At 43.6% G+C, this 518,710-nt stretch overlaps 5 protein-coding genes and 1 long non-coding RNA gene across 24 annotated transcripts; 4 read left to right on the top strand and 2 right to left on the bottom strand.

Moving 5' to 3' along the window:
- Nucleotides 1–85,872: 85,872 nt before the first annotated feature.
- Nucleotides 85,873–86,623, top strand: LOC133230139 (uncharacterized). Its single transcript, XR_009730758.1, has 2 exons — nucleotides 85,873–86,074; nucleotides 86,337–86,623. It is a non-coding gene; the product is annotated as an uncharacterized LOC133230139 (long non-coding RNA).
- A 47,342-nt stretch (nucleotides 86,624–133,965) lies between these two features.
- On the bottom strand, nucleotides 133,966–146,979 carry LOC133230137 (translation initiation factor IF-2). Its single transcript, XM_061387112.1, has 2 exons — nucleotides 140,005–146,979; nucleotides 133,966–134,368 (listed from the first exon to the last, which is right to left on the bottom strand). Exon 1 carries the CDS (start codon nucleotides 146,259–146,261, stop codon nucleotides 145,374–145,376), a length of 888 nt encoding a protein of 295 aa, XP_061243096.1. The 5' UTR covers nucleotides 146,262–146,979; the 3' UTR covers nucleotides 133,966–134,368; nucleotides 140,005–145,373.
- On the top strand, nucleotides 145,723–172,424 carry SIAH1 (siah E3 ubiquitin protein ligase 1). 5 transcript variants are annotated; one of them, XM_061387108.1, is made up of 2 exons: nucleotides 145,723–145,807; nucleotides 170,483–172,424. In XM_061387108.1, exon 2 carries the CDS (start codon nucleotides 170,485–170,487, stop codon nucleotides 171,331–171,333), a length of 849 nt encoding a protein of 282 aa, XP_061243092.1. In that variant the 5' UTR covers nucleotides 145,723–145,807; nucleotides 170,483–170,484; the 3' UTR covers nucleotides 171,334–172,424. The 5 variants fall into 5 exon arrangements, with proteins under 5 accessions (XP_061243092.1, XP_061243094.1, XP_061243091.1 ...); XM_061387110.1 differs by lacking the exon at nucleotides 145,723–145,807 and adding an exon at nucleotides 146,991–152,021; XM_061387107.1 differs by lacking the exon at nucleotides 145,723–145,807 and adding an exon at nucleotides 162,241–167,978.
- Nucleotides 172,425–184,681: 12,257 nt separating this feature from the next.
- LONP2 (lon peptidase 2, peroxisomal) lies at nucleotides 184,682–269,281 on the bottom strand. Of its 2 annotated transcripts, XM_061387105.1 has the most exons (15): nucleotides 268,938–269,281; nucleotides 260,083–260,317; nucleotides 258,098–258,229; nucleotides 256,694–256,816; nucleotides 254,482–254,645; nucleotides 251,695–251,789; nucleotides 245,665–245,923; nucleotides 236,911–237,052; nucleotides 226,749–226,899; nucleotides 221,364–221,490; nucleotides 217,850–217,983; nucleotides 198,101–198,243; nucleotides 188,555–188,762; nucleotides 187,927–188,117; nucleotides 184,682–185,096 (listed from the first exon to the last, which is right to left on the bottom strand). In XM_061387105.1, the coding sequence occupies exons 1-15, from the start codon at nucleotides 269,168–269,170 to the stop codon at nucleotides 184,875–184,877; spliced, it is 2,559 nt and encodes an 852-aa protein (XP_061243089.1). In that variant the 5' UTR covers nucleotides 269,171–269,281; the 3' UTR covers nucleotides 184,682–184,874. The 2 variants fall into 2 exon arrangements, with proteins under 2 accessions (XP_061243089.1, XP_061243090.1); XM_061387106.1 differs by lacking the exon at nucleotides 184,682–185,096 and having other exon boundaries at nucleotides 188,086–188,175.
- Nucleotides 265,087–355,315, top strand: ABCC11 (ATP binding cassette subfamily C member 11). Of its 3 annotated transcripts, XM_061387101.1 has the most exons (30): nucleotides 265,087–266,520; nucleotides 276,652–276,794; nucleotides 279,633–279,751; nucleotides 283,098–283,256; nucleotides 288,520–288,667; nucleotides 291,315–291,548; nucleotides 298,063–298,236; nucleotides 299,235–299,382; nucleotides 299,533–299,681; nucleotides 305,354–305,461; nucleotides 310,551–310,811; nucleotides 314,720–314,791; nucleotides 317,382–317,506; nucleotides 319,365–319,437; nucleotides 321,412–321,615; nucleotides 322,900–323,034; nucleotides 323,118–323,214; nucleotides 324,705–324,794; nucleotides 326,983–327,086; nucleotides 332,719–332,916; nucleotides 336,199–336,425; nucleotides 336,536–336,673; nucleotides 337,915–338,101; nucleotides 342,657–342,746; nucleotides 343,916–344,105; nucleotides 346,284–346,443; nucleotides 350,150–350,228; nucleotides 350,787–350,900; nucleotides 353,406–353,570; nucleotides 353,681–355,315. In XM_061387101.1, the coding sequence occupies exons 2-30, from the start codon at nucleotides 276,696–276,698 to the stop codon at nucleotides 353,771–353,773; spliced, it is 4,140 nt and encodes a 1,379-aa protein (XP_061243085.1). In that variant the 5' UTR covers nucleotides 265,087–266,520; nucleotides 276,652–276,695; the 3' UTR covers nucleotides 353,774–355,315. The 3 variants fall into 3 exon arrangements, with proteins under 3 accessions (XP_061243085.1, XP_061243086.1, XP_061243088.1); XM_061387102.1 differs by lacking the exon at nucleotides 321,412–321,615 and having other exon boundaries at nucleotides 265,088–266,520; XM_061387104.1 differs by lacking the exons at nucleotides 265,087–266,520; nucleotides 276,652–276,794; nucleotides 279,633–279,751; ... (7 more) ...; nucleotides 310,551–310,811; nucleotides 317,382–317,506 and having other exon boundaries at nucleotides 314,785–314,791.
- A 9,012-nt stretch (nucleotides 355,316–364,327) lies between these two features.
- On the top strand, nucleotides 364,328–459,240 carry ABCC12 (ATP binding cassette subfamily C member 12). Of its 12 annotated transcripts, none has more exons than XM_061387090.1 (30): nucleotides 364,332–364,530; nucleotides 397,676–397,842; nucleotides 401,218–401,373; nucleotides 405,917–406,064; nucleotides 406,344–406,577; nucleotides 407,882–408,055; nucleotides 408,472–408,619; nucleotides 413,094–413,242; nucleotides 415,864–415,971; nucleotides 420,113–420,388; nucleotides 424,231–424,302; nucleotides 425,934–426,058; nucleotides 427,904–427,976; nucleotides 429,653–429,856; nucleotides 433,055–433,189; nucleotides 433,299–433,374; nucleotides 433,470–433,529; nucleotides 436,379–436,468; nucleotides 437,136–437,239; nucleotides 439,285–439,482; nucleotides 440,113–440,339; nucleotides 443,085–443,222; nucleotides 446,696–446,882; nucleotides 450,830–450,919; nucleotides 452,560–452,749; nucleotides 453,205–453,364; nucleotides 454,609–454,687; nucleotides 455,639–455,752; nucleotides 458,191–458,355; nucleotides 458,457–459,240. In XM_061387090.1, exons 2-30 carry the CDS (start codon nucleotides 397,724–397,726, stop codon nucleotides 458,547–458,549), a joined length of 4,092 nt encoding a protein of 1,363 aa, XP_061243074.1. In that variant the 5' UTR covers nucleotides 364,332–364,530; nucleotides 397,676–397,723; the 3' UTR covers nucleotides 458,550–459,240. The 12 variants fall into 12 exon arrangements, 11 of the variants coding, with proteins under 11 accessions (XP_061243076.1, XP_061243075.1, XP_061243074.1 ...); XM_061387089.1 differs by having other exon boundaries at nucleotides 433,458–433,529; XR_009730757.1 differs by lacking the exons at nucleotides 458,191–458,355; nucleotides 458,457–459,240 and having other exon boundaries at nucleotides 364,330–364,530; nucleotides 433,458–433,529; nucleotides 453,205–453,350; nucleotides 455,639–455,727.
- The last annotated feature ends 59,470 nt before the right edge of the window (nucleotides 459,241–518,710 follow it).

The following is a 518,710-nucleotide window of genomic DNA, read 5'->3' as shown; positions in this document are numbered from 1 at the left end:
GAAGTCACTCAGTCGTGTCCAGCTCTTTGCGACCCCATGGACTATAGCCTCCCAGGCTCTTCCGTCCATGGAATTTTCCAGGCAAGAATACTGGAGTGGGTTGCCATTTCCTTCTCCAGGGAATCTTCCCAACCCAGGGATTGAACCCGGGTCTCCTGCATTGCAGGCAGACGCTTTACCATCTTAGCCACCAGGGAAGCCCAATTACACCTGAGGAACTTTAAATACTGATGCTCAGATCCCACCCCCAGAGATTCTGATCCAGTTGTTCAGGAGTGTGGCCTGGGCCTGGGCAGCTTCAAAGCTCTTCAGGCGACTAGAGTGTACAGCCAGGACTGAGAGCCGCTACAGCACACTGGAGCTGATCCATGTTGATCTGTCCCAGGGCTGGCACTTCAGTCTCATTCAGCGTTGGCTGGATGAATGAGGTGGCCCCCATAGTCCAGGGAGTTGGGGTGGCTGCTGCTAGTGCCCTGAGATGGGACAGTACTGCCTGTCTCTCCTCCTGCACCTTTTCGCTCTCCCCAACCCCTCCTCCTTCTTCTATCAATGAATAAGCTTCATGTCTTAGAGCAGCTTATGTTCAAGGCAAAATTGAGCAGGAAGCACAGAGATTTCCCATATACCCCCCTTCCCTACACACCTACCTATGCCCCCACCAGAGAGGTACATATATTACAATCAGTGACCCTAAATTATCACCCAAAATCCATAGTTCACTCTTGCTGTTGGACATGCCATGGGTTTGGACAAGTGTATAATGACTTGTGGGGGTCCCCAGGGACCATTAATTATAAAGAACTTGCCTGCCAAGACAGGAGACATAAGAGATGTAGATTCGATCCCTGGGTTGGGAAGATCCCCTGGAGGAGGGCATGGCAACCCACTTCAGTATTCTTGCCTCTGGAGAATCCCGTGGACACAGGAGCTTGCCTTTGGAGAATCCCATGGACACAGGAGCCTGATGGGCTACAGTCCATAGGGTTGCAAAGAGTTGGACGATTATCTTATTGATTTTAAATCTTTATTCTTTTCTAAAACATACATCCAATGCTATAAATTTTCCTCTAAATACTACCTTTGCTGCTGCTGCTACTGCTAAGTTGCTTCAGTCGTGTCCGACTCTGAGCGACCCCATAGACGGCAGCCCACCAGGCTCCCCCGTCCCTGGGATTCTCCAGGCAAGAACACTGGAGTGGGTTGCCATTGCCTTCTCCAATGCATGGAAGTGAAACGTGAAAGTGAAGTCGCTCAGTCGTGTCCGACTCTTAGCGACCCCATGGACTGCAGCCCACCAGGCTCCCCCGTCCCTGGGACTCTCCAGGCAAGAACACTGGAGTGGGTGCCATTGCCTTCTCTGCTACCTTTGCTACATCCCATACATTTTGATAAATTGTGGTTTCATTTTCATTTAGTCCAAAATGTTTTAAAATTCCTCTTGAGATTTCCTTTTCGACCCATGTGCTATTTAGAAGTGTGTTGTTAAATCTCCAAATACTTTGGGATTTTCCAACTATCTTTCTGTTATTAATTTCTAGTTTAATTCTATTATGGTCTGAGAATAGACATTGCATGATTTATACTCCTTTAAATTTGTTAAGTTGTATTTTATGGCCCAGAATGTGGTCTATCTTGATTAATGTTTCATGTGACCTTGAGAAAAATGTAAAATCTGCTGTTGTTGGATGCATTAGTCTATAGATGTCAATTATATCCAGTTGACTGATGGTGCTGTTGAGTCCAACTATGTCCTTACTGATTTTCCTCCTGCTGAATCTGCACATTTCTCTTAGGGAGTGATAATGTCTCCAACTATAGTAGTGGATAATCCTTTGCTCCTTGTAATTCTATTAGTTTTTGCCTCACATGTTTCAATAATCTGTTGTTAGATTCATATACCAGAAGATAGCTGTGTCTTCTTGGAGAATTGACCTCTTTATCATTATGTGGTACCCCTCTCTATCCATGATAATTTTCCTTGCTCTGAAGTGTGCTCCTTCACAAATTAATATAGTTACTCTTTCTTTTGATTACTGTTCAGTTTTTTCACTCTGTCATGTCCAACTCTTTGCAACCCCATGGACAGCAGCATGCCAGGCCTTCCTGTCCATCACCAGCTCCCAGAGTCTACCCAAACTCATGTCCATTGAGTCGGTGATGCCATCTAACCATCTCATCCTCTGTCGTCCCCCTCTCCTCCTGCCCTCAATCTTTCCCAGCATCAGGGTCTTTTCAAATGAGTCAGCTCTTTGCATCAGGTGGCCAAAGTGTTGGAGTTTCAGCTTCAACATTAGTCCTTCCAAAGAACACCGAGGACTGATTTCCTTTCAGATGGACTGGTTGGATCTCCTTGGAGTCCAAGGGACTCTCAAGAGTCTTCTCCAACACCACAGTTCAAAAGCATCAATTCTTTGGCACTCAGCTTTCTTTACAATGCAACACTCACATCCATACATGACTACTGGAAAAACCATAGCCTTGACTAGATGGACCTTTGTTGGCAAAGTAATGTCTCTGCTTTTTAATATGTTGTCTAGGTTGGTCATAACTTTCCTTCCAAGGAGTAAGCACCTTTTAGAAGGGTATAACTTTCTCCATTCATTTACTTATAATTTACATGTATTTTTATATTTAATGTGGGTTTGTTGTAGACAACATATAGTTGGGTCTTGTTTTTTTACTTCACTCTGATAATCTCTTTTAATTGATTTATTATATTTAAGTCATTGATATTTAAAGTGATTACTGATGTAATTGGATTAATATCTACCATATTTATTACTGATTTCTATCTGTTGCCCTTGCTCTTTGTTTCTATCTTTGTCTTCTATACTTTTTCTACCTTTTGTGGTTTTAATTGAGCATTTTATATAGTTCTATTTTTTCTCCTTAGCGTATGAATTATACTTCTTTTTTTAATGGTTGGCCTAGGGCTTGCAATATATGTTTACAATTAATCCAAGCCCACAACACTACACCACCTCACCTAAGGTACTGCAAAGGCATTATAATGTTTTTATTTCTCTCTCCCATCCCTTGTATCATTGCTGTCCTGCTGCTTCTGCTTAGTCACTCAGTCATGTCCAACTCTTTGCGACCCCATGGACTGCAGCTGGCCAGGCTCCTCTGTCCATGGGATTGTCTAGGCAGGAATACTGGAGTGGGTCTCCTGCAGTGCAGGCAGATTCTTTACCACTGAGCCATCAGAGAAGCCCCAGTGCTGTCAAAAATATATAATGTGTGTGTGTGTGTATATATATATATATATTCAAATGCATTGTTGTTATTATTATTTTGAGCAAGTTGTTGCCTCTTAGATCAATTAAATAGTAAGTTTTTTTTACATCCACCTTCTCATTCTGGCTCAGAGGGTAAAGCGTCTGCCTGCAATGCAGGAGACCTGGGTTCGATCCCTGGGTGAGGAAGATCCCCGGAGAAGGAAATAGCAACCCACTTCAGTACTCTTGCCTGGAAAATCCCATGGACAGAGAAGCCTGGTAGACTACAGTCCGTGGGATCCCAAAGAGCTGGACATGACTGAGCAACTTCACTTTCACTTTCTCATTCTCTAATGCTCTTGATTTATGTAAGTCAGAACTTCTGACCTATGTCATTTTCCTTCTTATGACAAACTTCTTTTAATATTTAAGACAGTTCTATGATGACTAGTTTCCTCAATTTTTATTTATCTGAGAAAGTCTTAATCTCTTTTTCACTTTTGAAGAATAATTTTGCAGGACACAGAATTCTAGGTTGGAGTCTTTTCTCTCTCAACACTTTAAATATTTAACTCTACTTTCTTTTAGATTGCATGGAGACAAGTCAGATGTAATTCTTATCATTGCTCCTCTGTAAGCAGGATTTTTTCCCTCTGGTGTCTTTCAAGAGTTTGTGTTTGTCTTTGATTATCTTAAGATTAAATATGATAAGCCTAGGTGTAATTTTTTTGTGTTGTTTTGTTTTGGCATTTATCATGCTTGCTGTTTTGGGAGCTTATTGGATCCATGGTTTATTGTCTAACATTAATTTTGGAAAAGTCTGGGTCATTATTGTTCATATATTGCTTCTGTTCCTGTCTCTCTTTCTTTTCGTGCTAGTCCCATTGCACTTTTTAAGTTGTTCCACAATTCTTGGATATTTTGTTCTGTGGGTTTTTTTTAAGTCTTTTTTCTCTTTGCTTTTTAATTTTGAAAGTTTCCATTATCATGCTTTCAAGCTCAGAGATTCTTTCCTTAGCTAATGAGCCCATCAAAGGCATTTAGCATTTCTGTTACTTTTTTTTTTTTTTAATTTCTAGCATTTCTTTTTGGTTCTTTCTTAAAAACTACATGTTTCTGCTTACTTTACCCACCTGTTCTTGCATGTTGTCTACTTTTCCCATATTTACCATAGTTTTTTTTTAAATCCCTGTTCTAGTAATTCTAACATTCCTGCCATATCTGACTCTGGTTCTGATGCTTATCAGTATCTTCAAACTGTGGTTCCTGCCTGTTAATGTGTCTTGTATTTTCTTTGTTGAAAGGCAGACATGATATACTGGGTAAAAGGAACTGTGGTAAATAGGCCTTTAGTAAAGTAGCGGTGAGATGTAGGAGGAAAGTATTCTGTAGTCCTGTGATTAAATCTTGGTCTTTTGGCGACCCTGTGCCCTGAATTATGAACTATCAGTGCTTCTCATTTGTCCCCCACCCCCTGCCTTAGGTGGCACAATGGCTGGAAGGGGCTGGAGTTGTGTGTTTCGTTTCCTCCGAATGGAAGGCTAGAGTGGGCCTGAGACAGGTATTTCCCTTCTCCCAGGTTGGTGGTTGCTGTTCAGTTGCTAAGTCATGTCCAACTCTTTGCAACACTATGAACTGTAGCATACCAGGCTCCTCTTTCCTCCACTATCTCCTGGATACATTGATTAGGTTGATTAGGCTCTGATAAAACCCCCAATTCAGGGTCTGGCAAATAGAGTCTACTTGCCTGTTGAGAACAGAGTGCTGTGGTATGTTTCAAAACGATGTCTTTTCCCTTCCCCCTGCCAGAAGCACAGGGGATTTTTTATCTCCAACATTCACTGTGAGACCCTGATAGAGCTCCTGGAGATAAAATTCACAAAAGCGTGGTAGATCCCCCATGACAGGGTCCCCCTGGAGTTTTTAACCCTCAGAGTTGTTCACATTGAGCCTCCAACAATTCACTAATTACAGTTCAGGTTTCCTTTCCTTGACACTGGTTCTTGCAGACATTTCTGCTCTAATAAGTTGTAATTCTCTGTATCCAACCTGTCTGAGTCTCCAGTTTTGCAACCTCACTTCTCTGATGGTCTTAAGAAGAGTTGCTGATTTTTCAGTTTGTTTCGTTTTTTAACTTGTTGTTAGGACATAGTGGCAACTTCCAAGCTCCTTCTGTGCCAGACTAGAAACCCAAAGTTCCTTCCTCTGCTTTCCAATGCCTTTGTTATGTTCAGTCACTCAGTCATGTCCAACTCTTTGAGAGCCCATCACACCAGGCTCCCTGTCCTTCACCATCTCCTAGAGTTTGCTCAAATCCATGTCTATTGAGTCAATGCTGCCATCCAACAATCTCATCCTCTGTCACCCCCTTCTCCTCCTGCCCTCAATCTTTACCAGCATCAGGATCTTTTTCAATGAGGCAGTTCTTCACATCAGGTGGCCAAAATATTGGAGCTTCAGCTTCAGCATCAGTCCTTCCATTGAATATTCAGGGTTCATTTTCTTTAGGATTGACTGGTTTGATCTCCTTGCCATCCAAGGGACTCTCAACAGTCTTCTCCAGCATCACAATTTGAAAGCATCAATTCCTTGGTATTCAGACTTCTTTAGGGTCCAACTCTAACATCCATGCATGACTACTGGAAAAAACATAGTTTTAACTAGACAGACCTTTGTTGGCAAAGTAATGTCTCTGCTTTTTAACATCCTCTCTAGGTTTGTCATAGCTTTTCTTCCAAGGAGCAAGCATCTTTTCATTTCATGGCTGCAGACACCCTCTGCAGGTGGAGTCCAAGAAAATAAAGTCTGTCACTGTTTCTGTTGTTTCCCCATTTATTTGCCATGAAGCGATTGGGACCAGATGACAATATCTTAGTTTTTTGAATGTTGAGCTTTAAGCCAGCCTTTTCACTCTTCTTTTTTACCTTCAACAAGAGGCTCTTTAGTTCCTCTTCACTTTCTGCCACTAGAGTGGTGTCCTCTGTATATCTGAGGTTATTGATATTTCTCCCAGCAATCTTGATTCCAGCTTGAGCTTCATCTAGCCTGGTATTTTGCATGATATCCTCTGCATATAAGTTAAATAAGCAGGGTGACAATATATGGCTTTGATGTACTCCTTTCCCAATTTTGAACCAGTTCATTGTTCCATGTCTAATTCTAACTGTTGCTTCTTGAAATGCATACAGGTTTCTCAGAAGGCAGGTAAGGTGGTCTGGTATTCCCATCTCTTTCAGAATTTTCCAATGCCTGCCCTCCAGCAACTCCTCCCTGTTCATGGACAGGTCCATGGAGGTGAATCTTTGGGGCCTCAAGGGTAAAAGGGAAGAGCACTTGCTGGGGAGGTTACATCTAACCAGGGAGATGGACCGGCAGGTGGTACACAGAACAAGCACCACGCCCAGTCCCATTCCACTCTCCATCCTTGGGCTCCACTGCCTTCCTCTGGGAGGTACTAAGTTCTAGGACCTGTACATTCTCAGTTTAAAGTACTCTGCACACACACTCACCCACCCCAGGCTCCCTCCTAACTTTCCGAATTAGCTCTGACTCAGCCTCCAGAATAACTCAGATTGGACCCCAATCTAGTTTGGGATTTTCTGATACACTGTCATGGAACAAAGCCTGACTGTAGAAGGCCTTCAATAAATCTTTGTGGCAGAGGGACTTCCCTGGTGGTCCAGTGCTTAAGAATCCACTGTGCAATGCAAGGGACATGGGTTCAATCTCTGGTTGGGGAACTAAGGTTCCCCATGTGGCAGGGTAACTAAGTCCATGTACCACAACTTCTGAGCCCATGCCTCAGCATGAGAATCCATGTGCCTCAAACTAACGGAGCCCATGCGCTCTGGAGCCCGCCTGCCACAACGAAGATCCTGTGTACCGCAACTAAGACCCGCTGTGCTATGCTGTCGCTCAGTCATGTCCACCTCTTTGCAACCCCATAGCCTGCCACACTCCTCTGTCCAGGGGATTCTCCAGGCAAGAGTACTAGAGTGGGCTGCCATACCCTCCTCCAAGAGATCTTTTGAACCTAGGTCTCCCACACTGCGGGTGGATCCTTTATCATCTGAACCACGAGGGAAACCCAAGAATACTGGAGTGGGTAGCCTATCCCTTCTCCAGGGGTTCTTCAGAGCCCAGGAATTGAACTGGGACCTCCCGTATTTCAGGCAGATTCTTTACCAGCTGAGCTACTAGGGAAGCCCAACTAAGGCCTGACACAGCCAAAATAAATAAATAAATATTTAAAAAAATTCTTTGTGGTAGAAATGAGTGCATAGAACTGTGTTTCCTTCCTTTAGTGGGTGTAGCTCCTGCTGTAATCAAACATTCATTGAGGTTATTATATATAATGTCCATCTTTCCCTTTAGGCCATGAGGATTTATTTTTTCATCATTGAACTCTCTACATTTAGCCTAATGTGGTATGTATTAATAGTAGTCAATCAACAAATAGTTCATGAGTGGATGGGTGGATAAATGATGAGAGATGAATTGAGTCCTCACGGAACAGAGGAGTTTAAACGTGTTTGGGAGGCGATGTCACATACACAGCAGCAGGGGTGGGAAAGCACTGTTTGGGGATGAACTCACTGGTGTTCTGGGGAGACTGTCAGCAAGACAAGCTTGCACCTGGAGGCCAAATACCTTGTGGATTATGCAAAAGCATTTTTTGGTGGATGTGTTGGGGTGGTGGAGAAAGGAAGTGTTTTACCCCAGTCTGCAGCTCATGTCAAAGGCAGGCTAGGGGAGAGCAGGCAGGCCCAGGTGGAAGAAAGCTTGTTGGGACCAAACACCGAGAAACCAGTCAGTGTTCCCAGCAGCCACTGACTCATGGGCAGCCTCTAGGCAAGCGGCAGAAATGGGCCCCCCAGATCCAGCGTCTGGGGTCCTGCTTTGGTGGGGAGTTTCGTATCCTAGTTGGCTGTAGGAAGCAAACGTTGACAGGATGATGAAGGCTCATGGGGGCCTTAGGATCCTGGTGGGGGAGGCTGAGGTCAGGAGCAGGTCCTCCTTGGGGGGTCAGAGCCCTCAGAGGGAGGAATGGAGGCCGGGCTCTCACGGAACTAGTCTAGACTTCTGCCAGCCCGTGGATGGAGCCCCATGCTGTGGACTGCAAGGTTCTGGCTCTTCCCATGTATGAGACCTCAGATTTGTTGTGGCAACACAGAAGCCCAGAGACCCACAGGCTCAATGTATAGATGGGAAAACAGGCCTAGAGTGAGTAAGACAAAGTCCAGGGGGCCACAGGAAGGCAGCAGGTAATCTGAACCTGGTTCCAATGTCCCAGGACACCAGGGCCACCCACTTACTACCTTTAGAAGGTTGCCCTAACCTCTCTGAGCCTCGGTGCACTCATCTATAAAATGGGAATAATATCTACCTTAGAGGACTGCTGTATCAAATGATTCCCCCATTCAATAAGTATTTACTGGTGTCGCACAGAGTCGGACACGACAGAAGCAACTTAGCAGCAGCAGCAGCAGCGTGGCAGATTCTGCTAGTTATTCTCCCTAGACAGAACCCCTCTTTTAGCTGGGAACACAGCTGCCTGGCATAGATTACATTTCCCTGGCATGTGTGGTGATGAGACTTAGGAAGGTAAGTGGAAGTGGTGTATGAAACTTCTGAGAAGCCTGACAAAAGAGCATGATTTGCATTCCCTCCTCCTTGCTGGCTAGAATTTGGCCGTGATAGCTAGAGTGGCCATCATGGACCATGGCACTGAAGTCAAGGTAGAAGGTGCCTGGGTTCCTGACCAACATGGGGTCACCATTCCACAATCATGGTGTAAGCAATGGGACTCCTTACCAGCAGCTTTTGATCACATGAGACAAGAATGAGTGTATATTTCTTTAAGTCACTATTATTCTGGGTTTTCTGTCACTCACTGCTAAACCCAATCCTAGTTGACATGAGAGCCATTTACACACCAGACTTAGGACTTGGGGATAAAACAAAGTAGAACTGCATGCAGCCCCTTCCCTCCTGAAGCTTCCGGTCTGGCGGAGGCCAGAAACAATGAGAAAAGCACACACAGAAGTGAGAGGTACAGATGTGCCCAGAGGGTGGATGATGCACGATTTCTGAGGGAACCACACGGAAGCAGCAATCTGAAGGATGAGAGGATTCACCAGCAAGTGGAGAATTGAAGACGGTTGCAGCATAAAGAAACACCGTGCGGCAGGAGGGGCCATAGAAGAGGGACAGGGAGGCCACGGGCAGAGCTGGGACCGCCCGACGTGAGGCGAGGCAGGGCCAGGCCACACCAGCCACTGCAGATGCAGCGTTGCTCCTCAAAGCAATACGGAGGACAGTCCCTGGGAAGGGGCGCGTGGTGTGCGCGCAGCAGCAGCCAGGCTGTCTGCAGTGTGTTTTGCGAGGATGGGACGGTAACAGGAGAACTGGGGTGCAGGAGAGCCCCAGCCCAGCAGAGTGAGGGGAAGACATCAGAGCATGAAGAGGACAGGCCTGGAGGAGGCGAAGGGGAGGAGCGGGGAGAGGGCCAGGAAGGCTCTTGGTCACTTTAAGGGCTTGGGCTGTGGCCCCTGTGTGACCCTTTCTCTTGATGCCTCGGACAAGCTCTCACTCCTGAGCCCTGGGTGAGATTGTCCTTTTATCTTTTCGCACAGAAACTGACAAAGGGCTTCTCTGAGGTCCCCAAAGTGCAGAAGAGAGACAGCAGACAGAAGGGACAGCCAAGGCCAAAACCAACCACAAGAAAGTGAGGCCTCTGGGAATCTGCCCCAAACTCGAGAACACTGGACTCCCCAGAGCATGGTGGGGCTGTGAGCTGGCTTGTCTGGACCTCAGAGGCCAGATGCCCCCTCCCTGCTCACAGTCAGTGATGCAGCTCTGAGCTGCCTGTCTAGTAGGTGGGGGTTGAGGGTGAGTCACTGGCTGGGAGAGGGATTTAGGAAAACTTGAAAAGCCCCGGGGCCAGACTGATGGAGCGTTTGGTCCTCTCAGCACTCCTGAGTCATCTACCTGCACTGGCTGGACCCCCAGCCCTCTGGGCACCGTGGGTGCAGCTTTCCCAGGCAAGGTGAAGGAGAACGCCCAGGATACTGCTGTAGTTAGGATGGACGTGCTGAGTTAAGGCTTCATCAGGCCCCTGAACACACCTGCCCTGGGGTGAGAGCCCAAGATCAGGACAGCTGAGGCACCTCTGAACCTCTAAGGACTCATCTGGCAGGAAGGGACCCGGGCCTCCCTGCCTCTCACCTGAGACAGCTGATGGATGAGCTGGCTGGTGTTTGCCACTGCATTAACTTTAGATTTCCTTCCTCCCTTCTGTCTTCCTTCATCTGCCCCCTCCTTCCCTTTCTTTCTTCCTTCCCCCCTCCTCTCTTTCTCTCCCTCTCTGCTTCCCTTGCTCTCTTTCTCCCTCCCTCCCTTTCTTTAAGTTTTAAAAATTTAGTATAAAAAATACAAAAAAAAAAAAAAACCCAAAAGAATAAGGAAGAAAATAAAAATCTCTTAATACCCACCCTCCCTGAGATAATTACCATTCTGGTGACAATCTTATTCTTTTAAAAACCAGCATTTTTTTTTAAATAAATTGTTCAAAAATGGATTTAGATATTCAGAAAGTCTGTAATGATAATCCAGATAGTTCCTATATATTGCCCCTGTCTTGGTTTGGGATGGTATAACAAAAATATCATAGACCAGTAGCTTAATCAATAAACATTTATATCTTACAGTTCTAGAGGCTGAAGAGCTTGAGATCAAGGTACTGGCAGATCCAGTGTCTTGATGAGGGCCCTCTTCCAGGTTGCAGACAGCTGTCTTCCCCTTGTAGCAGAGCTGCTGCTGCTGCTGCTAAGTCGCTTCAGTCGTAGCTGAATCTGTGCAACCCCATAGACGGCAGCCTACCAGGCTCCCCTGTCCCTGGGATTCTCCAGGCAAGAACACTGGAGTGGGTTGCCATTTCCTTCTCCAATGCATGAAAGTGAAAAGTGAAAGTGAAGTCGCTCAGTCGTGTCTGACTCTTCAAGACCCCATGGACTGCAGCCTTCCAGGCTCCTCCGCCCATGAGATTCTCCAGGCAAGAGTACTGGAGCTGGAGAAGAGCAGAGACCATAAACAAGCTGTGTCTTCTTATGAGGCACTAATCCTCTTCAGGAGGGCTCCACCCCCATGACCTAATCCCCACAAAGGCCCCACCTTCTAATATCATCCCATCTGGGGAGGACACAAATATTCAGTCTATACACTCCCACAAGCAATTGCTCCTATTATCGATAATATCTAACTTGTATGTTTCACACATTTGTTACAACTAATGAGCCAACGCATGATTAACTAAAAACTATACTTCCCTCAGATTCCCCCCTAGTTTTCCCCAACTCCTATTTCATTCTAGGATCCCATCCAGGATTTACCTGCCACGTTTCCTTAGGTTCCTCTTGGCTATGATAGTTTCTCAAGACTTCCCTTGTTTTCAATTAACTTGAGAGTTCTGAGAACTGGCCATACTTATTATACAATGTCCATCAGCTGGGATTTGCCTCAAGGTTTTCTCATGATGAGGCTGAGGCTATGGGGTGGGGGTTGAGCCCCTCTGGAAGAGGCAACATCTAGTAGGTAGAGGAAAACCAAGAACTGGGACTTCCTTTAAGAGAAGGAGCTTTGTCTGGTTCCTACTGACACTCCTTGTACCAGCTGATTTCTCAGACCAGCAGAGAAGAGGAAAAAGGATGCTGCCAGACTGGAGATCCCCCAGGGCAACATCTGCCCCCAACACTTCCTTCCCAAGCGACTCAAGTTCATGACCTTAAGTTGATTATTAATAACGATGGATGGCATGCGTGCAGCCCTTCAGAGCTTACAAAGGGTTCTTATTAATAACAAAATGAATCACTAGAAAAGCTGCCCCAGAGCCCAGCACTGAGGTCAAGTAGCTATTGTGAGTAGCCCTGGAGCAGGCCAATACATGCCCATTTCACAGATGAGATACGGGCTTACTGACGCTAAGTGACTCGTGCAGTCACAAGGTTGAGAAATGAGAAAATGGAGATTCAGAATCCAGATATGACCTGACTCAGTTCCAGGCTTTCTCTATTACACAGCCCCCTATGCACATTAACTTACAACCACTGGTCTCATGTATACAGATGAGGAAACCCAGGCTCACAGTGGCCCAGACCAGCCTTATCAATGCACCTGGACAGAGTCCAGGTGTCCTGATCCACCCAGGGTCAGTGTTGGGGCACTGGGGTGTGGTCTGAGGGGCAATTGGCAAGCGGCCCACCAGGTGGCATTCATGGGCAAGGCATATGTGAGTGGAGCCTCATTAGTTTGGTGCTCCTGTCCCTCTGCTCCCTGCAGGGCTGCCCAAGTGTGGTCAGTGTTACCAGCCACACCTCAGCAGCAAAGGAACCAGAAAGGACCTTTGCAGTCACCTCTCCCCAGACCCCGGAGAGCCTAGGGGTGTCAGTCCGCAGCTGCTCCCTCAGCACAGCCCGAGCCTGGCGCAAAGCAGTGCGCACAGTACTGAGGCGTGAACAAGTCAATCCACTGCCTGCAGGCTGGAATGCCAGCCTCCCTGGCCCCGGTGTGCCACCAATCCCTCCTCCTTCCTAGAGATGGGGTGCTCGCTTCCCACTCTCAGAGCACCTGCCTCTGCTTTTGCGGGGTCTGGTCTCTTAACTTGGGCTTCCCAGATGGCGCTAGTGGTAAAGAACCCACCTGCCAACGCAGGAGACATAAGAGACACAGGTTTGATTCTTGGGTTGGGAACATCCCTGGAGAAGGAAGTGGCAAGCTGCTCCAGTATTCTTGCCTGGAAAATTCCATCAGCAGAAGAGCCTGGTGGGCTACAGTCCTTGGAATAGCAAAGAGTCGGACACGACTGAGCTCACATACACACCTCTTAACTTACAGGTTTCCCTTTAATTGAACCCAAACATTCTCCCTTCGGCTTTAGTTCAACTTTCTGGAGCCACACACAAGAAAAACGTCTTTTCTTTTAAGGCTCAGGTGGGTGCCCCAGCCTCACCCCCAGCTTCCCTGGCTTCCCCTCCAGGCCCCGCCTTCCCCCTGTCCTCTCACCCTAACGCACTTCCACCTCCCTCCCCCGTCCTTCCCGTTTCCCTTTACAGGCTAAATTGCATCCTCCCATAACCATCCTCTGTTCGTTGTTTGGCCTCCCCTGGTGGCTCAGACAGTAAAAGAATCTGCCTGCAATATGGGAGGTCCCAGCTCATTCCCTGGGTCAGGAAGATCCCCTGGAGAAGGTAATGGCAACCCACTCCAGTATTCTTGCCTGGGGAATTCCACGGACAGAGAAGCCTGGCTGGCTACAGTCCATGGGGTCCCAAAGAGTCAGACATGACTGAGTAACTAATACATAACTGATATAGTGATGTCCCAGCCACCAGTACCTCAGAGTGGGACCTTATTTGGGAATAGGGTGGTAGCAGAGAAAGTGAATTAAGACAAAATCATTAGGGTGCTCCTAATCCAATATGCAATGGCAAGCCACTCCAGTACTCTTGCATAGAAAATCCCATGGATGGAGGAGCCTGGTAGGCTACAGTCCATGAGGTCGCCACGAGTCGGTTGCGACTGAGCGACTTCACTTTCACTTTTCACTTTCACGCAATGGAGAAGGAAATGGCAACCCACTCCAGTGTTCTTGCCTGGAGAATCCCAGGGTCAGCAGAGCCTGGCGGGCTGCTGTCTATGGGGTCGCACAGAGTCGGACACGACTGAAGCGACTTAGCAGCAGTAGCAATCCAATATGACTGGTGGCCTTATATAAAGGGGAGATTTGGACCCAGAGGAGAACACACATAGAGGAAAGGGGCTTCGAAGATTCACAGGAAGAAGACGCCAATCTGTGAGGCAAGGAAAGAGGCCTGGAGCAGTGCTTCCTCACTGGCCTTAGAAGGAACCAGCCCTCCGACTCAGACTTGACCTCAGGCTTCCAGCCTCCAGGAGTGGACTGTGTTCCTGCTGTTTAAACTCCCAGTGTGGTCCTTGCTATGGTAACTGCAGACACAAACACACCCTGTCATTCATTTATTCAAAAACACCGAGCCCCTGACGTGTGCAAGGGATACAGCAGTGAAGATTAACATAAGGGGCAAATGATAGATAACGTGAACGGGTTGCCTTCAAGGAGCTTACGTTTCATGAGGCTTACACAGGAAGATAATACATATCTTAAGATGAAATAATTCCATACTGATAAAAGCTCTGAAGGCAATAAAATGTGGACTCCTTTGGCTCTTCATCACTTCTCTCCCCATCAGCCCTTTAGCCTCTCCTGAACAAATGGCTTAAGACTCTCCCAATCTAAGAAGTTCTTTGCCCAATCCTGCCTGCCCAGCCATCCACCATCCCATCTCTGGAGAAACCCTTGAGAACATGCTCACGACTCCTGGTGCCTCCGGTTCTCCTACATTCTCTAATCTCCGAGACTGCAGCGTCCTTTCCGCAGCCCCTCAGTCTGCTCTTCAGTTGCCCCCCACCTTCCCACCTACCTGCAGCCTTTGCTGCCTTTGTGGACTCACGTCCCCTCTTGGCTGCCAGGAGCCGGCCCTCTCCCTGCTGCTCTTCTCCTTTGCTGCCTCCTCTCACTATTCCCCCTTCTTTTCTTTAACTTTTCATCTGGAAGAATTTCAAGTCTACAGAAAAGTGGCAAGAACAGTACAGTGAATACCTGTATATCTTTCATCTAAATTCACCAATTGTTAACATTTTGCCTCTTTGCTTTATCTCTACATGTGTATACTTACTACTAGTATGTGCTGAACCACTGGAGAGGAGGTTAGAGCCATCATGACCCACCATCGTGAAATGCTTCAGCTGTATCTCCTAAGAGCGGAAATTCTCTTATGTAATCACAATTTAAATATTAATTAAGGGAATTTGATATTGAAACTTTACAATCATCGAAACTACAGTCCAAATTTAAATGTCATTCAGTTCAGTTCAGTCACTCAGTTGTGTCTGACTTCTTTGCGACCCCAGGAACCACAGCACACCAGGCCTCCCTGTCCATCACCAACTTCTGGAGCCTACCCAAACTCATGTCCATCGAGTCGGTGATGCCATCCAGCCATCTCATTCTCTGTCATCCCCTTCTCCTCCTGCCCTCAATCTTTCCCAGCATCAGGGTCTTTTCAAATGAGTCAGCTTTTCGCATCAGGTGGCCAAAGTATTGGAATTTCAGCTTCAACATCAGTCCTTCCAATGAACACCCAGGACTGATCTCCTTTAGAATGGACTGGTTGGATCTCCTTGCAGTCCAAGGTACTCTCAAGAGTCTTCTCCATCACCACAGTTCAAAAGCATCAATTCTTCGGCGCTCAGCTTTCTTTATGGTCCAACTCCCACATCCATACATGACTACTGGGAAAACCATTAATTGCCCTAATTCATGTCCTTTGAAACATTTTTCTCCTGATCCAACAGCCAACCTGGAACCTCACATTGCACTCAGCTATCATGTCCTGCTCCCCTTCAGAGAGCCATCAACGCCGAGGGCAGCCCAGAAGTGGCTTCAGTCACATGGATGTGTAGACGGCCCTGGGTTTGAACCTGCACCATGATCTCTGGCCCTGCTTTGCCCCCTTCTCTATCTCATGGTTATTCACTGTTCCCTGCACTGCCAGTGCCCTGGGGCAGGGATCTGAGTCATCTTGTTATCCCCGCTGCCAGACGGGAGCTTGAGAAGCACATCAAGAAGAGTAGAAGAAACACCTACCTGGAGTCAGCCAGACCTGGGTTTAAACTATGGACCCACCAGCCTCTGCCATCATGCCCTCCATCAGGTTATTCAACAGTAGCTCTGAGCAGATAATACAGCCTACCCTGCAGGAGCACTATGAGTATTGACTTAGGTACTGGCACATAATGGCCTGGAAGGAAGGCAGGAAATAAAAAAGGGAGGGAGGATTCGAGGGAGTGAGAAAGAAGAAGGATGCCCAGTAGAGCTCACAACCTAGGCATGCAATGGAGTGTCAACCCTGATCACCTCAGGGCTCCTGGATTCACACACACTCCCACTCCAAACCCCTGGCTCTAAGCAGCCTGATGCTCCCAAGCTTGGTGGAGAGAGAGCCTTGCGTGAAAGAAAGCACATTGAATGACACATGAGATCAAGCTAGTTGCACTCCTCTGGTGGTCCAGTGGTTTAGAATCCATCTGCCAGACATGGGTTTGATCTTTGGTTTGAGAACATCCCACATGCCACAGAGCAACAAAGCCTGTGGCCACAACTACTGAGCTGGTACACCTAGATCTTGTGTTCTGAAACAAGAGAAGCCATCACAGTGAGGAGCCCGAGCACTGCAACTAGAGGGTAGCCCCCAATTTCTGCAACTAGAGAAAGACTGACCAACAACGAAGACCCAGTGTGGCCAAAAATAAATAAATAAAAATTAAGAAAAAATACGTATTATATATGTAATATATATAAGATTATAAAGATGGTGGAATTTTAAAAAAAAGAAATAAGAAATCAAGCTGGTCTGGAGCTGACTCCCAAGATGAAGAAGTGAGATTCAATCACCTTTGAAAGAGACCAGCCCATCATCTTGACCAGATACTTGATGAATATGATAACCTGGCCATATACCAGCCCAGCTGGGGAACACTGCCCACAGAAGGAATGACCCACATGGGGTCCAGTGGGCCCAGGGTCCTCTAAAACTACCAAAACTGGGCTGCAAGCTCAGGGCTGCCCTAGGAACACATTTGTTAATATCAGATTCCAGGGCAACAGCTGGACCCAATTTAGCTGTGGAACATCAACAGAGAGGCCTGGCTGCCTGCCAGCACCCTGCAGGAGGCCTGAGCCTGCCATTCCCTTTTCCACGGAGATAGAGTTGCTAAGGGCTCACCCTGACCCACCTAGCCGCCTTGCACCTTCCCAGCAGCCCAGGGAAGGAAAGGGAGCAACCAGCACTCACTGGCAACTCAACCTTTGTCTTCTACACACTGATCTCCCTGCCTGCCTCCCAGGTTTTCCCAAACACTGAAGTGATTGCCATGGCTCTCTGTCTACACGGATTTGGGGGTTTCTGGGAGTAACAGCTCCATCCACCCAGTGCAAAAGGACCCACGTATACTCATTATCCCCGAAAACACACACACACACACACAGTTGCACCATGACAGCCTCTGGCATTGGGCTTCCATCACGCCCTGCACTTGGCAGTCCCAGGTTCTCAGAGGAGGCAACACATCTAGCTCAAGCCTCATTGCCCAGAGACGGGCAGGGACTTGGCAGAGGTCAATCAGCAAAGCAGGTTCAGATCCCAGTGTACTCCACTGTAAATAAATACTATTAATGAGAAAATAACATCATTCTTACTGGGTGCCGAGTCTAAACCAAATCTCCTGATGAGTATTTGAAATACAGCCATTCTTTTAAATTAATCCTCAGAATAACTGGAGGCTTGGTGAGATTAAACATTTCTTCCAAAGACACAAACTTTTAAAAAGTGGCAAAGCTAAGACTCAAACTCAGGGCTGCCTGACATCAAATGATCAGGTTTCCTCCATGGCAGTTCTGATGTCTGAAATTCCACGAGTTAGCTTTCTCAGGTCTTGTGATTAAAATGTAAATGGGAAAGGTCCCCCTTAAACCATTCCCAGCCAACCTGGGATGGGGAACAGGAGGGAAGGTCACCAGAAGGGGACCTGCTACCTCCCACAAAGAGGTGAAAGGGTGTGAAAGGCTCTTGTTACAGCCTCCCCAACTTGTCAGCCTCAGAGATGTGAGGTGAAGGTAGAGAGACTCCTGAAAATGGCTTCCTGGGAAGAGACCAATTCTGTGCAACACTTCTTGCTAGGCTTAGATTACTACGTACACTCAATGTTCAATAAATATGTGAAAAAGACCATGTTACAAAAAGGTATATAGAGACTGTTCCCAAAGATACATCTGTCTAGGGACCATGAATGTCTTTCGTGTTCCCAGCATGTCCTCAGTTCTCCTTGTTTTTTAAGTAGATATATATAAAGCCAATGTTCTAATCTGACATTCATCCCCACCCTTTTTGATAACTCAACCCTGGTTTCCCTCCCACTCAGTCAGTTCTTGTATTCCAGGCACGTGACCTGGGTACGGCCAATCAAGATCCTCTGACTTGGCCACAGTGATTAGTTCATATGACTTGAACTAAGCCAAGGGGATTCAATTTTGAAACTATTGGGAAAGAGGGCTTCTGTAGGGCTTCCCTTGTGGCTCAGCTGGTAAAGAATCCGCCTGCAATGCGGGAGACCTAGATTGGTCCCTGGCTTGGGAAGAGCCCCTGGAGAAGGGAAAGGCTACCTACACCAGTATTCTGGCCTGGAGAATTCCATGGACTCTATAGTCCATGAGGTCACAAAGAGTCAGACACGACTGAGCGACTTTCACTTTCTTTTTCACTTTCGTTGGGAAAGAGAGGCTTGTTTTCACAGTTGTTACAAAGCTAGCAAGTGAGCCTGGTGCTGTCCGCAGCCAACTTGACACTCATTCCAGGTGTGTGTGTAGGGGGGTTACCCTCTTCCTCATTATGAGGGCTGCTGTGCGAAATGGGAGCCAAATTCTGCCCGACTATTAACCACACCATGGGACATTCTACCATCATTTTTCCTGTGCCTCATATAGGGTTTCTAGACTCAAAATGGCGATGCCCTCGGGAAGCATTATATGGGTTAGTGATTAAAATAGATCAGAATCCTCCAATCTGGGCCTGCTTGCTGTGGTGTGTGATGAAAATAAGACCAAGGCAGGCAGTGAGGTTGGCAGATGAGGGACCGATTGACAGCATCCGAGTTCCTCGGTCTATCCCCTGTAACTCCTTGAGAATATGAAAAATTCCCTTGGGTGGGTGGGGGTGGCAAAGGCACATGAGAGTCAGGATGCTTAAAGAAAGTAGAGAGAAAATGTGAGATTGTGATATAAAAAGCAGGTTGAATGAAAAAAAAAAATCTTGCTGGGCCTGAAGATTTAAAATGGCACAGACTGACTTCGGGGGAGTCTTCATCCATGTTAGAAGCCAGAGATTTTTGCTCCTCACTCTAAGCAGGGAGTCGTTTGTGCTTCTGGGTTGGGCAAACACCAGAAGTAGCCAGGAGAAACTAAATCTACATCTGAATCCATTTGCTTTAGGTTCTACTTATGGATGTGGCAGAAGTCACAGGGAGACAGAATCAGGGGTGAGGGGTGAGGAGAAACACACCCTCCCACTCCATGGTCACTCCCAGCCATCAAGCATTCAATCAGCTGCTGAAATCATAGGGTATCTTATGAAAGTGTGTCTTTTTTTTTTTCCTTCTAGAATTGCAGCTTGTAAGAAGTTCAGGCTGTGAATTCATTAAGGATCAGTTGATTAAAAGCCTTGGATTATACAACTTCCATAGTTATTTGCAGGGGCAAAGTACCTTCTTCAGGAAAATAGATCGCCCAGAAGGAGCCTGCATTTTTGCTTTGACATCTGCAGAGGTCTGTCTTTAATGTCCACGTACACTGGTCCTTACTGGTTTGGAACTGAGCTCTGGATTGGGGTGATAGGTTTTTGCTATTCAACATGCTCTTTTTTAAATTTTTGTGTAAAGCAAGAGATGTGGAGTTTATTTTTGAGTTAGAGATTCACTTTTTCTCCATTGTGAAAAACATTGTGATAGTCATGGACCTGAAGAATTACAAGTGTGTGATTTTAGTTAAGAATGTGCTTTTTATTTTCCTTAGACGCTTTCTTAATTTGAAGCTAGTTTTCAGTGTCTGACACCATATTGGCAGAGACCAGAGGGAAAGGAAAGGGATGTAAATTGGCAACCTGCCTGGAAATGAGAGAAAATTCTTCCTTACTAGAGTCACTAGCTTAGCCAAGTCTATAAAGAAAGAAATATTCTTATGCCACTTTTTTCCTTTAAATTTTCTTGTACCAAAGTAACACGAACATGTTAAGAAAAAAAAAAAAAAGATACAGAAGGTCTAATAATGAAAAGCAATTGTTTCTTGCTCATGCTCCTAATAAAAAATTACTTTGAAGTCTGCCTTTCCATGAATCCTTCCATATCTCCAATACTTCACTTACACAGCTTTTTCTGTTCTTGTTTTTGTTTTGTTTTTTATTGACACACAATTCACATGTAACAAAATTCACTGTTTCAAAGAGTACAATTAGGTGGGGTTTTTTTTTGTATATATGAAATGTTGCGTGACCATCACCACTATCTGATTCTAGAACATTTTTATCCACTCCCCCAAAAAATTATTCATTAGCAGTCATTCCCAATTGCTCCACTCCCCAACTGCTGACAAATAATAATCTCCTTTATGTGTCTATGGATTTGATTCATCTGGACATTTCATAGAAATTGGATCACACAATATATAATATTTTATTATCTGGCTTCTTTCACTTGGCAAAATGTTTTCAAGTTTCATCTATGTTGTGACATATATATTTCATTACTTTTTAGGACTGAATAATATTAGAGATACCAAGAGAACATTTCATGCAAAGATAGGCACAATAAAGGACAGAAATAGTATGGACCTAACAGGGGAGGAAGATATTAAGAAGAGGTGGCAAGAATACACAGAAGAGCTGTACAAAGATCTTATGACCCAGATAACCACGACGGTATGATCACTCACCTAAAGCCAGATATTCTGGAGTGTGAAGTCAAGTGGGTCTTAGGAAGCATCACTATGAACAAAGCTGGTGGAGGTGATGGAAGTCCAGCTCAGCTATTTCAAATCCTAAAAGATGATGCTATTATAATGACATATTGACTCAATATGTCAGCAAATTTGGAAAACTCAGCAGTGGCCACAGGACTGGAAAAGGTCAGTTTTCATTCCGATCCCAAAGAAAGGCAATGCCAAAGAATGTACAAACTACCACACAATTGCACTCATTTCACATGCTGGCAAAGTAATGCTCAAAATCCTTCAAGCTATGTGTCAACAGTATGTGAACTGAGAAATTCCAGATGTAGAAGCTGGATTTAGAAAAGGCAGAGGAACCAGAGATCAAATTGCCAGCATCTATTGGGTCATAGAAAAAGAAAATTCCAGAAAAACATCTAGTTCTGCTTTATTTACTGCACTAAAGCCTTTGACTCTGTGGATCACAACAAACTGGAAAATTATGAAAGAGGTGGGAATACCAGTCCACCTTACGCAGAGAACAAATAACAACATACAGGGAAACTTGTACACAGGTGTGGGGAGAGAGGAAATTGGCCAAGATGGCATGTTCAGGCTTTCTTGCCCCACGTTTTGTAAATAATGACTATGTAACAGCTGAGATCATTTGTAGCACGGCGTATGTGTGTCACGAGGTACTCACTTGGTTGTGGGCTACTTTGTGTGGTACCCCTGTACCAGCTCCACCCATAAAGCCATGGGAATTACTGCTTCATTATAGCTGTGTTTGTTGCGTCAGCCAGGAAAGGAGAGAACACAGCGTGTCTGCTGCTATGGCTGCTGTGTCAGCCAGGAGAGAATAAACGTGCCTGCAGCTCCTATGGCTCCTTGAGTCTCCAAGCCTCTTAAGCTCATGCCTTGCCTGCCCTGGCTTCAGTGAACAGTGTGGACAGTGAGATACAGCAATACAGCAGGTCAAGAAGCAACAGTTAGAACCAGACATGAAGCAAGGGACTGGTTCCAAATTGGGAAAGGAGTACGTCAAGGCTGTATATTGTCACCCTGCTAATTTAACGTATATGCAGCATACATCATGAGAAAACACTGGGCTGGAAGAAGCACAAGCTGGAATCAAGATTGCTGAAAGAAATATCAATAACCTCAGATATGCAGATGACACCACTCTTACGGCAGAAAGCCAAGAGGAATTAAAGCCTCTTGATGAAGGTGAAAAAAGAGAGTGAAAAAACACTTTCTTTGTGAATGAAAAAGAGAGTGAAAAACTTAAAACTCAACATTCAGAAACCTAAGATCATGGCATCTGAACCCATCACTTCATGGCAAATAAATGGAAAATAATGGAAACGGTGACAGACTTTATTTTCTTGGGCTCCAAAATCACTGTGGACAGTGACTGCGGCCATGATATTAAAAGACGCTTGCACCAGGAAGCTTGGGCTTTACTGGTGGCTCAACTGGTAAAGAATCTGCCTGGAAAGTGGGAGACCTGGGTTTGATCCCTGCATTGGGAAGATTCCCTGGAGAAGAGAATTGGCTACCCACTCCAGTATTTTGGCCTGGAGAATTCTATGAACTGTAAAAAGAAAGCTGAGTGCCAAAGAATTGATGCTTTTGAATTGTGGTGTTGAAGAAGACTCTTGAGAGTCCCTTGGACTGCAAGGAGATCCAGCCATCCTAAAGGAAATCAGTCCTGAATATTCATTGGAAGGACTGATGTTGAAGCTGAAACTCCAATACTTTGGCCACCTGATGTGAAGAATTGATTCATTTGATAAGACCCTGATGCTGGGAAAGAATGAAGGCAGGAGGAGAAGGGGAAGACAGAGGATGAGATAGTTGATGGCATCATCAACTCAATGGACATGAGTTTGAGTAAACTCTGGGATCTGGTGATGGACAGGGAAGTCTGGCATGCTGCAGTCCATAGAGTTGCAAAGAGTAGGACACGACTGAGCAACTTTCAATTTTCTCCTAGAAAGAAAAGATATGACAAACCTGGACAGCATATTAAAAAGCAGAGACATTACTTGGCCTTCAAATGTCCATATAGTCAAAGCCTTGGTTTTCTTCCTGTAGTCATGTATGGATGTGAGAACTGGACAATAAAAATGCCTGAGTGCCAAAGAATTGATGCCTTCAAACTGTGATGCTGGAGAAGACTCTTGAGAGTCTCTTGGACAGCAAGGAGACTAAAACCAGTCAATCCTAAAGGAAATCAACCCTGAATATTCATTGGATCAACTGATGCTGAAGCTAAGGCTCCAATAATTTCGCCACCTGATGGGAAGAGCTCAGTCATTGGAAAAGACCCTCATGCTGGGAAAGACAGGAGGAGAAGGGGATGACAGAGGCTGCGATGGTTGGATGGCATCACTGATTCTGTGGACAAGAGTTTGAGCAAGCTCTGGGAGATGGGAAAAGACAGAGAAGCCTGGTGTGCTGCAGTCCATGGGGTCACAAAGAGTCGGACACAACTGAGTTAGTGAACAACATTAATATTCCATTCTATGGATATACCATTCTTCGTTTATCCATTAATCAGTTGATGAAGAACATTATGTTTGTTTCCTCTTTGAGGCTATTATGAATAAGGCTCCTGCAAACATTCAAGTACAAGTATTTATATGGACATATGCTTTTAGTTTTTGAGATACATGTAACTATTTTTGATGTATCCCTTTAGACTCCCTGTTATGAGAGATGAGTATTTAGCTTGTTTATACTACTCTTTCTCCTCCTGTGCCCCATCCCACCAATATAGTATTAGACGTTTTTACTTCCTGTCTTCATTACATTTGAAACTATAGCAGCTGTGATTGCTTTTCACTTAAATAATAGAAACCTGACTACAGTGACTTAAATGCATTTGGAGATATTTTTCTCACTTAATAAATCCAGTTTATTGCTAGTTCAGCGGCCAAAAACTGCCAGTGGGGGCCCAGGTTCTTTAGCTTTCCTTTCTGCTATCCATAATAGACTAGTTTTTATAGTCAAGCTTATCTCTTTTTGATTACAAGATGGCTGCTGCAGCTCCAAACATCACATCTGCATACAAGCAAGAAAGAAGAGACGGGATGAGAAACAGAAGTTATATTGGTTGCCTTTTATCAAGAAAGCCTACGATTTATTAGACCTCCTCCCACTAGCAAACCTCTACTTAAATCTCATTGGCCAGAACGGTATTACAAAAGAAGAGGGTGGCGGAGAATGAGATGGTTAGATAGTATCACTGACCCAATGGACATGAATTTGAGCAAACTCCGAGAGATAGTGAAGGACAGGGAAGCCTGGTGTGCTGCAGTCCATGGGGTGCCAAAGAGTGGTACACGACTTAATGACTGAACAATAGCAACAACATCACATGGCCACGTCCTACTGCCAGGGAGTTACAGAAACCTGCAAAAAAAGGGATTGACATCATTATTTAGATCAGTGGTTCTCAACATTAGCTGCATATTAGAATCTTCTAGGGATATTTTAAGTAGTGATGTGTACATGGTCTTACCCTAGTTTAGTGGTTTCCAACCAGGAGTGATTTCCCACTCCCCCATGGGACATTTGGCAATGTCTGGTGCTATGTCTTATTGTCATGATTAGGGGTGCAGTGTTCCTGATATTTCATGGGGAAAGGCTAGAATACTGCTAAATATCCTACAATGCACAGTGCAGCCCCCCACACCGCAGACTTATTCAGTCCAAAATGTCAGTAGTGTCAAGATAAGAAACTTTACCTTAGGTCAATTAAATTATAACTGGTAGTTCCAGTATGCAACCAGTGTTGGAAGTCATTGCTTTGGGAATGACCCATGGCCTGTGGCTGGGTACACTGACACTCTGAATAAAATTGGTATTCTGTTACTAAGAAGCAGAGGGGAGTAGATATTGGTTGCAGGTCAGGAAGCAACAGTTAGAACTGGACATGGAACAACAGACTGGTTCCAAATAGGAAAAGGAGTTAGTCAAGGCTGTATATTGTCATCCTGTTTATTTAACTTACATGCAGAGTACATCATGAGAAACGCTGGACGGGAAGAAACACAAGCTGGAATCAAGATTACTGGGAGAAATATCAATAACCTCGGATATGCAGATGACACCACCCTTATGGCAGAAAGTGAAGAGAAACTCAAAAGCCTCTTGATGAAAGTGAAAGTGGAGAATGAAAAAGTTGACTTCAAGCTCAACATTCAGAAAACGAAGATTATGGCATCCGGTCCCATCACTTCATGGGAAATAGATGGGGAAACAGTGGAAACAGTGTCATACTTTATTTTTCTGGGCTCCAAAATCACTGCAAATGGTGATTGCAGCCATGAAATTAAAAGACGCTTACTCCTTGGAAGGAAAGTTATGACCAACCTAGATAGCATATTGAAAAGCAGAGACATTACTTTGCCAACAAAGGTCCGTCTAGTCAAGGCTATGGTTTTTCCTGTGGTCATGTATGGATGTGAGAGTTGGACTGTGAAGAAGGCTGAGCACTGAAGTGTTGATGCTTTTGAACTGTGGTGTTGGAGAAGACTCTTGAGAGTCCCTTGGACTGCAAGGAGATCCAACCAGTCCATTCTGAAGGAGATCAGCCCTGGGTGTTCTTTGGAAGGAATGATGCTAAAGCTGAAACTCCAGTACTTTGGCCACCTCATGCGAAGAGTTGACTCATTGGAAAAGACTCTGATGCTGGGAGGGATTGGGGGCAGGAGGAGAAGGGGACGACAGAGGATGAGATGGCTGGATGGCATCACTGACTCGATGGATGTGAGTCTGAGTGAACTCCAGGAGTTGGTGATGGACAGGGAGGCCTGATGTGCTGCGATTCATGGGGTCGCAAAGAGTTGGACATGACTGAGCGACTGATCTGATCTGATCTGATGTCTTCTTTGGCAACTTTTAGTCCTATACTGACACTTTCACCTCTAATTCCATTAGTTACATAGTCACATTAGTTACATATCTTTTGGGTCTTTCTTTGTGAGATGAAGTTAGCCCCCTCACTTTGCATTCTTATTCCCCCTTCTGCCTTTCAAACTTCTATAATTTGAACTTTTACACTGACAATATTAACAGCATTTATTGCATTTCCTGTAATCAAATTTATATCTGTATGTTGTCTCTCTGTAGCTTCTAAACATTGAAATTTAATAAACAGGATTTATATTTTGACAATATGAAATTTCACTGAAGAATCAAGAAATGTTTTATAATAACTTTTTTCCTTTACCAGTTTTTGTTTTCCTGGAGTTTGTAGTTTCATTTTCCCCTTGCATCATTTAACTTAGGCTGTTTTAAAGGGTTGTTCATATAACCCCATTTCTATCTGGTATTAAAAAAATGATCAAGGAAGAGATAAGCACAAAAACTGATCAAATTCCTTGAGAACAGGAAGATTTCACAATCAATCTCAACTTTCTATTACATGAAAAAAAATGACTTAGAAATCTAATTAATGTGAAGTTGGGAAATACAGAATTGAATGCTAATATGTATTTTATGTATCTTATGTTTAATCTTTAGGATTTGAAATAGCTCAGCTGGAATTCCATCACCTTTGCTAGCTTTGTTCGTAGTGATGCTTCCTAAGGCCCAGTTGACTTCACACTTCAGGATGTCTGGCTCTAGGTGAGTGATCACATCATTGTGGTTATCTGGGTCATTAAGATCTTTTTTGCATAATTCTTTTGTGTATTGTTGCCACCTTTTCTTATTATCTTCTGCTTCTGTTAGGTCCATACCCTTTCTGTCCTTTAGTGTGCCCATCTTTGCATGAAATGTTTCCTTGGTATCTCTAATTTTCTTGAAGAGATCTCTAGTCTTTCCCCTTCTATTGTTGTCTTCTGTTTCTTTGCATTGATCACTTAGGAAGGCTTTCTTATCTCCTTGTTATTCATTGGAACACGGCATTCAGATGGGTATATCTTTCCTTTTCTCCTTTGCCTTTCACTTTTCTTCTTTTCTTAGCCATTTGTAAGGCCTCCTCAGACAACCATTTTGCTTCTTTGCATTTCTTTTTCTTGGGTATGGTTTTGATCACTACCTCCTGTACAATGTTATGAACCTCCGTCCATAGCTCTTCAGGTACTCTATCAGATCTAATACCTTGGCCACCTGATGCAAAGAACGAATTCATTGGAAAAGACCCCGTTGCTGGGAAAGATAGAAGGCAGGAGGAGAAGGGGATGACAGAAGATGAGATGATTGGATGGCAAAACTGACTCAATGGACATGAGTTTGAGCAAACTCCGGGGGATGGTGAAGGACAGGGAAGCCTGGTGTGCTGAAGTCCATGGAGTCACAAAGGGTCAGACACAACTGAGTGACTGAACAACAACAAATGTTTAATAAGTATTTGGTGAATGTTGTTAAATATTTGCATCCATTTAGAATGTCATGAATGCTTCTAATTAAATAGAAGGAAAATCTCTTAATGCATTTGTCAGAAATAATAACACATGCTTTTATATATCATGCAGGGTGACCTAAGGATATAGTGATGGATCAGCTAGCAGTGGAACAACCGCAAACATTCTTATCTGCAATGGCTATTTGTCATTACCGACTGCTGTACAGCTGACGAACTTTAAGTGAAATTACGTTCAGACTTCCTGTGGCCAGGAAGCAAGTTCCCTACTATTGTGAGTGTCTGCAGCAGGAACATGCTGTGACCTCCAGGCTGCTGACCGTCTACCCTGATTGCAATTCCACATGTGAATTCCTTCTGGATCTCAGTGGTCATTTAAATAACTTTATGATATACTTCCAAGAGCTCTACACAGCAGTGTAGATGAATATGTGGACTCCCAGAAGCTGTGTAATTTAACTTAGCCTATAGGTAGTGCAATATCATATTTCCATAGATTATTTTAGTATGCAGTACAGTTACATTTTTTTGTTACTACTGATTGGCTAATTTTTATTAAGATAAAGTTTACATACAGTGAAACACAGATATTAAGTACATTCAAGGGATTTTGACAAATGCGTACACTTGTGTTATCGACATCTTAATTGGCTAGTTTTCCCTTTGGTGAATTTAGGGTTATTTTGAAATAATGTCTAAAGATCTCTGAAAAGGATTTTTTTTCCTTTTGCTTTCTAGGACAGTTTTTTTTTTCAATTGTGTTAAAATATACATAACATAAACTTTATTATTGGTGACATTCAGTGCATTCACAGTGTTGTACAATCATCTCCACTATAAACTTCTAGATCATTTTCATCACCCAAAGAAAAACTGATACACATTAAACAGTTACTTCCTATTTCTCCCTCCCCCGGCCCCTTGTCAACCACTAATCTGCTTTCTGTCTCTATAGATTTGCCTCTTCTGGATATTTCATATGAATGGGATCATACAGTATATAGCCTTTCGTGTCTGGCTTTAAAAAAAATATATTAGTGTAAGTGGAATTCCCTGGTGGTCCAGTGGTTAGCCCTTTGATGTTTCATTGCCAAGGACGCAAGTTTAACCCCTGGTCAGGGAACTAAGACCCCACATGCCATGTGGCATGGCTATAATTAATCAATTAAAATAAAATTAGCATAAGGTTTCTATGTATCAGTGCTTCATTTTGGTTCAGTGTAGCATGTATCAGTGCTTCATTTCTTTTGATGCCTGAATAATATTCCCTTGTGTATATATATACACCATAGTTTGTTTACCCGTTCATCTGTTGATGGACATTTGAGTTGTTAACACATTTTGGTTCTTGTGAATGGGACTGCTATAAACATTTGTGTATGAGTTTTGTTTAAACACTTGTTTTCAATTCTCAAAAAGGTATTTTATTTGTCGTCCAAGTAGCCCAGATCCAGTAAGTATCTTTAAGAGAAGAGAGGCACTGGGAGTAGGCTGTTTTGTTCTCTCACTGCCTGTTACTTCCGCTACAACAAAAGAAAACAAAACAAAAAGATCAAATCCGTGGTGAAACCACCAAAGAAGAAAAGGTTGCTGTTTGGTGTGATTTTTGACGACACCCTCGACCAGTGCACAGGAATGTGAGAGTCACAGGAATGTGTGAGTCACAGGAAAGGAGAACAGAAAGGAGGCATTGGTGTGCTTTTAGTTATCAAAGTCACAAGTTTTCCTAACATTTTGTGTGAAAGGTTTTGGTTCCCACACCTGCATCCAAAGGGGATTGCTGTCTGAACCACATGACTTCTTAGCAGCTAATTGTAAACCGAGTTGAAACGTGTAAAAACAGTAAAAGTTATTATTACTCAGCAGGTGGTCCTGGCAGTGGTTGTTAAGCTTGCACTGCAGTGTGGGGACATTAGGAAGGAGGGTGGAATGGGAGAGAACATTTGTTCAACCCTGTAAAAGTGTTACCCAAGGTGGGTGCACCCTGCAGGTTGAGAATACCATTAAGTTTCCCCTGCCCTCCAGCCTTCCAAACCAAAGTGATTCCCCCATCCTTGGCATCCAAGCAATTCTAGAGCCATGAGAAAGGGATAACCCCAAGTGCAATGACCCTGTTGGATCAGTACAGACAGTGGGTGGGAGCTGGGGACTAGCTGAAGACCAGTAGCAGCTCAGCCCCGCATGCCCCAGGGTAAAAGTCCCAGGAACCTGATGGAGACCCAGCCAGACATTTTATTCTATTTCCATCAGCCTAGCAATGGCACCCCACTCCAGTACTCTTGCCTGGAAAATCCCATGGACGGAGGAGCCTGGTAGGCTACAGTCCATGGGTCGCTGCCTGGTAGGCTACAGTCCATGGGTCGCTGAGTCGGACACGACTGAGCGACTTCCCTTTCACTTTTCACTTTCATGCACTGGAGAAGGAAATGGCAACCCACTCCAGTGTTCTTGCCTGGAGAATCTCAGGGACGGTGGAGCCTGGTGGGCTGCCATCTATGGGGTCGCACAGAGTTGGACACGACTGAAGCTACTTAGCAGTAGCAGCAGCAACCCACCAGAATTGGTCTGCCTTCCCTTGTCAGTGACTGCCTCGGGGTACCTCAATTCCTTTACAACCTGCCTCTGACTCTGCGATCTTGGGTGAGTTAGTTCATACATCTCAGCTTAAGTTTCCTCAGTAAAGTGGTGTCCATCAAAGGGCCTACCATTTAGGATTGAAAGAATTGAATTAATCCAAATAAAGCACTGAGCAGAGTTTCAGGCAGATCACTCGTGGAAAAAAAATTATTCTGCTGACAGAATGAGAAGCGCAGGAGCTCATCAGATGTGATACAAACTGCAGGGGCACCTGAGCCCCTCCTTAAGGGCCTAAAAATGGGAACAGGCTGGTAAGAAAGAAGAGCACATCCAGATCTCCATATACCATGGACCAAGAGAAGCCAGCTCGGCACCTTGACTGCTGACTGTGACCCACAGCCTGTCCTGAAAACCACTGTGGTTCCGCCCGGGTGAACATGTTCAGCTGATGAAAGGCCTTGTGATTGTACTAATTCTGCAGGTACATTTAAATCTATAAAACTCCCTCTAATACACTCTTTCATTCACTCAGTAGCCATTCACTGATCTCCTCCTGTGTGTCAGCAACTGTCCTAGAACCTGGAGAAACAGCAACAAATAAGACAGATAAACATTTATGCTCTCATGGAGCTCTTGTTCCGGAAGGGCTTTTTGCCACATGATGCCGGTGTCCTTAGGTTCTTGTCACTGGACTTTTCTATGCTTCAATTTCCTAATCTGTAAAATGGAGATAATATAATAGCTACCTCATAAAGCTGTCATGAGGCTTTTGGTCGGGGGGTGGGGGTTATTTGTCTTTATTGAAGTATACTCGACATATAACATTTTCTTAGTTTCAGATGTACCACATAATGATTCAATATTTGTATATACTGAGGAATGATCACTGCAAGAAGTGCAGTCAACATCTGTCACCAGAGGTAGTTTATATATTTTTTTTTTCTTGTGATGAGAACTTTTAAGGTCTATTTGCTTACTAACTTTCAAATACACAATAGAGCACTATTAACTAAGGTCTTCATGCTACAAATTTCATCCCCATAAATTAGTTATTTTATAATTGGAAGTTTGTACCTTTTGATTCCCTTCACGCATTTCATACAAACCCCAACCCCTGCCTCTGGAAACCACTAATCCGTTCTCTGTATCTATGAGTCTGTGTTTTTTGTTGGTTGGTTGGTTAGTAGGTTGGTTTTATAATCCACATATGAATGAGATTGTATAGTATTTATATTTCTTTGTCTGATTTATTTCATTTTTTATAATGCTCTCAAGATTCATCTGTGCTGTTACAAATGACAAACTTTTTCTTTTTTATGGCTAATATTCACATATATCTAGGAGAAGACAATGGCGACCCACTCCAGTGTTCTTGCCTGGAGAATCCCAGGGACGGAGGAGCCTTGTAGGCTGCTGTCTATGGGGTCACACAGAGTCGAACATGACTGAAGCGACATCGCAGCAGCAGCAGCATATATATCTATCACATTTTTTTCATCCATTCATCCACAGATGGACAATTAGGTGGTTTTCATTATCATGATTCTTGTAAATAATGCTGCAGTGAACATGGGGATACAGATCTGTTTCAAGTTGGTGCTTTGCTTTCTTTGGATAAATACCCAGACGTACAATTGCTGGATCACATCATAGTTCTAGCTTTGAGTTTTTGAGGACACTCCGTACTGTTTTCTATAATGACTATACCAATTTACAATCTCAGCAACAGTGCACAAAGGTTCACTTGTCTCCACATCCTCACCAACACTTGTTATTCCTTGTCTTTTTGATAGTAGCCATTCTAACAAGTGGTACCTTATTGTGGTTTTGACTGGTATTTCCCTGATGATTAGTGATGTTAAACATCTTTTCATGTAGCTATTGGCCATTTGTATGTCATCTTTAGAAATATATTTATTTAGATCTACTTCCTATTTTTAATCAGGTTATTTGTTTCTCCTAATGGGTTAATATCATAAAGCACTTGGAATAGTGCAAAGCATAGAATAAGCACTGGGTAAGTGCTACCTACTATTATTTGGGTTAAGTTCGAAGGAAAAGCAGGTTTGGGAGAAGATCAGCAGTTTCTTTGGGGTGCTTGTTAATGCTGAGATGCCTGTTAAATATCCAAGAGAAGATTGTTGATCAGGAGCTCAGATATACACATCAAGATGTCAAGGGATGGGTCTGAGTTGAAGATGTAAATCTGGGGATAATTGGCATAGAATTGATTCAGATTGGCAAAGGAGCAGAGATGAGACATCCCGAGGACCGAGCCGTAGAGCACTCAAAGTTTGAGAGTAGAGGATCTGAGGAGGAATTAGCAAAGAATACTGAGAAGGGGCAATCAGAGAGGTAGGGGGAAATTGGGAGAGTGCAGAAACCCAGCACCCCAGTGAAGCAAGCCTTGCAAGCAAGGAAGAGGGAAGGTGTGCTGCGTATGGTCCTGGTGGGTCAGGTGAGATGAGGATTGTGAAGTGGTCATTCAATAGGGCCACGGGAAGGTCACAGGTAACCTTGCAACAGTTCTGTTGGAATGGTGGAGACAGATGTCATTTTAGAGTATGTTTCAGAGAGGATGGGAGGACATGAATTAAAGATCATGAGTATAGGTATTACTTCTGAAGATATTTCTGTAAAGAAGAACAAAGAAATGAGAAGAAAAAGGGAAAATGAGGTCAAGAACATTTTCTTGCTTGTCTTTATTTCTGTAATAGGCACTTTATTTGCAGTGATATGAAAATATATTTGAAGTATTCCTTTGTGATACTTTTTGGCTGCAGTGTGTGGCTGTACTGTGTAGCTCCCTGACCAAGGATTGAACCTGGTCCCAGCAGTGAAAACACCAAGTTCTAACCACCGGCTGTTGTTGTTGTTCAGTCAGTAAGTCATGTTCAACTCTTTGAGACCCCATGGACTGCAGCAGGTCATGCTCCTCTGTCCTCACCATCTCCAGAGTTTGCTCAAATTCATGTCCATTGAGTCAGTGATGCTATCTAGCCATCTCCTCCTCTGCCACTCCGTTCCCTTTTGGCCTTCGATCTTTCCCAGCATCAGGACCGTTTCCAATGAGTTGGCTCTTTACATCAAGTGGCCAAAGTAGTGGAGCTTCAGCTTTGGCATCAGTCTTTCCAATGAACATTCAGGCTTCCCTTGGGGCTCAACTGTTAAAGAATCTGTCTGCAAGGCGGTAGGCCTGGGTTTGATCCCTCGGTTGGGAAGATCCCCTGGAGAAGGGAAAGGCTACCCACTCCAGTATTCTGGCCTGGAGAATTCCATGGACTAAACAGTCCATGGGGTCACAAAGAGTTAGACACAATTGAATGACTCACTTTTCATTTAGGACTGTCTCATTTAGGTTTGATCTCCTTGCAGTCCAAGGGACTCCAAAGAGTCTTCTCCAGCACCACAATTCAAAAGCCTCAATAATTCAGCACTTGGCCTTCTTTATGGTCCAACTCTCTCATCTGTACATAACTACTGGAAAACCATAGCTTTGAACTTTTTTGGCAAAGTCATGTCTCTGCTTTTTAATACACTGTGTACATTTGTCATAGCTTTCCTTCCAAGGAGCAAGCATCTTTTAATTTCATGGTTGCAGTCACCATTTGCAGTGATTTTGGAGACCAAGAAAATTAAATCTGTCACTGCTTCCACTTTTCCCCCTTCTATTTGCCATGACATCATGGGACTGGATCCCATGATCTTAGTTTTTTTAATGTTGAGTTTCAAGCCAGCTTTTTCACTCTGCTCTTTCATTCTCATCAAGAGGCTCTTTAGCTCCTCTTCAATTTCTGCCATTAGAGTGGTATTATTTGCATATCTGAGGTTGTTGATATTTCTCCTGAAAATCTTGATTCCAGCTTGTGATTCACCCAGCCCAGCATTTCACATGATATACTCTGCTTATAAGTTAAACAAGCAGAGTAACAATATACAGCCTTGACGTACTCCTTTCCTGATTTGGAATCAGCCAGTTGTTCCATATCTGGTTCTAACTGTTGCTTTTTGACCTGCATACAGGTTTCTCAGGAGGCAGGTAAGGTGGTTTGGTATTCCTATCTATTTCAGAATTTTCCACAGTTTATTGTGATGCACATAGTCAAAGGCTTTAGTGTAGTCAATGAAATAGAGGTAGATGTTTTTCTGGAATTCCCTTGCTTTCTCCATGATCCAATGAATGTTGACAATTTGATCTCTGGTTTCTCTGCCTTTTCTAAATCCAGTTTGTACATCTGGAAGTTCTCAGTTCATGTCCTGCTGAAGGCTTGCTTGAAGGGTTTGGGGCATAACCTTACCAGAATGAGAAATGAGTGCAATTGTGCAGTGGTTTGAACACTCTTTGGCATTGCCCTTCTTTGGGATTGGAATGAAAACTGACTTTTTCTAGTTCTATGGCCACTGCTGAGTTTCCCAAATTTGCTGACATACTGAGTGCAGCACCTTAACAGCAGCATCTTTTAGGATTTGAAATAACTCAGCTGGAATTCCATCACCTCCACTCCACTAGCTTTGTAGTAATGCTTCCTAAGGCCCACTTGACTTCACACTCCAGGATGTCTAGCTCTAGATGAATGTCCACACTATTGTGGTTATCCAGGTCATTAAGACCTTTTTTCGTATAGATCTTGTATTCTTGCCACGTCTTCTTAATCTCTTCTACTTCTGTTACATCCTTATTGTTTCTGTCCTTTATTGTGCCCCTCCTTGAGTGAGATGTTCCCTTGATATCTCCAATTTTCTTAAATAGATCTCTAGTCCTTCCCATTCTATTGTTTTCCTCTATTTCTTTACACTGTTCATTGAAGAAGGCCTTCTTATCTTTCCTTGCCATTTGCTGGAATTCTACATTTAGTTGGGTATATCTTTCCCTTACTCCCTAGTCTTCTGCTTCTCTTCTTTCCTCAGCTTTTTTTAAAATAATTAATTTATTTTAATTGTAGGATAATTACAATATTGTGGTGATTTTGGCCATGCATTAACATGAATCAGCCATGGGTGCACATGTGTCCCCCAAGCCTGAACCCCCCTCCCACCTCTCTCCACACCCCATCCCTCTGGGTTGTCCAAGAGCACCGGCTTTGAGTGCCCTGCTTCATGCATTGAACTTCACTGGTCATCTATTTTACATATGGTAATATACATGCTTCAATGTTATTCTCTCAAATCATCCCACCCTTGCCTTCTCTCACATAGTCCAAAAGTCTGTTCTTTATATCTGTGTCTCTTTTGCTGTCTGGCACATAGGGTTGTCATTACCATCTTTCTAAATTCCATATATATGCATTAATATACTGTATTGGTGTTTTTCTTTCTGACTTACTTCACTCTGTGTAATAGGCTCCAGTTTCGTCCACTTCATTAGAACTGACATTCCTTTTTATAGCTTTGTCATCTATTTGTGGAGTCCTCAGACAACCACTTTGCCTTCTTTCATTTCTTATTCTTTGGGATGGTTTTGGTCACTGCCTCCTGTACAATGTTACGAACCTCTGTCCATAGTTCTTCAGGCACTCTGTCTACCGGATCTAATCCCTTGAAGCTATTCATCACCTCCACTGCATAATCATAAGGTTTTTGATTTAGGTCATACCTGAACGGCCCAGTAATTTTCTCTACTTTCTTCAATTTAAGCCTGAATTTTGCAATAAGGAGTTCATGATCTGAGCCACAGTCAGCTCCAGGTCTTGTTTTTGCTGACTGTATAGAACTTCTCTGTCCTTAGCTGCAAAGAACATAGTCAATCTGATTTTGGTATTGACTATGAAGAGTCATCTCTTGTGTTGCTATGACCAGTGTGTTCTCTTGACAGAATTCTGCTAGCCTTTGCCCTGCTTTGTTTTGTAGTCCTAGGCCAAACTTGTTGTTACTCCAGGTATCTCTTGATTCCTACTTTTGCTTTGTAATGCTCTATGATGAAAAGGACATCTATTTTTGGTGTTAGTTCTAGATGTTGTAGGCCTTCACAGAACTAGTCAACTTCAGTTCTTTGGCATCAGTGGTTGGGGACTTGGATTACTGTGATATTGAATGGTTTGCCTTGGTAATGTACCAAGATCATTCTGTTGTTTTTGAGATTGCACCCAAGTACTGCATTTCAGACTGTTTTGTTGACTATGAGGATTATTCCATTTATTATAAGGAATTCTTGCCCACAGTAGTAGATATCTGAATTAGTAGTCAGCTGAATTAAATTTATCCATTCCATAAATGGACCACCAGGGAATTCCCTATGAGACATTTTAATAGGATAGTTTTATCAAAGAAAGGCACAAAACCCTAGGAGAAATTGTCACTGTTCTATGTCACTGTTTAATGCATTTCTAATACACTGAGTAAAGTTCAGTTCAGTTCAGTAGCTCTGTCGTGTCCGACTCTTTGCGACCCCATGAACCGCAGCACGCCAGGCCTCCCTGTCCATCACCAACTCCCGGAGTTCACTCAGACTCACGTCCATCGAGTCAGTGATGCCATCCAGCCATCTCATCCTCTGTTGTCCCCTTCTCCTCCTGTCCCCAATCCCTCCCAGCATCAGAGTCTTTTCCAATGAGTCAACTCTTCACGTGAGGTGGCCAAAGTACTGGAGTTTCAGCTTCAGCATCATTCCCTCCAAAGAAATCCCAGGGCTGATCTCCTTCAGAATGGACTGGTTGGAACTCCTTGCAGTCCAAGGGGCTCTCAAGAGTCTTCTCCAACACCACAGTTCAAAAGCATCCATTCTTCGGTGCTCAGCTTTCTTCACAGTCCAACTCTCACATTCATACATGACCACTGGGAAAAACCATAGCCTTAGGGATGTTAATTCAAGAGCTTGATAATAATATAAGCCATATGTGTATAATAACTGATGTTACAGAATCATTGCAGAGCCTTGTAACTAATACCCTGCATACAAGTAATTCAATGTGACATATACCATGGTATCTAAAGAGAAGAAGAAAGCTGGGAACATAGAAGGAAGAAATAAAACCTGAAAAGTTCTTATATAAAGTACAATGGGAAAGGCTTTAGTGAAACTCCTATACTGTCAATGAAATAAAGCTGTGTGGTGGCTCTGGGGTTATCCAGTCAGAGCAGATAACATAAGGTGCACCCCCAGGACCCAGAGTTTAGGCTTATAAACAAAAATCTTTTGCTGTAATTAAACCATCAGCCGCTGCAGCTATCCGCCACAGCATGGCCTGAGGGGAATTCAGGATGGAGAAAAACAGACTACTGGCCCTGAATAGTTATGATGCATATCAAAGCAATAATTTCAAGAAGCCTGGCCCCTTGCATAGTGTTTTAGAAAAACACTAAAACTGTTGACTTGATATGTCTGTTTTTTATGATTAGCAATAATATTTTGATGTTCAGCGACATGATTGTTTTTGTTGTTGTTTTTCAGAAAAACTGTATCCTGGCTCCTCCCCTATCTTGTTGGAACAGTTTCTCAGAGCTATCTGAGAGGCTGATTTCCAGACTATAGTCCTCAGTAAGAGCCCTGAATACAACATAACTCTCAAAATTTAGGTTGTGCATTTTTTTAAAGTCCACAGGACTCTGATGCCATCTTTTGCCAAAAGGAATCAGAGCCTTCCTGATGGGAGGTGGGGGTGGATGGGACTTACCAGACAGTTAGAAGGCTTGAAGCATCTTGTGGTGAAGAAGCAAGGATGCTTTCAAGACCTGAGGGTTCTGTGGAGCTAGGGAAAGAGGCCAGCCTGGAGGAGGACCCTCACTTGGAAGGGTAACCATGGAGTGAGGAGTTCAGAAGGAAAATTCATAATCTCAGCCTTTCTGAAGAAGCTGAGACTGTAAAAGTGATCAAGTCCTGAAAAGGAAATGTTAGCATGGTATGTTTTATAAGGTAGTTATAATGCCTATGTGAATTTTCAGCATTGTTTACTAGACAAAATGTTATATATTGATTGAACCAAAGTATGTACCCATGGAAATGTTGTCTACTAAGATAGAGGGCAATGGCAACCCACTCCAGTGTTCTTGCCTGGAGAATCCCAGGGACAGAGGAGCCTGGTGGGCTGCTGTCTATGGGGTCACACAGAGTCGGACAAGACTGAAGCGACTTAGCAGCAGCAGCAAGATTTTGTTCAATAAGGAAAGTAACAGACTAATTTATTTTGCCCTATATCATAATCAGTTTGGACTGCTATAACAAAAGCACCGTAGACTGGGTGGCTTATAAACAATAGAATTCATTTCTCATAGTTCTGAAGGCTGGGAAGTCTGAGATCTAGGCGCCAGAAGATTCAGTGTCTGGTTCATAAATGGCTGTCTTCTCTCTGAGTCCTCACATAGAGAAGGGGAAAGAGAGCTCTATGGTCTCCCTTTAAAGACACTGTTGACTGGGGGGAAAAGGCACAATCTAAAAGTTGAGAGTTATGTTTTATTTGGCGAACCTTCTGAGGACTTAAGCACAGGACACAGCATCTCAGATAGCTCTGAGAGACTGCTCCAAACAGGCAAGGGCTTGAGGGGGAGGGGGTGAGCCAAGATATATAGGAGTTTTTGCAACAAAGACCAGGTAATAGAAACATCAAAAGATTGCTGTTAATCAAAGACAACCAGATATCTCAAGTTAAGGAATTTAGTGCTTTTCTATGAATGGGAAAATGCAAGAATCTGGATTCACTGAGACCATTCATTTGATATGCACCTCAGTTATCTGGGGCCAATATCCTGAGTTTTTCCCAGGGTGTGTCTCAGTGTTTCTCAGGGTGCACTGTCTGGGGCAGCTGCAGCAGATGACTACTAAATGGTGAGCATCTTGTTTCTCTGCTAAGCTCACCATTGGCGAGGCTCTAACGTGATGCCTTGATGGCAGCAATGTCCTTTGTTTACTGATATGGCAGGCACTGTTTTTCACTCACAGTGATAATCCCATTCATGAGGGCTCTGCTATGAGGAACTAATCACCTACCAAAGGCCTCACTTCCAAATACCATTACAATGGAATTAGTTTTCAGCACATGAATTTCGGGGAGAGCATCTTACAAGCCATTTGGTCTGTCCAAGTTGTTTGATTAAGTGGATACTCGGAATTTCTGAAGCTTCTATCTGCTCCAAGTGGTTTTTGATTGGGAGGTAGTGTTGATCAATGTGTTAAAAGGTGTCTATGATAGTCTGTGAGAACTGTTTTAAACTCAGTGTACATACAGGCTTGTGAATTGCCAGTATAGAAACTCAGGATGACATGTCCACTTGCTTTTTTCATGAGGAAAGTAGATCTTGTTCTTACTCTAAAGAATATTGAGGAAGTATTTCAACTAAAGACCAAGGACAGAGATGTCTTATTCCCTTGGTCTACTTGTCTTTTTTTAAACTTCCATTTTAATCACCTACTCCTATGTCTGCTTCTGGTCTCAACCCACATTGCAGAAGCCAAGCTCTACTTGTGCATTCTCCCTGCTGTCTGATTCCCACCAAAATTGACTTTGCCATCCACCTCGTGCTTGCTGCAATTAGAGAGAAATTACTCTCACACGCTGGATCATGGAAAAATCAAGAGAGTTCCAGAAAAACATCTATTTCTGCTTTATTGACTATGCCAAAGCCTTTGACTGTGTGGATCACAATAAACTGTGGAAAATTCTGAAAGAGATGGGAATACCAGACCACCTGATTTGCCTCTTGAGAAATTTGTATGCAGGTCAGGAAGAAACAGTTAGAACTGGACATGGAACAACAGACTGGTTCCAAATAGGAAAAGGAGTACATCCAGGCTGTATATTGTCACCCTGCTTATTTAACTTATATGCAGAGTACATCATGAGAAACACTGGACTGGAAGAAACACAAGCTGGAATCAAGATTGCCGGGAGAAATATCAATAACCTCAGATATGCAGATGACACCACCCTTATGGCAGAAAGTGAAGAGGAACTCAAAAGCCTCTTGATGAAAGTGAAAGTGGAGAGTGAAAAAGTTGGCTTCAAGCTCAACATTCAGAAAATGAAGATCATGGCATCCGGTCCCACCACTTCATGGGAAATAGATGGGGAAACAGTGGAAACAGTGTCAGACTTTATTTTTGGGGGCTCCAAAATCACTGCAGATGGTGACTGCAGCCATGAAATTAAAAGATGCTTACTCCTTGGAAGAAGAGTTATGACCAATCTAGATAGCATATTCAAAAGCAGAGACATTACTTTGCCAACAAAGGTTCGTCTAGTCAAGGCTATAGTTTTTCCTGTGGTCATGTATGGATGTGAGAGTTGCACTGTGAAGAAGGCTGAGCACCGAAGTGTTGATGCTTTTGAACTGTGGGGTTGGAGAAGACTCTTGAGAGTCCCTTGGACTGCAAGGAGATCCAACCAGTCCATTCTGAAGGAGATCAGCCCTGGGATTTCTTTGGAGGGAATGATGCTGAAGCTGAAACTCCAGTACTTTGGCCATCTCATGTGAAGAGTTGACTCATTGGAAAAGACTCTGATGCTGGGAGGGATTGGGGGCAGGAGGAGAAGGGGACAACAGAGGATGAGATGGCTGGATGGCATCACTGACTCGATGGATGTGAGTCTGAGTGAACTCCAGGAGTTGGTGATGGACAGGGAGGCCTGGCGTGCTGCAATTCATGGGATCTCAAAGATTCGGACATGACTGAGCGACTGAACTGAACTGAACTCTCACACTTGGATTGATGAATAAGTCACAGGGGACCTTTCTGGAGAAACTAGAAGACTGACACATATAGAGAAGCATAAGGCAGCTGGAGTCAAGGGCCTAAGCTGCCCAAAGTGTCTCACTCTCAGAGCCAGAGCTTCTGCTGCCCTTTGTGGCTGACTGGGAGAATCTAGCTGTGATGTTCCAGGTTCCTGGTGCACAGCTCCTAAGACCCTTGGAAAGTCCAGAGTGATCAATGTCTTTCATATGCTAATGACATGACTAGTGGTTGGGGGGATGGGGGCTGACCACCAGAAAGACCAAGCAATTGGTCAACTGATTCAATTCAATTCAGTTCAGTTGCTCAGTCGTGTCCAACTCTTCGCAACCCCATGGACTGCAGCACGCCAGGCTTCCCTGTCCATCACCAACTCCAGATCTTACTCAAACTCATGTCCATTGAGCCGGTGATGCCATCCAAACATCTCATCCTCTGTCTTCCCCTTCTTCTCCTGCCTTCAATCTTTCCCAGCATCAGGGTCTTTTCAAATGAGTCAGTCCTTTGCATCAGGTGGCCAAAGTATTGGAGTTTCAGGTTCAGCATCAGTCCTTTCAATGAATATTCAAAACTGACTTCCTTTAGGATGCACTAGTTGGATCTCCTTGCAGTCCAAGGGACTCTCAAGAGTCTTTTCCAACACCACAGTTCAAAAGCATCAATTCTTGGGCATTCAACTTTCTTATAGTCCGACTCTCACATCCATACATGATCACTGGAAAAACCATAGCCATGACTAGACAGACCTTTGTTGGCAAAGTAATGTCTTTGCTTTTTAATATACTGTCTAGGTTGGTCATAACTTTTCTTTCAAGGAGCAAGCGTCTTTTAATTTCTTGGCTGTAGTCGCCACCTGCAATGATTTTGGACCCCCAAAAAATAAACTCTGTCATTGTTTCCATTGTTTCCCCATCTATTTGCCATGAAATGATGAGACCAGATGCCATGATCTTAGTTTTCTGAATGTTGAGTTTTAAGCCAACTTTTTCACTCTCCTCTTTTACTTTCATCAAGAAGCTCTTTAGTTCGTTTTCTGCCATAAGTGTGGTGTCATCTGCATATCTGAGGTTATTGATATTTCTCCCAGTAATCTTCATTCCAACTTGTGCTTCATCCAGTCCAGCATTTCTCATGTACTCTGTGTAAGGCGAATGCAGAGAAAAAGAGAGCAAGCCGGGCAGTCAGGCAAGGAAAGGAAATTTATTAGAGGGAAAAGAGGGGGTGACTGGCTCTTAAGGAGAACCAGCGTTCTCCCTTTCTGACAGTGTCCTTCTTATACCCCACCAATGAAAAAATTCTCTGAAGAGATGGTCACGTAGCTGGAGGTCTGGAATCTGGTCGTCTCGCAGCTTTGAAAAGACAGGCGCCAGTGAGATAACAGGATCCCATTTGGGCAATTTGGTCAGTCTCACAGATCACTGTGATTTATTCTTTGTTTGTGAAGTTGACATAATGAGCCATCTTATCAATGAGACCCTTTGTGGGCTCTATCATTCCAGCCTTTTTGATATAGGATAAGGGCTGAAGGTCAATCTTCTATAACTGCTTCCTGTGGGACAGGAAGAGGTGAGATAAGAAAGGGCTGGAATGTGGGTCAAGGGTATTTGTGTGGGGTCAAAGTTTTTGATAATTTGAGTGAGTCAGAAGTAGCTCGCAGATAGTTTGGTTGGTGAAGACTTGTAAGTGGTCCTGAAGAAATTTTTGAAAAAAGATGCATTAAACATGGGCCAGAAGTTAGAATAAGGGTAAGTAGAAGGAGAGGGCCTAGAAAAGGTATGAACCAAGGCATCCAATTCCAATTGCTTAACCAGTTTTCCCATGAATTACTGAGGTATTGGTGTATTCTCGAGGCCCTGTTTATCAGACTTCTTCCTGTTTCCTTTACAACGCCTAATTTATTGGTGTAGAAACAGCAGGCTTCCTCCAAAAATAGGCATAGGCCTCCTTTTTCTGCTGTGAGGAGGTCTAATCCTCTTCTGTTTTGGAGGACCACGGCTGCCAGGGAATCTAGCTGCTTTTGGATAGTGATAAGGCTGTTAGCTACGTCTTCTAGGCTGTCAAGGAGATCTTTAGAAAGGCTTTGATAGTAATTTAAAGAAGTTGTGAATCCTGTGGTCCCTGTCCCAATCCCAGCAGCTATTCCTAAACCGATTAATAGAGGAATGAATTGAATTGCCCATCTGGTTCGGTTATGAGTTAGTGGGATAGGAAGGGTCTGATTGTTAGGAGCAATAGAAATATCTGGGGCCAGATATAGCAGGGTGCATGTTCCTGTCCAGTTAGTGGGAAGACAAAAATAAGTAGTAGCTCCACATAAGAAAAATATTCCAGGAGTGAGAAGACAACAGCTGAAATCGATAACAAATAGGAGTCTTTCTGGGAACTTGTTAGTGGTCTCTGAAAGTGAACTCTCCAGTGTAGCCCCTACAAGAGGAGTATTTACACCATATGCAGAAGGGAGCCTCCCTGAGAAAGGAAGAGAATGTCCTGCAGTTCCTGAGCCATGATAGACAGATCGGCCTGAAGGAAGGAGAGATGTGAAGTATGATTACAGAGGTGTGGCAGTATAGTTCCTAGTTGGGGGTAAGAATTGTTCGTAGAGTTTTGTCTGGAAAAACAGAAAGGAGCCTGTTGTTATAGATGAACTTCATAAATGGTGGGTATTGAGGAGCAGTAACCAGATCGGAGAGTGGGCTTGGGATAGTAATGCTGCTGCTAAGTCACTTCAGTCGTGTCCGACTCTGTGTGACCCCACAGACGGCAGCCCACCAGGCTCCCCGTCCCTGGGATTCTCCAGGCAAGAACACTGGAGAGGGTTGCCATTTCCTTCTCCAGTGCAGGAAAGTGAAAAGTGAAAGTGAAAATGAAGTCTCTCAGTGGTGTCCAACTCTTAGCGACCCCATGGACTGCAGCCTACCAGGCCCCTCCGTCCGTGGGATTTTCCAGGCGAGAGTACTGGAGTGGGTTGCCATGGCTTTGAATTTTGAGAGAAGGTCTCTCCCAAGAAAAGGATTGGGGCATTTTGGGAGTATGAGAAAAGAATGGGAAAATGGGGTATCTGGAAGTGTTCAAGGTAGAGGCTCGGTTATTTGTGGTGTAGATATTAAACCGTCAACCCCCATAACAGAGACCTGAGAGACCTTGGTTTTTCTGGAGTAGGCAGGCACAGCAGCGTAAGTGGCCCCCGTGTCAATGAGAAAGGAGGTCGGCTTACCTGTCACTGTAAGAGTTACCCTGGGCTCTGTAGAGGTGATGAGAGTTGGGGCCTGGAGCCCTGGGCACTTTCAGTCTTCAGCAGCGAGTCCGAGGAGGCTGGGCAGAGCTGGGTCAGAGGACTTCTGTTTGGGACCAGGAGGGGATGTCCAGATCCACGGAGGGGGTTTTGGGCAGTTGACCTTCCAATGTCCCTTTATGCCACAGCTGGGACATGGACCTGGAAGGGGCCTTGGCTTTAGGCATGAGTGGGCCCAGTGGCCTTCTTTGCCGCATTTGAAGCAGGGCCCAGGGGGCTTTCTTTCTTTGTTGGTTGATGGAGGCTTGGAGCCATGTAGGGCCGTGGCTAAAAGGTGGTATTTGGCCTAATCTCGTTGGGCCTTCTCTAGCTTTGCCTGTTCTTCCCGGTTATTGAAAATCTTAAAGGTTAAATTCAAAAGGCCTCATTGAGGGGTTTGAGGGCTTTCTTCTGCCTCTTTTAGTTTCTTTGGATATCTGGGGATGACTGGGAGATAAAATGGGTGTTAAGGACAATGGTGCCCTCTGCTGAAGTGAGGTCTAATTTTGTATATTTTTGTAGCGCTTCCGTTAACCAGGCTAGAAACTGTGTTGGGTTTCCATCTAGTCTTTGAGTTATTTGCCGGAGCTTATCAACATTGATGGCTTTATGCCCTGTCTTTTGAAGGCCCACAATGAGGCAAGCCATCATATGATTATGGGCTGCTCACCCAGGTCTCCCTGCCTGATAATCACAGTTGGGATCATCTCAGGGGACAGCCGTGGGTAGTCCTGTGTATCTCATCAGCGTGCGCCTCAGAGGCTTACCATGCCCGTTCCTTCTCTTCTGGGAGAAGAGTGGAGGAAAGTATGATGTAAATATCATGCCAGGTTAAGTCATAAGACTGGGTCAGATACTTGAATTCTTTTAGATAATTATCCGCGTCTGAAGAGAAGGAGCCAAGACGCTTTTCAATCTAGATAGATCGGTGAGGGAGAATGGGACATAAACCTGAGCGTGCCTTCTGCTCCAGCTACTTCCCATAAAGGGAGGAGTGGAGCTGGGGAAGGAACGGGGTCCTGCGGTGAAGTTTCCAGTTTTAAAGTTGTTTGGACCAGTATGGGGAGGGGATCTAGGGAGGTTGGGGTAAAGCCTTGGGACCCTCAGGATAGAGGGTGGGGCTGAGGTCTCAGAGCTTATCTCAGGCACAGGCTGGGGAGGGATTTGGGAGGTGAGGGATGGAGCCAAAGCAAAAACAATACTCAGTTGTGCATGTTACTGGTGATAGAAGCAAGGTCCAATGCTGTAAAGAGCAATATTGCATAGGAACCTGGAATGTCAGGTCCATGAATCAAGGCAAATTGGAAGTCGTCAAACAAGAGATGGCAAGAGTGAACGTCCACATTTTAGGAATCAGCGAACTAAAATGGACTGGAATGGGTAAATTTAACTCAAATGACCATTCTATCTACTACTGCAGGCAGGGATTCCTTAGAAGAAATGGAGTAGCCATCATGGTCAACAAGAGTATGAAATGCAGTACTTGGATGCAATCTCAAAAATGACAGAATGATCTCTGTTCTTTTGCAAGGCAAACCATTCAATATCACAGTAATCCAAGTCTATGCCCCAATCAGTAACACTGAAGAAGCTGAAGTTGAACGGTTTGATGAAGACCTACAAGACCTTTTAGAACTAACACCCCCAAAAGATGTCCTTTTCATTATAGGGGACTGGAATTCAAAAGTAGGAAGTCAAGAAACACCTGGAGTAACAGGCAAATTTGGCTTTGGAATACAGAATGAAGCAGGGCAAAGGTGAATAGAGTTTTGCCAAGAGAATGCACTGGTCATAGCAAACACCCTCTTCCACCAACACAAGAGAAGACTCTACACATGAACATCACCAGATGGTCAACACCAAAATCAGATTGATTATACTCTTTGCAGCCAAAGAGGGAGAAGCTCTTTACAGTCAACAAAAAAAAGACCAGGAGCTGACTGTGGCTCAGACCATGAACTCCTTATTGCCAAATTCAGACTGACATTGAAGAAAGTAGGGAAAACCACTAGACCATTCAGGTATGACCTAAATCAAATCCCTTATGATTATATAGTGGAAGTGAGAAATAGATTTAAGGGTCTAGATCTGATAGATAGAGTGCCTGATGAACTATGGACTGAGGTTCATGACATTGTACAGGAGACAGGGATCAAGACCATCCCTGTGGAAAAGAAATGCAAAAAAGCAAAATGGCTGTCTGGGGAGGCCTTACAAATAGCTGTGAAAAAAAGAGAAGCGAAAAACAAAGGAGAAAAGGAAAGATATAAGCATCTGAATGCAGAGTTCCAAAGAGTAGCAAGAAGAGATAAGAAAGCCTTCCTCAGCGATCAATGCAAAGAAATAGAGGAAAACAACAGAATGGGAAAGACTAGAAATCTCTTCAAGAAAATTAGAGATACCAAGGGGACATTTCATGCAAAGACAGGCTCCATAAAGGACAGAAATGGTATGGACCTAACAGAAGCAGAAGATATTAAGAAGAGGTGGCAAGAATACACAGAAGAACTCTACAAAAAAGATCTTCATGACCAAGATGATAACGATGGTGTGATCACTCATCTAGAGCCAGACATCCTGGGATGTGAAGTCTAGTGGACCTTAGAAAGTATCACTATGAACAAAGCTAGTGGAGGTGATAGAATTCCAGTGGAGCTATTTCAAACCCTGAAAGATGATGCTGTGAAAGTGCTGCACTCAATATGGCAGCAAATTTGGAAAACTCAGCAGTGGCCACAGGACTGGAAAAGGTCAGTTTTCACTCCAATCCCAAAGAAAGGCAATGCCAAAGAATGCTCAAACTACCACACAATTGCACTCATCTCACACGCTAGTAAAGTAATGCTCAAAATTTTGCAAGCCAGGCTTCAGCAATACGTGAACCGTGAACTTCCAGATGTTCAAGCTGGATTTAGAAAAGGCAGAGGAACAGAGATCAAATTGCCAGCATCCACTGGATCATGGAAAAAGCAATGAAAAACATCTCTTTCTGCTTTATTGACTATGCCAAAGCCTTTGACTGTGTGGATCACAATAAACTGTGGAAAATTCTGAAAGAGATGGGAATACCAGACCACCTGACCTGCCTCTTGAGAAACCTATATGCGGGTCAGGAAGCAACAGTTAGAACTGGACATGGAACAATAGACTGGTTCCAAATAGGAAAAGGAGTATGTCAAGGCTGTATATTGTCACCCTGCTTATTTAACTTATATGCAGAATACATCATGAGAAACTCTGGGCTGGAAGAAGCACAAGCTAGAATCAAGATTGCTGGGAGAAATATCAATAACCTCAGATATGCAGATGACACCACCCTTACAGCAGAAAGTGAAGAGGAACTCAAAAGCCTCTTGATGAAAGTGAAAGTGGAGAGTGAAAAAGTTGGCTCAAAGCTCAACATTCAGAAAACGGAGATCATGGCATCTGGTCCCATCACTTCATGGGAAATAGATGGGGAAACAGTGGAAACAGTGGCAGACTTTATTTTGGGGGGCTCCAAAATCACTGCAAATGGTGATTGCAGCCATGAAATTAAAAGATGCTTACTCCTTGGAAGAAGAGTTATGACCAACCTAGATAGCATATTCAAAGCAGAGACATTACTTTGCCAACAAATGTCCATCTAGTCAAGGCTGTGGTTTTTCCAGTGGTCATGTATGGATGTGAGAGTTGGACTGTGAAGAAGGCTGAGCGCCGAAGTGTTGATGCTTTTGAACTGTGGTGTTGGAGAAGACTCTTGAGAGTCCCTTGGACTGCAAGGAGATCCAACCAGTCCATTCTGAAGGAGATCAGCCCTGGGATTTCTTTGGAAGGAATGGTGTTAAAGCTGAAACTCCAGTACTTTGGCTACCTCATGCAAAAAGTTGACTCATTGGAAAAGACTCTGATGCTGGGAGGGATTGGGGGCAGGAGGAGAAGGGGGCGACAGAGGATGAGATGGCTGGATGGCATCACTGACTAGATGGACGTGAGTCTGAGTGAACTCCAGGAGTTGGTGATGGACAGGGAGGCCTGGCATGCTGCAATTCATGGGGTTGCAAAGAGTTGGGCGACTGAACTGAACTGAACTGTGCTTGAGAAGGAGGGAGGGAGGAGGGGACGTACAGTGGAGGTTGTGGAACTGGATCTGGAGCGGCTGCAAGGGGATTGGGAGTGATAGTGGATGGGCTGTGGTTGAATGGTCGAAGGAAGAAGAAGAAAAGTCTAAACAGGGATTGAGAGACATTGTTTTAGGAGGATGTGGCCCAGAGTGGGCTAAGAGTATTTGAGAAGTAGAACAGGATTCACACAGAGAGAGGGTCAAGAGCAAACAGCAAAGAAAGCCTGAACATAAGGGATTTCTAACCACTTGCCATTGTGGCAACAGAAGTTATCAAGGTCACGTAGAGTATTATAATCAAGAGTTCCATTTTCTGGCCACTGGGACCTGTTATCAAGTGTGTATTGTAGCCAGATAGTGTCAGAATAGTAAATAAGTCTTTTTGGTCTTATCTCCCCTTGGAAGCCCAAAGCTTTTAGGTTTCCGAGAAGGCATCCTAGAAGAGTATATTTTAAGGGTTGGGATTGAGAATTTCCCATTGCAGTTGAATAAGGAGATTAGACAAGGGCGAGACAAAGCGAGGAGAAAGGTCCGAGAGAAAAGGCGTCCCCGCTCTCAGGACTTTCTCAGAGAGTAATAGTCTGCTTTGAAATGGGCGTCCCCTATGTCAAAGTCAGACAGGGTGCAAGGCCGAGAGCCGTGGGGATCTTCCCGCCTAGTGCTAGTGTTAGGGGAAGCACACTGATTGAAACCACCCACCCTGGCCAGGCACCATAGTAACTATTTGCATGAGTTGTGTTATGGCAGGGGATCCTGATAAGGAATACGGAACTAATAAGCCACCACCAACCGGAAGAGTTCAGGAAAGGTCTAAAGGAGACACCGCGTGTCCGTCCACTTCCCAGAATCCCTCTCGCTAGCACCCATCTTGGCTGAGCGATGCGTGCACCACCAGGAAAGACTCTGAATTAGAATGATTGGCCAAAGACCACCCGGAAACTAATCCCATCAGCATAAAACCCGAGACTGCGAGCCATGCGGCAGAGCAGTTCTCCTGGGTTCCCTTACCCTACAGCTCTTCACCCGGGTGCCCTTTCCCAATAAAATCTCTTTGCTTTGTCAGCACATGTGTCTCCTCGAACAATTCATTTCCGAGTGTTAGACAAGAGCGCAGTTTTGGGTCCTGGAAGGGGTCTTCCTGCAACACTAGAACCTGGAAACGAGGTAAGAGAGGATCCAAGGGAATGGGATTTCACTCACTCCTTGTAACTGATGGATGAAATGTGGGCTGGTGTGTGCATGTCAGTCCAGCAAGGCAAGTGGAGCATCCCATCCTGGAGCTCGTCTCAGTTTCTCGTCAAGGTCCAAGGGAGGGGACCCCTGGACGTTGGCTCGTGAGAGGAGCCCACCCAGTTGCAGTGGATCTTCCCTCCAGGATTTTGGGACCAGAAAGTAAGGAGAGTGCACAGAAAAAGAGAGTGAGCTGGGCAGTCAGGCAAAAAAGGAAATTTATTAGAGGGACAAGAGAGGGTGACTGGCTCTTAAGGAGAACCAACATTCTCTCTTTCTGATGGAGTCCTTCTTATACCCCACCAGTGAAAAAATTCTCTGAAGGGATGGTCACATAGCTGAAGCTCTGGAATCTGATGGTCTCGCAGCTTTTTGAAAACAGGCACCAGTGAGATAACAGGGTGCAATTTGGGCAATTTGGTCAGTCTCACAGATCACTGTGATTTATTCTTTGTTTGTGAAGTTGACATAACAAGCCATCTTATCAATGAGATCCCATGTGGCCCTATCACTCTGCATATAAGTTAAATAAACAGGGTGATAATATACAGCCTTGACATACTCCTTTCCTTATTTGGAACCAGTCTCTTGTTCTGTGTCCAGTTCTAACTGTTGCTTCTTGACCTGCATACACATTTCTCAGGGGTCAGGTCAAGTGGTCTGGTATTCCCATCTCTTTAAGAATTTTTCACAGTTTGTTGTGATCCACACAGTTAAAGGCTTTGGTGTAGTCAATAAAGCAGAGGTAGATATTTTTCTGGAATTCTCTCACTTTTTCAATGATCCAACAGATGTTGGCAATTTGATATCTGGATCCTCTGCCTTTTCTAAATCCAGCTTGAACATCTGGAAGTTCATGGTTCTCGTACTGCTGAAACCTCGCTTGGAGAATTTTGAGTATTACTTTGCTAGCGTGTGAAGTGAAGAAGTGAAGTGAAGTCGCTCAGTTGTGTCCGACTCTTTGCAACCGAGTGGACTGTAGCCCGCCAGGCTCCTCTGTCCATGGGATTCTCCAGGCAAGAATAGTGGAGTGGGTTGCCGTTTCCTTCTCCAGGGGATCCTGCCAACCCAGGGATCGAACCCAGGTCTCCCACATTGTAGGCAGATGCTTTAACCTCTGAGCCATGTGTGAGATAAGTACAATTGTGCAGTAGTTTGAGCATTCTTTGGCATTGCCTTTCTTTGGGATTGGAATGAAAACTGATCTTTTCCAGTCCTGTGGTCACTTCTGGGTTTTCCAAATTTTCAGCCCCACCTCCAAATCTCCTGGAAGACAGGGTGGGACTGGAGATTGAGTTAATCACCAGTGGTCAAATTTAATCATTAATGGCTACATGATGGAACTGTTGCAGGAAGGGGGGGTACCCCTTCCAGGGCCAAAATAAGGCTCTTGTCTAACACTAAAAAATGAATCGTTAGAGGAGACACACGTGCTGACAAAGCAAGAGACTTAGTTGGGAAGGGGCACCCAGGGCAGAGAGTGGTAGGTTAAGGGAACCCAGGAGAACTGCCCTGCCACATGGCTCAAAGTCTCAGGTTTCATGGTGATGGGGTTAATATCCAGGTTGTCTTTGGCTAATCATTCTGACTCAGGATCCTTCCTGGTGGCACACACATTGCTAAGCCAAGATAGAATTCTCCAGGCAAGAAGGATTCTCGGATGTGTCAGACCCATGGCATCTCCTTATGACCTTTTCTGAACTCTTCCTTACTAGGACCTCCTGTTGTAAAATAACTAATGCAAATGGTTACTATGGTGCCTAGCCAGGGTGGGTGATTTTAGTCAGTGTGCTTCCCCTAATAGAACCCCTATACAAGCCCTAAATAACAGGGTAAAGAGAGGTTCCAGGTTGGTAAACATGTCAGTGTGCTGGGAGGGTAGTCCTCCCCACTCCCACCTCCTCCCTGCCCCCCTCTCTCCTCCCGCCACCTCTCCCATGCCTTTCTTGCCCTGTGCACCTCTTCCAACTGTTCAGTTCAGATCAGTTTAGTCACTCAGTCACATCCAAGTCTTTGCGACCCCAGAACCGCAGCATGCCAGGCGTCCCTGCCCACCACCAACTCCTGGAGTTTATGCAAACTCATGTCCATTGAGTTGGTGATGCCATCCAACCATCTCATCTTCTGTTGTCCCCTTCTCCTCCTGCCTTCATTCTTTCCCAGCATCAGGGTCTTATCAAATGAGTCAGCTCTTTGCATGAGGTGGCCAAGGTATTGGAGTTTCAGCTTCAACATCAGTCCTTCCAATGAACCCCCAGGACTGATCTCCTTTAGGATGGACTGGATGGATCTCTTTGCAGTCCAAGGGACTCTCAAGAGTCTTCTCCAACACCACAGTTCAAAAGCATCAATTCTTCGGTGCTCAGCTTTCTTCATAGTCCAACTCTCACATCCATACATGACCACTGGAAAAACAATAGCCTTGGCTAGACGGACCTTTGTTGACAAAGTAATGTCTCTGCTTTTGAATATGCTATCTAGGTTGGTCATAACTTTCCTTCCAAGGAGTAAGCATCTTTTAATTTCATGGCTGCAGTCACCATCTGCAGTGATTTTGGAGCCAAAAAAAAAAAATAAAGTCTGACACTGTTTCCACTGTTTCCCCATCTATTTCCCATGAAGTGATGGGACCAGATTCCATGATCTCCATTTTCTGAATGTTGAGCTTTAAGCCAACTTTTTACTCTCCTCTTTCACTTTCATCAAGAGGCTTTTGAGTTCCTCTTCACTTTCTGCCATAAGGGTGGTGTCATTTGCATATCTGAGGTTATTGATGTTTCTCCCAGCAATCTTGATTCCAGCTTGTGCTTCTACCAGCCCAGCGTTTCTCACGATGTACTCTGCATAGAAATTAAATAAGCAGGGTGACAATATACAGCCTTGACGTACTCCTTTTCCTATTTGGAACCAGTCTGTTGTTCCATGTCCAGTTCTAACTGTTGCTTCCTGAGCTGCATATAGGTTTCTCAAGAGGCAGGTCAGGTGGTCTGGTATTCCCATCTCTTTCAGAATTTTTCAGTTTGTTGTGATCCACACAGTCAAAGGCTTTGGCATAGTCAATAAAGCAGAGGTAAATATTTTTCTGGAACTCTCTCGCTTTTTTGATGATCCAATGGATGTTGGCAATTTGATCTCTGGTTCCTCTACCTTTTCTAAATCCAGCTTGAACATCTGGAAGTTCATGGTTCTCGTACTGTTGAAACCTTGCTTGGAGAATTTTGAGCATTACTTTGCTAGCATGTGAAGTGAAGAAGTGAAGTGAAGTAGCTCAGTCGTGTCTGACTCTTTGCGACCCTGTGGACTGTAGCCCACCAGGCTCCTCCGTCCATGGGATTCTCCAGGCAAGAATAGTGAACTGGGTTGTCATTTCCTTCTCCAGGGGATCTTCCCAACCCAGGGATCGAACCCAGGTCTCCCACATTGCAGGCAGATGCTTTAACCTCTGAGCCACGTGTGAGATGAGGGCAATTGGGACTGTGAAGAAGGCTGAGCACCGAATAATTGATGCTTTTGAACTGTGGTTTTGGAGAAGACTCTTGAGAGTCCCTTGGACTGCAAGGAGATCCAACCAGTCCATTCTAAAGGAGATCAGCCCTGGGATTTCTTTGGAAGGAATGATGCTAAAGCTGAAACTCCAGTACTTTGGCCACCTCATGCAAAGAGTTGACTCATTGGAAAAGACTCTGATGCTGGGAGGGATTGAGGGCAAGAGGAGAAGCAGACGACAGAGGATGAGATGGCTGGATGGATTCACTGACTCGATGACTGAGTGTCTCCGGGAGTTGGTGATGGACAGGGAGGCCTGGCGTGCTGCGATTCATGGGGTCACAAAGAGTCGGACACAACTGAGCAACTGATCTGATGTGATCTGATCTTGAGCATTATTTGGCATTGCCTTTCTTTGGGATTGGAATGAAAACTGATCTTTTCCAGTCCTGTGGCCACTTCTGGGTTTTCCAAATTTTCAGCCCCACCTCCAGATCTCCTGGAAGACAGGGTGGGACTAGAGATTGAGTTAATCACCAGTGGTCAAATATAATCATTAATGCCTACATGATGGAACTGTTGCAGGAAGGGGGGACCCCTTCCAGGGCCAAAATGAGGCTCTTGTCTAACACTAAGAAATGAATCATTAGAGGAGACACACGTGCTGACAAAGCAAGAGACTTAGTTGGGAAGGGGCAGAGAGTGGTAGGTTAAGGGAACCCAGGAGAACTGCTCTGCCACATGGCTCAAAGTCTTAGGTTTCATGGTGATGGGGTTAATATCCAGGTTGTCTTTGGCCAATCGTTCTGACTCAGGATCCTTTCTGGTGGCACACACATTGCTAAGCCAAGATAGAATTCTCCAGGCAAGAAAGATTCTCAGAAGTGTCAGACCCATGGCATCTCCTTATGACCTTTTCTGAACTCTTCCTTACTAAGACCTCCTGTTGTAAAATAACTAATGCAAATGGTTACTATGGTGCCTAGCCAGGGTGGGTGATTTTAGTCAGTGTGCTTCCCCTAATAGAACCCCTATACAAGCCCTAAATAATAGGGTTAAGAGAGGTTCCAGGTTGGTAAACATGTCAGTGTGCTAGGAGGGTGGTCCTCCCCACTCCCACCTCCTCCCTGCCCCCTCCCTCCTCCCCCTACCTCTTAGATGCCTTTCTTGCCCTGTGCACCTCTTCCAACTGTTCAGTTCAGATCAGTTCAGTCACTCAGTCACGTCCAATCTTTGCGACCCTATGAACCGTAGCATGCCAGGCGTCCCTGTCCACCACCAATTCCTGGAGTTTACACAAACTCATGTCCATTGAGTTGGTGATGCCATCCAACCATCTCATCTTCTGTTGTCCCCTTCTCCTCCCACCTTCAATCTTATGCATCAGGGTCTTATCAAATGAGTCAGCTCTTTGCATGAGGTGGCCAAGGTATTGGAGTTTCAGCTTCAACATCAGTCCTTCCAATGAACCCCCAGGACTGATCTCCTTTAGGATGGAGTGGATGGATCTCTTTGCAGTCCAAGGGACTCTCAAGAGTCTTCTCCAACACCACAGTTCAAAAGCATCAATTCTTCGGTGCTCAGCTTTCTTTATAGTCCAAATCTCACATCCATACATGACCACTGGAAAAACAATAGCCTTGACTAGATGGACCTTTGTTAGCAAAGTAATGTCTCTGCTTTTTAATATGCTGTCTAGGTTGGTCATAACTTTCCTTCCAAGGAGCAAGCATCCTTTAATTTCATGGCTGCAATCACCATCTGCAGTTATTGTGGAGCCCAAAAAAGTAAAGTCTGCCACTGTTTCCACTGTTTCCCCATCTATTTTCCATGATGTGATGGCACTGGATGCCATGATCTTCGTTTTCTGAATGTTGGGCTTTAAGCCAACTTTTCCACTCTCCTCTCACTTTCATCAAGAAGCTCTTTAGTTCCTCTTCACTTTCTGCCATAAGGGTGGCGTCATCTGCATATCTGAGGTTATTGATATTTCTCCCGGCAATCTTAATTCCAGCTTGTTCTTCATCCAGCCCAGCGTTTCTCATGATGTACTCTGCATACAAGTTAAATAAGCCGGTGACAATATACAGTCCTGACATACTCCTTTTCCTAACTGGAACCAGTCTATTGTTCCATGTCCAGCTCTAACTGTTGCTTCTTGACCTGCATATAGGTTTCTCATGAGGCAGGTTAAGTGGTCTGATATTCTCATCTTTTTCAGAATTTTCCACAGTTTATTGTGATCCACACAGTCAAAGGCTTTGGCATAGTCAATAAAGCAGAAAGAGATGTTTTTCTGGAACTCTCTTGCTTTTTTCATGATCCAGTGGATGTTAGCAATTTGATCTCTGCTTCCTCTGCCTTTTCTAAAACCAGCTTGAACATCAGGAAGTTCATGGTTCACATATTGCTGAAGCCTGGCTTGGAGAATTTTGAGCATTACTTTACTAGCATGTGAGATGAGTGCCATTGTGCGGTAGTTTGAGCATTCTTTGGATTTGCCTTTCTTTGGGATTGGAATGAAAACTGACCTTTTCCAGTCCTGTGGCCACTGCTGAGTTTTCCAAATTTGCTGCCATATTGAGTGCAGCACTTTCACAGCATCATCTTTCAGGATTTGAAATAGCTCCACTGGAATTCCATCACCTCCACTAGCTTTGTTCATAGTGATGCTTCCTAAGGCCCACTTGACTTCACATTCCAGGATGTCTGGCTCTAGGTCAGTGACCACACCATCGTGATTATCTTGGTCATGAAGATCTTTTTTGTAGAGTTCTTCTGTGTATTCTTACCACCTCTTCTTAATATCTTCTGCTTCTGTTAGGTCCATACCATTTCTGTCCTTTATGGAGCCCATCTTTGCATGAAATTTTCCCTTGGTATCTCTAATTTTCTTGAAGAGATCTCTAGTCTTTCCCATTCTGTTGTTTTCCTCTATTTCTTTGCATTGATCGCTGAGGAAGGGTTTCTTATTTTTTCTTGCTACTCTTTGGACCTCTGCATTCAGATGCTTATATCTTTCCTTTTCTCCTTTGTTTTTCGCTTCTCTTCTTTTCACAGCTATTTGTAAGGCCTCCCCAGACAGCCATTTTGCTTTTTTGCATTTCTTTTCCATGGGGATGATCTTGATCCCTGTCTCCTGTACAATGTCATGAACCTCATTCCATAGTTCATCAGGCACTCTATCTATCAGATCTAGGCCCTTAAATCTATTTCTCACTTCCACTGTATAAGCATAAGGGATTTGATTTAGGTCATGCCTGAATGGTCTAGTGGTTTTCCCTACTTTCTTCAATGTCGGTCTGAATTTGGCAATAAGGAGTTCATGGTCTGAGCCACAGTCAGCTCCTGGTCTTGTTTTTGCTGACTGTATAGAGCTTCTCCATCTTTGGCTGCAAAGAATATAATCAATCTGATTTTGGTGTTGACCATCTGGTGATGTCCATGTGTAGAGTCTTCTCTTGTGTTGGTGGAAGAGGGTGTTTGCTATGACCAGTGCATTCTCTTGGCAAAACTCTATTCACCTTTGCCCTGCTTCATTCCTTATTCCAAGGCCAAATTTGCCTGTTACTCCAGTTGTTTCTTGACTTCCTACTTTTGAATTCCAGTTCCCTGTAATGAAAAGGACATCTTTCCTAGGCACTGTCAAAAGACCAAGGAGTGGGTGGTGGCCCAATTCCTGGAAATCTCCACCCTTCCCCAAAATAGTTGGAATAATCCTCCTACTCATTAGCATATGAAATTACCCAATCCATAAAAAGTAATCATGCCACAGTTTGTGGCCGCAATCACCCTCTGCGATGGCACACACTGTCTATGGAGTGTGCTTCTCTCTGAATCTGAATAAATCTACTTCCTACCTATCATTTTGTCTCTCGCTGAATTTTTCCTGCAATAAGACACCAAGAACCTGAGTTTCATTAAGTCCTGAAACCAGGTACTGTGGGTTTTGGCTGGGTTTCAGTCCCAAACTGAGATAAACGGTTTCACAACTGTTTCTGAGTTTAATCTTTTCTGATAAACTGCTCATTGTAAGTAGTGTTTTCCTGAGTTTTGTGAATTGTTCTAGTGAATTATGAAACTTGAGGAAGGGGTTATGGAAACCCTCTAAATTTACAGCTGTTGGTCAAAAGTACTTGTGACTACCTGAGACTTGTAACTGGCATCTGAAGTGGGAACAGTCTTGTGGGACTGAGCCCTTAACTTGAAGAATCTGATGCTGACTCCAAATAGATGGTGTCAGAAATGAACCGATTTGCAGTGGTCTCGGGTGGCCCAGGCCTGCAGGCGCTTGAAGTGGGATTTCGGTTCCTCAGCCAAAGACTGAGGTCAGGCTGTGGCAGTGAGAGCACTGAATCCTGGCCACTAGACCACCAGGGACCAGTGGTCAGTGACAAGACCCTGGCCCATCAGCTGTGTAGAAATGAACTTCCATATAGAGATGGAAAGTAGTGAAACATTAAAGTGACAAGAGATGAGATGGTTGGATGGCATCACCAACTTGATGGATATAAGTTTGAGCAAACTCTGGGAGATAGTGAAGGACAGGGAAGCCTGGTGTGCTGCAGTCCATGGGGTCACAAAGAGTCAGACATGATTTAACAATTGAACAACAACAACAAAAGTACTTACTAGGAGGGAAAAAAGTACAGTACATGTGGATGGTGGCTCACATGGTAAAGAGCCTGCCTGCGATCAAGGAGACCCAGGTTCAATCCCTGGGTCAGGAAGATTCCCTGGAGAAGGGAATGGCTACCCATGCCAGTGTTCTTGCCTGGACAAGAACATGGATACCATGTCCATGGATACCATGGAAAGAGGAGGCTGGTGGGCTACGGTCCATGGAGTTGCAAAGAGTCAGACACGAATTAGTGACTAACACACGCACACACACACATCTGGATAGACATGAGTGGGCTCAGAAAGAAAGAGAGTCAAACCCTTAAGGTAGTTGGAATCACTTATACGGGGTACTTCTTCCAGATTTCCTTTCTGGCCAATCATCTTGCTTTGCCTGGCTTTGAGTCAGTATTTGGTTTACCTCAGGGTCCTCCCCTAGTGTGCACACATCTCTTAGCCAAGAGGGATTCTAGCAAAGAGGTCTATGAGCAGATGGGCATCCCCTACTACGGGGTGATACCCCCTCCCTTTTTGGCCTCCAAGGAGCATTTCTACACATGTGTAGTCAGGAAGGCCACCTTGACTTCTAGAATGAGGAGTATGTGGTTTTTTATCTCTTTTCTGGGCAGAGCTCTGCTCCTCTCTCACTCCTGCTATTATCTTGGAGCATCTGTCCACAGGGGACAAACTCCAGCTGCTCAGCCAGGAGCCCATCTATCTCCTGCCTCAGTAGGACCCAAGCGGGAAAGGCAGTGTGGTTAAGACACCACACACTTGATGTCAGAAGTATTGTGAGTAAAAATAGCTCAGAGGACTGAAACGAGAAGAGAAGAGGGAGGAGGAGCAAGGGGAGACCCAGGCAGACCCACTGTGTGGACCAACACAGTGTTGATGCTCAAGAAGCAATCTTTTGGAATAAAAATTTCACACTTAAGAGACAAAGAATTGACAATTCCTATTTTTACTTTCTGTAAACCCAAAGAGGGAAAGTCAGGAGGGGACAGCAAATATGAAGGCTGGATCCAATCACAGAGCACCCAGGCCCAGGATTAGTACAAAACAATGGTGACCTTGCCAGCTTGTGGGGAAGAGGAAATGAGGTCATGTGTACAAAACTCCTAGCCCAACGCCTGGAACACAACAGACTTGTCTATAGTCATCACAGGCTGAGGGAGGAAACCTCGTTTCTTTTTTCCGTTCTTTGGGAAGTGAATGAAGCTGTTCGGTTTTCCTTTTGTTTCTCTGCCTGAAAACTGGTTCGTTTGAATGAAATCCTGGGCCTAGAAGCCAACAAGCAGGGAAGGAGTGCTTCAGGAGAATGAGACACTGCTGGGGAAATGGAAAATGATAAAATCTCAACCTACTACTTGGAAATGCAAATATGTTTCATGTATTCATGGTCACTGATGTCTTTATTGGAGCTGGAACATCTAACACATCCAAACAGCACATGATTAGTCTCCATAATAGGAACAAAACAAGCTCCTGGTGAACTAATCAGCTGATCACGTTGCAGCGGGTGTTCAGTGCTTTTCCACAACAAATGTGGCTCTCGGTTGGTCCCCTGGTGCCTCCGCTAATGCGCACATGGGGCATCATCTGTCCCAGCACCTGCTGACTTCAGATGCGTCAGCATCCTCAGTCACCGCAGCCTGACACCTCCAGGTACTGGGCTCAGCTCCAGGCCCTTGGGGGATCAGACCTAGTTCCTGACGAGGAGAGATCGTGGTGAGACTAAAGAGCATTGGCTGCTTGTTTATTTGATTAAAGGAAGAAAAAACTCCACTGTTACAGAACAAAGAGTGCAAAGCAAGTCCCTGGGCCTGGACCTGTTCCTGGCTCCGTTATTTCACTTACATATGTTAGAAAGCTCGGCCAATATGGAAAATTGCACTATTGCTTAGCAACCCAAATTATAGAGAGAATTAGATCTGAAAGATTCATGACAAAAAGCAGAATTCTAACGGGAAATACAGTAAAGAGAAAGGTCCAGGAAGACTAAGCTCAAAGTTGGCTCCCCTCTGAGTCTCCACTTGGTGCCTAATAATAATCATAGTTAGTGTGAATTAAGCACGCTGTGGGCAAGGCTCTATGCAAAGTGTTATACATTCATTGTCTCATTTATTCCTCACAACAGGAATAAATTTCTCCATTGAGGTGAGTATAATGATTATCTCCTCTTTCTCACAAGGAAACAGAGATATAGAGAAAAACGTTTTAGTCAGAAAGAATGAATCCAGAATTTGAATATCAGACTCCCGGTTTTTTGGCATCATGCATACTGATCCAAAAATACAGTTCCTTGTGCCCCAGACATCCAAAAATGCAACTAATAGGAAAATATGTAAACCAGAGGGCCAAGTAATCCAGACAATAAACAATTATTTTTTCCTTCACTAAGACATAGTCATAGATCATTGTAACAAAAATGTTTTTCTCTGTTATCTTTTTTGTTTGGGACTGTACCATGTGGCATGTGGGATTTCAGTTCCCCAAGCAGGGACTGAACCTGCACTCCTTGCCATGGAAGCATGGTGCCCTAACCACTGAACCACTAGGGAAGTCCCTTTTTCTGCCATTTTTGCAAAATGGAGAAACCATTATTGTTTTTTTTTAAGCTGATTTTAAAATAAAATACACACTTATTATAAAATATGCCAATGTACAGTTCAGTTCAGTTCAGTTGCTCAGTCGTGTGCAACTCTTTGCAACCCCATGAATCGCAGCACACCAGGCCTCCCTGTCCATCACCAACTCCCGGAGTTCACACAGACTCACGTCCATCGAGTCAGTGATGCCATCCAGCCATCTCATCCTCTGTCATCCCCTTCTCCTCCTGCCCCCAATCCCTCCCAGCATCAGAGTCTTTTCCAATGAATCAACTCTTCACATGAGCTGGCCAAAGCACTGGAGTTTCAGCTTTAGCATCATTCCTTCCAAAGAACACCCAGGGCTGGTCTCCTTCAGAATGGACTGGTTGGATCTCCTTGCAGTCCAAGGGACTCTCAAGAGTCTTCTCCAACACCACACTTCAAAAGCATCAATTCTTCAGCGTTCAGCTTTCTTCACAGTCCAACTCTCACATCCATACATGACCATTGGAAAAACCATAGCCTTGACTAGATGGACATTTGTTGGCAAAGTAATGTCTCTGCTATCTAGGTTGGTCATAACTTTCCTTCCAAGGAGTAAGCGTCTTTTAATTTCATGGCTGCAGTCACCATCTGCAGTGATTTTGGAGCCCAAAAAAATAAAGTCTGACACTGTTTCCACTGTTTCCCCATCTATTTCCCATGAAGTGATGGGACCAGATGCCATGATCTCCATTTTCTGAATGTTGAGCTTTAAGCCAACTTTTTTACTCTCCTCTTTCACTTTCATCAAGAGGCTTTTGAGTTCCTCTTCACTGTCTGCCATAAGGGGGAGTCATCTGCTTATCTGAGGTTATTGATATTTCTCCCAGCAATCTTGATTCCAGCTTGTGCTTCTTTCAGCCCAGCGTTTCTCATGATGTACTCTGCATATGTTAAATAAGCAGGGTGACAATATACAGCCTTGGCGTACTCCTTTTCCTATTTGGAACCAGTCTGTTGTTCCATTTCCAGTTCTAACTGTTGCTTCCTGACTTGCATACAAATTTCTCAAGAGACAGGTCAGGTGGTCTGGTATTCCCATCTCTTTCAGAATTTTCCACAGTTTATTGTGATCCACACAGTCAAAGGCTTTGGCATAGTCAATAAAGCAGAAAGAAATGTTTTTCTGGAACTCTCTTGCTTTTTCCATGATCCAGCGGATGTTGGCAATTTGATCTCAGGTTCCTCTGCCTTTTCTAAAACCAGCTTGAACATCTAGGTCACGGTTCATGTATTGCTGAAGCCTGGCTTGCAAAATTTTGAGCATTACTTTACTAGCGTGTGAGAAGAATGCAATTGTGTGGTAGTTTGAGCATTCTTTGGCATTGCCTTTCTTTGGGATTGGAATGAAAACTGACCTTTTCCAGTCCTGTGGCCACTGCTGAGTTTTCCAAATTTGCTGGCATATTGAGTGCAGCACTTTCACAGCATCATCTTTCAGGATTTGAAATAGCTCAACTGGAATTCCATCACCTCCACTAGCTTTGTTCATAGTGATGCTTTCTAAGGCCCACTTGACTTCACATTCCAGGATGTCTGGCTCTAGGTCAGTGATCACACCATCGTGATCATCTTGGTCATGAAGATCTTTTTGTAGAGTTCTTCTGTGTATTCTTGCCACCTCTTCTTAATATCTTCTGCTTCTGTTAGGTCCATACCATTTCTGTCCTTTATGGAGCCCATCTTTGCATGAAATGTTCCCTTTGTATCTCTAATTTTCCTGAAGAGATCTCTAGTCTTTCCCATTCTGTTGTTTTCCTCTATTTCTTTGCATTGATCGCTGAGGAAGGCTTTCTTATCTCTTCTTGCTATTCTTTGGAACTCTGAATTCAGATGCTTATATCTTTCCTTTTCTCCTTTGCTTTTCGCTTCTCTTCTTTTCACAGCTATTTGTAAGGCCTCCTCAGACAGCCATTTTGCTTTTTTGCATTTCTTTTCATGGGGATGGTCTTGATCCCTGTCTCCTGTACAATGTCACGAACCTCAGTCCACAGTTCATCAGGCACTCTATCAGATCTAGGCCCTTAAATCTATTTCTCACTTCCACTGTATAATCATAAAGGATTTGATTTAGGTCATACCTGAATGGTCTAGTGGTTTTCCCTACTTTCTTCAATGCCAGTCTGAATTTGGCAATAAGGAGTTCATGGTCTGAGCCACAGTCAGCTCCTGGTCTTGTTTTTGTTGACTGTATAGAGCTTCTCCATCTTTGGCTGCAAAGAATATAATCAATCTGATTTCAGTGTTGACCATCTGGTGATGTCCATGTGTAGAGTCTTCTCTTGTGTTGGTGGAAGAGAGTGTTTGCTATGACCAGTGCATTCTCTTGGCAGAACTCTATTCACCTTTGCACTGCTTCATTCTGTATACCAAGGCCAAATTTGCCTGTTACTCCAGGTATTTTTTGACTTCCTACTTTTGCATTCCAGTCCCCTATAATGAAAAGGACATCTTTTTGGGGTGTTAGTTCTAAAAGGTCTTGTAGGTCTTCAGAGAACTGTTCAACTTCAGCTTCTTTAGCGTTACTGGCTGGGGCATAGACTTGGATTACTGTGATATTGAATGGTTTGCCTTGGAAACAAACAGAGATCATTCTGTCATTTTTGAGATTGCATCCAAGTACTACATTTCGGACTCTTTTGTTGGGCATGATGGCTACTCCATTTCTTTTAAGGGATTCCTGCCCACAGTAGTAGATATAATGGTCATTTGAGTTAAATTTACCCATTCCAGTTCACTTTAGTTCGCTGATTCCTAGAATGTCGACGTTCACTCTTGCCATCTCTTGTTTGACCACTTCCAATTTGCCTTGATTCATGGACCTGACATTCCAGGGTCTTATGCAATATTGCTCTTTACAGCATCAGACCTTGCTTCTATCACCAGTCACATCCACAGCTGGGTATTGTTTTTGCTTTGGCTCCATCCCTTCATTCTTTCTGGATACATGCCAATGTACAGGACTACAGAAAATGAAAACCTCCCCAGTATATGTATATAATTCCACTTGCCACACATGTCAGACATAATCACTGTTAATAATTGTGGCAAGTAATATTTTAATAATTAGACAAGTAAATATTTTCCCCTAATTCTCCATGAATTTAATGTTCCATGAGTGTGGACTGTTCTTAGAGACACACTTTCAACGAATGTACTACAGAAAGGGAAAAAGCATAACCTTACACTGGAAAAATATGACAGGCCCTCCTTTAACGAAATGATCACAGTTAACATCACTAGTAATAATCATGTTGACATCATGTACTATTGTAATTTAGGCTGATATTAACAACAACAACAACACACAGACTGTGTGGCTTAAATGGACATTTATTTCTCACAGTTCTGGAGGCAGGAAGTCCAAGATCAAGATTTTGATAGATGATGTTCCTATTGAGAGCTGTTTCTGGCTTGTAGATGACCACCTTCTTGCTGGTTCTTCCTGGTAGAGAGAGGGTGAGGAAGCAAAATTTCTTTTGTCTAGTCTTCAGCTCAAATCAGTCGCTCAGTCATGTCCGATTCTTTGCGACCCCATGAATCGCAGCATGTTAGGCCTCCCTGTCCATCACCAACTCCCGGAGTTCACTCAGACTCAAGTCCATCGAGTCAGTGATGCCATCCAGCCATCTCATCCTCTGTCGTCCCCTTCTCCTCCTGCCCCCAATCCCTCCCAGCGTCAGAGTCTTTTCCAATGAGTCAACTCTTCGCATGAGGTAGCCAAAGTACTAGAGTTTCAGCTTTAGCATCATTCCCTCCAAAGAATTCCCAGGGCTGATCTCCTTCAGAATGGACTGATTGGATCTCCTTGCAGTCCAAGGGACTCTCAAGAGTCTTCTCCAACACCACAATCTCATCATGAGGGCCCCTCCCTCATCTAAACCTAATTCCCTCCCAAAAGCCTCACTTCCAAATAATACCATTATATTTGGGGCTAGGCCTTCAGCATATGAATTTAGGGGGATACAAACATTTAGTCCATAACATGTGCCCTCTGATATGATGTAATGATAAGAGTACTTTGAATCTGTGGTATTCTTCCCCCTAAAGCAAGAATCCAGTCTATTCATGAGAAAACACCAGACAAACCCAAGTCTAGAGACCCTTTACAAAATATCTGACTAGTACTCTTCAAAACTATCAAGGTTATGAAAAACAAATAATAAAGTCTGAAAAAATGGTTGCAGACAGTGTTACAGACATGACAACTAGACATAATATAGTATCCTGGATTAGGTATTTAGAACAGAGAAAAACCCATGAAAAACCCAGTGAAATCTTAATAGTATTATATCAATTTTAAATTACCAGTTTTGACAAATGTAGCAAGGTTAGGCAAGACATAATCATCGGGAAAATGGTGAAGGATATATATGAGAACTCTTTACTATTTTGCAGTCTTCTGTAATTAAAATTTTTTTCAAAATAAAAAGTTTATTTACATATTTTTGTTGTTGTTTGAAGACAGCTAGGGCTTAAAGACACTGAGAAAAGGTGGGAGCATTGAAGTGAGCCCAACATTATGCCAAGCTCCTCTTTGAGGCATTAACCATAGAGCTAATAACTGCCACAGGGATAAGAGCCTTTGAAGCTTCCCCTTGGCTTCGTGGCGTCGTGGCTGATTCGTAAGTAGTGATGGCCTCCAATTAGCACCCCAGAAGAGAGCCACACCTAGGAACAAAGGTGAAATGGAAATAGGCTGATTCCTCTGAAGACTAAAGAAAGTAGAAAGTGAAGTCACCCAGTCGTGTCTGACTCTTTGCGACCCCATGGACTGTAGCTGATGGGATTTTCCAGACAAGAGTACTGGAGTGGGTTGCCATTTCCTTTTCCAGGGGATCTCCCCAATCCAGGGATTGGACCTAGGTCTCCCACATTGTAGGCAGACACTTTCCCATCTGAGCCAGCAGGGAATATTTCTCTGAAGATTAAAACTTGGTTTCAAACCAACTCAGACTCAGACTGGATTATGGTAATTTGCACATATTCAAACTAACTGCTAGAGGCAAAAGTAAATTCTCTCCGAAGGAAAAGAATGCCATGAGAGCCTCAAATTATCTGTACAATTTCTTATTCACAATGCCTAGCATTCAGTAAAAAATTTAAGAGACACTGGATATGGTTTAAAAAAAAAAAAAAAAGGCCAACATACATGGGACTGGAATTTCATAATGAGAGAAAAAGGTAAAAAGGGAAAGCAGCACTGTTTGAAGAGTAAATGGATAAGTGATAGAAATCATATCATAGATCCAAAGGGCCCTATGACTGCTATGAAGAACAAATATATAGAAAAGCACATTTGGGAACTTCCTTGATGGCTCAGTGGATAAGAAGCCACCCTTCAATGCAGGGGACATGGATTTGATCCCTGATTCAGGAAGATTTTACATGCTGAGGAACAACTAAGCCCAAATGCCACAACTACTGAGCTTGTGCTCTAGAGCCAATGACCACACCTGCGTGTCACACCTACTGAAGCCCATGTGCTTAGAGCCTGTGCTCTGCAAGGAGAGGAGCCACCACAGTAAGAAACCCGTGCACCACAATGAAGGGTAGCCCCTACTCGCTGCAACTAGAGAAAGCCCGCCTAAAGCAATGAAAACCCAGCACAGCCAAAAATAAAATAATTAAACGAATAAAATTAATTTTAAAAAAGAAAAACACATTTAGTTACACTGTATTAAAACTGCTGAAAATCAAGGACAAAGAAAACTCTTAAAGAGGAGGGACTTCCCTGGCAGTCCAGTGGTGAAGAATCCACCTTGCAATGCAGGGGATGTGGGTTCAATCCCTGGTCAGGGAACTAAGATCCCACACACAGAGAGAGTCCCTTTGCAAAGACTGAGAGATTTGGCGTGGGTGGGGGCAAGGTGGGGAGGGCGGGGGTGGCCTCTGAGAATTTAAGAAAATCTCTAATCATTAGTTGAGCACTAGGCCAATGGAACAGGGATTTCAATGGCTACACATGACAAAGGATACAAGATTAGTTCAGAAAAGTCACTAAGGAAACAATAGAAACAACAAATCCTGGAAAAGAAGAGAAATCTGATGTTTACAGTACATTATTTTAAATGTTTAGTTTTCAACAAAAATTAATGAGGCATGCAAAGAAAAAGGAAAGTATGGCCCATAGGCAGAAATAGCAGTCAAAAGTAACTCTCTCTGAGGAAGTCCAGATGTTGAGCTTACTATACATCTTTAAACAAGCTATTATAAATACGTTCAAAGAACTAAAGGAAACCATGCCTAAAGAATTAAAAGAAAGTATGAAGATGATGTCTTGCCAAATAGAATATGTCACTAAAAAGAAAAAAATTATTTAAAAAAAATGAAATTCTGGAACTGAAAGTATAACTGAGATGAAAAATTCACTAGAGGTGTTCAACGGCAGATGTGAGTTGGTAAAAGAAAGAATACACATACTTAATGATAGGTCAATAAGATTATCCAGCCTGAGGAACAGAAAGAAGCTAAGAATGAAGAAAAATGAATGGAATGTCAGTGACCTGTGGACACAATCAAGTATATCAATATACACATAATGGAACCCACAGGAGGAAGGAAGAGAGAGAAAGGGGTGGAAAGAATATTTGGAGAAATTATGGCCAAAAAACTTCCCAAATTTAATTTGAACACATTATTGACCAGGGGATTTTTGCATAAGCTAACACCTGTGGTGTTACTACATCTCCAGTCAGTAATGTGTTAAAAATTTGAAAATTAAGGAAAGGCTATGGTTTTTCCTGTTGTCATGTATGGATGTGAGAGTTGGACTGTGAAGAAGGCTGAGTGCCGAAGAATTGATGCTTTTGAACTGTGGTGTTGGAGAAGACTCTTGAAAGTCCCTTGGACTGCAAGGAGATCCAACCAGTCCATTCTGAAGGAGATCAGCCCTGGGTGTTCTTTGGAAGGAATGATGCTAAAGCTGAAACTCTGTGCTTTGGCCACCTCATGCAAAGAGTTGACTCATTGGAAAAGACTCTGATGCTGGGAGGGATTGGGGGCAGGAGGAGAAGGGGATGACAGAGGATGAGATGGCTGGATGGCATCACTGACTCGATGGACGTGAGTCTGAGTGAACTCCGGGAGTTGGTGATGGACAGGGAGGCCTGGTGTGCTGCGATTCATGGGGTCGCAAAGAGTCGGACACAACTGAGCGACTGAACTGAACTGAACTGACTCTAAATAAACTCAAAAAGATCCATATCTAGATATATCACAGCCAAGTTTTCGAAATATAAAGGGAGAATCCTAGAAATAACAAGGCAAAAATAACTCATCCCATACAAGAGATTCACAAAAAGTTTAGCAGCTGACTTATCAGAAGGTGGAAGGCAGATAGTGACACATCCACTATGCTGGGGGTGGAGGGAGACTATCAGTCAAGAATTCTATATCCAATTAAACTATACTTCAAAACTTTAGACATTCTCAGAGAACTCATCACTAGTAGACCTGCCCTATAAGAAATACTAAAGGGAATTTTTCAGGCTGAAATGGAAGAACACTTGCCAACAGCTTGAAAATACACAAAAAATATAGATACCAGTGAAAGCGATTACATACATAAATGTAAAAGACAGTAAAAATGTATTTTGTTTGTAAATTTTGTCTACTCCTCTCTGATACTTTTTGGAAAATCATTATCAGTTAGTTCAGTTGCTCAGTCCTGTCCGACTCTTCGCAACTCTCATGCACTGCAGCACACCAGGCTTCCCTGTCATTACCAACTCCCAGAGCTTGCTCAAACTCGTATCCATTGAGTCAGTGACGCCATCCAACCATCTCATCCTCTGTCGTCCCCTTCTCCTCTTGCCTTCAATCTTTCCCAGCATCAAGGTCTTTTCCAATAAGTCAGGTATTAACATCAGGTGATCAGAATATTGGGGTTTCAGCTTCAGCATCAGTCCTTCCAATGAACATTCAGGACTGATTTCCTTTAGGAGGGACTGGTTGGATCTCCTTGCAGTCCAAGGGACTCTCAAGAGTCTTCTCCAACACCACACTTCAAAAGCATCAATTCTTCAGGGCTCAGCTTTCTATATAGTTCAACTCTCACATCCATACATAACTACTGGAAAAGCCATAGCTTTGACTAGACGAACCTTTGTCAGCAAAGTAATGTCTCTGCTCTTGAATATGCTGCCTGAGTTGGTCATGGCTTTTCTTCCAAGGAGCAAGTGTCTTTTAATTTTATGGCCGTAGTCACCATCTGCAGTGATTTTAGAGCCCAAGGAAATAAAGTCTGACACTCTTTCCATTGTTTCCGCATCTATTTGCCATGAAAGGAAAGGACAAAATGACATGATCTTAGTTTTCTGAATGTTGAGCTTTAAGTCAACTTTTTCACTCTCCTCTTTCACTTTCATCAAGAGGCTCTTTAGTTCTTCTTCACTTTCTGCCATAAGGGTGGTATCATCTGCATATCTGAGGTTATTGATATTTCTCCCGGCAATCTTGATTCCAGCTTGTGCTTCATCCAGCCTGGAATTTCACATGGTGTACTCCACTCTGCAAATAAGTTAAATAAACAGGGTGACAATATATAGCCTTGATGTACTCCTTTCCCAATCTGGAACCAGTCTGTTGTTCCATGTCCAGCTCTAACTGTTGCTTCTTGACCTGCATACAGATTCTCAGGGGGCATGTAAGGGGGTCTGATATTCCCAACTCTTTAATAATTTTCCACATTTTGTTGTGATCCACACAGTCATTATAAATTTCATTTATTTTTTAAAAATTTTATTGAAATATAGTTGACTTACTATCTTTTCTTATTTAAATGACAATCACACAAGGCAATAATTACAGAACTATATAGTAAGTGGGCTTATAATTTATAAAAATGTAATTTGTGTGATAACAATAGCACTAAGGAGGGGAAAGATACTTTGCTATATTGCAGCATGTTTTGTGTAAGATTGAAGTGAAGTTAATATTAATCCAAGCTAGATTGTTTTAAATTAAGATGTTAATTGCAATACTCAGAGAAAACACACCAAAAAAATAACTTTAAAAAGAAGAGTAAAAAAACAAGAAGGGAACTAAGATGGTGCCTTATAAAATATTTAATGCCAAAGGCATCAACAATTGCAAAGTAGCAGGAAAAAAGATACAAATATATAGAAAACAAGTAGAAAAATGGCAGTCAGTAATCCTATTTTATTAGTAATTACATTAAATATAAATGGATTAAACATGTCAAGCAAAAGGAAAAGATTGGCATAATAAATTTTTTTTTAATAACCCAACTCAATGCTGTATAAGAGACAAATTTAGATTCAAAGATGTAATAGATTGAAAATAAAAGGATAGGGAAAGATATACCATGTAAATATTACCCAAAGGCTGTTAGAGTGTCTATACTAATATCAGTCAAAATAAACATTAAGGAACAATTTTACTAGACACAAGGAGAGCATACTTGGTTTCAAAGCAATTCTTTATAATTTCAGAGAATTAGAATCATATAGGATGTGTGTCTCTGACTGCAGCGGAAATAACTAGATGTGAATTACAGAAGAAAAACTAGAAAAGTCCCCAAGGGTGTACAAATTAAGCAGCACAGTTATCAATAGTATATTAGCAGATCAGAAAGGAAATTACAATTAAAATTAGGAAGTATTTTGAAAGGAATTATAAAAACCATGTATCAATACCTCTGGAGTATTGCTTAGGGCCATAGTTAGAGAAAATCATGCAGCTCCAAATACATGTATTTATAAGAAAAAATATTATAAATCAGTTATCTAAGTATCCAGATCAAGTAGTTAGAAAATAACAGATTAAATGCAGAGAAAAGTAGAGGGGAGGAAATGCTAAAGATAACAACAGAGAATTAATGAAGTTGAAAACAAATATACAAAAAAGAATGTTAAGAAATTCACATTTATAAGCCCCTAACAAATAAGCCCTTCATCTAGAATAAAAATATAAAAGGAACAAAATATTGATACTGGGAACAAATAAGAGCATTGTTACAAATCCCATACATTAGAAATATAGTACATAGAGGAATATTATAAACAAGGTACAATGAACTTGAAAATTTAAATAAAATAGAAAATCCTTAGAAAAATACAACTTTACAAGATTGATGCAAACTAAAATAAGCAAAGACAATCCTTTGCTGACAAAGGTTCTTATAATCAAAGCTATGGTTTTTCCAGTAGTCATTTACAGATGTGAGAGTTGAACTATAAAAAAGGCTGAATGCCAAAGAATTGATGTTCTGAATTGTACTGGAGAAGATTCTTGAGAGTCCCTTGGACTGCAAGGAGATCATACCAGTCAATCCTAAAGGAAATCAACCCTGAATATTCATTGTAAGGACTGATGCTGAAGCTGAAGATCTAATACTTGGCCACCTGATGTGAAGAGCCCACTCATTGGAAAAGACCCGGACACTGGGAAAGATTGAAGGCAAAAGGAGAAAAGGGCAGCAGAGGATGAGATGATGGGATAGCATCACCTACTCAATGGAGAAGAATTGGGGCAAATTCCAGGAGATAGTGAGGGGCAGGGAGAACTGATGTAGTCCATGGGGTTGCAAAGAGTTGGACATGACTTAGCAACTGAATGACAACAACAACCAAGAAAAAAAGGGAGAGGACCCAAATCAATAATATCAGAAATTTAAAAGGAGAACTTAACCAAATACCACAGAAATACAAAAGATCATCAGATCCGATCAGACGCTCAGTCGTGTCCAACTCTTTGCGACCCCATGAATCGCAGCACTCCAGGCCTCCCTGTCCATCACCAACTCCTGGAGTTCACTCAGACTCACGTCCACCGAGTCAGTGATGCCATCCAGCCATCTCATCCTCTGTCGTCCCCTTCTCCTCTTGCCCCCAATCCCTCCCAGCATCAGAGTCTTTTCCAATGAGTTAACTCTTCGCATGAGGTGGCCAAAGTACTGGAGTTTCAGCTTTAGCATCATTTCTTCCAAAGAACACCCAGGGCTAATCTCCTTCAGAATGGACTGGTTGGATCTCCTTGCAGTCCAAGGGACTCTCAAGAGTCTTCTCCAACACCACACTTCAAAAGCATCAACTCTTTGGCACTCAGCCTTCTTCACAGTCCAACTCTCACATCCATACGTGACCAATGGAAAAACCATAGCCTTGACTAGATGAACCTTTGTTGGCAAAGTAATGTCTCTGCTTTTGAATATGCTATCTAGGTTGGTCATAACTTTCCTTCCAAGGAGTAAGCGTCTTTTAATTTCATGGCCGCAGTCACCATCTGCAGTGATTTTGGAGCCCAGAAAAATAAAGTCTGACACTGTTTCTACTGTTTCCCCATCTATTTACCATGAAGTGGTGGGACCGGATGCCATGATCTTCATTTTCTGAATGTTGAGCTTTAAGCCAACTTTTTCACTCTCCACTTTCACTTTCATCAAGAGGCTTTTGAGTTCCTCTTCACCCTCTGCCATAAGGGTGGTGTCATCTGCATATCTGAGGTTATTGGTATTTCTCCCGGCAATCTTGATTCCAGCTTGTGTTTCTTCCAGTCCAGCGTTTCTCATAATGTACTCTGCATATAAGTTAAATAAGCAGGGTGACAATATACAGCCTTGACATACTCCTTTTCCTATTTGGAACCAGTCTGTTACATCCTACTAAATGTTGAAAAGCTGACAGCATTTCCTCTAAGATTAGGAACAAGACAAGCATCCCCACTTCCCTCACTTTTATTCAGCACAGTTTTGGAAGTCCTAGCCACAGAATCAGAGAAGAAAAAGAAATAAAAGGAATCCAAAAATGCAAAAAAGAAGTAAAGTTGTCACTGTTTGCAAATGACATGAAAATATACACAGAAAAACCCAAAGAAGACACTAGAAAATTACTAGAGCTCATCAGTGAATTCAATAAAGTTGCAGGATACAAAATTCATATGCAGAAATCTGTTGTATTTCTATAAAGTAACAACAAACTATCAGAGAAATTAAGGAAATAATCCCATTTATCATCACATCAAAAAGAATAAAATACATAGAAATAAACCTACCCAAGGAGGCAAAAACCTGTACTCTGAAAAATATAAGATGCTGATGAAAGAAATTGAAAATAACACAGATAGTTGGAGAGATATACTTTGTTCTCAGATTGGAAGAATCGATATTTTTAAAATGACCCTACTACTCAATCTACAGATTCTAGGCAATCCTTGGTAAGATACCAATAGCATTTTTCACAGAACTAGAACAAACAATTTAAAATTTGTATGGAAACACAGAAGATCCCAAATAGCCAAAACAATCTCGAGAGAGAAGAACAGAGCTAGAGGATACAAGCTTCCTGACTTCATAGTATACTACAAAGCTATAATATTCAAAACGTTATGGTCCTGGCACAAAACCATTGATCAACAGAACAGGATAGAGAGCCCAGAAATAAACCCAGCCAGTTATGGTCAATTAATCTACAAAGGAGACAAGAATATGCAATGGAGAAAAGACAGTCTCTTCAATAAGTTGTGCTGGGGAAACATGACTTTTAAAAGATGAAATTAGAACATTCTCTAGTACCATACACAAAAATAAACTCAAAATGTATTAAAGACCTAACTGTAAGACTAGATACTATAAAACTCCTAGAGGAAAACATAGCCAGAACACTGTTTGACATAAACTGCAGCAATATTCTTTTGGATCCATCACCTGAAAGTAAAGGAAATAAAAACAAAAATAAACAAATGGGACCCAATTAAAAGCTTATGCACAGCAAAGGAAACCATTAATAAAGTGAAATGACAATGTAGTGAATGGGAGAAGATATTTGCAAATGAGATGATCAGTAAGTGATTAATATCCAATGTATATACACTGCTTATACAACTCAGTATCAAAAAACCAAACAACCAGATTAAAAAATGGGCAAGAGACCTGAATAGACACTTTTCCAAAGAGGAAATGCTGGTAGCCCACAGGCTCATGAAAAGATGCTCAGCGTTACTAATCGTCAGGGAAATGCAAATTAAAACCACAAGGAAAAACCACTTCACACCTGTAAGAACGGCCATCATCAAAAAGAGCACAAATAACAAATGCTGACAGGACGAAGGGAAAAGGGAACTCTCAAACACTGTTGAAGGAAATGTAAATTAGTGTAGCTACTATGGAAAACAGTATGCAGTTTCTCAAAAAGCTAAAAATAGAACTACCATATGACTTGGTAATTTCACTCCTGGGTATATATCTGAAAGAAACAAAAACACTAATGCATCCCAGTGTTCATAGCGCAGCATTATTTACAATTACTAAGATATGGAGCGGCCTGAGTGTCCATTAACAGCTGAATGGATACAGATGTGGCAGACATATACCACAGAATGCTACTCAATAATAACAGAAACTGAAAATTTTCCATTTGCAGTAACATGGATGGACACGGAGGGCATTATGCTAAGTGAAACAAGTCAGACAGAGAAAGACAAGTACTCAGTGGTATCACTGATGTGTGGAATTTTAAAAATACAACCATTCTAGGAAATACAACATAAAAGAAGCAGATCCACAGATACAGAGCCCAAGCTGGTGGTTACCAGTGGGTGGGAGGCACCCCAGGGTTGGGGAGTGGAAGGTACAAGGTACTGGGTGTAAAATGTTCTGTAAGGTTGTATTGTATAGCAAAGGGAATACAGCCAATATTTTCTGATAAATGTAAATGGAAAGTAATCCTTAAAATTGTCTTAATTTTTTAAAATTTCTAAAAAAAACAAAATGAGAAATTCAATTCAGTTACATATAAAAAGAGTAACATATCAAACCAAAGTTGGACTCATTCTAGAAATGAAGGATCGATCTAACAGTTAAAAATCAATCACTGTAACTCAGTACATTAGTAAAATAAAAGAGAAAATTGCATAAAACGTTAATAGATACAGAGAATGCATTTGCTAAAATTCAATCCCATTCACAATAAACACATACTAAACTAGGAACAAAAGTTTTTTACAAAGAACTATTTTAGACTTACAGAAAAGTTGCAAAAATAGCACAAAAGTTGCAAATAATAGTTTTCATATGCTATTAACCCAATTTCCCCTAATCTTACCGTTTTATATAATCATAGTATAATTACTGAAATCAGAAAATTAACACTGATACAACATGATCTAATTTATAGATCTTATTTAAATGTGGCCCATTTTCCCATTAATGTCCTCTTCTGATCTAGGATCCAACCCGAGATTCCACCTTACATTTATTTGTCATGTCTACTTACTGCCCTTGCTGCTTACTGGACTCTCTCAGGTACGGTAAGCAGTGAGGGCAGTTCCTGAGAGAGTTCCTCGGTGTTTTTGTCTTCCATGACCTTAATGCTTTTGAAAATGAAAGTAAAAGTTGCTAAGTCATGTCCAACTCTTTGCGACTCCATAGATTGTAGTGCACCAGGCTCCTCTGCCCATGGAATTCTCCAGACAAGAATCCTGGAGTGGGAAGCCATTCCCTTCTCCAGGGGATCTTCCAGACCTACGAATCAAGCCAGGGTCTCCTGCACTGCAGGCAGCTTCTTTACCATTTGAGCCACCAGGGAAGCCCTAACACTTTTGAAAAATATTACAAAAAGATGTTATGCCAGACAGGAACTTTCTTAATTTGATAAAGAACATGTTTTTAAAAATCTACAGCACACTTCACACCCAAGAGGATAACTATAATTTAAAAATGAAAAAATAACAAGTGTTGATAAGGATATGGAGAAACTGGAACCCTCAGACTTTGCAAGGTGGGAATGTAGAATAGTACAGCCTCTATGAAAAACAGACTGTTGATTCAAACAAACAAAAACCCACATAATTATACATATGTATACATTCAAAAGAAATGAAAGCAAGTACTCAAACTACGACAAACCTAGACAGCGTATTAAAAAGCAGAGATGTTATTTTGCCAACAGAGGTCCATATAGTCAAAGCTATGGTTTTCCAGTAGTCATGTACAGATGTGAGAGTTGGACCATAAAGAAGGCTGAATACAGAACTGAAGCTTTCAAACTGGGATGCTGGAGAAGACTCTTGAGAGTCCCTTGGAGAGCAAGGAGATCAAACCAGTCAATCCTAAAGGAAATCAACCCTGAATATACATTGGTAGGACTGATGCCGAAGCTGAAGCCCCAATACTTTGGCCATCTGATGCGAAGAACCGACTCACTGGAAAAGACCCTGATGCTGGGAAAGACTGAAGGCAGGAGGAGAAGGGAGTGACAGAGGGTGAAATGATTGGATGGCATCACCAACTCAATAGACCTGAGTTTGAGCAAGCTCTGGGAGTTGATGATGGACAGGGACGCCTGGTGTGCTGCAGTCCATGGGGTTGCAAAGAGTTGGACAAGACTTAGTAACTGAACAGCAACAACTCAAACAAATCCTTGTACAATCTGTTCACATCAGCACTCATCACAATAGCCAAAAAGATGAAAGCAACTCAAATGTCCATCAGTTGTGCTGAGAACACACAGTGGAATATTATTCCACCATAAAAAGAAATGAAGTACGACAACACGGTACAACGTGAATGAGTTCTGTAAACTTTATGCTAACTGAAAGAAGTCAGACACAAAAGATAACACATGGTTCCACTTACATGAAATATTCAGAACAGGCGGATGCATGGAAACTGAATATAGATTGGCGGTTGCCAGAGGCGGGGGTTTTGGGGTGACAGGGAGTTCTTGCTTAATGGGTATGGGGCTTTATTTTGGAGAAATGGGAATGTTTCAGGACTAGATAGAGGTGGTTGCACAACATTGTGAATTTCTAAATACCACTAAATTTTTCACTTGAAATTAGTTAATTTTATGTTATGTAAACTTTCACCTCAAATTCTATAGCAAATCTGGTACTTAATGGTGACACATTAAAAGCATTCCACTGGGATGAGACCAAAGATGCCCATGATCACCATTTGTATTCAACGCTGTAGTGGAGGTCTTAGCCAGTGCAATAGTTACAAAGAAGAAGAGGAGGGGGAAGAAGAGACAGAAGGAGGAGGTGGAGGAGGGGAGGGTGAGGAAGGAGAGGAGAAATAAAATGCACAGGGATCAGTAAGGAAGGAAAAAAATGGTCATAATGCACAGATGACATAGACGTTCTAAACAAATCTACAGATAAACTATTGCAATCAACAGTGAATTTAGCAAGGTCATTAGGTACAAGGGTAAAAATGTTTTTAATCCATTGCATTTCTATCTGATTAGAAATTGAAGAAAAATTCAAATACCATACACAATAGCATCAAGGATATAAAAAGATACAAAAGAATAAATGTAACAAAACTGTGCAGAATCTCTACAAAGAAAATTACAATACTGTATTGAGGAACACTAAGAAGAATTTCAAAATTGAAAGGATATATTACGGTCACGGCTTGAAATACTCATTTCTAAGACGTTGGTTCTTCCTAACTTGATCCATAGATTAAAAGTGAAGTCGCTCAGTCATGTCCTTTGCCTTCCTGTGGGCTGTCCAGGATCCCCTGTCCATGGGATTCTCCAGGCAAGAATACTGGAATGGGTTGCCATTTTCTTCTCCAGGGGATCTCCCCGACTCAGGGATCGAACCCAGGTTTCCCGCATTGCAGGCAGACGCTTTACCCTCTGAGCCATTGAATGCAACCACAATTAAAATCCCAGTAGGTTTTTTGTTAGTTTGTTTTGGTTTGTTTTTAGGGGTGAAGGAGGTTAGAAATTGACATGCCAATTCTAGAATTCATAGGAAATACAAAGGTCTGGAAACAAGACAGTCTTGAAGAAAAGGAACACAGCTGGAGAGTTTAAACTACAGTAATAAGTAGCCTGGTATTGACACAAAGATATGGGGAGAAGAGTCTGGAAACAGCCCACGTGTATATACAGATAGCTAGGACAAAAGGTGACACTGCAGTGGGGAAAAGGTGAGCTTTTCAGTAAATGTTACTGGGTGAACAAAATACCCATATAGAAAAAAAAAGGAATCTGGTTCCTATGTGATAGCATACATAAAAATCAGTCCAGGTAGGACCTGGGGTGTGGACATGCCCGGCCCACCCGGCTTCTGACCCGTCATCAGCCTGCTCTTGCTTAAGGCAGACCCACCCCACAGAAACCCCGACCCACTGGGGTTCCCCTGGTGGGATTGGAGTGGTGGCCTGGCCTGGGCCTCCCTGTGTTCCCTCTGGGCAAATGGCCAAAGGCGTCTGAGGTGAGACCTGACCCGGTGTCTGCAGCGTCAGGAAACACTCTCACTGCGACTTTCCCTGAGGCCTCGGCCACAAGACGCGGGGACACAGCACAATGTCCCTTCCTCCTCTCCAACCAAGTGAGCTTCTCTAGAAGTAGGTGCCTGTTTATCCAGGTTCCAAGTTCTACTGGGCTGTCTTGCCAGGGAAGTGAGGTCACTTCCTGAGGTCTCCTTGCACCCGGGTGTCCTTCTTACACAAAGCTCCCCAAAGGTACCTGTGGGCTGGGGACTGCTCACCCCTCACCCCTTGCCATGTCCATGCGCTGTGACAACACAGCTGGCCCCACAGCCTTGGGGAGGCCTGGGTGCAGCCAGGGCCCCAGGTCTGAGGACACAGCTGAGTTCAGACTCGGTTTGTCCTCGTCACCAGGGATGTGGCCCTGGACAAGCCATGTACCTCTCGGGCCTTCCCAGTCTCCCCATCTGCCCAGTGGGGGTCATTCCAGTGTCTGCTTCCTAAGGAGGCCATCAGGTATGTAGTCCTATAAACATATATAGTGCCTGTAAACCCCATGGGCTGGTATCACATGGAGCTCTTGCACAGACTTAACAAGATTCAATAAAGGGTGGAGTAGCACAGACTACAATGGAAACAGGCCTGGGTCTACTCCAGGGTCTGGGGAAAGTCACTCTCCTTCCTATTTCCCAGTACCCCCAATAGGAAAGTTGAAATTCAAGAAAATGCAGACATCATCCCCTCCAGCAAAAAAAAAAAAAAAAAGAATAAATGATATGAAGTTAAAATATTAAGCCAAAGATGCACTCGTGGATAAGGATTTGGAAGTGTTTCCAATTTGTCTCCAGAAAGGCTATAAGCATTTATCCCACCACAGTCTAGCAGAGGATCTTTTCCCCATAACCTTGCCAACACTGCTTATAGCCTGTCTTTGTGTTGTTGCTTTTCAGTTGCCCAGTCATGCCTGACTCTTTGCAACCCCACCAGGCTCCTCTGTCCATGGAATTCTCCAGGCAAGAATACTGGAGTGGGTAGCCATTCCCCCTTCCAGGGGATCTTCCTGACCCGGGGACTGAACCCTTTGCAGGCAGCCTGCACTGCAGGCAGATTCTTTACCCTCTGAGCTACCAGGGAAATCCAGTCTGTCTTTTTAACCCTTGCCAAATCTGATGTATGAAAATACCATCTTGTCATTTTCATTAGCATCTCTTTGTTTATAAGCAAGGCTGAATCGACATTTATCGTCATTTGCAGTTCTTCTTTTGTAAGAATTTCTCATTTTTAGTGAGGTATATGTCTCACTTTTTGACTCTTTCATAGGTGGTAAAGCGATTAACAATGTTTCTATCACATATGAAGCAATTATTATTTCTCAGTTTAACTTTACATTTTCTTTTGTGCTCTGTCATGTCACACAGAAATTTTCCTTTGTTTTGTGTCTTTGATATCAATGCCAAGAAACACTTTCCCTGTCCCAAAGATTATAAAAATATTTTCATGTTTTCTAGGCCAAGGTTACATATAAACAGTAAAGCCAGAATTTGAACATGAGTTTGTCTTACTTCATACTTCGTGTGTAACTATTTGCTATATTGTTAGCAATAGTAGCAAGTATCTCTGGATATTAAGAGTACATGTTATCTTTATTTTTACTTACCTGTGTTTTCATACATGTACAATAAGGCTTGATAGTTGTTCAGTCGCTAAGTTGTGTCCAACTCTTTGTGACCCCAGAGCCTGATAGTATAGTGGTCAAAAGAGGGAACTCTGTGGTCACAGCACTGTTACCTCTTAGCCATGTGATTCTGAGAGAGTCGCTTAGCTTCTCTGTGCCTTGATTTACTCATCCATAAAATGGGGACATGATAGCACCTAACCTGTAAAACTGTCGTGCAAACTAAGTGAATAAAGACAAACGTTAGAACAGTGCCTGCTATAGCATAAGCTCAATAGAAGCTTTTTTTTTTTTTTAACAGACATACACTACTTCTATAACAAAAAACTAAACATTTTAAAAATGAAAGTATGTTGTAAGGGCAAGTAACTGACAAGCCCATCACCCCAGCCCCTTGGAGAACTGTCTGGGGATTCCAGGGCAATGCCTCACTGTCCAGACCTTGCACTCAGCTGGGTCAGATCAAGACCCCATGAGGATACAGCAGCCATTATCTCCTGCCCACAGCCCTGGCCTCCCCTCTTATTTCCAAGAGGCAAAGCTTTCTGATCCCAACTAGCTTTATAGGGAAAGAGCAATGATTTGGAGGACAAAAAGAAAGGGGAAATGTGTTTGATTCAATCTTCTGACATTTCCTACGTCCCCATTATATGTGATCTATCTCCTTAAGTAACTGCTGGCCTTTATGTGGACCTGCTGCGTGCTGGTCGCTTACTGAAGATTAGCCCATGAGGCAGACATGACTGCAACCCCATTTTACAGAGGAGGAAACTGAAGTCCAGACAGCTAGGTGACTTGCCCCAGATGCCCAGAACTGCTAAGTGGCAGGGCCGGCTTTGTCCAGAGGTGGCCTGGCCCCACTGCACTCTGCTGATGGGGCTACCTTGTCTCTCCTGAGGGTCCCCTGAGCTCCAAGCCCTGCTTAAATGTCATTTGGGAAGAAACTGGGGCCTTGAAGAAGCCCCCGCTGGTCAGGCATTTGGGGTGACCTGCCAGCCTCCCACCAGCCTTTGGCAGGGCACCCACATATGGCCACAGGAAAGGAAAGGGCTTCCGGGCTATCTGGGGGCTGGGGCCTAGCCAGGACACTGACCAGGGATCCACCATGTCCTGTTCTTCAGAGCCAAGTCCAGGATGCTGGAGCCGATTCCCACTCTAGCTAGGCACAACGCATGCACCAAGGCTTCCTTCCTGAGTCTCTTTCCACATGCCTCTGGGCACCAGCCTCAGCCTACATGGTGCTAACCCAAAGCTGAGGCATGTCAAGACTCTGAAGGGTCTTCACAGCTCCTACAGAGCCCCATCCTCCTCCAAGAAGCCCACACAGATCCTGCACCCCAAGGCAGCTCCTCCTGGCAGGTCCGGCTACCCCTCCTGCATCTCAGCATCAGTTATGCCTCGGGACCTGTCTTCTCTTTCCCTCTGAACCCCAAGCCCTTCTCCTTCTGAAACTGGAAGTAGGCCTTCTCCACCTTTGACTCCCCGCAGACTCCAGCCAACAAATACTGGCGATGAATGGATGAATACAGAAATCTAAACACACCAATAATTCTCTTCAAGGAGCTGATAAATGGCCTGATGCTTTGGGAAACATTGGGAAGTCTGCATTTGAGAACAAACTCTGCTCTGACCAGCTTTAGTCCCTGGCTCTGGACAGATCACCCAGAACCTTTCTGAACTTGAGATTCCTCAGCTATAAAAAATGGTCATGACAGGGCAGGTCCACACTCTGCGCTGGCAGGGTGCGGGGTGCAGGGGGAGGTAGGGACAGAGAGAAGGAGGTAGAGGCCCTGGGAAGCTCTCCACTTGAAAAGCAGCCCTGATTGCAGTTTCTCACCCAGTGGGAGGGGTAGTGATAGATCCTGGGAAGAGAGGGCTACCCACCCTCACCTCCCAAACAGGTCTCTTTCTCCTTCCTTTACCCCAGGGGAAAGCTGTTTTCAGACATCGGGGAGCTGGACACTCACAAAAGGGGCTTTGAAATGTCAAGGCTTTGCCTTGTCCCAGAAGCCTGTCTTTCCTCCCAAGAACCCTCAGCTTCCTTTCTGGAAGGTCTGAGGCAGGGGAAGGATATGAAACCGTCCAGCTTGGGTGACAGGTGCCTGCCCGGAGACCTTTAAGCCCAGGCGGTGGCCTGCCAGCCAGGTCCAAAGCTCTGAGGTCATTTCCCCTGATACCAGAGACTTGGCACCTGCTGGAATCCTTGGTGGATTAGAATGCCAGGAGTGCCCCAGATCTGACGCCTCCTGCCCTGGCGCCTGGAGAAGAGGCCTGGGAGGAGCACACAGCCCTCTGCTGCCCAGAGCTCAGGCCCTGCTGCAGGGCAGGGTCCACGAAGGCAGTGAGGAGAGGAGAAGGCGTGAGCTGACAGTCCAAGTCCTACAAGGCTGACCTTAGGCTCAGGGGCGCCCATCGGCAAGGGAAAGGGTAGTTCCCTTGCGGAGCCCTCAGAAGCTCTGAAACAGGATCCAGCCTCACTCTGGAAGCCCCTTCAGTGTTGACTCCACCAACAGTTGCTAAGAGACAGCAGGCGTCACAGGAGCTGGCAGGAAGGGTTCCCCGGAGCCCTGCCAACACCCAGCCCCTGGCAGAGGCTGGGGCTCTGCCCACATCCTCAGGCTCTGCAGAGGCCAGAGGTCACTGACAGGAGCCAGAAACTTTGCTGAGAAGTCACTCACTCGGAGCAGGCAAGCTGCACCTTGTGATGTGCAGAGAAGCGGCCGGGGTGCTGGGGAAGACTTGGGGTGGGCACACTAAGCTATGTGTCATCGTGGCGGCTCCCTAGCTAGCGAGTAACGTCACCGCTTTGAACTTGAGGTTCCTTTTCAATAAAACGAGAATAATCAGACAACATCAACAGACCTCCCAGAGGGATTGTTAGAATTAAAAGAGATAGTGGCTGGAGAGGGCTCAGTAAGTTGTGAAGTGAAGTTCATGCCACTCATCATCATTACAAATAAAGAACTGGGTTCAGGCATCCCCGACTTGGTCAAACTTGAGGTTTACCAAATCATGTCTAGAGTGGGTTCTTATCCCGTTTTGTTTTAAATATATAAATGTGTATGTTATCAAATATACAAAAATTGTAAGGCAGATTTGCTTTAGATGATACATTTATTAAATATAATTTCTGTAAATATAAAAATAAAATCTTTTTTAAAAACAGTGGGTTCTGGCCCACAGCTCTGTAGAGGGGGCTCCTTCAACACTGGAAGATCCGTCTTGTCCAAACTTCTCCCACAGAGTGACTCAGGCTCTGAACACGTAACCTCCTCAGGACTGCTGCTCCAGAGTAAATTTCATTTTTCAAAGAAATTTCACACAGAAGCAGAAGGTGCATACAAGAGCGGGAGGCAGCCTGCACAGTGGATGGGGCCCAGCCTCAGAAATCAGAGAAGCCTGGGGCTGTGGGACCCCCGACAAGCACCCCCACCTCCAGCTGTTCATCAGTAAAATGGGATTCTACCTAACACTTCCCCACAGGGTGGCTGTGAGAATTCAGGGTAATCTCATTGTAATGTACAAAATGTGTTAGCAATTAGTAAGCAAAGGTTTTAAAACAAAAAATATAGGCAGAATTGCCCTGGTTAAGGTAGTGAAGACCTTCCCTGAGCCTCTGTGGTAGCCCGGACGGGGTCCCCAGGGAAGGCTGAGCTCCAGAAAGAGGAGGCAGAACCCACTGTGGCTGGAGGGGCACCGGGCTGGGGTCAGGAGGCAGCAGGCCCGGGCCAGGCTGGGCTGCTAGCAAGTTCCTGAGTCATTTTATCTCACTGTGTCCCGGTTTCATTTGCAAAACAAACAAAAACAGTGTGAAAACTTTTGTTGGGCCTGAGATCAAGTTTTGCTTTGTCACAGTGACTGTGAAATAGTCAGTCTCTCCTCTGATCAAACTTTGAATTGCCCCTTCACACAGCCTGGTATTGTGTTGGCCAAAAAGTTGGTCAAAGATTTTTCTGTAAGATGTTATAGAAAGCCCAAACGAACATTTTGGCCAACACAACAGATGAAACGGCTGTTAATAATCCTGTTTATAAATTCATTTTACATATGATTTACATGTTTACATATAAACAGCAAGTATTTTTGCAGTTTTAACCCATATTGAGTTTTCTGGGATTGCAACACCTGCATAAATCAAGGCGAGGTGTATTGTTCTGTGCATTAATTTACCAAGGCGGTTCAGAAATTCCCATCACCATAGCAGCACAGCTCAGGGTGTTTGACACATCAAAATATCACACCACAAAACATCACAAACACTCATGCTGATTCCACACAGCGGGGCAAGCATCCACTTCACTAATTCTACTGACTTAGTTTGCCCAGGACAATTGAAAGCCTTTTTTTCCCTATGCCTCAATTTTTAATTTTTTATACTATTTTTAAAGGTTATACTCTGTGTACAGTTATGACAAAATATTCGCTGTATTCCCCATGTTGTACAATACATCCTTGTAGCCTGCCTTACACACAATAGCTTGTACCTCCCGCTTCCCATCCCTATAGTGCCCCTCTCCTCCCACCACTGGTAACCACTAATTTGTTCTCTTTATCTGTGAGTCTGCTTTTTTATTGTTGTTACATTCACTGGTTTGTTGTAGTTTTAAAATTCCACATATAAGTGATGTCATTCAGTATTTTTCTTTCTCTGACTTATTTCACTTAACGTAATATCCTCCAATTCCATCCATATTACTGTGGATGGCAAAATTTTATTCTTTTTTATGGCTGAATAGTACTTCTTCTTTATCCATGCAGCTGTTTATGGATACTTATGTCGCTTCCATATCTTGGCAATTGTAAATAATGCCACTGTAAATCCTGGCATCTGTGGGTCTTTTCGAATTAGTGTTTCATTTCTTTTGAATATGTAGCCAGGAGTGGAACTGCTGGGTCATATAGTAGTTCTGTTTTTAGTTTTTTGAGAAACCTCCTTATGTTTTCCACAGTGGCTGCACCAATGTGCATTCCCACCAGCCACGTGTGAGGGTTCACTTTCTCCCTCAGCCTGACCAGCGTTTGCTGTTTGCGCTCTTTGATGATAGTCATTCTGACAGGTGTGTGATGATTTCTCCTTACGGTTTTGATTTGCATTCCCCTGACTAGTAATATTGAGTATCTTTTCATGAACCTGTAGGCCATCTGCATTTCCTCTTTGGAAAAACGTCTATTCAGGTCTCTTGCCCATTTTTTAATCAGGCTGTTTTTTTTTTTTTTAATGTTTAGTTGTATAAACTGTTAATATACATTGGATATTAATCCCTTATCAATCATATCATTTGCAAATATCTTCTCCCATTCAGTAGGTTGTCTTTTTGTCCTGTTGATGGTTTCCTTTGTTGTATAAAAGCTTTTGAGTTTAATTAGGTCCCATTTGTTTATTTTTGCATTTATTTCCTTTACTTTCAAGAGATGGATCCAAAAGAATATTGCTGCAATTTATGTCAGAGTGTTCTGCCTATGTTTTCTTCTAGGAGTTTTATAGTATCCAGTCTTACATTTAGGTCTTTATTTTGAGTTCATTTTTGTAGATGGTGTTAGAGAATGTTGCAATTTCATTCTTTTCCATGCAGCTGTCCTGTTTTCCCAGCACCACTTATTGAAGAGACTGTCTTTTCTCCGTTGTATATTCTTGCCTCCTTTGTTGTAGATTAATTAATCATAAGTGGCTGGGTTTATTTCTGGGCTCTCTACCCTGTTCCATTGGTTGATGGCTTTGTGCCAGAACCATGATGTTTTGATTCCTGTGGCTTTATAGTATAGCATGAAGTCAGGGAGCATGATTTCCCTAGCTCTGTTCTTCTACTGCACACACAGGCACAAGCATCCGTTTCATTCATTCTACTAGCATAGTTTGGCCAGATAATTTACCTGTTTGAAAGCTTATTGTTTTATTTTACTATAAAGTGCCATTATTTTAATATATGTAATACATATAGGCCACTTATATATACATTTCAGAACAATAAGGGATTTTACAAAATATTTCAACCAAGTAATTGTTATAAGAGAGGGACTTCAACAGCTGTATGAAATCGTGGGAAGAGACTAGGAAAAGGAGCATAGGTGTTGGGACTCTAAGTTGGGAACCTGCAGTCAGTTCAGTTGCTCAGTCATGTCCGACTTTTGCGACCCCATGGACTGCAGCACACCAGGCTTCCCTGTTCATCACCAACTCCCAGAGTTTACTCAAACTCATGTCCATTGAGTCAGTGATGCCATCCAACCATGTCATCATCTGTCCCCTTCTCTTCCTGCCTTTAATCTTTCCCATTATCAGGTTCTTTTCCAATGAGTCAGTTCTTCACATCAGATGGCCAAAGTATTTGGGGACCTTGGCTGACAGTAAACTATAGATTTCAGACAATGATTCCCATACTGCCTTCCCTGGCTATTGAGCAGAGTTCAGGAGACCACTTCAGGGCTCCTGTTGTTGGGGCTGGGGAAGCCATATCAGATCCAACAGTCCTGCCCTGGAGCCATTCTCAGACTGAGGCTCCCAATCCAAGTGGCATTTATCAGTTGAGAAAATCCCTGATTAAATGGAATTCAGTACAAAACACCAGGCATCTCCTGATGTTATTCTCAGCTTCCAGTCAGCTGCACTCATCAACTGGAACTGAGGCAAGGGGGCAGGATGTCTCAGGCAACATCTGGAGGACGTCCCTAGGGTTCTGGTTGCCAGGGAAACTGCAGCAGCTGGAGCTATGAGCTCACAGGTTGCTAGGCACCCTGGTAGGGCTCACACTCTAGAAGATGTCAAAAGTTGGTCCCCACCCTGGGGCCTAAGTACAAATAAGAAATATAAAGACAACATGTGTATATAAATGTAGAAGTTGTCAAGACTCCTTTCTTTGAAGCACTGTCCTTGAATCTGAGGTCATGACCTTCCAATTGCCTTTGGTATGAATATTGCCTTGCTTTTATGAAATCTTGGTGATGATAGGGGAGCTGGGGTATTTTCATAAACACACAAACACTGCACAATAGTAAGCAACCCTCTTTGTTGGCCTGTTTATCTCTCTCTCCCCACTCCCCTCCTTGCTCTTTCCTTCTCTCTATCTCCTTCTAAAAGCCTTGGAATGGAAGGAAACTGCTTGAAAACTGACAAGTTCACTATGATGGTGCAGGATGGAGCCATCCCTGGTAGCCATCTGGAGCAGGCACAGTGAGGTCACCACAAAAGGGCGTGGCTAGCTTTACCTGGGGAAACTTCACAAAGGAGGTGGTATTTGGGCTTGGTTTGAAATTTCAGGAGCTGCTTGCCAAGGGATAGATAGAAGGATGTTGGCCAACAGGGGAGGAAAGATGGGGGCAGAGACATGCGGGAGAGCATGCCTGAGAGCCTTTTGTCTGCAATATTGCCATCAGAGTGTCTAGTCCAAGATGGGGGCCAGTCAATCCATGAAGCTGGAGCAGTCGGTGGAGGCCAGGTAACTGCAAGCCCTGGAGAACAAGCTGAGACTCGTGGACTCTAGGCTCTTAATTGATATCCCCAGCATCGAACATTTACTGTCTAGGATTGAAATTCCAAACTGAATATAAGTGAAGTGAGTTGGGAGGCAAGGAGGTGCAAAGGGCATTCTGGAGGAAGCCGCGTCTCTCTACTGCAAGATGTCAGCAGGCCTTCCCAGACCACAGGGGGTTCTGAGTCACTGGGCTCCCCAAAGTGACAAGAAACCTGTTGTTGTGTAGACCACTCCCCAGGGACCTTCATGAAGATACAAAACCAGCAAATGTTGCTGAGAATGATGATGTCTGCAGTCTGTGAGAACAATATGCCTTCAAAATAGGATGTGGCAGGCCAGCCTTAGTCTCCAAACTGGGGGTGGACGGGAGGAAGAGGGTGTTTAGGGGATCCCCAATTGGAAAAAAATTGGACTTCATTTTTCATCCTGTATTATTTTGCATTTTTTTCCAGTTTAATAAGAATAATTGACATATGTCACTGTATGAGTTAAATATACAGCATGATGATTTAATTTACATATATTGTAAAATTATTGCAAGAGGTTCAGCTAACATCCATCTTCTCATAGAGATAGGATAAAAACTTTTATTTTTTTATACAGTATAGTTTTGTTCTGAGCCTCTGTTTTGTTAGGTGGCAGAAATGTCATCTCAAGCAACTTGGAGTGCTTGCCTTTTTGTTCAGTGTCATCTCTAATTTCTGGGGGAATTACCGAGGACCTCATATTATCGAGGGCCCGTGTTCCATCTTTCCTCAGGGCTGCAGTGGGGGGACACGCGCTCTTCAGTGCTCTGGGTCCAGGCCTCTTTCAGTGCTGGGGGGCCCAGCATCATTTCTCAGCCCCCTACTCTAGGAAGCTGCCCGTGGCCACAGTCCTTTCTTTGAGTGTCATTTCCTCCCCCGAACTCTTCCCAGGAAGTGGCACTGGGTGCTCTGGTCACCGGCTGGGAGTCTTGCCTCCAACCCAAGGTCAAGGCCCCCATGGAGACCATTAGTATCTACTGCAGGCCTTCCCCTCTGCCCCTGTCCCCTCCCTCAACCTGTGACATTCCATCTGCCTGGGCTGGGGGGTTGATGATCTTACTTATCATGCACCCACTTCCATCTTTAAACATCAGATTTATTCTATTTGTCTAAAGGCATATAGGCTTTTGAAACTCAAACGTCAGGGAAAGAACATTTTTCTCCTCCACTTTCATCACATCTTTTCCCCAAGGCATCCAGCAAGTCTGGGCTTAGCTGCCTGAATGGGGCAAGAGGGCCATGGGTGGGTCTGGATTCTTGGCTGTTGGGGCCCCGGGATCCTCTTTGTACTGCTCTGTGCCAGACATTTGTCTCTTCATTTGGTTCCCTCTCTAATTATAAAAACAAAGCAAAGTGAAACCTCTCCGGCCCTTGGCTGCAGCCCTTGCCTAGAGCGATCTCTGGCATCAGTGCTCTCTGCAGGTGGTCTCGCCACACCCAGGCTGCTGTGCCGAGGGTGATGAGTGACGGATAATGGGACAGGGCATGGATGCGACCAAGCTGTTGGGGCAACTGGCAGTCAGCTAACTTGCAAGTCCATCACTGGCTCCTCTGGCTCTCAGTCCGGTGGTCAGAGATTTCGTTTCCTTGGCCACCTTACTATGCCTTGAGATGATGGAAGATCACCAACAAGGAAGAGTTATCTTGCTTGTGATTATTGCTAAAAATGAAGCCATGTTTCAGGACTATGTTTCATATTAAAAAAACATTTCCTCCAACTGTTAAGGGAAGCACACTGACTGAAACCACCCACCCTGGCCAGGCACCATAGTAATTATTTTCGTGAGTTGTTTTACCACAGGAGGTCCTGGTAAGGAATACGGAACTAGTAAGTCACCACTAACCAGGAGAGTTCAGGAAAGGTCAAAGGGAGATACCACGTGTCCGACCACCTCCCAGAATCCCCCTCATTGGCATCCATCCTGGCTGAGCAATGCCTGCATCACTAGGATGGCCCCTGAGTGATAAAGACTGGCCAAAGACAACCTGGAAACTAATCCCATCACCATAAAACCCGAGACTGTGAGCCGCGAGGCAGAGCAGGTCTCCTGATTTCCCTTACCCTACTGCTCTCCGCCTGGACACCCCTTCCCAATAAAATCTCTTGCTTTATCAGCATGTGTGTCTCCTCAGACAATTCATTTCCGAGTGTTAGACAAGGGCCCCATTTGGGCCCTGGAAAGGGTCCCACTTCCTGCAACACAGCCACCAACAAACATCCTCTAATTAGCTGTCCCAAGCAAAGTGACAGCTTTTTTTGTCTTCTTTACTTTTCTTTCAATCCAATATCCAGAAGAAACAGGAGCTGCCTTTTTTGGAGATTTAAATGTTCGTCCTGATGAGATTGGGCTCTATTTTGGCCATTTACCACATAATAACTGGTAAGAGATGATTTGCATACACTGAGCCTCCGCTTCCTCGTCTGTAAAGGGAGAATGCTAATCGTATAATAGTAGCTGCCTCAAAGAACTGTTGTGAGGATTAGGAACACATATAAAAATGCTTTAGACTCATGCCTGTCACACAGTCAGACCTCAATAAGCGTCAGCTTGAATTATGATGTGACCAAATTACTTTCCTGGGGCTTCTGGAAATTTATGAGGAAATTGACATCAGGAATTCAAGGTTTAAACTAAAGGAAGTCTGTGCACAAGAAGGAAGTGAGAAAGGGAAATGCTAGAGACTTTAGGCCGCATGATATAATTTCAACTATAAATAGCAGCAGAGCCAGGAATTCCTCCATCATCCTGCAGAGCAAGGAGCTCCTTCCTTTAAGGCACTTGAAGGACAAGTAGAGCCCCACCCCCACCACCCCCCATCATAGGCATAGAGGGAAGTAACTTGAGAACCACATCCACTAACAGAGAGAGAACTGGGAAGTGCCCTACTTCTAGAAGTGCCGGCCCCGAAGCTCTGCCCCATCAGTGGCCACTGCCCTCCAGCCTTCCTCGGCAGCCAGGCAACCTGGAACCCCACCACGAGCTTCCAGGGAAGTCCCACCTCCACAAGCTCTTGGATAATCCTTTGTGTGAGCTTCCAGGATAGGGTACCTGCAAGAGAAAAGCAGAGAAACATCTTCGTGCGTGGATTTCAGAAGCATCCCTTAGGAGTCCAGAGCTGGATGCCTCCTTTGGAGCCCACTGGCCCCAGCGTCTGTCTGCTTCAGGCAGCCCACCTCTTAGCTGCTTGCAGCTGATCACCGTCATCGGCACTGTCACGGCCATCATCACGGACGCTTCTTTTGAGCATTTGTTGCAACCTGGCAGTTTTCTAAATAGTGTCTCCTCGTACCAGGACACCAAGGCCCCTCAGACTCCCTCAAAAACCTTGCCCCAAAGCCCCCCTCCTCCAGGAAGCCTCTGTTGCTCTGTGAAGGTGGGAGAGGTCAAGCTACAAATATCTATTGAGCACTTCCTGCGTATCAGACACTGTTCTGGAAAATACTCAATGCACGTTGCTGTCATTAGACTACCAATTGCAAACACGACTAAGATGAGTAAGGGGGAAATAATACAAGGGGCCCCTGGGAAGTAGCCACCGCTGAGAGCTGACCTCTTCCACGATCCCCAGAGCCAGAACCCCGGCCAGTCCAGGTGCCGAGCACCTCACAGATCAGTTGCACATCTTCTCAGCCACTGTTTCACACCACATTGTGTGTGCCCCTCATTCCCCTTGGTAGGTGGAAGGTTGAGCGACTTCATGAAGACAGAGCTGGGGAGAGATTCTAGGATGTGTCCAGGCTGTGAGCTTGTCCAGGACAGGAGGTACTTCACCCCTGCATTTTAGTGCCCAGAGTAGATACAGAGGAACAAATGTGGCTCAGCAAAGAAAAATATCAGTAAAACGAAAAGACAGCCTACTGAATGGGAGAAAATATTTGTAAATTATATATCTGATAAAGGGTTAATACCCAAAATATGTTAAAAAAAAAAAAAAAAACTCTTACAACTCAATAGCAAAAATACATACAATTTACTTTTAAAATGGATAGAAGATCTGAATAGACATTTTCCCAAAAACATGCAGATGGCCAACAGGCACATAAAAAGATGCTCAACGTCACTAATCATTAGAGAAAAACAAATCAAAACCACCATGAAATATCACCTCACACTTGTTGGAATGGCTGTTATTAGAAAGACCAGATGTCAGTGCTGATGAGGGTGTGGAGAAAAGAAAACCCAAAACCCTAGGGCACTGTTGATGGGCTTGTAAATTGATGCAACCATTATAGAAAACAGTGCACAGCTTCCTCAAAAACTTAAAAATAGAACCACCACGTGATTCAGTGTTTCCATTTCTGGGTATTTATCTTCAAAAAATCATGAAAATGCTAACTCTCAAAGATATCCGCATCCCAGTGTTCATAGCATCGTTATTCACAATAGCCAAGACATGGGAACAACCTGTGTCTATCAATGGAAAAGTGGATGAAGAAAATGTGTATACGTATGCACACCAGATCTTCATTCAACAATAAAAAAGAAGGCAATCTTGCTGTATGGGACAACATAAATGAAACTTGAGGGCATTATGCTAAGTGAAATAAGTCAGATAGGAAAAAAGCAATATCGTATGATTTCACTTACATGTGGAATTTAAAGAAACAACCACAAAGCTCAGAGAAAAGAGAACTGATCGACGGTCGCCAGAGGCGCGGGATGGGGCAGTGAATGAGCTGGGCTAAAGGGCACAAACTTCCAGTTATAAAATAAATAAGTTTTGGGGAATATAATCTATAGCATGGTGACTATAGTTAATACTGTATTGCATATCTGAAAGTTTCTAAGAGTAGATCTTAAAAGTTCTCATCACAGGGAAAAAATCTGAAACTGTCTATGGTGACCTGTTAGCTAGACTTAATTGTGCCACTCATTTTGCCATATATACAGATAAAAAGTGAATGTTAGTTGCTTAGTCATGTCCAACCCTTTGCAACCCAATGGACTATAGACCACCAGGCTCCTCTGTCCCTGGAATTCTCCAGGCAAGAATACTAGAGTGGGTTGCATTCCCTTCTCCAGGGGATCTTCCCAGCTCAGGGTTTGAAACGGGGTCTCCATCATTGCAGACACATTCTTTACCATCTGAGCCCATATATATAGATATCAAACCATTATATGTACACCTGAAGCTAATATGTTATATCAATTATACTCCAATTTTTTAAAAGACCATAAAATAATGTTTTATAAAAGAAAAAATATGGAGTGAATTAACATAGGAAGGAACAACAGAATAGATGAAGCCTTCCTTGTCGCTTTTTTTTTTTTTTTTTTTGGCTACAACTCGACACGCAGCATCTTAGTTCCTCAACCAGGGATGAACCCATGCCCCCTGTGGTGGAATTCCCCATCATTGCCTCTTTTAAGATAAAGTTGTACAGGACTTGAGCTATTTCCCCTTCTTCTCTACCCAACGACTGCCTCAGTGCAGTAATAGTAAACAGTACTATTTATTGAATGAATAAAGGGATGCATACCTGAAAAAGTACATCCGTGGTATTTATATTAGAAAGTATAGTGTACAGTGTGTACACTCTGTGAATGTCTGACAAACTAATACAGGAAAATATTAGCATTATGCATATCCCTTAGAAAACTACCAAAATTATTTTCATATTATCTTCTATTAATATTTACTGGCAACAGATTTCCTATAGTCACACAAGTGTTTATATTCCCTTTTCTGGAATTTCTTAGCAAATTAAAAAAAAAAAAAACAACCCATTGGGTGAAAAATGAGCTGAGTCTACTTAAAATCTCTCCATCCAAATAGACTATGGAGTCTGCCCGTGGCCTGTTACTGGGGGAAGAGGGGAGAGGGTACGCGGTGGGGATGCCTCAGAGTGAGGGTTAGAGACCAGGGTGGACAAGGAGGTTCCCAGAGCCAGACAGGCTACACAGGAAAGCACAACCATCTCAGTCATATTCTCCCTGGAAATTCACTTTTTCTATTTTCAACATCATTATCTGATTTCCATATGATTTCACAAGATGCAGGGTAAATATTTGTACAAGTCCTTCTTTGCGAAAAGAAGCCATTTAATCCAATGAAATATGGCTCACAGTGATGGATGATGTTTGGACAAGCTGACTTTGTACAAAGTCAACATTTACGGGACTCTCAGAGCAGCCTCCTCTGCTTGAGTAAAGCCGTCCCACCCCTGCTCAGCTTGATCTTCCATCAGAGAAAGCCAGAACAGAAAGGGGAGACAGAGAAGGGCCATCTTTACAAAACTCGGAGGTTAAAAGACCAAGGCTGAGAGCAGAGACTCCTGGCTGAGTAACCTGGGGGCTGTCCCATCGTCCATCAGATTCTCCAAGGTGGTCACTTGCATTCACTTCCATTGCCACTAACCACTCTTTTTTTTAAAAAAGTTTTTGTTTTTTAATTTTTTTTTGGCTGGGCTTGGTCTTCATTGCTGTGCAAGGGCTTTCTCTAGCTGTGGCAGGCGAGCGCGATGCTCTAGCTGTGGTTCTTGGGCTTCTCATTGCAGCGGCTTCCCTTGTTGCGGAGCGCCGGCTGTTGGGAACGTGGGTTTCCGTACTTTCATCTCAGGCTCGGTAGTTTGAGCTCCAGGGCGCTAGAGCTCAGGTTCGGTAGTCGTGGCACACAGACCTAGTTCTAGGGTCCATGGCATGTGGGATCTTCCCCGACCAGGATTCCGACCTTTATCCCTTGTATTGCAAGGAGGATTCTTAAGCACTGGACCACCAGGCAAGCCCTTAACCCCTCTTCTTGTTCTCCACCTCATCTCAAAGCCTGAGCAGGAGAAGACCTTTCTTCGTCACCATTCTTAGGAACCTCTTCCTTCCTCCTCCTTCCTCTCCTGCTAGGGATATTTGCTTAAAACAAAACAACAATGGAAGGATCAAAACAGGTATGACTCTGCGGAGGCAGGGGTGCCTTGCTTTTTACTCTACCTGTTCATGGGGGAAGGAGAGAGAAAGAACCAAGGCTCTGCCCACCACTCTCCCCCAGCTGTCTGCACCCATCACAAGCATCAAGCCTGCGGTCGAGGGTCAGAGAGTATGGTGAGGCAGCTCCTCTGTCCCAACCAACAGACCCTTCCAGGCCTGTTTACCAGCCAGGGAGTAACACGGTGAAGACTGGGATTACTCCCTCTGAAACACTGCCATCTTCATCCACTTCAGCTCTTCTCCTACAATCGTCACGATTTCTCCTGTACCCCTATTCAACCTGTACTAATTTTTAAATTGACTTAATTAAGGTTTAATTTCTATTAAATTCATGTATTTAAGTAAGCTTCATAAGTTTTGATAAATGCAAACAGTATGTAACCACTGCTAGAATCATGATACATGGAACATTTTCATCACCCCCAAAAGTTCCCACATGCTCCTTTGCAGACACTCTCCACCCCTCACCCCTAACACCTAGCAACTACTAATATGCTATTTTTTTTTGCCTTTTCAAAGTTTCATACAAGGAGAAATCATAGAGTACCAGTGTTTTGTAATTTTTTCTTGAAGTTATTTGACTGCACCAGGTCTTATTTGCCGCACATAGGATCTTTAATTGTGGCATTCGGAATCTTAGTAGCAGCATGTGGGATCTAGTTCCCTGACCAGGGATTGAACCTGGACCCCCTGCACTGAAGTGCCGAGTCTTAACCACTGGAGCACCAGGGAAGTCCCTGTAATGATTTATTAACATAACACTGTTGAGCGACCTTCAAATTGTAACATGTGTTACTAGTTCATTCTTTTTCACTGCTGAGTATGGAGTCCCCTTAATTTGCTCTTCTCTTCACCAGTTGAAACATACTGGGCTGGTTCTAGTCTGGGTGGGGGCGTCCTATGAATGAAGCTGCTATGAACACGTGTGTACAAACTGTACTACATTTTATTTAATATTTTTCTTTAAATTAAATATTTAAAATTAAAATTACCATAAATGTAAAACCTTTGTAGTGTACCATAAGTCAACCAGGCAAAGATATGAAAAAGGATAATAAAAAAGTTATTAAATTCTAGCTGGATCCTCTTGCCTGCTATCTTAGAATTCTTTAAGTTTGTGTGCAAGTGTTTGATCAAGGGAGGGCTCTTGATGAAGGAGGAGGGTGAAACAGAAGGCGGCTACATAAAAGAGTGGGTTCAGTTGAAGTCTGACCTCGCCTGGTCCCAGGAGATCTGTCCGCGAATGGCACGATGGCCTTGAACCACCCTGATGCATGAACATTGGGCCCTGTCTCCTGCATCCATCAGTCACTGCCTGCAGATGGCCTCAGGGGTGATGGTACATTTCACCTATTTCCAGGTGAGGCAGCTTCCAAGAGAAGGGTGTAAACTGTGAGCTGCAACACTCTCAGCAGCTGGGTGTTCAGTGACAACTGGGTCAAGGGGATCTGAGCGGGTCAACATAATCATTATGCCAGCCAGAGAATTAGACCTGAGGTCCCTGTCTTCAGAACTTAAGATGAGAGAAGAGCATGCATCAGAGAGACGTTAAAGATCTGTTAGCATTGAAGAGAGACTATCTCCTTAAAGCTGTCCAACATGGGAAAGAGGATTAAAAAGAGACCAGCTTTTTCACATGAGATTGTATTATTCCCTGATGCCTTTCCTGGTCTGTTTGCCACCTTCCTCAGCTCCGGTGTCTCACCCATGCTTTGGGACACAGTAGTCAGGCTTTGGGGCTTCCCAGGCGGATCAAGTGGTAAAGAATCCACCTGCCCATGTAGGAGACTCAGGAGAAGTGGGTTCAATTCCTGGGTTGGGAAAATCCTGAGGAGGAGGAACTGGCAACCCACTCCAGTCTTCTTGCCTGGAGAATTCCATGGACAGAGGAGCCTGGTGGGCCGCCTTCCATGGGGTCCCAAAGAGTCGGACACGAGTGAACAACTGAGGACACATGTACAGTGAGGCTTTGAACAGGCTCTAGCCCCACACTGCTGGCTGAATTCCCCTGCTCTATCCGAGCTTCCCTATTTCCTAGCTGTTTCACCTAGCAACTGACTTTTTGGAGACTCTGACCATTATTTGCTCCCAGGTCTGTTCCTGACTCTCCTTTTCTCTGTACAGTACATTTCCCATGCCCAGTGGCTTCCAGATAGCTTTGCCCCATGGGAGAAGCTGGTAGGAGACTGGAGTGCGAGAGGAGGGGAGAAGACGGGCATTTTTTTCCCTCTCGCTCTGCCTTAGGTGGCACCTAAAGTATGGTTGTGTCTCCTCTGTGGCTCCAACATTCATACTTCAGCCAACTCCTGCAGGCCAGCTTTATATCCACACGGCCAAAGCTCACAGGAGCCTCGCCTGGCCCAGTGTCTGCCAGCCAGCACGCTCTGCTGGGCTCTCAGTCCTCAGCCTCAGGGTAAGGGGCTTCCTGCTCTTGCTAAGCTGTGTTCTTCACTATTTCCTGTTTAGCTTCTGGTCTCTTCCATGTCCTGTATAACCAATTCCTTATATTAAATTCCCTCTGTTGAAAGATCTAGTATAGTTTCTGGATCCTGATTGATACAGTGAGATAGCAGTGAGCTAATCAAGTGTTTGCAAAATTTACTAAGCTCTGCAGAAACCAATTAGATACAAAGGTCTTTTGGTGATGAAAGTCAGCTAAAGCCCCAGCTTCATCCACTTGAAAATCCAAGTAGGATACAGGGGAAGAAGGAGGATTAGGTGTGTATCAATAGTGTGCATGCCTTCAGAAACCGACTGTGTCTTAACAGTCCCGGCCTTGACCTCGCTCTTTCCCCTGCTTCTTCTTCTCTAAGCAGTGCTAGCCCTGGCTGGTTTCCTTGGTAAGGAGGGCTGACTCCTTTCTGCTGGCTCTTCAGAAAAAAGTGTTTCTCATCTGTCCAGTGGGGCCTCTCATTAACAACCAGGATGTAAAGAAACAGAGAAACTACACAGTGGGACTTAATTTAAAGCCACTTAAGTAGGTGGTTTTATGAGACCTAATTCCCTCTGTTATTTCTGAACAGTGCCACCGAGAATTGAAAGGCTGGCACTCAGCTCCCACTTTTAATTACAGGTGGGAATTGCCCTCCAGGTGGGAGAACCAAGGAGGGAGGCAATCCCTCCGAGGAGAGGACGCACCAAGGCTGAACTCCAGTATTTTGCCTGGGACTCTGCAGTCAGTTTCTCCTTGAAAATGGCCATGGTTAGAGAGAGGGCCAGAAGGGAGTGGCAGGAAGCCAAGGAGCAGACTAACCTGGTGTTGAAGCAGCACAAGTGCCCGGGACACTCCTTCCCTGTGGGCACCTCAATGCTTTCCCAGCCTCCCTCGCTGGAAGGCCACACCAGGAGCCTGCGAGGGCCTCCAGGAAGCGGGGCCTGCTCCAATCCCTCAGAACCTTCTACTCATGCATGACTTAGTACATTTTTAAAAAGAAAAAAAAAATAACACTGTAGGTTTGTAGCTGTCTATCTGGGCAAAGGCAACACCCATGGATTCAGAATCCTGGAAGCAGCCCTCGCCCTCCCAGGCCTAGCTATCTGCAAGGGTCTGGCTCATTGGCTGAGTGATGGCAGGGGCTCTCCTGGCAGTGGCAGCTGTATTATTGTTCCAAGCAGGACTTACTAAACAACGAAATGGGGAGAATGGGTCCAGGACCAGGTTTGGGCAACATAGAAAGAGGTGACGAAAGCTGGGTTTTCTTCCTCTTTTTATTTTGGGAGCATTCGCTGAAAACTCAGTGTGTCAGGCACCAGGCTAGGACCGTCTCCTGTCTGAGCTCATCTGATCTCCACAGCAGCCCCAGGGGGCAGCTGCTCCCACTGATGAGGATGAGGAATTAAGCAGGTAAGTAAGTAAGCGAGGTAAAGGAACATGCCAAGGTCACACAGCTGCTGCCAGTGGCTCGTTTTGCAAGAGCAGTATGCAGACTCGGCAACCCTGGAGGCAAAATAAACGCCTGGTGAAGCAAGGGTCAGCTGCTAGAGAGGCAGAGGGAGTGTCTCCAGGCCGGGGGATAGTGGAATTGTGCTAAAGTGAAAGTTGGGCCAAAATAGCCAGCTGAGAAGTGGGAAGAGGAGGAACTGGCTGGGCGTGAGTCTATGAAGCAGAAGATGAGTGCGTCTGGAAGCAAAAGCAGTGTCCCGGTTTCATCTGGACCTTTGCCCTGAAGGCATTGCCTGGAGTTCATCTTCACTTCAACTTTGTCCCGAGAAGCCTTATTTCTCTTTTACTGCAGCTGTGAAGGAGCACCTGCCATGCCCTGGGGCCTACTGAGTGCTGCGGAGGACACAGATATCAGTGAAATAGGATGAGAAGCCCACAGGATCACAAAGAGGGTGATGTATCAGATAGAAATGACCAAGAGATGCCTGATGAGAGGAGTGAGCAAACAGTGCAAGATCCAGAAAGATGGGGGAATCAGGGAGGACTTCTCAGAGGAAGCAGTTTTTGCCATAGAGCCAGAAGATGGGCTGGGCTTGCAATTGTTGGACTGAGAAGGAAGACTAGCTTAGGCTGAGGAAGTAGCCTGAACACAAAGGTGCAGAGGGGACAAGCTCAAAAAAAAAAAAAAAACGGTTTATATTCATAAGCATTTGTAGGGATTAGGAGACATGGGAAATATAAAGGAGTTGTGGGAAGCAGCATACAATTCAGTAAACAGTAGGGTTCTGTAATAAAAAAAATTACTGGGTTTTCCATGGAATTGGATATAGTTACGTTACATTCTTTTTTGTTTGCTTCCGGTTTGGACCATAATTTTCTTATACTATCATTCTTTTTTCCTAGAGCTTCTAACTGACTTAGATTTTGTATCCCTTGCATTATGTGTCTATCACGTACTATGCTGTGCTTCGTCACTCAGTCGTGTCCGATTCTTTGCAACCCCATGGATTGTAGCCCACCAGGCTCCTCTGCCTGTGGAATTTTCCAGGCAAGAATACTGGAGTGGGTTGCCATGCCCTCCTCCAGGGGATCTTCCCAACCCAAGGATCGAACCCAGTTCTTCCGCAAAGCAGGTGGATTCTCTACCCCTGAGCCACCAGGGAAGCCATGGGTCTATCATACTTTTACACTAAAATAAAAGTCTCAGCAATCCCACTGCTGGGCGTACACACCGAGGAAACCAGAATTGAAAGAGACACATGTACCCCAATGTTCATTGCAGCACTGTTTATAATAGCCAGGACGTGGAAGCAACCTAGATGTCCATCAGCAGACAAATAGATAAGAAAGCTGTGGTAAGTATACACAATGGAGTATTACTCAGCCATTAAAAAGAATATATTTGAATCAGTTCTAATGAGGTGGATGAAACTGGAGCCTGTTATATAGAGTGAAGTAAGCCAGAAAGAAAAACACCAATACAGTATACTAACGCATATATATGGAATTTAGAAAGATGGTAACAATAACCCTGTATGAGAGACAGCAAAAGAGACAGATGTATAGAACAGTCTTTTGGACTCTGTGGGAGAGGGAGCGGGGGATGATTTGGGAGAATGGCATTGAAACATGTATAATATCATATAAGAAACGAATTTCCAGTCCAGGTTTGATGCAGGATACAGGATGATGGTGCACTGGGATGACCCAGAGGGATGGTACGGGGAGGGAGGTGGGGGGTGGGGTTCAGGATTGGAAACACGTGTACACCCGTGGCGTGGCGGATTCATGTTCATGTATGGCAAAACCAATACAATACTGTAAAGTAAAAAAAAATAAATAAAAGTCTCAACTGAAGTCCTCCATTTTTCCAGATGCCTCTGACCATCTTTCTGCTCTGAGCTAAACGATTTCCTTCTTGGCAATACTGTGTCTTCCTTTCACTGCTTCCAGAATTAGAGCTACTATTTCCCAACACCCCATTTTCCCACTTATTGTTATACATCCTCACATAGCTTCCTATGACAGGAACTGTGGGAGTTAAATTTTCTGAGAACTTGCCTGTTTGGAAGTTTTTTATTTTGCTCTTACCTGCTAGATATTTAACTGGATATAGAATTCCAGGTTTAAAATAATATTTTGTCACAACCGTGAAAGTATTTCTCTAATTTTAGTTACTACTAAGAAGTCTGAAACCAGACTGATCTCTGTTCATTTTTTAACTAACTTGTTTTGTCTCTTGGGAAACTTTTGGAACTTTCTGTTTCCTTGCAGTTTTGACATTTCACTAGAATGTCTTTTTCATTCATGGTGGGTGCTTTCAATCTAAAAATCTGGATCCTGATTCCACTTGGAGGAATTATCTTCCTCCTTTTTCATTTCTCTCTATTTTTTTCTGTTTTTCTTCTTTTTCCTTTCTCTTGAATTCTTCTTTTCTCACATAGCTTGACATTCTACCACACTTTACTTTCTGTCCTTTAATAATTTACCTTACTGACTTTGCTTTCCACCTTTAATAATTTATTTTATTTTGGTGATAATGTTTTAATCCTTAAAATGTCTTCTTTTTCTTCAGCTGATCCTTTTCCATAGCATCCTTTTCTTGTTCTACTGCTATAATATTGTCTTGAATCTCTCTGAGTATATTCTTGAAATGATTACATAGATGTTTTTTTTCTGATTATTGGATTGTCTATTTTTTTCTTTCTGTTCTAGTTTTTAATTTTTGGTTATTCCCTTACAAGCTGCAGCTTGCCTCAGAAACCTAGTGATATGATCCATGATCTTCCATTCATATTTAAGAAAGAAAGACAGGGCAGCGGGGGTGTGTTTCTGCTACTGTTGAAAAGGACTAAAAAAAAAAAAAGAAAAGGACTGACTTTTCACTATGTCTTCTTCAGAGAGGATGTCTTTGTGAAATGATCCCTAGGGCTGCCATAATCAAATACCACAAATGGGAGCCTTACACAACAGAAATGTGCTTTCTCACAGTTCTGGAGGCTGAAGTCTGAGCTCAAGATGCTGGCGGGGTTGGTTTCTCCAGAGGCCCCTCTCTCGGACTTACAGATGGAGGCCTTCTTCTGTGTCCTCGCACCATCTTACCTCAGTGTGTGTGCCCTCCTGGTGTCTTGTCCTCTTCTTCTTTTAAAGATATTATTTATTTATTCATTTGGCTGTGCTGGGTCATTCTTAGTTGTGGCATGTGGGATCTAGTTCCCCGACCAGGGATCAAACCCGGATCCCCTGCATTGGGAACGTGGAATCTTAGCCACTGGACCACCAGGCAAGTCCCTCTTGTTCTCCTCTTATAAGGACACCAGTCCTAATGGGGTGTCCTTTAGGACTCATTTAACATTAATTACCTCCTAACAAGCTCAATCCGGAGAAGGCAATGGCACCCCCACTCCAGTACTCTTGCCTGAAAAATCCCATGGACGGAGGAGCCTGGTAGGCTACAGTCCATGGGGTCGATAAGAGTCGGACACGACTGAGCGACTTCACTTTCACTTTTCACGTTCATGCATTGGAGAAGGAAATGGCAACCCGCTCCAGTGTTCTTGCCTGGAGAATCCCAGGGATGGCGGAGCCTGGTGGGCTGCCGTCTATGAAGTCGTACAGAGTCGGACACGACTGAAGCAACTTAGCAGCAGCAGCAGCAACAGGCTCAATCACCAAATACTGACTGCAGACTGCCAGATTTTTGTTTAAGGTGAACAAGAAGAAAACCAGCTCTAAGGTAGTCAGGCCCCAAATGTTGCATGAGGTCTCAGGTCTTTCCTCTGAGACACTGTCAGTTAGGAATGTTTTTTTCAGTCATGCTTTTAAAAGCACTCAATTAGCAGAGGTTTGTTTTATTTTTCCACATAAGAAATCTGGAAGTAGAAAGTCCAGTACTGGTAGACTGTTTAGCAAGATCTTTGAGCAGCCAGATTCTTTCATCTTTTCCTCTTTGCTCTCTTAGCATTTTGACTTTTCATCATCACGACTGCAAGATGAATCCACAGCTCCAGGTATCAGCTGCACATTTGGGGCAGGCAGAAGGGGGAAGGGCTGGTACCGGCCAAATCTAGCCGGTTTATCAAGGAGGCAGAGCTTTGCAGAAGCTCCCTTTGTGGTGTATCTCTTTGACCAGATCTGGGTCACAGGCCACAGCTACAAGCCAAGAGGGCCTGGGAAATAGGTTGTTGGACAATAGAAACAGAAGCACTGGTGCCCTGGGGCTTAGGATGGGTGCACAGGCAGCCCAAAATGAAACTGGGGTTTTATAAGGAAGCTAGAAGGGGAGAATAGTTTTAGGGCAGATAACTAACTGTGTCTAGCACAGCCACGAACATCTATAACCACGGAGCATGCTCTCCTCCTTGCAAGCTCATATACCTCCCCTCACACCTGCCCAGGTCACTGTGAGTGTCTCTCCTCTCTGCTCCCACAGCCCCATGGACACCTTGGTGTGGCATTAATCACCTAGTTTGGAAACTCAGTCTCTGTCTTCCCTCAGAACTATGAGCTCCACACAGGAGGAATTATGTCACAGTCTTGGGATCCCTGGAGCCTGGCAAAGGGCATGACCCAGACCCTTTGCTACCTATTGATGGAGGAAGGCAGGATGAGGAATGGGGAAAGGAAGTCAATACTTGGTCTCCCTTGGATTACTCTTCTGGCTCCTGATAGCAATTTCTGTAGATTTTGGACTCTGGAGTTTTTACTATAGTACAGTCTAAACTGAACTTCATAGAACACTCAGATATTCAAAGAAAATGTGTCTTCCTTAGCTTTCCAGTGTCTTATGTGGCCATACCCTGCAGAGAAGTGCAAGTGAGAGAGAGAGCTCTGTCTAGTCTAGGCTAGACAATAGGAGCCGAGATCTGTAATCTCACGTTCCCTTGAGGCACACTCGCTTCTCCTCCCCAGGATGGTGCCTTGGTATTGAGTGTCCCTGGGTCCTGCATATGACAGAAAGGTTAGTCTCACCCAAGAAGTGCCTCGGAGATGCTTACTGGTCTCTGGAGCTGGGTACCTCCTCTGCCTTGCCCTCTGGGACTGGTTAGCCCTGAAGTGTGACTGTCCATCTGGTCTCTACTGCTAATGTTTATGATCCTGTTCATCAGACAAAGGCCTCTGATGGGCCCACAGGCTGTCCTAGGCTTTCTGCATATCCTCCCTGTGACACGGGTTCCCGAAGGCCATGCCTTGGAGAGCCGAGGTGCCTTGCCATAAGCTAGTTGTTACAGCTGCGTTTTGAGCCGCATCCTCACTATTTCTCCTTTGTCATGTTAAAATGGTGCCAACATGGAGAGGACAGCATTTTCCTCTCGGTTGGCACCTCCTAGACTCTGACTAGGAGAGCCTAGCGTGGGCCCCTGTGCTCTGAGGCTTCCCCACTCCCCACTGAATGAGCCCTAAAATGCCCCCTCTTCCTCACTCAGGGGATAGACGCAATGGGCAGGAAACAGGAAGGACCCAACCTTCTCACCTGGCCTCTAAGGCCTTTCTCCCAGGATCTCTTGAAGGTGAAAGAAGAGGATTTTCACATCCTCCTCTGTCTGACTGCAGTGCCCACCAGGTCCTACTCTCTTCCCAACTCCAATTTCATAGTTTAAACCCAACTGCACATGGTGTCTTTGCAGGAAGAGAAACCAACTGACCAAGAAGGGAAAAGTCAAAGTGAAAGTCACTCAGCCCATGGAATTCTCTAGGCCAGAATACAGGAGTGGGTCGCCTTTCCCTTCTCCAGGGGATCTTCCCAACCCAGGTCTCCCACATTACAGGTGAATTTTTCACCAGCTGAGCCATCAGGGAAGCCCAAGAAGACATAAATATTATCACAAAATATCATAGTGGTATAAAATATACCCAAATAAACTTGCAAAGAAGAAATACCTATTGTAAAGATAAGGGATCTCACATGGACCCAAAGGCAGGGGGTGAAGCAGAAATGGCAGCATATCAGGCTGCCTCATAATGCCCTGGAATAATGCAACATTTCTCAGTCTTAAGTAGAAATTCTCAAGAGAGAAGCTGACTGCCCAGCGTGGGTCCTAACCAGGGGGATGGGATCACAGGGTACAAACGTGGTTTCCAGGGAGCCATCTATGTAGAGGACTATGCTGCAGGGGGACGTTTTTGTAGAAGGAACGATGATTTATGGGCTGAGCAGACACCTGTCCAATTGTCCACTCTGATAGAGAGCCACAGAATTGACCTAGAAAACATACACACTCTTTTCAGCCAATATTCAGTAGAAAGATGTGTTTTCCAAATAGTTTCTTTATAGATAGTCAGTTGACCTGTCACTTCTGTTATGTTAATTCTTTTGTGGGACATTTGTGTGCCCTGCTTCTCTTACATAAGAGTCAGGAGGTAGCAGTGAATTCTTAGATGTGACACCAAAGTCACAAGCAATGAAAGGAAAAATAAATTGGGCTTCATTAAAATTAAGAACTGTTGTTCATCAAAGGACAGTCCCAAGAAATTGAAAAGATGACTATACAATAGGAAAGATACTTGCAAATCATTTATCTGATAAGGACTTAATACCCAGAATATGTAATGAACTCTTAACACTCACCAGCAAAGAGGCAAACAACACAATTTAAAAATCAGCAAAAGAGAGATATGAATGGACACTTATCTGAAGAAGATAAACACTTGATCAACAAGTACATGAAAAGATGCTCAGTATCAGTAGTCATTCAGTTCAGTTCAGTTCAGTCGCTCAGTCGTGTCCGACTCTTTGTAAACCCATGAATCGCAGCACACCAGGCCTTCCTGTCCATCACTAACTCCCGGAGTTCACTCAGACTCATGTCCATCGAGTCAGTGATGCCATCCAGCCATCTCATCCTCTGTCGTCCCCTTCTCCTCCTGCCCCCAATCCCTCCCAGCATCAGAGTCTTTTCCAATGAGTCAACTCTTCACATGAGGTGGCCAAAGTACTGGACTTTCAGCTTTAGCATCATTCCCTCCAAAGAAATCCCAGGGCTGATCTCCTTCAAAATGGACTGGTTGGATCTCCTTGCAGTCCAAGGGACTCTCAAGAGTCTTCTCCAACACCACAGTTCAAAAGCATCAATTCTTCAGTGCTCAGCTTTCTTCACAGTCCAACTCTCACATCCATACATGACCACTTGAAAAAACATAGCCTTGACTAGACAGACCTTTGATGGCAAAGTAGTGTCTCTGCTTTTCAATATGCTATCTAGGTTGGTCATAACTTTCCTTCCAAGGAGTAAGTGTCTTTTAATTTCATGGCTGCAGTCACCATCTGCAGTGATTTTGGAGCCCCCCAAAAATGAAGTCTGACACTGTTTCCACTGTTTCCCCATCTATTTCCTGTGAAGTGATGGGACCAGATGCCATGATCAGTAGTCATTAGGCAGCAGCAAATCAAAACCACAGTAAGGTACCACTTCACATCTACTAGGATGACTATAATGACTTTTTAAAACCTGAGTTTTAAAGTGTTGATGAGGATATGGAGCAATTGGAACCACTGTGCATTGCTCATGAAACTGTATCAATAAAATGGTGCAGCAGCTGTGGAAAACAATTCGGTATTTACTCAAAATGTTAAGCATATGAGTTACTACATGACTCAGCAATTCCACTCCTAGGTATGCATTCCAAAAATATGAAAATAAGGACTCAGATACTTAAACGCCAATTTCATTACCGCATTAGTCATGGTAACCAAAAGGTAGAAACAGCCCGTGTCTGCCAACAGATACACAAAATCTGGTATATCCAAAAAGTAGAATATTATTTATCCATGAAAGGAATGTGTCCAAAGTTCTGATTCATGCTAAAACCTGGATTAACCGTGAAAACATGATGCTCAGTGAAATAAGCCAGACACAAAAAGACAAATACTGTTTGATTCCACTCACATGAAATATCGAGACTAGTCAAATTCTTAGAGAAAGTAGACCAGAGGTTACCAAGGGCTAAAAAAGAGAAGAATGGGGTTTTTTCTTAAGGAGTATAGAGTTTCTGTTTGCAGTAATGGAAAAGGTTGTGGAAATAGTGTTAAGCCTGGCGTGCTGCAGTCCATGGGATTGAAAAGCATTGGACACAACTGAGCAACCGAACAACAGCAACAATGGCTGGACAGCATTGTGAATTAACTGTTGTTGTTCAGTCGTTCAGTCGTGTTCTACTCTGCAACCCCATGGACTACAGCACACCAGGCTTCCTTGTCCTTCACCGTCTTCCTGGAGCTTGCTCAAACTCATGTCTGTTGAGTCAGTGATGCCATCCAACCATCTCATCCTCTGTCGTCCCCTTCTCCTCCTGCCCATAATCTTTCCCAGCATCAGGGTCTTTTCTAATGAGTCAGTCCTTCGCATGAGGTGGCCAAAGTATTGGAGCTTCAGCTTCAGCATCAGTCCTTCCAATGAACATTCAGGATTGTGAATGTAATTAATGCCACTTAATTTACTTTAAAATGGTTTAAATGACACATTTTGAGTTATACATGCATTTTAATATGTATTTATTTGGCTGTATCAGGCCTCCAGTGCCGCATCAGGATCTTGGCTGTATCCTGTGAGAGTTCTCCATGCAGCACATGAACTTTCCAGGTATGGCACGCAGGCTTAGTTGCTCCACATTGGGTGGGATCTTAGTTCCCCGACCAGGTATCGAACCCATGTGCCCTGCATTGCAAAGTGGATTCTTAACCACTGGACGACCAAGGAAGTCCCTCTGTTATATATATTTTAACCACAAAAAAGGGGTCATGAGGTTGTTGTATTAGAATTCTCAGCTCTGTTGGTGCAGAGCTGCACTGAACCCCCCAAAGTGGGAGCCAGGTCTGGTTAAATTACTGCACCAGTAGCTCTGTTTGGTTCCTTTGTGGAAAAAACAGACAAACCACAACAAGCATGTGAAAAGAAGCCAAAAGAGACATTCTTATTTGTACCCTCTCTCCTCTTGTTTGGAAGGTGAAATATCACACTGTAATTATCATGAAATGTAACTAAAAGATATGGGGTGGGTGACAGAGTGGAAAGGTTCTTCTTTAAGACATATAAATACTATTGAGAGTTTACTTCTGCTTAAAAATGATAGCTGCACCCATGAGATATTACTCAAGCAGTCTTCTGCCAAGTGTATATCCGTATATATACATGATGTGGTTGTTAGGGTTGATCGAGTTTCCCTGGATGGAAGGAAACTCACCATATGACAACTATGGTCAGCAGACAATGAGATCCTTTTCTGCTGAATGTCTAAACCAATACCATTACTATCATCTTATAAACTGACTAGGTGTGACCCAACAATCCCAATCCTGGTGATGTGTTCAAGAGAAATGAAAATGTACATCTAAACAAAAACTGGTACATATTCCCAGCAGTTTTATTCATAATAATCAAAAAGTGGAAGCAACCAAATATCCATGAACGGATGAATGGATAAATTAAAAAGCCATACAATGGAATATTATTTGTCAGTAAAAAGGAATGAAATACTGACACATACTACGGGGTTTCATGAACCTTGAAATCTGTAAGTGGAAGAAGCCAGACACAAAAGACCATACATTGTATGATTCCATTTGTGTGAAATGTTCAGAATAAGTAAGTCTATACAGATAGAAAGTAGGTTAATGGTTGCCTAGAGCTGGTGGATGGGGGAGTGAAGGGTGGTGGCTAAAGGGTAAGAAGTTTCTTTTTAGGATGATGAAACTATTTTAAAATAGATTGTGACAATCATTGCACAATACTGTGACTAGGCTAAAAATCATTGAATCATACAATTTAAATGGGTGAGTTGTACAGTAATGTGAATTATATCTTTACCCCCAGAAAAGTAAACTGAAGAGATCTTGGCTGATGGCCGTGAGGACTAAGGAAAAGTATGAGGTCCAGGGGGACATATTTCTGAATCTACTGCATGTATAATTCCCCATGGGCTACAGTGCTCTAGTTTTGTAAAAGTGGTTATTAGAATATCAGCCCGAAGATGAAAACATGTGCATTGAATTAAATAAAAAATAAAAACCTAAATTACAAAAAGCTGTGTGTATTTTAAAGCCAATGATAAGTGGTTTAAATTGCATTTGACAGATCATTTATTTAGAGTGATGCAGAGAGAAAATTATCCTTCTTGAGTTACAATAGTGTACTCATCTTCTAAAATAACTTTTTAAAGATATAATTCACATCCTACACATCTCACCCTTTCAATGTGTACATTCAATAGATTTTAGCAGGTTCACAGTTGCACAATCCTCTCAACCAATTTTTATATTTTATTCAACCCCTCCCCAAAAGAAACCCTGTACCCTTTAGCAATCACCTTGCAACCCCTGCTGCCCATCATCTCCTCAGCTCTAGCCCATCACGAACCTTTCTGTCTGTATAGTTTTCCCTATTCTGGACATTTCACATAAATGGAATCATATAATATGTGGTCTTTTGTGATTGGCTTGTTTCCTTGGCATGATGTTTTGCAGGGTTTTTTATGTTGGGTCTCAGCACTTCATTTTTTTTTTTTTTTGACAAATAACACTCCATTGTACAGATTTACCACATCTTATTTATCTGTGTATCAGCTGGTGGACATTTGGGTTCTTTCCAGTATTATGAATAACGCTTCTGTGAACGCCAGTGTATAAGTTCTTGTGTGGACATATGTTTTGTATTTTCCTGGTGTGCATTAAAGTGGCATTGCTGGGCCATATGGCCCTCCTTTGTGAGCAACTGCCAGACAGCTTCTCGAAGTGGCTGCACCATTTTGCATCCCTCCTAGCAGTGTGTGAGGGTTCCAGCTTCTCCATATCCATGCCAACACTTGTTGTTATCTGTCTTTTTTTTAAGAATAGTCATCCCACTGAGTGTGCAGCGGTATCTCACTGTGGTTTTGACATACATTTCCCTGATGGCTGGTGACAAAGATGGCATCTTTATTTGCAGCCAGTTTATCTGTATCTCTCTCCTCTCTAACTCCCCTGCCTCTGCTTGTTTAAGCCCTCGACCTCTCTTCCCTGACTGATTGGTCTGCCTCCTAACTGGTCTGTCCATATTCCATTTCAGTCCCTAAAATACAATTTCAGATTGTGTCATTTTCTGCCTAAAGAACTGAGCCATTTCCCTTTGCCCACAGGGCAGAGCCCGAACTGCTGGGTGTCGTCCTGGAGACCCTTCACCGCCCATCTCCAACCTCCGTCTGTGTCCCACCCCTCTCTGTTTCCCGCTGTGCAGCTGTGCTGTCCCTCTGCGTGTCATCCCTCCTCCTGAAATGTCCACCTCACCTGCACATACAGTCCTTCCAACAGGATATGTGGAGTGGAGCAAGACGGGGCCGTCATGGTGTGCAGCCACAGAGGACTCCATTCTCATTGGAATCTACATCAGGCGTCAGCCACGTATAGCCCACACCCCAATTCTAGCCCACCACCAGTCTTTGATTAGCGCACAAATTAAGGTGATTTTTACATTTTTAATGGTCAAAAAGAATTAAAGATTAGAATGTTTCATGGTACAATTCAGGGCCTATAAATAAAGTTTAACTGGAATTTAGGCAAGCTCATCTGTGTACATATTATCTCTTGCTGCATTTGTGCTATAACAGCAGACAGAGTTGAAAAATTGCAGCAAAGACAGCACGGCCCACAAGACACAAAATATTTACTGGTCCTGGACAGAAAAAAATTTGCCAAACTCTAGTCTATGTGAATGAAGTCCCAGAGTGGTGCAGTGTACAACCTAGGCAGATGGGCCCTCGCAACCCTGCCTCTAGGCTTCCCTGGAACTCTCTTCAAACCTCTACTCTAATATTCTCACATGCTTTGTGTTCTAGCTCAGTGAATCTGCGAGTCTCATTCATCTGTATATCCTTGGCATGTAGCCCATGGTCTGGCACAGAGAAAGACCTCAATAAATGTCTGTGTCACTGCTGAATTAAATATTTCCTGGGTGCCAAAGATAAACTAATAAAACACTAAATGTTTCAGGGTTATGTGTATGTATGTGTGTGTTCAGTCGTGTCCAACTCTTTGCAACTTTTGAACTGTAGCCTGCCAGGCCCCTCTGTCCATGGGACTTTTCAGACAAGGATACTGGAATGGGTCACCATTTCCTCCTCCAGGATATCTTCCTGACCAAGGGATCGAACCTGACTCTCCTGTGTCTCAGGCAGATTCTTTATCCACTGAGCCAGCAGGGAAGCCCAGTTTCAGGGTTAATGTAACTATGTAAATGATGAGAGCACTGCTGGTGAATTTCTAGGTCCATTGTTTCTGAGTTTAAAAACATTCCACATTCCGGCATAACTTGTGCAATCTGTCATCTCTCTTCCCCCAGAGAAGTGCTAATTGGCATATTTCATCGAATCAAATTAAAATCACTGTGGTTGGTGTGGAATGTTGGCGGTGTCACAGAACTCCTCCGGCAGCTGGAGGCACCGCAGTAGAGAACCTTTCCCCCAAAGTGTGGTTCCAAGTAGGGTAGGTGGATGCACAGAGAGGTGCATCTGGCCAGACCAGAGATCTCAATGAAGAGGAAGACTTGGCTAGGTTTGCTCAAGGGGGTAGAATAAGAACCCTGAAGCTGTTACACTCAAGAACTATTTGTGGAACGTGGGGAAAGGCACCAGTCAGTATTGAACCTATGCTTTTGTGCTGGGTACTCAGAAGGAGGCATCTGAATTCCCTCATCGTATTTAGTCACTGAAAAAACCTTTCTCAGTTGAAAGCACAGACCCAGAGAAGTGATGCTGCTGGTCCATACCTGCCCCATAGAGCTTGAGTTCAAGGCCAGGTATCAGGGTTCTCAGCCTGTCCTTCTCTGTCCATGGCAGGCACTGGATTGGGCTCACCAAAAGCTGGCTCTTTGAGCAAGGCACTTGCCCAGGCCTTTTGTGATCATGGCTTCTCTTTAGCTCCTCAAATGCATTTGTTCCCCCGTGGGAGAAAAGGCCTAACCTCTCAACAGGAATTAAAAGGACTTTCAAGAACTGCCCCATGTCCTCCTCCTCACCCCCACCTCTTTCTCAGTCTCCCCCTCCTTCCCCCACGCCCAGTCACCAAACCAGCTACCCCAAACTTAAATAATAGCTGAGATTTATTCTGTGCTCACGTGTACTGTTCTAAGCCATTTCACCTATACCATCTCATTACCTTTTTCTTTTCCTTTTATATATATACACACACACGTACTGTCTCATTTGGGTTTCCAGGCGGCACTAGTGATAAAGAATCCACCTGCCAATGCAGGAGACATAAGAGACACGGGGTTGATCCCTAGGTCAGGAAGATCCCCTAGAGAAAACCATAGCAAGCCACTCCAGTATTCTTGCCTGAAGAATCCCATGGACAGAGGAGCCTGGCGGGTTACAGTCCATGGAGTCCAAAGAGTTGGACACAACTGAAGCGACTTAGCACGCACTGTCTCATTTATATCCTATGAAGTAGTGCAATTATTATCTATTTTATAGTTGAAACTAAGTACAGAGAGGTTAAACAACTTGCCTAGGGTCACACAGCTACTTAAGTGGTAGAGCTGAAAACTGAACTCAAGCAGTATTATTTGGGAAAGCACAAGGACTTATCCAATATGTTCATCTCTCAGCTCAGCTCAGTCACTCAGTTGTGTCTGACTCTTTGCGACCTCATGGACTGAAGCATGCCAGACTTCCCTGTCCATCACCAACTCCCAGGGCTTACTCAAACTCATGTCCATCGAGTCAGTGATGCCATCCAACCATCTCATCCTCTGTTGTCCCCTTCTTCTCCCACCTTCAGTCTTTCCGAGGATCAGGGTCTTTTCCAATGAGTCAGCTCTTCGCATCAGGTGGCCAGAGTATTGGAGTTTCAGCTTCAGCATCAGCACTTCCAATGAATGTTTAGGACTGATTTCCTTTAGGATGGACTGGTTGGATCTCCTTGCAGCCCAAGGGACTCTCAAGAGTCTTCTCCAACACCACACTTCAAAAGCATCAATTCTTCAGTGCTCAACTTGCTTTATAGTCCAACTCTCACATCCATACATGACTACTGGAAAAAACAGAGCTTTGACTAGACAGACCTTTGTCGGCAGAATAATGTCTCTGCTTTTTAATATGCTGTCTAGGTTGGTCATAGCTTTTCTTCCAAGGAACAACCGTCTTTTAATTTCATGGCTGCAGTCACCATCTGCAGTGATTTTGGAGCCCCAAAAAGTAGTCTGTCACTGTTTCCATTGTTTCCCCATCTATTTAGCAAATGCCATTTCTTTTCTCTTTTTCAATGATAACTTTAAAAAACATATATACTTATTTATTTTGGCTATGCCAGGTTTTAATTGCAGTTTGAGGGTTCTTCACTGTGGCATGCAGGCTTCTTACTTGCAGTATGCAGGACCTAGTTCCCTGATCAGGGATCAGGCTCGGCCCTCCTCCACGGGAGCATGGACTCTCACCCACTGGACCACCAGGGAAGCCACACAAATGCCACTTCTTTTAGTTTCTCCCAGTGGGCCATCCTCTGTCTTCCAGTCATTGTACTTACAGTTCTCCCTTCCTAATATACTCTCTACCTTGCCTAACTACTTATTCTTCATATCTTGGCTAAAATATCACCTCCTCTGGAAAGCCTTTCCTGATTCCCTGGTCTGTTTGCTGCTCAGCTATCACTCCGTTGGTACCCTCTGTTTCCTCTCCACAACATTTAGCACTCTTTACTGACATAGCTGTTTGTAAGCCTGCCTCCCTGACTAGATATACGGGCTTCCCAGTTCACTCAGTGGTTAAGAATCTGCCTGCCAGAGCAGAAGACACAAGGTTCGATTTCTGGGTCGGGAAGATCCTCTGGAGAAGGAATTGGCAACCCACTCCAGTATTCTTGCCTGGAGAATCCCATGGACAGAGAAACCTGGTGGGCTACAGTCCATGGGGTCACAAAGAGTTGGACTTGACTGACTGACTGAGCACGTACTCCCCTACTAGTCCGTAGGCTCTGAGAAGCCAGGGAGCATGATTGCCAGACTTGTGTGAATGGGGTTCCCTCTCTGACACTCAGCCTGACACAAACTAGGCTCTTAATACATATTTGTGTAACGAATAAATGCAGCAGCAAACTTCTTGGCAAAATCTCTACTATGGATCAGCCTGAAGATAAAAATATCAAATCAGGTTTTCACGCTACTTGTTTTAAGGTCTATGGGGGGAGGGTAGGGAGGAAAAGGAGGGAAGAGAGAGAGACAGAGACAGAGAGAACAGGAGTCAGTGTGTTGGTGGGGTTGCTCATAAATCACCAAGAACATGTGGTATTAAATTTGTACATTTTTGGCACAGATCTAAACCCCCTGGCCCTCACACTCAACAACCCGACAGTTCCAAGAGCCGTTCTGTCCAGGTTCTTAGTCGACATCACTGTGGGCAGAGCCAGTAAGCAGCTGGGTGCCCGCTGATGGTCACACACTGTGCAGTGGACAGATAGAAGGCCTCTGACTTAACGGCAGGTGAGGAGGGTAGGTAGGGCAGAGGAGCCACATGCTTCATTAGTGTGGAAAGGAGGGGCCAGGTCTCTCCACACAACTCAGTTCCTGGAAAGAAACAGGATGTCTGGTCACGGGGATTGCCCTGAGAGACTTCAGAACAGGGCTGGGAAGGAGAATTCCTTTTTCCTGTTGACTCTTTGAAAAATGTTGGAAATTTGCTTTATTTTTTACATGGACATGTATTGTCTATTTTAAAATAATTGAAATGTTGATTTTGAAAAGTAAGTAGTTAGAATATTTGCAGGCTTCCTGATTCACCCCCCTGAACCCTTTGGGAGTGGAGGGGGTTGGCTAATCAGATAGCACAGGCTTGCAGCCTTCCCCTCCTGACGCTGCAGTTCCTGCACCTTCTTGGAATTTCAGCATCTCAGCTTTCCCCCAGCATGACTTGTGTTTCCCCATGCCCAGCTCCCTGCTGGCAAGGCCAGGCACTATTAGGGAAGGATGTACCACTTTCAGATCCCAGATCTGGCCAGTTAGACATCCCTGTGTGCTATGCTTAGTCACTCAGTCATGTCTGACTCTTTGTGACCCCATGGACTGTAGCCCGCCAAGCTCCTCTGTCCCTGGGATTCTCCAGACAAGAATACTGGAGTGGGTTGCCATGCCCTCCTCCAGGGGATCTTCCCAACCCGGGGATTGACCCCAGGTCTCCCTCATTGCAGGTAGATTCTTTACCATCTGAGCCACCAAGGAATCTCTAGACTTCTCTAGGAAGAATAAATATGGGTATGGAGGTGGGTGGGGGTGGGGTGGGGAACTGGGAGGGAGTCTCTAAGATTTTTTTTCCTTTTAAAAAACAACTTTCTGGGGAAAAAAAAAAAAAAAGCTTCCTATATTACGTGAATTTTTACAATCTGTATACATTACTTTGCAAACAGAAAAATGTGAAGGTATAAACAGTGCCCAATAAACACCCAGATGTGACCAGTCTGCTAAGGGTCAATTCTGTGTCCTGGGGTGGGGGGTGGGGCTCCAGCCCCTGAGATAAGTTAGGAGGCCACCTGCATCTGGAGGGCGCACATGTGACTCAGAAGCACAGCCAGGTGGAAACAGACGGTTTAGGCGAGAGGGTTTTAGGCTGGGGAGTACCCTGTCTGGTCCACCATGAGCACCTGTGTTCTTCAATTGTTCTCTAGGCTTGTCCCAGGTGTAGCTTCTTGTAAACTTCCTATAAGTATTCCAAGTTTTTTTTTTTTTTTTTTCTCCTTCCACCTTGAGCATACAGACTCCTACTTTCCCAGTCTTTACCATCTCAATAAATATATAACCCCAGCTGGTGCTCAAGCAAAACAATGATTTTTGCTCTTCCTTTTCTCTCCCTCCTGATAGCTAGTCCTGTGGATTTCCTCTCCAGAATATATCTCCAGGTCACTTTTCTCTACACTCAGCTGTGACCAAAGCGCAGACCACCCTTTACCTGGGGCGCTGCTACAGCCTCTCTCTGGTCTCCTGAGGCCATTCTTGCCCCTCTGTCTGCAGTCTCTGTGGGACTTAGCAGTCAGAATGCTCTTGCTCAGACGAAAATCGTATCTAGTTATTCACTTAAATGCTCTGATGTCTCCCCAGCACACAGTAGATGAAACAGAAACTCTGTAATATGACCTGTAAGATTGTGCCCCATATCATTCTTGAATTCACCTGCTTGAGTTTACCTTCTTGCCTCCCACTCTTGGATGCTTATTAGCAGATTCAGGGTTTTTCAAGCCATTTCACATCTTTGCACAAGCTTCTTTCCTTGGGATCTAGACTTCTTATTAGAATCAGTTTTCTTCCTCTCTACCACCTTCTCCAAAAATTGTATCCACTTGGCTGTATCTGTATTTAGTAGAAAAATCAAAATTTCAGCTGCTCATCAAACCCTCCCCTACTCACTGACCAAATGACCAGTTTCCTCTAAACCTGATGAGTCATCTGGCTGATTTTCTTTAAAAACCAAATCAATCATTAGCTTGGGGGATATCATTTGACAGCTCTCCAAGGGATCCAGGAAACAGTGTCACTGGAGTTGGGTGCCTGGAGGAAGGGCTGAGGCACTCATCAGGGCCATGAAACCTCTGTTGTGAGAACTGTGCTGAGCAGCAAGTGAGAGGCATTTCCCAAGTCAGCCACTCACTTGGTCTAGGGCTCTCCTGCTTAGACATGTGCAGGGAGGGAAAATGGTAATGCTAGTTAACTAATTCTCAGAGCATCACACCTACCACCCACCTCCTCTGCCCAGATAATATCCTTAGCCACAAATAAATATTTGAGCTCTTTATTCCCTAACACAACTCTTGCATAAACTATTTTCAACAAATATATGCACGGTTCTATTCAAATGAACTCATGTTTGAAAGACTGGTGGACTAGATTGGGTTCAGTCTGAGCTAGGACTAATGGCTTTGGGTGCTAAGTAACAAATCATTCTTAGTGGAAAAAATGGGTGAGGTGAGGGTTGTGCAATTGTGTCCTCGCCCTGACTCCCTACCTTTTCAGTAGAGGTGTCTCCATCCGTGGGGGTTGCTGTGCATCTTGCCAAGGCAATTGTGTGTAGACTCACGTCTATAATTACCATTTAGGAGGTGCAGAGGGATGTCACGAAATCCTCGTGTGAGTGCCAAGAAGAGGCAGGACTGGGCAGAGGAGACTTCTGGCCTGCCCTGTAAGCTCAAAGGGCACAGCCCACCTCCCGGAGGTTGCCCATCCTTGATCCCTGTAGGGCCCTGGGTAAACCACCTTGTCAGCCTCACGACACAGGGACACTGAGATAGGAGGGGGTTGAGGGAGGAGAATGCACTCAGCTACATGCCTGCCCCTCGGTAGGCATTACTCAGGCGTGAGCACCGTGACCCCTGACCTACTCCCAATTTGTTGCTTCATGTTAGGTAATTAGTGTGTGGAGCAGCCTGGCTGACTCATGGAGTGACTGATAAGCCCTCTCTCTCTGCAGCAAGGTGCAGATTTGAGTTTCCTTTGGGAAGCATGGTGTGTGAGCTCAGTTCAGACTATTTTACTCTGTCTGGAATGTCTCTCCTGACAAGGATTTCACATGTTCCACCTACATGGAGCAAGTTCCACAAACAGGTTTGTCTATTTGTTTTTGTTTAAAAAAAAAAAAAAAGAAACAAGAAACAAGCCTCACTTTTACCTTCTAGGATGACAAGAATTGTTGCCCAATCCTTTAAGTTAGAGAACATTGGATATTAAATAAGGCTTTGTGAACTTTCCACCCAATAACCATAGACATTTCTCCAGCTTTACCATTTTAAAATTTCACGACCGCCAGAGATTTGCACAACTCAAAAATGTTTAGCAAAGTAGAATGAAGCCTACACACCAGCAGCATGATGTAAGAATTCATTAAAATTAAATCCTGAATCTATAATTGTTGAACTGGCACTGTGAAACAGGAATCAGATAAAGATTTGTGTTAACCCCCCCATCCACAAATAGAGCGCTTCACAACCCCTCTCCATGAATCAGGGAAGGGTGTAGGGCCCTATGGGGCCTTTCCAGGTCAGACTCTCCACATCCACTGCCATGTTCTCTGTCCCAGTCACGGTCGACCTAGAGACTTCGACCCCATGGACTGTAGTTCACCAGGGTCCTCTGTCCATGGGGTTTCCCAGGTGACAATACTGGAGTGTATTGCCATTTCTTCCTCCAGGGGATTTTCCCCACGCAGGGATTGAACCCAAGTCTCCCGCATTGCAGGCAGATTCTTTACGGCTGAGCCACAGGGGAGCCTGCCCTTTGTCTGTAGAAACACTTCAGTTGGGACTTCCCTGTCGGTCCAGTGGTTAAGTCTTTCTCTCCCAAAGCAGGGGATGCAGGTTCGATTCCACATCAACCTGGAGCTAAGATCCCACGTGTCTTGTGGTCAAACAACCAAAACATAAAACAGAGGCAATATTGTAATAAATTCAATAAAGACCTTAAAAATGGTTGCAGTAAAAAAAAAAATCGTAAAAAAAAGAAACATTTTACTTGAAGAATAAGCTTAATCTGAAGCATGAGAAAATACAGAACCAAAGAAAAATAGTCAAGCAATCAACATATTAAAAGTTTAGTCATTAAAGTCAAGGACTTTTAGTTCCTCCTCAAGGGCTACAGGTAGTATTCTGAACTATATCCTTTCAGCTGTTTTGCAGATACTGCAACCCCCACCAAGTAGAAGAAGGCGATGGCACCCCACTCCAGTACTCTTGCCTGGAAAATCCCATGGACGGAGGAGCCCTGGAAGGCTGCAGTCAATGGGATTGTGAAGAGTCAGACACGACTGAGCGACTTCACTTTCACTTTTCACTTTCATGCATTGGAGAAGGAAATGGCAACCCGCTCCAGTGTTCTTGCCTGGAGAATCCCAGGGACGGGGGAGCCTGGTGGGCTGCCGTCTATGGGGTCACACAGAGTTGGACACGACTGAAATGACTTAGCAGCAGCAGCAGCAACCCCCACCAAGTAGAAGAAGTTAAAGTTACCTACGTGATGGCCAGACTGTAGCCATCACATAAGCTGCTCCATCTTATGCTACTCTGAGAACTGGCTTCGAGGATGTGGGAAATAACCAACCCTGGAACTGAAGATCAACTATACTTAAAACAAGATGATGTGCTCTGACCACGGCATGACCAATCTCAAGATGACCGTCAGAGCTCACTGTGTTGTTCTGCACACAGCCACCTCCCTCCAATTATACACCCCTGACTCTCTCCTTTAAAGCTCTTATTCTGGGATTTCCCTGGTAGTCCAGCAGTTAAGAATTGGCCTTCCAATGCAGGGGACCTGGGTTCAATTCCTGCCTGGGGAACTAAGATCCCACATGCCCCAGGGCAAGTAAAGCCATGCACCACAACTACAGAGAAGCCCGCATGCTGCAACCAAGACCTGACTTACAAACAAATAAATATTAAAAAAAAAAAAAAAAAAGCTCTTGCTCCCTGATCAGCAATGGGGAGTTGGCCTGTGAACATGAATCCACCTTCTCCCTCAGTTGCTGACTTTCTGAATAGAGCAACCTTTCCCTTCCTACCAACACTTGTCTCTTAGATACTGGCTTTCAAGCAGTGAGCAGCTGAACCTGACTTTGTTAACGCTTGGTCCCACACATAAACATACAGTAGCAATCAACACAGTCCCAGTTTCTTAGGTATTCAACCCAACCTGACTCCACCTATGTATCCAAAAGTATCTTCCCTCCTCCCAGCACAGACTCGTTTGCCCAGCGCCCACGCCTCTGTGCCCCTTCCACATGCAAGGTCCGTCCACAGCCAGCCTTGGGTCCAGGTTAAATGCTGCCTCCTGGTATGAAGTGTGCTCCCTACATGAAATTCCTCACTCTTCTAGGGCAGAACTCACCTCTGGGGTTATTCAAATTATCCAAACTATTTGTGTCCCAGTGTTCTTGCCTGGAGAATCCCAGGGGCGGGGGAGCCTGGTGGGCTGCCGTCTATGGGGTTGCACAGAGTCGGACACGACTGAAGTGACTTAGCATAGCACCTCCCTCATGATGGTCAACTCCTTAAGGGTGGAGAATGAGAAATTACACTTTTTTGTTTTTTCAAACTTCAAGCTTTTTATTTCGTACTGGGGTATAGAAGCTTTCCTGGTGACTCAGACAGTTAAGAATCCGCCTGCAATGCGGGCGACCCGGGTAGGGAAGATCCCCTGGAGAAGGAATGGCAGTCCACTCTAGTTTTCTTGCCTGGAGAATCCCATGGACAAAGGAGCCTGGCGGGCTATAGCCCATGGAGTTGCAAAGAGTCAGACATGACTGAGGGACTAACACATCGCTGATCAACAATGCTGTGGTATTTTCAGGTGAACACCGAAGGGACTCAGCCATACATATCCATGTATCCATTCTTGCCCAACCTCCCTCCCATCCAGGCTGCCACTTAACACTGAGCAGAGTTCCATGCGCTATACAATAGGTCCTTGTTGGTTATCCATTTTAAATATAGCAGCGTGTACACGTCCATCCTAAAGTCCTTAACTATCCCTTCCCGCACTGAAACCATAAGTTCTTTTTCTAAGTATGTAAGTCTATTTCTGTTTTGTAATGAAGTTCATTTGTATGAGAGCATATACATTTTTGTAACCCCCATTTTGCTTAGTACAGACAGGAAATCAATATATTTTTTAAACGAGTGAATGAATTTTCAAAGAACTTCTTTGGTTTTCTCTCAGTGCAGTTACTGACAGCCTTTCGCCTATACCCAATACTTTGGCCACCTGCCGTGAAGAGCGAACTCATTGGAAAAGACCCTGATGCTGGGAAGAATTGAAGGCAAAAGGAGAAGGGAGTGGCAGAGGACGAGATGGTTGGATGGCATCACTGACTCAGTGGACGTGAGTTTGAGCAAACTCTGGAAGATAGTGTAGGAAAGGGAAGCCTGGTGTGCTACAGTCCATGGGGTCACAAAGTCTGACATGACTTAGCGATCGAACAACAACCCCCACACTGACCACACACACGAAAAAGCAAAAAAGTAAAGTCTTTACAAGACATGGAAAGGAGAGGAAAGAACAACCAAAGTGCTTACCAGACTCTAAAATTTTCTTTCTCTTTATTTGATGGTGGAACTTATTTTTGTCATTATTGTGAGTTGCATTTTATTTTTCAGTATTTAAAATCTTTTTTATTGTAAAGTTATTTAGCTAAGGGAGAAGGCAATGGCACCCCACTCCAGTACTCTTGCCTGGAAAATCCCATGGACGGAGGAGCCTGGTAGGCTGCAGTCCATGAGGTCGCTAGCAGTCGGACATCACTGAGTGACTTCACTTTCACTTTTCACTTTCATGCATTGGAGGAGGAAATGGCAACCCACTCCAATGTTCTTGCCTGGAGAATCCCAGGGACGGCAGAGCCTTGTGGGCTGCCTGGTGGGCTGCCGTCTATGGGGTCGCACAGAGTCGGACATGACTGAAGCAACTTAGCAGCAGCAAAAAGTTATAACAATATACAGTCATGCGATGCAGGACTGGAAGTTCGCTCCCCCAGCCCCCGCCCAGGTTGCTCCATCAGGGTTATGAAGCAGGAGCCTCGTGGTGCTGCCCAGTTTCTGGATGAGGCAGTGACGCTAGCCAACACAAATGCACAAAAAGACAGTGCAAGGTGATCAATAAGCCTCACTCTTCTTTTTCTCCGAAGAGGATGCAAAATTGGAAACATCTTTGTACTACAGAACCCACCTGCAATGCAGAAGACCCCGGTTTGATTCCTGGGTTGGGAAGATCTGCTGGAGAAGGGATAGGCTACCCACTCCAGTACTCTTGGACTTCCCTGGTGGCTCAGCTGGTAAAGAATCCACCTGCAATGTGGGAGACCTGGGTTCGGTCCCTGGGTTGGGAAGACCCCCTGGAGCAGGGAATGGCTACCCATTCCAGTATTCTTGCCTGGAGAATTCCATGGACTGTATATATCCACGGGGTCGCAAAGAGTTGGACACAACTGAGCAGCTTTCACACTTGAACCTACAGAACTTGTAATGCACTGCAATGCTAATGGGAGAAGAAGGGTGGCCGGGATGAGACAGTTAGATCTCATCAGCGATTGAGCATCACTGACTCAATGGACATGAACTTGAGCAAACTCTGGGAGACAGTGAAGGAAAGGGAAGCCTGGTGTGCTGCAGTCCTTGGGGTACCAAAGAGTCAGACACAACTTATCAACGGAACAATAACAATGCTAATGGGATTCCCTTACCGTGTTATGACAGCATCTAAATAACCTCTCTGGCAAATTCACACCCTAGAAATAGCAGAGACTTCTGGGTAACTCTGTGCTGGCCTCTGGAGGCTGGGAGCATGAATGAATTAAAGCTATATCATCTGAAGCAAACACTTGACTGGGTGTGTCAAGAACTCTGAAAGTATCGAGCCTTTACAGGTCTTGCAGGCTAATTATTTATCCTGCCACAGTTCCACAAATGTTGGCAGAAGATGGGAGACTCTTGGGTCAGAGGCAAAAGACTCGATTACTCACAGCAATAGCAGCAGCTGAGTATCAGCTTTTTCTTGTGTGTTTCCTAAGCCCCAGTTCCCACAGGGTGATGTGAAGAGGGCCAGGGGGCACATGCATGGACAACAGGTTGCATTTCACGAGAAGAACCCTGCGTGTATTTGGGAATCCAAACCCTTTATAATGGGCAGTAAACTCATTTGCTTCCTGAGAAACCTGTATGCAGGTCAAGAAGCAACAGTTAGAACTGGACATGAAACAACACACTGGTTCCAAATCGGGAAAGGAGTACATCAAGGCTGTATATTGTCACCCTGTGTTTTTAACTTATATGCAGAGTACATCATGCAAAATGCTGAGCTGGATAAAGCACAAGCTGTAACCAAGATTGACGGGAGAAATGTCAATAACCTCAAATATGCAGATGGCAGCACCCTTATGGCAGAAAGCGAAGAACTAAAGAGCCTCTTGATGAAAGTGAAAGAGGGGAGTTAAAAAGTTGGCTTAAAACTCAGCATTCGAAAAACTAAGATTGTGGCATCCAGTCCCATCACTTTATGGCAAATAGATGGGGAAACAACAGAAACAGTGACAGACTTTATTTTCTTGGCCTCCAAAATCACTGCAGATGGTGAATGTGGCCATGAAATTAAAAGACGCTTGCTCCTTAGAAGAAAAGCTATGACAAAACAAAATAGCATATTAAAAAGCAGAGACATCTCTTTGCCGACAAAGGTCCAAACAGTCAAAGTTATGGCTTTTCTAGTAGTCACGTATGTGTGAGAGTTGGACCATGAAGAAAGCTGAGCGCCAAAGCACTGATGCTTTTGAACGTGGTGTTGGAGAAGACTCTTGAGAGTCCCTTGGACTGCCAGGACATCAAACCAGTCAATTGTAAAGGAAATCAATCCTGAATATTCATTGGAAGGACTGATGCTGAAGCTGAAGCTCCAATACTTTGGCCACTTAATATGAAGAGCCGACTCACTGGAAAAGTCCCTGATGCTGGGAAAGATTGAAGAGGGGAGGAGAAGGGGACAACAGAGGATGAGATGGTTGGATGACATCACTGACTCAATGGGTATGAGTTTGAGCAAGCTCTGGGAGATGGTGAAGGACAGGGAAGCCTGGCATGCTGCAGACCATGGGGTTGCAAAGAGTCAGACACGACTGAGCAACTGAACAATAACAACATACTCATTTGCTCCAGAGCATTCCACTATCTTTTCAGTAAACCTAAGTTGAGTGCCAGAGGGAGGTGCTATCTCTTGCTTCAAAAGCTGTTCCCTACACAGACATCCCTAAGACATCCTGCTTTATTTAACAGATCCATGGACATCTGTCCCCCAAAAGCAGGGTTCTACTTTTGCTGATGCTTTGACTTAATCAATAAGGTTTGGTTTGATTTAATTAATAAGCTTAGACTTAATCAATGACAAACCTAGACAACGTGTTAAAAAGCAGAGCCATCTTGCTGACAAAGGTGCATATAGTCAAAGCTATGGTTTTTCCAGGAGTCATGTACAGATGTGAGAGTTGGACCATAAAGAAGGCTGAGCACTGAAGAACTGATATTTTAAAATTGCGGTGCTGGAGAAGGTTCTTGACAGTCCCTTGGTCAGCAGGGAGATCAAACGAGTTAATCCTAAAGGAAATCAACCCTGAATATTCATTGGAAGGCCTGATGCTGAAGCTGAAGCTCCAATACTCTGGCCACTTAATATGAAGAACAGACTTATTGGAAAAGACCCTCATGCTGGGAAAGATTGAGAGCAAAAGGAGAAGGGGGCACCAGAGGATAAGAGGATTAGATAGCATCACTGACTCAATGGGCATGAATCCGAGCAAATTCTGGGAGATAGTGGGGGACAGAGGAGCCTAGCACGCTGCAGTCCATGGGGTCGCAAAGAGTTGGACACAACTTAGCTGCTAAACAACAACAGCAACAAAATCAATAAGGAACAAAACCAACAAACGCTAGTAAGTTCAAATAAATATTTACCGTGTGCTCCTTGGTTGGGGAGAGCAGGGTAGCCAGAAAAAATGAATAGACAAACTAAAAGGGCTCTTCAAAGAGGTGACAAACAGAGGCTAGATTTACAGTCATGTGAAGATAAAGAGTAAGAGAATAGGCAAGGGCCAGGTCGTATGGGGCTGGAGACTGGATTGTATTCTGGTTGATGAGAAGCCATCGGACGGTTTCAAGCAGGATTCTGGGCTGTATGGAAATACAGCTGATCCAAGGGGCACCTCCTTATCTCACATCCCAGGCTTCAGATCATCTTTGTGAGTAATGGGAACATTCAGCCAAAGTCAGCTTAAAAACCTAGTTTCCAGTGAGTCTTCATGGAGCGGCAAAAGGCCTGAGAGCAGACAGCATCCTCTGCCCGGCCGCCTGGGCGTTCAAAAAGGAACCACGGAGCAGCGGAGTTGACACCAAATCCTCAGCTCCTGGAGCGCGTCCTTCTTCACACCCTGTCTGGGTAATGCTACCTTTCCCAGGGCAGCGCGGCTTCCGCCAGCTACCTACCCGCTCTAGGTCTGTTCTGGCCTCTGTGAAGCGGGGCTGACAACGCACCTATCTCATAAAGTTGTGATGAGGGTCATGGGAGTTCAGCGCAGTGCGGGGCTCAACCCGAGCTCACTGTCAAGGACAGAGAGAGAGCAGCCCAGAGAACAAGAGTGTCGGGGACAAAAGGCTGTGACAGGCGGACACGTGGCAGGACTCTGGGGGCCGCAGGGCGGCAGGGAGGGGTCATGGGTCCTTCCAACAGATTCGCCAGCCTCGGTCACCAGTAAGGGCAGGTGGTAAAGAAATAAAAGGTGACGGGGAGGGAGGCAGAGGGGGGTGTGTGAAGAAAGGACTTTGGCCTCAGACCTCTCTGTGAACTGAGGCCAGCTGCATGGCTGCCTACCTGTAGCGACCTTGGCTGGGCCGATTACAGCTCCTGAACCTTGTTTCCTCATTTACAGAGTGGGGAGACCGTCCCGGGCTGTGAGGATTAGTGAAGTTCATATAAGTGGCTTCCACAGGACGGGCGGCCAGTTACATCCACACCCCACTCCAGCACTCTTGCCTGGAAAATCCCATGGACGGAGGAGCCTGGTGGGCTGCAGTCCACGGGGTCGAGAAGAGTCGGACACAACTGAGAGGCTTCACTTTCACTTTTCCCTTACATGCATTGGAGAAGGAAATGGCAACCCACTCCAGTGTTCTTGCCTGGAGAATCCCAGGGACAGAGGAGCCTAGTGGGCTGCCATCTATGGGGTCGCACAGAGTCGGACACGACTGAAGCGACTTAGCAGCAGCAGCAGCAGCAGCAGGAGACTATTACATCTCCTACAACTTCTCTAGGCTTCCCAGGTGGCGCTAGTGGTTAAAAAACAAAACAAAACAAAACAAAAAAACCCTGCCTGACAATGCAGGAGATGTAAGAGACGAGGGTTCGATCCGAGTTGGGAAGATCCCCTGGAGGAGGGCACGGCAACCCACTCCAGTATTCTTGCCTGGAGAATCCCTTGGACTAGCCTGGCGGGCTAGAGTCCATAGGGTGGCAAAGCGTCAGACACGAGTGAAGCAACTTGGCACGCGTGCAGAGCTTCTCTTTGGTTATGATCTGCCTCTAGGCACAGGGCTAGAGTTGGAAAAGTGTTTCTAGGCACCCCCACTTCACAAATGGGAGTCTCAGCGAGAAAGCACTGACTGGCGAGTCCCCATTGGGCAGGGTGTCCAGGTCTTTTCTAGACCCTGGCCATTGCTTTGTGCCCTTTCCATGGGGCCCTGTGACTCAGCTTTGCTGAGAAAGAGGGAAGACATCTGAGATCCTGGCCAGGGGATGAGCTGAGAAACCTAACCCTGCTGGGAGTTTGGTCAGCTCCCCAGCCGGACCTGCGGCAATTAGTTTAATGGAGGCTTTTGTGGGGCCCCCAGTCGGGGAGCAGGAAGGAAGATATTTATTTGCTTTTTCCTTCACCACCTGGGTTTCACAAAAGCACATCCTCATGTTGACTTTGAGGCCCTCAGTGTCAGGAAATTTGCGCTGGCCTGTCCTCGTTGCCATAACAACAAGGTCCTGAAGGGTGCTAGATACATAATGTCCTGTCTTGTTTCTTAATATCCAAGGGGGGAAAAATGTGACCATTCAGATCTTATACTCTTTCCAAGAAAAAAACAAACACCTTAGTCAGAACAGTTTACAGAATCACACAAAAATTATTTGGAAGATCCTGAATGGCTTACTTCACAAGAGGCCTACCTGCCCTGCTTCATGTCTCAGCCCTGGATGCCTTCTACTGTGGCCTTTGAGCCTTGTGATACCGATCAAACCAGCGAAGGATGTCTAGAAATCTTATCACCCCTGTCCTTCCAAACACCACGTGCCCAGGTTCAGTGGTAAAAACTCAGTTCTTCACTGCATGAATATCTCACTTTCCTGGGCCACAAGTTTAACAATCTGCTGGGGATTGAACTCCAAATCCATTTTTACATAAATATCTTGTGCTTCTCGGCTAAAACATACATTAGGCGGTGTTGGGCAGAGGTTTGCATTATAAATTAGGGAAGGAAACATTTAAACTGAGTAGGGCATGCTAAGTCGATTTGGTCGCGTCCGACTCTTTGCGACCCTATGGACTGTAGCCCACCAGACTCCACTGTCCATGGGATTCTCCAGGCAAGAATATTGGAGTGGGTTGCTGTTTCTTTCTCCAGGGGATATTCCCAACCCAGGAATCAAAAGCATATCTCCTCTGTCTCCTGCATTGACAGGTGTGTTCTTTACCACTAGCGCCACCTGGGAAGCCCCCAAATTACTGAGTAGAGGAACCTAGTATTTCTTCTCTTTGTGTTCATTTTGGTTGGCATATTCAGCCAGCAGGCAAGAGGGAGATCAAGGGATTACCTACAATTTGGATTCTTTTAAATTTTAGAATCTCTTAAACAAATCCCTAACAACAATGATCATTGGTTTTCTGTTTCCAGTCTCTTTTCATTGTAAAACTTCCCTTCAAGGAGTCTAGAAAGTATAAACCCAGAGGGAAGAAGAAATAGACACATATGCTAAGGGAGTTGCCCAAGACAAATTGAAGAGGAAGGAAGTGCTCTTTAAAGGCAGGTGTGAAGGTGCTAGAGAGGTAATTGTCCCAGCTCAGCCCCGGTCACTTAGATCATGTTCTAACCTGCTTTTATCTTAGCAGCCCCACAGATTAAATAGAGACATCTTACACATCATCAATCAGCCTGAAATCACTGTTAGGACTCTATCCTAGCAGTGGAATCCTATATCTTTCTTTTCTCCATCACACCTCCCTCCTTCCCTCCCTCCTGTCTGTCCTTTCTCCCTTCCTTCCTTCCTCAAAAGCTTTTCAATCACCTTTGTTGTCTGCTGTGGGGAAATCAAATACAGAGAAGTCACAGTCCCCGTGCAAGGGATGTTATGGGGACAATATATATAGACATTTAACAGAGAAAAAAAAAAAAGACAGGATGCTGGCCAGACTGTCCCTGGTGCCTCTCTGCTCCTTCACATGAAAGCTGGGGAGATTTTCTGAAAGGGCGTTCTGCAGATTGGCTCTTGAAGGAAAGGAGGAGATGGACTAGCAGAGAGGTGGTCTTCCTGGTAGGGAAGGCAATGAGGTGTCAGGGAAGAGACAGTCAACCTCGAGTTAGGGAAACTTGCGATGCATCCAAGTCATCTTGAGGCGGGACCTGTATTTGGGGGGTGAGCTGGCCCAGGGTCTTCAAAGCCATTTTCCAATGCTAATTATCTATGATCCATCTATGATTCTGTGGTGTCAGGAATACAGAGATGTCAGGCTTCTGCTCCTAGTGTGTGTTACGTCTATCTGTGGCTCAATGGAGCTGTGTCCTTCCCAAGACCTTTGCACATGACTTTCCCTCTGCCTGGAACTCCTCTGGACCATCTCTGGTCAATAGAACTTTCTGGGATGAAGGCAGATTTCTTCCAGGTGGTGCTAGTGGTAAGAAATGGCAACCCCCTCCAGTATTCTTGCCTGGAGAATCCCGTGGACAGAGGATCCTGGCGGACAGTTCATAGGGTCACAAAGAGTCAGACATGATTGAAGTGACTTAGCATGCACACACAGGATGATGGCAATGTTCTATTACCCTATGCCATCCAACACGGTAGCCACCAGCCCAATATGAGTACGCATACTTGAAATGTGGCCAGTGTGACTGAGGAATACATTTTTTAGTTTATTTAATTTTAATTAATTCCAATTTAAATAACTACCATGGCCCCCATATTGAACAGCTCGGCCCTAGATTTTCTCATGGTTAGCACCTTCACAACATTCAGATCTCACTTCTCAAACACTCTGTCAGAGAAGATTCCCTCAGGTTCGCTGCCTGTGGGAGGCCCGTGTTTTGATCCCCAGAATCTGTAACCATATCTTGCTACATGGCAAAAGGGAATTAAGGTTGCAGATGGAATTAAGCAGCTAATCGGCTGACCTTGGTGTTGGAAGGTTAGCCTGTGTTTTCTGGGTGAGCTCAGTTTAATCGTATTAGTCCTTAAATGTAGAAGTAAGTACAGAAACAGTGTGGGCTAGAGAATGAGATGGATGAAAAAGGAGGAAGGATTTGAAGGGTTCAAATACTTGCTCAAGAATTGGAATGAGCAAGGAAATGGGTTAGCCCCTAGGGTTTCCAGAAAGGAGCAGAGCCTCTGGCACCTTGATCTCAGTCCTGTGAAGTCCTGCAGTTCTTCTGACTTACAGAATTAGGAGATAATGGATTTGCATCTTTCTTTTTTTTTTTTTTTTTAAGTTGTATGTTCTTTAATTTATTTATTTTTTGTAAAATCTTTTCTGAATTTCTTACTATATTGCTCCCAGGGGTTTTGGGTTTTGTTTTTAATGTTTTGGTATTTTGACTGAGAGGTGTGTGGGATCTTAGCTTTCTGACCAGGGATCAAACCCCCATGCCCTGCACTGGAAGGTGAGACCTTAACCCCGGGACTGCCAGGCGAGTCCTCTGTGGTTTTAAACCACTAAGTGTGCGGTAATTTCAGCAGCAATGGGAAACTGATCTGTAACAGACCGGCTCTGGCCCTCCTCTACCCTTGCCCCTCAAGAGTGATGAGTCTAAGGTTCCAGAGAGAGGTGCCCACCTGGAGGCCCCTTTCTGGACCACACATCAGCTCCTGGGACCTTGGAATCCCAGTTCAAGGGCCCTGGAACTGCTCCCAAGGCCAGGTGCGCCTCTGCCTCCAGAGGGTGGACGTAAGAACCACTTATGCACGTGTTTGGGTGGGGCTGAGGCCAGAGCTGGGACACTGTGCTGCGGTGCCATGTACCCAGGTGAGGTCCCTTGATGTGTGGGAAAGAGTTGGGTAAGGGAGCGTGGGAAATGCAGGTCAGGAGGGGGGCTAATGATCAAGTTGGCCTCTGGACTGCCTCTGGTGGGAAACTCTGAGAAGCTGCAGATTTTAAGTTCAAACTTGGTATTCTTTTCTTTTTTAAAAAATATTTATTTATTTGGCTGCCCTGGGTCTCAGTTGCAGCACATACATCTTTAGTTCCCCAACCAGGGATCAAACCCCATCCCCCAGCATTGGGAGTGTGGAGTCTTATCCACTAGACCAACAGGGAAGTCCCCAAACCTGGTATTCTTCATGAGGGTGTGTTTGTCCTTGTAGGAGAATAGAACATATTTTCATGGAGAGTCTATTATCTGGATTATACTTTTTCAATACTTAGATACGTGTCTGGAGCCTCTATGTGTTCTCACTTTGGCCCCCACAATAATTGGGGCGGGCCTATTGCTTCCTCCCTACCAATCATTGTATTCCCCCATCCACTCAATCTTCTTATCACTTTATTTTCTCCACAACATCTCATGCTGTCTGAAATTATTACGCGCTTGCTCGTATTATCATTACTTACCCCATTAAGATGCAAGCTCCAGAGAATAGGTTTGCCTTTCTCAGTGCTGTTTTGCCAGTGCCTAGATGGAGTAGGTGCTTAACTGATATTTGTTGGATGGGTGGATGAACAAATGCATTGAGAAGGAAGGGCCGTGTGGCCGGGCAGAGATGTTTCACTTCATGTGCAGAATTTGGAAACAGGGATATTTGTGTACTCTGTACCATCAATCCTTCCCCACTCTGGAGAACTAGATGAGGAGTGCTTGAGGTTGCTTTATGTTTTAAGTTTCTAAGCTATAGGAAGGGGGAAATCCTAGTGGTTTCAGGCCAGGAGGCTCTTATTGTTGACTTTATTAGCTACCTGTTGATGTATATTAAATTATCCCAAATTTAGCAGCTTAAAACAGGAAAGAAAAGTGAAAGTGGCTCAGTCATGTCCAACTCTTTGCAACCATGGACTATACAGTCCATGGACTTCCCTAGGCCAGAATACTGGAGTGGGTAGCCTTTCCCTTCTCCAGGGGCTCCTCCCAACCCAGGGATTGAACCCAGGTCTCCTGCACTGCAGGCAGATTCTTTACCAACTGAGCTATCAGGGAAGCCCTAAACAAGCATAGATTATTAAACTGTTTCTGTGGATCAGGAGTTTGGGAATGGCTTAGCTTGGTGATTCGAATTCAGAGTCTTGTGAAGTTGCAGTAAAGCTGTTGACTGACCGGGGTTGCCGGCATTCTGAAGGCTTGACTGGGGCTGGAGAATCATTCCAAGACAGCCTATTCACAAGGCTATTGGCTGAAGGCCTCAGCCTTGGTTGCTCACCATGTGGACTCCTCTAGAGGGTAGCTTGAGTGTTTTCACAGCAAAGTGGTTGGATCTCCTAGAGCAAGTGATCCTAAAGAAAAAGAGCAAGAAGGAAGGCAAAATGCCTTTTTTTGACCTCTCTTGAAAGTGACTTCTGTTTTATTTTATTTGTAAGAAATGAGTTCCCAAGTCCAACTCACCCTGAAGGGTTGGGGGATTAAGCTCTACCTTTTAAAAGAAGGTATATTTATGGATACATTTTTAAAGCATTACAATGACCAAGATGGGTCTTGCTTCCTTGCAAAGATTAATCTCCCTCCTTGTTTTTTTTTTTTTTATTGAAGTATAGTTCACTTACAATGTTGTGTTAATTTCTGCTATACAGCAAAGTGACTCGGTTATATTATATGTGTGTGTGTGTGCTAAGTCACTTCAGTAGTGTCCAACTCTTTGTGACCCTATGGACCATAGCCTGCCAGGCTCCTCCGCCCATAAGACTCTCCAGGCAAGAATACTAGCGTGGATTGCCATGCCCTCCTCCAGAGGATGTTTGTGACCTAGGGACTGAACCCACGTTTCTTACATCTCTTGCACTGGCAGGCGGGTATATATATATATATATATATATGCACACATACACACATTCTTTTTCAAATATACATATATATATATATGTATATGCATATATATGCATTCTTTTTCTTATTTTTTTTCATTTATGGTTTATCACAGATGTTGAATATAGTTTCCTGTGTTATATAGTAAAATCGTGTCATTTATCCAAAAGAAAAAAGATACATGCAACCCAATGTTCAAGCACTATTCACAACAGCCAAGACATGGGAACCACGTAAATGTCCATGACAGGTGAACGGATAAAGATGTGGTACATATATACAATGGAACACAGCTATAAAAAAATGAACCAATGCCATTTGCAGCAATATAGAGGGACCTAGAGATGATCAGACTAAGTGAGAAAGAGAAAGACAAATACCATATAATATCGTTTGTATGTGGGAATCTAAAATATGACACAAATGAACTTGTCTGTGAAACAGACACAGACACGGGCACAGAGAACAGACCGCTTGTCAAGGGGGAGGGGTCTAAGAGAACGTTGCATTGGGAGTTTGGGATTGGCAGATGCTATTTTTTTTGTTGCTGGAGAAGGAAATGGCAACCCACTCCAGTGTTCTTGCCTGGAGAATCCCAGGGACAGAGGAGCCTGGTGGGCTGCCGTCTATGGGGTGGCACAGAGTCGGACATGACTGACGCGACCTAGCAGCAGCAGCAGCATTCTTTTTAAAAATTTGTTGATTAATTAATTTATTTTAATTGGAGGATAATTACTTCACAATGTTGTGATGGTTTTTGACATACATCAACATGAATCACCTCCCATCCTGAGTGCTCCCCACCTCCCTCCCCACCCCATCCCTCTGGGTTGTCCCAGGGCACCGACTTTGAGTGTCCTGCTTCAGGCACTGAACTTGCACAGGTCATCTATTTTATATATGGTAATACACCTATTTCAATGCTCTTCTCTCATATCATCCCACCTTTGCCTTCTCCTACATAGTCCAAAAGTCTGGTATAATAGGCTCCAGTTTCATCCACCTCATTAGAACTGACTCAAATGTATTCTTCGAACACTTTCTAACACCATACACAAAAATAAACTCAAAATGGATTAAAGATCTAAATGTAAGACCAGAAACTATAAAACTCCTAGAGGAAAACATAGGCAGAACACTCTCTGACATAAATCATAGCAAGATCCTCTATGACCCACCTCCCAGAGTAATGGAAATAAAAGCAAACATAAACAAAGGGGACCTAATTAAACTTAGAAATTTTTCCACAATGAAGGAAACTATAAGCATGTGAAAAGGCAGCCTTCAGAATGGGAGAGAACAATAGCAAACAAAGCAACTGACAAAGAATTAATCTCCAAAATCTCTAAAACCCAGCCTACAAGCAGCTCATGCAGCTCAATACCAGATGCTAATTTTTTTTAACCATCGGCTTTTGCGTCTCTTGGGTCTGAATCTTTCACCATTTTCTCTCTCTGCAGCCTCTCCTATTTTCTCTGTCACAGAAGTACACAGAACCATAGCATTCTTATAAATCCCTTTGTCCTAGTCACCATCCCGCCAGTTCTGTGATCTAGCCCCTCACTAGCGCCCCCCACCCCCATCTTCTCTCTTTATCTCTCTCTTCTGCTGACTCTTCTTCCTCCTTCCTTTCCCTGAACATTAACATTCCCTAATGCCCTTTTGTTTCTCCGTACACTCTTGTCCTTGAAACTCACTATCGCCCATGGTTTTAACTATCCCTTGTAGGTAGATGATACCCCAGAGCATATGCTTCTCTCAAGTTACAGTCCCAAATTTCTCCTGTCCAACTGGATACCCCAGAGGCTGCTCAGCATGTCCTGTCTGCATTTAGCCTCCGTCTCCCAATCTGCTTATCATCCTGTTATCATCAAGATTCCAGGGACTCTGACTCTCCCCTCTCCCTCACCTCACATGTCCATTTTGCCACTAAGCCCCTTGGATTCACCATCACGACAGTGTTACTAATCTACTATGAGAGTCTATGAACTGGTCTTTCTATCTCCGGAGAACCCAGTCCACTCCTTCCTGCTGAGCATGCCTGGACTAATCCTTGAACAGCAGGGCTCTGATTATGTTACTCTCTGCCTCAGAACTTTGAAGGGCTCCTCCTGGTTACGGACTTTCAGCGGGGCATCCCAGGGTCTCACAATGTGAGAGATTATGGTGCTTTAATGTTTAACCTACAATAGGCTTGACCTCTTGAGATGAAGACCTGAGATGAAATCCTGAATGTGTCACTTACTAATAATGTGACCCTGGGCAAGGAGCCTCACCTCTATAAGCCTGTGTTTTCTTATCTCCAAAGGCGAATAGCATTACTTCCAATCAGCTGTCCTGACCAGTCAATCCTAAAGGAAATCAACCCTGAGTATTCACTGGAAGGACTGATGCTGAAGCTCCAATACTTTGGCCACCTGATGCGAAGAGCCGACTCATTTGAAAAGACCTGATGTTGGGAAAGATTGAGGGCAGGAGGAGAAGGGGAAGACAGAGGATGAGATGGTTGGATGGCATCTCCGATTCAATGGACATGAGTTTGAGCAGACTCTGGGAGATGGTGAAGGACTGGAAAGCCTGGCGTGCTGCAGTCCATGGGGTTGCAAAGTGTTGGACATGAATGAGCAACAACAATCTTGAGGATTAAATAAGATAATATACATAAAGCTTTTACTCTTATTCAAGTGAAACCAGGAGCTACCTGTAGCTTCAGTCATTACCGTCCCATTTAAAGACATTAGCAAAAAGCGCCTGCTGCAAACTATTTGCTCAGCAAGTCAGTGTTTTCCCAAGGTGTTAACTGACTGTGCATCTCTGGTGTTACTTTTATTGTTTAATTATTTGTTCCAGTCATTTTTCATTATGACAAGTGACAGCATTTTCAAATGCATATATTTACTATAGAGCCAGCGGTAGCAGAGGTTAGCAAACCTTTTCTGTAAAGGGCCAGAGATTAAATATTTTAGCCTAGGTGGGCCATGTATGGTCTATGTCACAACTACTCAGTTCTGTTGTGATAGCACGAAAGCAGCTATGGACCACATATAAATGTCTGGGGATAGGTGTGTCCAAAAAATCCTTTAATGGACACTGAAATGTGGATTAATATAATTTTTACATGGGCTTCCCTGGTGGCTTAGAAGGTGGTAAAGAATCTGTCTGCAACTCAGAAGAGTTGCAGGGTTCAGTCCCTGGGTGGGGAAGATCCCTCGGAGGAGGACATGGCCACCCACTGCAGCATTCTTGCCTTGAGAATCCCATGGACAGTGGAGCCAGAGGGCTACAGTTGCAATGAGTCATACATCACCGAGCAACTAAACACATAATTTTTACATGCCATTAAATATTCTTCTTCTTTCCATGTTTTCCAACCATTTAAAAAGTAAAATCTATTCTTAGCCGATGGGCCATATAAGAACAGATAATGAGCTAGATGTGGTCTGTGGGGCCATTTGCTGACCCCTGGTACAGAGTGTTCATTACATTTAAACAATAAATGGTGAATTAACAAGAATAGTACGAAGTAAAGAAGAGTAGAGATGATATGTGGATCTGGAGAATATTCTGACAGTGGTGCAAGAATAATCTAAATTGGGGAAACACATCAATAAAAGTTTATGGCCCACAAAGACCTGGTTCAACCTAGCTGTCCAGTTCCATCTCCTCCAAGACCCAGCTAGGCCAGGCTTCTGTCTCCCACATACCCTGAACCTTCCCAAGTCCTTTGTTTTCAAATACCCTCTCTGAGTCATTTTTATTCACAGTACTTCTGACATCAAAAGTGTGGGATTTTCCCACGGCAACAACTAGATCAATTCTCCAGACACCAGCTGGATGTTCAACCCCATCATAACACTGTTCTTGGCCAGGTTCCTCTGTCCATGGGACTTCCTAGGCAAGGATACTGGAGTGGGTTGCCATTTCCTGCTCCAAGGGAACTTTTAGACCCAGGGATTGTACCCGCATCTCCTACATTGGCAGATTCTTTACCACGGAGCCACCAGGGAAGCCCTTACTTCCCATTATCAGTTTATTATAAAGGGTGTGATGAAGGATACAAAAGAACAGCCAGATGGAGGGGTACACAGGAGGAGAAATGGAATGGTCTGGAACACAGGGGCCTCTGTCAGGAACAGAGACCAAATATACAGTTCTTATTTTATCATATCATCTCTTCCCATCATGCTCATGAAAATCATATCCTATGAGAGCCACATTAAATACCATCTGTTAAAAGCCCTCCAGTGCCTCCTCCCCCACCCCCCACAGATGTTATTTTCCCCCTTCTGCCCCTTCTTTTCATGCCCTCTTCTCTTGGTAAGAGCCTGCAGGCACCTTCATTACTGTACTTGTATTATAGTCATTTGACTGTTTATCTGACTTAAAATCAAGGTTGTTAAGGGCCTGGGACTTTATCTAGCTAGGATTGGGCAGTGCCTGGCACAAAACAGGCACTCAGGAAGCATTTATTGAATTTTGCTTCTTTGAATTGAAAATGGGATTTGACATTATTTTGGCCACTGTGTTGCTGGCATAATGGAGTGGAAGGGATTAGCTCATCCAATTGCAGTCAATGGAGCAGGTCTGGTGGCAAGGCCACACCCTCGGGGCACGGCTGGCAGGTGGAGAGTGGCGTTAGGTCTGTGAGGCTGCGAGGCTAGTCTGTATCAGTGAAACCTTCAGGAAGTAGGTCTGAAAAGAGAGAAAAGTAGGGCTTCCTAGAGCTTCCCACACATCCGAGAGGCTAAGCAAAGAGCCCAGAGCAATTCAATTGCTGATTGTCATGGGCCTCCAGGGAGCCCAGGGCTGAGAAGGGCGTCCGATAGCATCACCGTGCCCCAGTTCTCCGGAGTGAATCAGGCTCTGATGCACTGGCAAAGGGCCTTCATCACGAGCCCCATCTCGCAGGTTCCGTACGGACGAGCTTTGTCATTTCTCTGAGGGAATCACTGCCATTTCTCTTCCAAGCTCAAAGCAGCTCCCCCTACCCCATCTAGCCCTCATGAGATGACAATTTAAACAGCTCCAATGACCAGGTTTCAACAGGTGAGGAGAACTGAATAAACAACAGTGACCCAAATAACCTGAGTGGCACCGATGCTTTCTTGAAGCCAGTGGAAGTTTTGCCAAATTAAAGGATGTCAGGATGAGATACTATGAATATCAGTTTCCTTCTCTCTGGCAGTGGAGAGGATTAATTAAATGCTTGTGAAATGATTTAAAAATTTAAGCTGTTAAGAATTATTGTTCTGTGTAATAGGGAAAAAATAGAATTCTTGGCTCATTAAAGCTGTAATGTTTTAAGCCTGAGTGCTTTTTCCAGGATATCTTTGAGGGCTACATTTTTATTAAAAGGAGGGGAGAAGGAGAAAGAGAAGAAATGTTTCTATAATTTGCATACACACGTGCTGGAAAAATCAACCTGATTAATCAGTGTTTCTGTTGATTAAGACATGAGCTGTGAGAAGGTGTTTCTTATTGCCTACCAAAGAGACAGTTACTAGGAATCAAGTGTTCAAACGTGCAGGGACAGTTTATCAGCAGACACGCACTTGCTTTCTCTCAATGGATTCAGGGATTCCAAGGCTGTGAGACTGAATGCATGTAAACATGGAGTTCCATGTGCTTGGATGGCCTTTTCCATCTTAACATCAGCACGAGGCAACATTCTCCTGCCTTCGCTCTGTTGGCAGATTTGCCCAGGGATGCCTTTGCTTTGTTTCCAGAGGTTCTGTGATATTCAAAAGAGCACCATCCTCAGTGGACCCTTGCCTCTCTTTCAACCCACACTGACTAAGGTCTTAGACTTCCTTTTGTGTCTGTACTCCTATTGTTGCTGCAACAAATGACCACAAATGCAATGACTTAAAACAGCAATGTATTCTCTTACAGTTCCAATGTCAGCAGTCTAAAATCAGTCTCTCTGGGCTAAAGTCAAGGTGCTGGAAGGGCTAGTTCCTTCTGGTGGATCCAGAGGAGGATCCGCTTCCTTGCATTTCCAGCCTTCTGGAGGCCGTTTGCATTTCCTGGCCTGTGACTCTTTCCTGGCTCACCCTGATCACTGCTTCCCTCCTCACACCTCCTTTTATCAGACTTTCCTGCTTGCCTCTTTCTTTAGAAGACCCTGTGATTACACAGGATGCCCCGGACAGTCCAGGATAATCTCCTCATCTCAAGACCCTTAACTCAGTCATACCTAGGATAATCTCGTCATCTCAAGATCCTTAACTCCATCATACCTGCAAAGTTCCCCTCCCAACATTACAGGGCAGGGGCGGGGGAGGGGGGGAGATTGTTGCATTTGGGGGATCATTATTCTATCTACTACAGCCTCCATCTGCCGGACCCCTTCTGGTTTTTTTTTTTCCTGTCAAGTCAGGCTCTGTTCTAAATGTTTACCATGGATAATTTTCACACTCACCCTAGAAGAGGGGTTCTGTTAACTAAAGATAAGGAAACTTGGACGCAAAAAGTTAGATTACTTGCCTGGGGTCACTAATCTAGTACTCAAGCCTAAACCTCAGAGACTTTGTCCTTAAAGACTTTTATTGACTTTACTGTTTTTAATTATAAAAGTAGGGACTTTTCTGGCAGTCCAGCTTTCACTGCTGTGGCCCCAGGTTCAATTATTGATCGGGGAATTAAGTTCCTGCAAGCCACTCAGCTTGGCCAAAAAAAGAAAAAATTATAAAAGTCAAGCAATATAGGTGATTAAAAATAATTCAAATGAAAATCCTTCTCCCTCTCCTTCACCCCATCATTAGCCATATCCTAACAGTTCTTGTCAACTATAGTGTTTCCAGTAATCACCCCACACCTTAATGTTATAATATGCCTTAATTTTTCAATTAACATAGAGAGTTGTAGGTAGTTGTTCGGATAATATAATGTATACCTTTACTAATTCTTCTACAATTATTCAAATGAAAATGCTGAATTTAAAAATTCTCAAAAAAGACCTCAGAGCTCTGGAGAAGAATTCACGTGTAAATACTTGAAGATCAATGTACCTTTGTTGAAATACACAGGCAAAGAGTGAAGGCCTTGGAGCCAGGTGGGCCTGATTGTCAGCTTTCACTTCACTCGTTATTATTAGGTACCCTTGGAAAAGTTACTTTTCCTCTGTATTTCAGTTTCCTTATCCATATGATCGGAGAAGGCAATGGCACTCCACTCCAGTGTTATTGCCTGGAGAATCCCAGGGACGGGGGAGCCTGGTGGGCTGCCGTCTATGGGGTTGCCCAGAGTCGGCCACGACTGAAGTGACTTAGCATATCCATATGATAAGCCCTTCATATATGTTGTTAGCTTTAAAGTAACTAACCTGTAAATTCAAGCACGTTAGGAGTCCAATAAATGCTAGTTCTTCCAAGAAAGAAGGAACAAATGTCTTCTAACAAGGAATGAAAACATATGAACTAAAAATCGTAAACAGATTTCCTAGACAGCCAAGGTTTTAGGACATGGTCCTTGTCTAGTATTTACTCATTTGCTCAGCAAAAATGTTGAGAGCTCTCTATGGCATTGTGCGAGGCCTCGATAGGGACACAATGGTGACTGTGCTGTGCCCCTCCCTGTAAAAGAAAGGCCTAGTGTATTCCTTAGCACAGAACAGGAAATCAACACAGGCGTTTTAAAAAGTCTAACTTCTGGTGACTATAAAGAAAAGATTTGGATCTGTGGAAATAAGTATGTGTGTATTGGGAGGTCAGGGGAGGCAGGGATTGTATCAAGAGCTCTGGATGGGATGGACACTAATTGCGTTTCATTGATGTAAGACTGATATCTGGAAAGTAATTATTCTTAATACCACTCATCCCCACAGACTGCCAGGTACTTAAAGACCTAAATGATTTTCCTGCTTCTTGCAAAATTTAGTGCCTAGCACATAACATTTTTTGTGAAGAAAGAGATTAAGGAAAAAAGTTGTGGATGAATGCACTTCCTGATCACTGAGGACCTTTCGGCAGTTAGTCCCTACCATGTTTTGGGTATTTATGTTGTAGCTCCAATGTCTTCTCCACCTGGTTTGTTAGAATTTGTTTTGGATGCTGTTTAATACATTCACCACCCCCAGACAGGAACTGACTGTCAACAGGTGTGTCTGATAAAGAAAACATTGTTTCTGCTTTGCGTTAGACATGTCTGACATGTTGGGACCTGCTTCCCTTCTCAAAGCTGATAGGAATCTAGTACTTGGGAGGGAGGCATGCTTGCCTGTTTCAAGCCAAGAAAGGCTCCTGGTTTGGCTCGCGGCAGAGCTCAGCTTGGAAGGGAATGCTAATATGTCTTCAGAGCTATCCATGTTGGTTGAATGATAAATGGGTATTAACGAGCTAACGTAAGAGAAGATATTAATAGCAATAGTTTCCTGGGCAAAAGATATCTATGATTGCCTGGAAACAAACACAGCCCATCAGTGATCCGGGAATGATGCTTTTGGCCTTGTGAACCAATCTGTACAAAAATAATTGTATTGACATTAGACACTTAGAAATGAAGTGTATTGTCTTAACTGGTTTTGCCAATTTTTATGGTGTTATCTGGAATCACATGTAATCGTGCAAAGGACAAGTTGCTTTGACTGTATGGAGGGCAGCCAGTGTGCCTTGAATAGCACTAGCACATTCATCAAGTGAGTCAGTGAACTAGTAGAGGCTTGATGGAGGAGGAGTTTGAGAAACAGACCTTCCAAAAACTTGTGGATTTCAGAGGCCCATACAGAAAGCTATCAGTTAGAGCAGGAGCAGGAAAGGGACTTAACAAAGGCAGGATTTGTACTTTGGAAAAATGACTGGTGACTGGGAGAGGAGAAGGTGATGCTAAGTTGAGGCTAAGGCTTTGAGCTTTCGGGGGAGCATCTGGAAAGGTACTGTTGCATTGTATTGTTGTATTGGAGGGGCAATAATGAGTTGGGAATTTCGTATAACTGAGGACTTCCCTGGAGAAGGCGATGGCACCCCACTCCAGTACTCTTGCCTGGAAAATCCCACGTACGGAGGAGCCTGGTAGGCTGCAGTCCATGGGGGTTGCTGAGTCGGACACAACTGAGCGACTTCACTTTCACTCTTCACTTTCATGCATTGGAGAAGGAAATTGCAACCCACTCCAGTGTTCTTGCCTGGAGAATCCCAGGGACGGGGAAGCCTGGTGGGCTGCCGTCTATGGGGTCACACAGAGTCGGACACTACTGAAGCGACTTAGCAGCAGCAGCAGAGGAATTCCCTGGCCATCTGGTGGTTAGGACTCGGCGCTTGCACTGCCAGGGGCCTGGACTGGATCCCTGGTCAGGGAACTAAGATCCTGCCAGTTGAGTGGTGTTTCCAAAAAAACAAAAACTAGAAAATATATATATATATTATTATAAAATTTGAATTCATATTTCTTAAGAACATTGGTGTGCCAAAGATTTACACAGGTGTGCCTGAGTGCTCTTAATCCATAAAACAGTTTAAAACAGTCATACAAGAGAATGTGGGAGAAAGAATATGTATATGTATGGATTTTTGGCAAATTTCCATGTGAAAGAAATAATGATATCCAATTTTGAACATGACTCAGTTATTAAAAATCATGGACTAATGCAGTCAGTCAAAACACTTTCTACTTATTCCACTTGCTCCTACTTCATCTCTTGGTAAAATCTCACCAGACATCATGGAAAGAATAGTTCTTTTTGAGAAGATGTCAATAAGTTGGTCTCAGACCTATATTAAATGCCAAGTTACTGTGAATTTATATAAGATCCCCAAATCTAGATACTATATCAGTGTCTGCTTTATTCATGATTAGCAAAGAAGAAAGTCACATCATTTCCTATCACTAAAGTCTTTATTATGGGTCACCTACAGGATTAGCACTTTACATTCCTTTGGAGCAGAGGAAATTGCCATTTGATGTGATTCAAGGGGACTAGGTAGGCTGAAATATTTTCCCCATCTGGCCTGAAAATATTTGGCACTCATCCTGAAATCCTATCAAGTAGAGGACTATTTGGGTTGGCTTTAGAATTTATAGAAATGCTTTTCTTTAGATTAACTGTCATGGAAGCAGAGTTGACTCCCTATTGAGAAAAGGATGTGTAGTTACTTCACAGTGGAGCTAATTTCCTTCCAATGTTTAAAACTTTAATAGCGCGTTCATGTCCCACCCATATCTGTCAGCCATTCATACCCTCAGTAGGAATGAACTAAACCAGATTAAGCCCCTCCTGAATCTAGATGAAATTAGTGGGGATGAAATTATTCTCATGAGCTAGTTTTGTATAAAAGGGAAGGGAGAGAAGGAAGCAGTAGTTTCAACTTTTCTATAGGAGAGCAGGTACCAACCTAGCCAAGAAAATGAAGTTCAAGAATTCCAGAAACAGAAGTTGCTTCTGACACTTCGTGAGTGAGTTGTGGCGTCTTCAGGCAACACTTTGTCCTGGGCACTCCTGCAGGTTAAAAGAATCCACAGATTTATAAGGTACTCCAGCACGGGGCCAAAGGTATTATAGTGTCATTTTTGGATGGGCAAAATGCTGTTGAATAATGGTCTAACAGGGAGAAGGGACAGGGATATGAGGGGCCAAAATTTGATTTTGGCAAAGCATGATGTTTGGAATTTTGATTGCCACAAAACAATATGCACTGTAACTTATGGGCAATTCAAAGGATTTTCAAGGATAATTTTGATTATACTTACTTTTTTTTAATGGGCAGAGTTTAAACCCTAACTCTGGTAAGCTGTGATGTCACTATATGGTAAGCCTATCTACACATTTGTATGTACCATATGTTTGTTTCATGTCTACCTCTAAAAATTAAAGAAAGGTAGAATGCTCTTCAGACTCTGCTGAGACACAAATCAAATCTCAATGGGAGAGGAAGGTACAGTTTAAAAACTGAGGGAATCTGGGAGTCTCTCTGCTCTCCCTTCTAAGAAAATACCAGGTTTTCTTTGAGACCAATGCTCTCAGCTCTCTTTATAAAGAGGTAGCTTTTGCAAAGGTAGAGAGAATTGTGTCCCACTGGCTTACATCATTCCATGTTTGCTCAGTCACTCAGTCATGTATGACTCTGCGCAGCCCCTTGGGCTGTTGCTTGCCAGGCTCCTCTGTCCATGGAACTTCCCAGGCAAGATTACTGGAGTGGGGTGCCATTTCCTACTCCAGGGGATCTTCCTGACCCAGGGATTGAGCTCGTGTCTCTTGCATCTCCTGCATTGGCCAGCTGATTCCTTACCTGTGGGTCATTTGGGAAGCCTTCCTCATTTCATCTTTTAAAAATTCATTTTATTGAAGTATAGTTGATTTACAATGTTGTGTTAATTTTTGCTGTATCGCAAAGTGATTCAACATATATATATATATATATATATATACTTTTTCATATTATTTTCTATTATGGTTTATTATAGGATGTTGGATATAGTTCTCTGTGCTAAAAATAGGACTTTGTTGTTTATCCATTCTATATGTAATAGTTTGTACTTGCTAATTCCAAACTCCCAATCCATCCCTCCCCCTTGGCAACCACAAGTCTGTTTTCTATGTCTGTGAGTCTGTTTCCTTGATAAGTTCATTTGCGTCATATTTCAGATTCCACACTTAAGTGATATCATATGGTATTTTCTTTCTTTCTTTCTTGGCTTACCATGATAATCTCTAGGGCCATCCATGTTGCTGAGCCCTGGTGGCTCAGAGGGTAAAGCACCTGCCAAATGCAGGAGATCGGGGTTCGATCCCTAGGTCGGGAAGATCCCCTGGAGAAGGAAATGGCACCCCACTCCAGTACTCTTCCCTGGAAAATCCCATGGACGGAGGAGCCTGGTAGGCTTACAGTCCATCCATGTTGCTACAATGACATTATTTCTTTTTTATGGCTGAATAGTGTTTCATTCATACTTATCTTTTTTAGTTTATTGAATTCTATCTTAAAAATATGTACCATATTCCATCTTGTAATGTCCAGTTTTGCCTTAATTGAATTGAAATTGACAAACCTCAAAATGACTGGTGAAAAAAAAAACAAACCTGGGTTTTCCTCATTAATTCCCCTACTAGGCTCTGTTCTCTGTGACTCCAGAAAATCTGCTACAACACACATCTCTGCTCCACCCTAAACAGGGGTGGGCTAAGATAGGGTGGGGTGAGGCAGGGCCAGGCCTGTGGGGAATGACCCACAACCTCCTTCCTAAGTCCTGGGCTTCTATTTCCAGCTTCTTTCTGCACATTCCCCAGGTACTTCAAACCTAAGACCTCCAAAACAAGAATTTATTTTTCTTTGTTTCCTCCCTGTCCATCACCATTTACCAAACTAAAAATCTCAGGATAGGCTTTAGAGCAGAGCATGGAAGAAGGGCTTGGGGTTTGAATCCTGCCTCTGCCACTTAGTAGCTCTGTGACCTTAGGCAAGTTATTTGACCTCTTCATGCCTCGGTTGCCTCATATATCAAATGGGGATGATAATGGTATTGCTTTATGGAGTTTTTGTGAGGGGTAATGAGGTAATGCATGTGACTGAAACAGAGTAGATGCTTAAGAATGGTCACTAGTACAGTCTATCAGGTCACAAGAGAGTCAGACACAACTTAGTGACTAAATAACAACAAAAACTCTTCCTACTATATTTTTATCATTATCACCAGCCTCAGCTCTTTGATCTCCACATCCTACCCTCCCTAAATCCACCTGATTGCTCTCTAGATCCAATTGTCTCTCCAAGACTCTCAACATGTCTGTTGCTAGCTCTTTGGTTCAGGCCTTTATTTCTTGCCTGGACCCAAGTGTTTTCTCTGGTCACCCTTTGCTCATTTTGGCCAGTTTTAGCCAAACTCTACCTCCCCGTCACACTGTGACTTAGACACACATTTTCCTTTTGTGATTGTCCCTTCCATATCTGACCTCAGTTTGGAAGGATTTTTCATTTTCCTCCTCCTATCTTTTAGCTGAGGCTCAGTTCCAAGTTTATTCCCGAATGAATGAATCCTTTCTTGGCCTCACTAGCTTGAGAAGTGCTGTCCATTACATAATTTGGGCACCTTGGCCCACAAAACCCAGCAGTCTCTGAATTTCATTGACTTTTTCAGCATCACTGTTTACACCACTTACCTGTAACTTGTGCCCCCCTAGTTCCTTCTTTTACCCCCCAGAAAAAAATTTGCAGTGGAGTTGTTTTCCATTCTAGGAATTGGGCAAGGCTTTCTTCTGAAATAGGGCTTCACTGGTGGCTCAGATAGTGAAGAACCTGCTTGCGATGCAGGAGACCAAGTTCAATCCCTGGGTTGGGAAGATTCCCTGAAGAACGAAATGGCTACCTACTTCAGTATTCTTGCCTGGAGAATTCCATGGACAGAGGAGCCTAGTGAGCTACATACAGTCCATGGGGTGGCAAAATCGGACACGACTGAGCAACTAACTCACTTTCACCTGAAATGCCTTTCATCTTTTTCAAGTCCTGCACTTTCCAGTAAGTCACCCCCAACCCCCAACTGGTTCAGTTCAGTTCAGTCACTCAGCCATCATGTCTGACTCTTTGCGACCCCATGGACTGCAGTTAGGCTTCCCAGTCCATCACCAACTCCCAGAGCTTGCTCAAACTCGTATCCATCGAGTCAGTGATGCCATCCAACTGTCTCATCCTCGTTATCCCCTTCTCCTCCCACCTTCAATCTTTCCTAGCATCAGGGTCTTTTCCAATGAGTCCGTTCTTTGCATCAGGTGGCCAAAGTATTGGAGTTCCAGCTTCAGGATCAGTCCTTCCAATGAATATTCAGGACTGATTTCCTTTAGGATTGACTGATTTGATCTCCTTGCAGTCCAAGGGACTCTTAAGAGTCTTCTCCAACACCACAGTTCAAAAGCATCAATGCTTCAGTGCTCAGCTTTCTTTATGGTCCAATTCTCACATCCATACATGACTACTAGAAAAACCGTAACACGGACCTTTGTCAGTAAAGTTAATGTCTCTGCTGTCTAGGTTTGTCATAGCTTTTCTTCCAAGGAGCAAGTGTCTTTTAATTTCATGGCTGCAGTCACCATCTGCAGTGATTTTGGAGCCCAAGAAAATAAAGTCTGTCACTGTTTCCCCATCTATTTGCCATGAAGTGTTGGGAGTGGATGCCATGATCTTCGTATTTTGAATGTTGAGTTTTAAGCCATCTTTTTCACTCTCCTCTTTCACTTTCATCAAGAGGCTCTTCAGTTCCTCTTTGCTTTCTGCCATAAGGGTGGTGTTATCTGCATATCTGAGGTTATTGAAATCTCTCCCTGCAATTGCAATTTGATTGCAGCTTGTGCTTTACCCAGTCCAGCATTTCGTATGATGTACTTGTTAAATGAACAAGGTGACAATATACAGCCTTGACATACTCCTTTCCCAATTTGGAACCATTCCATTGCTCCATGTCCAATTCTAACTGGTTAATTCCTTCTAATCCTTAAGTTCTTTACTTAGTCACCTGTCATATTATATACCTGGCCTGTTACATACCTTCTTAGCACCAGGGACCGTCTACCACCCCCTTTTTGGTAACATTTTCCTCAGTTGTAGTCATAGATTTGTAAGACTGATGTTTTATGTTCCCCACTAGATAATATTTACATGAATGTAGGACTAGTGGCTCTGTACTCCTAGAACCCAACACTGTGTTGAAGAATGAATAAAAAATGTCTTCACTCAGTAAACTCCAAGCCCGACCAAGCAATGTATAACAGAACCTGTCAGAATTTATTGTTGAAGAAATTACTGCAGGGGCCTATATAATTCACCCAAGTTCTTCAAGTGACTTTTGGGCTTTGGGGACCAGCATATTAGTAGTATAGCTTGCGGTTAAGAACACGTGGTTTTTTACTTTCCCAACCTCAAGAAACACTGTGCTAATGGTCCTGGAGGAAGAGAGTAGCCACAAAAAGCAGGTACTAGGTTGAGAACAGAAGTATCAACAGACACAGTCTACAGATTTGTTGGGGGAAGCTGGAAATTAACAGCTTGCATTAGTACCTAAAGATATTAATAACTGTGTGCCTCTCATTTTCAAGCCGAAAGTTTTGTGTTCTCAGGGGCACTTGCATAAAAACTTCCCATCTAAAATGATTTCCTATTGATAGGAACTTGGACACAATGCGAGACTATTCCCTGGTGCTTTCTAAAGTCTCATATAAAAAGTACTTTTTGTTTTCACACAATACTATTTTTATGGAGGCTCTTACATGGAAATCCAGTTTAAGGTCTGACACTAGCCTTTGCTTTGGTATATACTTTAAGTACCCTGAATGACTTTCATTTCTTAGGAAAAGAAAACCCAGAGTCTCATTCAGCTTCCAGAAGAGGACACGGGGAAGGGCGTGCCACTACCCACTTTTCAGCTAAAATAAGCTTTTGAAACTCGTTCCGCTTTTGCTGAAGGGGCTTGGACCTCTTCCCCTTTAGGGGTGGGGGCCCAGGTCGGTGGCTAAGGCAGCCCGTTTCTTTTTCCTTTGGGAAAGAGTGGAGTTGCGAAGAGCCGGAGGAGGCGCTGTGTGAAAACAGCAAACAAAACAGGAATGGGTAGACAGCGGGGTCGCCGCGCGGGACGACCCCTTGGGCCGCGGAACAAAGCCCCGCGGGGGGCGCGCAAACCGGGTACCAGACGGGGCAGGGAAGCCCTGCTCCTCCCCAGGAGGGGACGGTTGCGGGGCATGAGCGCGATATTCAAGTATTTGTTGGTCGCGAGGTCTTCAGTCACAGCAACTGTGCCCGCAGAGCCCGGGCGCCAACCGCCACCCTCGATACCCAGCACCTCGACCCGCGAAAGTCGCCGCCGGCTGCGCGAGCGCCTCTGCGCCTGCGCGCCCGTGGAAGCCCCGCCCCCTCCGGGCCACCGGCGCGCGGGGCCGCGCCTCCTCATGGCGGCCGCCGCAGTGTGTGGTATTTAGCGGGAGCGCGCGGCGGGCTCGAGGACGCGCGAAACGGCGGCGGCGGCGGCGGCCAGGGGGGAGCCGGGGTGGCCGTTGCGGGGCGCACTCTCGAGCGGCAGCGGCGGCCCAGAGTGTCCCGTCGGTGTTGGCACGAGGAGGCGGCGGTGGCGCTGCCCGCGGTGGCGGGGGTTGGCGGCGGCGACAGAGCGCGTTTGAGCCAGGACCGGGGTCCGAGGCGCGCTCTCCGCCCACAGGTAAGTGGGGCCCGGCCTGGAGGGAGGAGCCGGCCGCGAGGGGCTCCGCGGGAGGAGGACTTCCAGGCCCGGTCATGGCGGCGGGCGGGAAGGTCGGCCGGGCCGGGTCGCGCCGCCCGAGAGGGGGTGCGGGCAGCCCCCGGACTTGGCCGCCTTTGTCTCGGCCCGAGCCCGGCGGCCCGGCCGAGCGCCGCCCCCCGCCCCTCCCCTCCTCTGCCCGGCCCTGCCCGCGGAGGCGAGCCGGCTCGCCCCCGCCCCCGGCTCCCGGGGCCCGGCAGGCCCGCGCCGGGGGTCGGCCCCTCGCGGCCGGGCGAGGGCGGGGAAGGGCCTCCTCGCCGACCGGCCCGGCCCCCGCGCGCCTGGGAGGCGGGCCTGGCTGGGGGAGGCGCCCGGCCCTCCCTGCGCCCGGGTGCCGGCCTTTGTTGTGAAGGGTCCCGGGGTTTGCGGCCAACATGGCGGAGGTCAGCTGAGTGCGGGCAGTGGCCGGCCCTTCCCTCCGGCCCCTCCCCGCACCGGCCCGGGGGCAGGACGGGGCGACTCAGCCGTCCTTGGCCTCCCCTGCCTGCCCCCGACCCCGGGAGCGGTCGTCCCCGATTGCGCTGCGTTCTTTCCCGCTCCGGCCTGCGCTTTCATTGTGCGGTGGGAAGAATGCAGCCTCCTCCCTTGTTTATGTCGTTAGAGAGGAGATCGCGTGAACGATTTGCCAGGGAAGCTCCAGCTTTTTATTGTAAACCTTGGTTTTCCTGGGTTTCGTTTGTCGGGTAGTTTTGGGCCTTTCTGGACGCTCCCAGATTTATTATTTAGGAATGTGGATAATCTGGGCCACAGCGTTGCGTAGGTTTTTCTTTTCCCGTTCCTGGAAAGATTGAGAATTTGCTCTGACATCCAGAGAAGTCCAGTTTGTGTGTTCGGAAAATCAGATGGTGTAGCCGATTTGTCAAAGTCGTAGAAGCCGTGAGCACGGATATAGGGCAGGGACCGGACTGCCCGTTTTTAGCTGTTGAACATTTACCATTTCTTGATAAGGGGCTGTCAAGGGTAAATTGTTAACTCTTGCAGCAGTTGAACGTTGAGAGCGCGGACTCTGAAGTCAGACTACATGCTTTGGTTCCAGTCCTGCCCCACCAGTTTGTGACCTTGGGCAAGATACTTAACCTCTCTTTCTTTAGTTGCAAAATAGGGGTGATAACAGTACCTACCTCGTAGGATTGTTGGGAGAATTGATGAGATAGTAGGTGAGGGGCTTAAGGTTTAGAGCAGTGGCAGGCCCATGGTAAGTGCTCAGTAAATGTTTGCTGCCAAGGCTGTTGTTTAATAACTAAATTTATGAGATTATTTTGGCATGTTGGATATGTTGGAACTGCAAAGGTTTTCTTTTAGTGCATTTTGTTAGTTCGTAAAAATGAAAACAAGAGGTTTAGATGATAAATGTCCAGGCATTTGAAGATGATGGCGTTGGAAAATTTCTGTAGTAAGACATCTGGGTAAGTCTTGTGTGATCTAGAACTTAATCAAATTCATGGGTCAGTTTGCTTTTGAGGTCTTAACTTAGAAAAGTGAAACAGTGAGTTTCTGAGTGTTAGGTGTCTATGGTGTCACCGTCTCGTTCGGACATTACTGAAGAGCAGAGTGTAGTGTGGTGATAAATGTAATAGTCTGGTAATTTTGTTTGGGAGATACTGGCTTAAATTGTGGAGGAGAGGATTTTGGTTAGCTGTTAGAAGTTCATGACAAGTAGATTTTGACCTCAAATGGAGTGTACAAATTGTGTAGTTTTTTTGTTCTGGGAATTAAAATATACAACAGACATTTGTGATCTGGAATAATTAGTTGCAATCCTAAAGTTGGCTTTGCCAAAATATTTTCTTTAACTCTTTCATAGAATTGCTTTGCATGACCCCTCTTGACACTTTGCAGCGTAATTGAACATTTAATAATATTTTAAGCTGAAGTACAATTTAAATGATGAGGAACTTTTCAGGATAAATGTTACACAAGCTACAAATTCAGAAATTTAATTCAATTTAGTGTAATGTATTCTCTCTAAGCTTTGGGAAATTTTTACAAAATTGTTGTAGAGCAATATCTATAATTAAAAAGAACGTTAGGCTACGATTAATTGAAGTTACAAAGGAAACATCTAGCTATGGCAACAGTGATGTAATATGGAGAATAGGATTTTATTTTCAGCTTATACAGTGTTTAGAAAACAGGTCTTACATGAGGAGGGTAAACAAAGTTCAGTAAATTTGCAGAGCAACAACTTTGTATTTTGAAGGAATCGATTTACTTGGTTTCTAGAGATTGAAGTTTTTCTTGGCTTAGATCTGTTTTACAGACTTCAGTTATAATTATGAAATGTCCATATACGTCTTATAAAATGTTTTAAGTTTGGTTATTTTTGCTCTAGACCTCACTACAAACAAAATCAGTATATGAAAACCTCAGACTTCCTACCCACCCCTAAAGAAAAACCTAGGTATAAACTTTTCCTCCCTAAAAAAATCCTTAACGGTTTCTTTAAGAAAGATTTTTCTAATGCATTTTGAGTCATTTGGTTTTCCATGGCTAGAGTTTCTATTGCAAAAGGGCAGGGATTGTGGTCTTTTATTCCTATATCCTCAGTGGCTGACACTCAGTACAGACTTGTTTCCTGACCTACTACTTCTATTAATATATTCTTATGACACTCAGATTTCTTTGCTTGTGAAACCTAGACCCATGTATTTTCTTGCTCATAGGTCTTTTTTTTTTTTTTTTAATGACTTCTTTTTAGAACAGTTTTAGGTTCACAGCAGAACTGAACAGAAAGTTCAGAGATTTCCCATATACTCTGCCCTACTCATGCATAACTTCCTCCATTATCAACATCTTCCACTACAGTGATACATTTGTTACAATTGATGTACCTACACCTTATCACTCAAAGGTTATGGTTTACATTATGGTTCACTCTTGGTGTTATGTATTACAAGTTTTGACAAATGATATGTATCCACTGTTAATAGTATCACACAGAAATAGTTTCATTGCTCTAAAAATCCTATGTGGTCTACCTGTTCATCCTCCCTCTTCCTTAACCTCTGGCAAGCACTGATCTTTTTACTGTGTCCATAGTTTTGTCCTTTACAGAGTGTTACGTAACTGGAATCATACAGTATGTGCCTCTTTCACATTGGCTGCTAGTCATGTGCATTTAAGTTTCCTTCATGTCTTTTTGTAGCTTGATAGCTTGGTTCTTTTTTAGTGCTGAGTATTACTGTATTGAGTGTACCAGTTTATCTACTCACCTACCGGAAGACATCTTAGTTGCTGCCATGTCTTAGGAATTATGAATAAAACTGCTGTCGACATCTCTGTGCAGGTTTTTGTATGGACATAAGTTTTCAACTCCTTTGGGTAGATAAATATCAGGGAGCATGATTTGCTGGATATGGTAAGAATGTTTAGTTTCTTTCTTTGTCTATGCTGGGTCTTAGTTGCACCACGTGGGATCTGTTTAGTCACAGCATGCGAACTCTTAGTTGCAGCCTGTGGGATCTAATTCTCTGACCAGGGATCGAACTCAGGCCCCCTGCATTGGGAGCTCGGGGGTTTTAGCCACTGGAACACTAGGGAAGTCCCCGTTTAGTTTTGTAGTAAACTGCCAGACTGCCTTTCAAGTGGCTGTACCATTTTGCATTCCCACCAGCAATGAATGAGAGTTTGTTGCACCAAGTGCCCGCTAGCATTTGGTGTTTTCAGTGTCCTGGATTTTGCCATTCTAAAAGGTGTGTGGTAGTATCTTATTTTTGTTTTCAACTTGCATCTCCCTGATGACAAGTGATGTGGATCACCTTTTCATACGCTCCTTTACCATCTGTATATCTGATGAGGTGTCTGTTAAGGTCTTTTACCCATTTTTTTAATTGACATGTTCATTTTCTTGTTGAGTTTTAAGAGTTGGGCTTTATTTTGGTTAACAGTCCTTTATCAGATACGTCTTTTGCAAATGTTTTCTCCCGTTGGTGGTTTATCTTCTCATTCCTTAACCATGTCTTTCCCTGAAATTTTCCACTTTCACGTACCACGGTGCTTCCGATTTATGTATCCTGAACTAAAACCTTTGTTTCCAACCGTCCAAGGCTCTCATCTTCTGTATCAGTTAGTCATAGAGCCCTGATTTTTCTGCTCTCTGGTTATTGCCAGAGATCTGGCATTGCTTCTCTCCCTCGTTTTCACATGGGCATTCAGTCCTCTTCTACTTTCTAAGTATCTATTTGCTTTTGGTCTCTGCCTCCTCCCTTCAGCTTTCCTGCTGTCATTTGAGGGAGCTTTCTAACATAGGTGACTTAAAGCCTTCAGTTTAAAGTCCCAAGTTCCTTGACACTATATAGATAGTAAGTCGACAGTCCCTCCTGAAGCTGGCTTTTGTTACTTTCCTGCCATTTTCAACTACGTACTTGCAAGGGCCTTTGCACACCACATATTCTCTTCCAGCTAAGGTCTGTAATCTCAGCTTGGCCATCACTTAACTGATGTGCTCTTCCTGGATGCCCCACCTTGAATTGGATGTCATCTCTCTGTGTTCCCATAGCACTTTCTGCCGGACCCTACTACAAGGTACATTCCACTGAACTGTAATTTTTCTCTTCTGCTTTGCCGTCACAGATATAAACTGCAGTCTCTATGAGGACTTTGCCTTGATCACCCCTGTCTAGAGTTTATTACTGTTGCTGGCATGTAGTTGGTGCTCAGTAGATATTTATTGAATGGCTAATACCTTCACACTGTTTTATTATGCTCTTCTAGCCTTATCCTCCAACATTTCTTCTTTGCCATACCTGATTAAACTGGATTCTTTTTTGATTCTTGAACATTCTCCATACTTAATTAAATGTCTCTGTGCCTTTTCTCATGATTGTACCTGAAGTCTTCAGATAATCTGTCTGTGCTCCTTTGGGCAGATAACTTACCTCTCTAAGGCTTAGTTTCCATTAGCATGTGAGCATCTACTAAGCATATTGCTGCCCCTTGATCCAGTGTCCTGGCAGCTAGAGGCAGTGTAGCCAAGTGGTTAAGAGCCAGAGCTGGATGTGTCTAGCATCTGTTACTAATTGTTTGTGACCTTAAGCTCTGCAAGAGCAGGGACAATGCCTACTGTTGCATTTAAAAGCACATTACTTAACAGAGAAAGTGCTTACATAATTAAAAAAATTAGTTGTTGAATAATGTTACTTAATTTCTCTATTACTACTTACATTCTGGTAAGGGAAGAAAGTAAAATTACAAACTATGATATATACTATAAAGGAGAAAAGAGTAATGGTGAGAGGGAGTCTTGTGAGAAATGGTGATATTTGCTGTTTAGTTGCTAAGTTGTGTCCAACTCTTGCGACCTCATGGATTGTAGTCCACCAAGATCCTCTGTCCGTGGGATTTTGCAGGCAAGAATAGTGCAGTGGGTTGCCATTTCCTTCTCCCAGGGATCTGGGAGATCTCCCCAGGATCTCCCAGGGATCAAATCTGTGTTTCCTGCATTGGCAGGCGGATTCTTTACCACTGAGCCACCTGGGAAGCCCTGCATTGCTATTTAAGCTATGTTAAAAGGATAAGGAGTTCTTTGAAGGAGAGAAGGGAGAATATGAGGTTGAAGGAGCAGCAGAAGTAAAGACCCTGAGGCAAAAATGAACATGGACTGTTCCAGGAACTGAGAAAAGAGGGTGTTGCTGGATCAAATGGATGAGGGGGAGAGAGAGGCAAGGATCAGATCCTGCAGAGTCAAAGTAAGGAATGTGAATATTAAGGGTACTGAGAAGCTATCAAAAGGTTTTAATTAAAAGAGTAACAATCTTCTTGTAAGATTGCTTTAGTTCTTTGGGGGGGCTTCGCCGGTGGCTCAGGTGGTAAAGAATCCGCCTGCCAATGCAGGAGCTGCAAGACACGTGGGTTAGATCCCTGGGTTAGATCCCTGGGTCAGAAAGGTTCCCTGGAGATGGAAATGGCAACCCACTCCAGTATTCTTGCCTGGAAAATTCCAAGGATAGAGTAGCCTGGCAGGCTACAGTCCATGTGGTCGCAAAGAGTCAGACACGACTGAGCACAAATGCCTAGCTCTTTAGAGAATAGAAGGCCATTTCTTTGATCAGGCTTCCCTGGCGGCTCAGTAAAGAAATCTGCCTGCACTGCCGGAGACCTGGGTCCGATCCTTGGGTTGGGAAGATCCTCTGAAGAAGTAAGTGGCAACCCACTCCAGTATTCTTGCCTGGACAGGGGAGCCTGGTGGGCTGCAGTCCATGGGGTCGCAAAGAGTTGGACATGACTGCACAACTAACACATTTACTTAGATCAGGAAGCACAGTAGTTGATTATGACCTGGATTAAGGTGGTGGTGGCTGTGAATATGAAGAGAAGTGGATGGATTCGAAATGTATTTTGGGGACAGAATTAACAGGGCTTACTGATGGATTAGATATGAGAGGTGAGGGAAGGAAAGAATTAGGTGGTTTCTGGCTTGAGCAACTGTGAATCATAGTGCTATTTACCAGGAATGAAAGAACTAGGAGGGGGTTCGCAGATAACAATAAAACTCAAAAAACAGAAGGACAGCAAATAAACTTGAAGTTCTGATATGTTGGATTTAAAGGTATCTGTGAGACATCCAGAATGACCAGTGAGGTAGAGGAACATCACAGAAGCCAGATGGGAGATAGTAGAGCATGCTCAGGTGTTAGGGAATGGTCCAGTAGAAAGAGTTGAATGCGGGAGAGAGGGAAAATACAAGTGTGAAGTCCAAGGGGGTGAGAGGACACTGCCCAGAGGCCTGGGTCACTTCTTCCATTCTAAGAGGGAAGGAAGTGGCAGGTCAGCATTTGATGGCTTCTCTTGTATTTTCTAAAGGAGGTATGAGTGAAGCCATCAGTTGAGTGTTTAATTGGTTAGTGATCACTGTACTACAGCTGGTTGAAGCATAGCAGAGAGTGAGAAACTGAGCGGAGGGCGGGAGAGAAGATTCTGTAATATGTCACCAGCTGGGACACCTGATGCTTACTGTTCTCAGGAAATTGTAGAATACCTGAAGCATTACTTCTTTTCCCCTACACTGTAAACTCTTTTGAAGACGTATAGGATAACTACGTATAGAAATGTGCTCAAGATTTTAAGGATACAACTTAACGCATTTCACACACTATTGTGACCAGCTCCCATGTATCCCATTACTTTTACTTTGATTTTTGTGGGGAGGGGGAGTAAGTCTTCTAGAACTCTAGGCTGAAAGATACAGGTAATACAGTTCATTAGGGTTCAATTTATTCTCCAGGTTTGAACCACAGTGACCAAAATGATATTGGCAAAGATCTTTTATTAGGTTTGAGGTTGCCCAGTCGTGTTGAACTTACTTGTGGCTTTTGTTTTTGCTTATTTTGAATAGCAGGGGAGTTGGGAGCATGTGAAAATAGAAAAGAAATAGAGGAAAAATCTTTGGAGAATGAATCTATATTTATAAAGCTGGTATTAACCAGTGAGAAATATTTTCTTCGAAAATGAGAAGAATTTAATACCAGTCTTGAATTTTGTAGGAAGGATTGTACTTGTTATAGTTGTTATTGTCATAATTGACAGGCTTAGCCTAGTAATGGTTGATACAGCAAAATTAAGTGTGTTGTACACTAACTTTTGTACTTCAGTTCTTGATTCGACTAAATGAAATAATCTAATTGTTAAAAACTTGCTTTTTCCTGCCTTTGTGTTTTACCTTTTAGCTCTTTTGAGCTCAGCTAAAGTTGAGTTGTGGGTTTTTTTTGTTGTGTCAGGGTCCCTGATTTAGCTTTGTTGGGGACAGCTTTGGATATTTTGTTAATACAGATAGTTTCTGAGTTAATTTCTACAGACATTCTTTTGATTTTGCTTGGAGAGGTGATCAGATAAATTTTGTCTTTTAGAATTAACTTTTAAAGTGCTAAGTTTAAGTTTTTTTTAATATAAACTAAAATATATGTACATGTATTTGAAATATGTAGGGTTTTAAAAATGTGAAGAGGCTGTTTTTTAAATAATTTTTCCCAATAAGTAAGTATTCATCTATTTGAGGCGTTTTAAGAAAAAAAGCAGTAGACAAAATCAACTCTTGATCTCTTAATGTTTAAATTTGCGTGTGAAATCACTAGCAGTTTGCTAGCAGTAACGTGTGGGGACACAAAATAGGCAATAAATTTAAATCCCCAAAGTAATATATATGTTTTATGGAGCATATGAGGAATATATACAGAAATGCAACCCCCACCTTCCTCATGATCATTCATAATGTGGTAATTGAAAAGTGTAACCATTGTGGACATTTTGGTGCAGTTTCTAGTCTGTGTGTGTTACACATTCTTTTAAGATACACATTTTAAAGTCAGTTTCTTTGATCTGACTTAATCATTGTAGATACTTTCCCTCTAAATGATTACTACTTGTCAGTAACTATACATGTTTGAGAGGCTTCCCTAAACTGCGTAATTCCAAATGATGAAATTTGTGTTTATACTCTGTAGTCTATATATTCTTCCATCTTGATATTTTGTGTATGTATTTGTAGTTCCTTGGTCCCAACTCTAGGCTTTGTGATTTCTGGTTCTGAACTTGATCTCCCTTCCCCCCTTTCTAATTCCTTAAGTCTTTAAACCACATTTGGCAATTTGTATGCCCTTCTCGCTTTCGGTCCCATTACATGGTGTGTATGTACATGTGTACATATATAAGAAGACAGCTATCTCTTTTTTCTCTTCTAACATAAATGGGATTGTAATACATTCTGTGGGCTTTTTTTCCCTCTACCTGTTTAAACAATTTGATTCTTATATGTTAATAGGTATAAGTCTGTTTATTTAAAAGAAAAAAAAGGCAGCGTACTATTCTATTGTATGGATCATCATTTAGTCACTTTCTTCATCTAGAGCAGTTTTCAGTTTATTTGCTCTTACAAATAGAGTTGCTGTAAGCATCCATATATATACACCTTGGCCAATGTGTAAGTCATAAGATAGACTCTTGAAAGAAAAGCTAATGGATCAGAGTATACAAACTTTAAATTTTGAAACAAACTGCCAAATATTCTTAGAAACTTTCATAGTGGACATTTCCAACAGTGTAGGGAAAGTATGTTTCTGCAGATCTTAGCCAATCTTTGAAAACAAATTTATATTTGTAATGTCTTAAGTAATGCATGCAGTTTGTGACAATTCATATCAAGTTTTTGAACTTTTTCTTTTAGTCTAGCGTTTTACATGCAAAATAATTCAAAATGAAATATTCCGCTAGGCCTTTTTTTTTTTTTTAAAGAAAAACTACCTGCCATATTCCTCTCTAGATGTCTTTTTCCAGAGGCAACTACTTTAACCTCTTTGAAGTGATTATATTTTATTTACCTTCATTGTCTCTAGATAACATGCTTATAATTGTTACTTCAGTATTTCAGTTTTAGGCTCTATTCCTGTTATGTGTTTAACTACCTTTCCTGCCCGTCACATGTACAGACCCTTACCATTCCTATACTCTCCTAATTTAGTAACATCATAATTTTGTGTTTGCATTATTATGACTGTGAAAGTTACAATTTGAGCCATATAGTAAATGGTTACTTTTTCTTGGACTTATTTGTATAATTTTCCTTGTAGTTCATATTTGTCCTTTCTGCTCTGTTTTCTCTGTGTTTAATCGATTTTAACAAGTATTGCTCTATTACATCTAGCTTTGGATATTATTGCTCAGAAGTCCAAAGCTCTTCTGCTTTCTAATTTATTTATTCAGCTAACATATTTATTGAGCCTGCACTATGTGTCAGGCACTGTGGAAGTGTTTGGGACACATCATTGAACCAGACAAATTCCCATTTTCCAGGTGGTGGAGGAGGGATTACAACAACAACCATATCGCCAACAACCGTAACAGATAAGTAAATTGTATAGCCTGATAGATGGTACTACATTTTATGGACAACAATAGAGTAGAAATGGAGGAGAGCGAAGGAAGAGGAGGAGAGGCAAAGATTGATAACTATGAAGGAGCAAGGGTTAGGAAAAGGGGTCAGTGGGCAGAGTGTGGTCACTGTTTTATTTAAATAGAGGAGACTGGATAGCCCTCATTGAGAAAGAGGTATACAAGCAAAGATTAGAAGGAGGTGAGAGTCCTGTGGATATCTCAGAGAAAAGTATTTTAAGGCAGAGACCCAAAGGAGAGAGCAGCTTGCCCTTAGGGAACAAGGATACCAGTCAGCCAGTGAGGAAGGAAGAGGTGGGAAATGAAGTCAGACAGTAACGGGGACATACCATCATTGTGCTGGGTCTTGTAGACTGTTGTAGGATTTATCTTTTACCTGGATATGGGAGATTTTCATAGATTTTTTTTTTTTTTTCCTTATTGCTGTGCTCTGAATTGGTGGGTGGGGTGGGAGACAAGGATGGAAGCAGAAAGACTGGTTAGAAGGGTATTGCAGTAATCCAGTTGAAAGATAATGATACGATAGTAGTAGAGGTGATGAGGAGTAGTTGGATTCTGGATTCATTTCTCAGGGAGGTACAAAATTTCCTGGTGGTTTTACACATGTGGTATGTAGAGAAGAATCAAGGATAACGTCAAGACTTTTGGAATGAGTATCTGGAAGGATGAAGTTTCCATGAAGTGAAAGGAAGGCTATTGGTTGAGTATTCTGGGAGAAGATAAGGAGTTCAGTTTTGACCACCCTCCTGTAGAAATGTCTGGAGCTTCCCTGGTGGCTCAGATGGTAAAGAAGCCACCTGGAATGCAGGAGACCCAGGTTCAGTCCCTGGGTTGGAAAGATCCCCTGCAGGAGGGAACGGCAACCCATTCCAGTATTCTTGCCTGGAGAATCCTATGAACTGAGGAGTCTGGCAGACTACAGTCTGTGCGGTTGCGAAGAGTTGGACATGACTGAGTGGCTATGCACGCAAGCTGTGGGAATGTCTAGGAGACAGCTGGGTAGTTTAAGACAAATCTGAAGGTTTTTTTTTGTTTGTTAATCTGGACAGAAAAATGTTGAGGTCCATGACAATATTAGTGAAATTTTAAAAACACAAGAGTGAATGAGATTACCAAAGTGAAGAAAAGTGGACCATGGACAACTTCCAGTATCAAGAGTTTGGGGAGAAGAGCAGGAATCAATAAAGGAGACTGAGGAGCACCTGGTGAGGCAGGAAAACCAAGAGTGTGTAGAGTCAGTGACAGTTTACACAGCAGGAACCAGGGATCTGATCAACTCTGTCTGATGTTGGTGACAGTTCAAAACTTGCAAATTAAATACAAACAAAACTGCAAAACCAGTAAAATTCAGATTACTCTAATTTATGAAAGTATTGACTACTACGTGCCAAGTTGAAGTCTTGAAACAATATGACGTATGGAATTGACTTACGCTGTAGGTTCTTTTTGAGTTGAGCACACGAAAGTTATCCCATAAGTGTGGTCACCACGTGATGCGTTTTCTTACCAGTGTATTAGTGCTTCAGTGAAAGCCATGATGTCATCTGGGCTTCACTTCTCGCAAATGCATCACTTATGTATTAGGTCCCCCTCTATTTTTCTCTTTAACTTCCCGTAATTAGAGTACTGTTAGTACCAACTTGGAGCCAGTGTGACCATAACTGTAGACAGGAGCATTCAGTTACATTGCTAACAGATGGATTCAGATGATTGAGAATGTGCTAATGCTGTTTTTAAAATAACTAAACCCAAGAGAAATGTGGTACCTGCCCAGAAAATGGAATCTTAGTTTGATGAAATTTAGAGTCTAAGTTAATTCATGTGTTACATCCTTATTCAGAGTAACTAAAATGATTTGGCTACAGTTTGAGATGTGATGCTTATGTGACCCCATGTAGCTCGCTGGGCTCCTCTGTCCATCCTTGTCTCCAGGAAAGAATACTGGAGTGGGTAGCCATTCCCTTTTCCAGGGGATCTTCCTGACCTAGGGATCAAACCCAGGTGTCCCACATTGCAGCTGGATTCTTACCATCTGAGCCATCAGGAAAGCTGCTTTAACTATTTCAAAGGAGTGTAATTTAGTTTGAGTAAGGCTCCATGAATTTTTTAATATGGCATTTCCCCCTATATATTCCATTGTTCTATAAAGGTAGTAATACTGGATGCTTGGGGCTAGTGCACTGGGACGACCCAGAGGGATGGTATGGGGAGGGAGGAGGGAGGAGGGTTCAGGATGGGGAACACATGTGTACCTGTGGTGGATTCATTTTGATATTTGGCAAAACTAATACAATTATGTAAAGTTTAAAAATAAAATTAAAAAAAAAGAACTGTTAATCATATAATGTATTAAGACTCTTCAGTGTGACTTTTTATCTCATTTAATTTCTTCATCTCTCAAGCTGTGTGTTCTTTTCTGTTGAGCTTAGTATCACCAACTCTTTGTAGGTTACTGCCAGTGTTGATCTGCTTTAAAATTTTTGTTCTCTGTGTATTTACCTACCATTACTTGTCAAGAAGAAAGGGAAGATGGATGGGTTGTATGTTAAAGTGTAAAACTGGGTACAAAATACAGGGAAGAATTTTGAAAACATAGTTTAACATCAAGATGGAGCAAAAGAACAAAGATCTACTGGAATGTGTGACAGTTGTACATCCTGAGAGAATATAAAGCCCAGTCAGATTAGTAAACAGTTGTATTCAAACTTACGTAACTAAATGATGCGAATGTGGCTGCTTTTATCTAGACACGGTGAGTCTTGGTGATACTGCAGAAGTGATTGTGGTGTAATTCTGACTGGTATAGTTTCAGTAATTTCAAGTGAGTTCCCCAAAATTCTCTTTAGTGATATGTGGTATGACTCTAAAAGGTTGAGCGCCTGTTTAATCTCTTCCTGCTTCTTTTATTCTTGCTGTGCAGCATGTGGAATCTTAGTTTGGTCTTAGTTTCCTGAACAGGGACTGGCCCGAGATCCTTGTAGTGGAAACTCAAGAGTCTTAACCGCTGGACTGCCAGAGAAGTACCCTGCTTCTCTTTTATTTTTCTCCTCTTCTCTTCTTGATTCTTTGATTTGATTTAATGTCTAATGGCTTAATGACTGTTAGGTTATTCCACTTTAATACAAAAAATTCAAAAACTACTTGATATGACTACAGATGTAATGTAAAGAATTTAGGGAATTTTTTTTTTGGTCAGTTTTTATGAATATTGAAGTTTAGTTGGATGTGAAGTTGTAATATTCTGTGTAAGAGTGAGAAGATTATACATACTTTTCTTAGGGTTATTTGAAAGAAAATAAGATTCAGGGACAAAGCCAGACAGTCTGGCTCTGTTCTTATTACTACTCAATTTTTCTGATCTTCAGTTTCCTCATCTGCAAAATGGAGATACAGCCTTTATGAGTATAGACTGTATGAAGCTCCTGACATGATGCTTTACAGGTTGGTAGGTGGTCAGTTGGAAATTTCTATCATAGCAGACTTTGTTGTTGTTATCACATTTCAGACACTGTCCCAGGCTGAGGTTATGAAAATGAATACAATAGGTTGAAACAACAATTTTCAGTAAAATCTTGGGTAATCTGGGTCTTTTTAATTTGGTGATTTGTTGCATGTGTTGTTAGTAATATACCAAATGTTTCCATATACTTGATCTTAGTTAATGTCCAAAAATCTGTTTGTTTGTTTTTTAATATTTAAAAAAATTTACTTGGCTGTGCTGGGTCTTAGTTGCAACATGTGAGATCTTTGATCTTCAGGGCAGCATGTGGGTCTTCGGTTGCGACATGTGGCATCTAGTTTGACCCAAAGTCCATGGTTTACATTAATGGTTCACTCTTAGTGCTGTGGGCTTCCTGTATGACTCAATGGTAAAGAATCCACCTGGCAATGCAGGAAACTCGAGTTCAGGCCCTGGGTTGGGAAGATCTCCTGGAGGAGGAAATGGCAACCCACTCCAGTATTCTTGCCTCGGAAATCCCATGGACAGAGGAGCCTGGTGGTCTGTCTAGTTCATAGAGTCACAAAAGAGTTGGACACGACTTAGTGGCTAAAGAAACAACTTAGTGCTATATGAGTTTTGACGAATGTACCCACAACTGTAGCATACAGGATCATTTCACTGCCCTCAAAATCCTTTGTGGTCCACCTGCTCATCCCCTCGCCCAGTCTCTGGCAAATACTGATTTTGTTTTACTGCCTCCATACCTTTGCCTTTTCCAGCGTGTCATATATAGTTGGAATCATGCAACGTGTAACCTTTTCAGATTGGCTTTTTTCACTTAGCAGTACATATTTAGGGTTCCTTCATATCTTTTTGTGGCGTGATAGCTCATTTTCTAAAATTTCTGAATTATATTCCATTGTATGAATGTACCACAGTTTATCCGTTCACTACAGAAAGACATCTTGGTTGCTGCCGCATCTTGGGAATTATGAATAAAGCTGCTATAAACATCTGTGTGCAGGTTTTTGTGTGGACATAAGTTTTCAACTACTTTGGGTAGATCTTGGAGATCGTAATTGCTGAATCTTATGGTATATGTATCGGAGAAGGCAATGGCACTCCACTCCAGTACTCTTGCCTGGAAAATCCCATGTGCAGAGGACCCTGGTGGGCTGATGTCTATGGGGTCACACAGAGTCGGACACGACTGAAGTGACTTAGCAGCAGCAGCAGCATGGTATATGTGTAGTTTTGAATAAACTGCTAAACTGCCTTCCAAGTGGCTGTACAATTTTGCATTCCCACCAGCAATGAATCGTTGTTCCACGTGCCCATCAGCATTCGGTGTTATCAGTGTCCTGGATCTTGCCATTCTAAAAGGTGTGTGGTAGTATTTTATGTGTGCTTTAATCTGCATCTCCCGGATGACAAATGATGTGGAGCACCTTTTCATGCTCCTTGGCTATCTGTATAAATGATGAGGTGTCTGTTACAGTCTTTTGCCTACTTTTTTCCTTTTTCTTTTTTTAATTAATTCATTTTTGGCTGTGCTGGATTTTCCTTGCTTTTTGCAGGCTTTCTCTAGTTGGGTCGAGTGGTGGCTAGTCTTTGCATGGGCTTCTCACTGTGGTGGCTTCTTCTGTTGCGGAGCTTGGGCTGTAGGCCGGGGGGCTTCGGCAGCTGTGGCACGCCATTTAATTGGCATATTCATTTTCTTGTTGAGTTCTGTGCAATATTTTGGATGGCAGTCCTTTATCAGATATGTCTTCTGCAAACATTTTCTCCCAGTTTGTGGTTTGTCCTCTCATTCTCTTGACATTTTTACTTTTTAAGTCTAGGTGATGAATCTTTCCGGGTTCACGCCTTTGATTTTTCTGAAAAGTCATTGCCAAACCCAAGGTCTTCCAGATTTCTCCTGTGTTATCTTCTAGGATTTTTATAGTTTTATGTTTTACTAGGCCTGTGATTCGAGTTAATTTGTGAAAGGTGTAAGATTTGTGTCTAGATTTCTTCTTTTGTTTTGCCTGTGGATACCCAGCTGTTCCAACACCATTAGTTGAAGTCTTTTGTTTTCTTCCTTGTGTTGTTGCCTTTTGCTCCTTTGTCAAAGATAAGCATGGTGTTGTTGTAAAATATTGTTATTTAAAGTAAATTGTAAGTCTCAATTGTGAATTGAGATTCACAATTGTGAATCTCTTTAAGGTTCTATCAAGCAACAGGTGTATTTTACCGAGGAGTCATCAGGGATGAGTGAGCTCTGGTTATATACGTGCTAATCCTTCATACTGTTGTACTTGAGTTATTTATTCATTCAGGAATATTTGAGTACCTGGTCTGGATGGGCACTGTCCTAGGTGCTGGAGCTAGAAGAGAGAACACAATAAACAAAGTCTGCTTTGATGAAGCTCATATTCTGCAGAGCTTCTGAACGAGAAGTTAATGGTCAGGGAAGCTGGGAGTTCTCAAGACCCTTCGAGGGTCAAAGTTGTTTTTCATAATAATGAGACATGAAAGTAAATTGAGGTTCCCAGAGGCTTCATGACATATGGTATCTTCACAGATTAATTGCATAAAGTGAAAGTGAAAGTTGCTCAGTGGTGTCTGAGTCTTTGTGACCCCATGGACTGTAAGTCCATGGAATTCTTCAGGCCAGAATACTAGAGTGGATAGCTTTTCCCTTCTCCAGGGATCTTCCCAACCCAGGGATTGAACCCAGGTCTCCCGCATTGCAGGTGGATTCTTTACCAGCTGAGCCACAAGGGAAGCCCAAGAATACTGGAGTGGGTAGCCTATCCCTTCTCCAGAGGATCTTCCTACACAAGAACCAAACCAGGGTCTCCTGCATTGCAACTGAGCAGATATTAAATATCCAACTTTCGTTTTTCTTACTGTATCATATTAAAAAGATTTGCAAAAAACATAAAACATAGATGCTCTTCTCCCTATTATGGAAGATACTTTTCATAAACATTTAACATGTAGATTTTTACATGTTATATAAAAAATGTGATGTTAATTTTAACATATTTAAAGTTCTTCACTTGAATTTCTAATATTGTAAAAATTAATACATATAAACCACATTGACAAAATGCTCTTTTGGGATCCTCAATTTTTTAAAACTTTAAAACAGTAAAGACAAATTTTGTCTTACATGGCCAGATAGGCTTAAAGGGCTTTAGGAGTCATGAAAGTGAAAAGTGTTAGTCACTCAATCATGTCTCTTAGTGACCCCAAGGACTCTTTGTGACCCCAAAGAGTAGCCCGTCAGGCTCCTCTGTCTATGGGATTTTTCCAGACAAGAATACTGGAGTGGGTTGCCATTTCCTTCTCCAAGGGATCTTCTTTACCCAGGGATTGAACCTGGGTCTCCCACATTGCAGGCAGACTCTTTACCGACTAAGCCACCAGGGAAGACCTTAGGAGTCAAACATAGGGTCTTTTCATCTCCACCCTTGGAAACAGTCCTAGATGTAAGTGAATGTGCTTAACTGTATTCCAGTAAAACTACTTACAAAAACAGGCAAGTGGCCTGCAGCTGTAGTTTGCCAATTACTGGTACAAAGGGTTCCTGAAACCAAAAATGTTTGAGAATTGCTGTTTTCAGCGAAAAGCTGGTATTGAGGAGGAGAGGGAAAAGGACAGAAGATAGACAATAAGTAGTAAGAAATTATTTAGCAAGTGAATTTCATATGGCAAGAGATAATATGAAGACAATAAGAAGAGTGATCTGGTCTTTAGGAAAGGCCCCTCTAAGGTGCTGACTCTTACTCATCTTCCATCTTTTTTTATTTACTCTTTCCTGGCTACATTGGGGATCCCTCTTGTGTTGGGAGGGAAAGCAAAAGATAGTTGAATCTTACTAAACTTAAATTCAGAAAAGGTTAATTTTTCAAGTTGAATTAGAAAATGTCCAAAGAATATCTGCTTTACAGGATCTAGGAAATTATAACATTGCCCAGATTAGAACACTGACCTATTTTATATGACATTTAGCAAGTTCTTCTGTGTCATTTTTCTCTTCTGAAAATGAGAGAGTTGGTTAAGATCTTTTCCAAGTCTAAAATTTTTGTATAATGTCTGTTGGCCTAGGATGCCATTTACCACCCCTTCTAAGTCTTCCTTAGTCACATAGCTCTTCAACTCCTTTTTTTTTTTTTTTTAAACTAGCTCTGTGATCTGAAATTTATTTGAAATCCATTTTCTTTTCTATAACATGGGGGATAAATGCTTGACTTGGAAGCTCATTGAGGACAATAGCTGGTACATACAGATGCTTGTTAATGAATGTCCAGGGGAGCTGTTTTAGTGAGAATGGAAGAAAAGTCCCTTCTCTGTCTCTTTATTTATTTAGTCTGCTGTCCCTGGAACCATTTAGGTTATCGCAGTGAGAACAAAACCACTAACCAAGAGTGACGCTTCAGTGCGGGACATGAAAATTAAACATGGAAACTTTAATAGAGAGGTTAAGAAGTTCGAGAGCAGTGCAATCTGAATTTATGTGGCCATTCCAACTTCAGGGAAAGGAAAGGGAAGCAGCCGTTCGTTCCATCATACTCTGCTCCCTTGTTGGAGGTTGAGGGTATCTAAATAATTAAATGTTTTAGCATATCAGGAGATCAGTAACCTTAGCAAAACCAAATTTATGAATAAGAACTTGAGTTCTCTTGGAATGCAGTACAAAGCAAGGATCAGAATGATGAGAAAAAATATGTAAAGACTTTTGAAGATAGATTCAGGAGAGTTAGTATCAGAATTATATGAAGAAAAGAACTGAGTAATGGTAAGAGTTAAAAAAGAACAATTAGAGGAAAGGTCCACAAAGGTGAAAGATTTGTCTTGAGATTGAAAATACTTGCTGTTTGGCTTGTGCCCATGACATATATCTAGATGTTCTGATGAAAATTTCTTCCAAAGAGAGAGTCCTAGAAGCCACCTGTTAGGGTAGAAAAGTTACTTGCAGAGGAACAAGAATAAAAGTGAGGTTAGGTTTTTGATCTGTGTAGTTACTTATCAGAAGACAGCAGGATTTATGTAATTCTTAGGGGTAAATGGTATGACTAAAATTCTGAACTTGTGCAATTTATGCAAGAGCTTCAGATTGTTAAGATTGAGGTTTGACCTGCCTTGTTTTGGGAGATGTTTATGGTTTCATTTTTGAGGTTAATTTCATTTTGAGGTTAGATTCACTGTGAAATAAAAGTAATAAGGAAAATAGTGAAATAAAATTAGGATATAGAATTATGCTGTCCAGTGGGGCTTTCTGCAGTGACGAGGATATGGTGATAACTATTTTGCATTCCTATCAGCAGAGCTTAAGAGTTCCATCTCTTAGATATCTCACAGGATCTCATTTCTACTTTGCATTTCATCTCTTATCGCAGTTTGGTATTTAGCATAGTACCTAATGGGTTCTGGTTAAGTATTTTTGGTTTGTTTTGTTTGTTTGTTTTACTAAGTATAGAAGCCTCAAAATACAGTGATTTAGGGAGTAAAAAACAGATACTCGTTATACATTTAAGTTATAGTTTGCATTTTCCTCTCCATCTGCTGTCATCACCTTTGTTCAGACTTCTGCTTCTACGTCTTCTATCAGATCTTTTGTCCTGGACTTCCCCCACTTAAGATCGTTACTTTTATTGGATATATACATCTTATTTTGTGGCTACAACGTTTTCTGAATTATCTTCAGGAAAAGAGCTTTTAGGAAAATACTATGTACAATTTTTTAAAATTACCATTAGTAAGGTACAGTTCTGGAAACTAAAAACAGATTGCTTGATTTTTTTTTTCCCCCCTTGGCATTATTGTGTTATAATGAAGTTTGATTTTTAACTTAGTGTTTTAAGCTGTTGAATTTTTAAGGAGACTTGCCATAGTTTTAATTTTGTGGTAGGCATCTTTGAGGGGGGCCATTATTTGCATGTCATGGTAACATTTGTAAACTGCAAGAAAATGAAAGGCACGGCATTGTTGTATATTCATTAAAATGCACAGGCACAAGGTTATGATTAATCAGAGAAATTGTTCATTAGTTATTTATAATTTAGAATAGGAAAAAAGGTACCTATTGAGACTAAATTGAGACTAAAAGTTTGAATTTGTTTACTTAAGTGGTAAGTTTGTTAATGTGGCATAGCAATGGTTAAATGCTCTAAAGTTACTAAGGCTACTAAGGCAACATTAAAGGCTGATTCTAAAATGTTTTTATTTAAATTAAAGTCTATTTAAACTTTATACCAAATGGGGCCTGAGATGTAAGCTTTATTTTAGAACGGGTAAGTAATAGTGGACTCTTGATAAATTTTGGAATTTTGCTAACTTTGGATTCTGTGGGCTTGTCTTAGTGTAATGTAGTTTTTGTAAAAATCTATCTCATAAAACCAGTTTAAATAAATGTTCTACCTAGTCGAGAAATTCTACTGTATTGTGCTAAAAATTAGTTAAAATGGTAATTGCTCTTTGGTAGACATGTTTGATGGAGAAGGCAATAGCACCCCACTCCAGTACTCTTGCCTGGAGAATCCCAGGGACGGGGGAGCCTGGTGGGCTCCTGTCTATGGGGTCGCACAGAGTCGGATACGACTGAAGCGACTTAGCAGCAGCAGCAGCAGCAGACATGTTTGATAACCTTACTAAAGCTAAAGGCATCTTTTAGAGTATACATCTGCAGCCCACAAGTTCTTGGTCTCTAACTAATTGATGACTTTAGGCCAGACAAGTTAACTTTTGGAATTCTGTAAGTGAGCACTTACATATTTTGGAATATGTACCACCTATGATATATATAACTTACCCATCTTCCTTAATCCAGACAAAAGCCATGCAAGGCTAGAAATACTGTCCCAGTTTTACAGCTGAGCAGGTGGTGAAGACTGAGTTTGAATTCAAGTGTAGATGATTCCAGCACACTTCCATTTTTACTGTCCTGACTCACTTATTCAGAGGTTTGTCTGCAGATTGATTTTTAGATGGTGTTGTAAGGATCTGGGTATGGGTTCTTTGTATATAGGTTCTTTTTGTATAGGTTCTTTGGAAGTTTGGGAAAACATTTTTTTGCTTGAGAAATGTCATCCCTTTTACTTGTTTTTACACATTTGGACTCTGTCCTAAATCTGTCTGAAGATTTTCTGCTCTAAAACATTTGAAGTCTTCTGCTCTAGAAACCTGAGACCTATCTATAATGACTGTGTATTAGAAAATTAAAACATAGATTATCATAATTTATATTTTTCAGTGAACAGACTATTTTCAGTTATATTTCTATTCCTAATGATGTTTTCTGTAGTCTAATACCAAAATGACATTGAGGTGATTGAACACACTATTAATAGGGTGGGGAAGTGATTAAGAGTTAAAATTTTATGCTGAAAATGGCCAGTTTACAGCACAGGGTTCACACCCCATTCCACGTCTTGGTGCCTTTAAAGGCTGCACTAAGCATGATGTAATGACAGGTTAAACCTCTGAATGCCTGAGCTGACGCAATGCAGATTGGAGGCCCTGGACTTTATTGGGGCAAGGGTAATGCTTATTTAAAAACAAAACAAGCTACTCTGTTTAATAAGGCTGTTTAAGATGGTTTTCCTAGAGTGGGAAGAGAATAAAATCTAAATTTGGAGGTTAAAGCAGGGGTTTAATATGGTTATGTGTGCTTACTACTCTCACTAAATCTTCTCGAAGGGAAAAGGAGTTTAAGGTGCTGACGGCGGTAAAAATGGAGAAGTGAGTTACAGTTGAGATAAGGTAGTTAACGCCAGTTAAATAGTTATTGAACGAAGTAGGGAGAATGCTTTTACTTTATAAAAATCTAGCGTCCGCAGGGTTAACTGGCAGAGTATAGTGCAGAGATGCTTGTCTGGTCGCGTATTTCCCATATATTCTGTGTAGACTTTTGGGTTGAAACCATGCAAAATTGCCGATATCCTACTGTTTGGGCCTACAGAAATGGAGTGTTTCAGCTTCTAGTAAGCTGATGGCGTGTGCAGTATCGCCGGGGAGTGAGGATCGCGGGGTTTTACGCCGGGTTTTACTCGGCTGGGTGCCTGGGTGGGAGTTGCGCCCTCCTTGCCCAGGAGCCGCTTGGGAGCTGCCCCAGACAGAGTGGGGCGGAGCCTTAAGCCCCGCCCCCATACGCCGCCGCCCCGCCTCTCGCCAGCCGCGGCAGCCGCCGCCCTGTGCAGAGAGAGCCTGCGGCCCCCTGGCACTGCGTTGGCGCAGGCTTTCCAGCTGCGGGCCGGATCCTGCAGTAGTAGCTCGAGCTGGCACCGAGAGCGCACGTAGTCGACCAGTCGCCTCTACGCACCCTTCAGCCCTGTTCTTCACCGAGCTGGCAGGAGCCTAGCCGATGAATTTGGGGAAGACAGACTTCCGAGACAGACGAAGGTTTAGGGCCCAGCAGAGGACAGCTCAGCAATGGCTCCCATTTTTGGAGACGCAGGCGAATTTGAGCTCCTGGGGAGGTGTGGTCGACTCCTCTTGGAACAGGAGGGGGCATCAGTTCTCTTCTTCAGTAGCCAGTGCTTCTGAGGAGTGAATGGAGTGTATGGAGTAGGGCATGTGCATTCTTTTGAAAACTAGACCCGGGACATGTTTAGGAACAGAAGGTATCCAGGAGAGCCCTCTGTTGCAAATTGTCTTTGCTTCTGGGGGAAAGGCTATGAGCTCTTTGACTTATGACCGGGAAGTCTCCCTTACCTTTTCTGTACTCCTGGAGAGGCGTCTTGCTCACTTGTTTACCAGCATCTGGGACAAGGAAGAGAAAAGGTATTGCTATTAAGAGACTGTGTTGCTTAAACTGTGAAACGGGAAAGTTGTTTTGAGCCTCTGAAACGGACCAGGGAATTGCTGCAACAAAATTGACCTGGCAGTGATGTTCTTTTGATCAGCCGTGCTTTTCTCCGTTTAAACCAAACTTCAGGTTATGTCATGACTGCTGCAGAGCTGTCCAGACACTTCAGTCCTTGGTTCCTACTTCACGGCTGCTGTGATGTGTTTGGATTATTTTTCTGTGTGAAGATGGAGTGAGTTCCACCTTCCAAGCTTTGGGAAGTTTTAGCAGCTACTGTCCTGTAATACTTAAATTCACCAGAAATAGAAGCCATATTTTACTTGTTTTCACACTTTGAATAGGAATTTTAAGTTGTGCTTTGTACGTTTGGAAAAATAATAATGTATATTGTAATGTGAGTCTGGGCTATTGATAAATGTATAACTTTTGCTAGGTCAAAAAATTAAAACAGTAATATTTTTCTTGCTTAGTAGTTATATTATGTTGAATACAAACTGAGTTTAGTGACCAGCTGGTTTTGGTTTAGTGATTTGAAAGACATTGGCTTAGATTTTGTGCCCAGGGAATCACTTCCCAGTTATTATGTCGCTCTCTTAAATGAGCTGCATAAAATGGACCATGAAATAAGCATACATACGGAACACTTTGGCAATGCTAAGCCATTGTTTTACTAGTGACCTAAAATAAAATGCATGGATCATCATATGCAGAAAAAATCTCAGGGGTAAACTGAATTTCATGAGAGTTCCTTTATAGTGTTTTTGTTGGGCTGAACACTTTGGTTGTTTATACAGGGCTTCAGTGATGAGAATTGATTCCTGTTGTCTTAAATCCATGTGATGAGCCATGTTATGATAGAATTCTTGTGATACTTTTGTTTCCCCTTGACTCTAGAATATTTCTTTAGTGACAGTGGAATTGATCTGTTTTGGGGTTTCCTGGGGGAGAGGTTTCACTCTCAATCCCCATTTAAGGTTCCTGTCCTTGAGTAATCTATGAGTATGTGCTTGTGCTCAGTCGATCAGTACATGGGGTCTGACTCTGTGACTCCGTGGACTGTAGCCCACCAGGCTCCTTGGTAGATGGGAATTTCCCAGGTAAGAATACTGGAGTGAGTTACCATTTCCTCCTCCAGGGGATCTTTCCGACAGGGATCAAACCTGTGTCTTCTGCCTTGGCCGGTGGATTCTTTACCACTGAGCTGCCTGGGACGCCCTATCTATGGGTAATAGAACCCAGATTGCATTTATGTGGTCTCACTGATAACCAGCATTATTTTTTTCAACGTTAAATTCTTTCCAACAGAATAACAGTTACAAATTAAGGAAACATTAATTTTTAGGAGTTGTCAAATTTTGATTCTGTAGAAATATGGCTTGTGGTTATTGAGTATATACTCTTAGGACATTAATGGACTGATTTTTTTGTCATCCCCAAGAAAGCAGCCCACTATATCCTGGGAAAAGGTGCTTGTTTTATCTTTAATTCAGCTTGACAGGTTAGTTAACATTGTTGATCATTTCTTCCAGATGGCATTTATTTCTTAAATAATGTTTAGTGCTGTGCTGATGAATGCTTGAGCAACACTGGTGAACTCTATAATACAATATAAGGAATTCTTTACCTGTTGACTCTGTCCTTCACCCCTAACGTTGTGTGAGTCTCTCTGATACTGTTTATCTTTATTCTTTATCTTTTCCTGACTCTCCTTCCTCTTTGCAAATTATACCTGATTTATATTGTAGAATGGAAGTAGAACAGAATGATTTACTTCTGAATACCAGACTTACAATCTTTTAGAAGGTGGCCCTGTATTTCTCCTATATACTTCCTCACTTTTGAAGGGGGTCACAGATCAGTAGGAAACAAGATTAAGATCTAGGTGGTGTTAACATTCCATGGAGATGGATGATAGGATGGCAGGAGACTTCCTTTCCCCAAATAGATCTCTTGAGCAGATAATATTCACCATCAGAAAGAGTAATCAAAAGTCAGGACCCTGGTGATCCTTTGGATCGTGTATAACTCACTGAGGCTGTCAACAGCTGACTTAAGAACGGGGAAGAAATAGAATGAGGAGGGCAGTTGAACACAGAGAGGCAGGGGAAATTCCAGTCAAAACTGATTTCATTGAACTTAAACTATTTATACAGTGTTCCTTAGTTGTTTAGGATCCAAGTTTCTATTTTAGCATTCATTGCATGTAGTCCATTCAAGGATGATTTTTTAACATTTTTTAGAAAAAGGGAATGTGCTCTGGACCATTGTGGAAACAGATTTTATCCAATGTACAGTGCACATATTTCATGTAATCTATGTTGTTTTAAACCCTGTTTGTTTTCCTTTATTTTGTTTACAGCAAATGTTGCACTAAACTTAAGTATTTTTGGCAAGTAAATGTTATTTATATAAAACATGTTAGAGTTGTAATTATTTTTCTCCTCCTCCTTATACTTTATATTTGTGTTTTTTATTACAGAAATGAGCCGTCAGACTGCAACAGCATTACCTACTGGAACCTCAAAGTGTGCACCGTCCCAGAGGGTGCCTGCCCTGACGGGCACAACCGCCTCCAACAATGACTTGGCGAGTCTCTTTGAGTGTCCGGTCTGCTTCGACTATGTGTTACCACCCATTCTTCAGTGCCAGAGTGGCCATCTTGTTTGTAGCAACTGTCGCCCAAAGCTCACATGTTGTCCAACTTGCCGGGGCCCGCTGGGATCCATTCGCAACTTGGCTATGGAGAAAGTGGCCAATTCAGTACTTTTCCCTTGTAAATATGCCTCTTCTGGATGTGAGATAACTCTGCCACACACAGAAAAAGCAGACCACGAAGAGCTCTGTGAGTTTAGGCCTTATTCTTGTCCGTGCCCTGGTGCTTCCTGTAAATGGCAAGGCTCTCTGGATGCTGTCATGCCACATCTGATGCATCAGCATAAGTCCATCACAACCCTGCAGGGAGAGGACATAGTTTTTCTTGCTACAGACATTAATCTTCCTGGTGCTGTTGACTGGGTGATGATGCAGTCTTGTTTTGGCTTTCATTTCATGTTGGTCTTGGAGAAACAGGAAAAATATGATGGTCACCAGCAATTCTTCGCAATTGTACAGCTGATAGGAACACGCAAGCAAGCTGAAAATTTTGCTTATCGACTTGAGCTAAATGGTCATAGGCGGCGATTGACTTGGGAAGCCACTCCTCGCTCTATTCATGAGGGAATTGCAACAGCCATTATGAATAGTGACTGCCTAGTCTTTGACACCAGCATTGCACAGCTCTTTGCAGAAAATGGCAATTTAGGCATCAATGTAACTATTTCCATGTGTTGAAATGGCAATCAGACATTTTCTGGCCAGTGTTTAAAACCATTGCATTCAATTTCACAGAGAATAAGGCACCTGTCTGCCTACCAACCAAAAACTTGTGGTAGGTGGAAGCTAGACACATGAAGGTAAATAAAAGGAAAGGCTGTTAAATACAGGAAACAGTTGCATGTAATAACACTAATATATTTAAAAATAAGTCAACAGTAAACCACTGAAAAATAAATATATATATATATATACACCCAAGATGGGCATCTTTTGTATTAAGAAAGGAAACATTGTAAAATAATTCTGAATTTGTGTTTGTTGTAGATTGAGTGTACCGTTGAAAAATACTGGGTTCTGGTTTTTTGTGTGCCTGTGCGTGTGTGTGCGCGCGTGTGAGTGTGTTTGGGTTCTCCTTTAACCGACAAGCCATGTTGAGTGGCCTTGGGCCACCGCTTCCCTCTGTGAGTCAATGCATCGTGCTGCTGTGTGTGTATAGTTTTTCTGTGTGCATTTGCTAAGTTTTATTAATTCTAGTTTTTCATTAAATAAACTTGACTTTCTTTTCTGTAATTCAGGTTTTTCCTCACTTTTTTTTGTACCTTTTAAAGTTAGTGTCTTTTTGATATGCATAATTGTTGATGGTAAAATTTATACATGTGTTCGATACATATTTTCTTTTCCCCCATTAATCAGTTCATTAGAAATATTCTAAATTCAACTGTTTGTGAAGATATGAGTTTCAGAAAGGAAAGATAACATCAGAAGAATTATCAGAAGCTAGTTAAAGCAGCTATAAAATGGTCTCCCTCTCTTCTCCAGTTGACTCATACCTTCAAACTTATTCTTTGTAGGTTAGGGAGTACTGATTTTTTTTTTTTTAACTACTGGGGAAAAAAAATCAGGCTCCCCCTTCCCCCCACATATCTTGGACAAATCACATATGTTTAAAATTTCTTCTTGTATTTATTGGTTTTGCAAAAGAAGGCATCGTCTCACACAGTATTTGTAATTAAAAGCAAATCATTTGTTAAAAAACAGGCAGTTTGCAAAAAAATGTTTTTGGTCTTTTATAATTCTCATTAAAAGAATATCTGGCAAATTAAAAACTCTTACGTGTCTGCTTTAGCTCTTGTTTGAAGATAAGCAAAAGAATGCGTTATGGCCTCTGTTCGGACTAGAGAATCTTGTTTTCTTACTTTCTCTAGCTTTCATTTTGGTTCTTGTAACTGTTAGGAGGCCAATTAGTTAAAATACTGATCACTCCCCACCCCCGACCCCCACACCCCTTTAACAACAAAAAAATGAGTGTTTTACAGCCTAGTGGTTAGAGCCTGGCTTCTGCAGCCAGACTTCAGGGACCTACATGCCTATGCTGCCTTTACTCACTAATCAGCTGTGTGATGTTGCACCCCCATTTACTAGTGTGTAAAATGGGGTTAATTATGGTAGCTACCTTCAAGGGTTAAATGGGATGGATACAAGTTACTAAGGACAGTGCTCTACACTTAATAAGCACCCAACAAACGTTAGATACTCTTATTATACCTGTAAGTAGCACCATATAGTTAACTTTTGCTAGTTACCCTGAAGCACCTAGAAAGATTATGAAATTTCCCTCTGATTGGCTAGAGATCATTTTATTTTGTGCGGGTTTTATGGGTACCCTATAGGTAGAAACTGAACTGAACTGAAAGGTAGAAAGTCAATTAAAAAATAATTTGGACTTCTCCTCCCCCAACCCCTCACTCTACCACCAACTCTGGGTGTAACAGTTTACTTCTGTTAACCATTTTCAGGAAGGAAGTTTCTTTCCTACATTAGTATTATTTTTTGAACTGATTGTAATGTGTGCTTGTGTAGCCCTTTTTGTTGTAAAAGGGAGCAGATCAACCACCAGTGTATATCCATCTAGTTCAGTTCAGTCGCTCAGTCGTGTCCGACTCTTTGCGACCCCATGAATCGCAGCACACCAGGCCTCCCTGTCCATCACCAACCCCCAGAGTTTACACAAACTCTTGTCCATCGAGTCGGTGATGCCATCCATCCATCTCATCCTCTGTCGTCCCCTTCTCCTCCTGCCCCCAATCCCTCCCAGCATCAGGGTCTTTTCGAATGAGTCAGCTCTTTGCGCGATGTGGCCAAAGTACTGGAGTTTCAGCTTTTGCATCATTCTTTCCAGGGAACACCCAGGACTGATCTCCTTTAGGATGGACTGGTTGGATCTCCTTGTAGTCCAAGGGACTCTCAAGAATCTTCTTCAATACCACAGTTCAAAAGCATCCATTCTTCGGCACTCAGTTTTCTTCACAGTCCAACTCTCACATCCATACATGACCACTGGAAAAACCATAGCCTTGACTAGACGGACCTTTGTTAGCAAAGTAATGTCTCTGCTTTTCAATATGCTATCTAGGTTGGTCATAACTTTCCTTCCAAGGACCAAGTGTCTTTTAATTTCATGGCTGCAGTCACCATCTTCAGTGATTTTGGAGCCCAAAATAAAGTCTGACACTGTTTCCACTGTTTACCCATCTATTTGCCATGAAGTGATGGGACCAGATGCCATGATCTTAGTTTTCTGAATGTTGAGCTTTAAGCCAACTTTTTCACTCTCCTCTTTCACTTTCATCAAGAGGCTCTTTAGTTCTTCTTCACTTTCTGCCATAAGGGTGGTATCATCTGCATATCTGAGGTTATTGATATTTCTCCTGGCAATCTTGATTCCAGCTTGTGCTTCTTCCAGCCCAGCGTTTCTCATGATGTACTCTGCATATAAGTTAAATAAGCAGGGTGACAATATACAGCCTTGATGTACTCCTTTTCCTATTTGGAACTAGTCTGTTGTTCCATGGCCAGTTCTAACTGTTGCTTCCTGACCTGCATATAGGTTTCTCAAGAGGCAGGTCAGTATTCCCATCTCTTTCAGAATTTTCCACAGTTTATTGTGATTCACAGTCAAAGGCTTTGGCATAGTCAATAAAACAGAAATAGATGTTTTTCTGGAACTCTCTCGCTTTTTCGATGATCTAGCAGGTGTTGGCAATTTGATCTCTGGTTCCTCTGCCTTTTCTAAAACCAGCTTGAACATCTGGAGGTTCACAGTTCACATACTGGTGAAGCCTGGCTTGGAGAATTTTGAGCATTACTAGTGTGTGAGATGAGTGCAATTGTGTGGTAGTTTGAGCATTCTTTGGCATTGCCTTTCTTTGGGAGTGGAATGAAAACTGACCTTTTCCAGTCCTGTGGCCACTGCCGAGTTTTCCACATTTGCTGGCATATTGAGTGCAGCACTTTCACAGCATCATCTTTCAGGATTTGAAATAGCTCCACTGGAATTCCATCACCTCCACTAGCTTTGTTCGTAGTGATGCTTTCTAAGGCCCACTTGACTTCACATTCCAGGATATCTGGCTGTAGGTGAGTGATCACACCATCATGATTATCTGGGTCGTGAAGATCCTTTTTGTACAGTTCTGTGTATTCTTGCCACCTCTTTTTAATATCTTCTGCTTCTGTTAGGTCCATACCATTTCTGTCCTTTATTGAGCCCATCTTTGCATGAAATGCTCCCTTGGTATCTCTAATTTTCTTGAAGAGATCTCTAGTCTTTCCCATTCTGTTGTTTTCCTCTATTTCTTTGCATTGATCGCTGAGGAAGGCTTTCATATCTCTCCTTGCTATTCTTTGGAACTCTGCATTCAGATGCTTATATCTTTTCTTCTTTGCTTTTCGCTTCTCTTTTTTCACAGCTATTTGTAAGGCCTCCTCAGACAGCCATTTTGCTTTTTACATTTCTTTTCCACGGGGATGCTCTTGATCCTTGTCTCCTGTACAATGTCACGAACCTCTGTCCATAGTTCATCAGGCACTCTATCAGATCTAGTCCCTTAAATCTATTTCTCATTTCCACTGTATAATCATAAAGGATTTGATTTAGGTCATACCTGAATGGTCTAGTGGTTTTCCCTACTTTCTTCAATTTAAGTCTGAATTTGGCAATAAGGAGTTCATGATCTGAGCCACAGTCAGCTAGCTCCCGGTCTTGTTTTTGCTGACTGTATAGATCTTCTCCATCTTTGGCTGCCAAGAATATAATCAATCTGATTTTGGTGTTGACCATCTGGAGAAGACTCTTGAGAGTCCCTTGGACTGCAAGGAGATCCAACCAGTCCACTGTGAAGGAGATCAGCCCTGGGATTTCTTTGGAAGGAATGATGCTAAAGCTAACTCCAGTACTTTGGCCACCTTATGTGAAGAGTTGACTCATTGGAAAAGACTCTGATGCTGGGAGGGGTTGGGGGCAGGAGGAGAAGGGGACGATAGAGGATGAGATGGCTGGATGGCATCACCTACTCAATGAACATGAGTTTGAGTGAACTCCGGGAGTTGGTGATGGACAGGGAGGCCTGGCGTGCTGTGATTCATGGGGTCGCAAAGAGTCGGACACGACTGAGTGACTGAACTGAACTGATCTGGTGATGTCCATGTGTAGAGTCTTCTCTTGTGTTGGTGGAAGAGGGTGTTTGCTATGACCAGTGTGTTTTCTTTGCAAAACTCTATTAGCCTTTGCCCTGCTTCATTCTGTACTCCAAGGCCAAGTTTGCCTGTTACTCCAGGTGTTTCTTGATTTCCTACTTTTGCATTCCATTCCCCTATAATGAAAAGGACATCTTTTTTGGGTGTTAGTTCTAAAAGGTTTTGTAGGTCTTTGTAGAACCATTCAACTTCAGCTTCTTCAGTGTTACTGGTTGGGGCATAGACTTGGATTACTGTAATATTGAATGGTTTGCCTTCGAAACAAAGAGAGATAATTCTGTCATTTTTGAGATTGCATCCAAGTACTGCATTTCAGACTGTCTTGTTGACCATGATGGCTACTCCATTTCTTCTCAGGGATTCCTGCCCACAGTCGTAGATATCCATCTAGGTTGATTCCTCTTGGCATGAATACTAGAAAAATGACTTTTTCTTCTCATTTAATGTATTTTTGTGGCAGTATATCATTTTACATTTTAAATATTTTAAAATGTTTTTATTGTAAAAGCAGTATATGTGTAATATATAGACTTTGGTACACACAAGAATCTGTAGTTTTATCCATTCAGAGATGATTACAGACATTTTCATTTTCCTAATTCTTTGTGTATTTACATATGTTTACACACATTTATTTTGAAATCATATAATTTGGGATCATGTAATTATGTAACTCTCTCACCCTCACACACATCACATGATCATCTAAGCATGTCCTCACTTTAGTAATCTTGGAAATACCTAATTTGGGGTAACTTTTCTGAAAATTGACTATAATTTTAGCCAGGTCCCCAGCATTGGATATTTGCTTTGTCCAGTTTGCCCAGGTAATTTTTCTGGCTAATTCTAAATAGCCTGTGAAAATTTCTAATATATTTTCCAGGTTATATTCTTTGGGGTTCTTTTTTTTACAGTTTTTTAAGGTCATGATACTGTTTTCATTGCTTTCGGGAGAAGTTTCAGTGGAAACTTATGGTAGTAAAATGAAGGGTTTTGTGTTTCATTATAACCTCAGTTCAGTTCAGTTCAGTTGCTCAGTCGTGTCCGACTCTTTGCGACCCCATGAATGGCAGCACGCCAGGCCTCCCTGCCCATCACCAGCTTCTGGAGTTCACTCAGACTCACGTCCATCGAGTCAGTGATGCCATCCAGCCATCTCATCCTCTGTCGTCCCCTTCTCCTCCTGCCCCCAATCCCTCCCAGCATCAGAGCCTTTTCCAATGAGTCAACTCTTCGCATGAGGTGGCCAGAGTACTGGAGTTTCAGCTTTAGCATCATTCCTTCCAAAGAAATCCCAGGGCTGATCTTCAGAATGGACTTTTTATAACCTCATGTTTTGCCAATTTATGCCTAAGATAAATTGCATGTCTGCTGGTAATAAGGTTGACATTCTGATATTTGTTAACTGTATTTCTTCTTAGTAGTCTTTATATTCTTGGCCTGTAGGGATAATGAGCTCTAGAGCTCTAGTTCTTGGTTCACTTGAGATTTGATTTATGAGGTCTAACTCTTGTTCTTAAATCATCTATGTTGTAATCAATATCCTACTTTTATTGATGCCCCTACTTCCGGAATTTGATGTTTTCTTTTAGGGTACTATATAGATTGAAGTGAAGTGAAAGTCACTCAGTTGTGTCCTACTCTTTGTGACCCCATGGACTGTGTATAGTCCATGGAATTCTTTAGGCCAGAATACTGGAGTGAGTGGCGTTTCCTTTCTCCGGGGGATCTTCCCAACCCAGGGATTGAACCCAGGTCTCCTGTGTTGCATGTGGATTCTTTACCAGCTGAGCCACCAAGGAAGCCCAGTAGAGTTAAGGGGAGGTGATATTCTTTATTTTATATTCTTAAATATTCTTAAATATGAATTTATCCTGTTGAATCATGGACTAGTTTAATATGTTAATGATTGTTGGGGAATTTTTTCTTGTGCTCTGATTTTTTTTCTTTTCATCATATGTATGCCTAGGCCCACAATACTACAAACTTTAAACTTAAGCTAATGGCTATAAATGTTTTGGCTCGCCAGAAATCTTAGTTGTGTCTGCCTTCCCTGCAGCTCAGGAGCTCTTTATATCCAGGAACATCTGCAAATGATTCTACTAATGGTGGAATTTTATTTCATTCAGATTCTTGAGTAGAAGAATTGGTAAGTAACCCAACTGAAAAAACACTGAATCAAAACTTAAACATTCTGGGGGCCAGCCTGTGAGCAGTGCATTAGATCTAGAGTAAGATCAGAACACACAGGGTGAGAGAATGTGTGACTTACCAACTAGTACTGTAGTCATTGGCGTAGGTTACACAAGAAAGGAACAGAATGTGCCGAAAATGGACACGCTGAATGCACTGCTGGAACCTTCGTCACTCTCTCCCCACCTGCCAGTGTGCATGTTCTAAACATAAAGGATAATTTGGTGGCTCACTGCTTACAATTTTAAGCTAGTTTTGAGTTGTTTACCAAAAGAAAGTCAGTTTTATCTAAGAACAGCACCCTCCTCCAAATTCACCCACCAAAATGTAAACTGTGGGCTCTAGGTTCTAACTGCCTGGGCTTCAGTCCTGACCTCCTCCCTACCAACTGCTGTAACTTTGCTCCTAGTTCCATCTCTAGGTGTAATAAAAGGTGTAATGATGTCAGCCTCCTAAGAAAATGAGGATGGTTAAGTGTGTTGTAAAGTGCTCATCCTTATGTGTGCCATCATAGCCTCACTGTCTGCTAAAACAGACATTTTCCTTAACCTGGTACAGACTTAGGAATTTTCTTTGAAAATTACTTAGGCTTTTCTAAATTTTGAAAAGAAGAAACAATGGTTATGAAAGAATACTTGGTTTTATAATGAAGACACCTTTTGATAAGTTTGTACTGTCATGTTAAGATTAGGGTTTATCCTAAAAAAGGGTTTTAGTTCCTATTGCCTAGAAATGTACTGTTAGAATTGAGTTTAATTTAAAAATTATGATTTTTTATTACGTCCAAGAATGTTAAACACATTCTTTAGCTCATTGATAGTGCAAACCATACCTAGTGTGTTCCAAATAAGTGAATTTTCGTATCAAATAAAGTTTTCCTAGATTAAAAAAGAAACTTTTGATACAGCTGTTTTATAAACATTTCAGTAGTCCTTCAATGCATTTGCCTGTTTGTGTCCCTTCAGATCCATTTAATACTCCTTGTTTTGGTGCTGTAAAATTTACTTTTTAGTAACAGTCTAGTTGTCATTGCTGTATCAACTAAGTGTTATTAAAGCAAAAAAGCATAGGATTGGATCATAAATCATCAAATTGGATCATGACTATAAAACTTTGTAGTCTTGACATTTTAAGTGGCTGGATAAAATTTTCATGAAGATGGGCACTAAAATACAACTCATTTTTGCCAAAATAACATGAGCTTGAACAAGTTACACTTAATTAAAAAATAAAAATTCTTGATTTTTTTTTTTTTTTTTTACATCTAATAGTCCCAGATACAGATTTGGAAGGAGAATTGGCAAAATTAACATTCTTTGTGGCTTAGTGTCAAGTCCCTTAATTATAGGAAGGTTTTTCTTATTTCAGTGGTCAGTGAAAAAAAATAGCCTACTCTACCCTCAGCAGTCGGTTACCTCACAACATGGTAGACTTTGATAAGGTTTAAATGTGCGCCAGTCACCTAGTCCAGGGAGCTCCTGATGGTAGCCATCACTAGGTCACTGTGTTGAGATGACAGGAAGCAGAAAACCTCTGCATTTCAAGCAGCCTCCACAACTCAGATAGCACTGGAAATGGAAATGAACTTACAACTCCATTCTTGTGAAGATGATCTGTACTTTGACTAGAAAGCAAATCTTTTTTTAATATATAATTTGTGGCTAATTACAATATTGTATTGGTTTTGCCAAACATTGACATGAATCCACCACGGGTGTACATGTGTTCCCCATCCTGAACCCCGCTCCCACCTCCCTCCCCATACCATCCGTCTGGGTCACGCCAGTGCACCAGCCCCGAGCATCCTGTCTCATGCATCAAACCTGGACTGGCAATTCGTTTCATATATGATGTTATACATGTGTCAATGCCATTCTCCCAAATCATCCCACCCTCACCCTCTCCCACAGAGTCCAAAAGACTGTGCTATACATCTGTGTCTCTTTTGCTGTCTCGCATACAGGGTTATCGTTACCATCTTTCTAAATTCCATATATATGCTTTATTATACTGTATTGGTGGTTTTCTTTCTGGCTTACTTCACTCTGTATAATAGGCTCCAGTTTCATCCACCTCATTAGAACTGATTCAAATGTATTCTTTTTAATGGCTAATACTCCATTACGAATATGTGCTACAGCTTAGAAAGCAAATCTTGACTAATGTCAAGGGAAGAAAAGGAAAGAAACCTTAATTTTTTTACCTCCCCTTATTTAGAGAAATTCAGATATGTTAACTCCAGTACTTTGGCCACCTCGTGCGAAGAGTTGACTCATTGAAAAAGACTCTGATGCTGGGAGGGATTGGGGGCAGGAGAAGGGGACGACAGAGGATGAGATGGCTGGATGGCATCACCGACTCGGTGGACGTGAGTCTGAGTGAACTCTGGGAGTTGGTGATGGACAGGGAGGCCTGGTGTGCTGCAATTCATGGGGTCGCAGAGTCGGACATGACTGAGCGACTGATCTGATCTGATCTGATTTAGAGAAATTCAGATATGTTTAATATCCTTTAAATACCACTCACATAATCAGAAGACCTTAACTGTGGTCCAAGATGTGTGTTGTTCAGTTGCCAGCTCATGTCCATCTCTTCATGACTGTGGACTGAAGCTCACCAGGCTCACCATCTTTTTTTTTTTTTTTTGCCCAAGTTCATGTCCATTGAATCGGTGATGCCATCTAACCATCTGATCCTGTCGCCTTCTTCTCCTTCTGCCTTCAATCTTTCCCAGCATCAGGGTCTTCCAATGATGTGTAAATAGATGTTAAAAAGGATCACTTACTGTGATGGCATCTTCCACTGTATTTGCATATAGGTGATTAAAACCACTAAAGATGTCTGACATGGTTTGCAGTCAAAGAAGGCGCAAAGTAAAAAGCATGTGTGCCTCAAGCAGTATAAAATTTCTTGGTTTCCAAGGCACTTAAAAGTTTTATATAGTTTTCATACTCGAAAATTTTAAAAGCCTATGCATAAAAAGCATGAGAGCGCTGGATAAGTACATTGATTAACAAGCCCTTGCCTATAGGCCTGCTGAACTGGAATTTAAGTTAGCAGTTCTCAAAAACCCAGCTGACATAAGGGATCTATGGGAAGCACAAATATCACTAGAAAGAAAAAAATGTTGGTCACTAGGGAAATGTAAATGAAAACCATGAGATGCTTCTTCATACCCTCAGGATGGTCATTACCAATAATGAAAATAGGACTTCCCTGGTGGTACAACAGGTAAGAATCTGCCTGCCAATGCAGGGTTCGATCCCTGGTCCGAGAAGATTCCACATGCTGTGGAGCAGCTAAGCCTGTGCCGTAACTGCTGAAGCCTGTGCACTTAGAGCCTGTGCTTCACAAGAGAAGCCACTGCAGTGAGAAGCCAGCACACTGCAACTGGACAAAGCCTGAGCACAGCGAAGAAGACCCAGTGCAACCAAAAATAATTCTGACAAAATAATGAAAAAAGTGCTGGCAAGATATAGAGAAATAAGAATCTTTGTGTGTTGCTGGTGGGGATGTCAAATGATGCAGCTGTGGTGGGAAACATGGGTTGGGTTCCTCAAACATCTTTCCAAAAGAACGTAAAACAGAGAAGTGCTGTGTACACCCGTTCATAGCACAACAGCCTAGAGGCAGAAAAAAGATGAATGGATAAAATGTGGCATGTCCAACAATGGAATATTATTCAGTCTTAAAGATATGAAATTCTGATACATGCTACAGCATGGATAAACACATAACATGCTAAGTGAAATATGTCAGACACAAAAGAGTAGATATTTATTATATGATTCCACTTACATTCAGTTCTGTTCAGTTCAGTTCAGTCGCTCAGTCGTGTCCGACTCTGCAACCCCATGAATCGCAGCACACCAGGCCTCCCTGTCCATCACCAACTCCCGGATTTCACTCAAACTCAGGTCCATCGAGTCTGTGATGCTATCCAGCCATCTTATCCTCTGTCGTCCCCTTCTCCTCCTGCCCCCAATCCCTCCCAGCATCAGAATCTTTTCCAATGAGTCAACTCTTCGCATGAGGTGGCCAAAGTACTGGAGTTTCAGCTTTAGCATCATTCCTGCCAAAGAACACCCAGGACTGATCTCTTTTAGGATGGACTGGTTGGATCTCCTTGCAGCCCAAGGGACTCTCAAGAGTCTTCTCCAACACCAGAGTTCAAAAGCATCAATTCTTCAGCGCTCAGTTTTCTTCACAGTCTAACTTTCACATCCATACATGACCACTGGAAAAACCATGGCCTTGACTAGACGGACCTTTGTTGGCAAAGTAATGTCTCTGCTTTTCCATATGCTATCTAGGTTGGTCATAACTTTTCTTCCAAGGAGTAAGCATCTTTTAGTTTCATGGCTGAAGTCACCATCTGCAGTGATTTTGGAGCCCCCAAAAATAAAGTCTGATACTGTTTCCACTGTTTCCCCATCTATTTGTCATGAAGTGATGGGACCAGATGCCATACATTAGGTACTTAGAATAGGCAAATTCAGAGACAAAATAGTGGTTACCAGGGCCTGAGGAATGAAGGGATGTGAAGTCACTTTTTTAGTGGACACAGAGTTTCAGTTTAAGATGATGAAAAAGTTTTGGATAACAGTGGTGATGATTATACAGTAGTGTAATTAATAACCCCATATACACTTTTAAGTTAAAATGGTAAATAATTTTGCCATTAATTTTTAAACAGTAAAAGCTTAGATTTAACACAACAAACCGAAAACGATGCAAGAGAAATGGAAGGTCATACTGTTCGTTTCATACACGTACAGATTTTCTTGGTCAGCTCCTTGAGTAAGGAAAGGCATGCTCAAAGTCAGAGGGCATGGCAGAGGCCCTGCTGCTGTTAAAGGACCAGCACAAAGGTGCATGCTCAGAACCTGTGAGGAAGAATACAGAGAACTCCCACTCTGTGAAGCGTGCTGTGTGGCACTGCTGGGTGGACCAGGCAGAGCAACGTGGGTATGGGTTAACTCCCTCTGGTTGCCAAAAACAAATTAACATAGTTTCTTTTCCTGCCTTGTAAGATGATTGAGCAGAAATAATACATTCATAGTAGTGACAAGATAGTCAATGAAATGTTTTCAGAATTCCTGGTATCTGCTACCCCTGGCCATAGTCCCAGATCTGGACTTGTCTTCTCAGAACACCTTCAGATTTTTATTACCAGGTCTGAGCACAGTATTTGGGTAATTTGTACACGTTATTCTTATCTAGGGCTTCCCTAGTGGCTCAGGTGGTAAAGAATCTGCCTGCAATGCAGGAGAAAGGAGTTCGATTCCTGAGTCAAGACGATCCCCTGGAGAAGGGAATGGCAACTCACTCCAGTATTCTTGCCTGGAGAATCCCATGGACAGAGGAACCTGGTGGGCTACAGTCCATGGAGTTGCAAAGAGTTGGACACGACTGAGCAACTAACACATTCTTATCCAAGTTATTTCAAAGTATCTTTACAAGTCTGTTGTTATATTTTGTAATAGTAAGATTCTAAAATCCATTACTGGCTAGAATGATGGTTAGAAATTGCTCAACATTATCTTATGTTGCATTGTAACTATCTTTACAGTAAGACTGATGAGTACAATTATTTGCATTTTAAAGGTAAGGAAAACTAAGATACAGAAAGTTCAAATACTAGTACATAGAAGTTACCCATATCCTCAGTTCAGTTCAGTCGCTCAGTCTCGTCCAACTCTTTGAGACCCCATGGACTGCAGCATGCCAGGCTTCCCTGCCCATCACCAAATCCAGGACCTTGCTCTAACTCCTGTCCATCCAGTCAGTGATGCCATCCAACCGTCTCATCCTCTGTGGTCCCCTTCTCCTCCTGCCTTCAGCCTTTCCCAGCATCAGGGCCTTTTCCAGTATGTCCTGCCTGTCTTTTCGTGACTCCTGCCACCTCCCCTTGTTTTCCTTGTTTGCCCGCGCCAGTGCCCACTGCTGGTAGGCTTCCTCCAGTGACTTGTCTTCTCCCATGACTCAGTCCAAGACCGGTATCTCAAAAGACCCATATCCTGGACTGAGTCACAGGAGAAGACAAGTCTGCCAGGACTGGGCACTGGCACGGGCAAACAGGAACAGAAGGGGAGGTGGCAGGAGTCAGGGCACCAAGCATAGCGACCATCCCCGGATGGACGGCTGCCTCCTTCTGGATCTTTTTCCTAAGATCACAGACATTTAGGGGTGGTGTGTTTGTCATGTGAGCCAACACAGGCCACTCTGTTACTCCCCTCAGCAAGGAAGGGGCTTATATTGGGATGTGCAGACCTCGTCAGAGCTTGCTTCACTTGAATACACTCCACAAAGACCAACAGCTGGCTACAGTCTCACCTTTGCTCAGTTCCCCTTCTGATTGCTTGAGGGTTCACTAAAGTCCATAGGTGCATCTGCTAAGGTAATGGTCTATCCCAGTGGTTCCTGACCTTGACTACACGCCAGAATCACCTGCTGGCTTAGTACAGATTGGCTCCTGTCCCCCGAGTTTGATTCAGAAGGTCTGCTGATGGGTTTTGAGAGTTCACATTTCTAACAAGTTCTCAGGTAATACAGAGGCTTCTGTTTGGAACCGCAAGAAAACCACTGTTCCGTAACTTGCCAGGGACAGTAATGAGCCCATGCAAGACAAGAGTTCAAGTCCAATTTAATCAATTTATTAAATTAACATTTCTGTAATAAACACTAGCCACCACTTGAGTGAGGCTTGTTACTGCTGTGATTACATTCACAAATCAGGGACATTCTGCTTTACCCCTATTGGTGTGAATAAAATCATGTCAGTACCTTTTGGCACTTTGTAACTTAAAATTCTGTTGCGATCTGGGCTACAATTTGCTATTTAGGAGACCAGGTCTGGCCTTGACAGTAAAGCCACCGTCAAAAGCTGCATTAAGAACTTCATCCAGGCAGCTTGCTGTGATGAAACTTAAATCCTGCTGGACGTTGGCTGGGATTTCTTCAAGGTCTTTCTCATTCCTCTGAGGGATAATGACGCGCTTCAATCCCGCTCTGTGCGCTGCCAGCGCCTTGTCTTTAATTCCACCCACCTGTAAAGAGAGAAGAACGCTAGTAAGGCTCATTTATGATCATCCTCAGGCCTTGAGATAAACCCCGACCCATCTTTCTTTCATTGCTATTTTAAAACATCCAAATCACCTTCCATTTCCTTAGAGCTTGAGCTGAGAAAGCCACTAAAAAGGTTAATAGTATATTGTCTACATTTCAATTAGCACCATACTAAATCCTATTAATGGAAAATTCTAAACTTTTTTTTTTTTAAATTCTTAATTTTTGACAGGTATGAGCCCCTCTTCTGTCTATGATTCCCTTTTCTATTTCTATTCCTTTCTGTACTCACATCAGAACCTTGTTTATAGGTAGCTCAGGTGTCTGAGGTCACCCCAGCTGTCTAGGCAGAGGCTCTAAAGTGAGGACCCGGGGCCTCCTGCCGACCAGGGCCAATCTGCAGTCATGAGTGAACCACGACAGAAGCAGATCCCCCCGCTCCAGTCAACTTTCGGATGACACACCGGGCTGGTATAGTGACCACACAGTGAGAGTCCCTGGGCCAGAAGAGCCCTACTAAGCCTCTCCTGAATTCTGCCCCCCAGAAACTAAGAGTAACTGTTGTTTTGGGGTGGTGTGTCTGCAGCAATAGGCACCACATATAGGTAACCCCTGGAGACAGCCCTTGGACGCCATCCCCACCTGCTGCACTTCTGCCATCCTACCTGTCACTCTCCTTCCAGGCTTTTTCTTTATGCTGCTGAACTACACTTTCAAGGTTCCTTCGTCAGAGAGAGTATGAGATGAACTGAGTCCCTGAACGTATGGCAATGTCTATTCTGCGTTCACACGTAACTGACAGTAAGGCTGTGTATACAAGACTTGATTAAAATCATTTTCTCTCAGGGTCTTAAAGGTGCTGTATATCTAGTGTCATCAGTGAGTAAGCTTTGTCCTTGGTGACTGGAAAGTCATGAAGATGCAACCCTTTTTCTGAGTTGGTCCTTTCAAAGTGAACACAGCCTTCAATTCTAGGAAATGCCCTGTTATTTCCTTGACCATTTGTTCTACTCCATTTTCTCAGTCTAGTTAGATGCTGGGTCTGTCAGATTTTTTTCTATTTTTTTCTGAATGCTTCTTTGAGCAATTCCTAAAACCATCCTTTTAAATTCAAGAGCTTTGTCTTAGCCTCTGTTCTTGAATTATGTTTTCTCTAGGCTTGGCAGGTCTTTTTCTTAAGTGCTGCTGCTTTTCTCCATGTCTCATGCAATAATTTAAAACTGAAGACTTCCTCAGAGCTGCTGTGGCTGTCCTCCCCCGGGGGGGGAAAGCCTTTACCTGGTGCGATGTGCTCTGAGTCAGGGGACCTAGCAGAGAGCTGCTTGTTCTGTGGAGATCTCAATGAATGCCCTGGTTTTTGTTTCCCATCCCTTTCCTGTTCTGGTCTGAACCTTCTGGCTCTGAGCCAGTGCTTTTCACCAGGTTCCTGCTGGGAAGAATGTCTCTACCTCCAATCCTGTTACATCAGTTGGGATACTTCTATCTTCTAGAAGTTGGCTCAACTTCTAGAAGAAGTTCCCCACTGATTGATGGCTCCCCACTCATTTTTGACCATTAAAATTTATTCCTTCACTTAGCTTACCGTTTTGAACTAGGAAACGAAAGAGTTTATGGTTAGTAAAGCACTTGCTCATTTCCTTTTAGTAGTACAGCTAGTGTTAACCACCAAGTCACTAGAAATGCAATAGTTTTGGGGCAATGTGAAGAAAAGAGATCAACATTCCTTTTGAGTATAGAACATAAATACAGTTTAGGATATGACTTCCTGGTTGAATTAAGTTTAAAAACCCAGAGAACTGAGAGCATTTTTAGTGATCTTAATTGGTGATTCTATGACCTACTTCCACCATTACTTCATTAAAGCAGAGGTGTTCTCAGAATAAAGAACATTTCTTTTTTTCTCAGTTTGCTATCAAACCTGCCAAAACTTTAATGTAGACTGGTACTGCTACCTAATGACTTAAACCTCTAAATGATCTCTCAAGGTTTATGCATTTTTCAGTGTTTTTATAAGTAGTTACCATATAGGCTGGAGCCCCAAAGCCTGGTATGTACAGAACTTTTTCAACATTTAGCAATTAAGAATGGTTAGTCTCTACTACAAACTTCCATCTTGTACTACTTCTTTTCTATAAAGTTTTCTATCAATCTATCAATTACAGTAATCTAAGTTATCTATAGGAGGATAGGAGGGCTCACAGGAATTTCAAAAGGTGAGAACTGGGCTTAAAGTTTAAGAACAGCTACCGTTCAGGACTGCCCTGGTGGTCTAGTGGTTAAGAATCAGCCTTCCAACGCAGGGGACACAGGTTTGATCCCTGGTCAGGGACCTGAGATCCCACACGCCACGTGAGGTGACTAAGCTTGCCGCCGCAACTGTGAAGCCCACGCACTCCCCACACTCCACAACAAGGGCAGCCCAGGCGCTGCAGTGGAGACGCGCGCAGCCAAAATAAAACACGCAGACACCATCCTACTTCACACATACACTATGTATTTAACAATTCATTAACTAGAACAAAGCCTCAAATCTTCGTCTAAACAGCTAATATTTCTGGTAACCAGACTGGTATTTTTTCCTGTCAGCAAGTTTTCTTTTTTAGTGGAAGGGAAAACATGGGGAAAATGGTCAGTTTTTCATTTGATCAAAATGTTAAAATTTGAACTGCAGATATAAAAAATATGTGTTTAAAACTAAGCCATTCATAGGAAGATGGCAAACCACTATTAATTTAGATTTTAAAATACTATTAATAAAAATTTTAAGTTAAAAAATTTAAAAACCATATAAACAGACTTTTTCATACTTACTGGAAGAACAAGACCTCGCAGTGTGATTTCACCAGTCATGGCTACATCTGAACGCACCAGCCGCCCACTGAAAAGTGAGGCGAGACAGGTTGCTATGGTGACTCCAGCAGATGGTCCATCTTTTGTGACAGCTCCAGCTGGGAAGTGCAGATGGATGTCTGTGTTCTCAAGAAGATCAAAACTTCCAGAAGCTTTAAGAAAGGGAAAAAAGATTTTGATGTAGAAAAATTAAACCGGTTTTCTCTTTCTCTGAAAAAAGAAAATCAAAGAGATAAAAATGAATGTTTGGGGTAAATACATCCTTCAAAATATTAGTGGGCAGTATAAGTGGGGGTGTGGAAGAACAGCTTCATTCTATTCCAAGTAGAAGGAAAATCAAAACAAACTCTTGGAATCAGTTTCCAGCTCAGGTTCCAGTCAAACAGTCCTCAGCTGGGAACTAGAACTTCCACTGCAGTTCAAAAGCAAAGGTCTGTGCTTTAAGGTGTAAGTGGTCACTTAAAGCTCTCCTTTATCTCTGTTTCAGAACTGGGGGATACCTCCTGGGTCATGATCCCAAGGCTCTTCTTTACCCACAGCTTTGAGCACGCCCCCCACCCCTGCCCCCACCCTGGGGCGGGCCACTCACCATTGGTCAGATGGTATTTCTTGGCATTGCTGCGGAGCCAGCTGATAGCGAGGTGGGCAGACTCCTTCATGACATTCCCCAGTTGGCCGGTCAGAGTTAATTGGCCTTCGCCATCCATCCGACTTGCCTCCACGAACATGATTTCCCCACCTAAGGGAGTCCAAGCCAAACCGATCGCCACTCCTGGTTGACTCAAACGCTCAGACACCTCGGGAGAAGGAAGGAAAATGAACAGTAAGGTCAACAAGAGCCAAATGCTTTTCAGGCTGACCTAATCACAAAGGCAGGCTCCCCCTCAGAGGACCTGAGCATACGCTGCACCTCAAAGAACTTATTACTGCCCTCAATTTGGAGTCACACAGGCTTTCTGCCAAATCAGGAGGTTTGGCATTTATCAGAAACAGTTTTACCTTAAAGTATGTATGAATGACTTCGATGCTTAAGCACCACATGCCCTAATTTTCAAGGAACAAACACAATCATTTTATTTACCTCAGTATTTTTATTAGGCTGCATATTTAAAAACACTTGGTGCCAAACTTTATTTCAGGCAATCATGAAATTGCTACCCTCTTTTTAAACATGCTGTTGAGAACTGTTAGCTCCAGAGGCCAAGCGTGAAGGTATTTATTAAAACCCCTGGACTGTACTTCTCCGCCACTCATCTTTACTTTTTCCTTATTGCTGCAGAGATACTGTAAAGTGCTGGGTCTTCTCTGTGTGCTTGGAGACCCACCATGCTGCCTCACTGTCCTTTTTTTTTTTTTATCCCCAGAAGCTGTCCATATAAATCTGAACAAATCCAAGACACAGCAATCTATATTAGATCAACAAATCCGCTTACTCCCTCGCTAGTGTTGAGAATAAGCTCTCACTGCCATCATCGTGTCACTCAACAGAGATTACGAGCCAGATCGGTTAGCACATCCAAGTTATGAAAACATATAAAAAGTAACAGTTGAAAAACAATCATGTTAACTTTTACTGCACACGCTGAGCCTTCAAATTTCTTTTCCTATAGAAGCTATGCATGTTAGAGGAACTGGGCACAATATATCCACCCAGCACTAATGCAAGCATGAGATTTTTCCACTGAGAGGTAACCTTCTCTTTAAGGTGCAGCAGAGTCTATAGGATGAGTTTCCGGTTAAAGGGCTGGTTGGGGGATGCTCCATCCTTTGCCAAGGGGCTTAGATGCTGAAAATCCTGATTTTAAATGGATGTGTGAAATCATTTGAAGCTATTGGGCATTTATTTTTAATAGTGAACATAAAAGCCTACTTTCAAAGTTGGTTTTATATTTAAATTTAAATTTTATATATGATGATAAGTTAGACACTGGCAAGGCCAGGCTGCAGTAATGGCTGAGTTGACGCTGTGCACCATGGATTCCACCTTTGCATCTGTCCTGTTCTGTATCTATTCAGGGAGAAAGATGCGAAAGGACAATGTGCAGAAGATCAGTACCATTTAAGGAAAACAGAAACAACGATTTATACAAGTGTTCACAAGGCTTGTTCTTGCTAATGTAAGAGCAATTCTCTATACCTGAATGACACCTAGTGGGTGGGAACTTGCCAGGGGTTCCTGTTTTCACTTCATGGCTCTTTTCTAGGGCTGAGTGACCCGAACCAGCCCTATTATCCTCAATATACTTAATCCTGTGCTAATTTAACAGAAAAAGCCATACTGCACAGCTGTTAGCTATAAAAAGAACAATTCCCCCCTTTTAAAAATAGCTGAATCCTCAAAACTCATTTTGTTAAAATAATGTGCCCGAAGAATCAAGAGTAAGATTCATGCTGATTATCACATTGCTTCAAGAAGCCAAGCCAGTTTCCAACACGCTCCATTTACTGGAGAGTCGTGCTGCTCTGGGTAGAAGTAACTGGTATGTAGTTCACTGAAAGGCAGGAGGGTAGATAAGTACATGTGGCCAAACCAAAACCATGCAGGCTCAGAATCATGTATTCTAGCTTGATGACAAGTGTTCTAATAGTAACCTGAGAACGGGACTAGTGACAAATCTGTGTAACTCAACCACATACAGGGGTGGGGAATTGAGGCAGGAGTTGCTATCAAACCGAGAATCTCGCCACCAGGCTAGTAACACTCATCTAAGACAGTCAGGAATCCAGGGGCTTCCCTGGTGGTCCAGTGGTTAGGAATCAGCCCTCCAGTGCAGGGGACACAGGTTCGATCCCTGGTTGGGGAACTAAGACCCCACATGCTGCGGCGCCACTGGGCCCTCGCGCCTCAACTAGACAGAAGCCCACCCACCACAATGAAGAGTATAGCAATTAAGACCCCATGAAGCCCAAACCATATATATATAGTATTATATATTGGGGGAAAAAAAAAAAGAACCTGTAACTCAAGAACTTGGAGTCATACTCTTCAAAGTCATTTGTTCTGAAATAAACAATTCTCTTAACTACCAAGCATCCATTTTCTCTGTATTTTTCCCTCAGAAATAGTGAGTAGAAGTAAATATGAATTTAAAAGATGAGAGATATGCTCTTTCTTGCTCCTGAATGCAGTTTCCCAGCCATCTTAAACTGTGTATAGAACAATTTGTATTTTATAGAATTCCCTAATGAGATTCAAGACAATAATTTCAAAACTGTATCTACTGGTGCTTTGCTACCAGTTTCTAACACCATTAATGGTTTGTAGAATCATCAATTATATTAGGTAAGACAGGCCTCAGCTTGATGCTTAGGACATTTATCCCTTTAAATGTCAAACTGGAACATGAGTGTCTCAAGTTCATTTGTCATTCACTTTTCCCTTCAAACTGGTGCTTCAGTTTCCTTTATCTGTTAACTAAAGCTTGTTCAAAGAAACGGTCAGTTTCTTCTGTAACAATTCTATCAATCATGTAAATATGCAAACTGAGGAAATGTTTAAAATATTTAATAAAGTTAATGATATGATATGTCTTATAAAGTATAGTTGCATTCCTAACACTTCAGTGATAGCAGTGTTTAAGGAGCATTTGAGCATCTGCTGCTGCTGCTAAATCACTTCAGTCGGGTCCAACTCTGCGACCCCATAGACGGCAGCCCACCAGACTTCACTGTTCTTTCCTCTTGATTAACTCAATAGTGATATTTATTGATACTTGACTGAAATAGTAAATACACGCAACTCTTTGTGACCCTTCCAAGTCTAGACCAACATGTGCAGTTTTAACACCTGGTTAGTTACTATTGTGGCTATTGAAGGGATGAAATTTTTCCTTCATCCATCGGGGCTTTACTAGCATCTGGCTCCAGGCTCCATCACAGATCATAGGGATAGCAAACCAAAACCTCAGGGCCGTGACAGACTACCTGCCTAACCACAAAGAATAAGGGGTCACTAATCCCCCAGCACGGGGAGTGCGACAAGAGGATCTAGCCAGCGCTTGTCTACAGAGAGCCCCGCAGAGGCGAGGGCCCATGTCTGGGGTGCTGGGACAGGTGTCTGCTGGGAAGAAAAAGGCCAGGATGCCTTTTCACAGCAGAGAGGCCAGCATGTGCCAAGGACTCAAGACAGGATAATATCGTGGGCCTTCTCTCCAAAGACAAGCACGGCGCCTCACTAAACGCAAAGCCTGTGCTGTCAGACGTCTGTGGTATGTGTACAGGTTTGCCCCGTGGTGATGGTCACACCACACGACAGTTTCTTTTATAGCTCATACAGCATACTTTATGCTCCTGCCAGGGCTGTCACCACAGCAGCTCTCCATCTGCCAACTTCTGTAAAGTCTTTGGAGGAATATCTGATGTTTCTAGTTGTAAATGTGTTTCGGCAGCGTTTCGCTTGCAGGGGCCCTGGGGTCAGTCTCTGGAAGCAGTGTGACACAGCCCCGTCTGGCCCGACACCAGTGCTGCTGAGAGCCAGCCGCTTTCAGATGCTTCCAGTAAGGAAGGCCTTTCCTTGGCACAACTGACTGGTGGTGGGCCAGGCGAGCGCAGCACCGGTACAGTCTAACAGGGGTGTGGGGCACGGCAGGCCTGAATCAGAGGGGTGGAGGAGGAGTTTACTACCACGACTCTGGGCATTTCCTCAATGTTTACATACCCTGGTTATTCCTAGCAGCTGATTGTGTCTGTCTGCAAGGGAAGCACGTGGATGGAATCTCCTGGAATTCACCTGCCATCTATTCAGGATGCTTTTTAAAATCTCCATGTCTAGTCTCTTCTCTGTATTACTGTTTTTTCTAAGGGTAGTGACATCTGGATAAGGACTTTTCATATACCATGGACGCTTTCATACTCATTATGAATGGAGTCACAAACACTCAGATGACAGATTGTCAGGATTAGCAGACTGGACCAAACAGACTCATGGCTTGGATGACTGGTTTTCTGCGACTGAAAATCAAATGCATCCTGGAAACCCTAAAATTTATGTGTTCTTCTGACTGAGTCACCATATTTGCAATTTGTGGGATTAAGACAGCGATCCCCAGAGGTATATAGGAACTCTTCATATGTTGGTTTTTTTTTGGGGGGAGGGGAGTATGAACTGCAGGATTGTATAATATTTATATAATGTATCTAATTTGTATGTATATCAATATGGAGATATATACATATATGTATATGTGTGTATCTAATCATGTGGAGGCTTCTCTTGGCTTCACTATGATGATAATGAAAGTAAGATTCTCATCTCACCCCAAAGAGGTTCACATAATCAATAAAAGTAATCATAACCAAGTTTACCATTATTGATAACAATCTCATAACTGACTAGCTCAGTAAGATTCAACAGCTGGGCCCCTCCTAAATCCTCCATATCTGGATCCAGGCCTGCTCTGAGGAGGTGATCTGAGAAGCAGTCAGGGAGAAGGAAGCCTAGGGTGCCTGCACCTGCTTCACTCTCTCCCATTTTTAAAAGCTCATAACGCAGGGAGATCTTTTATTTTTAAATGGATTTAACTGATCTTGTTATTATATATGAAAAAGTGACTAATGATACTGTTCCTAAATTTGAAATCTAGACGAAGTTTCTCATTTGTTCAGGAACTCCTTTTTCAACACGCCGAGAGAATTCTAAAGGAATGTAACATGAGCAGAAGTGTGCCTTCCTGTCATTCCTCCTCCCTGTTAGTTTGCTAGGTCAGTGACGTTTTTTGGTACTAACATATTTTTGCAGACTCATCTTCAATAAAAGTAAAGCACAGTAGCCATGAAATTAAAAGACTCTTGCTCCTTGGAAGAAAAGTTATGACTAACCTAGACAGCATATTAAAAAGCAGAGACATTACTTTGCCAACAAAGGTCTGTCTAGTCAAAGCTATGGTTTTTCCAGTGGTCATGTATGGACGTGAGAGTGACTATAAAGAAAGCTGAGCGCCGAAGAATTGATGCTTTTGAACTGTCCTGTTGGAGAAGACTCTTGAGAGTCCCTTGGACTGCAGGGAGATCAAACCAGGCGATCCTAAAGGAAATCAGTCCTGAATATTCATTGGAAGGACTGATGCTGAAGCTGAAACTCCAAAACTTTGGCCACCTGATGTGCAGAACTGAGTCACTGGAAAGGACCCTGATGCTGGGAAAGATTAAAGGCAGGAGGAGAAGGGGACGACAGAGAATGAGATGGCTGGATGGCATCACCAACTCAATGGACATGAGTTTGAGTAAACTCCGGGAGCTGCTGATGGACAGGGAGGTCTGGTGTGCTGCAGTCCATGGGGTCACAAAGAGTCGGACACGACTGAGCAACTGAACTGAACTGAACTGAAAGTACAGTAAGGGATGGTGATGTTATTAAAGCAAATAATGAGGCTTATAATAAAAGTCACAGGGACTTTTACTTTTGTGACTAGGCATGGGTCTATGTGTTTTTAGGGTACACGGTGGTTGCACAAACTAGTATTTTTCATTTTTTTAGCATGTATGAAGCACTATGGTGGGCTTCCCAGACGGCACAGTGGTAAAGAGTCTGCCTGCCAATGCAGGAGACTCGGGTTCAATCCCTGGCTTGGGAAGATCCTCTGGAGAAGGAAATGGCAATCCATTCCAGTATTCTTGCCTGGGAAATCCCACGGACAGAGGAGCCTGATGGGCTACAGTCCATGGAGTCACAGAGTCGGACATGACAGCACAAATGCATCCACACAGGTACCATGGTGGGTACTTTATATACGTTAACTCACCAAGCTCTAAAAACTGACACACAATTACTCCCTTGCATCAGATGGCGCCAGTACAGTCCCGGGGGAAGGGTTCATCCTGTGAGTGACAGGCCTCTTCCTCCTCCTGCCAAGACCCGTTTATGGTGGCTGGATTTCCCATCTTCATATTTTGCCCACTTCCTTCTATGTTCAAAACCACTCTTCTCCCTCCTGGCCACCCTGAGTCCCACCATCATCCTAGCCATCTTCAGCAAGTACCTGAGACTCATGCAACCTGGTTTCTTTGTCTCTAAACACCCCCTTGACCCCTAAACATACTCCTCAACCTAACCCAGCCACCCTTTTCCTGGTTCTGACTGCCAAGAGCAGCCATACAGCCTCTGAAATCTGAATTCCACCACTCCCTTCCCTGACCACTCACTTTCTTATCCTTCCAGCTCACTTGTATTCAAGACCACCAACTCTATCCTCATGTTATACACCAGCTCTGTCCCAGCTTCACCACTCTCTTTGGGCACCGAGACGCCTCTGTTCCAGTGTTATCACCTCTTCCTTGGCCCTTTCTCCATCATCCGCCGCACAAGGGATCCTCATCACAGATACCGCCTCCCATAGCACTTTGCCAGAGACTCTGCTCCCGGGGTACCACCTCTCTCTCCAGCAAACTCAGTCCAACTCTATGGGATTCTTCTGATTAGCAAACAGGCTGCCATGTGTAACCCCCTCCCTCTGACCTCCATTGTCCCTTCCAGCCACCTCACTTGTGTGCGGTCCATCAGAGTCGAACTGCAGAAGGAGTTCCCGGCAACCTCCTTCTGCTCCGCATGGTCCAGACCCTCTTCACACACTCATCCCTCCCTGTGAACCTGCTCTGTCAAGGTCGCCCACACCCTCCACGCTGTCAGATCCAGGACACAGACAGCAGACACACCCACACGCTCCTGCTTCCTGAGACAGTTTCCTCTTCAGTTTTCATGGCGGCACCGTATCCTCGTCCTGCTCTTACCTGATGGCCTGCTCCTTCTGTTTCTCTCTGCTGTGAAGGCTCCTCTTCTCCTACGTGACCCTAACTGTTCAGGGCCTCTTCCCAGGCTCCCTGCTCTTAATGCCGTATCCTTTTCCCAGGACTTTAAAACTCCTCCATTTTCTAACAACTCTATAATTTATACCTCCCAGTCCAAAACAGAGCACCACAGTTGGTAAGAATAGAAGTGAAACTCTGAGGTAGAGCAGGTATGCCTTTATGTTACATTGCTGTACTTCAAGCAATTCTTTTGCAGCAGAGAGGAAAGGGCAGGAGTCAACTTGGCTGCAGGGTGTTCTAGGCGAGGGGAAAGAATGCTGGATTTGAGTTGGCAGACTGGCTTCACTAACTGCACCTTCCGTGACTTTGCATGATTCATTTATCACACACAGGTTTTTCCTGTGTGTAAAATGGATGACCCCGAGCACAAAGAAAGCCCTTGTGGATAATAAAGAAATGTTCCATAAATCTTTATTTCATAGATGCAAAAGTTGGGGCAGAGGGTGATGGTCATCAGACCACTAGAGGTAGAGAAAGAAACCCCCTGCACCAGCATAAATTTTCTCAGCTATGGAAAAGATGAACAAAATGTTCCAAACTCCCAGACACCGGACCTTCTATTCTAAGATGCTATTTATAGATGGGAAAATGGCTACAGGATTCGTGTTGGTATAAGTGTTCATATGTAATAGCTCAGATGCTACAAAAAGAATAAAATCATTTTTGTAATGATATCAAACAGAGCTGTTAAGCAGTGTTTATAAAATTTCTCTTTTCTGTCCTTCGGCTCTTTCTCCGCTAAAGCTCCAAGAATGTCAGCAATGTTTCCAAACCTAACAGGAGCAGATGTGGCTGGGAGAGAAGGGTCTATGCAACAGAAACAAGGAGCCATCCTTTGTTTTTATTAACTGCTCTGGTGTAAATTCCCAAAGAACAACTGACACAGGCTGTTCTGAAAGCCAAGAGCAAGAAGCCCGCTGGACATGCAGGAGCAGAACCTGTCTCCATCCTCACTCACAAAATCACTGGGTTTACTCGGAACAGGAAACAGCTTTCTCAACTAAGATAAGCTTTGCTCCACTTCTTTCAACACTTCAAAATTTAAATCCACAGTATCTTAAGGATGCAAATAACCAAAATAATGTTTCTGATTCTACTGTTCAGGACCGCATTTACTGTCAAATGTGCTCTGTTCTTGTAGCTGATCGCTTTGTAGAGGCTCATTAGCTAAATGATCACCTCAGAGTTTAAACAGATAAACAAGACGGCTTTGGGAACTATTTCCCCTCAGTTTTAAGATTTGAGGAAATTCATATTTACTGGGAGTGGTTTCAAATGCTGGATGGGAGACTGTCTTCTGCTTAACTTACCAGATATATTGTCTGAAATTTTTTTCCCCTTTATACAGAAAAGGTGATGGGAAAGCTTCTGAAGAAAGGTGCTAGTAAGTTCAGTAGTACATACATATTTTTCTAGTAACTGCTTCATCAATGTTTATATAAGCATCCTATGAAATACATCACCATACCTCAGTAATCACAGCTTCAAATACCTATTTCCACCCAGTTGCCTTGACTCAGTCCTGCTCCCAGGCCTTTATGGCTTGGCATCCCACTATGAGGCATGGTTAGGGGAGCAAGAACAACACAGAGCTGGACTTGCACGTGGATTTAACCTGAAAGGAACTAGTAATAACGATGGAAGAACAGATCCTGAAAGATGTCATCAGGTCTGCACTAGAGCAGCCTGAAGCTAAAGCCAGGCTCATGTCCTTAGGTATTATGTACTAGGCTGTTTCCCTACTGCCTTCTGCCAAGCCTTTGATAGCACAGAGGAAGAATCCTTAATTAAAGCACATAAATAGGAATATAGAATTTCTAAGGAGGGGTCAGAGACACTGTTCTTAAAATGGAACTGAATGAAAAGAATAAGATCAGACTGGGTTTCTAAAAGAGCACCCAGGCAGGGTCTCTGGGGCTCTGCAAAAGCCATATGTATTATCACATTGTGTTGTGTTAAGTTGCTTCAGTCACGTCTGACTCTGCAACCCCAAGGACTGTAGCCTGCCAGAATCCTCTGTCCATGGGATTCTCCAGGCAAGAATACTGTAGTGGGTCGCCATGCCCTCCTCCAGGAGATCTTCCCAACCCAGGGATCAAACCCACATCTCTTAGGTTTCCTGCACTGGTAGGCAAGTTCTTTACCACTGGTGCCACCTGGGCAGCCCTATTATCACATTAAGTACCAACATTTAATACTAGAGAGAAAACAATTTTCCAATCTGAAGACGAAATTCAGCCTCACCAAATAGCCAAACCTATTTCTTCCCCAATCTATCAGGCAACCAACAGAGTTAACAGGTGGGTATCAACGAAGAAACAAGAATGCTCACCTCCATTTCATACATAGGGGGCCCAAGGATGTCTTTCAGAGCATGGAAGTCAATCAAAATTGGCATTTCAGGTGGGAGGGCCAAGTCGGTAGTGTCACTGACAGGATCGGATTTTCCATCTTCTAAGAGGTGTTCTTTGCAACCTAAGGGAGAAAAGTTTACTCAAGAACACTCAGAGATGTACAGGATGAGAATTCATTATCAGCAAACATCAAACAGAAGCTCAGTGGATTTCTAGTAGTTCAGTCACCTTTATTCATGTATTGAGGCACAAAAATTCACCCTGTGTACCTGTGGAACACAACAGAAGAAACAGTCTCTCAAGAGCCCCTGAGAATGGCACAGTGCGTCGCTCTGTTCAGTTACTCTTACTTGCTTGTCCTCATCTCCCCCAGGCAGCAACCTTGCCTGTCTTCTTTTCAACCATTATATTCAGCTAAGAGCAATGCCTGATACTACTCAACTGCTTGCCCTTAGAGGCCAGACACTCAAGGGTCAGATGCACAGATCAACGTGTACAATTCTCTGTGAAATCAACACAATTTAAACTGTTCAAGCCCTTCTTCAGAGGAGTTCCATCAGCTGTCCCATTTCTATCGGGCAACGAGAACTTGGAAATGACAGAACCCATAGAAGCAATGCCTCTTGCGTAAACATACAGCTCAACTCCAGGGTTACTATTTTCCAATAAAAACAAATATAATTGTCAGTGCCTGGTAAGAGAACATGAAGCCTGGCTTGAAACCCCTATAATAATGGACCATTTCCTTTACCTGCCTAAGAGCCCTGGTTGCTGACATCTTGTCAAAGGACTGACTCATTGTGGTTGGGATTAGACATCCGGGGAACAGGAGCCAGCTGCCCTAGAAGACCTTCTCTACTGGTCTTTGTAATTTCAATCTGAGTAAAGAAAAATGTTACTTACGTCTATAGCCAGAAACCGAAAATGAGAAGAGGTTTAAAAATGCACGAAATATCTGGCTCTATTCAGCTTCATTCCCTGCTTTACTTTTCCTTTAGTTCTGTCATAATTCTTCTAGCTCTTGTTCTGTCTCACAAAGTGTTTTAAAAACATTTTTCCTTTATTACTTTCTTTACATACACCCTTCCTTCTGGAGATGATTACTGTATGTATTAACATACAATACATGATAATTATAAAGTCACCTAAACATTGTATATTCCATATGTATTTATTCTAGCTTTGCTATGATCCTTCTATTCTGATACATCATGAATTTAAAAGTATTATTTTCTACTAACTCTTTTCTTTTCAAAAGTGATTACTGAATACATTTAATAATATTAGACCTTAATTTTAGACTCCAATGATAACTGGACACATCCTGGAGTGTCCCCAAAAGATGCCTGTGTCTTGCGGCCTTGTTGTAAAGTCAGGGCGAAGGCCTCTGTTGGCTTACTCTCCTGCTGGACCCTACAGGGCTCCTCTTCAAGACTGAATCGTGAGTGAAAACGGACAACAGCTCAGACTTTTTCCTACCTGCTGGCTACTTGACTTTATACAAAGAATTAAAGAGAAAACTCTGTAGACTGCAAAGTGCAATGCACACACAGTACCCCAAGTGTGGGTGTTAACTTACAGATAATCTCACAGTCCTACTTCTGCAATGTCACTTGATCTTTGGCTCAATCAGATTCTGAGAAGTCTTCCCTGATCTTTCCAACTTCTTACAGTGCTTACTTATCTGTTCCACAAAATCGAGCAATTCCTGGGTTACTCGGTGGCACGTGGGAGATTTTCTGCCTGCTGCTCTGTCTGCAGCAACATCAATGATCGAGGGTGGGAAGGCACTTAAATCTACAGTTTAGCTACACACAGATCTCAGAGCAGAACAGAAAGCAGGTGTCATTGCTTAATTAAAATTAATGCACAGAAAAAAAAGCACTACTGTCTAGGGTTACCGTACACTAAAAATGAAGGGCTCTGAAACTCTAGCTGATGCCTAGAAGAGGCTGAAGTTTCTTTAGCCTGTTGTGTTTTGTGTCGGGCTTTCCTGAGATCTGATTACAGTTGCCAGTCTGGAATTCACTATCATAGGAGGAAGGAAAACTGCATGGGTGAAAGCCAATCCACATTTATGTAATCAATGCTTTGGGACATCCCATCGCTTTCCAAGTGGAGTAGTGAATTCAGTGCTTTGAGCACAGAGGGGGTGGGGGTGGGGAGAGCTACTTATGCGACTAGACCTTACAATGCAAAGGATGGCCATTCACTCCAGGCTCTAGGCACAGCAGCTGGGTGATGAAAAAGCAATAACCTTAAAACTAATCTGTGCTTTGAAATGTTCCATCATGGAACACAAGCCTAGAGAACTAAAGCTTCATGTCAAGGAAATGGTGCCAGCCAATCAGGAAAGACAGGCTGGCACCAGATTTCAAGAGCCATCTGCCGCACCTTTGATGTTGTGTAGTTGCTGGGTCGTGTCTGACTCTTTTGTGACCCCATGGACTACTGCCCACCAGGCTCCTCTCGGTCCATGGGATTTTCCAGGCAAGAGTGTTGGAGTGGGTTGCCATTTCCTCCTTCTTCAGATTCCTCCTCAGGAATCTTCCCGACCCAGGGACTGAACCCGTGTCTCCTGCATTGGCAGGTGGATTCTTTACCACTGAGCCACCAGGGAAGCCCCTACTGTACCTTGCATAACACAAAGCGAGTAAGGAAATGTATGTAAGGAAGTGTACACAGAGTGTACACTTTGATTCCTCATTAAACGTCATCTCACCAACATGCCATTCCAGGAATCAGGCCCAGGTTAGAGCTGAACCCTGAGTCCTCGAATAAGCTTTCAGTACTCAACTCAAATGCCCCGTTCTCCCTTGTCAGAAGGGATCAGCACCAAGAGAAGACAGTGGCAGAGTCCCTGGGACTCATAATTGGCCTTGCCCCAGATCACAACATTCATGCCAGATGGACTTTCTAAGGCACAGCAAACAACAAGAGGACAAGGGCCCTGTCCCACAGATCCTTCCTGCTGGAACTGCACAGTTAACTTTCTTCTATGCCCTTATCTTGGGGTAAAACAGTGGTTCTTAACACATGGGTAACAGTCACATGAAAAAATGATTATTTCACCAAGAAGCTTTTTAAAAAAATAATATTTATTTTTATTTATTTATTTGGCTTCACTGGGTCTTAGTTGCAGTGAGGATCTAGTTCCCTGACCAGGGATTGAACCCAGGTCCCCGGCACTGGGGTCTTAGCCACTGACCACCAGGGAAGCCCAAGAAGTTTAAATTATAAAAGCCAAGTTACATTTTCTGGTTACCAAATTAAAGTAACCAATAAAGTTTAAGAAATGACAAACATTTCTTCAACATTAAAGAGAATGGAGAGATCTTCTCAAATACTACTGCTTATGGAAATATAAGTTGATTCAATCTTTCTGGGAAGCCATTTGTCAATATATTGAAAGTTCCCTAAATATTCATAATCTCACACTCAGTGATTCTATTTCTCAGGAACCTATCTTTAACTTTAAACAAATGTTTAGATAACAAATCTACTCACTATAGCACTATTTTTAACAGCAAAAAATTAGATCCAATATAAAGATGTAACATTAGGAGCATGATTAAGTAAACTGTGGTACACCCATGGATCTAATAAAATACTATACAGTCACTAAAACTGCTTTCTAAGTGTTCTTTTTTAATAATTTTTTTCCCTAAGTGTTTTTAAGTGATGGAAGAAAAGCCTTCTCATGTCATGAATCTTACTAATATAAAAGTATATAAGAATGAAGTTATATAATCCAAAATGTTAATACAAGCTGTTCCCTGAGTTATGAGGTTAAGATTACATGATGAGATAGTCAATAAATAAAAGTCTCCAATCTTGGCTCTGGCTTCCTAGTTGGCCTTGAAAAAAGCTACTTTACCTCTCCATATCTGGTTTTCCAATCAGTAAAACCATAACTATTATAGTAACCCTTAGAGAGTTGCTGGGAGAATTTGATAATGCTAAAAGCTTTACTATGCATAAATGAAAAACTGAATTATATAGAGCAGTATTTAACACAGACTTCTAAGACCCACGTGTCTTATTCCATAGCCCATTTCACTGGAAGAAAACAAAATGCTTTCTGCACCCCAACCCCACCCAGGGTCCCACAGCCAGGGCTTTGACCACACATGACCGTAGGGGATGACATAAATTATTTTTTCTATTCTATTTAAGAAAATAGAAAAAGACACCAAGACTCAAGACTCTGCCCCATGTTTCTCCTCAGTATTATCAGCCTGTCCTGAGTCTAACTCAGGACATAGCCAGGGTGGTCAGGGCATAACCAAGGGGCTGAAAGGCATGAAGGTGGCAGATAAGCAGACAGGACCAGAGGCTGAACCCGCAAGGCACAAGCTCTGCCAGCACAGCAAATGTGGACCTCGGTACAGCAAGGGCGAAACTCAACGTCACCACAGCTACTACCAAAGGATACTCTATAGCTGAGAACTCCTGGGGCGCGAGGGGTAGCGGGTGGGTGTCGGCCTTCCAAAGCAGCTGTCACCAGGACACCATCAGGTGATACTTCCCAACCACTTTTCCCATCAGAGGAACACGATTTACATAAACAAGCCCTAGCACCAAAGAATCACTGTGGGAAGGAGGGACAATGGAAGGTCCTAAGAGAGGAGGAGGACAGGAGGAAGAACAGGGGTGTAATACCTCAGCAAAGTCCAGTAGCTTTCTTGTTTGTTTAAAAAAAAGTTTCTTACCTTTTGAACAAATCTTGCAGCAAATGGTGTCTCTGAGCAAGTGATCCAACCAAGGGAAAGTAGCAGAGGCCAGGAACAGGTACCAACACCAACCGCTTACTCCCCAGAACGTGGCAGAAAGAAAAATCCACCCTACCACACACAGCCCCAGGTTATCTACAATCATCTTTACTCAAGACAGAACCTTGCAGGTATCACTTATTATTCTCCATATTCTGCTTAACTTGAAGCATATGCTACACTCAATAGCCCACTCTCATGAGTTCAAAAGCTACATTTTGTGGTACAGACATAAAACGAACCCCTTCTTCTAGATTATGAAAGAAAAAGCATTCATTTTCATGAATAAAGGTTTTTTTAACTCATTTGGGGTAGGGATGGAGGAGAGGATGGGGTGTACAATACTGTTGACTGCAACTAGCAATCAAGTAACAGGGGTGACTCAGACACAGAGGGTTAATTCTCCAAAGGAACAAATGCTACCTGTTCCTGTCATACTAATACGATGTCTCCAAGAACGTCCAGATCTCATTCTGAGGCTTAGCAGAATTCAGCAAGTGTCAGGAAATTCGAGTACAGGATGGAACCATGATCCATTAAAATTTAAGAACTAGGCAGAAAGTAAAAAGTCTGGTCCAATCCTTCATTTTATACTCCAGGAAAGTGATGGAAGATTGAGCAAATCTCCTGACGTCCACAGTAAATCACAGACAGCCTCAGGACTCTGGATGTCCGGTTAAGGGCGCACTTTGTTCTACCTGAAGTCGGGTTGAGGAAAGCTGCCTGTAGCTCAGGAGTTCCTTGACAAGTAGCCCGGTGGCAAATTTAGAGGTTAGATTAATTTTTCCTGACTGAAAATAATAAACTAATCTGCCATCACATACACATTCCCTTCTATGACTGTTGTCAGAAAAAACCGTGAAAGACTTAAAAAAGAGCAAAACACAGATTACTGGGCAAGCGGCCCAATGCGTCCTTCCAGGCCATGCCTTGGTGCCTTGCAGCTATCTTCCTGTAAGCTGTAGGAAACTAACAGTAACAGAGATGATTCCTGTCCACAGAAATGAACAAGTATTTTGTCCTCTCCCTTTCCCAAGAAGCTGGTTTTGCAAATTAACTTCAGCATTCCTGATCACCTATATAGATGTTTATGTTTTGAATTCTCCATGGAACCAGATCTTACTATGATTGATCTTACTGGTTCTCTCATTAATATGAGTTCATTTAAATCTTTAACATGTGTTCATTTTATATCTGTATAACAGTGATGATTTTGCCATTAAACATTATCCTTTAATACTGAACAAAAACAAATCTTTCTAAAAAGTGACCAATTCCCACAGGAGTCAACCCTTAAGCTGACATGTTTAGATTTAAAGACTTTAGGGCCTCAGACAGATACACCAAATTGCTTTAGATACAAAAACATGAACTTCCCATTTTCGGTATTCCTGATTTGGGGGAGATCTTCAGAAACATCCAGGAGAGGCACAACTGATCCTCTTTATCTCCAAGAGGCCTTGGAGTCAGACAGCTTGGATTTGTGGTCCATTTCTTACAAGTTGGTATGATTTGGGGAAACTTCCTTTTTCTGGGGATAACTCTCTTTATTATGAGAATATGTATGTACATACTGTTGCATTTTAGCCACTTGAACTGTACGATTTGGTGGCATTAAATACATTCACAATGTTGTTGCAGCCTTCACCACTATCTATACCTGAAAGTTTATCATCTGCATATAAACTCTGAACCCATTAAATTGTAACTTCCCATTCTTTCACTCCCACATCCAACTGGCAACCTCTATTCTACTTTTCTGTCTCAATGAATTCGCCTATCCAAGCAACTGCATATTAAGTGGACTTCTATAATATTTGTCCTTCAGGGTCTGGTTTGTTTTACTTAAGCTTAATATTTTCTAAGTCTAGTCATGTTGTAGAATATATATCAAAAATTTCCTTTTCATAGCTGAATAATATTCCATTATATGCAGACACCACATTATGTTTATTCATCTGCTGATGGACACTTGGGGTGTTTTCATCTTTTGGCTATAGTGAATAATGCTGCCATAAACACTGCTATCATTCCTGCTTTGAACTCTTTTGGATACATACCTAAAAGTGGAATTGCCTGGTTACAAGGTAGTTCTATGTTTAACTTTCTGAAAAACTGATGGACCGTTTTCCACAGCAGCTGCACCACTTTATATTCCCACTAGCACTGCACAAATGTTTCAATTTCTCCACAACCTCACCGATGTGTGGCTTTTTACTTTCCATTTTATTTCATTCCAGCCATCATACTGCGTATGAAGTAATGGCTCACTGTAGTTTTCATTTGCATTTATCTAGTGACTAACAATGACAGGCATCTTTCCATGTGCTTACGGGCCATTTGCCCATTTTCTTTGGAAAAAGTGTCTATTTAAGTCCTTTGACTATTTCTGAACTGGGTTGTTTTTTGTTGGTTGAGTTGTAGGCGTTCTTTATGCATTCTGGATGTCAATCTCTTGTCAGTCACATAATTTGCAAATATTTCCTCCCATTCTATAGGTTTTTTTTCTTACTTTCTTACGTCTTTTAACGCACTAAAGTTTTTCATTTTGATGAAGCTCAATTTACTTATTTGCTTTTGTTGCCTGTTTTTTGGTTCCATATCCATGAAGTCATTGCCAAATCTAACGTCATGAAGATTTCCCCACTGTTTTATTCTGGATGCTTAATAATTTTAGCTCTTAAGTTTAGGTTACTGATCAATTTTTAGTCAACTTTTATATATATTATAAGGTAAAGGTCCAAATTCATCCTTTTGCATGTGAATATTCAGTATTCCCAGCATCAGTTTGCTGAAAACACTTTGCTTTCCCTACTGATCTAGGCATCCTTATTAAAAATCCACTGACCACATATGTGAGCCTTTCTTTCTGTTCTATTTGTCCCTCTGGCTTATACATGTCTGTCTTTATGCCAGGACCATACCACCTAATGACTGTAGCTTTGTAGAAAGTTCAAAGTCAGGACATGGGCGTCCTATATTTTGTTCTTTTTCAAAGATTGTTTTGGCTATCTGGGGCCCACTGAAATTTCACATGAATTTGAAGACTGGCTTTTCTATTTCTCTGAGAAAGGATGTTGAAGTTTTAGAAGAAAGACTGCGTTGAATCTATAGATCTCAACAATGTTAAGTCTTCCTATTCATGAACACAGGATATCCTTCCATTTACTTGGGTCTTAAAAAGTTTCTTTCCATCAATGTTTTGTAGTTTCTAGCCTACCAGGCTTTTGCCTCCTTGGTGAGATTTATTCTTTAGTATTTAAGTTTTTTAGATATTACTGTAAATGGAACTGCCTTTTAAATTGCATTTTCAGACTGTTAATTTCCCTAAGCCCTTTAAGCTCCATTTCCTCATCTGAAAAGAGAGAAATGGTATGTACACTGCAAATAGTTGTTATAGGAATAATGGATACAGGATATGTAGGAATAATGAAATCATAGTATAGCTTCTAAGGTTAGGCTTGGAGCTGTTCAGCCTAAATTAAAATCTGACATTTACTAGCTGTGAACCTTGGGACTTTATTTAATCTTCTGTGCCTTAGTCTTCTCATCTGTAAAATGGGCCTAAAAATAATATCTATCTTATAGGATCATTAAGAGGATTAAATGAGTAAATACATGTAAAGTGCTTAGGAAGGAGTCTAGCAAACAGCAGGAACTTTATAAATGACAGTTAGCCTTCTTGCCTGAATTATCACAGAGCCTTCTAATTTGGTTTCTCTTTCTAGTTTCCTATTATTCATTTTATTCACTCTTTGTAAATGAATTTTTCAAATCACGACTCTAATTACACTATTTCCAGACTTAAATATCTTTACTAGGTTTTCATTACAAATTAAACAAATTAACTTCCAAGAGTTGCATTCAAGATCTACCATCATACAGTGTCAAATTACCTTTCTAATCAAAGCTCCCACTGGAATGCCTTTTAAACTGAAAGAGTACATAACCACCACCCATAACTCGACTAACATTTAAGGAACACAATCCAGGATAAGAAACTTCACCCTAGAGCCCCTACCTGCAAAATGTCAGATTACAGGAACTCTAATCTTACCACATCAATTCATCACAAGTGCTTCATACGAAACAGGTATTCAATTATGGTTTGCTGAATTATTCTGAATTTTCCTACTGCATTCTTTTTTTGAAAATGTTATTGGAGTACAGTTGATTTACAATGTTGTGTTAGTTTTAGGTGTATAGCACAGTGACTGCCTATAACCTTAGTAACATGTGTGGACAAAGGACAAGTCACCAAAACACTTCATCACTACTTGATTTGCCAAGAAATTACCAGATTTTTAATGCTGACTTTGTCAAGTAAATATAAAGAGTTTTAATAAATGAAAATTTACGCTGTAATACAATTATTACTGAATGATTAAATTTTTTCTTGAAAGTTGAATCCAATCACACTGGGCTCCTGAATCCCGAAGCAGAGGCAAAATGAAACTTACAGACTGGCTCAACTGTACTTGTGTGCAGAGGGCAGGATGTGTGCTACCAGGTGTGTTAACAGGAAGTTGGCAGAGGTCGTGCACGGACCAATGAATGGGAATACTGTTTACATCTCAACTCCTCAGCATACATGGGAATGTAAACATGGATCCAGATCCCATTTAGCTATAAAGGAAAAGATTTGTATGGCTGTAGTTATAAAACCAAAAAAAAAAAAAACCTGAGTAGTCTACTTTAAAAATTGAGATGTGATGCTGAGATTATAAGTGACTTTGTTATTTCTTACAAGACAGGAGAAGTATGTGCCTCAAAGCTAAACTGACCATAGATAAAAAGCATCTAAGAGCCTTCTCTTAGGAAGGCAGAAAGGGGAGAACAAAACTTCTAAAAACAATTCAGAAAAACCTGAATATCTTCAACTATATAATTTGTCTGTCAGTTTCAGGTTAATCTTTTCCAGAAAACCATCTTCCTAGCCAGAGGAAGAGTGCTGAATGCAACTGAGACTCAAGTTACTGACCCTGGCTGCCAAGGCATTTGTGCCTGCATATTTTCAATCTGTTTTTCTTTCTTTCTTTTTTTTTCAAAAAGGAACTAGTCATAATGGAGAAATCTGTGGATCAAATGCCCAGAAAAACCTTCATGCTAGCAATAAAGTCTTTCAAGCCCTTTCTGCCAATACTTTCTTCATTATTTGGGGGATCTACTAAACATTTCTATATAATAACTGTTGAGATAAAGATGGACATTATGATTGTGAACCATTTCTCATCTATTCATGAAAATAAAGAACATCAAAAAAGGTTATCTGGAAAACTTTCCCCCCCATCTATTTCAATGAATTTTGAGATGTAAATAAATGACTATTTTGTCTCAATTTACTAAAACCAAATTTTAAAAGCTACAATATTTATAATAAATCAAATGAAGCTTTCAGTGATCAATTCAATGCCTCTACAGCACTTTAAAAACCAGCATTTATCCCACATCTAAATATTATTTGTTTATATCTACCTCCCCCAATGGACTACCTATTACAAATTCTCTTTCATTTCCTGCCCAGAATCCAATCTAGAACCTAGCATATCGTAAGTGTTCAGTGACTGTTAGTTGACTCATTGAATAAATCAGTGCTATACAATGGTCCAAAACATACGACCCTAACCTTGTACCAGACGAGAGAGCTTGTATCCTGTCTCCCAGGGATTTTTTTTTTGTGTGGCATTAATAGATCTCATTTCCTGTGTCAGAGATTCAGAAAATAGTCTTGGGGAACTACTTGGATTAGCAGTTAAGAAGCGGAGACCGTCTGTAGCTTTTTTTAAAGTAGGTATTATTTTACTACCTTGTAACTTAAGGCTGGTTTTGATAATATATGTCAATGCCACCCAAAAGCCACTGCAACTTCCTACATGATTCATTAAGTGGAACAATGACTTTTTAATTCGTTGTCAATATCTGATTTTCCTGTTTCCATATACAGTTTAAATAGCAAACATTTACTTGTCTCTTATCATATGTAACTAGGGTTTTTCCTTTATTCCAGCTTCCTGACAGTCTACATAGTCGAACAAATCTCTCTTAAACCAGGCCAGTACTGAAGAGGGAACAACCAGTGAATCAGCATAAGCATCAGAACAGAATATAGAGTATCTTCATGATACGGGAGTACATTCCAACATGACATTTTCATCTCAACATTAGAACGCCACTTGGTTTTGGATGTTTGGACACAACATACTGCCTAATATCCCTACAAATGTGAAGGATTTAGCATAGAAAGTCTTAATCTCTAAATTTAATTGGATCTTGGTTTGCAAAACCCAATTAGCTGTAATAGAACCCTACAAACTCCCAAGACTTCAGAACCACCAGCAAGCCAGGCAGGTGCCCTGGGACTGAAACTCTCTCTTAAATCCATATTCCTTAACAGTTAACCTTAGCTGTTTCTTTGACTATTAGAAAACTTTATTTGTCCTGAGTCACTAATACAGTCAAAGGAAAGATAAGCATGAACAGATGAAGAAAGACTTTACTAAAAATGCAAAAGTGAACCAAAACTTTTTGGCCCTATCTGTGCAACCTGGGTCTTTAATAAGAAATCAGCTCAAGTTTGATGATGGATATTCAACAGTACAAACTTAAATGCTGGCTTAGAAAAACCCTTCTGATAATAAAGTGTCTTAGACTGTAATGACTATTGAACTGCTACAGCCTTTTAAGACAGTAAATTCTGTAAGGATGAGCAGAAATTCTCAAAGCTGCGCCGTTTAAAAATTAGGAAAATGTAGACCAATTTAAATTCAGCCCCCATAGCAACACTAAAACTGTGGCCTGTCACACTCTGTTCAAAGACCTCTTAACATCAGATGGAGGCATTTTTTCAGAAACTGAAAATCGGACTTCTGAGTATTATTGTAACAATCTAAAATAAACAGCTCAAGCATCTGGTCTGCGGTTTTGGGTTCAGAGGCAAGCACACAAATTACTCTCTCTTTTTTGTTCTAACACTAGCCAGAAAGGAAGATACGGGATTTAGGTTAAAATGTTTGAGGATTTTTATTTGTAACTGGAACCAAGTAGTAAGAAACGACTCAATTACCCTCACTTCATTAAAAACAGCTAGCAAAGTTTTTATGTGCGAAAGCAAAACAAACAAGAACAGTATCAATCAAGTCCACCCTCATGAAAAGCTGACTAAATAAGGGTTGTTTCAGTCGTTACTAAAGAATCACTCATCTGCTTGTGGGTCTCATTAAGCTTTTCTCCCCTCAAGGCCTACCCAATTGTGCTTATCTGTTTTTGCCGCACAGCAATTTCCACTATTAACAACCCAAACCACAGGTTTCCTTTAAAACTCTAAACAAACTATTTTAATCTTCAGGAATGGGGGGGTTGTATTATCAGAAATGAAATGTATAATAACTTTCTTTAAAATAAGTTAAAAAAAAAGTCTGTGTGAGCCAGCTTTCAAGACGGTCCCCAGCGGCCCTACCCTGTGGAGTGCCATCTCTCTACGAGGATAGGCAGGTGTGACCCACGGAGCGTGGCAGAATGAGGATTATAAAAGCCTGCAGCTTCTGTTGCGAGCTCTCCATTTCTTCCCTAGCACAATTCTCTCACTAACGGACGCCAGCAGCCATGTCCTAAGCCTAGCGAGAGGCCAATGTGGCGAGAAGCTGAACACCTGGCCATCAGTCAGCAAGGAACCCAGGTTGTTACGTGATGTTGTGATTTTAAGAAGTATTTCTCATCTTGATCTGACCACCACTGTGGCTCACAACCCCCAAGGCCTTTTGCATATCCTAAGTATTGACAGTGATAAAGGTATCTTTCGTTATGTGAATGAGGTGACTTCCAGGAGTACCCAGGACAGTGCTGGTGGCCAGAAGATTAGAGGGCTGGAACTTTCTTTCCCACTCCCTGATTTCTGGGGAGAGGGGCAGGGCCTTAGGTTGAAGAAGTCACCACTGGCCAATAATCTAGTTAATCACAACTAAGCAATGAAGTCTCCATAAAACCCCAAAGCAGAGCTCTTTGGTCCATCTTTGGAGAGCTTCCCTGTGCCCGTCTGCTGGGCCCCAGGCTCCGTGAGGACAGAGGCTCCTTTGTTCTGGCCCTGGCCTATGTAGTTGATTCATACTCTTTAATATCCTTTCATAGTAAACCGGTAATCTACTGGGTCAAAGGGGTCTCCTGAGTTTGGTGAGCCGTTCCAGCAAATTAATGAAGGCGGAGGAGGAGATCGTGGCAACCTCCCGTTTGAGCCAGTTGGTCAGAAGTCCAGGTAATAACCTGGGCTTGTGACTTGTCTCTGAGTGAAGGGCAGTCTAGTGAGGTGGAGCCCTTTGTCTGTGGAACGGAACGCCGTCTCCAGATGGGTAGTGTCAGAACTGAGTTGAATTCGTGGACCCAGTTGGTGTCCCCGAACTGTCAGTGCGGGGAAGCATCCACACATGCACTGGACTCGGGTCTGGAACCCTTTTCAACTCACAGCCACGTCAGCGAGCCTGGGGGCACATCCGCCTCGAGCTGAACCTCCACTGGCTACAGCTTGACGAGAACCTCACAAGAGGTCTCAAGCCACAACTGCCCAGCTAAACTGCTCCTGTGTGCCAGACCCACAGATACAGTGAGATGACAAATGTTTGCTAACTTCTGGGGCACTAAGTACAACTTTTGCCTTACCAAGTTTTGGAGGAATCTGTCACACACACTGAACAATGTAAAAATCCAAAAGATAAAGGGACAGATCCCATTTGGACAGAAGACTGTTGCAAGAAGTCAAAGACAAAAGAACTCAGCGAAAAGTTACACAAAGCTCAGAAGTTACTTCCTGAAGACATTATTATACATAGTGTTTTCATACGGAGAAGGCAATGGCACCCCACTCCAGTACTTTTGCCTAGAAAATCCCATGGACGGAGGAGCCTGGTAGGCTGCAGTCCATGGGGTCGCTAGAGTCAGACACGACTGAGCGATTTCACTTTCACTTTTTGCTTTCATGCATTGGAGAAGGAAATGGCAACCCACTCCAGCATTCTTGCCTGGAGAATCCCGGGTACGGGGGAGCCTGGTGGGCTGCTGTCTCTGGGGTTGCACAGAGTCAGACACGACTGAAGCGACTTAGCAGCAGCAGCGGCAGCAGCAGCAGCAGCAGTGTTTTCATAAAAGAAACCAATGACATTAGACAAGAGAATGGATATGCTTCAGATTTGGAGATGACAAGTAGTTGGGGGAAAAGAGCTGAAAAAGAATCAAAGGGACTTGTTTCTCCTGCAGGAACAGCTTCCTGTTTTGGTTACAAAGGAGCCACGCTTAAAATAACCACTGTGAAGTATGCTGAGGGCTTGAGAAGTCAATGCCAGGAAGCCACAACAAAGAGCTGAAAGCAGCTCGACAGAAGAGGATTCCTTCGGAGGAAAGGACCCAAGAAAGGCTAACGGAAAAGCCACCCTAGCAGATGAATGGGATGTGCGGCGAGGAAGGCCCGTCGGAATGACGCTCTTCCCTGGCATCTCCCCCCGCCCCTGCCTGCCCTGGCACAGAGCAGACCCGCTGCTACAGGCAGGAAGACCCCCTCCCTCAGCCAGCACACTCCTGCCAACGGCCGAGAGTGCAGACACCTAGGAGAATTAAAGCTAAAGAAGGCAGAGAACAGTGCCATAAACTTTGAATATTTTATTTTGATGCATTTGTAAATGTGAAGTCGCCTAGAAAGGATATCAAAAATTAAGGATATTGTTATCTGCCTGCTTCCACTATATTCCATTGATTTCACTGTCCTACATATGGCAAATGTATCAGAGAACCAATACATGTTGAAATGCAACTCAGTCAAACTGCGATCCAGACTGAACTAGAGAAAACTGTCGTAGAGTTAGATCTACGGTCTAGCCAACCCAATGTTTTGTGGTCAGCAAGGGGCCCAGGGCATCTGTCATGAGGGGATAGGCATGTTTTCACTGACATTAAATCCTATTGCTTCTGACTCATACCACCCAACCACTTAACCCTTTTTCCAAACTACAGCTTCTGTTTTCCTCTGGACAGGGAAGTAGATGGCTAAGGTTATAAAGATGTGTCTGTTAACAGTTAAATAAGCAAGGCCTAGTCTTTACTGGGGAATTTTGTGAAGGGACTTACAAATTCAATCAAGAGTCAAATTAGACAGCTTACTGAGAATCCTACTCAACTGAGATTTTACAGCCATCAATCAAGTGGCCCAAATGTACAAAACCAAAGCTAAAGAGATAGGCAGTTCTTCACAGGCTTTCTTTCCTGATCCCTTTGTCTAGCACCACTATTTCTTTTCAATGTTCTCCTAGAGGTCCCTGCTAGTTCACTAGGAAAGAACTGAAATAAAAGCTATAATGATCAGAAAAGAAAAAGTAAAACCTGACATTATTTGCATTTGTGATAGCTGATGGTGTATATGTAGGGCTTCCCTGGTGGCTCAGACGGTAAAGAATCTGCCTATATTTCAGGATACCTGGGTTCAATCCCTGAGTTGGGAAGGTCCCCTGGAGGAGGGCATGGCAACCCGCTCTAGCATCTTTGCCTGGAGAATCCCCATGGACAGAAGAGCCTGGTGGGCTACAGCTCATGGGGTTGCAAAGAGTCGGACACGACTGAGTGAAAATTCAAAAAAATCAGAGTTTCAATTTGGCAAGTCTGCTGGATACAAATCAATATAGTATTCTCATAGAGTAGCAACCATAAGAATTAGAAAATTAAAAATATTATCTACAATAATATACACACATAACACATACATACAAGATCAATTAACTAGGAATATATCTAAAGAAAAAATATGCAAAAGCTCACCACTACAACTATTAAAACACTTAAAAACATTTATTAAGACTTAAATAAATGAAGCTAATCATGAATTAGAAGACTTGCTAATATCAAATTATCAATTCTCCCCAAACTGATTTATAGATGCAACACAATCAAAATATCAGAAGGTGTTATTTAGCCTCCAATAAAAATAAATAAATAAATAAAAAAAAAAGGTGTCATTTATTTAGTGATTTACTGGTACAGAGTCACCAAGCTGATTCTAAAATTAATACAGATATTTGAGGAACCTACATACAATAGCCAAAGCAATCTTGAAGAAAAACAAAGCTGGAGGATTTACACTACTAGGCATCAAGACCAACTGAGATATAGTCATTCTTGAAACCAAGTATGATGCCAACACTGGAAATTTCATCTCAGGCCCAAAGTACCCATCTACTTACCGTAAGTCAGCTAGTTTAATTCATTTTTCCTTTAAGTGTTTATCTGAGATCTCCATAACATAACCACATACATACTGCCTGAAGTGACATTTTACAGTTTATCCATAACAACATCTAACCCACCTCATGTTAAATCTGTTCATTTCATCTGTCTTTTTTTTCATCTAATCAATTTCTCAGATGACTTCTATGAGAATAGTTAAGAAACTAACATCTTGAGGCACATTAAGTTTAACGTAGCTTCTCCAATAAATACCACACTTTCCAAAAAAATTTTAGAATGCTCCATATTCTGAGAAACTTCATAAGCATTGGTTATAACTTGAATCCTTAGCTGGAGATAATTTTTGAGGAAGAAAATCATATAGGTATTAAATGAACATATATGGTAAAAGAGTATTTGAACAAATAGACCTAAGCTAACAAATGGACCTTTACAGAGAAACCTCCAAACTGCAAAACTGAATACATGGGATATCTGTGTCCTAGGCTAAAAGGCAGGCAAAAGTAGAATAAAACTGTAACCACAAACTTTTATCTTTTGATCCAACTAATATCGCAGAAAGGAAAAGGGCAATTTAGAACATACTAATAACATACAAAAACACAGGCAGTGCTGCTTTCATGAAATACTTCTCATACTTTATAGGTAAGTGACCGACACCATAAATACTCCTCCACTAACACAAATCAATTAGGAATCTCACTTGCCTTTTAAATTCTATTATTTGTTCTGTTTAACTGCCAGTTAAGACCTCACAAATACAAAGACAACTGTTCACAGACCAGTATTTCTGGGCCTACTCCAGAAAGTTTGTTCGATATGCTGGAGGTTTCTGCCTGTTTTTAAAGCTTGTGGCCTGAAATTACTTTTCTTCCTGGCAGTAACTCTAACACCAGTAATATTTTTAACATTAAAAATAACTCCCTCACTGAATTACTCAAAATTTCTAAAACAACTTCATACGCTAATTTTATATAAAACAATTTTATACTCTCATTTTAAATAATTCAATTTCTTAATGAGAAACTTTCATTTACTAAGCTAGCTCCATTTGAACTTGAAAACCTGACATGAAAACCTGAGATTTTTTTTATCAGAAAATTTTCTTTTGGCTTGGTTAAGGTCATAAACATCAATTTAGAATATCTTATAATTATTTTACTAAAATCTGGAGGAGAGTCACTTACAACGTAAGACCCAGCTTGGAGTCCCGTATCTCCTAATAAGAAATACAATCAAAATCGTCGTCTCAAGAGAAAGTCCTTATCCTAATTATTCAATTGGACACGACTGAGCAACTTTCACTTTCACACTATGGGTGTCCTTGGTAGTATCTTAACCCAGATTTACTTAACTATGTATCATTTAGGATTTGTTCTGTGAATCACTGATTAAAAAAAAAACAAAAAACACCAAATAAATGTTACCATGAAACACTGTATGTTCTCACATGGTTCTCAAGCAGTTTGAATAAGTTCTTGAATATTTCTAGGTTATTTTTAAAAAGCTAATATGATCACAGACATTATTAGAAATATGCTAATAGATAAAATAAGCATTGTGTAACTATGAAAAGCTTCTTTAAACATCAAGTCCCCATTGTTGTACAGGAGAAACCAACACAACATGTAAAGCAAGTATCCTCCAATTAAAAATAAATTTAAAAAATTAATACATACTTCTGAATGTATTATTATAAGTTCCAAAAGAAACCATCAAAATCCTAAACACAATTTTCCAATTGTGTCAAGTAGATAAACTCACTTAACTCTCTGCCTTTCTATTATATCACAAACAAGAATAAAAGGACATAGGCTCAGGTGCTGGAGGCCACAGCAAAAGAGAATGTTCTAAGAATTAGAGAGGGAAACTCAGGAGGATTTAGGTGTTATATTCAGAAAGGGAAAAAAGAGAAAACTACCTCAGCTCTCCACTGTCACTGTCGGCTGCACCAGTGATGCCATTCTTGATAGGCTATCAATCACCTAGAGTACTTTTCAAAAATTCAGATTTCTGAGAATCTTCTGAACATGTGTTTATCTTTAAACTCCCCCCAAGCAAATCCTATTAAAATGACAAGTAAGGGATAAAAAAAAAAAAGGATAACCCACAAAAAGAAAAAGAAAGAAGACAAGAGATGCTGACAACATTTTGGGTAACAGCAAGTAGATGGGCAAGAAGTAATAAACATCTGGCAGGCTAGAAAAAGTAGAAACTTTAATGTCTGTGAAGGAGGTAGGTGGGGGTGCGGGGTGGTTATCCACAAAATCCTACAAAGGCTCAGGAATTTGAGGTATCCCTGAAAATATGGGTGAGATGTGGGACTAAAGACAGAACATTTTTAAAACTGTGTAAGAAATAACTGACTTCCCAGGTGGCTCAGTGGTCTCAGTGAGAAAGGCTGCCTGCAGTGCAGATGCGGGTTCAATCCCTGGGTTGGGAAGAGTCCCTGGAGAAGGAGATGTATCTCTGCTCCAGCACTGTTGCCTGGGAAATCTCATGAGCAGAGGAGCCTGGCAGGCTACAGTTCATGGCATCACAAAAGAGTCGGACACGACTTAGTAACTAAACAACAACAAGAAACAATTACAGGTTTACTCCACACAACAAGGGCACTATCCCTTACCCACAAAAGGGGGCAGCTTTACTTTTGGGAGAAATGAACCAGCAAGGCTCTAGGCACAGTGCAAGCTGGGAGGAAGCACATATGAGGAAGAGGAGGATCTGGGAAAGTCCACTTGTTGGATGGCATCACCTACTCAATGGACATGAGTTTGAGCAAACTCCAGGAGACAGTGAAGGACAGGGAAGTCTGGCGTGCTGCAGTTCCTGGGGTCACAGAGTCAGACACAACTTAGCAAATGAACAACTCTTTGGATGATATTGCTGTTAAAGGCACTGTGTTTAGCAATAGAAGGAAAAGCAGGAATGATGCTTTACTAACTCTATTCCACTGAGCTTATCACAAATTATGGTTCTTCAGCCATATTCATCAAACTTCTGTCTAGAAAGAGCTATGGAAATGGTAGGACATCTAATAAATCTCTTTACTATGAAAGAATAAAGAGATTCTCTATTCAAGTCATGTTTGTTAATGCAAATTTTGGCAACCACGCAGCAGCACAGTCTGTGGTAAGAAGTTAAAACATTTTAACTTAAATATCCATATTTCATTAATTCGAGGAATAGACCGCTTCCCTTTTTTTCCTTGTCATCACCTCCACAATTATTTTTCTAACAAAAAATAATTTAAATTATATCTTAATTGTGTACCTATCAAAGAAAATGTGTGAGAAAAACAAATGATTACACATGAAGCCATTCCAGAGAATAAATATCTGCCCTTGCAGTACTTGGACAACTACGATTGTTTTTTTCTTAACTGCTATAGGAACTTTCTGTGCTGTAAATACCGAAAGACTTAACAATCTGGATCAGAAAGAAACAAGTGAACACCAGAAGCCAAACATAAAGTGTACCATCATTACAAGCTCGACAAATGTATCCCTAAGGCATTAATACTAAGTTATTATTCCTGCCAAAACTCTGCATTCTTTGTAGAAAAGAATCCTCTTGATACAGCAACCATTAGGTTTAACTTACACACTGATGCCTTTACCAGCGGAGGAGTACGTGCCATAGCTCCAAGGACCACCCCACGCCATCCCACCACATCCAGCTTTGTTTCCATTCACTTCCAGCCACCAAGCCTGTGGGCGCCAGATCAAGGTCACCAACCTTCTCCCTCAGCCACGTCAGGACGGTCCAACTTGGCTTCTCTGTGCTGCGCCTCGGCCACCTTCACAGCAACAGCTCGGCAAATGGCCCCCAGCTTCCTGTCCAAAGAGCGGACCCCTGCCTCTCTGGTGTACCTGTCATCAAAGGAAAAATATTTTAATTTTGGCTAAACATCACCTGTAAAAGCAGAATTAATGCGATTAACAACTATACTAAAGGAAGCGTACATTTAAAAGTTTATTACAGTTTCTTGAGTATTAACAGCCTCATCTTTAAAAATTCCTCACTATTCTTATTTCTTAAAATATTTAGAAGTAATTCCAGCTACAACTTTTCCTTTTATATAGAGTATCTTGAATTATTACCCTATACTTAAAAATGAATTACTGGCTCTTCAATTTATAGCACCAAAGTAAATTTTGCGGCACATAAAATATCATTTACTCTTTGATAGGTATAAAAGCTTTCTTACAATTTGTTGATTTAAGAAAATTCTGACAAATTTATTACATGTGAAATACTGCTGAAAGAATCAGAAAAATAGAATTTTTTCCTAACTAAAGCAAAAAATAATTTGAGACAAAGAATGGAGTCTTTACCTGGAACTGTGCTAATTACCCCATTCGATGTATTTTCATTGTAGAGACCTTCTAAAGAAAGAAATATGCTAATGATGCAAGCAGTGTGATTCAGTGGAAAAGGTTCTAGAGCTGTCTTAAAAAACTTCCATGTTTGACTCAAATTCCGTAAGCCACTTCATAATCCTTTATACTGTACAATCAATTTTGGCACCCAGCTTTGGGTGAGTTTGAACACACAACATCAGCTAGAGAATGCAGTTTTATCTGAAAAACTGCATCTGATTAGGCAGCCAAACACACAGTCAAGACTCTGGGAAGGCAGATTTTTTAAGTTCTGAGAAAAGACAAAATTCTTGGCTAAACACTCTATAAAGTAAAAAGTTTATTTCAATCAAAGGAATAGAAGGATATAGGAATAAAGTCCATATTATACACATGCATGTAATTTCAGTAAGAAAGAAAATAGGGAGGCACCTTAAAAATAAACCAACATGTAAAAACAAAAACCCAGCGTAGCTTCCTAGACAGCTATTTGATGAGCTCAGACGAAAAGGTCTGGACAAAAGATACAAGAGAAAGGCCTGAGGATGCTTTCAGAAGGATGGCGTGAACATGCAGACATGGGACCAGGAAGTTCAGAATGAACTGGAGCTTGCCAAAAATAATAAGGACATCATCAACGAGATTTTTTTTTTAGGTGTTTAGAACAATAACTGGCTAGGAACTAAGGCAGACAGTATAATATTAACCTCGACTAGAGGAAAGTAGACATATCAACCACTGGTTTGGTTTAGCATTTTTAAACCAAAAGAGGAAGAAGCACCAATGTCAAGTAAGAATTGGTTAATGTTTCCTACCCACAACTAAATGATCGTGAAGCTGCTAATTTTCAGAGGACATAAAACTAATGCACTGGATGATAATCAAGATAAAAAAAAATCAATTTGCTGCAATGGTAGCTAAAACTAACATGGATATTAAAATATATATAATTGTAAACTTCTACATTTGGGCTTTAAAAAATTCAACCCTATAAATATGGAATGAGACAGATCAAGTGAATAAGACATTCATAAGAAAAAGAACTAAGGTGTCAGTAACTATATTTACAAGAGGCAAGAAGATAACCTAAAAAAGCTAAGACTCTGAGATACAGTCATAAAATAATAACAGAATAAGACTAGTGGTCTTTTTTTTTTAATTCCTTATTACTGTTTAGCTGCTAAGTCATGTCCAACTCTTTGTGATCCCATGGCCTGCCAGGCTCCTCTGTCCATGGGATTTCCCAGGCAAGAATACTGGAGTGGGTTGCCATTTCCTTCCCCACAGTGGTCTTCATATACTATGAACTGTTTAGGCTACATCAGACATACTGAGTTCTACTCTGGTGTTTATTTTAAAAGAAACACTGATATCAGAGAAATCATTCAGAAGAAGACTAATTGGGAAGGTGAAAAGTCTTGAAAGGGGGTCAAGAGGAATGGTAAGGAGAATAGGAATATTTAGTCTGAAGAAGAAAACTAGATGACTACTAAGACTCCTTCCTCTCCTCCTAAACACTGTGGGTCTATGACTACAACACAGGAAAAAATGAAAAAACTATGTCCTAATTTGGGTAGCTCATTACATACCCAAAACTTGCCTGTAGTAGTAAATACCTGTGCTGTATCTATGAATACTAAAATTGCTCAGAGAAATTTCCTAATGTTCACAGCTTTTAACAGCTGATGTTTTGAGCTAACAAGTATATAAAAAAGAAATAGTTCTCCAGGCAACAACTGGCAAATACAAATAGTGATTACTCTTTGAGTCATTAGTATTTATATCCAGATAAGCTATGAATGGATATTTTTCTCTATATTCATATTTTACAGATGGGGAAGCAATCAAAAAAGGTTAAGTAAGTTACTTGTTGAAAAGTTACCCAGAAATATCAGGCGTATTATCTGGAATAATGATATTTTTGGAAGACTCTGGCCCAGAAATCACCTACTTTATTTCCCCTGGCATTATCCACGTAGTAAATCACAAGTTAAGAAAAGGAACTCCCAGGTCAGATTGAGTCTTACTGTTTCATAAGTAAATTTAAACAGACTTCCAAATAGACTTCCATAAGAAGGCTGGATTAGATCAAAAAGCAGTCCGACTAGCCAAGCTCTAAGTCAAAGTTCAAAACAGAGGGAGGAAAAAAAAAAATTAAACAGAGGGAGACTTCACTTCTCTTGAAAAAACTGCGGTTACTGGGCTGGGGCTGCATGAGGAGTCCTGGCAGCCTGACACTATTTGCCAGATGATGCAACAGATCTGCAATGCTGAGCCAGGAAAACTGTGAGAGGCTATTGTAGATAGAAATTCTCAACAGGATACATTTTCCATTCAAACATACAATCCATAAATTAGACTCAGCAGTACTCAACTCAGATAATTTATGTGCTGCTTGCTACAGGCTTAACCACTTGGTAGCTAACTTGGGAAAATACCTTCTCTGTTGTTTTGGCGTTAATTTCGAAGATAAAAACACTAAGGATTTAAAAAAATCTCTCAAAGAGAGGAAAAGAAAATCTGAACAACTTATAACAGACGTCTGAAGGACCATCTCACTTCTTAGGAGACTTCAACTTTCAAGGTTCTGGGATATAAAAAGGTGTCTTGGTATTCTCCATGTATTTGGCTGTTAATTTATCAAATTAATCCCTTACATCGTTACTGTAGAAAAGCTCCACTTTAGTGGAGTCCTTAGTTAGCTATGAAGATACTCTAAAGGCTTTCCCTGTGAATTTCTGCCTAATACAGAGCCCTGTGTAAATCAACAGTTACGGAAATGCTTGCTGGGAATCTGCTGGAGAGGGAAATGGATGCTGTGAGTTGCCAGTGAAATAGGAATCTCCTTTTCAGATCTGAACATTACTGAAGCCCCAGGATGGCTGACTAACCTGGTGATGATGTCAAGAGTAGTAACCTGAGGGATCTGAATCTGCTGAGGAGTCAGCCCATGCTGTTCCAGCTGCTTAGGGATCAAGTGCCTGTGGGCAATCTCTATCTTCTCCTCTTGTGTATACCCTGGAAAAGAAGTCATCGTGCTTTATGATTATTCACATGGCTTCCATAGTCCCAGGCTTCATTAATAAATCCAACACAGGTGCAATGGGTCTTGGATTTAGAATGGATTTAAGTATGACTTCGACTAAGATTAGAATAAAATATAATTGCCAGTCAGTAACTGCTAAAATTTCCAACGTTTTCCACAAACAAAACAAGCACTTACTAAATAAGCACAGTGTCTGAAAGTCTTTTGATTAAAATCACATCTCTCACGTGTATACCTGTGGCAGATTCATTTTGATATATGGCAAAATCAATCAGAACAGATCAGTCGCTCAGTCGTGTCTGACTCTTTGCGACCCCCTGAATCGCAGCACGCCAGGCCTCCCTGTCCATCACCAACTCCCAGAGTTCACTCAGACTCACGTCCATCGAGTCAGTGATGCCATCCAGCCATCTCATCCTCTGTCGTCCCCTTCTCCTCTTGCCCCCAATCCCTCCCAGCATCAGAGTCTTTTCCAATGAGTCAACCCTTCGCATGAGGTGGCCAAAGTACTGGAGTTTCAGCTTTAGCATCATTCCTTCCAAGGAAATCCCAGGGCTGATCTCCTTCAGAATGGACTGCTTGGATCTCCTTGCAGTCCAAGGGACTCTCAAGAATCTTCTCCAACACCACAGTTCAAAAGCATCGATTCTTCGGCGCTCAGCCTTCTTCACAGTCCAACTCTCACATCCACACATGACCACAGGAAAAACCATAGCCTTGACTAGACGGACCTTTGTTGGCAAAGTAATGTCTCTGCTTTTGAATATGCTATCTAGGCTGGTCATAACTTTCCTTCCAAGGAGTAAGTGTCTTTTAATTTCTTGGCTGCAGTCACCATCTGTAGTGATTTTGGAGCCCAGAAAAATAAAGTCTGACACTGTTTCCACTGTTTCCCCATCTATTTCCCATGAAGTGATGGGACTGGATGCCATGATCTTCGTTTTCTGAATGTTGAGCTTGAAGCCAACTTTTTCACTCTCCACTTTCACTTTCATCAAGAGGCTTTTTAGTTCCTCTTCACTTTCTGCCATAAGGGTGGTGTCATCTGCATATCTGAGGTTATTGATATTTCTCCCAGCAATCTTGATTTCAGCTTGTGTTTCTTCCAGTCCAGCGTTTCTCATGATGTACTCTGCATATAAGTTAAATAAACAGGGTGACAATATACAGCCTTGACGAACTCCTTTTCCTATTTGGAACCAGTCTGTTATTCCATGTCCAGTTCTAACTGTTGCTTCCTGACCTGGATACAAATTTCTCAAGAGGCAGGTCAGGTGGTCTGGTATTCCCATCTCTTTCAGAATTTTCCACAGTTTATTGTGATCCACACAGTCAAAGGCTTTGGCATAGTCACTAAAGCAGAAATAGATGTTTTTCTGGAACTCTCTTGCTTTTTCCACGATCCAGCAGATGTTGGCAATTTGATCTCTGGTTCCTCTGCCTTTTCTAAAGCCAGCTTGAACATCAGGAAGTTCACGGTTCACATATTGCTGAAGCCTGGCTTGGAGAATTTTGAGCATTACTTTACTAGCATGTGAGATGAGTGCAATTGTACGGTAGTTTGAGCATTCTTTGGCATTGCCTTTCTTTGGGATTGGAATGAAAACTGACCTTTTCCAGTCCTGTGGCCACGGCTGAGTTTTCCAAATTTGCTGGCATATTGAGTGCAGCATTTTGACCTTTTCCAATCCTGTGGCCACTGCTGAGTTTTCCAAATTTGCTGGCATATTGAGTGCAACACTTTCACAGCATCATCTTTCAGGACCTGGAATAGCTCAACTGGAATTCCATCACCTCCACTAGCTTTGTTCATAGTGATGCTTTCTGAGGCCCACTTGACTTCACATTCCAGGATGTCTGGCTCTAGGTCAGTGATCACACCATCGTGATTATCTGGGTCATAAAGATCTTTTTTGTACAGTTTTTCTGTGTATTCTTGCCTTCTCAATATCTTCTGCTTCTGTTAGGTCCATACCATTTCTGTCCTTTATCGAGCCCATCTTTGCATGAAATGTTCCTTTGCTATCTCTAATTTTCTTGAAGAGATCCCTAGTCTTTCCCATTCTGTTGTTTTCCTCTATTTCTTTGCATTGATCGCCAAGGAAGGCTTTCTTATCTGTTCTTGCTATTCTTTGGAACTCTGCATTCAGATGTTTATATCTTTCCTTTTCTCCTTTGCTTTTCGCTTCTCTTCTTTTCACAGCTATTTGTAAGGCCTCCCCAGACAGCCATTTTGCTTTTTTGCATTTCTTTTCCACAGGGATGGTCTTGATCCCTGTCTCCTGTACAATGTCACGAACCTCATTCCATAGTTGATCAGGCACTCTATCTATCAGATCTAGACCCTTAAATCTATTTCTCACTTCCACTGTATAATCATAAGGGATTTGATTTAGGTCATACCTGAATGGTCTAGTGGTTTTCCCTACTTACTTCAATTTAAGTCTGAATTTGGCAATAAGGAGTTCATGATCTGAGCCACAGTCAGCTCCTGGTCTTGTTTTTGCTGACTGTATAGAGCTTCTCTATCTTTGGCTGCAAGGAATATAATCTGATTTCGGTGTTGACCATCTGGTGATGTCCACATGTAGAGTCTTCTCTTGTGTTGTTGGAACAGGGTGTTTGTTATGACCAGTGCATTTTCTCGGCAAAACTCAATTAGTCTTTGCCCTGCTTCATTCCGTATTCCAAGGCCAAATTTGCCTGTTATTTCAGGTGTTTCCTGACTTTCTACTTTTGCATTCCAGTCCCCTATAATGAAAAGGATATCTTTTTTGGGTGTTAGTTCTAAAAGGTGTTGTAGGTCTTCATAGAACCGTTCAACTTCAGCTTCTTCAGCGTTACTGGTTGGGGCACAGACTTGGATTACTGTGATATTGAATGGTTTGCCTTGGAAACGAACAGAGATCATTCTGTCATTTTTGAGATTGCATCCAAGTACTGCATTTTGGACTCTTCTGTTGACCACGATGGCCACTCCATTTCTTCTGAGGGATTCCTGCCCGCAGTAGTAGATATAATAATCATCTGAGTTAAATTCACCCATTCCAGTCCATTTCAGTTCGCTGATTCCTAGAATGTCGACATTCACTCTTGCCATCTCTTGTTTGACCACTTCCAATTTGCCTTGATTCATGGACCTGACATTCCAGGTTCCTATGCAATGTTGTTCTTTACAGCATCGGACCTTGCTTCTATCACCAGTCACATCCACAGCTGGGTATTCTTTTTGCTTTGGCTCCATCCCTTCATTCTTTCTGGAGTTATTTCTCCACTGATCTCCAGTAGCATATTGGGCACCTACTGACCTGGGGAGTTTCTCTTTCAGTAAACAAATACAATACTGTAAAGTTAAAAAAGAAAAAAAAAATCAACTTAGAGGCAAAAAAATGAATAAATAAATAAAATGGTATCTCTCTTAAAGAGAAAAAAAATCTCACTTTCATTAAGATAAAGATATAATTTAAATCTCCTCAATTTAAATGCAAGTTTTATTTTATTATTTAAAAGAAAAATAAAGCTATCCTTTTTCTTTAGCATAATTTTCTGCGTAATTGAAAAAAACTTACAACAGTAACAACAGAGGCTTCTATTAAGACTTCAAGGGAAGAGCTGCACAGGGGCTATTTCCAGAAGTCCAACTGTAAATTTTCGCAACAAACAAAACAGAAACTACGGCGTCCCTATAAGAGTTTTTTCCTTACATGTTGGAATTACATAGATAATTTATATATTTAAAATACTTTATGGTCTTATCCACTTAAAAGTCTCAATAAGTAACAATTTAATCTCTCTTTAAGTCCTGTAAGATGAGTGTCCCCTATAATGATTGCCCCCTTTCCCTTTAACAAGCAAAAATTAAAAAGATGAATGGACAGGAATCTATCTTTTGGTATAAAAAGGAGATTAAAAACCACCATTAGAGCTAAAAGATAAGATAAGCAAACCTGAGAAGAAGGTGGCACCAATGTCCACCTCTGCAGCAGCTGTCCTGATTATTTCACTTGGTGAATATGTTAATATATCTTATGGATTTCTGCCTGAATTTGGAGTTTCCATGCAACTGGGTCTCATTAGTTATTTATTTTAGTCTTATAAATAAGCACAAAGCAATTTTAAAATACTCCACCGTATTTTAAAACTACAGGGTCCTGCAGGGTTCACAGATAACTAAGAAATTAAATTATCATTTACTTGAGAGTAAAAATATATTTCAGTTTAATATGAAATATATATTCAGATTATATTTATTGTTATCTATTTTTATTTTAAAAGATACCCACTGACATTTGATCTTTTCTAGGGAGAAGTAATTCTGGACAATTTAAATAAGGTGAAAACACTGGGATTTACTTAGTGTTAGTAACTAAAAAGGGCTTCACAGGCGGCAACAGTGGCAAAGAATCCACCGCCAAAGCAGGAAACACAAGAGACACGGGTTCTATCCCTGGGTCAGGAAGATCCCCTGGAGTAGCAAACAGCACCCCACTCCAGTATTCCTGCATGGAAAATTCCATGCGCAAAGGAGCCTGGTGGGCTACAGTCCATGGGGCCATAAAAAGTGACATGACTGAGCAACTGAACACACACACAACTTAAGGACTTTTTAAAAAACACAGTCCTGTGAAGAAGGCATGGTTAAAAAAAAAAAAGTATGTAAGTACTTGACAGATTCAACTAAAAAGAAGAATTTGAAAGTACTCTGTAATTTTATATAAAAATGAGGCCAGATGTAATAAAGAGAAGTCTTAGGATCTACTTCCTAATGAGAATAAATGATTAGATTTTCTAAGAGATAGTAAAAACTTCCAAATCTGATAGACAGGAAGCTACACTGGCAATGAGATCTATTTTTGGTTTTTAGACATATACTTTGAAAAAGTAAATTATTTTATCTATAATTTTAGAAACTGCTTCAAAGAAGAATATCTTATTTTCCATAAAAATAATCAGTTTTCAATGCTAAGTTGAATCTGAAAGTGTTACAGAACATACAATGTATATTGTATAGAACATAAACACACTCTTATCTGTCATGTTTATTTTATAGATGTTGAATCTATATAAAAGCTGGTTTATATGCCAGATTCAGAACTTCTGATCAACACTGGCAAATCAATTTTTTACTCAAAATTCCATAGCTCGACCAGTTTTAAAGAATTCTGCTCAGAAAAGCAACAAATAGCCTTTTATTTAACAAAGTTTTGACTTTTGTTTACAAGGCAAGTACCTGGCACCTGAATGATCTCCATCCTGTCCAACAAGGCAGGGGGAATGCTAGCAGTGGTGTTGGCAGTAGCGATAAAAAGGACTTGGGAAAGGTCAAAGGCCACGTTTAGATAATGATCTGTGAAGTTATGGTTTTGTTCAGGATCCAACACCTGTGGGAGAACAAGAAACACTGAAACAGAGGCAGTAGTTCCAACAGAAAGCCACATAAATTAAAACACACGATGGTATTTCTGCTCAATACAGTTAGTTTGGGAAATATGGGGATAACATTAAAAATGGGAAACATGTTCAATGTTAAAATTCTCTTAAACATATAAAAGCACAAACAAGCAAAAATTAACCATTCAAACTTTGTTCTCAAAATCTATTAATGACTCACTATGTGGCCACAAATAAGCTACCAATCCCGCAGAACCAGTTTATCTCCTGGTAACACACCCTCTCTCAACTGCTATGAGAATATAAAGTAAATGTGTATGGTATTTTGAAATTCTAAGGTAATAGGTAAAATAATAATTAGTATGTTCCTTCTCAAACATTATCAGAAAGTCTTTAACAGTTTTTCTTTTTTCGGCTCATCATGGTAAGTAGGATCTAGTTTCCTGATCAGGAATTGAACCCATGCCCTCTGCAGTTGGAAACACGGAGTCCTAAAGACTGAACCACCAGGGAATGTTCCTGATGGTTTTTTAAAAAGCAAAATCTTCCTGTTTATAATGAGCAAAATATTACTATCCCTTGAAAATATTTTAATTGAATAAATTAGATATTTACTAATTAGATTCTTAAAATGTTGAACAACTATATATTAAGGAGACTGTATCTTCTCAGATCACTGTTCAAATGCTCCAAGTTGTAGGCACTCACAGGGGAGAGGCCTACACTGGACTTTAAAGAAGGCAACACGTGGCTTCCACGTTTTAAACTTCAATATCTTAACACTTACGCTTAGACTGGATTAGTACAGATATAAACAGGGTTAACATGCACAGTCAAAAAGGAAGTAAAATGACTTAAATACTTAAATCAATCACAATTTTACTATATAACCAGCTTTTCCTTGCTTCTGATTCCCTTTCTAAAGTTTTACTTATTTTTAAACGTATCCACAAGTTAGTCTTAATTTGAAGCCCTTTTCTTGAAAACTCTTGAATTTTGTTAAATATTCATTGTTATTGGTAACTCAGTGTATATCTAGAATACAATTCCCAGGGAGTTCTACTATTTATATCTTCATAAGACTTAAAATAATATTAAATGTCAAGTCAAAGACAATTCTAATTATGTTCAGTATAAACTGGCTAAGTGTAATATTACTGTCTACCAATGATCTGAAAATTGCTCATCTATGTATGGCAATCTTAGTTAAACTGACTGGCTAGTTAAGTAAAAATTTCTCATTTAATGGCTGTAATTAAATTTAATACATACATGTTGGATTATGTTGCCATCCAAGAGAAATAATTTTTTTCCCTTAAAATTTTAAGACACTGAGTTTTTTTAAAAGTAGGAAAATCAGTAAAGCAATGTTTTCTGGATTATGAATGAGGTCTTTTTAAAGTGTATTACTGGACACCTAGGTTAGGAGGAGAGAAAATCAGTGATGCTCAATTTGCATACCTCCATCTTTTATTAGGAAAATACAAAAAAAAACTGTAGAGTTTGAACAACATCAAAAATAATAATGATCATTAGAATGCCAGATAAGAAGCGTTTCTAGGAACCATTACTCGGATGAAACCTTAAGGTAAACTGTTGAATCCAGGGAGTGACACATTTTATAGTGAGAATTTTTCAGCTATCAAACCTCTGCTTCTTCCCCAAGCCTTAGAATGAGGGCTTCCATGGCCCAACTCACCCACATAAAGGAGCAGATTTCAGGAATGACCAGAACTGTTTTTTCTTTCTTCTCATTAAAAGTTATCTCTATGTAAACCCCAAACTATTAATTCCTACCTATGCAGAATGACTGGGAATGGAAACAGCTGTGATATGACATTGTATTCTCAGGGATGTGAAGTCAGCACAGTGATTAAACTATGGGAAGGGGTGTATGCTGAGAACTGTTCTTCAGTAACTGTTTCTGGCAAAAGAACTACAGATATTTGTTAGGTAACCCAGGAATATACTCCACATATTATACATGATGAGGCAACTATCATCTCTAAGTATGATATTAATGGTATGGTGATACTTTTTAAAAGTCTGTACCTTTTAGAGGTAGATGCTAAAGTATTTATGAAAAGATATGACGTCTGGAATTTGATTCAAAATAAGTAAGAATGGGATGAAGGAGAATGGGTAGGAACAGACAAAACAAGATTGGCCATGAGGGACTTCCCTAGCAATCCAGTGGTTAAGAGTCTGCCATCCAATGCAAGGGTCACAGGTTCAATCCCTGGTCGGGGAACTAAGATCCCACATGCTGTGGGGCAACTAAGCAATGCAACTAACTACTGGGCCTGCACACTCCAGAGCCCAAGTGAGCCTGCGTGCCACAACCAGAGAGCCTGTGTGCCACAACAAAGACCCAGCACAGCCAAAAAAAAAACACCACCACTGGCCATGAGATGGCAATTGTTAAGGCAAGTGACAAATTTTATGGTTAATTATACTGTTTTCTCCGGAGAAGGCAATGGCACCCCACTCCAGTACTCTTGCCTGGAAAATCCCAAGGATGGAGGAGCCTGGTAGGCTGCAGTCCATGGGGTCACTAAGAGTCGGACATGACTGAGCGACTTCACTTTGACTTTTCACTTTCATGCACTGGAGAAGGAAATGGCAACCCACTCCAGTGTTCTTGCCTGGAGAATCCCAGGGACAGGGGAGCCTGGTGGGCTGCCGTCTCTGGGGTCGCACAGAGTCGGACACAACTGAAGCGACTTAGCAGCAGCATACTATTTTCTCAACTTTTGTTAGTTATATTTTTTCACAACAAAAGTAAAAAATAAAGTACAGTAAAATAACTAAAATCAACTCTGGAAGCCACACACAAATACTATAGAAATTAAATCAGTGATAATGACCAAGCTGAGAAAAATGTCCAGAACATAGAAAACGAAGGCAGTAAGGCTATGTAGAGGAAAGATATGGAAAAAAATAACAATATCCAATTCATACCTAATTGATGTAACTAAAGAAGAGGTCTCAGCAAATGTAATTAAAGAAATAACCAAGAAAATATTCCAGAAGACTCAACACTACAAACTGAAAAGCCTTAGACTCCTCTGTGCAATAATAAATGACAGAACATTATTAGGATAACACCTGCAGAATTTTCACGCATAATCATGACTTCTTTAAAAAGTTTCAAAAGTATTTGACTACACAGGATACATGTAGCAACATGTAGGATACAACAGGTAACAATGTGCATGCCTGTGAAGCCACTGTCCAATTGTGACTCCATCTGTATTTTGTCTAGACCAGGGGTCATCAAAGTGGAATGTTTACAAAAGCCCCCTGAGGTGCAAGTAGAAAATATGAGTACATATATTCATCTTTATATGTCTATAAATACCAGAAAGAAATTAGTTTTTAAAATATTTACTACAAGAGTAATGCCCTCACTTGAAATACACATCACACACATATGAGATATTCTAAGAGAAGAGTAGAAATCCCATAACATAATGGGCTGATGTGGGAGTCCTCACTCATCTGCTTTAATTGTGATGATAGTACAACTGCAGTCCATGTTTTCCTGATTCAGTATTTTTATAGAATATAAATGGATGAATGGAGTGTTTAAAAAGATTTCTGCAACATATCATTAAAGATAATAGAGGCAAAAATGTGAACAGTAAGGAAATAACAGGAGTTGACACTTATTTCTGGAATAAGCTTTGACAGCCACAGTACAAAATAAAATAAAAACAATTACCTAATTAAAATACATCATTTTCACCAAAAATAACTGCTTAACCTTTAAAAATGTATTCTGTATGTGCCGCATGTATAAATATCTATCGTTAGTACAACGGCACATATATGTTATGTTTATGTTGCGTATTTATCTTTAGTTATAGATTGACTCGTATCCCCTCAATGTATAATTGGAAAAAGGGTCTTTAAGGAGGTAATTAAGGTTAGAAAAGGCCATTAAGGGTGGGTCTCTTATCCAATATGACTGGTGTCCTTGTAAGAGAGGAAGAGATGAGGCATGCATGAGCACAGAGAAAAGGTCATCTGACAACACAGTGAGAAGGCGGCACAAGTCAGAGACCTCAGGAAAAATCAAACCTGCCAACACCTTGATTTGAGACTTCAAGCTTTAGAACTGTGAGAAAATACATATGTTTGTTTTTTTTTTTAAAGAAATCCAGTCTGTGGTATTTGTTATGGCAGCTTTAGCACACTTTGTTGTTGTTTAGTAGTGAAGTTGTGCCTCTTTGCAACCCCGTGGACTCCAGCATTCCCTGTCCTTTACTATCTCCCTGAGTTTGCTCAAACTTTTTGTTCATTGAGTTGGTGATGCCATCCAACCATCCCATTTCCTGTCATTCCCTCTCTTTCGGCCTTCAATCTTTCCCACCATCAGGGTCTTTTCCAATGAGTTGGCTCGTTACGAAAGTATTGGAGCTTCAGTTTAGGCACCAGTCCTTCCAATTAATATTTAGGGTTGATTTCCTTTAGGATTGACTGGTTTGATCTCCTTGCTATCCAAGGGAGTCCCAAGTCTTATGCAGAACCACAATTTGAAAACACCAATTCTTTGGCACTTGGCCTTCTTTATGTTCCAGCTCTCACATCTGTACATGACTACTGGAAAAATCGTAGCTTTGACTACATGGACCTTTGTTGGTAAAGTGATATCTCTGCTTTTTACTAAGCTGTTTAGGTTTGTCGCAGCTTTTCTTCCAAGAAGCAAGCATCTTTTAATTTAATGGCTGCAGCCAACATCCACAGTGATTTTGGAGCCCCAGAAAATAAAATCTGTCGCTGCTTCCACTTTTTCCCCTTTTATTTCCCATGAAGTGATGGGACTGGATGCCATAATCTTAGTTTTTGAATGCTGAGTTTTAAGCCAGCTTTTTCACTCTTCTCTTTCACCCTCATCAAGAGACTCTTCAGTTCCTCTTCACTTTCTGCCTTTAGAAGGGTATCATCTGCATATCTGAGGTTCTTGATATTTCTCCTGACAATCTTGATTCCAGCTTGAGATTCACCCAGCCCAGCATTTCTCACAATGTACTCTGCATGCAAGTTATATAGGCAGGGTAACAACATACAGCCTTATTGTACTACTTTTCCAATTTTGAATCAGTCAGTTGTTCCATGTCCAGTTCTGTTGCTTCTTGACTTGCATACAGGTTTTTCAGGAAATGGTTAAGGTGGTCTGATACTTCCATCTCTTTAAGAATTTTCCATAGTCTGCTGTGATCCACATAGTCAAAGGATTTCGTGTAGACAATGAAACAGATTGATTATATTCTTTGCAGCCAAAGATGGAGAAGCTCTATACAGGCAGCAAAAACAAGACATGGAGCTGACTGTGGCTCAGAATGTAGGGAAAACCACTCGGTCATTCAGTTATGACCTAAATCAAATCCATTATGATTATACAGTGGAGGTGATAAATAGATTCAAGGGATTAGGTCTGGTAGACAGAATGACTGAAGAAGTATCGACAGAAGTTTGTAACCCTGTACAGGAGGCAGTGACCAAAACCATCCCAGAGAAAAAGAAATCCAAGAAGGCAAAGTGATTGTCTGAAGAGGTTTTATAAATAGCTGAGGAAAACAGAGAAGTGAAAGGCAAGGGAGAAAGGAAAAGATAAGCCTAAATGAATACAGAGTTCCAAAGACTAGCAAAAAGATAAGAAATGAAAAATGCAGAGAAATAGCAGAAGACAATAGAATGGGAAAAACTAGAGATCTCTTCAAGAAAATTGTAGATATTAAGGGAACGTTTCATGCAAGGATGGACACGATAAAGGACAGAAACGGTAAGGGCCTAATAGAAGCAAAAGAGATTGAGAAAAAGTGGCAAGAATACACCAAAGATCAAAAAAGGTCTTAATGACTCAGATAACCACAATAGTGTGGTCACTCATCTAGAGCCAGATATCCTGGAGTGTAAAGTCAACTGGGCATTAAGAAGCATTACTATGAACAGTTAGTGGAGGTGACAGAATTCCAGCTGAGCTATTTCAAATCCTAAAGGTTGATGTAGTTGAAGTGCTGCACTAAATATGCCAGTAAATTTGGAAAATTCAGCAGTGGCCACAGGACTGGAAAGATCAGTTTTTATTTCAATCCCAAAGAAGGGCAATGCCAGAGAATGTTCAAACTACCATACAATGGTGTTCATTTGGCCTGCTGGCAAGGTTATGCTCAAAATCTTTCAAGCTAGGTTTCAGTAGTATATGAACCAAGAAATTCCAGATGTATAAGCTGGGTTTAGAAAAGACAAAGGAACCAGAGATCACATTGCCAACACTTGGATCGTGGAGAAGGTAAGGGGATTCCAGAAAAACATCTACTTCTGCTTTACAGTTTACAAAGTGTTTTTACATGTATTCTTCTTGCTTTAATACACTGTGAGGCATGAGAAATTCTCACCCAGGATTTGGGTAGGTGGGGAGGAGGATGTCAGGGACATCCCTTGGTTCTTCCATATCTGCATCTTGCTTCACTCTACAGAACCACAGTCAATAAGGAACTGATGCTATCAGTCACTAAACCTCAGAGATAAGCACGCAACCCAGGGTGGCACTTACTTAAAGGTATCATTTGAGGTTTTTGTACTTTTAGTTTAGAATATTAATAAATCAATTGTCAAAAGAGTGACTATCAAGTTCTATGTCAGAAAATATAAATATATGTCAGCTATTCCTCATCAAACATCAATTCAACAAACATTACTGAATCGCCACAAAGTACTAGGTGAACACTTAAAACATACAGTCAAACAAACATACGGGGGCTATTCCTCTCCTCCTACTGCTTGTGAAGCTGTCTTTAGTGGACTTGTTTCACAACTCTCACAGACAGTCTGTTGGGAAAATCTAACTATCTATCAGGGAATCCACATTAAGTTCTTTTCAACAAGGTAACAGTGTGTGTCTAATGAGAGAATCTGTTATATTATCTGAAAAATGCTCCAATTCAAGTCTTCAAGTCTAAAGTCAGCATCTAACAAACGACTGAAATCTTAAATAATGTTTATTATTCTATCATTCATAGTACTGATTAGTAAACTAGTTACTGAGACAAACGAGAACTGTCTTTGAATAAAAACAAGCAAAACCAAACCAAATAAAACTCTTATCTCCAAACCCTGGGGCTTTTAAAGTGAGGTAACTATGCTTTTTATTGTCCAAAGAGGCCCCACTTCTAAGACTAAAAGAGAATGCAATTAAGAATTGGGCATAACCAGGAGTGTCCCATGCAAAACAGAAATGATGGTCTCCCTACTTGTAAGACACATCCCAGTCCATCCTGTCCTCAGGAGATTACAACAGAAAAGAATCAGGAAGCCAGAGGGAACTCAAAGCAAGGGAAAAAAAAAAAACTTTCACAAAGCAAGTTTTCCCTCAGTTTTAAAAACCAATTTGAATATTAGTATTATTTTACATAAACCAGGGTAAAGAGAGGGGCAGAAGTGGTAAAATAAGGAGGACTGGTTAAAGTAAACTTAAGAAGCAGTCAGATGCCAGATCCCTTCCCCTATCCCAGTAAAGTACTGGGATTTCCTTAAGAACATAAATCAGCAGGTCCCTGCGCAGGTGACACGGCACAGCCGAGCAGAGTACATACTCTACTGAAATCAACAGCTCAGGTGAGTGCATACATCCGGGATGCTGAATGCTTCCCCTGCTTGGCTCCCAGAGGCTGGCAGCTGGGCCTTCATTCTCAAGCCAAGAGACTTGAAGAGTCTTCCCTAAGAAATGTGACCAGCCTTAAAAAAAGACCTAAAGTTATTGACACGTGAGGTTCCCTAATCAAATATATTAGTCAGATGACCTACCCTGAAAATCGTAATCAATAAACCCTCTCTCACATGCTTATAGCTTCCCATCAGCTTTTTAAAATCCTATTAAATATGAATGGGGCTTCCCTGGTGGCTCAATGGTAAAGAATCCATGCACCAAGCAGAAGACGCACATTCAATCCCTGGGTTGGGATGATCCCCTGGAGAAAGAAATGGCCACCAACTGCAGTATTCTTGCCTGGAATATCCCATGGACCGAGGAGCTTGGTGGGCTACAGTCCATGGGGTTGCCAAGAGTTGGACAGGACTTAGCAACCAACCAATCAACTAATTTTATATATGAACAGACAAAACTGTCAGACATCTAATGAAAGATTCTAATATAAAAAACAGAGACCAGAAAAAATATATGTAATGAACAGACAAATGAAGCTTTAGAGCAAAGAAAGAAAAAAATTTTCTTAATCTGTTAGTATTTTTCTCACAGAGATAAAAGGACATTTTACAACTATGTAACAAGAGCAAGATACTATAAAAAGAGCATGCAGAGAAGTTAAAAAAAAGGGGGGGGGGTTCTCTGAAATGACAAACTCAGAGAAGGATTAAAAGATAAAGCTGAGGAAGTCTTCAGAGGAAGTAGAGCAAACCATAAAAAAAGGTGAGTAATAGGAGAGATAAGAAAATTAAAGATCTAACATCAAATTAATAGGAGTTCCCCAAAAATGAAGAAGAATCACCAACAAAAAGATTCAAGAAACTTTTGTAGAAATAAAAGGAGAGGATTTTTCAATACAAAGAGTCTTCAAAGCATCAGCAAAAATGGAAACAAAGAGACTTATGCCATGGCAGATTAGTTAATCTTCAGAACACTGGGATAAAGTGGAGATCTGAAAAGTTTTCAGAGAGTAAAACAAGTTACAAAAGTCAGAACCGCAACAGCTTTGCTTCATCAACAGCAACAATGAAGACTGGAAAACAAAGGAGAAATTGTCTTTAAAAGTTTGCAGGAAAATTATTTCCACCTGGAATTCTATACCCAGTCAAACTACCAATCAAGTATGAGAGAACAATAAAGACATTTTCTGATATTCAAAGTTGAAAAATGTTTACATTCAGGCTTTCTCAGAAAGCTACTGAGGGACTAACACCAGGACAATGAGAGGATAAATCAAAAAAGAGGAAGACATGGACTACAGGAATCAGGAAACCCAACATGGAGGAGGTGAAGAGTGACCCTCGGACCACAGCTCCATGCCCAGGGTGGGAACAACCAACTTAGATTGACAGAAGACAAAAATCAATAAAACACAAAGTGTTTGAAAGTCTCCCAAAAAGAATCAGATAGTTGGTGAAAGTAAACAAAAGAAACAAGACAATCATTAACTTCAAAAAGATTTTTAAAAACACAAAAAAACACAAAGGACAGAAAAAGAAGAGTGATCATGGTTCACGTGGTTCAACTGTGAAAAGCGCTTATATAACTGTGATAGTGTAAACACTCAACAATGACTTAACAAAATCAGGATACAATTTATATTGGGAGATTGGAAGTATAGGCAGCAAACTCATCTCCTATAGAAAGGAATCCACAGATAACACCCAAACCTCTAAAATCAAGAAAGCAATAGAGCCACACTATCTCAAGAAAGACCTAAAAGTAAGAGGGTCAAAGTGCAGAAAAAGAAATAAGGTACCCCAGGGAGGAGACTTGCTTGCTGTTTTTTGTAACAATCTTAAAGAATTGCTATTCTCTAAACAACTAAACTGATAAAAAAGGAAAAAAAGAAACAAGAGGAATTATTAGAAAAAGAACAAAGAAAATCCCTCAGACATTTTAAATTATCAAATGGCTTCAGACTTTAGTTTGTATTGAAGTAATTTTCCCATGACTAAACCCACATCAGTGTATCGCATGCGTGCGTGTGAAGTCACTGCGGCCATGTCTGACTCTGCAGCCCCATGGACTGTAGCCCACCAGGCTCCTCTGTTCATGGGACTGTCCAGGTAAGAGGACTGGTGTGGGTTGCCATGGCCTCCTCCAGGGGTTCTTCCTGATCCAGGGATCGAACCCGAGTTTCTTTTATCTCCTGCATTGGCAGGTGGGTTCTTTACCACTATCACCACCTGGAAGATCCACATGAATGTATAAGTTCCCTAAATATGATCACCTACTCTTAGCCACACTCTTCCAGTGTGAATAAAGATGGAGATCTTGTAAATCTTACCTCAAGCAGAGCTGCTGCAGGATCACCCTGCAGACTTTTTCCTAGTTTGTCCACTTCATCTAACAGGAACACTGGATTGTTTACCCCTACAGTCTTCAAGCCATTGATTATCCGGCCAGGCATGCTGCCAACATAGGTGCGCCTGCAGAAGGCAAGCCATAGATTAGCAACAGAGAGATGGCAGGAGGCAGGCACAGTATCGCTTAGAAATCAAAATTCTGGATCAGGAAGAAGTCATTTAGTTACCACAGGAGATAACTATAAATTTTAAAAGCCCTGTGATACATCCAAGAATGATCAGATTCAATTCTTATTTTCTATTTAATTCTGACTGTAAATTACCCATGATATTGGATATTTTACCACTTAGTGAAACTGAAAAAAATTATACTTTAGTCACATAGTTACGATTCTTACACTTCCAAGATGCCAAAACATCCAGAGCGCCCTATGAATTTAATTCCCATATTTTTCATAGCTTTTCCAGGCATCTTTCTGGCACTTCCCAAACCCCAGTGTAACTGCCTTTTTACAGTCTGAAAAGGCTGACTCGAGGCTGGCTAAAACATTATCACCATATTCATGGAGGAAATTAGAATGGGTTCAAAGGCCCACTCAAAATACTTGCAGACCCCACCCAAAAAAAGAGAAAAATTCCAACTTTTTTATTTTCATAGACAATAATTTGTTACACATAGTAGTAAGAGGATCTGGGACCAACAGTATTTATAGAAAAATTTCATTAATTCTGGCCTTTTGAATAAAACTGCGTTCACCCTATATACACCAACTGGCATAACCAAGCTCAGCCAGACATTTGGTTGTGCATTCAAATGTTAGAGGCTGCTTTAACATATCTGAACAAAAATCATCTACATAACTGACAGATGCAGAGCATGACACGAAATAAAAATATGTTTGTCAAACTAAAAACAGTGCCTTTTTTACAAAGCCAGCGAAACTGTATTTTAAGCAGCAATTTCCTGATTTTAATTATAACCCTCCGGCCTAAGCCATGAGAAATCAAATGCTGTTTGTGAAGAGGCATGAAAGGGTGAGAGCCTGCAAGAAAGAAACCAAGGACCAGTGGGACAGCGGCCGTATCGCATGATCGGCACAAAGCCGGCTCACAGAGCAATCCTGCCACATGACTGGTATAAAGTAGGACAGAGTAAATCGTGACCTTTGAAAAGACAAGAAAGCCTCAAGAATATCGTAGGAATGCTTTTCATCTGGGGGAGTGATTGAGGCCCTGGAACCAGATACAATAAACGCTGTCCGGTTATAATGAGGAGTTAGCACATTCAAGATTTCAGAACAGGATATAGGAATCACAGGACTTGTAAGTAATAAGTTGTCTGAAATTCTCTCTCTGGAGAACTGACAGATTTGTCAGCCTTCTGTGAATAAGCAGGGAAGCAAAATTAAAAAAAAAAAACAAAAACACAAAACCTCAAAGCTCTAAGGTTCATTTCTTGCTGCATTAATTTCTTTTCCTTTCCTTACTGTTTTTGATAGGCAGATTTCAAAGCCAAGTCCTGATTCTAGACCTACAGTCATGCAGAGAAAATAATATTCTAGATAGCTGCCCTTTCTAAAGAAGCAGCAGAAATCGAAGTACCAGTTATAATATACAAACAACTCCTCCTAGGCTTTCTACTGTTTCCCAGAACCTAGAAGATAAGGTCCAAACTCTTCAGTCTGGAATTCAGGGTTCTTCACAATCTAGTCCCCACCACCGGCTTTCCAACCACAACTGAGGTTCTATTAATACCCCTTACGCTTTTTTTTACCTTTGTTAATACGGTTGAGTTCCTGCTCTTAATACCCTCCCTGCCTATGTAAATCTCAGAGATCCTACTAAACTCTTCCTGACCACCTCTCACAAAGGGATCTTTCCAATAATGCAATGTCCGCAGCATGTACTGGCCCTGCAGTTCTCCTGATTCACACTTAAGACCTAGGTTTTACCCATGGATACCAAGCATACGGCCTCCTCTAAAGAGCCAGTGAGCACTCTGATAATGGAAAGTGGGTCTTAAAACAGATCAGATGCTGCATATAGAGTTGTAAGATCGTTTCCCAAATAGAAGCCCTTATTTGCTTAAAGACACCAGATGAATGATGCCAGGACCCAAAATATCTATGACCACTGTTAAGGTCATATAAGTCTCTGAGTACTGCTTTGCATAAATAATGTGACCCAAGCCTCAGTTTCCTCATCTGCTAAAATGGGGATAATGGCAATACCAACCTGATAAATTATATGAGATCACGAGAGACTATTATAGGTAAAGCACACAGCCCAGGGCCTGGCACACAGTAAGCTTTCAAAAGATGTAATTGTAACTGTTATTAGTAATAGCTACTTTAAGTCCACTTGTAATTTCCTGGAAAAAGATACAAAGGCAGGTGTCATTACACCTCAATTTGGGTCCCATTTCAGTGTCTAGTCTTTTCATAGTGAAACCAAGCCCCCCAGACCAAGTTCCCTTACTGAGCTAATGATTAATCTATCCAAAACTCTATTCCTTTCTTGTCCCCTCTGACCTCAATCATGCACTAATGCAACACTGACCAACCAGAGTCAGATGACTGACTGGTGTCGATAACATCGCCAGTGTACTGAAATAGCTGTTATAAATCTCATTGTTTAACATACAACTCAGGTTGCTTCTCCAAGGCAAGGAGTCCCAAGCCACAGACCACCTGGGCAGAGAATCATAAACCAGAGACATTCAGACTCTTGAAACTACAATTAAGAAATGTCACAGAAATGTCACGCAATGATAATTAACCCCAGCCTCTTTGTTCCCCGCCTTTAGAAAAACCCCTTGCTCAAAGATCAAGTGGAACTGGATCTGAGGCTTGTCTCCCACAGGATTGCTGGGCACCCTGCAATGAACCCTTCCTTTGCTACAAACCTGCTGTCAGAGTTCGGCTTTCTGAGCCGTGGGCACATAAGCCTCAGTTACAACAGCCCCAAGAGTGTTCAATGCCCCTAGAGCTCCTCCATCACAGGTGACACCCCCAAATGTGTACCACTAATCTAGATGTCAAACCAAGACAACTGTGATCAGAGCCTGTGAGCTATGTAAAGTATCTGTAATGCGCTTGTGTTTTGCTAGAAGGTATGGGTAGCATGCAATTCACTGACTGAAGTTACAGAACATACTATGACTAAACCTTTGGACTAAACCTGATGCTGGGAAAGATTGAGGGCAGGAGGAGAAGGAGACGACAGAGGATGAGACGGTTGGATGGCATCACCGACTCAATGGACATGGGTTTGGGTGGACTCCGGGAGCTGGTGATAGACAGAGGCCTGGCATGCTGCGGTCCATGGGGTCGCAAAGAGTCGGACACGACTGAGCGACTGAACTGAACTGAAACCTTTGGAATATGAATAAGATGACAAAAAATGTAGCTGTAAGTGCTACACACTTACAAATATACACAAAAATGTTCTCTTTCAACAAACAAACACAAAAAATTTAAAAAACAAATTAGCATCCTGAGAAACTACAGAGGTAGGAAATAAATGATTTTACAAATTGTAACCTTTTTGAAGCAAAATACTCTCTTTCGAGGGCAAAATACTTCTTCCTTATGATACAACATCTAGAAAGCAATATAACATAACACAGGAAAGTTTGAGGACATTTTCCTTTTATTTTTCTAAGAATGTATAGCTCCAATTACTTATTATTCAGCCTGAATACATAACTATCTTGGAGTTTTTCTCAAAATTAAACTATACGCATGAACTTGAAAATATATAGATCCATAGTTGTAATTGTTACCTAGGCTTATTGTTGTAATTGTTCACAGGCTTATCAGGACAATTCAACCAGTGTATGAGATACAAAAACAAAAATGCCTACATAGTTCAAAATTTAAGTTTCAAGATTAGCATTCTTAATTTTCCCAAAAGCAATCTGTATTATACTTGAGAAAACAACTACATAAAATTACAATATCATCTACTTATAGCTGCATGGCAATCAACTATTTTACTATACTGCATCATCTCTAGATATAGTCAAATCAAATCCAACATAGTCCAAGAGGCTGGTCATTCTGTCACTGCCAAGGATATCTAAATGTTAGGAATAAGGGGTGTCTTTCCTTACTTCTTTTCCAGTATGTAGAGAGGGAGGAAAAAATGGCATTTTCCCATCAATTTTTTCATGCCTATCCAATGAAGGAGCACGTATGGGCTACAAAACAAACTATTAAAGTGATATTCACAAACAATTTAAAGTAATATAAAAAGTTTATGTTATAATGTTAAGTTGAAAGGGTAGGATGATAATTCTATTGCTTTAAAAATGGGCAAAAGCTGCCTGATGAAAATCTGGCAGGTGTGTGTGTGTATGTGTGAGTGTATGTGTGTGTGTGTGTGTATCTAAGTTGGATAAAGTAATAAACCTAAAAGAAATCCTAATGAGCTCTTTTTAAAACAGAAAAACAGTCTTTAAGGAACTAAAAATAGTCTTTAATATAGCATGTCTAAACAAATCAAACTGTTCTGTAGCAGTCTTTCCTAAATCTTAGACAGTCATTTGCATGGATGTGCTCATCCAAAGGACTGCCTGATTTCCAAGATGTTTTAATCTTACTTGAACTCACACAGCACTTACAGAGCACTTACCATGCTTGGCACTGTGCTTGGCAGTACAGATGTACAGAGGATTAGAAAATACAAAATAATCCCTACCCTACAGAGCTCCTACTTTTACTATATTTACATTTTACCTCTACAGAAAGGTATTAGAAATGCCAGAGACCTGTATTATTTAATCATTAAGGAGCACAACAGTCCAGAGGAGAGCAAGATCATCACTGACTGCACTTATCTTAGTGGAGGAAGCCTTGGGTTGCGGCCTCAAGCCAAACCTGGAAGCTTTTCGGAGGCAAAGAAGAGCTATATGCAAATACACGTTATTAAAGGAGGCTGATGAGCAAACAGTAACATGTCTGGCGTACTATGCTAAAAATATTTCAAAACCTCGCTGCTTCAGTTATTTTTCCCTTGTAGAGACTAATAATGAAACAGCTAATTTACTTAAAATCTCACTATTTCAGGTTACATATGAAAATTTATCAACGTGAAAAACAAAAGTTCATTTTTCTTCTCAAATTGGTTAAGAATTGAGCTGAGGATTCCTTACAATAACTTTATCATCTGAACAAACAGCTAGTAAGTGACTTTCAAAGAGTTACTCTCATCAACAACCTGAGAAATATCACAACATATATTTCACTGAGGAACAGCTAATGAGAAAAGATCATTATGCAAACATGATTTTATAAAACCTCACCCCAAAAGAAGTCACTTTATCTTTAGTGTTTATGAACTGATTTAAATTATTTATATTTAAATAATTAAATTATTTAAATTATTAAAATATAAGTCAAAAACTGCTGGGCACAGAGATTCCATGACTTATAAAAATAGACAAAAATCTCAATGGAGATACTGAGAAATATTAAATTGAAAAAAGGGGGTAGTTAATATGGAGCATAAACAAGACTGTTCTTCCTCTAATCCACCAAAACAACATGAACTTAAACAATGGGACAACGTTCAGTCAGATCACTGTTATTTTCCCAGTCTAGGATTTACATGTAAGCCAAGTCTTTTTCTTCCCATCTCCCACCTCATTGTCATTTTAACTCTAAAAGAGAATATCTTAGGTTGTTTTTAAAATCAATTTCTAACTTATTAGCACCTTCCTCCACGTATCGGGCACGTCTACCAAGAGGCTGGCACTCAATGCGTGGGAAACTGGGGAAAGTGAGTGGCAGGATCAAGAGAACAAGCAAGGGAGATAAGAGAAGGCAGCTCTGTTTCTCCTTGACTATTTTAAGGCTGCTGAACAGCGGTGCCTACTCACAGGCTGAAAAACAAAACTCCGCGTGAACTCTGCTTGTGAGCATGTGACCAGGACTAAAATGCCAAGACCTGGGTGTTCCCCAAATGCCTCAGCTGTGACGCGGAGCCACTTGTTCCCACAAACCCCACCCCATGGTGGTGCTACAATCCTCTGCTGTCTCCTCTCCCCTCATCACCTCCTCCAACCAGTAACTGTCACAAGCGCATACTCTGCTCTCAACTGGCCTTCCTGTTATCCAGCACTCCCGACTCTCCACCAGCTTCTCAACAGGTTTTCAAACAGAAACTTTCTCCAGGCTTTGGTCATGTAGGGGGTGGGTGGGTAATAAGTCCCCAATACCACAAGCACAGATGGCCGCAGTGTTCAGCAAAACAGCTGGTACAGTGATGGCTAGGAAGTACATGTTACCAGCAAGGTGTACGGAAAAATCAGGCTTAATAGAATGATTCACAGACAAACCCGCATACCTTTTATTTGTCAGTGATCATAACCTCAACATGCACCATAAAAAAGCTTATACACAATACACAAGATTCTTTCACAAAAGATCCATAAAAAAAAATAAAACTTCATTTTCTTTAGGTTCAGTTCTCTTAACAGTCACACACACAAAAGTATACTCACTTGAAAAAAGAAAACAAATTTTCTATCTATCAGTTTCAGTAAAGATTTAAAACAGGGATCTGTTTAAACCCAACAATGCTCATAATAAGTGGTGAGGATTATGACCTTATATACTGCCTACCAACCAGATTTCCCAGGTGGCGCTAGTGGTAAAGAACCCGCTTGCCAATGCGCAAGACGTGTAAGACATGCAGGTTTGATCCCTGCGTCAGGAAGACCACAATCCCTGGGTCCTGAAGGGCATGGCAACCCACTTCAGTATTCTTGCCTGGAGCAGCCCATGGACAGAGGAGCCTGGCGGGCTACAGTCCACAGAGTTGCAAAGAGTTGGACACAACTGAAGCGACTCAGCACGCATATATGCACCAACAGGCATCGTAAGGATACATTTTCCACAATTCTGCCACACAAATTACATAATGTTCCAAACAGGATATTTTAGGTACAATTTAAGAATCAGATTGAATTTTATAAAAAGTCATACTGAAGCTTATAAATCTAAACATGTCCTCCTGAGAACTGAGAATTAAAATAACGAAAGGTAATTTTTATTGAATGTTCAGTGTGTGCTGGGCACCAAGCCTTACTAAATAATCAACACGAATGTAGGAAGAAATAAGGACAAATACCTACATGTCATGTGCCCAAGACATTAATCTTATAACAGTAACTCCACAAACTCACTCTCTAAATTTCATCAAATACTCACACAATAATGTGCCACAGATAAAAGGAAGAAATAAATGAAGACAACTCAGAGTGCAGGAATCAAGTCTCTTGCATGGAGAACACCTCCCTAAAGCTCTGTACGTACAATCTGAAGACTCGGGCCACAGATCTAGCTTCTCTAGGATAGGTCCACGATGCCAATTTCTTTACAAAAGCGAACTACAGCCTCTAGTGGCACATGAGAGAATAAGAAAATCTAGGCAACAAAAACATGATTGGAAATTGCCAGAAAGACCAACCCCGATCGATTCCTTGACCTAATCTGCAGTCCTTACTGCTTGTTTATGAAAATCTTGAAATGATTTTTCTTCAATGCATTAGAATTGTAAATAAGCAAGTAAAAGAGAATAAAAAGAACCACAGTTTCCCATCCCTGCTTAAGGATCCCAAGAATAAGGCAGATGAAAAATAAGGTGTCATGAAAGCATCATATTCTTTTTTCTCCCACAATTCAAGTTTAAACCATATTCACCAAACTGTAAACATGCATTTAAATTACCCTTGGCTACTGGTAATTGCTCAATGCTTGCATTGGCAGGCCTGCCAAAGCCCCTACTTATAACCTGCAATGCTTTTGCAATTTCAAGATCAAAGGTATGATCTTGAGGACAGAGTTTATCTTGAGTTTAATTATTTTCTATTCCAAGTTACATGCCCTCTTTTAAAAAAATTATTTTAATTGAGATATAACTGACATATTACCTTATATTAGTAGTATGTCAACGTCATATGATTTTAAGTATATAGCACCATATTTTTTTAAGCAGTTCATAATTTCTACATTCTTAAATGTTCTACGTTTTTAAATGTACTTTAACACATACACCATAGGTATGTCTTCTCACAACCTGCAGCTATGAAACAGAGGTTCATGCTTTCCCAAAGCATCTTCCAGTCTGAGCCACAGAGAATAAAACAATGAACATAACATGAAAATCTCACTCTAATAATGTCAGATTAATCAGAGACACAATTCTTATAGTTTAATGTATTTTTATGGAAAGGGTGTCAAAAATTCAAGGATAAGGCTTAATAATTTTTTCTCCTTATTACTCATTCTCACACTACAAACCAGCCTCCTTGAAAGAAAGTTTAAACTGCCAACATAATAAATTTGTTATCAAAGATTTCTTACCTCCTCCTATTTGCCTGCTATTTGCACTTACTTCTTAAACTCTAAAAAGTTATAGGTCATTATTTATGAAATGTTATAGGGCCAAAATGAATATAACGATATAATATTTAATAACTGATTTATAATTGCATTATAATGAGATTCCAGGAAAGCTGAGGCATAGACTCCCCATCCACCATCGCGAAGACATCAAGGTTAGTTGGGTATACCTTGACGGCAGAGGCAAGTAAGTACCATAAATGTCCTTTGCAATCAAGGTATCACAAAGAGCCATTTTAAGGAAAAGATCTATATTACGCATTGACTTATGAGGGGGCTCTAGAAAAGGGAGGAGAATCAGAGATTAAAGTGAGAGAGGTCCTCTACCTGTGTCCTCGAATGTCAGACTGATCACACACGCCTCCAAGCGCAATCCTGTGGAACTCTCGGCCCAGGGTCTTGGCCACTGATCTTCCCACACTTGTTTTACCAACCCCAGGAGGGCCGACAAAGCACAGAATGGGGCCCTTCAGGTTGTTTTTCAGCTGCCTGACAGCCAAGTATTCCAGCACTCTTTTCTTCAATTTTTCCATGGCATAATGATCATTATCCAGCAGAACTCGGGCTGCTCGGATGTCCAGACGGTCTGTCAAGTAACCCAACAGAAACAATCTGAGCACATGGAGCTATTCAATGGAAGAACTCCTTTTCAGACTGGCAAGAGCCAGAATAGCTTTTTGAAAAAAGAGGTGATAACAACAGGCTTGGTTTCTTCTAAATGAGTCTTCATAAAGACCTGAACTTGGTTTTCTTGCTTAAGTATTTATAGAAATAATAGATATTACACAATTAAAAACTCAAGGAGTTAATACTCATTCCATTTGGAATGATTTTCTATATACACGTTATTTCTATGAAGACAAGTAGAATATTTCTACATATTCTACTTGTGCTTGTATTTGTTCTTTTTAAGTGGTTTTTTTCTTATTATTATGTTAGTTATATATGCTCATGCCAGAAAATCTGATGACACTAATAAAAAAGGATGAAAATACTCACCGGTAATCTCATTTCCCCACAGAGAGAATCACTACCTTCACTTCAGAAGTGCATTTTATTCCACATTCTGTGTGTGTGTGTGGGTGTGTACGTGCACACACACTTATATGCCTGTTTTTCAAACTAAGATTATATGAGGTCTTCAAATTTTGGAAAAATAAGTTTTTTTCACTTAAATAATATGGACATCTTTCAGTGTCAAATGTATTCTTCAGTAGCAGTTTAGTGGCTACATAATATTCCATTATTTAACTATCCATTCCCTATTGCTGAGCATTTAGGTTACCTACAAATCTTTACAGCTATAAAGTATGCTTCACTGGGCATCTCTGTAACTAAATCTCCCCATACCTCTGAAATTACTTCCTTTAGCTAATCTTCTAAAACAGAAGAGCTGGGTCAAAAAAAAAATTAAGACATGAAGAACTGTCTATCTATTAAAATCTCACCAGAAATGTATGAATTAGGCCCTGTTTCCAGAGCCAAGCTTTCATCAGGTTTACTGGTGCTTTAGGATCTAAAATAATCACAGATTAAATAATAGGTCAAGTCAAAATGAATTTATCAGCTGGGTGGCAGCCAGAGGATAATCCACAACCACAAAACTGACAGTGAAAAGAAAATGGGAGAGAGAAAAACACAGAAGTCCACTCTTCCACTCAGTTATTTGGAACATGCTATGCATTTTCCTACAAGAAAAAAAAAAAAAAAAAAAAAATGACCTGGTTCTCAAGCTAGTCTGGTTCTCAAGCTAGTCTACAAAAATTCAGCTAAGCAATAATGTATGTAAATTAATTACAATACTACTGAATTTAGTCAGAGTCCTGGCTGAGTGATTTGGAAAGGGAAGAAAAAAATTTCTTCCCCTTCCCTGGCTTCAGAAGCCAACCAATGAATATATGAATAAATGAAACAAAGTCTCCTATTTCATGATGCTAATCCTGACACCAAAACCTACCACAGTAAAGAAAAAACCCACTTCAGACCAATTCCACTTTGCATAGCTCTAATTATTCAAATGCTGGTAAATCAAATCTATTCAAAGAGTAATCTACAGAGTCCCAGTGGGATTTCAGTTATGCAAAGATGGTTCAATACTTAGTTATCAATATATTTATATCATGTCTAAGGGCACTTTCCAAGAAAATGTCATTTTGTATCTGAAAAGGAATTTGTTATAATGCAACATTCACTTCTGATGAACATTTAGTAAATACAGTTACTAGCTGGACTGGATGAAGCACAAGCTGGAATCAAGATTGCCAGGAGAAATATCAATAACCTCAGATATGCAGATGACACCACCCTAATGGCAAAAAGCAATGAGGAACTAAGAGCCTCTTGATGAAGGTGAAAGAGGAGAGTGAAAAAGCTGGCTTAAAACTCAACATTAAAAAAACTAAGATCATGGCATCTGGTCCCATCACTTCATGGCATATAGATGGGGAAAAAGTAGAAACCGTGACAGACTTTATTTTCTTTGGCTCCAAAATCACTGCAGATGCTGACTATAGCCACGAAATTAAAAGACACTTGCTCCTTGGAAGAAAAGCTATGATGAACCTAGATAGCGTATTAAAAAGCAGAGACATCACTTCGCAAATAAAGGTCTGTATAGTCAAAGCTATGGTTTCTCCAGTAGCCATTTACAGATGTGAGAGTTGGACCATAAAGAAGGCTGAGCATTCAAGAGGGAGGGAAGATATGTATACCTATGGCTGATTCATGTTGATATTTGGCAGAAACCAACACAACTCTGTAAAGCAATTATCCTTCAATTAAAAAATACATACATTAAAAAAAAAAAAAAAGTCCAAGAGCCGAAGAATTGATGCTTTTTAACTAAGGTGCTGCAGAAGACTCTTCAGAGTCCTTGAACAGCAAGGAGATCAAACTAGTCAGTCCTAAAGGAAATCAACCCTGAATATTCATTGGAAGGACTGATGCTGAAGCTGAAACTCCAATACTTTGGCCACCTGATACGAAAAGCTGACTCACTGGAAAATATTCTAATGCTGGGAAAAATTGAGGGCAGGAAGAAAAGGGGCGACAGAGGATGAGATGGTTGGATGGCATCACCAACTCAATGGACATGAGTTTGAGCAAGCTCCGGGAGATAGTGAAGGACAGGGAAGCCTGGCGTGCTGCAATCCATGGGGTCACAAAGAACTGGACAAGACTGAGCGACTGAACCACAACAACAAAACTAAGAACAGAATCCATGTACTTTAGACAATAAATGAAAACACTGAAGGAATTTCTTCTAATATGCCAAGTAAAGATAACTTTAAAAGTCAATTCTTTCAAACTTTTAGGGAAAGAAAATTTCCATGCTACTTATTGTTGTGTTATCTTTTCTATACAGGATGCATCTTTTCTGATTATTCTTTTTAACTTCTCAAAATGTATGCTTCCTACTATGAATAAAACTTACAGTTAAACATAAAAAATGTAAAACTTACTTCAACATTTATTTCTCTGTTTACAATTGTAAGATTGAAATGGTATCTACTGACTCCCTCCATTCAAGAAGGAAAATCAACAAACTTATTTCCTCCAACTCACTCCTCTTTGCTTGGGTAACTGTCTCTACTTAGGTAAGCTTCTCTTTTTGAGGATTATGAAAGACATTTTTCACGGTTTTATGATTTTACTTGTAACAAGTATTTAGGCCTAAAGTACTAGTTTAGAAGCTCAACATGACTACTTTTACACCACAAATTATCCACCTTCAGTTCTCCACTGAGATGGTGAACAATCAGAAGTGTTTTTGTGATGGGTACATGAGTGCCGTGCATCTCTAATGCTGACACACGTCCAGCAGAAACTCTGAGTTGTAAAAAAAAAAAAAACAGCTCTGCTTTGTTTTCACATTTTCTTGGTTATTTCAGTAAAGAATGGGAGCTGGCACTCTGCATTCAAGTAAACATTTTGCCTTTAATTCTCTACAAGAGACATTGTATGAACCTGACAGACATTCCTAGTCCGTCATTAATTTCACTTTACAAACAGGACCAGTGTGGGAGGGGAGGAAGCTGGGGGCAACTTACTAGGTTACTAACAGCAAACAGTAAAACCTGCAATTTTATATCTTCAGGTCATTATACTGTATGCACCCTGCATGTCTCATAAGTCATTAGTGAAGATAAATTCTAGAGCACAGAAAAACATCACCAAGAGAACACCAACATTTCAAAACAAGACCCTTGGTGTCACCAAGTTACCTAGATGTGCTTCACATCATGCGCTAGCCCTACTGTCAAAAGAGAAAACAGGGCTGGGAAATTGTCACGACTCCATTAATGACACAAACACCTGTCTGAAACACACCAAAATGTACGGCGTTTCATCTCATGCAGATGAAATGAAAGCTCTAAAACTGCACTGTCACTTTCTCTCCCAGGTGTACACTAACAGCGCACGGGCCTTCTCCAGTCTCACAGAACAGGGCCACTGCGCTTCAAAGCAGGCGTGGCAGAGCTAGGCGCTAGAACACCATCTGAACCAAAATGGGATTTCCTAATAGTCCAGCTAGATTCAGACAGACATCAGAGCTCCAACTGGTCAGGGGACAGCCAGGGGCTAATTCAATGGGAACGCGTGCTCCCCTGCAGGCATCTTACTATGGCATTTCCAGAAAATTTTGAATTAAGAATTAAACCAAGAAATTCAACTTCAGTTTATTTCATAAAACATCGTCAACTGGAAGGCAATAGACTGTCATGAATGTAAACATGAAGTAAATTAAGAGATAAATTTAGCAACATAGCTTTATATACAGTTGTTCAAAACCTGGAAACAACCCAAATGGCCAACAACTGTTAAATGAATAAACCAATTACTGATAGATGCAGTAACATGGATGAGCTTTAAAGTAATTATGCTAAGTGAAAGAATAAAAAAAAAAAGGGAGCACATATTAAATCACTCCCTTTATATAAAATTTTAGCCATACACATTAATAAATCCGCTAAGTAAGTCTATGAAAAAAACTAATTAAAATAGGGTTGTTTTAACCTTAATACTGCCCTAGCCTAGTTAATATAACACAAATATGCTTCATTCTAGGCCCTCTTTGAGACAACAATGCTTTTTTTGAATTCTCAATACCAGAGAGTATGCTCCTCTGTAGATTAACGGAAAAGTATTTTTTAAGAAAAACATTTTTTAATATTAAAAATTCAGCATTCTGAAATCTAGTATGTATCGCATACCTTATATGGGGCATAAACATGTGTTTTGGGACTAACACTTCTCAAAATTTCTAGCACTGCTTTAAATATAAGAGTTTTACTAGCCAGGAAAATATATCTGATGAATTCTCAAGATTCAACAATTCTTAAACCAAAATTAGTTCAGAGAATCAACCCACTGCTGAACTTAATAAACCCTGTACGTAAATTTAACAAGAGAGTCCAGTAACAGAAACAAATGCAAATAACATGATTCTGAAAATTCTGAAAGACAACTGAGTATATTTCTTACCCCAAGAGAAAGTACATAACAAATACATTAAAAAAAAAAAAAAAAACGGTATAAAATCCTCCTGGTAGATAAAAAAACTTTACTCAAAGATAGGAGAGATAAAAAGAAATTAAACTCTTTAAATAGTTTTAGTGGGAAAAAAACAAACTTTCAATGGTAAAACTGTTTTACTGTTATCCTGTCGTTATACATAATTATTTCCTTTAGAAAACAAAAGATTTGCTGTCTCTAGTACTTATTTGGAGAAGGCAATGGCACCCCACTCCAGTACTCTTGCCTGGAAAATCCCATGGACGGAGGACCCTGGTAGGCTGCAGTCCATGGGGTCGCTGAGGGTCGGACATGACTGAGCGACTTCACTTTCACTTTTCCCTTTCATGCATTGGAGAAGGAAATGGCAACCCACTCCAGTGTTCTTGCCTGGAGAATCCCAGGGACAGGGGAGCCTGGTGAGCTGCCGCCTATGGGGTCGCACAGAGTTGGACACGACTGAAGCAACTTAGCAGCAGCAGCAGCAGTACTTATTTGGCACTTATTGCCAACTACCTCAAAACTGTTTTGTTTTCCTATGCTCCTGGCAAAGAGTACATAAATACAAAGCTTATTGTCTGATTGACTATTGGTATCGAGAAACACATATTCACCAATTACAGAAAATCCTACCTTCTCCAGAATTAGGCAAAAGGCACTTTTACGCAGCACCCTCTTTTCCTTTACTTCCTAAAACCTATGACACAAGTTCAGTCTCTAAATAGTTTACATCATGAACTACTATAACAGAAAGATAATCAATGGGAAATATTTCACCAGAATTTGCTCGAGCTTCCTGAGAGACAATTAGACTGCAAGAAAAGGTGTTATTTGTGCACTCACCAGTTGTACTTTTGTTCCAGGGAAGCTCCACCATAAGTTCTAAATAATTTCTAGTCAGAGCATATTCTGGCATTGACTGAGGCATTTTTTTGAGCCTGTGGGGAAAGAATACACAGCAAACCTTTCAGGAACAGAAAAATTCTGTGAAACAGAAAACCAAGCATATCTCCCTTTCTTGGTCAGATGTATCACGCATTTTTGGCTAAACAAATCTGAAAATGTTTTTATTAGGCTGGTGCTAATGTAACTGTTAGCTTCCATAACTTAGCTAAAGTAACTGGGGCTTCCCTGGTGGCTCAGACAGTAGAGAATCTGCCTGCAATGCAGGAGATCCCTGGGTAGGGAAGATCCCCTGGAGAAGGGAATGGCTACTCACTCCACTTTTCTTGCCTGGAGAATCCCATGGACAAAGGATCCTGGCAGGCTCCAGTCCATGGGGTCACAAAGAGTTGGACAAGACTGACAAATTTCACTTTCACTTTTCAACATAACTGTGGTTTTTGCATTGCTGAACTCTGCCATTTGATATTGGAATATATTCTTAAAAAATGTGGTTATGCTATACATCATTTTAATGTGCATTTCTATGTTTTTTGCTAATGACTTATTACTTGCTGTTTATTTTAGACTGGGGAAATGATGTTAGACAAAAACCAAATTCTATGATATCTTACTCAGGTTCAAAATGGGTTTTAAAGCAGCAGAGACAAGTCACAACATCAATAACGCATATGGCTCAGAAACTGCTTAATGAATGTACAGTGCAGCGGTGGTTCAAGAAATTTTGCAAAGGAGATGAGAGTTGTGAAGATGAGGAGTGCAATGACTAGCTATGGGAAGGCGATAATGACCAATTAAGAGCAATCATTGAAGCTGATCCTCTTACAACTACATAAGAAGTTGCCGAAGAACTCGACGTCAGCCATTCTATGGTCATTTAGCATTTGAATCAAATTGGAAAGGTAAAAAAGCTTGATAAGCAGATGCCTTCTGAGCTGACTGTAAATCAAAAAACTCATAGTTTTGAAACATGCAACAACTTCAAACCATTTCTCAGTAAGATTGTGATGTGCGATGAAAAGTGGATTTTAGATGACAACCAGGGATGACTAGCTCAGTAGTTGGACTGAGAAGCTCCAAAGCACTTTTCAAAGCCAAACTTGTACCAGAAAAAGGTCGCAGTCACTGTCTGGTGGTCTGCTGCGCGTCTGATCCACTACCGCTTTCTGAATCCTGGCAAAACCACTGCATCTGAGAAGTATGCTCAGTACATCGAAGAGATGCACTGAAAACCGCAATGCCTGCAGCTGGCGCTGGTCACAGAATGGGCCCAATTCTTCTCCACAATTGCCCAACCACACAGCGCACAACCAACGCTTCCAAAGTTGAACCAATTGGGCTACAAAGTTTTGCCTCATGTGCCATATTCACCTGATCTCTCACCAACCGACTACCACTTCTTCAAGCTTCTCGACAACTTTTTGCAGGGAAAATGCTTCCAACAACCATCAAGAGGCTGAAAATGCTTTCCAAGAGTTCACTGAATCCCAAAGCACAGAGTTTAGTGCTACAGGAATAAGCAAACTTATTTCTCATTGGCAAAAATGTGTTGATTGTAATGGTTCCTATTTTGATTAATAAAGATGTGTTCTAAAACTACTATTACTTTTGCATCAACCTAATAAAAATCTAGGTAATAAAAAGATTATTTTGTTTTAAACAGATACTTGCAAACTAGCACTCTGATCCTATCCTTGAAATATGTAAGGCCTTATCAATATCTGTATCTCATAGGAAGAGTCTCAAGTCAATTACCCAGTGATTTACTTAGGTGCCTAATCATGTATAATACAATAATTACATATTGTCTTGTATCAGAGAGAAAGCTCATCAGATATTTAATTAAAATAATGCACTTCCATAATATATGCAGTGCTTAATAAAGTGTTCTGTACATAATAGATGTTCTGCATTTGTTAACTAATGTCAGAGTCACTGTAAAATACCTCAATGACATTTACTTATGTTCTTAACTGTGCGTCTCAGAAGTCAAATCTGTAGTTCCTGATCATACATTTAGGTTGATTACAATCCACTCATTAAAAAAATGCAATACAGTCAGAATGTTATAAGTACGGAAAGAAAAAATTGGCTTTAACCCTGAGATTATCCAGAAAATGTGATCAACTCATGTACCCTATTCTGTCAGCAAGGTTCCCCTGTACTTTATCTTGAATGAAAGCAAAAATGATTGTCCCTGCCTCCTAAAGTTAATCTAAGGACGAAAACAGTGATGTGCAAAGAACACAATGACCGCATAAACATTATTTCTAAGTAAAGTATGGCCTTAAGACTATGAAAAGGCAATAGTGACTTGTGCCTGACAGCATCCAGTAGATGGAAAAGTTACATCACTTAGTATATTCAGCACTCAAGAAAAAGAAAATGCTCAACATGGTGTTGGTTCAGGAGTATTAAGTATTAAGAATCAGATTCTGATGGAGGAATAAAGAAGAGAAAGCACCTCACAGATCACCGCTACAACCTGAGAATTAGGAAAGCCATAAACATAAGAAATAAAGGCGATAAAGAGATAACAGTGGAAAGGTAAGATGAATAGAGTGGTCCATAACTATACTAAATATAAGGGAAAGGAGAAAGATAAAAGACTATGAAATGAGAGATCAGCTTTGTAACACAAGTAGCAGATTCACTTCCATGAGCAACAGTTTTTAACGTTAATAAGCAAATGAAAATCCTAATGAACGAACAGCTTCTACAACCTACCTTTTTATCTCTTTGACACAGACTTTGTGGGCCTGTTCCGGCATGCTGGATGTCCGTATCTTTTTCTCCAGCATGACAATGTCATCGTTATCTTCATCCTCATCCTCGTCCGCTAGAGCTCCTGGGACATGTGTAATCCTTCTCATAGGCCGTATTGCGATGACCTACAAGATAAAGCAGGAATGAAAAACCGCGTGCCCAAGTAAACTGGGGACGAAGCACCAAGCGGCAGGAGACATTTTTACGGGTAGAGTCTAAAGCTTTAGGAACTGAAGTTCAGAATGATGAGGAGGAACATGAACATATGGAGGGAGCAGAATTTAAAAAGCAGATGAAGATGAGATGGACGTGTTTCTTCCATACATGCTAACACTACCAGCATGAGAAGAAAAAATTCAAGAAATTGGCTACTAGTAATGATGAAAACATCTAAGAATTGTCTCTTCTTGGGCTACTACTGCAGCCACTATTTTCTTGATATACTTAATGACTACTCATCATTTGGCAACTGAATAAATTCCATTTTCTCCCTACAATACAAAGTTTCTTTTTAACATCATTAACCTTTCAGCTACTGCCTCTATTCTCTTCATCTGTAACAAGCAGAAAAGTCTTCAGCCTTTGAAAATGTTTTAACTTATCTATGGTTTTTTCCAATTAACTATACACTATTTCGGAGAAGGCAATGGCACCCCACTCCAGTACTCTTGCCTGGAAAATCCCATGGACGGAGGCACCTGGTAGGCTGCAGTCCAGGGGGTCGTGAAGAGTCGGACACGATAGCGACTTCACTTTCACTTTTCACTTTTATGCATTGGAGAAGGAAATGGCAACCCACTCCAGTGTTCTTGCCAGGAAAATCCCAGGGACGGGGGAGCCTGGTGGGCTGCCGTCTCTGGGGTCGCACAGAGTCGGACACAACTGAAGCGGCTTAGCAGCTTAGCAGTATACACTATTTACTTCCCTTGTGATGTTCTGCTTTTCCAACAAGAGGCACTAATCACCACTTCCTCTTCCTTTCTGGTTACTTAATAATTTGTACTTTGTACTTTGACTTTTGTCTCCAGTGTGCTGAAATTGTTCCCTGAAACCCAACAACAGTCTCCTCTGCCAAGTCAAATGGTCTTATTTAAGCTCTCCTTCTCTGTGACTCTCTGCTGCTGCTAAGTCGCTTCAGTCGTGTCCGACTCTGTGCAACCCCATAGACGGCAGCCCACCAGGCTCCCCCGTCCCTGGGATTCTTCAGGCAAGAACACTGGAATGGGTTGCCATTTCCTTCTCCAATGCATGAAAGTGGAAAGTGAAAGTGAAGTCGCTCAGTCGTGTCCAACTCTTAGCGACCCCATGGACTGCAACCTACCAGGCTCCTCCGTCCGTGGAATTTTCCAGGCAAGAGTACTGGAATGGGGTGCCATTGCCTTCTCCACTCTACCATGTTTTAAAAACCACCTACTCTTTTGAAATTCTCAACTCATTAACACCATGAATCAACTCTAGCTGTTCCGGGAGCAAAATGATATACTGGCATTTAACTTAAAGGCCTTAGAGTTTATTTAACTTATGAAATTACCTATTTAATACAGTCAAATATAAAAGTTAAAAACATAAAACAGCAAAAATATAATTTTATAAAAACAGAAATATTAAACTAAGACTAACAGTTTGCACAAATGAAAATTGAAACGTTTATAAATTAAAACAAAAAAAGTCAAGTCAAAAACTTAAAACAGTACGAAATAATTTTTAAAAAGCCAAAGTATGGCACAACACATTCAGTCAGTCCTTTTAGAAAATAATTTTGTGGTATGCTCTTAATAAATACTGTATGCAGTGGGAAAAAAAATCATACTCAAAGACAGTCGTCATGGTTATTTGTTAATTTTTAATATATTGAAAACATCACACACACAGAAAAAGAAATGGCTTAGTAAACTATCCCTTTCAATGAGTATCAAAATGAAACATGAGAAAATGTCTACATGCTTCAAAGGAAAAAAAAAGTCCAAACATGGACAAGGGGCAGAGGGAAACAAACTAGAATTCAAAATTTTATCAGTAACTTGGGTGAAAGAGACAACGAACTTGTTTCTTCTTTGTTCCTTTCTTTATTCCCCCAATTTTTTTCTTAAAAAAAAAAAAGAAAACAACTGAACCTTACCTCACACAGAAACAACTAAAGAACCTAAAGAAATGGGTTAAAAGGAGGATTTACCCGCTTATCATCATCTTGCTTGTGTTTTCTGGTTTTCTGAAGCAATTTCAGGCCTTCGATTTGTCTGACAAGCAGCGGTATGGTCATCTTGAACCGTTCCTCCAGACTCACAGCATCTAAAATCTGAAACATTTTACAGCATCTCTCTCTCAGAAATACATGCTCCAGAAATAAGGCAGTCAAGACTCATGACTTAAACTGCTAAGTAAAAAAGATAACACCTCTCAATATTCACAGCTACACTATGGCGAACACAACCAAATTATCAGCAAGGTCATCTGACATAAATACCAGAATCCGAAAACAAAGATAAGAATAACAGTATCTTGAGTTTCTATTTAAAAGATGAAGCCAAGACATTGCTCCAAGAGCAAGAACAAAACACATTTTATGTCAAGTCTTTCCCGGGAATTATCCTCTGAAAGCCCAGATGTGTCTATGTAGGAGGTCTAAACAAATTACAGGTTCAAAAAATTTAACATTTTACATACACAAGAGCCTAGGAACATTTTAACCAACCTCCAAGAATGATTTGAGTGAGTAATGCTCTCTGGTTCCTCAGTAAAATGCCCTTGCTAAGCCCAAGCTAGGTCAGTCGGGAGAACTCCTGCGTTCTCTGCTCCTACCAGCTAAACCGAATTCTTGTGTTTAAACACAACCTATCTGCATTAGTCGCATTGGCTAGTATAATTGTTAGACTTAAGCATTAAATAAACTGACGAAATAAGGAAGGTAGTTTAATGTTCTCGGAAGAGTCAATAAAACAGATCGCTTAAAAATAGTACAAAAATAAGTGTACAGGAAAACTGTTATAGTTTGGAGAATGTGAAGTCGCTCAGTCATGTCCGACTCTTTGCAACCCCATGGACTGTAGCCCACCAGGCTCCTCCATCCATGGGATTGTCCAGGCAAGAGTACTGGAGTGGGTGGCCATTTCCTTCTCCAATAGTTTGGAGAAAAGACATTCAAATCTAAGAATCCACATTTGGATTATTTTTCAAGTGTCTTTTAAACTCATTTCACTTTAAACAAATAGAAGTTGAAAACCATAAAAAAATCATAGATAACACATCATAGCTGTGGTTTCTGTAAGAAACACGAAGAATTCTAACAATGCAGACTTATTATATACAAGGGAAAGGTCACAGCTCCACATTTTTAAAAAGTCATTCTCACTTAAACTTTTTCCTAAGTTAACAAACTACCAGTACTGATAATGCAAAGGCAAGAACTGTCTGGGTACACAAAAATGTAAAGCAATCACTTTAAAGTCAATTTAAGTGTAAATGTATCTTAACTACTTCTGTGGGTCTCCAGTATCTCTTACCTGAAAGTCAAAACTTACTACCTAGATCTGAATAAGAAGTGACAAAGCAGCGTGGCATTCCGGAGGGGAACACTGACCTGGAGCTTCTCTTTGTTGCTTGTTCGGATAATTGATGTCAGAATGTCTGGTAAAGCTTCCCTTGGAAGACTATCTAAAAGACGTCTCAATTTAGCAACTGCAGGGACAGACATATCCAACATTTCAACCAACTACAAAGGGAGAAAAAAAAGTCCTTTTTAATAAAATTGGGCATTATTTGTGATTTTAAAAAATCAAATTGTCAAACAGGTTTAAGTTTGGGTCACAAAGAAAGTCCTTGCTTCCGAACAATCACTGATTATTAGGGTCCAGGCATTTTTACAGGACTCAAAGGAAAAGAGAAGTATAGTTAAAATGTCGATTGGAATGAAAAGCAAAAATGGCTCAAAAGTGGGTAATAATAATGTTTATAAAAGTGTTTGTAAATCAGTGATTTTATTTTAAAAAAGTAAAATTTATAGAAAAGTTACAGTAGTATAAAGAAACTCCTTCCCCTAATAAACTCCCCCTAAATTCATCATCGGTTAACACTTTGCCACATCTGCTTTCTCTCTCCCCAACTCTACACACACACACACAACACACAAATATTGCTAAACATGTCAGAATAAACTGCAGACATCATGACCTTGTTCTTAAGAATAAGGATACGTATTCTCTTACAGAGTGTAATTATCAAATTCTGGAAATTTAACATGGCTGATTATGTTAACCAGTCAGTAGCTGAAATACTGTTTTTAGTAGAACACAGGATTAGTTAAAATCTGAGCACTGACTGAATGACTTAAAAAAAAAAACAAACGAGTTCCAGGGTATAGCCTGGAGTTAAGACAGATCAAGCTCCAGGCAAACTTTCGGTAACTGTGATATTCAGTGGGGCTGTTGATAAAGCTCCTCTTGCCTTTTGCACGATGGTGGTGTAACTGTGGTGATGTTATAAAAATTCCTTGAATGTCATTATAAAATCTTAACATATTTAAAACTTTCTGTTGATTTAAAGTGGGGAGAAGTAAAGTATAAAGAAAGAAGCTATGATGCTATGTCCAAGAGAGGAACTGAGACTCAGGGATGATCACTCAGGAAAAGGAAGATAAATTCTACTTTCCCCTTAATCGCCTTCATTCCTAAATAGCATATTCACTTACTCTGGTTCTCAAACTGAAGCTTCTCTCTTCAAGTAGGTTTTTCCTTTCAGTTCTGAGAGTGGATGTAGTTCAAAATTCTCTATGTTCCTGTTGTTCACCACACTAGAAATGTGTCCCTTCAAATGCCACATCAAGTACAAACACCACAGGCTATGAACACCTGCCCTACACACTTTCAATAGTCAATAGAGTTTATAATCAAGGCCTTTAGACACTGCCTGTCCCACACAGTTCCAGCTTAGTCACTGGGTTACATCAATAGAACACACAAGACTACATTTTGTAATATACTTCAGTAAGATCTGAAGTGAATAAAAGCATAAAAGCATATGCTTTGGGGGTGAGGGGAGAAGCTTTCTGCTCAATCGAGAATTAAAACTCAAACCTAGAATTAAGGAGTCCAATGTTTAATGTACACCTAATGTGTGCATCCCTCCCAGAATTCTAGAGGATCGAGGTTTCAACCACATGTGAAACCATGGACTTTATCTTCCACACCAGCCACAGTGTGATCCTGACTTCTGAACCAACGTGACATATAGTGTGCTGCCTAGATCTTCTAGTGACAAACAGCTTCTGTTCAATATTTTAACATTTAAGATTATTTAGGTTTAATAACTATCTGGTGTGGAGACACTGAAAGTTACAAGGAAAGCTCCAGAAACACTCTTTGGAAAAATTTTAGAAAGCATTGGCTAGCATGTCCTAGAAAAACTGAGATACAAGCCCAGACAAAAGCAATTTGAAATCAATATATCACTAAATCTTCTAAGCACATACTGCCTGAACACTTCACCACTCAACAAATTTATCACATCTTATGGTAACAAAGAAACCAAAGAAAAGAGAATTTTAAGGAAACACTAAAAGCAACTCACTTGTACCGCATATTTGTAAAACTGTTCGGATAGCTCTCCGAGCTCCTCCCTAGTCTTACAGGTATTAGGGAACTCCTCCAGCCGGTCCAACTGTTCCACCTCGGCAACAGGATACGGCTTCTCTTTCACAACCTGTATGATCTGGAAGCGGCACAGGCCTGTTATCAGCAAAGTATAGTGGGGCTTGGGCCAGTTACTGCCCACAACCTGGACTGCCAGTGCAGCTGTCCCAATCCTGAAAAACACACAGAACAGCAGCGTTACAAATGCTCGGTATGCAGGACAGAAACTCACCTCAAAAGGCTTGCCTTTTCTGAGAAATTCATCAAAAAGCAAAGAACATCTAAAGTGCAAATGAATTACTTCTCTATTTCATTCAGCATCCGGTGCACTGTCTGTTGGGCTTTCCTGGTGGCTCAGTGGTAAAGAATCCGCCTACCAATGAGGGGGGCTTCCCTTGTGGCTCAGCTTGTAAAGATTCTGCCTGCAATGTGGGAGACCTGGGTTCGATCCCTGGGTTGGGAAGATCCCCTGGAGAAGGGAAAGGCTACCCACTCCAGTATTCTGGCCTGGAGAATTCCATGGACTGTATAGTCCGTGGGGTCACAAAGAGTCAGATATGACTGAGCGACTTTCACTTCTTTTCACCAATGAAGGAGATTTGGGTTCAATCCTTGGGTCTAGAAGATCCACTGAAAAAGGAAATGGCAACCCACTCCAGTATTCTTGCCTGGGAAATCCCATGGACAGAGGAGCCTGGCAGGACTACAGTACATGGGGTCGCAAAAAGTCAGACGTGACTAAACAGTAACAACAGCACCGTCTGTTAAGTCCCTACCACCTGCTATGGGGCCATCTCATTCTAATTAGATGTTTTAAGAATTAGGTAGAAATTCCTAAGCATTTGGATTAAACATAAAAACGTAAAAGCTGTTGAGATTTACATAGTTTAAATTAATTTTGCCAGCTGGGAATGAGGTAATCTTTCACCAGAATATACACTAGCATTATGAAGTCGCAAAGAGTTGGACACTACTGAGTGCGCGCACGCGCGCACACACACACACACTCTGCTGCTGCTGCTGCTGCTAAGTCGCTTCAGTCGTGTCCGACTCTGTGCAATCCCATAGACGGCAGCCCACCAGGCCTCCCCGTCCCTGGGATTCTCCAGGCAAGAACACTGGAGTGGGTTGCCATTTCCTTTTCCAATGCATGAAAGTGAAAAGTGAAAGCGAAGTCGCTCAGTCGTGCCCGACTCTTAGCGACCCCATGGACTGCAGCCTACCAGGCTCCTCTGTCCATGGGATTTTCCAGGCGAGAGTACTGGAGTGGGGTGCCGTTGCCTTCTCCGCGCACACACACTCTAAGTAGATTTAAATACAAACAGTATGACATAAACCAACCAATCCCTGTTCCAACCAGTTTTTCTAACACCAAACCAGGTTTTTTATGTAATCAGTCTATAAAACTGCCATCAAATCTGGGAATTAACACGTATGCCCTTGAACTCTGAATTTCTAAATGTGGGGCTAAATATCAGAGGCCACACTTATTCGTGGTCTGAGGAGACTTAGTCAAATACCTAGACCTCAGCAAAGTGTAAACCTAGTTCTGAGTGGTAATCACCACACCTAACACTTGATAGAAAGTTACAAGCCTCAGCCTTAGAAAGTCATTTAAGCCTCAGCTCCTTATCATTCAATTCTGACCAAGTTGCATATAAACGAATCCACAGGAAGGAAGCCTCATCCAAACTAAGCTGCACTAATACAAAGCAGAAAGATCAAGATTCAGAGGTGACTTCCAGATGCCATCTACAGCTAGATTTTCTCCCCTGAGCCACAGGCTAGGTTGTAACTTCAGAAAAGAAACTAAAACCAAAGTGCTCAGCGCTTTCAACACTGGACAATGGTGACACAGGAATATTAAAGTCACCCATCTCAAACATACTAGTGGCATAGACAACGTGCGCATACTTTAGTGAGACTGCTCATTTCCAACTGCAGTTCATTCTTGATTCCTTCCTTGTAAATGATGCATTCTGTATATAACCTGTAACCTTTGGCTTCCCACCGCTACTCCACTCAGTTTATTCTGAGTTATGCGTGTATTTCCTTACCATCCTTGCAAGCATACCACGTGGACAGGGGATAAAACTTGATTTTAATAATAAGTGAAACCAAACAATCAGGAAAATAATTTGGTGGGGAGAAAAAAACATCACGTACTTCAAAAACCTGATTTTGTGTTGCAGCTGCTTTTCTTCAGTCACTAATCAAACAGTAGGTTCTATCTCCCATTTGCTGAAAACCTGCCTAACTCCCTGAGCGAGTTAGCTGGACCTAAACTAGAGACTAATGAAGACTGTAGTTCACGGCAGATGACAACCACAAAAGCTTATATAATGCAGAATGTTTACAGTTCTATTTATAAGAAACACTGACAGATAACAAACTGGATTCCCAGCCTCAGGGGTTAACAGACTAGAAACTAAAGAGAAACCAGAGGGAGATAAGACAAATCCAAAACTCTAGATTAGAAAATAAATTTAATTATTTGGGCTATGTCACTGATTAAAGGTGACATAAAAATGAGTCTTCTCACAAAGCAAATAAAAGTTTTGCTAACTGTAAAAGGAGATGTTCCAAACAGTAAAGTGATTAAGTGGAAAAAATATACAGGGGTTTTCAATGTGAATTATTTCTTACTTTAAATCACTTGTAGTTGACAACAGACCTAAACAAAAACCAAAAGGGTACATAAAAAGAATGCACCCTTTTTAAAGAAGAAACATGATGTGCAAAATAATTAGATGGCTAGAAAGAGACTATTCAGTGAAAGACATTTGGGGTAAAAGCTCTGGGAAGAAGGATGACATTTATGTTATTTAAGATTTTTTTTTTAATGTGGACCATTTTTAAAGTCTTTATTGAATTTGTTACAATATTGCTTCTATGGTTTATGTTCCAGTTTTTTTTGGCTGGGAGGCCTGACCAGAGATCCAACCGGATTCCCCTCTAGGCACTGGAAGGCAAAGTCTTAACCACTTGACTTCCAGGTAGGCCCCTAATGCTATTTTAGACAAGCTGTATTGTATGTTGGGCTCTAGGTTTTACATATAAAAATAGGTATTGAGTAAACAAAATGTTCAATTAAAACTTTCCTTCTATGATCGAACTATGATACATAAGGCTTATATCAACTTAGTCATCTTTCTAAATAACCTACTTCTATTACTATGAGCTTTATTGTCGTTTAGACGCAAAGTTAGTTAAGTTGCTCAGTCGTGTCCCACTCTTTGCGACCCCATGGACTGTAGCCCACCAGGCTCCTCCGTCCATGGGATTCTCCAGGCAAGAATACTGGAATGGGTTGCCATTTCCTTCTCCAGGGGATCTTCCCAACCCAGGGATCGAACTCAGGTCTCCTGCATTAGAGGAAGACACTCATGTCCAACTCTTTTGCAACCCTATGAACTATAGCCTGCCAGGCTCCTCTGCCCATGGGATTTCCCAGGCAAAAATACTGGAATGGGTTGCCATTTCCTTCTCCAGGGAATCTTCTGGACCCAGGGACTGAGCCCACCTCTCTGGCATCGGCAGGTGGATTCTTTACCACTGAGCCACCTGGGAAGCCCAAGCCCTTTTTTGCTGTTGGTCAGTCGCCAAGTTGTGTCCAATTCTTTGTGACCACATGGACTGCAGCACACCAGCTTTCCCTGTTCTTCCTCATCTCCCAGAGTTTGCTCAAACTCATGTCCACGAAGTTGGTGATGCTATCTAGCTATCTCATCTTCAGCAGCCCCCTTCTCCTGCCTTCGACCTTTCCCGACATCAGCATCTTTTTCAGTGAGTTGTTTCTTTGCATCAGGTGGCCAAATTATGGGAGTCTCAGCTTCAGCATCAGTCCTTCCAATGAATATTCAGGGTTAATTTCCTTTAGGATTGACTGATTTGATCTCCTTGTTGTCCAAGAGTCTCAAGAATCTTCTCCAGCACCACAATTAAAAAGCATCAGTTCTTTGGTACTCAGCCTTCTTTATGGTCCAACTCTTACATCTGTAATGACTACTGGAAAAAAACATAGCTTTGACTATACAGACCTTTGTTGACAAACTGATGTCTCTGCTTTTTAATATGCTTTCTAGGTTTGTCACAGCTTTCCTTCCAAGTAGCAAGCGTCTTTTAATTTCACGGCTGTAGTCACCATCTGCAGTGATTTCGGAGCCCAAGAAAATGAAATTTGTTGCTGTTCCACTTTGTCCCCTTCTATTTGTTATGAAATGATAGGACCAGATGCCAAGATCTTCATTTTTTTAATGCTGAGTTTTAAGCCAGCCTTTTCACTCTCCTCTATCACCCTTAAGAGGCCTTTTAGTTCCTCTTTGCCTTCTGCCATTAGAGTGGTATAATCTACATATCTGAGGTTATTGATACTTCCTCTGGCAATCTTGATTCCAGCTTGTGAGTCATCCAGCCCAACATTTTACATGACGTACTCTGCACAGAAGTTAAATATGCAGGGTGACAATATACAGGCTTGAGGCACTCCTTACCCAATTTGGAAACAAGTCCATTGTTTGATGTCCGGTTTTGTTATTTCCTGACCTGCATATAGGTTTCTCAGGAAACAAGTAAGGTGGTTTGATACTCCGATCTCTTTTAAGAATTGACCAGTTTGTTGTGATCCACACAGTCAAAGGCTTTAGCATAATCAATAAAGCAGTAGATGTTTTTCTGAAATTCCCTTGCTTTGTCTATGAACCAATGGATGTTAGCGATTTGATCTCTGGTTCCTCTGCCTTTTCTAAACCCAGCTTGTACACCTGCAAGTTCTGGGTTCACATAGTACTGAAGCCTAGCTTGAAGGATTTTGAGCATAACCTTGCTAGAATATGAAGATAAGGATAGCTGTGGTCTATTTGCCAACCACTTGCTTTTTTCTTTTCTTTTGTTTAACTTAATTTACTTGGTCAGGCCTAAAAGTTGGCTTAAAACTCAACATTCAGAAAATGAAGATCATGGCATCTGGTCCCATCACTTCATGGGAAATAGGTGGGGAAACAGTGGAAACAGTGTCAGACTTTATTTTTGGGGCTCCAAGATCACTGAAGATGGTGACTGCAGCCATGAAATTAAATGATGCTTACTCCTTGGAAGAAAAGTTATGACCAACCTAGATAGCATATTGAAAAGCAGAGACATTACTTCGCCAACAAAGGTCTGTCTAGTCAAGGCTATGGTTTTTCCAGTGGTCATGTATGGATGTGAGAGTTGGACTGTGAAGAAAGCTGAGCGTCAAAGAATTGATGCTTTTCCATTCTGAAGATCAGCCCTGGGATTTCTTTGGAAGGAATGATGCTAAAGCTGAAACTCCAGTACTTTGGCCACCTCATGCGAAGAGTTGACTCACTGGAAAAGACTCTGATGCTGGGAGAGATTGGGGGCAGGAGGAGAAGGGGACGACAGAGGATGAGATGGCTGGATGGCATCACTGACTCAATGGACGTGAGTCTGGGTGAACTCCGGGAGTTGGTGATGGACAGGGAGGCCTGGCGTGCTGCAATTCAGGGGGTTGCAAAGAGTCGGACACGACTGAGCGACTGCACTGAACTGAACTTGGCTTGTGGGATCTTACTTCTCCAACCAGAGATTGAATCTTGGGTTTCCCTTATGGCTCAGCTGGTCAAGAATCCACCTGCAATGCGAGAGACCTGAGTTCAGTCCCTGGGTTGGGAAGATCCCCTGGAGAAGGGAAAGGCTACCCACTCCAGTATTCTGGCCTAGGGAATTCCATGAACTGTATAGTCCTTGGGGTCATGAACAGTCGGACATGACTAAGTGACTTTCACATCACTTCACTTCACTTCACTTCAGAGATGAAGTATCCCAAAATGAAGAGGGACTGAGCAATCAGTACTATGAAGAAAGGAAATGCTACTCATTTAAAACAAAGACTGGAAGACTGGGAGAAGACTGCAGAGCCATCTCGAAATGTCTGAATTCACTGTGCAGGGAATGTTAAATTACTGTCCATTTTCATTAAGAAAACAATGAGCTTCTGAGGAGTCACTAAAAAGACAGTCCAATGAAGCAGGGTGGCCTGCGGTGGCAGGAGAGCCAAGTTCCACACTGGGGCTAATCAAAAGTAGGCAACATGCCTACACACCAACATGCAAAAAAGGGACTGTACTGTTCAACATGGTTGAGGAAGTGGTTCAGCTAAGTCAACATCTGACCCTGGCACTTTAGGACAAAGAGTCTGGGGAAACAAATGATCACCGCTGTTCCTTGAAGACTGAGGCACCGTCACCTGGATGGTCTAAAGGCAGCAAGAGACAGGAGCAAAGCCCTCGCTGTGCCTCTGGGGTCCTCCTACAATCTGAAACAGCAGGTAACTGCGGAAGGGCAGATTTGCGCATTGAAACAGAACAACGTTGTAAGTAACTCAATACTTGTAATATTAAAGCTCTTTTAATTTTTAAAATAAGAGCATTTAAGGCTCAATTGGGGAAAAAAAGACACTGGAACCTAATATTAAGGAACACAGTCTACATAAATTTTTCAAGTAGCAAATAATATTTCTAGGTTAATGAGATGGTCTAGGATTCAGATGTAATGCTGAAATTCCATGAAGAATTTTCGATGTCGGTTTTCTAAATTAAATGATTAAACTTTAGCATTGCTACTCATTTAAAACAAAGGCCAAAATAAGAACAGCAAGAACCACGTTACACCTCATCTGATTATTAGTGGATAACTTCCAAGGAGGATAATTCAGATAGAATCATACCAACAAATAGTCACTCAAAACTGAAACACGACTAACTCTACTTTCAAAATTCACAGTGTATCCATGAGTAATCAAAAATATCTTTGCATGAGCACACTGGCCTCAACTAGCAATTAAGGACCTGTGCACAGAAAGCAAAAAATTATGGGACTACACAGAGGCTTAAGGAGTGGGGTCATGTGTAGGAAAACCAGAATCCAACACAGTTTATCACAGTTTACTGAAACTTGAAATCTGTCAGGGGACTTCCCTGGTGGCCCAGGGGTCAAGACTCTGCCCTTCCAATACAGGGAGCGTGGGTTTGATCCCTGGTCAGGGAACTAAGATCCCACATGCGGCCAAAAAATACATAAATAAATAGAACTGTGCGGAAAGCGAATCTCTGTTTTTAAAAAGGTATCCAATTTTACTCAAGCAAAGCAAAGCAGATCAGATGGAAACCAAAATGTTTTCCATGCTTGAGAAAGGCGAGGCTTAAGGTGGCCCAACAAAGGATTGCTCTGTTTTTGTTGTTTTGTTTTAGGAGGGGAGGGGAGCTGAGGGGAGGGGAACCACATCTCTGAGAATTTGAGTAAAGCCATGGTCTCCTTTAAAAAATGTATATAATGAAAAGAATTTGGACAAAAACAAGACTTTCCTAACCCTCTCAAAATCCATTAAGAGTTAAGTACACCTAATTTTAAAAGAGGTAACTGTAGATGAAAGAGGAAGGGCTCTAAACCTTAAACATCTCAAGAAGAGTTAAGGACAGGAGGCAAGAGCTTGGGAGGCTTGGTGATAACAGCATCTGTTGACAGCATAGTATATACCAGCTCTGTCCAGTAGAAATATAATGCCAACCACCTATGTAATTTGAGTAGCCACATTAGAAGAAACAGATGAAATGCTAATATTTTACTTAACTCCTAATATCCAAAATACTACCATTTCAACACTTAAAATCTATAAAATTAATCAACAAAACACTTTTCATACTAAATTTTCAAAATTTAGTGTGTAGTGTACACTTATAGTACATTTAGGATGACCAACCATCCTGGTTCATCTGAACCAAGGGGTTTCCTGGGACACAAAAGTTTCAGTGCTAAAACCAGGACGGTCCCTGGCAACTCGGACAACTGGTCATTCTAGGATCTCAATTTGGACAAGCCACATTTCAAGCTATGCAGCTACCCACAGACAGTACTAGACCGTGTAAGCATTTATCCAGGCCAGCACAAAAAAGACCACGTGTGTGATCTCACTTCTTCATCACACACCTAAGAGGCAGATGCTGTTAGTTTCCAAATTACAGATGAAGAAAGAAATAAGCACAGGTTCCACCTGTCACCCAAAGTCACACAACTAGACAACTAGGGTCACGGTGTAGGGGAATCGGTGAGCTTGGGGTGTAGGCGGTGAGCTTGGGGTGTAGGCGGTGAGCTTGGGGTGTAGGCGGTGAGCCTGGGGTGTAGGCAGTGAGCTTGGGGTGTAGGTGGTGTAGCTTGGGGCCTAAGAGATGTTGAGATATAAGAATAGAAGGGGAGACAAGGGGAAACGTGAACAGGGAAGGCCCTTTAGGAAGGAAAACAGAAGAACCGAGGGGACGAGAGAAGGCGGGGGTTGGAGGGTGGGGGAAAGACAGGGAGTGTGGAGAACAGATGGCTTCCTCAATAAAGAAACGGTGCAATATAGGCTGGGACGGGGGGAGAGAAAACGTGACGGAGCAAGTATCTCAGTCAAGAGGACAAAAGAACTGGGAAGAAGGAACAGAAAGAAGGGCGTAGGGACAGGGAAGAAAGGAAAGAAAAGAGCCGGGCGGGGAAGGTTAGGCGCACTCTTAGGAGCCTGAAGATCCGGGGGGCGGGAGGGAAATTCACAACAGATGGTGAGCAGCTAACTGTGCAGTTTTCACGACTCCGTGGGTCAAATCGTTTAACGGTCACGAGGCACTGCTGTCACCGCCTGTCTGGCACGGGAGTCGTCTGAAGAGGCGGGGGCCCCCTGCGCCCCGCGCCCCGAGGCCGGGCCGGTCCAGGAAGGACGCCGCGCCGCCGCCGCCGCCGCCGGGCCGTCCGGCCTACCTGTGCAGCGGCGGCAGGTCCTGCGCGTCGCTGGCCGGGTCGGGCGTGTTGGGGATGACGCCCAAGATGGTGCTCTGCAGCGACGTGCCCTTGAGCAGGCGGCTCCGCACCAGCTGCAGGTTGCGGGCCGAGTCCACGCTGGTGCGCATGGTGGAGCCGGGCAGCAACACGCCCTCGTGCGTGAGCAGCAGCGGGAGGCGGCTAGGGATCTGGATGGGGCTCACGGACGACATGGCGACACCCCTCCGCGCAGGGAGAGTCCCCAAGAGCCCGATGCCCGGCTTCGCGCGGCCTCCTCGGCGGCGACCCAGGCTCTGACTCGGGCGCGCTGCCGCTTCCGGTCCCACGCGCCCGCTCACCCGCCCCCAGTCTCCGCCGCCGCCGCCGCCCGGCGCCGTACACACGCGAAGAGAAGCGCACTCCGCCCGCCGATGACCCCCGCCTCCCCGCCCTCTGTTTTCTCTGGAGTTTCGTTCATAGCTGAGCTGTGTGCCCACCAATGGTCCGTGTGAATATTATCCACTTGAAATGTTTGTACCTTTCTATTCGAATTGATTTTAGATGTACAAAAATATACTAGGGAGTTTCCAGGTACCTTTCACCCAGCTTCCCGTGTAACCATCTTACACAATCATGATTCGACTCTAAAAACCAAGAAACTAATATTACTGTTACCTAATTTATGAATCTCCACAAATTTTTCCAGTTTTCTCACGTGTCCTTTTTTCTGGTCCAGGATCCCACTTTTTATTTAGATAAAATATCACCTCAATCTTTTTTCTTTTTTCCTTCAAAGCTTTGGTCTCTTATTTTGTAGAATGTCGCTCTCTTAGGGTTTATCTGATGTTTTCTCAAGATCACATTATACATTTTTGGCAGGAAGACCACAGAAGCGATGTGCCTTAGTGATACATTGACGGTGAAACATCTTACCAATGATGATTTCAACAGTGATTAGGTTCCCCACTTTAAGGTACTATTTATCTCATTATAAGTAAGAGTCTGTAGGGAGTTAAGTCTACATTTATCAACTGGAATCTGTAAGAAAAAACTGCCCCATCTCCTTCATTTATTTACGTATTCTATTATTTTTTATGTTAATATGAAGTCAAATATTCAATGTTTTATGGGTTATCATGCAATGATATCATGTATTTCGTTGCTCGAATTTTTTCACATTTGGCCTTTGGGAGCTCCTTCACCCCTGTGAGGAAGGTAGCACTATCTCCTTTTTATAAATGAGTAATTGAGATTCAAAAAGGGTAAACAGTTTAGTTATTCATGATTACAAGGCTATTAAATAGCAGTAGGGGAATTGAATTTGACTTGGTTTTGGCTGTAGGTTGCAGAGGGAAATTTTTCCCCAAATAAGAAGTTCAGCAAGGTTCTCAGAATCCAGGAGGGAATTGAAAGTCAAGTCAACATGCGTTTCTTGAGGGCCTGCTAGGTACAAGTTCCTTAAGCACCACTTGGCCAGAGGGACAGACCCACAGGTGGGTGAGTCTGATCCAGGAATTGTTTGTTTCTGTATGTGAAGTAGGTAAGAGAAAAGAGAAGACAGGTGTCCTAGCCGCTGTGCTGGAGACAGAAATTTGGGAACTCAGAGTCTCCTGCCTAAAGCTCTTTCTCTGTCGTGATCCCACCTTTTATTCATTCACCAAACAACTATTTTCTGAATGCCTACTATGTAATGGATGTTACTTTAGATGCTGGGGATACATCAGTGAACACAACAGACAAGCTTCCTGCTTTCATGGAGCTAACATTCTGGGAGAAGAAACAGAAAATAAGTAAGGAAAGTCCTTCTGGATGGTGATATGCCCTTCAGATGGCCAGAGCAGGCCTCACTGAAGAGTTGAGCTTTGTTTGAATGGAGCCCTGAACTGCAGCCACACAGAGGTTGTGGGGTGGCTGCCAAGGGAGTGCTATTCCAGGCAGAAGGAGTGGTGATGGCAAAGGCTTTCTGACGGGGATGGATTTAGAATGTTTGTGGAGCATGCTCCTGTGATTTGCTGAGTTGGAGCCTGGTGAGGGAAGCAGGAGAGAAGTGGGTGGGGTGGGGTGGGGTGTAGAGAGCTCAGTAAGGAGTAAGGAGTGGGGGTCAGGAATCTGCTGAGGAATTTGGGTCTTACTCTGAGCTTGGGGAATACTTTTTCAGATTTAACGTTTTCAAAAGGTCATGTTAACTGCTGTGTGGAGAATGGAACACAAGTGTTTAAGGTCAGTTAGGAGCTGGTTGAAGTTGCCCAGGCAAGAGGTGATGCGGACTCAGACCAGAGCAGTATATTCAAACCATGTTTGAGTGTAGCTTCAACACAGCACGCTGATGGGACTTCCCACCAGGGAAGTAGCTAAGAATCCACCTGCCAGTGCAGGGGACATGGGTTCCACCTCTGGTCTGGGAAGATTCCGTGAAACGGGCAGCGAAGCCCATTCACCGCAACTACTGAGCCAGAACACTAGAGTCTGAGCTCTGCAGTAAGAGAAGGCACCTCAGTGAGAAGCCTGCACACCACAGAAAGTAGCCTGCACTCAGCAGCAAAGCCCCAGAGCAACCATAACTAATTAACTAACTAAAATAAAAACAGAAACAGAGCATGCTGATGGATTGGACATGACAAGTGAAGGAGAAACAGTCAGGGCCTGAGCCTCGAGGGCCTCCAGAGCAGTTGTGCTGATCAGCAGGAGATCTTGGCTCCAACCAGCATGCTCTGCATTGCTCTCTGATGGCACTGGGTACCTGACACTGTGATAGGCTCTGGCGGTGAAGCAAAGATAAAAACATGCAGGACCTAGCTCCCAAAGAGCTTAGCTTTTCACCAAGACTTCTCCAAGGACAAGGGGGAATGTCCCCATTTTTTCAGAACTTCAAAAACCATCTTATAAACCTTGCAGTATATTTTCTGAACACACGTTTAATGCTTTTAACATATACTCTCCCTAACAACAACAAGCAATATGAGTGTCTAGTCACATAGTAATAGCTGGATTTATTTTAAAATACAATTGCATTCCATGCCGTGGAAGGCGTGGTATGGCACCGGGTCCACATTTAAGTTGCTTACTTGATGAACACCTTCTTTCCACCCCACCCCTGAGGGATGGGGTATCTCTGTGATGGGGTGCCAGTCCCCTTGGGAAAGCAGCAAGAATCTAAATGTGAGGTCTCAAGTGACCGAGTGGCTCTCCTGGTTCCTTCTCTAACAACACTGCGTCTACTTTCTTCATTTATCTACCAAATACTTATTCCACCCTGGTATAAAAGGCCTGAGGTAGGCAGTAAATAAATAAGCCCCCAAAGAAATGGCAATTTCAGAAAGTGATAAGTAAAGGAAATCTAATAGGAAAATGTGTAGAAAGTGCTAGAGAGAGGAGGACAAGATGAGGGAGGCAGATCTGGGAGGCTGTCCACAGAGCTTACCCTGTGAAGGTGGTGTATAAGCTGAAACCTATGTGATGAGGAAGGCCAGGCTCTGCCGGGGAGCTAGGAGGAGCATGCCCTTGACAGACGGTAGACAAAGGCCAAGATGGGAAGGAGCTTCCCAGTTTCTGGAACAGAGATGATCAGGCGCTGGGCTGGAGGGATTCAGCAGTCGAGCAGATGGCCAGGGCCAGCAAGGGGCTCCAGGAGCTCTGAGAACTCGCCCCCAGAAAGCTTTATCCAACTCCCCAGGGAAGGGAAGGGAGAGGAACAGGAGAAATAAAGTCTAGTTCTCTCAGCTTCTTCAGGCCTGGCTTGCCGGTGCCTCTGCCCCTTGCCCTGAGCATCTCCCCTACCCTCTGCTGCCCTTCTGGCCTTGGACACTTTCCGGCTGGGAAAGTGTTCGGAACAATGAGGAAAGAAACCAGTTCTTCCAGAAAGATCACCTGCCTCCAACGGCCCTCTCCTGTCCACAGGCTGTTTCACCATGTGCAAACGGCCGTGAACTAATCCTGAGTCTAAACTAACCCTAATATTGCCTCTCCCTGGGAATGGGGGAGCACAGAGCTGGAAGTATCTGCCTCCTTCCTGGTTTATGCCCAGTCCTGACCTAGACCCCAGCCTGACCACAGTGATGGGCTTGTCACTAACTAGACTGAATAAACTTCAGCTCTGTCTTCTTCCTGAAAGGAAGTTGGGAAGCCAGGGAACTTTTCTTTTTTCTGGGATACCAAAGGAAACCCTGGAGGGAATTCCTCTGGCCAGTCAAGGAATCAGGGGTGGGCCTCATAGACATGGAAGGTGCCCCAAGCCAATATGTGACTCAGTTCCAGTTATGCTGAGAGAGCAGCTCGTGTCCTATAAGCATATCCATTATACACATTTGCATTCCCTTCATTTGCATTTGGAGAAGGCAATGGCACCCCACTCCAGTACTCTTGCCTGGAAAATCCCATGGACCGAGGAGCCTGGTAGGCAGCAGTCCGTGGGGTCGCTAAAAGTCAGACTCGACTGAGCGATTTCACTTTCACTTTTCACTTTCATGCATTGGAGAAGGAAATGGCAACCCACTCCAGTGTTCTCACCTGGAGAATCCCAGGGATGGGGGAGCCTGATGGGCTGCTGTCTATTGGGTCACACAGAGTCAGACACGACTGAAGCGACTTAGCCGCAGCAGCACTGCATTTGCTTTACTTTTCCCTGTTACTAATTTCCTGGATAACATCTATATTTCTATATGGAGTTATATCTTTGAAACCATCATGTATCTCTTTGCAGGTGTATACAAATAAACCAGATTGGCAAATCATACTATAACTGAAAGGTGAGAAAAAAAAAATCTAATTTCTGTATTAGTGCTCCAAGAATCTGGTCTTCCTCATGAGTCCCTACTTGCCAGTTAACTAGGAGAACATAAATGTTTAGGCTCACTGTTTTAAAATACTGGTTTATGAGGACTAATTGTCAAATTTTCAGGAATTTTGAGAGCCCAGTTGTTAAATACAAATAGTATTTAAATTATTAAACTTACAATTAATTATATCAAAGACAAAGATAATGCTCAAAAATCTATCACTTCCTAATTATTTCACTATATTTACTTTTTATACTTTTAAGTTTATTTACATCTACTGTAGATAGGGGCTTCCCAGGTGGCACTAGTGGTAAAGAGCCCACCTGCCAATGCAGGAGTCGTAAGAGACACAGGTTCTATCCCTGGGTTGGGAAGATCCCCTGAGGGAGGGCTCAGCAACCAAGTCCAGTATTCTTGCCTGGAGAATCCCCATGGAGAGAGGAGCCTGGTGGGCTGCAGTCCATAGGGCTGCAAAGAGTCAGATACCTCTACTTAGCATGCACACCCACTGTATTTGTACATAGAAATACTGTACAGTGATTTCTTAATGCGCTTCTCTTCCCAACATGTTGGTAGCTTGAAATCATCCTTGATGGGAGGACTTATACCACAAAAATCAGCAAAGGCTACATATCTGGATTTGTTTTTATTATTTTATTGATTGCCTAGGCTTAAGAAATAAATGCAGGAAATGTTAATAATTCAGATTAACAAGTGTATTGCCTGTAGGCATTACATTGTGAACAGCACAAAAAATGAGAAAATCCTCTTTCGGTATCTGGAAACTCTTCAGCAGTTACATGGGTTATTGGCAAATGAGTGAAGATGCAACCAACATAGTCTTCGATGCTTCAATTCCCTCTTACTTGTTAACATAAAGCACAATGTCAAGTTACAGTTGTGTTGGAACTACATTCACTCACCAGTTGCAATCACAGGTTAGTTGTAGATGCACACGTTTACCAGCACACCATTGACAACACTAAGACAGTCCCTTGCCAGGGTGCATGACTTGCAATCTAGAATTTACTTCCTCCCCCTCCCCCATCCCAGTCCCTCCACTGAGCACCTTTGTGTCTTAGTAAATAAACTGTAAGCCAGTATACCATGGTTCTACCCCCAGGGCTTCCTTCCACTGAATCATGCCAATTTCACTTTAGGCTGCTCTGACAGAGAGAAACTGGACTCTTCCCAAAGTCTTAAATAAGAGCTACCTGACACCCTCTCTTACCTGACATACCTCTTTTATTTTAAAGTTTTCCATCACCCCTGAAAGGTCCACTTCTATCCTCACATGCAGGTACACTCACCCCTCAGTTCAGAGCTGGGATTTATTCCAGTCCCCCTGTGGATTTGAAAATCCAAGGATGCTCAAGTCCCTTATATAAAATAGTGTAGTATTTACATATAATCTAAGCTCATCCTCCCATATACTTTAAGTCATTACTTATAGCTGTAAATACAATGTAATGCTATGTAAATAGTTTCCTTTGCCAACTGAAGCTTTCCTTTGGGGAATACTGAGATTTTATTTTATTTTTCCTTAATATTATCTATAGTCAGTTGGTTGAATTTTGATTGCAGAATCTATGGGTACAGAGGGCTAACTGTATACTTATGGCCTGGTGCCATGGCTGGGGAATCTGTCTTATAGGCTCTATAGGAGAATTCCAGAAACTGAGTCCACCAGATTTGGGTGTGATTTGCTAAAAGGAAGTGAGATGAGAGGGAATGGGATAAAGGAATTTAGAGAATCTTCTCCCAAGACAATAGGCTAGTCTTCAAGTCTGTTTACTTGAAACACAATCCAGTATTTGAATGCCAAAAGCTATATCTGAGCAGGAGGACTGACTACATAATTTGTGGGACCCAGTGCAAAATGAAAATGTGGGACTCCTTGTTCCGATTGTGAAGAATTTCAAGATGGTGGTGGCAGAACATCTGTAAGTCCATCACAAGCTGGGGCCCGGTGAGACACCCATCACACCCCATGATGCCAGCCCTGTCGTACATTTTCTTTCTCTTTCCATTCCTTCAGAAACATTACTGACTACCATCCCCTCTCCTGCCCCAGGCACATGGATGTTCTGAGAGTGAATCATATATTCACAAAGGCAAAATGAAAAGCAAATTAATATATTTTTTAGTTATTTAAATTTCCTAAATCAAGGACCTGGTGGTCCAGGGGCTTTGACTTGAAGCTTCCAATACAGGGGGCCCGAGTTCCATGCTTGGTCAGAAAATTAGATCCTAAATCCTCAAATAAGATTTTGCATGCCTCAACTAAAGAAGCCACATACTACAGCTAAGTCCTGATGTGGCCAAATAGATTTATAAATATTTTCATAAATAAATAAATGTCCTAAAGCATACCCAGATCCACTCCCCTGAGTCTGAGAATGGCAAAATCACATTTCTTTCATTTATTTATTCATTCATTCACCATTGATTTACTGAATATTGCCCTCCTCCTAGGGGATCCCTAGGCCTGAGGGATTTAATAGTAAGCAAAGCAGACCTGTCTTTGTCCTTGTGAGAGTCTCCGTTTAGTCCAAGAAATGAACTCTAAAAAATCAGTGATTCACCTAAATAGACAATTATAGACTGGAATTAAAGAAGAGGCATGGTTAAAGAAGCATGGTTTAAAAAAAAAAAAAAAGAAGAAGAAGCATGGTTTTACGAGCAAGCCTTGAATATATTAAAGAAGATTGACCTGGCCCAAGGATGTAGGTTGGGAATGGGTGGTTTGGGGTTTCCCTGGGTGATCTTAGGCTGAGCCCCAAGTAGAAGTTTAAAGACAGGGAGCCAAGCCCATTCCTAACAGAGGGAAGAGCAGGTGCTGTGACGACAGCCCCCCCGGACACTCCTTCTTAAGCGGTATCCCCCTCTCCTGGTTGCTTGGGGTTCCATCTAAGCTGTTCTTACCTGTTGCCTTTCAGATTCTCTGATTCTGGGAAACAAAGAATTGGCAGTACACCTGAAAATGACCAGAAGGAGGATGTACTGGGTCCCCAGGTCTTCTGGTGGCCTTGTGAATCTCGGCTTGGATGTAGATGATGACATGGTTTCAGGACTTAGCTATGTAAGTAGATCTCCTTTGCATCAAAACACCAGGAAACTGAGTTCAAAGGGTACTGTCAGTGGTCATAAACTGGATCAAATTTTTTTGGTCCCCTATTTATTCAATTTTGAGTTTTTTAAAATGAAGCTCTGGCTTCTACAATTAGATGAATCATAATTGTTGATTATGATGCATGTTCATGGCTCATACAGCTGTCTCCCACTACCCTCCACTCCCCACCCCATTTCTGTCTCTCTCACTTATTTATGCATTTACTTATACTAATACGATAAGCACCAATAAATCTACCACCAACTTACCAGTTCGGACCTTGACCCCATTACATTCCCAAACTCTCCCTGGTTCCTTCAGGAACCACTATTCTGAACCTTTACCCAAGGATCCCTTACTGTGTTTTCAAGAGAGTATTATTTATTCTATATGAAGTCCTAGAGATAATATACCTTTTTCATTTCAGTGGTTTCCTACTTTATCAAAAGGGTAACATGTAATGTCTTGTGATTTGTTTTTTACTTCTTGATTTCTTTTTAATAGTTTTATCCTTAGAGAGTGACTTGGTTTTGCATTCTGTGGGTGACTAAACATAACACCCTTTCTTGTCTACAGTGTTTATGGCCAGAGAAAAGCCCAGAGAAGTTGAGGGAACTGCCCAGAGTAGGAGCAGAGCCAGAGCTGGGAGCTGGTTATTCTGACACATCACTCATTCCCTACCTGGCAGGCTTTCCTTTATTTATTTTTATTGAGACATAAGTGGCATAAAACATCATATGACTTTCAGATGTATGATATAATGATTCATTATTTGTATAAATTATGAGAGGATCACCACAATATCCATCACCACTCATAGTTCAACTATTTTTTTTTTCTCATGAGAAATTTTAAGACCTACTCTTTTAACAACTTTCAGATATGCAGTGCAATATTATCAGTTATAGTTACCATGTTGTACATTATATTCCCATGACTTATTCATTTTATAAATGTATGTCTGTACTTTTTGACCACCTTCACCCATTTTGCCTATCTTCACCTCTGGCAATTACCAGTCAGGTTTTTGTTTTGTTGTTAGTTGGGTAGGTATTTTTTATTCTATTCAGTTCAGTTCAGTTGCTCAGTTGTGTCCGACTCTATATGACCCCAGGGAGTGCAGCACACCAGGTTTCCCTGTCCATCACCAACTCCCAGAGCTTACTTAAACTCATGTCCATCAAGTTGGTGATGCCATCCAACCATCTTATCCTCTGTCATCCCCTTCTCTTCCTGTCTTCAACCTTTCCCAGCATTAGAGTCTTTTCCAATGAGTCAGTTCTTCACATCAGGTGGCCAGAGTATTGGAGTTTCAGCTTCAGCATGAGTCATTCCAATGAATATTCAGGGTTGATTTCCTTTAGGATTGACTGGTTTGATCTTGCAGTCCAACAGACTCTCAAGAGTCTTCTCCAACACCACAGTTCAAAAGCATCAATTCTTTGGCACACAGTTTTCTTTATAGTCCAACTCTCACATCCATACCTGACTCCTGGAAAACCATAGCTTTGACTAGATGGACCTTTGTTGGCTCCATGGTGTTGTTTAAGACTCTTAAGAGTCCCTTGGACTGCAAGGAGATCAAATCAGTCAATCCTAAAGGAAATGAGTCCTGAATATTCATTGGAAGGACTGATGCTGAAGCTGAAATTCCAATACTCTGGCCACCTGATGTGAAGAACTGACTCATTGGAAAAGACCTTGATCCTGGGAAAGACTGAAGCCAGGAGGAGAAAGGGGTGACAGAGGATGAGATGGTTGGATGGCATCACCAACTCAATGGACATGAGTTTGAGTAAACTCTGGGAGTTGGTGATGGACAGGGAGGCCTGGTGTGTTGCAGTCCATGGGGTCACAAAGAGTCGGACACGACTGAGCAACTGAACTGAACTGAACTGAACTGAACCTTTGTTGGCAAAGTGATGTCTCTGCTTTTTAATATGCTGTCTAGGTTGGTCATAGCTTTCCTTCCAAGGAGCAAGCATCTTTTAATTCCATGGCTGCAGTCACCATCTGCAGTGATTTTGGAGCCCAAGAAAATAAAGCCTCTCACTGTTTCCATTGTTTCCCCATCTATTTGCCATAAAGTGATGGGACCAGATGCCATGATCTTTGTTTTTTGAATGTTGAGTTTTAAGCCAACTTTTTCACTCTCATCAAGAGGCTCTTTAGTTCTTCTCTTTCTGCCATAAGGGTGGTGTCATCTGCATATCTGGAGTTATTTATATATCTCTCAGCAATCTTGATTCCAGCTAGTGCTTCATCTAGCCCAGCATTTCACTTGATGTACTCTGCATGTATGTTAAATAAGCAGGGTGACAATATACAGTCTTGACATACTCCTTTCCCAATTTGGAACCGGTCTATTGTTCCATGTCCAGTTCTAACTGTTGTTTCTTGACCCACATACAGATTTCTCAGGAGGCAGATGGTTCCCATCTTCCCATCTTAAGAATTCCCATCTCTCTAAGAATTTTCCACAGTTTGTTGTGATCCATACAGTCAGAGGCTTTGCTTTAGTCAATAAAGCAAAAGTAGATGTTTTTCTGGAACTCTCTTGCTTTATTCTATTGGGGTGACCAAAAAGTTCCTTGGGGGTCTTTCCATAACATCTTATGGATGTTATATCTCAGATATATGTAAGTGAGATCATAGACTATTTGTCTTTTTCTGTCTGACTGCCATATCCTTTCTCTAGGAGGCTGAATGTGGAAAGATCTATCCTCCTTGGGTGGCTGGTCCCTCATTCCCTCAGGACAGTATTTGTGAGGTCTGAAACTGATGCTCTTTTGTTTTTTCTTTCCCAAGAAAACAATAACTGTTGAAGATAGCCCCTGGAGACAGCAGGTGAGGGAACCTGAGGCACCAGGGAGAGGGAAGTATGATGCTGCCTGGAAAACCATGATTCCCTTCCGACCGAAGCCAAAGTGAGTCCTGAGTGGGAGCTGAGGGTCGGTACCCTCCAGGGCAGTGATACTCAGGCCCTCACACCTGGACCCCTCCAAAAGGCTGCACAGCCCTGTCCCAACACTGTCCTGTCACCCTGCACAGCCAAACACCTCCCAAGAAACCTGAGACACATCAGGGCAGCACAGCCAGCATCTCCATTCATTCAGCCAGTCAGTCAACAGGACTCATTGACACTGGGCTAGACTGTGGGGGGTAACAGTGAGCCAGCCAGACACGACCCTTGCCCATTACCGACCTCACATGGGGGAGAATGAGTAAGCTTATAAGCATGCCAACCAAGTTCCATCTAGTCAAAGCTATGGTTTTTCCAGTAGTCACGCATGGATGTGAGAGTTGGACTATAAAGAAAGCCGAGCACCAAATAATTGATGCTTTTGAACTGTGCTATTGGAGAAGACTTTTGAGAGTCTTTTGGACTGCAAGGAGATCCAACCACTCCATCCTAAAGGAAATCAGTCCTGAATATTCATTGGAAGGACTGATACTGATGCTGAAACTCCAATTCTTTGGCTACGTAATGCGAAGAGCTGACTCATTGGAAAAGACCCTGATGCTGGGAAAGGTTTAAAGTGGGAGGAGAAGGGGACAACAGAGGATAACATGGTTGGATGGCATCACTGACTCGATGGACATGAGTTTGAGTAAGCTCTGGGAGTTGGTGATGGACAGGGAAGCCTGGTGTGCTGCAGTCCATGGGGTTGCAAAGAGTCAGACAGGACTGAGCAACTGAACTGAAACATATGATTATTGCTGTTTGAGGAAGGTGCTGTAAAGAAATGTGGGGGTGTGAGGGACACAGAATAGCGACAGCATGATAGGTTCTGAGTGACACTGAAACTGAGACCTGGAGCATGATCAGGAGGCCGATGTGGGCAGCATGTGCAAGGGCCTGGCCTTGCAGTGGAAGAACAGAGTGATGTGCGTGTCCAGGATCTGAGAAGGAGGCCAGTGCCTCTGCAGAGTCCTGGCCATAGTGGATGCGGCAAGGCGACACCACCAGCATGTCTCCACAGACCACATTAAGCACGTCGGTCTTCATCCAGTGAAAAATGGGCAGCCATTGAAAGGGCCAAATGCCCTGTGATGTTACCTTAAGCTTAAGAGTTTAAGAAATTCATGGAGCCTCCTCTACTAAACCATAGTTTCAACCATCCCCAAATGACTTTCTGGTTTATACACCTGGGGCTTCAGGAACTCCACAGATTCACGCACATACTCATTTATGCAGCATTTGTTGACAGGCGCTTAACACTTCTGCTCTGATCCCTCAGTGTTTCGTCATGGGAAAAACTTTGTATTTAGGAATCCCTCTTCGCTCCAGTGTTTTTCTAACAAACAAACAGCAGGGGTTTTCCTATTTTTTAAATTTGAGCTTCTATCAATACCAGTTACATTGTTACCCACCAAATCAATCGTATCTCCACCAGGAATAGAGAACTTTGGTACTTGAGTTCAGCTGCACAGCCTTATCTTAGAGAAGAAATGTTTCTGCTGGGCCCTTGGAATATCAGCCCCGGCGCATTAGTTCTGGCCCAACCCTTGCCATCACAGATGGCCCCACACATCTCCTATAATGTCTCATCTTCCCTCAGTTCTTCTCTCCCAACATCCCCTGCTGAGGCCCGGCCAGCATATCCCAGAACGTACAACGATGATCGCTGGTGGGCTGGAAGGATGTAAAGGGCCAGAATGTGGAGAAAAGAGTCCATAACCCGAACAAGAGAACATCTTGCAAGTCTGGCATTTTTGTCTTCACATCTATCTCCCCAAATCTTTTTTAATGTTGAATTTTCCTCATATTGAACCATATAACATTAGAGACAATGTTGAAAAAAAAGTGAAATTACACACAATATCAACACCTTAATGAAATCATTATTTGTCTTTTGTGAATGATTCACAAAGATATGACCTTATCATTCTTATTTACTTTTTTTGTTTTTTACAGTTTTTATGGAAGTTACAGAAGCAGAGCATACACATTTAAAGTGATGAGAATTTAGTTTTGCTCCTTTGCAATTTCTAACCCCTACTTCAAAGTCAATCTATGAATGATTTGATATAAATTGTTATATAATTTGATGTTTATTTTATATAATATGCTGCTGCTGTGTCGCTTCAGTTGTGTCTGACTCTGCGTGACCCATAGACAGCTTCCCGTCCCTGGGATTCTCCAGGCAAGAACACTGGAGTGGGTTGCCATTTCCTTCTCCAAGGCATGAAAGTAAAAAGTGAAAGTGAAGTCGCTCAGTCATGTCCGACTCTAGCGACCCCATGGACTGCAGCCTACCAGGCTCCTCCGTCCATGGGATTTTCTAGGCAAAAGTACTGGAGTGGGGTGCCATTGCCTTCTCCGATATATAATATAGATATTTAAAATATATATAATATAGATATGTGTATATTGTTCTCTGTCTGATCTCCCTTATTTCTTCCTTTTTTATATAAGTAAAAATATTTTAAACTTCTTGATCTTCAACTGACCTTTTTTTCAGTATGCTTAGAGCCCGCTCCATGTTCTGTGTGTAGATCGTCCCTATTTTTAGACCCTTCTGCACTGTTTTCTGGAAAATCCCATGGACAGAGGAGCCTGGTAGGCTGCAGTCCATGGGGTTGCTGAGGGTCAGACACGACTGAGTGACTTCACTTTCACTTTTCACTTTCCTGCATTGGAGAAGGAAATGGCAACCCACTCCAGTGTTCTTGCCTGGAGAATCCCATGGATGGAGGAGCCTGGTGGGCTGCAGTCCATGCGGTCGCTAAGAGTCAGATACGACTGAGCGACTTCACTTTCACTTTTCACTTTCCTGCATTGGAGAAGGCGATAGCAACCCACTCCAGTGTTCTTGCCTGGAGAATCCCAGGGATGGGGGAGCCTGGTGGGCTGCCGTCTATGGGGTCGCACAGAGTCGGACACGACTGGAGCGACTTAGCAGCAGCAGCAGCAGCAGCACTGTTTTCTACAACATGGTGCAGGATATACCGTATTTGTCTTCTTTCTTTTTAAATCATTCCTCTGTTGCTGGATATTTTGTTGCTTCTGGTTTTTAACTATGAGAACTGGGGAAAAAGCACAGTGTGGTCTTCTGGATGTAGGAAAAAAGTATTTTTTCATGACTATTATTTGTGATGTTAATAATAGTCATGAAAAAATACTGTTTTCTCCATGTAGACGGTGTAGAATCCACACTGTGGTTTTCCCCCAGTCCTTGTTCGTCTCTTCCAAGTTCTGCCTGTGCCTGAGCTGTCCACCCCTGGAGCCCACGGCCCGGTGTCATCGTGTTGCCGTGTCTCTTCTGCTAGGTTTCCTGAGCCCCAGCCCCTGGATGATGCTGGCCTGTTCTCCTACCTCACGCTGTCATGGCTCAGCCCGCTCATGGTTCGAGGTTTACGGAGAAGCTTAGATGAGGACAATATCCCCCAGCTGTCAGTACACGATGCTGCAGACAAAAACGCCAAAAGGTAAAGTCATGCTGGGCAAGCCCGCGGGGTTAAAGACCATGTCTCGGCAGTCGGTGCCAAGTCGCTCAGTGTGTGTTTTAAGGGGAGGGGGGCAGTGGTTCATCTTCAGACGAGCAAAATATATCAGTTCTGCCTTTGTAGCAGGAACCCTCCTTCTATGGGAGGTTCTTAATCTGGAGTTAAGTAATAATTTACGTATTTCATATGTAAATATTTATATATTTACATACAGGCTAGAGAACTTATTCTGGAACAAGAATTCTCATCTTTTATTGGGTCTGTCTGAGGTCCCAGGACCCTGAGAAAGAAAGTACTGCTTCTTGTCCCTTTTGCCTTTTTTGGTGTGTGGATAAAGCATTTATCTGTGTCACAGATCATTAAATTTTGACTAGTGGCCCAGGCTCTTAAGCCACCTTGAGCCACCACTAATTGTTGTGGGATTACATTTCCTGTACTGTCTACCTCACAGGTGAAATTAGATCAAAAGGGGAGGGGTGGGAATGAGTGACCTGGAATGTCCTGTACTCATGTTACTGCCTCTAGGTTCTTCATGAGAGACACCAGGTGTAGATGGCCTTTTCCAAATGTATCCCAGACATGACGGCACTCTAAGAGCCTTCCTGAAAAGAATATTCAGTGGTCAGAGAATTTGTGAACCGTCAGATGCTATCACCAGGTCTCAGAGATTTATAAAGAAAATCAGTGTAGTGAAGGCACTGACAAAGCAGAAACTGGTTGAATTTTGACCCATTGCTTCTTAGACTCAGGAAAAAAAATAGAGGTTCCAGGGAGCACCTCTTGGATAATGCCAGATATTGGTAGAATCTCACCTCTTACCAGCTATGATGTCAGAGGAGTTACTTACCTATGTTTTTGTGTATAAAATAGTGAATTATAAAAAAAAATATCTCTCATTGCCCTTCATTGGTTCATTGTGAAAATCCCATGGATGGAGGAGCCTGGTAGGCTGCAGTCCATGGGGTCGCTGAGGGTCAGACATGACTGAGCGACTTCACTTTCACTTTTCACTTTCCTGCATTGGAGAAGGAAATGGCAACCCAGTCCAGTGTTCTTGCCTGGAGAATCCCAGGGATGGCGGAGCCTGGTGGGCTGCCGTCTATGGGGTTGCCCAGAGTCGGATATGACTGAAGTGACTTAGCAAGAAGCAGAAGAGGTAATAGATTTGATGTAAAGCACCTGGGAAAATGCCAGACGCATCATAGGCCGTCAGTTAAATGTTAGCTTGCTTGTTCTTCCCTAACCATTGCGAAGACCAGGTCTCCTAATTTACTTCTGTTCACTTTCCGCCCACTGGTGCTGCCTTTTTTATCCTGTAACTCAGAATGCCTCACCACCAACATTTTTGCAATCACTCCATCTTTACATATTTCTTTGAAATGGTAATTTCCCGTGCATTCACACTTTTAGAGGAATTTCTTTCTATGTGTTCTCCGTTTAACAGGGCTTCCCAGGTGGCACTAGTGGTAAAGAACTCACCTGACAAGAGACTCAGGAGAAATGGGTTCCGTCCTTGCTTCAGAAAGATCCCCTGGAGGGGGGCCTGGCAACCCATTCCAGTATTCTTGCCTGGAGAATCCCATGGACAGAGGAGCCTGATGGGCTATGGTCCATAGGGTCACAGAGAGTCAGACATGACTGAAGCAACTTGGCACACCATTTAACAGGCAGCATTCTGGGTCGCGTCTTCCCTAATCCTTCAAAAGAGCTGCTGTGTTTCCTATGAGGATGGGCTGACAAAGTGCCAACCATCACCCTCACCACCACTCTCAGCGGGATTACCATTGTCACCACCATCATCTTCATCCTGTGATCACCATAATCCCTCACATGTTAACTATTCTTAACTATACAGCATCTCCCCACCCATTGTCTCCTTTGACCATCACAAAAGGTTTATGAAATAAACAAGGCAGATGTTATTTCCCCCATCTTACAAATGAAGAACCAGAATTAAGAGAAGTATGTTCCTTGAATCATATCATGAATGAATGGAGGAGGTAAAATGAGAAACCAAGTCTCTTGAATCTGAATCTAATAATCATGGCCAGAAATAGATAGTGTTGCCCAGAGAGCTGTGGGTAGGCTACGGAAGACGGATTTGTTTAGCCAAAGTAGAACTGACTCTAGAGCTTGTTGTTCCTGAGGATTGTGTCATGTGTGGAGGCAGGGCTAGAATGAGGAGAGGCAGCCCCATGGTTTGGCCTGAGCAATAGCATCCACAAACAATAGAATCCTCCAACACAGACAGGGTTCATGGGGACGTTTTGGCTTTGTTGAGCTAGGGTCCGGGCCCCTCAGGTTATCTGGTCCGCATAGGTGGGCCTGGATGGAATGGGGGTAGTTTTTTAATAACTCAGAAAGGAAAAAGCCTGGAGTTTTGATTGCAGAAGGAAAGTGGGACAGAAAGGTCTCATGGTATTGGTTCCCTTCTGGTTTAGGCTGGGCAGGAGTATCCATGGCTGGAGGAGTAAAGAGTTGAAAGGGCCAGAACTGCTTTGTCACGAGAGACTTGCTGAGATTCTGGGCAGAGGATGAGAACCAGATGCTGACAGAGCTCTCCGAGAACAGGCACATCTAGTTCCGCTGTCGGGCCCTGGGGGCAAAGGGCAGCCCAACAAGGGACAGCTTTGTCCACTGTGCTCTTGCTGTCTAAGGAGCAGCAGCTTTGGCGAGTGCCTGGAGTCCCTTGGCCTGATCCACGACGCTGTCATGATTGCTGTTGTTCAGTTGCTAAGTCACGTCCGACTCTTTGCAGCCCCGTGGACAGCAGCATGCCAGGTTTCCCCGTCCTTCACTAACTCCCAGACTTTGCTTAACATCATGTCCATTGAGTCAATGATGCAATAAAACCGTCTCATCCTCTGTCACCCCTTTCTCCTCCTGCCCTTAGTCTTTCTCAGCATCAGGGTCTTTTCCAATGAGTTGGCTCTTTGTGAGGTGGCCAAAGTATTGGAGCTTCAGTGTCAGTCATTCCAATTAGTATTTATAGCTGACTTCCTTTATGATTGACTGGTTTGATCTCCCTGCTGTCCAAGGAACTCTTAAGAGTCTTCTCTAGCACCACAGTTCAAAAGCATCAATTCTTCAGCATTCAACCTTCTTGATAGTCCAACTGTCACATCCATACATGACCACTGGAAAAACCATAGCTTTGACTAGACAGATCTTTGTCGGCAAGGTGATGTCTCTGCTGTCATCATGGGCAGCGCTAACCGCTTTCCAAACAGGGGAACCGGACATAGGGAATCAGGAGCCAGGACGTCCAAGTTCAGCCAGCATGGTGCCTGCAGCTGATAGATTGGACTGTGGATGCATGCTGAGGCAGGGAGGCATCCAGAGTGAGATTAAGAGTCCGGAAGCCTTGAGTATCATAACGACTATTGTCTAGTCACTTGTTCCTGCCTCTGAAACAAAAGAGAAGTGTAGGAAAGTCAACACAATTTAAAATCTTTTCATGAAAACTTCTTGGATGCTTTTTTAAAAAAGCTTATATACAAATAGTATATCAATTTTCTCCCCAAAGATATGTTTTAGGTGTTCTTATTCTGCTGGTGTACCACAAATCTCCCAGGCATCATCAGCTTGGAATGTCAAAATTAGGATACATTTTTGGTTGCATGATCCAACACTGGGGCACCCTTTTGGGAATTTTGAAATAAATAAGGACACTTTTTGGAGATCAGAGTTCCGTGTTTTATGAATCTTATTTTGTGTATAAAAAGGAAGGGCGATGTTTTTCAGAGCCTTAGGCTATTTCTTCAACTAACTGTATTTCAGGGTAACAAAACAGTTGATGAGGGAAATTTCTTTTTTTAATATTTCCATGTTTATTTTTATTTGGCTGTGCCAGGTTTTAGTTGCGGCATGCAGAATCTTTAGTTTCAAAATTTGGGCATGTGGGATCTAGTTCCCTGACCAGGGATCGAACCCAGGTCCCCTGCATTGGCAACTTGGAGTCTTAGCCACTGGACCACCAGGAAAGTTCTGGAAAATTATTTTTTTTACAGAAAAGTCAAGCTGATAACTATAAATGGAATGATAGAATTAGACAAACCACCATTTTGCCAGTCCTGTCGGAGGTGGATATAGGCAATGATCATCACCGATGGGGAACTTGGCAATGGATGAGTCAGGCTAACACACCTTAACTCAGTGATCCAGCTTAACATATCCAAAAGTGGGATAGCACACTTTGTACGTCTTCTGATGTGATAAAAGGAACATATACTATACCATCTATTAAGTATTTTTGCCAGCTGACTTGAATTCTGAATTTTATTATGCCTCTCACCCCACTCCAGTACTCTTGCCTGGAAAATCCCATGGATGGAGGAGCCTGGTAGGCTGCAGTTCATGGGGTCGCTAAGAGTCGGACACGACTGAGCAACTTCACTTTCACTTTTCACTTTCATGTATTGGAGAAGGAAATGGCAGCCCACTCCTGTGTTCTTGCCTGGAGAATCCCAGGGACGGGGGAGCCTGGTGGGCTGCCGTCTATGGGGTCGCACAGAGTTGGACACAACTGAAGTGACTTAGCAGCAGATCTAGCTAACAGCTTAATAGGAAATACATGGCATAGAAACTTATACGAGCCCCACAGGGGTGCAATCAGTCAAATCCAGAATGTGGAAAACTCAACAGGATAAATCATTCAGATTCTTTATAAAGTAAATGGCAGAAAATGCAGAGGATTGGAAATTATTACAGATAAAATGAGATGCAAGAGGTCTGTCAGATTTGTCTTTAACTCCAATGAGTGGGACCTGTTTGGATCTTGATTTAGGCAAACTAACTGTAAGAACATATTTTTGAAATAATTAGAGAAAGTTGAATTAAATGCCATTCTTACTATGCTATTAATATATGCCTATTATTAATAGTTAATAATGAATAGGCATTAATTCATAACCATTTTTATGGTTACTCTGTGGCTTTTTAGGGCTTTATCTGGAAGAGATGCATACTGAAGCATTTATAGATGAAACAATATCTTTGGGATTTGCTTGAAATATTCTTGCAAAAAGAAAAATAATGGAAGGGGAGGAGAGATTAAACAAAAATGTCAAATGTTGGTAATTCTTGGAGCTGGGGCATGCATGCAATCTAAATGCCCTGTACTGTTCTCTCTCTTTGTGTTATCTTTGACAATTTCTGTAACCAAGTTCCTAGGCCAGCAAGAACTGGGGGAGTTGGGTGATACAACCAAAGAGATTTCATTTGCTTCCATTTTCTTCTTTTCAAGGCTTCGTCTTCTTTGGGAAGAAGAGGTCTCAAGGCATGGAATCGACAAAGCTTCAGTGCTTCGAGTGATGCTGAGATTCCAAAGAACAAGGCTTATTTTTGATACAATTATGAGCTGCTGCTTCTCCATCACAAGTGTTCTGGGGCCCGTAAGTAGCAGACTTGACGAGGTGTCCGGACTTCAGGACTTGGTGATTAGCATGTTTAGATCCATGCCAAGAACTGGAGATGTCTTGAGACTTCCCTGGTGGGTCAGTGGTTAGGACTCCACACCTCCAACTAGGGGGAGGAGGTGGGTGTGCAAGTTTGATCCCTGGTTGGGGAACTAAGATCCTATATGCCATGCAAGGTGGCCACAGAAAATAACAATAATTTTTTAAAACCCCAAAACATAAATAAACAAACAAAAAGATTTGAGGATGTCTGTCTCTCAACTGCTGCTCAGAAAATGAAGGCTTTCTGGGGGCAGTGGAGCTAGTAGTAGTTGGAAGTGCGAATTCTGCAGCCAGTGCTTAGGTTCCAACCTTGGTTATGCTACTTAATTTCTGGGTGACTTTGGGAAATTTGTTTACCCCTTCTGTGCCTTGGTTCCCTCATGGAACCCCATGATGCTCTCAACCATAGTCCTCATGGAAACTCTCATGTTTGAAATGGAGAGCCTGACATTGTCTGGCTCATAGGGTGACCTTAAGTTCAGTATAGAAAACATTTAGAACTCAGTCTGTCTCAGGACGTGGGAGCTGCTTTGAGAAATGGCTGAACAGCTCGGGGCATGCAGGAGACTCCACGTACCGTGGTTAGGATGAATGGGCTCGCTATTTCCTGTTAGTTCCTCAACTGCAGACAGTGAACCTGGCTGTCCCAGCTGGGGTCACGTGCTCACTTGCTTGGTCAGCAGTGGAACGCTTTGACTGACGATCCAGCCTAGACTGCGTGCATTGGAGCAGGCGACTGTCTTCCCAGAAGAAAATAGAGGCATTGTTACCAGCTCGGGGGAGAGGGGTTACAGGTCAGGAGGAAGCAACAGCTGATGACACCACAGAGAGAAGTGAGTTGGGTGACAGCGTGTTCTCCATTCGTCCCTCCAGATCCACTCTCCACCCTTGTCCACACCACCCTATGCTATGCCCCTAGTGGGTGACCTCTCTGGATCACATCCGTGGGGTACCTCTGCCTCTGGCTTCTGGTTGAGTTTGACCAGTGGGAGACCCCATCTGGAGGCTGGAGGGAAGGAGAAGGTGAGGGCAAGATATATATCACTCTGACTTCCTCCCTCCCTGTCACTGAGGGTTGGTGACCAGATCCTAAAATGAAGGGCCCTTTTTGTATGACTTTCTCCTTCTAGGCTTCAGTAAAACTCATCCTCCCCTCCCCATTTAGTTCCCTGTGGTTGCTAGCTCCAAGGTGCTTCTCCATTCCTGTTAAATTCCTCAGTTCTGCCCACATCTTTATAAATAGTCAGGTTATTAACCCCTGGATTACTCCATGTGTGTGTAATCTATTTCCCATTGGGACTGATGCTGAAATGTGGTCTCTGTACTCTGGTGCCAAATCAAATCTCAGAGACAGAATTTTGGTGAAGGGCTTCCCAGGTGGAGCTAGTGGTAAAAAAAAAATATCCCTCTGCCAGTGCAGGAGATGCAAGAGACATGGGTTCAGTCCCTGAGTTGGGAAAAGCCCCTGCAGTAGGAAATGGCAACCTAGTCCAATATTCTTGCCTGGAAAATTCTATGGACAGAGGAACCTGGTGGGCTACAGCCCATGAGGTCACAAAGAGTTGGACACGACTGAGTGACTAAGCAGCCACACACTCACACAGAAAAGAATAGCTTTATTGCTTTGCCAGGCAAATGGGGACACAGTGGGCTAATGACCTCAAAACTGTGTGTCCCAATTCAGGGGGATTTGGTAAGGAGTTTTATACCGATTCTCATGGCTCAGACAGTAAAGAATTTGCCTGCAATGATGGAGACCCGGGTTCGATCCCAGGGTTGGGTAGATCTCCTTGAGTAGAAAATGGCAACCCACTCCAGAATTCTTGCCTGGAGAATTCCATGGACAGAGGAGCTTAGTGGGCTACAGTTCGTGGAGTCACAAAGAGTCAGACATGACTGAGTGACTAACATTTTCACTTTATAGCAATGGTTCAAGGGTGAGGTTTGCTGATGAGATCAGGGTGTGTGTATGGCCTGCACTCCTTTAATCTGGCCTCAGGAGATTTTCTGATGAGCTTCTGTGGTTCTCGAGGTTATCAAACTGTGACCTTCTCTCTGGAGTAGAGTATTTCATCAAGTAGTTAGCAGCTTCCATTTGTTGGGCGTTTTAATTCTGCAGAAGAGCTCAAAGATATTGTTATGTGTATCCCTTGAGGAGGAACCAGGACCCTGCCCAAGACTGTGCTATTGTTTCTTGGTTGCTCCTTCCTTGTCTCCCTATCCCCTCTCTTCCCTTAGGAATGCAGGGAAGGTAATGGAGGCTGGAGTCTGTTCCCTACAAATGAGAAATAGGGAGCACAGAATAGGCTTCTGCGTCCAGGAGCACCAGAGGATCCTGCTTGGTTTTAGGACCAGTATGAGGTGGTGGAGCTGGGCTTCAGATCTGGGTCAGTTGAACTCCTAAGTGTCCTCCAACTGAACTGTGACCTTCTGAGTGCAGAATTGTGCTTGAGTTAGTTGTGATCATCTAGTAAGCCCCCTCTCTTGACCTGAGGACCTCACACCCAGTGCACTTTGGTTAGGTGTTGCCTGAAAGCAGGATTGGGAAGTCAGAGTGATCCAAACTCCTGTTTCCTTTTAGATATTGCTTATACCAAAGATCCTGGAATACGCTGAAAACCCATCCAGGGACGTTGCCTATGGAGTTGGGCTTTGCCTTGCCCTTTTTTTCACTGAATGTCTGAAGTCTCTGTGTATGTGCTCATGCTGGGTCATCAACCAGCGCACAGGCGTCAGGTTTCGTGCAGCTGTCTTCTCCTTTGCCTTTGAGAAGCTGATGCAATTTAAGTCTATAACACACATCACCGTGGGAGAGGTAAGTGACGAGGTTGCACATTGAGGGGGTACTTTCCTCCTCCTCCTCCATACCTCCTTACCCTGGAGGCCAAGGGATGGAGAAAAGGCTGGAGACAAAGAAGAAAGAGAAAGGAAATCATTTCCAGGGTGAGTGTTGATAACCATCAATAATTGCCTCTGGGATCATAGGAGCAGGTCAACAGTAAATGAGATTCCAGCTGTATTCAAAGCCTTAGAGAGGATTTATCCATCCATTCAATAAATTGTTACTGAGGTATGCTTTGGGCCAAGCCCTGTTCTAGGCCCTATGGGTATGTGCTAAGTCACTTCAGTCGTGTCTGACTCTATGTGACCCCATGGACTGTAGCCCACTAGGCTCCTCCATTCATGAGATCCTCCAGGCAAGAATACTGGAGTGGTTTGCCATTTCCTTCTCCACCTAGGGGTATAGTTCAGTTCAGTTGCTTAGTTGTGTCTGGCTCTGCGACCCCATGGACTGCAGCACACCAGGCCTCCCTGTCCATCACCAATTCCCGGAGCTTGCTCAAACTCATGTCCATTGAGTCAGTGATGCCATCCAACCATCTCATCCTCTGTTGTTCCCTTCTCCTCCTGCCTTCAACCTTTCCCAGTATCAGGGTCTTTTCAAATGAGTCAGCTCTTTGCATCAGGTGGCCAGAGTATTGGAGGTTCAGCTTCAGCATCAATCCTTCCAATCAATATTCAGGACTGATTTCCTTTAGGATGGACTTATTTGATCTCCTTGCAGTCCAAGGGACTCTCAAGAGTCTTCTCCAACATCACAGTTCAAAAGCATTAGTTCTTTGGCACTTAGCTTTCTTTATGGTCCAACTCTCACACCCATACATGACTACTGGGAAGACCATAGCTTTGACTAAACGGACTTTTGTTGGCAAAGTAATGTCTCTGCTTTTTAATAAGCTAAGTTGGTCATAGCTTTTCTTCCACGGAGCAAGTGTCTTTTAATTTCATGGCTGCAGTCACCATTTGCAGTGAGTTTGGAGCCCAAGAAAATAAAGTCTCTCACTGTTTCCATTGTTTCCCCATCTATTTGCCATGAAGTGATGGGACTGGACGCCATGATCTTTGTTTTTTGAAGGAGTTTTAAGCCAACTTTTTCACTCTCCTCTTTCACTTTCATCAAAAGGCTCTTTAGTTCTCCACTTTCTGCCATAGGGTGGTGTCATCTGCATATCTTAGGTTATTGATATGTCTCCCAGAAATCTTGATTCCAGCTTGTGGTTCATTTAGCCCGGCATTTCACATGATGTACTCTGCATATAAGTTAAATAAGCAGGGTGAAAATATACAGCCTTGATGTACTCCTTTCCCAATTTGGAACCAGTCTATTGTTCTATGTCCAGTTCAAACTGTTGTTTCTTGACTTGCATACAGATTTCTCAGGAGGCAGGTAAGGTGGTCTGGTATTCCCATCTCTTTAAGAATTTTCCACAGTTTGTTGTGATCCACATAGTCATAGGATTTGGTGTAGTCAATCAGCAGAAGTAGATGTTTTTCTGGAACTCTCTTGCTTTTTCGATGATCCAGTGGATGCTGGCATTTTGATCTCTTGAGCTACCAAGTCCTCCCATACTTTTCTTCCCAAGTCGTCTGGGGGGATCAGTCCAGGCAAGACTACTGGAGTGGGTAGCCTTTCCTTTCTGTAGGGGATCTTCCCAATCCAGGGATCAAACCCAGGTCTTCTGCATTGCAGGCAGATTCTTTACCAGCTGAGCCACAAAGGAAGCCCAAGAATACCAGAGTGGGTAGCCTATCCCTTCTCCAGCGGATCTTCTTGACCCAGGCATCGAACTGGGGTCTCCTGCATTGCAGGCCAATTCTTTACCAAGTGAGCTATGAGGGAAGCCCACCAAAGGGGTACAGCAGTGGCCAAAAAGACAAAAATCTTGGGACTTCCCTGGTGGTCCAGTGTTTAAGACTCCATGCTTCCACTGTAAGAGGATATGGGTTCCATCTCTGGTCTGGGAACTAAGATCCTTCATGCAGCTAAAAATTAAAACAAAAAAACCATGAATCCCCAGTAGAAGCACATCAAAACCACATCCCCTCAGATGCCCTGGGGAGGAAGGTATGGGAGGACTTGGTAGCTCAAGGAAAAACAAGCAGAGATAATCTCTGGGTGTTAATTTTCTTATCTGCAGAGGAGAAATACTTACAGCTGCCTGGTTATTGTTATTGATGGGTTATTTCCTAGCTGGTGCTCCCTACAGCATAACACAAACAATGGCAGAGACTGACGAAAGATATATGACCAACTATGACCCAGAGTCATGGGGGGATATTGGAATTTTCTATGTTTAATTTCACTTTCTCTATTTTTCTACTATTACTACTACTGCTACTGCTAAGTCACTTCAGTCATGTCCAACTCTGTGCGACCCCATAGACGGCAGCCCACCAGGCTCCCCTGTCCCTGGGATTCTCCAGGCAAGAACACTGGACTGGGTTGCCATTTTCTTCTCCAATGCATGAAAGTGAAAAGTGAAAGTGAAGTCGCTCAGTCGTGCCCGACTCTTAGCGATCCCATGGACTGCAGCCCATCTGGCTCCTCTGTCCATGGGATTTTCCAGGCAAGACTACTGGAGTGAGGTGCCATTGCCCTCTCCGTCTCTATTTTTCTACTGCTTACCAATTGCCTTGATGAGCATGGATTACTTTTATATTGAAACAGATTATTTAATTTTTGGAAAAGACATCCCTGCTCTGGCTCTTTCCTCTCAAACAAACTCCTTTGTGATCTGGCCTCAGCAGCTGTCCTGCCTCATCTCTTCCTGTGTTCCTTTCTCTAGTCCTAGGTTGACTTCTACCCTCCTGGCCAGGCAGGGCTAAACCTCTAGCCCCAAATAGACCAGGCATGTCCACCTCCAGGCAGCTTTGCTCACATCACTCCCCCCGCCCTTTCAAAATCTCATTCAATCTTCAAAGGCCTGGCTGAGATGGTCTCTCCTTCATGATAGTATCTCTAGACCCCCTCTTTCTGACCCTACTCCCCACCAAGCCCAAATCTGGTTTCTCCACTCAGATGAGCTCCCTTCAAAGACATGAACTATTTCAGATCCACAACTCTATCCCTCAAAAAGCCCAGTATCTGAATTACACAGGATAATCTCCAAAATACAGTCGGCTAAATGAACCATTGCCCCCAAACAGATGCTTCTTCTAACTCAAGTACCAACAAATGTAAGACTTTTATCTTACATGATAATGTATTGTTATCATTATTACTGTTCTTCTTCACCATTTTACTCATTCTCTAACCTTAGGCAACTTGTTCAGCCTCTCTGGAACTGTGGGATAGTAATAGGACCAACCTTGTAGAAGTGTTGTCTTACATGATTACGTGAGTTAGTACATATAAAGGAGAAGGCAATGGCACCCCACTCCAGTACTCTTGCCTGGAAAATCCCATGGACGGAGGAGCCTGCTAGGCTCCAGTCCATGGGGTCGCACAGAGTCGGACACGACTGAAGCGACTTAGCAGTAGCAGCAGTACATATAAAGCACGTAGAAGAGGGGCAGTGATTCATATGTTCAGTTGTATCATTAATTCCTTGTAGGCCTTAAGCATCAAAGCTACCCTGTCCTCCTGCTCTTGACCGGAGCTCAAGGAGCCATGGCAGCCCTTCTCCCTGTTCTCAGCAAAGTTATCACACTAACTGTGAACGTCCTTTGGCCAGATATTATCCCAAACCCATCACTAAGTTGGCTCACTCGGTCCTCTGATGACCTCTTACGTGATAGCTTCTGTTACTGTTCCCATTGTCATGGAGGAGGAAACTGAGGCCAGGAAAGGGTATGAAACTTGGACAAGGTCACACGATTGGTAAGTGGCAGAGCCTGGCTGCAGACTCCAGGCTCTGAACCCGAGCTGCCACCTGACTTGCTAAGGAGATCTTCTGCATTCAGGCCAGTGCTGCTGCCTTTTCTGTTTGTCTGTTCTAAGCCCCACTATATGTGAAGTCCAACTTTCCCAACATCTTCACAGAAGCAGAAAATAAGATGATCCATTTGGAACTGAAGATGGAAGTAGTTGCTCGTATGAGGATTTCTAGACAGCTGCTTCCATAAGTTTTATATTAAAATTAATTTTAAGGACACCCGGGCTGTGTCCATGTCCCGGCTATCTTAAAAGGTGCTGCTGTGAACATTGGGGTTACATGTGTCTTCTTCTCAGGATATATGCCCAGGAGTGGGGTGGCTGGGTCAGATAATAGATTTAGCCCCATCCTAGTTTCTAAAGGAATCTCCATACTGTTCTCCATAATGGCTGTATCAGTTTACATTTCTGGCAGAAACTAACACAGCACTGTAAAAATTTTAATTAAAAAAGCAATAGAAAAAAAAGTTTAAAAAAGCACACCTGAATACTTTCTCCTTAGGAAAGAAATAGAAAAACTAATACAGATGACCCCCTACACCTGGTCACTCCTCCTATGCCTGAACTAACATCACCTCCCAACTTTTAAAAGTACATTTAGGTACACATGTGAATTACCCATAGAAAACATAATATATTTTGTGTGCATGTTTTTGCATAAATCATACTGCATTTTACATAGTTCTGCAACTTGGTTTTACCAATAGAAAATGTAAGATATGTATTTTGGGGTGAGATTTTTACATCAGTGGTACTACATCACTTACATCATTTTGCAGTTTTTTCTTCTCTCCTCGCTATGCCTTGAATTTCCATGTTGGCACATTTAGATCTTCCTCATTACTTTTCAGTGATGCTTACTCATAATTAAAGCACTTTCTCTTTTCTTTATTTTTCACTGTGATATAATTGATGTAGAACTTTGTATTAGTACAAAATACACAGCATAATGGGCCTTCCCAGGTGGCATTAGTGGTAAAGAACCCGACTGCCAGTGTAGGACACATGAGAGACATGGGTTTGATCCCTGGGTCAGAAAGATCCCCTGGAAGAGGGCATGGCAACCCACTCCAGTATTCTTGCCTGGAGAATCCCATGGACAGAGGAGCCTGGTGGTCTACAGGGTCGCAAAGGGTTGGACATGACTGAAGTGATTTAGCACGCATGCACGCATACAGCATAATAATTTGATGTATGCATATATTGCAAAGTGATTGCCACAGTAAGTTTAGTTAACAACCAGCACTACACAGAGTTACAGACTTTTCTTGTGATGAGGATTTTTAAGATTTATTTTCTTAGCAACTTCCAGGTATACAATACAGTTTTGTTAATTATAGTCACCATGCTGTACCTTACATTCCCAAGGACTTATTTATGTTATAACTGGTAGCTTTTACCTTTTGATCACTTTTGTCCATTTCTATCACTGCCATATAGCCTTCTCAATGTGTGAAAATATTTTATATGTGCTACCTCATTCAGTTATCACATCAACGCTATAAAGTAGGTTGTTTTATTATTCCCATTTTACTGATGAGGCAACAGAGGCTCAGAGTGACTGAGTCACACATCTGTGGCTCCATAAATGATAAGCCTGAGACATCAACACTGACAGTGTGCTCCAGGATCCAATATTAACTAATACTTCTTAAGTGAGTGCTTTAACCTTCCCCCACCAATGGACATTTAGGATGTTTCTGGGTTTGCTGCCATGGGCAGTGCTATAATCAACATCCTTATATATGTGCTTCCACCAGCACATCAGAGTGTTTCTCAATGGAGAAATGAAAGTGACAGTCATGAGGTTTGTATAATTATTAGTTTTCGAAAGACACTGTTAACTTGTCCTCCAAACTGGCTGTACAAAGTTATGCTCACCCAACGCTAAAAATTTTTAAAGGCTCAGCCTGGGGCACATTCTGGGCACTGGAAGGAGATTGGGTTAAAATGAAAAGAAAACCACTTCTTAAGGATTCAGATTGGTAATTCCACAAGACATTAACGAATTGATTCCTTAAATATGTTGTGACTTGGAATGTCAGCTTTTATACAATGCAGTAGGCAGTACATGTTGGGGAGGGAGGGAGTGGGCAGAAGAATCTATAGCAAATAAGAGAAAGGAGAAGGAGAAAAAGACTCAGCTCCTGCCAAGAAATGCAGGTATTATTATTAGAATGAATGGAATGGAATGGAATAGAATAAAATACTACAAGCAACTCTGTGGAGTCTGGCTATTAGTAGTAGTAGCAATAGTAGTAGTAGTAGCAATAGTAGTAGCTAATTAATAGTAGTAGCAATAGTTCAAAAATGTAACTTTCGTTGGGTGCAGTCTATGTGTGCAGGTATTTATCTCACTGACATTCTTACAATAACCATGTAATCATTCCAGCTTTACAGGTGGAGGCTCAGAGTGGCAAAGTAACTTGTTCAGGGTCACAAAGCTAGTGACATGAGACCTGTGAACCTGGTGTGTCTCTCCGCTCTGCCACCCTGCCTCTCTAGCTTGCCTGCCCATAGAAGGCATGGCGAAGCCACCTGTCACAGGCACATGCAGCCTCTTCTGGGAACTTGGAGAGGTGACACCTGTGTCCATGGGCTTATTGTCTCACAGGCCATTGGCTTCTTGACCACCGATGTAAACTGCCTGTACGAGGGAGTGTACTATGGGCCCCTGGCCGTGCTCACCTTCTTACTGTTGATAAGCTGCAGCATCACCTCTTGCCTTGTTCTCGGACCCATAGCGCTCATTGCCACGCTGTGCTATCTTCTGTTTTTGCCACTGCAGGTAATGTCTTTGCCACCCATTTGATGTTGGACATTCCCCAGAACTCTTAGGGCTCTGGAATTGGGGGTGCTTCTGAATGGGAAGGCTGACACTTGTTGACTGCTCATTCTATTGCAAGTGAGATTCAGAGTCCATTCCTACCTCAAATGGTTCTCTGGCCACCATGCTGGGGCCTCATAAATATTAATAAGAAGTGAACCTGATGGGTGAGGTCCACCTCGTGGGTGTCTGTGAGTGATTATCTGCTTCATGGACTTTCCTCAGTAGCTATCTTCTGTGGAAGATTTTGGTTCCTTCTCTTTTACCCGGACTGTGCTGGTATACTAGAGCTGACAGCATAGAACATTGGCACAATTTAATGGGGGAAGGGAAGCAAATTTGCTGCCAAAGATTCAGCTGAAAAAAAAAAATGGGCAAAACAGGAAGTGACTCTTGGATTTGTGTGCTCTGAATTATTGAAATGGAGTGTTTTCCTTTGTCAGTTCAGGTAATCTGATCAAAAGGTGATTGTGGTCCCACTGCACAGCACAGGAAACCATATTCAATATCCTGTGACAAACCATAATGGAAAATTATTTATATATATATATATATATATGTATGTATAACTGAGTCATTTTGCTGTACTGAGAAATTAATACAGCACTATAAATTAACTATACTTCAATAAAATTTTTTTAAAAGGTGGTGTAATTGGTAGAGGGTTTAGGGTTCCCAGAGGCAGAGGAGTCATGTTTCTGTTTAGTTGGCCAAGTTCTGGCTTGGAACCCAGAAAAGAAAGCCCCCCAAGGATGTGTGAGGCAGGTGTCTTGAGGCATGATGGCCCAGAGAGGCTTCTAAACCTTCATCGGGGACCAGGAACCGGGAGTGCAGGATTAGACCCAGGGATTCAGTCCACACGCAGAGCTGACTTTGGAAGTACTCTCAGTTGCCACACTAATGCCAGACTGCACTTTCCTGCCCTTATAAAAGATGCTCTTGCTGCATCCTCACTGCAGGCATTCCTGACCAGAAAGCTTGTGGAGTCACAGAAACATACATCAGAGGTCAGTGACCAGCGCATCCGCATGACCAGTGAAGTTCTCACAAGCATTAAGTTGATTAAAATGTACACCTGGGAGAAGCCATTTACAAAAGTCATTAAAGGTACAGAATATCTGGCTTTCTGCTCTGAGCCTGGGATGTCATGGTGGACTGAGCCTTTCACCTTCTGGGGATTCTTTCATCTTCTGGGGCTTGATCTATGCTCCTGGGAGAATGTTCTTGTGATTCATTTCTTCATTTTGAATTTTCCAGATCTCAGAAAAAAGGAAACAAAGCTCTTGGAGAAGTGTGGGCTTATCCAGAGCCTGACCACAGTCATCTTGTTCCTAGCCCCCTCCTTATCTGCAGTACTGCTGTTCCTCACTCACGTAGGCTTACGGTTGAAACTCACAATTTCAGTAGTAAGTGCTGGGGTACTTCATTTCCTCCCTCATATTGATAGGGAGTTTTCTCATGTGTCCTTTTCCAGTTCATGCCCCCTGAAAGATCTAGAGGTTTTGTAAATGAATAATACAAATGAATCTTGATTTTCCAGGCTGTTAGCGTCTTGAGCTTTCTTCCATTTCAGTCCATATGTGGAGCTGATATCCCCTGCATAGCAGCTGTGGGGGCAGGAGCAGGGTGGGGAATGACTATCATCTGGGGGGCAGTGGAGGTGAAATGTGTAATTAAAACCCAGACAATGCTGAGGTTGAAAATCCTGAAGTGGAGAGCTCCTCTGATCTCAAGATAGGGCCCTGGAAATGCATTTTAAATGCAAAGGTCTGGCTTCTTCTGTCTTTTCTTTTGTGATCTGACCCTGGCCTTGGGGAGCAGCAGCTGCCTTTCAAGGTTAGGAAGTTGATTAATTGACAATAGAGGTTTTCCAGGTGCTCAGTGGTAAAGAATCCGTGGGTTTGACCCCTGGGTTGGGAGGATCCCCTGGAGAAGGAAATGGTAACCCACTCCAATATTCTTGCCTGGAGAATCCCATAGACACAGGAACCTGGCGGGCTACAGTCCATGGGGTTGCAAAGAGTTGGACAAGACTTAGTGACTAAACAACAACAACAACAAAGCAGCTGTTAGAGAGGTTAGAATCCATCCAGAAAGCCCAGGAGCCTGCACCTGAAACGAGAGAGGTAGCATTTGACAGTCTGCAGCCAAGGGCTTGTTGCTGCTCCAGACGGCAGTCACCTCTGCTAGCCCGGCACACACCAAGGAACACCCCAGCGAGTCATTGGGTGGTAGGAAGACTGTGTAAGGAGAACGCTCAGTGGAACTTTAAGGTCACACTGCACTTACACCACACAAGTTTAGACTAAAGGTTAGACTAAAGCTCGGTTGGAGTGGAGGTTAATTTGGACCAAGAAGAGGGTAGAGACGGGGCATGAACTGCATGAATTGAATGGAAGGTTCCCAAGGTACCTCCAGGAGGTCATTCTCTGGGATCCTGAAAACCAAGGGTGGTTTGCTACAGTCAGGAAAGTTCTCCTGACAGGGTAAGGTGAGGCATGGATTAAGCCTGATGCTTAGTGAGATTTTTTCTTTTTTTTCTAAATTTTTATTGGATTGTAGCTCATTTATAATGTTATGTTAGCAAAGTGAATCAGATATATCAATTCTTTTTCAGATTTTTTTTCCTATATAGCTCATTACAGAATATTGAATAGAGTTCTCTGTGCTATATAGTCGATCCTTGTTAGTTATCTATTTTATATATAGTAGTCTGTACATATTAATCTCAATTTCCTAATTTATCTCTTCCCCCCACGTTTCCCCTTTGAAAACCGTAAGTTTAATTTTGAGATCAGTGAGTCTGTTTCTGTTTTGTGAATAAGTACATCTGTATCATTGTAAATTAGATTCCACATATAAATGATATCATATGCTCTTTGTCTTTCTCTCTCTGACTTAATTCTCTTAGTATGATAATCTCTAGATTCATCCATGTTGCTGCTAATGGCCTTATTTCATTCTGTTTTATGGATGAGTCATATGCCATTGAATGTATGTACCACATCTTCTTTATTCATCTGTCATTGGACATTTAGTTTGCTTTGATGTCTTGGCTGTTGTGAATAGTGCTTCCACGAACATTGTGGTGTACATATCTTTTCAAATTACGGTTTTCTCTGAATATATGCCCAGAAGTAGGATTGCTGGGTAATATGGTACTTTTCAGTTCAGTTGCTCACTCCTGTCCGACTCTTCGTGATCCCATGAATCACAGCACACCAGGCATCCCTGTCCATCACCAACTCCTGGAGTTCACCAAAACTCACGTCCATCGAGTTGGTGATGCCATCCAGCCATCTCATCCTCTGTCGTCCCCTTCTCCCCCTGCCCCCAATCCCTCCCAGCATCAGAGTCTTTTCCAATGAGTCAACTCTTCACATGAGGTGGCCAAACTATTGGAATTTCAGCTTTAGCATCAGTCCTTCTAAAGAATGCCCAGGACTGATCTGCTTTAGAATCGACTGGTTGGATCTCCTTGCAGTCCAAGGGACTCTCAAGAGTCCTCCAACACCACAGTTCAAAAGCATCAATTCTTCGGCGCTCAGCTTTCTTCACAGTCCAACTCTCACATCCATACATGACCACTGGAAAAACCATAGCCTTGACTAGACAGACCTTTGTGGACAAAGTAATGTCTCTGCTTTTGAATATGCTATCTAGGTTTGTCATAACTTTCCTTCCAAGGAGTAAGCATCTTTTAATTTCATGGCTGCAGTCACCATCTGCAGTGATTTTGGAGCCCAGAAAAAAAAGTCTGACACTGTTTCCACTGTTTCCCCATCTGTTTCCCATGAAGTGATGGGACCGGATGCCATGATCTTTGTTTCCTGAATGTTGAGCTTTAAGCCAACTTTTTACTCTCCACTTTCACTTTCATCAAGAGGCTTTTGAGTTCCTCTTCACTTGCTGCCATAAGGGTGGTGTCATCTGCATAGCTGAGGTTATTGGTATTTCTCCCAGAAATCTTGATTCCAGCTTGTGCTTCTTCCAGCCCAGGGTTTCTCATGATGTACTCTGCATATAAGTTAAATTAGCAGGATGACAATATACAGCCTTGACGAACTCCTTTTCCTATTTGGAATCCGTCTGTTGTTCCATGTCCAGTTCTAACTGTTGCTTCCTGACCTGCATGTAGGTTTCTCAAGAGGCAGGTCAGGTGGTCTGGTATTCCCATCTCTTTCAGAATTTTCCACAGTTTATTGTGATCCACACAGTCAAAGGCTTTGGCATAGTCAATAAAGCAGAAATAGATGTTTTTCTGGAACTCTCTTGCTTTTTCAATGATCTAGTGGATGTTGGCAATTTGATCTCTCGTTCGTCTGCCTTTTCTAAAACCAGCTTGAACATCTGTAAGTTCACGCTTCATGTATTACTGAAGCCTGGCTTGGAGAATTTTGAGCATTACTTTACTATCGTGTGCTGCTGCTCCTGCTAAGTCACTTCAGTCGTGTCCGACTCTGTGTGACCCCATAGACGGCAGCCCACCAGACTCCCCTGTCCCTGGGATTCTCCAGGAAAGAACACTGGACTGGGTTGCCATGAGCGAAATTGTGCGGTAGTTTGAGCATTCTTTGGCATCGCCTTTCTTTGGGATTGGAATGAAAACTGACCTTTTCCAGTCCTGTGGTCACTGCTGAGTGTTCCAAATTTGCTGGCATATTGAGTGCAGCACTTTCACAGCATCATCTTTCAGGATTTGAAATAGCTCCACTGGAATTCCATCACCTCCATTAGCTTTGTTCGTAGTGATGCTTTCTAAGGCCCACTTGACTTCACATTCCAGGATGTCTGGCTCTAGGTGAGTGATCACACCATTGTGATTATCTGGGTTGTGAAGATCTTTTTTGTATAGTTCTTTTGTGTATTCTTGCCACCTTGTCTTAATATCTTCTGCTTCTGTTAGGTCCATACCATTTCTGTCCTTTATTCAGCCCATCTTTGCATGAAATGTTCCCTTGGTATCTCTAATTTTCTTGAAGAGATCTCCAGTCTTTCCTATTCTGTTGTTTTCCTCTATATTTTTCTTTGCATTGATCGGTGAGGAAGGCTTTCTTATCTCTCTTTGCTGTTCTTTGGAACTCTGCATTCAGATGCTTATACCTTTCCTTTTCTCCTTTGCTTTTTGCTTCTCTTCTTTTCACAGTTATTTGTAAGGCCTTCCCAGACAGCCATTTTGCTTTTTTGTATTTCTTTTCCATGGGGATGGTCTTGATCCCTGTCTCCTGTACGAATGTCACGAATTGTATAAATATATATATATATATTTAAGGAACCTCCATATTGTTCTCCATAATGGTTGTACTAATTTACATTTCCACCAACAGTATAGGAGGATTCACTTTTCTCTACACCCTCTCTAGCATTATTATTTATAGATTTTTTTGATTTACTTATTTTTAATTGAAGGATAATTGCTTTACAGTATTACATTAGTTTCTACCAAACATCAACATGAATCAGCCATAGGTTTATCCATGTCCCTTCTCACTTGAACATCCCTCCAACATCCCTCCCAATCCCACCCCTCTTGGTTGTTACAGAGCCCCAGTTTGAGTTCCCTGAGCCGTACAACAAATTCCCATTGGCTATCTATTTTGCACTTGGTAATGTATATTTACATGTTACTCTCTCCATACCTCCCACCGTCTCCTTCTTCCCTCTGCATCTGTCCGTAAGTCTGTTCTCAATGTATCTCCACTGCTGCTGTGTAAATAGGTTCATCGGTACCATCTTTCTAGATTCCATATACATGCATTAGTATACAAAATTGCTTTTCTATTTCTGACTTACTTCACTCTGTGTACTAGGTTCTAGGTTCATTCACCTCATTAGGACTGACTCTCAAATGTGTTCTTTTTTATGGCTAAGTAACATTCCATTGTAAATATGTACCACAGCTTCTTTATCCATTCATCTGTTGATGGACATCTAGGTTGCTTCCATGTCCTAGCTATTATAAATAAAGCTGCAATGAACAGTGGGGTACATATGTCTTTTTCAGTTTTGGTTTCTTCAGGGTATGTGCCTAGTAGTAGGATTGCTGGGTCATATGGTAGTTTTATTCTTAGTTTTTTAAAGGAATCTCCATGCTGTTCTCCATAGTGGCTGTATCAATTTTCATTCCAACCAACACTGCAAGAGGGTTCCCTCTTCTCCACACCCTGTCAAGCATTTATTGTTTGTAGATTTTTTGATTATGGCCGTTGTGACCAGCGGAGAAAGCGATGGCACCCCACTCCAGTACTCTTGCCTGGAAAATCCCATGGACGGAGGAGCCTGGTAGGCTGCGGTCCATGGGGTGGCGAAGAGTCGGACACAGCTGAGCGACTTCACTTTGACTTCTCATTTTCATGCATTGGAGAAGGAAATGGCAACCCACTCCAGTGTTCTTGCCTGGAGAATCCTAGGGACGGGGAGCCTGGTGGGCTGCCGTCTATGGGGTCGAGCAGAGTCGGACACGACTGACACGACTTAGCAGGAGTAGCAGCGTTGTGACCAGTGAGAGATGATACCTCATTGTAGTTTTTGATTTGCATTTCTCTAATAATTAATGGTGTTGAACATCTTTTCATGGTTTTTTTTTTTTTTGGTCATCTGTCTGTGTTCTTTGGAGAAATATCTGTTTAGATTTTCTGCCTATTTTTTGATTTTTTTTCTTTTATTGAGCTACATGAGCTGTTCGTATATTTTAGAGATTAATCTCTTTTAACAACAGTAATAGTTCAAAGCTATGTCACTGGTAGCTCTCTGGGTAATTTTTCAGTGCTTCCCAACTATTCCTGTACCACCGTCAGGATTTGGGGCATTTTGCCAATGGGGAAACTGTGGTGGGAGTGACCTGTCTGAGTTAAGGAATTACCCAGTGCTAAGCTATAAACGCGACCAGGCCTTCACTCAGTGACTTTAAGATGAGTGCTCTTCTCCACTTTTCCTAGTCTTCCCGAAATATCACATGAAGCTTGCTGGAAGCTACAGGTCTGGCTTTGCAGCTTGAAGCTCCTGGATGGGGTCTTCCTTGGGGTGGGGGAGCAGGACAGTGTTGAGACACTCACTGCCTCCTCTCTGCCTCATCCAGGCCTTCACCACTTTGGCCACCTTGGGTCCCATGCGGCTGTCAGTGTTCTTAACACCCTTCGCAGTCAAAGGCCTCACAAACTCCAAGTCTGCCGCGGACAGGTTCAAGGTGAGTGGCCAGAGGTCTGACCATGCAGTCCTTTACTCCCTGTTCTCATGTGCCTTCAGCCCCATGGCGTTCCTCCTGAGTGTGACCCCAGGCCAGGCAGGTCCAGCCTAGATGGAGAGGGACTAACTAGTAGTAGGATTGCTAATCCATCTAACTCAGTGGCCTCCTGTGCCCAGGCTGGTGTGGGGCTGGGAAGACAGATGAGTCAGGCTAGTTCCTGGGCCCCAAGGACATTCTAGGACATGGATCCAAACCACATCTCAGCCAGATGTGGTTTGACCTGCAGACCCTGTTCAGGTGTGGGTAGAGTTACCATGATGGTTTTGGTTTTTTAAAAATTGTATCTGTTGCTGGCATTTAAAAAACCGGAAATTGTATATTAAAGGCTCAGATTTCTGGATTTTCTTGAATAATCAGAAGATCTGGCAATACTGGACCCACATTATTCTGTGGCCACAGCAGCTCTAGCCGAGGTGATAGCTACCCCTCATTTAGTCAGGGAATTCAGGTGGAGTTTCCTGCAGCCTCCACCATGGCATAGCACACCTCCAGGCCTGGGGCTTACTTTCCATTCATCATCTCAGCAATGGTTTACTTCACTTCTTTACATTTCTGGTCTTGTCCCTATAGGCATCAAAGTTGAAAAACTCTAATCTAAACCAATTTTTAAAAGCATTTTATAGTCATCTCTCTTAAATGTGTGCAGTCCTCAATCTATATCATCCATTCACTCATACACTTATTAAAAAAAAAAAAAAATTAGCAAGAAGTTTCCCGGCAGTCCACTGGTTAAGAGCCTACATTTTCACTGCTGTTGCTCTGATTCAATCCCTGGCAGGGAACTTAGATCCTACAAGTTACACAATGTGGCTTAAAAGAAAAAAAATTAATGAATACCCACTCCAGTACTCTTGCCTGGAAAGTCCCATGGACGGAGGAGCCTGGTAGGCTGCAGTCCATGTGGTCGCTAAGAGTCGGACACGACTGAGCGACTTCACTTTGACTTTTCACTTTCATGCATTGGAGAAGGAAATGGCAACCCACTCCAGTGTTCTTGCCTGAAGAATCCCAGGGATGGGGGAGCCTGGTGGGCTTCCGTCTATGGGGTCTCACAGAGTCGGACACGACTGAAGCGACTTAGCAGCAGCAGCAGGCATGGAGAACACCACAGTGAGAATGACCAGTATGGTTCCTGCTCTCAGAGGGTTATAATTGTTACCAAGTCCAGGTTCACTCTGCTCACCACACGACAGGCCAATTAATCAAGAGACGAGGTGTTGAGTCAAGGAATACAACTTTATTTGGAAAGTTGGCAGACTGAGAAGATGTCAGAATGATGTCTCAAAATAACCATCCTATGGGGGTCTGGCTGCCAGGCAGGTTCTTTTATAGAACAGAGATGGGGGGAGATGAGGAAGTAAAAAAGACCGTTGGTTTTACAAATGTCTCCTGGCATGACCATCCTTAGGGAGAAGATGTGTTAATTTCTTCCTTCCTGTAGCCATCCACAAGTGGACACGGTACTGAACAAAGGCATTCTGGTTTAACATTCAGGCAGAGAAGGGCAGGGTTCCCTGAGGCAGGCCATTATGTACGAGCAGTATCCTTTTAGTGAATAAAAGCAGTGGGAAGCAAAGGTTAAAGTAAAAGAAGCAGATCCAGTATGGAGTCAGTTCTTTTCTATAACGTAATCTGGTATTGAAAACAGGTGATGTACAAGTGAATTAACTATCAAAGTAGACAACATTAGCTCATGTGAAGGGCTGTGGTGCCAATAAAGCAGAGTGATATTCTGGAGTGCATGCTGGGGAGGGCTGGGGCCACAGTGGTCAGGGACGTATCTCTCCCAAGGAGAGGTTTGAGTTGAGTGATAATGACAAAGCAGAGAGGACAGCAAGTACAAAAGCCCTGAGGCTGGAATTAACTTGTCTTGTCTGAGTAACACCAGTTCTTGACTTATCAACAGCCGCAGGAGCTCCCTAACTTCTCAGCTTCAGCTGTTGGGGCCCCTTCTGCCTCCTCCTCCCCACTGGAGGAGTTCTACTGCCCTCCCCTTCCTGCAGGGGAGGAGGAGGCTACAGCCTGGGCTCAGAAAGGTGGGTAGGGATGCTGACCAGAGAGACAGCTACAGGGCAGGGAAGGGAGTGGGATGGATGAAGGAAGAGAGGAGGAGGCTGGAAGGGGAGGGTCAGGGCAAAGCCATGGTTTTTCCAGTAGCCATGTACAAATGTGAGAGTTGGACACAAAGAAGGCTGAGCACCGAAGAATTGATGCTTTCAAATTGTGGTGCTGGAGAAGACTCTTAAGAATCCCGTGGACTACAAGGAGATCAAACCAGTGAATCCTACAGGAAATCAACCCTGAATATTCATTAGAAGGACTGATGCTGAAGCTGAAGCTCCAGTACGAAGATGTAAAGAGCCAGCTCATTGGAAAAGACTGATGCTGGGAAAGACTGAGGGCAGGAGGAGAAGGGAGCAACTGGGATGAGATGGTTGGATGGCATCACTGACTCAGTGAACATGAATTTGAGCAAACTCCAGCAGACAGTGAAAGACAGGGAAGCCTGGCATGCTGCAGTCCATGGGGTCTCAAAGAATTAGACACGACTTAACTACTAAACACCAGCAAGAGAGCTAAGATATCAGACACTGGACTGCACTTCCTCAAGGCCTCAAAGGGCTGCAGCTGTTACGCTGGACAGGTACTAACCCTCCAAGTCCCTTCACTTCAAGACCTCTTTTCAGTCACCTGCATTTTCTGTCTGATGCATAGGCATTTGTCTTTGAGATCCTCAGGCTGGAAGCGGGAGGAGAGATCTCTGAGGCCAGATTCTTTCTCCTCTGTTCCCCTCAGGGCTGTACTAAGGAGTCACCTTGGGGATGGGGCAGGGAGAAGAAAGCTGCAGGCCCTCAGGAAGGCTGCCTCTGTGCAGGTGGTCACAGGTAGGAGGCAAGCTGGCTGCTGGGTGCTGCCGAGGCTGCATGCTGGGCTCTGGGCAAGGCCCCGCGGTGGGCCGCACTCCAGACCACCTTTTCCTCTGCACTGGTTATTAAAAAAAAAAATGAGTGAAAAGTCACTGAATGGCATCACTAAAGCTACAGAGTGAGAATTTGCTTAGAGCATTTGGGGGTCACCCCATAACCCAGTTTGTTGGTGTCAATTCATGTCCAGATGTGTGCTTGCTGTGCTGACACATTAAGGCAGTGTGCTGTTTTTGTTCTTTTTTTTTTTTTTTTAAAGCAAGGGAATGAAAACCACAAATCTGGGGACAGTGGTTGCCCAAGGGGAGGGCTTGGAACGAGGGGGTTGCTTTGTCCCACCAAGCAGGAGGATGAGCTGGGGAAGGACCCCATTGATCGATAAAAGTCATGGTTCCTGGGTCTGCTGGTGGGCTCACAGATATTTAATATATTATTAAAAAATTGCTAAACAAGTAAATGCCCAACTAGCTAAATGAAATAAAGTGGGCCATGCAGTTCCTGCTGATAACTATATGCCTTGACCCAAATATTATAGTTAATTCATTTCAATGTACCTGAGGTTCAATTTTAAAAAATAAACAAACTACCTCTGTTTTTCTAAATTTTATTTTATGTTAGAATATAGTTGATTTACAATGTTGTATTGGTTTCATGGATACAGCAAAGTGATTTATATATATATATATACACATTTATATATATCTATACACACACACACACACACACATACACACACATATATATACACATTCTTTTTCAAATTATTTTCCTGTATAGGTCATTACAGAATACTGAGTAGAGTTCCCTGTGCTATACAATGGGTCCTTGTTGGTTATCTATTTTAAATAGAGTATGTATGTATGTATGTATGTATGTTAACAGTATGTATCTGTTAATTCCAAACTCCTAATTTATCCCTGCCTCTACCTTTCTTCTTTGGTGATGATACATTTGTTTTCCAAGTCTGTAGTCTGTTTCTGTTTTGTAGATAAAATTCATTTGTATCTTTTTTTTTTTTTTTAGATTCTGGATTTACTTCACTTAGTATGATAATCTCTGGGTCCATCCATATTGCTACATGTGGCATTATTTCTTTTATTCCTCTGAAAATAGCTTTTTGTTGTGTTTTTGTGAAAGGCTATATACTCTTTGCAAAGGTTCAGACAAGGCAAAAAGATACAGAGAATAAAGATTGCTCAGTATTTACTATAGAGAGACAAAATCAATTGTCCAAAATGTCCGCAAGTGTCTTTCTAGATCTCTTTCTGAGCATGTCCTGGTGGAGAAATGCAAATGCAATTTGATCAGTGAGGTCATACTTCCCACCCACCTTTTTTTGGTGCTAGAATTCTTGCAGTTCAACTCTTATTCCTTGCAGACAGTGAGATGGAGGTGTGGAGAAAAGTGACCTGCCAATACATTTTGAAATATATGACCCAAACAGCATTTTGCACAGAGTTGTGCCTGGACAGACCTTTTTACTTTTAATACGTAGAAATGAAAGTTAATGAGAAAAACCACACATCAGTATTATGTTTCAACAGCTCTTACCACTTAAGACAAGGCTAATGTAGGTTATGTCACTGCTGCTGCTGCTGCTAAGTCGTGTCCAACTCTGTGCTCCTGCTTCAGTCGTGTCCGACTCTGTGCGACCCCATAGACGGCAGCCCACCAGGCTCCCCCGTCCCTGGGATTCTCCACGCAAGAACACTGGAGTGGGTTGCCATTTCCTTCTCCAATGCATGAAAGTGAAAAGTGAAAGTGAAGTCGCTCAGTCGTGCCTGACTCTCAGTGACCCCATGGACTGCAGCCCACCAGGTTATGTCACTAGTTAATGTAAATTAAGATGGAAAGGAACTCAGTACAGGAAGGATACAAATGTGAAAGAACGGCCCAGTAGTCTGAGATTTGGAAAACCCTGATGTGGAATTTTCACTAGCAAAAACTAGCCTCTTCTAATTGATGGTGGTTCTTCAGACTTCTCAGTTTATTAAAAGTTCATAAATCAGACCAGTTGGCAAGCCAGTAAAACGGGTATGTGTTCCTACTGGACTAAAGAACTAAATTCCTCCCCGCTTCCTTTCCTTTTTTTTTTTTCTGTACAGAAATTTTTCCTCCAAGAGAGCCCTGTCATATATGTTAAGGAATTGGAAGACCCCAGAAAACCAGTGGTTTTAGAGGAGGCCACATTGTCATGGAGAAAGACTTGCCCTGGGATCATCAATGGGGCCTTGGAGCTGGAGAAGAACAGATACACTCCCGAGGGGATGACTAGAGCTCAGCCACCTCTGAGCGGCCTTGAGCCCAAGGATCAAGGGGACACCCGGGGCCCAGAGTTGCGCAAGATAAACCTGGTGCTGTCAAAGGTAGCCTCGTGTGGTCTGTGCAGGCGGGCTGGTGGCCAGACTTTCAGGGCCGAAGACTGGGAGATTGGCCTCACGCACCACCACTTCCTTGGCTAAAAACTGCCCTCTCCAAGATCTCCCTCTAAAATAGAAAATTTCCATAGAAAGACAAAGAGAGAGAAAATTTCCATGGAGGGCAAATAGGAAGTCTTTCATACTTAAGTGTAAATCAGTTAATCATCTAAACTGTTTTGTAATAGCATGACCTAGAATAGCAAGCTGTATGCTCGCTGGTCTTTGGAGGGACCAAGGATAAAGGGAGAAGGCTAAACTAATGTTTATTGAGTTCCTAGTGTGTGCCAAGCACTGTGCTGTATCTTTCCGTTTGGTTATTCTGTGAACTGACATCATTTGGCTTCTTCTCTGACTAATATTTGCAACAGTTGGCTCCTCTGCTCTGTCTAATAATCATATAGATATAGAATATAGACATTGATCTATATCTAGTGATAGATATATCTAGTGATAGATATATCTAAAATAGATACAACTATCTAATAGTAATCAATATTGACATCTAGTAATAATAAATATTAATATCTAATATTAGTGATATATCTATATTTCCCCCCTTGATGGTCACCTGCAGTCCCATGGCTCTGGCATCCAGCTCTACGGTGTTATTATCTCTAGCCTTGAAGTTTCCTCTGAGTTCCAGACTTAACTCTCTGTTTATTACCTCCTGTTCAATGCCTACCAGATATTTCAAACAAACAAGACCAAAAAAGAACTTGGTTTTCACCCTCTCTGATCCATTCCCCAGGTCTTCTCCATCTCTGGAGGTGGCATCACCATCTTTCCAGGGGTTAAGGTCCTAGAAGTCAAACTTGCCTTTCCTTTCCTCCCATCCATCCAGTCTCCATCAGTGAGGCCTGGCAGCTCTCCAAAAGCATCTCTCCTGGACCAGCCTCATCTCACCACAGCCTCCTCCACTGCCTTAGCCCCAACCACCAGCATGCCATGCCTAGCTCCTCTATCAAACCAGTCGCTCAGTCGTGTCTGACTCTTTGCGACCCCATGAATTGCAGCATGCCAGGCCTCCCTGTCCATCACCAACTCCCAGAGTTCACTCAGACTCACGTCCATCGAGTCAGTGATGCCATCCAGCCATCTCATCCTCTGTTGACCCCTTCTCCTCTTGCCCCCAGTCCCTCCCAGCATCAGAGTCTTTTCCAATGAGTCAACTCTTCGCATGACGTGGCCAAAGTACTGGAGTTTCAGCTTCAGCATCATTCCTTCCAAAGAAATCCCAGGGCTGATCTGCTTTAGAATGGACTGGTTGGATCTCCCTGCAGTCCAAGGGACTCTCAAGAGTCTTCTCCAACACCACAGTTCAAAAGCATCAATTCTTCGGTGCTCAGCCTTCTTCACAGTCCAACTCTCACATCCATACATGACCACTGGAAAAACCATAGTCTTGACTAGACAATCCTTTGTTGGCAAAGTAATGTCTCTGCTTTTCAATATGCTATCTAGGTTGGTCATTACTTTCCTTCCAAAGAGTAAGCGTCTTTTAATTTCGTGGCTGCAGTCACCGTCTGTAGTGATTTTGGAGCCCAGAAAAATAAAGTCTGACGCTGTTTCCACTGTTTCCCCATCTATTTCCCATGAAGTGATGGGACTGGATGCCATGATCTTCGTTTTCTGAATGTGGAGCTTTAAGCCAACTTTTTCACTCTCCACTTTCACTTTCATCAAGAGGCTTTTTAGTTCCTCTTCACTTGCTGCCATAAGGGTGGTGTCATCTGCATATCTGAGGTTATTGATATTTCTCCCGGTAATCTTGATTCCAGCTTGTGTTTCTTCCAGTCCAGCGTTTCTCATGATGTACTCTGCATATAAGTTAAATAAACAGGGTGACAATATATAGCCTTGACGAACTCCTTTTCCTATTTGGAACCAGTCTGTTGTTCCATGTCCAGTCCTAACTGTTGCTTCCTGACCTGCATACAGGTTTCTCAAGAGGCAGGTCAGGTGGTCTGGTATTCCCATCTCTTTCAGAATTTTCCACAGTTTATTGTGATCCACACAGTCAAAGGCTTTGGCATAGTCAATAAAGCAGAAATAGATGCTTTTCTGGAACTCTCTTGCTTTTTCCACGATCCAGCGGACGTTGGCAATTTGATCTCTGGTTCCTCTGCCTTTTCTAAAACCAGCTTGAACATCTGGAAGTTCACGGTTCACATATTGCTGAAGCCTGGCTTGGAGAATTTTGAGCATTACTTTACTAGCATGTGAGATGAGTGCAATTGTGCAGTAGTTTGAGCATTCTTTGGCATTGCCTTTCTTTGGGATTGGAAGGAAAACTGACCTTTTCCAGTCTTGTGGCCACTGCTGAGTTTTCCAAATTTGCTGGCATATTGAGTGCAGCACTTTCACAGCATCATCTTTCAGGATTTGGAATAGCTCAACTGGAATTCCATCGCCTCCACTAGCTTTGTTTGTAGTGATGCTTTCTAAGGCCCCCTTGACTTCACATTCCAGGATGTCTGGCTCTAGGTCAGTGATCACACCATCGTGATTATCTGGGTCGTGAAGATCTTTTTGTACAGTTCTTCTGTGTATTCTTGCCATTTCTTCTTAATATCTTCTGCTTCTGTTAGGTCCATACCATTTCTGTCCTTTATCGAGCCCATCTTTACATGAAATATTCCTTTGGTATCTCTGATTTTCTTGAAGAGATCCCTAGTTTTTCCCATTCTGTTGTTTTCCTCTATTTCTTTGCATTGATCGCTGAAGAAGGCTTTCTTATCTCTTCTTGCTATTCTTTGGAACTCTGCATTCAGATGTTTGTATCTTTCCTTTTCTCCTTTGCTTTTCACTTCTCTTCTTTTTACAGCTATTTGTAAGGCCTCCCCAGACAGCCATCTTGCTTTTTTGCATTTCTTTTCCATGGGAATGGTCTTGATCCCTGTCTAAGAGCCTCCTTAGTAGCCTCTCTGCTTCCACTTTTGCCCTCTTACAGTCCATCCCACATGGTGGACAGAGGGAACCTTCTAAAACAAACCAATTCAAGTCACTCTTCTGGTTAAGTCATTCGGTGACTCTCCACTGCACTTAGGGTAGAGTCTAGGTTTTCCTGAGCAACTGCCCACATCTCCAACCTCGTCTCTCATTCGTTCCCTCCACACCAGCCCTCTAACTGCTCTTTGTCTGTCACCTTGTTCCTATCTCAGGACCTTTGCTCCTCATGTTCCCATGGTGTGAAACCTTCAGGTCTTCTCTCTCACTCCTTCTTGTCATTCAGGTATCCGCTGCAATGACACATACTCTTATGAAGCCTTCCCTGGCCAGCCCATCTAACACTGCTTTAACCTCCAACTGTCTGTCATGGTAGCAAATTTATTTAATTTATACCACTTACCACCATCTGTTTTCTTTGTTTTGTTATTTATTTCATGGTTTTTCTCTCCCCACTAGTTGTAAACTTAATGAGAGTTCTTCTTTGTTGCTTGGTGCACAGAAGAAATGCACATGACTATTCGATGGATGAATGAATGAATGAAGGAGTATATGCTGAACTGGCTTCATTATCCCCATTTTACAGATGAGGAAACCGAGGCATAGAGAGTCTTAAGTGACTTGCCCAGGATCATAGAGTAGAATAGATGTAGATCTGGAATTTGGGTTTTGTGCCTGACGGGCCATCTGTGCATAATTCCTTTCTGCCAGCCTCATGCAATTTCCTTCCTCTGAGGTTGCCGCATCCCACCTGTACAGACTGGCCTCTCAGCTCCTCTTGAGCTTTGTCTGAGGGGCCTTGGGGTGCGTGTAGCTGTTTTCTGTTTGTCATTTTGCATAACAGACAATAGACCTGTCCTGGGCAAGTCACCTGTCCCAACGCCTGTCTGTTCTCCTTGGCTTTGCAGGGTACCATGCTAGGGGTCTGTGGCAACACAGGGAGTGGCAAGAGCAGCCTGCTATCAGCCATCCTGGGGCAGGTGAGTGTATTGTGGCCCATGCATGCACCCCCGGCCCCACCGAGGGCCAGAAACCCCCAGGTTCCAGGTCCCCCAGCAAGTCACGCCACCACTTCTTTCCCAGAAAGGGGTCCAAACCAATAGAATTTTTATAAATTCAAAACAATTGAGCATGTGCTGTGGGGGAGATGAGTTATGAATGTGCTTCCATTTCACCTCCCAATGGGAGAACCACTTCTTAGGACACCTGGAGATCCATCCTCATTCTCTATGCTTTCCCTGCCCTTTGCTGTAATCAAGCAGCTACCAAGGTGGTGATACAGGCATCTCGATGCTTAATATGATAACACAAATCATCTCATGAAGACAAACTCAGAGTGGGACATGTGTCCCTACAGAGACAGCATCAGGCCCTTGAAATCTGAACCGTCTAATCACATTGCCTTGGGACATTCTTGAGGTCTGCTTCATCTGCAGCTATGCAGGCATGTCACTCAGCCCACTCCTTCTCCAGTTTCCAACAAGACCAACCCTTTCCCCCCAAACACTGAGGTTATATTGCACACCTCCTGCTAAGTCGCTTAGTCGCCTCAGTCGTGTCCGACTCTGTGCGACCCCAGAGACGGCAGCCCACCAGGCTCCCCCATCCCTGGGATTCTCCAGGCAAGAACACTGGAGTGGGTTGCCATTTCCTTCTCCAATGCATGAAAGTGAAAAGTGAAAGTGAAGTCGCTCAGTCGTGTCCGACTCTTCGCAACCCCAGAGACGGCAGCCCACCAGGCTCCTCTGTCCCTGGGATTCTCCAGGCAAGAACACTGGAGTGGGTTGCCATTGCCTTCTCCTAGTGAACAACAAAAAACAGCCATAAACCTGGACTGTATCTTAACAGCCATCTGTGTGTCTATGGCCCCCTTCTCACGGGGGATCTCTCCAGCCCTTCCACACAGCCTCAGCCTCACTGCGTCCTAGGGCTCTCTCCTACCCCCTCCCCACTTTGTCCACTGTCCTCCTTCCCACAATGGTTGGGAGAACTGTCTGGTATCCCTCCTTCCTTAGCTCCTCCTCCTTAAAGCACATGGACAAACTCATCACCTCCTAGGAAAGCGCTCACCTTGTCAATAGCAATTCTCTCTGAATACATCAGTCTGATGGCTCATTTGTGTGTGTGTGTGTGCACCACAGGTGATGCAATTTCTTCCCCCAACTTCTTACAACTAAGGAGAAGAAAACGTCCACTTTTAAAAAAATCATTCACTCATTCACGTATACATTCGGCTGTGTTGTGTCTTAGTTGCGGTATGAGGTGTCTTCGTTGCATTATGTGGAATCTTTCACTGTGGCTCATGGATTCTCTAGTTATGGTGTGAGGGCTTAGTTGCTCCCACACATGTAGAATCTTGGTTCCCTGACCAGGGATCGAACCCACGTCCCTTGCATTGCAAGGTGGATTCTTAACCACTGGGCCACCAGGGAAGTCCCCACTTTTTTTTTTTTTTTTTAATAAAAATAGTTTGAATAGTATTTGAATGCCAGGCCCTGTGTTCAGAGCTTCCCATTTTTTCCCTTGGCCCGCAACCCAAAAACAAACTCCACGAGGAAGGCACAGACATTGAGGTCAGTTTACAGATGAGTAAATGAGGCTGAGAGAGGTGACTTGCCCACAGCTGCCAGCAGGTGAGGGATGCAGCCAGGGAGGATACCAGTCCAGCTGATGTCAGAGCTTTGCTTCTCATCACAGCTACGTTTCCCAGCAGCTTCCATTCAGGGCCACCTTTCTACGTGGTTGGGGGCTTGTCGCTTCAAATGAACCAATCACTTAGCTTCCCATAAAGGAAAACAAAAAGATGTCATTTAAAGGTTTAGTTCTTATTAAAGCCTGTCTTCAGTTAAGAAGTAGGAAGCACAGGATAAGAAGAGAAAGAAGCATAAGATCATGAGGTCCTCTGCTGGGGTCATGGGCATGAGGGTTGTGGCCTTGATTCTTTTTAAATGTGTGCTTTTAAATTTACCCTGCAGAAAAGCAGGAAGAACACTACGGTAAAGATCCGTATACCCACCATTGAGATTCAGGAGTTGATAGCATTTGTATATTTGCCACATCTATGTAGAAATATACTTTGTAGAAGCATTATTTATTTATTTTTTGGTAGACCTATTTTAAATTACAAAGATTATGACACTTTCCCCACTAATGTTTCACCACGATGTCCAAAAAGTAAAGGCATTTCCTCATCTAACCGTGATGACGTTATCACATCCACAAATCAGTAATAATTCTGTGATACTCAGGGATGGACAGAGGTGGCCTGGAGCTTTCCATCTCACAGCAAGGGATTGGGGCTGGGGAAATAAGAGAAAAAAAGTATGGGTGACTTCAATGTGAACCTTGCCTTCAGTCACAGTAGGAACAGGTCTGGCTTTCCCCAACTACTGCCCACATTCTCAGGGCCTTCACCAGTGGGCCTGGCAGGATCCTGTTAAGATTTCATTTACACAGGAGAGCCCCCAGGCTCCTGGAGCACAGTGGAGCCCTGGGCACTGTGGCTGCTGAGCCAGGGGGGATCTGTTCCGTGGCTGCCACGGTCCTGAGGCTGGACTCACTCTGCCGCAGATGCACTTGCTGGAGGGTTCAGTGGGGGTGCACGGAAGCCTGGCCTATGTCCCCCAGCAGGCCTGGATCATCAAGGGGAGTGTCCGGGAGAACATCCTCATGGGAAGCCAATACGACGAGGCCTGGTGAGCTTCTGGGCTTCTGGGGCTGGTTTGGAGAGGGGCCTCTCACTGCTAATAATGACTTGCTGTGTGCTCACTTACATGCATCACTGTATTTCCTTCTCACTGGGAAGGAAAGATTCTCATCAGATCCATTTTCTAGCAAATCAGCTGAGGCCCCCAAGAGACTGAATAATTTGCCCAAAGTCATTGAGCTGCTAGGATATGGTAGAGTCAGAATCTGAACCCAGTTGCTTTCAGAAACTTCACGCTAAGTCGCTTCAGTCGTGTCATACTCTGTACAACCCCATGGACTGTAGCTCCTCTGTCCATGGGATTCTCCAGGCTAGAATATTGGAGTGGATTGCCATGCCCTCCTTTAGGGGGTCTTCTCAACCGAGGGACCGAATTCGTGTCTCACACCTCCTGCAAAGGCAAGCAGGTCCTTTACAGCTAGTGCCACCAAACTTAACTATTGTGCTCCTTTGGCTCAAAATAACCCTCCCCTTCCGAAAGTGTTCCTTTGAAACTTCCTTTGTGTTAATTAATTCCTGAAGGTAAAGTCAAAAGCTAAAACACGTGGGTGGTGTGCAACAGTAGAGGAAGGAGTTTAGATTCCCAGCCCCGCCCACACCCTCCTTACCCTTTGCAGCCTCTCCCTCCAGAGTCCTGGGTGGACCTGCTTGAGACATGTGCTCTGAAGTCATGAGCAAAGTCTGGTCAGTGGAGGAGCAAGGAAAACTGCTCTGATTGCTACAGCTATGCTTCCAATTCTGGTGGACTCTGGCCCCTTTTAACTCTTTGCCTGATTTTGCAATCTGCCTGTTGTAACCTTGCTGAAAGGCACAGATATGTGGGTGTATAAACCAGCTGTCTCCAGTCGGTTTGTTCGTGAGCTCCTCAACATCAGGTCTATCGTGCCCAGCCCCCACCCCACCTGCTTTTCCTCCCAAATTCCCAATTAGGCTTAATGGCATCACTGAACTGTGCAACCCAGGGAGCCTGACCCTGCCTCCTCCAAGAACCACCTCCTCCTTCCACATGTAATTGGTCAGCAACTCTGGAAGACTCAACCTCCTAAATAGCACTGGTATAATATTTCCCTTCTCCACCTCCACTGCCAGCTCTGGTCTGTGACCTTCTGCCAGAACGGTGCCCACTGCCCCGCTCTTGGCTCTGTCTCCAGCCTTCTCCCGCTCTGTTCGACTTTGTGCTCTGCCTCCAGGGCAGCTGTCCTAAAAGCCCAGTCTCATCCTGTCACTGCTCAGCTTTCAGACTGACATGACTCATAGAGCAGTTTGTCAAAAATAAAAACACACTATCTTTTGACTCTGAAAATTCACCGCTATGTAGTTAATACATATAGCGCCACCCATGAATGCCAAGATCCATGTACAAGAATGTTCACATCGAATTATTCAGGAGAGCCAAAAACTAGCAACAATCCAAATGTCCAGCATTAGCTCACTGGTTAAACAGTGCATGGTGCTTCCCTATACTGGAATATGGTAGTGCCATTAAAACAATATAAGCCTATATCCGCTGTACATACCATATATCACTAGATTATTTCTGAACACATATAGAGGAAACTCTATTAGTGACTGATTCAGAGGAAAGCAGCTGAGGGTCAACGATGCGAGGGAGACTCACTTTTCACCTTTTCTTCTTTTTGTTCTGTTCAAACAATTACCAAGTGCACATGTTACATTAAAAAAAAAATGAAGGAAGGAAATGAAAAAAGCCTCCTGTGATTTACCATTAAATTCAGGATCAAGGCCAAATTTTTCAGCATGGAATGCAAGACCTTCCCTTCCAAACTGGAGAAGGCCGGAGGGCCTGCGGCCGGCCACCAGGCCCTTTAGCTCCCTCTCCTTCACAGGTATCTCCAGGTGCTCCACTGCTGCTCCCTGAACCATGATCTGGAAATTCTGCCCTTCGGAGACATGACGGAGGTGAGCGGGAGGCGAGGGTACCCCACTTCTGTTGTGATGGTGCCTTTGTCATGGTGTTCTGGGGTCCTCAGACTGCCTCCTTGGGTAGGTAAGACGAGAGACCCCAGCTCTTCCTTCCCAAAGCAGCTGGAGCTAGTCCTGCAGTCTCAGAGCCTTCCCTCCCAAGGAAGGGAAGTTGTGGCTCACCTGACCTTGGGAGCTGACAAACGGGCTACCTTGCCTCACCAGAATGGGAGTTGATCTCAGACTTCTTCTGAATCAAGAGCAGAGACCCTGTGAGGATGAGAAGCACCCCCCAACCCCTCTACTCCACCCCCTACCCCAGTCATCCATCTTTGCTCCCCACCACCCTGCCCCTCTCTAGAGCACTGCCTTTGACAGTGGGGATGGCAGCCATAGCCCTGCTGTGGCAATGCCAGTTCTGACTGCTAGGTGCTCCTGATAATTCTCCATCTTTCACGTCAGTAGCCACCTTTACTCTACATAAGACCTTTGTAAGATAAAAGCAGTATGGTTGCCTTGATTTTATTATCTAATAATAGCTCAGTTGGCTGAGCATTCACTACATTCAAGGTACTGTTCTAGCAACTCTAATATATTAGGTGAGCCTCAGATAACCTATGAGGTCAGTTCTTTTATTATCCTTCCTTTAATGATCAGCAGTGTACCCTGGAGGGTAGAGAGCTTGGTTGTTTTGTTCAGCGTCTCCCCTTCAGTAGGAAGAACCAGCTCTGCTCTGTAAAATGCATCAGTAATAGTTCTGACCTCATCAGGATGATTAGAGGTTTAGGTGAGTTGATACATAACTTGCTTTGAATAGTGCTTGGCGTAGGGTAAGTGTTAGGCCGTCATTAGAGGAACACAGTAGGCATTGAAGTCTGCTGAGTGAGTAAGGAAACTGAGCCTCGCCCAGGCCAAGCCCCTTATCTATGGTCACATGCGAACTGGAGGCAGAGCAGTGAGAAGCGGTCACCCCACTGCTCTTTAAACTCTGCTTCTCTTCTACAACGTCACCAGAGTTCAGGGTCGAGCAGGGATAGAACTTAGACCCTGGGTGTCACGGCCTCAGGACCTGACATAGGGATGGGCCAGCCAGCACTGCCTGAAGTGCTAGTCTGCTAGGGAACTCCAATCCACTGTCCAGTGATTCTGGTTAGCACCCTCGACTCCTGACATAACAAACCTGCCCACCACCTCAGCTATAATACAGTCTTGGTCTTGGGCAATACCCCTAACCCAGGCCAGTGATCCCACCAGTTGACAGTTACAGTCAACAGAAATTTAAAACCATTGTAAGATGTAAGAAGGTGCTGTTTCTTGGGATAAGTGATTTATTTTTATGAGCTAAGCTGTTAAAAGTTTTAATATGCTTTCTGACAAGCCAACCAATTTAGAAAAAATGATATGTTACTATGAATTACAAATTTCAGTTAAGTGAGCATCAGTTTTTTTCATCCTTTACTAAGCATATTGTGAAAAGTATTTTTATTTTCTTTTTAATTAATTATTAATTTTTGTTTGACTGTGCTGGGTCTTCATTGCTGCACCCAGGCTTTCTCTAGTTGCAGCAGGCAGGGGCTGCTCTCTAGTTGCAGTGCTCGGGTTTCTCATTGTGGTGGCTTCTTTTGTCACTGAACACAGGCTCTAAGGGCTCCCAGACTTCAATAGTTGCAGCATGAGGGCTCTAGAACACAGGCTCAGTAGTTGCGGGACATGGGTTTAGTTGCCTGGTGGCACATGGAAGCTTTCTGGACCGGGGATCAAACTCACGTCCCCTGTATTGGCAGGTGGACTGTTAACCACTGGGAAGTCGAGATTGTGAAAAATATTTTAAGTGCCAGGGGTGTCAAATCATTAGGTGTCGAGGAGTGTGCACCGAGGGGGGTTAGTCTGTCCACCTGCCCACCTGGCTGGTGGGAGCACAGCTGGCTGGGTCACCCTCCAGACTCGGCGCCTTTGGCTGCCTGTCCACAGATTGGGGAGCGGGGCCTCAACCTCTCGGGGGGGCAGAAGCAGAGGATCAGCCTGGCCCGGGCCGTCTACTCTGACCGTGAGCTCTACCTGCTGGATGACCCACTCTCGGCCGTGGATGCCCATGTGGGGAAGCATATCTTTGAGGAGTGCTTTAAGAAGGTGCTCAGGAGGAAGACCATCATCTTGGTGACCCATCAGCTGCAGGTGACCACCCTTCTGGGGCTCTGGCCATGATTGACAGATAATGTAGCTCCTCAAGCCCCTGCCATCTCAGCATGATCAATAACAGCCTCCCAGCAGATACCCCTTCGTATCTCAGACAGACCCCAAAGTCAGAGAGGATTGCAAAGAACTTGATGTCCTCTGCTTTCTATGTGGAGAAGATAAGTTGGTAAAAATGGAAACTAAATTTTTTAAAATTGTTTTTTATTGAAGGATAATTGCTTTATAGAATTTTTTAAATGGTTTTTTTGAAACTAAATATTGAGGTCTCCTTTATTTTCAAAATTGTATGGGCGAGCCCCTGCTTTTGAAGTTACAAAAAACTCCCTCAGAGAAGAATTCGCCAAGTCTCACATTCTTCCATCAAGCACACTGGCTGTGCTGGGTGCTGCCTCTCATGGGTCATTTTCCCTAGATATGTTCATACCAGACCTTGTTATTATTTATCCTTCTCCTATTTGGGCTTTAGTATTTTTGGTATAAAATATGTAAGACATAAAAACAGGTTAGAAAATAACCTAATGAAAGCCCATGTAACTGCCCAGATGACACATCACAGTCCAATGTCGATGGCCCTCAGATCACAGCCCCTTCCCTCCTTCCTGCTCCTCACTCACTGTTCACTGTTTCCATGTGCGTATTCACACTTTTACAACATATGTGTCAATCCAGACAGAGCAAATGTCCTTTTGCATATTTAACAACTTATAATCGATGTTTTACTTTCTGTGTCCTTAGGTAATTTGCTTTTCTACTCAACATTATATTTTTAAGGTCTTCCATGTGGATACATGGAATTTTATTTCTTTCTTACTAGTATTGTATTACAATATCTGAATATTCCAGAATTTATTTCTCCAGGATGGATATTTGGGTTGTTTCCCATTTTTCACTTTTTACAAAAAAATGCTTCAGTATATTGATACATTCTTCTACATGTGTTTTTATGCATGTGTTTGAGAGGGCTTTTTTGGGAAGTGTTTTAGGAGTAGAATTATTGGTTCATAATTCTTCAAAAATCTTTAATTTTACTAGATATTGTCAAATTGTTTTTCAAAGTAGCTGTACCAATCTATGCAGGCCTCCCCCTCCACCCCAGTTTTGTAAGAGTCCCTTTACCCCAGTCATTACCAACACTTGGGATTGTTTTTGGCCAAACTGGTGATATAAAATATTTTCTCAGGATTTAAATTTTTCCTTTTGAATAGTGAAGTTGAGCATCTTTTAGTATGCTTATTGAAGATCTTATTTCTTCTGACTCTTCAGTATTTAGAGTTTTGTGACCAGATCATTTTATTTGAAGATGGGAAAATCTGTGAAAAAGGAATTCACAGTGAGCTCATACAGAAGAGGGGACGATACGCCCAGCTCATCCAGAAGATGCACGGGAAAGCCACACAGGTGATTTCCCCCTACCCCACCCTCACTTCTGACCCAACTGGGCAGACCATTCCCTGCATCCATGGCTTGTGCTTTCTCCCCAGGGTGTGTTGCAGGGAGTAGCAAAGACAGAAGAGGATCTACAGCTGGAAGGTCAGGCCCAGACCGCTTGCCAGGAAGAACTTCTCAGTGAAAATGCTGGTAATAGTGCTGAATAAAATAGTGCTTTCACCTGGGAGCAGGGTGAAACCCTCTGCCTGCCTGTCTGCATCTTCCACAGGCTCTGGCATTTCGTCCTGAATGTGAGACCAGGCCTTGTCACTCACTGAATGGGGTGCCAGACATTACTCATATAGGGTACAGATCCAAGTATTGGAGGGCTGTGCTGGTCCAGAGGCCCGAAGCAACCAGGAAGTGACGATTGTTGGGGGAACAGCTGAGGGTGTGCAGAGGCAGATTGAGGGTTGATCTCGAGTGACTCTGATATAAACTTTGCACAGTTTCTGGGCCATTAATTCATTATACATTTTTTGAGAACAATGCCATTGGAAGTCAGAAATAAATTAAGCCCAGTTCTGGGCATTCAAAAGGTGAAGCTGAACATCTTTTAGTATGCTTATTGAAGATCTTGCTCTTTTCTGAGACAAGGTAGCAGACGAGAAAGACTTTCATTTTTAAAGTAAGACAGGTTCTGGATTAGAATTCCAGGACTACTGCTCTCAAAGCCGTGTGACTTTGGCCAAACAGGTTAAACTCTCTGAACCGTCACTGGCAAAAGTGGAGATAATTGTTCTTATATTACAACACCACAGTGGAGATTAGAAGAGGTCCTGAGGGGTTAGGACAGTGCCTGGCACATCTGTCACAAACAGAGCCTTCAGCTGCAAAGATCAGAAGCCAATTTGGGCAGAAAAATAATGTGTTGGCAGAAAAGGGTGTTGATCACAGAGTGAAAAAAAAGCTGGAGTACTAGACCTCAGAAAGTTTGGAGTCTAGAATAGCAGGAACAGGTATAGAATCCTTTTGAAGAAAACCTGCTTCAGATGTTTTCCATCCTAGTCTATTTCCTGCAAGATTAAAATTCCACAGAGAGAGCTGTCTTCTCCTGGGAAAATAGTGGTGTTGCTGTTAGAAGGGAGAGCGGCAGGCAGAAACAGTAGGTATCCCCTACAGTGCTGCCTCCTGACAACATTGATGACATCTACTGATATTTCAGGTACTGATCTCTCTGCCCTGCTGTAGGCCACGTGTCCGCTTGGGCTGGTGTCAAATCTGTTTCGAGGAGCTGTTTCAGAAGCATATCGCTACAAAGCGTCTTAGTGATTATCTGTAGGCCTGCCAGTTGTCAGATGAGGAAACAGAGAGGTTAAGTGATTTGCTTCTTGAAGCTGTACAGTATCATGATGACAATTCTGGTCCCAGGTCACTGCTTTCTTCCTTCTCTCCCGCTCTCTCTCTCAACCCATTCAGCCCTTGGGAACCTCAGGCTCTCCAGGGTCTATTGAATGGCTGGTGATGGACCCCCTTTTCAGAGTCCAGGCAGATCTGCAAACTCTGCTGGTTGGAGTTAGACTTGGGTGGGGTACTGGTGGCAACCAGAATAGAAGGCTTCGCAAGGACTCTTCTTGACCAGGAAGGAGATATAGGAGATTGGGAGGCATACTGTTTCCTTTTTCTTTTCCCTGATCCAGTGCTGGAAAATCAACTCTCACAGAAGGAGAAGATGGAAGAAGGGTCCTTGAAGTGGACAGTCTACCACCGCTATATCCAGGCGGGCGGAGGTATGGGCTGTTAGCTGCCCCAGGCCAGGCCTGCTCACAAAGCTGGGTCAGACTGGAATGTGCAAGGTCATGGGAGGTAGAGGGACTCAAACGGTCATGCCATTCATGAGTTTAACTTGCATAATTCCAGCCATTCTCAACTATAATAACTCTACCACTGTAGTCAGTGCCAGAAATTATGTTTCTATGTGTATTTGTGTTAATATACCTGGCATTTAAAAAATCAAATATGTCAAGGCATATAGACATGTAAATTATGTTCATGAAGGGAAAAGTTTATACTTTTTTGCCTAGAAATAGGCATGGCATGCATGCCGTGAAGGACCACATGGGGGAAGCACCAAGTTTGGCCAGTGGTGGAGTGGTAAGAGAAAGCAGGGCCCAGAGCCTTTACTGGGGTTTCTGTGGGAAGAAGTGGGTGAGGCAGGGTAGGCACCCTGAGTAAGCTTAGGATTGGACAGCTTGAACAATTCTGGAGGGCTCATTGCTATAGTGATGGTCCTAGATGTCTGATACCTGGTCTTAGGGTGATTTAGGGGAGGGCAAATATTGGCTTGGTGGGTGAGAGTTTGATAAAAGAGGTTATTGGGAGGGTGGGCTGTGGATTGGTTCGTTTGTATATCAAAGGTGTGCCTGTAAGGAGTTAATTGCTGTTTCTAGGAATTAGCTAGCCTTGGGATTAGCAGTCTGTCAGGATTAAGGCCCCAAATAACACAGTATTAGGAATATAGAAAATAAGAAACATTTTACATTAAACATCATTAATATTTTTAGTGAAATAAAGAATGCCATAGTACTCTTTATCTCAGTGCTTTTCATACCACAGGTCCCAGCCCACTAGTGGGCTGTGAAATCAACTGAGTGGGTTGTAAGGAGCGTTGAGAATAGAAATGTGACTAGAGTTGAAAATATCTGCAGAAGTAATGTTGGTGAAGCTTTCATTTTATTATGTATTAGACTGTATATCTGAAGGTGGATGGCAATAAAAAGTTTCAAAGCTTCTGCTTTATTTAATGGTGTATGTTACCAAATTCACACATATATAACTCTACAATGTTGTAAACATGAGACCAGGTATATGCTACTGTGGTTTTGAGTAACTTAATTTTTGAGAGTAATTTTGACTCCATGCCAACTTTTTATTCTTCATTGATTTTGGAACCTAACCCTGCACAAGGCGTGTCTTCTCTCTACCTGTCTAGGGAGGAGGAGGCAGGCTGTGCATAGGAGATTGCCATCCTCACCCCTTCCACTGTGAGCATCCTTACAGAATATAACACAGGGCCTGACCAGAGCAGGGGAGCAGCAAATACTTGTGAAACGCAATGAATGAACCAAAAAACCAATTGATCTGTATTTAGGAAGTACCTATTATGAACCAGGCTCTTGCTGAGTTCTGGAGGGGAGGGTGTATAAAGTTGCCTGAGAACCTACCCTGTAATCTAACTAGAGAATTAAAACATTCATCCACTGGTAGCAAGAGAGAGAGATCTCCGGGACCAAGCATGGTCTCAGATGTCATTAAAGAGAGTTGGCCCTTGGGTGGAGCTTAAGGAAGAATTCAAGAAAAAGAATATGGGCATGAGGCACAGACTGGATAGGTGGGTAGAGTGCCAGGGCAAGAGGTAGATGGGAAAGGAAGGCGTGTACCCTAGGTTTTCCCATCCTTGGCTTCCCCACTCTCCAGCTCTATGACTTTGGGCAAGTTACTTCCTCCCTTGGAAACTTGGCGATAGGCATTCTGAATTCAAAAATAATTCATGTATTTAGTACTCTACCTGGCACTTGGTACATAATAGTGAAAGGTAGCTGTTGTTATTTTGAATGTTGAACCCTCAGGGCTTGCATAAGGGCAACCAGCTTCTCTAGAACACTGCTCACATAAGCAGGCACTGGGCTGGGTACTTGACACACGTTACCTCATAGCATCTTTAGAGCAGCCCCTTGAGGCTGCAGGACTACCATCACCATCTTGTATGTAAGGAAGTGGAGTGTCACTGACATTTGATCCCTTGCCCAGGTTCACATAGCTTGTAAGTAGTTTGAGCCAGCATTTGAACCCAGGGCTTTCTAATCTTGGAACCCAGCTCTTTCGAGTCTTCTAGGGTGTCTGAGGAAGATCCAAGGGCCTGGTGTGGCCACGTACCTTCTTCTGGCACCTGTGTGTCACGTTCCTCTCTCTCCCCAGGTTACCTGATCTGCAGCATGATTTTCCTTCTCATGGTGATGTTAGCCTTCTTCCCGGTGTTCAGCTTCTGGTGGCTGAGCTATTGGCTGGGCCAGGGCTCAGGGGTGAGTGCCATGTGGGGGTGTGGTGCATTTCTGTGGACCTGGGTGGAATGGGGGAACTTCTTTTTCCTTGGGGCCCCATGGGTATGGGTTAGAGAAGCCCATGGCAAGCCCAGTACCTGCCCTTGCCATGCTGATGAATGGGGCCCTAGAGGGAACCCTTGGGAGCTGAAACTCTGGAGCGCCCTCCCAGGTGGGCATCCTGTGTTCACAGAGCAAGAGGTCACCTGTACAGTCTCCTAGGAACAAAACCAAGAGGTTTCTGTCCCCAAACAGCTCTTTACACCAAGAATGCTTTACAGTCTGCTCTAATATGAGTTAGAGAAGGGAAAAAAAGTTTTATCCATCACTCCTGACAGCAGGGAAAGAGCTGAGCTCCAGTATGACTTGCACAGAAGTGATCTGGGCTTTTGAAAGGGAGAATGAGAGAGGAGGGAAAGCAGGGGCTCTGCTGGGCCAGAGAATGAAAAAGTACAAAAGGCTGGTGAGTGTCAGTACAATTAAGCTATCAGTGTCTGCAGCCAGCTTTCTCCTCCCACAGAGAGTGGGGGACAGAGGCTCTGTCCTTTCTGAGGATTACATTTTAAAGGAATCATTCTCAGATCTTTAAGAAAGATGCTTCTGAGTTGCAAGAGATACACAGTCACAGCTGTGAGTGCTTCTTAGTAAGTGCTCTGAGGAAGAAAGATCAGGGGCCTGCCAGGAAAACAGTAAATTTTCCTGGCAGAGGCACTTTAATGAAGGTGGGGGGAGCTGGGGTCCTCCGAGGGACATACCTTAGCCTCTAGGAGCCACGCTAAGGTTCGGTCAAGTCTTTTAGTGCAGGAGTTCGGACAGGGTTGTTTGTGTTGAGGGTTCTGGAGCTCTCAGCCATTATGTATCAGATTAATTCATTAATCTTTCCAACCTCATTCTGAGGTAGGTATCACTGTCCCCATTTTATATTTGCAGAAATTATTCTTAGAGAGGAGAAGGAGCCTGCCCTGAGATGTCAATGTGCCTTGAACTCTGTGCTCTGAATCCAGGCTATGTCTTTCAAGCAATCTATTTGGTTAACTTTTGAGTCATGTTTCAGACGGAGTTTGGTCAGGAAAGCAGGAGCCGCTTGAAATATTTAGAGCTTCCAAAGATTTAATACACAAGTTAGAGGCTACACAGCCATTGGAAGGGCTGGAGGAGAGAGGGAAAGCAGGCTCCAGGAATTTTAGCAGCAGGCAGCACTAAATGGGCTGATCCTTGGAAGGATGCCTGCTAACCACTGGCTGAATTTCAAGCTCCATGCACCTGTCCACAATTGCCACCAGAGTATAATGGCTTCTCTTTCAGCCTTTAGATTTTCTGTGAGTGCCTCTCTTTGGTAGAATCTAACCTAAGACCCTGCTGGCAAGGAGTTTGAGAAACAGTTCTCAAACTCTTCCCTGAATCACATTGGAGAGTGTGGAAGGAGGCAGAGGTGATGTTAGATGACCATCTAGTGCAGATTTCTAACAACATAGAGTGAAGTAATCTATCAAGCCATTTTCTACCCTGCCAGAAGAGAAGAGACTCATATCAGACAGCAGGCTGCCTTAGGACAAAGATGCATTGAGGAAGGGAGGTATAGAAGTCCTAATGGTAGTGGAGTTGAGTTTGGAACAATCAGGGTAGAGGAGGCAATGGAGTGGAGGCAAGACCTGGATCAAGGAGACAGGCCACTGAGACTGATGCTGTAGTGGTCCAGGGGATCAGCACAGGGCAGTGGGGAGGGAGAAGGGAAAAGCGATAGCACTGAGCAGGAAGCTTTTAACATATAGTTTCACCTTCTACTGGCTGCTGAGTCTTCTGTAGCCCCAGGAAGACATATTTTTCTCCCTGCTGAATTTCACCCTGAACTCAGATGGTTTGAACCTCTGAAAAAGAAAACTCACAGTTTTCCTCTCTCCACACGTAATGTCTCTGATACGCAAAGTGCAGGTTTTGGTTTTGGTTTTTCCCCTCTGTGTCAACCAGTTCTCCAACTCCCTGGACACTCGCTGGGTGTACTACAGTTCAATTCCATTCTGATACTACCTATCCAGAGTTAGCAACACCTCACAGGTTAAGGGTTCAGTCCCATAAGACTGCTCATGTGCCAATCACAAGTCTAGACATTTTGTTCAGTTGCTCAGTCATGTCTGACTGTTTGCAACCTCCTGGACTGTAGTATACCAGGCTTCCTTGTCCTTCACCAACTCCTGGAGCTTGCTCAAACTCATGTCCATTGAGTCAGTGATGCCATCCAATCATCTCATCCTCTGTCATCCCCTTCTCCTCCTGCCTTCAATCTTCCCCAACATCAGGGTCTTTTCCAAAGTATTGGAGTTTCAGCTTCAGCATCAGTCCTTCCAATGAATATTCAGGTCTGATTTCCTTTAGGATTGACTGGTTTGATCTCCTTGTTGACTAAGGGATTCTCAAGAGTCTTCTCCAAAACCACAGTTCAAAAGCATCAATTCTTCAGCACACAGCTTCCTTTATAGTTCAACTCTCTCATATCCATACATGACTACTGGAGAAACCATAGCTTTGATTGGATGGACCTTTGTTGACAAAGTAATGTCTCTGCTTTTTAATATGCTTTCTAGGTTGGTCATAGCTTTTCTTCCAAGAAGCAAGTGTCATAATGTCATGGCTGCAGTCACCATCATGGCTGCAGTGATTTTGGAGCCCAAGAAAATAAAGTTTCTCACTGTTTCCATAGTTTCCCCATCTATTTGCCATGAAGTGATGGGATCAGATGCTGTGATCTTTGTTTTTTGAATGCTGAGTTTTAAACCAGCTTTTTCACTCTCCTCTTTCACTTTCATCAAGAGGTTCTTTAGTTCTTCTTCCCTTTCTGCCATAAAGGTGGTGTCATCTGCATATCTGAGGTTACTGATATATCTCCTGGCAATCGTGATTCCAGCTTGTGCTTCATCTAGCCCAGCATTTTGCATGATGTACTCTGCATATAAGTTAAATAAGCAGGGTGACAATATACAGCCTTGATGTACTCCTTTCCCAATTTGGAACCAGTCTGTTGTTCCACGTCCAGTTCTAACTGTTGCCTCTTAACCTGCATACAGATTTCTCAGGAGGCATGTAAGGTGGTCTGTTATTCTCATCTCTAAGAATTTTACAGTTTGTTGTGATGCACACAGTCAAAGCCTTTGGCATAGTCAATAAAGCAGATGTTTACCTGGAACTCTCTTGCTTTTTCTGTGATCCAACAGATGTTGGCAATTTGATCTCTGATTCCTCTGCCTTTTCTAAATCAAGCTTGAACATCTGGAAATTCATGGTTCATGTACTGTTGAAGCCTGGCTTGGAGAATTTTGAGCATTACTTTGCTAGTGTGTGAGATGAGTACAATTGTGCAGTAGTTTGAACATCCTTTGGCATTGCATTTCTTTGGGATTGGAGTGGAAACTGCTGAGCTTTTCAAATTTTCTGGCATATTGAGTGCATCACTTTCATACCATCATCTCTTAGGGTTTGAAATAGCTCAACCGGAATTCCATCACCTCCACTAGCTTTGTTCATAGTGATGCTTCCTAAGGCCCACTTGACTTCATATTCCAGGATGTCTGGCTCTAGATGAATGATCACACCATTGTGGTTATCTCGGTCATTAAGATCTTTTTTGTATGTTCTTCTATGTATTCTTACCACCTCTTCTTAATATCTTCTGCTTCTGTTAGGTCTCTAGTATTTATTGTGCCCATTTTATCTGTCTCTTATTGTGCCCATCTTTGCATGAAATGTTCCCTTGGTATCTCTAATTTTCTTGAAGAGATCTCTAGTCTTTCCCATTCTATTGTTTTCCTCTATTTCTTTACACTGATCACTGAGGTAGGCTTTCTTATCTCTCCTTGTCTTCTTTGGAACACTGCATTCTGATGGGTATATCTTTTCTTTTCTCCTTTGCCTTTAGCTTCTCTTCTTTTCTCAGTATATCTTCCTCAGACAACTATTTTGCCTTTTTGCATTTCTTTTTCTTGGGGATGATCTTGATCACTGCCTCCTGTACAATGTCATGAACCTCTGTCAGTAGTTCTTCAAGCTCTCTATCAGATCTAATCCCTTGAATCTATTGTCACTTCCACTGTATAATCACAAGAGATTTGATTTAGGTCATACCTGAATGGTCTAGTGGTTTTCCCTCCTTTCTTCAATTTAAGTCTGAATTTGGCAATAAGGAGTTCATGATCTGAGCCACAGTCAGCTCCCAGTCTTGTTTTTGCTGACTATATAGAGCTTCTCCATCTTTGGCTGCAAAGAATATAATCAATCTGATTTTGGTATTGACCATCTGGTGATGTCCATGTGTAGAGTCTTCTCTTGTGTTGTTGGAAGAGGGTGTTTGCTGTGACCAGTGAGTTCTCTTGGCAAAACTCTATTAGCCTTTGCCCTGCTTCATTCTGTACTCCAAGGCCAAATTTGTCTCTAGTCCAGATATCTCTTGACTTCCTACTTTTGCATTCTAGTCCACTATGATGAAAAGGACATCTCTTTTGGGTGTTAGTTCTAGAAGGTCTTATAGGTCTTCAAAGAACTGTTCCAGCTTCAGCTTCTTATGCATTAGAGGTTGGGGCATAAACTTGGATTACTGTGCTATTGAATGGTTTGCCTTGGAAACAAAGAGATCATTCTGCTGTTTTTGTAGTTCTGATAAATCAGCTATGAATTGGGGATTCCCATGACTCCTTCTGTGGGCCTGATAATTTTCTATAATGGCTTACAGAACTTAGGGAAATACTTTTATCAGTTTTTAAATAAGGAATATAGTAAATGATGCAGATGCAGAGCCAGATGAAAAAATATATAGGGTGAGGTACAGAAGGGTCCAAAGTGCAAGAGCTTCTGTTTCCATGGAGTTGGGGTACACCACCATTCTAGCACATGGATATGTTCACCAACCTGGAAGCTCTCTGAATGCCATGCTTTAGGGATTTTTATGGTGGATTCAACATGTTGCTCAGTTTTAAAGAATCCGCCTGCAAAGTAAGAGACCCTGATTTGATTCCTGGTTTGCGAAGATCTATTGGAGAAGGGATAAGCCACCTACTCCAGTATTCTTGGGCTTCTCTTGTGGCTCAGCTGGTAAAGAATCTGCTTGCAATGTGGGAGACCCCAGTTTGATCCCTGGGTTGGGAAGATCCCTTGGAGAAGGGAAAGGCTACCCACTCCACTATTCTGGCCTGGAGAATTCCATGGACTGTATTGTCCATGGGGTTGCAAAGAGCTGGACATGACTGAGCAACTTTCACTTCAACATGTAGACATGATGGATCATAAACTAAAATTCCAGCTCCTTCCCATTTCCAGAAAATGGGAGTAGGGCTGAAAGTTCGAAGCTTGGACTCATGACATGGTCTTTCTGGTGACCAGCCCCAGTCCTGAAGCTATTTAGGAGTCCCCAGCCCCTAGTCATCTCGTTAGCTACAAAAGACTCTCTCATTGCTCCAGAGGCCCGTGTCAGAAACCAGAGTCAAAGGCCAATTATTACCACAAATGAAGCCCCACGCACCCCCATCACCTAGGAAACTGCAAGGGTTTTAGGACTTGTGTGTCAGGAATTGGGGACAAAGATGAAGCATATTTCTTATCATACCATACTCCCTGTCCTTTCTTGAAGAATAATAGCAGTCAAAAGAGCAACTGGACCACTGCAGACCCAGGTGACATACTGGACAATCCTCAGCTGCTCTTTTACCAACTGGTGTTTGGCCTCAGCGGTCTGTTGGCAATCCTCCTGGGCATCTGCCTCTCATTGGTTTTCACCAAGGTGATGGGGAAGGCATCCACAGCATTGCACAACAAGCTCTTCAACAAGGTATGGGTCTGGGCACTGGGCATGGCCACAGGCTGAGCCTTGACCTTCTCAACTCTTTTTTCTAATTATTAGGCTTTATTTTTTGAGCAGTTTTTGGTTTAGAGAAAAATTGAGCAGAAAATATAGGGTTCACTTTTACCCTTCACCACATCCTCAATTTCTCCTATTATTAATAGCTTGCATTAGTGGGGGACATCTGTTACAGTTGATGAGTCAACATTGATACATTATTATTATCAAAGTCCATAGTTTACATTAAGGTTCACTGCTTGTGTTGTACATTCTATGGGTTTTGACAAATGCATACTGGCATGCGTCTACCATCAAGTATTATACAGAATAGTCAAACTACCCTAAAAATCCCCTTTGCTCAGCCTATGTATATCCCTCCCCTAGACCTCTGAAAACTGCTGATCTATTTTGCTGTCTCTGTGGTTTGGAGAATATAATGTCGTATAGTTGTGAGTTTACACTGGGTCACTAACTAGGTGGGAGCAGGCCAGAGAATGAGATAGGTTCTTGAAACTCTCCCACGACTAAGTTTAATGCCCCTTCCTAGAGGATCAACCCTCAGCTATCAATGCTGGCCTCTGTTGGCTGAGCACAGTCACATAAACAGTTTCTTCTAATTTCCTTAAGTTCCTTTTGAAGTGGGTATTTTACTCTTATCTTACACATGAGAAAATGGAAACCCCATATGTGTTATGGTTAGAATGTATGTTATGGCTAGAATACCAAGTTATCTATAGTGTCACATTAGCTCTTGGACATGTCCTTTCTGTCTTTCACTTATCGAATATTACTGGGTGCCAGGCTCTGGAGTAGGCACTTGGTTCACAGTGGTGAGTGAACAATGCAGATGTGGTTTGGGTCATCTTAGCCTACAGCTTAAGGATGGAGATGGACAGGAAAATAATCTGTTGTAATATGATGTGCAGAGTTAACCATGGGGGTGGCACACAGGACCATAAGAAAATGGCACACCTGACCCAAGCATGGGGGTGGTGGAAGGAAGGTGGGAGTCCAAGAAGGCTTCTTGGAGGAAGTGACCTCTATGCTAAGACCTGAGGATGAACGAGATCTCGCCAGGTCAAGATTAAGAGGTGAGCAGAAGCAGAACATTTCCAGAGAGCTGCATGGAGCTCAGGAAGGCTGGAGCTAAGAACTGTAGAGAGGGGCTTCTCAGAGAGATTCTCGGGAGGCAATGAGGGCACCCGTCATTCCTTGTAGATTCAAAGCAAATCCTTTAAAAATATTTTTTTTGATGTGGGCCGTCATTTTAAATATCTTTATTGAATTTGTTACAGTATGTTTTGGTTTTTTGCCACGAGTTTCCTGACCAGGGATCAAACCAGCACCCCCTGCAATGGAAGGCAAAATCTTAACCACTGGATCATCAGGGAACTCCCACAAATTGTGTTTTAATTTAGGAGGGTGAGGCCAAGGCATTTCCCCACATCTCAGATAAAGCAACCGGCTTGATGAGCCAGAAGGCAGGAGAGGGAAAAATTACTCCAAAGCCTGGCAGTCCTTACCACCTAATCTGTGGTGGTGGCAGCAGATAGCTGGTCTCTAAGTTTCTGACTCCACATTCCCAGATTCTAGAAATACCTAGTACCCAGGCCTTCTCAAAGTTATGTTCTATATTTTAATTTTGAGAAATGTTCAAGTTTTTTTCATTAGAAAATACATTTCATATTTTAAACATTTTCTTTTTGCTCACCCTTTTATGGCTTTATTGATCTTAAATTTGCCATGTAGTTTTAGATAATCACAAGTAAAGGAAAAATCTCTGAAAAAATTGGCTCAACTATAAAATCAACAAATATAAAAACAAAACTAGAACCAGATTAATTTACTACTTAAGGAGGCAACCAGAGATCCTGACCCTGTGTCCCCACCATATACTCCTAATCCCTAGTGAGCATGGGCTCTCACCAAGACCCCTTTCATGCCACAGCTGAGCTGAGTCCTGCCCCCCCAGCCCCTCACTCCTCAAAAGTGCTCAGTGTCCTAAGGGGGTGATTGCTTTAGTCTTTTATTTGTGATTGTGAATATTCTTTTTGCTTTAGCTCATGTATTTAACAAAAGATTCTGGAGATAAAATTAAAGACAATTTAGAAGCAGAAGAAGAAAGCAAGGATCTCACAGTCTGCCCCACTGATGTTTGCTGCTCCCTACCTCCTACCTTGGGCTTGCCTGGTGGCTCAGAGGGTAACGAATCTGCATGCAAGGAGAGAGACCTGGGTTCAGTCCCTGGGTTGGGAAGATCTCCTGGAGAAGGAACTGGCAACCCACTCCAGTATTCTTGCCTGGAGAATTCCATGGACAGAGGAGCCTGGCAGACCGTGGGGTTGCAAAGAGTCAGACACAACCAAGCGACTATTTGCTGATGATGACCTTCTACCTTAGACAGCAAGCAAACTATACTTATCAGCAGGATCCAGACATTTGCCACAAGGGCTGCTGTAAGAGCCACTTCATGACTCAAATAATAATATTAATGTGTTGGTTGCTCAGTCGTGTCCGACTCTTTGTGACTGCATGGACTCTAGCCCACGAGGCTTTTCTATTCATGGGATTTTCCAGGCAAAAATACTGGAGTGGGTTGCCATTCCCTTCTCCAGGGGATCTTCCTGACCCAGGGATCGAATCTGCATATACCCTTTACAATTTTATTTATTTACTTACCTCTGTGCAGGTTTTCTTCAGTTGCAGTGGCCAGGGGCTGCTCTTTGTTGTGGTGTACAAGCTTCTCATTGCAGTGGCTTTGCTTGTTGCAGAGCACTGGTCTAGAGCGTGGGCTTAGTATTAGTGGTGTATGGGCTTAGTTGCTGTGAGGCGTGTGGCATCTTTCCAGACCCAGTATTGAACCGGTGTCCCCTACATTGACAGGCATATTCTTAACCACTGGACCGCCAGGGAGGTCCCAATATACCCTTCTAAATCGTATATTTTAGTATACTTGCAGAGTTGTACAATCCTCATCACAACTCTGAAGCATCATTATCATCCCCATTTTACAAATGAGGACCCTGAGACTCAGAGAGTTTATATGTAACTTGCCTACAGTCCCAGAGCAATAGGTGGAAGACGGGCAGCCCTGGAGTCCAGGCAAACTGACACTCTGGAGCCTCTGCCTTTAAGCCGTGCTCTACGTTGCCTTCCCTGGATATCCTTCAGTCTGCATCCTGTACATCATTCAGAGCTTGAGGATGTCTTCATCAAGCCCCCACCATGGCGTGCAGAGCCTTGTGACCTGGGTTGCTTTTGCTCTCACAGGTGTCCCACTGCCCTATGTGCTTCTTTGACACAACCCCCACTGGCCGGCTCCTGAACTGCTTTGCAGGGGACATGGATGAGTTGGATCAGTTCTTGCCCATAATGATTGAACAGTCTGTGCTCCTGGCTTTGGCGGTGATCATCATCCTGTTGATAATCAGTTTCATGTCTCCCTATATCCTGCTGATGGGAGTCGTCATCCTCTCTGCTTGCCTCATTTATTTTAGGTGAGTGGGTTCTTTTTGCTTGTGAATGAGGTTTGAGTCTAGGACCGACCTAGAACTGGAGGGTGTCAGAGGTGGATGGCCCAGGTCGCTCCCTCCCATTCTCAATGCAGGATGTTCAAGAAAGCCATCAACGTGTTCAAGAGACTGAAGAACTACAGCTGCTCCCCTTTGTTTTCGCACATCCTCACCACCCTGCAGGGCCTGAGCTCCATCCATGTCTATGGAAAAACTGAAGAATTCATCAATGAGTGAGTCCTTCTGCTCTCTGAGGGTGATGGGGAATGTGGCAATGGTGGGGAACAGGAAGGAAACAGAGCCCCTGGGAACAGCACCATCGTCAGAAGACTCAGAGCGATCATTGTTTTATTCCATTTATTTCACTGCACCTCCAGAACCCCATCTGGAAGATGGTACTTATAAGAATAAAAAATGTAAGGGATATGAAACATGTCTGTCAGTTTAAAGACCTGTGCTGTTATATACATATATTAATACAATGAATGGTAAGATGTATTGCCATGTTAGTACTGAATGCATTTATTTCTTTCTTTCACTTGCAAACAGATATCTAAATATAATAAAATAATAAAGAACAATAGTTTTCGAAATAGCAGAATTTTCTTCACTATTCACACCCATAGATTTGCCTTCTAAATGTTTGTTGAAACAATCAAATCCTATGATTGTTGCTGAGGTTTAACTGTGTAACATAAACTTATCTACTTGTAAGCATCAGTCAAACATGGTCTGCACTGAACTACAAAAAGTTTGCAGTCTAATGGAAGACAGGGGACACAGATGTATATTTTTGTAATAAGACAAGTGTTGAATACAATGCAATAGGGAGAAACGCAGGTAGAATGACTTGGGGTTTCAGAGGAGAAAGTGATAACCCGCAGCTTGGGATCAGGGAAGGCTTTGGGGAGGAGGCAACATCTGAGGTGGCCTTGAAGCCAGGGAAGATTTGGGCATGGGAGATGGTGTGTGCTCTGTTAACTGAAATATTAGATGAACCATGGTGCCAGCTCTCCCGTTGGCACTAGAGAGACCCAAAGACTATGCAGAGACTAGGACTAAGGGATCATTCAGTCAACATTGAGACCCTCCCAGGTGCTCAGCACCCAGTGGGGATACAGCTGTGAGCAAGGTGGACAGACATGAAGAAGGGATTGCTTTCCTTCATTCACTCACAAATCTGGGCCTTTATTCATTCTTGTTGGCCCAGCAGAGTAACTTACCCATCCTGAATCAATTATCGAGGCGAGGGGAAGAGAACTGCTAATAGGCCTAAATCGGTCCGAGCTCACTCCTAGATCTGGGGTCAGGTGAACTCCATGGCTGAGAAAGGAGTAGAAAGGAATCCTCTCCAATTTTCTTCGTTGGTTCTTTGGTGAGACTGGGGAGCTGGATGCTGGAGAAAGCAACCAGTGTTAGGAAACCCTGGGTCAGACAGACGCATGTGACTTTCATGTTGTCCTTTCTTTGTCAGGTTTAAAAAGCTGACAGATGTACAGAATAACTACCTGCTGATGTTTATGTCTTCCATGCGATGGGTGGCCTTGAGACTGGAGGTCATGACCAACCTGGTGACCTTGGTGGTAGCCCTGTTTTTGGTTTTTGGCCTTTCCTCTGTCTCCCATTCCTATAAAGCCATGGCTCTCAGCCTCGTCCTGCAGGTAAGGGATGGACTATCAGACAGCAGGGGGCCAGGGAGGAGGCTGGTGGTGGTCTGTGGCCTGTGGGCAGACTTGGGGGTCTGTGGGACTTTGATTACACCTTGGGTTTTGGCCATTTGTGACCTTATGAACTGGATGCTTGGCTTTCTGAATCTGCAGCTTTGTTCTGTTTCCTTGTCACTTCCGAACTGGGAAGCCTACATTGAAAGGTATTTAACAGAATCAGAATATTGGGATTGAAGAGAAGCCCAGAGACAGCAGAGTCCAACCTTCCTATTGTGTAAATGGGGAAACTGAGGCTCAGAGAGGGGAAGGAGTTGTCTGAACACACAGAGCTTTAGAAGCAGAGCCAGGGAAGACCCTGGGCCTCTTGGTTTCCTGTGGTGTCTTTTTTACTTTACTATACATACCCTGAGTCAGTTGTCACTTTTCTGAGGTACCTGGGGAGGCTATTTAAAATGTAGGTTTCCCAGTTCTCCTCTGGGGCAGGCCTGTGAGGCTTCAAAGTGCATAGACTTGAACCCGAATGCTCGGCCCAGCCTGGTAGGCTGATTCAGCTGGGCTCATGGAGCTGACGGGAGGGCCACACTCCAGAGCACAGAGGAGCGATTCAGAGTCAGGTCCTGGTTGGGTGGGGTCTTGGAATCTGATTTTTAAAATGGGTTCTTGAGGGGACCCTGGTGTAGAAGCTTTTCATGTCTCATGGCCTGAATTCTTCCATGCCCAGGATCAGGGCCAAGGCTTATGTCCACAAAGTCCTGGGGAAGGGCTCTCCCCAGAGGGCTGTGAGGCTAGTTAGGAAACTCAGTAAACTGTGGGTGCACAGTTCCATTGGCACCCTCTCCCACAGGGGTAGTCGTTAACCATCCTCTCTCATTCTTTCTCTCTAACTGGGCTTGGGTCTTGTGTGCCCCCTGTTGAGGCATCCTTTTGGATGCAGAGGGGCTCCTTCCTGCTCCTTGTTGAACCCTGTGGCAGACACACATGAGTGCTGTGCTCACATGGCCAGGCCTGTGTGCAGACTCTTCTGAGGGTGCACAGGCCATGCAGGTGGCTGTGTGGTGCGCATGCCCACAGACAGCCGCCCCAGGCCTTAAGTGGGCAGCTGGGGAGCTTGCACTGAGCCCATGCCCTGCTGGACACTTGCTATGCTTCTTCCATTGAACTGTCACCACATTCCATGAGATGCGGCCAAGTGGTTAAGAACATGTGGTTTGGAAGCTGCAGGTTCTCAACAGGCTCTGTTCATTATCATCTATGTGACTTTGGGGAAATCTGTTACCCTCCTTATTCCTTTTATGAAAGGGAGATAATAAAAGTTCTGGAATCATAGACTTGTAAGGAATATATGTAAACTCAAGTGTTCATACGTGTTAAAACCTTGGCCCAGAATAAACGCTGGATAAACGTTCCCTATTATGGTTCCCAGCTTACAGATAAGAAGCTACAGTTTCCAGAGTTAATTTGCCTGTGTTCCCACAGCAGCTGAGAGACAGGTTTGTCCATGGGGGGACACACTCTTCTCTCTCTCATTTTTTCTGACACACAAATATATAAACACACACCTGCACACACATGAACACATGTGCATGTGGCCCACTGCAGAATTACCCTGAGCCTTCCAGAACTCTGGGGGGAGGCCCCACACTGGAGTCCTGGGGGACGTGCGTCACTAAGGACAGAGATGCCCCCTGCCTGCTGAACCCTGTGCCTAGGTTATCTAGTGCTGGAGCAAAGAGTGGGTGGAGGCTTTGCTGTCCCAAGTGCACCATGTATTGGGGTGGTTGCTCAGGGTTGACCAGTTGTCCCACCACAGGACACCAAGGAGAAACTCTGCTAGAGGGCCTGAGGATTTAAGAATGGCCCTAAGTTCATCCTTTCTTCTCAATGTCTGGTGTTCTGTTTGAGTGTCTAATTTCTATGCTGGGTAACAACTTCTCAGCCCACCTGCCTTGCCCATCCCTGAACCCCTTCCCATCCACTTTCTTCAGTTTAGCTGCTCAGTCATGTCTGACTCTTTGAGACCCCATGGACTGTAGCCTGCCAGGGTCCTCTATCCATGGAGGTTCTCCAGGCAAGGATACTGGAGTGGGTTGCCATGCCTTCCTCCAGGGGATTTTCCCAGCCCAGGGATCAAACCCAGGTCTCCATCATTGCAGGAGGATTCTTCACCATCTGAGCCAGAAGGGAAGCCCAAGAATACTAGAATGGGTAGCCTCTCCCTTCTCCAGGGGAACTTCCTGACCTAGGAATTGAACTGGGGTCTCCTGCATTGCAGGTGAATTCTTTACCAGCTGAACTACCCCCACTCCAGAGTGATCTTTAATTCTGGTTTTCCTCATGTCATCACCTTGGTTAGACCCTCTAGAGACTCTTTGTCTCGTTATGCACTAAACCTAAGCCATCCACCTACATTCCAGGCCCTTACATCTGGCCCTAGTCCCCACACACACTCTCTCCTCTGATCAGACTTTGACTTCTGCATGTACTCTGGAGGAAATTCAGGCTTCGGGAGGCAGGTATTACACACAATGTTGCTTTGTAGCCTTGAGAGATTTCTTAGTAAATATTAGAGATACTTTTGGTTACAAGCCAAAACAAGTCATATAACCAATTCAAAATGGCCTTAGCAATCTGGGAACTTATTATCTGATGTGACCAGAAGGCTGAGGTAGGGCTGTCCTCTGTTGGCAAATTTACTGGCTTATCATGAACCCATGATCTTTAATTTTTCTGCTCTGGCATTCGCAGTCTGACTTTATCCTCAGGATTGTCTACTCAAGTTCACGGAATGGCTGCTGCAGCCCCAAACAACTCATCCTCATCCAGAAACTGCTAAAGACTGGAGAGGAGATAACTTTTTCCATGTGCCCCCTTGTAAGAACAAGGAGTTGTTTCCTAGAATACTCACATCTGAGTTTTCCTTGTGCTTCGTTGGCCAGAATTGTGTCATGGCTCACTGCTAGGGCTTCCCTGGTGGCTCAGAGGGTAAAGCGTCTGCCTGCAATGAGGGAGACGGGGGCTAGATCCCTGGGTCAGGAAGATCCCCTGGAGAAGGAAGTGGCACCCCACTCCAGTACTCTTGCCTGGAAAATCCCATAGACTGAGAAGCCTGGTAGGCTACAGTTCATGGTGTCGCAAAGAGTCGGACACGACTGAGTGACTTCACGTCACTGCTAAACCAGTCATTGGCAAGAGGATAGGGGTTAATATGATTGGTTTGAAGTAACCAAGCCTCCCTGGAATTCCAGGCTGCCAGACACCTGAACATAACAGAAGCTGTGTCAGCAAGGAACGAAGATGGGACTGGCTGTTGATAGGCAGTCAGTCAACTGTGCCTGATATCCTTTCCCAGCTCAGTGTCATTTCATGATGGTGGCCTCTTCTCTGACTTCTACAGGTTTTCCCTCCCTGGTCTCCTTAGCCCGTACATACCCTTTGCTTTATCCACAGTCACATGGCCTGAGGAGCCCTGAATGGATGATGCCATTTTACTACTGTCAAGACTGTCCCCCTACTAGGAACACCTGTCTCCATCCATGTTTAGCTGGCTAAATCCCACCTCTCCTTAAAAAGGTGCCTCCAGTGCCACCCCCTCCAGGAAGCCTACCCAGCAGCCCTCGTCTGGTGACTGTCCTGTGGCCATGACGGAGCTGAGTGCTTCCTCTATCATGCCGCCTTCTCGATTGACCTGTCTTTCTCCCCATTCTACTGGGTGCTCCTTGAGGGCAGGGCCTGGGTCTGCTGCACTTTAAGCATGGAGCCTGGCCCAGCACCTCCATCAGAGTTTGTTGATTGACTGTATAAGGGAGTTGTTGCCTGGCACCTTCTGCATGGCCTGAGGGGTGCAGAGCATCAAAACTGGGGCCCCCATCCCAGCTCTGCCGCTGGCTTCTGGGTGATTCTGTGTGTATCACTTCCTCTCTCTGGGCCTCTGTATCCTCATCTGTGGTGCCTCCAATTCCTAAGAATTCCTGAGGCTCCTCTTAGTCTGGTTTTTCCTGAAGGCAGAGCCTGAGACAAGGACTCGGATGCAGGTAGATTATTTGTGAGATGCTGTCTAGAAAGGACCCAGGAGCAGGAGCATGTGACAGGGGAGGAGGAATTGCACTGCAAGAGTGTCATCGAGAGTCACTGCTCCATCACCAACTAACAGGATTGTCCCTGAAGGCCAAGAGATAGGAGAGTTTATCTAGTGGCTCCTTTCCCCACTAGGAGAGGGCTGCTCCCAAGGGCCGTAACTCCCATGTTTCTGGGCTGCACTTGGGCTGAGTGGGCTCCTGTAGTATGGACAAAGGTTTTGAACATAAAGCAAAGGGCACCTGAGGTGAAACAGGCTTGGTGGGATTCTCTCCTACAGCTGCCCACCACAGCTGCAGCCACACTCAGACGTAGCTCAGTGGGGCACCAGAGATACCTGCTCCTTCCCTTTAAGGGAAGTTGTCTTGGTTTGAGGAGCTACTCAGGAGGAATGGCAATTTCCCACCTTTGGAAGTGGTGAGAACCTGAGGTCACCCCTACAGCCTGCTACTCAGATACTTCTCCTTTGTTCCAGCTGGCGTCCAACTTCCAGGCCAGTGTCCGGATTGGTTCAGAGGCAGAGGCATGCTTGACAGCTGTGGAGAGGATACTGCAGTACATGAAGGTGGGACACAGATCTGGCTTTGTGCAGGGAGATGTGGAAGTCTCACGTCCAGCCTTTGCAAGCCCCAGCACCTCAAGGGCCCTGAGATTTTCCCAGGAGGCAACTGGCTTCTGGTCCTTCCCCTTCAGCTCCCCCAGAAGGATATATATCATCTCTCAGAAGCTCTTCCACACTCATCAGCTCTTTTTGACCATATCCCTCATGGCACTCTTGGATATAGATGGAATGATCTGCCCTTTTTAGAAGAGAGAGGTTTGCTCAAATATAATAATGATGATAACAATAATAATTGTTATTAATATGGCTTCTATTTACGTCATAGTACTTAAGAATCCAGATGTGGAAACAGATCACCTGGGTTCAGGTCTAAGCTTTGCTCCTTGAGTCAGCTGTGTAGCCTTGTGACTTATTCAGCCTCTCAGCTCCCCATCAATGAAATGAGACAGATCACAGTATCTGTGTCATTGGGTTATTACAAAGATTAGATCACATCCTATGTAAATCACTTAACGCAGTGCCTGGCCCATAGTAAAGGCTCAGTATAATGATATCTAGATTGTTTCATGGAATCACAAAACAACTTAATATGGTTAGCTGAATTATTATCCCAATATCCAGAGGAGGAATCTTTCCTCCCAATCCAGCCACCTTGCTCAATGCAGAGTTGTGGGCTTAGAGTCAGGCAGCCCTGGGTTTGAGTCCCCATCAGCTGTGTGATCTTAACATGTCATCCGACCTGTGTGAGCCTCTATTTCCTTGCCTGTGAAATCATTTAAAATTGCCTACCTCCTAGGATAGGAATAGAAAGAAATTGTCTGCCCAAGGGCTCTGAGCTCTAAAACACAACTAACAGGAGTGAGCTAACCCTGCTATCCTGGTTATCATTATTCCGGATTCTGTGTCTTTAGAGCCTCACACAATAAATTAGAGTTTTCTATGTTAATAACATGGGAACTACCAATATGGTTTCTCACTCTTTGGGGATAAAATCATGTGCATTTCAGGTGATTGGGGGTGGGATGCTCCTCTGATCACATGGTGGTGGCCCAACCCTGATTCAAGGGCAGGCTGGGATGGTTCACACACTCAACAGCTAGAGGCCAGTGGGTCAGCAGGGGATGGGCAGAGATGGATAATCATTGATTTATTTTTCTCTGTTTGAAAACGAGATGTGTGTCCCTGAGGCTCCTTTACACATAGAAGGCGCAAGCTGTCCTCATGGGTGGCCACAGCATGGGGAAATCACGTTCCAGGATTACCAGATGAAATACAGAGACAACACGCCCATTGTCCTCAACGGCCTCAGCCTGACGATTCACAGCCAGGAAGTGGTGGGCATCGTGGGAAGGACAGGCTCTGGTGAGCTCAGGGTCCAGGGCATGCCCTGTCTTCAACATTGGATTTGGGTGTCAGACTTGTCTTCAGACATGTGGTGACTCAGTGACCCTACAAATAGTTACTGGGGACTCATTTTGTGCTAGAAGAACAAAACCCATAGTCACTGCTGTCATGGGATCCCAGTGGAGGCGACAGATGTTGACAGGTCATCAAATAAGGAATGAGGAAGATAATTGCCTTGGTGGTGAAGGCCCTGGGGAAGGAGAGGGGTGATGTTAACAGAGCCACGGAGTTGTTGGGCCCTTGAACTACAGTAGTCTGCACTCTGAGGCCAATGTTTGCGATGGAAGGGTGAACAGGGTGCAGGAACGAGTGCTTCCTGCAGGGGGTGTGCAGAGCTCTGCAAGGGCGAAGACCAGCTTGCGTGGGCTTCCCTGGTGGCTCAGATGGTAAAGAATCTGCCTGCAGTGCAGGAGACCCAGGTTTGATCCCTGGATCTGGAAGATCCCCTGGAGAAGGAAATGGCAGCCCACTCCAGTGTTCTTGCCCAAAGAATCTCATGGACAGAGGATCTTGGTGGGCTACACAGTCCATGGGCTCACAAAGAGTTGGACAGGACTGAGTGACTAACACTTTCCTTCTCCCCTCGCCCTCTCAGTCAGTTCAGTTCAGTCGCTCATTCGTGTCCGACTCTTTGAGACCCCATGAATCGCAGCACGCCAGGCCTCCCTGTCCATCACCAACTCCCGGAGTTCGCTCAAACTCACGTCCATCGAGTCAGTGATGCCATCCAGCCATCTCATCCTCTGTCGTCCCCTTCTCCTCCTGCCCCCAATCCCTCCCAGCATCAGAGTCTTTTCCAATGAGTCAGCTCTTCGCATGAGGTGGCCAAAGTACTGGAGTTTCAGCTTTAGCATCATTTCTTCCAAAGAACACCCAGGGCTGATCTCCTTCAGAATGGACTGGTTGGATCTCCTTGCAGGCCAAGGGACTCTCAAGAGTCTTCTCCAACACCACAGTTCAAAAGCATCAATTCTTCAGTACTCAGCTTTCTTCACAGTCCAACTCTCACATCCATACGTGACCACTGGAAAAACCATAGCCTTGACTAGACGGACCTTTGTTGGCAAAGCAATGTCTCTGCTTTTCAATATGCTATCTAGGTTGGTCATAACTTTTCTTCCAAGGAGTACCTCTTTTTCCACCTGCTTCTCCCCACTTCCTTTCTCCTGGCTGACCTCTTCCTTCTCTTCCTCTCATCACTTTTGGGAGATCTGACCCAAGGGTATTCACCCCTTTCCACTTTTTGCCTTGTTCAGATCCCAGTCTTGGGCTCCAGGGGCTGCCTCCTCCAGGCAGCCCCCCAGGATGACAGGAGCCTCCCAAGTCTCTGTTTCCTCAGGCTCCTGCAGGCCTTGTACTGCTGCAAAGTGAAGAGCTCCCAGCTGTATTCTTTCATGTGCTTCTCCCTTTCCATTTCTCCCCTGCAGCTGGGCTGAGAGGGCTGGGTCTGATGTAGAGCTGCTCTCAAGTAGTGATGGTCCAATTGACTGAATTCATCCAGTAGGTATTTAGTGAGCACTTACTGTATGCCAGGCCTGGAAACACAAAGGTGAACAAGACACATGGCTGCCCCTCACACGGACCTTACCTTTTACAGCAGAGGTTGGAAACTCAAATGTACGTGATGGGCCTGGGGTGTGAGGAAACGAGGGTGGGGAGGGCAGCTCATTGAACTTGAATACTGTTCTCTCTCAAGGAAGCAGCTATGCTTGGCTCTAGCTGCCTGTTGCCTGAGGGGATATGGGCCCAGTGTTGCCCATTTTACTGACTCTCAAGAGAATCATGCAGTTTGAGCTTTTGTATACTGGGTCTTTGGATTTTTTTTTTTTTTTTTAATGCTGGCAAAGAATTAAAAAAGCAGCAATAACATCGTGTGTGTGAAACAAAACTTATGTGTGGGCTGGATTTACCCAGGGCTCCATTCACGCCCTCTGACTGAGGCAGTAAGAGCTGTTCATGGTTTTGGGCACCCCTTGGGGTGGGGACTGGAGACTCCAAGCCTCTTCTGCCCTCTCTGGTTCATGATGACAAGGAGGGGGTCATGGGGAGGGGAGTCTGGGGTGGACACCAGGTCTGACCTGTGCTGCCCCTCCTGCAGACTCAGGAGACAGAGCCCCACTTATTCTTGCCCTGCAGGGAAGTCCTCCTTGGGGGTGGCTCTTTTCCGCCTGGTGGAACCAGCTGGTGGCCGCATCCTCATCGACGGCGTGGACATCTGTAGCCTCAGCCTGGAGGACCTGCGGTCCAAGTTCTCAGTTATCCCTCAAGATCCAGTCCTGCTGTCGGGGACCATCAGGTGAGCGCTGGGCTGAGGCAGCCTGAGCAGAGGACAGTCTCCCAGCAGGAGTCACTGAGTGGATCCCTAGGGATGGGCTGCCTCTCATCACCTGTGGCCAGAGTCCCAATTTCTGGGCCTCTGCTCTCTCCTTGGTGGGAGAAGAGATGTCCCTGATGAATGAATGAGGCCTGGATACACACAAGAACACTTCAATCAAAAGGCCTAAACAAAAGGCCTAATTTTAATTTTTAAAAACCCTAATGGGATTGGTCAGATTTCATATCACTATCAGTGTTTGCTCTGTGGTTGACCACATATTTCCATGTCTGGATGTGGTTTATTCTCTTCTGTCTCCCTCTGGATAAGGCCAACAGGGGTGTTTAAGCTCGATGTTTGCAATCCAGGCAGTCCCGTCAGTGAGGCAGATGGAACTGGGTCTCTGGCCTCCTCGCCACACTTTCTGTTTCTTCTGAAGGCAACTTGGGGATTAAGCATCATCCAGGTTACTGCTGGTGCTTGTTAGTGCTTCTTAGCCGCGTGGGAGTCCACGGTACGGAGTCTGAGGAAGGATGAGGCATGAAAATGAAGCTGGGTGCCTCACATACAGGGATATCTAAGGGCATTTATCTTCTTAGAGGCAAGAGGATAGACTAACCACAGAGCTTCAGTCATCCATTTATTTATTTACCCATCATTCATTCATTCCTTCATCCTTTCATCCACTTAACTTGCCTTTTCTGAGCCTCTGCCAGGTCGACATTGTGCTAGGGACTGGGGACACTTGGATGAATGATCAGTGCCCTTCTTCCCCTCAGAAGTTCACATTCAAGTGTGCGGGGAGTTGTAGACATGTAAGACCTGTCAAGTTATAATATTAATACAAGGATGTAATTTGCTAGATCAGAGATATAAACCCATTGCTAAGGGAACCTAAAAATAGGACAAATAACTCTGCCTGGGGGAATTCAGAAAGCCTTCCAGAGAAGCAGGGGAGGCCTTTGAGTAGGGTCTTGAAGGCTAAGTAGAAGACTGCACGGCAGAAAAAAGGAGGAAAGCCTTTCCAAGGAGAGTGCGTACTGTATGCACAGAGAACATTGTACCAATTGTGTTGTTTTAGAGGAATGAGATAAAATTTAGTGATAGATTTCTGTGTTAAGGTAGAAGTTGGCCTGAATCTATCGTGCCTTGATATAGGAGTAGTAGAAACATGAATTAATATTTATTGAACATTTAAATGTGCCAGCCCTATGCTTTAATATTCTGGGTCATTGCAGTGTCAGAGCAACTCTGTGAGGTGGGCACTATTACTTTCTACAAACTGAACTTAGGATAGTGACTTATTGAAGGAGACACACACACAAAAGGTAGAGATGAGATACAACTCCAGATACTATCGCCCTACCGAGTCACAGTACCTCCCCTCCCCCCACACTGCTTGCAGCAGAAAGTGTGCACCGGCGGACAGGAGACCTGGGTTCCCTGCCTTTCGAGGTTCTGTCTAACTCTGAGTATCTTGATGCCAGCCTGTCTCTCTGACGTGTGGTATGAGCTTGAACAAGCCACTTAACACTGATAAGTCATAATTTTCTCATCAATAAAAGAGATCCGTCTCATGAGGAAGAGGATGTCAATGAACCCATCTGTAAAAATGCTTTGGCAATTACCAAATATTAAGCAAATAGGGCATTCTATCTTCTGCCTCTTCAATCTAGCCATACACACAGAATGTATGTTGAACTGGGGGGAAAAAAAAAAAACAGCGGTTAAGACAGTTTTCAACTGGGACTGAGTGGCTGCATAACAAGGATGTGTTTATAATGTTTCCTATGCCAAATGCCAGGGCAAACTTTAATGGGTATAAAGTCCAATTAGATCCAAATATGATGTTAATTGCCTGGATGATCAGTTAGGATTCCTTCTCTGCAAGAGACAGGAAAAAAAAAAAACAACCTTACCACAATGAGATAACACCTTATACCTACTAGACTAGCGATAATAAGAAAAGAAAAAGGAACATAACAAGTGTTGGTAAGAATGTTGAGAAATTGGAACCCTCAGGAACTATTGGTGAGAACGTAAAATAGCACAGCCATTGTGGAAAACAATTTGGTGGTTCCTCAAAGAGTTAAATGTAGAATTATCATATGATCCACCAAACCTGGTTCTACAGATTTGAAAGAATTAAATTTCAAGAATCAAATCTACAGATTTGAAAGAATTACCACAGAATTGAAAGCAGGGCTTAACAGATACTTGTATAACAGTGCTTATGACCTTATTCACAATAGCCAAAAGGTAGAAACACCCAAATGTCCATTGACAGATGAATGGATGAACAAAATGTGACCTATACAAACTGTGGTATATCATTCAATCAGAAACAAATGAAAAATTGATACATGATACAACATGGATGGATCTTGAAAGCATTATGCTAAGTGAAGTAAGCCAGATGCAGGATGCTTCAGTCGTGTCCTACTCTTTGTGACCCTATGGACTGAAGCCTGCCAGGCTCCTCTGTCCATGCGATTCTCCAGGCAAGAATACTGGAGTGGGTTGCCGTGCCCTCCTCCAGGGGATCTTCCCCAACCCATGGGATCGAACTGAGTCTATGATGTCTACCTGTATTGGCAGGCAGGTTCTTTACCACTAATGCCACCTGGGAAGCTCCAAATATTGTATATTTCCATGTAAATGAGATACCAGGAATAGGCAAACCTGTAGAAACAGAAAGTAGAAAAGAGGTTACCAGGGGATAAGGGAGGAAGGGGAGGGAGAACGTTCAATCGGCAGAGTTTTTATTGGTGTTGATGAGTTTTAGTGGTTGTTACCTGACATTGTAAATGTGTTGAACGCCACTAAATTGTACAGTTACAGTTAAAATGATAAATATTATGTTATGTATATGCTAACACACACTGAGACGTGCACACACACCCCAGATGGCTTAAGCTAAAAGAACCTCTTGAATCACAAAACAGGAAAGCCAAGGTTGATTCAAAGGACCAATATCCCCTTCAGTCTGCCTTGGCTTCATCCTTGGGCTCCACTGTGGGCCGTGGGGACTCCATGTCTCCTCTTCCTGAGGCAAGATGGTTGTAGCCTCATTTGTGCAGTTGGTGAGAAAGTACAAACCCTTTTTCTGGTGATTGTTGTCTAGGTCCTGAGATACATTCTGATTGGTTACCTTCCCCACCCCTCAGCCAATTGCTGCGGCCAGGGGTTACCACCTTCTGGTTTGCTTCCACCCGAGTCTGCTCCACCTGGACCACACAGGCTTGATGGCTAGGAAGGAGGTGGCCCCCAAACAAGACTTGGGAGCTGCTGCCTGCAGAAGGAAGAGGTACTGGGAAGGCACAAGGAAGACCACTTGTGGGAGTTTGATGAGTTTCTCTGGATCCAATAATCCAGCTCTAACCATCCTGACTACCCTGGTGGCTCAGATGGCAAGAAGTCTGCCTGCAATGCAATACACCTGGGTTCAATCCCTGGGTCCGGAAGATCCCCCAAAGATGGAAATGGCAACCTACTCCAGTATTCTTGACTGGAAAATTCCACGGACAGAGGAGCCTGGTGGGCCTACAGGCCATGGGATCCCAAAGAGTTGGACACAACTGAGCAAGTTTCACTTACTCAACCATCCTCGGTCACGTGCTCTGTGGGGTGCAGACGACTCAATGGGCAAGTGTGCTTCTTGAACACTTCTCTTTCTCTCCTGAGGCAGATTCAACCTGGACCCTTTTCACCGCTGCACAGACGAGCAGATCTGGGATGCCTTGAAGAGGACGTTCCTGAACAAGACGGTAAGCGTGAGGCTGAATTCTCAGTCCTGCTGGTCCTCCAGGCTCCTCTGGTGCGGTGTGCCAGACGCTGCGTGGATTAAATCATCTCACGGGAATGAGATGGTTTGAGATCCCTAGATAAGGGCTGATGATGCCAGTAGTAAGCCAGGCATTTACCAGCTCAGGGCAAGGGGGGTACAGCTTTGTCTTTCTGGTGCTTACAGTCAGGAAACTCAGATGGGACCAGTGCTGTGTAGGTAGTGATGAGAACTGCAGACACCACAGTGGGTGGCCAGCCAGGGCCTCTGTAGAGACACACATTTGACAGACCAAATGCTGAGGGGGCAGCTGGGCACAGATCCTTGAGAGAACATTCCATGTTTAAAAACTAGCAGGTGCAAAGACCTTGTGAGGGGAACTGGATGGGCAGAGCTGGGGACGAGAAAGGTCAGTGTCTGGAGTGTGGAGACAGGGGCGGGGAGGGCTTGTCACAGACAGGACAGGACAGGAGAGGTACGAGGGGGTCAGTTTTAGAACTCATCCCACTGTGGCTCACGGGCGTCTTCCTCGATATCACAGATCTCAAAGTTGCCACAAGGCTTGCAAGCAGAAGTTACAGAAAATGGCTCAAACTTCTCCGTGGGGGAGCGGCAGCTGCTCTGCATTGCCCGGGCCCTCCTCCGCAGCTCCAAGGTGAGAGCTGTGGGGCATGTGAGGGGTCTGGGGGATGCCCAGCTTGGGAAACACACTGCTGTTTCTCCCTCAGCACCTGGGACTCTGGGCTCCACCCTGGGTTCTGTCCACAAATCCACAAAGGGCTTGATGGTAACTTTCTGCCATTCTGGGCAACCCTGCCTATGGAAGGGGGGCCTCTCTGCCCACGTACTCTGCACCCTGGCACCCCAACCTAGACTTGAAATGTCCTTGCCACAACCAAGCCCCAATGCACACCTCCTGCACAAGCCACAGGCCAGAGATAAATTCACTCAAAGTCGCCTACTGTGCTTTCCTTTTAAAACTTGGGGGCAGGACATTCCCTCATCTTTATTAGATGTGAGAATCAGATGACACCTGTTCAGGAGCAAAAGAACATTTTTTTCTTAAAGTTTCATCCATCCAACAGTGTTTCTTCAGTTCAGTTCAGTTCAGTCACTCAGTCGTGTCCGACTCTTTGCGACCCCATGGACCGCAGCACGCCAGGCCTCCCTGTCCATCACCAACTCCCAGAGTTCACTCAAACTCACGTCCATCGAGTCGGTGATGCCATCCAGCCATCTCATCCTCTGTCGTCCCCTTCTCCTCCCACCTTCAATGTTTCCCAGCATCAGGCTCTTTTCAAATGAGTCAGCTCTTCGCATCAGGTGGCCAAAGCATTTGAGTTTCAGCTTTAGCACCAGTCCTTCCAATGAACACCCAGGACTGGTCTCCTTGAGAATGGACTGGTTGGATCTCCTTGCAGTCCAAGGGGCTCTCAAGAGTCTTCTCCAACACCACAGTTCAAAAGCATCAATTTTTCGGCCCTCAGCCTTCTTCACAGTCCAACTCTCACATCCATACATGACCACTGGAAAAGCCATAGCCTTGGCTAGATGGGCCTTTGTTGGTTTAAAATTTTCCAAATATTTCAGATACTACAGGGGCTACTTAGGAGCCAACTTTCCCTCACAAGTGAGGCGCTGTATACACACACACCCACACCTCCACACTCACACAGGTATACATACTTGCACACACAGGCACATGCAATGCACAACATGGTCAGTTAATGAGCAGTGCAAAAATTGTTGGTGCGACAGTCAGAGCTGAGGGGAAGAGCAGACAGAGCTCCGTGGGGCCTGGAGCAGGGAGGTTTCAGAGGAGGAAGCACTTTCCTGTCTTGCTAAGAGAGAGGGGTGACAGGCCTGGCAATGTGTAGGTAACATTTTCTTAACCCCTCAGTTCCGTATTTCAGTTACTGAGCTGCTTGGTGTGAAGGCTGCTTTCTCTAGATTGTTTTCCAAGTTTGCGTCATCACTTTATGATTTTTGTCATATCTGTGTACCACCTAGCCTGTGATTTACTTGTGATGCCTTGTCTTGTGAAGGAGCAAAAATCACACTTTCTATGCCAATTAAATTCTTCCAATGCATATATTTTTTTAAACTTTTTTATTTTGTGTTGGGGTATAGCCGATTAACAATGTTGTGATAGTTTCAGGCCAATAACAAAGGAACTCAGCCATACATATACATGTATCCATTCTCCCCCAAACTCCCCTCCCATCCAGGCTCATAACATTGAGCAGAGTTCCCTTTGCTACACAATAGGACCTTGTTGTTTATCCATTTTAAATATAGCTGTGTGTACATGTCCATCCCCAACCCTCTAACTATCCCTTCTCCCCTTTCTTCCTCCCCCTGAAACTGAAAGTTTGTTCTCTATGTCTGCTAGTCTCTTTCTGTTTTGTAAGTTCATTTGTATCATTTCTTTTTAGATCCTACATATAAGGGATGTCATATTTCTCTTTCTCTGTCTTACTTCACTCAATATGACAATCTCTAGGGCCATCCATGTTGCTGCAAATGGCATCTGATGCATATTGTTAATGAAAGAAATACAAACATGTTAAAGTAAAAAGTGCATTTATCCACATACTAGCTGCACCATCTCTTCTGCCACCCGGGTGTGCTTGGCTGTCCTGAGAGGAACATTGCTCTACGTTAATTCAGGCAAATAGGAAGGCAGTTCATAAAACAGGAAGTTGCTACTGGCACATTTTCACTTTTAAGAACTTAATTTTCTGGTCACTAAAGAAGGTGTCCCTGGTAGTTCAGACTGTAAGGAATCTGCCTGCAATGCAGGAGACCTGGGTTCTATCCCTGGGTTGGGAAGACCCCCTGGAGAAGGAAATGGTAACCCACTTCCAGGATTCTTGCCTGGAGAATTCCATGGACAGAGGAGCCTGGCGGGCTACAGTCCATGGGGTTGCAAAGAGTCAGACACAACTAAGCTACTAACAGACACAAAGTGTAGTTAGCTCTTGGTTGAGACTTAACATTCTCTTCATAATGTGATGGATAACTTAAAGCTCCAGGTGGGTTTCGAACCAAGTCCAAAGATTTTCCAGCTGAGGTACTAGGCAGACTGGCAGTCACCCCAGGACTAGACCCAGGGTTGAGTCTGAGGAGGCTGCCTTCACTCCTCTTTCTTACCTACCAGATCGTCCTTATTGATGAGGCCACAGCCTCCCTCGACTTGGAGATGGACATCCTCATCCAACACGTAATCCATGAAAGTTTCCGGGGCTGCACAGTGCTGATCATCGCGCACCGTGTCACCACCATCCTCAACTGCGACCGCATCCTGGTCATGGGCAACGGGAAGGTGAGGGGACACCCCCAGGCCGCTGGGAGGATGGCGCCCAGGCCTTCGGATCCCTCAGGACTGAGCTCAGCTGCACCCTGCTTCCCTCCTCTTCTCTCTCTGCCTCCCAGGTGGTGGAGTTTGACAAGCCTGAGGTCCTGCAGAGGAAGCCGGGGTCCACGTTCGCAGCCCTGCTGGCAATAGCCAGTAGTTCCATGAGCTGAGGAGGCGGGACTGCGTGGAGGCAGGCGTGGCTGAGCCGGCCGTGGTGCAGTAGTCAGAGCCGGCGGGGAAGACTACAGCCTGAAGCCTCCTCTGCAGAGATGGCTGCTTCTCTGCAAAGCAGGGCTGGAGTGTGCTCCAAGTGCTAGTGATGGGCGGGAAAAGGACATTGAGGGAGCACAGCCTGGAGTAGGGCACTTGCTGGCTCCCCTGGAGACCACGGAGGAATTTCATAATAATGATAAAGTTTATTACAATTTCTGATTGGTGTTAAGAGTGTTGCAAGTGGTATACTGATTTTGTACAAAAGAAAAAAAAAAAAGGAAAAGTCGCACTCTCAGTTCTGCTTTCTCTGTTAGCTGGTATTCATTCAGCTACAGCAAACAGAAACGTTCTTAAGCTTTCTGGTAAAAGGGACGTTATTAGCTCATGTAATGGAAAGTTCCAGAAAAAACTCTGGGTTGAGTGCCAGTATCAAAAGGACATCTGCCGTGTGGGCTCTGCCTTTCTTCACTCAGCCTCACTTTCATTTGCTTGACTTCACTCTCTGGCCTTCTGTCCTCACGGTACAGCACGGCTGCCAGCCGCCCGAGGCTCACATTCCACCCGCTCCATACTCCCAGTCCTCTTTCTCCAGGGATCCCAGCAAAACTCCAGCGCTAAATCACTGGGCCAACTTGAGTTGCTCATCCCTGAACTAGTTATGTGTTAGGCCGCTGGAATGCAGTGAGGGGCCAGGCCCAAACTGTATGCCTGTACCCGGGCCTGGGGAGGCGATCAGCTACCCTGAATCACATAAATGGAGAATGGAGAAGGATGCTTCCCCACAATAAAATTGGGGTGTTATTACTACGTTAGGAAAGAGTGGGCAGCTCCCAAACAGTAGCTGTCTATCCTGTGCTTGCTTACTAATTGGAGCATAGATGGGTGAAATAAAGAGTTAACTTATTATTAATACATATGCCAACTGAAAATAAGATCATTTGTGTCCCCCTACCCCTAATGGTTATGCTGCCGCTAAGTCGCTTCAGTCGTGTCCGACTCTGTGCGACTCCATAGACAGCAGCCCACCAGGCTCCCCCGTCCCTGGGATTCTCCAGGCAAGAACACTGGAGCGGGTTGCCATTTCCTTCTCTAATGCATGAAAGTGAAAAGTGAAAGGGAAGTCGCTCAGTCGTGTCCGACTCTTAGCGACCCCATGGACTACAGCCTACCAGGCTCCTCCGTCCATGGGATTTTCCAGGCAAGAGTACTGGAGTGGGGTGCCATTGCCTTCTCCCCTAATGGTTATAGATATATATAAATAGAAAGGGTAATTATTTTCAATTTACTTCTAGGGAGACCTCATTGTTTGAGGAGAATATGTTTCAAAGTACTTTCCTTTTGTTTTCAGATTAGTGTCTGGTTTTGCCCTAAGAAAGATCAATTCAGTAAATGAGTATTTCTTACTCTGTTGCAGTGGGGTGGATGCTGGGGACATAATGATGTACCCACCCTCATGGAATTTGTCCTCCAGAGAGTAAATAGAGAGTGAAAGTTGCTCAGTGTCTGACTGTTTGTGACCCCATGGACTGTGAAATTCTTCAGGCCAGAATACTGGAATGGGGTAGCAGTTCCCTTCTTCAGGGAAATCTTCCTAACCAAGGAATCGAACCCAGGTCTCCCACATTGCAGACAGATTCTTTACCAGCTGAGCCACCAGGGAAGCCCTCCCAGAGATTAACTAGTTAGCAAGTAAACAGGAGGTTTTAACACCAAGCGACAGGAGGCAAGGGCAGGGTTCAGGAGATGGAGGCAGTCAGAGCAAGCTTCTTGGTGGAAGAGATGAGACCAGAGAAATGGACAAAGGTTTGCTCAGATGAAGGGGACGGGGGTAAGGAAGACTGTCCCAGGCAGAGAGAAAAGCAAACAAACCCCTGTGGGAATGAACTGTGGCAGGGCTGATTCAACAGCGGGACCTGAGCTAGTGCCACGTGTGCATCGCCTCTGTGCCCTTCCTGGTTCTTAGGCAGCACCCGCTTCTCTCCTGAGAGCGTTTCCCAGGTGGATGTCTTCTCTCTTAAAAATCCTTTTGTTCAGTGGGTCCTCTTCCCCTCATCCTTGCTTTTTCCTCCTGGGGCCCTGAAGAGTGGCCGCTCCTGCTCCCAGCCTGGTACAACTCTGCAGGGTCGCAGAGCTGCTCGTCGGCAAGTTGAAGATCACTCTCCTCGCCTGGCCCTGCCCTCTCCCAGAGCTGCCATGGGGCAGCTGCCTGTGTCACTGGGAGAGTGCTCCACATACTCAGTGCTGCTGCCTCATGGGACAAAGTTATCTGCCTGTTTTCCTTCAGTTGGCCAGCAGATGGCAGGCTCTTCCCAAAAATGTGGGGAAGGTCCCGCGGGTTCCAGGTCTAGATCCACTGAGAACTACTGTTGACCCCTTAGTCAGAGGACAAGAACCAGAGCCCGTTTCCACTAGGTATTCAGGGCATCATTTCACCTCTCCTCACAGCAGCTTCTCTTCAGGGCAGGTTCTCAGCCTTCCCAGCACACTGGAGTCACCCAAGGTGCTTAAAATATCCTGATGGAGGTCCACCCCTAGGTGTTTTGATTTCATTGGTTTGAGGTAGAGAGTGTACATTGGGATTTTTAAAGTGGTAAGTGAATCTAATATGCAGTGGAAATTGAGAACCATTGGCTCCAAACAACAATAAAGCAAAACTGTTTGAAAAAATAATATATGATTTTTTTTTTTTTTTTAAAAACAACGGACTGCAGGGAGATCCAACCAGTCCATTCTGAAGGAGATCAGCCCTGGGTGTTCTTTGGAAGGACTGATGCTAAAGCAGAAACTCCAATACTTTGGCCACCTCATGCGAAGAGTTGACTCATTGGAAAAGACTGATGCTGGGAGGGATTGGGGGCAGGAGGAGAAGGGGACGACAGAGGATGAGATGGCTGGATGGCATCACTGACTTGATGGACATGGGTTTGGGTGTATTCTGAGAGTTGGTGATGGACAGGGAGGCCTGGCGTGCTGCAATTCACGGGGTCACAAAGAGTCGGACACGACTGAGCGACTGAACTGAACTGAACTGATTGGTGATATTTTATTCCTTAAGTTGAATGATGAGTATATGAGTTTGTTTTCTTTAATTCTTTATATATTTGGGGGCTATCTGAACTATATTGTAATACAGTTTTAAAAATTGTTTTTTTTTTTTTTTTAATTTTAGCTGCACTGGGTCTTCGTTGCAGCACACAGAATTCTTTAGTTGCAATGCATGGACTTAGTTGCCCATGGGATGTGGGATTTTAGTTCCCTGACCAGGGATCAAAGGCCAGGGATCAAAGCCACATTCTCTGCATTGAAAGGTGAATTCTTAATCATTGGACCACCAGGGAAGTCCCCCCAAAAACTGATATTTCAAAAATAACCTAAAAATAATTATAATGAGAGAACACAGCTCCACTTCCTTATATTTACTTAGTGCTGTGCCTAGTCACTCAGTCGAGTCCGACTCTTTGCGACTCCATGGACTGTAGCCCTCCAGGCTCCTCAGTCCGTGGGATTCTCCAGGCAAGAGTACTGGAGTGGGTTGCCATGCCCTCCTCCAGGGGATCTTCCCAACCCAGGGATCTAACCCAGGTCTCCTGCATTGCAGGCGGATTCTTTACTGTCTGAGTCACTAGGGAAGCCCATATTTATTTGTATTTTCAATTACATCCCTACGGGGATGGGAGAGTATTTTTAGTGTTCAGGGATCTAAAGGCCTCCATCGGCCACCAGGGCCCAGTCCCCCTCCTGGTTGAGTGTGGACAAACTTCAACACAAACTGTGTGGTGTGGATGTGGTCACAGAGACAACAAGCAGATGTGTAGATCGAAGGAGACAGCGGTCCACCTGGCCCTGCCCTGCCCTCTGCCTCTAGCTCTGGGCACTATTTTAAGAGAAACACAAGTACATGGAGACTCTTCCAAGGGCGACCACTAGGTGGCCTGAGCTATGTTGTGAGAAGGACCAGGAAGGTAGAGGGAGTCTTCACTTTCCCTAAGGGCTTCCTCTAGGAACAGCTCCAGAGGGCAGCCCCAGATCCCCAGGAACAAACATTCTTCATCTGGAAAGGTCGGGCTAGGAGCTGCCCCTGGCTGGAAGCCTTTTCTGAATCAGACAGTTCTCCCCGGTGTAGGCAAGGGGCACAGCTGGTATTTCCAGGCTCCGAGGATTCCCACAAGACTGAGTCCTGGAAGGGATTCTGTGTGTGGGAAATCAGACTGGATAACTTCTAGGGCATATATGACTCCAGGATGCAATGGTGAACATAATAATGCCAATGGCAGGAGTTCTTTAGCCTGGAGGGCTAAAGCAAACCTTGCCAGGGCCCGCACCCCAACACACTTTCTGATTCAGGAAGTCTGGAGTGGGGCTCGAGAATTTGCCTTTCTAACAAGTTCCCAGATGTTGCTGATGCCGGACCCAGCACCATACTCTCAGAACCCAGGGGTTAGCAAGATGACTCTATCCTGTAGGGGCTAGACCGCAAAGGTTTAAACCTTGGTTCTAATACGTTCTCCAAAGTTTCCCCAAAGTCCATTTCTGGGGCACGTTTATTTCTATGACCTCTTTTGGTTCAGACTCCAGAGCGACCCCCTTGGACCATACAGACACTTGTTTCCTCCATTACATTGACTCAGAAGGAGAGCTTAGCACTTTCTCTTAATTTCCTTATTCCCTTTGTATGTGTGAAAGTGATAGTCGCTCAGTGATGTAGAGGACTTCAGTGGACTCTGGGCCAAGCAGGAGTTTCTGTGCTAGTCTGCTTCATACTGCTCATCACACCCTCTGAGTTCTCTCTGCTTCCACTTCCCAAGCCCTGACCTGTGCTACTCAGAACTGTTCATTTCTCTCTGTTGATGACTTTTCCTGCTGGGCAAGTCTTCAGGGTCGTATAGTTTACCTCAAGAGACTGGTCAAGGCAGTTCTTTAAACAAACAAAAACCAGTTTCCACCCTATGATAGGTGCCAGCTGTTAAGATAGTACCATCTCACCCTCATTAACCTAAATGTGGTAGTCTATCCAGCTCTGTGGAATCCAACTATGTCAAAGTCAGAAGCAACTTCAGACACTGTCAGTTCAGATGTTCTTAACCTGTAGTCCATGGACTCCTTAGCTAGATTCAGGGGAGCCATCGATTTGAATGGGAAAAACTGTTTTGTTTTTACTGACAGAAATTTCCATGGATTATGAATGAGACAACAAGCTATAATGGTATTAACACAGCCTGTGACTTTGTCCTCAATAGAAATCATCAGTTTTCTCAAATCTTACTTCAGCTGTTTCAGATGTCTCAAAATACCATTTATTTTATTTTATTATGTATTTATTTAGCTGTGCTGGGTCTTAGTTGAGGCATATGGGATCTTAGTTGCAGCACGTGGGATCTTGTTCCCTGACCAGGGATTGAACCCAGGCCCCTGCACTGGGAGTGTCTGGACCACCAGGGACGTCTCACAAAATATCATTTATATGCATCACTGCTTTGAAATTATAGTAGTTATTTACTGTATCAGTAGAGAAGCACACATATGACAATGTCTGATTTTACTTTTTACATACTGTTTTGCTAACTATGTATCACTGTAATTGGTTTTCTTCCCACTCCTGTGTAGTTTATCTTATGCATTAGAAACTCTATTCTGAATGTCAAAGAGATCCATGGCACAAAAAGGGTTAAGAACCGTCATTTATTTGCATTCTTGATTTTACAGAGGGAAGCTGAGTCCCAGACAGAGGCTTCTTGCCCACAACTATACCACTGGCTGGCTTGGGACTTGACTCTAAAACAGAGAGGAATAGAAGGGGCAGGAGAGGGGACTTCCCTGGTAGTCTAGTGGTTAAGACTCTGAGCTCTCAATGCAAGGGGAGTGGTTTTGATCCGTGGTAAGAGAACTAAGATCCTGCATGCTATGCGGTGTGGCCAAAAATTAAAAACAAAACAAACAAAATAAAATTAGATTGTGAAAAAAAGAAAGGACAAGAGGGTAGCAAGGCTGGGGAGAAAGGTCTCGCCCAATACTGTGCTCGGGCATGGTTTGCTCAGAGCAGGGAGTGATCCCCTCACACAAACTCCAGTGTTGCTGCCTGGCTGATCCTTCCCTAGTTCCTGTGGCCATTGCAGGAGCTCTAAGCAGTAACAGGGCAAAACCATTTCTCATTACAGCAAAGAGGAGTATAATTTTCCCACTTAATAATGATGCTTCCTGGCCAGTCCTTGGTTCCCAAATGCTTTGTCGTTTGAGCTGTGCTCTAGCAACAACTGACTGATTCAGAACCTTCTGTTCCAATAGGACAGTCCCAGTCCCACTCGGCATTTACTGGGATGCTCCTCACCCCCTTCCCCACACTCATCAATACACTTCACAGTTCTGGGCTTGTGCCTGATTCATGATTTAGAGCTTACAGAGAACGTCCACACAAAATACTTACCATAAGATTGTGCACATTAGCTAGAGAGGGTTAAGAGTCTTCACTCTGAGTTCCTTAACAGTTAGCATGAAGAAAGAAGAAAGATGTGTTACAAGAACTTCACGGACCAATCATTTAAAAAAAATATAGTTGTTGACAATGAGCATAGTTTTCCTGGTCCTGAGAAAGGAGGGTCATCTTTCCCACGTGTGGAATATTGCTCAGCCATAAAAAACACATTTGAGTCCATTCTAATGAGGTGGATGAACCTAGAGCCTATTTTACAGAGTGAAGTAAGTCAGAAAGAGAAAAACAAATGTTATATATTAACACATATATATGGAATCTAGAAAAATCGGCAGCAATGGAAATGCAGACGTGGAGAAACAGACTTGTGGACACAGTGAAGGAAGGAGACGATGGGATGAACTGGGAGAGCAGCATGGAAACACACATTACTACATGTGAAATAGACAGCCAGTGGGAATTTGCTGTATGAGACAGGGAGCTCAAATCCGGCATTCGGTGGCAACGTAGAGGGCTGGGATGGTGTGGGTGGTGCGAGGGAGGTTCAGGAGGGAGGGAACGTGTGTGCCTACGGCTGATTCATGTTGTTGCATGACGGAAACCAACACGATGTGGTAGACAATTATCCTCCAGTTAAAATAAACAAAAGAGCATTGTCTTCCAAAGATGTGCTCAGGTCTTTATAAGTGGCAGAGCTGAGCCAGAACACAAGTTTTCTGCCCAAGAACATGTTTTGTGTTTTCCAAGAGGCTTGCTTTCTGAACGCTGTATGCACACATGTCTGGTTCACTCATTTATGTTTCTTCCGCTTCCTGTTCTAAAAGTCCATTTGAATTCCAAGTTACTTTGCAAAATCATTTGACATCAGCTTTGTTTGATCTTCCCCTTGTATCTCTCTCCTGATTTCACAGGCAAACAAGCAAAAATGAAAACCCCAAACTTCTTCCTTTAGCAGATACTTTGTGTCCTTCCAACAGCAGCTCGGAAGGTAGAATTCCTATTTCCCTGTGAGATCTTGCTAATTAAAAAATTATTATTCACAAATAATAGCTACCATTTACTGAGTGTTTACTATGTCTAAGACACTGTGTTAAACACTTACATTATCTAATCCCCAGTTAATTTGCAATGCTTGGAAGTTAGTATTCTCATTTTGTAGCTGGAGAAATTGAAATTTAGATACTTTGAGCTCAGATCTAATTCCAGAGTTCCTATTCCTAACTGCCACACGTTGCTGATTCTGTACGACTCCATATGCCCATCTCTGTGTGCTTCCTGGGGTAGTCGAGCCCCGTCTCCCTGTCTGTCTCTTTCTCCCTTTATTATTTCTCCCCCCTCCCCTTTTTTTATTCCTTCCTTCCTTACCTCCCCACCTCCCAGCTTCCTCCCTCCGACCTTCTCTTCCTTCCTTCCTTCACCTCTCTCCTTCATACACATACATTTTTTAAAATATTAAGCAATTTTTTGAGGTTGGTTGAGTTCATGCCTTTTATGCTTTGTTGGTGAAGGCAGGAAGAGGGAGGATTTCAGACAGAGAGTGACTTTGGAATAAAGGCCTCATAGAACTTCAGAGCTGGAAAATCCTCCAGAGGAGCGGTCCTGAAACTTTGCACTGAGCGCAGCATCAGAGTCCTGATACAGGCATGGACACTTATTTACTATGATGTACTGCATATACGTGTATATATGCACAAACATATTTGTACACACAAAAAATAGAATTTTTATAAGGATGAGGACAATTTAGAAAGGATTTCTAAAATTTTTATTTTCTTCTTATACTCCAGTGGATTCTCTGCCTCTGCAACCCCCTCCATGGGGATGTGTACTCCCTGCCTGGGCCTCAGTGCCCAGAGCTTCTGTGAGTGTTCTCGCCACCTGGACAGGAGCTTGTCTGTGCTTCTCCTAAGGACTCCCTGGGGTGGCGACTGCACGGGCCCTCTCGGTGATTCATGCCCCAGCCTGCTGCGAGATCAGCCAAATGATCTTCTGGATGTGGCACCTCAAACTGTATCTTGGTAGAACCAGTTTCTATAGGGCTTCTATAGACATGGAGGAAAATTGCCTGTTCTTCTTCCATAAACGTGGCAGCATTTGAATCTGTTTGGAAATTGTGAAAGTCAGTCTGTGCTGGGTTTCTGAGACCTCCTGGGGTTGTTGTGAAGATCAAGTGATGAAAGGAGGCAGGACTTTGTGATACACAAAGGCCCTACAAAAGTCAAGTTATATTATTAGCTGTGATGTGCTTTTATGGAGGTAGGAGTGAAGGCAAATAAAACGAGACAGCTTAGACTTGCCGAGAGAGAGCCTCTGCGGGCCCAGCACCCCCCTGAGTTCAGGGAAACTTCCTCCTGGGAAGGTTTTCCTATATTGTCTGCAGTTCAGTTCAGTTTGGTCGCTCAATCGTGTCTGACACTTTGGGACCCCATGGACTGCAGCACGCCAGGCCTTCCTGTCCATCACCAACTCCCAGAGCTTGCTCAAACTCATGTCCCTCGAGTCAGTGAGGCCATCCAACCATCTCATCCTCTGTTGTTCCCTTCTTCTCCTGCCTTCAATCTTTTCCAGCATGGGGGTCTTTTCCAATGAGTCCTTTCTTCACATCAGGTGGCCAAAGTGTTGGAGTTTCAGCTTCAGCTGTCTGCAGACCTTCCCCATTTCCCACCTCCCTTTCAGGCACAAAGAGAGGGTGGCCTCGTCTGTGAATTTTAAAAAATTTATTTTATTGAAGTACAGTTGATTTACAATGTTGTGTTAATTTCTGCTGTACAGAAAAGTGATTCAGTTTTATCTATATCTATATGTTGATACATATATTTATTGTTGTTTGTTGTTGTTTAGTCACTAAGTCGTGACCTTATGACTTAATGGATTGTAGCCTGCCAGGGTCCTCTGTCCATGAGATTTTCCAGGCAAGAATACTGGAGTGGTTGCTATTTCCTTCTCCAGGGGAATCTTCCCAAAGCAGGGGTCGAACCCATGTCTCTTTACGGATTCTTTACCCCTGAGCCACCTGGGAAGCCCAATATCCTTTTTCATATTCTTTTCCAGTATGGTTTATGACAGGATGTCAAATAGTTCCCTGTGCTATACAGTAGGATCTTGTTGTTTATCCACCCTATATATGGTAGTTTGCCTCTGCTAACTCCAACCTCCCACTCCATCCCCTATCCTCAACCCCTTGGCAACCACAGGTCCACTCTCTGTCTCCTCTGAATTACACCCCTAGGATATGAAGGAGTCAGAAACAGCCAGCAGGGGGAGAAATTGATCCGGAGAAGAGTAGGAAGAGGCCTCAGCCTCAAGCCTCAGCTTGAAATGATACAGAAATATTTGTCGTAAAATCCATGTGAATCAGATGAAGAAGGCCTTCTAAAGTGGTAAATAGTTCTTAAGAATGAATCAAGATTTGCTATTTCTGGATTTATAGATGTCACTCCTTCCCAACCATTCACCGGCAACTGTGGAATCCTCCAGCCACCACTGAGCTGGGCATGTCTTCTGAGGAAGGTACTAAGGCCGGCCACTCACAGGGACCCAAGAAAATGGGAAAGACCTGTAGTTACTTGTGTTACAGAGTTAGCAAGCTTGAAGTGAGATAAACAGAAAACTTTTATATGCAAGAGAGCCAGTCCCGGACTTACTTTTCATTTAATTCAAGAAAGCAGAATTAAGCTCAAGTTGCTTTTTATTTTTGGTTAAATGAATGGGGAATGAATGAATGAAGCTTTCTGTTTTGAAGATTGGATTTCCCCATCCCACCTCAGAGTTGCTTCACCTTTGCAGGAACACAGAGGGAGAAACGCTTATCTCCTGAGAGTGGGGAGACTTGGCTACGTCTGAGCCTTGCCCCGAATCAGTCATGAAAAGCTCTCTGTTCTTTGGTCTCCTGGCTGTAGGGAAGACCAGCTGGGGGAGGAATTTCTCCTCTTATACAAGGTGATGATGTGGCAGGCTGGCTGGGTAAGCCCATGACACGAGCTTGGACTGTCACCAAAGGAGCGGGACCCTGCCCCAGGTCCATCCTGCGAGGGGGCAGTGCCCTTTAATGTGGGCAGAGGGAATGTTGGTCCCCCAGGGTTCCCTTCACAGGTGTGGTGGGAGCGGCAGTTGAATGGGGCAGTTGGAGAGGAGGGCTCCAGGCAGGAGGGGCAAGGAAGCTGAATCCGAGGTTCGAGGAGCGAAGGTGACCTGGCAGCAACGGCAGGCACTGCTCTCGGAGCCCCATGACTTCTGACCCTGCCTCCTCTCCCGCCCATCCTCAGGACCAGAGCGTTTCCTGCCCAGGTAAAGCTCCTCTCTGTAGCACTCAGCCCCCAGTTGGTCTCTGAGGCCCTTGTCTCTCTCTCCCAGGACAGGCTGTGACGGGCAGCCTGTGTGGGAGGAGGCAGCGACCTGGGGCCCCCAGAGCACAAGGGGCACCCGGGCACTGCCATTAGGGAAGCCCCCCAGTGTTGTTAAAATGAAGCAGGAATGCCAAGGCAGGATTTCCAAATCTGACATAAAAAAGCCTATATGAATAGAAGTCCTTCACACACACACACGTTCACCATTTAATCAAAGGATTTATTAAAAAGAAATGCTACTTTGTGGTACTCTCCTATACGGTTTTGGTGTAAATGGAAGTCTTCATCTTTCTTCAATCTTGTGAGAGCATCTCTGTAGCTGAGAGACTGCCTCACCTAGAAACCCCTTCACAGATAGCCATCTGGGGCTCTCTGGGGACAAGAGGACTTGAGCAAACCTCTGTCGCCTTTCTGCACTCTAGTCCGCATGTGCTCTCACCTGCCCATGATCCCTTCTGCCCTCTCTCCCCTTCTTTCCTTGCTCCAACACCAGTCCAAGGACTGGCTGTCCACCTGGATGCTGGGCACCGCTAGACTGGACAGACAGCAGAGGGGAGGGGAAGGGGCTGAGGGAAGCTTCCCAGAGCTTCCCCCCCGAGCTGGAACCTGGTTAGACTCTCAAGGAAGGGGCTGCAGGATTTGCAGCGAAGCGCATGAGATCATCAGATATTGGTAATTTTGATGATTTTAAATTAAGAAAAGATTTGTTAGGAGAGGAATGGTGGCCATAATCTCTTATCTGGGAAGGATTTTATTTTTATCCATTTGACTGATGCAAGAGAGTCCTAAGGAAGGATTTCCAATATGGGCACCAGGGGAATCTGAGAATCCAATTCTCAAACAAGACATTGTTAATTGTTAATTTTCTGGGTTAGAGAGGCAGAAATAGATCACAATGGAACAAAGTGGGTAGGTGTGGAAAATGTTTCTTCTTGAAATGCTCTCAAGGCATTTTTTGTTTTCCATCTTTGGAGGGAGACAAGGTTAGAGAAAAAGGAACCCACTGTAAGGAAAATAGCAAATGCAATGATAAATGCTAAGTCACCCAGACCCCACAGTCAAAGAGACATTAAGGAGTGGTGGGGACTGTGGCAAACTAAAGCCCTTGTACCCTACCTAAAAAGGGTTGATGCAGCTCTTCGTGAGTTGATACAGAGCTCCTGATAATGAGCATACAGAACTCCTGACTTCTTGACAAAAGGCAGAAGTCTTTTTTCTTTTTAACAAGATTATCTTCTGATTTTTAAATGTTTTCTATAGGTTCAGAAAATTTGAAAAACTATACAGGCTAAATAAAATGGACTTGCACGTATAATGTGGTCTATGATCTGTGAGTTTGTGTCCTCTGCTCTAAAATGAGACCTTCCTGCTTCTGCCTTTTCTAGTCTATTGAGGTCAGCTTAGGGAACACCCTGCCAGCAAGCAGAGGGATGCACCAGGGACCTTCCTCCATCTCGTATCATCCCTCAGATACTCTGAGTGGAAAACAGCAAGGTGGGAAGAGAGTCATGACGGTTGCAGGGGCCCTGGCCTGTTGGGTCCTTGCCTTTTCCAGCTCTCATCAGCAGGCCCCACCCCATGACTGCCAGCAAGCAGATTTCTCACTCCAGGCAGCTCCTCACTCCTGGCAGAGGATGGCACGACAGACGGGGTAGAGACGTTAGCCAAAGCAGACTTCCTGATTTAAAAAGCCTCATTTCCCCCTGGGGCTGCCAAATTCTGCAAAGTACCATTCCAGCTGCAATGCTTCCAAGTGGTCTTAGGTAATCACAACTCTGCACTCCCTGTGGAGTGCTCAAGGAAATTACCTCCCAGCCCCAATTTCCTATGCACTCTGATTACCTGAACCTAACCAGGGAGGCCTGCTGTCCTGTGTTTGGCATCTTGGAGTCCAGACCCCTTACGACAAGCTGATGACAGCTCCCTGCCAGGACTCTTTGCTATCAGAGAAGTGAGGAAAATAATAGAGATCATAGGAGGCTTCTCCACAGATGGGGAGGCGCAAGCTCTCAGAAGGAGAGTCAGGATCGGAGGCACTGGGGACGTTCAACCTGGACGAGAGAAGAATAGCAAATGGGTTGCTGGGGTGAGCAGAGGGACACAGCAATTGTCCTCAAGCGTGTGAGGGTGCATAAAGAGGGCTTAAATGTGACCTGCATGGCCCCAGTGAGCAGAGCGACTGTGGCAGGCAAATCGCTTTCAGTTCCACTGAAGGAATACGATTTGTTCCCTGTAGGGCTACTTCTTTAAAAGGAAGTTTAGTTTTTTATTTTGAAATGACTTCAAACTTATGAAAAGTAACACGAATGATGCTATGAAATTCTAACTACTCTTCACTCTGATTTGCAAATTAACATTTTGCCACACTTGCTTTAACATTTTCTCTCTATGCATAATTATTATTTTTCTGACAAGTTTGAGAGTAAATTGCAGACATTTTGCTCCATTACCTCTAAATACTTCAGTATGTATTTCCTAAGGGTAAGGATGTTCTCTTACATAGTCATAATTATCAAAATGATCAATTATCAAATTGCACAATTATCAAAATCAGGATATACTTTGATATATTAATAATAATCTTACGTAACCTATAGTCCACATTCAAATTTCAATTGTCCCAGTAGCATCCTTATTTTTCTCCTGATCCAGGATTTAATACAGGGTTGTATGGGTCTCCCAGATGGCGCTAGTGGTAAAGAACCAACCTGCCAATGTGTGAGATGAAAGATACATGGGTTCGATCCCTGGTTTGGGAAGATCCCCTGGAAGAGGGCATGGCAACCCACTCCAGTATTCTTTCCTGGAGAATCCCATGGACAGAGGAGCCTGGCAGGCTACAGTCCATGGGGTCAGAGAGAGTTGGGCATGACTGAAGCGACTTAGAATGCACACACTCCTATTGCTTTTAGCTAGCATGTCTGTTTAGCTGTCTTGAACCTAGAACGTCTCCTTGCCTTTCTGTGTCTTATATTATACTAACAGTTTTGAAAAGCACAGCCAGTGGTTTTGCAGAATGTTTCTTTAGGTTTGCCTGATATTTCCTCGTGACTAGATCCAGGTTATCCATTATTTGCAGAAATATTGCATGAGGGCTCTCTTGAAAAGAATGACTGGGGTCTGTTGCCAAGCTTGTTGCACCACAGTGTGGTTGACCAGAAGGAAATTCTTACTCAAGACACTGAGTTTGCCATGTCTGATGTCTTCTTGGATTCTTTTAATTCTTGGCTTCTGTGATTCTCACTCCTCAAAATAGTTTCAGTTGAGTTTCAGAACTTGTACTGAGCTCTTTCATCAGCTAAACCGCTTTCCTACCTCTGCTGTGCTCACTTGGAACTTCCAGGCAGCCCTTAGGGCACCACAGGCAGGGATGTGGCCCAGAGGCCACGGGAGGCTTGGGCATCTGGTCAGGGACCACAGCATGGCTGTTCATAACACACGGCAGTAACAGGGAGGATGGGGAGGCTGTCAGGAAACTCCGTGTACAAGGCTGTGCCTCTGACCAGATTTCCTTCCTCTTGTCTCTCTGCCCAGAGCTGGATTGCATATATTCGGGGAGCCAATGACCCATCCAAGGGTGACAGTCCAGTTTCTTTGCTTTTCTCAGTCTGAGCATCCCTACAGTAGCTATCAGCCCCCCTCACACACACTTCTCCCCTGTATATTCCTGCAGCAAAGCCCGAGAAGCCAGGAGGGCATGGTGTTTTGGGTAGAGGAAGCTGTGAAGAGCTTTCTGGTAAACAGACAATGGAAGTCTTGTGGGAGAGGCTCAGGGTCGGACCTATGCAGGGCCTGCAGTCTGCTGTCCACAGAAGCAGGAGCAGATCTAAAGCCCTCACTGGTGTTTCCAGTCTTGTTGCTCTTGACTCTTGCCTAACCTCATGCATGTGGTTCCCTTAAGAGCCTCACTACACAGACACTACACACCCAATCTCAGCGAACGTCCCACCTGGGCTTCCCCTCAAACTCTCCTTCTCTCCTCTCGTCTGCTTCTAGCCACCTACCTCTAGCCTCACTTCCTATTAGAAATCCTCCTGAAAGCCATCCTCTTCCCAGACCATCCTGACCTGTCCTTCCACAGAACTTGGGTAGCACAGGGGGCCTGCATTCCTCTGTGATACTCAGCACAGTCAGCCTATTCCCAGGTTTGCATTCTTAAATACGTGGTTAACTATTTCAATGTCATGGGTCAAACCCTGTATGACCTCCATTTCTCCACCTTGAAGGTAATAACCATCATCTTGAAATTGGTGTATATCTTTTCAAATTCATTTTTTAAAAATACACTTAAAAAAACCAGTATTATGTTTACAGAAAAATTGAGGAATAGTACAGAGGACTTCCCCTCTTATTAACAGATTAGTATGGCGTATGTGCTATGATTCCATATATATTACTATTCAACAGTAAAAATTAATGAAATAAAGCCACACATCAACCTGTGTGAATATTGTAAATCAAGAGAGGAAAAAGATCAGGTTGTAGGAAAATTTATTCACTGTGATAACCATATGTGAAAGTTCACATACTAAAACACTAATATATTCATCTACTGATAAATATGTTTGCAGTAAAATTCCATTTCTCCAAGTAGCTTGGATTCCTTTTATTGGGGAATGGTGTTAGAAACCAGGATTTGGCACTGGGCGTGTTATTTGTTGCTGGGATATATACATCTTGCTTTTCTCACTTCTGAATAAATTGTGGAAACTCAAAAAAATTAAGATTAAGAAGAGAAGTGACATACTGGTATAAACGTGATTCATTTAACTATAAAGAATTAATATACAGAACTTATAAAGAATGTGCAATAAATAATAACAAACACAATTAATTATCAATTGTATTGATAATTAATTCACAGGTGAACCAAATTAACACATATAAAAATGCTTAACCTCTGAGTATCAGGGAAATTTGAATTAAAGCCACAATCACAAAAGAGCTATTTATCATTCTTCATATTATCAGTATTAAAAAGCCTGGAAATTGTAAGTCTTGGTATATACATGGAGCAGAGCAGCTCTTAAGCTCTGCTCATGGGAGAAAAATTTGTCCAAAGCAATTTGGTGCTATCTGGTCAAGTCGAAGGGTATCTTACTACACTGCGTGCAATCCTCGCCCTTAGGCATTTACGTGCTCCGAACAGATTCTGCTTGCTGAAGGAGTCACCTGCAGAGTGGCCACCAACTTTGTATGCTTCCTCCCACTGTCCTCACAAATTCCCCCCACCTCTGCTAGCCTTGTTGTTGTGGTTCAGTCGCTCAGTCATGTCTGACTCTTTGCGACCCCATGAACTGCAGCATGCCAGACCTCCCTGTCTCTCATCTCCCGGAGTTTGCCCAAGTTCATGTCCATTGAATCGGTGATGCCATCCAACCAGCTCATCCTCTGCTGCTCTCTTCTCCTCTTGCCTTCAATCTTTCCCAGCATCAGGGTCTTTTCCAATGAGTTGGCTGTTCACATCAGGTGGCCAAAGTATTGGAGCTTCAGCATCAGTCATACTGGAAAGTTCTAACAAAACATGGTCCATGGGAGGACAGAATGGCAAACCACTCCAGTAATCTTGCCCCAAGAACCCCACGAACAGTATCAGTTCAGTTCAGTCACCCAGTCGTGTCCGACTCTGCGACCCCATGAATCGCAGCACGCCAGGCCTCCCTGTCCATCACCAACTCCCAGAGTTCAATCAGACTCACCTCCATCGAGTCAGGGATGCCATCCAGCCATCTCATCCTCTGTCGTCCCCTTCTCCTCCTGCCCCCAATCCCTCCCAGCATCAGAGTCTTTTCCAATGAGTCAACTCTTCGCATGAGGTGGCCAAAGTACTGGAGTTTCAGCTTTAGCATCATTCCTTGCAAAGAAATTCCAGGGCTAAAGGCAAAAAAATATGATACCAAAAGATGAGCGCCTAGTTTGGAAGGTGTCCAGTATGCTGCTGGGGAGGAGCAAGGGCAGTTAGCTCTGCAAGCCTCTCCCCTCTCATACTCACTGATGGCAACGCAAGTTCAGATGTATGGCAAAACCAATACAATATTGTAAAGTAATTAGCCTCCAATTAAAATAAATAAATTAAAAAAAAACAAAACAAAAAAGCAAGCAAAAAATGCACAGAAAATAGATTCATGCACAAAATATCCCTGTGGCTCTCTACAGGAACACTTGTAGCAACTCTAACAATTTTAAACATTCATCCATAGGAAAATGGATGGATTGTGTAATATGGATATAGAATGTTACTCCATAACTCATTTATTTTGTGACTAAGAAAATTAGAGATACCAAGGGAACATTTCATGCAAAGATGGGCTCGATAAAGGACAGAAATGGTGTGGACCTAACAGAAGCAGAAGATATTCAGAAGAGGTGGCAAGAATACACAGAAGAACTGTACAAAAAACATCTTCACAACCCAGATAACCATGATGGTGTGATCACTGACCTAGAGCCAGCCATCCTGGAATGTGAAGTCAAGTGGGCCTTAGAAAGCGTCACTATGAACAAAGCTAGTAGAGGTGATGGAATTCCAGTGGAGCTATTTCAAATCCTGAAAGATGATGCTGTGAAACTGCTGCACTCAATATGCCAGCAAATTTGGAAAACTCAGCAGTGGCCACAGGACCAGAAAAGGTCAGTTTTCATTCCAGTCCCAAAGAAAGGCAATGCCAAAGAATGCCCAAACTACCACACAATTGCACTCATCTCACACGCTAGTAAAGTAATGCTCAAAATTCTCCAAGCCAGGCTTCAGCAATACATGAACCATGAACTTCCAGATGTTCAAGCTTGTTTTAGAAAAGGCAGAGGAACCAGAGATAAAATTGCCAACAGCTGCTGGATCATGGAAAAAGCAAGAGAGTTCCAGAAAAACATCTATTTCTGCTTTATTGACTATGCCAAAGCCTTTGACTTTGCGGATCGCAATAAACTGTGGAAAATTCTGAAAGAGATGGGAATACCAGACCACCTGATCTGCCTATTGAGAAATTTGTATGCAGGTCAGGAAGCAACAGTTAGAACTGGACATGGAACAACAGACGGGTTCCAAATAGGAAAAGGAGTCCATCAAGGCTGTGTATTGTCACCCTGATAATTTAACTTATATGCAGAGTACATCATGAGAAACGCTGGGCTGGAAGAAGCACAAGCTGGAATCAAGATTGCTGGGAGAAATATCAATAACCTCAGATATGCAGATGACACCACCCTTATGGCAGAAAGTGAAGAGGAACTAAAAAGCCTCTTGATGAAAGTGAAAGAGGAGAGTGAAAAAGTTGGCTTAAAGCTTTAACATTCAGAAAATGAAGATCATGGCATCTGGTCCCATCACTTCATGGGAAATAGATGGGGAAACAGTGGAAACAGTGTCAGACTTTATTATTTTTTTGGCTCCAAAATCACTGCAGATGGTGACTGCAGCCATGAAATTAAAAGACGCTTACTCCTTGGAAGAAAAGTTATGACCAACCTAGACTGCATATTGAAAAGCAGAGACATTACTTTGCCAACAAAGGTCCGTCTAGTCAAGGCTATGGTTTTTCCAGTGGTCATGTATGGATGTGAGGGTTGGACTGTGAAGAGAGCCGAGCACTGAAGAATTGATGCTTTTGAACTGTGGTGTTGGAGAAGACTCTTGAGAGTCCCTTGGACTGCAAGGAGATCCAACCAGTCCATTCTAAAGGAGATCAGCCCTGGGTGTTCTTTGGAAGGAATGATGCTAAAGCTGAAACTCCAGTACTTTGGCCACCTTATGCGAAGAGTTGACTCATTGGAAGACTCTGATGCTGGGAGAGATTGGGGGCAGGAGGAGAAGGGGTCAACAGAGGATGAGATGGCTGGATGGCATCACCGACTTGATGGACATGAGTTTGAGTGAACTCCAGGAGTTGGTGATGGACAGGGAGGCCTGGCGTGCTGCGATTCATGGGGTCACAGAGTCGGACACAACTGAGCGACTGAACTGAACTGAACTGAACTGAAGAGTGTTTTTAACCTCTTAATCTCCCTCACTATTTCACTCACCCTTGCCTCCCTTTGGCCACCACCTGTTTGTGTTCTTTATCCGTGAGTCTGTTTCTGATTTGTTATGTTTGTTCATTTGTCTTTTTAGATTCCACATATAAGTGAAATCATATGGTATTTGTCTTTCTCTGTCAACTTATTTCACTTAACATAATACCCTCTGGATCCACCCATGTTGTCACAAATGCCAAGATTTCATGAAGTGTAATCACTGGATTGTATGGCAGTTCTATGTTTAATTTTTTGAGGAACCTCTCTACAGTTTTTTTATAGTGGTTGCACCAATGTACATTCTTCCCAACAATGCATGAGGGTTCCCTTTCCTCCATATCCTCCTCAACACTTGTTATTTGTTGCCTTTTGATGGTAGCCGTTCTGTCAGGTGTGAGGTGATATCTCATTGTGATTTTGATTTGCATTTCCCTAATGATCGGTGATACCGAACATCTTTTCATGTGCCTGTTGGCCTTCTGTAGGTCTTCTTTGGGAAAATGTCTATCAGGTTCTCTGCCCATTTTTTAATTGGGTTGTTGGAATTTTTGATGTTGAATTTTAAGACTTCTATGTTTATTTTGGACATAAACCCCTTATCCAATGTATCACTTGCAAATATCTTCACCCATTCAGTAGGTGGCCTTTTCATTTTGTTGATAGCTTCTTTTGCTGTGAAAAAGCTTTAGTTTGATGTAGTCCCACTTGTTTATTTTTTATTTTATTTCTCTTGCTTGAGAAGACATAACCAAAAAATATTTCTAAGGGCAATGTCAAAGAGTGTACACTGCCTTTGTTTTCATCTAGTTTTATGGTTTTAGGTCTTTAAGTCTTTAATACATTCTGAGTTTATTTTTTTATATGGTGTGAGAAAATAGTCCTGTTTGATTCATTTGCATGTTGCAGACCAGTTTTCCCAACACTACTGAAAAGTCTGTCTTTCCCCCATTGCATATTCTTGCCTCCTTTGTGTGGATTAACTGACTATACCAGAGTGGGTTTATTTCTCGTCTCTTGATTCTTTTCCACTGACCTATATGTCTGTCTTTGTGCCAGTATCATACTATTTTGATTCCTGTCACTTTTGTAGTATAGTATGAAATCGGGCTTTGTTCTTTCTTGAGATTGTTTTGCCCACTTGGGGTCTTTTGTATTTCCATGCAAATTTTAGAATTCTTTATTCTAATACAGTGAAAAATGCCATTGGTATTTTGATATGGGTTCTGTTGAATTATAGATTGCCTTGGATAGTATGATCATTTTAATAATGCTAATTCTTCCAATCCATGAGCATAGTATATCTTTCCATTTGTGTCATCTTTCATTTCTTTCATTAACCTTGAAATTTTCTGAGTACAGGTCTTTTAACCCCTGGTTTGATTTATTCCTAGGTATTTTATTCTTTTTGAGGCAATTGTGAATGGGATTGCTTTCTTAATTTCACTTTCTGATAGTTCATTGTTAGTTTATAGAAGTGCAACAGATTTCTCTATATTAATTTTGTATTCTGCAACTTTACTAAATTCATTGATGAGTTCTAATAGTTTTTAGTGGCATCTTGAGGACTGTGTACATAGTATTATATTATCTGCAAACTGACAGTTTTACTTCCTTTCTAATTTCTTTTTTTTAATTATGAAAGTATGATAACACAGTTATAGGAGACAGAAAATACAGAATAAAGTTACATATAATTCCACTATATATTCCAATTATTTTTTAAGTAGATAAATTCAGATTTTTTGCTTTTGAACTGTGACTCTTGAGAGTCCCTTGAACTGCAAGGAGATCAAACCAGTAAATCCTAAAGGAAGTTAACCCCGAATATCCATTGGAAGGACTGATGCTAAAGCTGAAGCTCCAATACTTTGGCCACCTAATGAGAACAGGCAACTCACTGGAAAAGACCCCGATGCTGGGAAAGTTTGAAGGCCAAAGAAGAAGGAGGGAGGCAGAGGATGAGGTGGTTGGAATGCATCACCAGCTCAATGGACATGAGTTTGAGAAACTCTGGGAGATAGTGGAGGGGAGTCTGGCATTGCAGAGTTGGACATGATTTAGTTACTGAACAACCACAACAAAATTAAGATTTTTAGTTGGAGTTTCAATATCAAACTCTCAAAAATCAATAGAATGAATATACAGAAAAGTAGGATATAGTAGACCTAAAAAGCACTATGAACCAATTCAACATATTTATGCAATTTTCACACAATAGTAGGATACAAATTCTATTCAAGTTCCCATAGACTATAAACTAGGAGATACTGGAACATATACAGGGACATAAAACAAGGTGCAAAAATTTCATGGTCTTGTAGTAGTCTCACGATCTTTTTTATTTCTGTGGTGTCCATTGTAACTTCTCCTTTTAATTCTGAATTTATTTATTTGGCCCCCTTTTCTTTTTTTCTTGATGAATTTGGCTCAAGGTTTATCAATTTTATCTTTTCAAAGAAACAACTCTTACTTTCATTGATCTTTTCTATTGTTTTTAATCTCTATTTCATTTATTTCTGAGGATCTGCTCTGATCTTCATTATTTATTTCCCTTTACTAACTTTGGGTTCATTTGTTCTTCATTTTCTAGTCCCTTTAGTGTAAGGTTCAGTTCAGTTCAGCCGCTCAGTTGTGTCCGACTCTTTGCAACCCCATGAATTGTAGCACGCCAGTACTTTGGCCACTTCATGTGAAGAGTTGACTCATTGGAAAAGACTCTGATGCTGGGAGGGATTGGGGGCAGGAGGAGAAGGGGATGGCAGAGGATGAGATGGCTGGATGGCATCACTGACTTGATGGACGTGAGTCTGAGTGAACTCTGGGAGTTGGTGATGGACAGGGAGGCCTGGCGTGCTGCGGTCCATGGGGTCGCAAAGAGTCGGACACGACTGAGTGACTGAACTGAACTGAACTGAGGCCTCCCTGTCCATCACCAACACCCAGAGTTCACTCAGACTCACGTCCATCAAGTCAGTGATGCCATCCAGCCATCTCATCCTCTCTCGTCCCCTTCTCCTCCTGCCCCCAATCCCTCCCAGCATCAGAGTTTTTTCCAATGAGTCAACTCTTTGCATGAGGTGGCCAAAGTACTGGAGTTTCAGCTTTAGCATCATTTCTTCCAAAGAAATCCCAGGGCTGATCTCCTTCAGAATAGACTGTTGGATCTCCTTGCAGTCCAAGGGACTCTCAAGAGTCTTCTCCAACACCACAGTTCAAAAGCATCAATTCTTTGGCACTCAGCCTTCTTCACAGTCCAACTCTCACATCCATACATGACCACTGGAAAAGCCATAGCCTTGACTAGATGGACCTTTGTTGGCAAAGTAATGTCTCTGCTTTTCAATATGCAGTCTAGGTTGGTCATAACTTTCCTACCAAGGAGTAAGCGTCTTTTAGTTTCATGGCTGCAATCACCATCGGCAGTGATTTTGAAGCCCCAAAAATAAAGTCAGCCACTGTTTCCACTGTTTCCCCATCTATTTCCCATGAAGTGATGGAACCGGATGCCATGATCTTCGTTTTCTGAATGTTGAGCTTTAAGCCAACTTTTTCACTCTCCACTTTCACTTTCATCAAGAGGCTTTTTAGTTCCTCTTCACTTTCTGCCATAAGGGTGGTGTCATCTGCATATCTGAGGTTATTGATATTTCTCCCAGCAATCTTGATTCCAGCTTGTGTTTCTTCCAGCCCAGCGTTTCTCATGATGTACTCTGCATATAAGTTAAATAAGCTTGTTTATTTGCGATTTTTCTTATTTCCTGATGTGGGATTTTACTGTTATAAAATTCCTTTTTAGAACTCTTGCTGTGTACCATATATTTTGGATCATTTTGGTTTCATTTGTTTCCAGATATTTTTAAATTTCCTCTTTGATTTAGTCAGTGATCTGTTGGTTGTTTAGTAGCATATTGTTTAGCCTCCAAGGGTTTGTGTTTTTTTGTGATTTTTTTTTTCTTGTATCTGGTATCTAGCCTCATACATTTGTGGTCAGAAGAGGTGCTTGATATGACTTCAATCTACTAAATTTATTTGGACTTGTTTTGAGGCCTAGCATTTGGTCTATCCTAGAGAATGTTCTGGGCTTCCCTGGTGGCTCAGTGGTAAAAAATCTTCCTGTAATGCAAGAGCCCCAGGAGATGAGGGGTCAATCCCTGGGTTGGGAAAATCCCCTGAAGGAGGGCATGGCAACCCACTACAGTATTCTTGCCTGGAGAATCTCATGGACAGAGGAGCCTGGCGGACCACAGTCCCTAGGCGTGCAAAAAGTTGGACATGACTGAAGTGACTTAGCATTCACTCAGAGAATTTTCTACATGAACTTGAAAGTTTTTCAGGTCAGAGTACTGGAGTGGGTAGCCGTTCCCTTCTCCAGGGGATCTTCCCAACTGAGGGATTGAACCCAGGTCTCCTTCACTGCAGGTGGATTCTTTACCAGCTGAGCCACCAGGGAAGCCCAAGAATAGAGGAATGAGTAGCCTATCCCTTCTCCAGCACATCTTCCTGACCCAGGAATCAAACTGGGGTCTCCTGTTTTCTAGGCAGATTCTTTACTAGCTGAACTACTAGAGAAGCCTGAAGAATGTGTATTCTGCTGCTTTTGAATGAAACGTTCTGTATGTATACCTATTAAGTCCCTCTGCTGTAACGCATTGTTTAAGCCTTGTGTTTCCTTGTTGATTTTATGTATGATCTGTCCATCGTTTTAGGTGGAGTGTTAAAGTCCTCTAATATTGTCAATTTTCCCCTTTATGTTTGTTAATATTTGCATTACGTATTTAGCTGCTCTCATGTTGTGTGCATATATATCTTCAATTTTTATATATCCTTGTTGGATTGATCTTTTGATCTCATGTAATGTCTTTATATCTTGTTACAGTCTTTGTTTTAAAGTCTATTTTTCTGATGTGTGTATTGCTATTCCAGTTGAGCTATTTCAAATCCTGAAAGATGATGCTGTGAAAGTGCTGCACTCAATATGCCAGCAAATTTGGAAAACTCAGCAGTGGCCACAGGACCAGAAAAGGTCAGTTTTCACTCCAATCCCAAAGAAAGGCAATGCCAAAGAATGCTCAAACTACCGCACAATTGCACTCATCTCACATGCTAGTAAAGTGATGCTTAAAATTCTCCAAGCCAGGCTTCAGCAGTAAATTAACTATGAACTTCTAGATGTTCAAGCTGGTTTTAGAAAAGGCAGAGGAACCAGAGATCAAATTGCCAACAGCCGCTGGATCATGGAAAAAGCAAGAGAGTTCCAGAAAAACATCTCTTTCTGCTTTATTGACTATGCCAAAGCCTTTGACTGTGTGGATCACAATAAACTGTGGAAAATTCTGAAAGAGATGGGAATACCAGACCGCCTGACCCACCTCTTGAGAAACCTGTATGCAGGTCAGGAAGCAACAGTTAGAACTGGACATGGAACAACAGATTGGTTCCAAATGGGAAAAGGAGTACGTCAAGCCTTTATATTGTCACCCTGCTTATTTAACTTATATGCAGAGTACATCATGAGAAATGTTGGGCTGGAGGAAGCACAAGCTGGAATCAAGATTCCTGGGAGAAATATCAATAACCTCAGATATGCAGATAAATCACCCTTATGGCAGAAAGTGAAGAAGAACTAAAGAGCCTTTTGATGCAAGTGAAAGAGGAGAGTGAAAAAGTTGGCTTAAAGCTCAACATTCAGAAAACGAAGATCATGGCATCTGGTCCCATCACTTCATGGGAAATAGATGGGGAAACAGTGGAAACAGTGGCTGACTTTATTTTTCTAGGCTCCAAAATCACTGCAGATGGTGATTGCAGCCATGAAATTAAAAGGCGCTTACTTCTTGGAAGGAAGGTTATGACCAACCTAGATAGCATCGGAGAAGGCAATGGCACCCCACTCCAGTACTTTGCCTGGAAAATCCCATGGATGGAGAAGCCTGGTAGGCTGCAGTCCATAGGGTCGCTAAGAGTCAGACACAACTGAGTGACTTCACTTTCACTTCTCACTTTCCTGCATTGGAGAAGGAAATGGCAACCCACTCCAGTGTTCTTGCCTGGAGAATCCCAGGGACGGGGGAGTCTGGTGGCTGCGGTCTATGGGGTCACACAGAGTCGGACACGACTGAAGTGACTTAGCAGCAGCAGCAGATAGCATATTCAAAAGCAGAAACATTACTTAGCCAACAAAGGTCCATCTCGTCAAGGCTATGGTTTTTCCAGTGGTCATGTATGGATGTGAGAGTTGGACTATAAAGAAAGCTGAGCACAGAAGAATTGATGCTTTTGAACTGTGGTGTTGGAGAAGACTCTTGAGAGTTCCTTGGACTGCAAGGAGATCCAACCAGTCCTTTCTGAAGGAGATCAGTCCTGGGTGTTCATTGGAAGGACTGATGTTGAAGCTGAAACTCCAATACTTTGGCCACCTGATGCGAAGAGCTGACTCACTGGAAAACACCCTGATGCTGGAAAGGATTGAGGGCAGGAGGAGAAGGGGATGACAGAGGATGAGATTGTTGGATGGCATCACTGACTCAATGGACATGGGTTTGGGTAAACTCCGGGAGTTGGTGATGGACTGGGAGGCCTGGTGTGCTGTGGTTCATGGGGTCACAAAGAGTCGGACACGACTGACTGAACTGAACTGAACTGATTGCTACTTCAGTTTTTTTTTTTTTTTTTAATTTCCAGCTATGTGGAATACATTTCTCCCACTTACCTTTGGTCTCTCTCTTGTGTTCAGATCTGAAGTAAATCTCTTGTAGGCAGTATCTACATAGGTCTTATTTATGTATCCACACTCTATGTCTTTTGACTGGAAACTTTAGCCCATTTATATGTCATGTAATTATGGATAGGTAGTTCCAAAGAATAGCAAGGAGAGATAAGAAAGCCTTCCTCAGCGATCAATGCAAAGAAATAGAGGAAAACTACAGAATGGGAAAGACTAGAGATCTCTTCCAGAGAAGGCAATGGCACCCCACTCCAGTACTCTTGCCTGGAAAATCCCATGGACGGAGGAGCCTGGAAGGCTGCAGTCCATGGGGTCGCTAAGAGTCGGACACGACTGAGTGACTTCATTTTCACTTTTCACTTTCCTGCATTGGAGAAGGAAATGGCAACCCACTCCAGTGTTCTTGCCTGGAGAATCCCAGGGATGGGGGAGCCTGGTGGGCTGCCGTCTATGGGGTTGCACAGAGTCAGACACGACTGAAGAGACTTAGCAGCAGCAGCAGCAGAGATCTCTTCAGGAAAATTGGAGATACCAAGGGAACATTTTATGCAAAGATGGGCTTGATAAAGGACAGAAATGGTATGGACCTAACAGAAGCAGAAGATATTAAGAAGAGGTGGCAAGAATACACAGAAGAACTGTACAAAAAACATCTTCACAACCCAGATAATCACGATGGTGTGATCACTCACCTAGAGCCAGACATCCTGGAATGTGAAGTCAAGTGGGCTTTAGAAAGCATCACTATGAACAAAGCTAGTGGAGGTGATGGAATTCCAGTTGAGCTATTTCAAATCCTGAAAGATGATGCTATGGAAGTGCTGCACTCAATATGCCAGCAAATTTGGAAAACTCAGCAGTGGCCACAGGACTGGAAAAGGTCAGTTTTCATTCCAATCCCAAAGAAAAGCAATGCCAAAGAATGCTCAAACTACTGCACAATTGCACTCATCTCACGCACTAGTAAAATGATGCTTAAAATTCTCCAAGCCAGGCTTCAGCAATATGTGAACCGTGAACTTCCAGATGTTCAAGCTGGTTTTAGAAAAGGCAGAGGAACCAGAGATCAAATTGCCAGCAGCCACTGGATCATGGAAAAAGCAAGAGAGTTCCAGAAAAACATCTCTTTCTGCTTTATTAATTATGCCACAGCCTTTGATTGTGTGGATCACAACAAACTGGAAAATTCTGAAAGAATGGGAATACCAGACCGCCTGACCTGCCTCTTGAGAAACCTGTATGCAGGTCAGGAAGCAACAGTTAGAACTGGACATGGAACAACAGACTGGTTCTAAATGGAAAAAGGAGTACATCAAGCCTGTATATTGTCACCCTGCTTATTTAACTTATATACAGAGTACATTATGAGAAACACTGGGCTGGAGGAAGCATAAGCTGGAATCAAGATTCCTGGGAGAAATATCAATAACCTCAGATATGCAGATGACACCACCCTTATGGCAGAAAGTGAAGAGGAACTAAAAAGCTTCTTGATGAAAGTGAAAGTGGAGAGTGAAAAAGTTGGCTTAAAGCTCAACATTCAGAAAACGAAGATCATGGCATCTGGTCCCATCACTTCATGGGAAATAGATGGGGAAACAGTGGAAACAGTGGATGACTTTATTTTTTTGCGCTCCAAAATCACTGCAGATGGTGACTGCAGCCATGAAATTAAAAGATGCTTACTCCTTGGAAGGAAAGTTATGACCAAGGTAGATAGTATATTGAAAGGCAGAGATATTACTTTGCCAATAAAGGTCCATCTAGTCAAGGCTATGGTTTTTCCAGTGGTCATGTATGGATGTGAGAGTTGGACTGTGAAAAAGCTAAGTGCGGAAGAATTGATGCTTTTGAACTGTGGTGTTGGAGAAGACTCTTGAGAGTCCCTTGGACTGCAAGGAGATCCAACCAGTGCATTCTAAAGGAGATCAGCCCTGGGTGTTCATTGGAAGGAATGATGCTGAACTTGAAACTCCAATATTTTGGCCACTTCATGCGAAGAGTTGACTCATTGGAAAAGACTCTGATACTGGGAGGGATTAGGGGCAGGAGGAGAAGGGGACAGCAGAGGATGAGATGGCTGGATGGCATCACCGACTCGATGGACATGAGTTTGAGTGAGCTCTGGGAGTTTGTGATGGACAGAGAGGCCTGGCATGCTGCAATTCATGGGGTCGAAAAGAGTCAGACACGACTGAGCGACTGAACTGAACTGAACTGAACTGATGTACTTACTGCCATTTTGTTAACTGTTTGGAGGTTATTTTGTAGTTCATTTTTGTACCTTTTTTCTTTGCTCTTTCTTGTGACTTGATGTCTATTTTAGCATTATCTTTGAATTCCTTTCTCTTTTTTGTGTGTATATCTATCACAAGCTTTTGGTCTGTGTTCCCATAAGGTTTACATATTAACAGGCTGTATATGGTTGGCTGGTGGTTTAGTCACTAAGCTGTGCCCAATTCTGGGAACCCCATGGACTGTAGCCTGCCAGATTCCTCTGTCCATGAGATTTCCAAGCCAAGAATACTGGAGTGTGTTGCTCTTTCCTTCTCTAGAGGATCTTCCTGACCTAGGGCTTGGACCCAGGTCTCCTACATTACAGGTGGAATCTTTACTGAATGAGCCTCCAGGGATAGCCTGTGTATATAGGGAATTATTTTAAGTTGATGATCTCTTAAGTTTGATCACATTTTGACCCTGCATCTTTTACTGCCCCCATCTCTCCTGTTTAATGCTTTTGATATTACATTTTACATCTTTTTTTTTTTTTTGCTTGTCTCTTAACTGCTTATTGTGGATATAGATGATTTGACCATTTTTGTCTTTTAATCTTCCTTTTATCCTTGTGACTAAAATATTACCTTTACTGTATATTTGCTTTACCAATAATTTTTTTTTTAGTAATTCTTATATTTCTAGTTATAGTCTTTTCTCCATTTAGAAAATCCCTTTAACATTTCTTGTAATGCTAGTTTAGTGGTGCTGAACTCTTTTAGCTTTTGTTTGTCTGTAAAACTCTACCTCTACATATAACCTGAATAATAGCTCTGTTTAGTAGAATATTCTTGGCTTTGGGCTTTTTCCTTCCATTGCTCTAAATATATTGTGACTTGAGCCTGCAAAGCTTTTGCTAAAAAGTAATCTGACAGTCTTATGGAAGCTCTCTTGAATGGAACTGGTTACTTTTTCCATGCTGCTATTAAGATTGTCTCTTTATCATATTTTTTTTGTGTGTGCCATTTTAATTACATGGTGGATCTCTTTGGTTTGATCTTGTTTAGGACTCTGTGGTACCTAGACCTGGATGTCTGTTTCCTTTCCCAGGTTAGGGAAGTTTCAGCTAGGAGGTCTTTAGATATGTTCTTTGCAATTTCTCTTGCTCTCCTTCTGGGACCTCTATAATGTGAATGCTAATATTTTTTATGTCATTCCAGAAGTCTTGAAAATTGTCCTTGTTTTTAAAAAATTCTCTCTCTCTCTTTTTTTTTTTTTTTGGTTCAGTTTGGGTGTTTTCACTACTCTGCCACTTCACTTGGAGAAGGCAATGGCACCCCACTCCAGCACTCTTGCCTGGAAAATCCCATGGACGGAGGAGCCTGGTGGGCTGCAGTCCATGGGGTTGTGAAGAGTCGGACACGGCTGAGCGACTTCACTTTCACTTTTCACTTTCATGCATTGGAGAAGGAAATGGCAACCCACTCCAGTGTTCTTGCCTGGAGAATCCCAGGGACGGGAGAGCCTGATGGGGTCGCACAGGGTCGGACACGACTGAAGCGACTTAGCAGCAGCAGCAGCCACTTCACTGATCTATTCCTATCTTCTAATCTACTGTTGATTTTTCTAGACTCTTTAATTTCAGTTATCGTGCTCTTCAGCTCTGTTTGGTTCTTATTTCTATATTCTAACTGTTTGTTAAACTTACCACTGTGTTCATCCATTCTTCTCCTGAGTTCATATCTATAATCATTACTTTGAACTCTTTATTGGGGTAAATTACCTCCACTTCATTTTGTCTTTTTCGGGGGATTTATCTTGTTCCTTCATTTGGAACATATTCCTCTGTCGCTTTTTTTTGTCTGATTTTGTTTTTATTTTTACATATTAGGTAGACGGGTTAGTTTTTTGATCTTGAAGAAGTAGGCTTGTGTAGGAGATGTCCTGTGGGGCCAGCAGGACACTGTCTTCTGGCCACCACATCTGTGTGTTCTAAGGGTACACCCTATGCAGACTGCATGCTCCTGTTGTGGTAGGGCCAACTACTGTGGGTGTGTTGGTGGTTGGGCGTGCCTCCAGCCCTGTTGGTTCCTAGGCTCTGCCTCATATGTGATCTCATTGTGGGCACATTCAGGTCTCAAAGCAGCTGGCTGTGGGTCCCAGAAGGTCCTAAGGCTGGTGCTGGCCCACTGATGGGTGGGGCCCAGAAGGTCCCAAGGCTGGTGCTGGCCTGCTGGTTGGTTAGAAAGATCCTAGGGTGACAGGAGTGGGGCTTGGGTGGGCCTAGCTGGAATCTTAATTTATTTTAATTTACATTTTTTAAAAAGTGTCTTTTGATTAATGACATATTTTCCCTTTTCATATTTACTGTACTCTTGAAAGCACTTTATTCCACTTGATTAAGCTGTTTATCACAGTGCTTTTGGGTTGACAATTCTGATACTGTTAGCATGGTTTTTTGCATCCTTTTATTTTTCAGCCCATTTGTGTCTTTATATTGAATGGATCTCTCATAAGCAGCATATCACTGGGTATTACTTTTATATGCAATCTGACAATCTCTGCTTTTCAATTGAATTATTAACTCCATTTATATTTAATGTAATTATTGATTTAGCTTTGTGTCTGTCAGCTTGATATTATCTTCTATTTGCTTTTCCTCTGTTCCTCCTTGCCTGTATTTTTTGGGGGTTAATCTGCAACTTAGTGCTCCATTTTATTTCCTTGATTGACTTCTTAGCTCTAAGCCCTTATTTGTGTGTGCATGTGTGTGTGTGTGTGTGTGTGTGTGTGTGTTTTCTAGGGCTAACACTATGCTTCCCTGGCAGCTCAGAAAGTAAAGAATCCGCCTGCAATGTGGGAGACCTGGGTTTGATTCCTGGGTCAGGAAGATCCCCTGGAGAAGGAAATGGCAACCCATTCCAGTAATCTTCCCTCGAGAATCCCCATGGATAGAGGAGCCTGGTAGGCTATAGTCCATGGAGTTGTAAAGAGTCGGACACAACTGAGCGACTAAGCACACACGAGACTACGCTATGGTTTTATATTTTCATGTGTGTCATTGTGTGATCATTTTTCCCTTTTTAAGGAAAGGGATTTTGTCTTAGACTTCTCTCATATCATCATTATTCATTCATTCAATTCATTTATTCATTCAACATATTGTTATCAAACAATCCTTGTGTACCAAGGACTTCTAAGTGTTAGAAATACAATTGTGATCCACACAGATATGAAGCCAACAGTCTGCTTGGAAATAGATAAGTAAGTAGGAAAGTTTGCCCAAAGGAGGAAACATCTGAACTAAGCCTTGAAGCCTCAACGGTGAAGTTCAATTTTCTTCAAGTGAAGGGAATAATATTAGATTGTTTCAGGTTGTGGCAATAGTGGTTTCAAAGACCCAGAAACAGGAGCAACTGGTAATTTGCTCAGGGAGTGGTAAGACATGCAGCATGGCTGGAGCACAGTGTTAGAGCAAATGGGGTGGAATGTGGAGTATGGAATAGGTTGGCAAGAAGTTTAAGGAGTCCCTATGATAACTTTTAATTTTTTCAGGAATCTAGAGCTATATCCATGATATTCATGTTATTAATGTTCACTAATTGAATGACTGAAGAGATTTTGCACAGAATTGTTGCCTATAAACCATGTGCCTCATCCAGTTGTCTATAACGCCTGTTTTCACTTTGGGAGATTTGTCTTTTGGAGGTGAAGACATTTTGATTTTCAAATCCTATTATAAAAGAAGAATATATTATTCCAGAGGAGTGCTTTCTGTAACATAACATAAGCAAGGGATTTTCCAAGGTTATTGCAGAAGAGAGCATGCATCCGTTTACCTACACCTAGATTGCCTCAGATGAGAAAGTGCTCCTCATTTTACATATATCCTTCCCCTGCCCAACTTTATTGGGATATAATCGCTCTATAACATTGTGTAATTTTTAGGTGTACAATGTGTTATTTTTCTGTTTTTTTAATTTATTTTTAATTGGACGATAATTGCTTTGCAATATTGTGTTAGTTTCTGCCATACATCAATGTAAATCAGCCAAGGTATACATATGTGCCTTCCCTCTTCAACCCCCCTTCCACCTCCCCTCCATCCCACCACTCTAGGTTGTCAGAGAGCATCAAGCAATGTGTCAGTTTGACACATGTATATATTACAAAGTGATTACCACAGTAGCATTAGTTAAGTCCTCTATTTTTCACATAATTACCAGTTGTTTTTTATGGTGAGAACACTTAACAAGTCCACTGTTAGCAACTTTCAAGTGTATAATACAGTATTGTAAACTATAATCGCCATAATGTACATTAGATCCCCAAAACTTATTCATCTTATCACTGGAGGTTTTTCATATTTTGACCAATAGCTCCCTATTTCTCCTGACATCAAAACCCTAACCCCTGACGATCGCTATCGTACTCTCTGTTCCTATGAGTTTCTGTGAGTTGGGCATTAAACATATATATTTACTTGGCTGCATCAGGTCTTAGCTGCAGCCCGCGGGATCTGTATCACATCATGCGAGGTCTTCCGTTGCGGTGCAGTGGACTTTATAGTCGTGGTGCGACGGCGCCAAGGGCACGGGCGTCAGCAGTTGTGGCACGTGGGCTCTGGAATACGCACATTCAGTTGTTGCTGTGCACAGGCTCTGTTGCTTCACAGCATGTAGGTCTTAGTTCCCTGACCAGGGATAGAACCTCTATCCTCTGCATTGCAAGGTGGATTCTTAACCATTGGACCACTATGGGAGTCCCGAGTTAGGTATTTTTAGCTTTCACACGTAAGTGATATCATACAGTATTTGTCTTCCTCTGTCTGACTTGTTTCACTTGGCATAATGTCCCCAAGGTCTGCCCATGTTATCACAAATGGCAGGGTTTCCTTCTTTCTCATGGTTGGGTAATATTCTACTGTCTATACAACTGACCCTTGAACAAAGCAGAGGTTATTTCTGCTGACCCCCCAGTGCAGTGTAAACTCATGTACAGATACCAATGGACAACTGTAAACCTGGATACCAATGGGATCCAAGGAGAGCTGGTTCCAGGACCTGGCACAGATATTCAAATCTGAAGATGCCCAAGTCCCATGGCCAGCCTTCTGCATTTGTGGTTCTGCATCAATGGATTCAACAACCCTGGATCATATAGTACTGCAGTTATTGAAAAGAACTGTATATAAATAGACCCACACAGTTCAAACTGGTTTTATTCAATGGTAAATTATATATATACTTCATCTTCTTTATCCATTACTTAGATTGTTTCCATATCTTGACAGTGTTAATCACTCAGTCATGTCTGAGTCTTTGTTACCCTATGGACTGTGGCCCACTAGGCTCCTCTGTCCATGGGATTCTCCAGGCAAGAATACTGGAGTGGATAGCCTTTTCCTTCTCCAGGGGATCTTCCTGACCCAGGGATCGAATCTGCATCTCTTAGGTCTCCTGCATTGGCAGGCAGGTTCTTTACCACTAGCGCCACCTGGGAAACCCAAGATTGCTTTATCATGCTGTATTTTACTTTCATTCTCAAAGGATAATTTTACTGAACAGTGAATTCTTGATCTTTTTCTTTCACCACTTTCAGCCACAAGGGAAGCTCTTCCGTTCTTGGTTATTGTAAATAAAGCTGCCATGTACATGGGGGTGCAGATATTTCTTTGAGATACTGATTTCATTTCCCTAGGATATATACCCAGAAATGGGATGGTTGGATCATATGGTAGTTCTATTTTTAATTTATTGAGGAACCTTCAGACTGTTTCTATAGTGGCTGTACCACTTTATATTTCTACTATGTTTTATGTATCTTTGTCAACACTTGGTTCCCAGTGAATCAGATGGTAAAGAATCTGCCTGCAATGCAGGAGACCTGGGTTTGACCCTTGGGTCAGGAAGATCCCCTGGAGATGGGAATGGCTATCCACTCCAGTATTCTTCCCTGGAGAATCCCATGGACAGGGGAGCCTGGTGGGCTACAGTTCATGAGGTCGCGAAGAAATGGACTTGACTGAGTGACTAACACTTTCACTTCACTTTCAACACTTGGTTATGTCTTCTCTTTTTGATGATCGCCGTTCTCATAGGTGAGAGGTGTTATGTCCTTATGATTTTGATTTTAATTTTTATGGTAAGCACCTTTTCATGTACTTTATGACTATTTCTCTGTCTTGTATTCAGTTCCTCTACCCATTTTTAAATTGAATTTTTGTTTTGTTTTGTTACTGAGTTCCTTATATATTTTGGATATTAACCACCTATCAGACACACAATTTTCAATTTTTTCTCCTCTTCCATAGGTTACCTTTTCATTTTATTGATTGTTTATTTGCTGTGTAGATGTTTTTTAGTTTGATGTAGCCCTACTTGTTTTTACTTTTTATTTTGCTTGTGCTTTTGACATCATATTAAAAAAATACCTGCTGAGACTATTTCCCTATGTTTTCTTCTAGGATTTTTATGGTTTCATGTCCCATGTTTTAAGTCTTTGATTTAAAAGTGTGGGTTGTGTGTGATAGGAGTGCAATTTTATTCTGTATGTGATTATATGGTTTTTCCCAATACCTTTTATGGAAGAGTTTATCCTTTCTTCATTGAGTGTTCTTGACTCTATTGTCAAATATTGGGTGACTGTGTATGTGAGGGTTTAGTTCTGGCTCTTAACTATGTTTTATTGGTCTATGAATCTTTTCTTATGCCAATATCATACTGTTTAGATTAATAAAGCTTTGCAGCATACTTTGAAATTAGGAAGTATTATGCCTCTAATTTTCTTATTCTTTCTCAGGATCGCTTTGGCTATTCAGGGTCTTCTGCAGTTTCATACAAATTTTAGGCTTGTTTTTTCTATTTCTGTGAAAAATGCCATTGGAATTTTGATAAGCATTGCATTGAATCTATAGGTAGTTTTGGGTAGCATGGGCATTTTAACAGTATTGATTTTTCTGATCCATGAACACAAGATATCTTTCCATTTGTTTGCATCTCTTCAATTTCTTTCCTCCAAGCCTTGTAGTTTTCAGTGTACAGATCTTTTACTTCCTTGGTTAAATTTATTCACAAGTATTTGTTTTTGATGCTACTGTGAGTGGGATTATTTATTTCTTTTTCATATATTTTATTTTAGTGTATGGAAATACAACTGGTTTATACGTGCTGATATTTTATCCTACAACATTATTAAATTTGTTGATTAGTGATAATGGTTCTTTTGGTGGAGCCTTAAAAATTTTCTATATATAAGGTCATATCATCTATACAGACAATTTTACTTATTTCTTTCCAACCTGGATGCCTTTTATTTCTTTTCTTGTCAATTGTTATGGTTTTGACTTCCAATACTGTGTTGAATAGAAGCAGTGAGAGTAGGCATCATTGTCTTTCTGATCTTAGATGAAAAGCTTTCAACCTTCACCACTGAGTGTGATATTATGTATGGGTTTGTCAAATATGGCCTTTATTATTTTCAGGTACTTTTCTTCTATACCTAAGATTTTTCTTTTTATTATCATGAATGGATGTTGTATTTTTTTAAAAAATGTTTTTCTGCATCTGTTGAGATGATTGCATGATTTTGTCTTTTATTCTGTAAGTATGGAGTATTTATTTAGTGTTGTTGAACCATCCTTGCATCCCAGGGATAAGTCCCACTTGATCATGGCATATAATCCTTTTAATGTGTCAGTGAATTAAACTTGCTAATATTTTGTTAATATTATTACATTGATATTTATTAGGGAAATTGGCCTGTAGTTTTCTCTTTGTTTTCCTTATAGAATCCTTATCTGGCATTGGTATCAGGTAATGCTGGCCTCATAAAATGAATTTGGGAATATTTCCTACTCTTTAACTTTTTGGAAGAGTTTGAGAAAGACTGTCATTTAACTCTTCTTTACTTATTTGCTAGAATTTACTACTGAAACCATCTGGTTCTGGGCTTTTCTTTGTTAAGAGATTTCCAATTAATGATTAAATCTCCTTACTCATAACTGGTTTGTTAAGATTTTCTGTTCCTTCATAATTCAATCTTAATAAACTGTATATTTCAATGAATTTCTCCATGTTCTCTGTTACAGAATTTGTTGGTATATAATTGTTCATAGTCTCTTAAGATTTTTTGAATTTCTGCCTACTCTTTCTTTCATTTCTTTTTTTTCCCTTAGACTAGTTAAATGCTTGTCAATTTTATCTTTAACATCCCCCTCCCAGCTTTTTGTTTCATTGGTCCTTTCAATTGTTTTTAAATATTGTATTTCACGTATTTCTTCTCTGATACTTATTTCCTTCATTCTGCTTTGGTAGACTTAGTTTGTTCCTTGAAGTATAAAGTTATTGCTTGAGATCTCTCTTTTTTCTTAATGAGCATTTATCACTATAAACTTTTATCTTGGAACTAGTTTTGCTGCATCCCATAGGTGTGGGTATGTTTTGTTTTCATTTGTTTCAAGATTATTTTATTTCCCTTTTGATTTTTTCTTTGACCCCTTGGTTGCTCAGAAGTGTGCTGTTTATTTCCACATACTTGTGATTTTTTTCAGCTTTCCTTCTGCTATTGATTTCTAGTTTCATACCATCGTGGTAAGAAAAGATACTTGATGTTATGTTAACCTTCTCAGATTGCTAAGTCTTGTTTTGTGACATATCCTCTATCCTGGAGAGTATTCCATGTGCACTTGAGAAGAATGTGTATTCTATTCAGTTGGATGGAATGTTCTATATATGTTTGTTAGGTCCATTTGATCTAAAGGATATTTCAAGCCCAATGTTTCCTTATTGATGATCTGGATGATCTATTTATCTGGATGATCTATTTAATGTTGAAAGTGAAGTACTGAAGTTCCTTATAATATTATATTATTATCTATTTATCTCTTCCTAATCTGTTAGTATTAACTTAGTATATTTAGATGCTCTAATATTAGGGATATATATATATATATATCACCAATAAAATTATCATATCTTCTTAATAAAATGACACATTTACTATTATGTAATAACTTTTGTCTCTTCATACAGTTTTTGGCTAAAGGTATGTTTTCTCTGGGCCTGAAGAAGCACAAGCTGGAATCAAGATTGCTGGGAGAAATATCAATAACCTCAGATATGCAGATGACACCACCCTTATGGCAGAAAGTGAAGAGGAACTCAAAAGCCTCTTGATGCAAGTGAAAGAGGAGAGTGAAAAAGTTGGCTTAAAGCTCAACATTCAGAAAACGAAGATCATGGCATCTGGTCCCATCACTTCATGGGAAATAAATGGGGAAACAGTGAAAACAGTGTCAGACTTTATTTTTTTGGGCTCCAAAATCACTGCAGATGGTGACTGCAGCCATGAAATTAAAAGATGCTTACTCCTTAGAAGGAAAATTATGACCAACCTAGATAGCATATTGAAAAGCAGAGACATTACTTTGCCAACAAAGGTCCGTCTAGTCAAGGCTATGGTTTTTCCTGTGGTCATGTATGGATGTGAGAATTGGACTGTGAAGAAAGCTGAGTGCCAAAGAATTGATGCTTTTGAACTGTGGTGTTGGAGAAGACTCTTGAGAGTCCCTTGGACTGCAAGGAGATCCAACCAGTCCATCCTAAAGGATATCAGTCCTGGGTGTTCTTTGGAAGGACTGATGCTAAAGCTGAAACTCCAGTACTTTGGCTACCTCATGGAAAGAGTTGACTCATTGGAAAAGACTCTGATGCTGGGAGGGATTGGGGGCAAGAGGAGAAGGGGACGACAGAGGATGAGATGGCTGGATGGCATCACTGACTCGATGGATGTGAGTCTCAGTGAACTCTGTGAGTTGGTGATGGACAAGGAGGACTGGCATGCTGCGATAGGGTCGCAAAGAGTCAGATACGACTGAGCGACTGAACTGAACTGAACTGATGTTTTCTCTGATATAAGTGTAACTACCCTGCTCTTTTGGTCTCCACTGTCATGGAATATCATTTTACATCCCTTCACTTTGAACCTTTGTATATTCTTAGAGCTGAAATGAATCTCTTTTAGGTACATAAAGTTGTGTCTTGTTTTTTCAAATCCATTCAGACACTCTATGCTTTTTGATTGGAGAACTTAATGCATTTACACGAGTAGTTGCTAATACATATGGACTTTCTAGTGTCATCTTATTGTCTTCTGACTGCTTTGTAGTTCCCTTGTTTCTTTTTTCCTCTCTTTCTGCCTTCCTTTGTGAATTGATGATTCTCTGTAGTATTATGATTTGATTCCCTTTTCTTTATCTTTTGCAAATCTTTTGTAGAATTTTGCTTTGTGGTTACCATGAGCTTACACAAAACATTTTATAGATATCAGTTCAGTTCAGTTCAGTTGCTGAGTCATGTGTGACTCTTTGTGAGCCCATGGATTGCAACATGCCAGGCCTCCCTGTCCATCACCAACTCCCGGAGTTTACTCAAACTCATGTCCATTGAGTCAGTGATGCCATCCAACCGTCTCATCCTCTGTCGTCCCCTTCTCCTCCTGTCTTCAATCTTTCCCAGCATCAGGGTCTTTTCCAATGAGTCAGCTCTTTGCATCACGTGGCCAAAGTATTGGAGGTTCAGCTTCAATATCAGTCCTCTGAATGAACACTCAGGACTGATTTCCTCTAGGATGGACTGGTTGGATCTCCTTGCAGTCCAAGGGACTCTCAAGAGTCTTCTCCAACACCACAGTTCAAAAGCACCAGTTCTTCGGTGCTCAGCTTTCTTCACAGTCCAACTCTCACATCCATACATGACCACTAGAAAAACCATAGACTTGACTAGACGGACCTTTGTTGGCAAAGTAATGTCTCTGCTTTTTATATGCTGTCTAGGTTGGTTATAACTTTCCTTCCAAGGAGTAAGCATCTTTTTATTTCATGGCAGCAATCACCATCTGCAGTGATTTTGGAGCCAAAAAAAGTAAAATCTGCCACTGTTTCCACTGTTTCCCCATCTATTTGACATGAAGTGATGGGACTGGATGCCATGATCTTAGTTTTCTGAATGTTGAGGTTTAAGCCAACTTTTTCACTCTCTTCTTTCACTTTCATCAAGAGGCTCTTTAGTTCTTCTTCACTTTCTGCCATAAGGGTGGTGTCATCTTCACATCTGAGGTTATTGATATTTCTCCCAGCAGTCTTGATTCCAGCTTGTGCATCCAGCCCAGCATTTCTCAGGATGTACTCTGCATATAAATTAAATAAGCATGGTGACAATATACAGCCTTGATGTATTCCTTTTCCTATCTGAAACCAGTCTGTTGTTCCATGTCCAGTTCTAACTGTTGTTTTCTGACCTGCATAGTTTCTGTATAGTTTCTCAAGAGGCAGGTCAGGTGGTCTGGTATTCCCATCTCTTTCAGAATTTTCCACAGGTTATTGTGATCCATACAGTCAAAGGCTTTGGCATAGTCAATAAAGCAGAAAGAGATGTTTTTCTGGAACTCTCTTGCTTTTTCCATGATCCAGTGGCTGTTGGAAATTTGATCTCTGGTTCCTCTGCTTTTTCTAAAACCAGCTTGAACATCTGGAAGTTCACAGTTCACGGATTGCTGAAGCCTGGCTTGGAGAATTTTGAGTATCACTTTACTAGTGTGTGAGATGAGTGCAAATTGCAGTAGTTTGAGCATTCTTTGGCATTGCCTTTCTTTGGGATTGGGATGAAAACTGACCTTTTCCAGTCCTGTGGCCACTGCTGAGTTTTCCAAATTTGCTGGCATATTGAGTGCAGCACTTCCACAGCATCATCTTTCAGGATTTGAAATAGTTCAATTGGAATTCCATCACCTCCACTAGCTTTGTTCATAGTGATGCTCTCTAAGGCTCATTTGACTTCACATTCCAGGATGTCTGGCTCTAGGTGAGTGATCATACCATCATGATTACCTGGGTTGTGAAGATCTTTTTTGTACAGTTCTTCTGTGTATTCTTGCCACCTCTTAATATCTTCTGCTTCTGTTAGGTCCATACAATTTCTGTCCTTTATCAAGCCCATCTTTGCATGAAATGTTCCCTTGGTATCTCTAATTTTCTTGAAGCGATCTCTAGTCTTTCCCATTCTTTCCTGTATCTGACAAAGATACTATTCAGAAATAATGGAGAGATAAATATTTTCCAGATAAAAGAAGAAGGCTTCATTACCTCTAAACATACATTAAAGAAATGCTAAAATGAGTTCTTTGGGCTGAAATTTAGATCTCTGATCTGAAAACATATGAAAATATATAGCATATTGGTAAAGTAAGTATATAATCAAATTCAGAATGCCCTACTACTATAATATGTAGTGTGTTAGCCATGATGGGTGAAGCTGTGTTCCCTCCCTGCTGTTTACTTGGGGCCAAATGGTGAGGTAACAGCAAATGTTTAAGGAGAATTTGCCATGTGCCAGGACCTGTTTGGGTGCTTTACAGACGTCTTGTCATTCACTCCTCACAACCACCCTGGGTGTGATTATATTTATTTGATGTGTGAATAAGCGAGGCACAGAAAGGTTAAATGTAATAGATACAGGAATAGAGCTTTCCTCTATTCCTTTGCACTGATCACTGAGGTAGGCTTTCTTATCTCTCCTTGCTATTCTTTGGAACTCTGCATTCAAATGGGTATATCTTTCCTTTTCTCCTATGCTTTTCACTTCTCTTCATTTTCACTGCTATTTGTAAGGCCTCCTCAGATAGTCATTTTGCCTTTTTGCATTTCTTTTTCCTGGAGATGATCTTGATCTCTCTCTCCTGTACAATGTCACAAACCTCTGTCCATAGTTCATCAGGCACTCTATCTATCAGAACTAGTCCCTTAAATCTATTTCTCACTTCTACTGTATAATCATAAGGGATTTGATTTAGGTCATACCTGAGTGGTCTAGTGGTTTTCCCTACTTTCTTCAATTTAAGTCTGAATTTGGCAATAAGGAGTTCATGATCTGAGCCAGAGTCAGCTCCTGGTCTTGTTTTTGCTGACTGTATAGAGCTTCTCCATCTTTGGCTGCAAAGAATATAATCAATCTGATTTCGGTGTTGACCATCTGGTGATGTCCATGTGTAGAGTCTTCTTTTGTGTTGTTGGAAGAGGGTGTTTGCTATGACTAGTGTGTTCTCTTAGCAAAACTCTATTAGCCTTTGGCCCACTTCATTCTATACTCAAAGATCAAATTTGCCTGTTACTCCAGGTGTTTCTTGACTTCCTACTTTTGCATTACAGTCCCCTATAATGAAAACGACATCTTTTTTGGGTGTTAGTTCTAGAAGGTCTTGTAGGTCTTCATAGAACCATTCAGCTTCAACTTCTTCAGCATTACTGGTCGGGGCATAGACTTGGATTACCATGATATTGAATGATTTGCCTTGGAAACAAACAGAGATTATTCTGTCATTTTTGAGATTGCATCCAAGTACTGCATTTCAGACTCTTTTGTTGACTATGATGGTTACTCCATTTCTTCTAAGGGATTCTGTGCTTTGCTGGAGCAGCCGTGAAGAGATACCCCATGTCCAAGGTCAGAGAAACCCCAGTAAGAGGGTAGGCGCTGGAGTGGCTGTGAGGAGATACCCCACATCCAAGGGCAAAGAAGAAGCCCCAGCGAGATGGTAGGAGGGGCTAATTCACATTTAGAATCAAACCCCATTCCCACCAGAGATGCTCAGGGGGCTCAAACAAACTTTGTGTGTACCAGGACCCAAGTACCTCTCAGGGACTGAGGCAGAACTGCGTTTGAGTGTCTCCTGTGGAGGTACAGGTCAGCAGTGGACTGCCCCAGGGACAGGGTCTCTGGATGCAGCAGACTTGGGTATGGCATAAGCCTTCTTTGAGGAGGTCACCATTAACCCTACCATAGAGCTGCCAGAACTTACACAGGACTGGGAAACAGACTCTTGGAGGGCAGAAGCAGAACCTTGTGCACCAGGACCTAGGAGAAAGGAGCAGTGAACCCGCAAGAGACTGACCCAGACTTGCCTGTGGGTGTCCAGGAGTCTCCAGCGGAGGCGTGGGTCCATGGTGGCCTGCTGCGGGGTTGGGGGCACTGAGTGTAGCAATACATGCAAGAGGACCTTTTGAAGGAGGTGGCCATTATCTTCATTACCTCCACCATAGTTTGGTCCCAGGTAAACAGCAGGGAGGGAACACAGCTTCACCCATCATGGCTAACACACTACATATTATAGTAGTAGGGCATTCTGAATTTGATTATGTACTTACTTTACCAATATGCTGTATATTTTCATATTTTCAGATCACAGATCTAAATTTCAGCCTGAATAACTCATTTTAGCATTTCTTTCATGTAGGTTTAGAGGTAATGAAGCCTTCCACTTTTATCTGGAAAATATTTATCTCTCCTTTATTTCTGAATAGTATCTTTGTCAGATACAGCATTCTTGGTTGGCAGTTTTTTCTTCTGAATATACCAGCCCACTCTCTCCTGACCTGTGAGATTTCTGCTGAGAAATCTACCAATACCTTTACGGGGATTCCTTTGTAAGTAATGAGCTTCTTCTCTCTTGCTGCTTTTTAGATTCTGGTTTAGTTTGATTTTTGACAGTTTTATTAAAATGTGTCTTGGAGAGGATCTCATTAAGTTCAGTTTTTTTGGTGACCTATTAACTTCATGAAATGGGATATGAAAATCTCTACCCAAATTTGAGAAGTTCTCAGTCATTATTCCTTTAAATTAGATTTCTATCCCCTTCTTCCTCTCTTTTTCTGAAACTCTAATAATTTGCACATTGTTTCCTTTGGTTGTGTTCGATAGATAATGTAGGCTTTCTTCACTTCTTTTCCTTTGTTGTTCTCTGTCTGGATAATTTCGAAGTTCCTATCTTCCAACTTTTATGTTTTTCTTGCTGTTGATACTCTTTATTACAATTTTCATTTTATTTGTTGCATTTTTCAGATTCAGCATGCTTTTTTTGGTTCTTTTTAATGATTCCATCTCTTTGATAAATTTCTCATTTGCATTTAAAGTACTAGTCATGTCTTCTACTCTTTACTAACTGCCTTTGAGAGAGAAACACCTTCTGTTAGTCCTTCTAGGGACTCTGAGGTTTTCTCAGATGTTCTGTGGATTCACCTACAAATTGCTTTTGTTGGACAGGAGGCAGAGAAGCATAAATGAGGTATATATTAGCCATGAATCTGATGTCACAACTACATATACTCTTGAGTAAATCCTTTCTCTTCTCTGGACCTCTGTTTTCTTTTCTGAACAATGAGGAGCTTGTAAAGATCGTATTTGAAGTTACTTCCAACTCTGAAATGCCATAGGTTAATCAGCTGTTAAAACCTCAATAGGGATTGATTAATTTTATGTTTCTAGTCGTGAAAAATTCCATAGTGAACTCATAGGATTTGTGTATTTATAATGGCGAGGCTTCTGGTTGCTAGTGACAGAAACTAACTTGGGATAGTTTAGGTTAAAAAAGAGAGTTTATTGATAGAATATGAGGAGCAGAATGTCATGGAACTTTAGGGCCAGAATAGAGCTATGTACCAGGAAAGAGTTTGAACTAGGCATAGAAAACCTTCAGGAATTGTTCTCTATTACTTAGGATTAGGTGATTGGTGAATGGTGTGGTTGGTTTGTGGACTGGACAGGCACTCCCAAAAGTGTCCTCTCAACCTAAATTTTTGATTTCTCTTTGGGACAGTTGTCACAGAAGTGGGGGGAAGGATGCAGACTTGATCAGATGTGCCTGGTCCTGAGAGGTGGTCTCTTTGAAGTTCTCTGATCCTTAAGTATGGAGGCATAGGAATGTGTGTATCTGAAAGAATTAGGGAGAAAAGGGGGTTTGTATGTGTAACAAACTTCAATCTGGGTCACATTAAGGCAGCAGACACATCTTCTTGGGTTCTTTTGCTGGGCTGGTACTTAGGCTTTGTTATCGGCTGGCTCCTGGTAGAAAACCTGCAATAGGCTTTTCTCCTGGTCAGCCCAAAATGGGAAAAAAGAGGGACAGAATGTCTGCTAATAAGGAAGGCTCTTAGGGGAGTTGAGGGAATTATGGGGCGTCTGACCACTCTCACCCATGGTGTGAAAGGTTAATTGGTGAAACCATATTGGCACTGATCTGGGTGGAGTAGGGGCTGCCTAACCCCATTTCAGAGTGTCCTCATCTCCTCATCTTTCTGCTGCAGAGTGAAGGTCGCTAGACCAAGAGCCCAGGGCTCTAGACTGCCATCAAGATGGTGGGTGATGGCCCCTACCTTATCTCTGACCTGGACCGGCGAGGCCAGCGGAGATCATTCACAGAGAGATATGACCCCAGCCTGAAGACCATGATCCCCGTGAGACCCTATGCAAGGTAAGTCAGGAGGAGGATTGAAGGGAGGTCTGGGCAGAACGTCCAGGAATCATTTCCAGCCCATCAGGACAGTGAACACTGCCCCTGCTTCCCACATTGCTGCTCTGTATGCTTGTAGTTTTGGCCTTCCATCCACCCATCCATTTTTAAAATTTATTGACCATTCACTTCAAGAATCCTCCTTTCCTTTGGTGGAAAGGAGGCAACAGCCAATGTTTAAGGAGAGCTTGCCATGTGCCAGGACCTGTTTGGGTGCTTTACAAATATCTTCTCATTCACTCCTCACAACCACCCTGGAGGTGTTGTGATTATATTTATCTGATGTGTGAATAAGTGAGGCACAAATAAATAAATAACATGCACAAAGTTAATCACGTAGGTATTACTTGGTAACAAACTGCCTCTGTGCTTAGTAGCCTAAAACAATTACCATTTCTTTAGCTTGAAATTTTATAAGTGGTTCAGCAACTTGAGCTAAATAAACGGTGATTGTTTTAGGCATGACCAGATTTTCTTATGCATTGCTGGTCAGCAAGATGGCTGTGCTTCTGGGGGTGATGGGCTGGGGGAAGGCGGGCCCCATGGACTATGAACTTCCAGCAGGCTAGCCTGCATTAGGTTCACCATTTCTTTCACTGCCTTCTCTTGGCCAAATCAAGTCACATGTAAGCCCAGATTCAAGGTGTGGAGAAACAGATCTGACGTCTTGAAGGAAGAATCTGCAAGGGTCTGGAACACAGATGGAGAGAGAGAATTGGGTTGAACTGCAGAATAGGAACTCGGGAAGTCTGATTTCCAAGCTCACATGCTTAACTATAATGTGATATTATATTACTATATGTGTATTCTTAACATTACATTAACTATAATATTTTAAAAAGCTGCTTTTTCTCAGTGGTAAAGAATCTGCCTGCCAATGCAGGAGCACAGGAGATGAGAGTTTGAATCCCATGGACAGAGGAGCCCGGGGGGCTAAAGTCTATGGGGTCACAAAGAGTCGGACATGACTGGGCAGCTGAATGCACATGCATGCAAACACACACACCTTTTCTACATGAGAAGTGCCCTATAACCTGTCCTCTGAGCAGCAGAAGGCCAAGTGACATCTCCATGGTGAGATGATATAGCCCTGCTGTCCTTCCAGAATACGTAGACCAAAGATAAACCTGTGAGCCCTCTAAGGTGAGAGGTGAAGGTTGAAGGGTCATGGCATGGGCTACCATCTTTAGTTCCAGGCAGGAGAGCTCTAAGTACCCACTGTTTTGGCTCTGTTCACAATTTTGTGGAAAGGCAGTGTGATATAGTGCTTAAGAGAAAGATGGGAGTCAGCAAGTGTTGGTCTTGATTTCTTGCTTCACCACTCACTAGCTATAAGACTTGGGTAAGTACTATAACCTCTTTTTGCCTTGATGTTCTTGTCTATGAAATGGGATCATAATGTCACCCAAATACTTGGGCTGTTGTTAGGATTATATGATATAATGCATTAAAGTTACCCTTTAGGAAATGTTTACTATGTACCAGGCACATAGCATTAATACCTTATTAGTATTATTTTAGCTTGGGTTCTCCCAAAAGCAGAGCATGAGTCAAAAACTTGGATGCAGGTAGCTCATTTGGGAGGTGACATCAAGGAGCAGGAGGAAAGATTTAGGGAGAGTGAGGCAGGGAAGGAGAACGTGTGTGTTGTCAGTGTCACTGCTTGTAGACATGGGGACTGGATTCTACTAGGCCCTCTCCAGAAGTATACAATTTTCTACCCATAGGATGGGAGGTGGGGGCATTTGTCTGTGGGCTCTTATATTCCATTAGTTAGGTTTTCTTTTTGGGGGCATGGAAAATGAAAGTGAAGTCGTGACTGACTCTGCAACCCCATGGACTGTAGCCTATCACGCTCCTCCATCCATGGGGTTTTCCAGGCAAGAGTACTGGAGTGGGTTGCCATTTCCTTCTCCAGAGGATCTTCCCGACCCAGGGATTGAACCTGGGTCTCCCGCATTGTAGGCAGACGCTTTACCGTCTGAGCCATCATTAGCCCCCTGCAATTCTGGGCTACACTTATGCTCTGAGAAGACCCTGAAGGTAGTGAAAAGAGGCACAACACACCTGTGAGATGGGACACTGTCAGCAGAGCCCAAGCTGCACAGCGTTGTCCTCCACGGCTGAGATTGGAGGTAAATGTGACAAAGTCTACACAAAGTCTGTGACTCAGAGCATCTTGACAGCATCTGCTACACATACAAAGCTCTTCCAGGGCCTGGAATATAGCGAACATTCAGCAAGTAGACTCTTATTCCATCTTATATGGTTAATTCCTCAAGGGCAGAAACACATCTCTTCCTCCTCCCTTATTGCTTTTCTTTTCCACTTCCTCTACCTCCCCTGTCCTCCTTTATCTGCTAGCTAATATTTATATCATAGTTGTTTAGTAGCTAAGTTGTGTCCAGCTCTTGCAACTCATGGACCATAGCCCACCTCTGTAGGCTCCTCTGTCCATGGGATTTCTCAGGCAAGAATGCTGGAGTGGATTGCCATTTCCTCCTCCAGGGATCTTCTCGACGTCTCCTGCACTGGCAGGCAGGTTCTTTGCCACTAGCGCCACCAGGGTAGCCCAGTATTGTGTAGTAGCTTACATACATTAATCCATTCCATCCACACGATAAACCATGAGTTTGACTTTAGCTCTTGCCTCCTTGGGCAGGCTCACCCCCACACCCTGCTCTGACCCTCCCCGTCCTCCCAAGAGCAAAAGCCAGGCGCCCAACTCCTCTGATGATCAGCTACCTGGTCTCCATTTCTTCATGCCAAATGAAGCAGGTACCTTCTTTCCCATGGGGTGGTCATTGCTAAATGTTTAACAACTGGCTCACTAAAAGAATTCCCTTGTTTGTAGCACTTCTCCTTTTTTATGGTGTAAATTCTCCCACCATGGCTGATTTCAACATGTTGTCACTGATAGCAAAGTTGAGAAGGGGTGCATGGTAACAGTCCTATTATCTGCGCTATTTCCACCACAGAGGTCATAGACTTACATAATTGAAAGAACAGATATGAGTAAAATCCAGTAAAATAATCTAGGAAGCTATGAGTTTTGCATATTGACTGCATTTGTCTCTAAGATAATTTACTTACTTTTATGTAATTTAATTTTTAATACTGGCTATGTCTAAGAACTGCCTTGCAGAATTCCTAAAAATTGAACAATCAGCTCTTACAAGCTAGAAGGAGCTGGCCCAGCACACCACTGCTCACAGGGCTGTGATGTGAGTCACCACCTGAGAGAGACTGTGGTTATCCCTGTAGTTAAGAATTCTAGCCAGGGACTCAAGGCAAGGACCCCAACACCCTGGGACACCGAGCGTTTTGCCCTTTCAGGTTGGCGCCCAACCCTGTGGATGACGCAGGGCTCCTCTCGTTTGCTACATTCTCCTGGCTCACACCCGTGATGGTGCGAGGCTACCAGCACACGCTGACTGTGGACACCCTGCCCCCGCTGTCGCTGTACGACTCATCCGACACCAATGCCAAAAGGTACGAGGGTCTGTTTGGTCTGTTTCATCTAGAGAGGAGCCCACCTTGGGAAGGGACCTGAGAGCCCTTTTACGTGCTCCCGTTTCCCCACCGGGAAATCTACATCCACCGGTCTCGGTGGCCACTCCCCCCGGCTTCTCTCTGAGATGTGGGCTGGGCTGACCGGGCTAATATTTCACAATTTTGACTGGCAAAATCATACTTTTCATTGGTTCCTGGCCTAGTCTCTGGGGAGGTGAATACTGGGCAGAGTTGGTGGGGAGAAAGAGCTTCTTGAGAGCTTGAGGATTCAGGACCACTCGGGTGCAGCTGTCAGCTGGTTTGTAGGATCACCGCATCAGGACAGGAGTGGCTGGAATCTCACTTTGCTCTGTGCTGGCTGGACTCCACCTGGGCTGCTGTCTCCTATGCCAGGCATGGTGTTTTATTTCACTTTAAAAGTTGTCATTGGACTTAAAAGTTTTTTTATTTTATTTATTTTTTAAAAATTTATGTATTTTAATTAGAGGCTAATTACTTTACAATATTGTATTGGTTTTGCCATACATCAACATGAATCCGCCACGGGTGTACACGTGTTCCCAATCCTGAACCCCCCTCCCACCTCCCTCCCCATACCATCCCTCTGGGTCATCCCAGTGCACCAGCCCCAAGCATCCTGTATCCTGCATCGAATCTGGACTGGCGATTTGTTTCTTATATGATATTATACATGTTTCAATGCCATTCTCCCAAATCATCCCCCCCGCCTCTCCCACAGAATCCAAAAGACTGTTCTATACACCTGTGTCTCTTTTGCTGTCTCGCATACAGGGTTATCATTACCATCTTTTTAAATTCCATATATATGCGTTAGTATACTGTATTGGTGTTTTTCTTTCTGGCTTACTTCACTCTGTATAATTGGCTCCAGTTTCATCCACCTCATTAGAACTGATTCAGATGTATTCTTTTTAATGGCTGAGTAATACTCCATTGTGTATATGTACCACAGCTTTCTTTATCCATTCGTCTGTTGATGGATATCTAGTTTGCTTCCATGTCCTGGCTATTATAAACAGTGCTGCGATGAACATTGGGGTACACGTGTCTCTTTCATTCTGGTTTCCTCGGTATGTATGCCCAGCAGTGGGATTGCTGGGTCGTATGGCAGTTTTATTTCCAGTTTTTTAAAGAATCTCCACACTGTTCTCCATAGTGGCTGTACTAGTTTGCATTCCCACCAACAGTGTAAGAGGATTCCCTTTTCTCCACACCCTCTCCAGCATTTATTGCTTGTAGACTTTTGGATCACAGCCATTCTGACTGGCGTGAGATGGTACCTCATTGTGGTTTTGATTTGCATTTCTCTGATAATTAGTGATGTCAAGCATCTTTTCATGGGTTTGTTAGCCATCTGTATGTCTTCTTTGGAGAAATGTCTATTTAGTTCTTTGGCCCATTTATTGATTGGGTCGTTTATTTTTCTGGAATTGAGCTGCAGGAGTTGCTTGTATATTTTTGAGATTAGTTGTTTGTCAGTTGCTTCATTTGCTATTATTTTCTACCATTCTGAAGGTTGTCTTTTCACCTTGCTTATAGTTTCTTTTGTTGTGCAGAAGCTTTTTAATTTTAATTAGATCCCATTTGTTTACTTTTGCTTTTATTTCCAATATTCTAGGAGGTGGGTCATAGAGGATCCTGCTGTGATGTATGTCGGAGAGTGTTTTGCCTATGTTCTCTAAAAGTTTTATAGTTTCTGGTCTTACGTTTAGATCTTTAATCCATTTTGAGTTTATTTTTGTGTATGGTGTTAGAAAGTTTTTTATTTTATATTGGAGTATACTTGGTTACAGAGAAGGTAATGGCACCCCACTGCAGTACTCTTCCCTGGAAAATCCCATGGATGGAGGAGCCTGGTAGGCTGCAGTCCATGGGGTCGCTGAGGGTCCGACACGACTGAGCGACTTCACTTTCACCTTTCACTTTCATGCATTGGAGAAGGAAATGGCAACCCACTCCAGTGTTCTTGCCTGGAGAATCCCAGGGATGGGCGAGCCTGGTGGGCTGCCGTCTGTGGGGTTGCACAGAGTCAGACATGACTGAAGTGACTTAGCAGCAGTAGCACACTTGGTTAACAATGTTGTATTAGTTCCAGGTGTTACAGCAAAGTGATTCAGATATACACACACATGTATCATTGTTTTTCAAATTCTTTTCCCATTTAGGTTATTACAGAACATTGTGGACTTTCATATTACAAAATATGTTTCGGTTGAACCGAATGAAATATTTGATAATTTTGACTTGCCAAAACATACATTTCAGTGGTTCAACCTAATTCAGATTCATTACAGAAATGTTAAAGCAACAGAAGTTTAAGCAGTGGAAGTACCCCCACCATACGCCCACCCCACTCCCCAGAGGTCAACACTGTTAAATGCTGGTTTGCATCCGTCTGGAATGTTTTCTACTCTGATTAAACATACCCGGTGCTACCATCTTCTGCAGATCAATACCTCTTCTTCTTTCCTACTCACAGGTCATCTTTTTTCCTTTGAAGGAAAAATGAAGCATAGTATTTCATGGTTAGCCATTTCACTATTTTCAGTTAAGAGTTTATATTTTTCCACAGCACAAAAACCTCCTGCTGTGTAGCCCAGCTCCTTCATGTTTCTAATGGCTGCATTGTTTTAAGCAGTGGGGAAGCTCTCAAAGTCGTCTCTCTGCATTTGTTTCTTCTGGAATTCTCCTTCTTTTTGGTCTATATGCTTGAAGGGCTGTGAGTTCCAATCGTGCTCCTGCAATTGTGCCTTCGCGTCCCCTTATCCATGTCCTGAAGGAATCTCAGTCAGTGGTGGTTTCCTACAGTCCAGGGACACAGAGAGAAATGGGCTGGACCAGTGTCTGTGGAGTACCAGGTTTTCCTTCTACCTCTCTCTCTGTTTTTAACGTTGCCTTCCATCTACCCAACATCAGCTCAGATCGTTTTCCAAACACATGCTTAACAACCTTAATAACATGTGATCTTCAGTCCATGCCTCTCTTTTGGACTCTGAGTTCATACACCCACCATCCAACAGGACTTGGGTGATTCACAAGTATCCTACATCAAAAGCCAAGTTCTTGATCCTCAGCCCTACCTGATGATATCCATCTCTGTTAACTCCATTCCCACAGTTCTCCTTTTCTCCTGTATCTAATTCATCTGTAAGTCCTAATGTCTCCACTGTCTACCTTTCTGTAAATTCTCAGCCACCTCCCACCTGGATGCCCATGGTCTTCCACGGTGGTCTCCCTGCTCCCGACCCTCATAACCCACTATTCTCACAGCAGCCAGATGTTCTTTTAGATACGTAAAGTGATCTTGTCACATCAGCTTAAAAACCTGCAATACCTTCCTTTGCACTTGGAATGAAATCTAATCTCCTTCCTGAGGACTATGAGGTCCCATGAGATCTGGCCCTGCTTTGCCTCCCTGTGTCCCTACATGCCTGGCACACTGGCCTCCGTTCTGATTTTTGACATGTACAAACTCCTTCTTGCCCTGGATATTTTCTTCTTGATTTCTCTGTCACCTCCGTGTTTCTGTCACAACTGGTATTGTGCCAGGGACAGGCAGGAGGAGGAAATTAGGGCCTGGAAAGAGCCCAAATGCCAGATCCCAGCTTGTTCTGTGTCAGGGCTCTGGCCCCTGCCACTCCCATGTCCCATCCACCCTGTAAAACAATGGTCCCCAGTTATTTTGGCATCAAGGACCAGTTTTGTGGAAGACAGTTTTTCCACGGATCAGGGGTGAGGGATTGGTTTCATATTACATATAATAAGCATGTCACATTTATTGTGAACTTTATTTGTATTATTATTACATTGTGGTATATAATTAGATACTTATAGAACTCACCTTAATGCAGAATCAGTAGGAGCCCACCAGTTCAGTTCAGTTCAGTCTCTCAGTTGTGTCCAACTCTTTGCAACCCCAGGAGCCCACCAGATGCAGCTTAATTGTCCCTTGCCACTCACTGATAGGGTTTTGATATGAGTCTGGAAGCAATTGATTTATTGTGGTCTCTGCAGTCAAATCTCTCTGCTAATGATAATCTGTGTTTGCAGGCACTCCCCAGCGCTAGCATCGCCACCTCAGCTCCACCTCAGATCATCAGGCATTAGGTTCTCATAAGGAGCGTGTAGCCTAGATCCCTTGCATGCCCAGTTCGCAGTAGGGTTCATGCTCCTATGAGAATCCACTGCCATCACTGGTGTGACAGGAGGCAAAGTTCAGGCAGTAACGTGAGTGATGGGGAACAGTTGTAAATACAGATGAAACCTGCTGCTCACCTCCTGCTGTGCAGCCCAGTTCCTAGCAGGCCACAGACTGTTATCAGTTCATGGCCCAGGGGTTGGGGACCCCTGCTGTAAAAGAAGAGAGAACTAATGCTGTTCTGAAGCTGCCACTGCCAGGGATGTGGGTTGTGGATTCTTGCAATGTTTTATCCATCAGCATAGCTTTCAACAGCAAGTGGGAGTATAAGTCCCTTTCCTTCTTCCTGTTCTTTTGTCACAGATTTCGAATCCTTTGGGATGAAGAGGTAGAAAGGATGGGTCCCGAGAAAGCCTCTCTGGGCCGAGTGGTCTGGAAATTCCAGAGGACGCGTGTTTTGATGGATATCGTGGTCAACATCCTGTGCATTATCATGGCAGCCATAGGGCCGGTGAGTGCAGTGGCCCTTCTCTGGCCTTGTCTCCCAGGTCCCCAGACTGGCAAAGAATGTTATTAGTTACTTTCTCTACGAGCTGGTGGGTTTAGTACATTGTTGCACTCCTTGGGGGAGAATTTTCATAAAGCTAATCCTTGTCAAGCATGGCAGCTACCACTGAAATTAATTAAAAGGTTTGCCTCATAAAGTCTGCTTGCTGACATTATCTGAAGCCTTCTGTACCTACCTCGAACCCCAGCGGCACTCTCCTCTCCCCACTGCACTGTTTTACAGACAGTTATCATTCACCAAATCCTGCAGCAGACCGAAAGCGTCTCCAGGAAGGTCTGGATTGGCGTTGGCCTGTGCGCAGCCCTTTTCACCACGGAGTTTACCAAAGTCCTCTTTTGGGCCCTCGCCTGGGCCATAAATTACCGCACGGCAATCCGGTTGAAGGTGGCCGTCTCCACCTTGGTTTTCGAAAACCTGGTGTCCTTCAAGATGCTGACACACATCTCTGTTGGTGAGGTAAGCTGGTCCAGAAGGAGTCTAACTTTAGGAAACTGCATTCTGAGTTTTCTGAATATGTGTGAGCTGTGCTTCCTGGATGGAATATCTGCCCCCTCTGTTGGTTGTCTGTGTCCTGTCCATCATTTCCCTTCTTCCTGCTAAGTGAAGTGGTGGACACTCAAAACACCAGAAGAATTCAGAGAAAGGAGGACTCCATTCGAGCTGGAGAATTTGGAAAGGCTTCCCTGTTCCAGTTGGAACAGGGCTTAGGGGTGACCTCATTCAATCCCTCTGATTGTCAGGGAGGACATCGAAGCAATACAGAGCATGCTATGGCATTTAATAAAATCGACTGACTAACGGATCTGATGATTCCAGCCGTGTAATATTTTGGATGTCAAGTCACAACAAAGACCATGCCTGTTGGACTTTAGAGTTGACATTTCCTTAAGCCCTTAATCCTTAGCAATAAAATCTTCACCTTTTACTTGAGAATATTTCCCTGGCCAAGGGAACCCTAGGTAAGGGAGGTAAGGGAAGAGATTGTTTCTTTCAGTTGCTCTTTCAGTTTGCTTAAAGCATCCGATATCAATTATGATTAGATTCACTTGTGTAAAACCAAAACCCCCAAATAACAGTGGGTTAAACAGGATGAATTTATTTCACTCTACGTGAGTCTGAAAGAGGGTGATGGAGGGCTGGAATGGGGGCTTCCAGGCTGTTCTATCTTTCTTTATCACTACCTTAGTACATGGTTTCCATAATTGTTCAGGATGGAAACTGCAGGTCCAGACATCCTGGTCATGTTTCAGAGAACTGGTAGGAGGAAGCAGAGAAGAGAAAGGGATATGTCTTCCAGGTTGAGTTGGCTCCCTGTCAGAATGCACCCCCAAAGCTCCACTGGATACCTTGGCTTGTGTCTCATTGCCCTGAGCATAGCTGTATGGTCACAACACTTCCACAAAACAGGCTTGGAAATGTGGTCTTTTTTCTGGGCCCACGGATGCCCTGATTCAGCAGGGTTGTGCTAACAAGGAAGAAGGAGAGAGAGCTGTCAGGTAGACAGTGGGCTTTGCCGATGTACTCCCAGGTGGTATTTACGCCTTTCTTCACTGGGATTCTCAGTCCTAAAAGACTGGCTTCTCCAGAGTCATAGAATGAAACTCACAAGACTCACTGTGTTGGTTCTCTGATGACCTCCAGCCCCTTTAAGGCAGTTTTCCCTTTCCTTCCGCAGATGCCCCAGCCCTTCCAAAAGTCGTCAGTTGGGGAAATGCTCGGGTGGCCCTTCCAAAGCCTGAACCTGTGTGCTTTCTTTCCAGGTGCTCAATATACTATCGAGTGATAGTTATTCCTTGTTTGAAGCTGCCTTGTTTTGTCCCTTGCCAGCCACCATCCCTATCCTAATGGCTGTCTGTGCAGTGTACGCCTTTTTCATTCTGGGGCCCACAGCTCTCATCGGGATATCCGTGTATTTGCTATTCATCCCCATCCAGGTAATAGCAAGTCTTTGCAGTTGTATTTCACGCACACTCTCACTTAAGTGGGTAAAAGGCTTTGCTTCCAGGGCCTGGCCCTGAAACCTGAGCCCTTACTTTGGGCTCATGGACAGCATAGTTTTTAAAGAACTTGAATTTAAAGAACTTGAATTTGAATGCCCTGGGGAAGGGGGCATGCTTCTTCAATTTGTCAAAATCCCCAGTGCTTCCCTCGTATCCTGGTGATTCCTGCATTTGTATCACCTGGCCAGACTCAGGTTGTGTCCCCAGAGAACATTGACCACAACTCAGTGGAAGGATTCAGCTGAGAATCTCTCCCTTAGAACTTTTCCTGGCACTTACACTCCAATCCCTGGATTTTTAGGCCAACAGCAACTCAACAATTCTCTCTGAACACTGTACCTTGATTTCAGATGTTTCTGGCTAAGCTCAATTCAGCTTTCCGACGATCAGCAATTTCAGTGACAGACAAGCGAGTTCAGACAATGAATGAGTTTCTGACCTGCATCAAGCTGATTAAAATGTATGCCTGGGAGAAATCTTTTACCAACACCATCCGAGGTAGGATGAGCAACTGCTGAAAGAACCACTTAACCCGTAGAGTGTGCTTTTCCAATGGATTCTTAAGATTCTGGGTTTGGGAATTCTGGAAATGGACTGAGGGGACCTCCAAGCTGGTCTGCAGGCTTTTCAAAAGAATATAGAGATTTTGGAATAGACCCAGGCATCTCTTCTAGGGAAACCAAAGCTTAGTAGGTGAGTGGCATATGGTTTAGCCATACTGAGGCTGGTGAGTGCTTATACTGGCCAGCTACCCTTCACAAAAATAATCCACTAAAGCGTTATGAGTAGAAGAGCTGGCTCAGGCTACTTCGTTGACTTGGAAGCTATCCATATGGGCACATGCACGCACTCACACTTATACACGTGTCCCCTCCATGCTGGCAGCAGCCTCATCAGGATTGGATGTCCCACTGACTTGACATGCTTTAGGCAGATAGGAGAATGCATATATAGCTGTTTTGTTTTAAAGATGATATTTAAAACTCTCAATCAAATAAAAATGCAAATCTAATTGCAGGAACATTTACATAATTGCTGACATAGACTCAGGTGGTTGACCGGTTAATGATCCGAACCACTGTTACAGCCGACTCTCTGGATCTACAATTACACTTGTAGACCAGCCTGTAATTGGACCCAAAGTTGTGTATCCACAGTTTTGAAAGTGGCTTTAGAAAATCTGCTTTTGAGCTTGCCGAAGGAAGTGTCCCAGGTGGGGACACTGGCAGCCTTATGTACCATCTTTCAAGAGCCAGAAATACTTCTGTGCACATTGAACTCACTTTAATACAGTTTATTTGATGTGATTATATTTGATTCCATTTTATGTAATTCAGTGTAACTCAACTTAATTCAATAAATATGTACCAAGTTTCTACTATGTACAAGGCCATGGGAGTCACACAAAATAATTAGAAAGGATCTCTGTTTTTAAAATGGAGGAAGGATGAGCTAAGTTCAAAAATAGCTATCAGTTTGTTGGCTCTACTTCTAGAATATATCCAGAATCTGTCTACTTCTCTTCATTCCACAGCCACCGCAGTCCAAGCCAATATCCTCTCCCTTCCCATTTATGGAAAGAACTTCTAGATGCAACCTCTGCTTTCTGCCTGCCCCGTAAAATCCACGATGCACTCAACAGCCAGAATGACCTTTTAAAAATGTCAGTCAGATCCTGTCTCTCCCCTGCTGAAAAATCTTTAGTGACTTCTTTTCACACTTAAATGTTTTCAAATTTAGGACTTCTGAATGAAGTCCAGATTCCTTCCAACTGCCTATTGGATCCAGCACCATCTGACCCCTGCTGACCTCCTGACCTCATCACATCTTATCCCAGGCCTTGATAACTCTGCACGAGCCACTCGAATCTTCTGTTTTTAAAACAGCATCCACATCCATTCATGGCTCGGGAGCTCTGCAGTTGCTGTTCCCTCTGCCTCGAATGTCTTCTGCTAGATGTTCGTGCTGACTTTATCTTAACTGTGGGTCTCCTAAAGTAATGACAGTGACGCACGAGGCCTTCTTCACCACAGTCCCAAGCAGGTCCACTCCGTCTTTAACTCTTGGTCTTGTCACCCTGTTCATTTCTTTCATATCACCCAACACAGTTTGTCAGAGAAGGCAATGGCACCCCACTCCAGTACTCCTGCCTGGAAAATCCCATGGACGGAGGAGCCTGGTAGGCTGCAGTCCATGGGGTTGCTGAGGGTCAGACACGACTGAGTGACTTCACTTTCACTTTTCACTTTCATGCACTGGAGAAGGAAATGGAAACCCACTCCAGTGTTCTTGCCTGGAGAATCCCAGGGACGGGGAAGCCTGGTGGGCTGCCGTCTATGGGGTCGCACAGAGTCGGACATGACTGAAGTGACTTAGCAGCAGCAGCAGCAGCAACACAGTTTGTAATGATCTTATTTACTTGTTTGTTTCTTGTCTATTGCTCCTCCTGGAAAAGCTTAGACCCTCTTTACCCCTATATTCCCTGGAACCAGGCACAACCCCTGGCATATAGTAGACATCAGATTAAAATTTATTAAAAATAATAGGCAAACGTGAATTAATTATAGAATGAAATGAGTAAAAGGCCACAAAAGAAACTGAGAGGAGATCCATGGGCATGAGAGATGAGGAAAATCCTCCTGGCAGAGGCCCTGAAGGACAGGACGGATGTGGACACCGCAGGAGCTGGGGAAGCCCCACTGGGCAGGAGCAAAGGCCTAGAGGCTGTGCTTGGAGAGGAGGTGGCTGCTGTTCTCGAGGGGAAGGGTGTGTGGACAGCAAGTGTTGAATCCCAGGAGAACTGGATTCTAATTCTGCCCTGACCTCTTAAAGAGCAAGTCACTTAGCCCAGGAAGACTTTCCTCTACTGTCAGAGGGGCATAGTGATGGCTTCTCCTGTGTCACGTGGTGGGGAGAGCAGGTTAATGAAAGCCTGCCTGTGCAGGGCTCAGCCCAGCACCTGGTCCATAGGCCACACTCCCCGAGCAGGGCTGTGGCAGCATGCTGCTAACGTGGAAGGATTTTTGTGGAGGAGGCTAGTGTTGCTGTTGAGGACTTTAAACACCAGGGGAGGGGCGCTTGAATTCTATCCGAAAGTGGTACAGAGTCTTGGTGTCATCTGGACTATGGAAGGCAGACACGTTCTTGGGGTTTTGTAGCTGTTCCTGAGACACAGGGCAGGGGCCTCAATCTGGCAGTCTTCAGGCTGGCATATGTGTTTTGTTTGGCTCCTACAGTACTTTAACTTTTTCTATTAGTTCCCAAGATTTAAACGTAGGGCCATGTCTTACAAAATTCCAGATCTCAGACTTCAGAACAGCCTAGCGAGCCTGGGACACCCTTGCTCTGGTCTTGCTCTCTGCCCACTCCCTTCATTTACATCACGTACCTGTGGGCATCTGAGCGTATGATTCCTGACACACAGGGAATCAGATCGGAAAGGACCTTGGAAGTCATCCAGCAATGGCAGCTGACAAGCACTGAGCCCCAGTGCATGCCGGCATTGTACTCAGGGCTGTCTGTGTTTCCTCTCATTTAAAGTTCTCAGCAGGAGCCCTTAACACTAATTTGCAGGAGGATCCAGCAGAAGTTATGCCTTTTTTTTTTTTTTTAATTGAAGCAGGTGGCGCTAGTGGTAAAGAACATGCCTGCCAAGGCAAGAGCTGTAAGAGATGCAAGTTGAATCACTGGGTTGGGAGAAGGGCACGGCAACCCATTCCAGTATTCTTGCCTGGGGAATCTCATGGACAGAGAAGCCTGGTGGGCTACAGTCCCTAGGGTTGCGAAGAGTCGGGCATGACTGAAGTGACTCAGCATGCTCACACACAGTTGATTTGATTTACAGCGGTGTGTTAGTTTGGGGTATACAGCAAAGTGATTCAGTTATGTATATATATACATATAGGTTTCCCAGGGGGCTCAGTGGTAAAGAACCTACCTGCCAATGCAGGACACAAGAGATGTGGGTTCGATCCCTGAGTTGGGAAGATCCCCTGGAGGAGGGCATGGCAATCCACTCCAGTATTCATGCTTGGAGAATTCCATGGAAAGAGGAGCCTAAGTGGGCTACTACGGTCCATAGGGTGACAAAGAGTCGGACATGACTGAAGTGACTCAGCACACATGTATATGTATATATTCATGTGTGGATGACATGGAAAAGAATCTGATATTTTTCAGCTTCTTTTCCAGTATGGTTTATGGTAGTTTAGTGGCTAAGTCATGTCCGACTCTTGTGTTTAGTTGCTAAGTCGTGTCTGACCGAGTCATGTCTGACCAAGTCGTGTCTGATTTCCCAGATAAGAATACTGAAGTGGGTTCCTGTGCCTTTCTCCAGGGGATCTTCCCAACTCAGGGATCCAACCATCACCTAAAGGAACTGGGTGGATCCTTTGCCAGTGAGCCACCTGGGAAGCCCAAGTATCTGTTAAGACCAAACTCACAATTTATCCATCTCCCTACCTCTTTCTCTTTGGTAACCGTAACTTTGTTTTATATGTCTGTAAGTCTGTTTCTACTTCATAAATAAATTCACTTGTATTATTTTTTAAGATTCCACATATAAGTGATGTCATATATTTGTCTTTTCTGACTTTACTTAAAATTTTATATTATGATAATCATCCATGTTGTTGCAAATGGCAATGTTTCATTCTTTTTTATGACTGAGTAATATTCCATTGGATTTCCCTGGTGGCTCAGATGATAAAGAATCTGCCTGCAATGCAGTAGATCGGATTTGATCCCTGGGTTAGGAAGATCCCTCAGAAAAGGGAGTGGTTACCCTCTCCAGTATGCTTGCCTGGAGAATTCAATGGACAGAGGAGCCTGGCAGGCAACAGTCTATGGGGCTGCAAAAAGTTGGACACTACTGAGTGATTAACACTTTCAATATTCCATTGAGTAATATGTTTCTTAATGCTGGTGCTTGACATGCAAATTAAGACCACTATGGACCATTTCTATTTACTAGGTATAAGGAAGAAGGAAAGGAAGTTACTGGAAAAAGCTGGATTTGTCCAGAGTGGAAACTCAGCATTGGCCCCCATTGCATCGACCATGGCCATTGTGCTGACATTCACCTGCCACATCCTCCTGAGACGCAAGCTCACCGCCCCTGTGGTAAGTGCCTCTCTAGAACTGGCCTCTTCTGAACCAAACTTTGCCAAGTGCCAGATGGGTAGCTCCTCCCCACCTTTGCCCAGCCCTGGCACCAGAACACCTTATCACGGTGAGCCAGGTGACACCAGAATTCCATCCCAACTTCTAAAACCAGTACTTGGGCTAACAGGGAGAAGAGGAGAGCTTAGTAGCAATTCTTGTTTAGTCTACAGGATAGGGATAGTAGTTAATGTTGGAACACAGTTTTACATTTGGAAAACAAAACTGAAGCCAAAGGAGCCCTTTGTTCATATGTATACATATATATGACAGGAGCAGAGTTTGTGGAATTTCTCTGGGTGGGAGGAGGTGTTGGTGTTGGAAGAAGCAGTATGGTGTCTAGATCAGAGTCCCCCTTGTTTGAATCCCCGCTCCACTCTTTGCTGTGACTTACAGCAGTTCATGGAGCCTCTCTTGCTTCAGCTTTATCATCTGTAAATGGGGTGATGACACTCTCTATGGCTGTGAAGACAGAAGTTCTTTTACACAAAGCACATGGGCCAGCGCCTGGAATGCAGCAAATTCTGCAGAAGTGTTTGCTCTTCTTATTACCCTGATGCTCACCCAGGCCAGGCATAACTGAGTTGAAAGCCTCAGAGGGAGAATTGGATTGAAGTTGCGGGGGGTCTTGAATTACAAGGGGGTTGTGCATTCAAAGGTAAACCTGAGCTAGAGGGGGAATGGCTCCGAACTGAAATAAACAAACAGATATTGAACAAGTGTCTGAAGGGCAAGTGGTTGGAGGAAAAAACACAGAGGCAAGAAAAAGAGAGAGAGAAAAGTAAATAAACTAGGAGAAGTATGCTCACAGGGGAAGAATTGCACCAAAATCAGGGATCTGGAGGGAAGGTGGGGGGGACATTTGAGAAAGCAGGATCTCTTCTGGTGCATCCGTTGTAAGGCTGTCAGTCCCATTACTGCCCATGTTTCTTTAGAAGGTACTTTTTTGCACAGTTTTCTGTCACACACACACACACACACACACATACACACACACTCTGGGAGCTTGAACCTAGCCACAAACCCAAAGCCGGTATGAATGTCAATGATGATTGTACTGGAGCCTGAATGAATGCTACCTGGTTCTTGTAACTGCTGTCTATGATACCAAGCCAAAATCTTTTTTTTCCCCCAGAACACACCAAGCAAATTAATTTGAAGCCAAATTGAGTGCATGTAGTTAGTATTTTCTAAAACAATGATTTAGAAATCTAGATCCAGAGCAATTTGCCTGAATGCTAGGCTTGTATTTCTTTAGACTAATAATCCTTGCAGTCTGCTTCTCTGCCAGAGTCACATCAGTAGGAGGTCAGCCCTGAGGTGCTGTCACATCAGGAAGCCTGGGGGCTCCGGGTTTCCTTAGCCAAGAGGTGCTTTGGAACCTGGAAGAGCTGAGTTCTCTTTGGGGATGTATTTAGGATCAGATGTGATGAAGGTGGCGGAGGGCAGGCTTCCCCAGGGGCTCAGTGGTAAAGAATCTGCCTGAAAGGCAGGAGCCACAGGAGATGCATGTTTGATCCCTGAGTCGGGAAGATCCCCCAGAGGAGGGCATGGCAACCCACTCCAGTATTCTTGCCTGGAGAATCCCATGGACAGAGGAGCCTGGTGGGCTATAGTCCATGGGGTCGCAAAACGTCTGACACGACTGAAGCGACTGAACTCGCTCGTGATGAAGGGAGCATCCTTCATCATGCTCTTAATGAACTAAGTGGGATTAGTTGACACCTGGGAGCCCTGTCCACAGGGCCCATTCAGCAGCAGGAAGGATTACTCCAGATTTGTTGAAGGAAGTTGTGTTTTTAATTTCTTAGATGGGTGGTTAGGGAGAGGCTGCTAATTACAAGTCGGGCAGATGAGAAGATGAAATCTGAGAGATGAGATCATGTCCCCCCTGGGGCACTCACAGAGCAAGGAAACTTGTCTTCACTGAAGCCGTATGATATTAGCCACCCACTAGGCAGGGCTCAGTGGGGAAGGCCCTAGTGAAGAGGAGGATTTTTTTGGAAATGGCGGTGGAACAAAGGCCCTCAAATCAGTCCCTTATGAGTGTGTGGAGGTAGAACATGGAGGCCAGCCCCTGAGGGCAGGAGAACGAGCAACCAGCCTAGGCCAGGCACATCATTGCAGGGAGCTTCCACCTTCAACACTGGCCTGTGTGGTGTATAAAAGGATGCTCTATCTCTGAAGGGTCAGATGTCTCTGAGAGAAGGGGACGATTTAGGAAAATCTGCATAAGGTTTCAGTGAATTGTCTAGGCCAAATAAGCATGTGGGATGGATGGGGCTTTCCAAGTGCACTCAATTAGAGGCCCTTCTCGGACTTTATCCTCTGGACTGACAGAGATAAGGGGATAAGTTTCCCACCATGTTGATGAAAATCCAAAACCAAAATAGATTAAGATGTTGATATCTTTAATTTGCCAACCCATGATTTCTGAGCCATGAAATGAGAAAATTGTTCCTCTGAGAATCCCAACTGTGCTACTGTTTCTCATTCCAGCAAGTTTAATCCCCATGGACTTAATGGTTCAAAGGCAAGGCAACATCCCATCTTAAACTCTATACCTCTCTTTTGTTCTTCAGGCATTTAGTGTGATTGCCATGTTTAACGTAATGAAGTTTTCAATTGCAATCTTACCTTTCTCGGTCAAAGCAGCGGCTGAAGCCAATGTCTCTCTAAGGAGAATGAAGGTATAACTAACACTGGGTGAGTAGGGAAGAGAGATCTCATTTTTGGGTGGGAAAATTCTCAGGGAAGGGGAGGCTGGGGCTTCCCAGGTGGTGCTAGTGGTAAAGAACCCACCTGCCAATGCAGGAGAGACAGGAGAGGCTGGTTCGATCCTTGGGTCAGGAAGAGTCCCTGGAGGAGGACATGGCAACCTACTCCAGTATTCTTGCCTGGAGAATCCCATGGACAGAGGACTCTGGTGGGCTACAGTCCAGGGGGTCTCAAAGAGTCGGACATGACTGGAGCAACTTAGCATGCATGCATGTGTCAACCCTTTGGAAGGCTGGGTCATTGGTTTGGTGGATACTGGGAGAAGACCCTCCATTCAGTATTGGATACATAAATATGCATCAAGCAGGATAGAGGCAGAATATTATAGGTGACCTGTTCTTTTAGTAAAAGTAAGATGGAGTCTCCGCTCAGGAAGATGATGTTCCTGACCCTCTACTCTTTTTCCAAGCTATAAATCTTGAGTTGTTCCAGGAGTGGAGTTCAGTCTGCACTGAGCCATCCCCCCCCTTGCCTATCTAGTTTGTCCTATGATGGTGACAGAGTGATGATAGCCTGGGGGCACCATATTTATACACCCATTTAGCCACTCTATTTTTTTTTAACTTACCCATTCACCAAAGATTTATGAGTGCCAAACAGGATAAACCAAAAGAGGACCGCACCAAGACACTTTGCAGTTAAAGTGGTAAAAGGCAGCAGGGACTTCCCAAGTGGAGCAGTGGTAGAGAATTCACTTGCCAATGCAGGATATGCAAGAGATGCAGGTTCAGTCCCTGGGTTGGGAAGATCCTCTGGAGTAGGAAATGGCAACCAACTTTAGTATTCTTGCTTGGAGAATTTACATGGAGAGAGGAGCCTGGCGGACTACAGTCCACAGGGTCGCAAAGAGTCAGACACAACTGAGGGACTCAGCATGCACATTAAAAGCAGCAAGGGGAAAGCAACAAGTTATATACAAGGGAACTCCCATAAGGCTAACAGCTGACTTCCACAGAAACTCTGCAGGCCAGAAGGGAGTGGCACAATATATTTAAAGCGATGAAAGGGAAAAGTCTACAACCAAGAATAATCTACACAGCAAGGTTCTCATTCAGATTTGTTGGAGAGATCAAAAGCTTTACAGATAAACAAAACTAAAAGAGTTCAGAACCATAAAACGTTTTACGAGAAATGTTAAAGGGACTTTTCTAAGCTGGAAAGAAAAGGCTACAACTAGAAACATGAAAATTACAAACAAAACAAGCTCATCAATAAAGGCAAATATACAGTAAAGGTAGTAAGTCAACGAGGTACAAAGTTAGGAGGAAGGTTGAAAGACAAAAGTATTAAACTAATCTAAATCCACAGTAAACAGTTAAGGGATAACAAAACAAAAAGATGTAAAATATGCAAAACAGCACTCATGAGGGGAGGAGAATAAAAACACAGGGTTCTTAAAATGCATTTGAAATGAAATGATTAAAATAATCATGTGTTCATATATAGATTGCTAGATATAAACCTCATAGTAATCACAAATCAAACATCTATAAGAGATACACACACAAGAGAAAAGCACCCAAACATAACACTAAAGATAGTTGTCAAATCACAAAGGAAGAGAACAAAAGAAGAGAGGAAGGTTTTTTTCTCAAAAAATTAAAAACAGAACTGCCATATGACCAGGAAGTCTGGAGTAAATATGTGAAGAAAACAAAAACATTAATTTGAAAAGATACATGCACATGTACCCCACTGTTCATAGCAGTGTTGTTTATAAAAGCCAAGATATGGAAGGAACCTAAGTGTCCATTTATAGATGAATGAATAAATAAGATTGTGGTACATATATACAGTGGAATACCACTCAGCCATAAAAAGAATGGAATTTTGACATTTGCATCAACATGGATGGATTTGGAGGGCATTACGCTAAGTGAAATAAGTCAAAGAAATACAAATACTGAACAATATCACTTATATGTGGAATCTAAAGAAAACCACATAAAACCCTGACTATAACAAAAAAGAAACAGATTCACAGATACAGAGAAAAAATTAGTGGTCATCAGTGGGAAGATGGAAGGGGGAAGGGGCAAGGTAGGGGTAAGGGAATTAAGAGCTACAAACTACTGTGTATAAAATAGATAAGGTACAAAGGTATATTATACAGCACAGGAAACAGGGAATATAGCCAATATTTTATAATAAATTTAAATGGCATATAATCTATAAAAATTTGCAATCTCTATATTGTACATGTGAGACTAATATAATATTATAAATCAATTATACTCTGATTTAAAAAAAAGATTTCCTGTGTGCTTCCATATACACAGCATTGTGGAAAATGCAAATACAAAGAAGAGGGTCTTTACTCTGAAAAGCCTCCAATCTAGTATAGGACCAGGTACCCCAGTAACTGCTATATGCAGTAAGGATGTGATGTGCAGGAAAGATAGATTAAGTGGCTTTGAAGTTGAGGCAAGAAAAGGAAAGAAGGAGAGAATTCCAGTCAAGAGAGCAACATGTTCAGATGTCTGTGAACTGATGGAAAGATCTTATTCACTCAAGCCTGAAATGTAGATGTTGTTTTAAATGTCTTAGGGTGGCGCTAGGGGTAAAGAACCTGCCTGCCAATGCAGGAGACGTAAGACACATGGGTTCAATCCCTGGGTCGGGAAGATCCCCTGGAGGAGGGCCTGGCAGCCCACTCCAGTATTCTTGCTTGGGAAATCCCATGGACAGAGCAGCCTGGTGAGCTACAGTCTGTGGGGTCGAAAAGAGTCGGACGCGACTGAGTGCGTGCACGTGGGTTCCTGCATCCCTCTTCTCCCATTCCATCCATATCCAACCAGTCATGAATCTTGCTGACTCACCTCGTGATTACTGAATTCCTTCAAGTTTAAGAAGTACCATTTGTAAGACTCAATTGGAAGATTGCATCATTATTACTTTTTGAATAAGACCCAAGTCGATCTCATCACATTATTTGTCTTAGGCTAGAGGAAAAACTCTATGTCTTGACTCCTCAACCTCCACTCTGTCCCTAGTGGGAATCACCCACTAGGCATGGGGATCACCTTCATTTAAGGCCTCATAGTCTCTCACCTGAAGTACCACAGTGACTTAAGAACCAATCATCTTTTCCCACAGTTGTCCTTTTCAAATCCATGCTGCACTGTTAATTGAGCTGTTAAATGATTTGTCTGATCACTGATATTAACCTGCTTGAAATCCTTGTCCTTCACCCTCCAGGGCTGAGCCCTTGATCAGCGGGTCCTCAGTTATATCTCCACCTCATTTCCTTTCTACCTTGGGCTCTGGGCCTGGTGATCCTGAATTTCTTGCTTCATAACCCTTCTCGCTGAAAACCACACTATTGCATGTTTCCTTGCATTTGCTCGCGCTGTGCCCTCTACTATAAGATAAAGCTCTCCTCCCCTCCCCTCCCTCATCACGGCCTATACAACACTGTAAGGACTCAGCTCGGGCATGATACATGGGTCTCCAGGATGGGGATCAAGGATCCCACCTCTGACAGTTATAGGGTGCAGTCCCTATTACATTTCATGGAAATGACCCATGGGTGTTCCTGTCTCCTACGAGACTGCAGTCTCTTCAAGGACAGGAAGAGTGCTTTATTGATACTTGCATTTCTGTTGCTTACTCCAGAATCTAGCGTAGAATAAGCACTTGGCAGGTGTTTTGTTGAACTGAGCTGAGTGGGGACTTAGGAAGGCGACACAGCAGAGGCTGAACATGTGACCTTAGTTTCATAAGCATCAGTGCCAAGCAATAAAGCCCACTGCCCAGACTGGCATAAACTGGCCCTCGTGGGCGTGAGGGTAAAAATGTAGCTGGAATCAGCATTCTCCAATGTGGGTGACCCAGATAGGCCTTGTGGTTAAAGAGTTGTCTGTCCTGGATAGTATGAGCTAGTGGACTATTTTTGTTTCAGCTTTTCCTGGGGGGAATATCTTCAGAATACCTTTCCTGGATGTCCCAGGTAGAATTGCCAAGACTGTGATTTGGGGTCATTAGAAGATATATTGGGATGATTCTTGCAAATGGATGACATCTGCCAAGTTAATTTTGTTTCTTTAATCTTAGAAAATTCTCATAGCTAAAAGCCCCCCATCTTACATCACCCAACCAGAAGACCCAGATACTGTCTTGCTTTTAGCAAATGCCACCCTGACATGGGAGCAAGAAACCAGCAGGAAAAGTGGCCTAAAGAAGATGCAGAACCAGAAAAAGCATTTTGTCAAGAAACAGAGGCCAGAGGCGTACAACTTGAGTCCATCAGCTCAGGGAGCCCCTGACGAGGAGGAGCGACATGACAGCCCCAAATCAGTTCTACACAATATAAGCTTTGTGGTGAGAAAGGTGGGTATGTGTTCCAAAGGTGTGGCCTGAATATGGTTCAGTTTGAGCAGGAGGTGGTGGTGGGATGTCTCCATTTCTCCCTAAATTTTAAAGCTAGTAAATCAGCCATGGAGTTATCGCTCCAAGCTGAGAGAATACCGTGGTCTTAGTGGTTCTTTGTGCTGATCTTCAAATTTCAGAGGAGTTGGCAACCAGTTCCAGGGTTGAACGGACACTCCATTTCAGGTGGCTAGACTCAAACTGACTAGCCTTCATAAATCTTTTTGGATTTGTTGTTAATTTCACATTGGAGTCCTATGATAGATTGTAATAGCTGACAATTACGAGCAATTTCTATTTACCAGGTACTAAATGAACTCATTTAACCACCCCAGTGGCCCTATGAGATGGGTCTATAGCCACCCCACTTGATGACTGAGGAACCAGAGGCACAGCAGGTTAAATACCTTGTTCAACCCACGCAGCTCGAAAGTGACAGAAGAAGGCTTCACACCCTGGGCGCCTGGCCCCACAGTCTGCACTTAACCATTATGAGACGCTGCTCTTGTGAAAAAACGAAATGAGAGCAATAAGCGGCCCAGCAACAGAAGCCAGCCCGAGTCTGCTGCCTGCCCCCCTCGGGATTGCGGGTGGGGTAGAGTGTTTAGAGAAGCTCTGCATTTGGGGAATGTCTGACCTTCTCCTGCGTGTGGTTTTCTTGCCCTGGGAACTCAGCAGCCGTGCTCCCTGGATGGCAGTGTTGATTTTGTTGCAAAGGGCTCAGCATTAATCTTGTGCCTAATATTTTAATCTCCCATCTTGTTGACTCACCTTTTCCCCATGTGAGCACTATAGAGGGAGAGGTTCTTATGTATTATGTGACGCTAAGCTCAATAGCTGGTGTAGAGCGGTACTTCTTGTAGTTAACGAGGCTGTCTGCACGCATTCACTGGAAATGCTATTTGGTTGGCTGAGTGCAGTCGAGCTTGGTTCTCAGTTAAGTCCTGCTGTGTGCACTTGCTTGCTCATCGCTTTACCCCGCCTATGACGTGCAGCACCCAGATTACTTCAACCATGCCTTCAGAGTTGCTCCCAAGAGGCCTCAGTGAACTGCTCTTGGGTTGTAAAGAAGCTGCCTCTGATCTCTGCACTTGCTTTCCTCCTTTTCAGTACACTGGTTGCTCCTGACTTGTCATCAACAACATGGTCAATGTTTTGTGAAGTAAGGTGAAGTCAAAGCGGCAGCACACTGTCCTGGGGGTTCGGGCTCTTCCTCTCCAGCCTAGTGGACCTGGGCTCCGGTCCCTGCCACTGGTCAGCTGTGTACCTGAATATACTCTCTAACCTCTTGAAGTCAGCTTCTTTACCTGCTCCATGGGTATTTTAACAATAGTACTGACTTTCCAAGGTGGGTGTGAGGACAGAAAGACCTCACACAAATGCTAAGTCCCTGTGGACATGAGCTATGGTTGTTGCCTTTTTCCTCCAATAATCATATCCAGCTTAAGTGCTGCCCTTAAGTGTCCTAAATTCAAGACATCCATGTTTTCCCAAATTTAGTTCCAAGATTCTATTAGACTGTAACTTCTTCAAGGTCAGGGCCCATATCTTCTACACAGCTGTGACCTCACACTGGGCCCAGTGCCTGGCACAGAATAGATTCCCAGTAATGTTTTCTGAATGAACAAATGAATAATCAGAAACTCAGGGGTGAGGCCTCATGGATTTCTTGCTGAAAACAAGGATAAATCTAGGCTGAAACAAGGCTCAGACCTGGCTGCGAGTAGCAGACAGGACTCAATGAAAAGCCAAATGCCTAGGCTGGTTGGATCCATCCTTGTGTTTCTTTGTCTCAAAGTCTCCATAATGACCCCTTTCCTTGTAGTTCTTTTAGTGGAATTAAAATGATCAGTTTTATTTATGTGCAGCTCCGATGACTACAAAACATCTGCCCTGATCACTGTTTTATCGCTAGTGCCTACTGCTGTGCCTGGTGTTCCGTGAAGACTTACCCAAGGGATGAGTGAGGACAGGCAGCAACCCTTATGTGCTGGGGTAGCAGGCCAGCACGAGGCCCTTCTGATCTAGCTCCGGTGGAAAAGGAGTCATATTTGGTCCCATGCTGGGCATCTTTGCTCCGAGGGATTGCTGCAGGTCTTTTTTTTTTTTTAATTTTTATTTATTCATTTTTATGGCTGTGCTGGGTCTTTGATGCTGTGCAGGCTTTTCTCTAGTTCAGGAGAGCAGGGGCCACTCTTCGTTGGCGTGCGAAGGCTTCTCACTGCAGTGGCTTGTCTTGTGGCAGAGCATGGGTTGGGCTGTGCAGGCTTTGGTCGCCGCAGCATGGTGTCTCAGTACTTGCGGTTCCTGGGCTCTCGAGTGCAGGCTCAACAGTTGTGGCACATGGGCTTAGTTGTGCATGTGGGATCTTCCCAGATCAGGGGTCGAACCCGTGTCTCCTGCATTGGCAGGTAGATTCTTTACCACTGAGCCACCAGGGAAGCCCTGGGAGCAGGTCTTAATGAGAATGTTCCAGATGTTGCAACCACAGCATTGCAATAGCTGCTTGAACTCGAGTGGGTCTGTGCCAACCTCAGAGTCTCCACATGGACTCCTCCTCTGCCAGCGGTGGCTCCCTGCTGATTGCTACACAGCTCACCCCCTCACCTCCCCCGGGTCTTGGTCAGACATCACCAGTAGCAGGTACCATCACTGACCCATCCGTGTGTCCTGGCCACCTTCCAATGGCCAGATCAGCATTTGTGTGCCTGGGTGCCCTCCCCACCACGCTCAATGAGCCAAGACATCAACAGTCGAGGGAGCAGCTCTCAGACACTGGCTGTGGGATATTTATCCCGATTCCTTCAACCACTGGGAGGAGAAAGATTCAGTTTCTGCGATTCCTTGAGTTTCCCAGCAGCACTGAGCTTCATTTGCCTCCTGTGGGAGCTGACCCAACAGCATACCCTTGATGGGCCACCCTCCTTCTCCTGTCCCATCCCCCTCCTCCCAGTCGGTATTTCCTGCACCTCCCCAACAAGCTTCCGTCACTCAACTCCTTGCTTTGGGTCCTCTTTCTGGGAGAACTCAAGCTAAGATGTCCACCTTCCCGGCAAGGCCTCCACCCCCATTTCCTGCCTGCTTTATTTGTTTCCACAGCATGCATCTGTCACACTTCATATTTTATTTAATTATCTTGTTTACTGTCTGCCCAGCTAAAGCATAAGCTCCATTAGGGTAGACCCAGACTGGACTGTTGTGTTCTTTGCTGTACTGTGCTGTTGCTGGGATTCAGAACAGCACCTGGCACAAAGCAGGCTTTAACAATGATTTACTAGTTGAATTAATATATCTGCAGCCATAGAAAAATCCATGAACCCAACATGCTGGAACAACATAACTGCTCAGTAATTTCAGACTGAGATGTTATGGTGGGAGGGTGCTTTAAAAGGACTTTTAGAAAGCTCCCAGGCCTCTGCACTTCAAGGCTTCCCCATCCCTCTGGGCTGTGCAGCATTTAGCGTCCATTGAATTTGCTTTCCTGGAGTCTGGGCACAGGACAACTCTCATATTCAGGGCCTGTGTGTCCCAGACCAGCACAGGCTGTTTTGCATCAGTGCTTATACGTGATTTCTAGAAGTCCTCCGGGCACTGTGCTGGGCTGTGCAGGGGAGGCACCCAATTAGGGCTGAGGTTCCAGCATCCTCCCAGGCTGTGTATCAGGGTTGGGGTGTGAAGCTGCGGCTGTCACCTCACAGAGCCAGCAGTGACCCATTGGCCCCTGCCTGGCCTGGCCAGCACAATTTGCGGATGACCCTCTAAGAGCTGGGAGACTGACGGTCTTTTTTCTGTTTTTCTGATAGGGGAAGATCTTGGGCATCTGCGGGAATGTCGGGAGTGGGAAGAGCTCCCTTATCGCAGCTCTGCTAGGACAGGTGAGCTGCGTGCGCAGCGCGGTGACGGTGCAGTGGTTCCCTGCCCGCCTTGTCCAGGGTCCTGGCCTCGGCCACACGGGATGCTGTCCTCAGAGTGAACAGTGAGTCCCAGGCAGTCCATGCGTTTGGCAGCTCCAGGCCTGAGGGGCCGGACCTTCCACACTCTCTCTGCTTTGCCCACTGAGTTAAGCAGTGAGAGCTTTCTTGCCTGGAGCTCCATCTTGGTCAAAGGGAGAGACGGGTCATTAAACCCACGGTTTTCTCATGACATGCTTGGCCTGCGCCGATTAGAAAGGCCAGCCAGGTGGCTTGGCAGGGAAGCACCTGAGAACCTGCAAATCACGGGAACTTTAGATCCACCTCCATTTCCCCCGCGTCTGCCCAGAGGAGGTGCTGGTCCTTGGAGGAGGGGCTGAATGAATGCACGAACCAAAGCACACCTCGTGGTAGGAATGGGGGGCTCTTGTCCCTTGCCTGCCATTTCTAGCTGCGTGACCCCAGGGAGATGGCCAAGCCGTCCACTGTATCCACAGTCAATGAACCGTTCACAGTTACCAAGACTTCCCAAGTGAAAGAGAAACATTCAGGGAAAAATATTAAGTCCCTTTCCCCCTCACTCTGCGCTCCAAAAGAGCTTGAGACCTGTGACTGCCTTTGCCTGCAGTGGAGACAGGGGAATGCCAGGCTCAAAAGAGCCTCTCCAAACGGGGTGACTTCTGCTGGCCTCAGCTGGCTCGTTTGTAGGAAGAGTGACAGCTCCTTCCCTGCTTGAAGGCAGAGGTGGGGACTGAGGCAGGTGAGCTGCTCAGCCCCTTGTGCTCTGGGATTTGGCATGTGTCTCTGTGACAACCCTGGAGTCGGCAGGTGCATGACAGGTGACCCAACCTAATTCTCCACCTGGAATCCTTTCCATGAAATCCTGTAAGAGACGAGCCAGCCTCTACTCAGATACCTCCAGTGATGGGGGACTCATGACCTCACCCTGATCCCTCTTTGGGGAATTTTGAGGTGTATTGGGAGTGAAATTTACCTCCTTCTAACTTCTACTCTTGGCCTGCTCCTTTGGAACGTCCCAGAGAAAACAGAATCCAGCTGCCGCGTGACAGGTGCATGGTATCCACAGCAGCCCCACAGCCTGTGTTCTCCAGCATGCAGGGCTACCTCTGCCCCTTCTGGAACATTCCCACCTGGCCTCTCAAACGTGTTTGAGTGCCTTGGTCAGCAAAGCTGGGCTTTGTGTGTGGCGAGACATCATGTCACCCTCCATGCCTTCAGAATTTGTGCTCATGGAATAAGCATGTGGCAAAGGTCCAGCGGGGCTTCCCTGGTGGCCCAATGGTAAAGAATCCACTTGTAACGCAGGAGCCACAGGAGATGTGGGTTCGATCCCTGGGTAGGGAAGATCCTACCCAGGGATTGAGATGGGCATGGTGACCCATTCCAGTATTCTGGCCTGGAGAATCCCATGGACAGAGGAGCCTGGTGGGTTACAGTCCATAGGGTTGCAAAGACTCGGACATGACTGAAACGACTTAGCATACACTCATGCACACACACAGAAGTGCAACAGGGCCCGGAGGAGAAGACAGTGAGGCCTGGCTCCTGAGGGTTCTCTGGTGTTGTTGCTTCAGATGCAGTTACAACAAGGGATCGTGGCCGTCAATGGGACTCTGGCCTATGTTTCCCAGCAAGCATGGATCTTTCATGGAAATGTGAGAGAAAACATACTATTTGGAGAAAAGTATGATCACCAAAGGTAATATTAATTTTAAAAGTGTGAAGTACTTCTGTGTTTGGTACACTCTGCTACAGAGGCTGATGTCATTGGTAATGATTGCTAAGTGGGTTTCTTTAATGAGTTCTGATTAAACATTCATCATACATGGAAAGGTGTTGGTTTTTCTCTTCCTGATCCCAGAGTTCAGGAGAGGTGCCTTCTGCAGACCTGAGATCACACTCCCAGAAATGAATGGAATCAGCACACCTTCCCAATGCAGAGTAGCATATGTTCTGAGGTTTTCTGTAACAGTGCATATGGTGTCTGACTGCAGCAAGAGGAATCTGACAATTTTGCTTTAGGCCAAGTAACAGGAACTTTCCTTGAAACTGTGTGCAGCAGGTATGCAATTAATCAACCCTGAAACTATGAACTGACACCAGAGCTGTCAGGGTATGTTGCTGTTGATGTCCTCAACATGAAAGGAATGAAAACAAAATTCATAATTTTTGAATCCACATATAGGGCCATTATATTTAAGCTCTGGAAACACATTCTTAAGGTTCTTTGCCAAGTTTGATCTGTTGCCATGTACATTCTCTTATTAGAGTCCCATAACCAACCATTTAGGGGGACTCTGGCATCATATCCCCATTTTACAGAAGAGACTAAGGCCCAGAGAGGAGAGCTGACCTGCCTCCTCCCAGCCCTGTCTGGAACGGCTTCTCTCTGCAGAGGCAGACTAAAGGAAGGGATTCTTGTCTGTATCTCTTAGGGCATCAGAGTGCAAGTATTTACCAAATACCTGCAAGACACAGGACTGTGTATGACCATGGGGGCCACCGGGGTGGCTCAGATGTATCTTTGGCCTTCAAGTGCTCAAGTCTGGAATGCGTGGTAGGAGATGCACAGAGATGACAATGGGCCAAGAAGGAATATGCCAAGGGCAGGAGACTGTGCCGGACTGTTCAGAGGCAGCAGAGGCCACAAGAGGGAAGAGAGAGTGGCACTTGAATTGGGCCTTGAAGGATGGACTGAGCACCCTTTGTGTGTGGCATCTCTAGCACAGGTTTTGCTCTTGGGATGGATATTGAGACTCTCAGGACCAAGGGAAGCAGGAGGGTGGGAGGAAGTTTAAGATGGGAGTGGAGGTGGCAAGATGAAGATGCCCCGAGCAGCCTGAGTCTCATAGTCAAAGATTGGCCAAGGTGATAACATTAGTTGTAACTACTGCTGATGGAGAATTTGAGCATCAGACAGCGTTCCCACTTCTCCCAACCCAATGAGTTATTAACCTAATGTACAGGGTGGAGAGTGAGAATCAGGGAGGTATAGTCATTTGTTTAAGGTTACCCAGCTGGATTCAAACCCACGTTGTTCTGATTCCAAAGCTAATGGTCTCAGCCACCAGGCATAGCAGCCCTGAAGCTGACACATGGGCTCAATGCTCAGGGCATCAAGTGCTTTCAGAACCTGGTGCAGACCTGTGATCTGCCTGCTCACTCTCTGCTGGTGCCACCCACACGCATCTTCTTGTCCATCAGTGGTCTTGCATCCTCTGGGACATCTCCTCCAGCGACCTCAGCCTTCACTGGTGACTCCCTGCTCTGACCCCCATGAGTAATTTTCTCTTCAGAGGTCTTGCGTGCACTGATTTCATCTGTCTCAAATGTTGGGAAGCCTGTAAGGGGAGGGACCCTTCCAAGTCAACTCTGCATCAGATAGGTGGGAAGAAGTAAGAGGGAGTTGCCCTTGGACATCAAAGATCAAACAACCAGCCATCTCCTTGCCTGCCTATTACACCAGTGTGCCTTTTGAGCCACCCTGGGCTGCATGGACGTGGGATCTTTCTCACTGTGCTGACCTCCAGCTTTGCTCCCACAGGTATCAGCATGCAGTTCGCGTCTGTGCCCTCCAGGAGGACCTGAGCAGCCTTCCTTATGGAGACCTGACCGAGGTGAGTAGAACCCAGAGCTCAGCCCCATAGCAGTACACAGCCGCCCAAACGCCAGGTCCACTGGGCTGAAGCTCCGCAGGCTCTGGCTCCATCATATCCAGGTGCCCCAGAAGACCGAAGGGTCCCAGGAAATGTGGGGAAAGTCAGGCTCTACCATCCTGTATTCCCCACCTGGGTCCTTTCCTGGGAGATATCACAATGGATGTGACACCAGCTCCACCTGGGTTGGGCGCCGCCTGGTCACTCCTGGGGTCACTTCCAGTTTGTCTGCCATCTCAGGGATGGCTTCTGGCAAAAGCTGCTTCCCCACCTCCCAGGCTGGCTTGTCCTCCAAAGACAGAGGTTGGGGGTACAGCACTGTGGCTGATGCTCACGGGCCCCTTCGTGCTTTGCTGGCCCTACCCGCCCAGGAGTGTAAGAGTCATCTCCAAATATCTCCCCTGAAGGGTGTTCATTTAAAGGGCGGGGGCTGAGCCTGCCAACTCAGGTGGCTGAGGGGAGCCCCCAGGCCACCTTCTGTCTCCCCATCCCAGTGGGCCCTCTTCAGTCTTCCCAATCTGCCAGGAGCCCAGAGAAGGAAGGCATCCTGATGAAAGCCCAGTTCAGAGCACACTGTCATTCTCTGCTGGTGTCGCAATGTGCCTGCATTAAGGGAATGGCCACCACAACCGCTGAAGCCCTAGCCACTGCCAGTGTCTGCGTTCACCCACCCCTGCGTGCTTACCTAGCTCTGCCCTCGCTTTCCAGGGTCTAGACCTCTGCTTCTGCCAATTACCACCATTCGAGATCCCACTCCAAATCCATCCCCTTGAGGAAGACTTTCCTGAGTCCCAGAGTCTAAAGTAATATGCCCCAAAGTACTTAGTTTATGCTTCTCAGTCGGCACTTGTTAAAATCTCCTTTGTGCCATCACTATGCGTAAAACTAAAACTACCCACCCCTGCTAAGATGTGAGCTCCCGGTAGAGAGGGGACTTTCCTTATCTGACTTCATGTGTCCTGCCCTAGTGCTCAGTCAACACCTGGCTGAAGTCCTGGAGGCTCGCGTTGGGGTCAGTTGGATAGAATCACCTCAAGCAGGCAACCTAGGCTTTTCACCTTTTCAACAAATGTTTGCTGAGCACCTGTTCTGGTCCAGGCATGGTGCCAGGCCTTAGGAATGTGATGGTGAACAAAGCAAACATGTCTCTTTTCTTCACAGAGCTTAGAGTTGCTTAGTGGGAGTGAAAAGTTGATCCACATGTGGACAAATAGAGACACCCCCTCCTTGACCCTCTGCTCCCAGCCACTTCTCCCCCCTGTTCACTTGTCCACTGGCTTTCCTGCTCCACAATGAGAGATTCCTGCTCAACAATGCCCTCTGGTGCTACTGGTCAAGATGAAGCCCTCCCTATGGGGTTGCACTGGGGTGGTGGTATTGTGAGCCAGGTACCCCTCACTCAACACTGGAAGGAGCATTTCACTAGTTGCCACTGCCTACCAGGCTTCCTGCAGAAGTGGAGCCTCCCACTGCCCACGGTACCTGGTGTGGCCAGGGTGTTCCTGGAAGGGGGTGGAGGAATGGATCATGGTGGTGAGCCGTCTGCTGAAGAGTCTCCAGGAAGCTCCTGGTCCCCAAGCACTGCGGGGTGGGAGATGGGGCCTGATGATGGACCGTAGCATTGCCCTTGTCCACAGATCGGGGAGCGGGGCCTCAACCTCTCTGGGGGGCAGAGGCAGAGGATCAGCCTGGCCCGCGCCATCTACTCGAATCATGAGATCTACCTGCTGGATGACCCGCTGTCAGCCGTGGATGCCCACGTGGGGAAGCATGTCTTTGAGGAGTGCATTAAGAAGGCGCTCAGGGGGAAGACCGTTGTCCTGGTGACCCACCAGCTGCAGGTGACTGGGACCAGCAGGACCCATGAGGTCATGTAATGCGTGTGGCATCTGATGCTCGCAAAGACTCCTCTTCTGCCCAAACCTGCAGTCCTCACCTGGGCCAGGTCAGGGAAGGGGCAGAGGACGCTGTGATGGTCCCCAGCCATCCAGGCTTGCATGGAGCCCTGCCCAGTCCTTTCTGGGCTCGGCCTCCATTACCCTAGCTTTGGGCTCAGTGGAGCCAAGACCAACCATCAGAGGGAAATTCTCCAGGAACACCTGACTCCTACCTGTGGGGTCGACACAGGGCACCTCCTCCAGCTCTGGATCACTGATGGTGGGGAGGTGGGAAGCCAGGTAGGAACAGCCTTCTTCTCCATCAGGGGCTGAGCAGGCCCGAGGCCAGGGGCAGGGAGTGACAGGAGACGATGAACGCTTGATCGGGGTTCAGATGCCCCTGTATTACTCCCTAGGGGAAAGGGGCTGGAGACTAGGACTTCAGGGCTGAGGCAAGAAGCTTTTCCCCACTCGGAGCCACTCTCAGGCTTAGGAACATGAATGTCGCCCAGGAAAGGGACTGACTGAACTCCCTGAATAAGCTTGGGAATTTGGCAAAGTGGCCACAATACTTCCTGTGTCAGCCCCACGGAAAGGGCTCAGGACCCCCTCCACCCCGAGATAAGTTGGGTTGGTCCTGACTTATCTACAGTGAGTGAGTGAGTGAGTCCCCAGAGGTGTGTTCTGTGCGTCTGTGTGTGTGTGTGTTGCCGGAGGAGAGAGCCCCCGCGTTGGACTGTAATGAGAAGTCAGTTGGAGCAGCGGCAGCAGAAGTCCTATCTTCTGACTCTTCGGCCACCCAGTGGGAAAAGTTAAACTAGGAGTAAGAGATGGGACTCCTGGCCTTTGCAAGGGTAAGACAAGCTGGGGGAGGGCTCCAAGATGTCAGCATGTGAAGTTGCCATGGTTACAGGATGCAGTACCCAGCATCTTTAGGCTCCTCTGTCAGTGGCCAAAAGAAGGCCGGGTTTTCAAGGATCAGGAAAACTAGGCCTTCCTATACCTGTGGTGTTGCTCCAACCTCTGCCTCTCTGTGCTGAGGGTTAGAGGTCTCAGAAGCACCAAGCATCTGAACTTAGCGTATGAGGTTTACCCGAGTGGTGTCCATCACCTCCAGGAAGCATTTTAGCTGGGCGGGTGAGATAAGAGCTCCTTGTTCCTCTGCTAGGCAGGGGCAGGGTGTGGACAAGGCTGGGTTTCTTCTGGGCCCCCGTGAGGTGACTCAGAACAGGCTCTTGCCCAGCCCAGGAGCTAAATGTGATGACTAGCTCTCCCTGGAGACCACAGGCAGTGGGAAGGGCTATCCTCCTGCAGGGTCCGATGGATGTGGATCAGAGCTGTCTTTGCAGGAGTCCTCAAGGGGCATAACGTGACCTTGGCCCTGGCCCAGTCTCTGAACCTTGCTTACCAGCAGAATGACCTCAAACTAGATCGCAGGAGGCTCAGCCTCCTCAGAGACTCTATTTTTCACCAAGGTCATTTCATCTTACTTCTTGCGTGTTGAAAATACAGGCAGCCACTAGATGGCGCTGGAGTCTCAATCCGGTCATCCATTATGGGAAGGAGGGGCTCAGAGGCGGACCTGAAGCCCCTGGGCTTTTCCAGAACGTTTCTCCGGCTACTTTCATTCGGGGGTCCACAGGCAATCTGGATGCTTTTGGGTGCTCAGACTGGACAATTGCTCTTCTGAAACTTGAGGAAACAAGTGAAATGAGGCCAGCGGCCGACTGCTGACATCCAACCCAGGGCCAGATTTTGTGTTTGGAGAACAAAGCTGCACAGATCACACTCCGTCTCACTGGAGAGAACTGGGAGCCCACTGGCCAGAGGGGCTTCACCAGGAGCGTCAGGGGCTGGGATGTGTGCTCTCACACTTGTGCCTTAGTCTCCCCATCTGGGAAATGGGCTGATAATCACGCTGCTTGCTTTCTTGATTGGATTGTGGGAGACAGAGAGGAGATGAAATCAGGCTTTGAAAATTAGAAGATGCTGTGCAAAGATGAGAAGAGACTTTCTGTCAGAAAGTGTCTCAACTGGATATTAAGACCCTGCTGTTCCTCCTTGGGCCGTCTGGGAAAGTGGACATGGAACCAGGCAGTTAGTCCAAAGAAGCCAGAAAGGCTGGAGCTGTCCAAGGCCAAGAGAAACTGCTGTCATTTGGCTTCTTCCCCACAAACCCAAGATGCAGAGTTACCAAGTGCAGCTACTTCTTTCAGGGTTTCAATCAAGAGCATCAGGTGAGCCCTTGTGTGAACCCCAAAGTACAAGCGAAGACCTCTCACATGAATTGCAAAGCCCTGTTCAGCCTGAACTGTCTTAGATCTCATAGCATCTTGTCCACCTCTAGGAGGGTCTTCCTGCCTCTAGATGGGCTCATCCTATGGAGAGAGCTTAGTCTCATGAAAGGAAAGTCCTCTTAGCAGCTCTTTGATCTCAGACATGATACAGAAATGAAAGGAACTCAAATTAGAAAAACAGAAGTGCTTTGGACAAAATGTAGGATGCTATCATTAAAGGTACAGATAAGACTGGTGTAAACTCCTCAAGCCAGGTAATGTGGCCTGGAGGCCAGGGCCTGTGCCATGGGCTGCATCTCCTGGGCTGGATAAGGATGGTGAGGAGGGATTGTAATGTTACAACAGAGGGGAGCCATCGCTGAGATCATACTTCCCTTCTCCACCAAATCATGGCTTCAGTGACCTTGTTAATTTCATACTCCCAAGTTCCGGTGATCAGATTTCTTAGCAAGGAGGCTCATATAGGGACCAATAGCAGAGGAAGTTTCAACGTGCTTCACAGTAACAACCAAAGGCCCCTCATGTGCTCTCATGAGGCACATAGGCACTGAGTCAGTGTTTCTCAACTGGGGGCCGCTTTATCTCCTAGGGGACATCGGGTAATGTCTGGAAACACATTTACTTGTCACAACCTGGGATTGAGGGTGTTCCTAACATCTAGTGGATAGAAGCCAGAGAGGCTGCAAAATATCCTGCAATGCACAGGTCAGTCCCCACCTCACCCCCAACTAAGAATTATCTGGCCCTCAATATCAGTGTTGCCAATATTGGGAACCCCTGGATCACATGAGCCCAGGACGCTACTGGATAGGAGTCCATCTCTTCCAAGATAGAAGCTCACTGTATTGCTTTACTATCCCTGCAGTTCTTAGAGTCTTGTGATGAAGTCATCTTGTTGGAAGACGGGGAGATTTGTGAAAAGGGAACCCACAAGGAGTTAATGGAGGAGAGGGGACGCTATGCAAAACTGATTCACAATCTCCGTGGGTTGCAATTCAAGGTCAGTCTCTCCCTACTTGGGTGCAAGAGACTGGGTGCCTTCCCTTATAATTTCTGGCCTGGAGAAGTTCTGTCATTTCGTTTTCAGAGGAATTTCATTTTGTCCCTAGGATCCTGAGCACATGTACGATGCAGCAGCGGTGGAAGCCCTTAAGGAGAGCCCTTTTGAGAGAAATGAAGACGCTGGTACAATCAGAGTTCCCATCACACCTCCCTTATCACTCATGGCTCATGAGCGGACACAGATCTTTCTTTATTTCTCACCCTAGTTTTGGCTCCAGGAGATGAGAAACGTGAAGGAAAAGAATCTGAAACAGAATCAGAATTTGTAGACATAAAAGGTATTTACTGTTCCTTCCCTCAGTTACATACTCTTAAGTATTTGCTGGGCATCTACCATTTGGGATAGAGAAGTACAGGCATGCTGTCCTTTGTGGGCAGCTGGAATTGTGTGGTTTACTGCACTGTGAGCCTTGGGGTTCAACTCCCTGAGTTTGAATCCTGGCTCAACCACTTATTAGTTTTAGGACTTTGAAGCAAGATACTTGGCCATGCTGAACCTTAGTTTCTTAATCCAAAAAACGGGGGAAATAAGAGTACCAACTTCATAGGTTCTTGCAAAGATTGCAAGAGAAACTCTACATAGAATGACTAGCACAGTGCCTGACATATAGTTGTTATTGTTGTTAATTGTTGTTGTTATTGTTATTTGGAAAGATCAAAACAATGCAGAGAGATTATGTGCATAATCAAAACAGTGCATGCACAGGAGATGAGATGCTTCCCACTCTTTATGCTGAGTGTTGCGAAAGAATTGTACAGCAGAGAAGAGGTCGAGGTGGAATAAGGGTATTCATTCTTCCCACAAATAAGGACTCAGCATTCTACTATATGCCAGTCACTAAGCTAGACTGCCCCTGTCTTCAGAATCTTTTGGTCTGGTGGTGGCCATAGGTATAAGGATAATCATGGGCAGCTGTGATAAGAGTAATAAGGAGCTGAAGTGGGAGTAAGAAATCAGGAAGGGCGTCACAGAAGAGGCGACCTTTGAATTGGTCCTTTAAGCATATGTAGGAGTTTGCCCAGGACACTCTGGTGAAAAGGTGGGGAAAGCAGGGGGATTTGGGAGTTGAGGGTAACAGGTAATTCCAGGAATGCAGAGAGAAGAGATATGGGAGAGAAACCTGGCACGGACCAGGCTGGTCAAACTCCTCCTCCTTCTTAGACTCTGCTGCCTTTCATCCCTTCATCCATTCAGCATTTGTTGAGCACCTGCTGTATGCCCTGCCCCTCCATGGGCACTGAGAAGACAGGAATCAAAATGCACCTTCCTAAAAATGCCCACAGCGAGGCCCCTTAATAATATGTGGCTGAGAAAAAAAAAAAAACCTTAGTATATTTCATCACATTTAAGATGCCATCTATTTTAAGAGCAGCGTCATTTTATGTACCACTAAGAAAAGTCTCTGCCAATTAAATGATATGGCATGCTACCGAACGGGGCACATCCTGATTTCAGAGATGTTAGAATGTGGGAAAAAATGTGAGTCTTCACATCGATGGAAGTTGGCACCATTAATGGTGCTTGTGACAAACGCATGCCCATTTGGACAATATATTTTTATCGCTCTGGAGGCGGCCAAGGCTGAAGTGGGGCCCTTGTAGTCTCTTCCGTGCTTTCCTAGGGAAGCTCCAGGCTACTAAGGATTTGGGGTCTCATGGGGAGAGTAAACCCCACTCCTCTTCTTCTCCTCACCCCACCCTCTTCTCTGGAGAGGAAAGGGAAGGTGTGAAGCTAAGTTCTCCGAGAGCTGTAGGAATGGAAGGGTTGAAGATGGTACAGCCCGCAGTGTCAGCAGCAGAGCTGACTGGGCTGGGACTGCAAGGGGGTCTGACAGGTCCTTTAACGTTCCAGGATGCTGTTCATTAGGCTCTGCTGACCCATCAAGGCGACCCCTGCATGCTGCAGCCCCAGAGGGAGACACGATGATGAGCGAAAGTCAGGCTGAACATTTTAAAGAAGCTCGAGCGAGCGTTCCCAGGCAGAGGGGATAATGGCAGCTCTGTTCACAAAGGCACCTTTGAGATGCGAGCTCTCCTTGCCAGGGCAGGGTACCAAGAGCCCTGCGCAGGGGGCTCCAGTCATCTCTGTTTACAAGAGCCAGGTATAAGCATAGAATGCTGCTTCGGAGCCGACATTCTCGTACCTCTCATGCTGGAGAGGGAGAGATGTGCATTCACTCCTGGCTGCTGGGAGCTCATGCCTGTACCTCTGGACGTTGCTCCAGTGGGAGCTTGTGGTCCTTTGCCCTTACACCTTAGAAAATGGAAAGGACGTGGGGGAGCCACGTGGCGGGATCCAGGAACACACCTGGGAGGATGCCCTGGTTTCTTCTCATGGTGTGGTCTCCGTGGTGAAGACCTTGTTGGCCCTGTAGTAGATGGCATGGGTACCCTCAGCACTTCTGCACCACCCAGCCCAACTCCCAGCTGGCATTTCACACCTGCAGCTCTTTGCCTGGAGCTCTCTGGGAGCTGCCAGACACAGGTCAAGCCTGGAGTGTGGGGGAATTAACCCCCTGGGGGGAGCCCTCACCCGATGCCAATGGGAGTTGGTGTAGAAACATCCCAGGCCTCACTGATCATGCAAAAAACCTCTGAGATGTAGTTGTGCCCCAGTCTGAGAGTTCTCTGTGCTGGGGTAAGCTACCATTGCCCATGGAAGTGGGTAGGGAGGGGGAGCAGGGAGCGCTGCCTTGATGAGACACCTTTTACTGTTGGCTTCCTTTCCCTGTACCCTTTAGCTCCAGAGTAAACTGCATGTGTTCACATCTTAGGATCTGCTTCTGTAGAGCTAGACAAAGACAAGCCTTGTCTCCCCAGAGCTGAGCACATCAGTTCAAGTTCAGTCGCTCAGTCGTGTCAGACTCTTTGCGACCTCATGGACAGCAGCACTCTGAGCACATAGTGGCTGCTTAATAAATATGTCTCAGGAGACTGAAAGCCCCCTGCCTTACTAGGCTGTCATGAGGACCAAGCAGAATAAAACGAGCAAAGTGTGTTGGGAATTTCAAAGCACAGGGCTAGTGGAAGGAAGGATGACAACCCACCTTAGTGGTGGGGGTGGGGAGGTGGGCGGGAGGGGGCCGCCCCACTGGGGGTGTCACAGGACTTGTGTTTGTCTCCACAGTTCCTCCACACCAGCTCATCCAGACTGAGTCCCCCCGGGAAGGAACTGTGACCTGGAAAACGTATCACACGTACATTAAGGCTTCTGGAGGTTTGGTAGAAAACAACGGGTTTCTTGGTTTAATTTGCATTAAAAATCTTTCTTAAACTGTTGGGTTCATGTTTTATGATTTCTCTAACAATTGCTCTGTTTATGCTAGGGTCGTTTATCAGTGCTTTTATTTTTTTCCCCTTATAATCCAAAGTCTGATAAAGCAGCCTTTTAAATGGAATCATCCTTTATCTCCATTAAAGCTGCCAGACACTATTTATTGAAACTGAATGAGTAGCAGCGTGACCTGGCTGTGGTGCATGTGTAACCTTGCGCTCTAATCTCTGAGTGCCGTGCCATCCGCTCGTTGCCTGCCTTCAGGGCAAGAATCACTGCCATGTGCCAAAGATACCTATAGTTCCACTTCTTGCCACTCTCTAGCAAGACTGGGGTTTTTAAAATTTGTTTGTTTTGAAAACATTGAGTCACTTCTATTACAGTGAATAGTGGTGTTTTTTTGTTTTTAAATATGTTGACATTTGGGTCCGTTTTCCAACCAGGGGACCTAATGCTCAGAGTTGTCACGTCAGCCTAGAAAGTGGTTCCCAGGGTGGAAGCCCTTTCCCTGTAGGCTTCGATTTTCCCCGCCAGGGTTGGACCCCAAGGAAGAGGAGCCCACGCTGCCGCGTGGCCTCTGTAACCCCAGGCCCTCTCTCTTCCCCTGCAGGGTACTTGCTCTCTCTCTTCGTGGTGTCCTTCTTCCTCTTGATGATCGGCAGCTCTGCCTTCAGCAGCTGGTGGCTGGGTGTCTGGTTAGACAAGGGCTCACAGGTGAGTTCCCCTTTGGCTCTGGCAAATGTTGAGTCAGTTGCTAAGAGTCTGAACACAATGAGCCTCCCACAGCCCCCGCCACAAGACCGAGGTCAGCGGCTTACAACTACGCAACTTGACTCCCGCAGTCCCCTTTGATCTTTCAAGACAAGCAGGGCATCTGAATTTGTATGTGCCACTTTCGAATTTTAAAGGATTGGCTAAAAAGCTTGTGCCAGGCAAATGCAGCCTGTCTGGAGTCACACACAGGCAGGATAGGGTCAGTTTTTTGCAGCCTCTGTTGTAAGGGACCTCCGAGGAGAGTCTGGGAGGGACTGGCAAAGCCTAAGGCAGATTTCCATCTTCTTGCCTCTGAAGAGAAACTGACATCTCATCACGGACAGTGTCTGATGTCAGTGGGTTCCACTTGGCTTGGCTCCCCAAAGTCCCTCTAAAGGAAGAGGACATGCTTGGGGCTAGTGCACTGGGACGACCCAGAGGGATGGTATGGGGAGGGAGGAGGGAGGAGGGTTCAGGATGGGGAACACATGTATACCTGTGGCGGATTCATTTTGATATTTGGCAAAACTAATACAATTATGTAAAGTTTAAAAATAAAATAAAAAAAAAAAAAAAAAAGAAAGTCAACCTGGATCTGCTGCAGGGCCCCTGCAGGCCTCTCCCTGCCTCCCAAACTTGCATCCAGGCCAGGCCCCTCTTGAGGACTGATAAGTCTACTCTCCCTCAGGCCTGCTGGAAACTCTCCCAGCTTTTGGCCCATGGTTTCAAAGCTTTCCTGGAGCCCCCAGGAAATGCTGTGAGGTTGCCTCCCCATCCTCCAAGATTACATTTTGGTATAGTTCTGTTGCTATGACAACCAAAGTGGGGAGGCCTTGGGAAGACACAGGCAGAGGAGAGGATGGGATTGCTCTCCTGGAGTTCAGCACAGCTCCCTGAGACCAGTCTCAGGGGGATGGCCTGCACTTTGCAGAAAGAGAGGCACCTCTGGAACATTCCCCCAGATCCTTGCTTGCTCCTGAAGAGCCCTTTCCTTGGAGAACCCAGGGTGTTAGCCAGACTGAAGCCTCCCCAGTAGGTCAGTGCTATGCTAGCTGGGCAGCAGCCATGACGGCCTACCCATGTGTTGGCTCCACCCCCAGACACCGTGGACACAGCCCACAGCACAGTGAAGCCTCCTCTTCAAGCTGGTCTTTTGGTCGATTAGCTCCCCAGGGATGCTCTTGCTTTTATGGATGTGCATCCATCAGCCACCACCTCTGGTTTACATTTCCTCTAGGGCTGTAATCAGCAAAATGGCATTTAGAAGGAAGATGCTTGTTTGCTCCCCAAAGGCAGTCTTGACTTTTAGCACACAGCCCAGAAAAGAATGAAACTGCCAATTTCTCAGGAGGAGGAGATGGCCTCTCCCCAGAAATGGAGGCAAAAACGTGTTCTCCTGGGGCAGGATGGAGCCAAGTGGGGTCACTTTGGATCCTCCCAGAGTCTTTGGTTCATCAGACTCCCTCCTACCCCTGGGGACTCCAGGGCAGCGAACCAGTGCCCTCCTAGGTGCGCCCCCAGAAAAGGAAAGAAAGAGGGCCCTGGGGCTGACCTGTCCTACAGAGATGCTCCTGAGTCTCCCCAAAGGCCCGGTGGCTTCTGCCTTCAGGTCCCCGTCGGGGCCGCTGAGGGTTGCACAGCCAGCCTGTGGAATCCATATGTTGTTGCTTCTGTAACTTTCCTGGCCCGGCATCACCTCTGGCCCCCTGAGGCACTGTTGGTTTCCAAGACGACTGCCCTGTACAGGTCTGGTCTGTCTGTCGTGCTTTTCCACTGACTGTGCTGAGCCTCATCGGCCAGGGGCTCTTGGCATCCCAGAGAGCCCAGCAGGAGGACCCATGCAAAGTTCAAGAGCCCCGCAGGGAACTGACTTGACTTTACCGCCTGATTCATTCTTAACTTTTATGCTCATCCGTTTAGTTTCTTTTCCCTGGGAACATTCTCTGGAAAATTCCCATTCTTTCTACAGTTGATCAGTTCTTGGTGCTTCTTGTTTTCCTCCCAAGATGAAGTGTGGGCCTCACAGCAACATGAGCACGTGTGAGGTGGGCATGGTGCTGGCAGACTCCGAGCTGAGGGTGTACCAGTGGGTGTACCCAGGGAGCATGGTGTCCATACTGGTGTTTGGCATAACCAAAGGCTTCATGTTCACCAAGACCACACTGATGGCCTCCTCCTCCCTGCATGACCGAGTGTTTGACAAGGTACAGTCCCCCTGCCCCTCGCCCTGGGGGCTGCATACATATACCGGTACATCAGTCAGTGGGGTTTATACAGATCACCTGCGATGCGCCAGACGCTGTGCTGGGCTCTGGGGTAGACACAGTTCACTGAGCTTACCGTTGAGTCTCCCATATCTAATTATCAACCACAAAGGTAAACTCTGGGGAGCTGCAGGCGTGTCATGGGCCCGACGGGGCTGGGGGTGAAGGTGAGGGTGGTCAGGAAGTTTTCTTCCTGAGGACACTGCCATGGAGCTGGTGAGCGCAGGCCCAGAGAGCATCTCTTGAGTCCCTGGGATCCCCTCCTCATTCCCCGGCGGCCGGGGAGGTCCCTGGCTGGAGCGCACGAGGGAGGCCCTCATAGAGACAGTGGGATTTGACTTTTTATTGCCCTGGGGCACAAAATCCCCCCATCCTTCATGGAGGCTGAATCCCTCCCCTGTCACACTCCTCCACGGTGGCCGCAGCCTCCCTTTCCCAGGATGTCGGGCCCCAGAGGGAAACTCAGGCCTGGTTCGCAGGCACCGGGCAGGCCTCCCGGGGTGTCGGTGGCGGGGGGGTGGGGGCCACCAAACGTGCACCTCGATGCTGACTCTCCATGGTCACCCGCAGATCCTGGAGAGCCCCATGAGCTTCTTTGACAGGACGCCCACTGGCAGGCTAATGAACCGCTTCTCTAAGGATATGGACGAGCTGGACGTGAGGCTGCCGTTTCACGCCGAGAACTTCCTGCAGCAGTTTTTTATGGTGCTGTTTATTCTCCTGATACTGGCCGCCGTGTTCCCTGCTGTCCTTTTAGTCCTGGCCATCCTGGCTGTAGGCTTCCTCATTCTGTTACGGTAGGTCCATGCGCTGTTTAAAGCAGAGCATGCAAAACCTGAGCAGGGACCGGGTGGTGTACGGTGGTGCTGAGTCCTTGCTGTCTTCTCTGAATGCCGGAGCATGTTGACTTGGGCGCTGTGCTAAGTGCTCGGCGAACATCAGGCATTTGATCCTCAGAGCCATGCTGAGAGGTGGGTAGGGTTGGGAGATTAAGTCACTGGTCCCAGGTCAGGAAAGTAGCAACCGTGGTTGCTCTCTGACTGATGTTATGTTCTTAACCATGGGGCTCTGCGGTTTCTGCTGCTGCAGGAGAGAGGAGACCAGTACTCAATCTCTCTGAACTTTGAGAAATAGCCCCACCTGACCACTGATGTGGTCATCTGTTGGGCACTGGGAGGGGGGTCCCTGTGCCCACCTTCTCACCCACCCTGGGGAAAAGCGGGAGGGTAGCATCTGTCCCAGCTTTCCAGGAAACCCAGCTCCGCCCTGTCCTGGATGAGCTGGTGTTCTCAGCAGGCAGCTGGTGGTATTGTGTGAGGGCTAAGGATTGGAGATGAGATGAAATTTGCACTAGAGTCCCAGCTCTGCTGCACAACTAGCTGGAGGAACTTGGAGAAGTCAAAGGAATGCTGCACGCCTCGGTTTCCTCATCTCTAAAATGGTAATCATCAAAACACGCGCCTGCCCTCTTCCAAAGGGGTTCTCGCAAGGATCAGATGAGACTAGGCTGCCTAAATGTTATACGAACTTTGAGTTTCAATAAAACTCAACAAAATTGCCTTGGACTGGACACACAGCATCTCGAAGAGGGTCCCCCAGATTGCAAAGGATTCAGCCCACAAATCCTGGACCCACATCCACCCGTAAACAGGGACACCACACTCAGAGCTGAGCTTGCAAAATATTGCTTTGACCACAGTGTGGAGGGTGGATGAAGCTTCAGAAAGATGGGAGAAGGGCTATAGGATTGGAGACTCTTGCAGGGCAGAGTCTGACTGAGAGATGAGACATAGGCAGCAGCAGTCTGGGCAGAAAACAGGTAGATCCTAAAGCCATTTCCAGGATAGTTCACTGAGGTTAGGGGATGGGAGAGGCCAAGGATGCGTCCAAGATGGGGAGCAATGTGAAGACAGATGTGAGTGACACAGGAGGAGACGCAGTTGAGGGTGATCAAGATTACGGGTTTGTTTTTGGATAGTTCAAGGCTGTGGATCAAGTCCACGGATGAGCCAGCCGACAGTGGGAACTATGAGTGCAGGGACGCATGGGGGGAGACGCAGTCTCTGCATCCTCGGCTGAAGCTGGCATCACCGTGGGAACTAGCATGTGCGCCCTGGGAGTTGGGGGAGCTGGGCTCTCACTTCCGTCTCCCACTGCCCCCTTGGTGACTCCAGGAGAGGACACGTGGGCCTCCGTGTCTGGCCTCAAGGGTTTATTGTGATCATCTAATAAAAATGATGTCTGCAGGTCTTTTTTACAAATATAAATGGTGCGTGCCTGCTTAGTCGCTCAGTGTCTGACTCTGTGACCCCATGGACTGTAGCCTGCCAGGCTCCTCAGTCCGTGGGATATTCCAGGCAAGAGTACTGGAGTGGATTGCCATTTCCTCCTCTAGGGGATCTTCCCAATCCAGGAATCAAACCCATGTCTCCCACATCTACATTGGCAGGCAGCTTCTTTACCACTGAGCCACTGGAGAATCTCCCACGTCGTGGGTGCCACGTCTTAATAAGAAAAGTGATTCCTTGGGCTAGTGTTAGTTTTTACAATCCACGTATTTGTCTGATGGTCGTTCCTGTCTGTTCTCCTCTCTGTTTTTTATTTACTTTGCAAAAGGTTTTTCTCTGCACTGCATTCTTATTTGCTGTAAGACAGGCCAGATCAGGCTGATCCAGACTGAATTATTTGATGTTTCTAACTAACTCACTTGAACTCTGAACAAATGAGGTTTCCCTTCCTCTGCCCTGGGTCAGATTCACTGTCATGGATCAGCTGCCACTGTGCATGCGGAGGGCAGTGGTCTCGCACTCACTGGGGCCCAGAGGGAGTTACATACTGTGAAGAGTCTGGTTTTAAAGTCAGTTCCTAAGGAGATGATGTTTGTATATTGCTCAAAATTACCTTTGAAACTGCCTTTAGAAGACCTCACGCTGGCAGTTGATATGCCAGATTCAGATTTTCCTCCAGAATTGGAAGACATCCCTTTTTATTTGGTTGTGTGTATAGGCACTCAGGTGTGTCCGACTCTTTGTGACCCTTTGGACTGTAGCCGACCAGGCTCCTCAGTCCATGGGATTTCCCAGACAAAAATACTGGAGTGGATTTCCATGCCCTTCTCCCAGGGATCTTCCCAACCCAGGAGTCTCGTCTCTTGTGTCTCCTGCATTGCAGGAGAATTCTTTACCCACTGAGCCATTGGGTAAGCCCTTTTTGTTTGGTTGGATTGTATTTAGGAGTTGCAGTGTGTGAAAATCTCTAGTCTTTGAAAAGACTAGAGTCACAGCGTGTGCAATGAGACCCTCTTGCTACAGGAAGCCTTCAGAACTGAGAATGCAGGAAGGAGTGGCTCGATTTTCCGAGACCCTCCCTCCCTCCCTGACACACAGGGATGGCTGCTCCCAGAGGAGAAAGGCGGGCCAGCTCCTCCTCCCTCGTTCAGCGGTGCTGGCACCGAACATCTGTCTTGAGCGCCCAGTTGGGTTTGAGTGAGCCAAGGGGAGCCTTGGGAAACCCTATCTGGGGCTCTCGTGGTCTCCCTGCAGCGTCTTCCACAGAGGAATCCAGGAGCTCAAGAAGGTGGAGAACATCAGCCGGTCCCCCTGGTTCTCCCACATCACCTCATCCATGCAGGGCCTGGGAACCATCCACGCCTACAACAGGAGGGAAGACTGCGTTAGCAAGTGAGTCCTGGGCTGGGCTGCCCCCGGGCTTCTGCTCCCCACTGGCCCGGCTCTGAGGAGGGAAGTCTGAGGTTAGATGTGGACAGGCCGGATGGAGAGCCGGTAGGATGGAGGGGGAGCCCCTCATGCACTAAGCCTTTTCCCCCAGTGTCCGAGGCCCCCAAACACTCAACCTCATCCAATGACAAGCTTACCATGGTGCTTTACGTGTTTTATTTTTCCTCTCTAAAAGTAGAATGTTTTTAGGTCAGGAAAATAGGAGAAAATAATGACGACAACAAGAATCACCCATAGGCCTGCAACCCAAATCCTAGTCATATTTTTATGTATTTCCTTCCAATCTTTTCTGTTTTTCTATCTCTGAAGCATTTAGAGTCATTTTTTCTTGTTTTATTTTTAAATAGCAGTTTTTTCATGTTATTACATATTCCTTGTAAAGGTCATTCTGAAAGTGAAAGTCGCTCAGTTGTGTCCGACTCTTTGCAACCCCGTGGACTGTATAGTCCATGGAATTCTCCAGGCCAGAATACTGGAGTGGGTAGCCTTTCCCTTCTCCAGGGGATCTTCCCAACCCAGGGATCGAACCCAGGTCTCCCACATTGCAGGTGGATTCTTTACCAGCTGAGCCACCAGGGAAGCCCACAAGGCCACATTACATCTCATTTAATAGATGGACCAGTTTTCTTCTTTTGAAGATGCCAGGGCTAGGTTAATACATTTCTCTGGAGTCGTCCAGCTCCAAACTTCTAAAACATCATATAATCATATGTTATCACTGTGTTATCAGTCACAGTAGGCTCACTGTGGTAACAAACAGCTCTAAATTTTAGGGACTAACCCAACACATGTTTATTCTTCCTCAAGTCGTAAGTGAACAAGGGTCCATGGGGCAGGGGTCGGCGATTCTGCTCCGTACTCAAGCACAGTCTCTCTCCATCTCACAGCTCCTCTGGTCTAATTGGAAGGTAAGAGCAGAGATGTGAGTGGAGGACCCCAATGAAGGTGCTTATCATTTATGTATATTCACTGGCCAGATTTCAGTCACATGGGTGCGGCATAGTGTCTCTGGACAAGGCAATGGCACCCCACTCCAGTACTCTCGCCTGGAAAATCCCATGGACCGAGGAGCCTGGTGGGCTGCAGTCCATGGGGTCGCTAAGAGTCGGGTACGACTGAGCAACTTCACTTTCACTCTTCACTTTCCTGCATTGGAGAAGGAAACGGCAACCCACTCCAGTGTTCTTGCCTGGAGAATCCCAGGGACGGGGGAGCCTGGTGGGCTGCCGTCTATGGAGTCGCACAGAGTCGGACACAACTGAAGCGACTTAGCAGCAGTAGCAGCAGCAGCATAGTGTCTCTGCCGCACAGATGTTCTTATTCCACCCCCATCCTTTTCTTTCTTAAAAGTTTAATGTACACTTCAAAGGTTGCGTCTCTTTCTCCCTGCACCCACGACCTCAGTGTAGACCTGGCAGTCCAGCTTGTCTTTGCTTCAGTCAGCAGCTAGCCTTGCTACTGGTTTGACCTGAACATCATCTGTCAACCCTCCTTCCAGTGTCTTGGTCATGGGCCATTCATCAACTCTCAACAAGCAACAGAATCAAGCCTTGTCTTCCAGCAGATTGTCCTCCAAGGTTTCCAGAAAGATCCTATAGGCGAGCTGAGCCCCCACAGTATTGATGGGCTCTGCCGTCTTTATCCATTCTTTCCAGTCATGGACTTGCCCAGAGGGCTTGGGCTTCTGACCTGAGTTGCTTTTGCAACCAGACAAAAATGCTGCAGCACTAAAAAAAGGTTTGAGGTCAAATTCCAATTTGACCCCAGCCAGTGGTTCTGTTTCTGCACAACCTAACCAAGCACACAGAGAAGACCACAGATGACTGCTAAGTCACTCAAGCAGTCAGTTGAATTTGTAGGCTTTACAGCGACATGGTTAAAAACATCATGGTGTTTGGAAGAATATTTTAACTGAGGAAAGTAAGTTAGAGTGGAAACAGAGAGGGCCAGCCTGGGTGCTCAGAGGTGTTTCAGGCCAGAATCCTTGGAGGAGGTTTAGAACAGGATGGAGGAGCAGTGCCTGAGCACGTCATGACTGTGCCAGTGGAGGAATCTCAACTCTTAGGGGTTTAAACATCGAATGGTTTTCAGTTTTACCAATAATTTCTTTTACCAGTTGTTCTGAAGAAGCCCCTTTCCCAGGAGGTCAGGGGAACCTTTAGTGGCAATTGTGATTGATGTCCCTTCTGGTCTGTTTAGCTTGGTTCAGTTAAAATTATGCTCTTAAATGTACACAAGTCATAGCACACACCCCCGCCCCCTGGGCATCTGCTCAGAGAATTGGAGCAGTCGTGCTGTGTTGCCATATGTCTCGGGCAAGGGGGCAGGGTAGCTGTTAGGAAGCACCTGGTCTGTTGTATTAAACACCCCCTCCCTTTTCTCTGAGCCTGGTTATCTGAGGCTGGTGCAAGGAGATGGAGTCGGGGAGTAAGGGAAGGAACACTCTCAGGTGACCACTGTCTATTTCTGCTGCTCATTTCTGCTGATCCAGCTCCTCATGCAGATGTGGTGTGGCACGGGAGAGCCCCCGCCAGGACCCAGGTCCCCAGCCACTCTGCTGGACACTGCCCATGGGCTCTACTGTGTTCTTCTGTGAGCTCCACCTGGCAGCCTCACTGCTTTCCTTTGATGTGGGGCCTCTAGCTTCATGTCAATTAGTGTGGCATCAAGATTGTAGCCCCACATGCCACCTTCCCTCTGAACCCCCACTGTAGGTACTGCAGGAATGGGCAGGACCATCTTCCACACATCTGGGGAATGAGCAACTCCAGGGATGGGTCTTCCCCATCCCCTAGCTGTGTCATTGCTCTGTCGCTCTGCCCGGTGCCCCTTCTCCTCTTTGGCCCAGGAGACACGCAGCAGGAGTGCAAGATGTCAGCTTACTCTTTTTCCCTCCAGCTTTATAAGCAATTGCCTCGAATCTTCTTTCCCTGAAATGGGGAGGAGAACCAGTCCAGCACTCTCTCTTCCTTTCCCTACCATCACAAACACTGAGATTCCCTCTGCCTCCCCCCACCCCCTTTATAGATCAAAGGGGTCAACAGTCGTTTCCACTGGGCCTTTGGGGGACGGCTACCCTGAAGACAAGGGTCCTTTGAAGGTTGAACATGAGGTTCTCAGCCCCTTTTGTTCTCAGCTATGGGTTCCAGCTGCCAGTTCTGGGAAAGACAGAAGAGCCCACTCAGCACCATTCTCTGTTGCCACCTGGGATTTCTCAAAATACGTGCAAATCAAAGATGCTTACGGTGGCAGATTTTAGAGTCTGGATCTATACTAATCTTTGTAAGAGATTCCTATGTACTAATGTGTTGGCCTTTGATTAAAAATTCCTCTTGCCCTACTTCTCTGGTAGCCCTAACCCTAAGTCTATGGAATTACAACCCGACCTCCTGCTTTGTCTCATCTCTTAATGTCAGGTTCAAGATGCTGAATGATGAAAACTGCAGCCATCTGCTGTACTTTAACTGCGCTCTCAGGTGGTTTGCTCTAAGAATGGATGTCCTCATGAACATCGTCACCTTCATTGTGGCCTTGTTGGTGACCCTGAGTTTCTCCTCAATCAGTGCTTCTTCCAAAGGCTTGTCATTGTCTTACATCATCCAGGTAACACCTAATGTAAGGCTGGCTTGGCCTGGAGGCTCTGGCATGGAGTGTATCAGGGAGGGTGGACATAACAGAAAACCTAACTCGAATGGGCTTAAATAATAAAGAAGGCTCACAGCAGTTCACATGGTTAAAAGGTCTGGCCGCTGTATGGGCTTCAGGCACAGTTGGGTCATGGCCCCTGGCTTTATCCTCCCATAATGACTTCCTTCATGGTTGTACAATGGTGGCTGGCAGCCTCTAGGGGCTCTAGCAGGAAGAAAGCGGGAGCAAAGTCTTTCCTGCTCCAGCCACTGAACAAAAGCCCTTGCTTTACTCTTACTGGATTAATTTAGGCATCCCAGAACTACTGATAATTCGTGAACTGATGGGATTGAGATGATTGGCTTAGGCCAAGGGAGGGAGTCACACTCCATCCTGCCCCAAGTCACACAGCTGCCCCACAATGGGAAGAGGGAAGGAAATATTGGAGAGGCAGCCATGATGTCCATGACAAATAATTACTGACTTCTCTTTTAAGTTGCTTTGGTGTTTTTCTTTTGAAAAATAACAACAATATGGAAATAATAGTAATAAGGAATGATAATGATAATAGGGAAACATACGCTATTTTCGGCACTGTTTTAAATCCTTTGCATAAATTAACTCATTTATCTTCACAATAATCCATGAGGTAGGCATGCCATAATCCCCATTTTACAGGTGAGGAGACCTAGGCCCAGGAAGACTTGCCAGGATCACACACCTGCATGTGTGAGAGTCAGGATTTGAACCCCCATCTGGGTCTGATACCCATCTGAGTTTGCATAGAGTAGACGCAGGCTACGTGCTTCACGTTTCTCTCTTTGGAAGCCATTCCTATGCAGTACTTATCCCCAGTGCTCTGGCATTCTAGGACGACGAATCTGAGTGGTGGTCTGTTTCCATTGATTCTGTTCAGGCTGGGAAGAGAATAAAGTCAAGTCTCTCTTCAAGTGGAAAAATTCCTCCTTTCCCTCCCTGACTCTTTGCCTCCTGTTGATACTGTCTTTGTCTCCTTTCCCTTTGTTTTCTCGTCCTGTGACTCACATTGCTTGAATATTGGATTTCTTGCATCAGCACTCCGTGTTTCCTTTCTTTCATCTCAAAGTCTCCCTGTTCTTGCCTTTTTATTTTTATTCTGGGAATTTTCCTTTGCTTTGTCATTCAGCCATTCTTTGCATACTTAATTTTCACATACTCTTTCTTAGCCTCTGAGTTTTTAAAAGAATCATCTTTAAACATGTATTTTATAGCTCTCTGAGGATATTGATCAGATTAAACTCTGCCTTTCTTAAACTCTCCTCTCTTCTTTGACTGATATCTGCTGTTTTCCGGGGTCAGGCTTTTTGTTTGTTTGTTTATCTGGTTCTGTTTGTTATCTGGTTCTTGCTCTTCCCTGCATTGGTTTTGTTCATATGTCCCTTCATCCTTTTGTGTTTAAGTATGAGAATCTATGTTGGGTTTTCAGGGTTTCCTCTGTCTTTGTGTATGCTTCACTAGGTCTCTCCTGATAGGAGGTTTTATGACTGTGGATAGGTGAGTTGGACTTGTCCACAGGCTGCTTCACTTCAGGAAAGCAGCCAGGGAGCAGGCCTCCAGGCACACAAAAGCTAGTTTTAAAGGGGCTTTATCTAGGAGCCCCATTTATCCCAAAATAATTTATTCAGTTTCTTTAAAGAAGCCTTTGTGTGTGTGTGTGTGTGTGTGTGTGTGTGTGTGTGTGTATGTTGGCCTAGGGGTAGTGTCCAGCTGGGAGGAAGATGAGGAAGGGGAAGAAACGGGTCCAACAGGAGTTTTGTCAAGGCACCATCTCTCAGTCAGTCTTTGAGGGCCCCTCATACCTGGACCCTCTCTGAATTCTGCTACAGAGAACACTCTGGAAGCCCCTGCAGCACACTCTGCCTCTATCCTATCAAAAGGCTTTCATCCTTTTTCCATCTTCCAGAAACTTGTAACTCTCATTCAATATCTCTTCCCAAGCCCCTGCTGTTCACGGTCCATTCCTTTTTTGAAGTCTCTCTATCATCATTTTAATAATACTTTGGAAAAGAGGAGGAACAAAAACATGCTCAGGACGCTATGTTAAGTGAGGAAAATGGATTTTCCTTGGGTAGGCAGTTTCCCTCATTGATGGCTGATCTTATTTGTTGTTGCCTAGTAAAGTATTAAACAGATGATGTCGACTAGATTCCTGTACTTGTCTCAGCTTTCCTCAACTGAGGTCATGCTCTTGGGAGATATCACCAGCTTTCTGTGAGACTGTTTTCAAACATGCCTGTAAGGCTGGAGAACTTGCCCACAAAAAGATCTAGGGGATATGTTTCTTGCAACTGGTTTTCTTGAGCATTAGCCCCCTTTGGAGAATACAGAAAATCCAGCTTACAGAGCTTCCCTTGAGAACAGAGGCGACTCCTAGATGAATGAGAATTTGTTGTGAAGTCCCACAGAGCAGAAAGCAAATGCAAAGTAACATCACATAACATCATGGAGAGAACAAACCCTTCCTGGGGCCAGCACTGTGCTGACAAGGGGATTCTTACCCTGTGGAGGGCTGCCTGGGGCCTTGAAGAGCTGATACCCTTGATTTTTTTTTTTAACTTTTTATTTTGTATTGGAGTATAGACAATTAACAATGTTGAGATCTTTACAGGTGAACAGCGAAGGGACTTAGCCATATATATGCATGCATCCATTCTTCCCCAAACTCGTCTCCTATCGAGGTTGCCACGTAACATTGAGCAGAGTTCCATGTGCTATACAGTGGATCCTTGTTGACTGTCCATTTTGAATATAGCAGTATGTACATGTCCATTCCAGCTCTCTAACTATCCCTTCCCCACTTCCTTCGCCCTCGGCAACCATGAGCTCGTCTCTTTCTGTTGTACCTAAGTTCATTTGCTGATACCCTTAAATTTAACAACAACAACAACAAAAATGTACGTGCCTTTCTCAGGAGCAGGATTCGTTCACTCACTCACCAGATGTCCACTGAGCACCTGCCAGGAGCTGGGACCATGCCGGCTGCTGTGGGTTCAGCCGTGAACAAGCTGGGCAAGTCCATGCACTCATGAGCTTACATTCTAGTGGGATGGGATAAATAAGTGTCCAAGTAAAGAAATAAGACTTCAGAAACTGTTGAACTGTTATGAAGATAATGAAGCAGGGTAACTGGCTGTCAGTGAGGAAGCTGCATGAGACCCCATAGAGTCAAGGAAGGTCTCTGCCAGGAGGTGACTTGCGGGCTGATATCTGAACTTGACAAAGAAGGAGCCAAGGGAAGACAGAGGGAAGAGAGTTTCAGGCTGAAGGACCAGGGATTTGGCTAGGGCATATCTGTGGGGGAACCACCATCCAACCTGCCCAGTACACGCCTGCCCTCAAATCTCAGGGTTGGCTTCTGGGGGATCCTGGCCTAAGGCGGGTGTCCTTAGCAGACCATGGTCTAAGGCTAGATTCTCTCATGTTTGAAGCAGGCTGAGGGCTTGATGGTTTTCTTCCTTTTCTGCCATCTGTGGTGATTGGGGCTTTCCGGCTGCAGGCGGGGTAATCGGGGAGGGCACAGAGGTGCAGGACCCCACAAAGTGGCTTCAACGGGTGGGCACCCAGCAGTGCAGAGGCCCCCTGGAGAACTTCTGCTTATAGGAATTCCCCACCGCTCCAACCAAGAGATCTGTGCTGGAGTGATGCTGTGGTGGGTTGACTCTGACCATCTGGAGTGCCAGGGAGGATGTAATTACCATTTGTTTCTACACACAAAGGAAGTGTTTAAGGCAAAACACCCCAACAGGAGTGTCTTTACATCTGGACCCTTGGCTGGGAGCGGAGGCCTATTTTTGTGTGGTCCTGAGTGAGACCGGAGGGTGACTCACAGCTGCCCCTGAAGGCGGAAAGGGCTCTGACTGCGGTCGCTTGTTCCCCCTCCATAGCTAAGCGGGCTGCTCCAAGTGTGCGTGCGAACGGGGACTGAGACCCAGGCCAAGTTCACCTCCGTGGAGCTGCTCAGGGAGTACATTTCGGTAAGAAATTGGGGCCAGAGGAGGAGCCAGTTAACTCTGGCAGAATTTAGGCATTTGCTCCTTTTTCACGTGTGGATTTTCTTAAAATCCATATTTATATAGTCTAAAGTCCTTAATGCTGAGGGAGAGGTTCTTTTTAAAAATATTTCCTCAAGGGGTTTCTGTACCCAGAAAAGAGAATTCAGTGGCTTACTTTAGTTTCTAAAACTTAATATTTGGCTGACTAAATTTAAAAATCTAGTCTAACTTCTTTAAAAGCTTTTTCTGTTCCCCTTACAAATCCTGCTGTTCTTTGAAAAGCAGTCTCACCAATTCAAGCAATCACTTTTAAGGGCCTTTGAACAGCATTTGGCTCCATTTGCAAACTTAATTAAACACTTTAAAACATTTTAAACTGCATTTTAAAATTTAATGTATTCCGTTTCCTTTTTAAGTACCTCGATAATCTGATTCAACAAACAAACCTTCCTGAGGTTATATAAATCTAATAAATTAAACTTATAAATATGGAGAGCTTTAAGTTCTCATAACAATCCCAATGCAGTATATAAACAGTAAGTTTTTAAACCTAAAACCATGTTAAAATAAGTTATTCAATTATACATTTTAATTTAGAATCACAGCCTGAATGTTGTTAACATTATGAATAGTTAAAACACCAAGTATGCAGAGTTCATAAACTAAAAATATTACCATTATAATTTTGCTTCTTTTAAATACTATTATTACTAATTCTAAATCTTCTAGGGGTTAAAAATATTCACTGTCTAGGAATACTATTATTTTCTCAGCTAATTGTGGTTGCCTATCGACCAGCAATTTGAGCTGGTCAGCCACCCTAATGGGGATCATGGGAGTCTTATTTCTCCCTGGTTAACAGGGACTTTATAATTCAGAGGAGGGGTTAGTCTTGTAATGCAGTCACGTTGCTTCACTGCTTAATTAGACTTTGCATTTCTTGGGCTCTTAAGAAACTTTAATTCCTTTTCCATGTAACTCTGAACTTGACATGCTGTGCTTCCTACTTCTAACACCGCAGTGACTCTAGCAGATAATGAAATTGTGTCTGACTGAATTCTGCTAATCTCTCAAGGCTTGGTCCGGATTGCTCATAATGCTGACACGTGCTGAGGCTCACAAGGACCAGTATGCACTGCTCCTTATATTTATTCATCCCTCTATTCACTAAGCCCTGGCCATACAACTTTTCTTTCTATTTCTCCAAGTCCTCGAGCTTGTTCTGGCCTCAGGGCCTTTGCACTAGCAGCTCTCTGTCTGGAACGAATCTTCTCATAGTTGGCATTGTCTCAGCATTCCAGGTCTTGGCTCGAATGTCACATCCTCACAGACGCCTTCCTCAACACCGTTACTTTCACTTCTTCTACCCGTTTCACCACACATACTCTGTATTCTACAGCAATAGTCTCTTTAAGTGTCTTCATTTCTCACTTCTTTTCTTGTTTTGTTATCTGAGTTCCCCATTGCAATGTGAGTTTCTGCAGTGCAGTATCCTTTTTGGTCTAGTTCACCATCTTGAATACCAGTACCTAGAACTGTGTGAATGGATGCATGAACGAATGAGTGAAATGGATGGGAAAGCAAATGACTACTAACCTGCCGTTTGTCATTCTGCTTTTCAGACCTGTGTTCCCGAACGCACTCACCGCCTCAAGGTGGGGACCTGTCCTCACGACTGGCCCAGCCACGGGGAGATAACATTCAGAGACTATCAGATGAGATACAGAGACGATTCTCCCCTTGTTCTCAATGGGCTGAACTTGAACATCCAAAGTGGGCAGACAGTTGGGATCGTTGGAAGAACAGGTTCTGGTGAGGACCAGCTCTGATTGCGTCTTTTGCAGGTTGTTTTCTTTGCATTTCCACTGGGTGTGCTAGTTACATCACACCAGAGGGTGATGTGTGTGTGTGGTGGATTGGCTGTTTTTTTCCTGAAATGTCTTTATTGTAAATTGAGATTTCAGGTTGAATGGGTGTGTATGCAGTTGGAAGTAAACACACATCAGTTTTTGAATTAATTAAGTGAGAATCATTCTGGTGAGACGAGGCCCAGAGGATGAGTCACGCGCTAACAGCCCTGCAGGGATGGGCAGGGTAATAGTGTTAGGGCAGCCAATCACCCCTGCGGAGTGGGACTTCTGTCTGTACACTCATCCGCACAGAGCCATTTTCACTGCATTAAAAATTCACTTGATTAGACAGATACTCAGATATGATACAATGCAAACTTATGTGAGATTTGCTGCTTCTACATTTATTGTTCCCAGGCAAGTCATCCTTAGGAATGGCTTTGTTTCGTCTGGTGGAGCCCGCTGGTGGCACGATCCTCATTGATGGCGTGGATATCTGCACTGTTGATTTGGAAGACCTCAGAACCAAGCTGACTGTGATCCCCCAGGATCCTGTCCTGTTTGTAGGTACAGTAAGGTAGCTGTTTTTGATCGCTGTGCATCCCTATTTTTGGATAGTGAAATCAGAGTAACAAGAGCTTTGAGAAGTTGTCACATGGTGGCTGGCCTGGGGTTGTTCTATCTGAGGGAAGTCATGTCCTGAGATGTTCACAAGCTTTGGGGGAGCTGAGGACCAAGGCCCTGAAACCTGTGTTTCATAAACTGCATTACAAATAAGCAAGATGCTGTGTGCAGGGTGAGCAGACATCCCGGTTGACTCTGGGATGCCTGTCCAGGATTCTATCAGGTTTAGCCATGGCCTAAATCACCCCAGTTTGCACAATACAATAAACGGTTATTCTACATATGCAGCCGTCCTTTGGAAGCACGTCAATTCATTCCCACTAAGAAGTGAACAGAGGCACTCACCTGGTGGTCCAGCGGTTAAGACTGTGCCTTGCAATGCAGGGGACTCAGGTTACATCCCCGGTTGGGGAACTAAGATCCCACAGGCTGCAGAGCCACTAAGCCCACTTGCTCTGGGGCCTGTGAGCCACAACTAGAGAGAAGACCTGACACAGCCAAATGAACAAATAAATATTAAAAGAGAGAGAGAGAAGTGAACAGAAGTTGCTCAAGTACAAGAAAAGTAGGGCCATCGCAACCTCTACAGGGTTCAGGATCTGTTGGCAAGGCACGGGGGAAAACCACGGTTTCTCATTTAGCCTAGTGCAGCGGTTGCCCTCCTAACAAGAGGGACCTTTCGCCGACTGGGTTCCAGCTGAATTAGGGGGCCATATTGAGAGTTGTGTGAAAAGAAGGACATTCTGTGTCTTGAAACACCAGACTCAAACCCTGCACGTGAGGCGCTCACCCTCTGCGAGGCCCTGAAGCTGCTGACAAAGCTTTGCCTCTCAAGGCAGAGTGAATGCACCAGTGAGTGGAATTGCTTGCTCCCTCTCTCTGCCAAGACTCTGCACGAGGTCAGACCTGCTGTTCTGCACACAGCCACCGAGAGGACCGAATGTGTCTCCTTGGTGCCTCGCTTGGCAGTGGTCTGCCCACCTTGGTGTGGTCTCTGCTCCATCCCAGAGTCATGGGTCTGTGGTCTCTCGGCCTGAGGTTTGTGTTTCATGGACCACTGTCCCAGGCTAAGCACTGCCCTTGTTGCCACGGCGTCATCACTTACCTCCTCTGCTCTTCCCCTCATGCTGTGGAAAATATGCTCTTCCATCCGCTCATCCTCAGAAACTCAGTTTCCTCTCCTTTCCTTCACTGCAGGTACAACTTGGACCCGTTTGAGAGTCACAGTGATGAGATGCTCTGGCAGGTTCTGGAGAGAACATTCATGAGAGACACAGTAGGTCACTGGGGCTGTCCAGGACACATCCATTTCCTAGCCCCAGTGCCCCAAATACCTGGTCTGGGTTTAAATTTGGCTAGTTGTTTGCTGGCACCACATATGTTGATCCTTATCACTCCTTGTTAAGAGTTGCAATAGACTATTTATTAGGCCAGTTCAATGGCCTAAATAGAGTCAAGAGCTCTACCTGCAGTATCTCAGTTGGTCCTGATCACAACCCTCTGAGGTTGGTACTCTTACCCTCACTTTTAGAGATGCAGCACTTAAGACTCAGGGTAGTAAGCTCTGAGTGGCAGAATGGAGACTTGAACTTAAGGCCATCTGACTCCAGAGCAGAGGAAGTGCCAGTAGCCTCATTTGCTTACTGAAACAGATAAGCTCTGGGAAGGTGAGGGGTATGGTATGAAACGAACCATCTGTGAGACGTGGCCCTGTCCTGTATGAGCTGCGGCTGGGTCAGCAGGTGAGCATGCGCACTTCTGCAGCCCAGAGGGAATTTTTCCCTGGGACTTGGGACCAAGGTGAGCGTCTCCCAAAGCCGCTTTGACTTAAAATGCTAAATAAGTCAGACCCTGTCTTACCTTTCCTTGATGACCAGAAAACACCCACCCCATCTCTGTTTTATCCGTGGAAACAGGGACGCTGAAAGCCATTTGCAGTTGTTTGTGTTTCTCTGGAGCCATCTGTGCATCATTTGTACTCTTTTGGCAAGGTGTCTACGGGGTTCTATGAATCACGCTGTGATTTTAAATTATTAATGTCTGCCTACTCCTTGGTCTCTCCCTGGTGCCTGTTCGCAATATTGAAATGATTGTTGTCTTGCGCTTTCTTTTCTGCAGTAAAATAAAGCCAGCTGATAAATGCAAGAGAAGGGGGCCATCAATATAGCGGATGCAGGACAATTTTATAGATCATCAGTACAGATATGGCATTCTCTATGTTTTATAGATAATGAAACTCCCGGAAAAATTACAGGCAGAAGTCACAGAAAATGGAGAAAACTTCTCAGTAGGGGAACGTCAGCTGCTTTGTATGGCCCGAGCGCTTCTCCGTGATTCAAAAGTAAGGAAGCAGCACAGGAAATGGATCGGTCACATTTTTGATATTCCCTGCAGCGCCGCTCAATCCAGGGGACAGAGCCACGTGTTTGTCTTTCAGCAAAGAGAGAGGAATTGGTCCATTTAAAAACCGATCACTTTTCTTAAGACAAAGTTGTGAAGGGTAAAAATTGAAAAATAACAGCTATTTACAGCAATAACACCTGCCTCCCCTGGGCCTCTCCCTGGAGGGCTTGCTTAGCTATTCTTTCTGTCCTCCTAAGTGGTTTGGGTTTGAGAAATCAGCCTCTCAACGTTTCCCCTTTGTCCCTGAACAAGTCTGAGGCCTGATAAACAGTACCCAGGATACTGAAAAAGGGCTTCAGTATGCCAGTCTATGAGGACTATAAAATTATGCTCATTTTTCTTAGTGACTTACTCATCTTTGCTTACTGATTTCAAGGAAAGGATTGCTGCTGCTTTAGAAATCCCATTCTCCAATCAACCAGACTTTAAAAAATACCATGAAAACAAATAAGTGGTTGCCTATTTTGTTCACTCTTAAGAAGGTATTTAAACATTAGGTAGATAATTGTAAGCGTGTTCTGTGTGTTTAAGTGTAAGTTTGTTACAATCTTCCAATTAAATTCAGTGACCCAGAGAAAATTCTGCCATAAGAAATTCAGGCTATTCCATAATGTTAAGTTGTATTTGGGCTTCCCTGGTGGCTCAGTGGTAAAGAATCCGCCTGCAATGCAGAAGACCTGGGTTCGATCCCTGGGTCTAGAAGGTCCTCTGAAGAAGGAAATGGCAACTCATTCCAGTATTCTTGCCTGGGAAATCCCGTGGACAGAGGAGCCTGGTGGGCTGCAGTCCATGAGGTCGGAAGAGTCAGACACGACTTAAGTGACTAAAGCATCACCACCAAATTGTATCTTATGATATACTACAAAACTGTGATAGGTAGAGGTGAACAGCCTTAGACATGGTAATTGACATGGCTTTTATTTACTATATTAAAGAATATTTTGGTAAAATTTTAACTTTATAGTAAAATCAATAATTTGAAGTGGAAAAAAAAAAAAGAAATCATGTCCTCTGAACCCTGATCAAAGCGTAACCCATCACATGGGCTCTCTAGCATGCTAACAGCAGAGAAGGGGGCCAGTATACGTTCACTGCTGACTGTGGCCCTACAGGGTGCTGAGTGGTTGATGGGTTGTCCTTGCATTTTACATACAGAATAAGGTGTCCTTTTACAGACAATGAAATAGAGGTTTGGGAAAGTTATACAATTTAGCCAAAGTCAAGAAGAGTTAGAGCTGAGCTGATCAAGTCCTCTGATTTGCAAACCAGCACTGTGGAAGGCTGGAGAAGGCAATGGCACCCCACTCCAGTACTCTTGCCTGGAAAATCCCATGGATGGAGGAGCCTGGTAGGCTGCAGTCCATGGGGTCGCTAAGAGTCGGACACAACTGAGCGACTTCACTTTCACTTTTTCACTTTCCTGCATTGGAGAAGGAAATGGCAACCCACTCCAGTGTTCTTGCCTGGAGAATCCCAGGGACGGGGGAGCCTGGTGGGCTGCCGTCTATGGGGTCGCACAGAGTCGGACACGACTGAAGTGACATAGCAACAGCAGCAGCTATGGCAGGCATAATAATGCCCCCCCACCCCCCCCACCAAAGATGCTCGTGTCCTGATACTCAGAATCTGTGAACGTGTTACCTTATCTGGGGAAAAGGGCTTTGCAAATGTGATTAGGTCAAGGATCTTGAGATGGGGAGATTACATTGGGTTACCTTGGTGGGCCCAGTGTAATTACGCAAGTCTTTGTAAGAGAGAGGCAAGAGAGTCAGAAAGAAAGTGACGATGGAAGTAGTAGAGGTCAGAGTGATACCAGGAAGGGGTCACGAGCTAAGGAATGCAGACAACCTCTAGAAGCTGGAAAAGGCAAGAAAAACGTTTCTCCTTCTGAGCCTGCAGAAGGAATGCAGTGCTGACACTACCTTAGCTTTAGGACTTCTGACCTCTAGAAGTAAGTGTAAGATAGTGTGTGTTGTTTTGAGCCTCTGATTTGTGTGACTCTGTTACAGCAGAAACCGGAAACGAATACAAGAGCTGTTATTATGCCTCATGCTGACTCATAAGCGCAGTAGATAAAGATCATGGGGCATTTCTTCCTACTAGTTTGTGGGATTAGAATAAACCATTTATAAAAAGGTAAGTAAAGAATGTACAGTCTTGTTACTCCAGCAAGTCAATTCCCTCTGAGAAAGATAAAGGTTGTGTGACATGACTTTTTTCTCTTGCTCTTTTTCTAATTTTCTGAGATGGATACGTAGCTCCTTATTTTTCAGCCCTTCTTCTTTTGTTTTTTAATGAATTGAGCTAAGACTGTAAGTTTCCCTCTAGGTACAGCTTTGGCTTGGTGTGACTTTCACAACATTCCTTCCCCAACAGATCATTCTCCTGGATGAAGCCACTGCCTCCATGGACTCTAAGACTGACACTCTTGTTCAGAACACCATCAAAGATGCCTTCAAAGACTGCACTGTGTTGACCATTGCCCACCGGCTCAACACAGTCCTCAACTGTGACTGTGTCCTGGTCATGGAAAACGGGAAGGTACAGAAACTTGTGTCACCTCTCCAGAGGTTTCAGTGGTTTGGGCTCTATGGTGGGTAGCTTTTTTCTGACAATTTCAGCTCTTCTTCTCTGACTTCCAGGTAGTCGAGTTTGATAAGCCTGAAGTCCTTGCTGAGAAGCCAGGTTCTGCCTTTTCGATGTTACTAGCCGCAGAAAACAAAGTCCGAATATAAGACTTCCAAAGGACGCCATCAGCTGATTTTAGAGGAAGAGGAGGCTATGTGAGACGAGTCAGATGCGCCTATGGGGTCAGGAACTGTCATCTCAGGGGTTAGATCTGGTCCACCATCCCACCCCCTACCCCGCCCTGCCCTGCCCTGTCCCAGAGCCTGGAACACAGGAAGAGCCAGGGTGAAGGTTGCTTCCCTGCTTTGCCCAGCACATGCCTCCTGGAGGGCTTGGGTCTGGCTCTCAGTGATGAGCAGAGGCAGAAGAAGCCCATGGATTAGAAAACTGACCCTCAGTTCCTAAATCCCTCATCATCCCTCCTGTGTTCTCATCAGTACACCTCAGAGCCTGGGAATGAAAACATTGTAACTTCCAAAAAAGGTTACGAACAGAATGGGAGAATGCCTAAGGATGTACTTTGTAAAGGTTTCCTGCCTGGTTATCAGAAGGAAAAATAAGACTTTTCTTCCCACTTCCTAGGCACATCTATTTTGAGTGTGTGACAAGAGGTAACTACACAGATCTGTAGCTTGAAAGATTGATTACAGTGTTTGGTGAAAAAATTAAAAAAAAAATCATATTGTACGTCCCATTTGATCTATTAGAACAACCAGAGAAACAAAATGTTGGAGTTTGTCTGTAAACGACATTTTTATATCTTCTATATTGGTCATTAAAATGCAGTAGGAAATTAAACTACCCTGAAATGTTGCCTTGCAATTATTTTGCTGAAGATATTCTAGTCTTTGTATTATTTCCTCTCACAGACTCCTTTTGCTTTCTCCATTGACTCAGTAATAAACCCCCACAGCGTTTCTCAAATAAAAGGCTTTTCTTTCCAGCCTTAAGGTTTGCTACGATGGAGGCTGTAAAGACATAGTCCCAGTGGCTCAGGAGTGAGTGCTGCTAATTCACAATAACATTTGATAAGGAAAAAAAAAAAAAAGGAAATCCAAAGGGCTCTTCTGCAGTATTTTCCATAGTCTGTCTGCTTCTTCTTCCTTAGGACTGAAGTCCCTGGCGGTGTTTCAGTGAGGTTTCTTGGACTCTCCTCCCGGTCCCCAGGCTGAGCTCTAGATGTGGCATGGGGCAGCCATGGCCCATGAACTCCCCACCCCAAACCCTTCTTAATCTTGGTCCCGTACTTCACCCTACCCTTCCAAACAATGAGGAAGACAAGCCTGGCACATGGTGGTCAAAAGTGAGTAACAGGAGTGCTTGACACCATGAGGAAGCTCATCCTGGCAGGTACCCCGCATCTCCCTACTCCTTGGGTGTATTTGCATGTTGCGGGTTTAACCTGGAGAGACTGAGGTTTAGGGCAGACAGGCTATGGGCAAGCATTTCAAAGGCTAGGCTTGCGGGATGTGTCTTCACCAAGTCACTCTCCAGCTCTCTGACCAGGCCTGGGCAGGTATCTGCAGGACAGGAGATGAAGTAAGTACAACCAGCTGCAGGTAGAGCTCCCCATCTGGTGAGCATCAGGGTCCTGGCTAAGGTAGCTGGGCAGCAACTCTACCACAGCAAAAGGGTACACAGCAAAAAGGATGTGGTTGAAAAGTCCAGGAGTGAGGGGGCTCCTTTCGTGGGCAGCTCCATGCCGTTCAGATCCCCCTGTGAAAGGGCACAGTGCATCTTAGAATGCTCCACTGCCCCAATCTGATTCTTCCTCCATCATGGTATGTGACCTTGATCTGGGGTCATTAAACCCACATGCACTGGCCAGCTGCCTCACGCTGAGTGTAGCCTCCACCTTGATGGATGCCCAGTGACTCCCCCATGTGGCAAGCAGACCAGGCAGTTTGTGCTGGTCATGGGGATCCATGCCAGCTGCGTGATGTGGGGAGGATGCTTTGTTTTCTACCAACTCAGCACTAGCCAGACAATCAGGCTATGATCTCAGGAGGGCAGAGGGGAGCCAAGGCGACAAAGATCCCTGCGGCTTGTTCAGGTGCATTGAAAGATGAATCACCTCCTGCCACTTGCTTCTGCCCCCGCTTCCCTTGGCTGGTACCATCTACAATAGAATACCTGACTGACACCTAGTGAGCCCCGCCATGTGCCAGGCACTGTGGGAAGCATTTTTATGTGAATAATTTCATTGAGTCTTCACTCCAGTCCATGAAATGGACACTTTTATTATTCCCATTTTACAGAGGTGGAAACTGAGGCTCATTCAGGTTACTAACTGAGCTATAGATGTGTAAGAAGGGAAAAACAGAGGCAGGACTTGAACCCTAGCCAGTCTGACTCTAGGACCCTGCATGTAATCCCTCCACAAGAGCCCTGCCTGTCCCTTCCCCTTGTCCTGAGCAGGGACAATGATGGTTGTCAGCACGGCACACAGCAGAGACTGACTTCTAATGGGAAGCCTGTTGTTCGAATATGCAACGACATGGAACAGTCTCAGAGAGCCCTCACCTCTCAACCCCTACTGTTGTCGAAATGTCAGCCAGGAGGAAAGTATGTGGAATAATAATAACCAATGTTTAGCCAGTACAGGCAGACGTCCCAGAGATAGTGTTTGGTTCCAGATCACAGCAATAAAGCAAATATTGCAAACAGGTGAGTCAGACAATTTGGGGGAGGGTTTCCCAGTGTGCACTCAATTTATATTTGCTATACTATACTGTAGTCCACTAAGTGTGCAAGAGTATTATGTCTAAAAAGCAACATACATATCTTAATTAAAAAATATTGCTAAAAAAATGGTAACTGTTATCTGAGCCTTCAGTGAGTTGTTTTTTTATTGGCATCATCATTATTCTTTTATTAGCATTAAAGATCACTGATCACAGATCACCATAAGAAATACAACAATAATGAAAATTTGAAACATTGTGAGAATTACCAAAATGTGACAAAGATACAAGAAGAGAGGAGATGCTGTTGGATAAATGATACCGATAGACTTGCTCGATGCAGGGTTGGCATAAACCTTCGGTTTGTAAAACACTCAGTATGTACAAAGTGCAACAAAGCAAAGAGCCATCAAGTGAGGTGGATTATAGTCCTTACAACACAGATTAGTTTGTTGAATCCTCACCAGATCACGGTAGAGAAGGTACTGATCTTCATGTTACTGATGAGGATGCTGAGGCAAAAGAGTCCCTGGCCCATCACACAGCTGAAATCTGAACCCAGGCAGATGGACGCTGGAATGTGTGCTCCTCATACACAGCCTGTGGCATAAATCCTCTTGGAAGAGATTGCCACCAGCCCCACCACAGAGCTGCCAGGCAGGTGACCCACAAACTGGAGAACAATTATACCAAAGAAGGTCTTGCACTGTTTTGAAAGTTCTAGGCACCACAACCGACTTTCCAACCTGGGGATCCAGCAAAGAGACTGAGAATCCCCAGGGAATCTGACATTGAAGGTCAGTGGGATCATAGAAATTCCACAGGACTGGGGAAACAGAGAGTCCTGAAGGGCACAAACAAAATCCAGTGCACAGGATCCATGAGAAAAGAGCAGTGACCTCACAAGAGACTGAGCCAGACTTGCCTGTGAATGTTTGGGAGTCTCTGGCAGATGTGTGGGTCCATGGTGGATTGCTGTGGGGTCAGGGGCACTGGGAGCCGCGGTCCTGGGAGACTCAGCATAAGTCCTTTTGGAGGAGTTTCTATACCCCTATGATAGTCTGACCTGAGGCCAAACTATAGAGAGGGAGCACAGCCCCACCCATCAGCAGAAAATTGGATTAAAGATTTACTGAACATGGTCTTGCCTACCAGAGCAAGACCCAGTTTCCCCCACAGCCAGTCCCTTCCATCAGGAAGCTTGCACAAGCTTCTTATCTTCATCCATCAGAGGACAGAGAGAATGAAAACCACAGTCACAGAAAACTAAGCAAAATGATCACATGGATCACAGCTCTGTGTAACTCAATGAAACTATGAGCCACACGGTGTGGGTCCACCCAAGACGGATGAGTCATGGTGGAGAGTTCTGACAAAACTTGGTCCACTGGAGGAGGGAATGGCAAACCACTTCAGTATTCTTGCCTTGAGAATCCCATGAACAGAATGAAAAATAAAAAAGATATGACACTGAAAGATGAACCCCCCAGGTCAATCAGTGTTCAATATGCTGCTGGAAAAGAGTGGAGAAATAGCTCCATAAGGAATGAAGAGGCTGAGCCAAAGCAGAAACAATGCTCAGTTATGGATGTGTCTGGTGGTGAAAGCAAAGCCTGATGCTTAAAGAACAATATTGCATAGGAACCTGGAATGTTAGATTCAAGAATCAAGGTAATTCAAAGTGGTCAAACAGGAGATGGCAAGAGTGAACATCAACATTTTAGGAATCAATGAACTAAAATGGACTGGAATGGGTGAATTTAATTCAGATGACCATTATGTCTACTACTGTGGGCAAGAATCCCTTAGAAGAAATGGAGTAGCCCTCATAGTCAACAAAAGAGTCTGAAACGTAGTACTTGGGTGCAATCTCAAAAACGACTGAATGATCTCTGTTCATTTCCAAGTCAAACCATTCAATATCACAGTAATCCAGGTCTATGCCCCAACCACTAATGTCAAAGAAGATGAGGTTGAGTTCAGTGAAGACCTAGAAGACTACTAGAACTAACACCCCCAAAAGATGTCCTTTTCATTATAAGGGACTGGAATGCAAAAGTAGGAAGTCAAGAGACACCTGGAGTAACAGGCAAGTTTGGCCTTGGACTACAAAATGAAGCAGGGCAAAGGCTAACAGAGTTTTGCCAAAAGAAGAAACTGGTCATAGCAAACACCTTCTTCCAACAACACAAGAGATGACTCTACACATGGACATCACCAAATGATCAATACTGAAATCAGATTGATTATTTTCTTTGCAGCCAAAGGTGGAGAAGAAGCTCTATACAGTCAGTAAAAACAGGACTGGAAGCTCACTATGGCTCAGATCATGATTATGAACTCCTTATTGCAAAATTCAGACTTAAATTGAAGAAAGTTGGGAAAACCACTAGGCCATTCAGGTAAGACCTAAATCAAATCCCTTATGATTATACAGTGGAAGTGACAATTAGATTCAAGGGGTTAGATCTGATAGACAAGAGTGTCTGAAGAACTATGGACAGAGGTTCATAACATTATACAGGAAGTGGTGATCAAAACCATCCCCAAGAAAAAGAAATGCAACAAGGCAAAATAGTTGTCTGTGGAAGGCTTACAAAAAGCTGAGAAAAGAAAAGAAGTGAAAGTCAGAGAAGAAAAGGAAAGATATACCTATCTGAATGTAGAATTCCAAAGAAAAGCAAGAAGAGATAGGAAAGCCTTCTTAAGTGAAAAATGCAAAGAAATAGAGTAAAACAATAGAATGGAAAAGAATAGAGATTCCTTCAAGAAAACTAGAGGTATCAAGGGAACATTTCATGCAAAGATGGGCACAATAAAGGACAGAAATGATATGGACCTAACAGAAGCAGAAAATATCAAGAAGAGGTGGAAAGAATACACAGAAGAACTGTACAAAAAAGGTCTTAATGCCTTGATAACCACGATGGTGTGATCACTCACTTAGAGCCAGACATCCTGGAATGTGAAGTTAAGTGGGCCTTAAGAAGCATTACTACAAACAAAGCTAGTGGAGATGATGGAATTCCAGCTGAGCTACGTCAAATCCTAAAAGATGATGCTGTAAAAGTTCTGTATTCAATATGCCAGCAAATTTGAAAAACTCAGCAGTGGCCACAGGACTGGAAAAGGTTAGTTTTCTTTCCAATTCCAAAGAAGGGAAATGCCAAAGAATGTTCAAACTACCACGCAGTTGCACTCATTTCAAATGCTAGCAAGGTAATGCTCAAAATCCTTCAAAACAGGCTTCAACAGTACATGAACCAAGAACTTACAGATATACAAGCTGGATTTTAGAGCTTGTAGGTAGAGGAATCAGAGACCAAATTACCAACATCCATTGGATCATAGAAAAAACAAGGGAATTCCAGAAAAACCTCTACTTATGCCTCATTGACTATGCTAAAGCCTATGACTGTATGGATCACAACAAATTGTGAAAAATATTAAAGAAATCAGAATACCAGACCACCTTACCTGCCTCTTGAGAAACCTGTGTGCAGGTCAAGAAGCAACAGTTAGAACCAGACATAGAAAAATGGACTGGTTCAAAATTTGGAAAGGAATACATCAGGGCTGTACACTGTCACCCTGTTTGTTTAAATTCTATGCAGAGTACATCTGCGAAATGCCTGGCTTGATGAAGTTCAAGCTGGAATCAAGATTGCCAGGAGAAATACCAATAACCTCTGATATGCAGATGGTATCACAGTAGGCAGAAAGCAAAGAGGAACTAGAGATCTTCTTAATGAAGATGAAAAAGGAGAGTGAAAAAGTTGACTTAAAACTCAGCTTTCAAAAAACCAAGATTATGGCACCTGGTCCTATATCTTCATGGCAAATAGACGTGGAAACAATGGAAACAGTGACAGACTTTCTTTTCTTGGGCTCCAAAATCACTGCAGATAGTGACTACAGCCGTGAAATTAAAAGACGCTTGCTGCTTGGGAGGAAAGCTATGACGAACTTAGCATATCAAAAAGCAGAGGCATCACTTTGCCAACAAAGTTCAGTATAGTCAAAACTATGGTTTTTCCAGTAGTCATGTATGGATGTGAGAGTTGAACCATAAAGAAGGCTGAGTGCCAAAGAATTGATGCTTATGAATTGTGGTGTTGGAGAAGACTCTTGAGAGTCCCTTGGACTGCAAGGATATTAAACCGGTCAATCCTTGACAAAATCAACCCTGAATATTCATTGGAAGGACTAATGCTGAAGCTGAAGCTCCAATACATTGGCCGCCTGATATGAAGAACTGACTCATTTGAAAAGACCCTGATGCCGGGAAAGATTGAAGACAGGAGAAGCAGGTGACAGAGGATTAGATGGTAGGATGGCATCACTGACTCAATGGACATGAGTTTGAGCAAACTCTGGGAGATAGTGAAGGACAAGGAAGCCTGAGGTGCTGCAGTCCATGGGGGTCACGGAGTTGGACATGACTGAGTGACTGAACAACAACAGTTCTGAGTAGCACCACGGGAAACCTGAGACTCTCCAGGTGAGAAAGAGCCCAGTGTTCAGAGTTGTAAAGCCTGTATATTGGTCAGGATTAGGCTCAGTTAAGCTGTTGTAACAAACAGCCTCACATTTCAGGGGTTTATTTCACATTCACATGACGTGTCTATCACAGGTCAGCTGTATCGGTGCTGCTTATCTCCTTCACCCTGTAGCCCAGGCTGGAGGAGTAATCAGAAGGGCCACGTGCCCACTTCACCACACTTCATGGACAACAAGTCACTTGGCCACTCCGGAGTTCAGCAAGGAGGTGGGTTATATACTCTGGCTCCAGGGAGGGGTGTGCCAAGGCAAATGGCAAATTTTTCCTTGCAGGAATTTGTAGATTCCACCTCTTGGGAGGGGCAGCAGATATTTTGAACAATATTACAACCTACCACAGCCTGGCTTTGGGTCTTAATTTTGGCTCTGTGTGGCTGTGTGATCTGGGGAGAGTAGCTTGTCCTTTTTGAGCCTCCATTCCTTCATCTATAAAATTTGGAGATTTGGAATGAGTTCTTTTCAGTCTTGACTTTCAATACAGGAAGAATAAAAAGGAGATATGAAAATAGCTTCTAGAGAATAGAATTTGGACTTCCAAGGGGATTATAGTGAGCCCTAGATGTTTTGCAAATGTTAATTTGTAAAGCTACAAAGTAAGTACGGAACAAGGTTTAACTGAATTCTGAGTCTTCCCTTAGTGTCTTCTTTGATGCTCATTAGAACGTAAGAAATTCTTGGAAATTTTTATTTCATTTGGTGTCCCAGTTTTGCTGTGTTCTGTTAAAATGCCTATTAGATGATCATACATTCCATATTATGAATTAGAACTTCTCCAATATCTTTTTTAGATGCCAGCAAAAAATAGAATAAGCCACTTAAAAGTAGTATTATAAAATAACAACAAATTGCCTATGATATATTTCAGAATGGTCGATCTAGAGCATGGATGGGTAAACTACAGCCCATAGGCCAAATCCAACTTGCCTGTTTTTTTCTTTTAAGGTTTTGTTTTTTTTTCGGCCTTGCCATGTGGCATACAGGATCTTAGTTTCCCTGACTAGGGATCAAACTCATGCACCCCACAGTGGAAGCATGAAGGCTTAACCACTGGACCACCAAGAAAGTCCAGTCTGTCTGTTTTTATCAATAAACTTTTTTCATAACAGAGCCATTGTCATTTGTTAATGCATTACTGATGGCTCCTTTTTGGTAGACCTGCGTACAACCAAACACATGTCTTCAAAGCCAGAAATATTTATTCTCTTGGCCTTTTACAGAAAAACTGCTGACTCCTGGTTTACGCATTGGTGTGTGATGCAATTCAGGCCAATGAAAAGTCAGCTGGGGCGGGGCTGGGTTCTGGAAATTATTCTTTCCCATGGCCTGGTGTGAGCACGGCGTCTGGAGCTACAGCAGCCATCTCGTGCCTGTGGAGGAAGTGGAGAGATGGACAGAGAGTAAGTCTTTGCTTATGACGCTGAGCAGATGCTTTGCTGACTCTAAAGTCATTCCCTCCTCTTTGTCATGTGAGAGGCTGAATTCTCTCCAGCTAGAGATGAGTTGCTGTTACTTGCCGCCAAAAACATCATAAATGATGCAGAAGAAAATGTGGTCTTTCTTTCTGGGAAGACACTGAGTCTGACCCAAGGAAAGCGAATTCAGGTCCCTGCCCTGGAGGCACACCAGTCTTCCTCTAACCTTGGATGTGGCCCAAATGAACCCTAGTTCACATCTAAGCAAGGAGGACTTTCCAATTCTCATCTTCTGCCCTAGACTCATGCCACTTACGACTATTTCCTTCCCTGCTGCCTGAGATCAGAAAGACCCAGAAAGAACTCACAGATTTTATTCTTGCTATTCAAGTGAACAAGTCTGAAATTGGCCCAGAATTACTGGTCAAAATGTGAAATATTCTTTGCTAAGAGGTGGAATCACTTTGGCCAGAACCGTGTGATTTAAAATGAATTGAAAAGCGCAGGAGGTCAGTTTATGGTCAGATGGACGATCAAAGAAATCACTTTTCTTTTGGCCCTGTGTAGAAGGTCACCTCTGGGTGAGGCTAAATCGGGCACTAAAACCTTCAAATACATGCTGATTTCCACAGAGAGGGTCTGCCTGACTTCTCAGTGTGCATGTTCACAGCTTCCGCTGAAAGGCTTGCCCTCTGTGGGACTGGCATTAAAGGGCCAGACCCGGGTTGTTGCCACGGTTTCTGCACGAAGCATGGAGGCAGCCAAGCTGATCTTTACCCTCAGCTCCAGGAGCCTCTGGCAAATTTGGTTTATGGCAATTGTTTTATATTTCATTAAATATTTTTATTATGTTAGAGTATATATAATGTAAAATCTACCACTTTAACCATTTTCAAGTGAACAATTCAGTAGCATTAAATACACTTACATTGTTCTGCAACCATCACCACCCACATAGCCTCAGATCTTTTTCATCCTTCCAAACTGAAACTCTATACCCATTAATAATACCCCCAATTCCACCCTAGCCCCTGGTAATCACCATTCTACTTTCTGTCTCCATGAATTTCACTACTCTGGACATCTCATGTAAGCAGATTTATATAGTGTTTGTCTTTTTGTGACTGGATCATTTCTTTTAGCATAATGTCTCCAAGGCATGTGTCAGAATTTCATTCCTTTTAAAGGCCAACCTAGTAAGTGTGAAGGCTTCCCTGGTGGCTCAGATGGTAAAGAATCTGCCTGCAATGCAGGAGACTCGAGTTCAATCTGTGGGTCAGGAACATCCCCTGGAGAAGGAAATGGCAACTCAAAATCCCACGGACGGAGGAGCCTGGTGGGCTACACCCCATGGGGTTGCAAAGAGTCAGACACAACTGAGCAAGTAACACACATTAGCCTTGCATTTCTTTTAATGAGAAATTTGTACCAGGGGCTCAGTGGTAAAGAATCCACCTGCAATGCAGGAGATGTAGGAGTGAGTTTGATCCCTGGGTCAAGAAGATCCCCTGGAGGAGGAAATGGCAACCCACTCCAGTATTCTTGCCTGAAAAAATATCCCATGGACAGAAGCATGGTGGGCTACAGTGCGTGGGGTTTCAAGGAGTCGCAAAAGACTGAGAGACTAACCCTTTCACTTTCTATATAAAAAGGAGGAGTTAAATGAATGTCAGAAGAGGTGAGAACGATTAACAGGCCCGGCAGGACAAGTAGGGTCCATGAAGGCGGGGGATTGGGAAGGGTGTTCCTGCTTGGGAAAGTCATTCAAACACATGAGGCGAGCATTCACCTTGTCGGATGACGGCAGGTGACTGCCTAACTAGGGCTGAGGACTAGTTGAAAAATTGTCAGGTACTTCACTGTCTGTATCTCCAAACACAGTTGGAGACCACCAATGGCTGGGATATAATTGGTGGTGGAGAACAATTTGTTGTGGGAACAATTAGGGCAGTTGCTGGAAATAGCTCATTAGCAATCCAGGGAGTCTGGCCAAGGAGAGCAGGCCTTGGACAATCCCACTGCTGTGGAGCCAACAAGCCATGGGGGACAGAGTGGTTTGGTTCCACCACATCACCCCCTCCCCAGGGCAGGAGGCATGTCCTGAGGACAAACTGCCAGTGACATGCAAGGCTCACATTCACCAGCCAGCAACGAGCAGGCTGCCCGCCCACCGGAAGCTGTCTCCCTGGCACGTGGTAGAAGGGAAGTCAAGTTTCCTCTGGCACACCCGTTTCCACTGCATGTCTCTTTGCTCCTGCAATGGGTCAGTCTGAGGTGATCTGCACAGCAGGATCATTTAGGAAATGATGAGACTGCTCTGTGCAGAGAGCACGCTTGGCTTGGCAACTGAAGTGGTCATCATGGTGCTTCAACACTAATCAAATTCCTCAGTGTTCTCTGATGTAGGGATTTTAGAGCCAAGTGTCCTCATTCTCAGCGAAGGCAACATGTTACTATCTGGACTGACAAAGTGGAGGACATGGTGTGAAGAGAGAAAAATGAGCCTGGACCCTGGCCTTCTAGGAAACGCTGTTGGTGACTTGCCTGGATCCCTCTGGTCAGGGGATGCTCCAGCCAGCTCTTGCTTCCCAGGGCTCTACCATTTCCTCTTCTCCCGAGGACTACCCTGGGCTGCTGGAGTCACTGAGTTCACAAAAGGAAATGCAGGAGAACCTGGAAGTTTACAGTCTTCCAGGTTAAAGGAGGCCAGCCCCCTAGTCTCAGGCTGGGGCTCTTTGGAAGTGAAACTCACACTGGCAGGGTCCCATGCGGGATCAGGGAGTCTGCCCAGGACATGGCCAGAATCTGACCTCTCCTCTTCGTTGTCCTGCTTTCCCTCTGCCCTTACAGATGTTCCCTGGGGGCACTTCCTTGATAAACTGTGTGTGTGTGTGCTGAGTCGCCAAGTCGTGTCTGACTCTTCACGACCCCATGTACTGTAGCCCACCAGGCTCCTCAGTCCATGGGATTTTCCAGGCAAGAATACTGGAGTGGGTACCCATTTCCTTCTCCAGGGCATCTTCCCAACCCAGGGACTGAACACACATCTCCTGCTTTGGTAGCTGAGTTCTTTATCACTGAGCCACCAGGGAAGGCCAGTATAGTCTTCCTTGATAAATGACTCTCATACAAATCCTTATCTCTGGGTCTATTTCTGGGAAAGCCTAACTGAGGCAGAAGATCAAGGAAAGCTCAACTGAAACCCAAACCCATCATTTCCAAGATCTCAGCACTTCTTGGGGGACCACTACCCACTTTATTCTTAACCCAGGTCCTAGGCAGTTCAGATGATGCTGACTCACCAACTGTGTCTCAGGGTGGGCTAACCAGTGAGTCACACCTCTGTGGTGTTATGAGAGGTCTAGGGTGGGCATGTGACCCCAGGCCAGTGAGAGTCAAACCCAGGGCTTTAGCTAGAACTAAGGTGGGTCAGACAATAAAGAATCTGCCTGCAATGCAGGTGACCCGGGTTTGATCTCTGAGTTGGGAAGATCCCCTGAAGAAAGGAAAGGCAAATCCATTCCAGTATCCTTGCCTGGAGAATTCCATGGACAGAGGAGCCTGGCAGGCTACAATCCGTGGGGTCGAAGAGAGTTGGACACGAATGAATGACTAACACTTTCACTTTTTCGAGGGGGAACCAGGGAACTCTCCTTGAATGGAGGTGAGGGAGCCACAGACCTCTTTAACTTCCTGCTTCCAGATGTCAATTTTGATATCCCAGGGAGAGCGTCTGCCTGAGAATGAAGCCAATACAGAAGAAAGAAGAACTGAGAGATGGGGAAGATGTTACCATGTACCCTGGGTGTTTCTAATCTCTTTTAGACAGCACTGTGCCTGTTGGGGCTTTGCTGTTGATGGGGTGTTGACCCTAAAGTACCCAAATTTCCCTATTCTGGAAGAGCCATACTGTGTCGTGCCTTGAATGGGGAGAAGGGCCCTCACAAGAAGGCTAGGTGGGGAGCCAGATGTTCTTTCAGGCCCAAGCCTGCCCTGCACAAAGCCTCCTCCTCCAAGCCAATCCCAGGGGGTCCCCTGCACTATTACACTGTTCCACAAGCATCTGGAAGCACAGAACTAAGAACAGATTTGTTTAGAGCCTGCCATGTGCCAAACCCTGTTTTGCAACTTTTTCGGGATGACCCTACACACTTCTCATAAGAGATGTTGTGATCCCAACCTTGGGATCCATGCTTCACTAGGGCCTAGGGAAATGAAGTTACTTGCTCAAGGATCCTACATTTTAAAAGTACCATTGAACCTGGACCGGTGATTTGTTTCTTATATGATATTATACATGTTTCAATGCCATTCTCCCAAATCATCCCACCCTCTCCCTCTCCCACAGAGTCCAAAAGACTGTTATATACATCTGTGTCTCTTTTGCTGTCTTTGGAAACCACACAGTTCCAGCTGTTCATCTAACTGCAGGGGAGATGGGGACTCAGAAGAAAGAGAAGTTTGCCTGAAAGCAACTTGAGGTCTGGTGGCTTAATCTTCTCACCTCTTTTACTCTACCATGCTCCCTGGAGGGGTATGTTTCTGTCTCTCTGCAACTCTGTCTCACATACACACAGGCACACATGAACGCATATGGCACCTGCCCAGCCTCTCAGAACTGCTCATCCTCACCCTCAACCTCCAACCCCTTCTCTCTCCCTCTGACGTTAGGAGGAGCAGAAGGTCTGTGCTAGCCACCACCCCTCTGATGAGCTAGGTAGCATTTCAGCTCAAACCCAGATGACTTTATTCCCCCCGCCCCTGGAAATATCCTCATTGTCCAAGGGAGTTTAAGGTTTCCCTGACTTTTTCTGAGCTGAAGGGGGAGGCAACTACATGATGGAGGGACCACCATCCTAGGGGTGGGGAGCAGTGGTCAGAGCTCCTGTGTGCAACAGGGTTGCTTTGAGGACTCTGGTCTTTCTCTGCCCAGACTGTGAATGTCTGGGAAAGCAAACAGGGAGAAGGTGGGAGTGGAGGGCTTGACCAGCCAGGCAGGCAAGCCTGTGGGCTGTCACTAATGCAGAAAAGACACAGAAGGAGGCTGCAGCCAGGAGGAGCTCATAGTTGGGAAGAGAAACCCATCACCCACACTAGAGAGGTCGGGAAGAATGCAGATCACCAGAAACAATGCAAACTCTAACCGCTAAGCGGAGCCTTTCCACTCTCCCTTCTGCAAAGCTACCACGTCTGGACTGATGTATATCTACTGGGTCGAAGTCAGCAGCACAAACAAAATTAATGAGGGCAATAGAATGGAAATGCCTTGTATTCATAGACTCAAGCAGAAAACAAATTAAAATGGCTTTCATGAATGAGTCCAAGTGAGGAACAACAACAAAAAGATGCAGAGCACAGTCAGAGGTGCTGGGGGGCAGGGATGTGGGAAGACACAGAAAATGATTACCAAAAGCGCCTTGTTGGAAGCCCTTGGTGACAGCAGCCCCAGAGATGAGCTATCTGATTAAATGGAAACATGAAGGCATGGCAGGATTCAAGAGATTGGCACCAGAAAGGAGGATGAGGGTGAGAGCAGAGGAAAAGTTGGAAGTCAAGAACGTGAAGAGCATGATGCTATAAAATTACATTTTGCAACTGTGGGCAGAGTGGAGTTACTGGGGGCAGGCTTCCACCAGAGGAAGGCAGGGGTGTTGAGGGGTGCAGCAGAGAATCATTGCTCCATGGGCTCCTGGCACCTGCCTGAAGATGGAGCTCTCTTGGAGGTGTTGGTAACCACACTGGGGAAGAAGGCCAGGGACCAGTCAGATTTGGGCAGCTTTTCCAAGGAAAGATGGATGTAACAGGAGTGTTTCTAAGGCTTCAGGCTTCACAATTTCCTGTGTGTTACTGGGAGCTGGGCAATGGGATCTCAGGCTGTGCCGTGCAGGTTGGTGACTTTCCCACAGTGGTACCCCTTTCCCTCCTCTGATGAAGAAAAAGCAGTGGGAATTTTAGCTTCTACCTGTAGAGGTGAGGTTGGGCAGCCCTCCTCTACATGTGCAATATACCAGCCCCATCACAACAGCATTTTGTAATTTCCTGACTGTCTTCTTGATTGCTTTGGGACTGCTTAATGTCAGGACTGTCCCTGTATTCCCAAGAGCCCAGCAGAGGGCTTGTCCCATAGTAGATATGAAAAAAAAAAAACAAAAAAAAGTAAATAAAAACAGGAAAAAAATACAGTCTAATTAAAAAACAACTCAAGATTCCATCACAGACCTACAGAAGTTTGGGTTCTATCAGATTCCAGATTCTAGGTTTAATGAGGAGGAGGAAGGGGGCAGAGAGGGCTACACAAGGCAGGATTGTAGGGGCCTGGGAAAAATGCAGTCCACCTGGGAGAAATCAGCTGAGCCAGGAGAGGTCTGATCTTTATGAGCAAAGACGGACCATGACTCAGTGTGGGAAAGTCATGGAGGCTCTGTGAACTGCTCTTGTTAAATCATCAATGTTTGGCTATTGCCCAGAAAATAGCATCCCTGTTTCCTATGATTTCTAATTTATCCAGGAGCCTCGCTGGTGTTCTGGGATTTCTGTTAACTCATGTGTCACCATGGTAAATTCCAAATACCTTTGTTCCTATTGATGTTTCTCCCAGGCTGAGAACTGAAGCTGGTTCTGGGATGGGGAGTTGGCAAACACTTGTTGAGCCCTTGCTCTGGAAGAGCTGGAGGCCTGGCAGTGGGGAGCACAGCATGTAGACAGGACATAAATGCGAAGGTACTGTTTAAGGGGAAATGGACATGTTCTACACGATCAAAAGTGGTGGTGGGGTGCAGAGCCAGCCCAGTTAACATCAGGCATCTGGTGGTCTAGGGCCTTGAGGAAGGCTGGGCTGTGCTCAGGCTGGAGGCTTAGGACAGGAGAGAACCAGAAAGAGAAAAAACTGTTTCCTAAGGACAGCAAGGATCAACACCAGGGATGTCAACTTCTGTGCTCAAGTTCAAGGGGGATGCTCGGGCCAAAAAGGGGAGAACTACTGGAAAGTCAGAAGTCGAGAAAAAAAACTGGTAAACGGTGAGGAACAGGACTGGAAGAAAAGATTTCCTGACACTCTGCTGAGAACTGGGCTGGAAGTCCCGATGCCTCTTTTTATTGATTGTTAGCCATACATTTTGTGGGTGAGTGGATTTGTTTAAAGTCTCGGGGTCTGGATGTGCATCTATGCAGTGCTTTATGCTGTGATCCACAAAACCCTGTCCCAAGGTGGGTTTAGAGTTCAAGAGGCTCCACAATCAAGAGTAATTTCAAAGTAAGCACTCCTATGCTTAGTTTATATATTTCAGACACCAAAGAGGGCACAAAAATCTTCAGCCATTCTTAACCCTTTCCTGTTTTCTCTCTCATCCATTTTGCTCATGCGCTGCAGCAGCTCTGATCTTATTTTTCCCAAGCCACGCCGGAAAACTCCCCCTCTCAACTCTGCCTCCCAGACCCCTTGTGCTTCTCTCCCTTTTCCTTTCTCTAGATTCTGTGCTTCCAATTCTGAAGAGCTGGTCTGCTAAGCAATGCCCTTCTTGGAGGGTGGGAAGCAGGCCCGGCCATAATGTTCAGGAGTGGGTAGGGGATCAGGAAAGATTCAGAACATTCTCTTCTAAAATTGTATCCCATCACATATATAACAGACCACCAAATGCCAAACGTGAAGCAATTGCCAAGCGGAAGGCTAAGGATCTGTGTGCAGGTTCAGACAGAGTTTCCTGTCTGCTGTGGATCATCACAGGGATTTCCTGGGACAGTACTGTGGGGTGTCCCAGAGAGGACATCCCATGTCCTTCTAGGGCAAAGTAAAATTTCCCAGTCCTTGCCGAAACTTGGAGGGTCTCCCTGTGCCTCGGTGATGCTCTGGCCTCCAAACATAGGTTCGACCCAGCGTTTCATGGTTGATTTCCCTCCTCCCACCTTCCGCATCTTCCACTAACATTGTTAAATGCCTGTGCTTTGCTGGTAGGGCACACCTTAGATTTTCCAACTATAAAATGATCCTATTTTATAACACTGCAGGTTCTGCTTCGCTTGAATGCCTCTCAGACCCAGACTCAATCCTGCTCAAGCCAAGTTGGAAAAATTCCTCCCCAGCTATTTTCCATTCTTCTCAAATGTTGAGTTTCCTGACATAATTGCCCAGTCCGGGGTGTCTCTGCCTCTCCATCTCACAGCTGGAAGGAGATTGGTACCGTTTCCTTACAGGTAGGAACATGGCAGGACGGTTTGTTCCCTCCCAGGCAGCAAAATATTCTTTGTTTGTGAAGTGTGAATCCTCTAGGAATTAGCCTAATCCACACCCTGTCCTTGATATAGGACAGCAGGAATTCAAAGCAGGCCCTGTAACAGCAGATGAACCTGTTTAACATCCACATCAGAACTTCTGGGCAGCCTGGGCCTTTGGGAGGGCTCTGTCCCTGAGGAGTCCTAAGCCCAGGTACTTCTGGGAGGCTGAATATTCCCTCATCAACATCTCTCCTGCCTCACATACTGATCATCCAACCCATCCCTGACTTCTTCCCTTGACACAACTCTGTGAAAAGTGCACGTCCTGCCCAAGAGCTACCACAGGGCTTCCCAAAGACTGTTCTCTAGAACCCTCACTCTTCAAGATAAACTGTGAGAGAAGGGTTCCTCAGTCAAATATATTTAAGAAGGCCTCGGACTCTGGGCCTTGGTTGGAGACTTAACATGCGTCTTGGGTGTGTCTTTGTCTCCGTTTCCCAAGAGCACTGACTGAGATAAAGTTTTCTGATTCCAGAGACTTCCCTGGTGATCCAGTGTTCAGAATCTGCCTTCCAATGCAGGGTACATGCGTTCCATCTCTGGCCAGGGAACTAAGATCCCACATGCTAGGGGGAGGCGCGGGCAGCTAAGCCTGTGAGCCACAGCTGCTGAGCCTGTGCACTCTGGAGCCCATGTGCCACAACTAGAGAGCTGGCGTGCTGCAACTACTGAAACCCATTCACCACAACGAAGATGCCACACGATGCAACAAAGGTTCTCCATGTCACGACAAAGACCCAACACAACCAAAAAAAAAAAAAGAGGGGGGAGGAAAGAACAAGGTTTTTTTTTTTATTGTTGTTGTTTTGTAAAGTGCTCAAAAAAAGAAGTTTCCTGATTCCTAATAGATAGGGAATGAAGGCAGGGAAGTGAGACAGCTAAGGATGAGTTGCAGGGCCAGCGACCCTGTGACTGAAGCTTGGTCCTACTGGGGAGCTTTGCAGCAGTGAGAGCATGGGTCTGCTGCCCCCATGAAAGGGCGGGGTGGGAGATCTGGGTGGGCACACACCACCTCCATGGCTCTTTGGCTGGAGGACTGCTCCTCAGGTGTGCCCAGGCCTTGGCACTTCTTGCTTGTCTTGGGTGAGCAGGGTGGACTCCCAGGGTCAAACAAAGTCTTTAGGAACAGAAATGCAGGTTCCGACCATGAAACCTGGACCACGTTCACTGAAGAGTCAGGGACGTGGCACCAACAGTGACCGCCACAGTTGATTAATCCAGCATTTTCAAGCTTATTTGACCACAGACTTCTATTTCCCTTCAGGGAATACCAGTTCCTACACTGTGACACATATTGGATAAATGTGGCTCAGATAGTTAGCAGGCAAACATAAAGCCAAAAGCTGAAAGTAGTGCTTTGGTATAAGAATAACAGGCTCTCTATCCAGAAGAGGCAACACTTGAGAGATGGGGGAGGCCTGAGGGGTTTTCAGGGAGGCAGACTGAGTCCTTCTTCCCCTGGGAGTCAGTGCCCAGATCTGGCTCAGAGGCAGGAAGAAGTGGTGCACTCGGGCCAGACACGGTGGGGACTCAAGGACTGCGAGCTTCCTGGCACCGGGCAGATCCTAACAGCATCTAGGGTCTGTGAGAGGGGAGGGGCGGGGGTGGGATGTGTAAGGGAGGAGACATTTGTCAGAAGGCTGACATTCTAGCTCTGAGACTGTGTCATTTTCACATCTTCATTTTGATGCTAGCTCCAAAATTGGAGGAGGCTTCCCAGGTAGCTCAGTGGTAAAGAATCTGCCTGCCAATTCAGGAGACACAGGGAACATGGACTGGATCCCTGCGTTGGGAAGATCCCCTGGAGGAGGAAATGACAACCCACTCCAGTATTCCTGCCTGGGAAATCCCATGGACAGAGGAGACTGGTGGGTCACAGTCTATGGGGTTGCGAAGAGTCAGGCACGACTGAACATGGACACAAGCCAGCCAGGATTGGAGGGCAGGAAGAGGGGAAAGCCAGGGCACTATTTCCCAGTCTCTCTGCTTATTTGGCATCTCTAGCACTAGCTAGATGCCAATGCAGGAGATGCAAGAGATGCGGGTTTGATCCTTAAGTCTGGAAGATCCACTGGAGTAGGAAATGGCTACCCACTCCAGTATTCCTGCCTGGAAAATTCCGTGGACAGAGGAGCTTGGCAGACTGCAGTCCATGAGGTTGCAAAGACTCAGGCACGACTGAGCACAAATCCTGGTGTAGCCTAGCACTAGCTGGGTCTGTCAGTGCCCCTAGGCAGTCTCTGCCATGGCTTCATTTCTGCCAGAAACCCCAGCTTGTGAACTTTGTACCAAAGATGGAAGGCTCACTTCTGCTTGGAGTCGAATCCTCTCCCTCAATAGGCATTTACCCTTGGGTTGAGGGCAAACTGCCCTTTTCACACAACTGGAGTGGGAGGCAGTGAAGGGAAAGCAGTGTCCAAGGTCCTAAAGTCTTTGCCTGGTGTGGCAAAAGCCATCCTCTTTCTTCCTTCCCTTCCAACTATGTTAAAAATCCCACAAGACATTCTGTGCTGAGATCCTCAACCAAGTCTCAAGCCTTCAGATTGCCAAGGAGGCAGGGAGCTTCTTGGGGTTTTCACTCAAACAGCTGTGCTTTTCTGTTGATAAGAAAATAATAATTGTCCTTTGTTCAGTCAGAGAAATGGATTAGCCCTTTGGGAACTGACAGATTTGGTTTAAATTAATCTTCCAAAGATGTATGGAGAACATGAAAGAAAAATTTCAAATTAATAATAAAAAGAACGAAAGCACTTGTCAGAAAAAATTTAAAGAAAACAAGGAAACTTAATTCCCTCAATCCCAGCCTCATTTTCCTTCCTGCTGTCTACAACATTCCATCCCAACAGAACTGCTCTGGGGGTGGAGTGTGGTTCCAGGACCCTCTGATGCTTCTCAGGTGAGAAATGCCCCTTTGCATTTTAATTCACTCAAGAGACAAAATTCAGTGCTGGCTCCAGGGGAGATGAGTGCCTTAGCAACTCGGAGAGGAGGCTACACCTGTCGACTACCCATCTCTCTCAACCATTGCCTGCATTTTGTATCCCAAATTGGTGTCATAAGAAACTACATTTCCCAGACTCCCTTGATCACTGGATGGAAAGAGATGGGGAGAAAATCCAGTTTTTTCCCCGTCTCCCTCTGTTTACTATGCTGTTTTATAGCATACACAGCAGTGGCTCTGTCTCTTTCGAGGCTTTGTTGTTTTCCAGTCTCAAAATCATGTCTGGCTCTTTCGTGATCCCATGGACTATAGTCCTCCAGACTCCTCTGTCCATGGGATTTCCCAGGCAAGAATATCAGAGTGGGTTGCCATTTCCTTCTCCAGGAGATCTTCCTGACCTAGGGATTGAACTCGCGTCTCCTGCATTGGCAGGCATCCATGGCTTCCACCAAACTGTCCCTCCCTCCAGTGTCCCAGGTACATCCTAGCAGCACCTTATGGTTTCAGCACCTACCTGGAAGCCTGGCCTCTGGGATCTGTAGAGCTGTATTTTCTCATGTCCTTTGAGTCCTCAGACGATAGTGACTTCTTGCCGATGCTGATTTCTGGCTCACCTCACTGTCCTTTGTTTGGCTTCTTGGCTCTTGCATTACCGGTGTCACCAGTTCTCCATAATAAACCTGATTCTGTTTGGAAGACCTGGTGTGATTTCTACACTTTTGACTGGATCCTGGTTAAAATGGTCTATCTTATGGGTTGGGGACTGGTAAGACCTCCACTGGCCAATGAGGTGGGAAGCTGATTCCCCTAATTGAGGACTATGATGAACAAAGGCCAGGCTGCAAGAAGCAAGGATCTGGGTCAACATCATTAGCACACAACAGTCACAGAGGCTCCCTCAATGCTCTAGTTCTCACAATTCATCTCTACCTGACCTAGAACATTCCAAGATTGTTACCATTACTATTACTGTCCTATTTTACAAATATGGAAATTGAAGCCTAGAGAAGTGAAGTTAAATGCCAAAGGTCAGTGTGGGGTTTGAACACAGGAAGGCTGACTCCAGAGTTCATGTTCCTGACCACCATACTACACTGATCCCCTGACCTCTTGTCCTCATGGTCTCCCAAATAAGTGTTACCCAAGGCCCCCTGTTTCTGATCTGCTCAGACCTGCTTTGGTTTCTTTTGACTTTAAGTGGAAATTGGACTAAATAAAAAAGAAAGCATATGCCTGATTTTTGCCTCTTAAATCTTATTTGACTTCTCACAAAGATAAAAGTCCTTAATCAATTATGCTATAAAACAGTCAAAGCAGCCCCCAGGTCCTGAATGCTTAGCTGTAACTGCGGGGCTGCCTCACAGATAGAGAACAGTATGGAGGTTCCTTAAAAAACTCAGAGTAAAACTACCGTATGATCCAACAACCTCATTGCTGTGCAAATACCCTGAAAAACGATAATTCAAAATGACACAGGTACCCCAATGTTCATTGCAGCACTATTTACAATAGCCAGGACATGGAAGAAACCTAGATGTCTGCTGACAGATGAATGGATAAAGAAGTTGTGGTACACATATGCAATGAAATATTACCCAGCCATAAAGGGGAATGAATGTGAGTTAGTTGAACTGAGGTTTATGAACCTAGAGCCTGTAATACAGAGTGAAGTAAGTCAGAAAGAGAAAAGCAAATATTGCATATTATTGCATATATCGGAGAAGGCAATGGCACCCCACTCCAGTACTCTTGCCTGGAAAATCCCATGGATGGAGGAGCCTGGTAGGCTGCAGTCCATGGGGTCACTAAGAGTCGGATACGACTGAGCGACTTCACTTTCACTTTTTACTTTCATGCATTGGAGAAGGACATGGCAACCCAATCCAGTGTTCTTGCCTGGAGAATCCCAGGGACGGGGGAGCCTGGTGGCTGCCGTCTATGGGGTCACACAGAGTCGGACACGACTGAAGTGACTTAGCACAGCATTGCATATATATGGAAGCTAGAAAAATGGTACTGATAAAGCTATTTGCAGGGCAGGAATAGCGATGCAGATGTAGAGAATGTAACTGTGGACACAGCAGGGGAAGAGGGTTGGATGGGTTGGGAGAGTAGCCCTGATGTACATACACTACCGTGTGTAAAATAGCTAGCTAGTGGGAAACTGCTGTATTAAACAGGGAGCCCAGCCCTGTGCTCGGTGACGACCTAGAGGGGTGGGGTGGGGGTGGGGTGGGAGAGAGGCTCAAGAAGGAGGGGACATATATATACTTACAGCTGATTCGTGGTGTTGTATGGCAGAAACCAACACAACATTGAAAAGCAATTATCCTTCAATTAAAAAAAAGATGCTCCCTCCAATCCAGCAGTAAAGAGCCATCCTCTACACCCTCATACCATCTGTATGAATGCTCCAAGGATAGTTGTCAGATGCTGGGTGAGGTTAGGAGAGGACTTCGCTAACAGGACAAGCAAAGTTTGTTACTCTGTATGGGGGTGGAGCCCTGACACTAGCCTCATTGGCAAACATCTCTGAACAACTGGTGACAACCATTGATGCAAATGCCTTTTCTTCCAAACACATTTTAGGTCTTGGACTAGAAGTCTGTGTCCCTCTCCATTCCCTAGGAACCAGACCTTATTAAGAAAAGAACTAGTTGTACCCAAAAGTTCCTCAAAATGACAAATTAACTAAGCTTTTTATAAAATGTGGCCTTGGAGATGAGAAGGAACTGGGTTATTCCCAGTGAGTCTGCTCCACTGATATTGTCTTGCAAAGAGTCCTGTATGGAGTGACCAGGAAGGCACAAGGTACCTATTAGAGAAGAAAAGAATTTGCAGAGATCAAGCTGGAGCTGACCTGATTTCTTACGGGGAAACTGTCCTGCTGCTGAGACTAGAAACACAAGAGTGAATATGTTTCAGGAGGTTTTTATCACCATCACCATCATTATCATCATCAATGACATTATCATCCTCATCCTTAGACAGCGTTTATTAAGTCTGCAGGATTAGGCACCTTGTGATGATAACCAAACAAATGGGGGGTAATCAATTATTAAATTTGGGTTCTCGTCTGGTCTCAATTCAATCAATCAAATAACCATTGACTATTTTCTGAGTATCTGTGATGTGTTGAACCATTAGTCTTTGATCCTGTCTGCACAGTAGAATCACCTGGAAAGCTTTACAATAAAACCTGAGATCAGTTAAATTCAAATCTCTGGTCATGGGACCTGGTGTTTATATATATATATTTTTTTTGCAAAGCTCTGTTGGAGACTCTAAAGTAAAGCCAACATTGAGAAGAATTATAATAAGAAATGTGTTTGGAATCATGGCCAGATTAAAAGAAAAAAACAATCCTGGACTCTAAATATTTGCTACCTACTGCCTAGTTGGGGACATAAGATGTAGTTAAAAAATGATGTACGTATTAGCAAATGACCCAAGACAAGACTCCAAAGATGTTTCAAAGTAGAGAGAGAGAGAGAACTTTCCATATGAGAGGAAAGAAAAAATGAAGTTCAGGAGGTGTGGAGATGAGAGTAAGTTCAAGTGTTCAGGAGGACTTTGCAGGAGAATTGGAGCTTGAGAAGGGGTTTAGGAGAATTAGACAACAGAAGTATCATTCCAAGTTTAAGTGGTCTCAATAGTTCTAGAAAAGCAGATTAAACTTGTTATTTCCTGAAAGTAGTCTTTAGCTCAAGAATATATTCAATGGTGGGTCAGAAAGAAGATTAAAAAGGTAGGGCACGGGCTGGGTTGAAATGTCCTTGTGTTGTTGTTGTTCAGTCACCAAGTCGTGTCTGACTCTTCGTGACCCCGTGGACTGTGGCACGCCAGGCCTCCCTGGCTCCCACCATCTTCTGGAGTCTGCCCAAGTTCACGTCCGTTGAATCGGTGATGCCACCCAACCATCTCCTCCTCTGTTGCTCTCTTCTCCTTCTGCCTTCAATCTTTCCCAGCATCAAAGTCTTTGCCAGTGAGTTGGCTCTTCCCATCAGGTGGCCAAAGTATCGGCACTTCAGCTTCAGCATCAGTCCTTCCAATGCATATTCAAGATCGATTCCCTTTAGGATGGACTGGTTTTATCTCTTTGCAGTCCAAGGGACTCTCAAGAGCCTTCTCCAGCACCACAGTTCAAAAGCATCATTTCTTCAGCACTCTGCCTTCTTTCATGGTCCAACTCTCATGTCCGTACATGACTGCTGGAAAGACCACAGCCTTGATTATGTTACACAACAGATTTCTAGAACTTATTCATTGTGTTTAACTGAAACTTTCTACCAGTTGATCATAGTTAACACTACTGTACTGTGCTAAAAATTTTTAAATTTGTTAAGAGGGTAGTTGTTTGTTGCTGTTGCTGTATTCAGTCATGTCTGACTCTTTGGGACCCCACAGACTGTAGCCCACCAGGCTGCTCTGTCCATGGGATCTCCCAGGCAAGAATACTGGAGTGGGCTGCCATTTCCTCCTCCAGGGGATCTTCAAGGCCCAGGGATCAAGCCCACATCTCCTGCCTTGCAGTCAGATTCTTTACCACTGAGCTACGGGGTAAGAGGGTAGACCTCACATTAAATATTTTTACTTCAGACATACAAAAGGACGCAAGAAAATTTTTGGAGGTGACAGGTATGTCTGCTACCTTGATCGTGGTGATGGTTTCATGTGTGTATGCTTATGTCCAAACTTACCAAGTTGTGTATGTATATGCGTATGTGTATATGTGTGTGTAAATGTATATGATTATGTGTAAAATTATACACAATGATTGTGTGTAACTTTTTGTACACAATTTATATCAATGAAGCTATTAACAGAAAACAAAAAGAAAAGAAAATGCACTTGGCTTCAAGCTAAGGTGCTTGGTTTTTATTCTGAGCAGAGGAGTCTCAAGAGGTAGAGACTTGTTATTTTTGTTCTTTTAGGTTTGGCTTTATGCTGTAATGAAATGTACACTGGAGTGGAATGGAGAGATGGAGTATTTAGAAGACTGTGTTTCCTCAGGAATAAAAATCTGGACCAAGATAAAGGCTGTGTAGAGAGAGAAAGACAGAGAGATGCCTAGAAGAGTCAGCGGGCCCTAATGACCAAAGGGGTATGAGTTACTGACTTGTGTGACTGATCGAATGGTGGGTGCTCTTAACCAAACAAGAAGACATCAAGCCTGACATAGTAAGAGTTGAAGGCAGGCAGCAAGGATTGGGTCTGAAGTTAAATTGTGACTCAGTCACTTACTAATCAAATGGGCTTAGACTCTGTGAGATTTAGTTACCTCATCTGATAGTAGGGCTTATACTATCTGCCTTGCATGTTAGTTGGGAAGACTACCAATGATTATATATTGGCTACTAGAGGGCCTTGCACAGAGTGATATAGCTCATTTGGTGCTATTGTTTTTAGTAGTATTATGAAACAGGAGAAAATGTTTGGAGGAGCGAGGCTATATAATGAGTTGAGTTTTAGATGTTATATTTGCAAGATTTCTCAGTAGGAACATTCAGTGGGCAGTAGATAGTATGAATTCAGTGGTGAAGTTAGGGCCTGAAATAAAGATAGGAAGGTCATCTGCATAAAGGTGACAGCAGAACCTCAGGGATGTAGATAAGACTGACCAGAGAAGGTACGTAGAATAGAGAGAAAGGGTGTTCAAGAATGGGTTTGGGTTTTGTATCAGTCAAGACTCTGGTTCCAAAAGACAGAACCCCAATTCAATTGGATTAAGAAAAAAATGGAGAAGGGAGGAATGTTTACTGACTCCTGTAACCAAAGGTGCAAGGGAAGGCCCAAATGGCCTCATTCATGGCTGCATCGTTGATCCTGGGTGCTCAGAGATCACATGAGGATTCTTCCTTCTGCCTTCCTTCCACATCGCTTCATTCTCATGCATGCTCTCTCTGTGTTGTGACAAAGATGACCCTGAGGACTTACTCTTTTTGCTTAGAAATACCAACAGAAGAGGAGTATATCTTTTTCCTCACTCACAGAAAAAGGACCAAGATTACTTCTCATCTGTTTGCTGGCTTTGGACCCATTCCTGAGACAATCGCTAAGACTTTGTCTGAGCCTGGGTCACGTGACCACCCCTAGCCCTGAGGAGTGGACTCAGACCTATCCAAACATGAAATGAAAGAAGAGCAGAGTGTATTTCCAAAGAAAAATTGGAGGTGCTGTTAATCCACTAAAACTGAAGTCCACAGGTCAAATCCCTCCCTCCTGCAACCCATTTTGTAAATAAAGTTTTATTAGAACACAGCCATATGTGCTTATGCATTGCCTATGGCTGCTTTTGAGCTATAAAAACAGAGCTGAAAAGTTGGTCAATCCTTGCATAAGAATCTAAGGTCCAGGGACTTTTGTCTGTTGTATTCACTGTTGCATCCTCAGGGTTGGAAGAGTGCCTGACAGACGGTGTAGGCATTTAATGAACATGTAGGCATTTAATGAATAAATGGATGAAAGGGAAGAGGTGACTGGCTTTGTACAAAGAGTGGATGCCCACCACCAAACCACAGATAGCATCAGCAAAATGATGCATGCCAAGACAGCATCACCAAGGGTGACCTGAGCATGAGGAAGAACAGCGGATGTCTCAGGAGCTCCACGAGAAGCGCGGCTCAGAGAGGCAGGTGAGCTGCAGGAAGGGCTGGAGGAGATTCTTGGGTCTGCATGGGGAGAGGGTGCACAACGAGGTACTGTTGCTGTTGTTTCGTGGCTAGATCGCGCCTGACTCTTTGGGACCCCATGGACTGTAACCTGCCAGGTTCCTCTGTCCATGGGATTTCCCAGGCAAGAATACTGGAGAGGGTTGCCTTTTCCTTCTCCAGGGGATCTTGCCAACCCAGGAACTGAACCCACATCTCCTGCCTTGCAGGCAGATTCTTTACCGCTGAGCCACCAGGGAAGCCCACTCCACATGGTGCCCTTCCCCAAAGCTGCTTTAGCGAGGCAGCCAGCCAAAGGTGGATGGACAGGTGGAAACAGTTCGTGTGTGTCATATTTTGAGATTTGGGAGGAGCTCAGAAATATTCAATAACCCCAAGTCACCCACAGAAAGCTGAGAGCAGGCCTTGCAAGAAGGAGGCTCATGTTCTTAAACTGCGTGGATCCCTTGGGAAGGTTTCCTTCTCTCCTGGTCTTGGCTTAGAAGTTAATCCCTGGGGAGGAGCCAAGATGGTGGAGGAGTAGGACGGGGAGAACACTTTCTCCCCCACAAATTCATCAAAAGAGCATTTAAACGTCGAGTAAATTCCACAAAACAACTTCTGAATGCCGGCAGAGGACATCAGGCACCCAGAAAAGCAACCCAACTCTTCGAAAGGAGGTAGGAAAAAATATTAAAAACAAAAAAAAAGAGACAAAAGAGGGAGGGACGGAGTTCCGTCCCGGGAAGGGAATCTTAAAAAGAGAGAAGTTTCCAAACATCAGGAAACCTTCTCACTGCCGAATCTGTGCCGAGCTTTGGAAGCACAGAGGGCAACATAACAGGGAGAAGAAATAAATAAACAATTTAAAACTCACAGATTGCGAGCCCTACAGTAACTCCCCCAGCAGAGAAGCAGCGCAGACGCCTGCATCCGCCATTAGCAAGCCGGGGCTGGGCAGGGAGGCGCGGCGTGGGCTGCATCGCTGAGAGTAAGAATCTGGCCTGAATACCCTGAGCGCTATCTGAGCGAAATAATTTGGGCTAGCAAACCAGACTGTGGGATACCTACCACGCGAAAAGCCAGCCCTAACCTAAGACCGCCAGGCCTGCACACGAAACAAAGGACTGAACAGAGATAGCCGGCTGCAGACCTTCCCCCTCCGGTGACAGACAGCCAGAGCCGGAAGGGGGCAATCGCAGCCCCAGAGAGACATTATCTATAAAATTGTAAGCAGGCTTCTTTGCTAACTAAAACTTCTTGGGGGTCTGGACGGTCAACATCTGCCTGAGAAGGTGCGCCGGTTTTACATCCAGATAACCGAGTGGCGGGGAGGAGATAAGTCGCAGCATTGGCGCTCGCCTGGGAAGAGCAAATTGGCGCTCGGACCTGGGAAGAGCACAAAAAGCAGGCCCAACTGAGTCTGCGCCTCTGAGGACTACCCGAGTGCCTGAACCTGAGCGGCTTGGACCTGGGAGGTGCATGCAGCCCAGGGCCAGCCTCGGATTGTTCCCTGCGGAACAACCTAGAGTCCGAGCAGTGTGGACAGGGAGGCTACACGCGCCGTGAGCGGGGGCAGACCCAGGGTGGCTGAGGCACTGCGAGCCCACGCCAGTGTTATTTGTTTGCAGCATCCCTCCCTCCCTCCCCACAGCGCGACTGAACAAGTAAGCCTAAAAAAAAAAAAAAAGTGTCCTCCACCGTGCCCTTTGAGTCAGGGCGGAAACCAGATACTGAAGAGACTAGCAAACAGAAGAAGATATAACAGAGGGAAACGCCTTGGAAGCTACAGGCAATAGATCAAAACCCTGTGGTTACTACGGACTACATAGGAAGGGGCCTACAGATCTTGAGAAATATAAATCTGACCAAGGAACTAGCCAAAAATGAACTGAACCCACAACACCCACAAAAAAAAACCCAAAAAAGTCCTAGATATATTTTTATTATTTTTACGATCATTCTTTCTTTTTTTTTTTTAATTAAAAAAATTTTTTTTTAAGTCCTCTATTGTTCCTTTAATTTTCACTTTTATAACCTATTACTTTGCAAAAAAAAAAAAAAAGACCCTATTTTTTTCTTCTTCAGCAAACTTCATATATATATATTTTATAATTTTTTGACCTTGGTTTTTTGTTTTTTTTTTTTTGGTCTTTGTTTTTTTCTTCTTTTCTTTAACATTGTATTTTTGAAATTCCAAACTCTACTCTAGATTTTTAATTTTCGCTTTTTGGTATATGTTATCAATTTTGTACCTATAGTTTTTTTTAATATAATTTCTGTGACTTTTTTTTTTTTTTCTTCTTCTCTGTTTCTTTCTCTTCTTCTTTTATATAACATTGTATATCTGAAATTCCAAACTTTACTCTAGATTTTTAATTTATGCTTTTTGGTATTTGATATCAATTTTGTACCTGTATTTTCTTTATAATTTTTGTGACATTGTTCGTATTTGTTTGTTTGTTTTCTCTCTTTATTTTTCTTCTTCTTCTTTTTTTTTTTTTTTTAAACATTGTATTTTTGAAATTCCAAACTCTACTCTAGATTTTTAATTTTTGCTTTCTGGTATTAGTTATCAATTTTGTACCTGTACTTTCTTTATAATTTTTGCGACCTTGTTTGTTTTTGTTTGTTCGTTTTTTCTCTCTTTCTTTTCCTTCTTCTTTTCTTTAACATCATATTTTTGAAATTCCAAACTCTACTCTAGATTTTTAATTTTCGCTTTCTGGTATTAGTTATCAATTTTGTACCTGTACTTTCTTTATAATTTTCGTGACCTTGTTTGTTTTTGTTTGTTCATTCTTTCTCTCTTTCTTTTCCTTCTTCTTTTCTTTAACGTCGTATTTTTGAAATTCCAAACTCTACTCTAGATTTTTAATTTTTGCTTTTATGTATTTGTTACCAATTTTGTACCTTTAAGGACCCAATCTTCAGGACCCATTTTTCACTAGGGAGTGAGATTACTGGCTTGACTGCTCTCTCTCCCTTTGGACCCTCCTTTTTCTCCACCAGGTCGCCTGTGTCTCCTCCCTAACCCCTCTCTACTCTACCCAACTCTGTGAATTTCTGTGTGTTCCAGACGGTGGAGAACACTTAGGGAACTGATTACTGGCTGGATCTGTCTCCCTCCTTTTCATTCCCCCTTCTATCCTTCTGGCCACCTCTGTTACCTTCCTCCTTCTTCTCTTCTCTGTATAACCCCGTGAACATCTCTGAGTGGTCCAGTTGTGGAGTGCACATAAGGAAGTGACTACTGGCTAGCCCACTCTCTCCACTATTGATTCACCTCATCTCATTTGGGTCACCTCTAACTCCCTCCTCCCTCTTCTCTTCTCCATGTAACCCTGTGAACCTCTCTGAGTGACCCTCACTGTAGAGAAACTTATCATCTTTAATGTAGATGTTTTATCAATGGTGTTGTATAGAAGGAGAAGTTTTGAAACTACTGTAAAAATAAGACCGATAATCGGAAGCAGGAGACTTAAGTCCAAACCCTGACTCCAGGGAACTCCTGACTCCAAGGAACATTCATTGACAGGAGCTCATCAAATGCCTCCATACCGACACTGAAACCAAGCACCACACAAGGGCCAATAAGTTCCAGGGCAAGACATACCAAGCAAATTCTCCAGCAACAAAGGAACACAGCCCTGAGCTTCAAGATACAGGCTGCCCAAAGTCACCCCAAAACTATAGACATCTCATAACTCATTACTGGACATTTCATTGCACTCCAGAGAGAAGAAATACAGCTCCACCCACCAGAACACCGACACAAGCTTCCCTAACCAGGAAACCTTGACAAGCCACCTGTACAAACCCACACACAGTGAGGAAACGCCACAATAAAGAGAACTCCACAAACTGCCAGAATACAGAAAGGACACCCCAAACTCAGCAATTTAAACAAGATGAAGAGACAGAGGAATACTCAGCAGATAAAGGAACAGGATAAATGCCCACCAAACCAAACAAAAGAGGAAGAGATAGGGAATCTACCTGATAAAGAATTCCGAATAATGATAGTGAAATTGATCCAAAATCTTGAAACTAAAATGGAATCACAGATAAATAGCCTGGAGACAAGGATTGAGAAGATGCAAGAAAGGTTTAACAAGGACCTAGAAGAAATAAAAAAGAGTCAATATATAATGAATAATGCAATAAGTGAAATTAAAAACACTCTGGAGGCAACAAATAGTAGAATAACAGAGGCAGAAGACAGGATTAGTGAATTAGAAGATAGAATGGTAGAAATAAATGAATCAGAGAGGATAAAAGAACAACGAATTAAAAGAAATGAGGACAATCTCAGAGACCTCCAGGACAATATTAAACACTACAACATTCGAATCATAGGGGTTCCAGAAGAAGAAGACAAAAAGAAAGACCATGAGAAAATACTTGAGGAGATAATAGTGGAAAACTTCCCTAAAATGGGGAAGGAAATAATCACCCAAGTCCAAGAAACCCAGAAAGTACCAAACAGGATAAACCCAAGGAGAAACACCCCAAGACACATATTAATCAAATTAACAAAGATCAAACACAAAGAACAAATATTAAAAGCAGCAAGGGAAAAACAACAAATAACACACAAGGGAATTCCCATAAGGATAACAGCTGATCTTTCAATAGAAACTCTTCAAGCCAGGAGGGAATGGCAAGACATACTTAAAATGATGAAAGAAAATAACCTACAGCCCAGATTATTGTACCCAGCAAGGATCTCATTCAAGTATGAAGGAGAAATCAAAAGCTTTTCAGACAAGCAAAAGCTGAGAGAATTCTGCACCACCAAACCAGCTCTCCAACAAATACTAAAGGATATTCTCTAGACAGGAAACACAAAAACGGTGTATAAACTCGAACCCAAAACAATAAAGTAAATGGCAACGGGAACATACTTATCAGTAATTACCTTAAATGTAAATGGGTTGAATGCCCCAACCAAAAGACAAAGACTGGCTGAATGGATACAAAAACAAGACCCCTACATATGTTGTCTACAGGAGACCCACCTCAAAACAGGGGACACATACAGACTGAAAGTGAAGGGCTGGAAAAAGATTTTCCATGCAAATAGGGACCAAAAGAAAGCAGGAGTAGCAATACTCATATCAGATAAAATAGACTTTAAAACAAAGGCTGTGAAAAGAGACAAAGAAGGTCACTACATAATGATCAAAGGATCAATCCAAGAAGAAGATATAACAATTATAAATATATATGCACCCAACACGGGAGCACCACAGTACGTAAGACAAATGCTAACAAGTATGAAAGGAGAAATTAACAATAACACAATAATAGTGGGAGACTTTAATACCCCACTTACACCTATGGATAGATCAACTAAACAGAAAATTAACAAGGAAACACAAACTTTAAACGATACAATAGACCAGTTAGACCTAATTGATATCTATAGGTCATTTCATCCCAAAACAATGAATTTCACCTTTTTCTCAAGCGCACATGGAACCTTCTCCAGGATAGATCACATGCTGGGCCATAAAGCTAGCCTTGGTAAATTCAAAAAAATAGAAATCATTCCAAGCATTTTTTCTGACCACAATGCAGTAAGATTAGATCTCAATTACAGGAGAAAAACTATTAAAAATTCCAACATATGGAGGCTGAACAACACGCTGCTGAATAACCAACAAATCACAGAAGAAATCAAAAAAGAAATCAAAATTTGCATAGAAACGAATGAAAATGAAAACACAACAACCCAAAACCTGTGGGACACGGTAAAAGCAGTCCTAAGGGGAAAGTTCATAGCAATACAGGCACACCTCAAGAAACAAGAAAAAAGTCAAATAAATAACCTAACTCTACACCTAAAGCAACTAGAAAAGGAAGAAATGAAGAACCCCAGGGTTAGTAGAAGGAAAGAAATCTTAAAAATTAGAGCAGAAATAAATGCAAAAGAAACAAAAGAGACCATAGCAAAAATCAACAAAACCAAAAGCTGGTTCTTTGAAAGGATAAATAAAATTGACAAACCATTAGCTAGACTCATCAAGAAACAAAGGGAGAAAAATCAAATCAACAAAATTAGAAACGAAAATGGAGAGATCACAACAGACAACACAGAAATACAAAGGATCATAAGAGACTACTATCAACAATTATATGCCAATAAAATGGACAACGTGGAAGAAATGGACAAATTCTTAGAAAAGTACAACTTTCCAAAACTGGACCAGGAAGAAATAGAAAATCTTAACAGACCCATCACAAGCACGGAAATTGAAACTGTAATCAAAAATCTTCCAGCAAACAAAAGCCCAGGTCCAGACGGCTTCACAGCTGAATTCTACCAAAAATTTAGAGAAGAGCTGACACCTATCCTGCTCAAACTCTTCCAGAAAATTGCAGAGGAAGGTAAACTTCCAAACTCATTCTATGAGGCCACCATCACCCTAATACCAAAACCTGACAAAGATCCCACAAAAAAAGAAAACTACAGGCCAATATCACTGATGAACATAGATGCAAAAATCCTTAACAAAATTCTAGCAATCAGAATCCAACAACACATTAAAAAGATCATACACCATGATCAAGTGGGCTTTATCCCAGGGATGCAAGGATTCTTCAATATCCGCAAATCAATCAATGTAATACACCACATTAACAAATTGAAAAATAAAAACCATATGATTATCTCAATAGATGCAGAGAAAGCCTTTGACAAAATTCAACATCCATTTATGATAAAAACTCTCCAGAAAGCAGGAATAGAAGGAACATACCTCAACATAATAAAAGCTATATATGACAAACCCACAGCAAACATTATCCTCAATGGTGAAAAATTGAAAGCATTTCCTCTAAAGTCAGGAACAAGACAAGGGTGCCCACTTTCACCATTACTATTCAACATAGTTTTGGAAGTTTTGGCCACAGCAATCAGAGCAGAAAAAGAAATAAAAGGAATCCAAATTGGAAAAGAAGAAGTAAAACTCTCACTATTTGCAGATGACATGATCCTCTACATAGAAAACCCTAAAGAATCCACCAGAAAATTACTAGAAATAATCAATGACTACAGTAAAGTTGCAGGATATAAAATCAACACACAGAAATCCCTTGCATTCCTATAAACTAATAATGAGAAAACAGAAAGAGAAATTAAGGAAACAATTCCATTCACCATTGCAACAGAAAGAATAAAATACTTAGGAATATATCTACCTAAAGAAACTAAAGACCTATATATAGAAAACTATAAAACACTGGTGAAAGAAATCAAAGAGGACACTAATAGATGGAGAAATATACCATGTTCATGGATTGGAAGAATCAATATAGTGAAAATGAGTATACTACCCAAAGCAATTTATAGATTCAACGCAATCCCTATCAAGCTACCAACAGTATTCTTCACAGAGCTAGAACAAATAATTTCACAATTTGTATGGAAATACAAAAAACCTCGAATAGCCAAAGCGATCTTGAGAAAGAAGAATGGAACTGGAGGAATCAACCTACCTGAGTTCAGGCTCTACTACAAAGCCACAGTTATCAAGACAGTATGGTACTGGCACAAAGACAGAAATATTGATCAATGGAATAAAATAGAAAGCCCAGAGATAAATCCACGCACATATGGACACCTTATCTTCGACAAAGGAGGCAAGAATATACAACGGATTAAAGACAATCTCTTTAACAAGTGGTGCTGGGAAATCTGGTCAACCACTTGTAAAAGAATGAAACTGGACCACTTTCTAACACCATACACAAAAATAAACTCAAAATGGATTAAAGATCTAAACGTAAGACCAGAAACTATAAAACTCCTAGAGGAGAACATAGGCAAAACACTCTCCGACATACATCACAGCAGGATCCTCTATGACCCACCTCCCAGAATATTGGAAATAAAAGCAAAAATAAACAAATGGGACCTAATTAACCTTAAAAGCTTCTGCACATCAAAGGAAACTATTAGCAAGGTGAAAAGACAGCCTTCAGAATGGGAGAAAATAATAGCAAATGAAGCAACGGACAAACAACTAATCTCAAAAATATACAAGCAACTCCTACAGCTCAACTCCAGAAAAATAAACGACCCAATCAAAAAATGGGCCAAAGAACTAAATAGACATTTCTCCAAAAAAGACATACAGATGGCTAACAAACACATGAAAAGATGCTCAACATCACTCATTATCAGAGAAATGCAAATCAAAACCACTATGAGGTACCATTTCATGCCAGTCAGAATGGCTGCGATCCAAAAGTCTACAAATAATAAATGCTGGAGAGGGTGTGGAGAAAAGGGAACCCTTTTACACTGTTGGTGGGAATGCAAACTAGTACAGCCACTATGGAGAACAGTGTGGAGATTCCTTAAAAAACTGGAAATAGAACTGCCTTATGATCCAGCAACCCCACTGCTGGGCATACACACTGAGGAAACCAGAAGGGAAAGAGACACGTGTACCCCAATGTTCATCGCAGCACTGTTTATAATAGCCAAGACATGGAAGCAACCTAGATGTCCATCAGCAGATGAATGGATAAGAAAGCAGTGGTACATATACACAATGGAGTATTACTCAGCCATTAAAAAGAATACATTTGAATCAGTTCTAATTAGGTGGATGAAACTGGAGCCTATTATACAGAGTGAAGTAAGCCAGAAGGAAAAACATAAATACAGTATACTAACGCATATATATGGAATTTAGAAAGATGGTAACAATAACCCGGTGTACGAGACAGCAAAAGAGACACTGATGTATAGAACAGTCTTATGGACTCTGTGGGAGAGGGAGAGGGTGGGAAGATTTGGGAGAATGGCAATGAAACATGTAAAATATCATGTAGGAAACGAGTTGCCAGTCCAGGTTCGATGCATGATGCTGGATGCTTGGGGCTGGTGCACTGGGACGGCCCAGAGGGATGGTATGGGGAGGGAGGAGGGAGGAGGGTTCGGGATGGGGAGCACATGTATACCTGTGGCGGATTCATTTTGATATTTGGCAAAACTAATACAATTATGTAAAGTTTAAAAATAAAATAAAATTAGAGAAAAAAAAAAAGAGAAAAAAAAAAAAGACAAAAAAAAAAAGAAGTTAATCCCTGAATGCCCAGCCTTCCTGCTCTGACATCCATCCTCCAAACAACTGAGAAGCAAGCCATACCAAGTCCAAGACCACACTTGGCTGGAAGGATCTGCCATCCACTTACTGTCTAACTCATATTTCTCTCCAAGATCCAGAGCTCCAGACTTTTCCTCATGGGTTAAACATCTTCTGAGACTTTGAAATAAGCCCTAGGGGAATTGCCCTCTGTGCACTGTTTTAATTTCAAGCAGAAAGTATAAGGGCTGTTTATTCTTATCTTTTTTTTTTGAGCTTAATTCAGAGACCCCTTCTGCTAACTTCATTGGAGTATACTAATTGATGTCAAAATCAACCAACTCAGTTTCAGTTGCATTTGAATCCATTTAAACTTCAGGATCCATTAAAGGCAGGATCAAGAGTTCCATTCCCCCAAGCATCAGTTCCCTCCCAGAAGAACTCTCCTCATGCTGGGCTCTCTGTGTAGAGTCTGAAGTGAGCTAAATTTAGTGAAGGAAGCATTCAGTAGAGCCTCAGCCCCCAGTAGGCATCCACAGATCCATTTCTCTTCCCTTCCCAGCCCCTCCAAAATGGGCCTGGGAGCAGCCTAGTATTTCCACAGCCTCTGATTCCAGGAAGGGGGATTGTGAAGGGATTGACTACTTAAATTCCCGTAAGAAAAAGTAGTCTTTGCATCAATTCATCACCCGGGTTAGGGATCCAAAGACTCCCCTGGGATGCTGTTTGAATAAGCATCTGCGTTTAGGTTTTCTTTAAGAAAAGTTGTTTAAACTGTCATCCAAGGTAGAAGTTTGAGGTTTTATGAAGTCATTTCCTGGGAAAAGAGAAGGCATTCTGTTGCTTATTGAGGGGCTCTCTCTCTCTCAGGGGTGCCGTTGTGCCTTTCCCACCTCGGCTGCTGGCAGCTGCCTGTCGGGGTGTGAGGATAAAAGCAGACATTATGAGCCTCTGGGTGAGGCCTGCCCCGCCCAGCCCTCACTCTTCAACAGCAGATTCTGCTGGAAAAAGATCAAGTCAGAGCCAGGCCCCAGTTTCCCAGGCCACGCTGTACCAGTGAACACTGGGTTTTGCTAAGATACCCTCCCTCCTCACTGATCTCCAGCTCTGCACCCCCTCTACCCACAAGGCTTCTTGATCTGGGTGCCCCCACCCTACACAGAGTCAGTATGAGTGAACATTTATTTGTGTGGATTTGCATGCATTGAAAAACCAAAAGGTTAACCTCTGCCCGCAAGAAATAAAAAGCAGATGGATGAAGGTGAGCAGGGAGGGCGTGCTTGGAACTGTCTGGGTGCCTGGGATCCTGTGCAGGAGTGCATGGCCCAGCTGGCCGCCACTAGGGGCTGCTGTGGGCAGGGAGTAGACAGAACGGAGCGCTGTTTACTCAGAGGGAGAAAGAAGAAAGACAAAGCCGAGGTTATTTCAGCTTGTGAATATCCTTGTGATTTCCGAGGATCTGGGTGATTGCCCTCTGCCCCCATTTAGCGAGTACGTGGGTCCTTTCTTACAGCGTGGCCCTGCCAGGGCAGTCCCATCTGAAGGTCTCCTCTGGCTGATCAGGGCCTTGTGTTGACAGGTGCAGGCTGCTGTGGCTGACATGGGCTGGGCTGGGCTTCAGGCTTCATCTGTATCACATGGCTTAGGGAGGAAGAGCTTCTCCGAGGGGGCTGAGCAGAGCTGGACTGTCAGTGACAAACCTCGAGTAATAAACATGGAAGAGGGCAAACTAGATTAGGGAGGCAAGGTATCTTTCCCCCAGATTCTGTAGTTCCCTATCAGGCTGAGGCCAAGATAAGGAACTATTGGTGCTTCAGTGTTATCCAGGGTAGCCTTTATTAAGCACCTACTACATGCAAGATACCTTACTCTAGTTTAACAATATTTACATAAACTCTATTCAGAAGAGCCATGTTAGAAATTTGGAGGGAGGGATGGGGGAGAGTTAAGAGGCTTTTGAAAACAGAGCTCACAGGAGCAAGGAAAGTAAGAAAAGCCTGTAAACTGCACCTATTTATTTATCAGGAAATAGACACTGACGGGAGAAACAGTGAATTAGAGTAACATGCACTGCTTTCTTTATTTCCTGTGGTTTTGAAAATGGTTCCCTGCTGAAGAGAGATTTCCTCCATGTGCTAAAAAAGCATGGTGGCATTGTCATTGCTGTTTTTATTATTATCGTCCTTCTTACCTGGAACATTTTTTGCCAGTGTGAGCAATTGTCCATAGAGAATACCTACTGTTGCTTATTAATTTAGCCCTTTTCAATTTGAAAAAAAAAAAAAAAAGACAAACCCATTCCTCCCCTATTGACAATAGATCTGAAACCAGCAGCATTGATAGCAAGGTGTTTGGGCAACAACATTTTGGTCTGGGCTCTGGCACTCTATGGATTGGCATTTCAGGCTCCAGCAGAGGATCTGTAATTTTGGTGAGGGTAGAATCTGGGCAGGACTTCTGCATTTGCTATCTGCAGCCACCCCTGGGAGCAGACAGCCCAAGGAGGAAATAATTTGGAGCCAGCCTCGTTCGATTCTCATTGTGCAGTCAGGCAGCCTTGATCTGGGCACACCTTGGTGTCTGTTGTGGCCCCCCAGAGACAGTAGGAGGTTTCTGGATATAGTCAAAGTTGGAACCTGTGTGGCGGGACAGGAGAGCAGTCTGATAGCTGTTAGCTCACTCCTGACACTAACGCATAGTCAGGAAGCTTCTTGTTCTATCTGTATCCTTCACTGCCCTCTAAACATTGTGCAATGTGCATTAGGGAAAAATGTGTGAATAAGCCTGGTCCATTGTCTGGCATGCAACTTGTGCACAGTGATGTGATTCCTCCTCCCCTTCTTCCTTTCCTCTCAACTTGCTACCCCCACTCCAAAGGGAAGCTGTCAATTCAGTGATCTCTACTGAGGAAGGAATGGCCAGCAGTTTAGGAATGGCCGGTGTCCTCAGCTCAAGGGCCTGGAGGGCCATTTCCTGGGCTCTCCAGGGCGAAGTGGAGGAACAGCATAAGGGTGAAAATCTGGATGCAAAGCTGGTAACCCAGAGAAACAGACTCAATGGAGACGCTGTGGGAGTATGAGAGACCCCATTTTGCTGAGAGTAACAGCAAAGGGCCTTAACTGTCTCATGGGTTCTGCATGAGTTATGTATTTTCTGCTTGTAAAGCATTTGACAGGTTTTAAATGCATCAAACCAAGCAGATTCGTTGTGAAGTGTGGTACACATATGCTGAGTATTTTAGAATCATAGCCACCAGGACTGCTTTTCTCCTGGTGTGAAAACACAAAGACAAATAAATACCTCCTCCATCCTTTGATCACAGTTCCCAGCATAGAGATCTCTGGATTTACATAAATATAAAGATGCATTTGTATGTCTGGAAATCACACCATACCAGATTTCTCAACTTTGTCTTTTTTTTAGAAGGTTCAGCACTCAGGGATTCTTAGAGAAGGAAGTGATCTAAAGTGATGATTAACGTTAACGTCGCTGAGGAAGTTCACCTATATCCTTCCTGCACAAAGGATGCTCCACAATTAGCAGCATCACCTGGAAGCTTGTTGACAATGCAGAATCGCAGCTCCACCCCAGACCTAAAGAGTCAGGATCTGCATTTTAGAAAGAGCTCCAGGTGATTCTGGAGCATGCTGAAATTTGAGAAGCACGGTTCTTCAGCTCTGACAGATGCCACCCACCTCCCCCAAAGTCAGACAGCTCTTCGAAACTTTTTACTTATTAGCTATCATCGGGCTTTCTGAAGCGGCATGCAGTACGTCATCCCCTTCTTTTCCAAGTAAAGCAATTAAATCACTCACCCAACAAATATTTCTGGTGAGCCCACTCTGTGCTAAGTGTTTGCACAGTAGGAAAGATGTGTATGTGAAGATAACAGGTCTTCATCCCATGGCTTTCTCTTCTCCAGACTCCCAATGTATTCAAACAATATGGCTCTCAGACCCCTTTCCCATTCTTCTTTGGTTCATCCAAGTTGTCAAAGTAATTCTTTCCAAAGAATTATCCCTCTTAAAAATTGGCACTTAACCAAGACCCTCATAGCTCAGTTGGTAAAGAATTTGCCTGCAATGCAGGAGACTTGGGTTCGATTCCTGGGTCGGGAAGATCCTCTGGAGAAGGAAATGGCAATCCACTCCAGTATTCTTGCCTGGAAAATCCCATGGACAGAGGAGCCCTGAAGGCTACAGTCTACAGGGTTGTAAGAGTTGGACACGACTTAGCAACTAAACCACCAACTAAAACCATATATTTTTTTTTCCTTTTAAATCATATGATCCAGTAATCTCGATTTGGGGTATTCATGGACTAACCACTTGTTAAGATGAAATGAAGATGACACCTGGTAGTTTCTATCTTACTAATTCAATAGAATATTCTGTATTTGGGCTCATGCATGCTAAGTCACTTCTGATGTGTTTGCCTCTTTGTGACCCTATGGACTGTAGCCCGCCAGGCTCCTCTCTCCCTGGGATTCTCCAGGCAAAAATACTGCAGTAGGTTGCCGTTTCCTCCTTTAGGGGATCTTCCCAACCCAGGGATCCAATCCAAGTCTCATGTCTCCTGCATTGGCAGGCAGGTTCTTTACCTCTAGTGCCAACTGGGAGGCCCATATTTAGGCTTAGAGAAGTATATTTACCACAAGTGGAAGCAGATACAAAATGTAAATATTTCCAAAAAAAGTTTATTTACCCAAAAGAACTGAAATCAGGATCTTGAAGAGGTACTATCACTGTAATGTTCATTTCAGCACTGTTCACAATAGCCAGGATGTGGAAGGAACTTAAATTTCCATGAGTGGGTGAATCAGAGAAGGCAATGGCACCCCACTCCAGTACTCTTGCCTGGAAAATCCCATGGACAGAGGAGCCTGGTAGGCTGCAGTCCATGGGGTCGAGAAGAGTCGGACACGACTGAGCGACTTCACTTTCACTTTTCACTTTCCTGCATTGGAGAAGGAAATGGCAACCAACTCCAGTGTTCTTGCCTGGAGAATCCCAGGGACAGGGAAGCCTGGTGGGCTGCCGTCTCTGGGGTCACACAGAGTCAGACACGACTGAAGCGACTTAGCATAGCATAGCATAGTGGGTGAATGGATAAGGAAACTGTAGTATACACACATAACATATACATAACATAACATATACACATAACAGAATATTACTCAATTTTAGAAAGAAGGGAAGTTCTACAACATGCAAAGACATGGATGAACCTTGAGCGCATTACATGAATGAAATAAACTAGTCTCGGTCAAATACTGCATGATACAACTTACATGAAGTATTTAAACAGTCAAATTCATAGAATCAAAGAGTGAAATGGCAGTTCTCAGGGGCTGGTGAAAGAGAGAACTGGGAAGTTACAAATCGAAAGGCATAAAATTTCAGTTAGGCAAGGTGAAGAAGTTATAGAAATCTGTGTGCAACATTGTACCTATCATTAACAAAACTTAAAAATTTAAGAGGGTAGATCTCATGTTCAATGTCCTTACCACAATACAAGTATATTTAAAAAATCATGTACTTCCAATGTAGCCTGAAGAAATAGTGGTTTAGAGGGACTTACACTTTTGTGGTCTGGACAGAAGTGTCAGGGAGTCCTGTGGGGGAGGGGGTAAATCCTTTCACTTCTTTGGGCATCTTCGTCTAAAATCAGGCCGTTGGCATAGATGCGTTTAGATAAGAGTGGTGCTAATAAGAAAGGCACTGAATTGTATTTAGGCAGTAATTGCTTTAACACATTGCTTTAAAAAAGTCTTTAAAAATAAAGTGTTTTAGAGTTAAATGAATTCGGGGGAATGTGGAGTGACTCAATGCATATGGGGTTTCTCTTTGGCCTTGATGAAAATATTCTAAAATTGATGGTGGTGATGGTTGCACAACTCTGTAAATACATTAAAACCATTGAATTGTACATGTTTAAATGGGTGAACTGTGTGGTATTTGAATTATATCTCAGTAAAGCTGTTAATTAAAAGTATTTTTTTTTTTAATAAAATGAGGCCGTTGGGACACATCCCCAGTTCCCTGCGTGTTCTATATTATTATTCTGGGCTCTGACTGGAAGGAAAAAGACTCCCTGCCACCACATGGCACCATTGGGGCACGCTACTTCTTTTCAGCCCACCCTCCAGGCATGTTACTAGGCCCTGGAGATGCAGAGCACAGCACCTCAGCCTTCATGGAGCTTCCTTTCTAAGAAGGAACGACAGAACGGAGGAGTCAGGAGAGCGGCACCCATCTAGTGGCTCTCCAGCCCACACTCTGCAACTCAGATGGGGGAGGCCAGAGAGCAGGATTTGCTGCTATAACTGTAGGCCCATCAGTTATTCCTTATCTCTGTTTTGTCAGCAGCCCTCTTAAGAATGAGAGAATAAATAAAGCAAAAGAAAAGCTTTTTGTTTGGGCCTAAACCCACTCTTTCATTCAACACTGACTCCCACAAGGAGCAACTACATCGCTTTTCCTGGGCAGCAAGAGGAGGAAACGGGAGAAGCAGAGGTCCCATAGCACCAAGTAAGCAGCATTTTCCACCCCAAGGGCAGCAAGAAAGAGCCTGAAGGAAGTGGGCTCCGGGGTATGATTTACAGAGGGTCTTATGCCCATCCACTCCCCAAGTAAGTGCTCTGGAAACACAGGTCTGCTATAAAATGCAAAATGTATATTCAGGGGCAGCCAAGGGGGTGGATGCTGCCTCAGTGCAGATCCAGAGAGGAGCACTCCAGATGACTCACTGACATTTCCTGGTCAAGCTCTCTCAAGTATCTCTACTGCAAACAGCAGTCTGAATCCAGAAAAGCCTTTGTATAGGATGCCTGCCATTCTACTGGTGCAGGGAATCAGTTGTAGGAGGAAATAACACTTCGAAAAGGCTTTGTGATGGAGAGGCACTTCTGAGATGTTCCTTGCAAAGCCTGTGTACAGGCAACCCCAGCTTAATGCAGCCTTTGGTCCCAGAGTCCCCCTTGAGACAGGAACTCCTCTGGTTGGCCAGGAATCCACCATCATGGAGGCTCCAGGAGCTCCTCACTATGGCCCAGTGATGCTGCTGACCATCCACCAAACTCCGGACCTGCTTATGTGTAGCTGCATGGCCCAGTGAGGACTTAGTCCTCTCTGCTCCCTTCCCATTTTCTTGGTTGTTCCGTGAGGGCCCCAGTGACCAAGGAGGGGGCTGTAGTTTAGGAAAGATTTTTCATCCTGCCAGCACTTCGTATTGGTTAGGGTTCTGGGTTGCCTGCAACAGCAAGCAACTTTGGCTTCCTTGTACAAATGGAGATTTATGGAAAGATATAACAGGCAGGAGCTGCTCCATCTGCCATGGCCACAATGATTGACCTCTGACCATTAACCCTTTTCTTTTCAGCATTTTTCAAGACTGAAGGTCTGGGGAGAGAACATGTGCTCTCATTATCCTGGGGTGGGATTGACTCAGTTTTTGTAGTGAAGGGTGATCACCTAGAATTATTTTTCACCAAGACCATCACCAGTGGAGAGGGGCTGAAGATGATTCTGCAGTAGGAAAGTGGTGGGCCATCAGGGAAGGGACTATGGTGGGTAGTCAAAGCTGATGAATGTCCACTAGGTAGCTGGCCCAACCTCCATCTTGCAAAAGGCAATGAAAAAAATTACAATGCAAAGTCTTTGCTTTTTATTGTCTTTTGAATATACTGGAGGCAGCACATGAGGACCTTGACCTGTAGTAGCACGTGGGGCCCTAGTCCCAGCCCCGCATCTCCAGGCTTGGCATCCTTGCGATAAAATGGGGCGAGTTCTGTCAACTTTGCAGGGTGGCTGTGAATGAGGAAATGAGTGTGAACATTCTCGAAGAGCAGAGCTCATCCTGTAATTGAGAGGTATTCAGCTTGCTGTGAATGGGCCAGCTGTGCCTGATCACCAGCTTTTCATTCCCTCCTAGTCTCACTCCCCTTTCATTTGCCTTTGCTCTGATTGAGTTAGTTTCACTCTGCTTTTGCCTCAGAGGGTTCAGCTCTCAGGTGGCAGAACTCCTCCTTCGTTCCCTGGCAGGCTCGCATCCAGTCCTCTGGGATTTTATGGTGCTTCTGCCCTCCCATTGGATTCCATGTCAGCTGGTGGGAGAGCTGGAACAAGTGTGGGAGTCACCCTGTGATGGGGGGGCCCCCTCCTTGGCACCCGCAGAAGACCAGGGTGCCCTCCCCTCATCTGGGCTGAAGCAGAATCTAGTCATTCCAGCCCCTGCTGCTCTTGCACGTTTTCCTCGGCCTCCTCCTCTTTCCCCAGTTCGTTCTTCTTCTAAGCATGATGATGTTTGGACCACTGAAACCCAACAGACTGAGTGCCAAGTTGCCAGCATCTCTGTCAGAGGCTCTGAATGTAGCAGTTTTCTAATCTATTCTACTCCAACGAGGTGTCATTTGGCTGTAACAGTAGCAGACCCAAACTTTCACTGGAAAGAACCATGGAAAAACAATATTGAGTCCTCTTGAAAAGAACACCCACCAGCATAGTAAAGAAGCACCAGGGAAAGGGCAGATTCCGAGCAAGAGTCGCCTCAACAGAAATCAAGACGAAATAAATTGGGAATCATAATTATAGACTAGCCTATGAGTGTCATAAACCTTAAAAATTGTTGTTAACAACTAGCAAAAGAAGGGAGGGTAATGCTGATTTTCATATCTTCCACAGAATGGAGTAAATAAATATTATTTAAAATTGATATATAAAGTTAAAAATGACATTTTCACGTTTTAATTATTATTATTATCTTAATCTAAGAAGGCTTTTTAAAGGAATTAATACCTCTAGTGGTACTATAATTTTTACTTCAAATTTATAAATTCTTTTAGGTTAACGTCACTTTTCCTACTAAGTTTAAGTAAAATTAAATTTAAAACACAGCATGTATAGTATCATCCACTTCACAGAAATATAGTTTACATGATTTATGTGGCTTTCAATTCATATATATGTAAAAGAGAAAGAGGTATTTGGAATAATATTTTTATAATTTAAAAAATATTCACACTATTTTACTGGTATCTATTTCTAGGGGTTAGATTTGGGATAAATCTTTAACTTCATTCTGTATAGATTTGGCATTGCCTAAATTATTTATAATGAACACAAACTGTTAAAAACAAAAAGCCCTGTGTAAAAATTACTCTCGAAAAAAAGCATCTTGAGGAAAAGAACCCTGGGTTAACTGGAAAATCCGCTGTAGAGATAAATAATTTAAAGTGGATTCTTAGGATAACATATGTGATTTTTCATACCCAGACTATTTGACTATGTCTATAAATCCTGGTGATTTATTACTTAAGATACCTGCTTTTTAAGCATAAAGACTTCTGCCAATTAAAAAAACAGACAAACAAAAGAATCCGCTTTGCAACGTAAGGAATACAAGTTCAATCCCTGATTGGGGAACTAAGATCCCACGTGCCGGGGCAACTAAGCTTGTGACGCAACTGCTGAGCCCGTATGTTCTAGAGCCCGTGTGCCACAGCCAAGACCCTAGGCAGCTAAATAAATAAATACATATTTTAAAAGAAATTCTAAGAAGACTTCCAGTTTAGAAATTTCTCTGTATGTTAACAGCAATGGTGCTGTTGAAGCATGACACCGTGCTTTCTTTATCCATGTTCAGAGCTGGTGATAAGTTTGGGGCAGAGGGTGAGGAATGAGCTCTTGTGGTAAAGGCAAATGAATTTATTTTGATCAGTCCTACCAGAGTGAAGCAAAAAGTGAATGTACAGCAGAGTTATGATGTGAAGGAAGAGCTGGAAGACTCCTGTCAATGACAGCAAGCTTAGCCTTTAAGACCTAAAGCCCTGTTTTGCGTTTCTACCACCTCCAGTTTGGGCTTGATTATCATGACAGCCCCATGCTTTTAGACTTTCTCTTCTTCGAGTTAATTTTTGTTGGGTGGCATCTTTTCTGCTCTCAGTTCAGGGAGAGTGAACTGAGAGCGCATGGGTTGGTGGGAGAAGGCTAGCCTGGGAAAACAGGGCGCTGCAAGCTGCTCTTCCAATCCCCAGCACCTATTGAGGAGATGCCCTAGGTGAAGTTGATCACATAGTGCCCTCTGTAAAAGTGGGTGGGTTCATTTTTCAATTGAAAGTGAGGTTGCTCAGTCGTGTCTGACTCTTTGTGACCCCGTGGACTGTGGCCTACCAGGCTTCTCCGTCTATGGGATTCTCCAGGCAAGAATACTGGAGTGGGTTACCATTTCCTTCTCCAGGGGATCTTCCCGACCCAGGGATCGAACCCAGGTCTCCCACATTGGAGGCAGATGCTTTAACCTCTGAGCCACCAATTTTTCAATTGACCTAGGCAAATTACATTTCTCCAAATTTACACCAGTCTTCTGACCCAAGCCCAGACATTGCTGCCCTGCAAAGCACTGATGTTTAACTAGGGCCTTGCAAATTTATGCCCCAAAACAAGAAATAAATGACTGAAGTCTATTTCTACTGAAACTATGGGAAATCTTTGAAATCATTTGCCATAAAGAAATAAGGGAGTATATGCATTTTTATTTAAACATGGAGAAATATGTGGCATTATTTTGTGTGCATTTTGATATAAATATAACATATGTAAAATATAATGAAATAAAATATATATTAAATACACAGTATGATATAATAGTTCTATAAATGCATCTAAAAAGTTCTGCAAATCTCATAACAAAGGTGGCCTTTAGGGACAAGGGAGGGGACCAAGGTGGGCCATAGGGAGGAAAGAGACCCGAACTAAGGGACATGTGTAACATTCTCTCCTTTTCTCCCTTTTCTCTCTTTTTTCTTTTTTTAAGAAATAGGAACATACTTTACTTCCACAACTGAAAATTACTTTTAAGAATTTAGGAGTAATACTCTTCAAAATCACTGCAGAGTGTGACTGTGTGACTGAAAGATGCTTGCTCCTTGGAAGAAAAGCTATGACAAACCTAGATAGTGTATTCAAAAGCAGACATCACTTTGCCCAGAAAGGTCCATACAGTTGAAGCTACGGTTTTTCCAGTAGTCATGTACAGATGTGAAAGTTGGGCCATTAAAAAAGGCTGGGCACCGAAGGAAGAGTTGATGCTTTTGAACTGCGGTGTTGGAGAAGATTTTTGAGAGTTCCTTGGACTGCAAGGAGAGCAAACCAGTCAATCCTAAAGGAAATCAATCCTGAATATTCATTGGAAGGACTAATGCTGAAGCTGACGCTCCAATACTTTAGTCACCTGATGCGAAGAGCCAACTCACTGGAAAAGACCCTAATGCTAGAAAAGACTGAAGGCAGGAGGAGAATGGGGTGACAGAGGATGAGATGGCTGGATGGCATCACTGACTTGATGGACATGAGTTTGAGCAAGCTCCAGGAGATGGTGAAGGACAGGGAAGCCTGGCATGCTGCAGTTCATGGGGTAACAAAGAGTCGGACACTATTGAGTGACTGAACAAAAATGAAAAACAACTCTCCAGGAAGTTCAGTTATAAACTTAATTGCTGCCTAGTCAAAGTGAGTCTTTGTTTTAAAAACTGATATCTGTTGTTTAATTTTTTCTTTTTTTGACGGGTGGGACTATGTTCCTTCTTACTAGTTGTTTGGTGTATACCTATGGTTAATTCATACTGATGTATGGCAGAAACCAACACGATATTGTAAAGCAATTATCCTCCAATTAAAACATAAACAAATTGGAAAAAAAAAACCCTGATATCTGCATGGTACCTATGTTTTTTGATACAGTTGATTCCATAACATCACTGGGATGAATTAAAATATAAAAAGATGTTTGTTATCTGGTGTTTATACATGAATAAATATTATTTGCAACTGGGAAGTTGCAAAATTCATGTGCAAATTCATGAACTTGTTCGTGAATGGAACACAGTATTCACTCAACAAAATGCTTGTTAAAATGGCTAGTTGTCTGGCTGGCTGGATGAGTGGATGGATTACTGGCTGGATGAATAAATGACTCATGTGGTGTGAAAGATAATCATTTGTTAGAGTAAAGATGACCTTGAGCACAGTTTATAAATTTGAAACAAAAAATGTGGTTAAAACACATTCTCATTTACTTTGGTTAAGAGCTGAATTTGATAAAGACAGTGTTTCTTAACTTAAAAAAATCAGCAAAATGAGTGGCTGGACAAGATGCTCTAAATCTAATAGTAAAGCTGAAGCTGAGACTTCTGGTGTGCAACCAGGGAGCAGTAAACTGTTTCTCCTCTCTCTGTGAAATGAGAGGAAAACATACAAATGAACACCAAAACCATTTAGAAATGTGGCAGGGTGATTACACAAGTTACGAGAGAGGACAACAGTGCCCAGAGGTGCTGCAAAGCAGTCAGGAAAACCGAATCCACTGCACAAATATGGGTTGTATTCCAAAAGGGACAATAGAAAGGGACAGACAGTCACTGGCAGCCACGTGTCTGCTCCACCACAAATACAATAATGGAACCAATAATCGCATCAAAGGAAGCAAGAGATGCATCTTCTCACAGGCACTCAGGGAAGGGTGCTTGACCAGAGTGATGTCATGTCTTTTCCTAAATGAGCACCTTCTTCCTCTCTTTTCACTTCCCACCACAGGGTCCCTGCCCTCCCCTCCCGACATCGTTACAGCTTCAAGATGTGGAAAATATGAAGACTGAATGCGTAGCATGAACCTTTCATCTTGGTTCCACTATCAGCCCTCTCTGTCCCAGCCCATCAGGGCAAACAAAATCTTTTCTCTAAGCTCTAGAGGGCTTTTGGCAGGCATCTTGCCAGAAAACATCTCCTGGTTTATGCAGCAAAGAATCTCCTAGACGACAGTTTGAAAAGCTCAGTATTATATGATGCCCTGGGGTCCATGGTTCTCCAGGAGCTTCTAAGTATCATCACAAAGGGAATACCAAAGCAGAGAGTGACTTGGAAATTACTGGGAATGAGAGGAAAGTGGTTTTGCCTATTTACACAACCGTCTAAAGAGGGCAGACTGAGGCTCTGGGTGGAAAGAAGAAAGGAGAGAGAAATAAAGTCCCCCTCCCTCCCATCTTCCCCCCTCCTCACTGGCTGGCAGTGACTGACTTTGGAAGTGCCATGAACGAATCTCTACTTAAAACCCATGCTGTCAAACTTGTTTTTCTGCACCTTGAAAAATTCTGTCAAATGCCATAAGCCATTCTGTCAAGAAAACTCTTGTTTTTAACTGCCAGATCCTTTGCCTTGCCTCTTTCTTCTTCAGAGCATTAACCTTCTTCATGGGCTGTTGGCCAAAGATGATGGAGGAGACGGATGCTCTCCTTGGTCATCCCGATGATTGAATGGACTATTTGGTGATACATTAAACCACTTGCTTCAAACTCTAATGCCTACAGGAGCCAGCCAGGCCACATAAATGAGCAAGCAGAACTGATGGCAGCTTTGACAAAGTGGACTGTCCCCTTCCCACCTGAGGACCTGGTCCTCCACTCCAGCTGACTGTTGACCTGCAAGGCTACTGTTGCCAGACCTCCTGATCTGTCCCATCCACTTCAGGAACAACAGTAAAACCCAGAGAAACATAAAGGTTAACACAAACTGTTTTTCCTGAAGCTGTTCAGCTTGCAGTAATTTTTCCACTGGCAAATCTGCTTTCTCCATCTTTCAGGGAATTGTTTTGTTTTTCTCCTATTCTGTACTCTTTTAAAAAAAAGATAAAAACACTTTTTTGTTATTTAAAATAAAAAAAAATAACACAAAAATGTGATTTACCAGAAGCTACTTTCTCTCTCTCTCTGCAATAACCTCTCCAAGGATAGGCAACTAACTCAGCCTGAATGATCCTGGTACCTTGGGCTGCTGGCCACGGCCACCGTGATTGGTCCAGGTCATGGGCCTGGGGCCCAACTTGGTCAATCAGTATCCCTTCCTGTTTCTTCTTCTCTCTCTCTCTTTTTTAAACAATTTTTGGAGATTTGGGCAAAGAGCCTTCTTTTCATTGTGAAGCTAGGAGAGTGTCAGTTAAGAAAAAAGACTCCAGCCTTGTGAAAGAAGCCAGTTTGAAGGAACACCTGGAGATCAGAAGTAGAGAGTCCTGACGGCAGTCAAATTCTCAGTCTCCATCGTCTCAGAAACCACTCCCTTCCTGTTCTTTTCAAGGACCGGTTTTGTGAGGAAACAAGCCCTCCTTTTTGCCTAGCTAATTTGAGTGAAGCTTCTGTCACTTGTCACTCAAAAAACTCTGAACTAGAGTTCCATTCAGTCTCATCTGACACTTGCTAGCTGTGTGGGCTTGAGAAAGTTTATTAACCTCATCGCCTCAGTTTCCTCATCTGTAAAATGGGAACATGGGGTGATTGGAAAGATTAAAACAGTCAGTCCCCATAAAGCACCCAGAACATGTGTTGTCATTGAAGTATGATCAAGTGGCAAAAAACCCCAGAGGGAAGAACCCAATCTGTCTTCAAAAGGACCCAAGCGGTAGTTCTCCAAGAATAATTTGGAAGCTGAAAGATGATTCTTCTTCCAAGCAGCTTCTCACTCTTTAAAGAATGGTAGCTACATAAGAAAGACATTTTTCTTTTCCTCTCCCAAAGAGAAGGAAAAAAGAACTTTATGAAATCAAATTCATGTTACATCAAGAAATTAGAAGACAAACTAGACAGGAACTCTAGAACAAGGCGGAATTTATTGCTTTTCTGGGAGGGATGGAAAGTTGAAGAGGGAGTAGAGTCGCTGTAAGACATTTAAACACCCACCACAAAGAGAAGTTACTAATGGGTGAGTGTAGGTATAATTTAATGCTTGCTTTTATGAGAGAATCCAGGAAATGACAGGCCTGTAATTTTGATTTCAGTTGTAGAGGGAATGAAAATTCTGTTCAGGATTAGAGCAGCAGAGTGCTGTGAAAGTTATTATTTAATTAGGAGCTGTGAGCACAGATTCAAACAAGGGAAGAACTCTCATTTTGCAGGCAGTATGTTCGCTGGATCCTAAAGAAATGAAGAGACAGCAGAGAAGTGAGCTACCAACTTCTCCAAGACAGCCTATCTGAAATGCAGCCCAGAGTGAGAACGTGGGGTCATGAGTCCAAGGAAGCCTCCCTGTGAACTGCTTGTACCCCCGAGAGCCCTTGGTGCCAGTCTCATCAGAAATGATGTCATGTGAAGAATAAGAAGGCGAAGAACAAGTTGAGTGTCAATTTCTGTGTTTCAAACACCACTGAGAAAGGAAGAAGTTAAAAGGATGTTGAAGGGGTTGCAGTTTTGATCAGAGAATCAGCTTTGTGCAAGTCTAATGATAATACACCAGGTAGACGCTGTGGAGTCAGGGCACAGCATGTCCCTTCTTGGAGATTTTTAGGGAACGATGTGATAGCTCCCTGAAGACAGCTCTAGGAGAGGGAGTGGGACAGGTTCTTTATTTTCAGTTAATTTTTACTGGAGTAGAGTTGCTTTGCAATGTTGTGCTAGTTTCTGCTGTCCAGCAAAGTGAATCAGCTATTCATACACATATATGCCCTCTTTTGTTGGATTTCCTTCCTATTTATGGTATCACAGACCATTGAGTAGAGTTCTCTGAGTTATAACATAGGTTCTTAATAGTTGAGGGTGATTTCACAGCTATTTTGCCCACTTTCACTTCCTCCGCAACACCATGAGTAATACTAACATTTACAGACTGTTGTGGAAAGTTTCAACACTAAATCTCCTTTATAGACAAATGAAGATTTCATGAGTTCATGATACCTGGGAAGCCCTCTCTGTTGAAATGGTTGGAGAAGGTGGGTTAAATGACTAAGGCAACTCATGGTTATTTTTGAAATCACTATTTTTCCAAGGGTAGACAGCAGCCTTAAAAAATGGAGGATCAGGAAAAGGGTGGCTGATCAGTCCCAACATTTAGTTTACTCTAATTTGAACAGGTTAAAAAAGGAATAAATCAGAGACTGACTTGAAGAATCCATGTGCATCCAGGTTCAGTGCCTCCCGGGTTCAGTTTAATCAACTGCAAGGTAACATGGTCTGGTTACAAATCCCAGCGACCCAGGACCAAAAGTATTTCTAGCTTGTCTCAGAGAGGATACTAATTTCAATTCAGACAGTGTTATGTCTCACACTTTGTCAATTTAATCTCCAAGTTATACCCCCAGGAGGTGACCAGGTACAGAGAAGAAAGCTTATCTGAACCAAATGACACAGATTCTTGTCCCAACTCTGGTTCTCATTCTGGTGACTTTAGGCAAATCATTTTTTCCTGCCTAAGCCAGTTTTCCATACTATAAATTTGAGGCAATGAAGGGACAGACTTCTCTCAGGACCATCAGTGGTCCTTCACAGCCTAAAAAGTGGAGTCTAAAATCCACTGTAAAGGAGATCAGTCCTGGGTGTTCTTTGGAAGGAATGATGCTGAAGCTGAAACTCCAGTACTTTGGCCACCTCATGTGAAGAGTTGACTCATTGGAAAAGACTCTGATGCTGGGAGGGATTGGGAGCAGGAGAAAAAGGGGACGACAGAGGATGAGATGGCTGGATGGCATCACCGACTCAATGGATGTGAGTTTGAGTGAACTCCGGGAATTCATGGGGTCGCAAAGAGTCGGACATGACTGAGCAACTGAACTAACTAACTGAAATCCACATCTAGTCTCCAAAATTTTTTTTCCTCCTTATCTTTTCAGACTTCTCTCTATACTGCCTCTGGCAAAGGCTGAACACTTCATCCCTTCCAGAATGTTCCTGAACATTATCCCACCATTTTCCTCTTTCTAGAAAGCTCTTCAGCTCCCTGTCTACTGCTGGAACACTCTCCTCTTTCAAGATCTATGCCATCATTCCTGACCCCAAGAGGATTTATCCATCAGGACCCATAGGGCATTCGTGAGCCTGTGACAAGGTTTGAGACCCACAGTGGAGGTTCCTCTCAGAAAGAAAGCATGAGTTCCAAAATATGAATACTGCAAAATTCAAATATTTTCAAGATAAATGTTGACAAAAAAATATTAAATTTAACGTGAGAACTGGGTGCGTTTTAGTATGATTACCATATCTTGGGCGGGAACTTCAAAGGAAAAAGTATGTGAGGTTTTACAGATGTCTCACTGGGAAGACCCCTGCTGAACCTCATGCTTGGAAGGCTCTCCTTCTCCTTATTGCTTTGCCAGCACTTTGTGGATACATCTATCCCACCACTAACCTCACTCTACTCTGTAGCAAGTGACCTGTATCCACTGCTGCCTCTTGTTCTTGAGGACAGGAGTCCTGTCTCCAGTGGGGCATCCCAATTAGCAGCCATAGGCCAACAGACAGTTTTCAAATTAGAACATTTTACCAAATACCCGAGTTCATGGCTTCTTTTAAAAATGTAGATGATCTGGCCACACCTCTCCCTTTCACGTTTGCATGAAGTGATAGAGCTGAGAAGTCAGGGATGTGTGGTCTCCCGTTTGCTGAGTGCCTTGTGCCCACATGGGTCATTTATGTCATCACCCTGGCAACTGCAAACCCTGAATCTGGGGCCCTCCTTTCTTACTTTTTTGTATTACTCCTCTTCTTCCTCTTTATACCCAGCACAGTGTCTAGCAAGGTATGTATTTATTAAGCAAATAAGTGATCACAAGGCTTGGAGCTTAACATCCTCAAAATTCACTACTAAAATCAGACTTTGAGTTGCACAGAACAAACCTTATCCATTTACTAATGGCATGACACTCTTTTCCCTTTTCCAGCTGGTTGAGGGAGAGAAACTAATAATAAGTTATGTGGAGTGTAATTGGATCATTTTACTGAAAATGATCACAGCAGTAACAAATTATATCTGTATGATGGATCTCCAGCATTACTGAATTTTTGGTCAAATTTGCAGGCAAATTACTGTCTTAACTCCAACATGATGCATCCAAGGATTTGTTAACACAAGAGTGTCAGATGCAATGGACATGCATAACGAAACATGAACCAAAAGCAAGATGAATGCCTACCATCTAGTGTCTCTATTTTTCTTTTATCAAATAAAATTAGTTTTTTTCCATCAGTTCATAAAAGCATTCTTGATGAGATGAGAAATTTAGCTGAAAGGAATGCTGGAGAAGCCTAAGCACTGCTGATAAGAGATTTGAAATCATCATTTCAGGAAACTGAATTATTTTTTTAAGTTTCATATTTGCTTCTGAGATTCAAGTTACAAAGGTCAGATTTGAGAACATGTCAAAAAACATGCTATTCCATGGCCTCAACTCTGGAATTTAAGGTGATATTTCCAGTGACGGTTTGACCTGGACCACACATACACTGCAGTACTAACGTGGCTGGCCTGTGTTAGCACAGGGAGCATATCATCTTCCCAACCAGACTCTAAGCTCCTTGAGGGTAGGCACTGTCTCCTTTCCACTCAGTCTCTTTACTTTCCTATGCAGTGCCCTGAGCATAACTGGTACCCACATATCTATGATTACTTGCTAATAAACACACCCAACCTATTTGCCTTTACACACAGCAAATCTTCACAGAAAGCTCTTAGAAAAGTAGCAAGCTCTAAAGTCTGGAAAGGCCATGGAAAAGTGAGTAGATTTATGAGGGGAGTCTTTGTCATTAATAATTCATGCAGGGAGAAAACTACTATTGGAGAATAGTGCTCTCTTCCAATGCTATGGTAAATTTCTATGTTATTGCAATGGAAATGTCACCACCTTGGTAATGAAAAATGAGATTTATATATTGGCAAATTACATCAAATCAGATGTAGTTCAGTTTAAGAGATGGGATTTAACCTGTGAAATATTGAAATCTAGGAAATAATGAACCAGAATGTAATAGAAATCTCTTGTAGGATTATTTTACAAACCAAGAATACACCCACTATTATCTTTGAACTATGATGTGTGTTTCTATTCTTTGGCCAAATAGTCATTGACACCAATAGTCATATGGCTCAGATCAATGAAGGGACATAGTAGATTGGATTATCCTCAAACAAACAAAATTTCCTCCCACCGATCTCATCCAGTCTCCGTGGGAGAAGTGAATTTCCCTGCCTTGACTTTGAGCTGGGCCATGTGACTTGCTTTGACCAATTAGATGTTAGCAGATGGGCATATAAACCGAGGCTCAAAGTGTGCTAGAGGATTGCTGTTCCCCACTTGTGCTTCTGCGCTTGACTTGAGAAGAACGTTCCTTGAATAGTCATTGCCCCTTCGGTCTGGGCCCTGAGCTGAGATCTGTGAAGCAAAGATGCTGCCAGAGATCCACACACACGTCCACTTGGGAGTATTCTGTAACACAGCAGTAACTGACTGATACAAGGGCCCTGCCTGCCCAAGGCCTCTTGTATGTGTATGTACAGGAAACTTGGAGATTCACAGCATCTCAGGGGAAGGAGGGGCACGGGCAACTGGGAAATACTGTTTTTGAGGATTCAGAACACCAGTGGTTGGATGGAGAAAGAGGTAGCTTTGGCTGTTGATTCTAGAATTCTAGAGCTGGGCTCTTGTCACATAGCTGTGCTCTGAAAGAAAGCTCACCTGTATTGCTTTGAAAAATTCTATCATTGAAGACTTATCATGGAAGGAATTGAAAAATTGAAGAAATCGAAAAATGGAAAAACTTAATCATTGAAAAATTCTATCATTGAAGGAAGAAACCAATGAATTACAGACTCCTCAAACTCTCTGTCTATCTATCTCCTTCTCTTTCTCTCTCCCTCTCTTTCAATTTAGGGATGGATGCAGTATGGAGCAGCTGACAGTACACTGGATAAAGAAGCAAGAAACTTCATTCTGCTGCTGACTCTGCCACTGCCTCTCTGAGACTTGGGCTAAGTTACTTCACTTCTTGGAGCTTCATTTTCCTCATCAGAAAAGCAGAGCTGGTAATACGACCTGCCTCACAGAGGCATTGAAGGGATTTATGAAATAACAATTCTAAAGTGTTCACGACAATGTCTGGCTCAAGCTCTGCCTCTGGGGAGAGGCCGATAGCTCTTCCTTTTACAACCTCCTGCAGCAGAAAAGGTTACATATTTTCCCCATCTGTCAGGTAAACATGTGCAGAGCCAGCACCCACAAGTATCTTCCTGTCAACAAAACTGGCACGTGGCAGCCTTCCTGCAGAGCAAAACAGGTCTCTAGGGTCTTGAGCTCTTTCTGTAAGAGCCATGTGTTTCCTGGAATCCCTGAGTGGGCCATTCTTAGTAGAAAGGTAACACCTCATATACTCCAATCTGGTCTTTTGACTTTACTTCCTGTTTCACACATCAGTCCCTACCAGGTTCGGTTATTGGAGCTGCAGTCAGCTTTCAATCTCGCCCCAACAAACTTCAATCAGCAAATGCATGCCACTCTCAGTCTATTTGAGATTTGGATACCCTCCCTATCTCCCAGGTATTTGGCCCTGATTCGTCCTCCAAAAGTTCATAATCCCTTTGAAGAAGACTTCTAGTGGGGAATGTTCCTGTATCCAAGAGGTTTTTTTTTTTTTTTCTATCTTTAAAATTGAAATATAGTTGATTTACAATGTTGTGTTAGTTTCAGGTATATAGCGAAGTACAGTTAGTTTCAGTTACACACACACACACTCATATGTATGTTCAGTTCAGTCTCTCAGTCGTGTCTGACTCTTTGTGACCCCATGAATCACAGCACACCAGGCCTCCCTGTCCATCACCAACTCCCGGAGTTCACACAAACTCACGTCCATTGAGTTGGTGATGCCATCCAGCCATCTCATCCTCTGTCGTCCCCTTTTCCTCCTGCCCCCAATCCCTCCCAGCATCAGGGTCTTTTCCAGTGAGTCAGCTCTTCGCATCAGGTGGCCAAAGTATCGGAGTTTCAGCTTCAACATCAGTCCTTCCAATGAATATTCAGGACTGATTTCCTTCAAGATGGACTGGTTGGATCTCCTTGCAGGCCAAGGGACTCTCAAGAGTCTTCTCCAACACCACAGTTCAAAAGCATCAATTCTTCGTGCTCAGCTTTCTTCACAGTCCAACTCTCACATCCATACCTGACCACTGGAAAAATCATAGCCTTGACTAGATGGACCTTTGTTGGCAAAGTACTGTCTCTACTTTTTAATATGCTATCTAGGTTGGTCATAACTTTCCTTCCAAGGAGTTAAGGGTCTTTTAATTTCATGGCTGCAGTCACCATCTGCAGTGATTTTGGAGCCCCCCAAAATAAATTCTGACACTGTTTCCACTATTTCCCCATCTATTTCCCATGAAGTGATGGGACCAGATGCCATGTTCTTCGTTTTCTGAATGTTGAGCTTTAAGCCAGCCTTTTCACTCTCCTCCTTCACTTTCATCAAGAGGCTTTTTAGTTCCTCTTCACTTTCTGCCATAAGGGTGGTTTCATATACATATCTGGGGTTATTGATATTTCTCCCGGCGATCTTGATTCCAGCTTGTGCTTTCTCCAGCCCAGCATTTCTCATGATGTACTCTGCATAGAAGTTAAATACGCAGGGTGACAATATACAGCCTTGACTGACACACTCCTTTTCCTATTTGGAACCAGTCTGTTGTTCCATGTCCAATTCTAACTGTTGCTTCCTGACCTGCATATAGGTTTCTCAAGAGGCAGGTCAGGTGGTCTGGTATTCCCATCTCTTTCAGAATTATCCACAGTTTATTGTGATCCACACAGTCAAAGGCTTTGGCATAGTCAATAAAGCAGAAATAAATGTTTTTCTGGAACTCTCTTGCTTTTTCCATGGTCCAGCGGCTGTTGGCAATTTGATCTCGGTTCCTCTGCCTTTTCTAAAACCAGCTTGAACATCTGGAAGTTCACAGTTCACATACTTCTGAAGCCTGGCTTAGATAATTTTGAGCACTACTTTACTAGCGTGTGAGATGAGTGCAACTGTGTGGTAGTTTGAGCATTCTTTGGCATTGCCTTTCTTTGGGATTGGAATGAAAACTGACCTTTTCCAGTCCTGTGGCCACTGCTGAGTTTTCCAAATTTGCTGGCATATTGAGTGCAGCACTTTCACAGCATCATCTTTCAGGATTTGAAATAGCTCAACTGGAATTCCATCACCTCCACTAGCTTTGTTCGTAGTGATGCTTTCTAAGGCCCACTTGACTTCACATTCCAGGATGTCTGGCTCTAGGTGAGTGATCACACCATCATGATTATCTGGGTGGTGAAGACCTTTTTTGTACAGTTCTTCTGTGTATTCTTGCCACCTCTTAATATCTTCTGCTTCTATTAGGTCCATACCACTTCTGTCCTTTATCGAGCCCATCTTTGCATGAAATGTTTCCTTGGTATCTCTAATTTTCTTGAAGAGATCTCTAGTCTTTCCCATTCTGTTGTTTTCCTCTATTTCTTTGCATTGATCCCCAAGGAAGGCTTTCTTATCTCTTCTTGCTATTCTTTGGAACTCTGCATTCACATGCTTATATCTTTCCTTTTCTCCTTTGCTTTTCACGTCTCTTCTTTTCAAAGCTATTTGTAAGGCCTCCCCAGACAGCCATTTTGCTTTTTTGCATTTCTTTTCCACAGGGATGGTCTTGATCCCTGTCTCCTGTACAATGTCATGAACCTCCGTCCATAGTTCATCAGGCACTCTATCTATCATATGTATGTATATATATATTATTTTTCAGATTCTTTTCCACTATAGGTTATTACAAGATATTGAATATAGGTCCCTCTGTTTGGGGTTCCCAGGTGGCACAGTGGTAAAGAGTCCACCTGCCAATGCAGCAGACACGAGTCTTGCGTTTGATCTCTGGATCAGGACAATTGCCTGGAGTCCTCTTTGGTAATCACAAATTTTGTTTCTATGTCCCAACAGGTATTTATTATCTCTATTAAGACACCATGCTCCGTGCCAGGAATGCTGCAGCAAATGAAACGATGCCTCTTGGAAACATTTCATCTGGGGCAGCTCTGTCCGATAGAAATAGAATATGAGCCACATGCGTGCGTGCTCAGTCACTTCAGTCATGTCCGACTCTTTGTGACCCTATGGACTGTAGCCCACCAGCTTCCTCTGTCCATGGAGATTCTCTGGGCAAGAATACTGGAGTGGGTTGCCATGCCCTCCTGCAGGGGATCTTCCCAACCTAGGGCTCGAACCCTGGTCTCCTGCATTGCAGGCAGATTCTTTACCACTGAGCCACCAGGAAAGCCCTGTGAGCTGCATATGTAATTTCAAATTTCCTAGTAGCTTGATTAAAAAAGTGAAATTAGGTGAAATTAACTTTCATAATGTATTTTATCTAACCCAATATGTGCAATGTGTTATCATTTACATGTAACTGAGATATCCACATTCTCTTATTCATGCTAACTCTTTGGAATCTGGCTTTACACTTAGCACATCTCAGTTTGGCTGCCACGGTTCAAGTGCTGGGTAAACATGGCTAGTGGCTGCTTCAGAGGACAGCACAGGCCTACAGAAACTGGCTAGCAGTGGAAGGTGAAGGGCACTTGCATTCAAACAGGAATGGTGAGGTTAGGAGGAAAGTGGAGCTGGGACTCAGAGAAAGAAGGGGGAGAGAGATGGCATGTCAATGCTGCACCGAAAGTCAGCTCTGTGTGCTGATGAGGACTGTGTGAAGAGAGGGTGGAGCAGACGTGTTGGAGGAATTCCAACACAGATCATTCCTACCACAGAAGCATTCTGAAGGGAGAAGAGCCAGCTGGTAGTACCATGGGCCCAAACGTGAGGTTTGGCCTTTGAACATGGGTTCACTTTTTATTTATGCACAACTATTTATGGAATTTATTTATGGGCTTCCCTGATAGCTCAGTTGGTAAAGAATCCACCTGCAGTGCAGGAGACCCCGATTTGATTCCTGGGTTGGGAAGATCCCCTGGAGAAGGGATAGGCTACCCACTCCAGTATTCTTGGGCTTCCTTTGTGGTTCAGCTGGTAAAGAATCCACCCGCAATGTGGTTGACCTGAGTTTGATCCCTGGGTTGGGAAGATCCCCTGCAGAAGGGAAAGACTACCCACTCCAGAATTCTGGCCTGGAGAATTTCATGGACTGTATAGTTCATGGGATCCTAAAGAATCGGACACGACTGAGTGACTTTCACTTTCTTTTCTTTTTGGAACACCTACAACGTGCCAGAGATTGTGAATATGGTGGTGAACAAGATGGCCTCTTCTCTGCAGAAATCACATTATGTTGGAGGTGGGGATAGAGGAAACAAGCAGTAAATAAATGGAACAATTTCTGATAGTGATAAATACACGGAAGGGTGGGGAACGAACCAGATGAAATGATGGGCATGGTCTGGTTGGGTGGTCAGAATGGTGGTATTCTCCATCGTCCCCTGCAGATCTGTTCTCTCCCCTGCCCTGTATAAAGGAGGCTGAACTCTGTGGGGTACAGTAGCAGACATGTCCTCTCTTTATTCTCTCTGTTGGGTCTGGCCAATGGAGGACACTCACAGGAGATTAAAGAGTGGGAGGCAAAGGTTAGTACATTCCAGGACCCACCTGTGACCCAGCCGGACCACGGGTTGGGCAGTGGTTGAGTTCCTGAACCTGTGGTCCCAACTCTTGCCAAGCACTGTTGGCGTTCTTTCCCCCTCTTGCCCCTCCAAGCCAGGGATCAGTAATGTCCCCCATCTGGCTCATCCCTGATGCTTCACTTTTCTTTCTTGGTTCCCATAAGTCCATCCGTACCTCTGTAAAATAAGCCTTCATTAAATTTTCTTCAGTCACTCC

This window comes from Bos javanicus, chromosome 18 (genome assembly GCF_032452875.1).
Source record: "Bos javanicus breed banteng chromosome 18, ARS-OSU_banteng_1.0, whole genome shotgun sequence".
Lineage (NCBI taxonomy): Eukaryota > Metazoa > Chordata > Mammalia > Artiodactyla > Bovidae > Bos > Bos javanicus.
This window is presented reverse-complemented; position numbering and strand designations above follow the sequence as displayed.

Coding starts and splice junctions, on each gene's coding strand:
- SIAH1 (XM_061387107.1), top strand. CDS start 167,888: ATGACCGGGAAGTCTCCCTTACCTTTTCTGTACTCCTGGAGAGGCGTC. Junction 167,979..170,482: donor TGGGACAAGGAAGAGAAAAG/GTATTGCTATTA, acceptor TTTTTATTACAG/AAATGAGCCGTCAGACTGCA.
- ABCC11 (XM_061387101.1), top strand. CDS start 276,696: ATGACCAGAAGGAGGATGTACTGGGTCCCCAGGTCTTCTGGTGGCCTT. Junction 336,674..337,914: donor ACTGAAGAATTCATCAATGA/GTGAGTCCTTCT, acceptor TTTCTTTGTCAG/GTTTAAAAAGCTGACAGATG. Junction 344,106..346,283: donor CGTGGGAAGGACAGGCTCTG/GTGAGCTCAGGG, acceptor CTTGCCCTGCAG/GGAAGTCCTCCTTGGGGGTG.
- LONP2 (XM_061387105.1), bottom strand. CDS start 269,170: ATGTCGTCCGTGAGCCCCATCCAGATCCCTAGCCGCCTCCCGCTGCTG. Junction 251,790..254,481: donor TGTGTCAAAGAGATAAAAAG/GTAGGTTGTAGA, acceptor CTTTCCCCACAG/GCTCAAAAAAATGCCTCAGT. Junction 237,053..245,664: donor TCTGACATTCGAGGACACAG/GTAGAGGACCTC, acceptor TGCCTTCTGCAG/GCGCACCTATGTTGGCAGCA.
- ABCC12 (XM_061387089.1), top strand. CDS start 397,724: ATGGTGGGTGATGGCCCCTACCTTATCTCTGACCTGGACCGGCGAGGC. Junction 433,190..433,298: donor TCCGTGGGTTGCAATTCAAG/GTCAGTCTCTCC, acceptor TTTTGTCCCTAG/GATCCTGAGCACATGTACGA. Junction 458,356..458,456: donor TGGTCATGGAAAACGGGAAG/GTACAGAAACTT, acceptor TCTGACTTCCAG/GTAGTCGAGTTTGATAAGCC.
- LOC133230137 (XM_061387112.1), bottom strand. CDS start 146,261: ATGTTGGCCGCAAACCCCGGGACCCTTCACAACAAAGGCCGGCACCCG.